The sequence below is a fragment of the Dromiciops gliroides genome, chromosome 6 (genome assembly GCF_019393635.1).
Source record: "Dromiciops gliroides isolate mDroGli1 chromosome 6, mDroGli1.pri, whole genome shotgun sequence".
NCBI lineage: Eukaryota > Metazoa > Chordata > Mammalia > Microbiotheria > Microbiotheriidae > Dromiciops > Dromiciops gliroides.
This window is the reverse complement of record NC_057866.1, coordinates 88,028,474-88,605,189: the sequence shown is the minus strand read 5'-3', so window position 1 is coordinate 88,605,189 and position 576,716 is coordinate 88,028,474. Positions and strand designations below refer to the sequence as shown.

Genomic DNA, 576,716 nt, shown 5'->3' with positions numbered 1-576,716 from the left:
TAAGGAAAGCCTGTGTTAGGATAGTTGCAATAGAGAGAAAGGAATACATTTCTAAGATATTTCAGAGATTGAATTGATAGCAGCTGGTGAATGATCGTATATGGGAGGTGAAGGAGTAGGAATTGACAAAGATAAACCCAAAGTAGTTTATATGGTGGTTTAAGTGAATGATGGCACCTTAAAGAGAAATAGTGAAGCTAGAAGGAGGTATAGGTTTTAGGAAATAGAAAGACCTCAGTTTTGTGCAGGAAGTGCCAGTGATTTATCAAAGTAAAGTTTTGTAGATAGTTGTAGTTTTGGGTCTGGAGCACAGAAGAAAGATCATGACTGGAGATATAAATTTGGGAATCACCCGCCATGGAAGTAAGAACTGAAGCCATGAGAATGGATGAAATTGGCAATGAGAAGAGGGCAGAAAGAGAAGAGAAAACGGTCAAGAGCAGACACTTGAGGCAAGGTAGAGAGAAGAGAGACATCTAAGTGATTCAGTGGATAGAGCACTGGGCTGGAGTCAGGAAGACCTGAGTCCAAATCTGGACTCAGACACTTTCTATGTCTTACTAGGCAAGTCAAATAACATCTGTTTGCCTTAACCCATTGGCAAAGGAAATGGGAAACCATCCCAGCATCTTTGCCAAGAAAATCCCATGGACAATATAATTCAGGGCATCACAAAGAGTTGGACATGATTGAATGACTAAACAACAACAAAAGTAGAAGATGAAGAACTGATGAAACAGAGGAGTGATCAAAGGGCTAGGAGAACCAATAGGGTATGTGTAGTATCTGCATTGAAGAAAAGAAAGGGAATGAAAGAGATGGGAGAGAATAGTTGACAGTGGCATAGTTACAAGAGGGTCCAAGAAGATGAGGATGAGAATTGAACAAATCACTGGATTTGGTGATTTTAAATGGAGGAGTTTCTATGAAGTGGTAGGGACAGAGTACTTATTGCCAGTGAAAGGGGATGAATTGGAAGTATTTGTGTAGACAATTTTTTCAAGTTTAATGGTGGAGAACAGAAAAGAAATGGAGTAGGATGGCATAAAATGTCAAAGGAAGGCTTTAAAATTTTTTTAGAGACCTCTTCATGTTTATAGGCAGATGTGAATGCACCAATGGTAAGGGATTAAGGATTATAGTCAGTGTTTCCTAAAGTATTCCATGATATCCAGTTGACTTCTCCTAAGTATGGTTCTCAATCTGAGGACCTGCTTGTCTTTTATTTGAAAACTATAACATACCCAATAGTTCCTAGATTTAATGGGAAGCTGTCCAAAGTAAAACTTCCTGAAAAAGTCTGTAAACTTGTACAGTATTTTGCAGACTTTGTTTAGCTGGCTTCCTGCCAAACTGGTTGATTGCAAAGAGAAACTAGGACTGACTTGAATTTCCTGCCCTATGAAGGGTGTATCTCTTACCCAGGTTTTGCAATTGGTTTCTCATTCTTAAGTGCTAAATCCCATGGGCTTTTCTCAATGAGCTATCCTTCCAGAAACCTCTCTGTAGCATTTGGCACTGTAGACCACTCCCTCATTATGAATATCTTCTACTTCCTATGCTTTCATAGAAATCTTCTATTATTTCCCCTTCTACTTGTCTAACCATCGCTACTTTTCATAGTCTCTTTTGTTCAATCATCCTCACTTCTACCTCTTAGAATCTCTAGCTTCCTTTGATACAGCTTGTGTGCCCCTATCTTTTTCAGAAGCCTTTCCTAATTTCTTCAGTTGATGGTAACCTTACCTCTCCTCAAATTGGCATATGTGTATTTATCTGTTTACATACATATACCCTACTCATCTTCCCAGTAGAATGTAAGTTCCTTGAGGGCAAGGTCTTTTGGCATCCTCAGCACCAAATAAACTTCCTTGATCATTGTAGTTACTTAATGAAGTTTTCTTGGATTGGATTATCTCCTTTCCCCGCACCCCCATATAGACCATCTCTTAACTTGAATCCTGACAAAATCTCATAGATTTCTAGAGCTGGAAGAGATCTTAAAACAGAGAGTATTAGAGCTAGAAGGAACTTAAGAGTTCAAAATCCTATTCAAAGTAAAAATTTCTTCTATCACATCAATCCAATCCCATCAGTTCAGTTCAATTCAACATTTATTTTGTACCCACTCCATGCAGGACTCTGTCCAAAGTAGTATGCAAAGACAAAAAAGAAAACTCCAAGATGTTTATATTCTACTAGGGGCTATAATATATACATGGATAATTAAATAAAAGCTAATTCGACGAGGGAAAGAGCACTAAAAACCCAGGGGTTCGGGAAAGACTTCCTTTAGGAGGTAACACATGATCTGAGTCTTGAAGGAAGCTAAGCAACGTAAGAGGCAGAAATGAGGAGGAAGTATATTCCCAGGTAAAGAGTCAGGGGATGGAATGCTAAGTTCAGTATAGCCCCTGTTTTGGCTGGCTCAGATTCCCAGAATGCATGGCACCAGATTTCGGGAAGAAAATTCTGGAGGCTGTGTTTGTGTTTAAACGTGACTGTGATTAGCCACAGAGATTTCTGAGGAGAAAAAAGGAAGGTGGAGAGGAGAGAAGCATAGAGTTGCAATGTCAGGTAGACTTTCATCCCATAGCTGCACCTGGAGGAAGTGTGAGAACTGTTGCCTGAAGAGATGCTGCTGGTGGTGCAGATACTTAATCTCCAAATATATCCACTTGAGGGAGATAGCCCTTTACAGACCTTCTCCCTCCCCTAGCCTTAGCTGCAACTGGGAGGAAAGGGTACTGATTATTCACCCACCTGCCCTCCCCCTCCCCACTTCTGGCTCCAGGGTTGGAGCTTGAGCCCCTCCTGGTCTTTGCAGCCAGAAAGCTTCTGCCTCCCGTATTGAGATCTATGCTGATCAACTCTTTCCCTGAGCAATTATTCTTCTTTGTTCTTTCTCTCTCTTTATGCACATATCAAACTGCTTTGGCACACTAACAGTCTACTAAGGTGTTTGTTTTGCAAAATAAACAATAATAAAGAACTGCAGTTCTGGGAAGAATCCACTCCTAGCTCTATGGGGGAGATACTTCCTGGGGCTAAACCATCAGGGGGAGGACTGAGTAATGCAGGAGAACCAGTCCCAAGTGGGCTAACAGGGCTCACTTTTTCAAAGTTTGTCCAGGGCACTTACTAGCTGTGTGACCCTGGGCAAGTCACTTAACCCCCATTGCCCTGCAAAAAACAAAACAAAACAAAAAACAAAGTTTGTCCAGCGTAGAAGCAAGAGAAAAATAAAGACAATAGAGAGTGACTTGGTATACAGCCCAATCATAAATCCCATGAGCCCAATAGTATAAGCTCAGGAGGATCACAAAGAGAGGAATCATAGGGCCCTGCCATGCCATGCCATGCCATGCCATGCCATGCCACCCGGGTTCCTTGTTCCCCTCCTCACCATGCATAAGTAACCACTCCAGACTGTGCTCCTGATCTAAAGTCCACAGGGCAGATTCCCTGGTGTTCTACTTATGTCTCTGCTCCTTGTGGGGGTTAAGGTAAGGCTGAGCAGTCTAATGTCCCCCTTTACACAATGAGACGCCCAAAGCAATGTAAGCTATGGGAACTAAACCCAGTCCTCCCTATCCTTCATTACTAAGAAGCCTCATTGCATTAGGGAACAGCAGGTCAGGCACATATCATGTATAAAAGCGAATACTATGGGGGCAGCTAGGTGGCTCAGTGGATAGGATAGGATAGGCCACCGGTCCTGGAGTCAGGAGGACCTGAGTTCAAATCCGGCCTCATGCACTTACTAGCTGTGCGACCCTAGATAAGTCACTTAACCCTGATTGCCTCCAGAGAGAGAGAGAGAGAGAGAGAGAGAGAGAGAGAGAGAGAGAGAGAGAGAGAGAGAGAGAGAGAGAGAGAGGAGAGGAGAGGAGAGGAGAGGGAGAGGGAGAGGGAGAGGGAGAGGGAGAGGGAGAGGGAGAGGGAGAGGGAGGGAGGGAGAGAGAATACTATAGAAGAAGTTCAGAAAGGAAGGTTGGAGCCAAAATCATGATTTTGTCTAGTTGAGTTTCTGTATTTTTTCCTAGAACCAATAGGGAGCTATTAAATATTTTTGAGCAAGGGAATGACATGGTCAGACCTGTTCTTCAGGAAAATTATTTTGGTGTCTGAGTGGAGGATTGATCAGAGTTGGGGAAAGATAGAAATAAAGAGATCAATAAGGCAGGCATTGCAGTAGTCTAGACAAGAGGTGATGAAGACCTGAACTAGGGTGGTGGCCTTGGGAGGGCAGTGAAAGGGAGAGTTTTGAGAGCTACTCTGGAAGTAGAATTGACAAGACTGAGCAAATGATTGTGTGTGTGTGTGTTTGTGTGTGTGTGTGTGTGTGTGTGTGTGTGTGTGAGATACCAGTGAAGGAGAGAGAAAAGTTGATAATTCCAAAGTTAAGAACTTGAATAACTAGAAAAATAGTGGTACCTTTAGCAGAAATAGGAAAGTTTGGAGGAGGGTTAGATCTGGGGCAGGGGGAGCAGGGAAGATCATAAAGATAATAATAATAAACTCCATTTTTTCTATATGGAGGTTGAGGTACCTATGGAATATCTGAATGAAGCTAACCAGCCCTCAATTATATCAAGCATTCATATAGTGTTTTAAAGTTTGCACAACAGTACAAATATCTCATTTGATCCTCACAACTCCAGAAGGTAGGTACTATTATTATCCCAATTTTACAGATGAGGAAACTGAGGCAAACAGGGCTAAGTGATTTGCCCAGGGTCATGCAGCTAGTAAGTGCTCTAGGCTAAATTTGAATGGAGGTCTTTCTAACTCCAGGTCTAACACTTTATCCCCTGTGCCACCTAGCAGTCCCTAGAGATGAGGCATTTAGACTTCAGGAAAGAGATAAAGTTTTGTAACTATCCCCTACAAGTGATCATTGAACTTACTGGAACTGATTGAGATATTCAAGAGAAATAATGTAGACAAGAGAAGAGAAAAGGAACCAGCGTAGAACTTTGTGGGACATTTGTTTCTAGTGAGTGAGGAGGATGATCTAATGTGTAAATACACTGGAGCAACTAGGTGGTGCATTGGATAGAATCAGGAAGACTCATCTTCCTGAGTTCAAGTCTGGCCTCTGACATTTACTAACTGTGTAATCCTGGGCAAATCACTTAGCCCTGTTTGCCTCAGTTTCCTCATCTATCAAATGAGCTGGAGAAAGAAATGGCAAACCACTCAAGTATCTTTTCTTTCCAAATGGGGTCACAAAGAGTCATATACAACTAAAACAACAGAATAATAGTAACAACAACACCAATAACAAAGGAGTAGTAATTCCTGTAGGAAACAAACCAAAGAAGACTTGTGTCATTAAAACTGAGGAAGGAGACAGTATGCAGAAGGCGATCCTCAAAATCTCCTCAAAAGTTGCAAAGAAGGATGAGTATTGAGTCAAATGCCATTGGGTTTAGCAATGAAGAGATTGCTGAAGAGAGCCATTTCAGTAGAGTGTTGGGGTTGGAAGCCAGATTGTAAGGAATTTAGAAGTGAGTGGGAGGTGAGGAAGTGGAGGCAACAAATATAGATGGCTTTTTCTAGGAGTTTGGCTGTGAAAAGGAGGAGAGCAATAGGATGATCACATGATGGGATGGCAGATTCAAGTGAAGGCTTTTTAGGTATGGGACCATGACAGTGATCAATTGACCTCTCTTAAATACTACTAATGAGAGGGCAGCTAGGTGGCACAGTGGATAAAGCACCAGCCCTGGATTCAGGAGGGCCTGAATTCAAAATCCGGCCTCAGACACTTGACACACTTACTAGCTGTGTGACCCTGGGCAAGTCACTTAACCCTCATTGTCCTGCAAAAAAAAAACCAAAACAAACCAAAACAAAAAATACTACTAACGTTGAGAAATTCACTACTCATGGGGCTACCTCATTCAAATTTTGGACAGTTCTAATTATTAATGAGTTCCTTCCTCTACTGGGCTGAAATTGACTTCTTTGCAACTTACACAAATTGGTCATAATTCTGTCTTCTTGGGCCAAGCAGAGTACATTTAATCTCCACCTTCCAGGTGAAGGAAAAACATCAGGAATGATGACTAGTCTCCATTATAGTAGGTAGAGGGCAGCTAGGTGATGCAACGGATAAAGCACCAGCCCTGGATTCAGGAGGACCTGAGTTCAAATCTGGCCTCAGACACAACACTAGCTGTGTGACCCCGGGCGAGTCACTTAACCCTCATTGCCCTGCAAAAAACAACAACACATTAAAAGACATTAAAGTAGCTGACCTGAAACAAATAGCATGTATGATTTATCCAATGTCAAGAGGATCTCTAATACCACTTAGATGAAACACAGGAAAATTAGGAATTTATGTTCTGAAATTCCCAGTGCTAGGGTTTGAATTGTTCGGACTGTTGTACACGATAATATTTTGCTAGTGACAGTTCTTTTATCTGACATTCTCTCAATGAGTATTCTCAGTTAACCAGTGCTTATGCACATCTATAGGATGATGAGAATCATTACTCATTATAAGGGGAAACAGCCTGGCAGAACAGCATTGAAAAAAAATTAAAATAAAATAAAATAAAATAAAAAAGAACAGCATTGAACTTGGAGTCTAAGGCCTGGATTTGAGTTCTGATTTTGCCACTTCCTAGCTGTGTGGCCTTGGATAAGTTACTTATCCACTCCTTGTGACTCAGTTTTTCAATCTGTGAAATGAGGGAGTTAGATTAGATGATTTCTATTTTTGAAGTACCAAGGTCCTTTCCAGCTATAATGTCTAATGTTCCTTCTGGTTTCAACATTCTTCAATCGATATTAGAAGGTTCCTTCTCACTCAAGTATTCTGGATTCTGTGTCCTAAAGTTCCTTCCTACACTGATAGTCTATCATTCTATGATGCTGAAGCCCTGAAAGAACCTGTAATGCCTTCTGGACCATCAGAGAAAATTAAATTATGTTTAGTGGCATCTTAGTTTGATTGCATTTTTATTCTATTCTTTGAAATTTGATAATCTCAATAAGGTATCATTCATTACCATCTTCCTCAATCTTTTACTGATGGCATGGAGGTGACCTTTGAATTTCAAAGTCAATCTTTCAGTCAATAAATTTTATTAAGCATCTATGTGCCAAGCACTGTACAATGCACTGAAGATACAAAAAGAGGCAAAAGTTTCTGCCCTCAAGGAGTTTCCAATCTAAAGGGGGAGAACAAATATGCAAACAGATATATGCAAACTAGTAATATACAGGATAAGTAAGAAGTACTTAACCAAGGGAAGGTGCTAGAAGTTAGAGAGATTGAGGAAGGCTCCCCATAAAAGATATGACTGATTTGGGACTTAAAGCAAGCTAGGGAGGTTGGTAGGTGGAGCGGAGGAGGGAGAGTATGCCAGGCCTGAGGGACAGCCAGGGAAAATGCCATTGACAGTGAAGTGCAAGTTCTGGCAGGTTTTGTTAAGCTGGAAAACTGTATTTGTTGCCTCTACTTCCCTCTCTCCCACTCACTTCTTTTTAAAAGTTACTTTTTAAGTTATTAAACATTTATTTTCTCTCCTTCCTATTCTTCCTCCCCCTCCAACCAAAAAACTGGAAAAGAAAAAAATCATTGTAATAAATATGCAAAGTCAAACAAAATGAATTCCCATATTAGCCATGTCCAAAACTATGTGTCTCCTGTGAAGGTATTCCATTTTTTCTCTGTGAAGAGGAAGATACAATGCTCCATCTTCCATCTTTTGAAATCATGGTGGAAGGGGCAGCTAGGTGGTGCAGTGGATAAAGCACCAGCCCTGGATTCAGGAGGACCTGAGTTCAAATCTGGTCTTGAACACTTGACACTTACTAGCTGTATGACCCTCATTGCCCTGTCCCCCACCCCCCCCCCAAAAAAAGAAAGAAAGAAAAGAAATGAAATGAAATTATGGATCACTACATTGATGAAAGTTCTTGTCTTTCAAAATTCATTTCAAGATGTCATTGTTATGTTATAAATTGTTCTCCTAGTCCTCACTTTGTATCAGTTCATGCAAATTTTCCCAGGTTTCTCTGAGACCGTTCCTTTCCTTGTTTCTAATAAGATAACAATATTTTATTATATTCATATATCATAACTTGTTTAGCCATTTCCCAAGCAATGGGAATCTCTTTAGCTTCTAAAACTTTAATACTACAAAAAGATATGCTATTTATACTTTTGTATATATAGGGCCTTTTCTTCCTTCTTTGGTCTCTTTAGAATATAGGCTGAGTAACTCCTACTCACTTTTATACTCCTTGTCATCTGGCTTCCAACCTTACCACTCTCACTGAAACTTTTTCCTCCAAGGTTACTAACCATCACTTAACTGCTAAATCCCACAGCTTTTTCTCATTCTCCATCCTTCTTGACACCACTCACTATCCCTTTCTCTTGGACACTCCCTCTGACCTTGGTTTCTGTGACCCTGATCTTGTCTTGTTCTCCTTGTTCTCCTGGCTTAGGTAAATTCCTTTTACTATATGGTGATTCAGATTGACAATTTCTGAATAATCTTTGATGCTTCAACCAACATGACACATCCATGACTTATAGACCAACTTAGTTTGTGAATTCCAAATGTTCTATTAACTGAATTAAATTGACTGCCTCTAGTGATATCTATTTTCTAATGACCATTTTACTGGTGATGAATCTTTTCATACTTAGCTAGGTAGGTCCTCCTTGAATAGCATGCAATCTGTCATCAACACCATATAGTCTATCATTATTTATAATAAAGACACTTTCCCTATACCTAAAAGAACTATGATTTAATTAATGTAGCTACACTTTCTACCAACATTGATCTCATCCCCCTAGTCTCTTCATGAACTGTTAAGTATTCTTCATGAACTGTTAAGGCTAAAATATTCACCACCTGGTGGCCAACTCTCAGTATGAAAAGTCTCTTTGCACTTAGGGCAGTCTTCATAAAATAGAAAATAATCTATTAATGGGTTCCATACATGGAACTTTTCCTACTACTGCTATGAATGCTACTATGGTTGTTGTTTTTGCTGCTGTGGTTACTACCAACCACCACCACCACCATTAAGTACTACTACTTAAACAGAGTTGGAAGCCACATGGGAGGCTGCCGGGAAGCTGGTGTTGAAGCCTAACTTCTGGTAAATTGAGGGAAGTTGTTTGCTACAAAGAATAGTCATTACTATTTTCACTAAACTGCAAGTCCAGAATAATAATAGTGAAAATCTTTCTTGGAGAGTTTAATCTTGCCCCAAATCAGTGTATTCTTCGGAGAATAGCTCTGCTGGCCTGAAACTTGACCAGCCTAAACAAGGACCCTAATCGGATCAGAACATCTGTGACATAAAAAAGCCACCATATCTCACTTAGAGCTAATCCCCTTTCTCTCCTTTGTGACCTTTTCCCACTTTGAGCTCCGTGGGAAACGGAGCAAAGCTGGTAGGTGTGTAGTCAGAGCAGGTGAGAACCTTCAGACAAATGAGAATTTACAAACAAAATCTCATGTTTATGAAACTCTTTAAGTAAAAATATAGAGTGCTAAAAATAGAGTCAAGGATTTGTGAGTTCAAATCTTGCCTCAGAAAAGCTAAATGACCCTGGACATGGTCACTTAACCTCTCTCAGCCTCAGTTTCCCCTTTTATAAAAGAGGGGCAGCAATAGCAACTACCTTTCAGGATTTTTGTGAGAATCAAGGAAGATAATATGGGTAAACATTTCATTAAGTGACATGGGGTTTAGGATAACTCAGAAGTTTCTCCTATGAGAAGCAGAACCAAAGATGACCAGATAACAGGATGGACCCATGAAGGAATCAAGGGACTATAGAAGTTTAGATTGACCGACTATATATCAGGACAGACATACCAAATAAGTAAGGTGAGATAAAATTCTATATCAGGAAAGTCATTTAGGCGTGGCTACTACTTGACCTGAGCTAGGAGACAGAGAAAACCCCAAAGGTCAGGACTATCATTTTTTAAAAATCCCCCTTGGCTTTCAGGAATATGACAAGCACCCAAGCTTTCCCCACTCGACCCCAAAAGGGAACTTTCCAGTTTTCAAGCAAACACCCCATCTTTCCTCTATAAAATCTTTTGCCTTCCCTCTGTGAGGGGAAGAGAACATTTCTAAGCCCTCCTCCCCAGAGGTGAAGTCTTTGACTTCCCACTAGGTCACTTTCCTAGCACCAAATAAAAGATTATTTTAATTCTAACTGGACTGTGTGCCAGAGTGTATTCTTTATTGAAGAATACCTAAGAATTACAACACCCCACCCCATGACATTAACCTTAAATCCCTGTATGAGCACAAACTATTTTTTTTATTATTATTATTTAAAGTTTACAAATATCTTTTCTCAGAATAAATCTGTGAGGTAGATGGTATGCATAGTATTTCTTGATAGTGGGTGGACTGAAGTCCTAAATTAGCATGTATTACAGAGGCTGCATTCCTGACTTCTATACCTTTGCTACCGTGCCCCGGAAACTTCTTCACCCTGGAAGCTCACTCCACCCCAGACATTGGAAGTACCTTCGTGCATACAATATTTCCCTCCAATTGGCTGGTTCTTTCCAGAACCTTCATTTTAAGGAAGATGTCTGGGTCAGCTATGTCTCATTCTCCTCCTGGCCATAGTGCTGACTCTGGATTGTTTTTCCTAAAGCATAGAGAGGTCCAACTATATCACCTCCATATCAACAAACTCCAGTGGCTCCCAATAGCCTCTAGGACCAAATACAAAATCCTCTGGCATTCAGAGCCTTTCATAATCTAGCCTCCTCTATCTTTCCAGCCTTATTCCTCCTCACACATTCTATATTATATTGCATCTATATACACACATATGCCATACATATATATACACACATACATACATATATACATACATACACACACATACATACATACATACATACATACACATAGTATATACCTAGCGATATATATGATGGGGAGGTGGGAATCACTGGACTCAGTACTTAAGAGATCTGGGTTTTAGTCCTGCCTCTGCCACTGTGTGTCCTTAGGCAAATTACTTCATGTCTCTGGGTCTCAGTCTGCTCTTCTGTAAAATGAGATGGTTGGTCCATATAACTTCCCAGGTCTCTTTGAGTTGAGTCTACCATCCTCTATTCCAAGTTTTAAGATTCTTGTAAGCTCAATTATTCTGTGTTTGCTTCAGTACTTCAAAAGACCAATGATTTCTTCAGTTTGGGCAGTTCCTTTAATGAAGCAGGTCACAAAGCCTTCCTTCCTTATCAGGACATCTCAACTCATGAATTGCAAAAGGCCTATGAATTGAATTAAATTGAGTGCTTCTAGTGATATCCATTCTCTAGTGACACAAAGCATAGGATCTATGAGAATGAAACAATAGGAGATACATTATGTACCTATAGTTACAAATCCTAACCCTCCCAAGCCTTGGCCCTTTGTCTCCCAGAATATTTCCCAATATGGCAGGCTTTGGAGTATTTGTCATAGCACACGCTGTACAATTTCTTTTAGAAAAGCATTTCTTTAAAAAAAAGAGAAGCATTTCTTGATAGTGGGTGGACTGAAGTCATCAGTGGAGGTCTTCTTTGTCCTAGGATTTTTTAGGGTGGAGCATCATTTCCTATATTTGGTGCATAAAATCACCACCCCTGTTCTCTCCAATCGGGGTGTCTGGGGAGAATGGTAGACATAGTGAAGGGAGACTTTGCCCCTGTGGTCTTTGAAGAGGACATTCTCAAAGGTTCATAGAATCCCAGAGCTCAGAGGTTGTCTAAGTCCAACTTGATGGAGCAATTCACTTTTTAACAGCCCTGACAAGGAGTCAGTCTTTAGGTAAAGACATTCAGTTTCTTGTGAGAAGGAACCCGTTACCTTTCCAATGGGAATGGCTGGCCATTCCATTTTCAAACAATTCATTGTAGTCCCTTGCATCTTTTCACCTTTTCCATATACGTACTTACTCTAATCAGGATCCTCTGCATCTGAGAGCCCTCTATAAAGGCACACAATACCTATTCAATAAATAATTTGAACTAAGTAAATGTGTTTTCTCATTTATGTAAATGAAGGCTATTCCTTATGTATGATCTATCTCCTAGAAGACTGAAAGCCAAATGTCCTCTAAGGTTCCTTCCAGCTCTGAGATCCCATATTTCTGTGGCTTTGACATGGATGGGACTGACTAGGAAGAGAGATGGGGGAGGCTATCTCAGAAAAGGATCCTTGAAGAATGGGTAGGGTTTGAATAAGTAGAGAGGAGGACATTCCTGGTGGGAAGGAGACCCTCCTATCTCCTCTACATTGGAATGTTTTGTTTCAGAGGAGCTGAGAACTTCCTGGTACTAATTGTGGCCCTGCCCAGGGATGGGGCCGAGGATGGGCCTGACCTGGACCAAGTCTAAGTGTCTCCTATGAGTTTGGTAGCCAGGAAAACTACAGCCCAAAGGCTCCTGCTTACAACAGACCCCTCCTCATCTTTATTTCATAGAACTGATGCTGTATTTTTGTAGAACTCAAGCCCACTGTCCTGGGACACATTTGTTATTCACTGAAAGGATCTATTCATGAAAATGCTAGGAATGTGTGCCAGCCAGTGCCTGACTCCTTCTTTACTCTAATTATTTACATGAGCCACTTCAGAAATAGGCCCTTTGCCAAATGATCTCTAGATGCATTTATAGACTTTATGGAAACAAATCCACCATCCAAATCAACTGGACTGGCTAAAAATCAGGCAAAACAGGCAAACTCACTTCCCAGCTGAGAAGTTCAATCCAAAGGAATGAGTTTTGCATGACATTCCTAAAAGTCACTAAAAAGACCAGGGGAAGAAGGATGTAGAAGGGCCTCTAGTGGGATCAGCCTAAGTCTCAACTTCCTAAAAATTCAGCTCTCACAATCAAATTATCTCTAGCATTCTTTCTAGCTTGAGATTCTTGGATCCACTTTCAGGAAAATATTTAGGATTTGATTTTGCATGCCCCAAGATTTCAGAGAGAGCTACATTAGGTGTGTGACCAGGGGCAAGTTCCTTCACCTCTCTGATACTCTGTTTCCTCATTTGTAAAATGGGGTTACCAAAACTTGAACTATCTATCTCACAGGATAGTTGAGAGGAAAGACCCTTGTAAACCTGAATGTACTATAAAAAGTGAATGATTGCTATTATTGTTGTTGTTATTATTATATTTCTGTAATAAAGAACCAGGGTAGTATAAGTATTTATTAAGATTCTATAGGATGTTCCCATATGAAAAAATGCTCTAAATCTCTAATGATTAGAGAGATGCAAATAAAAACAACTCTGAGGTACCACCTGACACCTATCAGATTGGCTAAAATGACAAAAAAGGAAAATAATAAATGTTGGAGAAGCTGTGGGAAAATTGGTACACTAATCCATTGTTGGTGGAGCTGTGAACTGATCCAACCATTCTGGAGAGCAATTTGGAATTATGCCCAAAGGGCGATAAAGCTGTGCTTACCCTTTGACCCAGCAATACCACTTTTGGGTCTTTTTCCCAAGGAGATCATGGAAGGGGAAAGGGGACCCACATGTACAAAAATATTTATAGCTGCTCTTTACGTGGTGGCAAAGAATTGGAAGTTGAGGGGGTGCCCATCAATTGGGGAATGGCTGGACAAGTTGTGGTACATGAATACAATGGAATACTATTGTGCTATAAGAAACGATGAGCAGGAGGAGTTCAGAGAAACCTGGAGGGTCTTGCGTGGGCTGATGATGAGTGAGATGAGCAGAACCAGAAGAACATTGTACACAGTAACATCAACATTGAGTGTTGATCTACTGTGATGGACTATATTCTTCTCACCAATGTAATGGCACAGAAGAGTTCCAGGGAACTTGTAATGGAAGAGGATCTCCAAATCCAGGAAAAAAAAAAAGAACTGCAGAGTATAGATTCTAAATGAACCATACTATTTCTTTTGTTTTTGATGCTGTTGTTTTTTTCTATTTTGAGGTTTTCCATCATTGCTCTGATTTTTTTTCTCTTATAACATGACTAATGCAGAAATAGGATTAATGTTATTATGTGTGTGTGTGTGTGTGTGTATATATATATATATATATATATATGTATATATATATATATATATATATATATCAGATTACCTGCTGTCTAGGGGAGGGGGGAGGGAGGGGAGGGAGGGGAGGGAGGGAGAAAAATCTGAAATTGTAAAGCTTGTATAAACAAAGGTTGAGAACTATCTTTACATGTAACGGGAAAAAAATAAAATACTTTATTAATTAAAAAAAAAGATTCTATAGGATGGGGGCAGCTAGATGGCACAGTGGATAGAGTACCAGCCCTGGATTCAGGAGGACCTGAGTTCAAATCCAGCCTCAGACACTTAATACTTACTAGCTGTGTGACCCTGGGCAAGTCACTTAACCCCAATTGCCTAAAAAAAAAAATATTCTATAGGATTGGGGCCAGCTAGGTGGTACAGTAGATAAAGCACTGGCCCTGGATTCAGGAGTTCAATCCTGAGTTCAAATCCAGCCTCTGACACTTGACACTTACTGTGTGACCCTGGGCAAATCACTTAACCCTCAGTCTATAGTATTAATTTTATTACACTAAGCTCTTAGAAGACTTTACCCTCAAGGAACTAAGATTTTATTAGGCAAGGCATGTAATAAATATTATTTGTTGTTGTGTCATTTTTCCAATCATATCCAACTCTTTGTGACCCCATTTGGGGCTTTCTTGGCAAAGATTCTGGTTTGCCATTTCCTTCTCCAGCTCATTTTACAAATGAGGAAACTGAGACAAACAAGGTTAAGTGACTTGCCTAGGATCACACAGCTAGTGTTTGAAGCTGAATTTGAACTCATAAAGATGAGTCTTTCTGATCCCAAGGCCAGTGCTCTATCCAGTGTGCCACCTAGCTGCCCCAATATAAATGTTAATAACTCCATAAATGTTTACATTTTTTCAGAGTTCTTTTATTACCATTATCTCATTTGACTGATATATTAAGTGGGTCTCATTCCAAGGATACTTGATTGGCTAAGGCTGAGTCTGGATTATCATGGGTGTCTTGGGGGTTAGTCAGGGAAAACTTCCTGAGGGGGGGGTTTTACTGAAGGTAAACAGTAGGAAAGGGGTTGTCTTATAACATGGGTTAGCTTGTAAACTTGGGTAGAGCATGAATCTTTGAGCTTTTTCTTTAATATGTTGGCAACTGTATTTCAATATAATTGGTTTCCTTTGTAATTCTATGCATTTTATTTTATGCATTTAACCAAAGTATTAAGAGAAAGGGTGCATCAGCTTCATTAGCCTACCAAAAAAGGTGTGCGACATAAATGAGGTTAAGAACCTCTGTCCTAGAGTCTGGAGGGGAACAGCTGAGGGCAAGAATCTCATGAGAAAATCAACTCCCCTCCAGGAGAAGAGATCAGGTCAGATACTATGGGTGATTAAAAACAAGAAGAGATTGCAGGTAAAATGAGATTAGTAGGTGGACAGCTTTGAAATAAATAGAAGCAGAAGGACATAATCAGGGAGGGGGAACCTAGGAACATATTTCAGGAACATCAGAGGATCATATTATATTATTTTGATACTTTGAGGTGTTGTTATTTCATCTGCACTGACACATATCTTGTCCCTTCTTCTCTATGAGTGAATTGCTGTGTCCCCCAAAAATTAATGAATGCTCCAGTGGCCAAAGAGATGATAAGCCTCTCCACACAGCTTCAGAAGATCATCAATTTAAAAGAGACCCCAGGAGCCACCTAATCCAAGCCCCTTGTTTTAACACATGGGGAAACTGAAGCCTGGGGAGGTTATGACTTGTCTATAGAAACCCAAGCAATAAGTATCATGCCTCCCCCAAATAAGGGCTTAGCCCGAAATCTCACCATCATAGAGATTGATCCAGCTTGGATACCCAACACCTTCTCAGCACCCTCCGTCACCTCCCCTCTCTGATTGGAGACCTGGAGGTAGAGGACTTAAGTCTTCCCAAAGCCTTCCTTTAAAGAGGGCTCAGAATTTTCTAGCTAAACTTTTCATTTTCTATTAGTTGCTCTGCTTGGTTTTGACTCCATAAACACCATGATCCATTCCGTATGTCCTCTGATCCTCCTTTCCTTTCAGCTTTTTTTTTTTAGGCAATTGGGGTTAAGTGACTTGCCCAGGGTCACACAGCTAGTAAGTGTCAAGGGTCTGAGGCTGGATTTGAACTCAGGTCCTCCTGACTCCAGGACTGTTGCTCTATCCATTGCGCCACCTAGTTGTCCCCCGCCTTTCAGCTTCCTTTTGTGTATTATCTTCCCCTAATTAGATTGTAAGCTCATTGAAGATAGACTGTCTTATTTGTACCTCCAGTGCTTGGTACATAATTTTAAAAAATAATATTTCATTTTCCCCCAATTACAATTGGGGGAATGTTAAATGTTAAAACAATTTTTATCATTTGGTTTTTTTTTTAAAGTTTTGAGTTCCAAATTCTATCCCTCTTTCCCTTCTTTCCCTCTGACTTAAGAGCACACAAATTTTTAATACATTTATTGATGCACCTAATTGAACATGTGCCCTCCTCCATAGCAAACTCCCCTTCTCTCCTCCACTCTTTAACCCTCTGGGCAAAAGTTGGCAATAGGAGTGAAGAAATTCTGGTTCAATGAAACATTTCTTTCTTTCTTTTCTTTCTTTTTTTTTCCTTTTCTTTTCTTTTCTTTTTCTTTTTTTTTTTTTTTTGCAGGGCAATGAGGATTAAGTGACTTGCCCAGGGTCACACAGCTAGTAAATATCAAGTGTCTGAGGTCAAATTTGAACTCAGGTCCTCCTGAATTCAGGGCTGGTGCTCTATCCACTGTGCCACCTAGCTGCCCCCAATGAAACATTTCTTTATAAGGCACAAAGACATTTTTTTTGGAAACTGTGAGCTCTAGGCTAGGAAATCAAAGGCTCGCTCTCTCTCTGTCTCTCTCTGTCTCTAACTGGTCCTGCAGCTTGTTTCTTTTGGGGGGGGGCAATGAGGGTTAAGTGACTTGCCCAGGGTCACACAGCTAGTAAGTGATAAGTGTCTGAGGCCGGATTTGAACTTAGGTATTCCTGAATCCAGGGCCAGTACTTTATCCACTGTGACACCTAGGTGCCCCCAACTTGACTATTCTTAACAATACAATGATCCAAAACAATCCCAAAGGATTATTGATAAAAACATACTATCCACCTCCAAAGAAAGAACTGATATTGATTGAACACAGACTAAAGCGTGCTATTTTTAACTTTCTTCCATTTTTTTCCTTTTAATCAGGTTTTCTTGTACAAAATGACAAATATGGTAATATTTTACATAATCATAAAAAAATTACCTTGTCAATTGAATAGAAGATAGATTGGAGTGGGGAGAGACTTGTGGGAGGCAGACCCACCAGCAGGCTACTGCAATTGTGCAGGTATGAGGGGAAGAAGTAATGAACCAGAGTAGTGACAGTGTCAGAGGAGAGAAGAGGGTGTATTCTAGAGATGTTGCAAAGATGAAATCGAAAGACCTCAGCCATAGTTTGGATATGGTGGGAAGGAGGAAGGAAAGAGATAGGGAAGGGTTGAGGATGACACTTAGGTTGTAAACCTGAGGGATTGGAAGAATGGCAGTGACCACAAGAGTGAAAGGGAATATGAAAAGGGTGAGGGGTTTAAGGAGAAAGATACTAAGTTCAATTTTGACCATACTGAGTTTGAGTTGTCCACCAGACATCCAGTTCAAGTTCTGATAGGCAGTTGGAGATGTAAAACTAGAGGTCAGCAGAGAGCTGTAGCGACTGAAGAGGTAAATTTAAGAATCATCAGCATAAAGGCAGCTAGGTGGCATAGTGGATAAAGCACTGGCTCTGGATTCAGGAAGACCTGAGTTCAAATCTGACCTCAGACACTTGACACTAGCTGTGTGACCCTGGGCAAGTCATTTAACCCTCACTGCCCCGCCAAAAAACAAAAAAATCATCAGCATAGAGATGATATTTAAATGCATGGGAGTTGATGAAATCACCAAGTGAAGTAGAACAGAGGGAGAAGAGTGTCCAGGACAGAGCTTGGGGACACCCATAGTTAGTGGCTGTCACAAACCTGCTCTAGGTCTCAAAGCTGCCCAGTGACTGGCTGGTATATGAGCCTCTCAGGCTGCAGAACCTATGCCTTATATGCTCCATCATGCTGCCTTCTCTTAGGAAGGATGAAAATGTGATAAGCATGTGATCTATGTCTTTATTTCCCATTCATGCCATGACTCAAGTCACTGATAAAATGTTAAAGAGCACAGGGCCAAGCACAATTCCCTGGGGCTCATCACAAGAGATATCCTCTGGTTGGTTCTCTTTCATTATACTCCAAGCCCCCAGCCAGTCTGACTCCTCTCCACGGTGTTCTAATCATAATCTCATAAATCAGAGTCAGCAACATGCCTGGAATTCATTTCCTCCTCATCTCCACCTATTCAAACTCTTCTCTTCTTTGATGGCTGGTCTTGGGCTCCATAAAGCCTTTCCGAGGCAGCTAGGTGGCACAGTGGATAAAGCACCGGCCCTGGATTCAGGAGGACCTGAGTTCAAATCCAGCCTCAGACACTTCACACTAGCTGTGTGACCCTGGGCAAGTCACTTAACCCTCATTGCCCCCCCCCCACACACACACACAAAAACACACACAAAAAAACAGCCTTTCCTCCAGTCTCCAGTGTCTTGCCCCTGCTCTGGCTTCAGTCTTAACCATATTATCAATGACTTCAATTGCATACTCTCTTCTACCCCTGAATATCTTAATCCTTTGGGTTACCACATCACTCCCTGACAATCACCCCTAGATCACGGCCATGATCCACCTTCTCCATGTCATCTCTGATACCACTATATGCCTCGGAGGTAGGGAGTCATGCAAGTGTGCCAACTGAGTCTCCTACAAATTCATACCCTCACTGTTGTACTTTCTCACTTCTCCTTGATGGACTCTATTTCACTGCCCTTAGCAACTATTCCAAACCTTTCCTTTTGTCAGGCCGTCTCCTTATTTATCTTGGGCATCTACTCCCTGCTAGTCGTTTTTGCTGTTTCCAGTGTAAGGGCAAAAATGAAATCAGAATCGGGTGGTTAGTTCTGCCTTTTCTTTATAGTTGGTTATCATTGTCCTGTCCACCCCAAGCCAAGATCCTATCCCTTCTTTGATCCTTTTCCCCCCAGTAGAGCACACAAAAAAATCCCCCCTGTTGCTGTCCTTAGGTTCCTTTGATAGCTTCAATTCATTCTGAACTTTAGCATTCCTCATACTATTTTTATAGGGTCATGCCATACTCTCAGGTTCCTCTGCTGTTCCTTTGCCTGGCTTCCCATCTTTTCTATTTTTCTTTTCCAAATCTAAGTAAGTCAGTGAGTTCCCTGTTCAGATACATTAGTCTTTTCAGACAAATACCTTGTAATTCCCTTGCTTTTGCACCAGACTGCCAATCAGGGAGGCCTTTGTCCCACCCCACCCCCTTTTAAAAGACAGCACCTGTTATTTTAAGAAACACCAGTGAGGAAACTCCCTCTATCAATGCATGTTGGCACCCACCATGCAGCTTATAGTCTTAGAAAGTTACATGGGCTCTGAAAGGTTATCTGATTTGCCCAGGGTCTCACAACCTGTACACGTCAAAGGCGGAAATTGATCCAAGGGCTTTCTGACTCTGAAAGCAGCTTTCTATAGACTTTTCCACCCTTCCATTCATTCTTTGACTTCAAATGAGAAAATGCCTTTAATTTGCTGTTCACTCCCATGATACCGGTTTCGGTCCTTGAAAATCTCACCACCTGGGGTGGGGGGTGGGGCGCAGCTGGGTGGCTCAGTGGATAAAGCACTGACTCTGGATTCAGGAGGACCTGAGTTCAAATCCAGCCTCAGACACTTGACACTTACTAGCTGTGTGACCCTGGGCAAATCACTTAACCCTCGTTGCCCTGCGAAAGAAAAGAAAAGAAAAGAAAATCTCATCACCTTCCTTGTCAGAAGCAAGACTAAGAGGGACTGAGTGGTACTGGTAAATTTTGTGGTAATTCCTTACCTAGAATAAATTTACTTCCCTGACTGCATTCACGGAGGCTTAATGTTTATACCTGCTCTAGGAAGATTTTTTTTTGGCCAGACAATGAGGGTTAAGTGACTCACCCAGCGCCACACAGCTAAGTAAGTGTCAAGTGTCTGAGGCTCGATCTGAACTCAGGTCCTCCTGAATCCAGGGCTGTCGCCCTATCCACTGTACCACCTAGCTGCCCAAGAATTTTATTTTAACCATACTTCATAGCAATGATAGCTAGCTGGCTTTGTATTTATTTGTTTACACATTGTCTCCCACATTAGAATGCAAGCTCCTTGACAGCTGGGACTGCCTTTGCTTCTTCTTGTGACCCCACATGCCTGGCATATAGTAGGCATTTAATAAATGTTTTTTCAATTGATTACTATGTGCCAGGTACTTTATAAATATTATCTTATCTGATTCTTACAACAACTCTTGAAGATGGGTGCTATCAGATCCCCATTTTATAGATGGCAAAACAGATAAAAAGTTTAAGTGACTTACCTGGGTTCATACAGCTAGTAAGTTTCTGAGGTTGAATTTGAACATAGGTCTTCCTGATCCCAGGCCTTCCATGCGTGAGGCTTCACAGCTGTATACCTTACTCACCATAAAAAGCACTTTCACATATGAGTCTCTTAATCTTCATAATAGCACGACAAGGCAGGTGGTATTAATATAATTATCCCTATTTTATAGATGAAGAAACTGAGACCCAGATAAATCAAGTGATTTGCCCAAGTTCACTTGGCTAGGAAAGGTTAGAGATTGGATTTGATGGAAGTCTCCTCCTTGTTCCAAGTACTTTCTACCACACCTCTCCAAATAAAGATAAATTGTTCTTCCCTGTGTAGCCTGGGCTGTGAGGGTCTCATTCAAAGTTTTATCTAGGGGAAAACTACTCCATATTTAAATGTCTGGAAGTGATGACAAAGTCAAGAAAGGGAAAACTGTATGTCAGCAAGTTTTTAAAAAAGAAAAGGAAAGGACTTCCTTTCAGTTTTTGAAAGGATTATGTACTTGGGCCATGAATCTGTGACAGACCTCACTTTTGGCTATGTGCCTCAAGAACACTGTGTCTTGACAAGCCGGTTGAGTGAGACCCTGACAGGTGACTGTAGAATGTGAAATGTCTGGTAATACTTGGCCAGAAGAGCTAGATCCGGAAGCCATGAGGGTTTGTTTTCAGGTGTTGACACAAAAATTTATCCTGGACCTGGACTCCATTGTGTCTGAGTGGTTGCATTCACTTCTGACGACCCCAGGGAATGGAGGAGGGCAGCAAAGCAAGGAAGAATGAGGAGGACTAAAGCTAACGCCACCAGAAGTTCCAAGAAACCTCATTATCCCCTGCCTGGATGGGCCACATTTGGAGTATTGGACTCACTTCTGAGGGCTTCCTTTAAGGATCAATAGTGACAATTTAGAGTAAGAGAACCTTGAACCTAGTCAGAGGACCTAGATTTGAATCTCAGTTTTGCTCCTTGAAACAGTGGGACATTTAGCAAGTCACTGGACTTCTTCAGGGCTTGACTTTTCTGTTAAATAAAAGGTTCTTAACCTAGGGTCTGTGAACTTTTTTTCTTAAAAATTTTTTGAGGGCAGCTAGGTGGCACAGTGGATAGAGCACTGGCCCTGGAGTCAGGAGTACTTGAGTTCAAATCCGGCCTCAGACATTTAACACTTACTAGCTGTGTGACCCTGGGCAAGTCACTTAACTCCAATTGCCTCACTTAAAAAAATTTTGATAACTTTATTTCAATAGAATTGGTTTTCTTTGTAATTCTGTGCATTTTATGCATTTATGATGATCTCTAAAATCTCTTCTAAATGATTTTATGAGTCTATGAGTCCAGAGGAAGATGATCAGGATGGTATACCACGCACAAATATGGATCCACTTTAATTCATTTCATTTTAGTTCAATTCCATTCAATTCAAATCACCATTTATTGAGTGCTAGATAGAGTGCTGAGCTTGGAATCAGGAAGATGCTTCTTTCTGAGTTCAAATCTGACCTCAGATACTTACTAGCTGTATGATCCTGAGCAAGCTACTTAACCCTGTCTGCCTCAGTTTTCTCATCTGTAAAATGACCTGGCAAACCACTCTAGGATCTCTGCCAAGAAAACTCCAAATGCAGTCAGGAACAGTCTGACACCACTAAAATGACTGAACAACAGCAACAACAAACAATACAATCTTCTGAGCCCTATGCCAGATCTTGGAAGAGATATGGAGTTTAGCTAGGACAAAGGGTCCTGCCTTTCTGGAGGGAAGTCTATCCTGAGAGAATCTGAGACATTTAACCTGGAGAAAAGAAGACTCGGGGATGCCATAATCATTGTCTTTAGACATGCGAAGAGACAGCTCATGGAAAGGGAATTAGACTTGTTCTCTTTGTCTGAGGGGAGGTGGGGTGGCGCATAGAGTAGCAGGCTAAGGTTAAAGGGAGGCAGATTTTGTCTCTGGGAAAGTAGAATATTCCTGATGATGTGGGATGTCCAAAAATAGAAGAGGCAGGCATGGTAGGTAGTGAATACCCTGATTGGAAGTACTGAAGCAGAGGGGGGACAACCAACTCTCAGGGAGAGTTACTTAGGAAGGAGGTTGGAATAGTTGGTCTCCATGGTTCTTTCCACCTCAGAGATGCCCCGATTCTGTTAAACACAGAGACTCCATGACTCTTGAGGTCTTTACATCAGCTGTCCAATAATAACTTAGTTATTATTGGCAGCCTATCTATGAGATTGAAGAAGGATTTGTAAAAAAGACAGACCCAATTAAGCTAGAGGAGGAAATGGATATGGAAGAAAGAGGTGATGTACCTAGGATCACAAAGAGGGATGGGTTTGTAACCTATGGCTCTTAGTCACAATATCACATAGTCTTGGGGCAGCTAGGTGGTGCAGTGGATAAAGCACAAGCCCTAGATTCAGAAGAACCTGAGTTCAAATCCGGCCTCAGACACTTGACACTTACTAGCTGTGTGACCCTGGGCAAGTCACTTAACCCTCATTGCCCTGTCCCCCCAAATATCTATATATCTATACATATCACATAGTCTTAACATAACTTGTGAGTCTACAGGCCTGCAAAGAACAGACTAATTCTAGTATTAATTTAATCCTGTTTAAGTATAAATTAAATATATAGAAAAAGCATGTAATTATTTAATGTTAGAGTTGGAAGAGACTTTAGAGATCACCTAAGCAAACAGTTCACTTTACACATGGGGAAACTGAAGCCCAGAAAATTGAAGCTAGGAGCTAGTAGGTTTGGGAGGAGGGCCCAGGTCTCCTGATACCCATCCAGAACAGTATCATTTCAATTTAACCACACATCCTCTCTGTATATACAATAGCAAGTTTTTTTAAGCTGTTAAAATTAATATGGTATGGTAATTATATATATATATATATATATATAATTTTAAAAATAAATTACTACAACACACATATTCCTCATGTCCAAGATGGCCATGAAGTGAAGGGCCCATATGAATTTTGGAGAGTATTATCTTTTTTTCTTTTTTTTTTTTTGCGCAGGGCAATGAGGGTTAAGTGACTTGCCCAGAGTCACCCAGCTAGTAAGTGTCAAGTGTCTGAGCCCAGATACAAACTCAGGTCCTCCTGAATCCAGGGCCGGTGCTTTATTCACGGGAGAGTATCATAACTCTTTGCTTGAGCTGCCCCATTCCATCCTCACCTAAAACTTCTTAATTTGACTTCCATGTCCATGCAGTAAATGTGCCTGAATTGCATGGCTCTGACTACTTCAGGTTGTTGCTAAATATTGTCTACTCATAGAATCATTGGATTTGAGAGCTGGAAGAGACCTCAGAGGTCATTCAGTCCAACCCCTACATTAGCAGAAATCTTTTCTATAATTTATGTGACAATTGACCAACCAGATTCTGCCTGAAGCCCTCCAGTGAGGCAACCCATTAATCATTAGGGAAGTAAGTGTTCCTTAATTCAAGCTGAAATTTGTCCTTTTGGTAACTTCCTCTTCTTACTCCCAGCTCTTCCCTCTGGGTTTAACAAAATAAATCTCATTTTTCTTCTTCCCCATCACAGCCCTTCAGATACTTGAAGATAACTATCATATTCCTTCTCAATCTTCTTATCTCTTCTCTTTCTGAATATACACAATTGCTTTAATCAATCTTCACAAGGCATGGTTTTGATTCCTCTCAACCTTCTCGTTTCCCCTGTCTCCTAAAATTAAACGCAATACTCCAGAGGTGGTTGGGCCAGAGCAGAGTAAAGCAGGATGTTCACCTGCTCAATATTTCAGTGTTTCATGATATCTATTGTCTCATCAATGTGCTCCCTCCAAAATGCAGATTGCAACCCAGCCATGCACGCCTATCTTGAGTAACTTTTGTCCATTTCCTCCTGTAAATCTATCCCATGGGGGCCACCCAACATGGCTTTCACTTTCTTTACATGGATTGTGCTGGTGCCAATGGTGATTCCAGTGGCTATCCTTCAGTAAGACATCAATTTCACAACTTGCTCAGCCTGTCTTGTTTTCTGCTCATCCATCTCTCTAATGCTCTCTTTTATTTTGCTTCTTCCATGTAATTTATTTGTAATACACTTTAGCCTGCTTTATAATATATGTAAATACATATAACGTATGTATATTTTTATATATATATATATATACAGAATAAAGTAACATTTGATCCCCCCTCCCCCTCTGTTATATTACACCGTTGATTCATACTCTGTTTTCAGTTCACCAAATCCTCGGGTCTTTTTATACAAGCATTGTTATCTAGCAAAGTAACTCCAATTTTATCCTAGTGTAGTTAATTTTGTGAAGCTAAATGTTTAAAACTTTACAAAATTGCATCTGAGTATTTTCAGTTCTTTATTCAATCATTTCAATGTATTTTTCAATTCCTGCCTTTTAGGTATACTACCCAGTTTTGTATTATTTACACATGTGGTAAACATGCCAAATCAAGACACTAGCTATGTGACTAAGTCATTGAACCTTTGTCCGTCTTAATTTCCTCAACTGCAAAATGGAAATAATAATAGAACCTACCTCACAGGGTTATTGTGAGGATCAAATGAGATGATAGTAAAGGACTTAGCATTGTGCTTGACTCATAGTAGGCACTTTAAAAATGCTTATTCTTTTCACCCTTTCTTTCTGGACCCCCTCCCCCCAATCTAAGTTACAGATAATAATTTTGAAAGAACAAAAGCTAAAGATTGAATCCTGGGGAACTCTATTAGAAAGATAACTCATCTCAGTGTTTATTACTACTTTGGGGGCCCAATCATTTAACCATTCCTAGTTACTATTTACTATTTAACCACTCCTATTTACTATTATCCAACTCACATTTCTTCATCTTATATAACAAAGATGTCGAGTAATTTTGTCAAATACTTTGCTGAAATCCAAGTATACAAATGCCTACTGAATTTACCAGTTTAATGATCCTGTTAATAAAAAGGAATTGAGGTTAGTTTAGAGCAACTTTTTCTTAATGTTGTTGAGTCATTTCAGTTATTTCTATTCTTCCTGACCCCAATTTGGGTTTTCCTTGGCAAAAATATTGGAGTGGTTTACCATTTCCTTCTCTTGCTCCTTTTATTGAGGAACTGAGTCATGGTCACACAGCTACTAAGTCTATAAGGTCAGATTTGAACTCATGAAGATGAGTCTTCCTGACTTCAGGCCTGGCATGCTATTCACTGTGGCATCTAGCTTCCTTTTTCTTAATGAATCCATACTAATTTTTAGTGATGACCTTTTTTCTAAGTATTCATAAACATCACTTTAATAATATGTTCTAGATTTTTATCAGAAAACAAAACCAAACTCAGCAGTATGTAGTTGTTTTTTGGGGTTTGGGGGGGGGCAATGGAGGTTAAATGACTTGCCCTGGGTCACACAGCTAGTGTCAAGCTTCTGAGGCCAGATTTGAACTTAGGTACTCCTGAATCCAGGGCCAGTGCTTTATCCATTGCGCCACCTAGCTGCCCCAGCAGCATATAGTCTTGATGTGGGATGGAACTGGGGTCAAATTGCTCCTTAGTCGTCCCAAAAGAATTACAAGACTGTGAGTGAACACAGGGAGAGAACCAGAAAAGTGGAAAGGTATCTCTCGAATAGGGAAAGGAAAGATAGTTATATTTATAGTATGGATAAATTGATTATTAGTCTCATTATAATGATCTCTATAAAGTAGAGAAGGTACAGGGGAGGTCTTAACCTAATTTGGAGTTCCTGGGGTCCTAAGCCAATCCTCGAGTCAGGTACCTTTTTCTGTGGAGGTGTGTTTTGGGGGGTTTTCAAGTCATAAGGTGAATATGGGGACAAATTTGGCCTTTTCTGTGCATGTCACTTTTTGATTCCAATGTCCAGTTTCAAAATAACTTCATTTATCTGTAGAATTACAATACCCTGTCAGTGTATCATTGTGGATCATCGTTATGTTTAAGGTCTATGTGATCTGCCTCTTTATGTTCTTGTTATGGGTACTGATTAATGGGGTTACACAAAAACCTAGGCCTTGACTTATATTCATGAAGACTCAAGTCTTAAGTTATCCATTAACTGGGGTCTGAATCCCTTTTAGAGCTCATCTGAATTAGAGCTTGGGTCTTAGGGTTTTCTGTTAACCCCTTTTTTGCCTCCTACATCAGTCCGGAGAATCTACTTTCTTCTTTTTGAACATCAGGACCAGGAGTTCATGCTTCCAACAATGGAACGCCTTTCCTGTTCTCCATAGTTCTCCAAATAACAGGAATAGGAAAAAAAAATCTTTGTCACAAACATTCCTGCTACAAGTCTACAATCCACCATTTACAGGGAATCAGCACAGATTTCGAGAGTAAGATCCAATCCCTTGTAGACAAGGGATGAATATATATGTATGTATGTGTGGTGAACCCAGAGGGCTCTCCATCGCCCCTCTGACTGAGTTCCCCCTCCCCATACTTGGGCCATGGTCACTGAAGCAGCAAGAGTTTCCAGAGACAATGCTTGGCTGGTCTCCCAGGGTCCAAGGACTCAGCTGTGCTAACCTTGCCCTGTTAAGGCTTGGAACAAGTTATGTCATGTCAAGGCTGAAAGGGTGAAAAATTACTCTTATTCTCTTAGAATTATTCTTGCAGAGACTTTATTTGATTTCTTTGTGGTTTTTTGCTTTAAATACTGAGCCATCCTGAATAAGGTGGTGCTGGTGTGTCAATTATTAATCATCTCCAATCCTCAGCCTCCATCATGGGCTTGAACCCGTGACCCCAACATGTATGTATGTATGCATATTAGCAGTTCTTTTTTTTTTTTTTTTAGTGAGGCAATTGGGGTTAAGTGACTTGCCCAGGGTCACACAGCTAGTAAGTGTTAAGTGTCTGAGGCCGGATTTGAACTCAGGTACTCCTGACTCCAGGGCCAGTGCTCTATCCACTGCGCCATCTAGCTGCCCCCATATTAGCAGTTCTTAAAAGTAGAAACATAAATTATCAATAATGTCCTGAGTATTCACATTCTCTAAAAATCAGATGAATGCAAATTTAAACAACTGAGATACTACATTCTACCCATTAAATTACCAAAAATCATTAAAAAAACATAAAATTAAATGCTGATGAATATGTGGATTAATAGGCACTTTTATATAACTGGTGGAGTTGTATATTATAGCAATCTTTTTAGTGAACTATATAAAAATATATGCAAATAAAAGCTATGAAACTGTGACTGTGATCTTATAGCACTATGCTGCAAAGACAGTATTTTAAAGGGGGAAAAGTTCTATCTGTATGAAAATATTCTTAGAAGCATTACTTGTAACAATAGAATACTAGAGGGGGCAGCTAGGTGGCACAGTAGATAAAATCACCGGCCCTGGATTCAAGAGGACCTGAGTTCAAACCTGGATTCAGACACTTGACACTTACTAGCTGTGTGACCCTGGGCAAGTCACACAACCCTCATTGCCCCAAAAAGAAAAAAAAAAAGGGGAATAATAGTAGAATACTAGAAATAGGGCGTATCTATTGTATGGGAAATGGCTGAATAATTTGAAGTATATCAATATAGGAATACTATTGCATTGTAAAAAAATGACATATATGAAGAACACAAAGGGATATGGGAAGACTTTCAAGTGATGCCAAGTATAGAAACCAAAATTAAAACAACAATATACACACTAACTTCAACAAAGCAAGTAACCTTAATAAAACCCAGAAAAGGGGCATCTAGGTGGCCCAGTGGATAGAGCACCAGCCCTGGATTCAGGAGGACCTGAGTCATATACTTAACACTTGCTAGCTGTGTGACCCTGGGCAAGTCACTTAAACCCAATTGCTTCACACACAAAAAAAATACAATAAAACCCAGAAAAATACATATAACCAAATATGCACTTAAGGGTTAACAGTGTGACAGAAACTATGCAAGTGCTGGAGATATAAAGAAAGAGCATCTACTGTCTCTTCCCTCAAGGGCCTTACATTTTAATGGAGGAGACAATTGAATCATTACATATTGGCATAGTTCAACTCCCCAATATGGATTATGCTAGCTTTTTTTTTTTCTCTAAAGGGCAAGGAGGAGACTCCAGTACTTGGTTAGCTGCCCTCCTATCTCTCTGGTTTCTTGGGGGTCTCAGGCCCTGTTGGTGTGTCTTTCCATTCACCTAAAGGCAAGAAAGAAGACTCCCCATACAGGGTCAAGGTTCTTCAGACTTGGTAGATGTTCCAAGGCCAGGAGTCACTACATCCTGTCCTGTTGACCAGATGTGTTTCAGCATGGCAATGAGGGAATGGCATTCATTTACTTGAGATAAGTGCTACATCTTTGTTGAATATCCTTTCTACTGCTATGACTCAGTAAACTCCTTTTGTTAACTGTTGAATAACCTTGAGTGGTACATTTAATTCTATATCAGACCTGGGCTACCAGTTGAGTCTGGTCAGTCCCAGATGAAAATAGTCACTTTAGGGAGAGGGTATTAGCAGCTGAGTGGACTGGGAAAGGCCTCCTGTGGCACTTGATCTGAGTCTCAAAGGAAGCCAGGGATTAATTCTATGAAGTAGAAGGGAGTAGGGAGAGCATTCCAAACATGGAAAGCAAGCAGTGAAAGGGCAATCAGACAGGAGCTGGGGTATGTTATATGAGGAACAGCCAGGAAGTTAGTGTGGCTGGGCTACAGAGGGCTTAGAGGAGAATAATGTGTAAGAAGACTGGAAAGAGAGGAAAGAGCCATATTGTGAAAAATACAAAATGTTGAACAGAGTTTGTGTTTGATTACAGAGCTAACAGGGAATGGACACAGCTAGGTCCAGGCTTTAGGGAAATCCCTTTGGCTGCTATGTGGATTAGAGAGAATGAAGGCAGGAGGTCAGTTAGGAAGCTATTGAAATAATCTCTGATAAGAGCCTCAGGTAGCAGAGAGGCTGCTGGAGGCAGATACAACAGGTAGAACAAATACTACAGGAAAGAAATGACAAGATGTGGTACCTGAGGTTGTGGATCTGGGTGAGTGCACTCTGTAATAATTGGGAATTTTGGAACAGGGGTAGATTTCAGGGAAAAGATACATGCTGAGTTTGAAATAGTGAATAGGCAGTTTATAATGTCGGACTGAAAGAAGACCAAAAAATATTTCAGAAGGGGACACAGAAACAGGATAACATTTTAATTTATTTTAATTATTACTAATTATATCTTTATTATATATACATATATAATACATCATGCATACATGCATACATACATACATACATACATACATACACACATATGTATAGTTTTGTTCCCGACTTGATATTTGCATGACCCCAGGGGAATGATGGAACTTAAGAATTTAATGTTTCCTTTTTTATTACTCCCCCTTATGTACTCTATACTTCAGCTAATGTGGCTGAAGAGCTGTTCTCAGAACTATATATTTTATCACTTTGGGTCTTCATGCCTTTTCATCATTGCCTATTCCTCATTCCTGGAAAGCACTCTTGCCTTATCTATATTTCTTAGAATTCCTACTTTTTTCAAGACTCAATTCATATCTTGCCTCCTACTAGAAGCCTTTCCTGATTCCCCCAGAATTGTGGTCTCTTCCTCCTTGAATTGTCACTTATTTACTCATCTGTGTACAGGTTGTATTCAACCAGTAGATATAAACTCCCTTAGAAAAGGCACTTTTGGGGTGAGCTAGGTGGTACAGTGGATAGAGCACTGGCCCTGGAATCAGAAGGACCTGAGTTCAAATCTGGCCTCAGACATTTGACACTTACTAGCTATGTGACCCTGGGCAAGTCACTTAACCCCAATAGCCTCACCAAAAAGAAAGAAAGAAAGAAAGAAAGAAAGAAAGAAAGAAAGAAAGAAAGAAAGAAAGAAAGGAAGGAAGGAAGGAAGGAAGGAAGGAAGGAAGGAAGGAAGGAAGGAAGGAAGGAAGGAAGAAAGAAAGAAAGAAAGAAAGAAAGAAAGAAAGAAAGAAAGAAAGAAAGAAAGAAAGAAAGAAAGGAAGGAAGGAAGGAAGAAAGAGAAGGCACTTTAGCTTTTGTCTTTGATTCTCCCTCTTCTTCCCATCCCCTCCACCTAGTGCCTTACACATAATAGACAATTAAAAGCTATTTGTTAAATTTAATTGAATTCTTATTTGTGTATTTGAATGTATTTACTGATGGTTATTAATATTCTAATTGTAATTGAGCATAATGATTTGGGGTGTCACAGGAAAAAAGGGTAATGGTCACTATATTCACAAGCTCCACCTACTGCTTTTCAGTCTTGCTCCATTCTTGATATTTACATGGCACAAGAGGAATGATTGATTGAATTTGAAAGAACCTTCTTAATCCAGCTCCACCAAGATCTTTGGGAGTATAGCTAAATGTCATCTTTCAGCCCTGAATCCTCCCCCTCCCATTTTGAAGGGTACCTAGACTTAGCTTGAAATGGACTCAGGACTGAGTCATTATGAGTTTTAAAATATTCAGATTTCACATAGAGTTAACATGGTGAGATTTTGAGTGGCAGTAGGGGAAAGAGCAATTTACAAAGATAGACTGAAAATGAATGTGTTTCTGGTAGGAGAATTCAATACAAAAGAACCAACTCTATGTAATAAGGAACTGGAGGATTCTTCCTTGTAGGGGGAAAAAGCCAGAGAACCAGACCTGGAGTCAGGAAGACTTGAGTTAAAATCAAGCCTCAGACACTTAGTAGCTGTGTGTCCATGGATAAGTCACTTAACTTGCCTCAGTAACCTCAACTATAATATCGGGATAATAATAGCCCCTCTCCCAAAGTTGTTATAAGGATCAAATGAAATAATATTTGTAAAGCACTTAACACAGTACTTGCCAGCCATACAGTAAGCACTAAATAAATCCTAGCTGTTATTAGCTATTATAATTAGTATTTTAACTGCATCACTTGCTTATTAACTGAGCATGGCAGCAGGTAGTAATAGCAGCTTGGGTGAGATACTTGGCATACAACAAAGTTGCCTGGCAGAAAGAAGCAGAGAGTGGTATAACATCAGTAGGTGACATCTGCTAGCTCTGTAATACTAGAGGCATGAATTGTCCATTATGTGTTCCCTGGCTGTGCATGTTCCCTACATGTGTGCTCCTTCTCACATGTTCCTTGGTCATGTGTTCCTTGCATATATGCACCTCCATGAGAGTTCTTTAGTAGACCCTAGTTCCTGTAAGTGATAACTGGTAGGAAAGCGTACCCTTGTTTGTAAGTGGGATCTTTCTTGTCACATTTGCAATGCTTAGCACAATACCCATACATAGTAGACACTTGTTAAATGCCTGTTGACTTATTTTGCTATGCTGATAGATTTCATGGGTTTTTTTGTTTGTTTGTTTTTTGCTTTTAATTAATGGGTTCTCTGGTTAGTCTCGTACAAGAAACACATTAGTAGGGGCTCGTGAGATGTGGTTTTTGAGTGGATACTGATCCATAAAGTGCTTCACATCTGAGGTAAACTGAGGGCTCATTTATGAGGGGGTCCCCCAAGTGCTAAAAAATAAATGAATGAGTGGGTGAATGAATTAATGAACAAATAATAGCAATTAATTATCACATTCACCAGAATTTTTAGTATTCTGGTACACACTTTATCTGGGTCTGTTGACTTTAACTCAATGAGAACAAAAGTTACTTTCTTACAATCTCCACATTTATCTTATTTCCCTCGATAAACATATTTCCTGTGTACTTCCAACTGTGAGACTTTCTCCTTGTTAGGAAACACAATAGCAAACTTGGAGTTAAGTAGGCCTGCATATTCTACATCTATTATCTCTTTCCTTCAACATAATTTTTAAAGCCCCTGGGCTGTCCTTAGCATTCATTAGAATTTGCAGCCCTCTGTGCTTTTAGTGCTCCAAAAATTATTTTCACAGAACCATGACCCTCTATTGTATCTGTCCTAAATTATCCACCCTTGTTTCCATCTCTTGTACTTGTCTTTAAAAAATACAAATTGATTAATTCAGTCCCTGTACATTCAATTCAGCAAGTATTTCTTCAATGCCTAGTTATGTTCCTTGTCCTGAGCTTGGTACTTGGGATACAAAGACAGGGAAAAAAAATCCTTGCTCTTAAGGACCTTATATTCTATTAGAGGAAAACAGCAGTTTTAATAAAATTTAAGTAGAAAATACACAGAGCTTCATTTGTGGTGGGAAGGGCACTATGAATTGAAGGGATCAAGATAAACTTCCTAGAGGAGGTAGTCATTGAACCGAGGTTTGAATGAAGGTAGGGTTTTAACGAGACAGGAACAGCCTGCAAAGGCACAGGAATGGGGGTGGGGGTGAGGGGGGTGGGGAGAAGAGTGTTGATGGTAAAAAGCCATTAGGTTGAAAAGAAGGTATGTTGTAATATATAGCAAGCCTAGAGATATAGGCTGGAAACTGGATTGTGAAGGATTTTAAAAGCGAAACAGACAGGGTCACCTTGGTCTCTTTAGATAGATCTCCCTTTTACTTCTTCCTAGGAGTGGCTCTTGTTAGATTCTTAAGGATGTCCTATTTCTCTCTGGCCAACTTCTGCTGTAAGCTTTAGGCCATGGGGCTCTATTGAATTTTTTTCTCTGAACCCTTAAAAACTTATTTATCCCAGATTTAAGATGTATATCAGTCTATACCCATATTTCACCTATGGAAGAGTTGTTGTTGTTTTGTAATCAAGAGCTCTAAAATTTCATGATCATTTTCTCCCAAGTTTTCCTGTTCCAGGATCAGGCCCAGAATGCTAACCTAGATTTTCAACCTCTTCCACTTGTTAAAAAATAAAATGACCATTAAACCAAGTCCAGAATTGATCAGCTGCTGGTTTGTTAGCAAAGTAAAAGAGATGTCCCAGCCCATGGCCAGATCACTGAAGTCACCCATCACTGCTATACAATGCCTCCACATAAGGTTTATGAAGGGTTTCCCAAACTTGTTGTCCATTTTCCCACACCCATAGAACTACTTTATATTTTTTTGTAGATACTCATCTTCCTGAGTTGAAGATGAACAAAGACTGATGAATTTGTTAACAGATGCAGAGTAATATATAGGGATATGCTGGTAAATATTTAACACCTGGCTCTCCAAAAAAAGGGGGTATCCATGGCACACGTTTTAATTTAATCTGCATTATTAGCATTTTATCCATCACTTTCTTAAGTCTAAACGATCAACAAAACAATAAATCAATCCCTGATTCATAGTGTTTGTTGATTTCTGAGGTGTAAATGCTCACACTGAAAATTTAACAACTAGCCACCCAGACATATGAGTTGGCTTCAGGACATCCCTGGGGTGCAAATTGTACTAGCCTGGGAGTCAGGAGACCTAGTTTCCTTAAACCATGAGATCACACTTCTTGTTTTGGCTCTATAACATAAGAGGGTTAAGGTGAGTTATCTCCAAGATTCTTTCCAGCTTGAAGTCCCCAGAGAACAAAGGACAAAGAACAAGAACAACACCCCAGACAATAATAAAGAGAGAGTGAGTTGAGTTAGTTGGGGAAGTAAGAGAAAGTCAGGGGAAGAGAAAGTGTCTTCTTCGCTGAAAGACTTGTCTGTGTTTCCAAGGTCGAGCCACAGGATACAAAGTTATACTCAGATAAGAGATTACAGGCGGCCCAGAGCAGTTGTTTACTCACTGTTGGAGAGCAAACCATTTCATCCCACAGCCATATCACCCCCTGGTGGAAGAAGATCATATCACCATATGTACTACATTATCTAATTTTATTACAGAATTTTAGTGTTGGAGAGCACCTAGTCTAGGAGTGTGCTGAAGGCAGTTTGAGCTGGTCCTAGAGAGCTAGTCATTAAACTTTCAGTGTGAGCATTTACACCTCTGAAATTATCAAGCTACAAATCAGAGCTTGATATATTTTGTTAATTGTCTACATTTAAGAAAGTGATAGAGAAAATGTTAATAATTCAGATCGAAATTAAAAGTATCTCATGGTACATCTTTTTCTTGGAGAGCTGGTTATTAAACATTTACCTAGACCAAGGGTTTTTAACTTTGTGTCATAGACCCCTTTGGATATCTGGTGAAGCCTATGGGTCCCTTCTCAGAATAATGTCCTTAAATGCATAAAACAAAACATACAGTATAACAAAGAAAACCAATTATAGTAAAATACTGTTACCACAATAATTTTAAAAAACAAGGAAATGGACCCCAGCTTAAGAATCCTCAGTCTACAAATTGCTTACCATCTTAGGGCGGGGTGGTGAGAAAATTTGGAACTCAAAAATTTTTTTAAATGAATGTTTAAAATTATCTTTACATGTGATTGAAAAATAAAATACAGCTCTAACTGTGCACAGTAACAGCAATGTTGTAATGATGATCAACTGTGAAAGACTTGGCTACTCTGATCAATATGATGATCCAAAACAATTCCAAAGGATTCATGATGAAAAAATTCTATCTGTCTCCAGAGAGGGAATTGATGAAATCTGAATACAAATGGAAATATAATTTTCTTTTTTTTAAAAAAAATATGACTAATATGGAAATATATTTTGCATGATTTCACATGTGTAATTAGTATCATATTGTTTGCCTTCTCAGTGGGTGACAGGGGGTGGGTTGGATGGAGGGAGAGAACTCAAAATTTAAAAAGAAAAAAAATGTTAAGAATAATAACTAAGGGGGGGGGGTGGCTAGGTGGCGCAGTGGATAAAGTACCGGCCCTGGATTCAGGAGTTCCTGAGTTCAAATCCGGCCTCAGACACTTGACACTTACTGGCTGTGTGACCCTGGGCAAGTCACTTAACCCCATTGCCCCATAAAAAAAATAATAATAACTAAGGGGGGGAGCAGCTAGGTGGCACAGTGGATAGAGCACTGGCCCTGGATTCAGGAGGACCTGAGTTCAAATCCGACCTCAGACACTTGACACTTACTAGCTGTGTAACCCCCACTGACCCCCCCAATAAACTAAGGAAGGAAGGAGGGATATCATTTGGAACTCAAAACTTTAAATAAAAATGTCTATTATTTTAAAAATAATAACTAAAAAGAAACTTTTTGAACCTGAAAAAAGAAAAGAATCCCAGATCTAGTTCAATCTTTTGTTTTGTTTTGTTTTTTTCTAGAGGAGGAAACTGAAGTTCAGTGACTTGTCACACAGCAAGTTAATGTGTCATCTTAACAGGAACATTTCATACCAGGATGATAGAAATGAAAAAAAAAAATTCTACTTTCTACATTCTTTAGATTATCCTTACTAGTATTATTAATGGTTTTTGTAATTTTATTTTTAAAAATTATCCAATAGCTTGTTAGTTTTTGTTCACATTCTAAAGTCCCTTCCCAAGAAAGAAATTGCATGAAGTGATACTTTGTAAAAACCCTGAATTTGAGGCTGAATTTATATGAACATGCTTATTTGAGACCAAAAGCATTGAACTGTTATTCAGCAGAATAGAAACCACAGAAAACAAGGTGGGGGTTGTTATCAAACAAAGCCTTTTAATTTTAAAGGGCACATTATTCCACTCAGCAAGATTCTGTCATCTGTGGTTGGCTCCTTTAGCATCACTTGGATCCTTGCTGGTGACAGTATTTATGACAGGCAGAAGTCAGGGCAGCCACAAAGACGATGAACTCATTGAAGTCCACTTCAGAATCCCCATTGTCATCCAGATTCTTGAATAGTTTCTCAACTACCTCATTATTCTTCCCATTCTGAACAAGAGAAAGGAGAGGTGGATGAAAGGATGACAGGGGCAGACATGTCCTCTCCAGCCATTCCCATAATAACATTCCTTAAACTCCTCATGTGCAAAATGAGAGAAAACTGGGACTGTGGTGTGGGAAGAAGTGTGTCAGTCTGGAAAAACTATACATGTTTGAGTGATTAGCATTATTATTTCCAAAGTTCTTTTCTATTTACAAAGTAGCTCCCTCTCAAGAGTCCTGTGAGGCAGGTCATGTAGATATTGTTTTCATTTTACCAATGAGGAAACTGTGAATGGAAATGATTTGCTTATTGTCAAACAGACAGAATTCCTGAGCCCTAGTTTTTTTGCTGTTAGAAAAGAATTAACAAGATTAAGGGATGGTAGAGTTAGAAAGGACGCTAAAAATTGTAGTTTATTTAGGGTGCTAGGGAAAGGAAACCAAGAGAGAAATCCTTGGACTTCTCATGTGGACAAGGCATGGCACAGAGGCCTGGCTCTGAGATACCTATCTCCTCGAGCAGGAGAGACAGGCAGATACTTGTATAGAGGTCAGATGGTGGTCCAATGAGGAGATCGTCTGACTGTGGAAAGTTCTCCTATTGGGGGAGGACCATCCCCCACTGGTGGTGGCTGGGGAAAGTTGGGTGAGGAGCCACTCTGGATCTCTCAAGCCATCTCTCTGCTCCTCACAACACAAAGGCAGTAGCCACACCCAATCTCATCTCCCTGAGGGGTGGGGGAGACTGGTTAGGTGTGTCTGTCCTTTGGTTTAGTTTCTTAGGAAGAAGATTCTTTTGATGTACCCCAGAGAACTTCTGGGGTATGCTAGCCCTATAACATATATGTATCCACAGAGCCTAGCACAGCCTGGTATACAGTGGGGGCTTAATAAATGCTTGATTCAGGGCAGCTACATAGCACAGTGGATAAAGCACCAGCCCTGGATTCAGGAGGATCTGAGTTCAAATCCGGCCTCAGACACTTGACATTTACTAGCTGTGTGACCCTAGGCAAGTCACTTAACCCTCATTGTCCCACAATAAATAGATAGATAAATGCTTGATTCATTGATGAATAAGACCCCTACCAGCTTGAAGAGTCTTTGTTCTAAGGTCCCTTCCAGTTCTAATACTCTATGTTCTAAGTCCCCCTTTCAGCTCTGATATCTTATGTCCTAAGGTCCCTTTCAACACTAGCATTCTAAAATTCAGTCTGTGAGAATACTGCAATACGGCAATGAACATGTGATCTCCGCCCATGTACAGAAAATTCAGAGGCTGTTTTGCAAATCACCAGCAGATGGCACAAATGACATATAACAAATGTACTGATTGCATCAGAGGTCTGGGAGCTGGGGGTGGTGGTGGAGGAAATGGATGGAAATATTTGCTAATTTTTATGAAGTAAATTAAAAGACACATTTTTCCCTCTAAGGGTAAAAGCTGATAAAATCTTGCTTGGTTTGCTCTCTATATATTTTTAAATTATCATCTAAGCTGCATTTTAGAGGAAAGAGAGAGAATACTCTGAAATGAGATGCCTGAGCTCTATTGAGGCAGGACCTGGATTCGTCCTGACTTTAAAATTCCAAAGATCTGTAAATTTTATCCATGTGGAGTCTACCTCCACCAGCATGAGCCACAATCTGTTTCAGGCTTAGCAGATGTTCCTTGAGGATTAAAGGTAAAAAACAAACAAAAATTCTTTCTCCTGTAGCCAATCTGGTGATGAGTCTGCATTTGCTTAAGTCTGCTCCTCAAAGAGAGAGAGCAAGTCTCTCAATAGGCTCTCTACCAAAGCCTTTCCAACTGGGTAGGACCTCCCAATACTTATTCTTCTCCATCATAGGTACCCGGAACACAGGGTCTCCTCCACCCCAAATTGAGACATGAAAAGTTAAGTCAAGTTAACTAGCATTTATTTAGCATTTACTATATGCCTGTCACAGTCTTAATTGCTTGAAATACAACTACAAGCAGAGGAGACTCTCTAACTCCAAGGAGCTCACCTTCTAAAGGGGAAAGACAACATCTGAAAGGAAGTTAGAAAGAGGAGTGACTGAGGGTTCCCAATGAGGGGGCATTGTAAATAAAGTTCAGGAAGAGTCAGGAATGCAGCCTGGAGAGTAAAGAAGACATAGGTGGCATTGGTCATCAAAAAGATTTTGATGGAATGTTCCAATGAAATTAAGGCTTGGGGCAGGTAAGCAGAGTTAGATACAGACCAGGAAGACAAAAGGCAAGAGAAAAAACCGAAGGATGTCTTTCATCATCTTTGACACCATGCTTCTTTCAACTGTAATCCTTTAACACTCTGTTTCATAGGCTCCTTGGAGTGGGGGGTGGGGTCCTGGAAAGATGCTTAGAGGCAGGACATCTAGTCCTCCCTGCTCTGCTTGGAGCTAGAACTAGCTCTACCAAAAACTACACAAAAAATCCCAGCAACTCTTAGGACAAGAGCTTTATTAGGAAATATAACTCATGGTCAACTGAGTGGAGGTGTATTAAATGTGCCTGCCTTAGGCCTTGGCTCTGTCATTTATTAACTGGGCCAAGTCACTGGCTTTTTGCATCTCACCCTCCTTATCTGTAAAATATGGTATGTACCTGTAGGACTTGCCTCACAAAGTTGTTGTGAAGTTCTGTCTGTCTGTCTAACTAACTAGCTAGCTAACTAACTAACTAACTGTATCTCTTGGCAAACCCTAAAGCCTGGCATCGAAAGCTCCAGCCTGGCACTCAAAATTCTCCAATCTGTCTGTCTAGTCTTCTTTTACATTTCTTCCCTTCACACTCTCAACATCATAGTCCAATCGATCTTCTAGCTGCTTTCTGGAAATGGTATCCCATCTCCTGTTTCCCCACCTTTGACCTGGTGGTTCCCCATATCTGGATGCACTTCCTTCTCCTCACCTCTTGGAGTCCCTAAATCCCTTCAAAGCACAGCTCAGACCCTATCTCCTGAATGAAGCTTTTCTGAATTCCACGCACTCTTAGTGCTCTTTCTTCCCTCCCTGACCACTGAGCCCCCAATCACTATGTCTAAACTTCGCTGTTTGTGCATGTGTTGTTTCTTGGTGGTAAAATGACCTCTGCGAGGTCAGGGACTTTCATTTTTCTCTGTCTCCTCATTGCATATCATAGTGACTATCACATGGTAGGTTCTTAATAAAGATTTGTTAAATTGAAAATATTCTTGTAAATGTCAAGAGACAGCATGGTGGGACTCCAAGAGGCCTTGGACTCAGGAAGATGTGGCTTCAAATTTTGCCTTTGACTCATGCCAGCTTAGCACAGTGCCTGATGCATAGCAGGTGCTTAATAAATAGTTATTGGATTTCATTTATTGGGTTGTCTGTGCACAAGGCAGCCTCTCACTGTTCTAGGCAATCAATTCTCTAAGACAAGTTGCAGGCAAGGTGCTGGTCTACCTATATTAGAAGAGGAACTTCCCTATATCAATGAAATTACAGGTCAGTCTCTATTCCTGTAAGAAAAAATCAGTTATTATTTATTGGGAGACCTGAGTTTTAGTTCTGGCAGTCAATAACTGTGTAACCTCAGGTAAGCTGGTTCAGTTTTCTGATTCTCTGTCTTCTCATCTTTAACCTGAAAGGGTGGGACAAGATGATCTTGAAACATATATTCATTCCAGCACTAAATCCTATAATTGTATGTGTTCTAAACTTCCTTCTGGCTTTAAAATTCTATAGGACTTTATCGGTACAATCTTCTTAATATGGCACTGTGGGGAAAGCACTGGACTTGGAGTAGGGAGATAGGTTCAAATGGTAGTGCTATCCTTCCTAACTATGACAAATTAATTCACCAGTCTGAACCTCAGTTTCCCAAGCCATAGAATGGAGACAATAACACATGTACTGCCTATATCACTGGTTGTGCTATCTCCAGGTCTCAGTTTCCTTATCTGTAAATTAAGATTGTACTGTGATGTCCAAATTTATGATCAGATGACCTTGGTCATCATGGGAATATGGTAAGTGATGTGCACAAAATAGAATCAAAATGCCAAACTAGGGGACAATCCTCCCAAAACCAGGAGCCTGGAAACAATAGAGCAAGTGGGAATGGATACAAGTGCAGTGCAGCAATGTTTAATAAGGGTACTTAGCGTGATGCAGATGTAAATACATATGTGTCTCCCAGGGTATGGAGATAATATTATTTTATGTTGTTACCTCCAGCTACAATCCCCAGGGACACATGAAAACGAAAGAGAGTTGGAGCCCTGGCAGTAATCAAATTGAATTGGTCAGCCAGAGTGACTGATAGCTCCCAGGGCTAAAGCAGGCAGAGCTAAAGATAGGAAAGAAAGAATGTTGTCAGGATGCTTGAATATGTTACCAGAGACAAAGGGCCTGTTCCCAAGGGCTTAGAGATCAGAGCAACCCTTCCTATGGGGAGGTGAGGGAGGGCAGATTGGGGCAAACTATGCTGTGGTTTTTAAAGTGGACAAAAAAGGTTGGGTTTTTTTTTTTAATGGAATACTGTAGAAGTTTCAATGATATCAGAAGACCAGACTTCCAAGGCCCAGCTCTGCCAACCAGGCTGCTTAGGCAAAAGTCACTTCCCATTTGGGGGCCTCAGTTTCCTCATCTGTAAATTAAGGAACTCCATCTAGATGATGTCTAAGGTTCCTTGGAGCTCCAACAATCTATGTTGTAGGATTCCTTAGTTCTGACATTATGTAAGATTTCCTGAATTATGGAATAAAATTCTATTCTAGGAACTGAATGGGGCCATTTCTACTGTCACCATTTTAACAAATCTCTTTGGTTCTGACATTCAACGTTCTAAGGTCCTTTCTGCCCTGACTTTGTAGGCTCCAAGATTCCCTTAAGATCTAACAATATCATCCAAAATAAGAGTTTACAATTTAGATATCTATTTTTATATATTTATATATGTCACACTTGACATTTTCTTTAGACAAAATATATAGTGTAAAGTATAGTGTAAAGCTATACTCAGAATCAGGAGACCTGGGTTATCTACCCATCTCAAACAATTTCTGTATAACTTTGAAAAAAATGACCTTATCATTCTGGGTTTCAATTTTCTGATCTCAGGGGCCTGGGCTAGAGAATCTCTAATTATGGTTATTTAGTCCCAGCTGTATTTCTTTCTTTCTTTTTTTGGAATAATATTTTATTTTTTATTCTCGGTTATATGTTGTTATTGGTGGTGGTGGTGGTGGTGGTTTTTTGGTGTTTTGTTTTGTTTTGTTTTGTTTTGTTTTGTTTTGTTTTGTGGGGCAATAAGGGTTAAGTGACTTGACCAGGGTCACACAGCTAGTGTGTCAAGTGTCAAGTGTCTGAGGCCGGATTTGAACTCAGGTTCTCCTGAATCCAGGGCCAGTGCTTTATCCACTGTGCCACTTAGGTGGCCCCTAAATTGTATAAAATTGACAATTCCTGACAAGGGAAAGATGTCCTTCTAGAATTTGAATTTTATTAGTTACATCCCTCATGTTAAAACATGTTTAGTGCTTTGGGCCAGTGTTTTATTTACTGTGCCACCTAGCTGCCCCTAGCAGTGGGATCTTAGAAAAGTTTCTTTCAACTTTATTGATTTAATTTTCTCACCTGTAAAATGGGTGTAATAATATGAATAATTGTAGTAAATGTGCTGCTGAAGCAAGCACTGATATGAATAATTCTACCGGTGACACTAGGAAGCATACATTTATAAAGCACTTCTGAACTTACCCAAAGTGAATCTATTATCTTATTGTTATGGGGAAGAAGCTTTGTAAGTCACTAAACATTTTTTAACATGAGAGATGTAATTAGTAAAATTCAAATTCTAGAAGGACACCCTTCCCTTGTCAGGAATTGTCAATTTTATATAATTTAGGGGCCAGCTAGGTAGCACAGTGGATAAAGCACTGGCCCTGGATTCAGGAGAACCTGAGTTCAAATCCGGCCTCAGACACTTGACACTTACTAGCTGTGTGACCCTGGGCAAGTCACTTAACCCTCATTGCCCTCCCCCCCCAAAAAAAGCCCTATCCAATTTTATACAATTTGGTAGAATCATAGACATAGAAGGGAGTTAGAAACTCATTTCTCACTATCCAGCACTCCTTCCCTCACCACTACCCCCCATCCTATTTTACTGATCAAGAAACTAAGACCTAGAGAAAGACTGATAATATTATACAAATAACTAATAGCAAGCCTGGGATTAGAAAGTAGCCCTCCTGACTCCAAGTCCACTTACTCCACAGGAGCTCTTACCTTAACAAAGTTTGGGAACTCTTTCTCCATGAGTGTCTTTAATTCCCCTTTCGTCAGAGTCTCCTTATTGCCTTCAGTTCCTGAGTACCGATCAAAGACATCAATGAGCATTCCCATGGCTGTTTCCAGCTCTGACATCTTCTCTATGCTCTTGAGCTCCTTTCTTTCCAGAAACAAGCTTGGTTGATGATGTGTCCGAGCTGGGTGACTAATGTTGTCTTTTATAGGGCAAGAACCAATATTGACAAAGTGGGTGGCTATCAGTTGGCTTAGTAATTTCTTTTTTTTTTTAATTTTAGTTCCAAATTATCTTCCTCCTTTCACCTACTCTCATACCCATTGAAAAGACAAGAATTATAACACCCATTATGCATATGAAGTCATGCAAAACGTATTTCCAATTTAGTTTAGTAATTTCAAGAGACCTATTTCTTTTCCCCCTTATAGATCAAACCTAGATTACAGAATGCAATTCTATAACAGGTACTAAATTGGTCCATTTCTACTGTAGCCACTGTCACAAATTTTATCCAGCCCATGCTTCCTACATATCTCAGTACCACTTTTGGGAACACACAAAGGAAGCCTTCCACCCCAGAGAATCAGCAAAAACACAAATTCAGATGATTAATAATTTCAGCATATTAGAAGGTTAGAAAATAAACTAACAAATATCATTCATATTTCATTTGCTACTAACAAAGATCAGGAAGAAATGATAGAAAAATACATTTAAAAAACCTACAAAATAAATATAATATTTAGAAATTAGTCTATCAAGACACACCTGGGACTTCTGTAAATAAAACTTCAAAGCAATCTTTATACAAGTAAAGGAAGACTTAACAGAGACTTTCACTGCTCATGGGAGAAAAAGAAAGAAAGCAGGACTTTTGTGGTAGCAAAGAATTGGAGACAAAGTAGGTGCTCACTGATTGTGCAATAGCTAAATATACTGTAAAACTGGGGCAGCTAGGTGGCACAGTGGATAAAGCACCCACCCTGGATTCAGGAGTACCTGAGTTCAAATCCAGCCTCAGACACTTACTAGTTGTGTGACCCTGGGCAAGTCACTTAACCCCCATGGCCCCACAAAAAAAAATACTGTAAAACTGTAGTGTATTAATGAAATGAAATATATATGTATATATTTTAAAATAATATTTTATTTTTTACCAATTACATATAAAAACAATTTAACATTCTTTTTTTTTTTAGTTTTGAGGTCCAAATTATATCCCTCCCTTCCCTCACCACCTCCCTAAGACAATAAGCAATCTGTATACATGTGCAATCATGTAAAACATTTGAAATGGAATAAAGTTTTATTTTTTAGCCTGGGCCTTGATTTCTTCAGGGTAGGGAAGTCCTGGTGAGGAAATTCCCTCTACCAATGCAAATAGATAATGAATGGTTCTGCATCTTATGGTCTTAGAGTTACCTGGAATACTGAAAAATTAAGTTACTTGAGGAGAGTTGTACAATGTGTCTGTCAGTCAGGACTCAGCTTTTCCTGACTCTAAAGTCAACTTTCTCTCAACGAGGTCATGCTGCCTCTTCATTGAAATATTATTACGCAGTAAGAAATGATCACTATGAGGAACTCAGGGAAAAATGAGAAGACTGATGGAGAGTGAAGCAAGTAAAACCAGAAGGACACCATCGAATTCTAAAGGGAGTTAACTCTGAGTAATTATATTGACCAAACGTCCAAGCAAACAGATAAAGAAAAAGAAGCCCCTCCTCTCCAAAGAGAGGTGGGGTAGAGGGAGGGGACTACAGATACAGAGTGTTGTACATACTGTTAGAAAAGGGTATTATTGTAGAGGTTGGGTTTTACTTCAGTGCTTTTCCTTTGTTAAAGAGAAGTCTTAATACTGTGTGCATGTATGTGTTAGCTTTCATACCTTTAAATGAGAACTACAAAAATTGAAGAGCATGAATAAAACATCAATTAAAAGAAAAAAGCCTTGAATCAGAGAGGCCGATTCAATCAACAAGCATTTATAAAGCACCAGCTGTGTCCCTTCAGTGTACAAATAATGCCACCCTAGGCCTCTTATAATCACCTTTAAAGAACCTAATCTAATGTTCACTTCCACTGACCTCAGAAATATAGGAGAAATGTTTGGGAAGCAAAAGTTTTCCTGACTTGGGCTTTTCTTCACAAGTTCATTTTGTTTGGTCGGATAGTTAATTACTAGGATATAGTGGAAAGATCACTTTTTTTTTTTAATTTTTTTTGGTGAGGCAATTGGGTTTTAAGTGACTTGCCCAAGGTCACACAGCTAGTAAGTGTTAAGTGTCTGAGGCCAGATTTGAACTCAGGTACTCCTGACTCCAGGGCCAGTGCTCTATCCACTGCGCCACCTAGCTGCCCCTGAAAGATCACTTTTAATTGGAGTCAGAAGACCTGTCTTTGAATCTGGATTCTGTTTTTGACTGTCTATCTGTATGACCTTAGGAAAGTCACTTCCCTTTTCTGGGTTAGATTCAATGTTTATCTGTAAAGTGAGGAGGTGGGAACAAGTGATCTCTAAGGATACTTCCAGTTCTAATATTCTATAAGCTTAGTTTGTAAGCTGCAGGGGAAAGAAATAATGGAGAATGAAACTTCAGGTCTAGTCCCTACTATGCCATTAACTTTCTGGATGACCTTGGAGAAATCACTTCAGTTTTATGACCTTCATCGTTCCTTGGAGCTTCAACATTTTCAAGCTGTGTGGGCTAATGAACCTTTTGGCTGTAAATCCTGTGATTCTTTTCCATTTAGAGACAGTATTTTGCAGGAGTGAGGGAAGAGACCCAGGAAGAAAGTAGAAATTAGTAGAACTGGAAAAGGCTGAAGAAGCCCTCTTCTAACCCCTTTCATTTCATTTTTTTGGGGAAGCAATAAGGATCAAGTGACTTGCCCAGGGTCACACAGCTAGTCATTCCAGTGCATTCCACAGCAGTCATCACTGCATTCACTGATTGGAGACTTTGCTCAACAATTTCTAAATTTTTGAATTTCAAGAAATTGCAGGAGTCTGTTACCAAGTCGTGTTTCTACTTTTCCAACATCTCTGAAAAAAAGGGCTCCATATAGGATAAAATGTTTAAAGCAAAAAAGTGCTCAGAGTAGTACTTTTTGTGTTCCCAAAGAACTGGAAACAAAGTAGGTGCCCATCAATTGGAGAATGGCTGAACATATGACAGCACAGGAATGTAATGGAATATGACTGTGTTGTAAGAAATGGTGTGTGGGATGAATACAGAGAAGTATGGAAAGTTCTTTATGAACTGATGCAGAGTAAAGTCAACAGAATCAAGAAGACTATATATATATATATAAACATTGATGTAATGTATATATATATACACTACAACAATGTAAATGGAAAGAACAAAAATTAATAAAAAATGAATGTTGCAAAATCACACAGAAATCACACAAAATCACACATCACTCCAAGAAAGAAATGTGAAAAGACAACACCCCCCCTCCCCCCACCCCCACAACACACACACTCCTTGGAAGAAGTAGGAAGTCCCCAATGGGATACATTGGGCATATTTTCATATGTTTTTCAACATATTGATCAGTTTGCTGATTTCTTTTTTTCTTCTCTCTAAAAATATTGTTATTTGGCATAGTTCTCTTGGAGGGTGTATGGAAAGATACTAGGAGAAATTTGGTAATGTAAAAAAATCAACATAATTTATTTAAAAAATGAATGTGAGGGGCAGGTAGGTGACACAGTGGATAGAACACCAGCCCTGGATTCAGGAGGACCTGAGTTCAAATCCAGCCTCAGACACTTAACACTTACTGGCTGTGTGACCCTGGGTGAGTCACTTAACCCTCATTGCCTCACAAAAAACCAAAACAAAACAAAAATGAGTGCTGCAAAATTACAAAAAATAATTGTGGATCTAAAGAATAGATATGAGAGGATTCCATCCCACATTCTTTTGCTAAAGGGGGGGGGGTCCAAGGGTATGGAATATTGCATATAATGTTAATTTTTTTCATTACTGTATTTTAGTTTTAATTGATCAGTCTTACTGTGTTCTTGTTTTCTCCTTTTTCTTTGTTTAATATTTTTTTTTAATTGTTGTTATAAGGGGTTGCTCTCTAGGGTGGGAGAGGACTAAAGGAAGGGGATTTAGATTATGTAAAAACAAAAGCTGTCAATAAAAATCTACTTAGTTTTTTCGTTTAAGTGTTAGATCACAGGACCCCAGTACAAATCCTGGTTCTATTCCTTATTACCTATTTAACCTTGGGAAAATCAATGAACTTCTTTGGGCCTCATCTCCCCCACTCCATCTAAGGAGGGAGGCAGTTGAGATGACCTTTGCAGCCTCTTCCGGCTCTGAATTTACGATCAACCTCTTGTTTACTGAAAGAACAGAGGTTAGCTTCATGGCTGAGAATGTTACAGGCGCCTTTATTGAATCCCTGAGTGACAGGAGAGGAAGGACCCACTCCCCGGTTTTATAGGCTAAGAATCTGGCATCCAGGGAGAGTCACACTTGGCCCAAGACAGTGAAGCTAGTTAACTGTTGAGCCAGGCCTTGAACCTAGATCTCCTCTCTGACTACTGCTCTTTCCACACAGTAAGTGGCATGGAGCCATTTTCTTTAGGAACCTTTGCTGGGATTTATCGGTCTCCGGAGTGTGTGCTGACCCGTCAGACCATGACTAATCACTTAGCGATGTTACCTGCCTGACTGCCCTCTCTGCAGGCTTCCTACCCCCCACTGTAGTATGTGGGAACTTCATTTCTACAAAGCCAGGTGGAAGGGCAGTTACATACTTACTCACCATCTACACGGGCATTGCTAGATTACTATCATGAAACAACTCCTCCTTGCACGGTCTAGGAAGAGGTGGGCTCAAGGAAACTACTGAAACATCTGGAACAAAGATGGGACCAGAGCTAATAATTTTTTTTTTTGGTGAGGCAATTGGGGTTAAGCCCAGGGTCACACAGCTAGTAAGTGTGTAAAGTGTCTGAGGCCGGATTTGAACTCAGGTCCTCCTGAATCCAGGGCCAGTGCTCTATCCACTGCACCACCTAGCTGCCCCCAGAGCTAATAATTTTTGCACCTGGGACAGTGGTGGGGTGAAGTTGGGGAGGCTCACCCAGGGTACAGCATGTGGGTGTGGAGGAATGCCCCAAAACTAAAAGGGAGAAGGGAACAGAAAAAGGCACATCTGCTCCCTAGCTAATTTTTACATTATTGTCCTATGCACCACAGGCCTTCTGGCTCCCCTTTATGTATTACCTTCTCCCATTAGAATGTAAGCTCCTTGACGGAACAGATGGTCTTGTTTATTTGTATTTGTAACCCCAATGCTTAGTACAGTGTCTGGAACATAGTAAGAGCTTAATAAATGTTCTCTCTGTATCTATCTCTCATTCTCTTCCCCGCCCCCCACCCCCACCATCTCTGTCTCTGTCTCTATCAGTCTCTGTCTCTCTCTCTCTCTCTCCTGTCTACTGAGAGTCATTAAAATAATTGGGAGGAAACCTAACCAGCTTCCTGTGGCATTATTTTTTGAATTTCAGAAATCCACTAGATTTCTAGGGTGCTGAAGGGAGGAAGCACCTCCAGGACTGGGCTGCAGTCTCTGTTTCTGTTGGGGTAGGGTAGGCAAGGAAGGAAGCCCCCCCCTCCCCCACCAAGCATTCACTAATAGCTTTTGGTTCCCCTAAACTTTCTGTCCTAGGACAAAGGTCCAGTTTGTTCCACCCTAATTTCAGCTCTGACTAAAGATACCATCAATACAGTTGTCCCTAGTAGGGTATAGGTGCCAGGGCTAGCTCTCTAGGGTTAGAATCTAAGAATCCTAGAATTTTAGAGCTGGAAAGGACCTTCGAGATCATCTATGTGTGTCTAGTCTAACACCCTCATTCTACAGAGGAGGAAACTGAGTCCTGGAGAGGGGAAGTGACTTGGCCAGAGACACACGGTTGGCTAATGGTAGAACCAGGAATAGAATAGAAAATGGTACAGATAGACAAGACCCAAGAGGCTCTTTATTAACTTGTCATCTTTATAACTTTTGCTAATGATAGCTACATTTATATAATGTGCCAAGCATTTATAAATATGATCTCATTTGATCCTTATTACAACCCTAGGAACTATTATTATACCAAATATTTTATATACACATACATATAATAGGTGATATTATCCCCAATAAATTGCATATCACATATAATAGGGGCTACTATTATCTTTATGTATTAAATATTTCAATCTATAATATATTGTATTATAAAGGTGTTATTATTATCCCCATCTTACAGATAAGAAAACTCAAGCAAATAGAAGTTAAGTGACTTGCCCAGGGTCATACAGCTACTAAATATCTGAAGCTAGATTTGAATTTAAGTCTTCTTGACTCCATGACCAGTGGTTATATGCTCCAAAAAGAGATATGCCATTTGATAACTATTTCCTTATTTCTCACTTAATTCCTTGATTTTAGCTCATTCTAAGCATCCCCTAAAGACTTCCCTCAATAGTTTTTAAATTTCTGAATTTTAAGAAATGGCAGGGATCTGTTGCCAAGTCTTGTCATTTTTCTACAATATTTCTGATATATATATTATATATATACATATATATGAAATATCGCCCCTTCTCCCCTCTGACACTGCCCCCACCCTGGTGCATGCCCTCAGGTCACCTCTTACCTGGGCTATTACAATATCCTGCTTGTGGGTCAGCCTGCTTCAGGTCTCTCCTCACTCCAGTACATCCTCTATTGGGCCACCAAAATGATCTTCCTAAAGTTCAGATCTGACCTTGACATTCTCTTATCCTCTCTCATTGAGCTTCCCAATTCCCTATTAGGGTAATGGCTGAAACTTGTGGTAAAGGATTGTGATAGGATACTATTGTGCTATAAGAAATTACAAATGGGGATGGTTTCAGAAAAACCTAGGAACACATATGAACTGATTCAAAGTGAAGTGAGCAGAACCAGGAGATCATTGTACACAAGAATAGCAACATTGCAATTGTAAGGGCTAAAATTCTAGCTGTACTGCCTAAAATATCTAATGAGCAGTCGCCAATAAATGATAAGCTTTAATATATAAATAATATTATATATAAATATAAATAAGCTCTTTATTAATTTCATTAAATATCACCAAATTACATGTAAACAATTTTTAACATTCTTTTTTTTAAACTTTGATTTCCAAATTCTCTCCTTTCCTCCCATCTTTCTTACCCACCTCTTAAGAAAATCAATTATACATACAAAGTCATGCAAAACATATTTTTCCATATTAGCCATTTTGCAAAAGAAAACATACATATAAAGAAAAATAAAGTTGAAAAAGTATGCTTCAATCTGCACTCAGAGTTCATCTGTTCTCTCTCTGCAGGTGGATAGCATGTTTCTTCATGGGTCATTTGGAATTGTCTTACTTCATTGGTCTTGATCAGAATAGCTAAATATTTCACAGTTGATCATCATTGTGTAAGGGCTAAAATTCTAGCTATACTGTCTAAAATATCTAATGAGTGGTTGCCAATAAACGATAAGCTTTAGCAAGAGTTAGACTTTTAAGCATTAATTAAGGAGGATAAGAATTTGGTGAAGAGAAAGCAAAAGGCCTAGATTCCTCTATCTATTAAAGGGAGGGCGCATTCCTAGCTCCCTTCCTTTATATGTACGTTTTCTTTTGCAAAATGGCTAATATGGAAAAATATGTTTTGCATGACTTTGTATGTATAATTGATTTTCTTAAGAGGTGGGTAAGAAAGATGGGAGGAAAGGAGAGAATTTGGACATCAAAGTTTAAAAAAAATGTTAAAATTGTTTACATGTAATTTGGTGATATTTAATTAAATTAATAATAATATGCTTAAACAAAAAGAAATGAAGAGAAGGCAAATATTTCATTATCAAAGCGATGAGGCAGTAACCAATTAGCCTACATGCATCTATTGAATTCCTACCATGTGATGGACAGTGTGCTAGAAGCTGAGGAAATAGCACACAAGTGACATAGTCCTCATCCTTAAAGAGTTTACAATCTAGGTAGGGGAGATGATGCACATGTAGTATATGAGTAAATACAATTGAAGGGCAATTTAGGAGGAAGGGCAGGAGTAACTAAGGGGGTCAGGAAAGGCTTCATCTAGAAATATGGATAGAGAATCCATGGCAGACTAGCTATGCTATCAAGAGATTTCCTGATTGGCTAAGAACTTGGGAGTGAAAGAATGAATCAATCACAGATCTGGCTGCTGAGGAATTCCAAAATTGGTTATCAAAGTAAAGACATTATTTTCCTCTGGGACCATAAGGCAAGCTGGACAGTATGGCCCCAACCTTTCAGTTTGGGGAGGATCAGAGGATTCAGAGCTGGGAGGTACCTTAGGGATCATCAAGTCCAATCAACCAATTTTACAGAAAAGAAAACTGAGGCTCAGATCCAACAGACACACTTGCCTTCACAGGTCATTCTAAGCTTGGGGAGCTATAACTAATGATGAGAACAGGAACCTAAGTGCTTCTTGATCTGAAGCTAGGCACCTACCATTTCTGTAGCCTTCTTTTTTTATAGTTTTTTTTTCTATTTATTTGAAGCACAGTAAAAAAAAAAATTGGTACACTTAGGGAATTCAGTGGCACGAGGTACACTGCCATAACTTTAGGGATGTTGTACATCAAAAAAAAGCTAAATTTTTTTTCTCCCTTCTTGAAACACTGCATTACATAATTTTACTCGCTCAAACAGGCCATTTACAAATGTTAGGTCAATCAGATTCTAACATCCATAAAAATGTAGCTTTCTTACTAAAATGCAAGAATTAAAAAGATCAGTGTCTAAACAAGAAAAGACAAAAACCAAACTGGAATGAAAACCTAGTGATATGTAGCCTTTTTAAAAAATCAAATTAAATTAAATCTTTGTTACATTTTAAGCTACAAATTGTGTTCCTCCTTCCCCCCCCCACCCCTGTACTAGAGAAGGCAACCATTTGACACAGATATATGTGTAGCTATGTGTGTGTACACATGTCTGTGGATTTGCATATGTGTATATATACATATACATGTGTGTATATGTATACCTCGATATATGTATGTAGGTGTATATGTAGATAAAATCATACAATGCATACTTCTATTTATCAGTTCTTTCTCTGAATGTAGTTTATATACCTTTCTAATTAATCTCTGGAATGTCATCTCTGGGTTTATATGTTCTCCTCCTTGTAAATAAGCTGCAGAAAATGTACTTTTGGGGACAGCTAGGTGGCACAGTGGATAGAGCACCGGCCTTGGATTCAGGAGGACCTGAGTTCAAATATGGTCTCAGACACTTGAAACTTACTAGCTGTGTGACCCTGGGCAAGTCACTTAACCCTCATTGCTCTGCCCCCCAAAAAATAAGAAATAAAAAAATGAATGTTAAAAATTGTTTCTACATATAATTAGGGGAAAATAAAATATTAAATTAAAACAATAAATAAGACATGGTTCCTGACCTCATAAACCTTACAGTCTGGCAAAAGGATCAAACACACCAACCAATCAACCTCTATTAATTATCTCCAATTTTTCCTTATATATCTTGTTTGCACATAATTGTTTGCATGTTCATTTCCTTTGGGGTGTGTGTGTGTGTGTGTGTGTGTGTGTGTGTGTGTGAGGCAATTGGGGTTAAGTGACTTGCCCAGGGTCACACAGCTAGTAAGTGTCAAGTGTCTGAGGCTAGATTTGAACTCAGGTCCTCCTGACTCCAGGGGCTGTGCTCTATCCACTGTGCCACCTAGCTGCCCCATAATTGTCTGCATATTGTCCCCCCACTAAGACCATAAGCTCCTTGAAGGCAGTGACTGGTTTTCCCTTTTCTTTGTTGTATTCTTTGAACTTCTTGGTGTATAGTGCCTAGTGTGTATAGTACACATTTTTAAAAATAATAATAGACATTTTAATTTAAAGTTTAGAGTTCTAAATTCTATCCCTCCTTCCCTCCCCTCTCAGGTGGTAAGCAATCAGATATAGGTTATCATAGTACACATTTAATAAATAATTGTTGAATGATTGATCAATGATAATAATTTATTAAGTGTGTACCAGGTCCTGAGCATAACATAAGTCCCTGTCCTTGAGGAATTTACAGTGTGGGGATTGGTGTGTGGGGGTGTGTGTGGCAGGAGACAACAGGAACATATGTAATTATATAAAAAGTAGAGAGAAGATACAGTGGAGGGGAGATCCCTAGGGCTGGGGGGAATCAGGAAAGGCTACATAAAGGAGGTGAAACTTGGGCACAGTGGAGGAAAGAAGTGCAAATGAAGAGCTAGGTGAGGCTCAAAAGAACCTAGGCTATTCCCAGGGTCTGGGGGCCAGGATGGTGGAGGCCTTAGCTAATAGCAGAAAGACTCACCACCCAAAGGTTGGCCACTGGCTGATGAGGATTTCTGGCCAAACCAGTTTATTAAGATCTTTTTCTCTAGGGTAGAAAGGGGCTATGATTTATAGAGTGAGTACTTACACCAATGAAACAATGGACCTTTTGAAATACAGACGCAGTTTAAATATGTCACTATGGATCTTTTTTCTCTTCCACTTCCTTCAGGAGGCAGTGGACTCCTTGTCCCTGGAAGTCCTCCAGCAAAATCTTGATGGCAATTAATCAAAGATGTCTTAGAAGGATTGCCTATTCTCGCCGACCACTAAGGATTCCTTTGGTTCTGAAATTCTATTAGTCCGGTCTCAGTTCTATGAATCCTGGTGACTTCTGGAACGATTGGAATGACGCCACCTGCAGGAGACTTACTGTAGAAGAGTTCCACCCATGAAGTGAAGGTCTTTGAGGGCAAGACCAGGAGTCTTTTCTTTGGAAAAGGAAGTGACGCAGGCTAGTGGGAGGAAGAAGGAAAAGACTAGCACTCTGTCTGGTTCTTTCCTTTGGACTCCTACTACATTCAAAAATCCTACAGGTCTACACCCAGCATCTGGTTTGCTTATTAATACTGATTTAGAAGCTCCTGTGTCTAGTAAACAGTCATAATACGTGTCCCCTACTTTGAGGGTCACATGAGGTTCATTACTCTGGGGAGGTGAATGGACCGGCACAAGTGCATTCAAAAAATCCAGATCTGGGAATATGTTGCTTTCATTATCTTTGTTCCATTCCTCCCCTTCCTCTTGTCAATCCTGTGCCCCCCTTTGAGGGAGTCCATGGTTACCCTGATTCTGGTTCTGTCCTTCTGTTCCTCCCTGATAGGGTCTACGGTTATTCTGATACTGTCTCTTTGTATCCCCCTGAAAAGATTTATATCCATTTTGATTCTGAGGACTCCTTGTCCCTGGAAGTCCTCCAGCAAAATCTTGATGACAATTAATCAAAGATGTCTTAGAAGGATTGCCTATTCTCGCCGACTACTAAGGATTCCTTTGGTTCTGAAATTGTATTAGTCTGGTCTCAGTTCTATGAATCCTGGTGACTTCCCACACTGTATTAACTGTACTAATTAAATGCATTAACTGGAGGTGAGATGTAGCAGCAAACCAAAGGAGATGAATGAGTGTATCTGACCACTTGCTAATCAGCAGTCATCAAGTGAACAATAGAGGATGGAAGACAGACCTCGGGTGGATACCAAAAGTGGGTACCTGCCCAGGAGGGAGAGAATGAGGAGTCCACACAGCAAAATCATAAAACTGGCCAAGGTCCAAAGGTAGACATGTCAGACCAAGTAAGCTAACAGCCCATGGGTCAAGTAGGAATTCATCAGTAGGGTTCAAAGAGAGAACAAAACTAAAGCATGATCAAGAATCCACCAAGGAGGCAGGTGTTCAGGCAGCATCATTTAATGGGGAGTAGCCATAACAGAGCAGATAGACAAGCAGGAAGATCTGAGTTCAAATCCTGCCTCTCACACTTACTGGGAAAGTCTCAGTGTTGTAGGAAACTCACTGAGATGAGGTTCAGAGAAGATGCACACCTGCATTAGTAGAGGGAGTTTCTTCACCTGTGGTTCCCCTGCAGAGGGAAATCACAGGTTCAGTGCCTATATATGCCTTTATCTTCATCCCCAGCTCAGCTGAAGGTGAAGTAGCTGTGGGCTATAACCATTCTTGAGGGGGTGTCTTCAGTTTGAAGGATTTCCCCACATGCTCTAGCATCTATCCAAGTCAGAACCCACAGCTTTTGAACAAAGATTTGGGTCTTGATCTTGAATCCATGGGACCTGAAGGAAGTCATTTTTTCTCTCTGGGCCTGTTTTCTTATTTGTAAAATGGAGGTACTGGACTAATCAGATGATGTCCCAGGTCTTTCAAACTCTTCATTTCCTTTGACACCAGTTTGCTCACACCTCGTTTGGGTGGTGGATTGGGTCAAGCTGGTACCTGCTGAAGAGAAATTACTCCATCTATATCCAATATCTAGGCTTTTCCCCTTCTCGAGCACCTCACTGGGAGCCTCTGGAGCATCAGTACTGGTCGTGGGTGCCATGGCTGATGGGCCTGGGCTCAGTGCTGGTAAGGAGTCCCAGCAGAGAAAAGTGTAGATGTCATTCTCCCTCTGTTCAACTGGCTTCTGAGCAAAAGAGGTCATGGGTTCATAAAGGACAGAAACAGTCTGGAAAACACAATTGAATCCTGTTAAATTTGCTTACACACTTCGAGGCAGACGGCTATGACACAGCTGCAGAACATGGAATTTGGGGTTCAAACCCTAATTCTGCTACTTACCCTTAAGCAAGTCACCTCCTCTCCTCTGGCTTCAATTTGCCACTTTATAAACTGAGAGGACTGAACTAAGGTTTCTTTCAGATCCAAGTCTATGATCCAATTGAAATTTCTTTTTTCTTTTCTTTTTCTTTTTTTTTCGGGGCTCTGGGGGTTAAGTGACTTGCCCAGGGTCACACAGCTAGTGTCAAGTGTCTGAGACTGGTTTGAACTCAGGTACTCCTGAATCCAGGGCCTGTGCTTTATCCACTGTGCCACCTAGCTGCCCCCAATCCAATTGCAATTTAATTCAATTTTCAGAGGGTTTCTAGAGGTAATTATATTTTCCTCCCCCCATAAAAGAGTTTCAATCACCCTTCCTTCCTTCCTTCCTTCCTTCCTTCCTTCCTTCCTTCCTTCCTTCCTTCCTTCCTCTCCTCTCCTCTCTCTCTCTCTCTCTCTCTCTCTCTCTCTCTCTCTCTCTCTCTCTCTCTCTCTCTCTTTCTTTCTTGGCAATGAGGGTTAAATGACTTGCCCAGGGTCACACAGCTAGTAAATGTCAAGTGTCTGAGGCTGGATTTGAACTCAGGTCCTCCTGAATGCAGGGCTGGTGCTTTATCCACTATGCCACCCAACTGCCCCCTCAATCACTATTTCTTGAAAATAGCGCGGGATAGGGGGGCAGCTAGGTGGTGCAGTGGATAGAGCACCAGCCCTGGAGTCAGGAGGACCTGAGTTCAAATCTGGCCTCATGACACTTACTAGCTGTGTGACCTTGGGCAAGTTACTTAACCCCAATTGCCTCACCAAAAAATAAAATAAAATAAAATAAAATGAGGCTGGGGAAGGAAATGACAAACCACTCCAGTACCTTTAAAAAAAAAAAAAGAAAATAGCGTGGGATAGGTGCTGGAGTTGGCATCATATCTGAGTAATAGGCAGCTCCAGTACTCACTGTAGGGACCTTGAGCAAGTTACTTACCTTCGATGAGCCTCAATTTCCTCTTCTGAGAAATGGAGAATAATAATATTTACCCAGTCTTCCCTACAGATTTATTTGCGAGGATGGGGCAGTTAGGTGGCACAGTGGATAAAGAACTGGCCCTGGAGTCATGAGGACCTGAGTTCAAATCTCACCTCAGACACTAGCTATGTGACCCTGGGAAAGCCACTTCACCCCAACTGCCTTTAATATCCAGGGCCATTCCTAGTTGTCCTGATGTATATTTTACCATTGGACCCAGATGGCTCTGGAGGACAGAGTGAGGTTGGTGACCTTGCACAGCCCTCCCTCACTTATCCAATTCAGTGCAAGTCATGACATCACCCCAGTGTCATGGTCCTCTTCGATAATGAAGGACAAACAACAATAATAATTTGTGAGGATTAAATGAGATAATAGAAAGTGTTTTGTAGCCATGAAGCCCTATGTCAGTGTGAGTTAACCTTCAAAAATCTGTGATTTCATAGGTGTGGGTACTTCCTATACAGATGCAGACCATACACTTGGGAGTTGGTCTTTGAGATTATCACCCTGCAGCTTGCCTGGTTACACATTGTATGAATTTGTGAAGATGGCCAAGACTGGATCTCAGATGACAAACACAGGAGACATGTGGACATGTGGACATGGAGCCTTCCCAGATTGTTTTACTAGATAACCTGTGCAGACTCATTGCCATAAAGGGGTCCTAAAGGGAGACATTAGCAGATGACTATCATATTTTTATAAGCAATTGTAATTAATGTGCTAAGGAGCATGGTGTGAATAGTAGCTAGGAAAAAAACCTGCCCAAACCACTGTCACAGCTGGTTTGTCTTAACAATTAGCCAGAAGCTGCATAAGCTCCAAGAAAAAAAAATGTATATTTTTTTACCTGACTTGGATCATTGGATTTATTATTTGACCATACTATATGACCATATGTCATATTTGACCATATTATATGATCATACTCCAGGAAGTATTTCATAAGTGTCTGGAATGAAATTCTATGGAAACACATGGTTCAAGTAGCCATGAAAAGCCACTGGGAAAAAAAGAAGATGGGGGCTGAGAAAAGAAATAAAGTTGATTGTCCTCAATTGGTATTTCCCTATCCCTATCCAAAATTCCATCAGTCCTTCGAAGGCCACTTCAATAATCTTGACCATTCAATGGGACAAGCTATCTCATAATGGTAATGAGTACTCTTTTACTTAGAGCATTATCCAACCTTTGCTTGAACACACCAGGGATGCTGTAGAAGAATTTCTGCCCTAGGTGAGAGATGAGACCAAACGACTTCCAAGATTCCTCCCAAATTTAAGAATCCATGGTTTCTATGATTCAAATCTTATGTCCTTCAAGGAGTTCTGTGTGATCACCCTTAACAACAAGATATTTTTATCTCCTGAGCCACAGAAGCACTTAATGTCAAAATGGAGGCACTAGATTATCCAGGATTCTACTGTACATGTCTATTTACTCCTTAGAATCACAGAATCTTACAACCTGAAAGGATGTCAGAGGTCATCCAAGTCCATCATCAGCCTGATAGAAGTATAGAAAGTATCACTGGTTTTAAAGGCAACTGCAATTCTTCTCCTGCTGTTGTTTGTCCTTCATTTTCCAAGAGGATCATTGACACCTGCTTGTAAATTGGACTTGAGTGAGGCAGAGATGCAAGTCATCAGCTTCACTCTCTCTTCCAGAGTCATCAAAGTCTAGTGGCAAGACAAAAGTCAAGATGACCTTGGCATCTTTGATGTCTGACTAAGCTCTAAGTGCCCCACAGACACTGCTTCAGCCACCTTAATAGCCCCCAAATTTGTTCGTTCCACCAGGGCAAATCCACATATACTTGGGGTAGGACTCCCACCCCCCAAGTCACTGACAGGTTTGAAGCCTATCAGTTACCCTCAACCTAGTTTAATCTGTCTGCTGAGATGGTTTGTTAGGGTGTGGCTATTGCATATGCTACAACTTCTTGGAGCCACAGGTCAGAGTTGGATGAAGGTGGACACCAAAGGTGGATCAGTAGCCCTGAAAAGGCCTTGGCAGGTCTTCACATCAGAGGTGCTGGTCCTCTTTGTACACCCCATACACCCCTTATTCTTGCTACTTACTACTTATATGTCTTAGGGTGGCTTATTTAACCTCTCTATGCTTCCATTTCTTCATTTTTAAAATAAAGCGATTAGATTAGATCATAGAATTAAGAACTGGAATGAATTTAGAGGTCATCTATTCTACTCATTATACAGATGAGAAAACAGACCTAGAGAGGCTAAAGGAACATTGCCCCAGGACTCAGCAAGTCAATGACAAAGTTGAGATCTGAGTCTTCTGACTTCAAACTCTTTTATTATTTGTTTCTAAGCCTCCTACCAGTTTTAGATTTTGAATCCCTCTAAAATTTTCTTATAGTCCAAGGATTCTTAACCTGGGGTCTGTATACTTGTGTGTTTTTTTTTAAATAACATTTTAGCAAATGCATTTCATCACAATTGGTTTCCTTTGTAACCCTAATATATTTTATTTTATGCATTTAAAATTATTGTTCAGAGGTGTCCATAGGCATTACTGCACTGCTAAGGGGGTCTACAATATGAAAAGGTTAAGGACTCCTGTTATAATCAGACCATCTAGTAATTATTCCCTGTCTGATAAAATTTCTACTGTTTTCAATCAAAAAGTATTTAGTTTGCTAAGCACCTACTATGTACGAAGCACAGGGATACAAAAATGAAACAGTCCCTGCCTTCAGGGAGCTTACATGCTATTAGGAAGAGATACAGTGTTTACTTATAGGTAGATACAAAGCAACAATGCATACTGGTAATCCCACAGAGTGCCTAGCCAGGTGCTGAGCACAGAACAAATGCTCACAACGACTGGTACAAATGAATGGAATCTCTCAGCTATCTTTTAAAGCTCATATGCTGTTTTTTTCTGAGCCAAATCTAAGGGTGTTTTTTTTCCCCTAGAATTTTGACTTATAAAAATGATTTTTAAAAACGCTTCCCCAAGAGATGAAATGAAGGATAATTTACAGTTTTGGAAAGCTGAGCCTTGTCATCTGATTTCTGAGAGGCAAAAGAAACCTGAGCCCTCTTCTTCCAGCTGCTTTCCTCTCCTGCTAAATGACAGCTCCTGTTGGGCAAGGCAATGTGACTTCAATCAATCAAAAAACCAAAAAACAAAAACCCCAAGCCCCATATGTATGAGGAAAACATGATTTGAAAGGTTTGCAGTATTCTCCTAGGCACCAAGCTCTCCGGAGATACCAAGCACAGAAAGAGAAGGGAGTTTTCCTTCAAGGAATGGTGTCCTTTCTTCTCTTAATTGTGTCTTTTGTTATCCTAAATTAAATACTCATCATTGGAATTTCAGTGATGGCTAAGAAGGAATGACATGGAAGAATTTGATCACTGAGAGTTTGCACATTCTCCAGATCAAGTTCATTAGGATACTCCAGGCCCATCATGTTCTAATGAAGAATGTTCTAGGGTAGTCCTTGGCAACCTTTTAAAAGTAGTATGTATGCTGAGGGTCTAACTAATGGGTGTATGTGTGTGTGGCGGGGGGGGGGGGGGGGCAGGGGTACCTGTTGTTGCAGTTCTGTCTATGAAGGGAGGAAGAAAGGAAATGAGCATTTATCAAATGCTTACTTTGTGCCAGGCACTGTGCTAAGAGCTTTACAACCATTATCCCATTTGACCCTACCAACAACCTTCAGAGGTAGGTATTATTATCCTCATTTTAAAGATGAGAAGACTAAGGCAAACAGAAGTTAAGTGACTTGTTCATGCTCACACAGCTAGGAAGTATCTGAGGTCAAATTTGAACTCAGGTCTTCCTGACTTCAGGCCAGAACTTTATCTTTTGTACCACCTAGCTCTCCTCCCTAAGGACTAGGATCCTGTGTTTTCTAAGCTTTGTGCTTCTTTCTTTCCTTTTTTTCTTTTTTCTTTCTTTTTTTTTTTTTTGCGGGGCAATGGGGGTTAAGTGACTTGCCCAGGGTCACACAGCTAGTGTCAAGTATCTGAGGCTGGATTTGAACTCAAGTACTCCTGAGTCCAGGGCCAGTGCTTTATCCGCTGTACCACCTAGCTGCCCCGCTTTGTGCTTCTTTCCAAGATCTAGAACACTGCACATAGTAGGCCAAATTGTACCTGGATGAAAACCCCCTCTAATAATAATTAGCACTTTCATAGTACTTGAGAGTTAGCAAAGCACTTAATATTCAATAACTTGTCTGAGTCTCACAACAACCCTGTGAGGTGGGCACTATAAGCTTCATTATTCCCACTTCACAAATGAGGAAATTGAGGCTCAGAAGATCACATGACCTTTCCCATGGTCACTTAGATGTTAGACGTTAGAGGGAGGATTTGAACCCAGGCTATTCTGACTCCAAGCTCAACACTCTATCCATTATACCACGCTGTCAAGTACTGACCCCTCCCTTGTCTGGAATGGACTTATTAAAATATATATATATTTATTTAAAGTTTTGAGTTCCAAATTCTATCTCTCCCTCCCTTCCTAACCCTCTCTGAAGCAGTAAGCAATTAAATATAGATTATGCATGTACAATTATGTAAAATATTCCCATATTAGTCATTTAGTATAAGAAGACTCAAAAGGGAAAAAATGAATGAAATAAAGAAAGAGAAAAATAGCATGCTTCAGTCTGTGTTCAAGCAGTATAAGTTTTTTCTTTGGAGGTGAATAGTATCCTTTATCATGAGTCCTTTAGGATTGTCTTGGATCATTGTATTGCTAAGAATAGTTAAGTCATTCAATATTGATGTCACTGTGTACAACATTCTCCTTGTTCTGCTAGCTTCACTATACATCAGTTCATACAAGTCTTTCCAGGCTTTTCTGAAATTATCCTGTTTGTCATTTCTTATAGCACAATAATATTCCATCAAAATCATATGTCATAGCTTGTTTATCCCTTCCCCAATTGATGGGCATCCTTTTGACTTCCAATCCTTAGACACCACAAAAGAACTGTTATAAATATTTTGTACAAATAGGTCTTTTTCTCATGTTGGAGATGTCTTTGGGATATAAACCTAGCAGTGGTAGTACTGTTGGATCAAAGAATATGCAAAGTTTTATAACCCTCTGGCATAGTCTGGAATGGACTTTTAAGAAGTTCTTTCTTTTAAGGTCTAACTCAATCTCGATACCAAATATGAACTTTGTGTACATCAGTAAGTTGTCACTCAGCCTTTGCTTGAAGATGGGGTAATTATTTCCCCACGAACACCCCCAATGAAGTCTATTCCATTTTCAGCCTTAATGGTCCAGAATTTTTTCCATATGTTGAGCCAAAGTCTGACTCCTTGTAACTTGCCATTCTTTGGTTATGATTTCTGAGGCTAAACTGAAAAAATTCAGATCCTTCCTCATATAAGATGACTAACCACAATGGGTTCATATCAAATCCCCAAAGTGCAAATAGGGACTACTTTTAACCTGGAGCAAAATGATAGGTCAAGGGGCAGTGGTGGGATGGGGGATGGTGGATGCAAAATGCAGACTGGCCAAGGGTGCAGTCATGTTGGAAGAGCAGGTGGTCTAACAGCTATTGAAACACAATTGGAACTATGCTCCAAAAGTTACTAAACTGTGTATACCCTTTGACCCAGCAATAGCACTATTAGACCTATAAACACTAGAGATTAAAGAAAGAAGAAAATGATCCATATGAGCAAAAAGATTTATAGTCACTCTTTTTTGTTGTGACAAAGAATTGGAAACTAAGGAGGTGCCTATCAAATGAGGAATGTCTGAACAAATTGCAGTTTGTGAATTTAATGGAATGCTATCATACTGTAAAAAATGATGAAGGGAAAGTTTTCAGAGAAACCTGGGAAAACTTATGTGAACCAGGAGAACAATTTATACTATAACAACATGATAAAAATGAACATTTTTGAAAGACTTAAGAACTCTGATGATGAAGAATGCTACCCACTTCCTGGCACAGAAGTGATGGATGCAGAATGAGGCACACATGTTTGGATATGGCCAATGTGGGAATTTGTTTTGCCTGACTATGCATATTTGTAAAATGGATTTTCTTTTTCTTTTTTCCCCAGTGGGTGGAGGAAGTAGTAGGGAGAGAAAACCAATGCTTGTTAAGTGAAAAAAAAAATTAATTAAAAAAGGAGTGGGGGCGGTAGGTGGATAAGCACTGGCCCTGGATTCAAGAGGACCTGAGTTTAAATCCAGCCTCAAACACTTGACACTTATTAGCTGTGTGACCCTGGGCAAGTCACTTAACCCCAATTGCCTCACAAAAAAAAAAAAGAAGAAGAAGAAGAAGACGACCCAGTTCAGAGCTCTGCATCCACCTATCTCTTACAACACTAAGATTCTATAATTTCCCTTAAACTTTATTGTGACAGTTTCTTAGAATTAGAAAGAGTGGGGACATTTTTATAATGGAGCAAGGACCCAGCAGAATTCCTCTGGGCATAATTAGGAAGGAAATGCAAAATTGAGGAGTGAGGGAATTATTCAGTGGCTCTCCTAATCTGAAAAGCCTACCTGCCCACAGGGCTTCATGAATAATTCATAGAGTCAGTTCCCTAAATTCAGTCTTGACTCTCTCAAATCCCTAGGACAGTTGCCAAAAAAGAGCAGACTGGAAAGGGAGGATGTCACCTTCTTGATTCTAGGTCACTGTGGTTAACAGCTTTCTAATTAAAACAATACCACAGAGGTTAGATTCCCTCCATTCAGCCTTCGGTAATTACTGGGTCAGATGTACAATCTGAAGGGACCCAAGAGATCATTTAGTCCAATACTCTCATTTTTTTTGGGGGGGGGGGGTTGGGTTTTGTTTGTTTTGTTTTGTGGGGCAATGAGGTTTAAATGACTTGCCCAGGGTCACACAGTTACTAAGTGTCAAGTGTCTGAGGTCACATTTGAACTCAGGTCCTCCTGAATTCAGGGCTGGTGCTTTATCCACTTCGCCACCTAGCTGCCCCCATCCCCTCATTTTAAAGAAGAGGAAACCAAGATCCAGAAAGAAGCGACTTCCCCAAGGCAATATGGTTAGTAGGTTGCAGAGTTGAGTTCAAATGCTGATCTATCTCTTTCACTTTGCACGGCTGCCTAGTCTTTTAAACCAAGTCCCAAACTATTCCCCTAGAATGAATGCCTAGTACTGAACTCATTTATTCAGATCAGGATTCTTCCTTCCTATCTTCCTTCCTTCCTTCCTTCCTTCCTTCCTTCATTCACTTCCCTTCCTTCCTTCCTTCCTTCCCTTCCTTGCCTTCCTTCCTTCTTCTTCCTTCCTTCCTTCCTTCCTTCCTCCCTCCCTCCTCCCTCCCTCCCCTACCTCCCTCCCTCCTCTCTCTCTCTACTACTGCTCTCTCTCTCTCTCTCTCTCTCTCCTCTCTCTCTCTCTACTCTCTCTCTCTTCTCTCTCTCTCCCTCCCTCTGTCTCAGCAATAAGGGTTAAATGCCTTGCCCAGGGTCATATAGCTAGTAGGTGTCTAGTGTCTGAGGCCAAATTTGACCTCAGGTCCTTCTGAATCCAGGGCTGGGCTTTCTCCACTGTGCCACCTAGCTGCCACCCGCCCCCCCCCCCAAGCCTTATCTATTTCTTCTCGTTTTCAAGACAATTTCTTGTGTCCTTGTCAAAGATCAATATACACTTGAGCTATTAAGTCTTTTAAAAACTAATCTGATAAGTGGAATTTTATTATCTCAGCCCACTCCAACCAAACCTCCCCCAAAGCTTTTCGTTTCAGAAAAGAGACCTTTAAATCTATCCGAGATTGTTCCCTCTAAGGCCAAGAATATTTCCATTGCTATCAGATCTCTGGTTAGTCAGAACATGTAATAATAACTGCAATTATAATAAAACAGCTCACATTTCTTTAGTGTGGGAATGCATGAATGAATGAAAAAGCACTTTTTAAGCCTTCAGTCTGTGCGAGGCACAGTACCCAGTGCTGAGGGTACAAAAATGAGACATTTCATGCCCTCAAAGTATGTAGGACAAGTGTCACTTCTCTTTGGGCTTCATTTTTCTCACTAACAAATGGAGGGGCTGGGGTGGACTGGATGAGCTTCAGACTCACCTTTTTAAACATAAGGAAAGTGAGTCTCAGAGAAGTTAAGTGACTTGGCCAGGGTCACACAGATAGAAAAACCTTCCTTCCATCTTACCTTTATCCAATCTCATTAGAACTCACCCTCAAAGCCCTGTTGGCTGTGCTTTCTCACCAGAGCTAGAAGGAGAATGGGACTGAATGAGTCTGAGGTAAATCAGACACCAAATCCTGTGGCTCACAGAGGGCTCATGTTCTTGGCTTCTCCCAGGACCTCCTGGAATAGCTCAGGTGTAGGTAATCCAACACCTGAGACAATCTGAGATCCATTTAGATGCTTCCTGAGTAGAATAGCTTCTAGTACAATGTCAATGGGAAGAACAATTACAACAAAATAATAGCAACTGAATGGCATAAAATTATAAAGACCAAGCTTGGAGATTTTTTCCCCCTAAGCTGCTGTTAGGGACATGATGAGGCCCAGGATATGAAGGGGCATGGAATCTGGGGGATGCCATATTGAATCAGCTTGGGGAGAAGGTGATGGCATCATAACTGGTATTTTTAAAAGACATATAATAAACCCGGAAATATCTCAGCATCAGGCAAGGCATATCTTTTGAGAGTTTCCTTAACTTCTTCCTTATCTCTGGGACTTGTCCAGTAGAAAGAATGTTGTTAACTAGGGCAAGGGTGGTGATTTGGTCCTCTGTATATGAAGACCATATCCCACCTTTCTCCTCTGCCTTCCCCACCACTTACGTGCTTGGAAGTATGGCACATTATCTGCTCCTCTCTCCTGTACCTCCCATGTAATATTGTGCATTATAGATATCTGAACATGTTCTATATACCTCTACTAGATTCCAAATTCCATGAGGACAAAGTTTGGATCCAATCCAAAGTTGTAGGTCTGCTGAACTCATTCTAATGTTAGAGCAGAGCTTCTGCATCTTTGAATACTCTGGTAGGTCTAACCATTCTCTTCCTGATGAAAGGTCATCTACCCATGAAAACCAATGCAATCTAAAGGGGCATTCTAAGGATTTACATGACAGATAAAACATGTGTTGATATCCTATGGGATTTCCTTTCAACATGTTACCTGCTTCATTCATCTGACATGGCCCTATTCACTAGGACCTGGTCTTTTGATTAGAATTGTTCTTGTGCTTTGGCAGGTTGGTGGCACGGTAGATAGGATTGGAGTCAGAAAGACCTGAGTTCAAATCCAGCCTTAATCACTTACTAGCTGAGTGACCCTAGGCAAGTTACTAACCTCTGCCTATTTCAGTTTCTTCAAGTATAAAAAGAAGATAACAATAGCACATACCTTTCAAGTGTGTTGTGAGCCCTTAGTATAAAAATGGAACATAGCAGATGCTATATAAATGTTAGTAATAATAATGATGCTGATGATAATCTAATAGAACACAGAAGCTGACTATGATGTAATAATAATTATAATGAGACTTATTATTAACCACATTGTACTTTGCCCCCTCCCACCCCACAAGAGCACTTTTTATGCTTCTTCTTTACATCTGGTTTAGATAAGGCCCCTGTACCCAAAACAGATGGTATTTATATGGCTTGTGATGAACAAATTCTATAATCTAACTGATTAATAATAATGCACTTGGATTATTATACTTTATACTCTGATTGGATTTTAAAAAAAACAAACAAACTGCAAAGAGCCTGCTCTTAATTAAGAAACCCCACTGGAATAATATGTTGTCTATGATTGTATTACTCTGTCAAGTTACACATGGCCTAGTCAAAGGCAATGACTTTTGTTAATGTGTTTTTGGAATTACATAACAACCTGTGTGTTTTCTCACCTCCTCATATTACTGTGGGCTCAAGAGAAAGCTGGGTCTTAAGCTCTGCCAGATGCCTTGTCCCTGGCCAGGTTCTCATTGACATTGATATTTCTTTCAGTGGTATAATTTGCAACCCTTCCATTCTTCTGCATCCTGTGCAATTCTCTATGTTCTCCAATAAGTCCTTATGTTGGGGTCTTGCTCTAGATCTCTAGACTTTGCATGAGTCTCAGTTTGCATACACTATACACTTTGCATGTGTATAGCTAACAGTTAATCTGCACTCTAGATATGTGACTGAACCACCTACTTTTCCAGGCTCATACAGGATCATAAGAGCATAGATTTTGAGCTGAAAAGGATCTTGAAGGTAATAAAAAATAATATTGGCTCTGATACTATTGGTTATGCTTTCTCTCCCGAACAACTTTGTTTGGTTAATACGCTATATCCTACTGGCCTCTATGTGATGAATTCTTTGGTTATGACAACTCATATGAATCAGAGGAAAATACAGAATGATCCACGATTCTGTGAGGACCTTCTTTCACTTCTGTAGTGACAGTGGTAAAAAAAATAGTCAGAGAATTTAAAAAACCTCATAGATTAAAAATAACTTCATGTATATTTATGTGTGTGTATATATACATATACATACGTATGTATATATATATATATATATATATTAGTTTAACTGTTGACTGTAACCCTGAAGTTAACTTACTGTAGCTTTGGCAGTTGATCATTCTATGATCCTAAAGGGGGCCAATCCCAATTTTAACATGTTGTTCATCCTTTGTTGGGTCTTCTAATAGAGTGTCCCTTAATCTCCATATAACTACAGTGACACTGAAACAGTGGTGAGGGAAAAGAAATCGTTTATGACTCCTACTATTTATCATACTGAATCAGAAGACTGACCATTCCTGCCTTTATCAAGTCAATATTTGCTCTGGATATCAAAATCTTCATATCAGATTTTGTTGACTTTGGCTCCAGTTCATCTGCATGAGGACTCAGGTAAACGAGTATGAACAATGCAGAAGAATGAAGCTACTGTTAATCAGTTTTTAAAATTCTGGAGAGCCATGAATAGAATCAAGAGGACTGTAAGGTAAGTAGCCAAATCTCCACTCTCCATGATTTGTCACAAAAGAGTTGCTTCATAAGATAGGGAGTTCCCCATCATGGAAGTGTTCAAGCAAGGCTCAGATGGCCACCATCTGTTAGAGAGATTAAAAGTGAGGCTGAATTGTCTGGTAGGGTTGGACCTCTAAAGTCAGCTCTGTGATTCTCTAATGCTTGTCATGAAAACATGGATTGGCTTCGGTAACTAAAATCTAGGGAGAAGTTAATCGATATTTTTTGTAATCAAGATTATGATCATTTCAATTACTAACAAAACAATCAGTTGCATCATCTTTCTTAACAAACCTTGTATTAGTGAGGCTAACAAATAGCTAGAATCGATAGCACTGGGTTACTTCATCTCTTTTTGGGGCTCTAGAGGGTTCAACAGCAACTGGTACCATGGAGAGCTCTCTCCCTAGGCTTTCTCATCCTGCCTGCTGCCCAATCCTACTGAGCACTGGAAGGCCTCATGAGCACTTATGGGGAACACTTTCCCCCAACTTTCCTGCCAATTGCCCCTTCCCTTTTCTCTTTCTGGATGGACGCTGATGCTCTCATTTGCCCACTCCTGGAACTAACATAGAGCTCTTGCTTCATTCTGATCCGTGTCCTATGAGTCACTTCCCAACAGTCCTGGTTGGATCTGACTAGCCACCTACTTCTGGGGTGGACCTGGCCACTCAAATGCTTGAAACAGCCAGGGAGTCACCATCTACAATCCTTTTTGGTAAGATGAAGTATAGTATTTTACCATCTTCTCTACCACTATGCCATCCAAACTCCCAGGAATTGCCATCTCATCTGAAGATGCAACTTAAAGACCATTAGCCCTTGTCATCTGCCCTAAATCTGAACACTCCTATATGTGTTTGTCTCTCCTTGAGGTGGGGACTAGCTTACTTCTCTACTTATGTTCCAGCATTTAACATACTGCTTGACACATAGTAAGAACTTAATAAATGCCCTCCTTCCCTCCCTCCCTCCCTCCTTCCTTCCTTCCTTCCTTCCCCCCACACCAAGGTCTCTTCCAGCTTAGACATTCTATATTCTAAGGTCTTTTATAGTCCACTAATGGTTTATTTGCTAGGCCCCCCCTTCAGTTCTGATATTCTGTGTTTTTAAGATCTCTGTGTAGTTCTAACATTTTAGGTTTTATGTTCTAAGGTCTCTTTCAGCTCTGACATTTCAAGACTACATAATACCAGAGGTAGTCAGCTCTCATGTTGGAGCTTTTTTTGTGTGCTCTGGGAATTTTTTATTAGTGTTCCTTCATCTCCATTTAACTGCAACAACTCTGAAATGGCAGTGGACCAAATAATTTTGTAATGTTGAGTCAGAAGACCAACCCTACAGTTTATCAAACCAATATTTGCTCTAGGTCTCAGGCCCTGAAAACTCATAGGTTGCCTGGTATGAGAAAGTTGTAAAGAGCCCTGGAGATGTGGTAGAGTCACACAGTTCTTAGAACTAGGTTGGGCACACAGGATGCACTAAATAAATACTTGTTGACCGATTGACTAATGTATTTGCTGGGGGTCAGCTTTAATCTCTGCCACTAATGAGTTGTATGATCTTAGGAAAATCAGGGCCCCCTCTCAGCCTCAGTTTCCCCATTTACAAAATAGGGGGATTGAACTAGATCATCTCACAGTTCCCTTTGTAATGTAGATATTATATTTGAAGGAAGTACCCAAGGCCAGGAGTAAGAGAAGACATTCACTTATTTGTCTTGGAAAGGTGATATGAAAAACTGGTTATTAATTTTCACTGTTTATATTTGCTAATAAAGATCATCTTCAAAAATCATTACAACCAATCACTAATGTTGTCCCTGAAAGGATGGCTGAATTCAAAGCTAGGAGACTGGATTCAGGTACCACCTCTGAAACAGTGTATGACCCTGGGCAAATCATTTAGCTTCTCAATGCGCTAGGTAGCTCTCAGGGGCTATAAATTTCAGAGAAGATGCCAGCCTCCACTAGCACAGGGGGTTTACTTGGTTAGAGAGTTCCCTATATCAGTTAATCATAGGTCCAGTCCCAATCTCCTATCAAAGACTTGGATAATAGAATAGAGAGAATACTTATCAAATTTATATAAAGCACAAAGATGGGAGGAATAATTACCATAGATGGAAGGATAAAAAGACCTCAACATGCTAGAGCAAGCATTGGGCTATACCATGCCCTGCTTAGACTATCCTGGAGTATTGCAATCAGGTCTAGGTGACACAGTTTAGACAAACTTTAATAAACGGGATGCTATCCATAGAAAGGCAACTAGTTAGTGAAGGACCTTGACATGAAGCCATATGAGGGACCAAAATGGGGAACATGATATCTTTCTTCAATTATTTAAAGAGATGTTATATAGACTAGGGCTCAGAAGAGTTCTGGGAGTCCTTGAGGGCAGAATTAGGAAAAATGGTTAGAAATTGTAGAGAGGCAAATTTAAGCTTGATATAAAGAAAAACTTCTAGTTAGAGCTATCCAAAAGTGTAATGGGTTGGCTTGCAAATTAATAGGCTCAGGGGCAGCTAGGTGGCACAGTGGATAAAGCACTGGCCCTGGATTCAGCAGGACCTGAATTCAAATTTGGCTTTAGACACGTGACACTTACTAGTTGTGTGACCCTGGGTAAGTCACTTAACCCCCACTGCCCCACCAAAAAAAAAAAAAAGAAGAAGAAGAAGAAGCAAATTAGTAGGCTCCTGCGTAACTTGATGGATGATGGTGGTGTGGGTAACTTGCCTTCAGGCAGAAACTCAATGATGATTATCAAGACAAGTTGTAGTGGGAAATTGTAGTGTTCAACTATGGGTTAGACTAGATGGCCTTGGAGAACCCTGTTAATTCTGAGAGCCTAAGAAAAACCTAGATTTTCAAGCAAAATTTGGGGAGAAGTGTGGTGGAGATTTTTGTCTTGCTTTTGTATAAATGCAGTCATTTATTCAGTTCAACAAATGTGATCCCAGGCTGCATTAAGAGCAGCAAAGTATCTGAAAAGGGAAGTTATAGTGCTTTTCTTCCCCTGCTCTGCTCAGACCTCATCTGGAGCCTCATGTTCAAGTTCTAAGCACCACATTTTAGGAAGAACAGACAGTGAAAGCTGGAATATGGCCAGAGGTTGGTAAGTCAGCTGGAGACCATACCCTAAGAACATCAGTTGAAGGAACTGGTAAAGGTGAGCCTGAAGAGAGGGGCTTAAGGGTATGGGGGAAGGACTTCATCATTATATCCAAATATTCAAATGTCTGAGAACATGTGGAAAAATCAGAGCATTTGCTCTGCTTTGTTTTCAGAGGACAAATTAGGAGTAGATGGGTGGTAGGTACAGAGAAGCAGATTTGAACTTAATGTGAGTAAAAATTTCTTTTGTTTGGGGATGAAGGTAGGATGTTTCCCATCTTTCAAGGTCTTCAAATGGAATTCTAGATGAACAGATGTTGAAAATGGAGAAGAGAGTCCTGTTCTAGTATGAGTTGGATTCTTAGACCTTCAGGATCCCTTCCAGGAAGCCCAAGTTCCCTTTTCTTTCTTTGCAGGGCAATGAGGGTTAAATGACTTGCCCCAGGGTCACACAGCTAGTAAGTGTGAAGTTTCTGAGCTGCATTTGAACTCAGGTCCTCCCAAATCCAGGGCCGGTGCTCTATCCACTGTGCCACCTAGCTGCCCTGCAAATTTCCCTTGGATACATTTTTTCTATTCAGTTCTCACGAACTGAATATCCATTCAAATTGAAATCTTTAGCAAACCAATAATGAATCGGTGCACCACCTAAACATCCTAGAACTTGTCAGTGATTGAACTTACCCATTCTGTTGTATTGGATGGGGTTCCTTCATCTTCCTTATTTCTTTTCCGCATTTCAATATACTCAGCCTCTTCTCCTTCCTCCTGGTCAGTTCTATTCAGCTCTAGGAATTGAACGAGGCATAATTAATTCTCACACTTGCACATCTGGGTTTCCCACAGTGGAGCCAATACCATGCTGCTACAACTCATATTCTCTCTGGACCTTAAGGGTAACCTTGTTGTGGGGTGATAGACATTCCTGCTACTCATTGATGTAGCTCAGTGGTATATTTGTCAGTTACATGAAATTGGTCAATATGATACAATTGGCTTAAACATAAAACATCTATCAAATAATAATGAAAAAACAATATTGGTTTTAACAATCAAGATTACTCAATGGAAGACATATATAGGAATAATAAAAATATCACAGTCTACCCATACACCTGGATCATGCCTCCCATTGGTGCATCATTGTCCATGGGGGAGAGTAGTCACACACTTATAAAAACCTAGGAGGGAGGTACACAAAGGAGGAAACCCACATACTTGGGATAAATTAGAACTTTGGACTACAAGCCACGATGTCCTTGGTCACTTCAAGAACAGTTGCACCACGTGAAGCTGTTCCTCTGTTACATCCTCACCTGCTAGTCCTCACCACTCTCCTGGGGACAAATCTACTCTTCCCTGCTTTAGAGCTGAGGAATCCATGACAAGCTCTTAATTAGTTCACACCTACACTTAAAGGGTGCTGAGAAAATGTTACACTGTAATGACAAGCAGTTCCCTTAAGGCAGGGAACTGAAAGACTCCTCAGGCTGACTTTCTGGACAGTGCACACAAGCCCAGTCATCTCTTTACTCAACAGGATCTGAATCTTTCTATAGGCCTGGTCTCTTCTCACAGCAAAACAGATGTAAAACCTCTCTTTCTACTCTTTTGCTCCCTCTCAAACCACAGAGGGGCAGTAGAGGCACCAAGTATCTCTGGGAGACTTCCCTCTCTTAAACTGCGCATATAGTGCTGGAGGGCACTAAATTTAAAGTGCAGCAGAATTCAGCTCTCTTTCAATGAGCCCTCCCCCCACCCCATGCTGAAGCCTTTTCTCTCCAGTCATTCAGCCAAGAAATGCCTTGATTTAAATCAATAGGCTTCCAGCAAAGCAACAGAAACATTCTAGTCAGTTTACTATCCTGCTATGAGCTTGGCTCAGAGCAAGTCCTTGAGGCTTCATATGTTCTTCAACATCCTGTTAAGTGGTTGTGAGTTTAAAAAAAAGTGTCACCCAACTCTGTCACTTATCAGCTCTAGAGCAAGGGAGGGATTTGCCCGCAAGACAGTGGTCAGGACTTGTAGGTGACCAATTATCAGATGAAAAGCATCGTGTGGGGCAGATTATTTCTGAAGGGACCAAGGACAAGAAGCACTTATGGTTAATTGGTTGATCTATTAATCTTGATTGATAAATTGTGGTGAAGGTATTCTGAGTCCCAACGTGCCAGAAGTTAGCTTCTTGACTAAAATCATGGAATCTCAGAGGTGGAAAGAACTTCAGAGACAAACTTATCCAACCCATACCTGAAGCCCAAATCTTTTCCACAACAACCTGAAAAATTGTTAATCAGTTTCAATGTGAAGATGTCCAGGGTCAGAGGAAGGTATCCCCATTCCAAGTTTAGACATCTCCAATGGTTATACAAGTTCAAAACTGATAGCTGCTTTCCCTCTAAGTTCTCCTTGTTTTTCTAGTTCTGACTTCTAGGGTCTAATAGAAAAAAAAAATGCCTTGTCTAAACAACACCCTACAGATAGTTGAACACAGTGTTCATATCCATTTTTTTTGAGGGGCAATGGGGGTTAAGTGACTTGCCCAGAGTCACACAGCTAGTGTCAAGTGTCTAAAGCCAAATTTGAACTCAGGTCCTGCTGAATCCAGGGCCACTTGCTTTATGCCACTGTGCCACCTAGCTGCCCCCTTAAATCCCCTTCTTAGGCACTTAAATTCTCACAAACTCCTAGAATGTTCAAGCAGGATGGGCCCTCAAAGATAATTTAGTCCAGCTCTTCTCAAAATATTGACTCTTTCTCCCTTGTGGTCCCCCAAGTCTCTTTTAGGAGGCTCTGTGGACATCAAAACTATTTCCAAAATAATACTAAAACATTTGACTACTAAAATACTCTTTCCTCTTCCAACTACATATAGTGTAAGGTCAGATTTTTTTCATTGCTTCAACCAAAACAACATATTGAAACACTTTGAATGTAGAAACAGAATGATAATCCAACCTGTCTTCTATTAACCTAGACAGGTAAAAAGATTTGCAAAAATAGTAAAACAATGCCATTCTTCTCACTAATTTTTTTTTTTGTTTGGGAAACTATAGCTTTTATAAAAATATGTGATGTTAACCTGCAATGGATTTATTATTATATTAAAAGGAATTAATCAATATTTAAAATTAATCAATTTTAATTGCAAATAACATATATACTATAATATAACCATGGGTGTACTAATAAATGTTTGACAACTGGTTCTCTGCATAGGCAACGACATATCTTTTAGTTGTAATCTGAATTTTAACATTTTTCTCCATCTCTTTCTTAAGTTTAAGCAATCAACAAGTACATTTTTAGCATGAGCTAATTTTTGACATTTAAATGCATCACTCTGAAAATTTAACAATTGGCTCTTCCAAGATAGTACAAGTTAGTTCCAGCATACCCTTGGATAGAACCTACATAAATGAAAGCTCCTTAGGCTTATCAAAATAGTTAAGAAATGAGGCAGCTTAGGTGGTGCAGTGGATAAGGCACCTCAGACATTTGACTACCTACTAGCTGTGGGACCCTAGGCAAGTCACTTAACCTCATTGCCCTGCCCCCCTCCCAATAATAATAATAGTTAAGACTGTAAAGGGGTCTTGAGACCAAAACACTTAAGAACTGCTGACTAATCCAACCCCTTATTTTATAGACATGATACCACCCTCATCAACCTTTCCACAGAGCATACATATTGTTATTATATCTTTTAGCAGGCAATTGGTCTTGCTTTCTCAATGGGTAGGAAAGGTGGAAGAAAAGGAGAGAATTCAGAACTTGAAATTTTAAAAAGGAATTCTGTTAATATAAATAACTAATTTGAAAGAAAGGAAAAAAGATGCAATGGGATGGGAATTTTCAGGATAACTTAGTCTTTGAGGAGTCTAGGAGAGAGAGAGTGTTAATTGTCTTTTTGGAGGAACTACTTACTATGATGGGTGGATAAGACAGGGAAAAAGGATTATGAGACCTGATTTCCTCCAAGAACTAAGTTGAACACTTGTTTTATAGGGAAACATAAACAGAACCTTGAAAAGAGACTTTAGTGGTATACTGAGAAAAGTGAATGGTGAGACTTTCTAGAATGGAGAAGTAGTTGTAGTGATATGTCTTTTGCTGTGATCTTATATTGGGGGAGGAGGAGAAAGGTCCATTACACTGTAAATAAATACTATAGCCAGGATTCTTGATGTTTACTTAAGGCAAGAAGATTTAGGGGCTACGTGTAAGATAGAGCAGGGCTTCTTAAACTTCTTCCACTCATAATCCCTTTTCAACCAAGAAATTTTTACATGACTCTAGGTATATAGGTATATAAAATAGGTATAAATAACCTTTAACTGTTGCCAAAATTTTTGAGACCCCTTTGTTCAGTTATATGGGTGTCGAGATCCACAGTTTAATTAGTTTTCAGATAGATAACTTTAAACTCTTCAAACCCGATAAACAATGAAGCTGAGGACCAGAAAGTTTAAGTGATTTATCCAAGGTGATACAGATAGTAAATTGCCAAGCATAGCCTTAAATCCAAAGTCTTCTGCCTCATTAAATATGAGTTTTATTTTGTCATTTGTTACTTTTTAAGGTTGTACAAATCTAGTTGCTGGGCTAGAGGTAGGGTCAGGTCAAAGCCTCAGGGTCTCAAAACCTTCTATATAGGCCTACCCTAAAAATCAAGGAAAGAGCAAGGTTCCATCAGGAATTCATTGTCATAATGACCCAAACCCCTCGATATTCTCTGTGCCCAAGTCCTGGCCCAGAACATCTAACATATGACAACAGAAATATGACACATAAAGAAGTCCACCTAGGAAATCAGACCCTTTCCACAGCCCCATTCCACCATGAAGAAATTTTCATGTGGTTCCCCTGTCCTTTTCCACAGTGGAATCGGTCTGCTCTAAACACCAGCTAAAAAACTTTCTTGTGGGGGCACCTAGGTGATGCAGTGGATAAAACACTGGCCTTGGATTCAGGAGGACCTGAGTTCAAATTCGGCCTCAGACACTTGACACTTACTAGCTGTGTGACCCTGGGCAAGTCACTTAACCCTTATCCCCGCCCCCCCCCACGCACACCCAAAGTGAATAAGTAATTAGTATTCCACAACTATTGTCTACATCTGCTACCTTCTTTGTGGCCTTGTCTTCCTGATGACAGAGACACAGAGACAGAGGACTAAAAGTAAACTTTTGTTTTGAAGACTCTGGTCCCACTTAATTGAGATTTTACACATTTAGCATAAAGAAGAATTGTCTGGAGGATGAGCTGACAATAATCTTCAAAAACCTGAATACTGGTCAATCAGAGTGAAAACTATTCTACATTATTACTAGACTGGAAGTTCTCTGTAGGCAGACCTTTTTTTTTTTTTTTACTCATCAGCTAGCATCATCAAGAGCACACAGTAGGATCTTAATAAACATTTGTTGAGCTAATAATGATGATAGAAGAGGCAGCATGGTGTACTCCCTATTGCCCTGATCTTAGAGGCAAGAATCCTGACAAATCTAGCCTCTGACATGTATGAGCTGTTCAACCCTGGATAAGCCACTTAAGAGACTGGTGCTCCTGGCAGCTCTTCAAGACCAGAGATAATCCTGACTTACATGGGTAAGGGTTTCCTCACCTAGGTGTTATCTATGTCAATGAAATCAGAGTTCTAGTCCCTATCTATAATGATGATATAAAAACAGGAAAATGACATATATAATATAATATTAATAATAGATTATATTAATTAATAATAATTAATATTTATGTTGGTGTTATCAATGTCAATAGATGCTATATTTTAGCAATATCACTAGTTATAAGCAATAATAATATCAACAATAATTGTTATATTTATAAAGTGGCATAGTAGATAGAGTATTAGTCATGGAGTCAGGAAGACGAGTTCAAATCCAGTTTCAGACACTTTGTAGCTGTATGACTCTGGGCAAGTTACTTCGCCGCTGCCTGCCTCAGTTTCCTCAGTTGTAAAATGGATATAATAATAGCACCTACTTCCCAGGACTATTGTAAGGGTCTTGGCTTACCTGGTACAAAGTAGGTACTTAATAAATGAATGTTCCTCCTTTTCCCCATAAACTATTACATTTTTAGAACACTTGAAACAACTCTTACCATTTCTTTTTGAGTTCCTTTGCTTCATGTAATAATAACTCAAACAGGTACTTAATGTTAGAAGAAGGATGGCCAAAGCCCACCAGGGCCCTTGTATTTTTGATTTTTCATTCTCTTCTGCAAAGAATATAGGAAAACATCATCTATTTTTGTCACTTTAAAGCACTAAAAACATCAAAATTAATTCCCCAAACGGTTTAGTTATATCACTATAAAATTTTAACTCTCCTGTTTTCTGGGGGCATTTTAGGGTCATGTCCACAAAAATCTATAGAAAATGTTTATAATAATAATCGTTGACATTATATAGTATTTTACAAACATCTTCACCCACAAAATCCTAAGACGCAGGCCGGGCAAGGATTATTATAAGTATTTTGAATGAGAAAACTAAACTTCAGTAAGTAATTTGAGTTGTTACATAGCTAATAAATGGTAAATATCTCTATATGTATATATGTGTATATATTTCCATGTATACACACATATGCATATGTGTGTATACATTTGGCTGTTTATTACTAGGAAAGTGATTTCAGAGCTGGAAAGAACCTTAGAGATCATTAAATTCAACCACCTCATTTTCCTTAGACAAAGCAGAGGTACACAAAAGTGACATTGGAAGGGATCTCCAATAAAGAAGGCACCCACTACGTCCCAAAGCAGTTCATTCCACTTTGGGATAATTCTAATGGTTAGGAAGGTTACCTTAAATCAAGTTTAAATATTCCTCTTTGCAACTCCCGCCACTGTTCCTGGCTCTTCCTTCTGGGGTCAAGCAGAATAAGTCAAATCCTCTTTACCCATGACAATCTTTCAAATACTTGAAGACAGCCATCATCTCCACTGCACAGCCTCACCTGCCAATTCTCTTTTCATATAGCATGAACTATAGATCCTTGACTATCCTGGTAGCCCTTGTCTGGGCACTATAAAGCTTATCAATTTACTTCCTAAAATGTGATGCCTAGAACTGAACCCAGTATTCCAAATGTAGTCTAACCAGAGCAGAACATAGTGAGCACATCCCCTCCTAATTTCAGACCCTATGTGTCTCTGTCTCTCTCTCTGTCTCTCTTTTTTGGTGAGGCAGTTGGGGTTAAGTGACTTGCCCAAAGTCACACAGCTAGTAAATGTCAAGTGTCTGAGGCCAGATTTGAACTCAGGTCCTCCTGACTCCAGGGCTGGTGCTCTATCCACTGCACTCCCTTAGCTGCCTCCCCCCAGTCCCCCATGTCTCTCTTAATGCAGACCAAAATGGCATTCACTTTCTTTGGCTGCCATGTCACATTGCATAAATGGTTATGGAATTAAGTCTAATGTGAAGTCCAAGTGGATGTTTGGTCAGTATTGGTGATGATGAATCTATCATGGAAAGATGCTGCTGTTGGGTCTGTACACTTCATTTGGCCCTTGGTTTTCCCCCATCTTATAGAAAGAACTCTGTAGTAGAAAGAACCCTGGCCCATGAAGCAAACACCTTGTGTTTAAGGCTTGGGTCTGCCACTTACTGATGACACATGTGAACCTGAGCAAGCCACATCTTCTCAGAGCCTCAATGTACAAGAACATTGGACAGATCCACTAGTGTTTTTATTAAATATTTTTTCTGTTTTTTTTTTTTTTGCAGGGCAATGAGGGTTAAGTGACTTGCCCAGGGTCAAATAGCTAGTAAGTGCCAAGTGCCTGAGGCCGGATTTGAACTCAGGTCCTCTTGAATCCAGGGCCGGCGTTTTATCCACTGAGCCACCTAGCTGCCCCCTTTATTAAATATTTTTAAAGTTATTAGTTTCTTATTTATTAGCCATTTAAAATAATTAATATTTATTATTGATACTATATATTTAGCTGTTAGCTATTTCTATTAGTTTTATATTTAATAATGTGAGTGAGATTTTCCCCACCCCTTAGATATAAGTGATTTAACTATGGTAATAATCCGCTTATAGACAACAAATTGTGATTTAACGTGTTTAGGTATCCTTTAGTAGCTTAAGCAAATTATAATAGAGTAAGTAAAACAGATATTGGTAGAACTAATATAAATACTACATTGTAAACTGGTCTAGAAACCACATAACTCATATCCATCAACTCAATTCTGATTGTGCTTAGATGTCTACCAATCAGCTTAAAGGTCGAATACCAAAACTTGTAACTTCTGAGCTGAAAGGGACCAATCAGAGTCAGAGAAAGGTTGGGACATTAGTATGGCGGATAGCCAGAAACACAGACAATGGCAGTCAACTTGGTGGAGAGCCATCAGATCTTCATCCTGTACGGAGGAAAAACCAAATCCACTGGCCCAGACTACTGGATGATGACAGACCAATGGTTTCTTTCTCTCTACTTCATACTTACTATACATTTACCACTTGGATTGTGTTAATATTGTGAGAGGAGCTTATGTGGATAAATACCCTTAGATCCTGAGGCAAGGGGTCTTGGGGCCGAGACCTGAGACCGGCTATTGTGAGACAGGATCCCCCTCTTGATAAACTTATTTGTCTTTGCTTAGAGACTTTGTTTTTCTTCATCTATCCCTGCGACAGAAATTTCACAAGGACAGTTAATATTTATATATTATACTGTTTATTTAGCTGTTACCTATTTTTATAGTTGGGTTTTTTTAACTCTGTTGTTAGTTGTTAGTTTAGTTTTAGTATATTTTTCACCAATTCTCCTGGCAAGACTATAAGCTCCTGGGGGCAGGGAACCTAGCTTGTCATTTCCCCTAGCCCTGAGCACAGTGCACTAGACATAGCAGACACTTAATACATAGTTGTTGAATAAATAAAACTTTTGATCAAATGAACCCTGGTGAAATGCCCACAATCTGAGTAGGATAAATGGCAGCTCTAAAGCTAGGCAATGGATGTGAATAAAAAGTCAATTTCCTCTGTCTCCAGGTGTGGATCACCTCTGAGTTTCTATCAGAGATGCTTTCATTCCATAAACAGGGAAGCAAAATAGAAATGGGCAGAGGTTGTCAAAGATGGTACTGAGTTGACCTACAGCTAATAACTCATTTGGAATTATTAATGAGCAATGATTGTTCATTCTTTCATTTAATAAGATGGTATCAAGTATCTACTCAAGCTATGCCAGTTATTATGTTGGTGTGGTGGTGTGTGTTCATGGAGGGGGTTCAAACAAAGAAAAATTTAAGACATGGCCTCTACCAAGAAATATCACTATATATAGGTAGAATGCTAGCCTTCAAGTCAAGAATGCCCTGTGTTCAAATCCTTCCTCTGACACAGCTGTGTGACCCATGGACAAGTCACACAGGGACAACCTCCCCCTAGCCTCAATTTCCTCCTCTGTAAAAAGGCTATAAAAATATCATTGACCCTCACAAGATTATTGTGAGGATCAAATGAGAGAAATTATAGGTGATACATATACATGCATATACATATGTGTATACACACACATATACACATATTAAACATATGGATAGACAGAAAGAAAGGGAAGAAAGAGAAGGTAAGAAAGAAGGAAGAAGAAACATAAGTAAAGACCATTAGGAGTATGCTGGTGCCAGAACAAATTGGTTTTGGAGAGCTGACTGTTAAATTTTCAGTGTGTTTACATCTCAGAAATCAGCAAAGCTACAATCAGGGCGTCATTTACTATTTTGTTGATTCTAGACTTTAAGAAAGTGATGGAGAAAAATTGATAACATAGATGAAGTTTAAAAATGTATCATGGCGGGGCAGCTAGATGGCACAGTGGTTAAAGCACTGGCCCTGGATTCAGGAGTACCTGAGTTCAAAATCCAGCTTCAGACACTTGACACTTACTAGCTGTGTGACCCTGGCAAGTCACTTAACCCCATTGGCCTGCCAAAAAAAAATGTATCATGGGGGTAGCTAGGTGGCACGATGGATAGAGCACTGGCCCTGGATTCAGGAGGACCTGAGTTCAAATCCGACCTCAGACACTTAACACTTACTAGCTGTGTGACCCTGGGCAAGTCACTTAACCCCAATTGCCTCACCAAAATTTAAAAAAACAAAAAAAAAAATGTATCATGAGTAATTTTTTCCCCACCATAGGGCCTGGTGTTATTAAATGATCTACCAGGACATTCCTGAATAAATCTTCATATAAATAAATAATATTAAAATAATAAATACAATAATGTAAAATCACATGAGGACTGAGTTATGAGTTGACATTGGAGAATATCCATTTTAACGTCTTTATTTAAAAAGGAAGAAATTTACGCAAAGTTCTAAGTAGTGTATTTAATAGGAAATATGGAGATTGAAATCCAAGGTCCTGAGTTTGAATCCAGCTCTGTCTGATATTTAGTTCTGTGGACATTGGGCAAATTACTGACTCTCTCTGGACCTCTCTTTTCTCAGTCCGTAAACTAAGGAGTTGGACTAAAGGACCTTTAACGTTCTTTCTGTCTGATGTCATAGTGTACAGGCATCTGGTCGGTGTGACCGGAAGTATTCACCTTTTCTGAGTCCAAATCCAGCCTCAGACACTTACTAGCTTTGTGATCCTGGGCAAGTCACTTAACCATTTTGCTTCCATTTCCTTATCTGTAAACTGAGCTGGAGAGCTGGACATGACTGAACTGAACAACGACAACAACAAAAAATCCCAAAATAAATCATTAAACCTCTCTGTTGATTCCACTAACAATAATATGCAATCATCTAGTGAAAGAAGTTCTCAGACCAATAAAAATCATAGGTCTTTTAGTATATTGAGGTAATTCAATACAATAAATCAATTTATATGCTAAAAATAGTTCTTTTCATCCCAAATCCTATGATCACTGGTGTTTCTACTCTGAAAAAAATTGGCAAATTCATATCCTTCCCCATCATCTAGTGTGATGTCTACAGTGAAATAGAAACAGCGGAAACAGCGGGCCCAGTGAGGTACAGTGGAGAAAGAACCAGTTCTACAAGCAGAGCACCTGAGTTAAATCTTATCCCTGATGCTTTACTGTATGAACTTGGGGGAATAACTTGATCTTCTTAGCCCCACTGTCCTTCCATAAATGACAGGGTGGATGTGGTTTGTAAGGTCCTTCTAGTAGTCCTATAATCTCGGGAAATGGTTAAAACATGATAGGTAAGTGTCTCTGGGGCCTTACCTTTTCACAGTAACACGCGTTCCCTGTCCACGTCCTTTCTTATATATAGGTATTTCAATTGTTATGTAACAAAAATAAAAGCCAGAGTCATTTCTTTTGAGGTTTTGAAGTTTCAGGTCCTCCTTCTGGTCTCTGAAGTGTGAGTGGTCTTGTTATACAAATCCTTCCTAATGAGGGCTGTTTCCTTATGGGTAATATGTTGTGGAGATGGTTGCATTTTTTCTCCATTCTACTCCGAAACCGCTGCACCTCAGAACAGACATCCAGAACAGATTATTTCCATAGACTGTCCCACCAGGTAGCTGCTGTTTCAGAAGGGCTCTGAGTGACTGTTAAGGTTACCTATTGATGTTAGCACTTTTAGTGAAAAAAGAAAAAAAAAGAATTATCACCAAATTAAATACTAAAGAGAAAAACCAGAAGATCCCCAGAATATCCCCAGAATGAACACCCACTCGCTATTTATGGTCCTCACAAAACTCTATGGGCCTACTTTTCTCCATCAGGATAAATAAAGAAGATTGAGTAGATTATCCATAATTTTCAATTTAGAGCTAGAAAGGGTCTTAGAAGCTAGCTGGGTAAGACTGATTCTTGGATGACCTGGGCCAGTGGCAGTATGTACAGTGGAAACAGTTGGGCTCGAGGTTAAGTCAACAAGCATTTATTAAACACCTACTTATGTTTCAAATACTGTGCTAGTTGTGAGGATAGAAAGGAAAGAGAAATAAAGCCCTACTTTTGAGGAGCTCATAGTCTAATGGGGAGATGACATGCAAACAACTATGTAAAAATAAGATTTTATACATATATATATGTATGTATTTTTATGGATATGCATATAAGATAGTCAATAGAAGTAAGGCACTAGCCATGAAAGTTTTTTGCAGAATGTAGAATTTAGTGAGACTTTTAAAAAGCCAGGGAAAACAGGATGGTGAGACAGTCGAGAGAGAGAAAATTCCAGGCATGAGGAACAGCCAGTAAAAATGCCCCCGAGTTGAGAGATGGCATGTCTTCGTCAGAACAATAAGAGTACGTGGAAGAGAGTACTATGGAAGAAGACTAAAAAGATAGGAAGGTTTAGTTTATGAAGGGCTTTGAGAGCCAAACAGAGGATTCTTAATTGATCCTGGAGCTAACACGGAGCACTGGGGAGAGACTTGAGGTAGGGAGACCAACCAAAGGGCTACTGTGATAGTCCAAGTGTGAGGTTGATGAGGGCTGGCCCTGGGTAGTGGCAGTGTCAGAGTGAGGAGAGCCTGACTGGCAAAATTTACTAACAACAGATTGGATGTGGGTGATGAGAGAGTGAGCAGTGGAGGATGACACCTAGGTTTTGAGCCTGGGTGCCTGGGATGATTACTCCAATAGTAATAAGGAAAGGGAAGAAGGAAAGGATCTGGTTCAAATCCCAACCCTGCTACTTGTCTGTCATCTGTGTGAACCTAGGGTGAATTATTTAACTTTTCTGAAGTTTGGTTTACTCATATGTAAAATGAGGGGTTGTGTTCTATAATATGCAGGTTATACCAGCCTGAATCTAGAAGCCTCTAAATCTATGATCTATTTCATCTTGGGAGGGCCTTAAAAAATCCAGGGTCACCTCCACCTGAGATCTCATGTAGTCCAATCCCCTTATTTTATAGATGAGGCATTGGTGGTGGTGGGGGTTAGTGAAGGAAAACCTATTTCACTGAAAAAAGTCCATTTAAGTTGAATATGTTCAATGGGAATGTCACAGGCCTAAGACGTTAAGGCTGGTCCAAGAAGGGATACTATTTATGTACTGTGGACAAGCTACTTGATTTTGTAAGCCTTAGTTCCTCATCTGTAAAATGTAAGGTTGAAATTTTGTGGATGCAAGGCTCCCTATAAGTTCTTATTATATTTTTATGGGTAATCCACCCCTGACCTGACACCTTCTTGCTAGTAGAGAGATAAGAAGAAACCCAGTTAGAAATTTTCTAGCTAGTCACCCATTCACTGACAGCATTTTCAGTTTTAGTATGAATTGTCCTAACATAGATAAGAGGATGAAATGGGCTGGGTCGCATTGGGAAATGTTGCTTTTTAATGATCCCAAGCTGCTCCTTAAATTAAAAAATCCATTTACAAAATGTTAATAAAAAAAGAAATAGTCTTAGAATCTTAGACTTGGTGAAGTTACCTAACCTCTGTGAGCCTCAGTTTCCTCATCTGTAAAAGGAAGGGGTTCTGTGATACCTTCCAGCTCTACAGCTGTGTTCCTATGGGCTGAACCAGAGGAGGAAAGTGAGATCCAGAGAAGATTTATCCATGGTCCCACAGCAGGTTAGGGGTAGAGCAATTAACCATGAGGTCTAATCAAATATGGCTGCCTGTGGATACACAAGCCTCCTCATTGCTTGGGCCACATCATGAAGTGACAAAGAAGTACAAAATGGCTCCAGCCACTGGGGCCAAAGGGGAAGAGAAAATAATTTTTATCTTTGTTCAAGAATGAGCACACAAAATCTAAAGTAGAACAGGTTCAGACTGGGAGACTGGAGACTAGAAACATCACTGTTGAGGTATGCGGTTTTGTTAGTTTTCTTTTTGTTAGCTTGTTTGTTTTTCAGGAAACCAGGCAAAAGCATAATGGGACTGAGTAGACTCAGAGGGCCAGGCTGACTTAATGTAGCCTATGTGGGTAACCTGCTGGAACTAACTTACAAGATGAACTTGAAAGCTTTTCATTCATTTGTTCACTAAACATTGAGTACTTCTTCTTTGAAGAACATTAAGCCAGGTTATTAGAGGATTTTTTTTTTGTGTTCCGACCATTTCTGTCATCCCACATAGGGAACGTCCTAGCATGCAAAACTCCCCTCCACTGATGTAGATTACAGCTTCCTTAAATTGTGGGGTCCCCAACCCATATGGGGTTCTGTAATCTGAATGTGGGGGTCATGAAAAATTTGTGCAACAGTAAAAGGGTATGTATACCTATTTATTAAGTATATACCCTGGGGTCACGTCAAAATTTCTAGGTGCAAAGGGGTTGTGAGTGGAAAAGTTTAAGAAGCCCTGATGTTCGCAGCAATTCATCTCTACCCTTAAAGGTCTTAGGGCGTTGCCAGAGGCCAAGAGAGGTCAGTTACTTGCCCAAGGTCACACAGGACAGGATGTGTCATGGACAACACTTGAACCTAGGGTCTTTCTCATTCATCTGCCCACTACACTGTGCTGCCTCCATCTATGATTCAGAGGTATACAACATAGCCCGAAGGAAGAATGAATGAATGAATGAATGAAAAAGAAATGAAAAGCAAATGGTATAAAAAAACTGGAAGGCTTGCATGAACTGATGCAAAATGAACTGAGCAGAACCCCAGGAGAACATTGTACAACAGTAGCATCGATATTGTACAGGGATCAATTGTGAATGACTTAGCCATTCCCAGCAGTACAAAAATCCAAGACAATTCCGAAGGATCTATGATGAAAAATTCTATCCACCTCCAGAGAAAGAAATGATGGAATCTGAATGCAAATTAAAGCATACTAGGGTTAATAAAACAAAACAAAACAAAAGTGTTATTTGGGTAGAGGGGGTTGTCTGTGTTTTCTTTCACAACACGACTAATAGAAATATATTTTGCATTACTACACACGTATAACATTTACCAAATTGCTTGCCTTCTTATTGATGGGGGAGGAGAGAGGGTAGATGAGGATTAGGAGCTCAAAATTGTAAGAAATAAAGATTAAAATTTATTTTACATGTAATTGGAAAAATAAAATATAATTAAAAATAAAGAGGTACTGAAGAGATCTGGACTTGGAGTCAGAAGACCTGAGTTCAAATCCACACGGTTGTGAATCTGGGAAAGGTTATTTAATCTCTGCCGCCTCAGCTTCTCAACTGTAAAATGAGGATAATAATAGCACCTACCTCTCACAGATGTTGTGAAGATCAAATAATCTGATATTTGTAAAGAGCCTGTCAAATAGTAGGTACTTAATAAATGCTTGCTTTCTTCTTTTCTTACCTGTCCAACAGAAACTTGAAAACTAGTAAGGAACTTATGGGATTGGTGATTGCCTAACTTATTAGTAGTTTGTTCCCTATCTCTATATTCATAAAGATGTTTTTCTAAAAACATTGAATCCTAAAAACCATTTCTTAAAATGAAGTGAAATTCAAGGGTTTCATTTAGTAGAATTTGATGACCATTTTAGGAACTAATTTATGTTCAACCCTTTTAGCAGTCAATAAAGTGTAATTTTAACAGTCATTTCCCAGGGAAAAACTATGAGCCTGAAAAAGTTCCACGAGCTCACCTTCCAATTGTTTTTATTATCTTCATTTGACATTCAACATTCAAGCTTACTAGGTCCTATTATGAAGTATTAGTGGCAAGAGTCTGGGATAGGGAGTCAGTGTACACATGCCCACATCCTAGGGTGCTCACTGACTGACTGTGTGACCTTTGGCAAATCACTTCACCTTTTTGGGTCTCGATTTCCTCATCTCTAAAATAAAGGGGTTAGACTTGATGGCCTCTAAGTCTATTATACTGTAATCCACTGGGATAGACTTTTTTTAAATGTTATTTTTAATTTATGGAATAAAACAAGCATTTCCATAGCACAGTATAATAAAAAAGACGATTGCACATGAAAGTGCAAATCTATTATGTGCAGCTTGTGCTATTTCCCTTTTAAATATATAATAAAGTTATCATCGTGAATTTTTTTTTTCTCCTTTTTTCCCTCTCTCCCCATGGTAGATGGCTACCATCAGAACTTAGACTTTTCGTTTGGTGAGGCAATTGGGGTTTAAGTGACTTGCCCAGGGTCACACAGCTAGTAAGTATAGAGTTCTGAGGCCAGATTTGAACTCAGGTTCCCTTTCTGGACTCCCAGGGCCAGGCTCTATCTACTGCACTACCTAACTGCCCCCAGACATAGACTTTTTAAAAGTTTTTTAAAAATAATTAGTAAACATTTTATTGAAAGTTTTGATTTCCAAATTCTATCCCTCCTTCCCTCCCTCCTCTCCCCTTTTCTCCTGAGGCAGCAAGCAATCAGGATATAGGTATACAATGTGCAATTATGTAAAACATACATATAGTCTTTTTGTACAAGAAAACTGAATAAAAGGAAAAATAAAAAGAAAGTGAAAAATAGCACTCTTCAGTCTGTGTTCAATCAAATCAGTTCTTTCTTTGGGAGGTGGATAGTAATGCTTCTTCATTAGTCCTTTGGATTGTCCAATTAAGTCATTCACAGTTCTTCATCAAACAATATTGCTGTCACTGTGCACAACATTCTCTGGTTCTGCTCACTTTACTATGCATCAGTTCATACAAGTCTTTCCAGGCCTTTCTGAAATCATCCTGTTTGTCCTTTCTTATTAGAACAATAATATCCATCTGAAACATATACCACAGCTTGTTTAGCCCATTCCCCAATTGATGGGCATTACCTTTGACTTCAATCTTAGCCACCACAAAAAGAGCTGCTGTAAATGGTAAAAAAAATTTTGTACAAAGTATCTATAGAAGGGAGGGAAGAAAATAGGTAGAGATAGGGAAAAGGAGGAGAGGGAGATAGAGGGACAAAGGAAAGGGAGGATGGAGAGCAGGAAATATGGAGGAGGAAAGAGAGAGGGAGGGAGACAGAGAGAAAGGGACAGAGAGACACACACACAGACAGAGAGAGGAGAGACAGAGAGAGACAGAGACAGAGGGAGAGGGAGAGGGAGAGAGAGGAGACAGAGATAGAGAGGAGAGAGAGAGAGAGAGAAGGAGGAGGGGGAGGAGGAAGAGGAGGAGGAGGAGGAGAAAAAAGGAGGAAGAGAAGCTCTCACCTACGTAACTACAGGGAGCCATCAGAAGAATCAATTCCAGCACGCCAGGCCATGTCGGGCAGGCCCCACCATCAGCTCCAGCTTCAGCCACCTCCTCGATGGGCTGCTACATTTTTCTCGGCACAGCAGAGAATCTGACAGCAGTTCTGTTTATTTCAGAGGATCCTCTTGTGAAGTCCCTGTCTATGCTGCTGGGAGGAGAAGACCTTTGAGACCAATCACAGAGACAGGAACTCAAAACCCCAGAGACCATAAAGGACTACTGACAGCAGCACATTGAAGCTGAGGCACCAGGAGCCCAGCTCCCTCTCTAGGGCCCACCAGCTTTGAGGGCAGGGCAGCCCAAGTTCAGGGAACTAACTGCACCTTTCACTGTGCAAAATAACAACTTATGTTTCTACAGCGCCTTAAGGTTTACAAAGTTCTTTTGTCCTAAGTAGTTTTGAGTGTGTAAATCACACAATCTTTTTTTTTTTTTCAGATGAGGTAACTGAGTACCATTAAGGAAAACTGACTTATTTGAGATCACGCAGCAAGTTCATGGCAAAGCAAGGATTTATACCCAGGCCATCTACCCTCCATATATCCTTTCTACCATCTGTCCCAACTTCACTCTATTGCTGGCATCTTTCAGTCCAAATGCAAATGCTTTCCAAGTCTATTGGGGCCCAAAGTAGACCTCAAGGAAATTCTAGGTAGAGTTGGCTTAATCCTCGAAGCATCCTTATCACTCCAGCATTTGGTGTCCCAAGCTCCCTTCTATCTATCATTCTGCAGCCGGGGTCACTATTACTAAGAAGATTGCTATGGACTTCACATCAAGGCTTGCTCCGGAGCCAGAAATATAAATATGAAGAATACACAACCAAGTGTCTCTATTACCATGTGTGGAGGTTTCTACTCCTACTGACATTTGTCACAAGACAACATTTAATAGGGATTAAAGTAGCTAGAGTCTGACATGGGTTCAGAAACCAACTTTGAAAATACAAGATCGGAGAGGACACAGGGAAACAACCAGTATTTCTGAGGTAGATCGGGGTGGGGGGGGAAGGGACGGTGTTTAGTGGACGGAAGGTCCATGCCAGTCAAAAGTAGATGAGGCAGGGGCGGCTAGGTGGCCCCGTGATAAAGGCACTGGCCGTGGATTCAGGAGTACCTGAGTTTCAAATCCGGCTTCAGACACTTGACACTTTACTAGCTGACCCTGGGCAAGCCACTTACCCTGATTTTCCCCCCACAAAAAACCAAATCAGATGAGGCTGGCACAAAACAGCTGCTCAAATCTTGGGCTGCACCAAGAAAGGTACAGCTCCCAGGGATATGGGGATAGCATCACTGCCCTCAATTTCTTCCATCTGAAAAATTAGCAGTTGGACTAAATGGCTTCTGAGATTCCTATTCATGTTCATGTTGTTTGTTCTTCATTCCTGAAGAAGACCATGACACAGGGGTGATGTCATGACTCACAGTGAATGGATTTAAGTAAGGGAGGGCTCTGTAAGGTCTCTGTCACCTAGAGCTGTCCGGGTCCAGTGGCAAGATATACAAAAGGACAGCTGGAGATGGCCAGGATGTTTAAGGCAATTGGAGTTAAGTGACTTGCCTAGGATCCCACAGCTAGTAAGTGTCTGAGGTGAAATTTGAACTCAGGTCCTCTTGACTCCAGGGCCAATGCTTTATACCACTGTGCCACCTAGCTGCCCTGATATTCTGTGTAGCTCTAAATTGATGATACATCATCTTTGCCTCATATGAGAGCTGCCCAGAGTTGTCATAATACCTGTGATATCATGGTCTGGGTCAGAAGAAAAAAAAAGTACTTATTAAAAACCATATTTATTAACCCAGGTACTGTACTAAGCACTTACAAATATGACCTCATTAGATCCTTACATTAATCCTAGAAGGTAAGGGGTATTATTACCCCCATTTTACAGCTGAGGAAACTAAAGCAGAGGTCAAGTGATTTGCCCAGGGACATATAGCTAGTAAGCATTTGAGGCTGGATTTGAACTCGTTTCCTGTCTGCAGATCCAGAACTATATCCACTGTGTACCCTACCTACCTGTTTGTACCTACTTTGTGGTGATAAAATGACATAAAATTTGTAAAGTGCTTGGCAAAACATAGTGTTACATAAACCCTAGTTGTCGTCGCCACCATCGTCATCACCACCACCACCATCATCACATTTCAAAGCACTAACTAGCCTCACACAATCTTGTTTCACCCTCACAATAACTTTGCTGGGTATGTAATGCAATGTAGGCACTCGATTCACAGATGAGGAAACTGAGGCCTGAAGCCAGATCCTTCCATGCCAAATCTGGGGCCCTCACATTATACCACCCTTGCTTTGTGCTGGCTCTTCTTCCCACTGCTGAAATCACTAGGCTTATTTTAGTGGGATTTTAGCGATAGTGAAATCTGTATTTTCAATGCACGTGAGTTAGGGGTACGGACGTGGACAGCAGAAATCAGTTGCTCCTGTTGAATAATTTGTCAGGAACTTCTTTAAAAAGCAGAGGGCATCCCGAAATATGTGCAGGCTTATGTGGTTTACTTTTCTGTAACAATCTACTTGTATCAGTTAAAAAAGAAAAGTTCAGCCTACACAAAGTTGACCTTTCAGTCACAGAACATTAGAGTGATTCAGGTTTCCATAAAAGGAAGGGAGCAGGGCTGACGTTACAAAGTAGGATGTTCTAACCTCAAGTTTTGATGAAACACTATACTTGTAACCTCTAAAATAGACATTCTTGGATCATAAACTTTCAAAAAACCGACAAATTTATCGATGTCTTTTGTTTTAATATCACCTATATTTCCCCCTCTATGTCCCTCCCACAACCCTCCCAGAAAGCCGTCTCTTAGAATGGAGAATTTTTTAAGAGAAAAGAATAAGTAAAAAATAAGCAAACCAAATCAATACATTGAAATAAATCTGGCCATGTTCCAGACCCGAATATGCCTCCTTTCTTTGGAGGGAGGGGCCATGCTCATAAGTAGTAACTCTGTGACATTTGCTTTCAATTGTTTTGTGGTGGCTGTTGTGTCGGCTACAATGTAGCAGCCATATATATTATATCATTGCTCTGCTTCCTTCACTTTGCATCAGTTTGTGGAGGTCTTTTTTATGCTCCTCTGTATATATCTTGTTATTACAGAGTAATATTTATTATGTTGATATAGCAAAATTTTTTTTAGCCACTTCCCAACTGAGCACCATCTACTTTGTTTCCGGTTCTTTGCCCTCACAAAAAGTGATGCTGGAAATATTTTGGTGTTATAGGAGCCTTTCTTTTTATCAAAGACCTTCCCGGGGTATGGGCCTAGTAATGGGATTTCTGGGTCGAAGAAGTTGGATATTTCCTGGCTCAGAAACATTCTGTAGCTCAGGGGGGAAGTTCTAGAAATGATGAAAGCTTCACGCTGTCATAGACTTAGAGCTAGAAAGGACCTCAGACATAATGGAGTCCAATCTCCTCATTTTATAGAGGAAGACGTAAAGTCCCAGAAAGGTTAATAATAACAATAACAATAATAATAAATACTAGCTCACATTTATATACTGCCTGCCATGTGCTGAGCACTGCACTAAGTGCTTTACAATTATTTTCTCATTTGATCCTCACAAAAATCTTATGAGATAGGTGCTATTATTATTCCCATTTTACAAATAAGGAAACTGGGGCAGACAAAGCAGAGTCACACAGCTAATAAGTGTCTGAGGCTGGATTTGAACTCAGGCCTTTCTGACTCGAGGCCTGGTGCTCTATCCACTATACTACCAACCTGCCTCTCATTTACAGAATGTCACATGGGTAGCAGAGCTAGGATCTGAACCCGGGTCTTTTGATTCCAAAGGCAGTGTTCTTTCCTCGATACCATACTACAATTCTACTCTATTCAGCTGAATTAAATAAACTATGAGGGCCTACTATGTGCAAAGCACTGAGGATAAGAGGATTAGAAATGAACATAGTTCCTGCCTTCAAAAAGCTTACATTCTACAGGGAGGTGGGCATGTGGCATTTAGGTTGTTAAGGCTGTAAGTGATGGGGAAGGGGAGGAGAGAAGAGATCCAGACAGAGTGATGTAGAAAACTTGGAAGAAGGAAGAAATGCCTTTTGATGGGGGGATAAGGGAACTTTTCATGGAGAAAGCAGTATCTAGGCTGGTCCTCTACCAAGAAGGATTCTGAGATGAGAAAATGAGGAGGCAAGATGGATGCCTGGAGGAGGTGGCATTGAGGTGGCAGCTGAGCTTGGAAGAACCTAGTTTGGCCAGGACAAAGAGTGTGTGAAGGGAAAGAATGTGAAAGAGGTCACCAGAAATGGCAAGCTGGGGTGGACAACTTTCTAGGTCAGGGCAAAGAGCTTGGGTTTTATCGTATAAGTAATAGGAAGCTTCATGGTTTTTAAGCAGGAACTGATAAGACCAGATATGATTTAGCAAGATTAGTCTGGTGGCTCTGAGAAGAACGGATTGGAGAGGGGAGAGAAAGAAGAAAGGGAAGATGGAGGCTCTCTGAGAGTAAGAATATTTCCATTTATTGTCTTTTATCCCCAGTGCCTAGCATCTTGCTGGGCACATTCTATGCACTTAATAAATGCCAATCCATTGATTGATACTCAAGGTGAGAGGTGATAAGGTTCTGAACTAGGGTGGGGAAGGGGTAGGGGAAGAGGAAGGGAATAAGAATGAATAATCTTCTACTATCTGCCCAGCCCTGTGCTTAAGCCCTTCACAATTATTATCTCATTTGATCTTCATAACAATTCTGGGTGGTAGATATGATTATTAGCCCCACGTTGAAGAAACTAAAGCAGAAGTTAAGTGACTTGTGCAGGTCACACAGTATATACAAGGTGATGGCTGTGAGGAAGAAAGGTACAGAGGCAAAAGAGGTTGGTGAAATAGGACTGACAGAACTTGGCAAATGGATGAGTATAGGGTAAAGGAAAGAGTCCAAAGATGACTACAAAGCATTGATTTAGAATTAGCTAGGTGCACAATGGATAGAGTGAGGGATGTGAAGTCAGAAAGACCCAAATTCAAATCCAGCCACCTACTAGATGTGGGAGTTTGGGCAAATTTAACCTCTTGTGCCTCAGTTTCCTCTAAAATGGGATTAATGGTATCTATCTCCTGGAGTTGTTGTGAGGGTCATTTGAGTTAACATCGGTAAAGCACTATAAACCTTAAGGTGCTTTATAAATGTTACATATTGTTATTAGAAAAATGCGGTGTCATTACCAAAAGTAGAGAAGCAGAAGGGGTGGGTGGGGGATTGAAAGGAAGAGGATAAGGTCTGTTTTGGACATGGTGATTTTGAGATTTGAGGGGATGTTCAAATGAAGACCTCCAACACATACCTGCAGGTCTGGAGTTCAAGAGGGAGATAAGGTATATACATTTGGGAGTGATCTGCACAGAGCCAACTCATGGGGATGGATGAAATCACCAAAGGAGAGTATAAAGAGAGAAGGGGACCCAGGACACAGTTCTGGCTAGATGATGACTCAGGAAATGAAACCTAGAAAGAACAGTCAGGTGAGTAAAAGGAAAACCTGGAGAAAAGTGTCCCAGAAGCCAAGGGAGAGGGTTATCTAGGATGGGGTTCTTAACCTTTTCTGTGTCATGGGCCCATTTGGTGGTCTAGTTCAGGAGTTCTTAAACATTTTGCACTCATGACCCCTTTTTGCCTGAGAAATTTTTATGTGACCCCGGCTATATAGGTATATAAAATAGGTATACAAGTCAAACATTTACTGCCAAATTTTCCACAACCTCCACATTGTTTACATTACCTCATATGGGGTCACAACCCACAGGTTTAAGAATTTTTGGTCTATTGCAACCTATGCACACCATTTTTAAATGCAAAAAATACATAGGATTGCAAAGGGCAACAATTATTTTTAGTTTTATTTTTTATTTTATTTATTTTTTTTTTTAGTGAGGCAATTGGGGTTAAGTGACTTGCCCAGGGTCACACAGCCAGTTAAGTGTTAAGTGTGTGAGGCCAGATTTGAACTCGGGTACTCCTGACTCCAGGGCCTGGTGCTCTATCCACTGCGCCACCTCTGCCCCAACAATATTTTTAAATGGTTATCAAAGTATTAATAAAAAAGACCCCATAGATCCAGGTTAAGAATCCCAGAAGGAGGAATTGCCAACAATATTGAAGTTTGTAAAAAATCAGGAAGGATGAGACTGAGGAAAAGCCATCAGATTCAACGTTTCATAGACTTGGAGTTGGGACTGACAGAGGCCCCTTAGTCCAATCTCTTCATTTTACAGACGAGGAAGCTAAGATTCAGGGAGGTTATTACTTGCCCAAGATCACACACCTAGTAAGCATCAGTCACTGGTGTCCTCTAAGAAAGCAGGTTCCAGGGCCTGGTATGGTCTGAAGCCAGATAGCAAGGGATTTAAAAGTGAGTATATGGATAGAGCACCGGCCCTGGAGTCAGGAGTACCTGAGTTCAAATCCGGCCTCAGACACTTAACACTTACTAGCTGTGTGACCCTGGGCAAGTCACTTAACCCCAATTGCCTCACTAAAAAACCAAAAAAAACAAAAACAAAAAAAAAAGTGAGTATATGACAGGGAAAGAGGCAACTAGTTTAGAACACTTTCTTAGAATTTAGCAGTGAGAGGAAGGAGAGATACAGGCAAAACACTTGAGGAAAATGAAAGGGTCGAAAGGATAGTGGAGAGCAGAGTGAGTTTGTAGGCAAGAGGGAAAGAGCCTTAAAAAAAGGGAGAGACTGAAGAGGAAGAAAGTAGGAATGATCTATAGCCCCGGCTTTGAAGGATGAGGAGGCTCTGGGACCAAGGGACACAATGGAAAGTATTGGCCTTGGAAGAAGAAGGGCTACATCATCCCTTGTTGGGGACTGAAACAAATAAGGAGGGGGTGGGTGAAGACATAGAGAGGTCCTGAGGTACAATGAAGGGAATGAGGGAACTGATGAGGAATGTCTTCAATTTACAGAATCACCTTCCCTGCCCTTGCCTCTCGGAGAGAATCATGCCTTCTACTTTCCGAAGAAACCAAGGCCCATTGACGTGTAGGAGAGGTGAAAATCGGGGACTCAGAGAAATGAAGTTAACTTTTCCCAAGGCACTGAAACAGGTCATAATTCACATTTACACAGACTTTAAGGCTGACAATCACTTTTCTCATAGCAGCCCAGGAGGCCGGTATTGCCCATATTATTATCCTTACTTTAGGATGAGAAACCGAAGTTTGAGGAAAGGTTGTTTATCGGTAACAACTCAACAACTGTTATTGTGGTTAAGTGCTGGAGTTGGACTTGAATTCGAACCTGATTCCAAGTCCAGTGCTCTCTGTTACACAGAACTAGGCATGGTTGGCCCAGAATCACATCTGTTTTATTCCAGCCAGGGCTCTAGTCTTCATATTATACTTTCTCCTTTTCTCAGAACTAGAATCCTAACATGTGATAATCAATTTATAGGCTATTGTGTCTAAAGAGGGTCATAGAGCTCACCTACTCTGATCATTTAATATGAAGAAACGATGGTTGAGTTATCCATGCTTATGAGACTATAAACCCACAGAGTTGGGCCCAGTCTCCGGACTCTGCCTCCCACTTGGAATTCAAACCCACGTGCAGGAAAAAATGTGCGATTATGCAAGAGACTAAAAACAGGCATCTGCTTTAAGGTTCCTGAATGCTGGGTGGTGGCCACGATTTCTATTCATCAAACTCAAAGGTGAGGATGGGGTCTAATTCTTTGTCACTTAGGGTTGACATGTGGCATTCTCTAAAAGGGCAGGCCTATATGGGAGGCAGGGGCTGGGTAGACTACAGCAAGAAACAAACAAAACCCTAGGCTACTGAATTGAACTCAATTGTTAAAAGCAGAAACTCTGACAAGTGGAAAGCTTTCACATCTTAGGAGGGGGAGATGAACACCACCAAATGATACAGGTCATCTTCAGTGTTTCCTCTGCGGTGCCTCATCAGATACAAACTGTCACTGTCAAAATGAACACGGCAAAGACCTCACCCACTTTTGCCAAGTCCCCCACCCACTTCGCCCCTTCCTGACACTATGATCTCTACTATTTGGTCGCAGAATGTGAATGGTGGGAGGGACCTCAGAATATAGAATGTCAGAGCCAGAAGGAATGTTAGAACACAGAAGGGCAAAGCTAGAAGGGACCTATGTAGACTGTCAGAGATGGAAGGAACCTTTGATGTGGAGCAGAGGGTGTCAAACCTGCGGGCCCTTGGCTCACAATCCTCCCAAGTGTGGCTCGAACCAGATTAAAATGTAACTGGGGGAAGTGCAGCTAAGTGGGGCAGTGGATAAAGCACTGGCCCTGGATCAGGAGGACCTGAGTTCAAATCTGACCTCAGGCCACTTGACACTTACTAGCTGTTTGACCCTGGGCAAGTCACTTAACCCTCATTGCCCTGCAAAAAAAAAAAAAAAAAAACACCAACAACAAAAAACAAAAAAACCTGGGAATATTTAACAGAATAAATAAAAATAGGATGAAAACATAAATAATCTATTGTTTTCTAAGTCAATATGTGGTCCAAAAGGATCGTTCTGTATGGTTTCGGTGGCCCCTGTTTCTTCTATTTGAGTTTCACACCACCAGTGTAGAATGTCAGAACTAGAAATGGTCCTTAGCATGTCAAATGTTTAGAGTCGAGGGACCTCAGAATGCAGAATAGTAGAGATAAAGGGGCCTTGGTCACAGAATGTTAAGACTAGCAGGATCCTTAGTTAGTCAGTTTGGTCTAGTCCCTAATTGTTTTTTTTAAACGGATGAGGAAAATTGAGACCACAGAGAGAGTGATTTGCTCAAGGTCACACAGCAAGTCCTGAGCACCACTTAGGCACATTTCTGGGGTAACATTTCACACTGACAAAAAGGACACTCTGGCAACGGGATCACCTGTATGTACCCATGTAGGTCACACACTAAGCAACAGGCAGGCTAATGTTCTCCATGTAGCCTCCACTCCCTCAAAAGCCCAGGAATCAGGCACCGTTTCTTTTTCTCCAGAGCTAAAAACTAGGGCAGATCAAACCTTAAAATATATTATTATACATAAATATCATTATGTATTATATTTTAAAAAATATGTGTAGATACATATCTCTCTATAAATATTACTGATATGAATTTTGACAGCATATTTAGACAAACTGCTATCTTTAATGCCAGAAAAAGCCTCCTCTCCTAGTCCACAAGGATACATTGGGCACAATTCTATGCGTGTATCATGGCCGTTTGCGGGGAGGGGGGGGGCACAAATGCCTCATCCCAGCTCTACCACTCCTCTCCCTACTTTCAGCAGCCTGGACTTAATCTGTACATAGTCCAACATTTTGCACATGGCAGGAGCTTTGTAAATGTGTGCTGGATTGCTCATAACTATACAAGTACTCTCACAAGCACCATTTCAATTCCATTCGACCCTTATAAAGGGCCTACTATGTGCAAGGTCCTCTTCTAGAGGCATTGTGGACACCAAGTTACATACAACACAGGCCTGACCCTTCAGGAGATAACATTCTAATTTGGGGCCTGAAATGGAAGAGGAAAGGACGAATACACAAAAATATGCAAAGAAACGATACAAGGAAAAATGAAGTCAGTTCAGGGATATCTAGGCAAAGTACCACAAGAAATTGGAGGAAGGGGCAGCTAGGTGGCGCAGTGGATAGAGCACTGGCCCTGGATTCAGGAGGACCTGAGTTCAAATATGGCCTCAGACACTTGACACTTACTAGCTGTGTGACCCTGGCAAGTCACTTAAACCCCAATTGCCTCACTAAAAAAAAAAAAGAAAAAGAAAAGAAATTGGAGGAAGGAAAGACACTTCCCCCACCCCTGGAAGTCAGAAGCTCCGATAAGGTTAGCATCTGGAAATGGGCCTTGAGGGAAAGGGGGACCTTTAATGACTAAAGATGAGGAATTCATTTTCCCACTCCCTATAGAGTTCTATCTCCTCAACTTTGTCAAACTACTCCTCTCAGTGGTTCTCCAAAATTAACTAAGCCTCCGCTCCAGGCCGTGACCCTATGCTGACTACTTTGGTCTCCCTGTTCTCTTCTTTCTCCAAAGTATTGTGGCAAGCCAGTTGGGGAGAGATGAGATGTAGACAAAATGATACATGCAGACGGAGTCCGTGTTGAAACCATGGGGTCCAGGGGAGAGAGGAGACGCTTTAGCTGGCCTTTTGTTTAAGCACAGGGGAACACTGTGAGCAAGGAGATAAGGAAGAATATGGACTACCATTAGAAACACTGGAGTCTCCTTGACTCTCTTGGATTAAATCCCACAACAGCTATCTACTACCACGTGACTTGAGGCAGGCCACGCCATGTGTCCAGGTCTGTTTTCTCTTTATACGGAGAGAGGGTTGCACTAGATGACCTCTGAAGCTCCTTCTAGCTCTAGATCCCTGATCCTAGGAAGCCTCCCCATCCTGGAAGTCCAGCAGAATTTGCATCTCACTAGCAGACCTCTGAAAACCAGGGTTAGTTACCTGAGACTGAACAGAAACTGGTTTGAGTTAATATTCAATGAATGTTTGTTGAGTTTTAACTTTCTGCAGCTTTTCTCCCCTTCTTTGTTTCAAAGGGCCACAGCACCTACTGCCTACCTACCCTTCCTCAGAGATGAGAGCTGCCATTTTCCCTCATTGATCCCATTTCTGGGTTCAACTTCCACTGAACTCTTTAGTTTGTGTGTAGCTCCAGACACGTTAACCTCACCACTAAGCTGCTGGTAAAAACTCCTCATGCCCCCAACCAGATTAAAATGTAATTGGGAAATGTTTAACAAAATAAATAGAAATACAGTACACCATGGGAATAATATGAATTTGTGGTTTTCTGAGTCAATATGCAGCCACAGGGATCCATTTCTCTGTGTTTGACTCCACTGGTTGCTGACCAAGGACTACATTTGGAGTTAGAAGACTTGTGTTGGAATGTGGAAGAATTAAGTCTTTGAGGGTGGGGAATGTTTCATTTTTTTCTCTGTAGAGGCAGTTTGGTGGCTTGGAGATAGAACAACGATCTGTAATCAGGAAGGCTTGAATTGAAACCAAGACTTGGACAGTTATTGACTGTGACCCTGAGCAAGTCACTTTGCCTGTCTCAGTTTCCTCATCTGTAAAATAGGGATAATAATAGCCAACCTGCCTCTCAGGGTTGGTGTGAGGATAAAATGAGAGAGCATTCTGCAAACTCTAAAGTGCAAAGTAAATGCTAGGGGTTGTTGTTGTTATTACCAGGGTTTAGCTCGGTACCTTTCTTTCACATAGTAGGCACTTAATGTTGCCTTGTCCTGACACTTAATATCTTGGTGACCTTGAATAAATCACTTTTCTCTGAGTCTCATCGATATAATGGAGAAAAACAGGACCTCTACGACTTACCTCACAACGTCATGAGTAGGAAAGCACTTTGCAAGCCTCAAAGAGCCCCAGAAGTAGGAGTTCTCTCTCATTTCCCTTTGTTTTTCCCCAATTCTTCCTATGTCCTATGTCTGTCATATACATGAAGGAAGGACAGAGGAGGCTGGGATTAGGAAGAGGGTTCAGACCAAACAGGGGCTGCATCTTTTATGTCCATGAGAAGAAAAAGCCACTGATAGTTCTCATTTGTCATCATAATTTACGGTTTATTACAAACATATACATCTTTCTTCCTCCATAAATTCACACTGGCCTTAAATATCCCTTTGGCAGAGCATGTGCAAGGCTTCAAAGACATTAAGGAGAGCTCTGCAGGGAGAGCTCCTAAGCATTTCATTGCTCTTGAAAATAGATAAAGAAGGGTCTTTATTTCCTTTGGGTGCAGAATGAAGGTGGGTGTTTCCCAGAGATGGTCCTGAAGGCCTGTGGAAGTCTGGAAAGGATAGACGTGTTAGTCCTGAGTTCAGCTCTAATGTTCTAGTCATTAACTCTTAATGTGTCAGGTTTGGCTTACTCCCTATCCCTCCTAATTGCCCAGTTCCCCACTCCCTTCCAATCCAGCTCATCAGCCGGGACAAGAGAATGTGAGAGCTGATGGGCAACTTAAAACACGACTAAGAGCTGGAGGGAAACTGAGGATAGTGAATGTCAAGATCTGGAAGAGATGTTAAGGAACAACTCTGGTTGTTCTTCCTCAGTCCATACATGAAGACACTAAGCTAAGACAGGGGTGCTACTGGCCCAGGCCCCACCAGGGTTGGTAGCAGGATGCCAGGTGTGGCCTTCTCTCTCTCTACCCGTATCAGATGCCGCTGGGCACTCTGGATTGATGCCATTGGGTGGCCATCTTCCAGCTGCCACCTGCTGGAAGCAGTCCACACTGTCCCTGTCATCTGTCACTAATGTGGCTGGGAACTGGTTCAGAGGAAGACAGAGTGACCAGGGGAGATACGATCAGTACAGCTGGAACCTAGAAAACCCAGGTGGGCCTTTAAGGATGTCCAACTTGCTCCTCGGCCCATTCTCTTAGATAGAAGCCCCAGATACAGAGCTGAGTGGGAGGAAGCCAGCAGGAGGGTAAGGGAATTAACCCTCACCCAAATAAACACCAGTTGTCAGGCTTGGTAACAGTCATGTGATGGGCTCTAAAGAGCCTCATTGTTGTGGGTCTCAGTAAAAAAAGAGGAGACCACCTCCACTCCATTCGTAGTCATGTGAACTTGGGCAAGTCACTTAACCTTCCTGGGAGTCAGTTTCTTCACCTTGACACTGAGGGGTTTGGACTTGGCCTTCTCTAAGGTCCCTTCCAGTTGAAAGGCCATCAATCAACAAGCATTTGCCAAGCTCCTCCTATGTGCCAGGCCCTGGGGGCACAAAGAACGAAGAGATCCCTTCCTTTAAGGAGTTCCCATTCTATATTATCTGGTCCCTTCCAGCCCTAAGGTTTCCTGGTTCCTGTTTCCAGTGGGAGGCCCTGGCAGGCTGCTTCTGGTACCCTGGATGCTGGACTCCAAGATTCTGGCCCTGAGCTCGCAAGGAAGTGCTGTTTGGCTACACAAATTTGAACTGATGGGTTGCTTTCTGAAGGGCACCAAGCCTGGCCACAAGAAGATTTCAGGAGAAGGATTCAGTACGCCCCAGAGCTCTCCCACCACCACAGACCATTGCCTGATATTTCATCCCTGGAAGCCAGAGCTTTCCTCCTTGAAAGGTTTGTTTCTTGCTAAAATGCAAAAAGTTCTGGGACCTATGGAGAACAGGATGCTGGCAAGAAGGGAGAATGAAAAGAAACAGAAGGAAGAGGCTGAGAGGCCAAGGAAATGGGGCCCGCTTCAAACTGTGCTGAGGGCCAGGCCAAGAACAGAGAGTCCAGGTAGTCAGAGCTCCCAAGGAGGTCACAGGCTGGGTGATGTGAGACCTAGTGAATAGTAACTGGGCCAGCTGGAAGCCAAGTTGGTGCCCAAAGTCCTGGAATGTCTGAGGGGGACAGATAGGAAGGGGAGGAACCTACGAACCTTGGCCTTCGTGTTGAGCCGTTTTCCACCTCCAGCGATTCAGGTCCTTCACATCCCAAGTCCCTGTGAGGGAGCGCTCCTCCACAAAAGCCACGGTCCCCATCGTCTGAAGCAGAGACTGTTAAGAAACAAAGACAGCAGGTGTTATTTACAAGACCTGCATGAAACCACTTCTTTGAAAAGTCTGTTTAAAATAAAACGGGCTCCACCAAGAAAACCATAAAGGCTACGACCCTGTAAATGGAAAGAACCACCACCACCAAACATCTGAAAATGAATGGTGTGAAATCACAAAGACCAAGCACGACTCCAAGAAGTATATTGCTTGTGGAGGAGGAGGTCCACAGGTGTGGAGCACTGCAGATACTTTCACAATTAAAAAATAGATCAGTTGTTTTGCTGATTGTGTTTTCTTCTTCCTTTTCTTTTCTTTTCCGTTCCTTTCTTTTTTGGCATATAAGATGGCTCAGTGGGAAGGGAGAAAATACAGGAGAAATTAAGGCAACAGAAAATCAAAAGACATCAATGAAATTCATAGTGGGGCAAATAGATGTAGGTGATAAACTTGAAACACATAATTTGAGGTCTGAGAATCCTGTTCTAGCTTAGTCATGGTTTGGGATGATCAGAATTATGCTCCCAAATTGGAGTCCAGACAATCTGACCCACTAGACATTTCTGACGTCTCATACGCCATCGCTTCTCCCCAACAAACATGGATAACTGAGAGTTAACTATGGTCCCATGAAGAACATCACACGGAAGGGGGAGATAGAAATAGTTCTAGTTCTTTCTTATCGGGGACAATAATAAAGATAGTAATCAATCAATGATGGAAAAATTATACCTAGAATCAAGCCAGGGGTACAGGATGCCACATTGGGTTGAGATGCAACCCCTGCGTCATACTCTGGATGGGAAGGTAAGACAAGGAAACATGGAGGAAAAAACAATAGGGTCACTGGCTTCAAGGAGGATCATGGATTTAGAGGTAGAAGGGACCTTTAGAATGCTGGATATTAACTTAGATGCTTACAGTCATCAAATTCAACCTCCGTGTTGTTTACGTCTGAGGAAACTGATACCTATGGACGATCATAGAGCCACAGATTTAGGGTCAGAAGGACCTCGGAGGTCTCCAATGCCCTCAGTGTCACAGATGAGGAAACGGGAACAAAATGTGAAATGACTTGTTCAAGGTCATAGAGCTACTAAGTATCTTGGGGCTGGACTTGAACTCGACCATCCTGACCCCAGGGTCCAGGACTGTATCTCGCTGCTACTTATTTAGAGTGCCAATAAAAAACTGAAGTCAATCTATAGTTCAGTGATGGGAATGGCTGAATAAATTTGTCTCATTAACTTGAATATCCATAAATGCAAGAGCAATGGACTGGAGTCAAGGTACCCTGGCTGAAAATCCTGGCTCTGCCACATATTTCCTGTGTAAGCCACTTAACCTCTAGCTCTCACATCCTTTCTGAAAAATAGGAGCTGGACCAGATGATCTTAAGATCCCTCCAATCTTATAGTTCCAAGAGACTCAAAAAAACCAAAGAATATGCAAAAACTTAGTGAAGTGGTAACAAAACGAGACTAGAAGAACTAAAAGAGCAACACACGCATTGGCCAAACACTCTGAAGGCAAAAGATGAACAAGAGGCAAGAAACATAGCAAATGAATTGTCTTTTTTAAATATCCCATTATTCCTATCTTTCTCTCGTAACACAATGTCAATCATTCTGATTTACAGGATTATTTGGGTTCACTTTCTTATTCTGTTTTGTTTTGTTTTGTGGGCAATGAGAGTTAAGTGACTTGCCCAGAGTCACACAGCTAGTAAGTGTTCAAGTGTCTGAGGCTGGATTTGAACCCAGGTCCTCCTGAATCCAGGGCCAGTGCTTTATCCACTGTGCCACCTAGTTGCCCCCTACTTTGTAGTCACTTTACTTGAATTCTTTGAAAGTGTTTAAGTTTAGAATGAAAGGTTATTTAAATAAAGGAATAATGGCAAACCCCTCTTGTCCTGCTGAAATATTCTCGGTCCTTGGCCTACCCTACAGCTCCAGGCATCTGCCTGGGTAACGTTGAAACACCAGTCTTGACACTTACTACATATGATATGGGCAAATCACTTACCTGTCTAGGACTTGTGAGAATTGGAATTGCACCCCCTACTGGAGAGATACCGTAGGAAGCTCCGCCATGAGAAAGCCAGTAGGACAAACAGGTGACGTTAGCATCCCTTTTCTGGATTTTGAAGTCATCTTGGTGTCCGGAAGTTACTGCTGTAGAGCCGCCTGTTAGACTTGCGATCAGAGCTACCAGCCAATTAGCTTGGAGTGTGTTGTGTGGTGGTGCACTTGCGGCCCTGTTTCCTGTTTCACAGTAGGCTTTCTGGGAGGAGGAAGGATCAAGTGAGCGCTCTTTCGCCTGGGACCTCGGTTGAGTGGAGCTGAGATGCTGGCTCCCTGAGATAAATAGATGAAGAAATCTTGGCCTCTTTCTCACTGACCCTATGCACCTTCATAAATGCTTAAAAGTCTAAACTCTTGCTAAAGCTTTTAATTTATGGTGACCACTCAATAGATTTTTTAGACAGTCTAGCTAGAATTTTAGCCCTGTACAGATAATATTTCAGCCTCAGCTTCCTAATCTCTAAGATGCCGGATGAGGATGTGTCAGAGAAAACCAATCCCATTACCCTCAAGTGGCTGCAGAAACATGAATTGCTCCATGTTACGGATGAGGAAAGGCCCTACAGTCGGTGAGTGAGCAGAAGCAGCACCTTCTTTCCTTCTTTTCTCCACGACGCCCTCTCCCTGCTGACAGCACACTCAGCTGCACCCCTAACACTCCATGCAGACAGAGGCCGAGAAGGAGAGCTGGGAGGGCAGAGACAGCACCAAACTATGAGGCAGGGCAAGCAGCTTCTGAGCACTTACGGTCTGATCTCAGAAGAAGCCACTTTCTTGTCTGAGCCTCCGTTTCCTTACCTAGAAAGATCCTTCTAAACCTCAGTACGCAATTCTAGAGCTTCCTCGCTAAGGGAGAGCCGACCTTCAGAAAAAGCACTTCCGAGTGGTCCTCCAATTTACAGGTGGGAGCAAATACTTCCTGGGTACTAGGTTGCAGTAAACATTTCCTGTTTGGTGGTTTCTTTTACTACCACTTACCCTTTTCTTATAGATACCAGATAACTGAATAAACCATTTCTATGTGGATTCCATCAACCCACAACCCATACAATCACCTTCACAAATCTTTGTAGAGCATGCCTCCCTCTCTTCCCTTGCTAAATGCCTACTCATCCTTTAAAACCTAACTCAAACTTTCTCCATGAAGCACTCCCCAGTCCCGTGGTCTATAACAACCTCATGCAGCTTAACTGAGACTTCAAGTAGCTAAGCAGGTTACCAATCTGCACTAATAGAAAAAGTTCCATACTAGATATTCCCTATACTATGGGAACTGATAGTCTGATTTAAAAAAAAAAAAAGGTCAAGGGGGTGGCTAGGTGGCGTAATGGATAAAGCACCGGCCCTGGATTCAGGAGTACCTGAGTTCAAATCTGGCCTCAGACACTTACTAGCTGTGTGACCCTGGGCAAGTCACTTAACCCCCATTGCCCCGCAAAAAAACAAAAAAACAAAAAACAAAAAGGTCATATTCCCATTCTGGATGGTTAAAATCCATGAAGGATTGGATATGTGGGGTGATAGGTCAAGGATGACACAGAGGTTGGGAGCCTGGGTGTCTGGGAAGATAGGGGGTTGCCCTCAACAGGTAGAATTCATAACCCCAGGTCTTTCTGACTTTGAGTGCCAAACTCTATTCACTATACCTCTCTACCTCTCAGGTAAAAGTGGAAGATTCAAACCCAGATCTTGTGACTTAACGACCAGTCCTCTCATATTGGTTAGCACAGAATCAGAGCTGGGACTGGAACCAAGCATAAGCAACCCAGTGCAGTGATACTTTCCCACTCTGGCAGGAGGCAGGGGCAAGGAGTCCTAGATTTGAAGCCAGAAGCCCTGGCTCTGGTGGCATTTACCACCTGCTGAGACTGTGGACAAGTCACTCCCTCTCAGTTTTCCACATTAACAGATGATTTTAAGGCTCCTTCCTGCTCTAGGACCTACTGAATCCATCAGCTGTTTCCAACCTCACCCTGAAAAGAGATTCGCAAGTGAAAAATCCCCCTGGGTGACAGCATATTGGTGCTTCTCTCTGGGCTTGGCTGCAGGGATTGGAGTATAGCTAAGGTCCTAAAGCTAAGAGGAGGACACCTTAAAGCAACCCTCTATTAGCAGCAAAGGAGTGTGTGGTCTGGTCTCAGACATGTGAGAAGAAAGTAAACAGATGGAAGAAACCAAAGTCCTGCCAGGCCCGGCTCTCATGACCCAAGCAAAGGAAGTGGTATGTCACTCAACCAAGAGGATTCTGCCGCCAGGACACACCGCCACCCATGGTGGAGGGCGGCCGAATGAGGACTGTGTGCCCTCTCGGTGAGCCTTGTAAGCACGGGAAGCAGAGGGAAACTGAGAAGCTGGGAGGAGGCAGTTCAGAGTCAGGAAAGCAGCACCCAGAAAACAAGGGAAGCAAGGCTGAGGACATCGTACCTCAGCCCTATGAGACGATCCGTCTGGACCCCACAGCCCTGAAGGAACAGAGGAGGAGGAGAAAAGACAAACAGCAGAGAGGCCTGGGCTGCCAGGGCACGAGGCACGGGGACAGACACAGTGAAGAGGTGAAGTTTGTTTTTCTTGGCTGTGTATTGGGGGAGGGGGTGGGAAGACAATGGAAAGTAATGGTGCTGGATCAGTGAGAGTGTAAGTCCTTGAGTGCCGGGACTGTCTTTCTCCTGGTATGTGCTTCCCAGGGTTTGGTACAGCGCCCAGCACACGCCAAGTGCTTACTAACTACTTCCTGGATATCGGACTCGCCGTACGGTTTTTCTGGGTGTTTGCCCTGGAAAGTCACATTACTATAAAAGCACGATGACGACGACAATCGGTGTTACCAAAAATGCTTTGTAACTTTGAAAAGGCACTTTGGTAGCTATTATTTCTTTGGCTGGAAGGTTTGGGCATGATGACTGTATCGCTGCGATGTGGTGGAAGAAAACCATGTCTCTGGACGGGTATGCCTTATCAAAGGAAATAGGTTAGATCCAAAGGAGCTGGGTGGCCGTTGTATCTCAGGAAGGTCCACTTGTATGAGACGATGGTAGGGACTAGAGAAACAATAATGAGTATTTGGGTGAAAAGGATGGAGGGAGAAGTGATTGTCAGTGGAGTATACTAGAGACCACTTGGCCAGAAAGAGGAAATAAATGAGGCAACCCTAACATAGTCATGTACTGAGGTAGACTGGGGATGACTCCAAATCTCTGGAGCGTTTTGGTCTAGTCCTGTGTTTTTCTCAGAGTCGGGTAACTCCTTAGTGTGGCAAGACCTCCCTCCAAGCTTCTCTCTATGTGAGATGCTGATCAATTAAGTGAGCAGTTTCAGAGGCAGTACTGCCTCGCTTCCTCTAATTCATCAGTTTGGGGAGGTGGGGTCTTTGTGGGAAGTCCCTCTCACCCCCTGCTTGTGGTGGGACTGAAACAAAGTGAATGGAGAAGGGGGTGGATGTTACTTCAGGTTCACAGTTACTGGCTGGGAAAGGTCTGGTCTTCTCCCACCTCATATAAATGGCAGATCCTGAGTAAGACCCGGCTGAGGTCAGGCCCACCTCCTTTCTGTGACCTTGAGAAAGAGAACAAGGCAGGGAGCAGATGATCAATCACTGTATCAATTATTCAATCAAACAAGGGTTTATTACGCATTTCCTATGTGCCAGGTATTAGGCTGATGGGAAGGATACAAAGAAGGTATGAAACATGACCCTGCCCCCAAAGAGCTTATATTCAGATGAACCATCACATTCAGAGTTGGAAGGGCCCACAGAATCACCTAATCCAACCCTTCATTTTACAGATGAAGCAACTGAGGCCCAGAGGCTAAGTGACTTACCAAGAAGTAAGTAGCAGAGCTAGAATTTGAACCCAGGTCCTTGGATTTCAAATCTAGCAAGTATTCTTTGTGCTACTACATCTTGCTTCTTGCTCAGAGGAAGAATCCAGGGGAACTTTGCAGAAAGAATGTGGAAACATGAAAGGGGATATACAGCTACAGGGCCCAGCTCCTCCCCCTAAGGCACAATTCATGTGCTGCCTCTACCAGGAAGCCTCACTGAATACACTGGCCCACAATGACCCCTCCCTTCCCTCAGCTCTTGTTGCACTTAACAGTCCTTGACACATAATTTAGTGCTTGATTGTTCCACTGTTAGCTTTTATTGCCTCAAGTGGACTGTGGGTATCCTGCCTGAGGAAGAGGGACTGTGCATGATGGAAGAAACCCTGTCCTGAGCAGCAGAGGGCTGGCAGATATCAGTGACGGCTGTTACACGTGTGACCCTGGGCAAATCACTTCTTTCGGGACCTCACTTTCCTCATCTTTTAAATGGTGCTAATAAAACCTATACCATCCAATTCAGACCTCTGAGAACCTTAAAGCAGTACAGAAAGGGGGCCGTTATTAGAACGAATGCAATCACACATCTTTTATGTTTTATTAGCCAACACTGTGCTGGGCACACAGCACTTAGATTATCAGGCACTGAGGTTACACATTTATCTTGTTCTGTTTTTTAGGGGAAAAAATATCCAATGAGCTAACATTTATTTAGCACTTAGACGGTCCCATTGAGCCTCATAAAATCCTAGGAGGCTCAGTATTGGCTCTTTAAATATTTGAAAGCATTATTTATCATTATAACAACAAACAAGCAAGTCACACTTCTCTTTATAAATATCAGCTATTATCATCTTGCAGAAGGAAGTCTATATAAATAAATGAGTCCACATACAAAGATTTCTTGAGGATTTCAGAGAATATGGAGGTCACTTCGAGCTGGAATAGGGGTAATGGGGAGCCTTTTTGGGAAGAGGAGTTCTTACACTAGGTTCTGAAGTATTACAGGAATATAGACTGGAAACCAGGGTGACCAGGGTGATGGGCTGAAGTCAAAGCCCTTGTGGGGCTGGGAAAGTCACTGAGTCATCTTAGTCATGAGTAATCTCTTGGAGAACTGAGGGAGGACATTAGACTAAGAAGAACCATGCCTCCCATTCTCCCAGGAAAGCCTGCCTCACCTTTCTGGAGCCACTGCAGATGCTCTGTGTGGTTAGAGCTGAACTGCCACCAGGGGATGCTGAGCACCTGGAGGTGAAGATTGGAGGGAGGGCTGGAGCATCGTTCTGGAGGTATCCTGGTGGCTTCAGGCCATTCACTGCAAGATGAACCAGAATGAGTTTGTGAAGAACCCTGAAGGAAAGCCAAGACTAGTCATAGAATCAGCCCTCAGCAAAACTGTCAACCAAACACTTTTTTTGCCTTCCCTCTTATCTTTTTCAGTGCCTTTCTCACCCCACCTCCTTACCTCGAATGTGGGCCCCTACTGCCTGGATGTCTAGGGCCTGCTCAAAACTAAGCAGACCAGCAATTTCCATAGTGGCTGCTGTGTGTAACTGTACCATAGAGTATTTTGTTTTTTCGGGGCAATGAGGGTTAAGTGACTTGCCCAGGGTCACACAGCTAGTGTCAAGTGTCTGAGGTTGGATTTGAACTCAGGTCCTCCCGAATCCAGGGCCAGTGCTTTATTCAACTGCGCCACCTAGCTGCCCTGTACCACAGATTCTTTAGAACAAAGATCAAAATCAATATCAAACAAGGAAAAAAGAATTAAAATGAGAAGGCATGCTATGAAATCAAAGTAACTCCTGTCTGTCCAATTTTGAGCAAACTGTTAATGCCAAAGAACAAACAAACACACAAAACCAACTAAAACTAAAATAGATGAGAGAACAGATATCATTACAGATTATTAGTATTTCCTAAAGAAGCTGGGCTGATGCAGCTAGATGGTGCAGTGGTAAAGCACCGGCCCTGGATTCAGGAGTACCTGAATTCAAATCCGGCTTCAGACACTTGACACTTACTAGCTGTGTGACCCTGGGCAAGTCACTTAACCCTCATTGCCCTGCAAAAAAAAAAAAAGAAAGAAATAGAAAAGAAAATCAGAAGATACTGGAAAATGCCCTAACCAACAACTCTGGACATCACTACCAAGTGGTAGAGATATGACAGCCAAGAGCAACAGTAGTCTCCAAGATAATACAGGTTGAAAGATATGAAGGAAAAAGATGGTGGAAGCAAGAGTACTGACTGACAAAATAGTGAGATGCAGTTCAGGAAAAAAATAAGTTTTCAGAGAGCTTGGTCTGAGACCCAATGAAGCAAAATCATCCCGAAGGCACGTTAGGACAAAATTAAGAGGGCAGCAAGAGATGAAAAATGGAAAAGATCTGCAAAGATTTTTATACTAACTCTTCTCTACATAAATTTTAGCTATGACAGCAAGTTATAATTCAAATATATGTAGGAGATTAGGGCAAAAAGATAGATTGTTTCATGGATCATTGATAAAGGCACCAAATTGTAACTACCTATTTATTTTTTTACAAATTGCTTTGTATTAACACATTTAAATACAGTATTTGTTTCTTGGATGAACTAAACCTAGGAAACACTGAAGATTTATATTTTAATAGTAATAGTAATTAGAATGAGAATAGCTAGCACTTATATAGTGCTTTAAGGTTTGCAAAGCATTTTAACGTCATTTCATACGAAAAAATTATAGCAGATAATGTTTATATAGGCTTACTATGTGCCAGGCACTGAGCTAAGTGATTTACAATTATTATTTGATTTTCACAGCAACCTTGTGAGGTAGGAGCTATTATCATCCCCATTTAATGGATGAGCAAGCAGAAGTGCCTTAGTCACACAACTAGTAGGTATCTGAGCTGGATCTGAATTCAGGTCTTCCTGAATCCAGGTTTGGGGTTCTGTCCACTGTTCCACCTTGTTGCCTATGTGAAAAAATTCATGGTTACTAGTTTGGGGAGCTTAACTGGAGAATCCCATTTGAATTTCAGGCAAAATTTTTCCACTTGTACTTCAGACTCTGAGAAAAGACCCACCACTAATTGCCTGGTGAAGCAGCTATTGTACTTGCACCCAAGGTTTTTAACCCACCTACATGCTGGCTGGAACATCTGATGTTGACCTTGGATAAAGTAATTAATCTTGCTGAGCTTCAGTCTTCTCGTTGTAAAATAACCATAATAATAAATGGAACACTTGCTTATCCACCTTGTTTTGAAGGAGTGCTATTTAAATGTATTAGCCTAATCAGCTAACAGGAGAATCCAGTTTGGGCATCTCCTGAACGGAGGATTTATTGCTACCAAAGAATTCTGAAATAATTTAGTTCAGATCCCTCATTTTAAAGGGGGTAAACTGAGGTCCAGAGGTATTAACATATTTGCTCAGTCAAACAGGGGGTAAGTTATAGCAGCCAGGTATTTGAACACAAATCTTATGTCTTTTAAATCTCACACTCTTTCCCCTCTATCACATCAGGAAATACTTGCCAGTGACTATATGATCTGTTTCCCAAATACAGGCTACCAAGTGTTTTAAAAATGGCCACTACTTACTAGGTAATTCTCCCACTATAACAACTGGTCTGTGCTCCAAAGCAATCCTACTCATCTGGTACAGTAGCAGTAGTGACAGGCCTTGGGTCCTAGGAGGAGCCAGAAAGTTGGCCGACCACTGAGGTATCGTTCAAAGTGAGGTTGTAATTGAGGTCCCACTCAAAGTTGTTCCACAGTCTTCTATGTAGCATCAACCTGTTAAAAAATGTCATCTGGGTGGTCACTTCTTCCATCATCCCTCTCAATGAGCACCCAAGGGAAAAAGACCTTTCTTCCTTTTACCTCTATCTGCCCATTTCCTTGACTAGGAGACACCATGTGATCTTTCAGACAGCAGGACAAGCCTGGTTCTGTTATCCTCAATGAAAGCGGTCTGCACCATGGGATAGTAATTCTGTAGACATAAAAGACCAAGAAATGAAGTGATGACTTTGTGCAGAATGTAGCAATACCTCAAACCCATATGGAAGTCAGATAGATGTCTGACAACCTCATTTCTCCCAAGTGTGGCACAAACTGTTTAAAAAAGACCCAAGAGCTTTTTTTTTTTTTAGTGAGGCAATTGGGTTAAGTGACTTGCCCAGGGTCACACAGCTAGTAATGTTAAGTGTCTGAGGCCGACATTTGAACTCAGGTCTTCCTGAATCCAGGGCCGGTACTCTATTCACTGCGCCACCTAGCTGCACCCCAAGAGCTTCTTAATGAGCTTTTATTTTAATCTATGGAAGTTGTCCTTAGACCTTCATCTGGAGTCTATTTACTCTTATATAAAACTTTAACAAGTCTGGGAATGTGGTTAGAATCAGAACATTATAAAGACGGCCAGGGAACTCTGCAAGATACAAGAACACTGGCAGCAGTATTCAATGAGAGCTGACAATGACAGTGAAAGAGAAACACTAAGAATCAGACAAGCCTGGCATTTTGGACCATTTAAGTATCATGGTTTACAGCCCTTATGCACATATTTGGTCATGTCATTCTTCTGTTCAAAAAATCTTCAATGGCTCCCTATTACCTTCAGGATAAATAACTCTTTAGCTTGATTTCCAAGGCCCTCCATAATCTGGCACCAGGCCACCTTTCCAGTCTTATCTTATATTATAATATCCCCCTCCACAGACTCTACACTCTGCCAGCTGAACACAAATCTTAGCTCACATGAGTCCCTATCCCAGGAGTGTCCTTTTTTGCCTATTGCCTTCAAAGCCCAATTCCAATGCAACCTCCTCCATGAAATGGTTCCAGCTGTCATGGGTCACCACCAGCAGACCTCACATATAAGTGTGTTTTGCCATTTCCTAATGCACTTAATGTATTCTTGAGGAGTACAGGTCTTTTGATATGTGTCATATCCACTTATTAGACTGTAGTCCCTGTGGAATGGGACTCTAGAGCTTATTTAAACCTTTTATCTGATTCTAGACTCTGAAAATGTCCTCTGCATACAGCAGGTGGTTGGTTAATGTTTGCTAAATGAATGAAAAGTCCAAAACAAATCAACAGACCTTAAGGCTGCTGCTGCCTTACAGCTAACATAATAACGGAAGCTCTAATTGTAATGCCAAGTTGTTAAGGAAATAACAAATTCTGTTTAGATCACCTTAAGAAGGCAAGCTGATTGCAGAGTTATAAAATGATCTATTTTTTTTTTCTGGGAAACAATTTGGTATTATGTGAGAAAAGTCACAAAACTGTTCACATCCTGACTTAAGGATCCAAATAATATGCATATACCTCAAGGAAGAAGGGGTGTGTGTGTGTGTGTGTGTGTGTGTGTGTGTGTGTGTGTGTGTGTGTGTACAGAGATAAATGTGCATAAGCACATATATATTTAGATGTTTACATTTAATGATTATTTTTATATATGTACATACTCATAGAAGCACTTTTTGTGATAGAAAAAATTGGGAAATTGCTGAACAAATTGTGATTTGCAAATATAATGGAATATGATTCAGCTAGGAAAAACAATGATTATAAGGGATTCAGAGAAGTATGGGAAGATTTGGATTAACCGATGCAGAAGTATGCAGAATAAGGAGAGCAAGACTATATACTACTATATTTCCCAATTTGTCAGCTCTCTGTGGGGAGATGGGAAATGCTGAGTAGGGGAGGTATTCTTAGAGATGGCTACTGTGTCTACTGATTTTACTGATTCTCCCCATTACAAGGGAGAATTCAGTTGTGGGGCTGAGATCTAGAAATGTCTGTGGTGTAAAATCAAAATACATTAATAAAATTTTACTTTTTTAAAAAAAGAAGGTGGGTATATGTACAATATAATCTGGAAAACTTTCCATGCAAAAGGGATATATTAACTGTGGTTGATGTAGTGTCCTACAGTGATTTCAGAGGACTAAGAGACTTCAAATTTCATCTAAAATCCCACCTTCTGCAAGAAGCCTTACATCCCCCTTAAGGCTAATGTCTTCCTTCCAAGATAAGCCCCAGTGCATCCTGTCTCTGTTTTGCTTGTACACAGCTGTCTGTGTGCTGTCTCCTCCATTAGACTGTGAGCTCCTTGAGGGTAGGTATTGGGGTTTTTTTTTTGTTTGTTTGTTTGGGGTTTTTTTGCGGGCAATGGGGGTTAAGTGGCTTGCCCAGGGTCACACAGCTAGCAAGTGTCAAGTGTCTGAGGTCGGATTTGAACTCAGGTACTCCTGAATCCCAGGGCCGTGCTTTATCCACTGCTCCACCCAGCCGCCCCAGGTATTGTGTGTTTGACTTTCTTTTATTCCCAGAGCTTGGCACACTGCCTGGGACTCAGCAATACCTAATGACTGACCCCCCCCCCCCAGGAGGGTGGAGGAATACCAGGATGGAAGGAGGCCCACAAGGACACAGAAGGTCATGGTGTTGATTGTTTTGCTCAGTAATACTTCTTGGGGGGTGGGAGAGAAGAGAGGAAAGGAGAGGAAAGTCTCTGGGAAGTGACAGAAATATATTAAAAATTAAAAGTAAAAAAATTAAATGTTCACACTAAGGCAAGGAAGGTCTAGTGCTAACAGCTATGAGTTTAGTTCTATAACCTCACCTATGTGAGATCAATTCATTCTCACTAGTGCCATTTGAATGAGGAGCCTCTACAGAGCCTCTACTCTTGGGGTCCCTGTCTTTCAGAACCTCGATGATACTTACCCGAGCCACGGTGTTATTCACGTATGCTTTGTAAGTCCTTCTCTGCATCTGATAGCCATTATTGTCTGTATAAAGGACTTGTTGACTGTTTAAATCTGTGCTTGTCCTCAGGATTGCCTCATGGTTCAGCTCCAAAGGACCCACCCTGTACTCTTGTTCTATCCTGTGACAGAGCAGTTTCCCATCATAACCCTCGGGGATATTGTAGATCCGAGAATAGGCGGCATAGGTATAATCCTTTACAGTGAAATTTCTATTAAAAAAAAAAAAAGGAGCAGGATGAATGAGAAACAGGTAAAAAAGTGAGGTTGGCTATTGTGGGGAACCACCAAGATTTCTCGTGTGGAAGTAAGATTTTTGGTTCTTTTTGTGGGATAATATAGGAGTAAATTAGACTCCCTACTCTCTCCTGAACAGCCCGGTGACTTTCTGCTTACACTGGGTCCCCACTACATCCCTCCCCTGGCCTGATGTTTCTCAAAATTCACATCTATTTTCAATTCCAGGGGTGTTTCTATTTCTTCTACTGTATAGCATGCTGCTACTCCAAAGAACCTTATAGCACATGATAATTTTCCTTGTTCATCTTAGTCCTAGTTAGCTACTATTTTAAATGGGCTTGGATGATCTAAATATTTATGATTCTTAACAATGGCTGACTTCAGCAGGGTAGCTCAGCAGTCTTACCATTCCTCCTCACACTCTTTGTTAGAGTCCAAATGCCAGGCTGCTGAGATCAGAGGATCTGACCCACCAAGGTGGTAGTTGTAATGGTCCCCAATCATAGACCATTCAGACAGTACATGGTGAATAAATGCTTGCTGAATGACTTTGCATCTAATTTTTCTGTTGGTCATTATGATAACCCTAAGAGTTTTGTGGCACATCCATCTTTGTATCTCTCCCAGTGCCTAGCAGAATGCTGTGCCCTGATTACTAAACATTTGTTGAACTCAGTTGAATTATGATTCCCATTTACAGAAGAAGGAAAACCAAGTTCAGAAAGATGAGATGATTTGTCCAAAGGTCATATGGCCAGAAAGTAGTAGACCCAGCACCTGACCCCTCTCCTGATTCCAAATCTACTGTTCTCTCCGCTGAAAAGTCTCATGGTGTCATAGACAGAAGCCTAACTTGAAAAATTAGGAAAACCTGAATTCAATCTCACTTTAAACATTTATTAGCTGTGTGACTCTGGACAAGTCGCCTCATCAGCCAATCACTAAGCATTTAAGTATCTATTCTGTGTGAGTCTCTGTTTTTAACCTCTTTGAGCCTCAGTTTCCTTATCTATCAAATGGCAATAGTAAGAGCACCTACCTCACAGGGTTGTTGTGAGGCTTGGATGAAATAATGTATGTAAAACACTTTCCGAACTTTAAAGTGATACATAAATGCAAGTTATAACTATTAATACTGCCTTGAGATGAACATTTTATATCAATCAATGCAATTATATTCTGGAAAAGTGACTTTAAGCTTTTGTATTTTTTTTTTCTTTTAGAAAATATAAGTATTTTAATATAGGTTGAGAGGCGATTTCATGTGTAATGGGTGAGGAGGGTTGGCCTGTGGAGGCCTGTCCCCCAAGTACATGTAGCATGCCCTGCTCACCACCACATCCCATGGAAAGGCGTGAGGAGATAGGCGGCTCCTCCCTGATTCAGAAGGTATGCTGACTGTTTCTGGTCCTCTTACCTGGTAACGAAGATGGGCCTTCTGAGTTGGCTACTGAGCCAGAACTGGGAGACAGACAATACTCTAACAGAGATGACTTACCCTTCTTTCCTGCCTGCATGGCTTGAGTGAGGAAGACACTCTTCATGCCTCTAGGCGGGGAAAGGCCTCAGGCCCTCTCCACCTAGGTCAACATATGGCCTGTATAGGCCTCTGTGGATTGGCCCTTTCCGGTTCTTAGGTGAAGGAATATGGGACTAAGCTACAACCTAATGAATTTCAAAAGGTTGGGAGAGTGTACTGCCGGAGGTTGGGGAGTTGGTGTCCATGCCAGATTTTGAGGACAGCAGAGCCTGATGAGAAACAAAGTCCCCAGCCAGCCAACCTGTTTGACCTAGCAGGAGTGGACTGAAGGCAGCTGGGAGAGATACTGAAACTCAGCCACTGGCTTGGCCACCTTCTGAAGTGGACTGCTCTGTAGCAACTGCTTTAAAAGTTGAGCCAATATTTCCCAGGGACCACAGTGGTGTTGGGGGGAAAATGTGTGCCTCCTAGTGTTAAAGGGAAGAGGAGTTTGTACCTCTCTTATTGTTCTATTTTCTCAGTAAATACACTTTTATAAAAGCTAATAGATGTTAACTGGCTAAAGGAAGCTAGGGCGCTAACCACCAGAGGTATCAACTGGGAGATATTACCTGGAGACGGATATTAGGGAAAATACACTGGAATGAAGGCTTGAGCCGATGGCATTAGAGAATCGCCCAGCCCCCTTAGCGGTACCCTTAGGATTTTGGAAGTGGTGTAGCCTTTCTTACTGACTCCTCCATGGGAGTAGAAATTGAGAATAAGGATCCCTGGAACTTACATAGATGATAAAGGGAAAGTTTCTGAATACTGATCTGGACCCATCAGAGAATAGAGTACCCGAGAAGAGAGGATGATGTACAAAAGTGAAAAACAGCACAACAAAACAACCTTGTCCAGAGAAACTGAGAAACATTCATCTGAAAAGGGATCCACAGGCTTCACCAGCCTGCCCATGGGCCTAGATGATTTGTAGAGATGTTTTTTGGTCTACACTATGAGCCCCCTTCTAGCTCTAATGTTCTGAGTTCTTCCTCTACAAAAGAAGCCAACCCCCAGAAAACAAGAAAGCCACATGATATCCTGCAAAGTGGCTGGGAGAAGCTTTCCTCCACATTATCTACCCCTCAATCATTTCCACAGTTTCACAGTTTCCCTTCTGTAACTTAATTCATGCATTAAATGAAAAACCACAGACAATTTCATCTGATGATCTAGCTACATGTTTAGAATCTGTTAGTGGAAAGAGCAACATATAAGCTCCTTGAATGCAGGAACTATTGCTTAATTATAACTGGTGCCCGGCACAATTTCTTGTATGAGGCAGGTACTTAATAGATGTTTACTCAATTGAGAGGACTTTTAACTAGGAGATGTGAGGTTTGAGCTCTTCGTGTGACAGAGGGTTACTTAGTTAATCTGAGTCTCAGTTTCCTTCACTGTAAAATGCATATGATCATGTTTGTACTACCTTCCCCTAGCACTTTATAAATGATAAAGGCATATCATAGGATTTTAAAGCTGGAATAAACCTTAGATATTCTCTAGTTTAATCTACTCATTTTACAGAAGAGGAAACTGAAGCCTCGCAGGGGAAATGACTGGTCCCAGATCAAACACTGAGTTGCTGGTATCTGAGTTGTTGGTGTAACTTTTATTGCCCACCTCAGTGAGTTTTGGGGAGGATCAAATGAGTTGGGCTCTAATAAGTCCTTTGGAATTGCAAAGAACTCTAGTAACCTGAGGGGATGTCATTAGTGTCATGAAAATACCAAACAAATAATAACTCACATTCCTAGAGTAGCTGAAGGTTTTCAAAACTTTGCAATTTATAGATGAAGAAACTGAGGCTCCATGAGGTTAAGTGATTTGTCCAGGGTCACTGAGCTCCTGAGACAGGATTTGAACCTAGAGATGCTGATCTGAGGTTCTATACTTGAACTACAAGGTCCTGTGCACTCTTGGCAAATCCTTATCTCTGATTTCAATTTCATAAATATTAACTCATTAAAGAGAAAAGCCTATTTGAATACTCAGACAAAAAGGCTACACTGTCTCCTCAGCCTAAGCAGTCTTTTAGACTGAGAAGACTGCTCATGAGCAGGAAGGTAAAATGGTCCCATCTGCAGCCTAATGCCTTACCTGTAGAAATATTGCCGGATCTCCGTCACTAGTTTTCCAGCCACAATTTCCAACCCCACCACATCTGATGCTTGAACGGCAGATCCATCTGGGGTAAACAAATAGTTGTCTGAAATTGGTCCATGCTCTAAATCAGCATTAACTTTATACTCTAGGAACTGCTGGGTGACTTGTACAGTCTGTTTACTCTCCCTGTAGATACAAGAAAGGAAACATTTCTTGTTCATTCATTTATTTTCACAGAAATATAGAAAGCAACCTGAGCAGAGTCACCTGGTGACATGATGACTTTGTGCCAGGTGTGGAGCTAGATGCTAGATAACGAAGATGAAAATGAAATGATCTCTGCCCTCACGCAGTTTACATTCTATTGGAGGAAACAAAAAAAGTAAGTTTAAATCTATGTAAACCATAAACAAAATAATGCAAAGTGGTTTTTGTAGGGAGAGGCATGGGGGTGAGGGAGGTGGGCAGGAAATCACGTTCAAGAATACTGCAGGAAGGGGCAGCTAGGTGGCACAGTGGATAGAGTACTGGCCTTGGATTCAGGAGTACCTGAGTTCAAATCCAGCCTCAGACACTTGACACTTACTAGCTGTGTGACCGTGGGCAAGTCACTCAACCCCCATTGCCCGCAAAAAAAAAATAATACTGCATGAATTGGCACCAAGGGAAGGATTCTCAGAGGAAGTTCAGGTCTGTGTGTGCCCTGAAAATGCATGGAAAATCACATGTGAGGAAGAGCAAGAAAGTCACTAAATAAGTTAGTAAACAAAGGAAGACAGCACAGCATAGTGCAGGGAGTCCTGGAATTCTAGTCTGAAGGTGTGGGAGGGGGGGAATGGGGGGGGTGTTCCCCTGCCTTCCCTTGCTTTGGGATGTTAAGCAAGTCAAACAAATGGGAGCCAGCTTCCTCATTTTTAAAACGGGGATAACACCTGGCCTACCAGCATCACAGGGCTGTGGCCGGCAAGAGGCCAGTCTTCGGCAGTCAAGTTTTAATCATAAATTCACTCTGCATGTACCTAGAAGATGCCAGGCGGTCAGAAAAGACTTGGGAATGCGAGAGCTGGAGAAGAATCCTGGAACATTAGAAGCTGACAGAGTGCTCAAAGGTTTACAGAGCCTTTAATGCTCATTTGAACCCCACAACCACCCAGGGAGGTACCAGGATGGAGGTTCATGTTTTATAAAGGAAGAAACTGAGTGTTCCAGAGTAAGCGATTTTCCCACAGTCATACAGCTAATGAGCTAGCATTAGGATTTGAACCCAGCTCTTCTCGATTCCGAGTCTGACACTCTATTCTTTGCACCGTGGTGCCTCTAAGAGGACATAGAACTTAGAATGTTAGTGCTTACAGATTATTTCATCCAATAGGCTCATGACTTGTCCCAGATCACACACCTACTGGGACAAGGACCTGATTGTCCTGACTCCCAATCTGGCATTCTTTCTACAATGCAATATACATTTATTAAGTGCTTACTGTGAGCAAGGCCCTGGGGATACACTACACTATTCTGTGAGGACACAGGACACCATATTGTCGCTCAGCCACAGTAGGTACTTAACTAATCACAGCATCTTCTTCCTGTTCATGGTCTACCCCGGTGACTCACACAGGCTCTTCAGGTGTGAAATGTGCAACACAGTATGGCATATGAACATAATGGGATACTACTGTGGTGTAAAAAATCATAAACAGATAGATTTCAGAAAAACCTGGAAAGACTTACATGAATTGATGCTGAGTGAAATGAGTAGAACCAAGAGAACACTGTATATGGTATCAACAACATTGTGTGATGAGCAAATGTGATGGACTTAACTCTTCTCAACAATACAATGATCCAAGACAATGATAAAAGACTCATGGTGGAAAATGTTTTCCACAACCAGAAAAAGAACTGTGGAATCTGAATACAGATTGAAGTATACTATTTTCACTTTTGTTGTTGCTTTTTTGTTATTGTTCTTGCTTATTCTTTCTGGCATTTCTTTTTTTTCTTTTTGTTCTGCCCTTCTCTTACAGCATGACTAATGTGGAAATATGTTTAACATGATTGTAATGTATAACCTATATCAGATTGCTTGCTGGCCTTGGGAGGTGGGAGGAAAGGGGGGGTGGGAGAAAAATTTGGAACTCAAAAAAATATCTTTACATGTAATTGGAAAACAATTTGAAAAATTTGAAAAAAAAAGAAAAAGAAAAAGAAATGTGCAACTCAGAAGTTGGATGGCTTTTCAACCTCAGCAGAACCAAATATATGTGTCCACGTGAACTGATGCTGAGCCTGATGGTGTCTTAAGCTCATACCAGTGAATCAGATTGTTCCTGTTATTGTCCGAACAGGCAGATGCTGCAAGATTTCTCAGAAAGCTGTTCCGCGCCCCCCCCCAGTTCCAAACAGGAACCATTGGCAAATTTAACTGAGGATGCTATTTGCAGAAAGGCCTGGTCCCTGCCTTGGGCTCAGCTAGGTGCTTCTTCCTTCATCCTTGAAGGTCAAAGCAGACCAGTGTTCATACCCTAGTGATAACAGCCCAAGCATTTGAAACTTTATAAAAAGAGCTCTAAAAAAGCCTGGGTCTCCCTTATCTTGCCCAGGCTAGAAGTGTGGGGACTGCTCATGATCTGGTCCCACTCTGATCAGTGCCAAAGCTTGGTTCTGCTCTCTGGACTCTTGGCCATTCATCAACTCCTTCCTTCCTGGGGGCTCATCACATCATTGCTGAACTTAGTGAGAACACCTGCCCACCTTAGCTTGCTGTAGCTCAGAACTCCTGACCTTAAGATATCTACCAGCTTCAGCCTCCCCTGTGTCTGAGAGTATGGATATGTGCCACCCTGCCCAGATATAAAGGGCTTTTCCATACCCCAAACCCATAAGATGGGGAATATGAGTATTATTGTCCCTTCTACTTCTTAAGTATGTATCTTGGTACTTCAAACAAAGCAGGTGCTTAATAAATGTATGCTGAATGACTGACTGGGTCTCTGAGGTCCTGTCTATTGTTTCAGGACACTGAGGTTCAGAGAGATCAAGTCAATTACCCACAATTAGTCGGCTAAGAAGTGTTGTACCTAAAGCATCGACCCAGATCTCCTAATTATCAAACTAGTGGGTTTTAAATAGCATTATCCTGTTTTTTAATCAATTCTTCTTTGTTTTGAGTTTATGATCTGAGGATCTCTAATAAGTAAATTTGCTTTTATTGCATTTTATGGTCTAGAGCAGAGGTGTCACAGATCTCAAATGCAATTCGGGAAATGTTTAACCACATAAATGAAAATACAGTATGACATGGGCGATGTTAATCTGTAGTTTTTCAAGTCATTATGCAGCCTGCAAGGACGTTTCTATGTTGAGTGTGGCACCTCTAGGCTCGAGTGCATCACTGTGTTTCAGCCCACTGGCCTCAAGTGCTGGCCTGGCCCCAGACACCTACTATCCCCTTTTTCTCACTCCCCTCCCTGTTCCTTCCTACTCTGCCAACACCCACTAGCCCATTCAGAGGTCCTTCACGCTGAGGACTCCATGAATGCCTGCTGGTCTGACTCTGTAATAGAGTGGAAAAGTACTGAACTCCGCCAGGAGCCCCTGCACTGAAACCCCAGATCTCCTCCTGGACAATTCCCACTACTTCTTAGCCTGTTTCCTCATCTGCAAAATAGAGATGACCCTATTGGCATGACAGGTCATGGCATTTGTTGCGAGCACAGGGCTTTGTAAACCTTAAAGAATGACAGAAACACCACGTGCTTGTTCCGATTATCACCTCACCTGTCCTGCAGGCAGGGCAGCCTCTTCCCACTGCTGAGCACACTCATGAAGGGGTGGGAGGTTAAGGTCTGGGGACTTCTTGAGTTATCATTCTTGCCAGCACTTGTAATCACTTTGTGCCACATTTGGGGGCTGAATATGTAGCAGAAAGAATTCTGGGATGGAACTAGATGCCTGGCCTCAGCTGCTGTTGGGCTAAGATGAATAATCCTGGGCAGGTTCTGCTCCCTTGGGAGCCTTAGAATCTTTACCTTCCAAATAGAAGGGTTGGTCTAGAACAGTGGAATCAAACTCAAATAGAAATGTTGTTTTTTAGTCATTTTTCAGTCATGTCTGACTCTTTGTGACCCCTTTTGGGGTTTTTCTTGGAAAAGAGACTGATTCCTTCTCTAGCTCATTTCCAGATGAGGAAACTGAGGCAAACAAGGTTAAATGACTCGCCCAGGGTCACAAAACTAGTAAGTGTCTGAAGACATATTTGAACTCAGGAAGACGAGTCTTCTTGACTCCAGGCCCTAGCACTCTATCCACAGTGCCACCTAGCTGCCCCTCAAATAGAAATAGGGGCCACTAATTTGTACGTAAGGTTCCCTGTAGACTGTATACTGATTTAGAAAACCACATATTAATATTATCTGTGCTTTATTATATTTTAACTTATTTTGTTAAAGACTTCCCAAATTACATTTAATCTAGTTCAGGGCTGCAATGAGAAGTATCCTGCTGCTCACATGTTTTGACATTCCTCGTCTAGGGACAATCTCTTGTGGTCCATTCTACATTAGAATTATTGAACAGTATTGTATACATGTTTCATTTCTTTTGCTAGACTGAGAGCTCTTGACAGAAGTGGTTTTATTTACCCTTCTACTTCTCAAGTGCTTATCTTGGTACTCCAAACAAAGTAGGTGCTTAATAAATGCACGCTGAATGACTGACTGGATCTTTGAGGTCCTGTCTAGGTCTCTCTGTTTCTATCTTTCCAAATGTTCCTAATTAAGAACTAAGTGGCTAATACTAGCAATTATCTTTTAAAGACCTCTGTAACCCAAAATATTTCTCCCTGCTAGCTTCTCAATGATACCTGAAATTCTACCTTTGCATTAAGGAATGCTAACATATGATCACACCTAAAAGGTTTAATGCATTAATTCTGAACAAGCATTTATACCTTAATGAGGAAGAGTTCAATCAGATACTTTCCTTCGGGACAGGGAATAGATAAAACCCGCAAGAGTTAAGTTATTTTTAGGGGAAGGAAATATTAAAAATCTAGGCAATATCTAGATTAGGCAAGCCCAAGTACAGCACCATGGTCAGGGCTGGGGACAGATTATTCCAGTTATAAAGACTGGGTTTTAAAGATCCAAAGATCTGGATTTGAATCTCTTTTGGCACCCACTAGTTATGAGACCTTGGATAGTTCCTTTCCTTCTTGAACCTTCTTGCACAATGTTATGTTTCTTTACCAGATAAAAAGGCCTTAAGATCCATGAGGGATAAGGCAGCACTGAATGCAAATATTTATCTTCCCCAATGCCTCCCTGAGTTGTCTGCCCAATGCAGCGACAAAATGTTTGTTGGCTGAGACACTTTCTGGACCCTTCCAGCTTCCTACATATGATGATGATTTTATAGGTTAAAAGTCTCTTTAATAAAAAGGTCAGAACTTGGTAAGAAACTGGATACAGGGCACTGAAAAGCAGGAATGATGCCAAGATTTTCTCCTTGGTGTTGGAAACACTGATAGGCAACAAAATAAACCCTTCATGAGCTGCCGGGGCAGCTAGGTGGAGTAGTGGATAAAGCACCGGCCCTGGATTCAGGAGGACCTGAGTTCAAATCTGGCCTCAGACACTTGACACTTACTAGCTGTGTGACCCTGGGCAAGTCAATTAACCCTCACTACCCCACGAAAAAAAGATAAAAAGAGAGAGAGAGAGAAATAAATGTCTGGTGAGTTGACTAGTCTGGAAGTGAAGTCTGTTTTTTGTTTGTTTGACCATTTGTTGTACTTAATGTACTTATGACTTGTCTAAGGGTTACATAGTCAGTGTGTGTCACAGGTAGGAATGGAACCCAGGTCTTCTTGACTATAAGACCAGTTCTCTATCCACTGCACTACCCTTCCACACACTTAACCTCTCACTGAATCCTGGTAATTCTCTAAGAGGGAGGTGTAAAGCAGGTGTCATTCTGCATTGGTAGAGAGAGTTTCTTCATACCACTGAAATCACAAGTCCATTAAAAACAAGTACACTTATGGTGGTACTGTGAGCAGAATGACTATTCATGGTACTTATTGTAAACAGACCTGGGGTTTAAGTTGCAGTTCTGACAACTACAGACCACAGGTAAGTTACCCAACCACTTCTCAGACCCTCAGTTTCCTCACTAGTAAAACAAACTAACACTTTTACCACTTCTTTCACAGAACTGTTACAAATAAACGTTGTAAAACTTAAAAGGTACCATAGAATTGTGAGCTGTGATTATAATAAAGGCCTGCGTTTCTTCTTAATTTAACAAGCTTGTGGCATATACTGCATATTTCTCCAAGAAACAAAACTCAAATGAGGTTTCTTTTTGCCTGAGGACCAGTGGTCTCTAAGAGGAAAACCACTTCCTTACCTTTCTAAGGCCAAGAGATGCCAGCAACAAGCCCAGACAAGTCAGGTAGTTTACCTCTCTGTGATGCTGTGCATTAAATTGGTGTTTTCGTCCATAAGTATAGAATAACACTTGTTTGTCACGGGAAACAGACGCTTGCCGGAGTAGCGTGAAGACTTTCCCGATTTCCTATCAAAGCGGAAGATTCTTGCGATGGAGGTTGACTCTTGGTGAACCTCTTCAAATTTGCCAGTTGGCTTAATGTAGTAACGCCGGTAACTGAGACCCTTTATGGTGGCTAGAATGTACAAGTCATAGGTGGACGAAGAGTCAGTGGAGTTCTGGATCTGCAAATAAAGAGTTAGAGAGTAAATCTTTCAGTCCCAGTCTGTCCAATGTTGCTGACTCTTTCAGTGAGATTTGATAACTCCTGTAGAATGGGATAGGTACTACAAGTCAAACCAACAAGCATTTATTATTAAGGGCCTACTATGTGTCTGGTACAGAAAGAGACAGCTAGGTGGCACAGTAGATAAAGCACCAGCACTGGATTCAGGAGTACCTGAGTTCAAATATGACCTCAGACACTTGACACTTACTAGCTGTGTGACCCTGGGCAAGTCACTTAACCCTCACTGCCCCACAAAAGGAAAAAAAAGAAGGAAAAAAATCAAATTAATACTATGTGTCTGGTACAGTGCTAAGCACTAGGGAAACAAAGGCAAAAACAGTTCCCACTTTAAAAAAGCACATGGTCTAATGGGGGAGATAACGTATCAATAGCTATGTAGAGACCAGGTAAATACAGAATAACTTTTTGCCAGGAATCAATCAGTTAAGCTCACTGGCCCATGGTTTGGAGATTCCATCTATCGTCTTCATTCTTGGAAAGATCAAGGCCACATTTGTCCAGCTCTAATATGCCTTCTCTCTGTTCATTATCTCCAAGTTATTCTCTACCTCTCCTGTTTGACACAGTTTGCGTGTTCCTTCCCCATTAGATTGTGAGCAGGGACTGTCTTTTGCCTCTCTTTGCATCCCCAGCACTTAGCACAATGACTGCTGGTATCTAGTAAGGCACAATAAATGCCTGCTGACTTGACTTGAGAAGGCATTCCCTGAGCTGGGCAATGTGACTGTGACCTTCCGAATTAAAAATAAAAAGAAGAATGGGTTTTCAGATTACACACAAGTGGGCTCAACTGACTGCTATGTCCTAGAATATATTATTAAAAGAATGTTTTGTGAACATTTAGAGAGTGCAGCTGTAATTTCTGGGAGTCAGAAGGGGTCTGTTAAGAACAGGTTGCACCAATGGGAAGACTTGGATGAATTGATACAAAGTTAGGTAGTTAGGTGAGCAGAACCAGGAGAACATTGTACACAGTAACAGCAATATTGTAAGGATGATCAAATGTGAAAGACAGCTACACTGATCCATAGAATGATCCAAAATAATTTCAAAAGACCCATGATGAAAAATGCTACCCACTTCCAGAGAGAAAACTGATGAGCTCTGAATGCAGACTGAGGCATACCTTCTTTATTTTTCTTGGGGCTTTTTGTTTTTTCTTTTGCAATATGGCGAATATGGAAATGTTTTGCATAACGTCACATGTATCATATTGTTTGCCTTCTCAATGGCTGGGGAGAGGGAAGGGAGAAAAAAAATTTGGAACTCAAAATTTTCAAAAATGAATGGCATTTTGGGGGAAATATGTAGCAAAATAAATAAAAAGGGGGCGGGGGGAAGAACAGGTTGCACCAGACTAACTTCATTTTCTTTTTTTGAATGGGGCACTATATTTGTAGATTGGGATAATAACAGACATGGGTTATCTAGATTTCAGTGAGACATTTAATAAAGTCTCTCATGAGCTCCTTGTGGGCCAAGATGGAGAGATATGAAGTAGATGACAGTATAACTAGCTGATTTGGGAACTCGTTGAAGAGCAGCCCCAAAGAGCAGAGATTCACACAGTAACTCAAAATAGCTTTCAGCCTGGAGCTAAAACTTACATAGTCCTTTATAATTTACAAAGAGCTTTCTACCATCATCTCTTTTGGGCCTCGATCCAGCTCTGTGAGGTGGGGGCTATTCTTATCCTTTTTACAGATGAGGATACTTTGGTACTTAGAGGTGAAGTGACTTGTCCAGGGTCTTATGTTAGAGGCAGGATTTGAACCCAAATCCTCCTGTCTCTAAGTCCAGCACTCTATCTACAATACCATGCCAGGCCTCTAGTGCAGCTATATCTGGGAGTTCCAGACACAATGGCATGGCTCCTCTGCGAATCCAGGGGTCCTACCTTCCCTCCTAGGCCTTAAAGACCATATACATTGCAGTCTAGGTTAGGGCTTGATGTCTGGTGGCGCAGCAGATAGAGTGCTGGGCCTTGGGTCAGGAAGACTTGAGTTAAAATCCACCTCAGACATTTACTGCTATGCGACCCCGGAAAGTCACTTAATCTCTTTTTGCCTCAGTTTCCTCATTTGTAAGATGGGGATAATAATAGCACTCACCTACCAGAGTTGTTGTGAGGATCAAATGATATTTTTTTTTTTTTTACAATTTTGGTCAAATTGTAAAGTGCTTAGCACAATGCAGGTGTTGTATAACTGGTTATTCAATCTCCTCTCCCTCCCTGCTGCCCCAACAGGACTAGTCTAGGGCCTGATGTAGTCAGATTTTGCCTGGTATCCCTAGCTGCGTCTTTGTGTTTTTATGCATCACTTTCCAAATGCTGTCTAAGGTTTTAGTAGAGAAGGACTGGGGCAGCTAGGTGGTGCAGTGGATAAAGCACTGGATTCAGGAGGACCTGAGTTCAAATCTGACCTCAGACACTTGACACTTACTAGCTGTGTGACCTTGGGCAAGTCACTTAACCCTCAGTGCCCTGCAAAAAACAACAAACAAACAAACAAACAAAAACACAAAAAAAGAAGAGAAGGACCATGTCTTTTCCCTTGAATCCTTCAAAGTAAGGATCCAATGAACGTTTGTCTAATCAATTCAGGGGAGTTGAATCCAATGCCAATCGTTTCACCGTGAGTGTTTAAGTTTTTGAAGCTTGAAAGCTTTCTGTCTTCACAAGGTTCCTACTGACATGCAATAACTATAATGAATTTCTGAGTTAGAAATGAAAATAGGACACAGAATAGTGAGCCAAGGAAAAGAAGAAGAAAGGTCAAGGAATAAGGAAGGAAGGTGGGAGGCTAAGACTATCATCGGGGGCAGCTAGGTGGCACAGTGGATAAAGCACTAGCCCTGGATTCAGGAGTACCTGAGTTCAAATCTGGCCTCAGACACTTGACACTTACTAGCTGTGTGACCCTGGGCAAGTCATTTAACTCTCATTGCCCTGCCCCCCCCCAAAGACTATTATCTACACTGTCACCTGAGGTCAGCTGTCCTCTGGACTGAGTCACTGAACTTGCTGAGTGGGTCGAAGAAAGCCATCTCCCTGCGCTAAACTTCATTCCCATCCTTAAAACAAGCAGGATGAACCAGCCAATCACAAAGGGCCTTCGCCAGCTCTGATACTGTGTTTTATAATGGTAGTCTCATTTATATGGCAAGTTAAAGGCTTTATTTTTCATTACAGAGTCGCAGGGACATCAATTTAGAGACCTAAAAGGTTGTTAGCACATGAGGAACCTGAGGCCCAGAAAGATTATGTCAGTCAGTCAGTCAATGAACATTAAATGCCAACTATGGGCCAGGCACTGTGCTAAGTAATGGGATAAGTGATTTGCCCAGGGTCTCGCAGCTATCAAGTGGCAGAGGCAGGATTGCACCCTAGGTTTCCTCACACTGATCCCAGTGCTCTACCCACCATGCCGTACTGCCTCTCAGTCTATGGTCTACCTCACAATCACAGGGCACTTGAGGTTTTTAGGAACACAGGATCATATTTGATATGGAAGAGACTTCATAGGTGAGTCAGTACAACACCCCTTTTACAGGTGAAGCAGCTGAGGCACAGAGGGGAATGACCTGTCCGATGGAACAAAGGCAGTAAATGTCAGAGGTTCAGTAGGAACCCAGGTCTTAAACTCCAATTCAGCGTCTTCTACTTCTTCATGTGGCCTAGAAGTACCCTTCCTCCCCAGAGCCCCACAAAGTACCCAACGATGCGGGTGAGCAGACTTGGCTCCTGGTTTACCCAGCAGGCCTGGGGATGTCCAGTTAGTGAGAGTCAGAATAAAGACTGCACCTTGACCCCCGGGCACCAGGCCCAGGGTTCAACCGCTTGTGGACATTCTCAGGGATCTTTCAAATCTAACATTCTATGGGCCAGCAGACAGAGCGGCCAGAGCCCTTAGCACAAAGAAAAGCTGCCTCAGAGCTGGCTGACTTAGGTCAGTCTGAAGAGGGATTTTGCTACTACCTGTGACCTTTGGCCAATCACTTTATTTCTTTGGGCTTTGACTTTGTCATTTGTAAAATGGGAATAATCCTACTCGTGCCATGTACCTTACAGGGCGGCTGGGGGGTCTTTTGTAAAGTGTGGGCAGTGTGGGGTAGTTCCCTGAGCTCCGAATCCTATGATCCATGACCTAGTCGCTGAACTGAGGACATCAAGCGTAAGGCAAAGCACAGCACGGAGGAGAGAGCATGAATACAATACCTGAGCAGGCACAGGATGTCTGGATTCATCGAGGACCACGACTCCTGGAGAACTGACAGTAATAGTAACAAAAGTGGTGATGGGCCAGGCCAGGGGGTTATAGACAACAGCGCATGGTTCCACCTCATTAGCACCTTTCCAGAAAAGACAAGATGGAACATACCACTTACTGATAGCCAGAACAACCGCGAAGCACCCAGAGGAGGAGGGGAATCTGAAGCTCCCATAGGCCCGATGTCTGTGTAGCTGAAGGGAATCAAGGCAAAATGCTCACAGACATACAAATGTGCTTGTACACAGGTGTAATATGTATGATTATTGTACAGTGCCTATAGGTAACACACACATACCCACTGAAGTCCCCCGACAGCAATCCTCCCTCGGCCCCCTACTCGCCGAGTGACTTTAACACGCAGTTCAAACTCTCTCAGGCTCAGTTTCCTCCACTGTAAAGCGGTACCTGCCTCTCTTTTTCTGCCTGCTCATCTTGTCCACATATTTCTTAGCTTTTAACTCCTTCTTAAAATGGGGCACTGCTTCCAGGACATACTATCCTAAGTTTCAGCGGGTCCCAGGTGGTACAATTTAAGGAGAGGATCCTTCTCAGCCTGCCTGGCCTGTAAGTAACCACGGACCTGCTTGCTCTTTAACCCAGAAGCAGAAATCTGATTGATATCCGATTCTCTATGGTCGCAAGCTTGGCATGAAAGTGGCCTTCTTCTAATTCCCCATTATCATCACTGTGCCTTTGCAGGGTGTACTCCAGATTTCTGGAACGCCGTCCCCCTTATCTCCACCTCGGAGATTTTCTCATCTCCTTCAAGACTCGGCTCAAGTGCCACCTTTTATGGAGGATCTTTCTTGACCCCCCCAGCTACTAGTGACCTCCTGCTCCTTCTTCCTCCAATGACCCTGCATGTCTTTGGTATCTACCCATATAGTTACTTACTGTCTTTCCTGATAGACTCTAAGCATCAGAAGGCAAGAGCTTTTTCATTTCTCTTTGTATCCCCAGGACCTAGCTCCTCGGGCCATGACTTGGGAGATGCCTAGTAAATACCTGTTGACTGAGATGAGGAAATAGTGGCCCAGGGAGGGAAAGCTACTTGCTCAAGGTCCCAGAAGTGATAAACGGGATTTGAACCTGAGTCTTGTGACTCCAAATCCAGAGTTCTTTCCACTACAGCACGTAAGCAGGACAGATATTATTTATCCCCATTCTAAAAGCAAGGAAAACGAAGCTCAGAAAAGTGAAATAACTACCCAGGGTCTCCTCTTAAGAAGCAGAGATGGGGACAGCTAGGTTACACAGTGGATAGAGCACTGGCCCTAGATTCAGGAGGACCTGAGTTCAAATCCAGCCTCAGACACTTGACACTAGCTGTGTGACCCTGGGCAAGTCACTTAAATTTGACAGCCCCCCCCCCTCCACACACACAAGTAGAGATGGAACTCAGACCCCAGTCTTATAGTTTTATCCCCCCTTACCCCCCTCCTCAATGTGGTTCCCCCTCTACCCCCATAAGCCTGTGCTCTCTTGAGTGGGACAGCTCTCGGTCACAGACACCTTGTTTGCCTGAATCGCTATCAGCGACGCCAGCTTGTAGCTCTTCTTTCTTCTCTGCCCGGAACATGTCAAGGATGATGAAGGCCATTAGCTTCTCTACAGTAAGCATTCCTTCCATTAGGTTGTTCATGTACATGTCTCTCACCTTGGGGGACTCTGTCCCTGTTATGCCATCGTGATGTTGGACCTTTAAAAAAACATACACGCAGTCATAAAAGATGAATTAAAGTAAACAAGGCAGCCAATTTTCCCTGAACTATCAAATAGTAAATACCGCTATGCTTGCTTCACGCATCACAGTTGGCCACACCTTTGTTTTCATGCTTTAGACAGCTGGGGTGTGGTGGCAAGCCCCCGAGGAGGGGCCCCGGGCCTGACTTGGCTGAACTCACTTTGTGACTTGGAGAGAGTCACTTGATTTCCTCAAATATAAGAAGGGAACGGACTTGAGAATATCCCAGGTCACATGGAGCTCCAGCATTCCATAGTCTAGTACTCTTCCAGCCCTCAAATTCTAAGATACCCCATATGAAGCAGAACAGAATTTACATTCAGCTAGGGGAGCTCACTATCTGAAACAAAACAGATTAAACCTTTTCCTAAAGTAAAATTTATCCTTAATTTGTTTTTAAACATTTTGATTTAAAGAAAGATACTTTAAACATAGTGTTCCCTAGTCCCAACCCTCTTGCCCCTCAAGGGAAAAAAGGCCCTACTTTAAAGTCAGGAATCAACAATGTTGGGACTTGAAAGGATCTTCGAGACCATTAACTTCAACCTCTTCACTTTCCAGAGAAGGAAACTGAGGCCAGAAGGTGGAAGTGCTTAGGTCTCCTATCAGGGGATGAAGCCTGTACCATCTCCCCGGCAGTAGTAATCTCATCCACAGAATTCGGTGGTTACATAATGCTCTATGTCGATTAAAGCATCTGAGGCTTACAATAGCCCATGTAAGAAGGGCAGTGCAAATACTATTTTCCTCATTACACAGATGGGGAAATGGAAGGAAGGGTTGAGAAGTGAAGCAACTTGCCTAAGACTAGAACTTGGTTCTTACTCGATGTTTCCCCCTGTGACTGTGAGAGTACCTGGGGGAGGCTCAAAGGCACTGTCCTAAGCTTCTCTTTGTAGTGGCAGGAAGCCTGATACAAAGTGGGTGCTTAGACAACATTCAATGATTGACTCACAGCAGAAGCGCTGACATTTGGTTTGTAGTCACTACCAGAAGTGGCCGTGAAGCATGGCTGAGCTGGCCTAGCTGGTCACCAAGGTCCCTCCAGAACAAGCATTCAAAGAATCTTTATAGATTCTGGAGTACATTACAGAGAGATTATGTGGTATAAAGACCCTGCCAATTTCAGGCTAACTATGAACTTTAACTCTAATCCCAGGTGACTCTAGACCAGTGTTTCCTGAATGTGAAGAACACTGTGGACCCTTCTTTACTGCTAACTGTTCTGCCCTTGGAGGTTAGAGGCCAAGAGTAAGGGAGAAGGATGTAGGAACCTGTGGCTGGGAGGATGATGTAGAGATGGAGCCAGTTTTTAAGGTTTATGGGATTGTTTTTGAATCCAGAGCCTACAATTTCATTGCTGTAGAGGACTCCCTGATAAGGAAAATCCCTTTACTAAGGCAGACAGGCAGCTGCTCTGCAATGTGAGGGTAGCTGGGGACACTGGGAGGTTTGGCGGTTGCCCAGGGTCGCTCAGCCAGCGTGTGTGAGAGGCAGGACTTACATCCACGCTGTCATGACTCTCTATGCCATGACACCATGTCGCTTCTTGGGTTTATAGGTTTGAAGAAGTAAGAAGTATTGGAAGTATTGGGGGTGGGAGTGGTGGCTGGGGAATACTTATATCTACACCGTCCCAAAGACAGGGCAATTCCTCCAGATGGTAACCACAAGTGAAGTGTCCTCGGACATTCTCTCTGTTTTATCTAAGCAATATCATACTGCTGCATCTTAGGGAGAAGGCATGGTGGATCATGCTTGTCACCCCTACTACAGGGGAAGCTGAGGCTGGTGGACTGCTTGAGCTGGGAGTTCTAAGCTGAAAGCTGACTGGGTGTCCCCACGAAGTCCAGCACCCATATGGCAATCCCTATTAACTTAGTTTTTTAATAGTTTTGTTCACTGTATTTCAATGTAATTGGTTGCCTTTGTAATTTTATGCATTTTGAAATATACTTCAGTGAAGAAGCCCATAGTTCATCAGATTTCTAGAAATACCCATGACATTAAAAGACGGGTTAAGAATACTGATTTAGAACCCTAATTATGCAAACATACAACAAAGGGATTGTAAAACATCCACTCAGCACCTGTGGGGCTTGAACTAGGAATCTACTCTATGGAACCATGGGCATATTGGGAGGTGTGGTTTGGGAAGCTACTCTGCCTCAAAATACCTGGAAGTGGAACAATTAGGACACTGTTGGCCATTAACCTATTACTCAGCTGTAATTAAGCATCTTGGAGGTGGAAGGGATCTTGAGAGATCATTCTGTCCTTCCTCACACCCTCCCTTTAGGCAGGCAAAAAGGTATAATTTCCACTGCTCAGATAATATTTCTCCAAGCTGGCTACTAGACGAGACATTGTTTTGGCTACAGCAACTCATTAAACCTCCAATTACTAAGGTAGCAGAGTGCGCAGGGAGATGGCTTGATGCTACAGTGTGGCAGGTTTGGGATTGGCAAAATATGGGTTCAAACTCTCTCTCTGACATAGGCTAACTGTGTGACTGTGGGCAAGTCATTTACCCTCCCTCAGTTTCGCCATCCATAAAATGTAGATAATGATTCTATTTGCCTCCTGCCTCAGAGGGCTGCTGGGACTCTCAGATGAGAGATGGCATGGAAAAGGTTTTACAAGCCTTGAAGTGCTATAAATATGTCTGCTACTATTATAATTACAGGGGGAAGAAAGAGCCATACCTATGACATCACAGATCCCTCAAAGGTGATGTCGAGGAAAGAGGGTAGGATCTGGCATCAGAGAACTCGAATTCGAATCCAGGCTCTGCCATTTATTGTCAATGGGATCTTGGGGAAAACGCCTCACTTCCCTGGTCCCTGGTTTCCTCATCTCTAAAATCAGGGGTTTGGACTAGTGAGCCCCAGGATCTGTGCCAGCTCTATACTTGTGGTCCTCTGAGCAGGTCTTCATTGCTTACAAAAGGTTATGACTGGGGGCAGCTAGGTGGCGCAGTGGATAAAGCACCGGCCCTGGAATCAGGAGGACCTGAGTTCAAATCCGGCCTCAGACACTTAACACTTACTAGCTGTGTGACCCTGGGCAAGTCACTTAACCCCAATTGCCTCACCAAAAAAAACCCCCCAAAACCAAAAGGTTATGACCCCTGGGCACCCCGACTACACTTTGTAGACAAAACATTCATCCCCAAGAGCCAGCTCAGACATGAGCCTCTGCACGTCTGATACCGGTGGGCTGCTGATCCCCGGGCTTGTGCTCCAAGCTTCCCTGGTGTGGGGGGGCCTGCCCGGGTGCCTTCTGCTGGCACCCCCTCTGAGAAACCAGGGTCACCTCGACACCAAGATAAAACACAAGTGACAAGAGGAGTGGGGCAAAGACTGTTGTTATGGAGATGCTGTGGATGATGCTATCAGGAATCGTACCCTAAGCTGAGGAAGGGAGAAAAGGTCACTGTACCTCTGAAACAGCCCACCGAAGCTGCTGCAGCTGCTCCAAGTACTTGGGTTTAGACAGATGGCCTTGGGGGTTCTTCTGAACGTACTGGGTGAACATGGACTCTCCGGCGTAAAGAAGGGAGCTCGCTCTCCGGGCGGTCCCTTTCAGGTGGCTACGGGAAGTATAAAATCCAGTCCAGCTTTGAAATGGCTCTGAGGAAGAATGGTAGAGAAACAGTCTAGTACTAAGAGCAAGGATGCCCCTCTAAGCTGGCCACTGAGGCTTGGCCCAGGGACCCCAAGTGCCTGAGGCTATTGACTCAAACCAAGAAGTACATGAACTGCTTATTGTGTTGGTAGCTAGTGATGGAGAGAGCTGGGCCCCAAGGCTGCATATGACATCACCTATGTTCACTTCCTCCTTTCAAAATTTGTTTTGTTTTATCTTATTTTAATTTATGGGATAAAATAAGCATTTCCATAACATAGTTTAATTTTTCATTTTTTTTTTTTTCCAAGGCCCAGGGTCACACAGCTAGTAAGTGTCAAGTATCTGAGGCCAGATTTGAATTCAGGTTCTCCTGAATCCAGGGTCAGTGCTCTATCTACTGCGCCACCTAGCTGCCCCCACATAGTATAATTTTTAAAAAATGACTGCACATGAAACTGAAAATCTATTATGCACGCATCCTTCTTCTGGCCAGGTGGTGCCCCAACCACTTGAAACTTCATGCTGTAGTAAGCAGGCATTTGCCAGGGGTAGTCATCATCATTGTCATCGCATATGACCCCTCTAGGAACTACCATAGTTTAAGAAGAACACAGATATGCTGAAGCATCCAGAGCAGAAGAACCAGGATGGAAGAGGGCTGGGAGTCCGGGTCTCTGAGGACTATTGAAAGAACTAGGCGTGATTAGCCTAGAGAAGACCATCTTCAAGCACCCAAAGAGAAAAAGGACCAGATTTAGTACATGTGGCCTCAGAGGACAGAGCCAGGAGTAATGAGTGGAAGTCGTGAAGAAGCAGAGTTAGGGTCAAGATCAGGAACCCCCACCCCCCAACAGTGGGGTTGTCCAAAGGGAACAGCTTCTTGGCGAAGTGCTGGGCTGCATTCCCCGGAGGTCGCCCAGCAGAGGCCACATGACCACCCATCAGGTGTGTCAATGGGGGGATCCCTTCTGTGGGTGGGCTGGACTTATGGCCAGTAAGGTCCCTTCTAACTCTCAAATTCTGCGATTCTTCCATGACCACTTGGAGAAGTGGCATGGAGTCGTGGACAGAACACAGAACTTGGCGTCTAGACAGCGGGCAGTCAGATCTCACTTCTCCTCTCTGGCTGTGTAACTCTGGGAAAGTCACTTCTCCTCTTTGGTCTCTAGACTCCTCATCTGTAAAATGAATGGGCTGAAAAAAAAAGATGAATGGGCTGGACTTCTTTGGTTCCTTCCTGCTCCAAGTCTAGGATTCTGGGTCTACAGCAGCACACAGAAGCAGCTCACCTTTTAAAAACACCTTAATGTTTACCAAGGCAGCCAGGTGGCGCCACAGTGCACTGAGGGCCGGCCTGGAGTCCAGGAAGGCTTTTTGAGTTCAAATTGGCCCCCGAGGATCAAGAAACTGTAAGAAGGCGAATTTAGGCTGGAGCTAAGGGACAACTTTTTAACACAGAAAGACGCCCAAGAATGGAACGGGCTGCCTGGGCAGGCAGCAGTTCCTCCCTCACTGGAGACCTTGAGCAAAGGCTACATATGATGCAGACCATACTCTGGGGCAGGCATGGGTGGTCCCTTCCAGCCCGTACAGCTCAGATTATGGGATCCTGACTGCGTGATCTCCAAGGTCCTTCTCTGCTCTGGTGATTTATAGTCTGTTCCAAGGTCTCTTTTGGAACATTCTGAATGTTCTCTGAGAGAAAAAAACATCAGAATTTAATCACAGATTTTAGGTTAAAAAAAAAAATTTTATCATAAGCGTCACAGGGAAAGTACCTCGAGGTTGGGACGTTGTTGTTTCTCACCTCGCACCCCCAGGGCCCTGCGCCCAGTAGGCAGTTAGCGAAGGCTTCCGAAACTGCACTTTTTTGCAACCTGAAAACAGTGAAGCCTCTGATGAAGTCTGAGTACCCTGAAAGCAAGTCACTAGTAAGACAGACACACATAGCCCAGGTATTTCTAAGGATAACCCAAAGTGAGGGGGAAAGCAGGTGATTAAGTACCTGTTGAATAGGGAAGAAAGTCCTGTTGGTTCCGTATGTTCCAGGTGACATCTCGATCATGAATGGCACGGAAGTAATCGCCCACAGTGGCATATTCCACAGTGACCCCAAACTCCTCGGAGTGGTTATTAATATAGGCTAGCAACGGATCCATGTTGGCAAACTGGACGGATGAGTTAAAGAACTGCTTGTCACAACCCTGCAATTCACAAACAGAGAGGAAAGTATGGCACTGGAAACGAGGAGACCCGGGCTCTGGCCAGAGCTAGCCCGTGCTGGGGGGTAACTCACTCAGCCTCTCTATCTTATCTGTACAACAGCTCCTCTCCCTAAGGGCCGTGAAGATCTATGCAAGGTCTATTTGTGGTCACATCATTATCTCTACAGTCAATGGTGAGCCCCCAAAATCTACCACAATGCGGTCATGATCTGGCCTAAGATACAACACGTGCACAGACAGGTAAGTGAATCTAAGAAGATTTGGGTAAGGGGGAAGCCCTAACAACTTGGTGGGGGGAGAGAGAAGAGTCAAGAAAGACCTTCTCTTGTAAAAGGCACCATGTGAGCTGAGCCCTTGAAGAAGAAGGCTAAGAGGCAGCGAGGACAGAGCATGTTCTGGACATGGTAGGACATGAGATGATGGAACGGCAGGTTCTCTGAATATCCGGAAGGTCATATGGAGTGATCTGCCTGTCTTGTGTGGATCCCAGTGTCCAGAGGGGACCCTGAGACACCATGTTTAGGCTTGGATGACTGCACAGCCTTGCCACATCATGGTAGTTACGCCAAGGGCACCCAGTCACAGAAGGTCATCATCTCCCACAACCTCATGATGCAGAATGAACTGACACTGCTGATGACCTTAAGGAAGCAATGCGCTAGAGAGCGAAGATCTCTGGACTGAGAAATCCGACAACCTGGATTCTAGTCCTGGCTCTGCCCCTAATTGCGCCCCCTGGGCAGATGCTTCCCCTTCTCTGGACCTCAATGTCCTTACTGGCAAAATGGGGATACTAATGCCTGCCCAACCCCCTTTACAAGGCGTGAGCCCTGAATGAGATCACAGGAGAAAGCGCTTTGTACCCTGCCAATTGAGAAGTGTTCTTATTGCTGCCATTGTAAACAATAACAAAGTGACAGAGGAGGCGAGTTGCTTAAGGTCACTGAAAATGAATGGCTGGAGTGGACCTGTTAGTGAAGAGATCAGAATGTCTGCTAATAAAGCATCCTACTAATGTAGCCCTTACGGGGCTTTTCTTCCCTCTTCCCTTTTTTTGAATAACAGATTGTTAGCAACTTTAAAACACAAAGGGTAGAATTTTAGAGCTGAAGGGCCTGGGAACATTAGGGAATGGAATGGAACACAGATTGTTTTAATGGAGGGGGCCTTAGAACACAGAATGTTAGAGTTGGAGGAGAGCTTTGAACATGACATCAGAGATGGAAGAGGCCTCCATACGGAATGTTAGAGATGGAAGAGACCATAAGGATCTTTATCCTAGTCCAATGCCCCATGGAAATGCAACATCTCGGGGTCGAAGGCCACCATCGACTGTCGTACTAGCTTCAGGAAACATAATGAGGCCAGAGTCTGGCCTAGAGGAGCTGGGTTTCAAGCCAAGCTCTGTCACTCAGCAGCTGAGCCACTTGTTTCTCCTGCTTCTTCTCATCTGTGAAATGCAGACAATACCACCTGCGCTCCCCCTCCCTACCCAAGGCTGTTATGAGCGAAGCTCTGAATAAAACTGCATTTAAAACAACAAAAAGCTCCTGGCACCTTGCAGGTATCATTTTTCCAAATGGATGGGCAACCACCAAACCATAACCCCCCACTTCTAAGGAGGCAATTCCAATGTTCCTTCATGAGGAATAAGGAAGTTTCCAGTGGTTGGTCAGAGCACTCAGAATACAGCCCTTTATGAGCCTCCTGGTTAATGAATTCCCAGGGTCCCTGAAGACAAGTGCCTGCCCAGCTCCCTGTGCCACCAGTGACTGTAATGTTTCCCCTTCTTGAAGCCAAAGTGCATCCTCCTCAGGGGCTTTCTAGTCAATGCCTAGGCTATCACTGTTCCAGCATGGAAAGAGTAGCAAGAGATCTGGATTCAAATTCCAGCTCAGTGACCTTAGTCACTTTATCTTTTGGGGCCCAAGATCCCTCATCGATGGAGTGGGAAATAATAATCCTTGCAATCCTAAACTCGGAGAAAAGAGAGGAGGGAAGGAAAGAAGGAGGGAAAGGAGATGGGAAGGAAGGAGGAAAGAGGAAGAAAAGGAAGTGGAAGGGAAGGGGATACGGGGAAGGGAAGGGTAAAGACAAGGGAAAGGGAAAGGAAGGGAAGGAGGGAGGGAGGAACGAAGGTCAGGAAATACGGAAAACTTGATGATCTCACTTGATCCTTCCAACCATCCCACAAAGTAGGTACAACAAATATTGTTATCTCCATTTGACAGATGAGGAAATGCAGAGATCAAATAATTCACCCAAAATCGAACAGCCAATAAAAGCCTAAACAGAGGTAGAGCTTTCTATTCTAAGCCCAGAGTTGTTTTCCTCTCCATCGTGTTGTCTCTGTAGCTCCCCAGATTCAGACTCCAGCCCCCTTACCCAAGGCCACAGCACATCCTGGGTCCTGAACCAGGCTGCCCTCTTCTTGATGTTGTCCACCATGGTTTGTGCATAGAGGTGGAGACTGGCATCTGTCACTGGCACACTCATGTTGGGGTAAACACCATCTTGTGGAGGGTTGGGGAAAACCGCAACTCCATTCCAATAAAAGCCCGACCTGAGGAGCAAACAGACAGTTGTGGTTTGTTAACCCTCAGAAAACCAACCCATGTCTCTATCACAACCGCTGTTCCCTCCCAGGAAACCCTGGAGGGACAGAGGGAAGATATGATTTTTCCCATTTAACAGATCAGCTAAGCTGTGCCCCAGGATCAGAGCTACGACTTAAGCCTGGGTCTTCTGCCTCTTACGTCCTGCTTCCTTTCCACTTACCCGCGCTGCCTCTCATGGCCAACAATAACACCTCATGTTTATCCCAGTGTCTGACACATAATAATAATGATGATGATAATAACAGCTCACAGTTACATAGTGCATGCTCTATGCCAGGCACTGTGCCAAGCGCTTTACAAATACTGCCTCATTAGGTCCTCACAACAACCCTGGGAGGTAGGTGGTATTATTATCATCCCCATTTTATTGCTGAGGAAACTAAGGTGAATGGAGGTTAAGTGACTTGCCCAGGGTCACCCAGCTAGTAAGTATCTCAAGCCAGATTTGAACTCAGGTCTTCCTGACTCCAGGCCCAGTGCTCTATCCACTGAGCCACAGCTGCACATAGCAGGTACTAGGTGCTGTGCACATAGTGGGCAGTCAATAAATGTTTACTGACTGATCACTGAGTGATTTATGAAGTTCACCAAGCTCTTTACATGCACACTCTCAGTTGGTCCCTACAAAAACCAGGGGAGGTAGGTATTCTTTATGCCCTTTTGACAAATTAGGTAGCAGAGGTACAGGGAGGTTAGATGACTTGCCCAGGGTCACCCAGCTCTTTTTATCCCATTGGCCTCCCATTAGGTCCCTGGCACCTAAGTGACCCCTAACGAATGCTGTTTGTATGAAGTGATCCAGGTGGAATTTGAAGCCCAGAATCCCAGCCTGGTACTCCAAGCACTGGGCTCCACAGCCTCTCTGCCTATCCTGACACAAGGAGTGGGAGCAGTCGCTGGGGGTCAGCTACTCTGGCTGCTGGAAAAGCCTCTGACCAAAGAGTGAACACTGACTGAGGACCTACAGTATGAGAGGGATGTGAGGAAGCTGAAGGCGTCGCTGCTTCCACCCGGAGGCTTGGGACAGCTCGGGAAAAGTGCTGGATTTCTAGTCAGAAAACCTGCGTTTAAATGCCAGATCTGCCCTTCACTAGCTCTGCGACCTCAGGCAAGTCATCTAAGTGCTCTGGGACTCAGATTATTTGTCTATAAATGGGAGCAAGACACTTGTTCCAGCTACTCCGAGAGGGGATCGTAATGGAAACACTTCACAAATCAGACAAATGTGAGCTATTATGTTAATTACTATTACTACCACCAAGGGGAATAAAAAGAGATAAGTAACAATGCAAAGTAATCTAGGCCAAGTAAAGAAGCAAATTAGTGCAGTGAAAGAGTGTAGGCTATGGAGCCAAGGACCTGGGTTAGAATCCTGGCTGTGCTGCTGGCTACAATGATCATCATGAAGACTCAGGGCATCATCTTGGGTTTGGGCGGTACCATCAAAGGGATGGCATTCGAGCTGGACCCTGAAGGAGGAGTAAGCTTGGAGGGCATCTGTGAACCATGAAACATCTTGAACAAAGGCAACGAGGAGTATGTCTGTGTGTGTGTGTGTATGAGAGAGAGAGAGAGAGACAGACAGACAGACAGAAATAGAGACATAGGGACTGAGAGGAGAAGACAGACAGAGAGACTGTACAAAGTCTGTTGGTGGGGGGGCAGGCCCAGGAGGAGGGTCTGAGCAGAGTAGCAGAAGGATGTGTCAATCCATAATGATGATGATAATGACTGATTAGTCTATGCACTTTAAGGTTTGCTAAGTGTTTTTACATATGTCATATAAATAAGATGCCAGGGATGAAAGGGAGGCTGGGGCCAGGCTGTAGAAAGTTGTGGATGCCAGGCTGAGTCTGAACCTTACCCTGTTGCTAACAGGGAGACACTGAATGTCCCTGGCCTCAGGAGCCTTTTTATATTTTAAAGTTTATATTGATATTTTCTGATTCTTACATCACCACACCTTTCCCATGTGCCCCTCTCACTCCCTCTGCCAGAGAGAACCATCTCATATGATGAAAAGTATTTTTTAGGAAGGAAAAGAAAAGTCAGCACAACTGATCATTAGTTGAAAAGGTCCCAAAATACGTGTAATAAATATGTAACAGCTGTGGACCTCCCACCTCCAGGAAGGGGTTGGTCAGGGTCCCTTCTCATATCTCTTCATTCATGGCCTGCTCAATCTTTATAATTAAGTTTCATTTACTTTGGACTTTTTTGGTATGTTATTGCTCTTTCCACTTATGCTGCTGGAGGGAGAGAAGGAGGGAGGAGGAGGGAGACACACAGACAGACACAGAGAGAGAGACAGAGACAGAGATAGAGACAGAGGGAGAGACAGAGAGAGACACAAAGAGAGAAAGACAGAGAGACAGAGAGAGAGAGAAAGAGTGAGTGTGGGTATGTGGTGTAGGCTCTTACTCCTCCCAGCAGAAGTCCCAGCTCTGACACTGACTGAATGACCTTGGGTTTCTGCCATTACTTCTCTGACCTTCAATGTCCCAATCTGTCAAGTGGAGAGAATACAAACTGAACTAGGGCCGTACCCCTGCAGCCTGTGTTGCTCCTGGCCCTGCCCCAGTATAAAGGCAGCTCGGGTCACTGTGAGGCTCGAATGAGACATAATGGATAGGAAAATGTTTTGAGAAGCATTAAGCACTTTATAAACACAGGCTGTTATTATTTTAAAAATCAGGGTATGGAGGCCTCATGATCTCTCTCATACCTTAAGCACAGCAGCAGCACAGGAATGCCTGGGGGATTTTCCCACGATGCTCCTACAGGACATTAAGCTGGTCCATTAGCTTTTAATCAAGGGGAACACCAGTAGATATTGAGACTGATATTTCTCTTCAAATGATCAAGTTTCATTTACTAGAGAGCAAGTTATCCCTTGCTTTCTGCTATCCTTTTAGACACACAAGGGATTAAGAGTGGGCCAGAGGACAAGGCCATGGACTGGGAGTCAGGAAGAGCAGGTTCTCGTCCTAAATCGAAATTTCTGAGACTTTGAAGGTCCCTTTCAATTCTAAGACTCATGACCAACTATCTGTGCGCCTTCGGGCCAGTTCCTTTCCCTCTCTGAGCCTTAGGTGTTTTTGCGACTATAAAATGAGAGGGGTGGATTATCTATCTATAGCTGGACTCATAAATCTATGAGCCAGCCCTAACAATCACTCTTCTATGCTCCAAGGCTTCTTCCAGCTCAAACAGACTATATTTTAAGGTCCCCACTAGTTCCAAGAATCTGTGTACTATGTTCTAGTCCATAAACTTGGCTTTTGAAATACTTTAATATATCAAAATTTCAATGTAATTGGTTTCCTTTGCAATACTATGTATTTTGTATTACACATTGAAAAACACTATTCTGAGAAGGGGAAGGGATAATAATTTATATACCACCTAATATGTGCCAGGCATTGGGTTTTACAAACATTAATGCACTTACTTAATCAGGACGTTGATTAAAAACTTGTGTTATTCGTGAGGCAGTTAGGTGGCAAAGTGGATAAAGCACCATTCCTGGATTCGGCCTCAGACACTTGACCCTTACTAGCTGTGTGACCCTGGACAAGTCACTTAACCCTTATTGCCCCACCAAAAAAATTTTAAAAAAAAGAACCTATGTTCTAGAAAGAAGATGCGTCTGGAGTCAGAAGAACTGAGTTTAGGTCCTGCCTCTGACACTAGCAGCATGCCCATGGACAAGCCATTTCCCCAACTGCTCCAACCAAAAATAAGGGGGTTAGAGAAGAGGTCACCTCCAATTCTGTGATTCTATTCTCTGGTACTAATTCTTAAAGAAAACAGCTTTGGGTACTGGAGCCAGAGTACTTGAGATGGAATTCTGATTCTAACACTTCTAAAGTGTGACTTTAGGTAGGTTATTCTACCTCTAAAGGCCTTAATATTTTTATCAAGGTGGTACAGTACATAGACCATGGACATGGAGTCAGGAAGACCTGAGTTCAAATTCTGCTTCAGATACTTGCTAGCTATACAACTTTGAGCAAGTCACAATCACTGTCTGCCTCAGTTTCTTCATTTGTATAATGGGGATAATAATAGTCCCAGGGTTGTTGTGAGGATCAAATGAAATACTTATAAAGTGATTTGTAAGCCTTAAAGCACTACATACATACATATATACATACATACTACTACCACCACCACCACTACTGTTACCAACACTACTACCACTACTACTTATTATTATTTTTATTTAATTTTTTTTTTTTTTTGGTGAGGCAATTGGGGTTAAGTGACTTGCCCAGGGTCACACAGCTAGTAAGTGTCAAGTGTCTGAGGTCGGATTTGAACTCAGGTCCTCCTGAATACAGGGCCGGTGCTTTATCCACTGCGCCACCTAGCTGCCCCCTACTTATTATTAATTACTATTACTAGAAAATTTCTGAGATCCCTTTCAGCAATAAATCCTAAGTCTGATGCCACTTTTTGCTGGATCTCAGAATCCTCCACTGTAAAATTAGCAAGTTGCACTAGCTGGTGTCTAAGCTCTAAATTCAAGGTTTCCAAGGTCTCCTACAGTAACAGGTCCTGGATAGATTCTCTTCAAAGCCAAATAAAACCACTAGTAAAACAGAAAGCAAAGACGCTGCTCATATTCCATCAATGAAAGCAAACTATCATTTGGGACCAGAAGTCAGCTGACAGCAGAGCTGTCTTTCTGGCCACATTTAATCCGTTTTACCTAACAAAGCCTCCAAACTCACTTCCCAAGGTGCTGAACAGACAGAACAGAAAACCTCCATTTATGAGAGAGCTGCTTTGCCTCCTGCCCTGAAGGCCCTGCAGAATTACAGCAGAGAAAAGAAAAAAAAAGAATTATAGAAGAGAGCAGTCCACAGCAGGAGTGGAATTTAACAAACAAACAAAAAAAAGCAAACTGCAGGTTGCCAAATGGGGAAAAGTTGGGAGAAATTTCCCTTTCATGGAAAATAGCAGCATCTCCTCTCAGCTCAGTGGGGATAAAGTGGCCTTTAGCTACTGAGCTTTCTTCTATAGGAGAAACATAGGAAATGCATGCCTATAGGTGAGCGTGTGCATGTGTGTATGTGTACACACACACACATGCATATATACACACACATACATACATACATACACACAAATATTCAGAATTGGCATTTGAGGGGTTGGAGCCTAGCCTTCTCACTCCAGAGAGGACCACTTGTGGCACTGGGCAATATGAATATCTCAGGAGAGAACACCTGAGCCTCTAGTGCTGACAAAAGCCACGCGCTCCCATTTCTTTAGTTCTGTAACACAAATATGGCTGGTTTGCTGGGGAAAGAATAAGGATGGAGTAAGCCGGGTCTGGAGTAGAAGATGTGGGCCTGCCACTCACTAACTACATGCCCACTGACAAGCCACTTACCATTTGACCTTAGTTTCCTCTGTAAAACAGGCCTAGTAACATTTTTTTTTTTTTTAGTGAGGCAATTGGGGTTAAGTGACTTGCCTAGGGTCACACAGCTAGTAAGTGTTAAGTGTCTGAGGCCGGATTTCAACTCAGGTACTCCTGACTCCAGGGCCGGTGCTCTATCCACTGTGCCATCCAGCTGCCCCGCCTAGTAACATTTTAATCTGCCGACCTCACTGGCTTGTTAGGAGGGCACTGTGTCTGCTATGTCAATGTTAGAAGTTATTATTAAGAAAGTACCATAAGACTGTGAGAAAGGAAACATGGTAAGTGGATGGAGGCAGCCTTGGACGCAGAAAAGCTGGGTTCCGGTCCTGCCTCTGACACATTCTGACTGTGCCACCTCGGGCAAGTCACTTAGGACCTCTTGAAACTCTGAGTGCCCTCAGCTACTCTCCAGTACCAGAAGGTGCTGCCCTGCACCGGTAGAGAGTGCCTCCTCACTGGGGAGTTTACCAATGAAATTCCAGACCCAGGCCCCATCTCTGTGAAATACTGCATCTCCTGCCCTACTTCCACCCTGCCATTGGAGCACCACGGACATAGCAGGGGCAGCTCTGGTGCAGTCTGACACAGGGATTTCCTTTCAACAGTCCTTGGAGATGGGAAATGCAGGGCTGACTCTGCTTATATGTCTTGTCTCCTCTGACAGAACGGGCACTCCCGAGGCTCAGGGACACTGTGACTCTGTGCTTTACACCCAATTAAGTGCAGGATCAGAACTTAGTCCTCCAGAGTCTTACCCTACCTGCCCCCTAAGGCGGCTGTGATGAAAGCACTTTACAAACTTTCCAACACAATGGAAATGTGAGTTATTCTAATGACAGCCACATTGCTTTGGTATTGTTGAAGGTTTAAAGAATTTTCCCTTTGTATTCTACAATCTCTGTAAAACTCCTCAGAGGTCACATGCACTCCAAAGTCCTATGTGAAGGCAAGATGTTCTTGGAATGGTGCCAAGAACATGCAGGCCCTCCATAAATATTAAATCCAATTCAATAAAGCTCAGAGTCTTTTTTAGAAGGACATCGTTTAGTCTTGACCACAAGCAGCGATGGAAAACAGCACTTTCCAGTCCAGGGCTGCCTCCTCCTCATAGCTGGGAACCCAAGTGCCTGGGAATAACTCTCAGCAGCTCCAATACCACCCACATGCCATGAAGCCAAGCCAAGCAGCCCCGCGATGGGCTTGGACAGACTCAAGTCCGGGTTTCTAGGAGATGGCTTAATGGAGAAGAAACACTTTGCTTAAAACCATCTTGGTCTCTAGGAAACAATTTTCAGGCAGCTCTACAGGCTGGAGTCCAATGGGAGAGGTGGAGGCTGGCAATAGTCAGTTGCTAAGGCATAATCCAATTAAAAGGGGTCACCCGATGGGTGGAGGACTATTAAAACAGCAGATGTCTTCCTCCTTGGCATGTCAAGAGCAACATTCTAGAAAATCACTAGGAAAGCTCTTCACATTCTTTCGTAGGCGGATATCTTTGTCATCATCATCATGCCATATTACATTAGGAGAGAACAATACACATTAGAAGGTGTTTTCATATACTCTATTTCATCTGAGCCTCACGATAATCCTAGAAGTGGTCAAAGCAGAGGTTATTATCCCCATTTTTCAGATAAGGAAACTGATAAAAGGTTAAGTGACTTGCCCATGGTTCTGCAACCATTAACAGTGGGTAACCCATTTTTTCTCTCCCTCTCTCAGGATTCATCATACTGCTCTGCAAAGAAGGGGCACTTAATGTTTGTGGCAGAAAGGGAGTGAAGAAGGGAAAGAAGTGAAGAGGAAAGGAAGAAGGGAAGGAGAGGAGAGAGGGGGATAGCTAAACATTAGCCAAAATGGCTGCTTCTTCTCTACTTCTCCATCAGAAGTCAGGCCCTTATCACATTCTGCTTGAACTATGGGACAACTTTCTAATCAGAACCTATGCCTTAGGTCTCTCACCTCCAACAACAGCTGCCAAAATGATACTATTTAATGGTGGGTCTGACCACATCACTTTCTAGCTCAATAAATTCCAATGACTCCATATTACTTCTAGGTTCAATATATGTGTTTCTGTGTATGTATATATACATGCATTACACACAATACACGTGTATGTTTTCACATATACAATAATGGTGTATGTATATATACACATACATAATGCAAACACATGTATGTGTAAGTATGCATGTATAGTGTCTCCCCCTCTTGAGGGGAGGAAGGGACAGTTTCATTTTTGTATCCCTAATAATTACCGTGGTATTCCTTACTGGCACACAGTAAGCACTTCATAATTTCTTGCTGCTTGATCACATTATACCAGCATGGAACATTCCAGCTATAACTATGGTTTCACATTCATTAGGTCATCTGAGCTACACAACAACTGTGACAGGTCATCAGGACTGGGATTATTATACATCAGTTTGTTCATATGAAAAATGGGGTTAACACCCTTCTGACTATCCATCTCCCAGAGTTGCTGCAGAGAAAGTGCTTGGTTAATCTTACTTGAAATTTATTTATTTAGCTTTTTTTTTTTTGAGGGGCAATGAAGGTTAAGTGACCTACCCAGGGCCACACAGCTACTAAGTGTTAAGTGTCTGAGGCCTGATTTGAACTCAGGTCCTCCTGACTCCAGGGCCGGTGTTTTATCCACTGGGCCACCTGGCTGCCCCCAATCTTACTTGAAGTTTAAGGCTCTCCACCACCTGGCCCTTCTCCTACCTTCCTAGTTTTCTTTTAATTTTTTTTTTTTTAGTGAGGCAATTGGGGTTAAGTGACTTGCCCAGGGTCACACAGCTAGTAAGTGTTAAATGTCTGAAGCCGGATTTGAACTCAGGTACTCCTGACTCCAGGGCCGGTGCTCTATCCACTGCGCCACCTAGCTGCCCCCCTTCCTAGTTTTCTTGCAGTCTTCCTTCCTTCCCCCTGCTCTGCGATCCAGGCAGAATGGCCTATATTCCTTACGCATAATGGTGCTCAGTCTCTGTGCCAATGCCAGAGCTCTCCCCCAGGCTTAGAATAATCTCCCTGCTCAGCCACACACCGAGAAACACTGGCTTCCTTCAAGACTCAGCTCAAATACCCCATTCTGCGTCTGGAGGCGTCTCCCAGGAGCCCTGGCGGCTAGGATCTTCCTAGTGCTACCTTCGATCTACTCTGTGTGTACTTTACATGGAGTAGTAGTAATAGTAAGAACCAACAACTACTAGCCTCCAATCCCAGCCAAAGATGGGGTCACAGAAACCCCAAATCACAATCAATTCTGTACAATTTAGATAGTGCTTTAAGGTTTACAAAGAGCTTTACAAATATTATCTCATTTATCCTCAAATGATAAATTTCTCCCCCTTTGAAATGTGTCCTCCTTCAGGGTGTCTGTCTTTCCTTGTATCCTCAGCACTCGGCATAATGCCTGGCATAGAGTGAACACTTGATAAATGCTCATTGACTGACCGATTGATTGATCAATGTATGAACAATGGAACATCTGTTATTATGCAACCCATTGTTTTTAACTATGTGAAAGTGTTGTACTCATAAAGTACTGCATAAATGGACACTGATTTTTCAGCTGAGAAACAGAGAGGGGGCATGACAGAGGCAGCATGGATGAGTCGGGCAGAGCTCAAACCCAGGGTTGCCCACTCGCCCCCCAATCTCCCACAGTGGAGAACACAGAGGGGGAAAAATCCCAAGGAAACGAGTCAAAAACACCGAAGAGAAACACCCCACTCATCTCTTGTCAGAGGGAAAAGGCAGAAAGACCATGCAGCTATGTAGTGAAGGCCTTCTGGGGGATTTTTTCCCCACTCCATTAGAAGAAGGTAGTGGGGACATTAATTTTTTTAAAGGAAAAGCAAAGGATATTTATGTTAAGATACACCATTATTTCTATATAATGTCCTGCTGTGGTGCATGGGGTTCCTCTGAAGTAAAACTCAGGCACTGAACCATACTGCCAATGAATCTGAGGGAAATACACTGTCATCTTGCACTGCCTTGATTGGCTAGGACTACTCCTGATGTTGCTGCTATCGGTATGGAGGGAGAGTATTTATTGAAAAGCAAATGTGTAAAGTGCACAGGATGCCATTTACATTTTAAAATTAATGTCATGCTAAGACACACATGCTGTGGAATGAAATTTGTCTTTTTTTTAAAAAAAAAAAGGGCACCAGATTTGGAGACAGGATCCGGATTTAAGATTCCCACTGCTCCTTCCAGCCTGTGGGACTCTGGGCAGGTTCTGTGAACTCTCTGGGCTTCCATTTGCTGGTCTGTAGAATAAGGGAGGTGGAACCCATTTTCTCTAACATTCCTTTGAGCCTCTTACAAGAAACAGGTTGTTTTTTTCTTGGCACCAATTTTTATTTTTTAATTTAAAACCTCTTCAGCATCATGCTAATAGGTCAGTCAGTCCGTCGATAACCATTTATCAAGCGCCTACTATATATTAGGCTCGGAGCTTCATAAGTACTGAGGACACAAAGGAATCGCATTATCTCCGAGTCTGAAGGGGCCTCAGAGGCTGTTTCCTCTCATCTGTGCTTCAAAAACAACAACAATCCCCTCTCTTGCACACCTGAATTAAGTGCAGAGCTAACAACGAACCCTTATTAACTGATAGTCTGAGACAGCTTTGGTAAAGCGAGGCCCAGGAAGGCGAGGAGGAGGCACAGTTTCAAACACTGCTCTGTTATCTGACATAGCTCCACAAGTCAAGGACCGGTGATTTCAGCATAGCAGTTCCCTCCCTCCCTGTCCATCCTGAGATAATCATCTGTTTATCATTTAGAGCTTCAGAGAATTGCCTGAAGACACATGTGACTTGGGCATGACTGAACCGGTAGGGCTGGAGGTGGGATGTGTATCAAAGGCTCCCTTGCTTCAGGTCCAGGCCTCTGCTTTCTAAACCACCCTGAGCCTCTTTATCTGAGAGACACAGGACTATCCCCAGTGGCTAGGACAGTGTCCTGTGAAGTGATATTGCTTAACAACAGGTCTGACTATGTGACTCCCTTGATCAATAAACTCCAGTGTGTATTCCTGGCATTTATTTAGCAAAGTGTCTGGTAAGTGCTTGCAGACTGACTGACTGAAAAACATGGGGGAGTGTCTTAGTGGACTATAAGCTCACCAAAAGTCAACAATATGACATGAAAGCTAAAAGCGAAGACCTTAGGATACATTAAGAGAGGCATAGCTTCCAGCAAGCAGGAGGTGAATCCTGCTGTGCTCGGCCCTGGTCAGACTCTTTATGAGTACTGTGTTCAGTACTGGAAGGCAGTTTAGGGAGGTCACTGATGAGCTGGAGAGCACCCAGAAGAGGACCATCTGGAGGACAAAGTTCAAGTTCAGGCCATAAGAGGAAGTTAGAAGAAGCAGATGGTCCCCAGTGGAGAAGAGATTTAAGGGGCTAGCACCTAGAAGACTATTCTTGGGCCCCAACTAGGAGAAACAGGTGGAAGCAGAAATGAGACAGATGTGGGTTTGATGTCAGGAAGAACTTCCTAAGGATCAGAGATATCCCAATGTAAGATGAGCTGCCTTGGAAGCCAGTGGATTCTACCCCCGTGGAGGACTTTGAGCAAAGCTGGATGACCACTGGTTGGGCATGCTATGGCAGGAGCACTGCCTTTCAGCTCTGAGGGAGGATCCAGGCTGGCATTCTGTGATTCGCCATCACATCACATGCCAAAAGAGATGGATGCCAGGTGGAAGAAACATACCTACCTGTTGGAAAAGGGGATGGCTGACGGGGTGCAGTAGCTGTACTGGTCCATGACATGAGTGAAGATTTCCTGACTCTCAGCCAGAGAGGGGGACCCTTGCCACACAAACTGGAGCTTCTGCAGCACAGAATGAGATCACTGGTCAGGGAGAGGTCAGAGGCCAGATAAGATTTTATAGTCAGCTCCCACACTCTAGTGTCTTTGTGGGAAGAGCCCCACAAACACACCATGAGGCCAAGGTGTGGGAGGAAGGGATCGAGGGCTGGATCTTGATGCTCTTGGGAGTTCCCAGTCTTTAGGAAGAATCCAGAAGGTGGAAGCTCCAAGCCTACCCAATCACAAAGTAGTATATGAAGATTAGATGCTCTTTTGAAAAAGCTGGTATTGGGGCGGCTAGGTGGCTCAGTGGATAAAGCACCAGCCCTGGAGTCAGGAGGACCTGAGTTCAAATCTGGCCTCAGACACTTAACACTTACTAGCTGTGTGACCCTGGGCAAGTCACTTAACCCCAATTGCCTCACTAAAAAAAAAAAAAGAAAGAAAAAGCTGGTATTTCTGTAGGCTTTGAGATATACATACACTATCTTATTTGGGACTCATGATAACCCCATGAGGTAGGCAATAATATTCCCATTTTGCAGATTAGGGAGATGATGTACAGGGAAATGAAGTGACTGCCCGAAGTTACACAACTAATAAGTCATGGAGTTGTTGCCCATGATTCCCCCAGAAGCACCTGGATCTCCATTTGGCCACTGACTGTGAGATCCTGGGTGATAAAGGGCACCTCTGTCCTAATCCCTCAGTATCATTCCGCACACTGCCCCACATCTACAGGCAGCGAATGGGGGACTTCAAGATAAATATTGTAAGAAGAATGCCACCAGGGCTCAACCACAAATGGGTCTGGTGCCCTCCAAATACCACGAGGAGAATTCTCAAGACACAAACTCATTGTCAGCCTGAGTTCTGGCATCTAATTCTATGCTATACAAAAAAAGCTGTTTTTCCAAGCAACATAACCACCAATACTGACAATGCTGGTACTATATGATATTTCTATGTCAAATTGTATTTGACCCTAGAGGTAATAGGTAAAAATGTTTTACTTGTAGCACCCTGTGAGGTAGATAAGTGTTGCCCACATCATCATCCCATTTCATAGATGAGGAAAAACTGAAGCCCAGAGCAACAGTGACTTGCCCAGGGTCACACAGCAGCTTCATGGGGGATGGGGGTGGGGGTTTGGAGCCAGGACTCAATGTCCATTCCTACAACACCAAATTCAGGACTCTTCCCACCAGTTTTCAGTCCCCTAGGTTTCTACTCCAGGAAAACAGGTAGACAGAAGAGGCAGAATGAACATCTGGTGTTACCTTGGCTTTCTGCATGTCCTCTTTCAGATCATAGTCGATCCGGGAAATAAGGTGGGCATTGAAGCCGGCCAGGGCGAACAAAGTTGGTGTGGCAGCAGATGCTCCAAAGGGATCGACATGCCAGGAAAACTCAGGTCTTATCCCGAAGGTTTCATATAAAAAGCCGTGTCCTTCTGCAATGGCAAGGCAGAGTTTAAAACCTAAGCATGCCAGTCCACTTTAATCCAACTACTCGGTGTGAGAGGTCGGCCCAGAGAAGCAGGTCAGAGATGGATTCTGGTACCTCTGTCAAATGGCCACACATCCAATGAGAGAACGCAGATCACCAAGAGCACTTAATGAGGGCTCATCGTGCACAAAGCAGCTATGGGGCTAAGCGCTGAGGCCAATAAGATAAAACCCTTTCTGTTTTTGAGCATGAACAAGGGTGGCTGAAACATTTTTCCTTGATTATTTCTGGATAATTTACTCAAACAATCTCCAGCTTAGTGGTCTAAAGCAAAAGTGGGATCTTCGGGTTTTTAACCCAAAATCCCACAAGCTCAAAGGCTTGAATGAAATCACAGAGGGCATTCTCATTTTCAGATTTTCAGATGAGAGGAGGCTGGATAAGAGAGACAACGTATTAGATGAAAGAATCACAGTCTGAAATAAAGAACCGCTTCCACTTAACCAGGCTGAAAGATCAGCAGAAGGTAATTGAATGAGATCTGACTTAGCCTTTCGGTCCTCTAGACAACTCTCCATGGCTTCAAGTTTTAGAGAAGATGCCGACTTTCACCGTATAGAAGGTTTCTTAACAGGTTCTCCCTACACTAAGAAATCTCCTGTCCTTTCCCTCTCTCTATCCTGAGAACACCTTCCTTACAGGCATTTGCCTACCAGACTACAGGGTCTTTGGGGGCATTGTATGGACCAGGTTTCATGGTCTGCCCAGAATCTCAGAGTTGGGATGGACTTCAGAAGGCATGCCATCCAATCCATACCTAGAAGAATTCTCTCCCCAAACGTGGCAAGTGAACCGGGCTTTGTTTGGAGACCCAGTTCCATTCATCTCTAACTGCCCCACAGGGCACTGCCCATGGGAGACATGTTCAGTGATCATTTATTACATAAATTTGTGATTTTTTTAAAAGGTTTAGCAGGGATGGTTTCACTTTTGTCTTTGTATTCCCAGCATCTTGCCTAGTGGTCCCCACATAGTTGGCATTGAGTACATGCTTGCTGATGGATGGATGGATTCAGATAGAAGCTGGCAGCCTGAACTTTTTACAGCTCTCTCCCTGTAATCTTTCCTAGGATCTTGATGCTCCCATTAAGGTTGTTTCACATGTATTTTGGGCAAGACTCTGGGGCTAGGTTCTTCAAAGAGATTTTCCCAGAGAGAGACGGCCTGTCATAGCTTGTGTACTGCTGGGGGAACCTTTAAGAACCCAGTCACCCGGCCTCTATCCCAGATCTCTCTTCTCTTTCTATACTAGGGGGTCTTAATATGGGGTCTGTAAACTGGACATTTAAAACATTTTGATAACTGTACTTCAATATAGTGGTTTCCTTTGTGATTCTGTGGTTTCTATTTTATGCATTTAAAAACACTGTTCTGAGAAAAGGGGTTCACTGGCTTCACTAGACTGCCCCTTGGGCATGTCACAAAAAGTGTCATGAAGCCCTGCACTACAGTATAGTGGAAAAATCACTACATGGGGAGTCATGAGGCCCAGGTCCTAGACTTGGCTTTGTCACTAACTCATTGGATGACTTTGGGCAAGTTACTACCTCTCTGCAGGACTCAGTTTATTCATTAATAAAATGGGGGCTAGAGGATCTTTCAGACCCTTGCCAAGTCTTGTTTCAATGACTTTAACACTAGACTATAAGATAAATAACTCCAGTTCTTTGGGATGTGATAAGTTGCACCAACTAACTAACCCTGGCTTTCAGCTTAAATGAGGGACTTCTGAAGTTATCAAAAGTCCCAAGATTCAATTAGGCACCACACCAGCTGAAGAGCTGATGACTGAAATCCATAATGATCAAGATACCCTGGGTTTTCTAGAGACTGATGCCCACTGGGAGGAAATGATGGCCCAAGACACAAAGTTAGCCAGCATTCAGCCCCTGGAAGCACCCGGCATGGGAACGGGATCACCATGCCACCATATGTTACCAGAGGGGTCAGTATACTTCCAGCCCTGATGAGATAGCCAATGCCAGTCTCAGGAAAAAAGGATCTATTTTCGAGCTAGCATTCGCGCTCTCTCTCTCCCTCTCTCCCTCTCCCTCTCTCTCTCTCTCTCTCTCTCTCTCTCCCTCTTTCTCTCTCTCTCTCTCTCCCTCTCTCCCTCTCCCTCTCTCTCTCTCTCTCTCTCTCTCCCTCTTTCTCTCTCTCTCTCTCTCTCTCTCTCTCTCTCTCTCTCTCTCTCTCTCTCTCTCTCTCTCTCGTGCAGAAGCAGCAGCACTACCACCATTATCATCACCTAACAGCTAGTTGGTTTACAAAGCTCTTTACATACAGTAAAACATTTGATCAGCAATAACATTCCAGGGTGCAATTCCAGCCTCTGCCTCTTATTTCACCATCTGTGGCACAATTTCCCAATCTATAAAACAGGGATAAAAAATACAAACCCACGTTATCTCTTAAGATTGTTGCTATTCATGATGCTGAGTGAGATGAGCAGAACCAGAAGAACATTGTACACAGTATCATCAACATTGTGTGTTGATCAACTGTGATGGACTAGATTCTTCTCACCAATGCAAGGGTACAGGAGAGTTCCAGGGGACTCATCATGGAAGGAGATCTCCAAATCCAAGAAAAAAAAAGAACTGTAGAGTATAGATGCTGAATGAACCATACTATTTCTTTTGGTTTTGGTGCTGTTGTTTTTCTGTTTTGAGGTTTTTCCTAATTGCTCTGATTCTTCTCCTATAACATGACTAATGCATAAATATGTTTAATGTTATTATATATATATATATAAACCTATTTCAGATTACCTGCTGTCTAGAGGAGGGGGGGAGGGAAGGAAGGGAGGGAGGGAGAAAACTCTGAAATTAGAAAGCTTGTATAAACAAATGCTGAGAACTATCTTTACATGTAACTGGAAAAAACAATAAAATACTTTTTATCAGAAAAAAAAAAGATTGTTGTTGTTCAGTCACATCTGGCTCATGGACCATGGCACATCACTGCTGTTCAGGGGGTTTTCTTGGCAGTTACTGGAGTGATTTGCCATTTCCTTTTCCAGTGGTTAAGTGACTTGTCCAGGGTCACACAGCTAGTAGGTATCTGATGCTGGATTTTAACTCGTCTGCCTCACTCCAGGTCCAGCACTGAGCCATCTAGCTGCCTCTATCTCTTTAAGACACTGTCCTTAAATTCCTACAGATTTTGATTCTAAAGAGGAGGAATCTTGAGTGCAAGTCCTCAATTTGCCCTTCAATAGCCTTGTGACCATGGACACAAATGACTTCATCTCTCTGAATCTCAGTTTCCTCATCTGTAAAATCGGAATGATAATGCTTATTGTTCTCACCTCATAAGGTCACTGGGATGGAAAGCGCTCAGTCATCTTCCAAATACTCCAGAAATGTGAGTTATTATTATGATTTGGTCTAATAGCGCAATCTCACAGTCCCTTTTTTTTAAAATAAGATATTCAGTGAGTAGCTCTTAGACATGACTCATCGTGCTAATCAAAACCCCTTCGGTTTGGACTTGCTGGATTGCATCCCTTGTGCTCCCTGGGGAAGGCGCTCAAACTTCCCATGGCTCAGCATTTTTCTCTGCAATGAATCATAGAATTCCAGAGCAAGAAAGAAAATTAGGCACATCCTGTCCCTCCAACCCATTTTGTAGATGGAGAAATTGAGGTCCAGAAAAGTGAGAAGACTGGCCCGTCGTCCCAGAGCTGGCTAACACGTAGATGTATTTCACCTCACATGCTTTCTCAGCCTGTATGTCTGAGCCAAACGGAGCTACGTTCTGTTACCCCGTTCTCATCTTGCCCTCTTCCATCTCTGTGCAACTCACTGCTCCTCCCTACCATGGACTCCCACACTCGTATAGGACAACTGAAGGAGAGTAAGCTCTCCAGTGAGAGAACAGCCTCTGTCACTGTGTCACCTGTGGAATCTGGGGTGAGTCAGTGAATGTCCCTGGGCCTCGGTTTCCTCCTCGGCAAACTGAGGGAGCCCAAGGCCTTGGGGGTTCCTTCCAGCTCTAAATCTGTGACCCCCTTTCCTTGAAAGTGAGAGCTCTCCCTACTCCCCCAGGCTCCAATGGTTTAGGCGCACCTGGGCGGTTCGACAGTATGGCTTGATATGTCTGGCTACGAGCACAGATCCCGGCATGGTGGGAAGAGCCAGGGTCCAAGTCTACGGACTTCAGCCACAGCAGCCACAGCTTCCTCTTCCATAAAGACACAGGCCTGGCTCATCTCACAGGGCTATGTGGAGGATGGAATGAGACAGTGAGAACGTTTTATAAGCCACAATATCCTGAAATGTCAGCTCTTGTTAGTATGGAAACAGGCTGTCCACAGCACAGCAATACAAACCTATTACGGTTTGGGGCCTTGGTGGCACACAGTGGAACCAGTGCCGTTAGGAACAAAACGGAACCACAGGAAGGTGAGCTTCCTTGTGACCTCGGCAGTTGTGAGAGGCTCTGCTGCTTTTGGCCTGCCTCCAACTAATGCTGCTAGGAGAATAAAAACACCTCAAGGACTTTATGGAGAGCCCAGATATCAAATAATCAGCACTCATCTATGAAATGCCTACTGTGTGCCAGGCACTGTACACATGATGGGGATACCAGTACAAAGAATGAGATAATCCTTATTCAAAAGGAGTTTTTACACTAGTAGGTAAAATAAGTACAAATATAAATATATGCAGAATGGAAGAAGAGAGGGGAGGGGAAGGGAAGGGAGGTGAGGAAAGGGGAGAAGAGGGAGAGGAGGGGAGGGGAGACGAGACAAAAAGAAAGAAGAAGGGAGGAAAGAGACGTACAGAATAGAAAAATAGTACAGAGCTTAGGGAAGAATAAACAAATAAACACAAAGTTAAGCACAAGTAGATTGGGATGGAGACCAGTAGAATTTGGGGGGATGAGGAAAGGCTTCATTCACATAGAGGCTTTGACTTGAAGAGAGGGATTCTGTGAGGCAGAGGTGAGGAGGAAGGACATTACAAACATGAAGGATAGCCAATAAAAAGGCTGAGATGAAGGGGCAGCTAGGTGGCACAGTGGATAGAGCACTGGCCCTGGAGTCAGGAGTACCTGAGTTCAAATCCGGCCTCAGACACTTAACACACACTTACAAGCTGTGTGACCCTGGGCAAGTCACTTAACCCCAATTGCCTCACTAAAAAAAAAAAAAAAAGGCTGAGATGAGAAAGGGAGAGTCTTGTGTGAGGAGCCTAGGAAAGAAGGGCCAGTTTGGCTGGATTACCAAGAGAGACAGTCAGTCAATAAGCATTTATTAAGTATTTATTATGTGCCAGGCACTATGCTAAGCCCTGTAGATTCAAAGAAAAGGAAAAAGAAAGTTCCTGAGAGGGAAGAGTGTACATGGAGTCAGGAAAGATAGGTTGGGCTGCTGGGTAGCACTTTACAAGCCAAACAGAGAGGCTTCTGCGGTATACTTGAGCCTCTTCATCCACAGACTAATACTCTCACATTTAAAAAGGGCTTCAAGGTCATAGGACTCAGGAACAGAGAAGAGTCCACGGGATTTCAAGCAAGAAGGAACCTTAGTGACGACCTAATTCACCAACCTCATTTTAAGGATGAAGAAGCCGAAGTGAAATCAGCTAAAACATCTCACCCAGGGTCACAGTCAATCAGCAAGTGAGTCTGGATTCAAACCCAGGTCCTCTTGACTTCAAATCCAGTGGTGACATTGGAAGGAGGTTGACAACTGGCCTGGGAATTGGGGAGCACAAGTGCCCGTTATTCTTATTTTATAGATGATAAAGCTGAGCCCCAGAGAGGCAATGGGATCTGAGGCAGCAAAGGGGCAGAGTGGATAAGAGTGTTAGAGGTAGACCTGGGAAGACCTGAGCTCGAATCCTGCCTCAGATACTTGCCAGCTGTGTGAACCTGGGCAAGTCACTTAACCGCTACTTGTCTCAGTTTCCTCACCTGTAAAATGGGGATCCTAATATCTACCTGCTAGGGTCATTGTGAGGATCAAATGAGATAATCTACATACAGCACTTTGGAAACCTTAAGATGTTTATGAAGGAGAGTTATTATCATCTTTGTTCTTGCTGTTATTCTGCATCCTGGGTCACACAACTAGTAGTTGACACAGCTGGGTATGAACGTCTGTCTCCTAATGTCAAGTGCCAAATCACAGATCGTCAGAACTGGGCAGGGGGCTGGGGGTGAGGAACCCAATTTTACAGATGATTTAGCAAAGGGGAAAATGAGAGCCAGAGAGAGGAAGAGACTTGCTTAAGACCACAGAGCAAACTTTAGGCAGAGGCCAGACCAAAATTAGGCCTCCTGAGCCCTCCTTTGGAGTGCCTGCCAATATACTAGGTTACTTCACATTGGTTATTTTTTTTTAAGTTTTTAAATTGATTTTTTTGTCTTTATGTCACATCCACTGCTGAATATACTCTATTCTCTCCCATCCCTGACAAGGAAGATTTCAAAGGAAAAAAATAGCAGTTTGGCCAAACTAATCAACATATCCATTGTGGCTGAAAGTATATGCAACATCTCACACCCATAGTCCCCCAATTCTGGAAAGATAAAAAGTACCTTTTCTTAATTCTTCTCTGGGACAAAACTGGGACATTATTAATAATTATAAGTTCATTTAAAAATTTGGGGTTCTGTTCATTTATTTCTTATAGCCAGTGTCTAAATTGTTTACCTAATTCTTCTTACTTTCCTCTCCATCAATTCACATAAATCTTCCCAGGTTTCTATGAATTCTTCATAGTCACTCTTCTTTACAGTGTGATGATAATCACCATCCATGTACCACAATTTGTTTAGCCATTTCCCATTTAATAGGTATCTACTTTGTTTCCAATTTCTTGCTATCACAAAAAGTGGTGTTATAAATCTTCTGGGGCATAAGGAGACTTTCTTATCAATAGCTTCCTGGTAGGTGTTATTATTATCCTTATATTACAATTGAGGAGACTGAGGCAACGAGAGGTTAAATGACTTGCCCAGCAGCCAACATCTATCTAGTCAGTATCTGAGGCGAGATTTGAATTTGGGTCCTTCTGATCCCCACGTCTGCTGCTCCATCCAGGGCACCCCCTAGGCCCTATCATCTTGAGCAATCTTTCATCTAGTTGTTGAGTTTGTACTTACTATTTGCTCTTCTCCTTTTACCACTTGTCCTCACCTTCCATTCATGCTTACGATTTCCAGACAGTTTTTAATTCCTCATCATCTAAGGTCAGTTGGAATGACACTGAGTGCGCCCAAGTATATAAGGTCTCAACCCCACTGAGACCAACACAAGTATTTGCTAAAGGTTCGCCACTGGCCTGATACCTTATCAAATTCTATGCTCTCTGGAACTGCAATGTTGTTCTCATTGCAATGTTGGCTGAAATGCCTCAGACACTGTAAATTCCTTGGGACTGCTCAACACTACAGTTTTTCCTTCCCTGCTTCTGTTTTTAATAACTACAGCAGGCAACAAAGAGAGTTAACAATTAACCGGAGTTTAGCCTGATGCCTCTGAGAAACTTCTGGAGGTAGCAGGAGGAAAAAAAAGTTCTTTAAGAAAGGAAAAGAACTGTCTTGGACACCACCCACCAGGCCAAGCCATCAACATTTATTAACCTGAAAAAATTCAGCTACAGAAGTGAAAATGGCACGAGGCCTTTTAGAATCAGGAGGTTAACAATGAGATCATCTTTAATTTACAGCTGAAGAAACTGAGACCCAAAGAGGAAGTCCTCCCAGCCCCATGTACTTCACCCGTGCTGTGCTGCCTCTTTTCTTTCCATGGTATCTGAGAGGCCATTCGCAAAATCACAGAATTTAGGGAGGGAGACATCATAGCATGTAAACTGTCAGAGCTGGGAAAGATGTTAGAATACCAAGATATTAGCACTGGGATAGGTCTTGGGACATAAAACAAAGCCTATTAAAGCGGGAGAGGGCCTCAGAACAGTGTCAGAGTGGGAAGGGACCAAACCCCTGGTATCACAGATCAGGCACCTGAGGCCCTGAGATGCCTTGTCTGGAGTCACACAGCTAGTCTGTCACAGAGCCCAGTGTTAAGCCAAGATCTCCAGACTTCCAGTCCAATGCTCTTTCCACTGCCGGCACCATCTCCCCGAGGGAGAGATAGGACAGCAAGTGCTGGACAAATCAGATCATCTCCACCACCTCGGCCACTGTGTCCTCTCAGATCCTAATGAAGATGGCTGAGGATCTTGGGTCCATGAGGCCTGGGCCTAGCAATGTCCTCCCAACCAACCGCTTCCAGCTCAGCTCCCACAGCCCCTCAAAACCAGCAACAACAGCCATCAACAGGCAGAGGCCGGAGCCCCGGGACCCCAGGAGTGACAGCATCCTCCAGACCACTAGTCCTGCTTCCAGACCAGTCTTCACAGCCATCACTTAGGAAAAAAAACAAAACCTGTGAAAAAAGGGTCAGCCACCCCACCTTCACCAACTGCCAAGCACAGGGCAGACAAGCCAGCCCAGGTGAAGCAGCAAGGGACATGTGCCAGGGAAGTCTGACAAGCACCCGGTGATGACCTCTCCCCTCAGGCCCTGCTAGAGACAGGCTGGGGCCCTGAACCCAAGAGGCCAGGGAGCAGCAATGCATCCAGCCCAGTGCCCACATCAGCGCCCTCTATGGAGATACAGCCTGACCGCTGCTCCTGCTGGTGCTCCAGCCACGGATGACTCAGAAATGAATGTTCTCGCCCCCACCGTCCTTAGCACCGTCCAGTGGTGCAATGTCAAGAACTGATAGGACTTTATTAGTGGAAATGACACTTAAAAAGAAACATTAGCATCTGCCCCCAGCTATACCCTAAGGATGGGGGGTCTTTCCATCTGACTTATAGCTGACACTTTCCATAGGTATTGTCTCCCCTACTAGAATGGGAGCTCCTGGAGGGCAGCAGCTGCCTTACTTTTCTCTTTGTATCCTCAGTGCCCAGTGCCTGGCATACAGTAAGCACTTTATAAATGCTTCATTCATTCATTCATTCAATGAGCCAGGCAGCATTACTGAATGGGTAAAGCAAACAAACCTGTCAGCTGTAAAATCTGATCATCAATGTGGGTCACAGCTTCATCGTGCATCACCTGGCCTCCAATGATAAATTCCAGTCGTCCTTCTTTCACTAACTGATGGACCTTGGATAATGGGAAAAAGATAATTACATTAACAATCCAGTGGATGATCAAACTAGATCACATTTACTCAGCAAGTATTTGCTTGGAGGGTTTTGTTTGACTCTCTGAAACCCTACAAACAAGGAGAATGGGGTGTAGCAGCCTGGACGTGAGCTAGAAGACCCAAGGCTCAAGTCCTGCTTCCCTAGCTCAGGATCAGTGCCACTTTGGGTACCTCACTGTCCTCTTAGGCCAAATGGGGCAGAGAACACCTCCCTACTTCATCGTGGTTGTGGGGATCCACTGAAATCCTGCGCTGCACTGAGAGAGGACTCACTCCTCCTTTGGGAGGGGTCTGTCTTCTCTTCTATATAACGGAGGTTGGACTAGGGGGTCTCAAAGGTCTCTCCCAGTTGTCACCAGGTGTACATAGCTTATGCTTCTGAACCTCAGTTTCCTAATCAAGGAAGGAAAGAAACAGGCATTTATTAAGTAACTATGTGCCAGGCACTATGCAAAGCACTTTGAAAATATCATATCATTCGATCCCACAAAAGCCCTGTGAGGTAGGTGCTATTTTTACAGTTAGGGAAACAAGACAGACAGTGGTGAAGTGACTTGCCCAAGTTCAAAGAGCTCCCAAGTATTGGAGGCAATTCCTGCCCTCCATTAGTTTGTGAGCTCCCTGAGGGCAGGGACTGCCCTTTGTCTTTCACTGTCTCTCCAGTGCTTAGCATAGTTCCTGACACATAGTAGGTGCTTTAAAAATGCTTATTGACTATCTAACCTCTGTATGGGGCTTTTCTTTTTTTTTTCAAGTTATTTTTGTTACATTTTTTCCAATTAATAAGCATTTATTTTCTCTTCTTCCCTTTTCTTCCCATTGAACCAAGAGCAAGAGCGAAATCTGAGCATTGTTCACATCCAATAATAAACATCTAGTTCCTCATCGAGTCCTACTCCATTATTTTACAGATGAGGAACTGAGGTACAGAGAGGTTAATTGACTTGCATGAGGTCACACAGCTAATAACTCTCTGGGGTGGGATATGACTTCGCCAATACTGTTGTCCTCATGCTTCTCTCTGGGCAAGTCACTCGGCTGGGCCTCAGTATCCTTCTCTGCAATTAGGGTAATGGGATGAAATAATGAGATTTAGCAGATACTCAAAGACCCACCTGGAGATTAATCTAGACTGATTGAATCAAGTGAGAGTGATTAACTGCTGATTAGCCTACTTCAAGTTAACTGGATTGTAATCACACCTTGAGAACACCTTCTGAACCAATGGATTTGGATGATGCCAACCAATCAGCTTGAAGCAGTGTGTAAGGACCGCCTCTGTTCCACACCTATAAAAAGCTTCCACAATCAGTTTGCTGGAGAGAGTTCGTGATTGCAGCAGGCTTGTGGCAGAGGACTTGAGGAAGAACCAGACCAGACCAGGCTGGAACTCTAGGCTAAATAGGCTTTTTTCTTAACTTTCTGAACTCCATGGGAATATCTGTATGCTTTAATAAATGTTTAATGCCCAGGACTGGTGCTAAAGCTTATAATTTAAGGTGACCACAATTTAGATTTTAAACATCACAGTAAGAAGCCTTATACTGCCTACCTCAGGTGGTTTTTATGGGGCAAGCATTTTGCAATCCATAGAGCAATACAGAAATGTGAGCTATCATTATTTTTTCTAATAGATTTTTCAGTTGTAAGACATTAGAGACTATGTCTTATTGATCCTTTAATTTCCCCCCAGCACCTAACCCAATGCTCTGCACAGATTAGCACTTAAGAAAAGTTCTGGGATAGAAACGGTAGTAGTGAAACACCTTGGCCTTCTCAGCCATTTAATGAGCCTTCTGCTTAACCAGGTCCCAGAAGACAAATGCGGAGGCTGGACGGGTCTTTGGGATCATCTCATCGACCCCCTCATTGGGCAGATTTGAAACCTGATGCTCCAGGAAGGTAAAGGACTGGACCAAGGTCACACACGAAGCAATCACCCCACATTTCTTAGCCTTCTTTCCTCATCCCTTAAATTAGTGAGCTGAATATGATGACATCTAAGGTCTCTTCTGACTCTGAATGCTATGATAAGGAAAAGGGCTAGGGCATCGAGGACTCCCAGTTGGAGAGACTCCATCTACCGATGCAGGTGAGCACCTTCTCTGTAACTTATAGTGTTAGAGAGATTCAGTATGTGTCAGAGACTGGACTTGAACCCAGGTCTTCCTGGCTTTATCCTCACCTGCTAACTCCCTGCTGCCCCTCAGGTTCTTTAGGATATACTGGTCTGATCTCTAAGGTTCTTTAGGTTCAGCCCCCAATAAGGAACTGAAGGCACAATTGTTCCACGTTGTCTGTGCAAATATCATCGCACGATTTCCTGATGGGGCTTTGGCCAGAATTTGAATTCCAAACACTTTAGAGAAAAGGCAAACTCCGTTTACCAAAAGAAGAAACAACTTGAACAACAGATCAGTGGGGCTCTTTGGAGTTTTTTTTACAATGTTGTTTGATTGAATGTGGTTTCCTTTTCCTCTGAACGCTGCAGCATCCATTAAGGAAGCTTTTTTAGCTCCCACCACAGTAATTAATAAATCAAACACAATTACCTGTTGTTTCTGGGTGACTGTAGCCACTCTGTTCCACCAGAGCCGGAAGAATTCTTGTTCAACAGCAATAAATTTGCGATGCTTGCCTCTGTTCAGCTCCTCTGTCATGGAAGTGTAGACATTGGCTGCATAGGCATGCATGCTCTCCTGCAGGACAGGAAGAGTGTGGGGAGAGAGAGGGAGAGGAGAGGGGAGAGGGCATGACAGCTTGTGAATTACACAAACACATTTTAAAAGGGGGCATGTCTGCTTGATGCCAATGCAAGGAGATGACGCCACACCCCACGATACTAGTGCTAGAAGCCCACAAGCTCTAGTACAGGCATACCCAAGAGACTAGGCAAAAACGAAGATGGTGCTTGCTATTAAGGACGTAAATGTCACTGGCCTGGTAACAGAGCAGCATCATTACCCAGACCTGTGGTCTTCTCTCTGTCCAAGGCAAACAATTTGCACACAAGGCCTCCTCAGATAAACACAAAAATTGACAGCTACGTAGGGAATGGGCTCCAGAGAACCTTCCTGTTCTGTGCCACTCAGTCTCAAGGGGCTCTCGTTTTCCCTACCTCTGATACAATCAGCTTTACAGTGACCACTGAACAACAGCAGCTCAAAGGCCACACTATCCCAGGCAACACCAGCCCAGTGGCCAAGACTATCCCTGCTTTTACAGCGGGCGCACTTAGGGCTATAGAGAGGCTGGTACCCTCATTGGGAGCGTTTTCAGTAGTGACTCTCTTTCTGTGTTCAGGGCAGTTCCACTGTGAAGATAATACCCTGCATTTATATAAGCACTTGTGCCCGGCATACAGTAAGTGCTTAATAAATGTCTGTTGATTGTCTGAGACAGTGTAGTATAATAACAATGGACATGGAGACAATTTGGAGACCTAGGCTCTCATCTTAGTTCTTCTATCAATTCACTGTTATCTTGAGGAAGTGCCTTTTTCCTGCTGGATCTCAGTTACCACTGCTATAAAATGGGGGAGTAGCTGTGAAGATTTCTGGCATCCCTTCCTACTGCAGTATTCCATGATTCTAAAGTTTCACAGACATTTCCTTAATGGTGTCAGTAAGGGCAAGCTGTACGTTTTATCTCATTTTACAAATGAGGAACCATTAATCAAGGTTAGATATGCCATGGGACAAGTCCAAAGTCACACGACTATTTAGTGAGAGAGCTGGGACAAGAAGGATGCCTCCTGACTCAACTTCCCCGTCTGTTCTACTGCTTTATGTTCACTGGCAGAATCTTGATCTCAAAAGGAATTTAAATGTTCAAGTAAACTTAACAGAAGGATTTGTAAATTACTCTATGAACTTAATAAGGAACTGAAAAAATAATTTCTCTACGGTCCCACAATTTCAGGAAAGGTTAACAGTATATTATTACCCACTCTTACAAAGTCAGTTTTCTATTATAATCCCCTCCTTCGAGAGGTAAAGAAACCGATGCCCAGACAGGGACTGAACTTTCACTCAGTGAATTAATGTCAGGATCCAGGTCTGTCATCTCCAAATTTAGTGTTCTTTCCAATGTACCAGACTGCCCGTCCTTTTATTAGGTATGAAAACATTGCAAAGCTCATTCATTAATGTCTACAAGGAGAAAGGGCAAGAATAAGAATTAAGGGATTAGAGACACCTACTTGAGAGCTAGATTCCAGCATCAAACTGTGAGTAAAGCTACTCAAGTAGGGAGTTCCCCACTAGCAAACATCTTAAACAGAAGTCGTATGTGCATCTGATGGAGCATTTTATACACACACACACACACACACACACACACACACACAAATAATATAATGTAAACAACAGTTTGGCATGTGTGTGTGTGAAGAGAAGCTACATATGTGTCTATATATACATAAGAGGATGTATGTGTATCTAAATAAAGATAAAGGGTATCTATGGAGAAACATACATATAAGTCCATAGAGTGTGTGTGTGTGTGTGTGTGTGTGTGTGTGTGTGTGTGTATGCATTCATACATACACACTGTTAAGGGCTAAAATTCTAGCTAGTCTGTCTAAAATATCTAATGAGTGGTCGCCAATAAATTATAAGCTTTAGCAAGAGTTAGGTTTTTAAGCATTTATTAAGGAGAATAAGAATTTGGTAAAGAGAGAGAGAAAGGCCTAGATTCCTATCTATTAAAAGGAGAGCACATTTCTAGCTCCGCTCTCCACCGGAGTCCAGAGGAAAGAGCCCCAGAGTCAGCGCCAGTCTCTTCCTTCCTCCTCCCACTAGTCCGCGTCACTTCCTCCCGCCAAAGAAGAGACTCCTGGTCTTGCCCTCAAAGACCTTCACTTCATGGGCAGAACTCTTCTACAGTAAGTATCCAGCAGGTGGCGTCATTCCAATCGTTACAACACAAATATAAAAGAGATTCATGATCCAGTTGGGAGTTAGACTAGATGATGCCTCCTCAGGTCTCTTTAATATTCTATGATTATGAGAAAGTTCGATGAGCATTGGGTCAAAAACACGTGTTCCAGGGAAGATTCTACCACTCACTCACTAGCTGTGTGACCAGGCAAATCACAAGCTCTCTGAACCACAACTTACTCATCTATAAAACAAGGATAATAATCCTCGTACTATATGCATAACTCCCGGGCATGTTGTGAAGCAAAAATGAGATATAATGGATGCAAAGTGCTCCCTTATTAATGATCATAAAGCACTTTACAACCATAAGTTCTTCTTACTGCTATGAATGAGAGTATTTCAGAATTCAGATGCTGTCCAAGGGCAAAAAATGTATTGGAATTATTTTTATTTTTAATCTCGCAGTCTTTCCTAGAAGTGAAAAGGGCCAAGTTTATATACCAGAAACTATCATAAGTGCTATACTTTAGAATAATAATAAAAAATTAAAAAACCATGGCTCATTAAGATAAAACCTTAATGAGCCCCTGATGATTCACAATTTGTGAAAATTAAGGGTAGGATTTAGATTGACATTTATTTTTGTTGTCCAAGGGAATTAGCAAACCTTGGTTTTAATTATTCTTAGCTCTTCCAATGACTGGATGTGGGGACTTTGTACATGATCTTAGGGGCTGATTCTAATATATTTCAAGTGCTTAATCCCTTTCTGGGAGCCCTACACAGTATTTGAGCTTAACTAAACTTGTTTCCTCATGATTTCCCCAACTCACCCCCCCCCAACCCTGTACAAAGGAATAACATCTCTGCACTTTGTCCTACTGAGTATCCACTGAGACCCCAGTTCCTCAGATTCTTGCCTAGAGGTTCTATTTGGACATAAGTAGGTTTTTCTAGCCAACTGGGGAAATCCTACTTATTTCATGATCCCTTATTTCTTTAAACAAACAGTTCTCAATCAGTGAAAACTGATTAGTTCTTTTTGACAAGCTTACCACTAAATACCAGGGTAACCCCCCCCCCCCAGCCTTCCCTTCTTCCCACCCTCCCCATTCTCTCCTTCTCTCCCTCCCTTCATCTCTTCCCAGTCAGGGAGGGGGGGAAAGGTGGGAGGGAGAAAAACAATAAATGCTTGATGAATGAAAAAAAACATTTAAATAAAGAAAATGAAAACAGGCTCAGTCCTAGCTTTATAGGATACTTGCCATCTTTTGAAAATAGTTTAAAAAAATTAAGTCACTTTTTACTCCACTGCAAAAGCACTGTGACTAGAAAAAGCCAGAGACAAGAACATGGAAGGAGCTTCTAGAGAGGGTGAGGAAGGAAGGATAACCACAATAATAACAGTGCCCATTTCTGTAGCTTTTAAAGAGTTTCCCTTATGCTAATTCTGAGAAATAAGCAGTGTAAGTCTGATTATCCCATTTTACAGATGGGGAAACTGAAAGTAAGAGGTTAAGTGACTTACAGGTAATCAAATTCGAGTGCCCTACCTCCAAATCCAATGCACTTTCTCCTACATACATTCGTTTATACACAGCGCTCAAGGTACTGTAGTCAGAGCTGGAGATTCAGTGATATGACCTAGCAGCTGCTCGAAAGGAGCTTACAATCTAATTGGGGCAGGGAGGGGAGGTGGGAAAAGTGAGGAAAGGGGAAAGCATCCTGGAAGATGTCCCTTTAAGTTGGGCCTTGAAGGGAGGGAATTCAAGAGATGCAGGTGTGTTGGGGTGAGGGTATCCATTAGAACGCAGGTTGAAGGCATGCGTCTAGGAGAGGTTGGGGTGAGAACACAGCATAAAGAGGAGGCCAGTTTACCAGGAAAACAGAACGCAACATGGGAAGTAAGTAGTACCAAATAAAGATGGGGCAGTAAATTGAAATCATATTGTAGAGGACCTCTATTGCCCGGATTAGGAATTAATACTTTAGAGTAACAACTTTTATATAGCACTTACTATGTTCCAGGCACTGTATTCAGTACTTTATAATTATTGCCTCACTTGAGCCTCCTAACAGCCCTGGGAGACACATGCTATTATCATCTCCATTTTACAGATGAGGAAACTGAGGCAAATGGTTGTTAAATGACTTGCCCAGGTCCAACCAGTTAGTAAGTGTAGGAGGCCCTCTGTTCTATCCACTGTGCCAACAAGCTGCCCCTATTTGGCAGATAATGTGGAGCCCCTGAATGTTTATGAATGGAATGACAACATGAAGAGAACCATCCTTAGGAAATTAATGTCAGGGGCAATGCTGTGGTAAGGGCACCAGTCTTGGTCATAAACAGAATCTGAGTCCCTGTTCCAATACCTACTAGCTTTTTTCCCCCTAAGAAGTTAACTTCAAATCCAAGCCACCTTGCTTTCTTCATCTGCAAAATGGTGCAGTGTGGTGGAAAGACTGTTAGACTTGGACTTGGCAGGACGTGAATTCAAAATCTGACTCAGCAACTGTGTAACCTTGGGCAAGTCACTGAAATTCTCAGGCACAGCTTCCCCATCTGGAAAATGGGGATGATAATCCTAGAGCCTACCTCACAGGGTTGTTGTGAGGATCAAATAAGAAAACACAGGCAAACCTTAGAGTGCTATGTAAACATTAGCTGTTATTATTATTAGGAGAATAATACTTGCCCCACCTACCTCAACAGGGAAAGTGATTCTAAGGGCTAAACTGCGGCCTCCCCAACTTTAAAGGATTCCTCTCTGCTTTGAACTCCACAGGGTTCTCGCTGAGGGAGACAGGGCAGGCAGAGTTCAGAGAGCTGCTGCTATTGTTCAAATGGGATCATGTTTCTGGAAGGGTGTCCTCCGGGGCCCAGATGGACTTGTTTGAAAGGCCTTATCTTCCCAGGGGGGAACCGGAAGTTGCACAACACAGTAAAGGAAAAATGAAATGAAACCCTATTGGGATCTCTTTAGTCTTGCTTGGTTTTCCCCTTCAATCTTATCAGAGTTGGAATGGGACCTAATAGGCTGGATACTACCGTGAAAAACATGCTCGATTGGGAACCAGCAGACCTGGGCTCTAGCCCTAGGATGATGGGATTTAGGGGCAAATGAAACCACAGATCATTTAGTTTAATTCCTTCATCCTTTTACAAATTAAGAAACTGAAACCCAGGGAAGGCAAGGGAGTTGTCTAAGGACATTCCAGGAGTAAGAAGCAGAGGCAGAATTTGAACCCGGGTTTTCTGACTCTGAATCTGGTGCTCTTTTCCCTCTACCCTAAGGACAACCAACCAACCAACATTTTATGAAACCTTGAGAAAGTCACTCTTACTGTACCTCAATATTCCCCATCTATAACATTGAGATAACAAGGTCTGTATCACTCACCTCACAGGAGCACAGGGAGGAGCAAATAAGATACTGAAAGTGCTTTATAAGCATCTGACTCTCTATAAATACAATGTGTTATTAATTTCCAAAGAGGAGGTCTGAAATCCTCCAAAGCTACAGCAATCTCTTTGGAACACGTGAGATTATGGTTTCCCAAAATGATTTTAGAGAGGACAACTTTTTGGTAAGTATAAGTTCTGCTCTTTGAATCAAAACAAGAAACATTTATCAAACACCTACTGTATACAAAGCATGGTGCTAGGCATTGAGAGAGAGAGTCTGCATGGGTCAGGGTACCTGTTCTCACAGAACTAAGGGTCTTGGGTGGGGATCTGATAGCCTCACAAAACACAATACTCCAGTACTTGGAGCAGAGACACCATGAAGTAATGGATAAAACACTGGGTTCAAATCCTGCCTCTGGTACTGATTAGCTGGGAGTCACTTGGGTAAATCACTGTACCTCAGTTTTGTCACTGATAAAGTGAGGGGGCTGGTTGGACTCAATGGCCTCTCGGGTCCTTTTCCAGCTCTCACTATCCTTCTGTTGTCCTAACTTGCATTTCCCAGGAAAAGGGAGGTAAAAGAGAGATGTCATCAGAGAGAGGCAACTGAAAAGAAGCTGGGTGGAATCCAGAGAAGAAGGGGAGACCAATGGATAGTTTGTATGCTCTGTAGAACACCATGAAATGCATGCAGGAGATGGAGAAGGCAGCTCCCAACAAGCAGTGTGGATTCTTATGGCAGATCTACTGGAGACCAAAAAGGATGGTCATAGAAGATAAGACAGTGTAGGTAGGTTGCAATCCGCACTGTTCTCACATCAACAAGAAGAGGATTCAACAAAGCATGGGAGTAAGTGCATTTGGGAGGTACAAAGTAAAGTACTATGCGAGGTATGAGGGCAAAGGTTATCGATTAGAGAAAGATTTCTGAAGCACATGGTCTTTAAGGGGAGTTTAAGTGATGGCTAAGAGTTCAGCAGGTAAAGATAAGGAAGAAAGGCATTCCAGGCAGAGGGAAGCTCAGCAAAGGTGCCAAGCTATGGAAGCACAGCATATCCAAGAGATATCTAGTCTATCAATTCCCGGATATCCAAAACCGAGAGGAAGGTCCTTGGGCTCTTGAGTTTGGCTGAAGGAAAGTAATAGGAGATAAGGCCGGAAAAGTCGGTTGGCATCAGAACAGAGAAGGCCTTGAAAGCCAGGCCAAGGAGGCTGAACTCAACTTGGGAAGGAGCAGGGAGCCAGGGGCCCACAGGACCAAAGCTCTATGCCTGAGGGGGATGATTCCAGCAGTGTGTTAAGGAGTGCTATCAGCACGGAGAGTGACTTGTACAGAAGACTTCTAGGGAGGCTACTGCAATAGCTGAAGTGGGGCAGTAACAGATTAGAGGGGAGGGATCGGATACAGGAGATGTTTTTAGACAATCGACAGCACCTGGTAATCTACTACATGTGAGGGGTGAGGAAATGAGGAAGAGACAAACATAACACTGGCATTATGAACATGGAAGACTGGGTGAATGTGGTGCCAGAGAGGAACAGTGAAAGGCTACTGTGAGGATCAAATGAGCTAACATGTGTAACATGCTTTGTAATCATTAAATCAATATATAAACATTATTAAGCTAGAAGTGGAACTAAGTTGAGGAAGAAAGATAATGAGTTCGTTTTTTGGATATCTGGCAATTGATAGGCTAGAGGCAACTGGAGATCACAGGATCATAAATTTTGAGTTGGGAGGGATCTCGCAGGATATTTGGTCCAATCTGATTCTCCCACAAATGAGGAAAATGAGGACTGGCTAGGGAAGACTTGCCCAAGGTCGCACAGGTCCAAGAGGAGCAGAGCTGGGATTTGAAAGCAAGATCTCTGACATCAAGTCCTGAATTGTTTTGACTGCACCACACGGGCTCCAAATGTTAGTTGGGAGTCAGAAGAGAGGGCAGGGCTAAAGATATGGATTTGGGAGTAGATGGTGGCTAAAACCAAGCAGAACAGAATGACCAAGGAAGGGAGTGTGGATAGACAAGAAAAGGATTATGGGAAAGCTACTAGAAGTACAACTGAATTAAGAAGCTGAGAAAAGGAAGAGCAACCAGTGGCAGTTTCTTAGAGATTGCTAAGGAGTGATAAGGGAGGAGAGCAAGGAAGTTGTAGTATCTCTGAAGTTGAGGGGGGAAGAGAGAATCCACTAAGAAGATGAGGACTGGAAAAGGCCATTGGTTGGGTTGATTAGGAGTTTCTGAAAAAAACAGTTTCAACAGAAACCTAACTGCAAAAGGACACAACTCAACACAATAATAATAATAATAATAATAATAATAATAATAATAATAATTGGCTTTTACAAAGCACTTTAGGGTCTGCAACACACTTTACATGTTATCTCGTTTGAGGTGTTATTATCCCCACTTTAAAGATGAGGAAACTAACAGAGTTTAAGTGACTTGCCCAGGGTCGCACAGCTATGAAGTGTTTGAGGGAAGGTTCTTCCTGACTCTGAGACCAGCTGCCCAGTGGCTATTCTGGTACCATCAAGATACTAAAAGTAACTACAAGGTAGCCTTTGGATACATCTGTTATATGATGGGGAGGAGGATGGTTATGGAAAGCCATACAAGAACTGCACCAGACTAATAGGCTGGAGGGGTTGTGATAGGCACTGGTGGAAGGAGTATTCACCCCAAGAAAGACAGGGATTCTCTTCTCATGCCTCAGCGTAGCACAGACATGGCCTTGAGTTCTCAAAGGCTTCCAGAAGAGCACAAACCATGGAAAGTTCTGCCAAAATGAAGACTCCAAGGGAAGACCTGGCAAGAGTCAGCATCTTTGGCCCCAAGGGCCAGCCTAGCGAAAAGTAGCCAGGCTCATCACCAAAGGTCTGGCCATCAAGTGATGACTTTTTTGGCCATGGGAACACATTGTGTTCATCAATCAATTAATCAACTAGCATTTCTTAAACATCTACCAAATGCCAGGCATGGTGAGGCTGTAATCTGCCTTTGTGAAGAAAGATGAACAAAATGGAATCCCAGATCCTTGGAGGATTAATTATAATGGCGATGGTACCTAACATTTTTATAATAGCTCTTGACTCTTTACAAAGCATTTCCTGCCATGGCTACCCTATGAGGTAGAGGGTCTTCTTTAGGACCCATTTAGCTGATGAGGAAACTGAGGTCCGGTGAGATGAAGCAATTTGCCCAGGATCATACAGATAGTAAGTGGCAAAGTTGGACCCACAGAGTTTAGAGCTGAAAGACATCTTAACACAGGATGTTGGAGCTGGAAGGGGCCTTGGTTCACAGAATGTTAGACCTCAAACGGTCTCGAGAGATCAAGTTGATGCCAGTACAAAGAAGTCATTTGCCCAAGGTCACAAAGGCAATAAGGGGCAAAGGTGAGACTCCAACTTGAAATCCATATCTAGTGCTTGTTCCAGGTGGTTTTTCACCAAACAGGGCATATCCAGTGCAAGTGAACTCCTGGTTGGAGAAAGTAAATCCATACACATAAAACAAGGAGAGGAAAAATCAAAGTGGGTAATAGAATCCAGTGTTAGATTGTACAGAGGAGCACAAAGGGGGGAAATGTTAGTGTGGTATGTTGACAAGAATACTGGGAGGCAGAGGAACCAGGTTTGAATCCTGAGTCGATTAACCTCAATGGGCTTATTTTTCATCTGTAAAATGGGAGAGCTGGACTGGATGACTGCCAACAAGCCTTCCAGCTGTAAATTTATGAGCTGTGAGGTAAGGCTTCTTGGAAGAGGTAGGCTCAAATGAGAGCCTAATGTGGTGAAAAGAACCTCACCTGGGAGTCATAACTCACTGTGTGACCTTGGACAACTGGCTTCATATCGTTGAGCCTAAACTTTTCTCATCTGTCCATCAAAGGTCTTGGACTAGATGACCTCTAAGGTCCCTTCCAATTCTAGGATTGATTCCATGGGACTCCTCAGTCCTCTCTCACAAATCTGAAAGCACCAGAGATCTTTAAGGTGGTTCTTGGGCAAAGGTGCTCAGCACCCCAGGACTGTCTTAAAACCAACAGGGTCACCTGTAGCCAAGTTTGGGCCAACCCTTTAACTCTCACTTAAGCCACTTCTGAATGTGTGTTGGACTGTGGAACATTCACTCTATTTAAAAGCCCTTCAGAGCCCTTCTAACTTCCTGACCTTTTGGCTTAGGACAGGGTAGCCTCAGGGAAGCGACATCTTGAGTTTCCACAACACCCTAACCAAACTGGCAGCCCGATTGTTTTAGGCGTAGGAGATTCTGCAACCGTCTCCTTTCAGGGCTGGAAAGAGTCTCAGAGATCATCTAGTTCTAATCCCTTTATTTTACACATACGGAAAATGAGACTCATAGAGGAGAAGGGAGTTGTCCAGGGTCACACGGCCAGGAGGTAGTAGAACTGTGAGTCAAAGTCCAGGGCTCTGTCCATTCCACCCCAATGCCGGACCATATTCTGGCAAGTTCTAGATTTCTCATTTTGACTATCTTGGGGGGCTGGGGGAAGATTGCTGGTCCCCTGGTACTACAGGTGAAGTCCCCGGACCAGAATAAAAGACCCAAATGGGGTTTCAACTTTTAATGGTTCTGGGGAGTGGGGTGAGCTCCCAAATTCCTCATGCGGGCGAAGGGAGGGGAAAGTGGAGAGTGCAATTTTGCCATCCTTGTTCTTCAGTTCTGAGGCTCAAGAGAGCACCATACTCCACTTTCCTGGGACTGTGAGGACAGCTGGAAGGTAGATCTGCACCCCTTGAAACATCCAGGTACCCCCCCCCCTCCTTGGAACACTGAACTGCCTTGGGAACGATGGGCTGTCCCCCTTTGCAACATCTGAGCTGCGCCCGCCCCCACCCTTGCAACCTCTCTTTGATCCCTGGGAATGCTGAGGAGCCCCCTTTGCAACACCTGGCTATCCTCTTGAACACTGACCTGCCCCGCCCCCTGCAACATCTGGCTGTCCCCTCCTGACGCTGCGCTGTCCCCCTTACAACATCTGACTGTCCCCCGAACCCCGAGCTGCCTTCGGAAGGTTCGGCTGCCCCCGTGGAACGTGGTGCCCCGGCCGCTGTGGCCAAGCCCCGCAGGGACGCGCTTCCTTCTGCCTACCTGCACGGTGTAGACCCAGCCCACGTCCATGTGGCTGTGGGGCACCACGAAGGCCCTCAGACCGCCGGGCGCCGGGCCTCGGAGACCGCTCGCTCGCGGCGGCGGCGGCAGCAGCCACAGGGGCAGGAGCCACAGGGGAGGCAGCCAAGCTGGGAGCCTCATCCTGCGGGAGAAGTCGCGTGTAACTCCCGGCAGGCCCAGGAGGATCCCGCGCTCCTGGACTTCCGTACCCACCCCCTCCCTCACCCCGGCCCCTCCCCGGGAGACTGAGTGGCTACGGCAAGCCGGAGGGGATCCGTCGCTCCGCGGAGGCCGCATGCGCGCCCTTCCCCGGGGGGCCGAGTGCAGAGGGTGGGAAGACGAGTCCATTAGTTGTGTAATTAATAGTGTATGTAGCGTATAATTTGCTCACGCAGATAATGACAATTAATAGTCTTCCGGGGACCGCGTAGTGGGGGAGGAGGGAGATGACTTTCTTTGAAACCCCGAGCGGGCGGGAGCCTGGCGCGCGCTACCTTGGAGAGTTCATCTAGCTGCGGAGCCCCGGGGGCCCGCAGGGCGCTTCGGGCGGGGGAGGCTCTCCGGCCTCGGCCGAGCCCCGCAGCCCTCCAGAGCCCCGAGTGAGAGCGAGCATTGCTTTTCACGGGAGGGGAAACTGAGGCTGCCCGGCGACGCGCGTACTGCCGGGCACGGAGTAAGCGCTGAATCTCTCTAGCCCTTTATCTAGTCCGGGGGTTTTCAGGTAGTCCTGAGGCCTGGTCCAGCTCTAGCCACTGGCCCATCTGGCTGCCTTAACTTTGTCAGGCTGGCGAAGCCTGTGGATCCCTTCTGAGAATCATGGCTTTTTTCAATGCATGAAATAAAATACAGAGCATTATAAAGGAAACCAAAGGTTAGTGAAAATAAAGTTGTATTTTTCCCCCATCCAAGTTCTGGGACCCTCTGTAATCTATCTGTGAACCCCACCCAGGTTAAGAATCTCCCATCTAGTCCACTTCTCCCATTTTACCGCTAAGGAAACTGAGTCAGGGGGAGCCAAAGTGGCATGCCCTAGGTCATATAGCTAGTAAGAGGAAGGTAGGTGGCACAGTGGGTGGAGTGTAGGACTTGAATCAGGAAGACTTGAGTTCAAACTTTACCTCAGACACTTACTAGGTGTGCGATCCTGGGCAAGTCACAACTTCAGTGTGCCTCAGTTTCCTCATCTGTAAAGTGGGGAAAATTATAGCACCTGTCTTCTAGAGTTGTTTTGAGAATAAAATAAGATGATGTTTATAAAGTCATTTGCAAATCTTTTAAAAAATATTTTTTATTTCTTTAAAAATTTCCCAATTACATGTAAAAAATTTTTAACATTCATTTTAAAAAATTTCCTGTTCCAAGTTCTCACCTGCCCCTCCCCTGACCCTTGAGAAGGCAAGCAATATGATATTGATTATATAATACATGTGAAGCCTCGCAAAACATATTTCCATGTTAGCCATTTTGCACATGAAAACACAAACAAGAAAAATAAAGAAACTTAAAAAAAACTACTTGGATTTGCATTCAGAGTTCATCAGTTCTGTCTCAGGAGGTGGATGTCATTTTTCATCATGGGTCCTTTGGGATTGTCTTAATCAGAGTAGCTAAGTCTTTCACAGTCGATCATCCTTACAATATTGCTGTTTCTGTGTAGAATGATATGGTACTGCTTATATCACTTTGTATCAGGTCACACAAGTCTTCCCAGGATTTTCTGGAACCATCCTGCTTGTCATTTTTTATAGAAGTGCTTTGCAAATCTTAAAGTGCTATATAGGTGCTAGTTATTATCACATAACAGTGCTTTATTCACAGTAAGAACTTAGCAAATGCTTGTTGAATTGAAATTGTTAAGTGAGGATTTGAACCTAGGTCTCCTGACCTTTCCACATCTCCCCTCTTGCTTTCAGTTTTCTCACTTGTAAAATAAAGGGGTTGTACTAGATAATCTCTAAAGTTCCATCAAGCACTTGTCAACTGGATGGAAATCAGCCTCTAACCAGTGGATGACTGGAGCTGAACAGAGCAGGCTAGAGACTGGAGAGCCAGGAATGAAACAGAAGTTTAATTTCAAAGTGAGGGAAGTACCTTGTAAACCAGGAGGGATCTAGACACATGTGCCGGCCCCCTACTATGGGTGGGGGACTCCAGGCAGTGTGGGGAGATCTTAATAGTTAGGTATATGCAGTTAGCTGTACCCCTGGCAATAAAGGGTAAAAGGAATAATGTGATGAATTTGATTCATAACAGGAATTCATGACTAGAACATGGATACTTCTCCAAGCTTGTCTGGTGCTTGTCTGAACTCAGAGAATATATTTTTCGGGTCAAAGCAATACATTAATTATGTGACTTTGCTGGAGGCTGAGATCAACCAGAGGGAGTGAGCCAAGCTCAAGGTACAGCTTGCTTGTGGGCCTTAGCTCTGGAAAACAAGGTGTCACCTAATATCATTTTTTTCTTTTTTCTTTTTGTGGGGCAATGAGGGTCAAGTGACTTGCCCAGAGTCACACAGCTAGTAAGTGTCAAGTGTCTGAGGCCAAATTTGAACTCAGGTCTTCCTGAATCCAGGGCCGGTGCTTTATCCACTATGCCTCCTAGTTGCCCCCTGCTAATATCTTGACACACTAAATCTTATGAAGAAAAAGTTGACTGTATAGGCCATCCAGATCCTAGATCTTTTCAGGATATACCCCCCTCTTGAAGGCTGTAGGGCTTCTGAAGTTTCTGGATTTGTGTTTGAGAAGGTAACATCCTGTCCCAAAATTGTCATTCTTATCCTATGGGTCAGGCTGTGATTTCTTATTCCAAAATTCATTTATGACTATGTTAAAAGATTATTTCTAAATTTGGTATTCATCGAGCATAGATTCCCAGAAGAGGCTCTGTGGGGAACCTGACAGTCTGAAATCGAGCCCTGAACTGCAGGTTAGAAAACCTATTCAGTCCCACTTCTGCTTCTTATTAGTTATGTGAACTTGGGCACTAAATCACTTTAACTTTGTGGGGCTCAACTTCCTCCTCTGTCTGATGGGGATAATCATGTAGGATAGCCAAAGTGAACAATGTATACACGGTGACTTGTGCTTTGATACTTTTTGTAAAGGACTTTGGGGTTTTTTTGTTTGTTTGTTTTGGGGTTTTGTTGTTGTTGTTGTTGTTGGTTTTTTTTTTAGTAAGGCAATTGGGGTTAAGTGACTTGCCCAGGGTCACACATGTAAAGGACTTTGATAACAATAGATAGCATTTATACAGTGCTCAAAGGTTTGCAATGCACAAAAGCTCTTATTTGATCATCACAACAACTCTGTGAGGTAGATATTATCATTATCCCCATTTTATATAGATGGGGAAATTGAGGCCTAATGGGGTCTTTTGACTTACCCAGGGTCACCCACCTGGTCTTCTTGGCTCCAGCTCCAACACTCTGTCCTCCATGCCACCTTGCTGCCTAATGCTTTTCTATACATTAATTCATTTTATTCTCAAAACGGTCATGTGAGGCAAGAAGTCTAGGTATGAAAGAATGTAAAACCAGTAGTACAGGTGTTTTATAGACTAGATTACTAAGGCTAAGAGGTTAAATAACTTGCTCGTATTCACACAGGTAGTGTCAGAGGTAGGAACCAAATCCAGATCTTTCCTGAAACCATTTTCATAGCTCTTCTATATCACACAGCTTTTCAGATACTAGGTATATTGGGATGACCAGAGAAACAATGCAAATATTTTTCAGGAGTACAACAGTTACACAAAGTGAGATAAAACTGTATTAACTAGATGATGATGATGCTTTAAAATATATATAATAAATATATTATGTGCACATTCATGTATTACATATAAATACAAGTATAAAAATAAGTACACATTTATACATTATGTGTAAATATAAAAACACATTTATATAGCGATTTAAAGTTTAGAGAACACTTTCCTCTATAAATATGTAGTTTTCAGATGAAGAAATAATAGCTATCTATAGACATATGAAAAACTCTAAGTCACTTTTTTTGGGGGGGGGCAGGGCAATGAGGGTTAAGTGACTTTCCTGGGGTCACACAGATAGTAAGTATCAAGTGTCTGAGGCCGGATTTGAACTCAGGTCCTCCTGAATCCAGGGCCTGTGCTTTATCCACTATGCCACCTAGCTGTCCCCTCTAAATCACTTTTGATTAGAGAAATGCAAACTAAAACAATTCTGAGGTGCCAGTTCACACATATGAGATTGGCTAATATGACAGAAAGGAAAATGATAAATGTTGGAGAGGATGTGGGAAAATTGGAACACTAAGGCACTATGGGTGGAGTTGTGAACTGATCCAACCATTCTGGAGAACAATTTGGAACTACCAAAGGGCTATAAAACTGTACATACCATTTGATCCAGCAATACCACTACTAGGTCTGTATCCCAAAGAGATCATAAAAAAGGGAAAATTACCTACATGTACAAAAATATTTATAGCTGTTTTTTCTGTGGTGGCAAAAAATTATAAATTGAGGAGATGCCCATCAGTTGGGGAATGGCTAAACAAGCTGTGGTATATGAATGTAATGGAATACTATTGTGCTATAAGAAATGATTAGCAGGCAAATTTCAGAAAAACCTGGAAAGACTTGTATGAAATGATGCAAAATGAAATGAGCAGAACCAGGAGAACATTGTACAGCAACATTGTGTGATGATCAACTATGAATGACTTAGCTCTTCTCAGCAATACAATGATCTGAGACAATTACAAAGGACTCAGGATGAAAAATGATATCCACATCCAGAGAAAGATTTAATGGATTCTCAATGCAGATCAAAACTTAGTATTTTCACTTTATTTTTTCCCATGTTTCTTTTTCCTTGTGGTCTGTCTCTTCTTTTACAACTGTGACTAAAATGGAAATATATTTTACATGATTGCACATATATAACCTATACCAAATTGCTTACCATTTCAGGAAGAAGGGAGGGGAGGCAGAGAGAAAAATTTGGAACTCAAAATTTTGTAAAAATGAATGCTAAAAATTGCCTTTACATATAATTGGAAAAAAATAAAATACTGTTTTAGAAAAGAAAGAAAGCACTTTCCTCACAATAATCCTGACAAGTAGGCATTGCAAGTATTGCCTCTATTCTATGGAAGAGAAGACTAAAGTTCAGGCATATGAAGTGAGTTGCCCAAGATCACAATGATATTAACTATCTGAGGTGAAATACGAACCCAGGTTGCCTAATTCTTGAGTCTAGCACTCTTTCTCTTACACCTCCTTTCTCTGAATTGCAAAAGTACCATTCCTGATTAAATGCCTTAAAACACATACCATATTGGCTTTTCATATATATCTATCATGAGCTCCACCTGCATTTGACTATAATGTTTCAGCTTGATGTCACTTCTTATGCTGTGAAAGATGCCAGAGCTTCCCCTTAAAACACTGTCATCTCTTGTATCTACTGTCTTTTACCAAGGCAGCTACACAGATGGCCCTTTCTGATGACATGTGACCTTGACTCCTTGCCACAAATTCTTGGAAGGACACCTAATCACCAACGCTGAGCCTTCATTCCCTGCATTCAGTATCAAAGGCAGCAGAGTTCTCTTTGGCTCTGTCAGCATTCTCTGTCAATTTGCATTCTTTCTCCCCCTTCATTCATTTCTCTAGCCCTAATGAGTTGTTTTTCTTGGATTTAAGAACTTGTTCAGTCAGGTGGTTTTCAAAATATCTTTTAGGGAATAACAATTTTATTTTCATCTGTTTTTTTAAGACTGGCAATGAAGACTGTGGCACATTACTGAGGATGATTTGTGTGTGAGAAAGGACATCAATGATATAAAATCTAGACCTGGAAAGGACCTTAGAAAATAAAATGCTAGAAATTCAATGAAATCTAGAAGGCATTTATTTCAATTCCTTCATTTTTATAAATGAGGAAAATGAGACCCATGAACATTAAATGACTTGCCCCAAATCATAAAACTAGTAAATGAGAGCCAAAATTCAAACCTATACACTGTACATTAAGTTGCAATAGTGTTCTTTCTAGCTCATTATGACACCGAAGACATATATATGTATGTGTATAGATATACATATATGTGCATATACAAATATATATGTATATATGTGACGAGTTCAAATCCTGCTTCAGATACTTACTAGCTGGTTGACCCTGGGCAAGTCATTAACTTCTGTTTACCTCAGTTACCTAATCTATAAAATGAAGATAATAATATCACCATTGATGACATTAACAATTAATTAACTATAATAGCAACCTCCTATGGCTATTGTGAACATCAAATGAGATATTAATTGTAAAGCACTTAGCACATCGCCTTGTGCATAATAAAGCTATTTGACATTAGCTGTTATAATAATATATATATGTATACACATATATGTGCTTATATGATACATATGTGTGTATGTATATATACACATATACACATATACACATATACACATATACACATATACATATATACACATATACATATATATATATATACACACACACATATACTATGAGGTGACCTAGTCATGGAGTAAGATTGACATGGAATGTTAACCGCCAGAATACCTGATACACTAGTAATATTAGCTGGCATTTACATAACACTTAAGGTTTGCAAAATACATTGTAAGCAGGGTGTCCAAAAGTCTTAGTCCAGTTTTAAACTGTTGAAGCTTTCAACTGCACTAAGACTTTTGGGACACTCTGCATGTTAATTAATTTGATTCTTTCAGCAAACATGGAAGGTATGTACAATAGTTATCCTGGCTTTACACATGCACAAACTGAGTCTGAGACCAAATGACTTTCCCAGGGTTACCCAGCTAGTAAGTGTCTGAGGCAGGATTTGAATTTAGGTCTTCCTGTTGCCAAGTCCAGCACTCTATTCCCTGTGCCATCACTAGTATTTGTAAAATAATAAAGGAACCAAGGGCCTTCATTTCCTTTGGTAGATACTCTGTGGAGTATTTACAGGGATGGACAAGAATTATACTGTCTGAGAAGGTGCGGAAGGGTTGTCATCAACAATTGTTTAGGGAGGACCCACGCCCAAGAATGTAAGAATGATCTATGAAATAGCCTTGCAGGAATGGTGCAAGCCAAAGATGACAGGTAAGGGGACCAGCCGCATGGGGTGAGGAAGTGGACTGCCACTCATTCCTCATTTCCAGATGCTGTCAATGGGACTGACCTTAGTTAGCAAGCCAGTGATGTAGTAATCAGGGATTACACCAACCCTTCAACCCTCTACTTCTTCACTCTTCCTTAGGGTGACAGGGTTGAAGCTGATGAGCAGCCCTCAGCAGCTGGAATAATAATAATAACTCTTAGTTCTATGGCACTGACAAAGTATTTTCATCATAACCACCTTGTGAGGTAGATAATATAATTAGTATCATTCTCACTTTACAGATGAGGAAAATGAAGCTCAGAGATGAAGTCAGAGCCATTACTAGCAATTCCGGCACTTGGGGTAAGCATCATGGAAACCACCCTCAAATCAATAAGAAAAGGGGAAAAGGGAGAGCCCTGAGACCTCAAAGTCTGTGATGGGAAGGTGGGGAGAAGGGAATCCAGGAAACTGCTCCCAGTGGAAGAAGCCCCCAGTGGATAGAAACTCCAGTGGCTTAGGCCAGGCGAAGCTTGCTAACAAAGAGAGAGGGAGCAGAGGAGGGCCAGGCCATCTGGGGAGAAAGCAGACCATCTGCTAGCTTTCCACGTTCACTTGCTAACTAGGTGCTAAGCTTAGTTTTCCTAGCTGCTAAAAATAATACAATTGTTGTTCCTGACCTCTAAGTTCTGTTATCTTTGGGGAAACATAGAGTTGTCCTGATTTTGTTCTGGGTGAATTTAACCAAGGTCATATAGCTAATAAGTGTTTGGGCTGGGATTTGAACCCAGGTGTCCTGTCTCCAAGCCCAGGGCTCTTTCTACTACATCACACTATGTCATACTTACCTACCTAGTGCCCTCTCTGTATCTATCCCTCTCTGCACTCTAGGTGCCCACTATAGGCATGCTATCCCAGGCCCTCCTCACTGGGTTCCTCTCAGGTCTTAACAGGAATCTACCTGAAGCTTTAAGTTTCTCACCACAGGAGTTGGAAACTACTACTGAAAGTGAATTTTATCTTATTATTGGAATAGATCATTTCAAGGATTTCCCTCTTTAGAGGTTTTTAACCTGGGGTGCATGAACTTGTTTTGATTTTTGGTTTTGTTTTACAAGATTTTGATAACAATGTAAAGTAGTTTCATTTGGAATCTCGTGTATTTTATTTTAATAATTTAAAAACATGATTCTGAGGAGTCCATAGGCTTCACCAGCCTGCCACAGGGATCCATGTCACAAAAAAGGTTGAGAACGCCTGCTGTAGGTACACCTCCGTCATAATAGCAAAATGTTGCCTGGCCTACTCCTCAGAGGGAGTCCAAGGCTAATTACAGTCTGTGACTGATTACAGTGTCCCCATGTAGCAATTGTCTTTGGAAACATTAATTTACAACTCAAGAGATTAGTTTTCTTGGCAAACAATCAAAATAGCTTGGAGTCCTAGAACAGCAAAGTTAGAAGAGGCCTCGATTAGAACATAGAATGTGAGAGCCAGAAGGACATTTAGAAAACAGAACATAGAATACAGAATGTGGGGCTTATAAGAAAGCTTAGAACATAGAATATTGGAGCTGGGAGGGGCTTGTTAGAGTGTGGAATCTCAAAGCTAGAAGAGACCCAAGAATAGGGATTCTTACTCTCTTTTTTTGTATCCTGAACCCCTTTGGCAAGTCTGGTGAAGCCTATAGACCCCTTGACAGGATGTTTTTAAATGCATAAAATAAAATGCACAGGTTTACAATGGAAATCAATTCTATTGCAATACAGTTTTCATAATCTTTTTTTTTTTTTTTTGGTTTTTGGTTTTGTTTTGTGGGGCAGTGAGGGTTAAGTGACTTGCCCAGGGTCACACAGCTAGTAAGTGTCAAATGTCTGAGGTCAGATTTGAACTCAGGTCGTCCTGAATCCAGGGCCAGTGCTTTATGCACTGTGCCACCTAGCTGCCCCCTTAGTTTTCATAATCTTAAGAAAACAAGTTCCTAGCCCCCAGCTTAAGAACTTGTGCTTCAGATTCAAAACATAAAATATCAGAGATGAAGTGCACCTACAAATTACCAAATTCAATCCCCTCATTTTATAGAGATTCTTCTGTAAACTGAGCCCAGAGAAGGAAAGTGTCTTACTCAAGGTCATACAGATAATTAGTGCCAGAATAAAAGCAATGGGTTCTGATTATTATTGTTATCATTATTATTACTACCAATAATCATAATAATAAATACTGACTTTATATAGTACTTTAATATTTGCAAAGATACTTACATATATTATCTCATTTGTTCCTTTGAGGTATTACGGAGATTATTATAACCATTTTACAGATGAAAACCTGAGGCGAAGGCATGAAGTGATTTGCCAATGGATACACACCTAGTAAGTGGTGGAGTCCGTTTTTAAACTCGTCTTCCTAAATCCAAGTCCAGGGCTAGCCCAGATAGCCCAGTGCTTTTTTCCATAACAAGGATTCCTTTTTCCTGTTCCCATTATAGTAAGGATCCCTTCTCTTGTTCTTGAGGACAGATGTCACAGACACAGGCTAAGTGCAGAACCTCAGCCCTGGGACCTCACCACTGCAGATCGAGCCCCACCTGCTAAGCTGGGAAATAGCCCATTGGAAATGATACAAATCGAGCACTTTCTGCCATATACAGTACATGAGGTACACTATCCAGACTCATCCCAAGTCTGGGGCAGCAAACCAAATCTATGGATTCTGTGAAATGAGGACACCTCTTTGCATCTCTGAGCACCAGCCCTTTTCATTTCTTGTATTTTTATTCAAATTGAGAGCATTAGTGTTGCATTTAATTTGGAAGAAAAGCCAATTTGGCAACGAGTCTTCCTCTGACAGTAACTCAGTACTAGTAACCTAAGTAACACTACTAAAAAAACCTAATATAGCATCCTAGTAGAGAGACTGCCAAAACATAGTCCTGGCAAGAAATTTAGCTCTCTTTATTGTAGTTCCCCCCTACCTCCCACCAACCTCACTCAGTTGTCTTTTCCCTCAAAAAGGCTTGGCCCCATGAAAAAGCTTTAACCCAGAAGTCCTGGTTCTTTCCTTACCTTTATTGCTCCTCTCCTTCCCATTAGGGTAGAACACATTTTTGGCACTTTCTTTCCTGCCTAGCTCAAACAGTTCAGGGATCCTACTCATTTTACACCTCTTAACTCCTTCTTTCCCCAGCTTGCTGTGCCAACTTTCTACTGCACTGAAAGTTATACCAATTTAAGGACACTTTTTTGGGGGAAGTAGAATTATTAGTAATAATAAATCCCATTATTAGATCACCTTAAAGTTGACAAAATGCTCCCCTCACAACAATTCTTTATGGTAGGGAGTACACATATTGTTATCCCTACTTGACAGGTGAGGAAACTGAGGCCCAAAGAGGTGATATCATTTGACTAAGGTCAAACAGTGTCAGTAAGAGTTAGGACATGAACTCCACACCACTGTTTCTATACCCAGCAATCTTTCCATTACACTGGACTGCTTACAGATTCATTCACTTAACCAAACCTTGATGAGCAATGGACCAGGTATCATGCTATCTGGGAAATGCAAAGATAAATAAGATACACTTGCTGAATACACAATCTAGTTTTTGTTGTTGTTGTTGTTGTTTGCTGCTGTCTTGAAATCTATGATTTCATCTATTAGAGGCAGCTAGGTGGGGCAGCTAGGTGGCGCAGTGGATAGAGCAATGGCCCTGGAGTCAGGAGTACCTGAGTTCAAATCCGGCCTCAGACACTTAACACTTACTAGCTGTGTGACCCTGGGCAAGTCACTTAACCCCAATTGTCTCACTAAAAAAAGAAAAAAGAAAGAAAGAAAGAGGCAGCTAGGTGATACAGTAGACAGAACAGAGGGCCTGGAGGTAGAAGACTTGAACTCAAATCTGGTTTCTGACTCTTGTGTGACTTTAGGCAAGTCATCCAACCTCTTTCTGCTTTGTTTTCCTCATCTGTAAAATGGGGATAATAATAGTCCCTACCTACCAGGGTAGTTTGAGGATCAAATGGAGGTATCTGTAAGGTGCTTAGCACAGTGCCTGGCACATAGTAGGCACTATATACATGTTAGCTGATATTATTTTTTATTAATTATTATTATCTGAGTAGTGAACTCCCTCTATCTAAGATCAGCAATAGTTCTGTAATTTATGATCTTAGAAATTTGCTTTGGGACTGAGATGTGAAGAGGCCTTCCCAAAGTCATATGGTATCTGTATATAAAAGGGGGTGAACTTATATCAGGTTTTCCTAAGTCCCAAAGCTAGCTAGCCACTATGCCAAAATCGCCTTTACAATCCAGTAAACAAAATAATAACATTTACACTGATATAGCATCAGGTTTACAAAGGCATGAGGGAAGGAAAAAAAAATAGCAAGTTTTGGGAGAACAATGTATGTTCCTGTTTGACTAGAGCATACATCAAAGAAAAAAGAAGCTTGAGATTGGAACAGTGGGAAAGGCTTTAAATACGAGGCCAAAGTCTCTGAAATGTACTTGGTAAACCATTTTACCAAATGGGAAATGGGAAGTCATTTTGAGTCAGAGCATGAGAAGACCAAAAAGGTGCATGTTAAGATCATTATTTTGGCAACAGGGTATAGGATAGATTGGAGGGGAAGAGGAAGAGAAAGTTGACAGCATCATTTAGAATTTGCCTTTAAGTGGGGCATCTCGGTGTCGCAGTGGATAAAACACCGGCCCTGGATTCAGGAGGACCTGAGTTCAAATCCAACCTCAGACACTTAACACTTACTAGCTGTGTGACCCTGGGCAAGTCACTTAACCCCCATTGCCTCTCAAAAAAAAAAAAAGAAGAAGAAGAATTTGCCTTTAAGGAGTGAGAAAGGAGACCAACGGCCAAAGAGGTTGAGGGAGCCAGGAAAGCAAAAGCAGACAGAGAGAAAGGGGGAGTAGAACAATGGCAAATCAATGGATGGATCAACAAACTAGCACTTCTTATTTGTTTACTAGGTGCACATAATAAACACCTGCTAAATGCTGGTAATACAAAGAAAAAGCAAAATTAGTCCCTCCCCTCAAGAAGCTTATAGTCTAATGGAGACAAATAAATACAGAGTAGATGGAAGATGGCTTTAGAGGGGAAGGCACTAGTAGGAGGTGGGGGTGGTAGATACAGAAAGTGGTAAAGGAGTATGAGGCCTGGTATCCAAAAGAACCTTGGAGTTGGTAGTTAGAAGTTAATTTTGAGAGCCATCTCAATAGAGTGGCCTGGCAGAAACCAGATTGTTACTATCACCCAAATCTTTGGTGACCAAATAGCCAATTTGCTTATGCTCAGAGGTCATCCTCTTCCTATTTTCAGAATAAGTTGCTGACTGAAGAAAAACAAGATACTGTAAATCTTATAGTGGAAATATTTCCCTCTGTCTTTACTCCATTACTGCTTTGAGAAGGTAGTGCCAAGCTCCTTTGTCCTTTTGAAGAAAAGACTCCATCAAAGTCTGCCCTAGGAGAACAAAAATTAATATATAAAATAATAATGGCTGGCTTTAATGCATCATCTCATTAGATCCTCAGTGGTTGGTTTCCTTGCCCTCTTCTCTCAGGTGACCTTTTACTCTCAGCTCTCTTTACCTTTCCCTTGTCAAAACCTACTCCTAGCCTGAGTGAGGCATACTTTGGAGGCAATGGAACATAATGGGGAAATCTTACTTTTAGAGTCCAAAGGAAGCCTGAGCTTGAGGCTGCTATGACTTCCCCTGAGATACTATACAAGCCACTCAACTTTTGGCCTCCGTTTTGTCACCTGCAAAATTAGGACAATAATTAATCTACCTACCTACCTACCCACCTTGCTACTTCCCAGCGCTGTGCTGAAGGTGTTTTGTAATTGTTCAAGGACTGCAGAGATGAGCTATCCTTGGAAAGACTCTGAGAAGCCAATTTTCACTGAGGTGTAAATGACATAACTGGCTTACTTCTCAAATTCATTTACATTTTAAAAGAGGACAAATGCTATGCTTCATTAAAGAAAAAAATTCTGATGGGATAATCATTCTGGTGGAATTTCAGTCATCTAGGGAGAAAGTGTTGAGGATAGTATTTCCGGGGGCAGTGGGCCCTTCTTCAGTACTCAGGTTTCTCGGTCATACATTTCCCGGCTTGGTCACTTCAGGTTCTGTTCTTGGTTCAGGTGTTTACCACATGTTGGACTATGGACACCTCTCAGACTCAGTGTCCTTATCTTAAAATGTGTTTGGACTTGGTGATCCCTTCCAGCTCAAAATTCTGTGGGTACTAATAAAGGCACCTAGCCACAAAGCCGTCATGGATCCTCTTCCTCTTGGCTCTTGGTCTCTCTTTCCTCCCAATGCCTCACCCTCTTCCAGGCAGGGAATAACGCAGTGTGTACCATACCTGCTTTCCTCAGCAAGCAGTCAAACGTGGTTATGAGACAAATTCTCCAATCCCTACATCATTCCTGGTGTTCCTCTTGGGCTTGCTTCCATTCCTAACCCCTGTCCGTCTCCTCTCCCTCCCCCCACCCCCGAACTCCGTGAGCCAGCCCTACAAGCTGAGCCAGGGAGAGAGGGGGAAGGGGGCCCTTTATGGGACAGCCTTAGGTAGCAGGTGAAAGGTAATATTCTCCCATCTCATGAACCTTGAGACCAGAAGAAAGATCCCTCGGTTTCTCTCTTTCCCAAGGAACTTGGGCCAGAGAAGTCAGACTTATCAAAATAAACACGCGGGCCAGAGGCGCGTACGGTACCCTTTTCTGTAGAAGTTGCCAGCCAGAGGGGCAGCTGGGTGGTGCAGTGGATGGAGCACTGGCCCTGGAGTCGCGGGGACCTGAGTTCAGGTCCGGGCTCAGACACTTAACACTTGCTGGCTGTGTGACCCTGGGCAAGTCACTTAACCCCAACTGCCTCACCCCCCCCCCAAAAAAAGAAGTTGCCGGCCAGGTGGAGGAGATTTTTAGCATTAAGCATTCTCTCAGGAACTTCTCCCGTCCAAACCCACAAGGAAGGAAGAAAAGGGTTCTCACGGGACTTGAGAGCTGGAAAGATTATTAACAACTTGACTCTCCCAGACGGGGATTCGAACCCAGGGCCTCCTGCTTTAAAGACAGAGTTTAGTTCTCCTGCCTCCCGAGGCTTCCTGACCCCAAGATGCCCTGCTAGCCTTCCGCTACTTGGCACTCCTGCCCCACACTCCCAGTTGGCAGGCGAGGGGGGCGGGGTGATGATCTACCGGGCCCTTGCTTTTATTTTTTCATCCCCGGGAGAGAGGTCCCAGGAGGGCCCCCCACCCCACTCCACCCCTACTCTCCCGAGCTCCCGAGCATCTGCGCAGCCCTCAGTCCACCTGTTGGGGCTTGGCCGGAGCTGAGAGAGAGCGCGAGCGGAGCCTCGGAGACCCCAGGCAGGCGCCCAGGCTCCCTCCCCGCCCTCCGGGCGGGCGGAGCCCGAGCAGGAGTGGAGCCGCCTTCCCTGCCTCCAGCCTTCCCCGCCCTCCTCCGCTTCCTCCCCCGGGCAGCTGCTTAGGTCTGCGCTGCCCGCCTGTACCACCCAGCTCTGCCGGGAGGAGAGGAGGGAAGGAGGACGTGGAGGAGAGGGGGAGAGCTAGGAGGAGGAAGGAAAGGGCCAGAGCCGGGAGGTGGTGGTGGTGGAGGAGGAGGAAGAGGAGGAGGAGGAGGAGGAGGGAGAGGGCTGGCAGCAGGAGGGGGAGCCGGAGCAGTGCCTGGCGCCCTGCGCGCCCACCCTAGGGGAGCCCTTGGCTCTGACACCGAAACAGCCTCGGAGCGCACTCCTTCTTGGCCAACCTCCTGCCAGGAGTCTCCGTCAGACTCATGTCACAGAAGCCGGGTTAGCTGCTTCTTCTTTTCTTCCGTTTTGCCTTGTCTTCCCCGCCCCTACCCCACCCCCTCTCCAGCTGATGCTCCCCAGCCCACCCTTCCCTAGAGCCCTCCCAGCCTCGCCTGCCAGCCTCCCCCGGCAGCTGGGGGCCAGAGGCGCGGGCTTCCAGCCGGGGTCTAAAGTTACTGACTGCGCTTTCCCTTGGCTGTTTGTTAGTTGGCGGCCCCCCAGGCGAAGAGGAAGTTGACTGGTGCTTGTATCAGCTCAATGGGACAGCCGAATTTGAAGTCTCCGAAGGTAAGGGCCGGCAAACTCAGCTCAGTGGTAGTGAAGGCGATTCCCACTAGCTGGGGCTGGGCTGTTGTCACCGAGAATTCTCTCTGGGTTGGGGAGTGGGGGCGGGTCGGGAAGGCGGGGAGGCCGCGCCTACATGGACCATGTCAATCCTGTTGGAACTCCTTGTAACTCTGAGAGGTTTCTGGTAGCGTTCTCATCTGGTCAAAGTGGCTCAGACGGAGGTGTGCGTAAGGGGAGGGGGGAAGGGGAAGGAGAAGCGGGATGGAAGAACAGGGAGTGGTTGGGAGAGGTGTTAATTTGGGGTTGGTGCCTGAAGAGAAGTGCTTTGCTCTAGGAGAGACTGGCAACAAGATTTCAGCTGCATTTGCTCTTCCGTCCGAGTTGGAACCAGAGTGGGCTGGGTGAATGATTTTTTTTTTAGTCACTCCAGGCCGTACTTCCGAAGTGCTTTGGGGGATCTAGATATCGAGAGAACTTGCCAAGCAGGACTAAAATTGTGGGCTATTTATATTTGGGGGAGCTGTTTTCTTGTGAATTATACATGTCACTTTCCTTCTCCGAGCCTCAGTTTCCCTTCTCTGTAAAATGAGGGGGTTGAACAAGGCAATCTCCTAGGTCCCTTTTAACTCTAAATCCTATGAACGCCAAGTAATTAGGTTTGGAACTTTAGGATTATAGAGATTAAACGTATTTGAGATCTTCTTGTCTACCTCTTCTCCCTCCCCCCCCAACTTTGCAGAGGAGGAAAACTGAGGTTCAAAGAGGGGTGCCTTGGCCAAAGTCAAAGAGGCAGTAGCAGAAGGAGGGGCAGTTGAGGGAAATGTGTGGCAAAAATAACCTGACCTCCCCCCTCCAGGAAAAAAAAAAAACACACTCAACCCAAAACCCAACAATCTGTTTTCTGCTGAGATTTGGAAGAGAATGCAGGATCAGTAGGCAGAGATGCTAAAAGGGTTTTCCAGATGGCAGGGACTGCTGAGAAATTTCTTACACCAATAGGGGCAAGATTGTGTGGTCAGACAGAACAGAACAGTCCTTAGAAATGGAAGGATGATTCCAGGCATTTGAATGCTGAAAAGTCTTAAAAGGAAACTCCATCTGTATGCAACAGTGTGTTTCCAGGCACTGAGAAACATTTTTTCTTTTTTGCATCGTCAGCGAAAACAAGGAGCAGGAGAGATTGTTGCAGGAAATTAAAACCATTTCTTGACATGTACGTAAACAGCCAACCTGATTTCATGTAGTAAGAAAGGTGTGGAGTCCTTTCCCCTCCCCCTAGAAGTGAATTTTTATTTGCAAAGCTAGGTGATCCATTTAAAATTTTATTTCTAGAAATAGTTTACTTCTATGGGTTTCACTCACATTTAAGTTTCTGCTCTTCTATTTGTGAGACTGCATAGGAAATGCCTCCTCCCCCAATTCTTACATAGCACGATGACATAATATCAGGATTCATGATAGAAGGCTTCAGTGTTAGGTTTTACAAGTTGACATTACCTTAGACATAGCTCAGGAGAAACTTTCATGTGAAGGAACAAGGTGACCATCCATAACAAGCTTCAAGTAGGGTTTTCTCTCAGGTAGTCACAGACTCAGAATTTCTGAATTGGAAAGGACTGAAAAGGCTAATCCAAACTCTTATCCAAAGCACGGATCCTGTCTGTAGCACCGCTGACAAGTGACCAGTTAACTTGAAGAACTCCTGGGACAGGAAGCTTTCCAACTTGCCTTATGTCATCCTTTTCACTTTCCCCTCCTACCCCTTTCTGCTTTTGTGAAGATCTAATTATTAGAAAAGAGCATAAAACACTGGCCCTGGTTTCAGGAGATCCTGAATTCAAATCTGCCCTCAGACACTTGACACTTACTAGTTGTGTGACCCTGGGCAAGTCACTTAACCCTCATTACCCTGCAAACAAAAAGAGGTTTAGCTGGTATAGGAAAAAGTTAACTGGACTTGGAACTAGGAGAATCCTGAGTTCAAATCCTGATTCTAAAATTGACTATCTATTGGATTCTGGGCAACTCAGCCTCTGAGCTGTATAGTTTCTTTACCTATAAAAAAAAGATTGAACTAAGTGATCTCCAAGGTTCTTTCCAGTTCTAAACTTTGAACCTTATATTGAGCTGGTTTCCCTCCTTGAAATTTCAACCTGTTGGTACTAGTCCTGTCCTTCAGTACCCAGCACAAATTTAATCCCTTTTCCATATATAGCCATTAAGAGACCTCTCATGGTCCCTTCCCCAAGCCTCCCCCCCCCTTTTTTTCTAGGCTGAGTATCCTCTGTGTTCCTTTCATTTTCCCCATGAAAACAGCAGTGTGTGTGTGTGTGTGTGTGTGTGTGTGTGTTTAATAGTGGAAAGAACGCTGTACATTAACCCCAATTTAACCCACACCTGGTTCAGTGGAATGAATTGGGACTCTGGATCCTAAACAAGAAGAGACCAACTGGGAATAACCTAGCTCTCCGCAAGGAGCTGAAGCGCTGTCATCTGAAAGAGAGGTATTTGACCTATTCTGTTGATCTAGGAACACTGGATGGAATTAGCAGAGAACCAGGTTTCATCTTGATTTAAGGAGAAAAAAAATAATTAGAGCTATCCACATTTGAAGGGACTGCCTTGGGTCACAGTGGATTCTTTCCTCATCTAAGGCCGCCATATGAAGGCTACAGGACCACTTCCTGGGGACGCTGTAGAAGGATTCTGGGTTGGCAAGATGGTGTATGAAGTGAGGTGACCTGTGAGAGCCTGCATTGGTCAAGGGCAACATTTTGCAGGATATGCCTACAAAATAGGATTATAGGATTTAGAGTTGGAAGGAAATTTAGAGATGATTAAATCCTCTAATTTTACAGATTCGGAAACTGAGGGCCAATGCAGTAGAATGACTTGTCCAGCAACACAGAGGCACCAAAGTAACAAAACCAGCACAGATTTTTTTGACTCTGAATATGCTGTTCCTTAATTAGAGTTTCCTTTCATACCTGATGTTAACCACTTACTTCCCCTTATCACTTTAGGTTGTCTGAATTCTCTTTCCCAAACTAAGGGGGATTGGAGTTACCCACTAGGTACTAAAGCCTCTCTCTATTAGAGCTGTCCCCAAATTGAATGGTCTGGCATATGAGATAGTGGGTTCCTTTCCTGAAGGTCTTCAAGGGGATACAGAACGATCACTCTGTGGGGAGGTTATAGAGGTCAGGTGAGCATTGGACTAGCTAACTGCAGAGGTCCAGTCCAACTTGGAGATGTTGAGATTCTGTAACCTTGCATCTGTGCAAAGAAAGTGTTTGCTTATGAAAAGCTTTGCTCATGAAGATAATAGATTTCTTTGTGGACCTCCCTCTAGAGGTTTTGCTTAGCCTCAGTTCTGAGTATCATTCTTCCTGGGGTCACTGTCAACTTCATAGTTAGACTATATGCTCCTTAAATGCCCCTAGGGATAGAACTTCTCTCCTAATTTCATTGTGACTTCCCAAGTGCTTACACAGGCTTCTTTTTTACAATGGGCCTTAGTAAATATTGGTGACTCACAAGCGTTCAGTTGGTAGTTATCCAAGAACTATGGGATGCTGTATTTTAATGAACTTGATAGTGTTTTTTTTGTTTGGGTGCATATATGTATTTTCTCTTTCAAACAATGACTTGGACCCCAGAGAAGGTAGCTATGATTGCCTGGTAGTGAAATCTTTTTGAGCTCATTTTATTTATTTATTTATTTTTAAAGCACAATTTTTCTGAAATTCTAATGGTTTTAGCCACTCAGAACTCTGGCAGTGAGGTCCAAGACTCTATGGTAATATAAGTAGCGGACGGCTAATAACTGGCAGACTGTGTGTCATGAATATTGTATTTTGAAAATTTATAGTCTCTGACAAATTTTCTGCCTATTTTGTTCTCTGTTTGGGTGTTGGGAGGGATCTTTTGCCTTTGGGCTAAAAAACTCTAATGCAGATTCACTTTCCATAAATAGTTTCCTGAATACATTGGAATGTTTGTCACTTACAAGGTTTCTAAATTTAGGTTTGACTCTGTGATTCCTTCCCAAGAGACATGTTGACAGCAATTGTTAAGGCAACAAATGCTAATGAGTGGAAATCTAGATACACAACACTCAGCCAGGCCTTGGGACATCACCATTTCCTTCTGGGAGCCATAGTACTGCTTAATTTCCTAAGGGATACACCTGTTTATACACCTGAACCTTTCCTTTCTCTCTTCTATATCAGCAACTCAAATTTATCTGGCATTTTGGTCATCTCTTATCTCCCATGACCCTTACGATGCTCCAGAGAGGTAGGGAGTACAAATATTGATAATAATAATAATAATACATAACCTTTACATAGCTCTTTAAGGTTTGCAGAACACTTTACAGAAGTTATCTCAGTCCATCCTCCAACAGTCCTGGGAGACAGGTATTATTATTATCCCCATTTCATAAATGAGTAAATTGAGGCTGAGAGAGGTTAAATAACTTTTCCCAGAGTCACACAGTTAGCAAATGTCTGAGGCAGGATTTGAATCTTCCTAACTCCAAATCCAGTATTCTACCCATTGTGCCACCTAGCTTACAGATGAGGAAACAGTTTCTTCAAAGAACATTGACTTTGGACATAGGAGACCTGAATTTGAAGAACCTTATTAGTGAATAGTCCTAGTAGTAGTACCACTACTACATGGGCAAGTCATCTGACCTCAATGGGTCTTAGTTTCCTCATTCGCAAATTGAAGGAATTTGGACTTGATCTGTAAGGCAGCTTCTCACTTTAAATCCTATGATCCTATAGTAGTTCTTGTGATTGTGGTATAGTGGATAAAGCACCGGGCCTGGATTCAGGAGGACCTGAGTTCAAATTTAGCCTCAGACACTTGACACTTACTAGCTGTGTGACCCTGGTCAAGTCACTTAACCCTCATTGCCCTGCCCCTCCCCCAAAATAAAAAAGTCTGAGTGATGTTTATGGTTACCCAGCTTTTTTCTACTGTGTGGCCCTTTACCTCTCAGATTTGTTTTTTACTTCCGTCCAGAGTAAAGTAGACCTTTCAGCAATGATAGAATTAATAAATTCAATGCAGATATTTCACGTAGCATAGTTGAAAAAGCTCTGGATTTGGCTGGAGAAAGAAAGCTGGATTCATTCCAATCCTGGCTCTTATACCACTTGTGTGATTGTGGACAAGTTACTGACTCTGTCTCCTGTAAAAAAAAAGTTTCTGGGGGCAGCTAGGAGGCACAGTAAGTACCAGCCCTGGATTCAGGAGGACCTGAGTTCAAATTTGGCCTCAGACACTTGACACTTATTAGTTGTGTGACCCTGGGCAAGTCACTTAACCCTCAATGCCCCACAAAAAAAATGTCTAATTATCCTCATCTTGTGAAAAGAGTGAATGTATCCTTAAAAGCACAGTAGAAATGTGAATTGAAGGTTCTCGTCATTTGGGTGCCCCACCAAAATCTGCTAATGATTGCACTGAGCAGAACCTGTTCATATCTAAATCATGACTTTTCTCCTGCTTTCTTAGACATGGTCAATATATGTAGTAGAACTTTTAAACTCTCAAATAAGGTCAGATAACAGACTGAAGTTGCCTCTATAGAGACTGAAAACCACAGGCTTTTGAGATAAAAAGGAATTCAGAAATCAACTGGCTCAACCCTTTCATTTTACAACAGAGAAAATGGAGACACTGATTGGTTAAGCCCAAGGCCAAAGAGGTTATAGATAGAAGACATAGGATTCAAACCAAGATCCTCCAAGTCCATTACTCTTTTTTAATCATAAAAGTATTTTATTATTTTCCAGTTACATGTAAAGATAGTTTTCAGCATTTGTTTTCATAAGATTTTTAGTTCCAAATTTTTCTCCCTCCCTCCCTTCCCTCACCCCTCCCCAAGAGAGAAAGCAATCTGATATAGGTTATATATGTAGAATCACTTCTGCATTAGTCATATTGTGAAAGAAGATTTGGAACACAAGGGAAGAACCTCAAAAAAGAAAAAAACAGCCAAAAAATAGAAACAGTATAGTTCAATCTGCATTCAGAACCCACAGTTCTTTTCTCTGGATTTGGAGATTATTTTCTATCATGAGTTCTTTGGAATTGTATTAGATCATTGCACTGCAGAGAAGAGCCAAGTCTATCACAGTTGATCACCACACAATGTTGCTGTTACATTGTACAATGTTCTACTCACTTCACTCAGCATCAGTCCACTTAAGTCTTTCCAGGTTTTTCTGAAATCTGCCTGCTCATCATTTCTCACAGCACTATAGTATTCCATTACATTCATATACCACAACTTGTTCAGCCATTCCCCAGTTGATGGGCATTCTCTTGATTTCCAATTCTTTGCCACCACAAAGAGAGCTGCTATAAATCTTTTTGTACAAGTGGATCCTTTCCCTTTTCTATTATGTCTTTGCAAACCCATTACTCATGCCCAGGGTCAGTCGGTAGTAAATAGCAGAGCTAGGTTTCAAAGCTAGGCCCTCTCACTAGAAATTCAGCACTTTTTCTTCTATGCTGTAATACTTTTTCGTGTCCTATATGGATTAATTACATAGAAATACAGCAGTGGCTCTCTTGTCATATTTTTTTTTTTTTGGTGGAAGCTCCTCCTGGGAGGGGAGGGGAGGGGAAAGGAGGGGAGGTCAGGAGTGGGAGATGAAAAAAGCACAGTCTCTGATCCCTGAGATTTCCAAGTTGAGTGGGGGGGATTGGACACTCTGAAAAACTTCTGGCTCACAATATTACATGATGAGTGCATCACAAGTTTAGAACTAAGTTTAGAACTAGAAGGGATGTCAGAGACCATCTAATCTAACCTTTCATTTTATGGTCGAGGAAACTGAGGCTGGAGAGGTTTAGTGACTTGCCTAAGCTTACAGAGGTAGCAAATGTCAAATTCTGCCTCTGACAGGATTCGTACCCAGGTCCTCTGACTCCAAGCATTCCTTCTTCTTCTTTTTTTTTTTTATGGTGCAATGAGGGTTAAGTGACTTGCCCAGGGTCACACAGCTAGTGTCAAGTGTCTGAGGTTGTATTTTGAACTCAGGTCTTCCTGAATCCAAGGCCAGTGCTTTATCCACTGCACCACCTAATTGCCCTCCAAGCGTTCCTTCTATTAGAGAGGGGTAAAAGAAGTTCTCTGAGATAGGATGAGGTTTCGCATATGGCAAGCTTCATTAGTAGTCAGAAAACTGTTTTCATGCCCTGATTCTGCTGCTTATTGGCTGTGTGGCTTTCGATGCTTTTTCTTTCTGAGCCTTGATGTCCTCACCTATAAAATGAAGGGATTAGATTCATTGATCTCTGGCATCTTTTCCAGGTGCTAAATTCTAGGATTTCAAGATTCTCAGTGACAATATGGTATAGCAGAGAGAGCTTTGGATTTGGCATCTGGCCAGAATTGGGCTAGAACTTCAGGTTAACTTGCTAACTGTTTGAAATTGGCAAATGACCACATCTCTTAGCCTTAGTTTTCTTACTTGTTTGATGGGGATGACAATATTTACACCATCTATTTCATCGGATTGTTGTGTGGAAAACGCTTCAGAAACTTTACAATAATCTCTGTATTGTCATTGTGAATACTATTTTATCCATTAAGGCTCACCTCAAGTCCTCTCTTCTGCAGGACATCATTTCTGGTTCCCTCCTGCCACCCTCCCACAGCTGCTGGTGCCTTCCTCTCTTAGATTAGATTTCCTTCCCTCTATTCTGTATAGATCTTGTATGTACCTAGTTATTTCCATATTCCCATTAGAATGGAAACTTCTTGAGGTTGAAGATTGGTTTTGCCTTTCTTGGTACTTTGCACAGTTCCAAGCACATAGTAAAGCATGTGACAGCTAGATGATCTTATGAAAGAGTACTGGGCTTGGAATCAGGAAGACCTGAGTTCACATCCTCCTTTGGATACTTGCCATTCATGGCTCTAGCCACAGTTTCCTCATCTGTAAAATGGGGATAATAATAGCACTTATCTTACAGGGTTGTTGTAATGGTATAACATATGTAAAGAGCTTCACAAACCTTGAAGCACTACATAATAAAATCACTTGTTAGCTATTTAACTGATTGCATACTATATGAGTTCTATAATTCAGAGGTCTTATAATTAAGTTCAGGGACAGCTAGCTGTCATAATGGATAGAGCATCAGGCCTGGAGTCAGGAAGATTCATCTTCCTGAGTTTAACCCTGGGCAAGTCACTTAACTCTGTTTGCCTCAATTTCCTCATTTGTAAAATGAGCTGGAAAAGGAAATGGCAAACCATTCCAGTATCTTTGCCAAGAAAACCCCAAATGGAGTCATGACGAGTTGGGCATGACTGAAATGACTGAACAACAAATTAAGTTCACGTAAAAAGTGTGTGTGTGTGTATAAATTGTACATTTGTTCCAGGATAGTTAAAACTTAACTAAAGGTATCAACTGACAACTTCTACATAGTGTTACATTCTCATGATGCCCATGCCAGAATTCTTCATGCCCAGGCAATGGTATCATCCAGGAAAAGGCAGCAAAAGTTTAGATGCTCTTTCCACAGTACTGTCTATGGAAGGCTTTGTGGTACCTCCTTTATAATGGAAAAATTCTGTAATCCAACAAATGATGATGGCAAAGGAATCAGCTTCCAGCTGGGTGGGAAGATTGGAGTGCTGAGCATGAGATGTGAGCCTCGCTACTCTGTTTTCTTCTCTTCCTTCCTTCCCTTCCCTTTCCTTCCTTCCTTCCTTCCTTCCTTCCTTCCTTCCTTCCTTCCTTCCTTCCTTCCTTCCTTCCTTTCTTTTTTCTTCCCTCCTTTCTTTCTTTCTTCATTTCTTTCTTCATTCATTTATTTATTTTAAAAATTCATTAAAAATTTTTGATTTCCAAATTCTCTCTCCTTCCCACCTCCCCCTTACATTGAGAAAGCAAGCAATATAATATCAATTATACATGTAAAGTAATGCAAAACATATTTGCATCTTAGCCATGCTGCAAAAATAATAAAAAACAAGAAATATAAAGAAGGTAAAAAAAGTAGGCTTCAATCTATATATACTTAGAGTTCATCAGTTCTCTCTTTAGAGGTGGATAGAATTTTTTTGTTGAGGGTTCTTTGGATTCTTAGATCATTGTATTGATCAGAATAGCTAAGTCATTTACAATTGATCATTGTACAATATTGCTGCTACTGTGTACAATGTTCTCTTAATTCTGCTCACTTCACTTTGCATCAGTTCATATAGGTCTTACTAGGATTTTCTGAAACCATCCTGCTCATCATTTCTTATAACACAATAGTATTCCATCACACTCATATACTACAACTTGTTCAGTCATTCCCCAAGTGATGGGCATCCCCTCAATTTCCAATTCTTTTCAAATACACTGTTGATCCTCTTTACCCCTCTTTAATTCAAACTTTTTCGAGTAGGTAAATGATGACATTCATAGTAGTGCCATATATTTTGGTAAGAAAGCAGCTTTGGACTTGGTCCTCTTTGGGGTTTCGCTCAATGTCACCTAATTGGTTAGTGGCAGAAGAGGAACAACCATCATTCATGTTTTGATAGCATTTTGCAATATATTCCCCTTGAAACAACTATTTGAGATAGGGCAAGGATGATGCCGGCCATTGAGGCACAGCAAGATGAAGTGACTTGCCCATCTGCTCAGTGTCTTGAATCAAACCCAATTTTCTTGATTTCAGGTAGAGTTCCTTTTCTATTTGACTTTACTAAATTAATTTACCAGGTCTCTTAGGATTCAAGTCTTAGTTTCACTACTTAATGTACTTTGTTATACAGTAGTTGTTTCCTTGGGAACATCAATTTGTTCTTCAGTACAAAAGTCTCTTTATCTGTAAAATGGGGGTAATTTTGCACTACCTATCTCACAGGGTAAACATTAAACAGCTAGTATAAGGAAATCACTTTGTCTTAGTAATATAGAATAGATATACAATGTAAATTATTATTCTGTGGTGTCTGACTCTTTGTGATCCCATTTGGGATTTTCTTGGCAAAGATACTGGAGTGGTTTGCCATTTCCTTCTCCAGCTCATTTTAGAGATGAGGAAATGGAGGCAAAAGGGGTTAAATTACTTGCCCAGGATCACACAGCTAGTGCCTGAAGTTGGATTTGAATTCAGGTCTTCCTAATTCTAAGCCCCATGCTCTATCCATTGCACCACCTAGCTGCAGTGTCCTTACAATGTAATTAGTTGTTTTTATTCTTAGATCTGCACAGTCCTAAATAGTTATCCTAAAAGTTTAGTACAGGTTTTAGCTTTAATAGCTTAGAGGTCTACTAGGACTTTTTTTTTTTAAATAAAAGACCACTTTAATTCTTTTGTTTTCCTTTTTTTTTTTTTTTCAGGGCAATGAGGGTTAAATGACTTGCCCAGGGTCACACAGCTAGTAAGTGTCAAGTCTCTGAGGCTGGGTTTGAACTCAGGTCCTCCTGGATCCAGGGCCGGTGCTTTATCCACTGCGCCACCTAGCTGCCCCCTCTACTAGGACTTTTTGAGAGAACTTGTTTAACTTTGCAAAGTACTTTCTCATTTGGCTTTATCCTCCCCCTGGGATATATGAGATGCAGTTATCCCTTCCACATGGTGGCGCCTCTGGGATCTGAAAAATCCAAGAAAAACTTTTTGACCCTCTCTTCATACCAGAGAAGAACTCTGAATTTTTTCTTTTTCATTTATGGGGTATTTACAGTACCTTATTGTAAAAGTTTAGGTTGATATTATACCATACTATACATATAATTTATGCATTTCCAAGTTTCTAAACTTTTTCTTTGACATCTACTGGCCTTTGCATGTTGTCTGCAGCTTCCACAAAACTCCCCCCCAAATTTCCATTTAATTTCTTATGCCGATATATGGAAACCACAGTGGAGAAAGTCCCAATTTGGAAGGGATAACTGTATAAAGTTATCCTTGTCCAGAATCCTTTATAACTTGTACCGAGAACTATAGCTACTTGGTGGCAGAGCTTGGCCTACAAAGCAGATCTCTTTCCCTTCACATCTTTGAGTTGACTCCAAAGGACTAAGGTAAGCTAGAATGGTCTCCCCCCCAGCACTCTCCCACTTCTGTGTTTTTGTTTGGGTCATTTTCCATCCCCTTTCTCATCTACCTGAATCCTACCTTTTTTTGCTCAGGTCCCAGTGACTCCTGGAAGATTATTCCAAGCGTCATATCTCTTTCTGTGTTTATTACTCCTATTTAGCACGAATCACATATTGAATAATTGAATGTCAGAACTAGACCTTAGTGATGTCTACTGGTCCAAACCCCTCACTTGACAAATTCCCTTTGATTCAGCCAACTTGCATTATCTGTGATGGGTATTAGACATTGTGTTAATTGCTGGAAACACAAAAATGAAGAATGATGGTCCCTGCCCACAGAGAGGTAAAATAAGGCATAATTAATGTAAACAAATAACTGTAGTACAAGTTAGCTTCCTATTATGTGCTGTCTTCCCCAGTTGGAAAGTCATTTCCTTGAGGATTTTCTGCTGCTATTTGTATTCCCAGTGCTAAGCACAATGCCTGGCACTGGATTATGCATTAAAATTTTTTTTTAGTTTGTTGACTGTCCTTTGTTGACTGAGATAATAAGTGCATTGGGGAGGTCAAGAGAGATTTGAGTTAGGAGGGATCACTTCTAGTTGAGGAGATCAGGGAATGATTTCTGCAGAACCATAGTATGCTAGACTTCAACTCAGGAAGACCTGGAAGACCTAGGTTTGAAATAATCCAGTTTACCTAAAGTCACTTGACTAGTGAGCAGAAGAGCCAGGACCAGAATCCAGGTCACCATATTATTTTATGACCTCCTACAGCAGAGGTGTCAAATTTAAATAGAAATTATTAGGAAACCACAAATTAAAATAATCTATGTTGTTATATTTTAATTTATTTTGTTAAATATTTCTTTTCTTTTTTTTTTGGTGGGGCAGTGAGTGTTAAGTGACTTGCCCAGGGTCACACAGCTAGTGTCAAGTGTCTGGGGCCAGATTTGAACTCAGGTCCTCCTGAATCCAGGGCCAGTGCTTTATCCACTGTACCACCTAGCTGCCCCCTCTCAATCATATTTTAATCTGATCTAGGTCCCCTGGGAAGTTGGGCCATGAATTTGATATCTCTATCATAGTATTGTCATGTATTGTTATTTAACTCTTGTATTATCTTTAAGTCTGTGGTATGTGATTGTGTGTGTGTGTGTGTGTGCGCACGCGCGCATGCACTTACTGCCCCCCTGTCCTCCTATTAAACTGTAAGCTTTTGTAGGGAAGGGAGTTTGTTTTATCATATTCTGTGTCCCTCTCAGCACCTAGCATTTGACTATGCTGCCATTTACCTTCGGAATAGTTAGCTGATTCTTCTGATAGGGATTTGGAAGGGAATTAATCTATATGAAACAGTGCAAAAGCAGATCACAACATGAATAATCCCAGGAGAGCTGGAGGTACTGTCCTTGAATCTGATTCCAAGTTCAGATTCTGACTCAATTTGGGTGACTGCTGGTCAAGTCACTTCTCTCTGGAGGAATTGGACTTGATCATTGAGGTTCTTCTTATCTCTAACATTCTGCAGAATTTCTAAGTGTATGAAGAGGGAAGAGGAGTTGTATGTAGTAAATCTAGAATGATTGGGTGGGTGCTTAGATTGTGGAGGGCTTTAAATGCCAGGCAGAGGGGAGGTCACCAAAACTTGGCTTCTGGGATTAAGGAAGTTTGAGGTGATGGAGGCATCTCCTTCCCTTGGTGTACCTTTGGTGTCCATCCCATGCGCCCCAAACGACAGTCAGCTGTGTCTCAATTGAATTGCACAAGGTAGAGATGTGAAAAATATATGAAAATGCTTCATTCGGTCACAGCCCAATTAGCAGGAACAGTCATAGTCATCAGCTCTGTTTTGACACTCCTTAAAAATACCTGAGAACATCTCTCTGCAAGCTTGTACTTAATATTCACCAGCACTTGTGTTTTCCATTATATTAATTTGTTAATATTCCAGGTATGGGTCAGTTAATCCCACAGCAGCCTGAAGGGCTGTTGATATGCAGTGTTCTGTGAAAGCCAAGAAATACACAGCAGGAAGAAATGGGTCATCAATTGCAAGACTGTAGCTTGACTTAACTGTTACTGTAACATTTTCACATTACTAATAGTTGTCAATCTGCTTATCCAGCATTTATTAAGGCTAACTCTATGGTAAGCACTGGAGACTAGGCAAAACCAAAAATAAGACTGTCCCTGTCCTCTTGGAGGGTACGTTTTATTTGGGAGGAACACATGTATAAGTGTATATAAGAGAAATACAAGGTAGCTTTTGGGGGTGGGGGCGGGGGGGTGGGGCAATGATGGTTAAGTGACTTGCCCAGGGTCACATAGCTAGTAAGTGTCAAGTGTCTGAGGCTGAATTTGAACTCAGGTCCTCCTGAATCCAAGGCCAGTGCTCTATCCACTGCACCACCTAGTGGCCCCCTAAGGTATTTTTTTTTGCAGGGGGTTATGAGAAAAATGGAGAGGGGGGAAATAAAGTAGATGGGGGAAGGAAATAAAGAAAGGCCTCATGGAGAAGGTAAATTTGAGCTGAATTTTGAAGGAAACTAGGGACTCTAGAGGCAGTGATGGGGGCGGGGAGAGCATTCCAGGCATGGGGGACAGCCTTTACAAAGTCATGGAGACAGGAGGAGGGCCTTATGTGAGCAACAGCAAGAAGACCAGTCTAGAACATGTGAAGAAACTAATACATAATGAGGCTGGAAAGGTATGTTGGGGCCAAGTTGAAAAGGATTAAATGGATGTGATAATTTACACCTGCCATTGGCTGGCTATGAGACTTTGGCCTTATTTTGTTCCAATGTTAAATGAAGAGCTAGATTCATCTATGAGGTCGATTTCAGCTCTAAGGGTCAGATATTCTATTTTCCATTGGGTGGATGAACTCTTAGGCAGTTGGACATTGGCATCTTGTTCAACAGGTGCTGTAATATATTATGGACTTTACTGTGTGCAAAATTGTGATGACCAACCTGAGCTGTTTGGCAAATTTTGCATTGAGGCCCCCCTTCCCCTCTGAAATACTTAAGGGGTACAGAAAAATCTCTGTACCTTCTCCCTTAAATAAGACAACAAACTCTTCCCTCTCCCTAATTCTGCTGCATTATTGACTGAGCTGTCAATTGGCATTAGGACACTTAGTAATGGTTTTAAATTAATATTCAATAGTTTTCATCAAGACAGTAGTGGGACCTCCATGTTTGGACCCTCACATTTCTATAGCTGATGCACTTCCAGGAAATGGCAAAAGTAAATAAGGAGCTAAACACAAGGATAAATTGGAAGATTGGCTGGACCTGAGCAATCAAATATAGAAGAAATCCTCTCTTACCACACCACCCCCCCCCCCCCCCTCCAACATAATCAGGTCTCAGGCTACAATGCAAAGTGTGCTGCTGATTTAGGAACACAGGCCACAGTGGATATGATGACATCCTCAGACCACTGTTTACTGTGTCCCACATTGTTTTATAAGCAAATGGATTGGGAAAGAATACAAAATTTCCACCTGGGGCCTGGGCAGTTCCAGTTGAGGTAGCTTCCTTCCCCTATAACCTCAGACAAAATGCCTATCAGTCATGAGCTTAAATTCATTACATCACACCTCAAAACTTCTCCCCTAGGTGCTCTTGGTCTTATCCCCTCCTCTTGCCCCAGGGGAATTTATTAATCTCTTACTCCTCCCTCTCCCTCTTTTCCCCTCCCTCTGTCTCTCTCTCACCTCCCACTGTCTGTCCCCTTCTCCCTCTCCCTTTGTCCTTCCCTCTGTCTCTCTCTCCCCTCCCTCTGTTTCTCTCTCCCCTCCCTCTGCCTCTATCTCTCCTCCCTCTGCCTCTCTCTCCCTCCTGACTCTCACTCTATGCTTCCCTTTCCCTCTGTTTCTGTCTCCTTGTCCCTGCCCTCTCCTACAAACCGCCTACAAACATGCTTAAGTTAAAGAATCATAGGTCCAGATCTACAAGGGAGCTTAGGATTTAACTTCTTGTGAGTAGGTATTGTTTCATACTTTGGATTTGTATCCTTAACACCTGACGTTTCATTTGGATTGAATTAAAAAACCTTTCTTAAAGGCATACCACCTCTAAGGCATTAGATGCTGAGTAAGCAACAATAAAAAGTCTTTGCCTTCAAGAAGCTGACAATCTACTGGAGACCTGAACACATATAATGAGCAAAATGGGAAAGGAGAAATCAGGTTGAATGCCCTAGAAATGTTTGAAGAAGGAAAAGCAGTAACTGGCGGGGGGGGGGGGGGGGGGGGGGGGGTGAGGAAAGGCTTCAGGGAGCATTTGATATCTTAGCTGAGCCTTGAAGGACAAAAGGAACATTGTTGTATGTGTATTCTCAGTGCCTAGGACCGCACATGACACATAGTAGATGCTTAATAAATGTTTGTTGATTGACTAGAGGTCATTTAGTTCAACCTTCTCCCCCTTATTCCCACACACTGATTTTAGAAATGAGATAATGGTAGACTAAGACAGGTTAAGTGACTTGTCCAGGGTCACCCAGAAATTGAAGTGGCGGGCAGGATTCATCCTTAGGACCTGGGCTTCCAAGTCTTCCACTCTTTCTGATGTAGGGACGGATTTTCTCCTCTCTTAAATGTCTATTTCACAGCTGCCAGGATAATCTTCAGAAAAGTATGGATCTGACCATTTTACTCTTCTTTTCTAACACCTTCAATGGCTCCCTATTTTTGTTTAAAATATAAATTCTTCAGACTATTGCTTGAAGCACTACACAGTCTCATTTTCACATATGTTCCCACCTTTATGGGAATTACTCCCCTGTAAGCACTCCTAAATTTTGACCAAATTGGATTGCAAGCAGTTCAGTGGACTTGACTTTCTGTTGCCAACCTCTGCATTTGCATGCAACTTTATCCAAATCTGGAATGTGCACCTGTCTCATCCCTACTCTTAGAGTCAATCAATCAACCAGCATTTATTAAGTACCTACTATGTATCAGGTACTGAGGATACACAGACAACAGTGTTCCTATCTTCCTTTAAAAATCTCAGCTAGGGGGCAGCTAGGTGGCACAGTGGATAGAGCACCAGCCCTGGATTCAGGAGGACCTGAGTTCAAATCCGGCCTCAGACACTTACTAGCTGTGTGATCCTGGAAAAGTCACTTAACCCTCATTGCCTGGCCAAAAAAAAAAAAAAAAAAGCTCAGCTAAGATGTCATCTGTTTCCTGAAGCCTTTCCCCTAATTACTGCTTTTCTATCTTCAAATATTTCTAGGGCACCCAGCCTCATCTCTCCTTGCCCCTTTTATTCCTTAACTGGATGCAGGTCCCTAGTAGATCATTAGCTTCTTGAAGGCAAGGACCATTTTGTTTGTATCATTGCATCTCCAGCATCTTTCAGAATTTCTTGCAGACAATATGCCTATAATAATGTTTTTAATTGAATTGAAATGAAACGCCCTCTGTGGTCACAGTCCAGGTAACTTACTTGTAAGCAGCCCTGTTGTTTCCTAAGGGTCAGCCTCTCTTTTCTGGTGTTTGCTATGCTTGTATATGTTCATATCTGTTGAACACTCGCTAAGTGTCAGGTTGCTTGATTCATAGTGCTTCAGCAAGAAAGGAAATCATGATTTAGCTCCCAAATTAGGGGAAACTATGGTAACACACTCGAGATTCCTTTCTTGCAAAAGCATTCTGGCATCCACAGCTAATGATTTCTATAAATCAGTAATGTTCCATACTGACAGATGCTGAATTTTGCTGAGTCTCAGTTCCTGAATTATGTAGTTGTGAAAGTTTGCAAGACGTGTATAATCAACTGTGCCAGCCATTGCTTCTGGTCCTTCCATTGCATGGGAAAAGGAGGTTCTCATTTCTTTTTTTTTTTTTTTTCCTTTTGTGGGGCAATGAGGATTAAGTGACTTGCCCAGGGTCACACAGCTAGTAAGTGTTGAGTGTCTGAGGCCGGATTTGAACTCGGGTTCTCCTGAATCCAGGGCTGGTGCTTTATCCACGGTGCCACCTAGCTGCCCTGAGGTTTTCATTTCTTAAATGCAATATGATTATTAGATCATTTCCCTTCTCTGGGCTTCTGTTTCTTCCTAGATAACATGAAGGTTTGTGACTGGATGGTTTCTTAGATTCCTCAGTGAAGATTCCTTTTTAAATGAAGGACTTGAAATTGGTGATGTCTAAGGACCCTCAGTTTTCTCCTATGTAAAATGGGGTTTTGGAACTAGAACATTTGCCAGTTGTCTTCCATCTTTAAAGTTCTATGATTCTGGGTGGGCGATGGGGGGGGGTGGAGCTCCCCACAGAGTCTACCTCAGACAGAGCTGTGAAATACATCAAGTATAATGAGCCAAGTATGATACAATGGAAAAAATGTTGGATTTGGACAGAATCCAGCCAGACAACCTGGATTCACACCCCAGCCTTGCCAATTACTACCGGTGTGACCTTCAGCAAGTCCCTTAACCTGTATGAGACTTTGTTTCCTATTCTGTAAAATGAGAAGTTGGACCAGAAGCTAGACTAGTTGGATCTGATTGACTCTGCTATTATCCCAGCCCATTCTGATGAGGTTTAGGGATAGTACGACTTGGTCATAGAAGGAAGGATAAGAGCTAGGTTCGATGCCGACTGTGTCATTAACCACCAGTAGGACTGTTGGTCAGTCATTCAAGCAGCATTTATCAAACACCTGTCATGAGCCTGGTACTGTGCTAAGCACTGTAAATACAAAGAAAAGGATATAAGACAGTCTACGCTTTCAAAGAGCTCACAGCCTAAGGGCATGCAAATGACTATGTACAGACAAGCTATATACAGGATTATTGGGAGATAATCAACAAAGGGGAGACACCAACATTAAGGGGGAGGGGAAAAGGTGTCTTGAAGAAGGTGAAACTTTAGCTGGGACTCAAAGAAAGCCAGGGAAGCCGGGAGATGGCAATGAGGAGGGAGCGCCCTCCAGGACTGGGGGGACAGCCAGGGCCAATGGCCCAGTTGGGAGAAAGAGTATTTAGTGCTGGAGTGGCAAGGAGGTCAAGTGTCTCTGCATCAGAGTGCAGGGTATAAGAAAATAGGAAGGGGCCGTGTTGTGGAGCATAGCTTCGTTGACCTTTCTCGAGTCTCAGTTTCCCCGTTTCTAGACATCTGCAAAATGTCCATACCCTTCCAAAGTCATCTGGGGAAAGCACTTGAAAAAGCACAGTGTAAATAGGAGCTGTTATTGTTCATCATGGCCATCATCTCAATAAGGTCCTTCAAGTTTTATTTATTTATTTATTTTGAGTAGGGGAGGACAGGATATATCATTGCATTGGTATAGGGACCTCCCAGTGAGAAAACTTGCTTCTACTAATGCAGAACAATCACTGTTCTACTATAGCCAGTTGGGGCAGTTGGAAGGCTCAATGACTTGCCTGCAGTTACCCAGACAGCGTCTCAGAAACTAGACTGACTCTGGGGTAGGCTTTCCAACCCACTGAAAGGTCGATAGAAATTAGAATTCTTAGACTTAATCTACGAGCCTTTTTTGGAGATTTTGTACTGAAATGTGGGAATTTCTCTACAGGAGATTTCCACGATTTAAAGGAATGATGGGATATCGAAGACTGCATCTGGTTGATAGTGGGGGGCGGGAGGACTTTTGGATTCCAACCCCGGAGCTGGATCCATCAGTAGAATTCTTAACTGAAGCCTCAGGCAGAGGCCCCTATCTATGTTGGGTGGAAGGATCGCCCCTGGGGATCAGAAGTGGGGCTGGTGGAATTGCTTTTATAGCTTTAAAGTGCCTTTTTTTTTTTGGCCGAGTTCCCAATAGGTTAGTGGCTCTTCGTCTTCCTTCTATTGCCCCCTGGCGGTGCTCAGGAGTAAATGCTAGTCAATTGATTTAAAGTGGAACTGCTAGCCTGATGTAGCATATTCATTCACCACTCACTCACTCCTTCAGCAAATATTTATGAAACACCTCCGGTGTTCAAGACCATTCAGAAGAATCAGAAAGACCAAGACAGGGTCCAACTCACTCCCACCCACCTCCCATCCCTATCTCCCTCACACCTAGAAGATGCATGCGCAAGTGAATGTGATATGAAATGGAATGTGGTAAGTGCATAAGAGAGGAAGTGCCATTAGGGGGAGGAGGAGGAGGAGGAGGAGAGGGAGGAGGGGGAAGAGGAGGAGGAGGAGAGGGAGGAGGGGGAAGAGGAGGAGGAGGAATAATTCATTGTAATGCATAAAGGGTCAGTCTCAGAGTCAGAATGACCTGAGATCGAGTTCTGCCTCTGAGATATATGGGTAGAGGGACTTGGGCATGTCACTTTCCTTTCAGTGATTCAGCAAATTCTCTAAAACTGTAAGTTGAAGGATGGTTACCAATGAATTTTGGTAGCATTGCCTTACTAGTTTGCTCCCCACACCGGTAAAATCCCTGAAATTGTATTCATGAGTCACAGTCCATCAACAAAATAATTTGTTTCATTAGGTCTTCTAATTTGAAACTCTCCCAATACTTTAGTCAACTTCTGAGACAAATGATATTGATAATAAGTCACAATCAGAGTGCATTTTATGGTTACAGAATGCTTCCACATTCATTATCTTATTGGATCCCTAGAACCACCCTGGGAGAGAAGCAAGGATAATTTTATTATGCCCATTTTATAACTGAAGAAACTAAGGATAAAAGGATTAAGTGACTTGCTTGAGGTCATGTGACTGGTCATTGGTAGGGAAATTGTGAGGGGCAGAGTCATACAATACAGAGAGTCTAGGATTTGGAGAGAAGGACTTGAGTGCATATCTTATTTCTGTCACTACATGTGATTCCCCACATGTCACTTAACCTTTCTGTTCCTCAGTTTCCTCATCTGTAAAAAGAGGGAGTCATCCTAGATGATCTCAGAATCTTCCAGCTCTGTCTCTGTGATCTGCTGACTCCCAATCCAGTGGTCTTTCCATTTGAATGGTGGGTGTAAATTCCCTTTATAGCACTTAGGTCAGATTGAGTTAGAGCGGTGACTGCCTCGAAATGACAAGGGGTGTGCTGTATTCCAAAAGACAATCAGGAATCTAGTGTTGCTTGTTTTCCTGGAGCTCCTCAAAGCCAACGAGGGTCACTTCTTGTTTAGTGAATCAAGGATCATGCTTTCATCCTGGAATAGGCTCGTTTACTTTTTGGTCTTACCTTCTATTACTCCCTATCCAGTGCAGTTTGCCTAGATTCCATCTTTTCTCCCCTTGCACCTCAGGGCATTAAACTTGAGGAATCAAGAGAAGAATGAAAGAAAAATCATCTATTCAGACCAATGCTTCTAAATTAAGCTCTGGAAAAGAATTTTAATCAGCTGGATTATTCGATTCCAATGTCTTTAAGGCCCCCCCCCCCCCATTTCTGTTTAAGGAGTTAGTCTGGGAATACTTCCTTCATTCTGTTAGCAGGATGATATAAGGGGGGAGAGAGTAGAAGGTGGGCTATTAGCTGGGACTTGAGGGATGAGAAGGGAGAGGATTCCTTGCATTGGAGAGAGGTAGTGAAACTTCCCAGGGTTGGGAGATGATGGAGGGTCTAGTATTAGGAACAGCAAGTAGTCACTGTTACTGGAGCACAGGGTATGTGGGAAGAAGTAAGGTGAAAGAAGTTTAGAAAGGTAGGAAGGAGTCCGGTTATGAAGGGCTTTCAACACCACACAGAGGATTTTTTTATTTGATCCAAAAGGTAATAGGGAGCTCCTGGAGTTTGTTGAATAGAAGAATGACTTGGTCACACTAGAGCTTTAGGAAAATCACTTTGGGGCAGCTAGGTGGCGCAGTGGATAAAGCACCGGCTCTGGATTCAGGAGGACCTGAGTTCAAATTTGACCTCAGACACTTGACACTCACTAGCTGTGTGACCCTGGGCAAGTCACTTAACCCCCATTGCCCTGCAAAAAAAAAAAAATCACTTTGACAGCTAAATGGAGGATGGGCTAGAATGGGGAGAGACTTGAGAAGGACCTACCAAAAGGCTACTGAAATGATCCAGGTGTGAGGGCATAAGAGCCCGTACCAGGGTGGCAGTGTCAGAGGAGAGAAGAGGATATACAAGAGATGTTACAAAGGTAAAATCAACAGGACTGGGAAACAGCTTGGCTAGAGGATGGGGTTGGGGGAGAGTGAGGGGTGGGCCCTCAGTTTCTATCTACAGGCTCCTTTAACGTTCTTTGTCCGAAGACCCTTTAGAGTTTTGACTGTCTTTGTTCTGTTGTCCCTTTCAGCTCTGACACCCCTTTTTCAATGTTTTATGTCCCTTCCAACAAAACCCCTCTTTTAGTCTCTTTTCTTCATGTTCTCTACAAGAGATAGTTGGAAAAGGTGGCAGCTAGATGGCGCAGCAGATAAAGCACCGGCCCTGGATTCAGGAGGACCTGAGTTCAAATCTGGCCTCAGACACTTGGCACTTACTAGCTGTGTGACCCTGGGTAAGTCACTTAACTCTCATTGCTGAGAGAGAGAGAGAGAGAGAGAGAGAGAGAGAGAGAGAGAGAGAGAGAGAGAGAGAGAGAGAGAGAGAGAATGGTATGTATCTCTCGTAAGGCAGCCATAGGGACATACCCTACCATGCCACCTTCCTTACCCACTCCTCAAAGGATACAGAAATTAGAGCTTATTCCCCACTTCATGGAACCCTGAACCCTTTCCCTTTGATGAAGTAACTTGTACGAAGTGAGCCAGTGGTATAGCAAGAATAGCTCCAAGTGACTTCTGATCACCTGGTTTTTGACCTCGAGGTAGTGTGCTATTTGTCTATCCATCTGTCTATCTGTCATAGGGACTACATCAGGACAAGGTTCCTTTCTATGGTATTAAAAGGCCAAGGGTGTTGAAAATGAATTGCATGTGTTTTTTTAAAGGGGCACAGACAAAACTTATAACATGTATTTTCTTCCCTGTCCCATGCCAGCATTATTCCAGCTTAGTTCTATCCCACAGGCAAAAGTGGCATCAGATAAGCACCACTTGGCTGGCAATGTATGTTTACTCCTGTGTCTGTTTCATATATGAGTGTCTGTGATTAGTTGTTAGCTCATCTGAACAGGTGGTAGAAAAGCTTACTTGGCACTCTTGCCCATCCAAGTATTTTGGATGGCTTATCTGGAGTTTGCTGTAGAGCACATCTTCTCTATATACATTCTATTAGATGAAATGAGTGAGTACTCCAGAGGAATGTTAGCACTGTATCCTGGAGCAGGGATGTTCCAGGTGAGAGGTAGGAAGGGAATTTTCTTGTTTTGCCCCTGTACTTAGAAATGCAGTTTGCAGGTGTGCCTGGATTTATGGAATGGGGACCTGGTCTTTCTTGCCTATCCACGAGGATATTCTCCTGTGAAGTCTTTTATCAGTCACTACCTGTATTTGTCACCTTCTCTCAGACACGCCTTTAAGGACAGAGTTGAGCCAGGACCCTCGGGTTGGCAGCTCTTGGCTGGAAGTGAAATGGGGCTTCACCAAGACTTGCTCGTCTCATTCTTGTTCACCATCTGTATGGAATGGAGTAGCATGCGTCTTAGCCTCTTGGAGAATGAAGGACAAGGAACAATAACAACAATTCTTCCTCCCTTAACATTCCAGGCAGCAAAAAAAGCAGCATTCCGGAGAGACCCATCAGGTAGATTACAATAGTTAAAAAGGCCACCAGAGGGCGCTATGATACAAGATTAGATCGTTCCTTTTGGCCACAGGTGATTTATGCATTTAGTATCTCTCAGAATCTGGGACCTCTGTACCACCAGCTTTTCCAACCTTCTTTTTCCCCCCTTCTATTTCATTGACATAGGGAACTCTCAGCCATGAAAATCCCTCACTAATGCTGCTCAGCATCTTCTCTACAGACAACTTAGAATCTCTAAAGAGTTTCCAGTGGGGCACTGACAGATTTTAAGTGTCTTTCCTAGAGACACACACCTAATAGCTTGGGAAGCCAACTAACTTATCTCAGCCTCAGTTTTCTCCTCTGTAAAATGGGGTAATAATAGCAAGGATCTCGCAGGGTTATTGTGAAACTCAGATGAAATAATTAATGTCTGTGAAGTATTTTGTGTATCTTAAAGCACCGTAAAAGTGATAGCTATGCTGCTGCTGGCTGGCTGGCTGCTACTGCTGCTAAGAATGATGTACCAGAGGAGGGGCTTGAATTGATACCAGATTTCTCCCCATTAGACTACATAGTCTCTTATACTGCAGTCAAACATTCTCACTTAGATGTAATTTTTCTTCCCCAGGTAAGTTTTGAGCTACTCAGTGAACTTTTAGTGACTGTGGTTAGGACCCATTGTGGGAGGAATGTAGAAAGGAGCTTGGTTATGAGTAGATCAGAGTAGGTTTGGATCCCTTAGGACCCAAAACTCTGCAGGGGATCAGAGCTAGATGGAGGCCAGTGCTATAACTACACTGGGGAACTTGGGAATACAGGGTCATTTGGGATATAGGGTATAGAATTCAGAGCAGGAAGAGACTCTAAGAGATCATTTAACCCACTCCCTCTCTTTACCAATGAAGAATCTGAAGTACAGAGGGATGAGGGAGGTGATATTGTGTAGCAGAAAGGGTACCAGCTCTCTAGTCAGAGGATCTGGGTTCAAATGCCACTTCTTTCTTTCTTTTCTTTTCTTTCTTTTTTTTTTTGTGGGTCAATGAGGATTAAGTGACTTACCCAGGGTCACACAGCTAGTAAGTGTCAAGTGTCTGAGGCTGAATTTGAACTCAGGTCCTCCTGAATCTAGGGCTGGTGCTTTATCTACTTTGCCACCTAGCTACCCCCTCCCCCCCATACCATTTCTGATGTTTAGGAAATAGGTGACCTTTGATAAGTCACTTAAACTCTTTGGGCTTTAGTTTCCTCATCTGTGAAGTTGAGGAGATTGGACTAGCTGGATTCTGAGAATCATCCTAAGAATACAGTTGAAAAATCTAACCCAGGTCCTAGAATTTGTAAATCCTGAGTTCTTTCCCTTCTACTCTAAACTAGTATCATTTGCCCCATAGGTGCCACCCTAGTCTTCTGCATTCTGTAATTCTGATGACTTAACTGGGCAGTTAACCCAGACTCTGGACAAATTGCTTTTCTTCTCTGGGCCTCAGTTTCCCACTTACAAAATAAAGAAGTTGGATTAGATGATCTTCAAGGTCCATGTCAGCTCTGATAACCACTGGACCACAGATTTAGAAGTGGAAGGGACCTGAGAGGTCATGTCCAATTCCCAATCATTTTACATATAAGGAAACTGAGTCTCAGAAAGGTGAAGTTACTTGCCCAAGGTGGCAAAAGTAGTAAGTCACAGGACTGGGGTTCAATTTAAGTTCTACGGCTCCCAAATCCAGTGTTCTTTTTAATGAATTACAAGGTGGTACAATGGATAGACCATTAGACCTGGGGTCTGGAAAACTTGAGTTCATATCTGATCTCTGTGACCAAGAGAAAGTCATTAATCCCTGTTTGTCTCAGTTTCCTTATTTGTAAAGTAGGGATAATAATAGCACCTCCCTCACAGGGCTATTGTTGGGGGAAAATGAGATAATGTTTGGAAAGCCCTTTGCAAGCCTTAATGTGCTATATAAATGTTAGTTGCTGCTCCAACTCCTAATGTACTGATCCGGATTAGTTAAATCCCCTTTCTGGTCCTCAGTTTCCTCATCTATAAAATGAGTGAACTTGATGACCTGGAAGGACCCTTATAGCTCTGTTCTATTCCATTTCATGACCAATGCCTTTGGGACACTTTCTTTTCTCTTCCTTTCCTTTCCTTCTACTACCTCTCTTTCCTGCCTATATCCTCTTTAGTCTGTCACAGGCAGTTATGGGAATTAATGAATGAATGAGTTCTCTGAAGCCATAGGAGAATTTAATCTTATTTATGTTCCTTGGGTTAATTGGGGGGGAAATAGCTTCTGAGAGGAACAATGTATACGTTTATTTGGCTGAAAGTCCAGCTTCGAAGTACTTTCACATCTCTCAGAGCCTTGGATTGGTCCCATCCAGAGCTAATTTTCTGCCATTTGAATGTATTTGCGTTTGGTAGACTATAGCGTCTTGTTTTTAAAAGTGGGGGAAAGAGGAAGAAACATTATTGCATGGACAAAGGAGATGTAAAAGAAAACGGAAAGCCAAAGATATTCCACATTTCAGAAAGGATACCCTTTAGGGAAGTGGCCAGGCCAGCACAATGAGAGGACTAGAGACCAAGTCTTACAAGAATCAGTTGAAGGGAAAGGGAAGATTTAGCTTAAAAAAGAGAAGACTTAGAGGAGACATGACTACTAAAGCTAGATAGAATGGATAGATTGTTAAACCCAAAGTCAGGAAGGATCTGGGTTAAAATGTGACATCAGACACTTACCAGTTATGTAACCTTGAGCAAGTCACGTGACTCCTGTCTGCCTCAGTTTCCTCATCTGTAAAATGGGGACAATACCAGCACCTACCTCACTGTGTTGTTGTGAGGATCAGATAAGACACCGTACGTACAGCACTCTGTAAGTTTAAGAAGCTTCGGGAAAGGCTTCTTGTAGGAGGAGGGATTTCAGTTGGCACTCGAGGTAACAGGAGGTGTAGATGAGTAGAGGGAGAATTCCAGATATGAAGGACAGCCAGAGAAACTCTTGGAACTGGGAGGTGGAATGTCTAGTACTAGGAGCAGCTCCAAACTCCTCCTAATGACTTCCTTTATAGAGGGAAGGAACTAGACTCTCAGCTCCTCATTGTACTTTGCATCTATGGAATCTAGGAATGAGATACTCCTTGTTATCCCCCTCTCCTTTTCTAATTCCTTTTGTGTGTTGTCTCCCCCTTTAGATAGTAAACTCCTTGAGGTCAGGGATTATCTTTTTATTAATTGTCTCCTCAGCACATGTGCCTGGCACATGGTAGCCATTTAGTAAATATTTATTGAATTGGATTGAAGGAAATCAATGTCACTAGATTGTGTGTATGTGTGTATGCATGCATGTATGTATGTATGTGTTGGGGGCATAAGGTATAAAAAGACTGGAGAGGTAGGAAGAACAGCTAATGAGGGGCTTTGAACACCAGAGGACTTTAAATTTGATACTGTAGATGATAGGGAACCACTGGAACATATTGAGGAGATGACATGGTCAGAACAGTGATTTAGGAAGGTCCCTTTGGCAATGAGTGAAGGAAGGACTAGAGTGGAGAGTGTCTAGAATGTTAGAGGGGACATGCAGTGGGTGGAGGTTGGACAAGATGCTCTCCAGGGCTTTGAGAGACCCTGTTGGGGTAATAGAAAAAACACCACATGGGTTGTCAGAGGATTTATGTTCAAATACTTATGATTTCTCACATAGTACAGTGTCTTGTACATAGTAAGTCCTTAATAAATGTTTGTTGGTTGATTGATATAAACTTTGGTAAGTCACTTCATTTCTCTGGGGCTTAGTTGCCTCTTCTGTTAAGAAAACATGTCTGGGGGGGTGGAGGGGATGGAGTTGGACCACATGATCTCTGAGGTCCCTTGTAGCACTCAAATACTGTGATCATTATTCCAATTTTAGATATTTAGTCTCATCATAGGTTCAGTTCTCCCAAGGATTAATATGGCAGGCATTTGATTGAAAACTTAACTCGTTCACTGCTGCTTGTTAGTGTTGGTAAATTAACTTATCGATTTTAAGCTAGACTGTCACAGTGATGAATTATAAGAAAATATCAGTCATTTCTTCTTCAGGTATATAGCTGGTTTCTTGTATCAATGTGTACATGTGACTAAATGAGATGGATTCCTCAATATCAATCGATCAATCAATAGCCATTTATTAGGTACCTAGTATATTCCAGATACTGTGAGTGAATTCCTTAAGAAGATACCATTTTGGTTTGTATGTAGGCTACTTTCTTTCCAAATCTGGGTTAGGTAACACATGAGTGTGGCATGTCAGCATACTTTTAGTGATAATAACTGCTAAGATTTGTAAAGGGCTCAAAAGTTTATAGAATTCCTTCCTCTGAAGCAGATAATATGTTAATATTTCCATTTTACAGAGGAAGAAACTGAGTCTCAATGATGTTAAGTGATTTGTCCAAGGTCACAAAACTGTTAAGCGGTAGAATCATGATTTGACCTAAGTTTCCTGAATCTAAGCTCAACTCTCCTACCATGTGGCTTGGTACCATAGATGGAGATTTTGGGACCTAAGATGAGATCTTGTGAACCACGCAACTTCAATAATGATCTTAACTGTGTGGGAAAGAACATTTCCTGAGTTTATCATTCATGCCTTCAAAACCTACTTCCTTTCCAAAGCAGTACATGGTATTGAAGATGACTTGTGGTCTGGAGATAGAACAAAAGAGAGGCAAAGAGAACAGTATTGATACAAATAAATGCAACATTTTTATTTGAGCAGAAATGAAAATAAAAACAATTCTCACTACATACATGTATACATATATTTATGTCTTTGAATCTTTTTCTTTTTTTATTGCCTTCATTTTCCAGTATATATCCCTTTCCTCTCTCAGAGGGCCATCCCTATAATAAAGAATAAAAAAGAATTTCAAGAAAGTTTAACCGATACATCACCCAAACTTTATATTATATAAAGTGTTCTAAACCCATAGATTTCCTACCTCTATGAAGGAGGGAGGGAGATGTAGTCTAATATCTTTTTTGGTGAGCCAAGCTCAGTCATCATCATTTCACAGAATTAAGTTTAGATTTTTGGGGCAGCTGGGTGGCACAGTGGATAAAGCACCAACCCTGGATTCAGGAGGACCTGAGTTCAAATCTGGCCTCAGACACTTAACACTTACTAGCTGTGTGACCCTAGGCAAGTCATTTAACCCTCATTGCCCCACCCAAACAAAATAAACGAATGAATGAAGTTTAGATTTTTGTTATTATGTTTCCATTTGCATTGTTATAGTCATTGTGTATATTGTCTTTTGTGTGTATCTATTTCTGTTATTTTACTTTACATCAGTTTATAGGAGTCTTCCTGTGATTATCTGTTTTCTTTTCTTTTTTTTCTTTTTGTTTTTTTTTTGCAGGGCAATGAGGGTTAAGTGACTTGCCCAGGGTCACGTAGCTAGTAAGTGTCAAGTGTCTGAGGCCGAATTTGAACTCAGGTCCTCCTGAATACAGGGCCAGTGCTTTATCCACTGCACCACCTAGCTGCCCCCAATTCTCTATTTTCATTATATTTCTTGGAGTACAGTAACACTCCATTACACTCACGCGCCACAGTTTGTTTTGTCGTTCCCCACTTGATGGACATCTACATTATTTCCTGTCTTTGCTATTACAGAAAAGTACTACAATAAATGTTTTGGTGTGTGTGCAGTCTCTTTGGGGTGCTTCCTTAGCAGTGAGATCTCTGGGTCAAAGGATATGGACACATCAACCACTCTTGGTACAATTTCAAACTGCTTTGATGAATGGAAAGGCCAATTCACAACCTCACCAATGGTGTACTTGTCACCTACAATCCCTCTGACCTGGATTGTTCCCCTCTTTTACACTTTGCTAGGTTCAAGGTGAAATATTTGAGTTGTTTTCATTTGTATTTCTCTTATTAGTGACTTTGAGCAAGTTTGTATTTCTTCTTGTATGTACATAGTTTGTCTTTTGAACGCACTGAGGGCAAGGCATGATTTTGCCTTTCTTTGTCTCTCCAGTACTTAGCCCAGTGCCTGGCACATAGTAAGTGCTTCATAAGTTCTTGTTTCCTGGCTGACCAATTTCTTTTAAGGACTCTTTGTGTCCTTCAGCCATGTATCGATTGAGGAATAGCTTTTGGTTTTCTATATTCTTAATTCTCTACACATCATAGATACCAGATATATCTTTTTTTTTTTTTTTTTTTTTTTTTTTTTAGTGAGGCAATTGGGGTTAAGTGACTTGCCTAGGGTCACACAGCTAGTAAGTGTTAAGTGTCTGAGGCCGGATTTGAACTCAGGTACTCCTGACTCCAGGGCCGGTGCTCTATCCACTGTGCCATCTAGCTGCCCCGATACCAGATATATCTTGTCAGAGACATTTGATGCAAAGATTTTTTTTTCCCAAATCAACTACTTCCTTTCTTCTTGTATCTGGGTTGATTATGTTAGGGCAAAAGCCTTTTAATTTCATGTAATCACAATGATCTATTTTATTTTTAAAATTTTCTCCAGCCTTGGTTAAGATTCTTCCTTCTAGCCACAGCTATGAGTGGTATCTGATATGGTTCTCTTCTAATTTTTTTAATGGCTTGATTTTAAACACTTAGGTAATTATAAATATTCTTACCACAGTAATTTTGGGTAATTACTTTCAAGGTATACCTAAGTATAGTTTTTCCTTTCAAAGATACCTAGTTTCAAAGATGCAATCCTTTGTGGTGCAGCCTATATGCAGATTGATATGTTGTGCATGTTTTTCTAAGTGAAACAATAGGAGCTAATGAGACTGATTTTTAAACAAACAGACTAGAACTCAGCATTTTATGAGAGATCAAAGATGTGACCTTAAGAAGCTGGGCTTCTTCTGTGCTGTCCCCTGGACATGGTGGCCCTGACTGTACTCACTGCTGCCGGAAAGGCTGAAACTGGTAAATCATTTGAGAGTTCAGAGCTAAAGCTGGGTGGGTGTTCAAATGAAGCTCAACACCAATATGGTGAGCCCCCAGATGCATGGGTCCAACAGAAGGGTTAACTAGCCCAGATCAGAAAAATGGAGCAGTTTAAAGCTTCCACGCTCATCAATATTGGAATCAGACCTGTGAGTGGCCACTATATTTTTCCAGTTTGGTGAGATCGGGAGACCAAGTCTCAAAACAAAACAAGAAGCCATTGGTGCTGCCATTGCTTACAGCATATTGGGAACCATTCTTTTGTGATGTTCTTCAGAGCCTCAGGCATATTCTTTCTTGGATCTCCTTTGTTGTGGCAAATTATGTCCTTTGAGGGAGGATTTGATTTGGAGACATAAATACCTTTTTTTAAAACCTATTGTGAGAATCAAATGTACTATATATCAAGTACTCTGTAAACTTTAAATGGGAAGCTGTTGCTATTATTAAATTAAGAGTCGGGAGGTCACAGGTTTAGAGCTTGAAGAGATCTTAGGGACCATTTATTTAAACTCTCATCATTTTACAGATATGGAAATTGAGGTCCAGAGAGGATAATTTATCTAAAGTCCCACAGGTAGAAAGTCAGACTGGATGATATAGTTAGGAATCAGAAAATAGTTAAATCAGTAATTACAGAGGGTCATGACACCATCTTAATCCCTTGGTGTTGGTCTCTGCAACACATTGTGGGGACAATGATATAATGCTGTGTTTATCTAGGAGTTAAAACATTATGGAGAAAGCAGCAATTTGAGAGGTGAGGCATTAAGGTGGTAGTTTTGGCTTTGCTGTTAATGCAGTGGCATGTCAACTCAGTGGCTGTTAATTCTCAGGCATCTGTAATAAGTTTATCTCGATCATCTTTAAAATCACCCAGTTCTGACACTGTAACAGTTCACTTTTTTTCTCTGTGTCCTAAGGCCCATTACAGTTTTGACTCCTCTTTTCTGTATTTGGAAATCATAAACCACTATAATATTTGACGTTTGATATTCTAAGACTGCTTTCAGCTATAACACTGTACATTTTGTGTTCTAAAGTTTCTTTCAGATCCAACATTCTCTGTCAATACATATGAAACGTTCCAATGCTGATGATGTAAACTTTATTGTAATTGGAACCATTTTTGGCTTCATGCTTAAAGATAATATATGGAGACTATTACACCCATCTGTTACAAGGAAACCAATTACTGCAATGTTATTTCTGTAGTAGTAGAAAGATCGATGGCTTATGAGTCAGAAAAACCTGGGTTCAAATCCCACTTCTGACGTTTTACTAGCCATGTGTTCTTAACCCCTCTGGGCCTCAGATTCCTTTTCTGTAAAATGAGAAGCTTGGGCTGGATGACCTTTGAGTCCTTTCTGGTTTTAACTCTATGTTCCCATGAGCTGTTGAGCATGACTCTATTTTTAACCTGCTTTTAAACCTCTGCTGGAAGGAGGCATGGGCTTAGAACAGACTGACAGGAACCTTATAGCCTGGAGTGTGCTGTTAAATGTTTAACAAACAGCTTTCTGGGGAGAAAAATACTCATGACAACACTTACATTTTTCTTTTTCTCTTTTTTTCAAATGCAACTGGTATTTTATTTTATGCACTGAAAAACATGATCAGATTCCCAAAGGGATCTATGATATACACAAAAAATGGTTAAGTATTTTTACGTTTAGTCCATATTATTAGCATTTTTTCCATCACTATCTTTAGTTTAGACAATCAGCAAAACAATAAATCGAGCCCTAATTTGTAGTTGTGGTAGCCAGTTTCTGAGGAGTCAGTGCTCACACTGAAAATGAAGCTCACTGTGGAGATGGCTCCGGTATACTCCTGTTTATAGCTAAATAAACTTTTGTTTTTGTTGGTTTGCATTCTCCCACTTATGAGATTCTCTTAGCTTCCAGAATCAAAATCAATGAGAATTTTAATGTATTCAGCTCTTCCCTTTTTTTCAGGAAAGAGAAAAAAAACTTTGATTCCATCTTCTTCCTATTAGTAAAATGGAAGAATTATGAGTATAGGACACAGAATTTGGCAGTTGAAAGGTCCCTTGAAAAATAATCTAATCTACTACCAAAACTGGATTAGTCAGGTAGGACTGTTGTCATAATCCTCATTTTACAGATGGAGAAATTGAGGCTCAGAGAAATGAAGAGGCCTGAGCTATTAAGCTATACTATTTATATAGGTTTATAAGCTACATTGTACATATTAACTTATACTATACTATTATTAGGCTATGCTAAGCTATTAAGAAATCACCCAGTAGAAAACTGGGACTAGAATCCTGTCTGATGGCTAGTTCTAGGCTCTGTCTGGCCACTGCTTGTCAAACACACTTGCTTTAAGAACCTCTTAGATGCTTTTCAGTACAATTGCTAAGAGCGAGAGACATTTAAGGAGGCCAATTTCTCTCCTTACCCCCTTTTCTTATACAAGACTCCTTAGCCACTCTAATGGGATTCTTAGAGAGTTAACAGATTTTGAAAACCTTGGATTTGAGGCTCAGTGTTTTATGTAAATAGAACATGTTGTTTTCTGCATGGGCCCCAAGGTTGGACTTGAAGAAGAAATATTAGGCAGAAGTAATAATCTGCATACACTGTGGATGACCTGAGGTTTTAATTTAAAATTTCATTTTCCATGTTATTGCTGTTTGAAAAATGACACAACCTGGTCTCATTATTCTTTATACAATGGAAATAGATTTGCTTCCCCCTCTCTGTATCACCCCTCTCCCTTCAGGTCTCCACATGCACACTGTAAATTCCTTGAATTGGATGTGCTATGCTAGCTAATGCATGGGTATTAAAAATATTATAGGATTTTTTATATTTGTTTAAAGGAATCTTAGGTTGAAATTTTGATTTGACGATGTGACCCCTTAAAACCCTGGTCAGTTCACCAGGGATTGTTAATATGATCATGCAGACTTGGGTGGTTCATGCCTACAATCCCTGCTACAATGAGAGGTTGAGGCTCTCCATTGCTTGGGTTTGGGAGTTCTGAGCTGCAGCAAGGCTAAAGTGGATAGGACGTTCACACTGTTTGCCACCATGTGGTGAGCCCCTAGGAATGGGTTGCCTAAGGAGTTGTGAGTCAGTCTGGATCTAAAATGGGGCAGGTCGGGGCAGCTAGGTGGCGCAGTGGATAGAGCACCGGCCCTGGAGTTGGGAGTACCTGAGTTCAAATCTGGCCTCAGACACATAACACTTACTAGCTGTGTGACCCTGGGCAAATCACTTAACCCCAATTGCCTCACTAAAAATAAATAAATAAATAAAAAATAAATAAAATAGGGCGGGTCAAAGATTGTGTGCTGATTAGTGTTGGGTTTGGTCTTGTGAGTAGCCACTGTACTTCCAGCCTGGGTGAGATAGGGATACCCAGTCTCTGAAGAGAAAAGATGATCATGCAAATTGGTGGGACTGTGTGGCATATTAAATGTTACTGGCTATAAGAACATATGGGCAGCTAAGTAGAGCAGTGGATAGAGCACCTGGGAGTCAGGAGTCAGGAAAACCTAAAATCAAATCTAGCTTCAGATACTTACGAGCTACATGACCTTGGGAAAGTCACTTAACCTTGTTTGGTTCTGTTTCCTGAGGAAATAGCCAACTGTTCCAGTATCTTTGCCAAGAAAACCCCCCAAAAGGGGTCACAAAGAGTCAGACACTACTGAAAAAAGACTAAACAACAATAAGAACATAGGTCCCATAATCCATCCAGCCGAGTTTTGTCTCAGGGGCAAAGGAACATAGGATATAGAATTCTAGAGTTAGAAGAGAGTTTGGTTAGATTAGAGAACATAGAACATTAAAGTCTGGAAGAGCCTTAGAACACAAGGAGGAGCCTAGGGGATCGATCATCTAGTCCAACTCATTTTACAGAAAGGAAACTGAAATCCCAAATGGAGTGTGATCACCTTCACCACAAAGATTCAGGCCCGTGTCACAAATATTCTCCTTTCCCTTATTAAGCCCATACTGGGTCTGTGGATTTATTTTAACCATTTTTGAAGCTGTGAAGCAATGCCACTGAACACTGGGAACTACCTTCATGGCTGGAGCTCTCTCAGGTCTCTTCCCTAGAAAGTTTGTTTCTTTCCTCTTTCCAGTGGACACTAGTCCTCAGTGAGACTGGAGAATGTCTTTATGTTTCTGCAACTGTTCTATATATACATATATACACATAAATGTATTTATATACATATAGGCATATACAGTAATACACATATGTATATATACATATACACACATACAAGCATACACACATTTATTTATTTCAGAGAGGCAGGCAAGTGGAGTAATAGGTGTTGGATATGGGAGTCAGAAATATCTTACTGTAAATCTTGCCTCAGATACTTACTATGTGACGATGGGAATATCACTTACTCTCTCTCAGCCTCAGTATCCTCTTATGTTAAAGAAGGATAATAATAACGCCTACTTATAAGGGTGAAGTTCAAATAAGATTATGTGTAAAGAGCTTTGTAAACATTAAATTGCTTTGTAATTGTGAGCTATTAATTTTATCATGATTAATAATAATAAAATGTTTTAACTCTCACTTTTGTAGGCATGATTCCCATCTGCTTGGGTTTACATCTGTCAGTGTTCATCACCATGGTAGATTGGATAGAGTGTTGGACTTGGAATCAGGAAGGCCAGAGTTTGAGTCCTGCCTCAAATACTTGCTAACTGTGTGACCCTGGCCAAGTCACAACTTCTTTGAGCCTCAGTTTCCTTATCTGTAAAGTGGGGATAAGGATAGTACCTCTCTGTCAGAGTTAAGAGGATTAAGTGAAAAAGTGTACATAAAGTGCTTTGCAAATCTTAAAACACTATATGAATGTTGTTTATTGTTATGATAATGCTTGTTATTATCCAGGAAACACTAGAAGCTCTACCCAAAATGGTTAGAACATTGCTTTGTCTGGTCAAGTTTTTATCTTTGAGTTCCTGTGGTATCCATGAATGGAGAAGTGGCTTGTCTGTGCTTTTGCCACCTTGCTGTGGGATCCTCTCATGTCTCAGTGGGTTAAGGGATAGGGAGGTGGCTTGTCTGTTTTTTTCCCCCTTGCCCTAAGATCCTTTCTATATCTCAGTGGGATAGGTAGCCCTCAAAGCATCTGTGGCTTGTGACCTTCTTTGGGATTCTTCATTTGTCACTGAGTCTCAAAGAGAGAGATGCTGAATATTTTCCTCTTCGTGGCATATTGACTAATCATGAGCTTTTTTTTTTTTTTTTTGCAGGGCAATGAGGATTAAGTGACTTGCCCAGGGTCACACAGTTAGTAAGTGTCAAGTGTCTGAGGCTGGATCCAGGCCCTGAATCCAGGGCCAGTGCTTTATCCAGTATCCCACCTAGCTGCCCCCCCTGACCATGAACTTTTGATCTCTGCCTTTTGTCAATGATGCTGATGCTTGGAGATCTCCACAGGCTGCTCTGTGCTATTCTAAATTCTTGCCCTAATCTTCATTTCCACCTTCTCCTTGATGCATGGCCCTGAAAGCAAGTATGGATCACTTCGCCTAACTCAAAAGAGGCCTTCCTTCTTCCCCCCATATGATTAATGACCTCTCTTTGCTTTGCACCTCTTTCAGGCATCTATCATGTTTTATGTATTACATTTATCCCTTTTGGTGTCTTGTGTTCCAACTCAAGAGCATACTTCGTAAAAGCAGGGATTGTGTCTTAGCCAAGCTTCTCATCTCCCCCTTGCCTAGCACAGTGTTTGGCACATAGTAGGAGATGAATGAAGGTCTGTGGTATTTGAATTTCTATTCCAATGTCAATCCATGCTGCTAGCTGTCCAGAGTTGGAAGCCATTTCGTACATCATCGACCACCTTCTCTTTCTCGGGCTTCATCAAAGTTAAATTAGGAGAAGAAGAAGGGGAAGGAGCATCTATGTTTGGCCCAGAGGGTGTTCTCACGGGTCAGGTTTAGGTTGATGACAAGACAAATCAAAGAAAGAAACCTCTAAGGGACAGGTCTTGAGGGACAGCCAAAAGTCCTGGCTTTTTTATCTTCAGAATATATTACCATTTGGGATCCCAAGTTCCATAAGATCCCTCTATGTACTGAATACTGTTTTGATTTATCTCTATATTGAATTCTTTCAATCTTAAAAACAGAAACCCGGGGCAGCTAGGTGGCGCAGTGGATAAAGCACTGGCCCTGGATTCAGGAGTACCTGAGTTCAAATCTGGCCTCAGACACTTGACACTTACTAGCTGTGTGACCCTGGGCAAGTCACTTAACCCCCATTGCCCCACAAACAAACAAACAAACAAAAACAGAAATCCTCTTGTGTCTTATATTTTTGGAGCTGACCAGGCTGCTTTGGCTATAGTGGTCACTCATTGGATGTTCTAGAATTGAACAGGAGGAGGTCAGGCTGCTTTCACAGTCAGAAATGATATCATAGACTGTCTAGCCTCAGTCACAGAGGAAGATGAATCCCTCTACAGCAGAGGTGTCAAATCTTAACTTAAGTTACCCACAAAACTCCTGAGTGAAACCAGATTAATTGGTAAACATTTCACAAAATAAAAATGCAAAATAATGTAAATAATGTTAATTTGCGTGGCAGCTAGGTGGTGCAGTTTATAGTGCCAAATCCGAAGACAGGAAGACTTCCAGAATTCAAGTCTGGCCTCAGACACTTATTAGCTGTGTGACCCTGGGCAAGTCACTTCACCCTGTTTGCCTCAGTTTCCTCATTTGTAAAATGAGCTGGAGAAGAAAATGGCAAACTATTCCAGTATCTTTGCCAAGAAAACCCCCAAATGGGGTCATGAAGAGTTGGATATGACTGAAACGATTGAATAACAACAATATTAATTTATGCTCATCTAAGTCAATATCCTGCCTGCTGGGATCAATATGGGAGAGGGATTTGATTGATTCAAATTTGACTTGACCCTGGAGGGCAGGACTAAAAGCAATGGATGGTTGGATTTTGATTCCATCTAAAGAAATACAATATTTTATGAGCTATATATTTTTATCATAAAAATATTTTATTATTTTCTAGTTACATATAGAGATAGTTTTCAACATTTGTTTTTATAATATTTCTAGTTTCAAATTTTTCTCCCCCCCCTCCCCAAGACAATAAGCAATCTGATATAGGTTATATATGTACAATCACATTAAATATATTTCTGGGTTAGTCATGCTGTGAAAGAAGAATTAGAGGAAAAGGGAAAAAGCTCAAAAAAGAAAACAAAATAGAAATAGTTTGGGTCAGTCTGCATCTAGATGCCACAGTTCTTTTTTTCTGGATTTGGAGAGCATTTTCCATCATGAGTCCTTTGGAACTATGGAAGAGTCATGTCTATCACAGTTGATCAACACACAATGTTGTTGATACTGTGTACAATGTTTTTCTGGTTCTGCTTATCTCACACAGCATCAGTTCATGTAAGTCCTTCCAGGTTTCTCTGAAATCTGCCTGCTCATCGTTTCTTATGGGACAATAGTATTCCATTACATTCATATACTACAACTTGTTCAGCCATTCCCCAATTTATGGGCATCCCCTCAATTTCCAATTCCTTGCCACCATGAAAAGAGCAGCTGTAAATATTTTTGTACATGTGAGTCCTTTTCCCTTTTTTATGATCTCTTTGGGAAAAAGACCTAATAGTAGTATTGCTGGGTCAAAGGGTTTGCACAGATTTATAGCCCTTTGGGCATAGCTCCAAATTGCTCTTCATAATGGTTGGATCAGTTCACAGCTGCACCAACAATGCACTAGTGTTCCAGGTTTTCCACAGCTTCTTCATCATTTATTATTTTCCTTTTTTGTCATATTAACCAATCTGATAGGTGTGAGGTAAGAAATACAATTCTCAATAGAGTTCTTCAAATGTAGAATTGGCTACCTTGGGATCCCAGGGATTTCCTGTCCCTAAGTCATTAAACAAAAGGTGGATGACCACTTGTTGGGGATATGGAGGAGATTCTCACTCAGGTACTGGTTGCTGCAAGATGCTCTTCAAGGCTTATTCTAGCATTGAGATTCTGGGATTAGTTAAACTCTCTAGTACCAATCAGATCTAACTTTTTATGTTCTAAGGTCCATTCCAGTTCTAATGTTGTATTTTCCATGTTCTAAAGTCCTATGCAAGAAAATAAGTAAGCAAGTAAATAAATCGATAGATAGATAAATAAATGAATAACCAAATAAATGGATGGATGAATAAATAAAAAACAAATAAATGACTGAACAAATAAATAGATGGAGATAGATAGATAGATAGATAGATAGATGGTAAATGACTTGTCCAAAGTCACTTAACAAGTTAGTAGTAGAGAAGACTAGGTGACTTGGCTCTTTTGTTTCAGAAGACATCTGAGAATGAATGGCTGTAGGGGAAGGAGCATTGATTTTGAAGATCTGCTTCCAAGTCCCAAACCAGTCACTTACTAGTTGTATGACCCAAGTCAAGTTAATTAACATCTCTGTGCCTCAATAACCTCATTTGTAAAATGGGCATAATAAAATTTTAATGACCTACTTCATAGGGTTTTTTTTTGTGTATAGAAAATGCATTAATAAACATCACCACTCTAGATAACTATGACTTGTTATTGTATTTTTATTTTGCATAAAGATGAATGCCTCTTTTGCTTAACTGGACTTCCTTAGTAAAGGATCCTTCTGAGAAGTGATCACTTTGTAACTACTTTTATATGTTCACATGCACTGGATTTATTTCTGTTAAGGATAAATACCTGTTAAGCATTTAGTTAAATATATATTTCAACACTCCAAGAATGGGTGATTTTCTCCACTCTGGGTCCTGCCTTTATTTACAGATCACAGACCTTCCATAAAAATTCAGTCTCCATTGGCCATTCATCTGTAGATGAAGTTCTCTTCATTCAGCGGGGCGGTTCTCAGATAAGAGACATGACTTATTATTGGGCCCATCCTTGAAACCTTTCTACCTTGTTAGTGGTTGCCAAGATTCCTTCTCTATTAACATGTTATAATGGTAGCCTTTTTAGTCTTCTCTTTGCTTGATGACCCATTTCACAGATGAAGATACCATAACTTGTGAAGACCTGAACAAGGACCCTGAATGAGTGTTAAGCTTTGATATGACTGCTATAACATGCCTCAAAGTGTCAAGACTGACTTAGGGGAGAGTTAAGCCATGTATTCAGGCCATATTTCCATGCTCTAAGCTTTATGGTTTTAAGCAGTTATACCTTTAACTGCATGTGCGCATATATATATATAAAATGTATATGTATATATATGTGTGTGTGTGTGTGTATATATATATATATATACACACACACACAAATGTGTAATATATGTATATAATATATAGGTATAACACATATATGTGTATATATATATATATATTTGTCTTGGTATCTCTAGTGTCTGACTGCTTAATAAATACATGAGCATGCACTCGAGATTGCGCACACACACACACATACCCATTATGAGTTGGAAATATCCATTATCAAAGAGAATCATCAAGTGGTCTGAAGTTTATAGTTTTAGAGGTACCAGAGATCACTTGTCCATGGCCACACAGCGAGTAGGTGTCTAGGGCAGAAATTAAACCCAGTCCTTTTTTTCTTTTCTTTTCTTTTTTTTTTTAGTGAGGCAATTGAGATTAAGTGACTTGCCCAGGGTCACACAGCTAGTAAGTGTTAAGTGTCTGAGGCCGGATTTGAACCCAGGTACTCCTGACTCCAGGGCCAGTGCTCTATCCACTGCGCCACCCAGCTGCCCCAAGGCCTTTCTTTCTTACTCTAAGACCAGTCTCTATCTATTGTGCCCCTCATACACATATAATAACTTAGAAACATAAAATCACATCTGATATTTATGACTGTGTTAATGTATCTCATTGACTTCGATATCTAAAATAGAACTCAAGAAAACAGATCTATCTGAAAAAGAACAAAAACCCTTCAAAAAAACCAAGACCTGACATTTTAATAAAGGCATAAACCACAAAGTTATAGTTGTCCCAGAAAACTGTAATTGTGTTTGAAGAAAATACATTATCATCTAAAAGGTAGTAATATTTTTTTGATATTCACAGTGCTGCCTATGGACCTAAGGCCAGTTTACAGTTAAGATGGGGATTGTAACTGTGAATTGTTGGACACGCTGGACATGCTGTACATCTCTGATACATGTGGCTCATTTTGTCTTCAGTTGTAATGTGGTCCAGGGCAAGAATTATGCCCGACAGGGCTGTGCCCACGTTAGAACATGATATTCTCCTTTTTTATTACTTTTCTTTTCTATTGAATTCTAGAATTTACTTAGAGGGACTATATTCTTAGATCTGGATTTATTGCTTGAAACCACAAACTGGGAGGATGTAAATATGGCCACCACCACACAAAATACAAAAAGACTTTGTACTTTGGACCCTCAAGTCCAGTCCATGGTGATGTCACCATTCCGTTATGAAAGATCTGTGGTTTCAGAGATGTATGTGGCCACTCCCTCCACTGAAGTAGATTATAGAACTTCCATTGTATTAGCCAATTTGGTGAGTTGCTTTAGCCAAGAGAATTCATGACCTGCTGGGCCTCTCCCTAAATTTAGCCAGATTAGGCCTTGGACCCCAGGCACACACTTGATCACTGACTTTGACTTTAATATATTCTAGTGTGATAAAACTTTCTGGAGTTTGCATTTTACTAGCATAATCTTTTAAAAAGTTAAACACATTTATTTATTTTTTCTCTTTCTTTCTTTCTTTCTTTCTTTCTTTCTTTCTTTCTTTCTTTCTTTCTTTCTTTCTTTCTTTCTTTCTTTCTTTCTTTCTTTCTTTTTCTGGGCAATGGGGGTTAAGTGACTTGCCCAGGGTCACACAGCTAGTGTCAAGTGTCTGAGGCCGGATTTGAACTCAGGTACTCCTGAATCCAGGGTCAGTGCTTTATCCATTGCACCGCCTAGCTGCCCCAAAACATATTTATTTTTTCAGTTAACAAACATTTATTTCCTCTCCCTCCATGCAACCTCCCCTATTGAGAAAAAAGTAAACCCAAGCTCCTGTTTTGTTAAAACAAATATGCATAGTCAAGTGAAACAAATTCTCACATTGACCACGTTCAAAAGTGTATGTCTTTTCCTGCATCTTGAGTCCATCACCTCTTTATTTTTTATTTTATTTTTTTACTTAATAGTATTTTTTCCAGTTACATGTGAAGATAGTTTTCAGCATTAATTTTTATAAGATTTTGAGTTCCAAATTTTTCTCCCTCCCCTCCTCAAGACAAGCAAGTAATATGATACAGGTTATACACATACAATCATGTTAAACAAATTTCCACATTAGTCATGCTGTGAAAGAAGAGTCAGAACAAAAGGGGAAAATCATGAGAAAGAAACAAGCAAAAAACCAAGAAAAAGTGGAAATAGTATGCTTCATCCATCACCTCTTTGTATGTGGCAACATACTTTATCATTGGTTTCCTGAAACCATAGCTGTTGACATCAATCAAGTTCTTAAGTCTTTCAAAGTTCTTTGTTTTTACAATGTTATTCTTGTAAAATTGTGTTACTCTACATTCCTCTTCCTATTCCGCAGATGAAGAAACTGAGGTCCTGGGAAGTTGAGTTAATTGTCTCAAGTCACACAGGTCTCAATTGTAGAAAGTGAGATTTGAACTCAGGTCCTCTGACTTTGTGCCTTTTGTATAATAAACTGCCTGATGTACCAGAAACAGCTCTGGACATAGCAGGCACTTACTAAATGTTTCTTGATTGACTGGACAGATGAATAGTCAAGAGACCTGAAAGAGTTTCTGATTTACCACTAACTCAACTTTGTGACCTTTGAGACTTACAAGCATTTTGCCACTCTGGGCTTCAATTTCCCATGTGTAAAATGAGGAGTTTGGACTAGAAGGTTTCAACATCTTCTCCTCACTTCCCTCTGCATCTGTTCACATAAGTCTTCCCAGGCCTCTCTGAAATGTCCCTTTCATTATTTCACATAGCACAGTAATATTCTAGTACATCCACATACCATCTTCTGTTTGGCCAATCCTCAATTGATCGACGCCCCCTTAGACTCCAATTTTTTGTTACTGGTGTAATCTACTTTACAGTTCCTTGGAGGTTTTATTGAGGCCAAGAGGTTCATGCAGTCTCTCTCGGTGAAGTGCCATATCTGAAAGGTAGGTCCTACCCCAGCTGGGCTTTGTTTCACTCATGTAACCACTCTCTAGTTCAAGACTTATTGTCTGCACTGCAGTCACCTCTTAACTCACCTCCCAGCCTCATGTTTTCCTCCTTTCCAGTTCTTCATCCATCAAGCTGCCACAGTCATTTCCCTCAAGAGTAAATCCGATCACATCACTCCCTTGCTCAGTAAGTAGCGATGGTTCCCCGCCCCATCATCACTAGGATCAAATACAAACTAAGTTTGGCACAACTGGGCTCTAAGTTACCTTTCTGGGCTTATTCTGTGTTACTTCTCTTCATGCATCCTAAAGTCCAGGGAAATTGGCCTTCTGGAAGTTCTTCCCACATGAGACTGTACACAGGTTGTCCTCTGTGCCTATTGTATATAGCCTGCTCAGCCTTTGCTCATAGAATTTCTAGTGTCCTTCAAATATCAGCTCAAATGCCACCTCCTGACCCCATAAGCTGTTAGTAATCCCTCCACCCCCTGGAAATTACCTTCTATTTATTTGGCAACCATTTAATCGTGTGCATGTTTTCTCCCTGATGGCGTGTTAGCTCTTTGGGGACAAGAAAGGTCACCATTGTCTTTGAATCCCCATTGCCTGCCATGGTACCTGGTGGCTTTAATGAATACTTGTTGATTGACTAATAATCTCTATTTATGTATTTCTCTTTCTCTTCCACTTTCTCTCTAATGCTCATATTTATATACTGATTTGTGCTTAGAAATTACTTTTACATTTCTTATCTCATTTGATCCTTGCAACAACCCTGTGAGGTACTGGTCCAGTCATCATTATTCCTGGTTTATAGATGAGGAGATGAAGGCCAAGGGATGGCTTTGATATGGTCAAGTTCACACAGTTACAGAGTGACAGACCTGGAACTTGAAGCCTGGTGTCTTGACTCTAAGTCCTCTTAATTCTCTTTCTGCTATATCATATACATTTCCCTCTTTTGGACAAAGGGATACACATTATAAATTTGGTTTTGACATGAAGATGGAAGAGAAGAGAGAGGAAGCCTATTTTAAAAGTATACAGCTTTTGAATTCTGTATTCTTAACCAAATACATCTTTTACAAAGGCAAAATACTTGATTCTGGGCTCATACAAAGACAATGAGTGCAAACTTATTTCTGTACTCCTTTGCTCATTGTAGTTGGGAGCCTTGCTTATGATGCCTCTTTACTTTTTGGGACTAAAGCACCTGATTCACTTCACAGAATTTTATTCAGGGTGTTTGGTATGTGTCAAGAGATTTTCCTTTCTTCCTTCCTTCCTTCCTTCCTTCCTTCCTTCCTTCCTTCCTTCCTTCCTTCCTTCCTTCCTTCCTTCCTTCCTTCCTTCCTTCCTTCCTTCCTTCCTTCCTTCCTTCCTTCCTTTCTTTCTTCCTTCCTTCCTTTTGCAGGGCAATGAAGGTTAAGTGACTTGCCCAGGGACACACAGCTAATAAGTGTCAAGTGTCTGAGTCTGGATTCGAACTCAGGTCCTCCTGAATCCAGGGCCAGTGCTTTATCCACTGCGCCACCTAGCTGCCCCTGGGATTTTCCTTTCTTCCCAGTAATTTCTATGTCCTCTAATTGCTCTCATTCTCTTTATAAAATGATCAGTAAGCATTTATTGAGTATCTACTCTTTTCCAGGCATTGGTCATGTTATCTGGTCATTTCACTGGTTTGCAGGTGGCTTATAGTTAGGGCCCTTTTTCCTTCTTCATTGTATCTCCCATAGCACTGAGCACAGAGACTTATTCATAGTATATTTGTTAATATACTTGTTAAGTTCACAGATCTTGAGTTAGAAGTCATGTAGTCTACATTCCCCTTCCTATTATGCAGGTGAAAAAACTGAGGTCCTGGGAAGTTGAGTTAATTTCCCAAGGTCACACAGATATCAGTAGTCAGAAGAGAGGTTTGAACTTAGGTCCTGATTTGAGAGCCAACGTGCTTTCTGTTGTATCTCATGAATAACAAAAAACCCGATGTCCTGGAAATGATGTAGTAGGTATGTGCTAAATGTTTTTTGATTGATTCACATGGACTGTTTGTGCCTGACCTGTGGTGGAGCTTTCTGAACTCATACTGGCCTGATCAGCCATAGTCAGACACTCTGTAACTTGACTCTAATATAGTGATGTCATTTTGGTCCTCTTTGAGAATGAAGGACAGCAGCCATTGATTGATTGAACAGATGGACAGTCCAGAGACCTGGCTTAGAATTTCTGATTTACCACTAACTCAACTTTATGACCTTTGAACCTTATGAACATTTTGCTACTCTGAACCTCCATTTCCCATGCATAAGATGAAGAATTTGGACTGGAAGATCTCAAAAATACCTTCAACTCTAACATTCTATGTTCCCCACAGTCTTGCATTCTCCATTCTTTGTTCTACGCTCCTTTCAGTCCTGACATTCTATGGTCACTTTCAGTTCCAACATTCCAGGATTTCTTGCTTTTTATTTATTTATCAAAAATAATAAACATTTTTATTTAAAGTTTTGAATTCCAAATTTTATCCCTCCTTCCCTCCCTTCCCTCCCCCCTCCATGGGGTGGTAAGCAGATATAGGTTATACATGTGCAATTATGTAAAACATTACCATATTAGTCATTTTGTATAAGAAAACTTGAATAAAAGAAGCAAATGAAAGAAAGTGAAAAATAGCATGCTTCAGTCTGTGTTTCCATTGGGTTGGAGACAGTCAAGAAGTTCGGATACGGCTAAGAGACTACAGGAAGTGTTGTAGGGGCCTAGTTCCCAGCAGAAGGGCAAAACTTCATTTCTTAGCACATAGGGGAGGGGAGGGGAGGTGTGGTGGAACAGAAACAGAGTCCTAGTTTCTGGTGGGTTGGAGATGGTCAGACAGTAGGAGCATGACTGTGAGACCATGCCAGTGTTGCAGTAACTAGGTTCCCCTTAGGAGAAGGTCAAAGCCAAAGCTGGGGCGGGGTGAATGTGTAGGTGGACAGAACCAGAAGTGGAGTCCTAGTTTCCACTAGCATGAAGATGGTCAGACCATGAGGCCATGATGGGGAGATGGAAGGAAGTTCAGTGACCATCACTACTAATAATAGATGAGCATCTCATCTAGCTGTACATAGAACTTTAAGGTTTACAAAACACTTTATACATTCTCTCATTTGTACCTCCCATGAGCATAGTACAGTGCTAGCTGTTGGGGAAAGATTCAGAGATAGAGAGCATGGAACAGAAGTGAGAAGTAGGTAGGACTGATAGGATTTGGTAAGTGATTAGATATGAGAGATCAGAAAGAAAGAAGGCCATCCACCTTAATGTGGCCTTTGGGGTGAATGGTGGTAGCACTCAGAGCCATAGCAAGGAGTTCTTGCATCTGGGGCAAATACTACAAGATTAAAAAAAAATTATTATTATTATTGTTATTTTTTTTGGTGAGGCAATTGGGGGTTAAGCGACTTGCCTAAGGTCACACAGCTAGTAAGTGTTAAGTGTCTGAGGCCGGATTTGAACTCAGGTATGCCTGACTCCAGGGCCGGTGCTCTATCCACTGCGCCACCTAGCTGCCCCCATGACTTCTTAAAGATTGTTTTAATATATTGAATTACAAGTATTATACTCAAGTTTAGTTAAATTTTAGATTTTTATCTTTTTGACAAATTAAAAATAAATGCCTTTTACGATTGAATGTTTGACAAATGTTCACTTAAAAAACTCTCTGGGTGCATACCAAAATAAAATGTGACGCCTATGCTTGAGATAAGGACTCAGCTGGAAATTCCTGGGAAGCCAGATTTTTAGTCAATATAAGGAATCATTCCTTAGTATCAGAAGCTGTCCAATAATGAAATGGAGTACTTTACAAGGTACTGAGTTCCTCATCACTGAAGGGTCAAACAGAGAGATGGCCACTTTCCTGGATTGCGGGGTTTGAGGTCAGATCACCCCTAAAGTTCCTTCCCAATATAAAATTCCTTTACTCTCAAATAAGTCAGATTGAACCAATTGAGGATGGATGCTGGGTGTAGATATTTGTCGACATTTAGTAATGAAAGAAAGGACAGATATTGGATCCTAACTAAAAGAGATAATAAAAAGAGAGTAAATGAAAGGTCCTTTTAAAATGGGGAGGGGACTGGTATTTGAAAATATATTTGTTATTCTATTTATGAGAGGCAGGGTGCTTTAGTGTGGATAGAGAGCCAGGAAGACCAGAGTTCAACTCTCCTTTCTGACAACATACTAGCTGTGTGACCCTGGAGATGTCACTTTCTCTCTTAGTGATCTAGGCAACTCTATGAGACTCTAAGTTGCAAGGACGTTGATCTGCATTGGTTGAGGGAGTTTCCTCACCTGGGAATGTCCTATGCTAATTACAGGTTCAGTTCTTCTCCCTGTTCTATCTACACAAACATTAGTCTCTTGCACTTTTGCATTAGTGACAGGTTCTAGAACTAAAAGGGACCCTTAGTTTGGACCCTGTCCAAACTCCTCCTGGTACAGGTGAGGAAATTGAGCTCCAGAGATAAAGAAGCTTGTGCAAGGTCATAGAAGTAGCAAGTAGAACAATCAGGATTCAAACTCAGATGCTCTGCCTCCAAAAAATCCAGTCCTTTTCTACCTATACTGCTCTGTCCTCACAGGAGTAGGTCCACATTCACATACATTTCCCCCCATGAGTAGATTCACACAGCTCTGAATCATGTCCCGCTGAGCATATTGGGAATTTTGTGCCTGGTTCTCAGTCATCCTCATTGGTACTGTATCCAGTGCTAGAACCTGCCTTGCCCAAGCAGACCCTCACCACTTAAGAGGATAAGGAAACTCGGGTTAAATACTGGGATCTGAGAGTCAGCGTGCAAAGTGGAAAGAACCCTTTGTCAGCAGACTTGTCTTGACTTTGTCTTACTATGTATGTGACACTAGATAAGTCTTTTACTCTCTCTGACTTTTGGTTTGTTCAATTGCAAAAAAGGGGCTCATGACACTTATCCTGCTGCCTCATAGGGATGATGGGAAAAAGCTCATTCCATCCCTGGATGGTTGCTTCCATTGAAAGTGCCCTCACCTTCTGGCTGGCTGGAGCCTCCCAGAACTTTCATTTTGAAATAGGTGCCTCAGCCAAATGTGTCTTTATTCCTTTCCGTGCTTCACTTCTGACTCTCTGGATTTTCTCTACCATGCTCGATGCTGGGTACCTTCGCCTGCCATTTCTTAGCCTGACATTTTCAGCTTCCTTTTATGTGTATCTTTCCCCACTATGGTGGCTAAGAATTGGAAATCAAAGGAATGCCCATCAATTGGGGAGTGGCTAAACAAACTGTGTTATATGATGGTGATGGAATATTATTGTGCAATAATAAATGACAAGCAGGATGACTTTAGAAAAGCTTGAAAATACATGTATGAAATGATGTGTTGGGAAGTGAACAGAACCAAGAGAACACTATACAGAGAGACAGCAATATTGTTCGATGAAGAACTGTGAATGACTTGACTATTCTCAACAATACAACAATCCAAGACAATCCCAAAGGACTATTGATGAAACATACTATCCACCTCCAAAGAAAGAACTGATATTGATGGAACAGACTGAAGTGTGCTATTTTTCACTTTATTTCTTTGTGTGTGTGTGTGTGTGTGTGTGTGTGTGTGATTTAGTTTGCTTGTACAGAGTAACAAGTATGGTGATGTTTTACATGATCATACATGTATAGCCCATATCAGATTGTTTGCTGCCTCAGGGAGGAAGGAGGGGAGGGATTATTCTCTAATTCTGTTCTACTGTATTATGAAAATGTTTCCTTTACATTCAGAATAAAATAAACACTTTAAAAAAACAACAATGTAATCTCTTTGAGATCAGGGCCTGTCTTTCTACTTCTGTTTGTGTTCGGGGTGCTTAGTACTATGCCTATCTAGTATATAATAAGTACTTAATAAATAACTTGTTGACCAGAATTAGACTGTAAACTCCACAATGTAGAAGTGATCATGGTATTCTTTTTTTACTAGTGTAACGATTGGAATGACGCCACCTGCTGGAGACTTACTGTAGAAGAGCTCCACCCATGAGGTGAAGGTCTTTGAGGGCAAGACCATGCGTCCTTTCTTTGGCATCAGGAAGTGACGTTTGCTTGTGGGAGGAAGAAGGGGGAGCCTGGCACTCTGATTTGGGCTTTTTTTCCTGAGGACTCTGGTGGAGAAGGTAGCTAGAAATGTGCTCTCCCTTTAATAGATAGATAAATGTAGGCCTTTCTCTCTCTCTTTACCAAATTCTTATTCTCCTTAATAAATGCTTAAAAGCCTAACTCTTGCTAAAGCTTATAATTTATTGGCGACCACTCATTAGATATTTTAGACAGTATAGCTAGAATTTTAGCCTTTAACACTAGATAGTTGTAGATTGCCGTTAAAAACCTTTGGTAGCACAGGGCACTAGTGTCTTCTATAGCAAAGATAGGATTGATGTTGATGGCTTACATTTCTTTTTTTTTAAAGTCAAATACAAGGTGTAGTGGAAAGAGAACTGGAATTGGAGTCATAAGAACTGGCTTCTAGTCTCAGCCTTGCTAGTTACTGCCTGGGTGACCTTGGATAAGTCACTTGCCCATTCTGGACTTTCCTATAAAATGATGGAGTTGAGCTTGATCATAAGATTATGGATTATAGATTCTGGAGCCATCTAGGCCAATCCTCTCCTTTGACAGATGAGGAAACATGCTCAAAGAGGACTTGCCTAAGGCGACATGGGTAGTAGATGGCAGAGTTGGAATTTGAACCTCACCTGACCCCAAATTCAGCCTTCTTTTCTCTGTTGCCTCTCTAATAACCACTATGGTCCCTCCAGATGCACTAAACATCAGCTTTTACAGTAAGTGTGGGTGCGGCAGTTTTAGAATTTACCCACATCTACCAGTTCTAAGGTTAAGGAGACCATAGAACAGAAATGAGACACCTTGGATGAGATTCACAGCCTGTGATTTATTAATGTGATTTTCTGAAGCCCTGAGTTCATCCGTGGCTTTGTCCAAAACAAGAATGGGGGATTTCAAGCCTCAATGAAAAACAATTGTTTGACCTTGAAATTAAGTCAGAGATTTCTACAAATCTGGTGTCTGCTTATTTCACATCAGCTCAAGATGACAAGACAATAGTTTCCACAGGGAATGATCGTGAATTACTGGCAGGGGCGAGTGGTCACAAGGCAGCCCCTAGATCTTTCCCTGTTGCCTTTTTCTTCCATATTTCTATCTTCAGCTCTGGGAATGTTGAAATGCCTGTTAAATCACTCTCTGCAGGGCACCCAGAGGAAAAAGGCTTAAAGGCTTTTTTTTTTTTTTAATACTTGTGATAGCTGACACGCAATAAAATCAAGAATGGTTATTTCTTTTTGTTTCTTGTTTTTTGTTTTTTTGTTTTTATAGCCAAATCTGTCACCACACATCACGGCCCTGCCTGTGGAGTCACTGAGGTCAGTGTTTCAATACTGTTACCTGAACTCTCTGGTTCTGAAATTGAGCAGGTTCTCAGTTGCATTGATTACCTACAGCTTGGGGGGCTTTGACAGCATTGGAAAAGACTAAAGTATCCGCCTAGTCCAGCCTGTTGTTTTGTTTTGCTTTTTTTACAGTGGAGGGAACTGACCTGCCTTAATACTATGAACTAAAGGCAAGACTGGTGCTAGAACTTGGAGCACCCAACTTGTTTGTTCTTTTTATAATTTTTATAATTTTATTTTAATATAACTGGGTTCCTTTGTAATCCTCTGGATTTTATTTTATGCATTTAAAAATATTATTCTAAGGAGTACATAGGCTTCACCAGATGGTCAGAGGGGTCCATGGCATTAAAAACATTAAAACCCCCCCTGGGCTATATGAATTCTAAGCTCTTTTTTATATATTTCTGTAATATAATTATATTTATGTATATGTATTTGTGTGTGTATACACATACACACACACGCACACACACATATATATATATATATATATATATATATATATATATATAATTTGTATAATTCCATGGGCTAGGAACCCCTCAGTAGCTATAACAGAACCTTCTTGTGGAGGGAAAACATGATAAAGGCTGAATTTCCTTATGAATGCAGTTAAATATTTGAATTTTTATACTTTAAATTCTAGGGTTGGGGCAGCTAGGTGGCACAGTGGATAGAGCACCGGCCCTGGATTCAGGAGGACCTGAGTTCAAATCCGGCCTCAGACACTTAACACTTACTAGCTGTGTGACCCTGGGCAAGTCACTTAACCCCAATTGCCTCACCAAAAAAAAAAAAAAATTCTAGGGTTAGATTTTATGCCTGGTCAACTTGTACCATCCTAGAGAGAGTAAGTACATTTTGTGTAATTCTTCCCCTTTCTAGAGGCCATGAGGAAAAACCTCCTGACAATCAGGGCTCTGTACAACCTAAATGGACAAAAAATGTGACTTTGTGTTGTGTTTCATCTTGATTTGCAAAGCTGACAACAGGCCTGGGAGGCAGGTGGTACAAGGATTTATTGTTACCCACATTTAAAACGACACAGTTGAGTCTCAGAGAAGACTAATTTTAATGATGAGCATTTATATAGAGCACCTAGAGTCTCATTTGAGTCTCATGCCTATCCTGTGAGATAGGTACCAGAGGTGTTATTATCCATATTTTACAGGTGAGGAAACCAAGGTTCACAAAGTTTAAGTGCTTATTTTGGGATCACATGAATAGCAAGTGTCAGAGGCAGAACTTGAACTCATAAAGGCTTATCTCAGAGATATTGTGGGTTCAGTTCCAGACCACCACAGTAAAATGAATATTGCGATAAACTGAGCGACACATTTTCTTTTTTTGGTTTCCCAATGCATACAAAAGTTATATTTATATTATGCTGTAGTCTATCAAGTGTGCAATAGTATTATGTCTAAAAAACAATATGTATGTCCTTAATTAAAATATACTTTATTACCAAAAAATGTTGACCATAATCTGAGCCTTTAGCGACTTGGCATCCTTTTGCTGGTGGAGGGTCTTGGCGCGATGTCAGTGTCCATGGCTGCTGACTGATCAGTGTGGTGGTTGCTGAAGGCTGGGATGGCTGTGGTAATTTCTTTAAAAAAGACAATAATGAAGTTTGCCATATGCATCAACTCTTCCTTTCACCTCAATGCTTAGAGGCCATTGTAGGGTTATTAAGTGGCCTAATTTCTATATTGTTGTGTCTCAGGGGAAGGAGAGAGAGGGAGAGGTAGAGGGAGAGGAAGGAGAGTTGGGGGAACTACTAGTTGGTGGAGCACTCAGAACACTCGCAACATCTGTCTTATAAAGGTGAAGTTCTTCGCTCCTAAAACAGTTACAGATCATAACAGGAATAATAATAATGAAAAAAGTTTGGAATATTTCAAGAATTCCCAAAATATGACACAGAAACGATGTGAGCTCATGCTGTTGGAAAAAATGGCACCAATAGACTTGCTCAACGCAGGGTTGCCACGAACAATTAATTTGTAAAAAAACCAAACCAAACCAAAACAAAAAAAACAACAAACCATTATCTGTGAAGTAAGTGCAGTGAAGTAAAGCACAATAAAATAAGGTATTCCTGTATTATCCTCGTCTGAGTTACCTATTCTGCCCAGTTGGCTTCAGTGCTCTCAGAATGAAATTGACTTGCCCAGTGCCATACAACTACTAAGTATTAGGGCTGAAACTTGAACGTAGAGCTTCTGATTCAACTAGACCATACTGCTTATAATTTTTCTATCACTTGTAGTGAGTTCCTTGATTACTGAAGTTGTCTAGACAGAGGCTGTCTGTACACAGAGGGTGGATGACGCATGTTGGTTATAGGGGATTGTAGAGGGGACTCAATGATTCAGGGAGATGTTGAACTACATGGTCTCTGAAATGCCTTTCAAGTTTGAGATTCTAGGATTCTCTCTTGGACTGTAATCTTCAGTATACCATATTGGTCCAAAAAATAGGGCATATTTCTTTTCTCCTCCCATACTCTACTCCCCAAATCTAGCTTATAATAAAAACAAAGTACAGCCTTTAATTGTGTTCTTTGTACTAAAGAAAGTGCTTTGGTTGTTCTAGATCTTGTAGACATGATGTGTATTTGTATACTAAATGTGCTGGGAAAGAATCTCTTCAGAATTTTAGGATGATAGGATCATAGATTTACAGGCAGAAGGGACCTTCAAGATTATCTAATCCAATCCCTTTATTTTACAAGTGAGATTGAGGCCTAGAGCAGATGTTTTTTATTTTATTGGTTTGTTTGTTTTTGCTGGGCAATGAGGGTTAAGTGACTTGTCCAGGGTCATACAGCTAGTGTCAAGTATCAGAGGTAGGATTGGAACTCAGGTCCTCCTGAATCCAGGGCTGGTGCTTCATCCACACTTTTTTCACTCATGTCTCCTTTTTGACAGAAATTTTTACTTGACCCTGGGTTTATAGGTATATAAAATAGATAACCTTTGACTGTTGTCAGATTTTTCACAACCCCCACATTCAATTATGGGAGTCTCAACCCACAGTTTAAGAAGCTAGGGCCTAGGAAAGTTGCCCCAAATCTCACAGATAGTAAATAAGCAACAGGGTTAGGTTTCGAACCCAGGTTCTCTCATTTCTAAGGCAATAGGTACCCTTTCTATTATGACAGGTTGGTTTTCCTCCAGCTATACTTTAGAATGGAGGGGAGAGCTCTATACACATTAGGTATTTAATAAATGTTTGTTGTCTTATAAAAACTGTTCTTTTGGGGCAGCTAAGTGGCGCAGTGGATAGAGCATTGGCCCTGGATTCAGGAGTACCTGAGTTCAAATCCGGCCTCAGACACTTAACATGTACTAGCTGTGTGACCCTGGGCAAGTCACTTAACCCCAATTGCCTCACTAAAAAAACCCACCCCCCCCCAAAAAAAAAAAACCTGTTCTCTTCCTAATGTAATGGGAGGTAATAAAGATGACTTGCTAGGAGACAGGAAAGAGAGAAAGATAGGTGGTACAGTGGACCTGGAGTCAGGCCTTGGATGCTTCCTAGCTATGTGACACTGGGCAAGTTACTTAACCTTGTTAACCTCAGTTTCTTCATTTGTCAAATGAACTGGAGAAGGAAATGACAAACCACGCTACTATCTCTGCCAACAAAACCCCAAATGGAGTCACAGAGAGTGAGACATGACAGAAATGGCTGAATAACAGCAACAACTGAGTGACAAACATGAGAGGAGTGATATTAAAAAATTAATAAAAAATCTTTTTTTTTTTTTGGAATGGAAAGAAGTGTAAAAATATGGGAAATATGTTTTTAATGCGCCAATTTTCCATAAATATTTTTAATATGCCTAAAATGTTTTTCCTCTCAAAAGCAGCTCATTTTAGGGGAGGGGTGGCCTATATTTAGGGGTGACCTATATTCTTACCAGTGTGGTATTTAACACTTCATGCTTCATTCTTCTATGCATATTGTTCATCCTGTCACTGAGTATTTGCTTGCCTCTTTCCCTCTTAGACTGTGTAGATGAGAACAACACAGGCCATTACATGGTAAAAGAAGCATTGTCTTCTCATTGCCTGCCTCTGATCTGGGTTGCCTTGGGGTGTAGCTGGTTTTAGCTCTCAAGCTTCCTTAGGTTTTAATCCACTCCCCACAGTGCAGCCCTGATCTCGTTATGTTTCCTTCTGTAGAAAACAATTCCTCTTCTGCTGCCCTTTCTAGTAGTAATCCCAGGGCACGCACATGCCATGCGCGCGCACACACACGCACACACACACAGAGTCTGCCCATCTCTGGACTCTGTGTTGCAAACCATATGTATCAAACAATGCTACAATTTAGGATCAAAGGATTTAGAGCTGGAAGGCTCTTTCAAAATCATGAGGTTCATTCAACCCATTTGATTTACAGATAAATAACAAAAGCAAGGTCTAATGAGGCTCATGGGTACGAAGCAGGAATCCCCAAATTTGAACACAGGTAACCCAATTTTGCACCTACTACTGATTATAAGAGTGCTTGAAAGAAAGGGTAATTTCTTCATGTGCTGTGTTTTTTCCCTTTATGTTTTAAGATTATATGAAGGTGAGGCCACATTTTAAATAATAAGTAGCAGAGGCGTTTGCAGGCTCTAATAGGCCTTTCCACATCAACTGCTTTTTATACAATCCCGCACATTCAAAAAAATGCAGCTTTTGTCCTCCCAAACTATAGGTGGGGTAAACCAAGTTAATCAATTCATAGTTCAGATAAACTCACAGAACCTCAATTATCTAAGGCACTTTAGGGGGCAAACCAGTACAATCCTTAATAAAGCAACCTAATGGCAAGACGTGCAGAATATGATGGCTTCTGGGAGATTATGGTGAGCTAGAAGGCACCTAAGATGATAGATTATTAGAGCTGGAAGGCATCTTAGACCATAAAATGTTGGAGGTAGAAAAGATCTAAGAGGTCAACTCTCCATTCCAACCACCATTTTTTTTTTAATTTATTTTTTTTAGTGACGCCGTTGGGGTTAAGTGACTTGCCCAGGGTCACACAGCTAGTAAGTGTTAAGTGTCTGAGGCTGAATTTGAACTCAGGTACTCCTGAATCCAGGGCCAGTGCTCTATCCACTGCACCACCTAGCTGCCCCTATCACACGTGTTTCTGAAAGGACATTAATAAGTTGAAGAGGATCAAGAGAACAGTGACTGGGATGATAAAGAGACTTGAGATTGTGCTAAATGAAGATTGGTTTGAAGGAATCAGGTATGTTGAGCCTGGAGATAGGAAGACTTAGTGGAGACATATATCTGTCTTTGAATATTTGAAGGGTTGCTCTGGTGAAGAATAATGATGGTGGCTCCAGGGGGAAAAACTAGGAACAATGAGTAGAACTTTCAAAGATATAGATTTAACCTTGATGTCAAGAAAAACAATAGGAGTGATCCCAAATTGGAATGAAGGTCTCATGAGGTAGTGGGTTGCAAGCAAAGCCTGCAGAATCACTTGTTGGGTGGGTTGTAGAGCAGATTCCCTTTCAGGTACAAGGTGGATGGACTCTGGGATCCCTTCTAACTCCGAGAACCAGAGATTCAGATTCCGTAAACAATCTAGTGAGGGCAAGAGGTTTTGATTTAGGGGAAATGCTCTTTCTCCAGTCAACCTTGGCTTCTTCCTAGGATTTTGCCTTAGACTTGATGCCAAACTTACATATGAAAATCCAGTTTAATTATAATTATAATGAACACTGCCAAGGAGCTATCTGAACACTGCCTTCTCCAAATGAGTTCATTCAAATAATATAGAGGGGTTTTTTTGTGTTTTTTTTTTTTTTGGTGAGGCAACTGGGGTTAAGTGACTTGCCCAAGGTCACACAGCTAGTAAATATCAAGTATCTGAGGCCGGATTTGAACTCAGGTCCTCCTGAATCCAGGGCCAGTGCTCTATCCACTGCGCCACATAGCTGCCCCCAAAATCATATAGTTTTTATACTTATTCCAAAGCAAGAAAAGATTTAGTGGCTTCTAAGCAATTTTGGATAAGCAATTTCTGCCTTTCCCCCTACTTTTCTGTTATCTGAAACATGACCACCATTCTCTGGGCTGAGAGTGAACATCTTTAGTGATCTCTCCTACATGTTCATAATTGGATTCAGGTAGGCTGGTAGGCTGGTAGTCTGGGACAGAGAATCAAGAAACTGGGGTCCAAACTGGACTTTTGCAATTCACTCACTGTATCACCATGCCTGTCTGAGCCTCAGTTTTCTCATCAGTCAAATGAAAGGGGTTGGTTTATATGTTTCTGCTCCCTTCTTGATGCCAAATTTTATTTCCTTCTGGCTTGAACATTATATGAATTCCGAGTATCAGGAAAAGTTGATGGAAATGGAGGTTTAGAGAGTGAAGTGACTTGTTCCCTAGTTAATCAAATATATGCAATATCAAAAGTAACTTTTCCTCAGGAAGTATTGATCTATTTTTTAGTGTTCACATGTTGTGCACTTGTTTGGCTCAGGAATCAATAAGTATAGAGGATAGTTTTGTCAGTGAAGTTTTTCTGAATAAAATGATATCAATTTCCAATCACAAAGAAAATTAATCTGTAGGAAAAAAATTATGGGAGACCAGCGGGATGCATCAAGGATTTATTAATAGCTTGGCATTCCTGGATATTTTAAATAATGGGCCAGGCATTGAACAACAATTTTCTGCATCTCCTTTCTTCCCTTACTGCTGTTAGGAAGAATGGGTGAAGAAAGAGGTCAACAGTGTTTCCATTGACCTCAGAGGCAGGAGGGACTTGCTGATGAGTGGTACCCAGCAGGGGCAAAATGCATAAAAGATCAGCTAAAGTGTGTTTAACCTCCTTAGGAGGCAGGGATTGACTGGAATGGATTTTAAGGCAAAGCAGAGGTGGCAGAAGCAAGCTCCTGATAGAGGCCCAATAGAGACTCTGAGATGAAATAACAATAAAAATATGGAAGGGCTTCAGCTTGAATGATATAAACAGTCATACAGAGCTATACAAGCATTACAATAAGGATCTCTTCTGTAAAAGGGGAAAGTTAAAAGAACATTATATTTCTCTCTTCATATTTCAGTTTCCAGAGTAAACATTAGTTTAACTCCTCCATTTTGTCATCATCCTGAGTGTTTTCATATGAAAGAATTAACATCGCTGGTGTGAGATGAAAGCATTTGCTTGATGAATTCCTTAATTCTCAGAATGCTTTTCCTCTCCTCTCCTCTCCTCTTCCTGCCACATTGGAAGCCTACCCATCCTTTAAAATACAGCTCAGGGGGCATCTAGGTGGCACAGTGGATAAAGCACTGGCCCTGGATTCAGGAGATCCTGAGTTCAACTCCGGCCTCAGACACTTGGCACTTACTAGCTGTGTGACCCTGGGCAAGTCACTTAACCCTCATTGCCCTGGAAAAAAAAAAGACGAAAGAAAGATAAAATCCTGCTCAAATATCACCTTCTAGGAAATCCTCCCTAATGTGTCCTTCCCTGACCATTAAGAATCCCCCTTTCCACCAAGGCATAATAGTAATAAAAGTAAAAAGTACTAATACTTAGCAATTATAGCTCTGGACTAGGGTTCAGGAGACCTCAGTTCTTGTTCTGGTTTACTACTGACCGGTTATATGATTTCAGGAAAATCTTCTTTCTCCTCTCCATAATTTAAATTCCTCATTGGAAAATTTGGAAATTGAACCAGATGACCTCCAAGGTTAACTAGCTGGGTGAAGAAGCTGGGCAGGTGAGAACCTTTCTAAGGTTGTTTCCTCATCTCATGAGAGGGTTGAACTAAATTCTCTCTAAGATTTTTTCCAGCTCAGAATTTTGATAATTCTATGATTCCAAGATTGGTGCTATGTTCAGAATAAATAACTATTTAATAGTGTCATCTAAAGGATGACAAAAAGGAAACTAATTCTCCCCCCAAAAATAAACCAACCTGGATTGGACTTTTTACCTGTTCGAGTATATTTATTGTTTCAGGAAGTTTCTTCAAAATTTAGTTTACCCTTCTGTAAAATGAGGACAATGATACCTGCCCTACTTACCTCATTGGGTCACTGTGAAGAAAACAGCTTGACAAGAAAGTACTACATAAAGATGAGCTCTTAGTAGCACGTGTAAGTGCTTTGTAAGTGAGTCTGGGGCCAGAACAGGAAGTGGGCTTGGAGCCATTCACCCTGAAAAGTTCCAGTGGGGGTCAATGTCAGCAAATGTTTGTGTCTCTGTTGAGATATCAATCATCTCACCTGGACAACACTGGCGGCAGTGGTGGCATTGACACATGGGCTGAGAGAGGAATAAGAGCTGAGAAGGCAGCATTGGGCTGCTGTCCTATGACAGCAGGATGATTTCATTGGCTGAAAACAGACAGAAATTAAATCGGCCCTGTTTGGAGCAATGTCAGAAACGCGGTGTCTAGGAAAAATGCATATTGAGCAGGGCTGGAATTATACAATTACAAGGAGTATGGCAGCTCCCAAGGGCTGGGAGAATGACCATGGTGACAATAATGTTCCCCGTCTGTGGCTTCAGATGCTGCACATTGCTGTCAATCACCACTGTTTGGAGTGCCTGCTGGAGCATTGCTTCTTTGCTCGAAGCCATCACTGTCTAGGCATTATTAAATGTAGGCACATGGTTGTGACCAGACTGCTCTCTTTGTAATCATAACTTTTTCCCCCCAACTGTGTCCTTGAAGAAAAAAAGAAAATGTAAAAATGAGTACAGGGATTTGAGTATGGGCTTGGTGTAGATTTGCTACTAATCAAATCAAACTATCATTCAGGGTTTCCATTTATTCCTGTTTTCCCCCATACTCTGGCTTCTCTTTCCCCTTCTCTCCATTTCTTTTTCATCCATTGCTTCTAACTTCTTTTAGTATAGGAAGGAAATGGGATTTGTAGTCTCATATATGTATGTATGTGTATATGTGTATGTTTATATATACATATATGTAGTCATACATATATATGGAAGAAAATGATAAATGCAAAAGTATAACATAATAAGTGCCAAGAGAGATTCAAAGTGATATTAGTTCAGATGATGGAGATATCTCTGTCATCTGGGAGCTTCAGGAAGGCTTCATGGAAGAGCATTTGAAAGACAGTAGACTAGCCGTGTGACCCTGGGCAAGTCACTTAACCCCAATTGCCTCACCAAAAAAAAAAAAAAATTTTAAAGGCCCTGGATTCAGGAGGATCTGAGTTCAAATGTGACCTCAGACACTTAACACTTACTAACTGTGTGACCCTGGGCAATTCATTTAACCCTCATTGCCCCACCAAAAAAAAAAAAAGAAAGAAAAGAAAAGAAAGACAGTAGTATTTAACAGGTAGGGATGAGGGTGGGATCTGAGAAGGGCATTCCTCACACAGGGAGATATGTGAACAAATACAACTGCTGAATGTGAATGATGAATGGCAATATAATTAGAACTGAAATGGATCTTCAAGACAGTCTAGGTCAGTTACCTTATTTTACACATAAAGAAACTAAAGCCCAGAGAAAGGAAATGATTTGCCCAAGGTTACACACATTGTGATAAAATCACAGCAGATTTAGGATTTGAATCCAGGCTTTCTGACTCCAAATCCATTACCCTATCTCTGCTTCATTTATTATTATTATCTTTAAATTCAAGAATTTTTAATGAATTTCCAGAATTAGGAAATTCTTTAAAAGATTGGGTTTACTGAGAAAACCACAGGCCTCTTTCCAAACCACTTTCCATTATAAAACAAGGTAAGGAGACACAGGAGGAATAGTGAGAGGTGGGTGGTGCTGGATCCAGTATGGACCAAAGAGATAGATTTCCATCCATGAGTCACACAGAGAAACAGTCTCATCATTTCTGAGTGAAACCTTGGATTTTCAAAGCTTTGATAAAAATATTCACTGCCAATAATGGTTCTTAGTCAGTTGGATAAATAAGGGGATATTTTGTTCTCAGAAATGGAGAGACGCTATCAGGGAACTTACCTTCTAATAGGGGAGACTGCACAGAGATAAAAATAACTATGATACCAGATAATAGAACAGATGTGAATAGGAGAATTACAAAGTGCTATGTTGGGGGCCAAGGAAGGAAAGCTAAGAATAATCATGGAAGGTTTCATGGTAAAGGTGCCATTTTAACTTGGTCTTCAATGGCTGGTAGATGGGGACATAGTACAGACACTGGGAATTAAAAAGAACTGGGTTTGAATCCTGGTTCTGCCTGGGGTGCCTCTGTTTTTAGATATGAATTTTGGGGGATTGAGCTGGTATTTCCAACCTTTTCAAATAAAACAACTTTTATGTTAATCACCCCTACCAAAAACTAGAACATTTAAAATATGGTTATATGTATCTGTGCTAGATGTATGTCTCCTGATGTATGGATTCTGTGTCATTTGAAAATTTATGGGATGCCCTATCTCTGTCCCAAGTTTTAGGGCGTTTAGCTGGGGTTTCTAATATATTGTTACTTAGAAATTAGAGGCTATAGCACCAATTTGGGGCATTAAGCATTTATTAAAGCATATTAAATATTAGTAAAGAGAGAGCTGTGCCCTGAAATTTTAGGGGGCAAGGGTGGGGAGGGAGGGAGGGAGGGAGAGAGAGAGAGAGAGAGAGAGAGAGAGAGAGAGAGAGAGAGAGAGAGAGAGAGAAAGAAAGAGAAAGAAAGAGAAAAAAGTGCTTCTGCTACCTTCAACGTTCCCAGGCCAAGAGAGCGCAAGCTCCCTGTGGTCTGGAGGAGAGGCGGCCCTTCCACACTGCTCCAAGCTAATTGGCTAGCATCATTCAAATCCATTGGTTTACTGGACTTGAGGGTGCTCCATGAGCAGTACGTGCTGAGGTCAGAGGCCAGAGGACAGACCCTCTGATGGGAAGGCTTTTAGGTGGGTGTGATTTTAATCTCTAACTGTCTCTATTCACAGTCCAAGGTCCAACTACATTTCCTTTGAAATTCTCCTGACTCTGGGCTGGCCTTTAGAAAGGTCAGGCAAGGCTCTCAGGGTCCCCTAGAACCCCATTATTTTCTCACAATTCAGGGATTATTTGCATTTACTTCAAACCCCACTCTCTTACTCCCTAGGAGTTTACAATGCGTAGGTTGAAAACTAATGGACTAGATGATTTTTAAGGATGCTTCTGGCTCTGAGTTCTCTGCATGCTATTAGGACAGACAGGGAGAAGATACAAGGGAAAGGGTACCTGGGCTTATGAAGTGGCAGGGAGGACAGGGCAGGATTGGGGATATCAAGGAGTGGAGGATACTCGAACACTGAACTGTACTGTTGGAGTGTGTGCAGATTCCAAAGGAATTATGTTCCAGAATCAATGCTCATTGAATGGTCACGAATGGTTTTATATGCACACACAACTTTTTATGAAAGTGAGATGGTACTTTCTTGGCTCATTGGGTGAGTTTTAGGTACATTCAGGAACATTGTCATCTCAATATGAATTAATAAGTGAAGGACTTGTGTTTTATTGGTGTGATCATTCCTTCTATCCACTACAGATACCACAAAGAGTAACTAATTTATAATGTAAAGGTTTAAGAGAGTTGCTTGAGGCAATGTCAGAAGCAGGATTTGAACCCAGGTCTTTTGGACTCCCAACCCAAAGCTCTATTCACTTTGCCAGGCTGCCTTTAGATTATCTCAGCACAAAACAAGCAGTTGTATTAAACACCTGATATGTGCAAAATAAGGTTGGAACACAGGGATGAAAAACAGCATTGTATGTGTCTCAAAGGTCCTTAGATGCTAAAGCAGAGGTCTTACTTTAACCTGGGGACCCTGAATTGTTTTTGTACTATTTGATAAGGACATTTCAATATAATTGGTTTCCTTTGTAACCCCATGTATTTTATTTGATGCATTTAAAAATGTTATTCTGAGAAGGTGCCCATAGGTTTCACCAGACTGTCTAAGGGGTCTATGATGCAAAAGGGTTAAGAATGGCTAATCTAAAGGGTGGTTTTGACATTTACGTTAGCAATAATGATAGCAGAAAGACCTGGGATTAGAGCAGAGGAAAGAGCTCAGTGAAGTTCTATGTGAAAATGTGAAGAGAAAGTGCTCATTTTCCAGGGCATAGCAGGGAAGGTTTCATGGCAGAAGTGCCACTTGAGCTGGGAACTTGAAGGAAGAGAAGAATTTCAACAAAAAGAGATATAGAGGGGGCAGCTAGGTGGCGCAGTGGATAGAGCAGCAGCCCTGAAGTCAGGAGTACCTGAGTTCAAATCTGGCCTCAGACACTTAACACTTACTAGCTGTGTGACCCTGGGCAAGTCACTTAACCCCAATTGCCTCATTAAAAAAAAAAAAAAAGATATAGAGGGTGTGGGTTCAAGGCATGAGGAGTGGCCCAAGTGCATGTAGGGAGGTGGAGGAGCAAAAAGGATCAGGGAATGGCTGCTGTTAGCCTTCTTTGGTTGGATTGTAGATAGGGTGAAGCAGAGAGGAGAGAACACATGTGAAAAGGATCTATCTTGTGGGGGGAATTTACAGACGTAGCAACTGCAGCTTGTATTTTGACTCGTAATGTTCTCTCTGGAATGAATTTCCCCCGTAATCTTTAAATAGAGCTTTGGTGGAGACACTATTGTCAGTGGGAAGTCCCTATTTTTGGAGTTGGGTTCATTTGGGATGAGGCCTAATTATGTCTTGTTCTGAGATTTCTCAGACTTCTACTTAGATCTAAGATGAATCGGTAGAGGGGGGTAGGTGGGATGGGGGAGGTCCCGAAGAGGGGGTGGAATGTGGAGAAAACTTATTTAGTCATGTCTTGGATAGGGCATTTAGATAAACACAGGGGCAATCCTGGGGTGGAGTAGGAGAGGGGAGACACTTTTATGAGTTCTATTTTTACAGAGACAGAATTGAAGGGCATTGCAGAAGTCAAGACTAAAACTTTGCTTGTGTGTGTGTATGTGGGGGGGGTGCTGAGATTCAGATGCATTTTAGGTAACTGAACGGGATATATACTTAATTTTTTTTTATCTCACTGCCCAAAAAGGTGAGGAAGGTTTTTGGAAAGCACATTGGACTTCGTACAGTTACTAGCTATGTGACCTCATCTCCCTCAGCCTCACTTTCCTTCTCTGAGATGGGAATAAAATTGCTTGTACTACCTATCTCACAGGGTTGTTTTGAAAATGGTCTGTATACCTGAAAGTGTTATAGAAGTGGGAATTAAGACATGGCAGTCACAGTTTGGCTTCAGCCTACTTCCCCAGACTTATATTCTCCTGTTTCATGTATATCTTATTTTTCTACTGAACAGGCTGATTTAACTTTCTCTAGAACCCTTTATACATACATGCACATACATACATACATATACGTACCCATACTCATACCCATACCCATACCCATACCCATACCCATACCCATACACGTACAAAGCAACCTTGTCCTTTCCTGCTTCCATGAATTTCATTTGTTTAATAAACATCCAGCAAGTGCTTACTATTTGGATGCTAAGATACAGAGGCAAGGATGGAATGTGTTCCAGGTATGGGGGAGAACTTGTGCCAGTTCATGGAAGTGGGAGGTAGTATGAAGAACAGGAAGTAGCTCAATTTTCCTTGAATGTAGAGTAGCTGGGGTGGGCGGGGGGGGGGGGGGAGAGAATGTCGAATCATTCTGGAAAGATAACATACCATCTGCTGATTCTTTTTTCTTTTACCTGGTTGTTTCCCATGCCTGGAATTATCTACCCTCTCACTCCCACCTCTTGGCTTCCTTGGTCTCCTACAAGACTCAGTCCAAATCCCACCTTCTTCTAAAGATCATTTACACTGCTAGCACTTTCCCCCTAAAATTAACTTCCATTTACGCTGTATATATCTTGTATGTATATGGTTATTTACATGTCTCTCTTATTCGAATGTGAGCAAGAACTATCTGACTTTTATGCCCCCAGTACTTTGTGCAAAGCCTGGCACATAATAAGTACTTAATAACATCTTATTAACAGACTGTCTGGAGCCCATATGTGAAGAACTTTAAATGTTAGAGAAGCTCATATTTTATCTTAAAGGCATAAGTTTCTGGAGCAAGCAAGTGGCCAGAATGATGCTTTAGGAATATCAGTTTGTTAATTGTGTAGAACAGGTGTTCAACTCAAACAGAAAGGATCTCTGCAGGACAGAAATTGATCTAGAAAACCAGAGAGTAATGTTAGCTGCATTGTATTGTATTTTTATTTATTTTGTTAAGCATTTCCTAGTTACATTGTAATCTGGTTGGGGCAGCTTTGCTGGTTACTGTGGCCTGCAGAACTTGAGTTTGTCCCTCTGGTCTAGAGCAGGGCTTCTTAAACTTTTTCCACTCACGATCCCTTTTCATCAGGGAAATTTTTATATGACCACGGGTATATGGGTATATAAAACGGGTATACATAACCTTTTACTGTTGCCAAATTTTTCATGACCCCCAAATTCAGTTACATGACCCCGACCTGAAGTTTAAGAAACTTTGGTATAGAGCATGATTGGAGGGAGAGATTGGAGGCAGGAAGAATAATTAAGAGACAATTGAGTATTTTTTTTTTGTGGGGCAATGGGGGTTAAGTGACTTGCCCACGGTCACACAGCTAGTGTCAAGTGTCTGAGGCTGGATTTGAACTCAGGTTCCTGAATCCAGGGCCAGTGGTTTATCCACTGTGCTACCTAGCTGCCCCAGAGGCAATTGAGTATTACAGGCAAGAAGTGATGAGGAGTGAATTAGTATTGTAGCCATGTGAGTAGAGAGGAAATGAAGTCAAGGGATGCTAGACAGAGAATTCAACAATTTTGGGAAATGATTGGATTTTGATGAGGAAGAGGGAGGAGTTGAGGATGACACCAAGTTTAAGATCTTGTATAACTAGAAGGATAGGGATGCCCTTAACAGAAACAAGAAAGTTAGGAAGATACATAGTTTTTTTGAGGAAAGATAATGACCTCCGTTTTGGATATGATGACTTTGATGTACCTACAAGACATCTAGTTGGAGATGCCTAGTAGGAACTTAGTAACAGTAGTGGAGCTCTGGAGAGAGACTAGGATCGGATGGGTAGATCTGGAAGTCTTTTGCTTAGAGATGATAATTGAACTCAAAGGACCTGATGAGATCACAAAAAGAGAGGATATAAAGCAAGAAAAGAAAATGCTGAGGACACTTCCCTATGTCCAGTTTGCCCATTGAAAATCCAAGCTACTGGGGCAGCTAGGTGGCACAATGGATAAAGCACCAGCCCTGGATTCAGGAGGACCTGAGTTCGAATTTGACCTCAGAAACTTGACACCTACTAGCTGTGTGACCCTGGGCAAGTCACTTAACCCTCATTGTCCTGCTAAAAAGAAAGGAAGAAAGAAAGAAGGAAGGAAGGAAGGAAGGAAGGAAGGAAGGAAGGAAGGAAGGAAGGAAGGAAAGAAGGAAAGAAGGAAAGAAAGAAAGAAAGAAAGAAAGAAAGAAAGAAAGAAAGAAAGGAAGGAAGGAAGGAAGGAAGGAAGGAAGGAAGGAAGGAAGGAAGGAAGAAAATCCAAGCTACCCTTCAAAATCCAGATCAGGTCCCATCTCCTCCTTGAAATTTTCTATTCCCCCTCCTTGAAGACTTCCTAGGCTTATCCTTCCCACCCTTCCTTCTCCGGCCAGCTTCTAAAAACTCCTCTTTCTCCATTGGTACCTATAACATATCACTCGTGCCTTCTTATTGCATGTAATACTTGTCATGTTCTACCATTGATCTTCCATAAAAGGTTCACCCAACATACTAGATACCTTTTTTTGGATCTTTTGATGTTTCATGTACAATATTTGATCTGTCAGTCTTTTATTTCTCATTCTTGCTACAGGATTGACTAGCATCCTTTTCTAATTATTTATTTCCTCTGTAATAGACTTATATAACTCATTGCACATGAGTCATCATTGCATGTACACTACAGTCTATTCGTATCTACCATTCATTTATCCATTGTTTTGTGGGTCATCCACAACTTAGATTCTTTGAGGAATATGGTATTCCAAAACATTCAGCCATATTGCTTCACTAGAAAAACATTTATTTTTAAAAAGATGACTTTTTAAACTGTTGGGTAGCTTGGAATCATTAAAACCACCACATAATTACCTAGAAAAAATCCAGCTCACTTTATCCTGTTTCATTCTGGGCCCAATTCATCATCAAAATGCAGTGCTGGTCTCAGATGTATGCACCATTATGCTAACTTAGCTGTCCAACTGCAGGTAAGAATCTGGTAATAGAAAAAAAAATCTGGCAATAGGCCTTTTAAACATCCATAATTTTTTTCCTATTTTCATATTATTTCTGCTTTGTCTACATTGTTATATTACTATCTTTTGATTAAGCATGGATCTCATTGAGGAGGGCCTGTAACATTCTGGGGCCTGGCATTTATAATCAGTATAATATTAGGAACTAAGGGATTTCCATCTATAGAGAAGCATTCTTCCTTTTGGACTCCATTCAGGAAAAGAAATGTGACAGTGGAGAAGACCTATGATGATTATGTAATTTCTTGTTTTATGCATTGCCTTTATTTATGACTGTGTCTTTATAAAAAATCCGAGGGTTATTGAACAACTGTTGTCTCTGGTTGCATTTATCGAGGAATCTTGTCTGATCTTACTATATGCAAGCAAGGTTCTTTATTGAAGGAAAACCTCTTAGGGTTCTCTTCCCATTATTTTTCAAAATCCCTTTTAAAAAACCAACAAACAAAAAGCACAGCAGGATCTATTTTCAGTACTTTTTAGTCATTTATGTGATTGTAAAGCTGTGGTCTGCTACAGAGAATAATTTGTGAAAAACTGCCAGTTCCTTTCATGTGATTTCATTAAGGTTTCCTTCATACATGTGTAGATTTTTCTCATAAGGATTTTATAAAAAGGAGTAAGTAGGAATACCAGTTGGCAGTTTCTGATGTTCTGTCATGAACATTCTTTTGGGTAACAATGTCATGCATGAATTTTTTTCATTTTAATGTCTTCCTATACTTAAGATACCTTATGAAATGATTCCTTTCTGCCTTCAAAGTTTTTTCCACCTCCTACAAGGATTTTTTGGTCTGGTGCAGCCCTTCTTCCTGACTGGATCTTCTTTTTTTTTTTTTTTTTTTTAGTGAGGCAATTGGGGTTAAGTGACTTGCCCAGGGTCACACAGCTAGTAAGTGTTAAATGTCTGAGGCCGGATTTGAACTCAGGTACTCCTGACTCCAGGGCCGGTGCTCTATCCACTGCGCCACCTAGCTGCCCCCTGGATCTTCTTAAATACCATTTATACTCCCTCATACAGCAGCTAGGGGTCATAGTGGATAGAATGCTGGGCCTGGAGTCAGGAAGACTCATCTTCCTGAGTTCAAATCTGGCCTCAGAAACTTACTAGCTGTATGACCCTGGATATGTCATTTAACCATTTGCCTCAGTTTTCTTATCTGCAAGATGAGCTGGAGAAGAAAATAGCCAACCACTCCATCATCTTTGCCAAGAAAACCCTAAATGGAATCATGAAGACATGACTGAAACAACTGAACAACCACAAGTTCTTCATATAGCACATTGGTAACTGAAGTACTTGGGTCTCAATGTAGTATCTTCTATATTACTAATGATGAAAATAGATCGTTGTGGATGCATTACCAAATTTATTCCCTCTTACCTGGATTCCTTGTCTTCCTGCCAGTTTCACCTTTGGATACAGTTAGGATAGCTTGGCTCAGTGGACATTCCTAGCAATCTTTTTATAGGCTTCTTTTTGCTTTTCTTAATATTTTTGTTTTATGAATCCCAATGTTGCTTAGACCCCTTCCCCCACCTCCCTCGACAGTATTTTATTTGTGAACTTGAAGTCTATGCTAGTGTTACCCTTGCTGACCATCCAGTCTGGGTGACTGAACCCTTTGCCTAATGGGGCTGAAATTTAGAAGGCACTGATAACACTATCTTGAGGCCTCTGTGTCCTCACCTCTTCCCCAGCAGACCCAGCCCTGAGCCCTTCCTTTCTTCCCAACCCTAACCACCAAATTTCTCAGTTATCTCTTTGGCTGACATATTGTTGGCTGACCAAGGCAGTTTTTGAGACTTCTTTGGGTCTCCCTGTTGTCATGACTGCTCATTGCTTTGGCGGGAAATGATAATATGGTAAATGGCTTTGCCTCATTTTCCTTCTCCCCCCACCCCCACCCCAATTGATGTCTGGTTTGAATGGGTCTCTTTGAAGCTGTCACACTTCTTCATAGTATCTTCTCATGTTTAATCTTTCTGCTTGTTTCCAAAACAAATATATTTTATTAGGAACTTGCACTGCCATCAAACAGACATGATCATTCCCATGTACAAAGGAGAAAGAAAAATAGAATTGCATCTCAAACTGTGAACCTCAATTATAAATGTTTTAAAGTATATAATACATGGAATGCTATAGTTCTAATATCATCCTACTTGTCTGCGTTTCTTTCTGAATCTCCTTTGCTCCTGTTGGTGTATTTCATTAATCTTTCATTAATTCTCTTTTCTTTTTTTTTGGCATCACTATTACTGTCCAACTTTTCCCTCCCAACAAAACAAAACTAAACATTCTCCCTTGTAACAAATAAGTATAATCAAGCAGAGAAGAAGATCCAGACCTTGGCTGGAGTGGAAAATATGGTCCCATTCTGTGCCTCTAGCTCATCACTACCCTGCCAATAGGTGGAAAGTAGAATTCATCAATTCATCAATATTTATTTGTTAAGCACCTATTAAGTGCAACACACTGTGCTACATGCTAGAGATACAAGTACAAAGAATGAAATACTCCCTCCTTGTAAAGAGGTTACATTTCAATGGGTGATACAGCAAGCACATATATCAGTCAGTCAATAAGCATTTATTGAGCACCAGACAGTGGTATATAGTATAAGTATATAGTATAAATACACTCTCTCCCTCTCTTTTCTCCTCCCCTCTCTCCCTCTTTCTTCTTCGTGCTCTTTTTCTCCTTCTTCCTCCTCTTCTCTCTCTCTATACATACACACCACACACACATACACACATACATACATACACATTCATACACACACATATATAGCTTAAATATAAAGAGAATAAATTAAACAATATACAAATAGTTAAATACAAGATAGTTCCAGAGGAAGGACACTAGCAGTGGGTGGCTGGGGGTGTCACAGGGATTGGGAAAGACTTAATGAAGAAGATAATGTCAGAGTTGTGTCTTAAGGGAAAAGAGAGACTTTATGAGGTACAGGTGCAAAGATAGATTGGATTTGTAAAAAGGCTTTAAAAACCAAACAGGGGAGTTTATACTTCCTCCTAAAGGCAATTAGAAGACACCGGAGTTGGTTGAGTAGGGGTTTACATGATTAGATCTGTACTTAAGAAAATTACTTTGGCTGTAGAATGTACTTGAATAGTGAGAGACTTGAGGTAGGGAGACCAATTAAGAGGCTGTTGCAATCATCTTGGCAAGATTTGATGAGGACCTGAATGAACTAAGGGAGTAGGTGTGTGAATGAAGAGAAAGGATTGAATATTAGAGGTATTGTGAAGGTAGTGATTGGATGTGAAGGATGAGGCAGAGTGAGGGGTTGAGGATAATACCAAGATTTATTACCTGGGAGATTGGAGCAATGGAAGTGCTGTCAGAATTAGGGAAGTTTGAAAGAGGTTTGGAGGGTTTTTTGGGGAAAAGATAATAAGTTTTGCATATGCTGAGCTTTAGATCTCACTGGAACATCCAGTTTGAAATGTCCAATGGGCAATTGTCATGTGACACTGAAGCAGCTTAGGTAAGTGACTGAGGCTGGATATGTGTATTGTGATGAAATAATGAGATTTAGCAGATACTCAAAGACCCACCTGGAGATTAATCTAGACTGATTGAATCAAGTGAGAGTGATTAACTGCTGATTAGCCTACTTCAAGTTAACTGGATTGTAATCACACCTTGAGAACACCTTCAGAACCAATGGATTTGGATGATGCCAACCAATCAGCTTGAAGCAGTGTGTAAGGACCGCCTCTGTTCCACACCTATAAAAAGCTTCCAGAATCAGCTTGCTGGAGAGTTTGTGATTGAAGCAGGCTTGTGGCAGAGGACTTGAGGAAGAACCAGACCAGGCTGGAACTCTAGGCTAAATAGGCTTTTTTCTTAACTTTCTGAACTCCATGGGAATATCTGTATGCTTTAATAAATGTTTAATGCCCAAGGACTAGTGCTAAAGCTTTTAATTTAAGGTGACCACAATTTAGATTTTAAACATCACAGTATATCTATATTTGTATCTCTGTGTCATATATCGATATACTCATATGTATATATGAATACATACATAACATATATGTGTATATCTATGTATCTGCATATCTGTATGGAGATGGTAATTAAACTTATGGTAGCTAATGAAGTTTTGAGAGAGAGAGACACACACACACAGACACAGAGACAGAGACACACAGAGAGAGAGAGACAGACAGAGACAGAGACAGAGAGTAGAAGGAGAAGAGAGCCTAAAATAGAATCTTGATGATGTACACCCACAGTTGGGAGCTGTGATATGGATGGTGAGCCAGCAAAAAGGGTATTCTCTGGAATTGTGGTTATTGACTTCATTGATTGAAGTTCTTAGGTGTTTTAAAGTTGCTTTTCTTTATAATGTTGTAATTGTATAAATTATTCTCTTGGTTCTACTCTCTTGATTCTGTTTGCATCAGTTTATACAAGTCTTCTTTGGATTTTCTGGGTGTTTTTGTTTTTTGTTTTGTTTTGTTTTTGCATGGCAATAAGGGTTAAGTGACTTGTCCAGGGTCACACAGCTATTAAGTGTCAAGTGTCTGAGACTGGATTTGAACTCAGGTCCTCCTGAATCCAGGGCTGGTGCTTTATCTACTCTGCCACCTAGCTGCCCCTGCTTTGGATTTTCTGAATCCATACTTGACATGGTAGAAAGAGCCCTGAACTTAAAAGTAAGGAAGACTTGAGTTCAAAACCAACCTTAGACACTTAGTAGCTGTGTGAACCTGGACAAGTTACTTAACCTCTGTTTGCCTCAGTTTCTTCATCTTTAAAATGGAGAGGATAATATCTACCTCCTAGGGTTGTTGTGAGGATAAAATGAGATGGATTTTTTTTTTTTTGGTGAGGCAATTGGGGTTAAGTGATTTGCCCAGGGTCACACAGCTAGTAAGGGTTAAGTGTCTGAGGCCTGATTTGAACCCAGGTCCTTCTGAATCCAGGGCTGGTGCTCTATCCACTGCACCACCTAGCTGCCCGAGATGGAATTTTTAAGGCAATTCTCAAACCTTAAGGCACAATATAAATGCAAGCTATTATTATTATTATTCCATTACATCCACTAACCATAATTTGTCTAGTCATTTGTTAGTCATTGGGGATCTTCTTTGTTTCCATTTGATGTGCTACTATAAAATGTTTTTAGATATATGGGTCCTATTCATCCTTCTTTGATCTCTTTGGGGGTATTTATTTTTCAGTCTTGTTTTACTATCCATGAGCCCATTTGGAGGTTTTCTTGGCAAAGATACTGGAGTGGTTTGTCATTTCGGTTTCCAGCTCATTTTAAAGATGAGGAAACTGAGGCAAACAGGGTTAAGTGACCTGCTCAGGGTCACACAGTTAATAAGTGTCTGATGCCAGATTTGAATTTAGGTATTCCTGATTCCAGGCCTAGCGTTCTATCCACTGGGCCCCCTAACTGGCCCCTTTGGAGTTATAAATCTAATAATATTATGGCTGGGTCAAAGAGTAGTGACAGTTTCAAGGCTTTTGGAGTGTAGTTCCAAATGGCTTTCCAGAATTGACTGGACCTTTTTCCAGCTGCACCAACATTGTATTAGCATTCTGACTTCTGCAAGCCTCACCAGCTCACAGGCTATTCATTCTAATCTAACTCCCACATCTATTATTTCCTATCTCTTATGATCTATTCAATTTTGTTTGCATGCGTGTCTGACTCTTCCCCCATACTTGCCATGCCCAACACTTTCCAATTGTTTTCTGAAAGGATTCTATGACACATAAACGTGAGATTTCTGATCACTGCTTCTTTGGAAGCTTCATTTCCTTATCTCTAAAATGGAAAACAATCAGAAAAAGTACAAGACCTAGGTTTGGAACCTGGCTCTGCTACTTACGACTTCTGTGACCTTGGGCACATTATTAAGCCTCCTTGGGCATCAGTTTCTGTACATGTAAAATGCAGCTATACTAGATGATCTCTAAAGTTTATTTCAGCTCTAAACCTATGAACCTGTCAGTACCTGTGCAATCTTTGCATGGAAAATGCAAGGTATTCCCAAAGTATTAGTGCAGCTTAAAACTATTAAAGCTTAAGCCTGCACTAACACTTTTGGGACACCTTGCACATTGTCAATTTCCCAAAGCTGCATGTGTACCAATTGTTAGCTCTATGAGGAAGTGGTGTTGTGTAAAGAGCACTGGATTTGGAATCTGAAAGGTTGGATCCAAATCCCAGCTCTGATGCTTATTACTCTTGTAATCTTGGATACCTCACTTCCTCTCTGGCCTTAAATGTCTTTTTCTATAAAATGGTGGTGGAATGAGGTTAGACCAGATGATGTCAGAGGTCCCTGCTACCTTAAAAATTATATGATAATAAGACTGCTCAGACCATGTTTTAATTTGCATCTTTACCTTCATCCCCATTGCATTTATCATGGTGTAGAGCAAAGAGTGGAGAAATATTGAATGATTAAATAATTTTCTTCCCTCTCCTACCACTGTGAAAGAAGGAGTTGGGAGAGGTCATATGAAACACCCTTCTATTTAAGATTTCATTTTTTGACACATTTCTTCTTGTGGCATGTGGAAATTTCTTAAGCTCCATTTATAATCACCAAGTATCTAATTCTGAATTCATCACAATGAATGTGTGTTTTAAAAGGCTCTTTGAAACAACTGCACGGCAGCATTTAGCAGTATTGGTTTCCGGAAATTCATTTGCTTATTATAGCATTTCTAGTCTGCCTCCCCCTTGCTGTTGTCTCATTGTGTCTTTTCAAGTCTCTCACCTTATTTTATATACTGTAGCCCATCCCACCTACCACTTGCCTTCAATAACTCTTTTTAATAAAAACAGGTCTAGCCTTCCATCTGATTATTCTGAATGCTACAGAAATTGATGTGCTTTGAATCTCTCCTCTCCTCTCCTCTCCTCTCCTCTCCTCTCCTCTCCTCTCCTCTCCTCTCCTCTCCTCTCCTCTCCTCTCCTCTCCTCTCCTCTCCTCTCCTCTCCTCTCCTCTCCTCTCCTCTCCTCTCCTCTCCTCTCCTCTCCTCTCCTCTCCTCTCCTCTCCTCTCCTCTCCTCTCCTCATCCGGCCTCAGATACTTGATACTTACCAGTTGTGTGACCTTGGGCAAGTCACTTAACCCTCATTGCCCCACAAACAAAACAAAACAAAACAACACAGAATTATGAATGTCTATGCTAGAAAGGACCTCAGAACATAAAACTCAATGTTAGAGCTAGAAGGGCCCTTAGAACCAAAAATTTTCAAACTAAAAGGGGTTTTAAAATATTGATGTCAAAATATGTTTTTACATGTAATTTGGAAAATGAAATTCTAAACAGAAAAAAACCCCAAAACTAAAAGGGACCTTGGAGCACAGAATGAAAGTAAAGCTGGACACAGTCTTGGATACCATCTAGCACTGCTATCCCATTTTTACAAAAGAGGAAACTGAGGCCACAGGAAGGTGAAGCAATGGGTTCAGAGATGTAATGGGTGAGTGGCAGAAACAGGACTAAAAGCTAAGTGTCCTGACTCACAAGCGTCTGGTGCTCTTTCCACTGTGTCCAGATGTTGGTGTTTATAGCTCACACTATAATAGAGGATGATTAAGAAATATAACACTAAGGGACAGCCTGATGTGGGAAGGAGTCTGAACACATTTCATTAGCTTCTGTCAGCTGAGGGAAGATACTGCATTTGGCACATTTGTATTCCTGGGACACTTCCGATAAATCAGATTGGGTTGAATGCCTTGTCACTTCATCAGTGCCGAGTCATAATTAGAATTGTGGTACCAAGGATCATGGGTGGAGATGTACTTTCCTGAAAGAAATTTGGAGACTGCAACAATATCATGGCAACAAAGGAAAAGATCACAAGAAAACCTAGTTATAATGCTAGAGATGAGGAGAGACAAATGCTGGGGATACTCGGTGCTTCAACTCAGGGGTTTTAAACCTGGGATCCACGAACCCCCAAGAGCTCTGTGGATAGATTGCAGGGGGACTAGGAACTTGGGAAGGAAAATGACATCTTCATTTTCACTAATATTTAAATGAAATTTAATATTTCATTAGATTATGAATTTTAAAGAAAACACATGATTCTGAGAAGGGGTCCATAGGCTGTACCAGATTGCCAAGGGGGTCCATGATAGAAACAAGGTGAAGAACCCTTGCTTGAACCAAACGGAGTAATTTAGGTAAGAACCCCTTGGAACCTGCAATGGCCTTTTGTATATATTATTTTCACATGGATTATTGATATATTTTGTAATTATAAGGTATTATTTGTATTGTTAGTCTATTATTAACAATGAAGCAGACATACCACAGCAGTAAGAAAAGACCCACTATCCATTACCACATACATTAGGGACAGAACTTAAACCTTAATGCAAGCAATTCTATTAGCAATACAGTTTACTTTCCTAAAATGGAGAGGCCTATCTCCAGAAGATTTCTTGCCATATGATGATTCTTCCTCCCTTCCTCCCTCCCTCCCTCCCTCCCTCCCTCCCTCCCTCCCTTCCTTCCTTCCTCCCTCCCTCCCTTCCTTCCTTCCTTCCTTCCTTCCTTCCTTCCTTCCTTCCTTCCTTCCTTCCTTCCTTCCTTCCTTCCTTCCTTCCTTCCTTCCTTCCTTCCCTCCCTCCCTCTCTTTCTTTTCTTTCTTTCTTTCTTTCTTTCTTTCTTTCTTTCTTTCTTTCTTTCTTTCTTTTTCTTTCTTTCTTTCTGCCTGCTTGCCTGCCTGCCTTTCTTTTTTGCCATTTCATTTTATGAAGACAGTAGAAAAAAATGTGGGGAGACTATGATTTGGATAAATGGAAGGCAGCACCCATAGAGATGATATCCCCCCAATGAAGTAGGTAGTCTGAGGTTCTTCACAAAAGAGCTTATACTGGATTTAATAAGTATAGGGAACAAACCGATTTATTAACCAATATTGTTTGGAAGATGGATATCCATATTCAGTGCAAAATTCCTGTATGGTCTTGAGTTATTGAATAACATTTATGCTACATGTCAGTGACAATAATGATACCATAACCTTAAAACGACAAGGACTAGAAAGCTCTAAAAATATAGTGACCTAGCTGAAGAAATCAAAGCCAAATGAAAACAGGATGAAGTGTCATCCCCGTCATCTTGTCTGGGACTGGAGTTGTTCTGAAAATCTTTTCAGAGAGCCTGTTGAAGATGAGCTTACATTCCTATATTTTTATCCAATTACATGAAGCAGTCTTTTCTACCTGTTCAACAGTCCGTTAAACATTAAACACAAAAGAATAATAGGATCGCAAACTGTCCCAGGACCATTTCTGTCACAACTCCATTGATATCCTCCATCTGCTATTCATAAGATGAGAAGAAAGAGAATAATAAAAATATGACAATACCTTAAGGAACTTTCATTTCAACACGTGGACATCACTGAAATAGATTTATGTTCCTTCCATTTTCCTTCCTTTTTTTAAAACTTGGGACCTGTGATTTCATCAGATTTCATTGTAGAGAACTCCTCCTATAGAAACTCCCTTCACTAACACAGGTCTGCTTTAGTAAAGAGAGAGTTGCCCGCAGTACTACAAGGTCAAATGACCTGCTCCAGCTCACAAAGCTGCTATGTGTCCCTAGCAGAACTTAAAATGTGATCTCTGTAACTCCCTGTGCTGTCCGCTATGCCATACTTTCTCTTGAACCTCTCCCATGCCTCATGCAATTCAACAAGCATTTTGGCTTTATTTAAGGAAAAATTTCCTAACCATTAGTACTACCTAAAGGTGAAATGGGCAACCTCAGGAGGAAGAAGTTTCCCTCTCTCCAAAGGACTTAAAGCAAAGCTTGGACAACTACTTGTCTGATATGAGGTGGAAAGGATTCTTTTTTGGGGGGGTTATGGGTTAAATGAGATGGCCTCAGAGTCCCCTTCCAACTCTGACAATCTGTGAAAATGGTCCCTGACCTCAAGGAGCTTATGTTTCATGGGTACAGAGAATATTACATGTGTTTTCATTCAGTTGTTTCAGTCTGTCTGACTTTTTTTGGGGGTGAAGCAATTGGGGTTAAGTGACTTGCCCAGGGTCACACAGCTAGTGAGGGTTAAGTGTCTGAGGTCGGATTTGAACTCAGGTCCTGCTGAATCCAGGGCCGGTGCTCTATCCACTGTGCCAGCTAGCTGCACCTGTCTGACTATGACCTCATTTTGGGTTTTCTTGGCAAAGATACTGGAGAGGTTTGCCATTTCCTTCTCCAGCTAGCTCATTTAGAGATGAGGAAACCAAGACAAACAGGATTAAGTGACTTGCCCAGGGTTAAACAGTTAATAAGTGTCTGAGGTCAGATTTGAACTCAGGAAGATGATTCTTTCTCACTCCAGGCCTGGCACTCTAATCCACTGTGCCTCTTAGCAGCCCATACTACTTGTACATAGATGCATGTGATAAGGTAGTATGTTGTTGGGACAAAAGAGAGAGAAATTAATCTAGGAAAATTTGAGGAAGAGAATATTTTGGAGAGTGGAATGTTGTGTGTTAGAAGTATGAATCTGAGAGAATCTTTGAAGAAAGTGAAGGATGTCAGTAGACAGATAAGGAGAGAGTTCTCCATATAGAGAGACTGGCCTGAAAAGATGCTTAGAGATAAGAAAATAGAAGTGAAGATGAAATTAAGACTCTACTAATAGTCCAGTTGGGTTGGAACAGGGATGTGAAGGAGAGTCATAAGTTTGAAAAGGTAGGTTGGAGCCAGATTGTGGAAGACATAAAGAAAAGGCTAAAAGTCTATAGTTTACCACCAAAGTAACAGGGAGAAATATATATATGGGTTTTTTTTTTTTTTGGTGAGGCATTTGGGGTTAAGTGACTTGCCCAGGGTCACACAACTAGTAAGTGTTATGTGTCTGAGGCCAGATTTGAACTCAGGTCCTCCTGAATCCAGGGCTGGTGCTCTATCCACTGCGCCACCTAGCTGCCCCGAGAAATATATTTTTGAATGGGGGGGATGACATGGTCATATCTATGCTTTATGAAGCTCACTTGGGCAATTGTGTGGCAGTTGGATCAAGGAAGGAAGTAACTGGAGTCATGTAGACACACGTAGACTTTCAAGAAATGGAAGACAGTGGAAAGAGTTCGAGATTTACTGTAAGAAGACCTGGGGTCAAGACCCAGCTCTACCACTATGTAGTCTTGGGCAAATCACTTAACCTCATCGGGCCTCAGTTTTCTCATCTACAAAATGAGTGTGTTGAACTAGATGATTTATTTTTGTTCTAAATCTATGATCGATGGGCTATACTGAGGGTATAGACTAATGTTATTGAAAGAGAGGCAGATTCAAGAAAGGGGTAAAGTCAGTATAACTTGACTACTGATTGGATGTGATGGGTATGAGTCAATAATGACCCATGTTTTACAAACCAGAGTAACTGGGAGAATTATGGTGCCATCAACAGAGAAATTAGAGGATAGGTGAGATTTTGGGGAAAGAGGTTAAGTTCAGTTTTGGAAATATTCAGTTGGAGGTGCTGGCAGATCAACCAAATGGAGGTATGCTGCAGACAGTTGGAAATGTTGGGCCGGGACTTGGTGGAAAGATTGTGATTGGAAATCTGGATAGCAAAGATAACTGGAGTGATATCAGGGACAGTCAAATTCTGTCCCCATCACCACTCTGTTCAGGGCCAGGTACTAGTGGTTTGAGAGGGCATCGATGCTTATAGGAAGGGGCATGTAAAAACAATTGAGTTTACCCCAAGTCTCAGAGATGGGCAGCAGGAGTTGTTGTTGAGGGAAGAGGTCTGAATGTAAAAAGCCCAGAGATAATTAAAAGGTCTTGCCTTGACCTAGGTAGGTGTGAGGACTGGGCACTTCGAGTTGAGGGGGGCAAAAAAGAACCTTCCCTGCTATCTTTTGATAATATCCAGGGTGTGTAATGATAGTTTGGTGGCATGCAGTCCAATGTTATTGACCCTAAGACAATACAAACAGACCACTCTATCCCCAAAAAACCACTTTACTGGAGCAGGAGCAGCTCTTAACAAGGGACTGATAGCCTGGAAGTCTGAGTCAGAGGGGCAGGTAGGGAGCTTCTGGGTAAAGACGTTTATTTTGGCAAATTTATGAGAGTGTTAGTTGAATGGGTGGGGCTTGGAAGAGTGACAGTTAAGATGGTGGGCCTTATCTGTCTGACAGTTATGGAGGCATAACTTAAGCTGGTGATGGTGGAAGAGGCAAGAAACTGCCTCTATGAAAGGCAGCATCTCTGCAAGGCAGCCCTGTCTTGTTTTGACCCTTTAGCTCTTGTCTTCTATCCGCCTTCCTCCCCTGCAAGGCCTATCTCTGCTGCTTCTACTTCCTCACTGCCCACTCATTCCTCAACACCCTGAAATCTGGTTTTTAGACTATCTGTGGATTTTCTTTATCCACATTTTTTTCTGTTCTCCAGCATCACAACATAACTTGAAAGGACTTGAGAGTTTAATTAAATTCAATAAAGACTAATGAAGCTTCTATGGTATACCAGATACTAGATTGAACACTGGTGATTCAAAATAAAAAATTGAATGGCCCTTTTCCTCAAGGATCTTACATTTAAATCTGACTCTCTCATTTTACAGATAAAGAAACTGAAGCCCATAGAGGTTAAATGACTTGATCAAGGTAACAGAAGTAGTAAGTAGGCAAGCCAATTTTTCTGACTCCAAATTTAGTGTCACCACTTGCTGTCATTTTTCTCTTCAAAATCACCGGTAATCTCTCTCTCTCTCTCTCTCTTTTTTTTTTTTTTTGGTGAGGCAATTGGGGTTAAGTGACTTGCCCAGGGTCACACAGCAAGTAAGTGTTAAGTGTCTGAGGACCGGAATTTGAACTCAGGTCCTCCTGACTCCAGGGCTGGCACTCTATCCACTGTGCCACCTAGCTGCCTAGCTGCCCCATCAGTAATATCTTAAAATAACTTCTTTTATTTTTTTTAGTGAGGCAATTGGGGTTAAGTGACTTGCCCAGGGTCACACAGCAAGTAAGTGTTAAGTGTCTGAGTCCAGATTTGAACTCAGGTCCTCCTGACTCCAGGGCTGGTGCTCTATCCACTGCGCCACCTAGCTGCCCCTAATTTGTGTATTTATAATAATAAAAATGACTTAGTCGCTCCAAGTTGTTCTTCAAAACAACATTGCTGTTGCTGTATACAATGTTTTCTTGGTTCTGTTCACTTCACTTTTCATCATTTTGTGCAAGTTTTTCCAAGCCTTTCTAAGATCATTGAGCTCATCATTTCTTATAGCACAGTAATATTCCATCACAAAACACCACAATTTCCTCAGCCATTCCCCAATTGATGGGGAGCCCCTGCAATTTCAAGTTACTCCTTCAAAACCTACATCAAGATTAGTTTTGCATTTACTCCCATTCATTTTTCCTTATATGTGGTTGTAGCATATACACTTCTTTTCTGGTTCTGCATTCTTTGTGTTACTTCATGAAGGTCTTTCCATTGTTCTTTATGGTCTTCATATTTATCAGTTGTAATTGTGTTGTAATATTCTACTTCATGAATGTAGCACAATTTATTTAACCATCCCCTAATATTGGACATTTAAGATGTTTCCAGTTTTGTTTTTGTTTCTTTGCAAATAATGTTACTATAAAAGTCTTTGAACCAATATATATATATATATATATATATATTAAAACCCAATACTTTTGGAGTATGTTACCAATAATGGAGTTATTGGGACAAAGAGTATGATCATTTTTGTAACTTTTATTCTTTACCGCTAGACTGTACTCTGAGAAGATTTCTACAAGTTTACAATTCCCCCCAGAAGTGAATGAGTGTGTACCTGTTTTCCTACAGTTCTGCCAGAACTACCCTCTCATGTGTTCATTCAACAATGATTTATTAAGCATCTGCTACACGCCAGGTAATGTAATGTGTGAGGTCCTAACAGCTGGAGTATGCAGGGATGCAATCCAAAGAACTAAGCGTATGTCTATATCTTTCTCTCACTCCGAATACCTGGAAAGTTGTGAGGAAGCCAGCCTAGAAGTTATGTTTTTAATTGAAAAGACCAAGCTAATCCCCCAAAGGGAAGACAAAGATCCTTAGTCTCAGCTGACTTTGGTTTTATTGCACTTGTGTCATCTGATATTCTGTCAGAAACATGACAATTTTTTAAAAATCGGTACATTTTGTTCTCTTTGGACTCAGTCTTTTCTTCTATTGATTTCTTCTGTCTCCTCACCAGCAAAAGCCACTTTTCCTTATAATTCCACAGTCTTTTTCATCTGAAAAATCAGGGGATTGGACAAAATGACCTTTAAAACCCCTCCTGGATCTAGCACTGTTTTAAGTTCTTTTCTGGCTCTCGAATGTCTTCGTTCTATGATCTGCTACCTCTCCTAGCTCTCACTCTCTAAATTCTAAAATCCCTTCGATTTCTGATGTGCTGCAATCCATGTAGTCATGTCCCTCCAAGCTTCCATATTCTATTCTATTCTAAAGTGCCTTCCAGAACTGACAATCTCTTCTAAAGTTCTAAAGCTGAGATTCTTTGCTGTAATTCTTGGCCCTTAGATTCACCCTTAGCTCACTTCTCACTTGATTACGTGTCTCTCAGGAAGGGATCAGAAGCAATGGAAAGAACATGATGGATGCTATTATGTCAGGCAGTCAACAAACATTAATTAAGTGCTTCTGATATGCCAGGCACCGTACTAAGTGCCAGAGATACAAAGAAAGGCAAAAAAAACCCCCCAAACCTCAAAGCCCCACACCGTAGTTCCTGTCCCCAAGGAGCTCCTGTTATAATGGGAAAGACAATATGTAAATAACTATGTATGTTTATGAACTTTTCATCATACCCTATACCTATTCCCCTTTCCCTTTCTGAATGGCAAGGATAGAGGGTGAAAGTCAGAGAGGATCCTCCTAGATTCTTCACTGAAGAAAGGTGTCCTGGGCAGCTATCTCATCATTCCCACCAGGCTCCTTCCTCTTTCCTTTACCCTCCCTCCTTCTCTCCCCCATCTTGCATTACTGACTTTTCAGCTTCTTTATGTTTGTTCTTATGTGTTGTCTTTCCCCTTTAGATCTTGAACTACTTGAGGCTGGGGCCTATCTTTTGCCTTTTATCATATCCCCAGCACTTAGCACAGTGATTGGTACATTTTTGTTGTTGAGTCAATTCAGTCATGTCTGACTCTTTGGGATCCCTGTTGGGATTTTCTTGGCAGAGATACTGGTGTAGTTTGCCATTTCCTTCTCCAGCTCATTTTACAGATGAGAAAACTGAGGCAGGCATAGTAAAAGAACATTGAGTCTAGATTGATCACTTAGATTTTAGGACCTGCTCTTCTGGGTAATGTTGAATAAGTCCCTTCTCCTCTTTAAGCCTTAGTTTATTCATTGATAAAGTAAGGACTTTGGACTGGATGGTTTTGAACAGCCCTTCCTGCTGTGAGACCCTATGGTTTAGGAGAGCAACATTCTCCAGTGTATTATTCTCTTCCTCTTTGCTCATTCCCTCACACAAAGAATCATATAATTTAAGTTAAGGAAAGGAACTCAGTCAGCATCCAGGCCAAAACATACCTGAAAAAAAGAACTTTCTCCATCATTTAGCAAACATTTATTAGGCCCTACTATGTGCTAGGCACTGTGCTGTAACATCTGACAAGTGATCATCCAGCCCCATCTTGAAGACCTCCAACTAGGGAGAACTCCCTCCCTCCTGAGACAGCTTATTCCACTTTTTTCCTTCTGTCACCTCTACCTGTACCTCCCTGCATCTTCCTGACTGTGAGACTGCCACCATCTCCTTTGCAACAGTGCCTATCTCCAACAAGTACACACTTAATTGCCGCCCCCTTTCCAAATTCTCTTCTCTCCCAAGCCCACCCCCTTTCTAACTTTATCTCTGCCAAGGAGATCACTGTCCTTCTGACCACCCAAGTCTGTAGCCTCAGAGTCACTGTTGGCTCCCCAACTTGCCCTTTCCCTACCCCCATCCGTTCAGTAGCCAAGTCATCGATTTGTAAGTTCTACATGTACAACATTTCTCATATCCCCCTCTCACCCACCCCTTCTCCACTCACAGAACTGCCAGTCTAGGTTAACCCCTCATCACCTCTCCTGTCGTATGGTATTAAAGTTAGCTTCCTCACTGGTTTCTTTGCCATCCTTCTCACCCCTCTCCATTTCATCCTCTATATAGCTGGCAAACCAATATTCCTAAAGTTAAGGTCTCTCCTCTTCTCAAGAAGCTTCAGGGGCTGCTTACTGATTCCAAGCTAAAATACAAACACTTCTGCCTAGTATTAAAAAGGGATGCTTATAGATTGTTGAATTTGGAAAGACTGTGATCATCCAGCCCCCTCATTGTACAGGCAGGAAAACTGAAACATGGGGAGAGGAGGTGAAGTGTCCAGAGTCGCACAATGAAGCAATTTATAAGCAAAGCCTAGAAATCAGATCTCCCAGGTCAATGCTTTATCTGCTCCTGAAGCTTAATACATATGGCCCATGGTGCGTACTTCTTCATTTTAGCTACATGTTTCCCTCCTTTGCCATCCCTCAGTGTTAATTGCCCAGCGATTTATTTCTCTCCTTAGAGATATCACAGCCCTGATTCTAAATCTAATATATTCCTAACACTCATGTTCACCTGTCCTGCAATTCTCCCTCATGATTTGGCTTTGGGCCCAGCTTCTCTAAATAAAGTTCAGCATGTTTAATCTTGTACCATCTGCAAGACATCCCCTTGTCAAGTTATTCTCTCATCTTATTCTGCCTGAGAATGGCTTATGGTCTTACTGGAATCTCTACCTCTCTTTGAAATCCTTTCCCCCAAGGGTGTGTGTGTGTGTGTGTGTGTGTGTGTGTGTGTGTGTGTGTGTGTGTGTGTGTGTGTGTGTGTGTGTGTAATGGTAGTCAGTGAATGTAACATGGAGAAATGAGGTTGATGTAGATGGATGAGAGGAGGGTTTGAAATCGAATCATCTTAGTTTGAATCCTGACTCTACTTTTTGCTGATTACGGGACTCGGAGGGGTGGGGCAGATCACTTCATCCCTCTGAGCCTCAGTTTATTCACTTGTAAAATACAGGTTTAGACCAGAAGATTCCTTCAAGATTTTCTGACTATACCATAAAACCTCCCCTGGGTGGAGACCTCAATTAGCCAGAGCTATTTTTTCTGTTTTACTTTTAGGAGACTGTGACTGCTTCTAAGAAAATATGTTTGTATCAGTTGACAGCCATTTGACTAAGTATTTACAAGTTATCGAGATAATCTAATTAAACAATGGAATCATTGATTTAGAGCTGGAAGGGGTCTCAAAGGCGTTCCAGTCCAACCTTCTCATTTTATGGATAAGGAAATTGAAATTCAAGGAGGTTGGTGACTTTCCTAAGGTCACACAGGTGGTATATGTTGGATTTGAACCCAGGTCCTTCGACTACAGAGTGAGTGTTTTTTTTTTCTGATGCCCGATACTGCTCCCTTGCTTCTCAAGGGCAGAAACTGTTTCTTGTATACATTTGTATCCCATAGCAGACACTTTATAAATATCTATCTAACAATTAACTATTTGAAAATGAAATGAATTGCTTGTGAAATAGAGAGCTCCCTGTTATTGGAAATACTCAAGCAAAGGCTAGATGACCCTTGATCACTGATGTCCTAGAAGACACGATTTACTAGGCAAGAGATTGGGCTAGATCATCTGTAAGGTGCTTTCTTACCTGAAATGATGGTGAAAAAAGCCAGATTATAGTTAAGACCAAGATTTGTGGCAGAAACCCTTCTATATTCTAGAAGGGAACACAGTCAAAGAAGCTTCCAGTGGGAGGTTCTGTACCAATATATTTTTAAAATTAATTTCCATACTTTTTATTTATTTTATTTTTAATTTATGGAATAAAACAAGCATTTCCATAACAGTACAATAAAAAAATGATTGCACATGAAACTGCAAATCTGTTATGTACAACTTGCTATTCCTTTCAAATATATAATAAGGTTGTCATGTAAATTTCTTTTTTTTCTTTTTCCTTTTTTTCTTCTCTTTCCCTCCCTTCTCCCACCCTAGAGATGGCTACCTTTAGACACAAATAGGCAGGGCCAATTTAATAAAAATGACAATTTTACCTAAACTAATTTATATATTCAATGCCTACAATTAAATTAACAAAAAATTGTTTTACTGAATTAGAAAAGAATAATAAAAGTCATTTGGAAGAACAAAAAGTCAAGGATGTTAAAGGAACTAATGAAAAAATGTAATGGAAAGAGGTTTCTTAAACTATATTTTAAGGCAGTAATTATCAAAACTATCTGGTACTGACTAAGAAATAGAAAGATAGATCAATGGAACAGAGTAGACATACAATTTACAGCAGCAAATAAATAAAGTAACCTTGTATTTGACAAGTGTACAAACCAGTATCTTTAGCCCCAATTTCCTTTTTTTAACAACAGAATTACTGGGATTACAGAGACACTGTATAGCTGGATTTCAGCAAAATCATGTATGTAACGAGCCGTCCCACAAGAGTTTATTGCTGGGCAAGAAAGAGAGGTGTGAGCTAGATTGTGGTCATGCTTTCTCGATAGCTAGAGTACAGATAGTGCAGGGACTGGTTAAATACAACTCCAAAGAGTAATCATTAATGAGCTGTTGCCAGCTTGGAAGGATGTCTCTCTACTGGAGTATACTAGAGATTTTGCCTTGGCTCTGCCCTGTTCAACACTTTTATTAATAACTTAGATAAAGACATAAATGACTACCTTATCAAACATTTGGAGGACACAGAACTGGGTGGAATGGCTAACATATCAGATTATAGGTCAGTAATCAGGTTGAACAGACTGATTGGCCAAATCTAATAAGATGGAAATTTAATAGTTGTAAATTTAAAGCCATTTACATGAGTTAAAGAAATGAACCGAGCAATAATTGGGGAGAAACATCTAAGACAAAAGTTTATATGAAAGAGACCAAGAGGTTTTGGAGCTAAAAAAGGGGGAATACAGTACTAGACTTGCTTAATACGTGCACAATCCAGAAAGGAGTGACATGCTCTGTCAGCCCATTTTTGAAGCACTGGCGTGTAGTGGAAAGGATCCCATATCTATATTGTGAGTCAGAAGGCCTAGGTCTCAGTACTAGTTCTGCCACTGATGACCTGCATGATATTTAATGAACCATTTTCCTTCTCTGGGCCTCTCAGAATCACAGAATCCAAGACCTGAAAGGGTCCAAAGTGAGTGATCAAACATGCGGTCTACAACACTCCCTTTTGTGGCTGGTACTAGATAAAAATGCAATTACTTACTGATTTTAATATGTGGATGTATTAAAAAATGAAGAAATATGTGAATGTGTGGTTTTCTAATTCAAATTGTGACCCATAGGGATCTTTATTATGGTGTAGTGGCCCCTGTTTCTATCTGAGATTGATGCCACTGATCTAGTACAACCTGTGTTCCAACAGGAATTCCTTCCATAATGTTCTCTTCCCCCCCCCCACCCCGCCCCTCCCTGCTGGAAGTCTTCATTTAAAATTTTTCATTTATTTAATTTTTCATTTATGGAATAAAACTGGTATTTCCCTAACACAGTATAATAAAAAAGAAGATTACATTTGAAACTGCAAATCTATTATGTACAATTTGAGATTAAAGAAAAAAGCAAAAGGACCCATACGTACAAAAATATTTATAGCAATCCTTTTTTGTTGAAGAAAAAAAGGAAACTAAGGGAGTACCCTTCGGTTGGGGAATGGCTGAACAAATTATGGGATATTAATGTAATGGAATATTATTAGCCATAAGATATGACACAAGAAAATTTCAGAGAATTATGGGAAGACTTGCACAAATAGATGCAGAACAAAGTGAGTAGCCCAAGGAGAACAATGGTTTTGTGAAGAAAAGTGACTTTCAACTCTAAATCAAAGCAGTGACCAAATCATGACTCCAGAGAAGTCATCCTGAGGTATGTTACCTACCTCCTGACAGAGAGGGGATGATTTCAGGGTGAAGAGAGCAAGATACATTCTGGGATATGGCCATAGTCAATACACATTTGGTGATGCTTATTTGTTACCAGGGTTTAATTTTTTTGGGGGTGGGGATGTTAATTAGGGGCTAGGAATAGTGATTCTTTAGGTGATACAACAGAGTGCTGGACCTGGAGTCAGGAAGGCTCATCTTCCTGAGTTTGAATCCACTGTGCTACCTAGCTTCCCCCACCTACTGACACGTACCAACTCTTCATGACTCCATTTGGGGTTTTCTTGGCAAAGATACTGGAGTTGTTTGCCATTTCCTTTTCCAGCTCATTATACATATGAGGAAACTGAGGCAAGCAGGGTTAAGTCACTTGCCTTGTGTCACACTGCTAGTACTATCTGAGGCCAGATTGGAACTTCCTGATTCCAAGTCCAGTGCTCAATCCACTTCACCCCCTAGCTGTCCCTACTATTTAAATTAGCACATAGGAATAATGACCAAAAAGTAAATAAAAAAGGGTTTCCTGGATGAGCCTTAGCTAATCCAATAAATCAGTGAATGATAATTGGAGAACAGTGTTGCTTAGTGAATATCTGGCCAGGAAGATTTAGTTTGTAGCTTGCCTCAGACAATTAATTACCGGCTATGTTACCCTGGGCAAACTATTTAACCTCTCAGTGGCAGTTTCCTCATCTGTAAAATGGGGTTAATAATAGAAATTACTTCATGATTATTGTGAGGATCAACTGAGCTCATACATCCATAAGAACATTTTGTAATAAGTAGCTCATTTGAATCCTGAGGACAATATATTGTGCCCTAAGTTCTATGTAGCTTCAGGGAGTTTGTTTTAGATGACAAGTTAGGAATGTGATCATAATTGCTTAGAACCCCCAGTAAGGAAAACTCCTTTAGCATTTAGGCAGAGGTTAGACTCTATGCTTTCCTTTGCCTGTATAGCTACGTTAGCCTCTTTGATTCTGGTTCCAGAAAGCATTTGGGTAAAAACAACAGCAGCAACAACAAAAACCCAGCCCACAGAAATTCACTGAAGTGTTCTGTGACTGGGCCTTCCTCACTGGGCTTGAGTTCTGCCGCCTCCTGTGGCGGAGCACCTGCTTCCCCTGTGGTTCAGGGAGGCCTTCACCACCTGTTCCCTCCCTTTCTGTTATGGTGGCCAGCTCCCTGCAGGCCCTGTCATGCCGTCTGCTTGTGCACATCTTGATGCGCCTGGCTCACCCCTGGGATGCAAGTCTGGCCCTGTATGTCCATAAAGCACAACACTTAGGAAACATAAGGGATAAGAAGTAGTCTGGAGTCGGTTTCCCTTTTATAACTTTTCTGTATCTTTCGAGAGTTGGTGTTATCTTTAGGCGCAGAATTATAGAAATGTGAATTTTAAGCTGGGACAGATATTGTGGCAAGGAAGAAAGTGTTGGAAGGGGCCTTGTTAGAGTATAGAATATTAGAGAAGGGTGTGAGCTTACATCAGAGAGTGTTAGATCCGAAAGGGAACTTAGAGTATTGAACACTAATGATCAGAGGGGCCTTGGAACATGGAAGGTTGGGGTTGGAAGAGACCTTAGGAGACAGAATGTCAAAGTTAGGAGAGACTTTACAGCACAGTGTGTTAGAAATGAGAGGGGGTTTAGGATATAGGATGTTAAACCCGGAGGGAATCTTTGGACAAAGAATGCCAAAGCCAAGTGTTAAAGATCCAATGAGATGAGATTTGTGAGGCACCTAGCAAATTGCCTGGCATAGAGTATACACTTAATAAATGCTTGTTCCAAAGGAAGAAGGGACCTTAAAACAAAGACTGCTAACTTGGGAATGGGCAATGGAACACAGGATGTTTTGCAAAGGATCATAGATATCATCTCAGAGAGCTCTTTCATCTTACAGATGGTTAAAATGAGGCTCATAAAGAGAACATGCCTTGCCCAACATCTCAAAGAGAGACAGGGCTGGAATTTGGGATTGATCTTGGGTTTCCCTATCCTTAATCCAGTATTCTCTCCATGACACCACAGTGCCTCAGCAGCAGCAAGGATGCCAAGCATGCCACGTGAGGTTATTTCTGGGAGCACTGGGTGTAGGTGAGAATCCATCTGCAGCAGATCTTTTTAACTTTATTTTTTTACACACACCAAACTTGCCTGTAACTATAAATATGCCCACTTGTGTGCTTTTAGTATCTTTGAGTCACTGCCAGTATGTTAACAAAAATGATCTCTAAGGTCCTTTCCAACTGTAAAATCCTATGCTTCTTGGATCCCTTCAACTTAAGGGGGACAAAAATAAATTAGAAATAAATACCAGTTATCTCAAGAACTCCGGGATTGTGATCTTTTTTTTCCTGTCTGCAATACATTTCCTCTGATTGCCCTGTGGCCTCCAACTTGGAGATCTCATTTCATCCATCTCATTGTTTTATACACAAGAACCTAGATCCCCAAATGGAAGGGACTTTAGAGGTCACTTAGTCCCCTCCTCCTATTTTGCAGATGAACAATTTGAATTCCAGGGCAGTGGAGAGATTTGCCCATGGTCACATAGGTAGTGAGCGAACTGGGGAGAGTCAGGACTGGAGCTCAAGCCCTCTACTTCTAACCTCACTGTCTTTCCTCTTGTGCCAGCCTGCTTTATAGTTATGCCATGTGTTACATAGGTCTATTGGGAACTCTAATTTTAAAATTAAAATCTCACTCGAATTACTGGAGCCATTTATATCAGTCTACCAGACAGATAATATTTGTCTTTTTTTTGCAGGGCAATGAGGGTTAAGTGACTTGCCCAAAGTCACACAGCTAGTAAGTGTCAAGTGTCTAAGGTCATATTTGAACTCAGGTCCTCCTGAATCCAGGGCCAGTGCTTTATCCACTGTACCACCTAGCTACCTCCCAGATAGATAATATTTGAATCACTGTACCACCTAGCTGCCCCCCCCAGATAGATAATATTTGAATAATAATTAGCAACTCAATAATAACACAACCAGGTGCCACAGTGAATCAAGTACTAGACCTGGAATCAGGAAGATCTGAGTTCAAATCCTGTCTCAGACACTTGTTAGCTCTGTAACCCTTAATATCTAGCAGCCTCAGTTTCCTCATCTGTGAAATGGGGAATAATAATAGTACCTACCTCCCAAGGTTGTTGGGAAGAGAAGATGAGAAGATAACACTTCACAAACCCTAATGTGTTATAGAAATACTAGCTATTATTATCATCATTATTCTTATTAATTATTATTCAAAAGACAGTCAACAACCCTTCATTAAGCACTTACAGTGTACCAGGTACTTTGTTAAGCAATGGAGATATAAAGAAAGACAAAACCATGGTCCCGGACCTAAAAGAGCTCAGGAACTAATGGAAGAGACCACATGCAAATAACTAGGAACTAGGGACATAATTTATATATACATGCAATCCATATATTACACATATTATGTAAAATGCTATTTATATACAACATATAATAGATATATACAATGTATATTTTGTATAAGTATATTTGTATTACATATTGTGTATACATTGTATATGTGTTTATGTTCATATAGTACATATACATGTGCATGTATATACATGTATAAACACACAAATATATCTACTATGTGCATACATAGGTACACATATACCTACACAGTAGATATATGTGTGTATGTATACATGCATATATGCACACACACATACACATACTATCTACATGTGTGTGAATATAGGAACTTACTGATGAGAGAAGGGGGCTGGCACGGGCCGTTTCTTCCATGGAGGTTTCTTTGGGCCTCTAACTGGAAATGACCCTTCCTCATTAGTCTGATATACCTTTGTACTCCTCTCATGCACCTATTTATATTGTGAAATCATGAAATAGGGACCAGAGGGAACTCAGGGGTCATCTAATACATACATCTCATCTTCCCAAGGAGGAAACTGAGGCCAATAGAAGTAGAGAAGTGACTTTCTCAGAGTCACAGAGGTAGCGAATAGAACCTAGATCACAGGGTCAATGATCTAGGGAGGGCTGGAATAAATCATTCAAGCAACAAGTACATGTTAAGTGTTTCCTATGTGTGGGTCACTGTTCTGTACAAAGAATGAAATAATTCCTCTTTTTCCACATGAGGAAATTGTAGCCTAAAGAGGTCAAATGGCTTTACTTACACAGGTAGTAAGTGACAAAGCCAGTATTCAAACCTGGGTTCATTAACTACAAAGTTGTTCCTTTTTCTAAAGCACCACTGTACCTCCCTCTCTTCATAGAACTCCAGAAGTCTTTCAGAGTCATCCCATTGTCATACATATCATTGTTGTTCAGTAATTTTAGTCGTGTCTGATTCTTTGTAAGCCCATTTGGGGTTTTCTTGGCAAAGATACTGAAGTGGTTTGCCATTTCCTTCTCTAGCTCATTTTACAGATGAGGAAACAGGGGCAAATAGGATTAAATGACTTGCCCAGGGTCACACAGCTAGTAAGTGTCAAGTGTCTGAAGCCACATTTGAACTCAGGTCCTCCTGAATCCAGGGCCGGTGCTCTATCCACTTCGACACCTACTGCCCCCTACATTACCTCATTTAAACCATACAATTACCCTGGAGGTAGGTTCTGTTAGTAGTTCCAATTTATAAATGAGGAAATTGAGTCCCAGAGAGGTTGTGACTTGCCCAAGGTCACACAACTAACAGTAACTGAGGTAAGATTCAAACTGAAGGCAGAGAGTGTCCCAAACATCTTTGTGTCTGTCAGCAACTAGCACAAGGCAATTTACATAATAAATGTCTGTGGAGTGAATACATACATACATACATACATATAAATTCACACATACATACATTATCATTTCATTCCCAACTTTTTAAGAAAAGTAGGGCACATATTATTATCCCCATATTACAGATGAGCACACTGATGTTTGGTGAGGGAAAGTGACTCTACTAAGTAGGAGGTTCAGAACTTGAGATCACAGTTTCTGACTATTTTTATTACTCTTTTCCTTTTTTTTTTTTAACCTATCAGAGTAAATATCATCAAAGGGGTCAGCAGGCCATGATATCTATAACTGTAGTCAAACATTTGGAATCAGAGGACCTGAATTCAAATCTTGGCTGTCTTACTACTTGAGTGATGCTGGACAAGGCAATTAACTCCTCTGACTGTCAATCAATCAGTCAGTAAATAAGCACTTATTAAGTGTCTACTCTGCACCAGGCACTAGGCTAAGTGCTATATATCAATTTGAAAATAAAAGACTGGGGATAGAGAAGCTGTAAAGTTCATCTCAACTCCGAAGTCCTCTGTACTTGCATTTTAACTGCTTTGCCAAATATAACTTTGGCTCTGAGAGGCTTCGCTGTGTTTAACAGAGACTTGGCCTATGGCTGGGAACAAATGTCAAACATGAAGCCCTGTAAGTTGACAGGACAGGCTGTGTTTTGAGGCTGCACATTGGCCTTGCACACAAGAGAAAGTTTGAAGTAGGTCAGAACTAAGTTCTTTGCATAATTACCCAGATCATAACATGTAGAGAGCACTAGGTTGGGGCATTAGACTTGAGATCTATGTGACATATTTGGGGGAAAAGGAGAAATTATAGAGTGATATTATGCAGAACTGGAAGGATTTTAGAGGTCATTTAGTCCAACCGCTTTATTTTCCAGATGAGGAAGGTGAAGTACAGAGAGGCCCAAGGTCACCAGGTAATAAGTGGGCAGAGCCAGGATGACAGCCAAGAGTCTGGACACCAAATCCAGGCTCTCTTCGCGGCATGAGGCTGTCTCCTGCAACTTAGAAATCAATAAGGTGGAAGAAAGGAATCAATTTTTAAAAGTGGAAAAAATGAGTGCATGGTGAAGTAAGCATCTAGAATTGGGGAAATGGTGTCTTCAGTAGATCTGCCCAGAAATCCAAATGATCTCATTGCCATTTCTTCAGGCTTGTTAAACCAACTATGACTTCTTTTTAATAAAAGACTGCATCATTTCCAGCAGACTTCATACTGGCCTTTTTAATTAACCATCTGCAAAGAAGAAATTTCAGCAAGATCCCAGTGACCTACCACCCCAGCTCAGCCCTAGCTCAGCGCTTCAGAAGTTGCTTCCCTGAGCCTGTTTCCTTCTCTGGGTCTGAGGCAGGATTAGAACCCAGATCTTCCTGGGCCTAAGGCCTGCTCTCTACCCACTATGCCATGCTGCTTTTCATTGTAGGAAAAGCTTGGTAGAAAGGGAAACCAGCAAGTTCAAGAACAAGAATTAATCATTTTAAACTGTTAAAACAGGAAACATATTTTTATCACTCTTTTTTGCTGCTGCTATCACTTCCCAGTGACTTTTTTCCCTCCCTTATTAGAGCCTTACTCTACTACCACCAATCAGGACAGTCAAGCCAAACCAATCAGCCTCTTGGCTTCATCTGACAACATATGCCTCACCACACCTGTAGTCTAGGAGGCAAGAGCCATGTGTCACCATGAGTATAGTGGCATAACTGCATCCATCCAAGTACTCTTCAGTGTTGTTTTCTTTGAAATCATTGGCATCACTGGATGTTATTGTGTCATTTGTTCTACTCACTTTCCTTAATATCAGTTCATATGGGCACATAGTAGGCATTTAATAAATGTTTATCGACTAGTTCCATCCAAGTTTCTATGAATGTATCATATGTTAGGTGATTCAGTGGATGAAGAATTGGTCTGGGAGTCAAGACCTAAATTCAAATCCAGTCTCAGATGCTTACTAGCTATGCGATGCTGGTCAAGTCACTTAACCTTTGCCTACCTCAGTTTCCTCATCTGTAAAATGGGGATAATAATAGCACAAATGTGATATTTGTAAAGCACTTAGTCCAGTGCCTGGCACGCAGTAGGTGCTATATAAATAAGAAAATAAAATAAAAAAAAACCATTAAACCAAATACTAATTCTGATGCAAGCTAAAAGTGTTCATCTACAGATGGGAACAGATGAATACAGGCCACCTATATTTAGGAAGCTTAAGAATAAAAAAAGGGGAAACATTCTAACGGGGCCCAAATTAATCATATGTAAGGAACAAAGGAATTTACATCCATTTGACGTTTCATGTTAGAATGTGCTGACTGCTATAATTGAGTTACTCCCTTCCTCTGTAGCTAAACAACGGGAAAATTATTGGTCAATTAATCTTTTCAAGCTTGTGATCTTACGCTACTAAAAGAATCCTTATCTTGCTAATTCTCTGAACTATACAATTTAGTATTTGGTTGTAAACTGGCTTGTTCTTTAGTTGTTTTTCTTGGATGCATGTTTGGTTGTTTCAGTCATGTCTGACTCCATGACCCCATTTGGGGTTTTCTTGGCAAAGACACTGGAGGGGTTTGCCATTTCCTTCTCCAGCTCATTTTACGGATGAGGAAACTGAGGCAGACAGGGTTAAGTGACTTGCCCAGAGTCACATAGCTGGTAAGTGTCTGAGGCCAGATTTGAACTCAGGGAAATGAGTGTTCCAGACTCCAGATATAATTCTCTCTCTACTCTGCCACCTAGCTGCCTGTTTTGCTTACATGGAGCCAAAAATCTGTTTATCTATAATACCTACGTGTTCTTCTTAGTTCTGTCCTCTGGGTGCAAGCAGAACTGTCCAATACATCTTTTTTTTTTTTTTCAGGGCAATGGGGATTAAGTGACTTGCCCAGGGTCACACAGCTAGTAAGTATCAAGTGTCTGAAGTCAGATTTGAACTCAGGTCTTTCTGAATCCAAGGCCGGTGCTTTATCCACTGTGCCACCTGGCTGCCCCCTGTCCAATACATCTTGCATGTGACACCATGTCAAGTATTTAAAGACAGCAATCATGTGCCTCTTAATTATTTTCTTTTACAGGTTAAATTTTGTCAATTCCTTCAAGTGATAATCCTATGTCATTCCCCCCCCCCCATTCCTCTCACTGTCCCAATGACTCTCCTCTGGACACTACAATTTATCAGGATTTTCCCCAAAATGTAGCAGCCAGAATTGAAAGTGGAACTCCAGATGTGCTTTTAATAGGGTAGAGTACAAATGGAATATCACCACTTTTATTTTGATAATTGACTTCCATTAATGTAGCCCACAATCACATTGGCTTTTGGACTGTCTTGCCATCTACCCTGAAGTCAAACTCCCAAACCCAGAGAACTTTTCTTTACACAGATTCTTGTCTAACTGTTTATCACCCGCTATCTTGTATTCTGGTAGTTGAGAGTTTGAAGCCAAATGTAAGTCTCTACTTTTATCCCCATTACATTTTTCCTTACTAGATTCAGCACATCTTGTTAGTTCCTTAGAGTATATTACTTGAGAGTAGGGGTGCTCTCATTCTTTGTATTTGGATACCTCTTTCCTAGTGCAGGGTATGTCTGATGCATTATAGGTATTTAATAAATGTTTATTGATTGATTAATGAGCTTTTTTTGGATTACAATGCTTTTATCCAGCATATTTGTAAACCTCACTTCAGGGGTGTACTGGAGCCAGCTATAATGGCTGTTCAATTTTTAGGGTGAACATTTATACCTTTTATTATTTATATCAGATATATTTAAATCAGAACCCAACAATTGCTACAAATCAGGACTTGATTGTCTACTGTAGACTTTAAAAAATATTAACGATGCAGATTAAATTTAAAAGTATGTGAACATGTACCTCCTTCCAACCCCCAAGAGACTAGTTGTTAAACACTTACCAGGACATTCCTGACCCCTTCCTTACTGAGTTTTGAGTTATCTTCATATTGGATAGATATATCCTTTTTTCCTTTCTTATTATTCATGCCTCTGTTCATTCATTCAAAAAATTTTAGTAAGCACCTACTGCAAAACACTTTGAAAGTAGTTGGGGAGAGGGGAAGCTATGTGGCACAGTGGATAAAGCATTGCCCTGGATTCAGGAAGACCTGAGTTCAAATCCAGCCTCAGACACTTGACACTAGCTGTGTGACCCTGGGCAAGTCACTTAACCCTCATTGCCCCGAATAAAAGAAAAAAAAAGTAATGGAGGAGATTACAAAGTTTAGATAAGATATGGCCTATACTGTTAAGCAGTATATGGGAAACTGTCTTTGAATTGAGCTTAAAAGTATGCATAGGAATTCACCAAGTAAAAAGGGTGATCAAACAGTATGAACAAAGACATAGGAGTGCGAAAACACACGATGGGAGCAGAAAATATGCAAGATTGGTTGAAGCATTAAGATTGTCAAAGGGAGTGATATGAAATAAGGGATTGGGAGGTGATATTATGTGAGAACTACCATCATATAAACCCTCCCATAGTTTTGTGCTCAACACCTCAGGCAGCTCAAAGCACAGCATGGCTCACAAGATCACTGCTAGGACACTAAACCACAGGAATCACACAGCTCTGCCGTGCTGGATAGGTATCTCCTTCATGAATACATCTCATCTGGCTCTTCTCCTCCCAAAGAATCACTTCTCTAAGAGCAAAGCTATTGGGCCATCTTGGGACACCAGCCCGGGCATTCTAGCTCTCCCATTTTTTATCTGCTGTTTCAAGTCAGCCTCCAGAGTAGTCAAGAAGCTTCAGGCCATTTCCTGTAGGTGCTGCTTGCCGGCCCCTGCAGGCCAGCTGCCCAGGCTTCCTTCTCTGTTAGTAGATTGACTGCTGAGCTGTTTGTTGTTGGTACCCAGAATTTGGTTAATTTCATGAACAGAGCCACCGCTTTTCCAACTCTCTGTTTCTCAACTATTAGAGGCAGTTGGAGGGTTTAAACAGAGGGCCTGGGTTAATGGTTATCAATATTTTACAATGTAATCCCTCTCTCTATTTGGATATTGTAAGAATTGATAGCTAGCTATCTTTATTTTAGAGAGCTGAGTTGCATGAAAAGAATCCTTGGGATGTGCAGCTCAGGTGTCTAGGATGCCTTCGTCATTTTTCTTATTCATTGTTGATGTAGGATAAGCAGTCTGAAGACCATATCAAATTGGGGAACTTAATTCAAGGAGCCATACTCGTATCAGTGTTGGGATCTATATAGTTTTCACCTCAGTTTCAGGCTATTCACTTGTTCTTTAAATTTCATGTCACAATAAGTTCTCATCCCTTCATCCATTGTTACAAGCCAATGCTTGTAGAAAGCCAGAGCTGGAAGGGACCCTTAGAAACCATCTGGTTCAAATTCTTTATTTTCCAGAATGAAAAACAGGAATTTTGGGGATCTTTAAGATGAAAGGGTTGGACAAGATAATTTCTGAAGTTTCAGTTATGCCCAACTCTTTGTGATCCCATATGGGATTTTCTTGTCAGAGATTTTGGAATGGTTTACCATTTCCTTCTCCAGCTCATTTTACAGATGAGGAAATGGAGGCAGACAGGATTAAGTGACTTGGATAAGGTCACATAGCTGGTAAGTGTCTGAGGCCAGATTTGAACTCAGGTCTTCCTGGCTCCATGCCAGCACTCTATCTACTGTATCACCTAGCTGCCTCTAAATATTAAATGGGATAATGTGAAAACACTTTATAACGCCAAAGAGCCTAAGACAAGGGGCCTATCAGTATCAGGCACAGAATAAAAGTAGGACCAAGGTCTCTTTACCTTGATCTTGACATTCACAGGCAGCTGCCCTGCATGATGCCAGAATCACAAACACTTAGGGGGAACTGAAGTTTTAGGACTGAAAAAGGGCAGAATAAATAAGAGATTGCCCCTCAAAAATTACTTCACGTTGCTAAGATTATATGAGCCTAGAGAATACGATCACATTATTCAATGACTCATATTTAGGAAAACAGAATGGGTTGCTCTATGTACTTGGGCAAATCCTTGAAATTCTCTGGGCCTCACTTGTCTCTCTCATAAATTAGAGGGTTGAATTAGTTAGCCAATAAGCATTTATTAAGTGTTTACTATGTGTCTGGCACTGGGCTAAATGCCGGGAAAACAAAGAAAGACAAAAGATCATTCCTGTTCTCAAGGAGCTTACAGTTTAATTATTAGATGTCTTTCTTACCAACACCTGATGTTCAAATGTTCCTTGACATTTTGGCTCTATGTAATCCAAGATCCTTTCTAGCTCTAAAATGTAAAGTTTCAAGGTCACTTCTAGTGCCAGCATTTATTTTCCTATAGTCCAAAGTCCCTTCCAGCTCTGACTTGTTCCATGTTGGGTTTTTGTCTGTTGTTGTTGTTCTCAATAAGCACCCCTTTTTTTAGGTTAATAGGATCTCTGGAACTGTCATATAATTGAAGCTGGTATTTTATTGTTTTAATGACGAATGTTCCAAACAGTCTGCATTCAGTTCAGTATTGTAAAATTAGGCTTCTTTATTTTGATACAAAATTAGTAATTAGGACTTTGTCTCTTCTCTTGGGTAGACAATTTCTATTTATGATACCAGCTGACTTGGATGTAAGGTAACCACAGATGAAGGTATCTTGGGCATAAAATCAGAAAAGTATAGGTTACAGGATTTCAACTGGTCAGAAAATAGAACCCAAGCCACTCAATAATTTATAGATTATTATTCTAGTAACAACCTCCCCTCCCATCCCCCTCTTACATATGGCTGTTTTTCCTCTCAGTCAGACACCACAAGGTACGGTTTAGCAACAGTAAGGAGGTAGCATTTAATGCTGAAAGTGAAACATTTTGGTGTTTCTCCATATAGTTTTTTTTCTAATAATTCAGCATCCCCTTGCTATTGTCTGATTTTGTTAGAGGAGGTAGTGGATAGTGTCTTGAGTTTTATCATTTTTACCGCGTCAGCTTTTATTATCATTAACAACTGGGCTTCTGGCTCACTCGTGTCCCAGCAGGATTTCAGATTATTCTTCAAATTACAGCAATTTGTCATGGTGTCAGTGTTTTTTAACCTATAACCTTGGCTTACCTAGAGAGTTTACACAGTCTAGGGTTCACATTCCTCACTTTCCATTTCTACCAGGATAAACAATTAGTTTACATCCCAGACAAAAGTCAAGTGAAGCAAAATTAAGATTAAATAGTCTTCTTTTGGCATCAGTGATGTCCCACAGCCCGAATCACCTGAAGGATTCTTTAGGTATCATCAACATCAGGATCTACAGCATAACTGGAACTGGGCCAGTTTTAGTGATCTATTGCCTGAACATAACTCAGGGGCCATCGAAAATTATGTTTGAACACATCCAGGCCTCGTAGAAACAAGAATGACAGTTTTGCAATTAGGAAACCTGGGTTAGATTCTCGACCCTCACTTCCTTCATGACCTTGGCTAAGCTACTTTATTTCTGTGCCTCAGTTTTTCCATGCTTTAAATTGGAGACAATTGCATTTCATTCTATATAAGGGGTTTGGTTTGTTTGTTTTGGTTAGGAAAGTACTTTGCAAACTTGTAAGCACTTTGCAAATATACGTTATTTAATTATTATTATTTGATTTTATTTTTTTGTGGGGCAATGGGGGTTAAGTGATTTGCCCAGGGTCACACAACTAGTAAATGTCAAGTGTCTGAAGCCGGATTTGAACTCAGGTACTCCTGAATCCAGGGCCGGTGCTTTACCCACTGCGCCACCTAGCTGCCCCTTGATTATTTTTATAATGAACTTATATCAACAGATAAACATTTCAATATACAAAGAATGGGAAAAATTATATAGGAATCTGGACTTCTATAACCTATAGGTTTTTTTTTAGCAGTTAGAATAGTTTATTTCGGGGCTGAGGAAGGGAAGGGGAAGGGAAAGGAAACCATGAAAGAAGTCCCTGGACTTCTCATGGGGAGAAAGACATGGCACAGAGAGAGGGGCTCTGAGATACCAATCTCTTTGAGCAGGAGACAGGCAGGTACTTTTATAGAGGACAACCTATAGGTTTTTTTTTTCCTTTTTTTCTTTTGTGGTGAGGCAATTGGGGTTAAGTGACTTGCCCAGGGTCACACAGCTAGTAAGTGTCAAGTGTCTGGGGTTGAATTTGAACTCAGGTCCTGCTGAATCCAGGGCCGGTGCTGTATCCACTGTGGCACCTAGCTGCCCCTAACCTATAGGGGTTTTTTTTTGTGAAGCAATTGGGGTTAAGTGACTTGCCCAGGGTCACATAGCTAGTAAGTATTAAGTGTCTGAGGCTGGATTTGAACTCAGGTACTCCAGACTCCAGGGCCGGCGCTCTATCCACTGCGCCACCTAGCTGCCCCAACCTATAGGTTTTTAAAATAATAATAATAAACATTTTTATTTAGAGTTTTGAGTTCCAAATTCTATCCTTCCTTCTCTTTTTTCCCCCTTCCCTGAGGTGGTAAACAACAAGATATAGGTGCAATTATGTAAAATATCACCATATTAGTCATTTTGTATAAGACAACTTGAATAAAAGAAAAAAATGAAAGAAAGTGAAAAATAGCCTGCTTCAGTCTGTGTTCAATCAATATCAGTTCTTTTTTTGGAGGTGGATAGTATGCTTCATTATTAGTCCTTTGGGATAATCCTGAATCATTGTATTGTTGAAAATAGTTAAGTTGCTCACAGTTCATCGTCGAACAATATTGCTATCACTGTGCACAACATTCACCTGGTTCTGCTCACTTCACTATACATCAATTCATAAAAGTCTTTCTAGGCCTTTCTGGAATTGTCCTACTTGTCATAACTTATAGCGCAATGATATTCCGTCACCATCACATACCAAAGCTTGTTTAGCCATTCCCCAATTGATGGTCATTCCTTTGATTTCCAATTCTTAGCCACCCCCAAAAAGAGGTGCTTTAAATATTTTTTGTACAAATAGGTCTTTTTCTGGGTTTTTTGGGGATGTCTTGGGGATATGAAGCTAGCAGTTAACCTATATTTTTTTTTTTTGGATGAGACAATTGGGGTTAAATAATTTGCCTAGAGTCACACAGCTAGTAAGTGTCAAGTGTCTGAGGCCGGATTTGAACTCAGGTCCTCCTGAATCCAGGGCCAGTGCTCTATCCACTGTGCCACCTAGCTGCCCTAACCTATTTTTTTTTTAAAAAAGATTAAATATATGCATATGTCCCTTCAGCATGTTCTTTTCAAAACTGAAAAATATTGTATATGTCCTTTTTCCTATTTGTCAATTTACAGTTATACAAGGTCTTACGAAATATAAAAACATTGTGCAATTACAAGTTATTATTGTAACTCACATTCATGCAGTGCTTACAGTTTTTTGATATCCTCTACTAGGTATTGGAAGAATTACAAAATGCAAGTAAGACACAGGCCCTGCCTTCTTGGAGCTTAGAGTCTGATAGGGGGATAAGACACAAACACTACAATTTGAATCCTATAAGATAGGTGAATTAAAGAGGCATAAGTAGGGTGCTTGGAGAGGTCTGAGGGAAAAAATGTCATCGATAACTGGAGGGATCAGGGGAGGCTTCACAGAGAGAAGACTTTTGAACTCCTTCCGTGATTCAGTCTCAAAGGGTGAGGTGGCCTTTCTCCTCTTCAAAGCTAATCCCAGATTTGTGCTATTGATTCCCTCACTCTCCCACTGATCATTCCCTCTTTTTTCTATCTCCCTTTCTAAAGGCTCCTTTCCTACCGCCTACAAACACATGCAAATATTTTCCATCTTTACAAACCTCCACTTGGACTTACCATTCCCTAAAATGATTGTCCTATTTCTCCCCTTCCTTTCACTTTTTAATTCCTAGAAAAATTGTATATTCTCCTCCACCTCTTGCAATTGACAAAACTGCTCTCTCGAAGATTATTAGTAATTTCATAATTACTAAATCAAATGCCCTTTATTTCCGCATCCTCCTTGACCATCCTGTAACTTTAAAAAATGATGACTTCTGGGGCAGCTAGGTGGCGCAGTGGATAGAGCACCAGCCCTGGATTCAGGAGGAGCTGAGTTCAAATAGGCCTCACACACTTGACACTTACTAGCTGTGTGACCTTGGGCAAGTCACTTAACCCCAACTGCCTCACCAAAAAAAAAAAAAAGAACGAAAGAAAAAGTAGATTAAAAAAATGATGACCTTATCCTCCAACAGAATATGCTCTTTCTCTTTCGTTTTGGAGAATCTTCTGATTCTCTTCTTACCAGTCTGACAACTCTTTCTGCCTCTGTCATTACCCAGCTCCCACTCTCTAAATGTGGGGGTTTCCCAAAGCTCTGTCATAAACTCTCTTTTCTCTTTCCCATAAAAATCTTATCTGTTCCTTTTAGTTCAGTTTTCATCCCTTGGGTTCAGTTACCATCTCTGCCCAGATGTCCCCCAAATCTATATATTAAACCCTAATCTCTCTCTAGAACTCCAATTGAACATAGCCAACCCACTGCTGGACATCTCCATCTTGCTGCCCCATCCAAATGTCAAACTCATCATTTCTCCCCCAAAATCTTCCCTACTGACAAATTTCCCCGTTTATTGAGGGCATTAACATCCCCCAACTCACAGAATCTCCCAACTGGAAAGGACTTCACAGGTTACCTTATCTTGGCCAACCTTTATCTGAACAAGGGTCCACTGTATTATATACATATAAGTGGTCACCTATCCTAGGCCAGAAGACCTCCAATGAAAAGGAACTCATTACTTTCCATTTCACTTTTGAATATTTCTAATTGTTAGGCAGTTGTTCGTTTTATATTATCAAGTGATATCTATATATCTATAGCTATACATATATACATACCACTTTGAAAACTTTCAAGTGCACTATAAATGAGTTATTATTATTATCATAACATTCTTCTAGCTGAATGTCTTACATATGGTGAGCATTTAATAAATGTTTGTTAAAAAAATTAATGAGCTGAACCCTAAAGTAAAGTTAGGGATTCTAGATGAAGTGGTTATGAGGCAAAGAAAGCTTGTTTTAAATCTTAAAGGAGGGTCAGCTAGGTGGCACAGTGGATAAAGCACCAGCCCTGGATTCAGGAGAACCTGAGTTCAAATCTGGCCTCAGACACTTGACACTTACTAGCTGTGTGACCCTGGGCAAGTCACTTAACCCTCATTGCCCCTCCCCCCCAAAAAAAACCTTAAAGGAATGCAGAAATGTCAATTGTTATGTTGTTAGGAATCTTTTATAAGAGAGGGAAAGGATATACGTTTTAATGACACATGCTACCCTCTTATAATCTGTAGCCTCACTACTTTCTTTCATTTGCCAGACTAGTCATCCATAATCTGATTTTTGTGACATCCCTCAAACAGATCCTCTATTTATCTGATTCAATGCTTTTGCTTACAATATCCCCCTAGGGTGAGAGTGTTCTTCTTTCTCTGCTTCCCTAACTCTCAATCTTAAGCCATTGAAATGCATTCTGTTTTTCAAGAATCAGCTCAAAGACTACCTTCTTCATGAAGCCATCCCTCATGAATCAATTAACTAGTAAGCAAATATTTATTAAGCACCTATTATATACCAGGCACTCTGCCAAATGCTCAGGATACAAAACACAAATAAAATTTAACTGCCCCTAAAGAGTTTCCATTTTGACTGGGAAATAGATAAATATGTGTATATATGTACGTATGTATGTGTATGTAAGCATGCGCACACATATATGGTATAATATATATAAATACATATAAACACATTGTACTATATATGTATACACACATAAATACTCTATGTGTGTGTTTACTGTATGTGTATACATACATGCACATGTGTGTATGTAGTATATGTGTATATATACATTTATACTATGCATGCACATATATGTGCATGTGTGTATGTATATGGGCAGCTAGGTGATGCAGTGGATAGAGCAGTGGGCCTCAGGTGAGCAAGATTCATCTTACTGAGTTCAAATCCAGCCTCAGACACTTATTAGTTGTGTGACCCTGGGCAAGTCACTTAATCCTGTTTGACTCAGTTTCCTCATCTGTAAAATGAGCTGGGAAGGAAAATGGCAAACCACCTCAATATCTGTGCCAAGAAAATCCAAAATGGGCTCATGAAGAGTTGAACATGACTGAACAACAACAAAAAATGTAAGTATATACACATGGAAGAAAGACAAAAATACTTAGGGTATTTTGGGGTTGGAGACCATTAGCATTGTATGGAATTAGGAAAGACTTCATGTAATAGGTGATGCTTGAGCTGAGTTTTGATGAAGCATGGAATTCTAAGAGGTGAAGATGAAGAGGGAATCAATTTTGTCCCCAGAGAAGGGCGGGGCAAAACCAACCATGGGAGATTAAGTGTTGAAGGTGAGGAATAGCATGGCCAGTCTGACTGGGCTGTAAAGCATGTTTACAATTCATTTGTTGAATTCTCCAGGTTAGTTTGAGGGTCCATTTTTGTAGTATTAACAGATTTGGTATCTGTTAATGTATGAAGGATACTGAGCTTCTGATGTCTAATGCTGGCTACCCAATTGTGTCTTTCTTGAAATTCATTTGATACTAGATTTTAGCAACCTTCATTAACATGTTACACAGTTTCTAATATTTCCTTGAAAAATCTGAATTGATCAGTTAGTCCAGGCTTCTTTAAGATATACTTTTGGAAATTTTTGATAGTGATAACCTGATCCCAAATTTCTCTTATCATAAACCCCTTGTTTCTATAAACAAATCCACATGGCCTCCATTTGTTCTATTCTTCTTTGTCCACATATTGTTAGATAAGTTCATGTGAATCTTACTCATGGAGGGTCTTTAAATTTCACTTGTGGATCTTAACTATATCATAAGTTTCATTCAAAGATATTATACTTTTGGTTATATTTGGGCAAATCCAGTGGCATTTAAATGCTGTCAGCTTTTACTATTGCTTAGAGAAGTAGTTTATTCCAAAAGCCCTTCCATAAGTCCTTTTCCTGTTTATCTTATGCTCTGAGAACATCTAACAGCACTCTTCTTCCTTTTTTTGAGGAGATAGTCAATCCTTCTATAGCAACAGAGCGGGTATTTCCTTGCTATTGTTGGATGAAACTAGATCTGTGATTTCATCAGCACAAGGAAATCCCAGTGGGTAAACTTTCTTTTCCCAAGGCACTGTACTTGAAACTTAGAGAGTTTCTTGGACCACTGAAAGTTTAAGTGATTGGCCAGAGGCATATTGAAAATGTCAGAGTACTGGCCCTGGATTCAGGAGGACCTGAGTTCAAATCCGGCCTCAGACACTTGACACTTACTAGCTGTGTGACCCTGGGCAAGTTACTTAACCCCAGTTGCTTCACCAAAAAAAAAGAAAGAAAGAAAGAAAGAAAATATGTCAGAGGTGGGACTTGAACTCTGAGGTTGTCATCAGTGTTACTAGTGTCATGATTTTTGAGGGCAAGTGTGGGATAGTACAGAGAACACTGCCTTAGGAGTCAGAAGACCTGGATTCAAGGCTTTGCCCTCCTGTGGTTTAACAAGTCACTTCATGTCTTGGCCCAGGTTTGACATTGGACATTTGACAAATGGGATAATAACAGCTGCCCTGCCTCCTCACACAGATATTATGAGAATCGAGTAGGATAATGACATAGAGGACTTCCATCAGTGTGAACTATTATCCCTATTATTTCAGACAAATATTTGTAGTTGCAAAGGGATTGTACACAAAGAAAAGAAACCAGTAATGAATAAAGGTCTCATCCTAAGACAAACCCAGATAGAGACAGAGACAGAGACAGAGATAGGAAAGAGATAGAGGAAAGAGAGGAAAAAGAGAGAGAATAAAGAGAGTAAAGAGGGAAGAGAGAGACAGAGAAAAGAGAGGAGAGGAGAGACAAGAGAGAAGAGAGAGGGGGAGGGAGGGAGGGATGGAGAGAGAGAGAGAGAGAGAGAGAGAGAGAGAGAGAGAGAGAGAGAGAGAGAGAGAGAGAGTGCCATTTCAGAATGCATCTGTAATGTCATTTTTAGCAACGAGATAATAGTAAAAGAAGCCTAGACAAGTGATGAAGCTCAAATAAATGTGTTTGGATAAAAAGGCAGAAATGGGCCTTCAGAGCTGGGAGTGTTAGCTTTAAAATTCCAGCATATTCTGTTGATTTATAACTGTTGCTAAGTAACAGGTTTCGCTGTAGCCAAGTGCCTCTCCCTAAGAGAATCTCCAGATTAAAAAGATTTTTTAAAAAATCAGTACATCCATCTAATTTTAAAACAAAAATAATGGGAAGCGGTTGAGTTGAACTGTAGTTCAGTGCACAAGAGGTTGTTTTCCTGTGAGTGATTAGAGGAGAAAAGGGACAAGTGTATGTGACCTGGGGAGAGTCACTTTCCCTCCTTTGGCTTCAGGTTCCTCCCATGGAAAACAAAGGGGCTAAACAAGATGACATTTCCCACTGATTCCAACTCTAGATCATGTGACTGAAACATATCCTATATATTTGCCTTCTGTTTACCAGGTGTCTCCTCCACAAAGAAGTGTGGGAAGGGAGCTTGAGCCTGTTCCACAACAGGGTTCAGTTTAGCAACTCCGAGATAAAAATGGACCCACCGGGCAGAGTTATCGGCTTTTGTTGTTGCTATAATACGTACCGTACACTATAGACTATGTAATGTTAGGGATAACAATAGCTCCCTAACTTAAGTCTTTCCCCACTCCAATCCATCCTTTTCTCGGCTATTGAATTGCTTTTCTTAAAATGGGGATCTGACCACATCACCCACCTTCCAAATAAATTGCAGTAGCTCCCTGTAATTTCCAGCATCAAATATAAAATCCTCTATTCACCTTCTAAAGCCTTTTCTAACCTTGTCCCTTCCCACCTTTCCAATTTTCTTATATTCAACTCCTCCCCTCATTCTCTTCAGACCTTTGATACTGGCCTTGCTTTTCCCGGCACATGCCATTCCACCTCTGACTCGGAGCATTTTCATTGTCTGTCTTCCGTGCCTGAAGATGCCCTCCCTGACTTGTTTCAATTTTCAGTTAAAAAGTCACCTACAAGAAGCCTTCCCAATCCTCCTTAATCTTAGTGCCTTCCCTCTGAGACTGCCCCCAAGTCCTGGGTATAGCCTGCGTATATCTTGTTTGTCCATAGTTATTGACATGTTATTCTCCCCTCCATACTCCATAGAGCTTTTAGTTCCTTGATGACAGAGATGCATTTCTTTTTGTCCTTTTTCTATATCCCCAGGGCTTAAAGGCACAGAACCTGGCACATAGTAGGTGCTTAATAAATGCTGGTTGACTTGAAAAAGCATTTTCCTTATAGCACTTCTGTGAATTATCCATATTTTACAGATAAAGAAACTGAGGCTCAGATGAAGTGACTCAACAGAGGTCATATATTCAACTAGTGTTATAGCTGAGACTCGAATCCAGGTCTTTGTAGTCAGTAGCTCAGAACCTGGTCTAAAGGATGATCCATGTCTCTGTTTCAGTAGTTCATGACCAGGCTGGTATTCAGGTCAGTGGGGATACCCTAGCTCCTTTCTCAATAATTCTGTGAGGTGGGTAACACAGTTGTCTAAAGAGTCACCACATGCTGTAGTTGAGAAGAATCCTAGATATCGCATTTAACTTGTGAGGAACCAAGAATGTGTGTAGATGATCCTCAATAAGTTGATATCCGCTGGTTGATAACTTTCGCTGAGGGGCCCATTCTTCCCGAGATAGGTCCTTCTATTTTTGGACAGATTTAAGAACTTGAAGAGCTAGAATCTTAGACAAAATCCAAGGATCTGAAGTTTCAGCTCAGTTTTCATCCTTTACCACACCAAGCAGACCCTCTAATAACAAAACAATAACAACTTTAGAAGATATTCTTTATACAAGATGGGGGATGAGGATTAATTAGAGCATGACCTTGCTACTCAGAGAAGTCTGTGATTTCGTATTAAGGCTAAATCCTTGAAGAGCTGTTGTGTTGTTGTTCCCATTTTGCAGATGGAGAAACTGAAGCTTGAGGTGAAATGTTTTCTCATGTCAAACAGCTGATGTCTGAATCATGTTCATAACACAGGGGTCCTAACTCCAAGTTCAGTGTTCTTTTTATGATCTCACACTGCCCACTTTATCCTGGCTCACCAGGTATACTGGTGGAATGGGATGTTCTTTTCCAAAGCTGACTTTTATTGTATAAGGGTGATAGTATGGGATAGTCTTGAGAGAGGATGAAAAGAACACTAGACCTGGGGTTAGGAGACACTGGAGTTTAAAATCTGCTGAATGTAATGTTTTAACTTCTTCAAGACACAGTTTCCTCGTTCCCATCTATGATGAGGGTACTGATACCTGTAATCCCTACTTCATAGGGTTGCTGTGATAATCACATGAGATAGTATTTTTAGGTGACACAGTTGATAGAGCACTGGGCCCAGAGTCAGGAAAACCTGAGTTGAAATCCAGCTTCAGACACTTAAAGGCTGGGCAAGTCACTTAACCCTGTCTGCCTCAGTTTCCTCATCTGTAAAATGAGCTGGACAGGGGAATGGCAAACCACTACAGTATCTTTGCTAAGAAAACTCTAAATGGGGTTTTCAAGAGTTGGACGTGACTAAACAACAACATTGTAATATTAAGTTAGGGCTAAGGACTGGACTTGTGATTTCACTGATATAGGAAATTCCCAGGGGAGGACACTCTGCCAACGCAGCTTGGCACCTTCTTGATCAGTTATAGGCTTTGAGAGTTGCCTAGAACACTGAGAGGTTAAGTGGTTTGTCTATGGTCACAGAGCCAGTATGTTCCAGGGCTGGAACTAAATCTCAGGTCTTCTTGATTAGGAAGCCAGCAAGGGTGTTTGAAAAATCAGCCAGAATTATTGGAGCCAAGGGCTTATGAAGTGGTAAACCCGGCTACTCAAGAAAATAAGGGTGTAACTTGAGAAGGTGAGGTAGGTGGCTACAGTTCTTTGTGTATCACTGGATGCCTTCTCACCCCACCCGAGTGCCCCCCCCCCACCTCTCCATCAGTCATTTTCCTCCTAAAGTATCGCTTTGTTGCAAACTCTGGCTTTCTACTCTGATGAGTCCTGGTTTGTATCCTCCCAGATGGAGATGCTGATTTTATGTGGCTTGCAAATCTTGTAAAGACTTGTATTCTCCCTTACTTAACCTTTATCTGCATCTTTCTCATAAAATGGGTGGGAAGATGACTTAGCTATTCTTAGCCATGAAATGAATAGCTGACCAAAGAGAAGGGAGGGGTGGCTCTCCAGTTCAAGAGTACTTCTAAAGCTTTTTGTTTTGGTGCTATTCACCCCTTTGGCTGCCTGGTAAATCCTCTGGACCCCTTATCAAGATGTTTTTAAATACATAGGTTTACTAAGAAAATGAATTATAATGAAATAATTATAAAAAATATTAAAAAAAAAGTTTGGGGGCAGTTAGGTGGCACAGTGGATAAAGCACTGGCCTTGAATTCAGGAGGACCTGAGTTCAAATCCAGCCTCAAACACTTGACACTTAACTAGCTGTGTGACCCTGGGCAAGTCACTTAACTCTCATTGCCCTGCAAAAAAAATAAATAAATAAGTTCACAGACCCCAGGTTTAGGACTCCTGCTTGAAGTGATTTCTGAAATTTTCTGAAGGAAAAAGCAGAAGAGGGCCTTTCAGATGTCTCATGGATTGCTAGCTTCCCTGTAGGGAAATGAATAGGGAGTAGACCTGGGAGTAAATCTAGGGAATTCCTCAATGAGGAAACTCCCTCTGCCAATGAAGATGGGCATAATCTTAGAGCTGCCTAGAGCAACAAGAGGCTAAGTGACTGGTGGTAGTGTGTGTGTGTGTGTGTAGTTGGCGTGTCTTTCAGGCCAGCTCTCTATTCACTACACCACACTGCCCCTTTCTATTGTCAAGGAAAATGCTAACATCAATTTGAAAATTCCACCCCCCTCCAACTTCTCTACAGCAATTTAAAGGTTCTCATGCCTCATCTTAGTGTAGGGGGCAGTGCACCTGCTCCCTCAAAGATTCTTCTGGGGGACTACAAGTTCTCAAAAGTCCTGCCAAGTTGGAAAGGCTTCAGTTATAGACTCATTAATGAACTATGTGTCTGTTGTTTAAGGACCAATGCAACTAAATTGGGAGATGCTTATCATCATAGGATCATGGATTTAGAGCGGAAAGAGAACTCAGAGGTCATCTACTCTTCTTCCTTTCATAGATTAGAAAACTGAGGCCTAAGGAGATAATTGCCTTACTTGCCCAAGGTAAGTGTCAAAGGCAGGATGGGAACCCTCTGACAAGGGGCTCAATGCTCTTTCCTCTTTACTTCCCTCAGTTTAGTTTCAAGGAAGGCCTGGGGCCAACCTCTATCCAGAGCTAGTTTACTGATTGGGGGATAAGCACCAGGAAGTTCAACTTTGGAATTAATGAATTGAAAATCATACAAGGAAATGGGATAGGGAATGAAGTTGTGATGGCATTGACACTGGGCTCTCCCCAATGAAGAAATTCCCTTTGCCAATTTTAGTTGGTACCTTCTAGTCTGACAGAGTCAGTCTGTACCTTCTAGTCTGACAGAGTTGCCTAGAATACTAAGAAGTTAGTTCCCTTCCCACAGTCACACAGCCAGGAAGTAAAAATAATGAGAAGAAATTAAGACAAATTCAGTTTGGTAGATGGAGTTTTCAGAGTTGGAAGAAACCTCTGAGGTAATCAGCCCAATGTAACTCATGACATCGAGGAATCCCATTTTTTTCTATTTTACCACAATGACTTCATCTTGAGGTTTCTTCTCCCAAAGGGGGCAGAGGGGATTCATGGATAGGAGAGGGAAAGAGAAGCCAGATTGGAGTAACAGGGTGAATTGGAAGTTTCATTATGGGATGGTGGGAAAGGCATCCTCTGTCATCTAGCTTCTAACCTCTTCTTCCCCCTCTTCCAACAATCTTTGAACTCAGACCCCCGCCTTGCTCTCTCTATTCTGTTGAAGGAACACATATGTTACATTTTTGGACCCTTTACATTTCTGTCCCTGTGTCAAAGTTTTATGGACCTAGGCTTAGCTGTGGCCCTGCCTTAGCATAATCAATTTTTCAGTCACAATAACTCATGAAGCTTACTTGGTGTCCTGACTTTCAGGGTTTTCCTACTACAGCATGCTGTCATAGGAGCTCAGATTAATTACAGATATGAGTAGTTTAAGACACAAGTGCCTGCCCTCATGGAGCTTGCAGTCTAGTTGAAAAGATGAGTCAACGGGGCAACATGAATATAAACCACATAAAATTGTAGAGCTGGAAAGGGACCTTAGAATGTAGAACATAACATGTGTAATGGGAAGGCACTTAAGGAACAAACTAAGTTAGCTGGAAGGGACTTTAGGACACAGACTGTCAGAAGTAAGCACCTTCAAGATCATCTCATCAAACCTTTTATCCAATTAATAAAATCTACTCTATGACATCATTAACAAGTAGTCCTCTAGCCTCTGCCTGAGCAGTTTTTTTGTGATCATTTATTCCATCCTGGTCCCCTTTCTAGATCAGCTCAAGATTATCCAACTGTTAAATCCAAGTTGGAATGAGGAACATAGTCTTTTAATTCCAAATCCTCTGTTTCTATCTGCTCTCCCAATTTTAATGGCTCTGTTTTTTTCAATCTCATCCTTGGATTTTCCTGCAACTGACCCAGTATAGGTCTTGTTTTAGGATTGGGCTGCTCCAGGTGACCATTAACCTTGTATCACATGGCATGGATATAACACATCTAATGTTTTCACATCTTCATAGCAGCCCAGTATGGCTTTTGGGAGTCCAAGTATCTGGATGGCTTTCTTTGTGAGCCTATCTATCTCTGTGTTCTCTTGACTTGTTCATGTCCTTGGTTATGGTCTTTCCAGCTGTTTCAGGTCTTAAACTGAAGATCTGGGTGATAATAACTCATCAAAAGCTGCATCTTTGACAGCACCTTCCAAATACTTCCTTTTCTCTCAGGTAAGTCTGTGTTAGAGTTCTTGAGACTCTGGCAGTCAGTGATTGAGTGACTGCCATAACAAGTGGTCCAAGGACCATGATAGAGGACTGGCTCTGGGGGTGGGTGAAGGCATGGAAAGAGCTTTCATTTCTATGTTTATTTGGTGTGGTTTTTTTCCTGGCATAGACTATGGAGGATGGAGAAAAATAAAAACATAGGCACTATTTCTTTGCACTCCGTCATCAATACAGTGAACCAGTCTCTTCCACTCTATTTTAATTGTTTGTAAATAATAGCACATAGTTATATAGTGTGTTCCTTTTTATCATCAGTAATGAGTTCATATGTAGAGAGGGCTTTACATTTTCTTATCAATAACAAAACACTATTTATATGCTATTGTGTTTTAATATCAGTAATAATGGCTTGTATTTATTCACATTTGTATCATTTACAAAAGATTTTACATGTATCTCATTTGATTTGAGTGCACTTTCCTTACAACAATCTTGTGGTGCAACTACTATCATCTCTACTTTACTAATGAGGAAACTAGAACTCAGAGAGGTTTATAATGTATTTTTCTTACATGTGATTACATTTTTATAGATACTATTTTCTTATTTTATAGGTGAGAAAACTGATGGAGGTTAAGTGATTTACCCAAGGTCAACCGTCAAGAGACTTTCAGGGTCCAGACTTAAACCTAGGTTTTCTGACTCCAGTGCTTTGTCTTCCATACTGGAGTTGTCCATGTTAAACGGTGGTGGTGGTGGTGAGAGGTCCTATCGTTTACATGGCTTTGAGGTTTTGTAGCACTGCCCATTGATCTCCTCAGCTTATACAGGTACTACATCCCATTTCTATCACTAGCTGTTTTCCCTGCTTTGCTTGTGAATAATGGGTTGCCAGACAGGCGGCTTTGTAAAGAGTAATGACATTGTTGGGACCATAGTAGCTCCCCAGAACAGTAATAAACACATGAATCCCAAACAAAGAAGCTGCTTCTCCCCCACCTTGGCCACCCCCACCTTCTGTGCCTTCTGCTTGGAGCTTCCTGATCTGGAGCAGTTGATCACCCCCTCCTTTCTTTTATCTCCCACAGGCCACTTCTACATTTTCCCCACCCCCTTTGGCAGGCATCTCCCATGTTTCACTGACTCTATTAAAGGAAGCATAGAAATGATTGTATTAGGTTCTGCTTTTCTGGTAGGTTGTCATTGCTTTGTGCAATGAATGTACCCAATACTAAAGACATCGGTTCCAAAGAACAAATTAAAATACAGCCAGATTATTTTCACTGAATCTCAGACTTGGAAGGGACTTCAGAGGCTATCTACTTGATCATCCCTTTTTTTTTTTAAATGTATGAGGTATTTTATTTTTTCCATTACATGTAAAGATAGTTCTCAACTTTTGTTTATACATGCTTTACAATTTCAGATTTTTCTCCCTCCCACACCTCCCTCCCCCCTCCCCTAGACAGCAGGTAATCTGATATAGGTTATATCTATATATCTCTATACATATACATATATATATATATACATATATATATATACACACACACATATATATACACATAATAACATTAATCCTATTTCTGCATTAATCCTGTTTACAAGAGAAAGAATCAGAGCAGTGATGCAAAACCTCAAAATAGAAAGAAAAAAAAAACCAACAGCACCCAAAACAAAAGAAATAATATGGTTCAATCAGCATCTATACTCCACAGTTCTTTCTTTCTTTTTTTTTTTTCTTGGATTGGAGATCCTCTTCTATCATGAGTTCCCTGGAACTCTTCTGTACCATTGCATTGGTGAGAAGAATATAGTCCATCACAGTAGGTCAACACTCAATGTTGATGATACTGTGTACAATGTTCTTTCTGGTTCTGCTCATCTCACTCATCATCAGCTCACATAAGACCCCCAGGTTTCTCTGAACTCTTCCTGCTCATCATTTCTTACAGCACAATAGTATTCCATTGTATTCATATACCACAACTTGTCCAGCCATTCCCCAATTGATGGGCACCCCCTCAACTTCCAATTCCTTGCTACCCACGTAAAGAGCAGCTATAAATATTTTTGTACATGTGGGTCCCTTTCCCTCCTTCCATGATTTCTTTGGGCAAAAGACCTAAAAGTGGGATTGCTGGGTCAAAGGGTATGCACAGCTTTATCGCCCTTTGGGCATAATTCCAAATTGCTCTCCAGAATGGTTGGATCAGCTCACAGCTCCACCAACAATGCATTAGTGTTCCAATTTTCCCACAGCCTCTCCAACATTTATTATCTTCCTTTTTTGTCATTTTAGCCAATCTGATAGGTGTCAGGTGGTACCTCAGAGTTGTTTTAATTTGCATCTCTCTAATCATTAGAGATTTAGAGCATTTTTTCATATGGGAATAGATAGCCTTTGGTTTCTTCATCAGAAAACTGCCTGTTCATATCCTTTGACCATTTCTCAATTGGGGAATGACTTGGATTCTTATAAATTTTATTTAATTCCCTATATATTTTAGAGATGAGGCCTTTATCAGAAGCCACTGGCCTCAAAAATTGTTTCCCAGCTTTCTGCCTCCCTTCCAATTTTGGATGCATTGCTTCTGTTTGTACAAAATTTTTTAATTTAATATAATCAAAATCATCCATTTTGCATTTTATAATATACTCTATCTCTTGTTTGGTCAAAAAACTGTTTTCCTTTCCAAAGATCTGATAGGTACACTATTCCTTTCTCTCCTAATTTACCTATGGTATCACCTCTTATGTCTAAATCATGTATCCATTTTGACCTTATTTTAGTATAAGGTGTAAGATGTTGGTCTATGCCTAATTTCTGCCATACTATCTTCCAGTTTTCCCAGCAGTTTTTGTCAAATACTGAGTTCCTATTCCAGAAGCTGGAGTCTTTGGGTTTATCAAACACTACATTACTAGTGTCATTTACTACTGCATTTCCTGAGCCTAGCCTATTCCATTGATCTACCACTCTATTTTTTAGCCAGTACCAGTTTAGTTTTGATGACTGCCGCTTTATAGTAAAGCTCCAGGTTTGGTACCGCTAACCCACCTTCCTGTGAATTTTTTTTCATTATTTCCCTGGATATTCTTGATTTTTTGTTTTTCCAGATGAATTTTGTTATTATTTTTTCTAGCTGTATAAAATAATTTTTAGGTAGTCTGATTGGTATGGCACTGAATAAGTAAATTAATTTAGGCAGTATTGTCATTTTTACTATATTAGCTCTGCCTATCCATGAGCAATTGATATCTTTCCAATTATTTAGATCTGATTTGATTTGTGTGAAGAGTGTTTGGTAGTTGTGTTCATAGAGTTCCTGGGTTTGTCTTGGCAAGTAGACTCCCAAGTATTTTATATTACCTACCGTTACTTTAAATGGAATTTCTCTTTCTATCTCTTGCTGCTGGACTTTGTTTGTCATGTATAGAAATACTGATGATTTATGTGGATTTATTTTATATCCTGCTACTTTGCTAAAGTTGTTTAATTGTTTCAAGTAATTTTTGACTTGATTCTCGAGGATTCCTTAAGTATACCATCATATCATCTGCAAAGAGTGATAGTTTTGTTTCCTCCTTGCTATTCTAATTCCTTTAATTCCTTTCTCTTCTCTGATTGCTAAAGCTAACATTTCTAGGACAATATTAAATAATAGGGGTGATAATGGACATCCCTGTTTCACCCCTGATCTTATTGGGAAGGCCTCTAATTTTCTCCATTGCATATAATACTTGCTGATGGCTTTAGGTAGATACTGTTTATTATTCTAAGGAAAGCTCCCCCTATTCCTAAACTCTCTAGTGTTTTTATTAGGAATGGGTGCTGTACTTTGTCAAAAGCTTTTCTCTGCACTCTATTGAGATAATCATATGATTTTGGTTGGTTTTTCTTATTGATGTGGTTGATTATGTTAATAGTTTTCCTAATGTTGAACCAGCCCCTGCATTCCTGGTATAAATCCCACCTGGTCATAGTGTATTATCCTGGTGATCACCTTGCCTGTAATCTCCTTGCTAATATCTTATTTAAGATTTTAGCATCAATATTCATTAGGGAGATAGGTCTTAATTTTCTTTCTCTGTTTTTTGCTTTGCCTGGATTTGGTATCACCACCATATTTGTGTCATAAACGAATTTGGTAGAACTCCTTCTTCACCTATTTTCCAAACTAATTTGGTATAATATTGGGACATTAATTGTTCTTTAAATGTTTGGTAAAATCTCCACCCGTAAACCCATCTGGCCCTGGGGATTTTTTCTTAGGGAGTTCATTAATAGCTTGTTCAATTTCTTTTTCTAATATGGGTTTATTTAAGGATTTTATTTCCTCTTCAGTTAACCTTGGCAGTTTGTATTTTTGTAAATATTCATCCATTTCATTTAGATTGTCCAAATTTATTGGCATACAGTTGGGCAAAAATATTTCCTAATTATTGCTTTAATTTCACTTCATTGGTGGTAACATCACCCTTTTCATTTTTGATACTGGTAATTTGGTTTTCTTCTTTCTTTTTTTTTAATCAAATTAACCAATATTTTATCTATTTTATTGGTTTTTTCATAAAACCAGCTCTTAGTTTTATTGATTAATTCTATAGTTTTTTTGCTTTCAATCTTATTAATTTCTCCTTTAATTTTCAGGATCTCTAATTTAGTGTCTAATGTGGGATTTCTAATTTGTTCTTTTTCTAACTTTTTAAGTTGCATGCCCAATTCATTAATCTCCTCTTTCTCTTTTTTATTCATGTAAGCATTAGAGCTATAAATTTTCCCCTAAGCACTGCTTTGGCTGCTCCCATAGATTTTGGTATGTTGTCTCATTATTGTCATTCTCTTGGATAAAGTTATTGATTGTTTCTATGATTTCTTGTTTGGCCCATTCATTCTTTAGAATGAAATTATTTAGTTTCCAATTGATTTTCATTCTACTTTTCCCTGGCTCTTCTTACATGTAATTTTTATTGCATCATGATCTGAGAAGGATGCATTTACTATTTCTGCCTTTCTACATTTGACTATGATGTTTTTGTGCCCTAATACATGGTCATTTTTGAAAATGTGCCATGTACTGCTGAGAAAAAAGGTATATTCCCTTTCTATCCCCATTCAATTTTCTCCAGGACATTTATTCATGTCTAACTTTCTAGTAATCTTATTCACCTCTTCACTTCTTTCTTATTTATTTTTTGGCTAGATTTATCTAATTCTGAGAGGGGGGAGATTCAGATCCCCCACTAGTATAGTATTACTATCTAATTCCTCTTGTAACTCATTTAACTTCTCCTCTAAGAACTTGGATGCTATACCACTTGGGTGCATACATATTTAATATTGATATTACTTCATTATCTATAGTACCTTTAAGTAAGATGTAATTTCCTTCCTTATCTCTTTTAATGAGATCTATTTTTGCCTGCACTTTGTCTGAGATAAGGATTGCTACCCCTGCCTTTTTTACTTTAGCTGAGGCATAATATATTCTGCTCCAGCCTTTTACCTTTACTCTGTGTGTATCTCTCTGCTTCAAATGTGTTTCTTGTAAACAGCATATTGTAGGGTTCTGGTTTTTAATCCACTCTGCAATTCGCTTCCTTTTTATAGCAGAGTTCATCCCATTCACATTCACAGTTATTATTACTGACTGTCTATTCCCCTCCATTCTATTTACCCCCTTTGTACTTTTCCCCCCTTCTTTCACCCTATTCCTCCTCACCGACGATTTACTTCTTACCCCTGCCTCCCCCGATCTGCCCTCCCTTTTTATCACCCCCCCTCTCTTTTCTTACCCTTTTCTCCCTTGCTTTTGTCCTCCCTTCTATCAGTCCCCCCCCTTTCCCTTCCCCTTTTGTTTCCCCAAAGAATGAGTTAAGTTTCTTTATCCCAATGAACGTATATGTTATTCCCTCTTTGAGTCAAATCTAATGAGAATAGGGTTGAAAACCATGTTCCCCCCTCCTTTCTTCCCTCTATTATAATAGGTTTTTTTCCACCTCTTCATATGATATAATTCATTCCCATTCCACCTCCCCTTTCCTCTCCTCCCCATAGACTCCCTTTTTATCCCCTTAATTCTTTTGTATCATCACATCAAAGACAATTTATATTTATACCCTCTATATAAAGTCCTTCTCTCTGCCCAAATACATTTACAGTTCTTAAGAGTTCTGAGTATTATCTTCCTGTGTAGAGGTATAAACAGTTTAACCTAATAGGGTAACTTTTTTTTCCCCTCTGTTTACCTTTTTAAACTTCTCTTGAGTCTTGTATGTTGAGATCAAATTTTCTATTCAGTTCTGGTCTTTTCACCAGGAAAGATTGAAAGTCCCCAATGTCATTAATGTCCATCTTTTTCCCCTGAAAGAAAATGCACATTTTTGCTGGGTAATAGATTCTCGGCTGCAATCCAAGCTCCTTTGCTTTCCGGAATATCATATTCCAAGCCTTGCGGTCCTTTAATGTTGAAGCTGCCAGGTCCTGAGCAATCCTGACTGTGGCTCCATGATATTTAAATTGCTTCTTTCTGGCTGCTTGGAGTATTTTCTCCTTCACCTGATAATTCTGGGAATTTGGCTACAATATTCCTTGGAGTTTTCCTTTTGGGGTCTCTTTCAGGAGGTGATCGATCGGTGGATTCTTTCAATGATGATTTTATCCTCTGATTCTATATCAGGGCAGTTCTCCTTAATAATTTCCTGGAATATGGTGTCTAGATTCTTTTTCTGGTCATGGCTTTCAGGCAGTTCAATGATTCTCAAATTGTCTCTCCTCGATCTGTTTTCCGATCAAGTTGTCTTTCCAATGAGGTATTTCACATTTTCTTCTATTTTTTCATTTTTTTTATTCTGCTTGACTGATTCTTGGTGTCTCATGGATTCCTTATCTTCCAACTGTCCCACTTTAATTTTTAAGGCATTGTTTTCTTCAGTGAGATTATGCACCTTTTTTTCCATTTGGCTAAGTGAATTTTTTAAGGTATTGTTTTCTTCAGTGAGATTATGCACCTTTTTTTCCATTTGGCCAAGTGAATTTTTTAAGGTATTGTTTTCTTCAGTGAGATTATGCAGCTTTTTTTCCATTTGGCCAAATGAATTTTTTAAGGCTTTGTTTTCTTCAGCTTCCTTTTCCAAGCTGCTGATTCTTTTTTCATAGTTTTTTTTGTTTTGCTTTCATTTCTCTCCCCATTTTTTCTTCTACCTCTTGCAATTGATTTTTAAAATCATTTTTGAGCTCTTCCAGGAAGGCCTTTTGTTCTTGGGACCAATTCACCTTCCCTTGTGAGGCTTCAGATGTAGCCAATTTGAGGCTATTGTCCTCATCTGAGTTTGTGTTGGCTTCTTCCCTATTGATACAGAAGCTCTCAATGGAGAGGGCTCTTTTTTGCTTCTTACTCATTATTGCAGCTATGTTATTTATTCTTTAAATTGAGGCTAGCCCTCTGGGGGCACCAGGGTCCCTTGTTTTTGGGCTTCTTGTGCAGGTGTATAGGTGCTGTGTGACCGGGCTTTTACTCTGAGGCCTTTATGGGTGTGTGGAGATCCCCCGCCCTGCACTTCCTGTCTGATTGTGCTCGGCCAGCCAGGGTGCCAGACCCCCAGCGTCTGATCCCGCCGTTCGTGGCCCTCTCGGCCGGTGCAGGTAGGTTTTTCCACTGTCCCTTCTTGGCCACCAGATTTTTGAACCAGGTTCTGGGAGCCTCAGTTGTTCGGCTGTGGCCCGCAGCTCCTGCTGACTTGCCCCGACCCCCTCGGCGCTGGGTTGCTGCCCTGCGCTGGGCCTCCCTTTTGCCCGAGTCAGACCGACCTTTTCCTGAAGTCTTCTAAATTATCTCTGGTGGAGGACTGTGTCTCTCTGTCTCTTTGCAGGTTCTGTAGTTTCAGAATCCGTCCAGAGGCTTGATTTAATGTTCGTTTTGAGGGAACAGAAGGAGAGCTCAGGCAGCTTGCTGCTTCCTCTCCGCCATCTTGGCTCCGCCCCCCCCATCATCCCTTTTTTTTAAAATGTGTATTTTTGCTTTGTCTGAGAGCATGATGGCAACTCCTGCTCTTTTTGGATTCTCTTGATGCATAGAAAAAAATTTCATCTCTTCAGTTTTACTTTGTGTATGTCTTCACCTTGCGTAGAAGGAGGCTTTTCCCATTCCAGCCATTGCTGGTAGCTTTACACTCTTGTGATTACTCTTGTATGTGCATAGTTATTTGCATGTTGTCTCACCAAATAGAATGTGAGATGCTTGAGGACAGAGACTGTGTTTTTGCCTTTCTTTGTATCGTGTGGTCCTGGCACATAGCCAATGCTTGTTGACTGACCACCTAAATGGCTGTTTGAATGAGTCTTTATAGGGCTGGGCGATTAGGATCCCTGACACTGTCAGGGTAAGGAGTGGGCAGGAGATTTAAAAGAGAGAAACTGAGCAAACAGAATTAAAACAGTCAACTGGCATTAAGTGATTTCCTCCCCCTCCTCCAACCTATTCAATTTTCAGAACCTGGGGATGAGATAAATAAGATTTTTATTGGCTTCTCCCTCCCAGGCTGCTTTGTTTGCTTTCAGATTGCCTTTGAAACAGCTTTCCCTGTGGTTGGAGGCTCCTTGCCTGCTGGGTCTTGGGAGCAGAGACCATCTGAGTGAAATGTCACTGGGATTTAGAGGGAAAAGCTTTGTTTAACCTCTGGCTATATCTGACTTCCAGGACTAACTATTTCTTGAATGTAACTGTTCCAGATATGGGCTAGAGTGGGGGACTTATCCCTGCTTCCCTGGAGGGCAAGGTTTTTTCATCTGTAGGGACACAGACCATGTGGAGCTTATATAACCTTCCAAGTTAGACATACACCCACCTTCTAGGCAGCCTGAAGGGTTCAGTTGAGTTCGATTTAACACATGTTGATTAAGTGCCCACTGTAATGGGAATGCTACCACGGAAGCCCTCCTCTGATGCCACATCAGGGTGTGGAGATCACCTGACTGAGGTCTCTGAAGGCCAGTCTGGTAGAATACAAGATCTGACAAGTCTTATCAAGCTGAAGAGACTTCGATTGGCTCTATAACATTTTGCATATTAAGTATCTGCTTAAGTCTTAGATCTTGAACTGGAGAAGACCAGTAAGCATCTGAAGTAGGATTTGAACCCAAGTCTGCCTGATTATAAGTCCAGTGCCAACATGGCACAATGGAAAAACACTGGCTCTAGATTCAGAGGCTGTGGATTAAAATCCCAATTCTTTGTGCTTGCTACCTTTGTGACCTTGGGCCAATCAAACCTCCTTGGGCCTCTGTTTCCTCAATTGTAAAATGAAGGGTTTGGATTAGATGGCTTTCAAAGTACCTTTACATCCCTAGCTCTATGATCTTATGACCCATAAAATAAATGGATTGGATTATGGCCCCAGAAGTCTCTTGTACCAGAAAGTTGATCAGTAGGGGATAAATAAGAGTTTTAGGCCCTAACAACTCGTGATGAAGGTCTACTAAGGCCCTGTGTGGGGGCTGCAATCTGTGTTGGGGAAGGGGACACTCCCATCAATGAAATCCCATCTCCATGAAGGACAAAAGGACAAGGATGCTAGTGGCTTACATGAATATCCTGCTTCAGAGTGGACAAAGCTCTTTCCTCCCAACGGTTTTGTGAGGTGGGGAGCATGAGCTGTTGTCCTATGTCTCTTCTCCCTTTCTTGGTCAAATTCCTTTGTTTTGCACTTACTTGTGTTAGTCATAGTCCCCTACTAGACTGCAGGCATCCTTGAAGGCCATGACCATCTTCTTTTTTATTTTTGTGTCCCCAGCACTGAACATGTGTAGTAGGTGCTTGATTAAACATTCAATTATTTGGATTTAACTGTGTGTGGGAGTAGAACAGTCTTCCCTATTCCCAGGTTCCTACATGCCCATTTTTACACCTGTGCCTCTGGCATGCCTTTCCTGCTGTCTGTGACATCCCCTCTTTTCCTCTCCACCTAAACTAAATTCTTTTTCAAGGCTCAGGATCTCATCTCCCCTCTTCCCTGCCTACAGGGCACTTTCTGAACAGACACCATCCTGGGACTACTCCTTTGGCTCTTGCATACACTAGAGTATTCTTTATCTTTCCCTCTGTACATGTTTGTCTATCTATCTGTCTATGTGTATCTGTATGTATATGTGTGTATGTATGTATATGCATATTGTATATGTGTGTGTACACACATATATACACACCCCTATATACATAAATGTATGTTTTTGTCTTCAACTAGATATTAAATAGTGCAAATATTATTATGATTATTTTCAGCTGAGGAGACAGGATCTTAGAGGTTAAATAACTTGATCAAGGTCATACCAGTAGTAACTCTAGCCCCTTCAAATGACGGGGCAAAATCTCAGGCAGCTATACTAATGCCAGTCAAGTTATTGCCGAAGGCCCGTCAGCTCAGTGTTTTCTTTATCTGCAATCTGACTCCTTGGTCAATGGAAGATCTCAGGCACTACCCCCCTACAGACACCCCAGACACAAAATGCCTGGGAAAGGGACACTCAGAGACTAAACCCTCAGCTTCCTCCTAGACAGTAGCACAGAAGAGAGCAAGAAGAAAACTTCTTAGAAACTGCGGATGATGTGACCATTTCCTTCCTGAGCCTTAGAGGTTTGCTTAAGTCTGCTTCTCCATCTTCCTGTCTGCCTCCTGGCTTCCTTCAAGTCCCTGCTAAAGAAGACTCTCCCAATCTCTCTTAATTCTCGTGCCTTCCTTCTATGAATTATTTTCAGTTTAGCCTATACATAGCTTCTGTTAATTATTTTCAGTATATCCTATATCCAACTTCTAGTAATTATTTTCAATTTATCCTACATATAACTTCTATTACTCATTTCCAATTTATCCTGTATGTATTTATCCTACACACACACACTCACACACACCGTATATATTGTATACAGTTGTTGGCATGTTTTCCTTTACCCCTCTCTGCTGCTCTGCACCACCCCCTGCCCTCCTATTAGACAGTGAGCTTCTTGAGGGTAGGGATTCTTTTGCCTTTCTCTGTATCTCCAGTGTATAGTACAGAGCCTAGCATATGGAAGGTACTTAATAAATGTTTTTTGACTGACACATGGACAAACCACCCAGAGGCATCAAGTTCTGTCAGTATAATCAATTAACAAGCGTTATGAAGCAGTTACTCTGTTTCAGGTGCTGAGAGTACAAAGATAAGGAATGAAACAATCCCTAACTGAAGAAGCTCAGAGGAGACACATACATATGTACACACATACATTTATGTATGTATGTATGTGTGTGTGTGTTTGTGTATGTCTTTTTATATATATATATATGTTCACACACATATATTTTAAAATATATATGGAATAAATGCAAAAATTGGGGAAGTTGGTTAAACCCGTGATAGTTTGGGAGAGGGGACACTAGTGGTTGGGGGAATCAGAAAAGGCTTCTGGTAGAAGGTGATACTTGACCTGTGTTTTGGAGGTAGAGAAGGATTCAGTGAAACTAATATGATCAGGGAGTGCATTCCAGACATTGGGGACATCCAGTGCAAAGGCATGAAGGTGTCAAAATATGTGGAATGGAGAAAAGGGGGGGTTGGCTGGACAGTTACAGTCTATTACTATTCTTTTTGTTGTTCCATTGTTTCAGTCATGTCTGACTCTTTGTGGTCCCATTTGGGGTGGTTTGCTATTTCCTTCTCCAGCTCATTTTACCAGTGAGGAAATTGAGGCTAACAGGGTTAAGTGACTTGCCCAGGGTCACACAGCTAGGAAGTATCTGAGGCCAGATTTGAACTCAGGAAGATGAGTTTTCCTGACTTCAGGTCTGGCACTCTACCCGCTGTGCCACCTGGCTATCTCCATTGCTGTTATTCCCCTTCCTTAAATGTCTCAGTGTTAATGGCATCCTACATGCTCCCTGGTCTTTAGCAACTTGCTTATATGCATTTGATCCGTCCTTACCTCTCCCTCACTCCCACTAGGCTTCATATTATTAACACGAAGGGTCAGGACCAGAACTTGTATCCAGGTCACAGAGACCTAGAAGGGACTTGGAATTATCTAATCCAACCTGCTTACTTAATAGATGAGGCTACTGATACAGGGTGAAGTGAAGTGATTTTGCCAAGGCCATACAGCCTAGTAAGTATCAAAATTGGAGCTTGCTACCTGCTTCTCTACCAATTTAGCACTCTTTTCAAAGCACCTCACCACCTTTTGCTATTTCTAATATTGCTATAGCTCTTCTACTTTGTTTAACTTTTGATTTCTTGTGAAAGAAGCAGGGACTTATTTCCTTAGGTCGATGAGAAGCTAATTGGATTTAGGGACCATGGTTTAGGTTATGTGATCTCACCTTTGGTGCTATGTCCAAGATTTCATGCATCAAAAGCCACTGAGTTCAATCCATATTTGAACAAAAGACAACCCTATAAATGGGATAAGTGTAATGAAGAATTTAAATGTCAAATACATTTTTGTGATTGGTGCTGAAAAGCATTTGACCAGAAAGCTTATCATGCTAGTCACTAGAGGAACCACACAGGCAAGAAACTTTGTCGATGTAGTTAATGTGCCAAAGACTTCATTCAGAGAACAGCCCTTAGAGTCCATTCAGGAGATGATCCAGCATATCTAGTGAGTGTGGGTTTCAAAGGTTCAGAGACAAGATATATATATTCCCTTGGTCTCAGACTTTCAAAGTTGTGTCAATTTAAAGACAAAGAAATTTTGGTAGTTCAGTTACTATTTATTCTTATAAGGAGGGCAAAGCTAAAGAACTTGATGTTGCCACATGGGATGCTCTCTAATGGATTCTACCAACATAGGTCTAACATCCAATTCAATTCTTTTTCTGCAGTGTCACACTATCCATGCAGCAATAGCTTTTTCTCTTCTCCCCTAGTTCCTGGTAGCTCAAAGTGCTTCAGAAACATTACCAGATTAACAACAATAATAATGATGGCTCACATTTGGAAAAAAAGCAACAAAGATTTTATGATATGCAATGTACTTTTTCTCACAAGAGTCCTGTGAGTTAAGTAGTGCAAGTGATATCTACGTTTTATCCATGAGGATATGGAAGCTCAGAGAGTGGAAATCTGTCTCTTCACATGGTTAATGTGTGGCAGAGCCATATAATCCATTAGACTGAATTTATCTCCTTGATTTATTATTATTATTTTAAGAATAATAAACATTTTTGTTTGAAGTTTTGAGTTCCAAATTTTATCCATTTTTCTCTTCCTCCCTTTCCCTTCCCTGAAGTGGTAAGCAATCAGATGTAGGTTATACATGCACAATTACGTAAAACATTAGCATATTAGTAATTTTTTATGAGAAAACTTGAATTTGATTTGTTATTTAAAAAAAATTTCTTCTGAGTTTATATTCAATGTTTTACCATGAAATTAAACCCAGATACTAAATTTCCCCAGGCATGGAAGAAAGCTCAAGGACAGTTCACTGAGGAATACAGATAGAAAAGATCTCACTCAGGGAATGTCTTCTGTTTCACTGTGGGAGGATTGATTCTATTGCAGGAGTGAGGGGAGGAGAATCTAGATCATGGGTTCTTAATTTGAGGCATGTGAACTTTTCAGAAAAAATTTTTGATAATTTATTCCATTATAATCAATATTCTTTGTAATGTTATATATTCTATGCATTTAAAAGGATTATTCTGAGAAGAGGCTGTATGGCCATCCATTAGGCATATTGTAAATTCAAGAGTCTTGCACAGAGGAGGAAGTTAGGCCAGAGCAGGGATTCTTCACCTTTTTGTGTGTTATAGATGCCTCTGGCAGAGTTTAATGGAGTCTACAGACCCCTTTTCAGGATTGTGTTCTTAAATAATTGAATACTAAATTTCAGTTAGAGGTTAGTGAAATAGAGATATGTAGTTTTTTCTCTCTCCAAGTTCATAGGCCCCCTGACATCTATCTCCTGGATTAACACCCCAGGTTGGGCAGCCCTGAACTAGAGGATATCTAGGGTCCCAGACAGTTATTAGATTCCACAGCCCAGGGCACACAGCTCTTTCAAGCTGGTGTCATGAGTATCTAGGTTGGTGAAGATTATCTGGGGTGTGTCCTGGGAACCATTTCCACTAGGGTACAGGGTGGGTCACCAGGTGTTTGGAATGGACATGCAGAAACATGACTGGAGGATAGGTCTAGTACACAGGTGTTAAAGTTGTAGAAGGCTGTCTCTCAAGAGAAGGGATGTACAAAATCTGTGCATGTGGAAGATCTTTTAGAATGTATTCTTTTCATTCCTTGAGGTTTTGGAGTTGCCAATAGTACACTATGGCATGAATGTTAAACTTCTTATTCTCCTGTACTAGTATGAAAGGAAAGTTTTATAGGTATTGGTATATGTCTAGTGTTGGGGGAGCTGGTGTTTGAGAGAGAGAATTGTGAAATATGGAGTGGATCTTGAGAGTGTGAGAGATCTGCAGTGTTTAGACCATTGGGTTGATAATCTCTGTAATGGCCAGGAATTGACTGTCTAATTTTGGGGATGACAGTTGGAACAGAACAACAGCTAAGTTTATTTTATTTATATTTTCTATGATAAATATTATATTTTTATTTGACTTGCAAGAGTTCCTGTCTGGGACTGTCACTTGTCAGCCTGAGTTATATAGGCTACCCCAGTCTGGAAGCTGCTCATTGTGCTAATGTGGCTATCACCTTATCCTGCCAGAGGCAATACAGGACTATTTGAACATGCATGGTATGCAGGGCTGGGTCTTAGGAGTAAATCAAAATATCACTGAGACATCTGATTGTTCACTGGTCCAACAAGTCTTGAGAAGAATCTTTCATGAGCTACTGAAGTTGAATTCAACAAACATCAAGCTCCTTCTCTGTGGAAAGTACTACATGGAAAACTATGAGTGCATTGCTTAGTCAAATGGCATCAAGATATATTTTTATAATGCTCGTACCATGTTTAGAACATAAAATCCCCAACAATTAGAACTCTAAAGATGGAATGGAATGGCTTGGAGAATTATAAATTTCCTATTACTAGGGAACCACTGGTTGGGGGGTTATAGGGTGAATGACTGCTCAGGTTGTAGTTGGACTTTATCACTGGTATCAAACTCAAATTGAAATGTGGTATATTGACTTAAAACCCCACAGATTAACATTATCCACATAGTATTGTGCTTTTATTATTTTTTTTTGTTAAACATTTCCCAATTACATTTTTGTAGTTGAGGAGGTACTTGAGAGTTTGGTGGGAGAGGTGGGAGATTGACACCTCTGGACTAAATGATACCTGAGGATCCTTTTAATGCTGAGGTTTTATAATTCTCAAAGTAAAAAGAGCACTGGATTTGGTGTGAGAGGTCCTTACTGCACTACTTACTACCTGTGTTAAGTAAGCCAAATCATTTAAACTCTCTGAGCCTTAGTTTCCTCATCCTTAAAATGAATGAGTAGGGATAGAAGATTTCCAAGGTCCTTTTCAGCTTTGTCTTAAATTATTGTTGTGTTGTTGTTTGTCCTTCATTCTTTTTTATTTTTTTTGCAAGGCAATGAGGGTTAAGTGATTTGCCCAGGGTTACACAGCTAGTAAGTGTCAAGTGTCTAAGGCTGAACCTGAACTCTGGTCCTCCTGAATCCAGAGCTGGTGCTTTATCCTCTGCGCCACCTAGCTGGCCCCTGTCCTTCATTCTTGAAGAGGACTGTGACGATTAAAAACATGAGAGTCACAGCTCTGGGTAATTTAATCATTTTATTAATAGGCTAGCAGGTTATTAATAAAAGGTCTATTGGCCCTCTCTCAGACCAAAGACTTCTAATGACAGTGGGGTCACAGGTCATATACCCTTCCAATTGTAGGAGGTCCATCCCATAGCAGTCGAATCTAATTGGTTAACAACAATCAAATCTAATTGGTTGACATGATTGGAGATGGGTTATATTAATTAAAGTCCTGGGATACATGAAAATCAGGGCAAAATAGTTTCCATCTAGGTGTGGTTTAATCTCATCAGTAAAGTCCTTCATCTGTTTAGATAAAAAGATCTGTCTCCACCCAAGACTCCTTTGTAAGCTTGGGTCTGGTTTGACCCAGAAGAATATTACTTTCAAAGAGAACTTAGACCTTTGAGTGGGGGAGAAGGAGAAAAGACTAAGGAAAGGCAAGATCACTGGGTTCCCCAAGATATCAGTTATTAATTATTTCTCACAGGACCAATGACATCACAAGGGTGATGTCTTTCTTGACTTGTTGAGTAAATTGGATTTTAGTGAGGAAGAGCTGTGAAAAGTCATCAGTTTCACTCTCCCCTCCAGAGTCATTGGAGTCCAGTGGCAAGGCATTAAGTTAAGAGGTCTGTCTATGGCCTATACTGTTTTCTCTTAACCACATTAACTAGATGCAAGCCCCTTGGTGGGCCACTTGGGTATTAGTGAGAAAAAGCCAGTTTAGTTACTTTCAGACCAAAGTTAAGGGTTATTAGTCCCAGATGTGCCCATGGAGGATAAACTCTGACAAGGTCCTCTTGGTCAGGAAAGGCTGACTAAGATCCAGTTATTCCTGCCACTGAAGATCAGCTTAGCTAAGTGTCAGAAGGCTTCTCACCAGAGGGTTGGCCACCAGCTATTGAATGTTTTTAGCCATAACAATTGATGAAACTGTCTGCTAAGGACTAGAAGAACTGTTATCAAGGTCAATGGAGGAAGTGCTCACAGCAAGTACTATATATCATGACTCTTTAGAAGAACTAGTTATAGTTTATTAGCAGTGTTTTTGCAAAACTACAGAGTGGATCAGTGGAAAGAGCATTGTGTTTAGGGGCAGAGAACTGAGTTCAAATCCCAGCTCCATTACTGAGTGAAGCAGATTGCAATCCATCCATACCTGCCCATTGTGTGAAACTCCTATCAGTATGATCTCCCATAAATACTCCATGGTGGGGTTCACTCAATGGGAAGAGGATATTTTGCCATCATGTTGACACCGATGGGGCATATAGGTTGTTCACTGCTTATTCCTTGATCTTGCTACTTGAAAATGGATGATGATGACGGTGGTGGTGATGATATAACATCTCTCAGACAACATCCTTTGTGTCCCTTCTTCTTGAATAATTCTTTGCAATGAACAGGAACTGGAAATTGTGCTATTTCCATGACAAGCTCTGGCTGGCTCAGTTCCAACAAAGTAGCATTGGCAGCTGTCCCAGAGGGTTTGTAAGAAATGGTAGTGACAACTAGCTCCTGGGTGGGCCATGCAAAGGTTAGGTTGTGTTATTTGGGCCATCTAGCTACTGATTCCAAACAGTCTCCAAGAACTCAATGCAATTCAACAAGCATTTATTAAGTACTTACTATAAGCCACTTACTTTGTGCCTAGAGCTGCACTAAGCATTGGGCAATATAAACACAAGAAATGAAAGCAATCCCTCACATCAAAAAGCTTACCTTCTACCAGAAGAGAGGGAACAGAATGATCTCTGTAGGGATCACAAAAACCTCCTGTACTCTACAAGGGGAATGGAGAGAGGAGCACAGCCTGGACCCCCCAGAGGGGAACTTCAGGGGCTTCACCTACACATAGGTTAGAGAAACAGCAGGTATTGAAGCTACCTTGCATTATTTTTAAAGCTGGTGAATCATCGTCTGACCAGCCCAATTTTCCAAGATTCACAGTGCAAAATTTGAAAGAATGGGGAGTGAATGACCAAAGTAAAGCTCCTAGAATCCTGTAGAAGCTTAGTTGTGGTAGTCTGGGTTTTCTCTCCTACCTCTCTCATTGGTGGCATCTGTAATCCTACCTATTGTGTCTGCAGAGAAGGGAGTCAGGAGCCTGTGTAGTGTGTCTCTTCCCTCCAGGTCTCTTTTGTGGTTCACAATGTGGACAGGAAAGAGTATATCTAAAAGGTCATCTGTGTGTGAGGAGGGATGACATATTTTGGAGATTTGACTTTAGAGTCCCACATGAGATCTTCTACAACTGAGAACAATACTAGTCACTGGAATCCATTGCCACTTCATTAAGAAAATGTGTTGGCTATGCTTTCATATACAGGTCATTTTAGATCAGGACACTAGCCAGTGCCTCTGAAGTCCCATCCCATTTATGTGGGGAATTGACTAGACACTTAGAAACACAAGAATAGCACAGGGGATTCTAGTGGGCAAGATGACTCTTTGGAACTTTGCCCATAGATTCTGATTCTCTTTGACCGGCTGCTGTAGAGCAATATTCTCCAACCAAAGCAACAAAATGGTGGCCGTGGGGTCATCCATTATCATGAGAGTAGGCTGTTAACTGTCTGGGGGTGGGGGTGGGGAGAGAGGTGAGAGGAATCCTTTCCAGAAGAAAGGATAAAATTTCCCCCCTAGAATCCTTTCTAGAGGAGTGGCAAAGTGGGGACAACAGGAATGGAAAAGTGAGAGTTCCTGTGTACTGGTATCAATGTTGGCTACTTGGATTGTGGTTAGACAAGTTCTTGGGCAGGCGACCTGAATTCATTCATTCAACAACCACTTATTAAGTGCCTACTATATTTAAGTATCATACTGGGTAATAGAGAGATACATAGGACAGCCCCTGTCCTCATGTAGGTTACAATCTAGTAAGGGTGATAAGACTTGTATATAAAGTGATGGTTCAAGTCACTGAGATTACATCCCCTCCATGCTTTAGTTGTTGATTTTGTTAAGCTTATATGGTTACATGTGTTACCTAGTAGTTTACCTTTTGTCAATGAGTTTCTTTACTCTTTCTGAGGTTAGTCCTCTGACACACTGTGTCACCAGGTTCATGCTCGAATTCTTTATAGCTCAGCAGAACTTGACATATTGGTATAGCTTGTAAGAGCCCAGGATAGTGGGTAGAGCACCCAGTGTCTCTTTCAAAGCAAAATGGAAAAAAGGAGAATATTAGTAGAAATTATATAACTATATTTTAATTATAATGTATACAAGAATATGTGCAAGCTTAAGATAGGTACAACATACCTGAGGAAGGAAAGATGGGCATCAAGAATGACTCCATGGAGGAGCTGACACTTGAATTCAACCCTGAAGGATGTCTCTGATGTCAGCATGAAAAGATGGAGAGGATACCCTTTCATGCATAGGGAATGACATGTATGAATAAAGGTCCTGATCTGGCAAAGCTGAGGATGGGGAAAGGGCAGGTCTACCTGGGGCTAGGACTCTTCATCACAGTAAGCAAAATGGAGTGTGTTAGGTAGGTATTATGGGTGAGAACTTATGTACTAGACAGAGATAAGAACCTGGTAAATAATGGAAAAGTCAAGAAGGTGATGAGATAGAGGCTAGACAATGATGTGTATATCCCAGAAGGAAAAGTTGTACTTACAGAAAGCTTTCTATTGTGGCCAACTATGCTGCCATGGAGGAAGAGAGAGCAAGAGGGGTGGTCTAGCTTGGTTGACTGGGGAGGAGATTGGTTCTGCAAGGCTTCAGACCAGGAATTCAGTTCAGCAAACTTTGTTGCATACCTCTTGTGTGCAGTACACTCTCCTAGCCACTGGGAAGAATACAAAATTTCGATAAGATATGATCCCTTCCCTCTTGGAGCTGCTATTTAGTACAAGTTGTAGGGAGATCAGGAAAAGTTTCATGTAGAAGTTTGCACTTGAGATGAAATCTGAAGGAAACTAGGGGTTCTGAGAGGTAGCAGTTGTGTGGGAGAGCAGTCTAGGCAGGGAGGACAGCAAGTGCAAAGATTCGGAGGTGGGAGATTGAGCATCATGCTAGGATCAGTAAGTAGGCCAGGGTGGCTGGGCTATAGAAAAAGTAGAGGGGGTGAATAAGCATAAGAAAACTGGAGAAATAGAAAGGGCCCAGTTTGGGAAAAATTTGAAATGTCAGAGTATATATTGACCCTAGAGGTAATTAGTGTATATTGATTAGGGACAGTGATAATAGACCTGTGCTTTAAGAAATTTACTTCGGCACTGTGTGATAGTGACAAAGGAAGGGTCCAAACAAAATGCTCTAGGAAAATGGCAGAAGGAGGGAATGTTTGCCTTGCAGTGAACTTATTTCAGATGCTGTCTCCAACAATACAGGGCATCTAAGAGGAGAAGTTGCCTGAAGGGACTAAATAATAATAGCTTATATGTATGTAGTGAATTGTGATAAATTGAATGAATTGATGTTGCCAAAACAAATTATTACCTGGTAGCCAATCCTCCAGTAGTGAGTTGCATTGACCAGGCCTGGTTCTTACATGACAGATGTATAGTCTCTTGCTAGACTTGGATCAGGGAGATTTTTTATTGTTGTTCTTAATAATAATAATAATTGCTAGCATTTATATAGTTCTTTAAGGTTGCAAAGTGCCTTACAAATACTGTGTCATTTTTCTCAATGCCTCAGGAAATAAGTGTCCTTACTGTCCTCATTTTACAGATGAGGAAACTGAGGCAGATGGATAACAAGTGATTTGCTCAGGGATACACAGCTAGCAAATCTCTGAGTCTGGATTTGAACTCAGATCCTCCTGAGTACAATGGTCTATCCATTGTGTTGGTTTGGTAGTACTAACCACAGCTTGGCCTCCACTGGCAGAGCCCTCCAGAATTTAGGGTCACCTCCATGCCCTGATGCAATGTTAGAGGAGGGTTTAGTGCAAATAATATTGTCTGTATTTTACAGATGAAGAAAGTGACCCTCACAAAGTTCATAGGATTTAGAACTGGGCTTAGACATCATCTAATTGTTTGTTTATTTTACAGAGGGAATCATGCCTCCCCCCTCCCCCAAAGTAGGATAACTTACCAAATATCACATATCAGGAAGCTGTTTCAGTTAAGATTTGAACCCATGTTCTTTAGCTATTAACCCATTTCTCTTTTCACTATACCATGGTTGTTGTCGTTGTTTGTTCTTCATTCTGGAAGAGGACCATGACACGAGGAGGTGATGTCACGACTTGTAGTGAATTGGATTTAAGTGAGGGAGGGCTGTGAAAAGTGGGGCTAGCGCCTCACTTTCTTCTCCAGAGCCATATGTGTCCAATGGCAAGATATATATCAGGATGGCTGGAGATGGCTACAGATATTTGAGGTAATTGGGGTTAAATGACCTGCCCAGGGTCACACAACTTGTAAGTGTCTGAGGCCAGATTTGAACTTAGTTCCTAGTGTCAGATACCTTTTTAAGTAACTTTCATTTCTGCCCTCTATTCTTTCATTTGGCCCTCTGACATCATGACTAGAGTAGCTATTTAGAAAGCCAAGGACTACACTCGATGCCCCAAGGTAGGAGTTAGAGGACAAAGGTTCTGTGGGACTCAGAAAGTACTTCGTAGTTTTTTTTTTTAATTTTAAATTTAATTATTTATTTATTTTTTTGCGTGGGGCAATGAGGGCTAAATGACTTGCTCAGGGTCACACAGCTAGTGTCAAGTGTCTGGGGCTGAATTTGAACTCAGGTCCCCCTGAATTTCTGATCGGTGCTTTATCCACTGTGCCACCTAGCTGCCCCCATAGTGTTTCATTTATCAGGTAGCAAATGCCAACAATAATTTTAAGAATGAGAAGACTGAGAAATAATAACTCATAGTTCCATGGTGTCTTAAGGTTTACAAAGTCCTTTCCTCACTGTACCCTCTCTGAAATAGGCTTATACTTATTTTACAGATGAGGAAACTGAGGGTCCTAGAATTGAATTGACTTTCCCAAAGTGATACAGCTAGTAAGTGTTGGGAGTCAAGGTTCAAACCAAAATTTCCTGACTCCAAGTCCAGTATTCTTTCCACTGTGTTTTCTCAAGAAATTGCATGGCATCTTTGGTCATCATAACACTTGTTCATGGAATTGTTTTGGTGCTTGGTGGTGGGGTCGCCCTCCCCAAGAGCTTCCCCCTTTTTTTTAAACAACCTCTAGGTTCTATCTTAGACATTGCTTTTGAAGTTGGTGATTTTATGAAATATTCAGGGTTTCAAGATATTCAGAATGGTTTCTTAAATTACATGTGAAAAATAGGAAATTAGGGTAATGATAACATGTAGAGACAGGTTATTATTATAAGTAATTCTAAAGGCTACAAATATTAGCAACCAATATTTCATAAATCTAATATCTTCTTCAAGTGAACCTTGAAAGCAAGGGTGCCTAACCTTTTTTTATATCATGAGCCCCTTGGCAATCTGGCAAAACCTATATCCTCTCTTTCTCAGGATAGTATTTTAAAATGTATAACATATAATGCACAGGATCACAAAGGATACTAATTATATTGTAGGTCAATTATCAAGATATTTTAAAAATAACCTCACTTTCCCATGGTATATAATAGAAAGCATTTTTTCTACCAAGGGTAGGGTTTCCAAACAGCTAGTATTTGAGCAGCCTGTCCAGTAATTTATCAAGGAGGTTAACTGCTTCTGACTTAAGTATTCTGACTATTTTATTTTTATTTTGATAGTCCTAAATGAGTGTCATTGATCAATAGGAAAAGAAAAATCAATGGCTATTCCAGTGTCTAGCACATAGTAGGCATAAAAACATTTATTTAATAGAAAAATGAATGAATGATTAAGTAAAAAGGGATTGAAATTCAATTTAGTATTTGCAACCAAAATATTAAAAGGCATCATTATTATCGATACAGCTTATTTAAGATTTACAATGCATGTTCCTCACAACAAACCTATGAGGTAGGTAGTTTGACTAGTAGCAGTCCTATTTTGCAGGAGAGGAAGTTGTGGCTCAGAAGAGTGAATTTATATAGGCAGTAAGTGTCAGAGCCAGGACTAATGGGATGACATAATTTAGGACCCTTAGAGATTATCCTAGTTTAACTCTTAGTATTTTATGAATGAGGAAAATGGAGCCTAAAGAAATAACTTGCCCAAAGTCATATGGGTTGTAAATAATAGAGATGGAATTCAAACACAGACTTTCTGATTTAAAACCAGTGTTCTTCTGACTGTACCTGGCTATTTCATTGCTGATGTGCATTGGTGTGCTTGTGTGTGTGTGTGTGTGTGTGTGTGTGTGTGTGTGTGTGTGTGTGTGTAGGAGGGGAAGAAAGTATATATTAGAGATACAGAGAAAAAACTCAGGAAGTCACACACACAAAAATAGATTTGTACTCACATAAACTCAAAGGGGTGGAGGATGGGGGGGATAGAGGGATGACAGAGAGAAAAATTTCATTAAAAAATCCATATTTCTTCACAGAATCATAGATCTCAGAAGGGAAGGGTACCCAGAGGTCACCTTGTCCAGCCAATTGTAAACAGGCATCCTCTCTTGTCGACCAAATCCTCAGTAAATGGTGATTTGACCTCTATGGAAGGAAGACCTCTAATGATCAAGAACCAACTAGATGCAGAGTCTGCCCATCCCACTAGGTGATGTGGTGTATAGAGCACTGGATAGCAGAATCAGGGATGCCTAAGTTCAAATTCCAGCTCAGACACTTGTGTGACTCTGGGCAAGTTACTTGAACTCTATCTGCCCCAGTTTCCTCAGCTGTAAAATGGGGATAATATTAACACCTTCCTCACAGAATTGTTGTGAGATTCAGAGATAATATTTGTAAAGTGCTTTGCAAGCCTTAAAGTGCTGTTTAAATGCTAGTTATTGTTTTAGGTTCCTTACATCCAGCTTAAATATGCTTCTCTATAACCTCTACCTATTGTTCTTCCCTCTGCCCTTGAGGCCAAGTAGAACAGGCCAAGGTCTTTTTTTTCACATGGCAGCCTTTATCTTAATTGAAGTCAGAAGTCAGGTCCTCCCTAAATCTCCCATCCTCTGACCTAGCCGGGTGCCCTTCTCTGGGCATGCTTACCTGTCAGTTTCCTTCCTAAAATATAGCACCCAGAAGTTAGTGCAGTACTGAACCTGTGAGCTAACCAGTGTAGAGTACAATGGGTCTTTCAGCTTCCTCATTATGGACAGTTTCTCTTTTTTAAAACTAGATTTTTATCGATATCTTTTGTTTTTACATTTTCCCCATCTCCCTCTCCCTGCTCTCTCCCAGATAGTTATCCCTAATAACAAAGAGTTTGTGATTCTCTTAATTCAGGATTAGGTTTTCTTTCCATGTGATGTTGTTGATGGGTTTAGAATCTACTACCCCCATGCCCAATTCCCAGCCCAGATTGTTTTCCCGGCAACCCTTATCTAGCCCTACCTCCTTGACCCTATATTTGTGCAATTGACTCCCTGAACCCAGAAGAAGAACTTTTTCATTTAATTTATCTCTGTTAAATGTCAGATCATTACATTCATCCCATCATTCTAACCAGATGAGATATTTTTTTTGGGGGGGGGGTTTCTAAAAGTCATCTGGAAAATTATCTCTTCTTTTCTTTGTGTTGTCTGCAAATGACAAGTATGTGAGCCCCATCTTCATCCAGAGCACTGATATTTTTATCTGTGATGAAACTGATGTGTTGAACTACCCAAGGTCAAAGGCAGATCCCTTGGCCATTTACTAAAGACTCTCTCTCTCTGTCTCTCTGTCTCTCTGTCTCTCTCTGTCTCTCTCAGAGGAAAATCCCTCATCAGAGACTTTCACTAATGCCTTATTAAAATCTCACCTACCAGTCAAGGATTCCTATCAAAAAAGGAAATGAGGTTAGTTGGACAACCTGGGCCAACTTCCTCATCTTTAAAATGACAATATTAAACTAGATGTTTATGAAGTTCTCTCTTAGAATATATATGGTTTTTTTTCCATGTCACATTGTTGATCCACAATGAGCTAGGAATGTAGGAACTCTTGTCATTTTGTTGTCATCCATTTTTCTTATCGATTTGGAAAACAAGGCCTTCCAGGGCCCTCTTCCCTGGTATGGTGCTATGAAAAGAATACTAGACTTAGAGTCAGGAGACCTTAAGATGAGTCTCAGTCACTAGTTCTATGTAAGTCATTTTATTTCTCTTGGCTTCCATTATCTCATCTATAGAATGGGTATAATATAACTTATTGGGTCCATAGGCTATTGTGAAGAATGTACACTGCAAGCTGGGAAGTGGTATTGAAATATGAACTTAAAGCATTTAAAAGCCGGAAGGATACACGGATCCCAATGTCAGAGTTGGAAGACCTGGAAAACACCTTAGAACACACCATCGGAGGGGACGGACACCTTAGAATACAGAATGGCAGAACTGGAAGGAATCTGAGCCCCCGGAATATTGAATGTTGGAACTAGAAGGGGCTTTAGAATGTGCAGTTTTAGAGTGGGAAGGAACCTCCCAGGAACATAGAACGTCAGAAGGGGATTGTAAGGGGACTTGAGGACATAGAACACAGAATGTCACATCTGGAAGGACCCTGGAAGACAGAAGACCAGAACCCGGAAGGACCTTTGGAGATTCATCATCCAATCCATCCCAGCTCCTCCCTCCTTTTACTGAGGAAGAAACTGAGGCACAAATATTAAATGTCAACTACCATCATCATCCTCAGTTGTGCAAGCTCACGATACCCATCTAAGCATCCTCTGCCAGTGCCCTCCTCCTTTAAATTTTTTACGGCCTCCTTCCTGCTGGTCCCCCACCCCCTAGCAGTGGCGAGTTCCAATAATTACCTGCAGTCTCATTTTTCACTTTAGCCCATGCAGCCCCTACGCGGTTGGGTAGGTGGCGGGAGGCAGGCTGGGAGGGGCCCGAGCGGATGCAGTACGGGCGTGTGACTGCACTGGTGGCGGCAGGAGCAGCAGCATCGGTGGTGGTGGCGACAGCAGCAGCAGAGGCAGCAGCAGCAACAGCAGCAGCAGCAGCAGCAGCAAGCAGAGCAGAAGAGCTGAGCTGAACAGTCCAGCCTCACCAAACGTCTTTTGCTGCAGTAGCCAGAGGAGTGCTTTGCTCGCAGCTTCTCTTCCCAGAGCAGAGGCAGAGGCGGCCGTGTGAGCTCGCTCACTGGGCATGGGAGTACCCGACTGAGGACCGGCTCCTTTCCCTCCTGACTGCCAGCCGGAGAAAGTGCTGGGCGTGTGTGTGTGTGTGTGTGTGCGTGTGTGCATATGGTGGTTTGCTTTTTTTTCCCTCTTCAGACACGCAGACCACCTACTGCCTTCCCCCACCCTGGGTGTGTGGCATTTAAAAGATTTTTTTTCCCCAGAAGCTCCTGTCTTTCCCTCTCCGTGGCGGTGTTTTCCCCCTACCCTGTTCTCCGGGTTTTTTTAAACGTCCCTCCCCCGCATCTGCACCCCCCACCCCAGCCTTTGCTGCACCATCAGCCCTCAGGATGCTGCTGTGCTCCGGAGCCCGGGCAGCCCCCCGCCTCTGCTAGGCAGCATGGATGGTGCTCTTGCGACGACCTCTACTGATTCTCTCCGTCCACTGCGGCTGGGCATGCTGAGGAGCCCTGCTGTCAATGGGCGAGGACGCTGACACGCGGAAAATTAACCACAGCTTTCTCCGAGACCACAGCTATGTGACCGAAGGTAACACCCCCGTTGTCCTTCCCCATCCTCCTGCCCGGGGAGTGTCGGCATGCCCAGATGCCCTCGGAAGGTCTGTCTGAATCAAATGTGTGTGTGTGTGTGTGTGTGTCTTTCCCCACCCTACCCCCCTTCCCGGTATGATGGATGCGATGGAATCAGTTGAGATTTGCAGAGAGCACGGGTTTTCTGTCATAATACGCTAAACTCTGTAGGCTGGGGTGGGGGGGGGGGCAGAGGAGAGCTCGGGGACAGGGGAGGGACGGAGGGATCAGAGCAGCCTGGATTGCGCTAGGGTGGGTCGCTCTTACAGTTTCCCTGTGAGGAAAGCAGGGACAAGGGTTTGCAGCTTTAATTTGTCCTAAATGCGAAAAACGGAGGCTTAACTTGGTCGGGGGTGGGGCGGGGGGAGTGGGGATCATGTATTTTAAAGTTATTGGCTTGAAGGTTTGGATGTGAAGGTTTTACATCTCACGCTGGGAGCTAGCTAGCTCAGAGCCGGCAGTAGAGAATTTTCTGGGTTGCTCCTTCCCCAGAGAGGAACGTGGACCTAGAAGAAACCCGAGTGCACAGTCTGTCCATTAGGGATCTCTGTGCCTCCATTCTTTATACGTGTATGTGCGTGTATGTGTCTAGATATCTCCCTATATTTTTTATTCCAAAGAAAATCAGATTTTTGATGGAAGGGGAAAGACTGTCTTTGCTGCCCAGTAATATGTATTGAGACAAGAGGAACTGGGCAGTTGACACTGGGGCAGGCCTTTAGGATTTTGCTGAGCCAAGTTGCTTGAAAAATCAGTAATGTGTCCCTGCTCATGCTCAAACAGAGCTCCATGTTGGAAAGCCGAAAAGTTGGTGGCTAGATCTGGGCCTTCCTGAGGTTGGCTCAATCAGACACACCAAGGGTAGCCAGCCTCTCTCTATGTAGGTCAGCAACTTCGAAGAATTTGTTTGCTTTGACCTTGCTCAGTGTAGTGACACCTGTGATTTATGGGTGGCTCTTTTACAGTTTATAACCCAAAGTTCAATGTGGGGATTGGAGAGTGAATCTCCAGGCCTGGTAGCCATTTGATGGAGGTTTAATCCTGAGAGCAGTATCCTGCTGCAACCCAGAATTGTATCAGTTTGCCTGCCTCTTGCTTATTGATGATTGTAGGTTTCCAGATTCATGAGGGATTATTTTGCAATATGGAAAATAAATCGCAAAGTGGTTTTTCTTTGTTGTTGTTTTAAAGCAATATTACCCATGTCTCCAATGTGCTCTAAATCACTGAGAGAGCCATTGCTTAGTATAGAGGAATTTCCTAATAATGAAGTACTCTGTGGCTTTGCAGCTAGATATAGTCTGATAAATACTTAGTAGATACACACACACACACACATACACATATGCGTGCACAAATATGTACAATGAAAAGCATACATGTATACAATGAATATAAACATGTCCTCACATATAAACATAATTAATATATATGCACACTCAAATAGACATATAAATATACTTGTTTATAAATATACACATATAAATTGATGTATGTATGGCATAGTAGGTCAGAATGAGAGGTTGTATGGTCACTTGTTAGGTGTGTTATGGTGGACATTCTTTTTTGGGCATGGGTTGGACCAGATCACCTCATGGGTCACTAAAATTCTGTGATTCTCTACCTTGGGTTAAAATTCCAACTGGGCCACTTATGATCTGTATGACCTTAGGGGGACCATTTCATATGTCTGGGTCTCGGTTTCTTCATCTGTAAAAATGAGGGAGTTGGACCTCCCTGATTTTGCTGAACTCCAGCTAAATTGGTAGCTGACCTCCAAGGTCACTTGCAGTGCTAAATCCCGTGATCCTCCCTAAAGACATTCAAAAAACTCTTAAATGGAGACACATACACACACTTAGAATCTATACAAGTTCTCAAACAGCATTGACTCTAATAGGCTGTGTCAACATCCCGGTTCCTTTAGCCTCCACAGGAAATAAAAACAAAACACTGCTGAGGCTTTCGTCAAGATGCTGATTGTGACAATAGCAGTCCAGTAAATGCTGGCAATTAAAATACATGTTCCATTTGCAGCTTTTTCTGCAATTGTGACTCAAGCAGAGCAGAGTCTAATCGTTAACATGACCGCTGGGCAAAATTCTAGTGCTGTAATGATTTGGCTGAACTGTCACCATAGTGTCTTAAGCTTGGAAACGTCCTCTTACGCACCACTTGACACTGCTGACTCATACCCAGCCCTGGCGTCTTCTGTTTTAGCTTCTGCTCTAAGCAGGGAGAGAGGAAAAGGAAGGAGAAACTGCCTACCTGGGGCAGGTCAATGCACCCCTTTGGAGCTGGGACACTACTTTCGCAAGTGGCTTTCTTTGGTTCTAGTAGCCCACAACAGGCCTTTGTTGCATGGTTTAGATGGGATGCTGGTTCTTTGAGACGTGATTTCATCTGTGTACTGTAGAACATGCCAACAGGAGACTAAGTGCTTCTTGCATGTATTGGCGAGGAGGCAGTGCAGATAGAGCTAGACTCTGAGTCAGGAAGCCCCAAGTTCAAGTCCATTCTCTGACACATACTGCTTATGGACCTCTGGGCAAGTCCTTTACCCCTGTGTCCCAAGCACATACATGTGTCTGTGCCATTACAGGCGATGGCACACATGTATGCTATTCTCCCTAGCTGCCTCTGTGAAGAAGAATGTATAAATTTAGGCATGGGTCATGAACCCGTTTGCAGTCTTGGGAAGCCTATGGACCCTTTCCCAGAACCATATTTTTAAAAAATCATAATTAAAAGAAATGCTAGATTTTAGAGGTTATTGAAGATAAAGATGTAACTTGTTTCTCATCCAAATTCACAGAACCCCCTAAATGTGTGTAAGAACCCTAGAGTTCTCTGGACTTCAGGGTAAATGCCAAATTAAGGGAAATTGGCCTCTCTGCATTTCTCTCATTGAAATTCATCAGGAGGTAACTTCTGACAACAGTCTTCAGGGTGAATTTTGGAATGGCAAGAATACTGTTCTAGAAGCCAGCCGGGGTTCTAGTGCCAACTCTACCTTTTATTAGTTGTATGACTATGGGAAAATCCCCGAGTTTTTCTGGACTCTGATTTTCCCATCTGAAAAATGGGACTAATACTGTCAACCCTATCTACCTCACAGGATTGCTCATTCATTCAACAATTATTTATTAAGTGTTTCCTGTGTGTAGAGCACAATGCCAGTCACTGAGGGAGGAGTTGAGGGGGGAACAGAGTTTAAAGAAAAATGGGTTCTTGCTTTCCTGAGGGTAAAATATATGCTCTGACTACCACAGGTTTTAATGAGGGATAAAAGAAATAAAGGTCAAATGAGGAAATTTCCCTTTGGATGATCCCAACTTGTACTAAATATATTTAATATGATTAAAAAAAAAACATGGAAAGAGTTCCTTGGTTTTAGACTATCATACAATCTGTTAAAAAAAAGAAGGGATTTTTTTCCCCAGAAAGTTGTACTTTTGTTTTGATTAAAAGAAATAACAGGAGCAGCTAGGAGGCACAGTGGATAAAGCACTGGCTCTGGATTCGGGAGAACCTGAGTTCAAATCTGACCTCAGACACTTTATACTTACTAGCTGTGTAACCCTGGGCAAGTCACGTAACCCTCACTGCTCCACAAAAAACAAACAAAACAAAACAAAAAAGAAATAACAAATTGAGATGTAGACTTGACCTGGGAGTCTAGAATACCTGGGTTCCAATCCCACCCTTAACTCATACTATGTGACCATGAGCAAATGATTAACTTCTTGGTGCCCCAGGCAACTCTCCAAGACTGAAAGTGACAGGTAGAGTGAATTTCTTGGGCTAAAATCACAGATTCAGATTAGTTCTTTTCACCCAACTTAATGTCAATGTAATTATTGTTATTGTTAATAATGATGATATTTTGATTTTATAGACTTTTAAAAACACTTTACTTGTTCTCCCCAGTCTATGGGATTAGGTAAAGTAAATATTATCATCCTCATTTGAAAGATTTGAAGGAACAAAAATTTGCAGACGTTGTCTTGACCAAAATCACACAGTTTATGATGGATTTTTATATAACCTCTCCTTCCCTTCCACTTATGTTTAATTTCTCCTAAAGAAATTCCTTCATTTTCTGCCATGTTTTTTTTTTTTTTAGTAGGGGAGGTCTCTTTTTTAAGTTAAGCTATCTTTTTTGAAGGAGACCAATTTAAACTTTTCTGATCTTTCTCCTGAAGAACATTTATACCTTTTGCCTTGTTCTCTTTATGTAAAATATTAGAGTCCTGTTATTCCCAGAAGATATCTAGGTGAAGCAAGCATGGGCTTCCCTTAGAGTTCTAACTTGCAGCCAGTGGAATCTTGTGTTTCATAAATTCATAGACTGAGAAAGCACCTTAGAATTAGATTGTTAAAACTTGAAGGGACCTTACAACATAGAATATTATACCTGGAAGAGAACTTGAAAATTCAGAACACAGAATGTCAGAACAAGATGGGACCTTAGGAATCATTTGGTTTAAACTCTCATTTTTTAGACTGGAAAACTGAGGTGCATTAAGGTGGTGGTTGTTTGTTCTTCATTCTCAAAGAAGACTTGCAGTGAATTGGATTTCAATAAGGGAGGGTTGTGCAAAGCCACCAACTTCACTCTTTCCTCCAGAGCCATCTTGGTCCAGTGGCAAGATATATATCAGGATGACTGGAGATGGCCCTGGATGCTTTTTAAGGCAATTGGATCAAGTGACTTGCCCAGGGTCATACAGTTAGTAAGTGTCTGAGGTCACATTTGAACTCAAGTTCTCCCAATTTCAGGGCCAGTGCTCTATCCATTGCTCCACCTAATTGCCCTTTGTTAAGGTACAGTAAATGTCATGGGAAGGGAGTGGGATGGAGGGAAATAGTTATGGTGATTGATTATAATGACAAAACGTATGGTACCTACTTTGCTGGGCTTTTATGAAGAAAATTCTCTGTCAAGCTTCAGGTACTATATACAGGTTATAATGAACAGGATACTATCAGAAAAACCTGGAAAGACCTACATGAACTGAAGCAGAGTGAAATGTACTGTATACAAAATAACAGCAATAGGGTGGGATGATCTGCTGGGAAGCATGTGGTTATTTTCAGCAAAGCAAGGTAAAGTGACTCTGATGGTCAAATCTGGGGCTTGTTCTGTAGTATTGTAGAATCACAACCCTAGTTTATAGGTTTAGAGGTAAACTCTTTGAGCACAATAGAATTCTCTGATCTTCTAGAACATGGGTTCTTAACCTCTTTTTTTTGTGTAATGGACTATTTTGGCAGTCTGTTGAAACTTATGGACCCCTCTTGGAATGATGATTTTTTAAAAAAAAGTCTTAATTGAAGGACATGCTAATTTCCAGTGAGAGGATAATTAAAATAAAGATATGATATTTTTTCTTATGCAAGTTTATAAACCCTGCACCACTCTAATAATCTGTCCTCATCTTGAGAACTCCTGTTGTAGAAACAGAAAAGAAAATATTAGAGCTGGAAGGGATCTTAGAAATCATCTTACCTAAATCTCATGTTTTTCTTAGACAAAGTAAATGCAATCTTTGTAGATGAAGTAACTTGTCCAAGATCACCCAGTGAGTTAGTGGTAAAGACTGGACTTCTGTTATGACTTCCAGCCTTGCTTTTTTCTACCAGACCATACTGATAATGTTATGACTTTCCTTTACTTTGGGGCCAGAGGTATTTGTATCCCTGTAATGTGCCCTTTTCCTAAATTCTCAGATTACTTTTGTAAGCCCAGCTTCAATAGGCCTTCCCCCAGTAATTTTGGATTTTGTTTCTGTGTTTTTCTTAGGGAACATTGGAATAATACTGGAAGGGAGGCAATTGAACTGTCCATTTTAAGACTGTTAATTGTCATGATAAGAGAGAAACTTTGTGAGATAACAAGAAAAAAGACTTGAGTACTTCTTTCCTGAGAGACTGAGGGAGTTGTCATCTCTTGGATTCACTAATGAAATGTTTCTGAGATACCTAGGTTTAACTCTTATTCTGTGGAGGCCATAGGATATTATTAACTAGTAGATTTTTGATAGACTTTGTCATCCTGAGAAAGTTGAATGGTGGGACTGTATTTCCAGAACTGAAGAGAAATTAGCATGTATATTCAATGATCAGAGGTATCTATGTCTGTGATCCTTTTTCACTGTGGTACATTGGTGCATGTATTTTTACATTACTAATGAATAATCATTAACCTTGATGTTTGATTAAGCTTATTAAACTAGTATACTTGATAAATCAATAAATCCATCAACAAACATTTATTAAGTGCCTATTATTTGCTAGGCACAGGGTTAGGCATTGATAATATAAACACAACAAATGAAACAATCCCTGCTAATGAAGAGCTGTATATCTACATATGTGTATGTGTATATTAAAACATATACAGAATAAACTTGAGGAGTAAATACAAATAAATATAAAATAGCTTAAGAGAAGAAAGTTTAGGAATGAGGCCACTACCAATTGATGGCATAAGAAAAGAAATCATGGGGCAGCTAGGTGGCCCAGTGGATAGAGCACCAGCCCTGGAGTCAGGAGTACCTGAGTTCAAATCTGGCCTCAGACATTTAACACTTACTAGCTGTGTGACCCTGGGCAAGTCACTTAACCCCAATTGCCTCACTAAAAAAAAAAAAAAAAGAAATCATGTGTAAGATGGTTCTTGAACTTCTTACTGAAGCTTATTCCTCTCTAGGATCCATTTTCATTCTCTCCATCATGCCACAGCAGCCTTCTTACCCTAGAAGTTCATTGTTCCTTTGGGTCCCTTCCTTTGCTTGGTTGGTTACTCCCAGAACCTCTATTTTAAGGAAATTTCCCAGACTGGGCATGTCCTCATTTCTCTCCCAGACTTTATTCTAGATTCTATGAACTTTCTCCACCTCACCTTAAAATGAGTACCTTTGTCATCTCTCCATCCCCTCTCCCCTCCCAAGCTTTCTTCTATGTGTTGCCCTTTACCATTAGAATGTAAGTCTCTCAAGGGCAGGGACTATCTTATATTTGTATCCTCAGTGTTTATTATAGTGCTTGTCTCATATCAAGTGCTTGTTAAAGAAAGAGGGGGATTCTGTGAAGTAAAGTTGAGTATGGAGCCCATCGAAGGCAGGGGAAGAAGGCTAGTATGTGTAGGGGCCAAATTTAATATGTGGAGAGTTAATTGGGTGGCTTGCCAAATATTGGGGTTCAGAAAATAATGAGGGACCTAGTCTAGGCCCAAAGTTTCCTCCCCTCCAAACTGCATTTTTAGTTACTTCTCCCAGGCCAATAAGAAAGGAGATTAACAGCCTCTTTTCCACAAACAAATCAGGTTTTATTATTGGGAATAAAATACACAGCAAAGGTTAAATTAATAAGGCCAAGGACAAGGGAATAGGGAAAGAGGAAAATAGATAATCTCCCTGGCTCTAGCAAAGGCTGTCTCAATCCCAAACCCATTTTCTGCCAAATTCCATTATTTTACCACATTCCCCCCCTTTTTTTTTCTTTGAGGAACACAGTGTTTCCTTGATGAAACAGTAAAAAATAACAGAATACAATACCCTATGCTAACAAACAATATGTTAATAACAAAATAGGGAAGGGAGAAAGGGGAAATTTTGTCCAGAGGAGCAGTCCCTCATGAACCCGTGCTTTGACAATGTCTACAGAGGGAGAGCCTCTGCAGAAGTCCACTCTGAAGGCTTCTCCAGGGAAAAAGAGAGAGAGAGAGTCTAGCAAAGCCAAATTCCGTTATTTTACCACATGTGCCTTGAGCATATCTGGAGGCAGTAGGGAAGGAAACGATAGAAAGGGAGAAGTTGAAGAATAGAGAGAATGGAGGGATTCAATGGAAATGGCTTTAGCCTTGGCAAAGAGAAAGGACCCTTTTTGTCAGAGACTAGGGGAAAAGAGCAGAGAGTGGAGGATGATGTCAAGGGGTTTTGCAGTGAAGAGAGGGGGAGAAGGAGTTCACAGGGAATGACATCCATTTTCTAAATCAGGTATGAGGCAAGATCTTTAGCTGAGATTAGGGAAAGGGAAGATAGGGGAGGGTTGAGGATAGAAGAGAAGGTTTGTAGTAGTCTCTGTGGAGAATGAGTTTAAAAAATCAATTAAGGAGAAATAGGACTGTCTTGCGATGGTGAAGGTCAAGTTGAAGTTAGATAATATGAATTTTTTGTGTACTGCTAGCACAGTTGTAAGAATTTCTGCAGCACCATTTAACAGCTCATGAAAAGGAACAGTGGCAGTGGATAGTGGCGGGGTAGTCCAGAAATGAGGTTTGTTAAGGGATGAACAACATTGGAAAGGGGTTGAGGGAATCAAGAGTAGGTAACAGTGTAGAGTTGAATTGGTTATCTGAGAAGGGAGAAAAGTGAAGATGGAGCAGGGAGAATGGCTTGAGAAAGAACTGAATGATGGAGGATTAGAGATATTGATGAGGACAAAGACTAGATTTAGGAAAGGTAAAGCATAGGGAGAGAGAATGATAAGAGGCTATGGTTAGCCAGATGAATGCAGATGTCTTGATTAAAGAAGTATGCCCCTTGTGAGTAATGTTATGGTATAGGATGTGATCATCTTCCTGTGTGGCTGAGGTAGTATGAAGGAGGAGTAGTAGTAGTAGTAGTAGTAGTAGCAGTAATAGCAGCAGCAGCAGCAGCAGCAGCAGCAGTAGTAGTAACACTAATAATAATAATGTTTATATATTACTTTCTGGTTGACAAAGCACTTTACATATATTATTTCACTGGATCCTCACAACAACTCTATGAAGTTTTGCTATTCAGTTTTACAGATGCAGAAACAGAGGTTAAGAGATTAAGTGACTTGTCAGGATTACAAAGCCAGTAAGTGTCTGAGGCAGAATAAAAATTGAGGTCTCCCTGTCTCTGAGCTCTGGCACCTCATCTGCCACACAACCTAAGTCATAGGGTTTAAGGAAACTGAGGAATTGGGAGGTCAGGAAGTTTGAGGAACTGTCAACATGAACATTGAAGTCTTCTAGTACAAAGGCAGGAGTGAGGAAGGAGAGAAAGACTGTGAACCAGGTAATGAACTCCTTAAGAAAGGAGAGTGATTTGGGGTTTGTAACACAGGAACTACCACAATTTTAAAAGAGTGAAAAATTCTAATAATGTGAACTTCAGAGGAGGAGAGGTTGTGAATTGATGGTAGTAAAGGAGAGTCATAAAGTAGCAGTGGGAAACAAGAAGTATTTCAACTCTCCCTGCAGGGCCAGCATGTTGGGGAGAGGGTCTATAAGTGAAGTTCTGTTCAGTGATGGAGACAATGAGAAGATCCAAGATTATCTGAAGGAAGCCCAGTCTCAGGAAATGAGAGAAAAGAGCAAGTTTATAAAAAAGAAATTTTATCTAGTTATTGTTGTGAGTTGAGACTGAATTTAGAATTAACTGAATATAATTATCTCTTCCACATTGCTGGGTTAGGGGCAGTGTCCCTCTGATCTGGAAAATCCATGTAAAATTATTTGGCTTTCCATACTGAAGAAGAGGTCTAAATTATTATGGTATTGAAAGATCAAATATGTTGATATTATACAATATTATACATACATTTTATTCATTTCTGAGTTTCTAAGCTTTTTTGTTGTTGTTATTGTTGTCTGCTGGCCTTTACATGTCGTCTGTGGCTTCTGCGAAACTGCCCCCAAATTCCTATTTAATTTTTATACTTACCTGTGATATATCAAAACCACAATGGGGAAAGTCATGCTGTGGAAGGGATAACTATAATGATAGAGATGAGGAAATCTCAGAATATACCTCTTGATTGCCTTAGAACCCATCGCAAAAATTTAAAAGGTAACAGGTCAAGTAGCAGGTTGAAGAGTGAAAATTAGTATGGTTGTTAACTAGTGTATGGTAACTAGTGTATGGTACCATATGGTAAATCTAACCTCACATAAGATGCTCAATTATGGAAATGCTTTCCCATCCTTCAGCTCTCTCAAGACAGCAGTCAATGTCTCTCAAAAATTCTCTTTAGGAAACTTTCTCTATAGCATAAGTGTTAAACTTCTTGGAGGAAATGTCTCTTTAGTCTTTCTCAAAAATGAGAAGAGTGGAAACTGTCATTTTTTTCAGTCTCTCTGGAAACAAATTCTGAGTCCCTTCCATACTTCACAGTCTCTTTCTAGCCATAACATTTATCAAATTCATTTCTGTAACTTATCTCTGAGTATTTTAAATGTATGTATTGTCTTCTTTCATAGCTCCTCCATGTCAGGGGCTGGAGAGGGAAGAAAAGAGTTATTGAATTAGATGAATCTTGCATTTCAGTTCCTTTAGAAATTGAAGTTACCAAATTTCTTTCTTCTTCCTTTTTTACTTTATTTTATTTTTTGTGGGGCAATGAGGGTTAAATGACTTGTCCAGGGTCACACAGCTAGTAAGTGTCAAGTGTCTGAGGCTGGATTTGAACTCAGGTCCTCTGGAATCTAGGGTTGGTGTTTTATCCATTACACCACCTAGCTCCCCTTTCTTTATTCTTCCAAAAGTGTAATGGGCTGCTTTTAGAATCAGTGAGTTCACCTTCAATTGGAGCTCTTTAAGCTGAATCTGGCTGACCCTTTGTTGTGTACATTATAGGGAGGTGTCTTTTTTGGGTAGAGTTTGGACTACATGGCCATTGAAGTCCCTTCCCACTCTGGAATTCTGTGACTCTATGATGCCTAATTTCTCTTTCTTTTTATATCTTCTCAATGGCATCATGGTATATGTTAGTCTCATTTCCATCCTTCAAAGTGGGAAGCAAGTTCTATGGAAACTGGTCAAGGTTGGATTATCTTGTCAGTTTTCTTATGACCATGACACACTTCTAAAGTCTTAAGATTATCAAGTCCAATATCCTCATTTTATATGTCAAGAAACCCCCATAAATTCTCATAGTCAGATGAACTGAAAACATGTTGGTGTAAGCCAATGGAAAACTCAAAATAACATTGTATCAAGTACAGTGGTGTTTGAAATCGACATGGTAGAGTGGAAAAGGTCTGGGCCTGAGAATCAAGAGACCTGGGCTGAAATTTTGGCTTGGCCACTAACCATGCCATCTTGGGCAAGACACTTCTCTGTGGGTCTCATTTTCCTCATCTGCACAATGTAGAGATTGAAAGAAATCACATCCAAGGGCCTTTGTGGTTCTAATGATTTTTCTCAGACTAATATGATTTTCTTGCCTTTAGAAGAGCCTAGAGGATTTTCTCCCTTTGAATTATAGCTGCTCCTGGTTTCTTCTCATGCTTCCCAGAGGGGTGCAAGCACCATTTGGCAATGTCTCTGAAGGTCTCTGTGAGTCCTCAGTGGGATGGGCTTTTATAAGAGCAGAATTTTGCAGCTGCAGGGAAAATGTTGCTGCCATCACAACTCCACACAACGTCTGTAAAAATAAAACTGATAGTCTAAAGGCGGATGTCTCTGCCAGTTAGTCTCAGTTCCAATGACATAATATTCCCTCTCTTTTGTGTTTAGAAGAAAAGAAAAACAACCAAAGCCCATTTGTATTCATATTTAGGATGAAAATGTAGAGAGAAAGGCTTTGTGATCCAGTCCTCTCCATGTTTTGTACATTAGTCAAACAATTTGACTAAAAAATAATGTGATGAACTCAGAAAGCAAGGGGATAGGATTGGGTGATTAAGGGCATCAGACCAGAACCAATGCCTAAGGGCAGATGGGACATTTTGCAAGCACTGTTAGTCAAGAAGGGATTGGATTAGATGATCTTGAATATATCTTCCAATTCAAACATGTTGTGGTATATTCTAAGGACCCTTCTAGCTCTGATATTCTATGTTCTGTTTTGTAAGGTGCTTTCCATGTATGATATCCTCTGTCCTAAGGGCCTTTTAGGCTGTCTCTGGTAGTTGTCTACATGATGTAAGATGTGCTAGATAGTCAACCCATTCTAGTGGATAGAGAGTTCATGGCTAGAGAGTCTTCTTGGGAGATAAAGAGACATGAGTACAAGTCCTTTCTCTATCATATGTTGGCTGTGTTACCTTGGGAGAGTCACCTTAGCGTTAGAGTGCCTCAAATAAGTCTCTGTGACTATAAATAACTGACCAGGTGTTCATCTGTATTGGTATAGGCAGTTCCTATTGAGAGCATAAGACTGGTTCCTCCAAACCTCAAAAGTTATATTATGTTATTTAGCCTCAGTTGGTGATTTGTTAATATTTGGAAAATATTACCTGTTCCCTGTCCCCCCCACCTCACTTACCCTTGGGGAGTTGAATTAGTTTTAATGAGTTAATCTCTAGAATAGAAGTTTGTATCCAGATTCTAGGGTTTCTGTGATTTTAAATGGACCAAATATTACATTTGTATTTTCACTGAACTCTTAACTGAAACATAGCATCTCCTTCTGTTATTTTTGCGTGTGTGTGTGAGGTAATTGGGGTTAAGTGACTTGCTCAGGGTCACACAGCTAATAAGTGTTAAGTGTCTGAGGCCGAATTTGAACTCAGGTCCTCCTGAATCCAGGGCCAGTACTCTATCCACTGAGCCACCTAGCTGCCCCTTCTTCCTTTATTTAAAAACATTCTGAGAAGGGGTCCACAGCCTTCACCAGACTGCCAAAGGGGTCCATAACCAAAAAAAGAGAATGCTTTCACAAGTATGATACTTAACACAGAAAGTTACTTAAGGTAGCTGGAGGTTAAAGGACTTGCCCAATGTCACTAGACTGAATTGAAACCCATCTGTTCCTGACTTCAAGCCCAGCACTCTATCTTTTACACAGGCAATTTCTATCTCTAACGCACTTTAAAAATGTGAGTTGTACTGGAAGTGTGAACCAGTGGAACTTATAGCTTCTGTATGACAAATACAATCTTCAGGTCTCTGAAGAATTCAGAGTTCCGAGAATAATTTCTGCAAACTTCTATACTCTCACCTTTTTGGAAATCCAGATAAATCTTAGTGTGTGCAGAAGAAAGGAATACAGGACAGGGACAACAGGCTTTAAGATAATGAGAACAAATCATATTTATATAATAGTAAACATTTACTAAGCCCTACTATATGTTGCACACTGTGCTAAGTTATACAAGTAAGCTAAGTTTTAAATATTGATAAAAATACTTTACTCACAACAATCTCATGCAATTGGCAGCACAAGTATTTTGAGTTTCATTTTATAGATGTGAGTGTGATACAGAGAGATTAAGAGGCTTGTTCTGGGTCACATAGCTAGTAAGTAAACAGATCTAGAATTCAAACAGATCTCATACTGCAAGTCCAGAGTTCTTCCCATGACACCAAGCTGCCAATGGATCTGGATCAAGTGGGTGAGACTCTGGTCTTTCTCCTAGGATCATGAAATCCTGGAGTTGGTAGGAACCTTAATGATTTTCTAAGCCACCTCTTATCCCATAAAATTGTCAAGCACTACAGATATAAAGAAAGGCAAAAGACAGTCCCTGCCCTCAAGGAACTCATAGCCTATACCTCTGACATAGTCTCTACAAGGACATCTTGAGTAGTTCAGTAGGCTTACTCTTTCACTAACAGGGGTACCTCAGGAAATTCTTTCTTATGTTAACCTGAAATCTACCTCCTTATAATTTTTCTTCCTTCCTTCCTCCCTTCCTTCCTCCCTTCCTTCCTCCCTTCCTTCCTTCCTTCCTTCCTTCCTTCCTTCCTTCCTTCCTTCCTTCCTTCCTTTCCCCTTCTTCCTTTCTTTCTTATTTTTTACTTTTATTTAAAAATAGTTTTTCCTCTTTATAATTTTTACTCATACCTTTTAGTTCTCCCTGCTGGGGGCCATGCAGAACCAGCTAAATTTCACTTCCACATGAGTATTTTTCTGATATTTAAAGGCGATAGTCTTATCCTGTAAGACTTCTTTTCTCTGGTGTTAATATTCTTAGTTCCTCATTCTCAGCTTGACTCTTTGGCCCACTCCCTCTTTCTTCTTGTGCTGTGCTGGGGTAGGAGTTGTCAGAAGTTCAGTGGGGGAAAGCCCTGTGAAGCAAGATCTTTGTTAAATAAACTGGACACCTGAGACCCTAGGCCCTGCTCCCCATAGCACTGGGTGTGACAGCTCTTTCCCCCATTCTTCTGTAGATTGTTGGGTTTTATTGTCATCTAGGATACTGAGATGAATGCTACCATTGAGCCAAAACAAAGAGCTTTCAGATCTCCTGGGTATTGGATATTGGGGAATCTGGACTTGGTCAGTTTGGAGCCTGTGGATTGCAGAGACTTCTTACCAAAGCCATCACATTGTCTTAGGTCTTAGTTTCTTTGGCCAGGTCATAGGACTTTGGGGTGAGTTTTTTCATGATACCAATTAACATTTAAATAGCACAGAATGCTTTCCTCAAACAGTTTTATTGTGTAGGTAGGTAGTGCAAATGTTAACTTCCTTATTTTCCAGATGAGCAAGGGCAAGTGATGTACTCAGGGTTACATAGCTTAGTAAATGGCAACAAATGGGAATAGAACCTAGATATTCTGATTCAAAGTCCCGGGCTTTTTCCACTATTAAAAATGAAATCAAACAAACAAACAAAAACCCCTAAACAATGAGAAGATATGGTCTCTACTTCTGCTTATACTAAGCCATGTAAATCACCTTGGAAAAATCACTTTATGTCTCTGGGAATGAAGATTTTCCTCATTTATAAAATCAGGCATTTGAACTAGAGGGCCTCTGAGGTCCTTCCAGCTTTATATTGATGATCCTATAGTATGTAGGGAATCCTGCAGATCATTTAAAGGATTGTCACAGTGTTGTCATCCTCTGGTTCCCTCCTTCTTTCTTTCCCTTCCTCCCCATGCCTTTTCTCTTTCTAGCTCCTGCTCTGCCTCTGTCTCTGTCCCTCTGTCTCCCATTCTTTCTTTTTTTTTTTTTTTTTAGTGAGGCAATTGGGGTTAAGTGACTTGCCCAGGGTCACACAGCTAGTAAGTGTTAAGTGTCTGAGGCCGGATTTGAACTCAGGTACTCCTGACTCCAGGGCCGGTGCTCTATCCACTGCGCCACCTAGCTGCCCCTAAAATTTGTTTTTTTATTTATTTTTTGCAGGGCAGTGAGAGTTAAGTGACTTGCCCAGGGTCACAGAGCTAGTAAGTGTCAAGTGTTTAAGGCCAGATTTGAACTCAGGTCCTCCTGAATCTAGGGCCGGTGCTTTATCCACTGTGCCACCTAGCTGCCTCCTCTGTCTCCCATTCTTAATCAATAGTCATCTAATAAATAAACATTTATTAAGCTGGAAGACAGTGTGCCAAGTGCTGGAAATACAAAAAGAGGCCAAAGTCAGCCCCTACCTTCAAGGATCCCACAATCCAATGGAGGAGACAATGAGCAAACAAATATGTACAAACAAGCTATACACAGGATAGATAGGAAAGAATTGAGAGGGGAGGCACTAGAATTGAGAGGGTTTGAGAACACCTTCCTGTAGAAGATGCAGTTTTAGTTAGGAATTAAAGGAAGCCAGGGAAGTCAGTAAGAAGAGACAAGGAGACAGAATATTCTCTCTCTATCTCTGTCTCTTTTTCTGTCACCGTCTCTTTCTGTGTCTCTGCCTCTTTGTCTCTCTCTGTCTCTGTCTCTTGTCATTTCAACTCTCTGATCTTCAGTTTCCTCAGCTATAAAAGGGAAATAATAATCCCTGCTCTGACTAAGTTAGAGAGAGACCACATCAGGTAATAGATGTGTGACACTTTACAGTTAAATACATGTAAACTATTGTTATTATCTCCCATTTATAGGGTTAATTGAAGCTTGTTTTTTTCCTATTGGTATAACTCCTTTTATGCTCGAAGTAGGCCCTGGCCACAGGTTGATCTCAGGGATTTCATTTTCCATTTGGCCACCTTTCTCTCTTCCTGGCTAATACCTGAAATTCCCCCAGTAGAGTTTTCTTCCTCTAGGTTTTGGGTTTTTTTTGTTTGTTTGTTTATTTTTTTAAGCAAATCTCTGGGGAGTTAATAACACTTTAAGATATTTTCAGTGACTAACACTAAGTTAGGAATGAGCTTATTAGACCCTTCCTGATTTGCAGCTTTTAACAGAGGAGAGAGAATGGAGAAAATCAGGGTGGTGCTTTTGCATCTAAGAAAGATGAGGAAAGAAGGGACCCAAAGGGAGAGTCTAAAAGACTCTCAAAGACATACTTTGCTGACTTGACTCTATTGCTGACAAGAAGTTCTTCCTACTGGGAACATATGTTAACATACATGATATAAAGGTCGTCCCAAAAGACTTGGTGCAGCTTTACACTTTTAAAAGCTAACACATATAATAAGCAGTGTCCCAAAAGTGTCAGTGCAGTTAAAAGTGCTAAAGCTTAAATTTTAAGCTGTTAAAGCTTAAAAATATATTAAGACTTAATATATATATTAAGACTTTTGGTACACCCAGTTTATTTAAATGTATCAAAGTATGAGGTGATCTATAAAAAGAAAAGAGACTAAAGGAAGAATAATTCAGGATGATGTTGTGGAAAGAACACTGGACCAGGAGTCAGGAGACCTGGGTTCTAGCTCTTCCTGTGACTATCTCTCCCCATGTCCTAGCCTGTTTCCTCATCAGTAAACAAGGAGGTTGGGCCCTAGGTGATGAATTTCTCAGCCTTGGCCACTTATCTATGAAATGGGGATAATAACAGGGTTGTTGTAAAGATCCAGTGGCATAATTAGTGTATGTAAAGCATTTTATAACCTTAAAGTGCTGGGTAATAGGAACTATTATTTTTGTTGTCATTAATAATAATAATCAGAGGAAGTCTCTGAAATTATCATATTCATAGAATCTTAAAATGTTAGAACTAGACTGGTGCATTAGAAATCATCTTGGCTAACCCCCTCATTTTCCAGGGGAGGAAACTGAGGCTTAAAGGGGGACAATCCCTTCATTCAACAAACAGCTATTAATGCCTAGTGCGAGGAAGGCATAGTGCCTGGCTCGGGGGATACAGAGATGGATATGATATTAGTTTTTCTCTCAAGCATCATATAATCTAATGATAACAACCCCAATTACACAAATAATTATATATACAATATAATCTATAATAAATATTATATATATAATTATATATTATGTGTACTGGTTATATAGTATATTACATTTATAATATGTAATCAAAGGTGGGGCAAGATAAAGGCATAGGAGAAATTCAGGCAAACTATGAAAGAAATGTGAGGAGAAAGAGACCTCTTTGACTTGGAGAGATTAGGGGACACTTCATGAGAGAGGTGGCCTCTGATCAAAGCTTGAAGAAATAGCACTAGATGGTAGGGAACCCATTGTAGACAAGGGATGATATGCGCTAAGGTACATAGCATATACAAGGGACGAAAGGTGATCCAGTCTAGTTTGACTGGAATGTAGCCTATGTTAAGGCGATTAGAATAAGCTCAGCTCAGAGAGGTAAGTTCAAGCCAAACTCCAAAACCAGGGTCAGGAGTTTGAACTTCATTTGATACACACTGGAGAATCCCTAAATGTTTTTGATTAGTAGAGAGACATGATCCAAGTGGTTCATTTGGAAAGTTCACTGAGTCAGTGTGAGGAGTGGATTGGACAAGGGGTAGATTGGAAGAAGGAAGACCAGTTAGGAGGGCATTATGATAATCTAGACAAGAAGCGATGTGAACTTGAACTCCAGTGCAGAAGAAGGGATGGATATGAAAGGTAATATGAAGCTAGAATCAACAGAATTTGGCCCCCGATTATATGTATGGGGTGAGGGAGGGGGAAGAGTCAAATAGGTCTCCATGGCTGTCTGAGTGCCTGGGAGGATGGTAGTATAGTCAACAGAAATAGAGAAGTTGAAGGAGAGACAGGATTGGGGAAAAGATTGTGGGTTCAATTTTAAATAGGTTGAGTTGGAAATGTTGGCAGGACATCAAGGTGGAGCTGTCTACCAGGCAGTTGCAAGCAAGGGAGTTCTGGGGAGAGGCTAGGCATGGAGTAACAGTTTGGAAGTTATGATGTAATAGATTAAGAGCTGAAAGGATTATTATAATTCTTATAGTCTAGCCCAATCCCTTTATGAATGAGAAACTAAGTTCCAGAGAGTTTAGGACTTACCAAAAGTCACACAAGCCAGGACTTGAACACAAGTCTCTTGACTCCAAATGCAGCACTCTACCTATGATACCTTGTTTCCATCACAGAAGTAATCCCTGAAACCTTCGAGAATGGATGAGCTTGTGAAGGGGAAAAGTGTAGAGAAAAGGATTAGGATAGAAGCTTCAGCCTCGCCTTTATTGCAAGGGTCATAGAAAGTTGAGGATCTAACAGGACAGATAGAAAAGAAATGGTTAAAGATGTAAGAGAGGAATTAAGTGTCTGAAACATGGGAAAAGACATCAAGGAAGTGGCTCACGTTCTGGAGATAGCAGTGAGAATGAGAATGGGAAAAAGGCATTTGGATTTCTCAGTAAAGAGGCTGTTAGTAGTCTTGGAGAGTTCTTCCAATGATAGAGATGGAGGGCACATTGAGATAAATTGTGAAGGGAATAGGTGATGAGGAAATGGAGGCAGCCAATGTAGAATGTACTTTCTAGGAGATTTTTAGTTGAATGAAAGGGAGAGAGAGAGGTAGAGTTATAGTTTGAAGGAGCAGGTGGGACTAGAAAAGGTTTCTTATTCTTTTTCTTTTGGGATAAGGTTCTTTACCTATTTGTAGGCAAAACAGAGGAATCTATTAGAGAGGGGAAGAGATTGAAAGGAGAGACAGGGGATAATGGAGAAAGGTTATGGAAAGGAGAGGAGAGGATGGGATCAAGGCTTGACCATTGACCTTAGCAACAAGGAAGACAAGATATTCCTCTGAGACTGGAGGTGGGGAAGGTTGAGAGGACAAAGAAGGATATTGAGAGCATTGAATTGAAGGAATTTTGTTTCTTAGCACTCTCTCAGAGTCTCTTTTTCCTTATGTGTAAATTATGGACATTAGACTAGCTGACCTCTATGGTTCCTTCTACCTCTTAGCCCCACAAAAGGATAAAAAGAAAGGAGAATTGGGGGCAGTTCACTTAAGGTTTATTCACCCCAGCATGCTAGATGACAAATCATCAAAGAAATTTACCAGGTGCCTCTGTCAAGGACAAGAGCAGCACCCTTTACTTTGGCCAGTGGTAATGATTAATTATTTAAAGCACTTGATCAAGCTGACACAGGCTATCTGACCAATGAGACAAAAGCCATGTTTTAAACATTGACCAGGGGAACTCGGTTGATTCCTTTCTAATTGAAACTGACAGTTCAGGAACATTAAATATTGTAAAATTGGAGAACACAGTGAGAGCCAAATAGTTGTCATCCTTCACTGTGGGAACAGTTCAGGCAGCACATGCATCATCATGAAAGGGAAACACGCCTTCTACTCCATTGTGTCTCCCAAGCAAACCCCTAGATCTTCATTGTTTCCAGCAATTCATCACTGATTGCAGTGACTATAGCATTTAGGGGGTGAAGAATGTGGTACTGACATCAGTACTTGGTGGGAAACATGATAAAATAACATTGAATATTTTATAGCAGAAAGAGAGGAAAATATCTCTATTATAGCCATGAAGAGATTATCCATCATTGTGTTGCTTTGTCATTCCTTTAGCCTTAAGGCTAGATGTGTTATACTGTGCTTTTAGTGACTTGCTTAGGCTCACGTAGCCAAGATATGTCAGAGGAAGGATTTGAACCCAGAGTCTTCCTGACTCTGAGGCAGGATCTTGAGCCAGTGTAGCACATCTTAGTGCCCCAGGTTCCTCTCTCATGCTGTAAATTGCAGAACCAGTGCCCATCTTCAACAGTAGAGAAAATTTTCTCATTTGAGAGCTTCCTATGCCAATGAACTCTAGGTCTGGCTCTCAAAATGTGTAATAAAGATAACAATACTAAGTTGCATTTTATGCTAACTACTTCACTTTATGTTCACAAAGGGATTTCCCATATATTATCTCATTATTTTATCACAGCCCTTTGAGGTAGGTTGGGCAGGTATTATTATTCCTATTTATGGGTGTGGAAAGGAAAGTTTTGAGAGAAGAAAAGACTTCCTTGAGATTCACAGCAGGACTGGAATTACAGAAATTTGAAACTCGGGTATGAGAGGAACATGATAGACATGGTTTTGGTGTTTGGCCACTGCCTATTTTGTGTTCCAATAACCTGATTTCACTGTGGTCTTGGCCTGCTAGGTCCACGCTGATTTCTGTCAAGGAGGTATTAGCTGCAGGTTCATCCTCACAATACTCTTTGTGAAATAAGTTCATGAGGTGCTTTCCTGAGCTTGGGGGAGAGCTCTTTATCAATAGTAGTAATAACAAAAGCAATGTATGTGTTTATACAACTTCAGAGTTTACAAAGTAATATTTTTTGCAACAGCCCTTTAAGGTTAGTGCTATAAGTATCATTATCCATATTTTACAGATGAATAAACTGAGACTCAGAGAATTGAAGCAGTTTGTCCATTTATAGCCAGCTTTTGGCCATCGGACAAAGCCAAAGAATTAAATGGAATGGAATGTTCACCATTTGATAAGTATTTATTGAGCGTTGATTATACTCAGCTCTGTCCTAGGTGATAAGTTTAATAAATAATAGTAATAGTGATAACTAACATAATTGTTCTGACTGTCCTAGCCTTTGAGAAGCCATGGTCACCTCAATATCTCATGGATAAGACACCGTTTATTCAATCAGCAAACATTTACTCAGTGCCTACTATGTATAGGACAAGTACTCATCTATGTTAAGAGGTAAAGCTCTAGAAATTAAAAAAAACAACAACCCAACAACAAACAAGCTATATTTATGTTGTATTTTTATGGTTACTGAGACAACACAGATATTGAGTTTTCTAGAGAACCAGAGAGACTTGGGTTCAAATTTCTCTTCTGACAGGATGGATGACCTAGGCAAATCCTTTTACCTCTCAGGGCTCTAGGAAACTCTCAGACCATTAGTTGCAAAGAATTTGCCAGCTTGCATTGGTCGATATGTTTTTTTCTATTGAGAAATCTCTTTATTGATGAAAATACAGTTATCTCTATGCCTTTATGGTCACAACACCATTGCATGCCATTGTCTTAGTTAATCTTTCCAGCAGACCTATGAGATAGGCAGGTATTATTGCCCCTATTTTATAGAGGAAGAGAAATCAAGGCTCAGAGAAGGGGTTTGCTGAAGTATCCCTGCCAAGGCTTGAACCTAAGCCTTCTTGATGTGAAATCCAGTGCCTTTTACTGTTAACTTGAAACAGTGATTTACTGAGTATAATAATTTCATTCGGTGTTGCTCAGAAAAATAATTCTCCTGTACAGCATGCCTCTAGAGTAATCTGACAATTATGGCTGAGTTTGTCACAGTTTTCCCCCACACCCCTCTTTCTCCTTTCAGCTGAGGAAAGATTTCAGCTGAGACTCATGACTTCTACCAGCATTTTTAGTGACTCCCATGTTCCTCTGTCCTGTCTTATCTGGGGATTTGGTTGTTCTTAGGGGACACTGTGTTGTGTATTTCATCATCTCGGCATAGATCATTTGTCTTCATGGAAAAATGGTCTAAATTTGAGCAAAATTCAGTAATTCAATTCAGTTTGGGTTTCTTACAATCACTGGGATCTGCAATTTCATCAGTGTGTTTCCTCCCCTAATGCTAGTCACAATCTCTCCATGGCAAGGTGTCATGGATGAGAAATTTCATTACTTGGTGGCCAGCCTTCTGGTGATATTGCTCTTCAAGGTAATCTTGGGGTGGGGGGAGGAGGGTCCTTTGATCAAATGCACATTGTCCAGCACTATTCGTCCTCCAAGGTTTTTCAGCCTGGTGGCACCTGCCTTCTGCAGACCTGGCCTCTACTAACCTAGGATCACCTCTGTGCTGTGGTGAAGCAGCAGAGGAGGTGATGGGTGTTCCCAACCCTCTGATTTCCATCAGAATCAGTTTTGTCTAATCCCTGCTCAGGCAGTGGTAGGAAGGAGGTCCTGAGATGTGGTCACAGGTGATTTCTCTAGGTCATTGGACTGATGATGGTGTTGTCACAGTTTCATATAGAAGAATAAGGGATACATACTTAAAGTGACTATAAACTTAGGAGGTTGGTTCTCCCTCCTCAGAATATTCTTCCCTTCCCTGAAAGCATACCAGAAATTATTCTTGCACATGAGTGATATCCTCTTCAAAGTAGGAGGTAATACATACCCTTGGGAAGGTGGCACTGCCCAAAATGACAAAATGTCAGGACTCCTCTTTGGCATGACCTACAGAGCCAGGTTACTCACCACCCAAGAAAATCAATCTCATTGCTTTGTATTCATATCTTATTCTGACCAGTAATTGCTATTCCTCAGATGAATTATCTATTTTATTCACTAGACTTTGCTTTAAAAAACTTTTCTAATTTAAGGTATTATTATTGAAGGCATTTACAAATATTTATTTATTTAAAGTTTTGAGTTTCAAATTCTATCCTTCTCTCATTCCCTCCTTCCCTATTCTCCCCCCCCCCTCCCTGAGGTGGTGTAATGATTGGAATGACGCCACCTACTGGAGACTTGCTGTGGAGAGCTCCACCATGAGGAAAATGCCTCAGAGGCATTGTGGCTTTTCCTTGGCGTCAGGAAATGACGTTTGCTCATGGGTGCTGTCTATCAAGTCTACCAGCCAATCAACTGGAGGAGCCTCCTATGGTCTGGGAGGAGACAGGAAGGAGGAAAGGGAGCCTGCGCAGAGAACGCTGGCCTTTTGGCTTCCTGACTTGATGGTGGTGGCAGCAGAGGACTTCACAGGAAATTTGAGGAAAGATAGGAATGCCAGGCTGTTAGAATTCTGTTCTCAATCTTTTTCTTTCTATTTTCCAATAAACCCTTAAAAACCTAAACTCGTTTTATCAGTGATTTTTAGTCAGTTTCCCCCAAACTGGGGGAACACATTAGAATCCACATTTAGAATCTTAAATTACACAGTGGTAAGCAATCATATACAGGTTATATATGTGAAGTTATGTAAAATATTACCATGATGACATTTTAAAAATACATCACAGTCATTTCCAAATATATCCCATTCCAATGGTCTTCCCTTATAACAATTAAAAAAATAAGCAAAATCAAATGAGTCTGATAGTATACACAATATTTTATATGCCTGATCTTTCACTTCTCCACTAAAAGGAATGGGGAGCACTTCCTTATTGCTTCGCAGGGGTCTGGCTTGGGCTTTATGATCATTCAAAGTTCAGGGTTAGGGTTTTTTTGTTTGTTCTTTTTCTTATTGTGTATATTGTATTTATTTTTGGTTCTGTTTACTCTGTAGCAGTTCATACAGGTTTTCCCATGGTTCTCTGAATTCCTCATATTGGTCATTTTTTTAATAGCACAAGAATATTCCATTATATTTAGTACCAGACTTAGTTCGGACATTTTCCAGGCAGTGGTTACTCGCTTTGTGTCCAGGTCTTTGTAAGCACAATAACGGCTTCTCTGAATTGTTTTTCCTGTGAATATTTTGTGGATAACCAGGACTTTTTTTTTTTGTACTTGATTTTGTATTCACACGCATATACACACATACACATATATACACACATACATACATATATACACACATACACATATACACACACATACACACACATATATACACACATACATACACACACATACACGCACACATACATATACACACACATATATACACACATACATATATACACGCATACATATATATATACACATACACATATATACACGCATACACACATATACACACATACACATATATACACACATACACACATATACACACATACATACACACATATACACACATACACACATATACACACATACATATATATACACACATACATATATATACACACATACATATATATATATATATTTAGAACACGGATAGTTGGGTCAAAGGATATAGATATTTTGATCACTTGTCTGTATAATTCTAAATTGTTTTCCAAAAAAATTAAATAATTTCACAGCTCTGCCAACAATGTATTAGTGTGCCTATCTTGCCTCTACCTAACATTGGCTTTTTCAGACATTTTTCTATCTTTGCCAATTTGTTGGATATAAGGTGAAACTTTAGAATTGCTTTAATTTGCATTTCTCTTATTATTATTATTGATTTGGAACAACCTTTCATATGGTTATTTATAGTTTGCAGTTTTTCTTTTGAGAATTATTTATATCCTCTTACCACTTATCAGAATGACTTTTGGCTGTTTCCCAAAAATCAAATCTGCCCTCAAACAACAAAGATTTGCCATCACTGAGGAGATTAAAAGGAATGTGCCAAAAGTTCTGCAGGCTATTTCCCAAAAGGAGACTGGACCTGTCCTGAGCAATAAGAATATGCAAAGAATAGCTTCCATTCTTCTACCGTATTAGAATTTACAAATCACTTTCCTTAGAACAGCCCAATGACATAGGTAGCCAATCTTATGAAGTCAATAATCTTTGCTACGGACCGCATAAGATTGGCTATCTATGTCATAGCAAAGGGATCTTTGTTCCTGACCTCATGTGTGATTAGTGTGATTAAATTAGATCAGTATGATTAGATTAAGTGCACAGCCTCCCTAGGGGATAACTTTGAAAGGGAGAGGACTCTTGGATGAGAACATACTAGTCTATGTTTTTGTTTAAAGTTTTATTGTATTTGGAATTTTAAAATGTCAGAGCCAGAGGAGACCTTCCCAAATAGAATTTTGTGACTGGAAAGTTCCTGAGAACATAGCTCCTAGAATGTCAAAGCTAGGAGGGGCCACCCACAGACCAGAGAATGCCAGAGTTGGAAGGAACCTCAGAGATCATCTTACTCCAAACATTTCATCATGCTTGTGTGTGTACATATACACAAGAATCCCAAACATCACAGAGCACTAAAGCCATTTCTTTGTATTTGGCTTCCAGGTGATTTTTCACGCTCATGTTTAAACAAGGGTACGTGACATTTCTGCTCCCCAGACCCTCGTCTTTCTTCCCACTCCTTCACCCCAATTTTATAAGTATGGATGCCTACGGATAGAATGGATTCTGTTAAACTGTATTTCCAAGGATTATGGTGTAATTTTAAAGTGCTATGGGAGGCAGCTAGGTGGAGCAGTGGATAAAGCACTGGCCCTGGATTCAGGAGGACCTGAGTTCTAATTCTGCCCTCAGACACTTGACACTTACTAGCTGTGTGACCCTGGGCAAGTCACTTAACCCTCATTGCCCTGCCCCCCCAAAAAAATTAATTAAAATTTTTTAAAAAAATAAAATGCTTAAAAGTTGGTAGATCAATGCTCTGGTAAATATCACTTTGTGGCTATCAGTATATTTTGCATCTTTTTTTTTTTTTCCTTCCGCAGTTATTTTCTATCACTGTCTCTCCAGGTCTCTAATTTTACATAGTTGGGGGAGTGCAGAATGATGTAGGGAAGCTAGAGATATGGACAGTTGAACAGTCGAAATCCCTGTTGGGAGTAAATCACCTGGGCTGGGAGTGACTGGATCATAGAAAGGCAGATTTAGAAATGGAAGGGAACTACTTTGAATCAACAGTGGTTCTCCTAAAACGGTTCTCTCCTCTAGAGCTAGTGATAACTGCCAGAACTAATGACCCTTTCTCTGACTTCACTCTTGAAGACTTTCCTTGAGGATTTTACTTCATTTACCCTCCTCCCCTTCTTCTTGATTTTATCTCTTCCCTATGATTCAGCTTTTTCCTGGATCTCCTCCTATCTGCTTGACTACATTTGGGGGGGGGGCGGAGATTAGGCAATCAGAGTTAAGTGACTTGCCCAGGGTCACCCAATTAGTAAGTGTCAAGTGTCTGAGGTCAAATTTGAACTCAGGTCCTCCTGACTCCAGAGCTGGTACTTTATCCACTGTGACACCTAGCTACCCCTGATTGACCACTTCTTAAAGGTACAGCATGTTGTGGTGAATAGGTCACTAAACTTGGTGGTTAGATAAAAACTGGTTTCAAATCCTTCCCTCAGATCTTGACTGACTGTGTGATCTTGGACAAGTCACTTAACCTCTTAATCTCAGGTCGTTCATCTATAAAAATGAGAGATTTTGATTTGATGTATGTATCTCTGAGCTTTCAATTTGCTCTTATGATTCTAGGCCTTCTTTTAAAATTTCTATTTCGATTCCAATATCCTATTTATGACCGGTCCCCAAAGCTCTGAATCAGGCCCTCTTCTCTTCTTTCTCTACATTTGTTCTTATGACAGCCTCATCCTCTCAGATATCTGCCCAACACTGATGTTTCCACCTGAGCTCTAGTGTGCCACATCTTCATCCATGTGGATTGCCCATTGGTGCCTCAAACTCTGCATGCACAAAATAGAACCTGTTATCTCCCCTTGACCCCCAAACCTGACTCTCATCCCATGTTCCTGATTCCTGTTGATGGCATCAATAGTGACCCTGAGCCCTGTTCTTCTGAGTTGTCTTCAACCCTTCCTTCTCCCTTGTGCCTCACACTCAGTCATTGTCAGACTCTGTTTGCCACCACATCTCTTGCTTCTATCCCCTCTTTTCTCTTCATATTATCACTTCTTTAATTCAGACTGTAATCACTTCTTGTTTTGTTTTTGTTTTTATTTTTTAGTGAGGCAATTGGGGTTAAGTGACCTGCCCAGGGTCACACAGCTAGTAAGTGTAAAGTGTCTGAAGCTGGATTTGAACTCAGGTACTCCTGAATCCAGGGCCCATGCTTTATCCACTGCACCACCTAGCTGCCCCCAGACCATAATCACTTCTTACCTGGACAACTCAAATGACCCTTTAATTGGTCTTCCCCTCCGTAACATCTTCCCTCTATTCTGTGCAGAAAGGTAGCTAAGTGGATACAGTGCTGAACCTGGATTCAGGAAGACCTGAATTTAAATCCTACCTCAGATACTTAGTAGTCACACAACCTGGTGCAAGTCTCCTTATCTGTCTGTCTCAGTTTCCTCAACTGTAAAATGGGAATAATAGTAGCACCCACCTCCTAGGGTTGTTGTGAGGATAAAATGAGACAGTATTTGCACAGCACTTTGCAAACATTACAGCACTTTATAAATACTAGCAATTATCCATAAACCTTTTCACACAAATGCCAGATTAAGCTCCCCCATGCACAGATCTGATCATGTCCATGTCTCCTTGATGCCTACAGAATGAAACACAAACTTCTTAGGCTGTTATTGATAATCTGGTGCCACTTCATGTGTCTATTCTTTTTAAAGAATTTCTTCCCTTCTAGGAACATTTACTGTGTGCAAGCCACAAGGATGAGTAATGTGGGGGATAGAGGGAACTATAAGATATGTTTCCCATTTTGGGGGGACTCACAATATTGTTCAAGAGACATGCACAGGAAAAGATAAAGAGGCAAGGCTCTTACTTTTTTCCTGATCTTTGCCTGTGTGTGATGTAGTTCCCAAGACCCATAGGATTCTAGAGGGATAGATCACTTTAAACTGGGACATCCGAGGAAGGCTTCCTAGAGTAGGTGGTATATGACCTGAAGCAATCTTCACCACTCAAATTTATCACAGCACTGTATGAACTCTCAAATTTATATTATTTTTGCCTAATTGAATTTAAGGCTTCGTGAGGACAGGGATGTTATTGCTGTTCAGTCATGTCTGATTCTTCATGACCTGTGGGCCAAACTGTCCCTGGGGTACTGCACATTATCTGCTTTGAAGAACTAAATGCATAGAATACCCATTCCATGTTGGGAGGCCAATGTGGCCCAGTGGAAAGAACTTTGGAGAGAAATGACTTGGGTTTGAATTTCGTCTATTGACCAGCCACATTTCTGTCATGCTTCCTGGTTTACTAAGTGCTCTCCCACAAAGAACCTCTACAGGAGGTGTTGCAAATGGTATTATCCTGATCATATAGATAATGAAACCTAGGCTCAGAGACTGGACAGCTTGCTCAGTCCCACCCAACTACCAAGTGCTGGAGGCAGAACTCAATGGAAATTCTGAGATTGCAACTCCAGTGTGAATTACAATCAATCAGCTAAGCTCTTTCTCTGCCACACAGGAGCTGACCCCTCTGAATCTCAAATGTTCTTATTTGTAAAACTGGGATAATGATCCCTGCTCTGATAATCAATCATATAGGGCTTTGGGGATAATAACGCCTAGCATTTATTTACACAGTGCTTTGAGTTTTCGAAGCAGCATGTTAACAACTGTTAGCAAAGTGGGCATATATTAACTGATCTGATCTTTAGAAGTCGGATAAGGCTTGTTGAGGAACGTGAGGCAGAGTGAGGTTAAGTGACTTTTGCAGAGTCACACAGCTAGTAAATGTTTGAGGCTGGATTTGAACTCAGTTCTAACTGACCTCAAGTCCAGCAGTCTATCCATCGTGCCAACTCTTCACCTCTCTCTGAAAAATCACCTTGTAAAAAGTACAGCACAGTTTATAAATATGAACTATTATCATAATTATTCTAGGACAGGGCTCAGTTTTCTTCTAACAACTTAGGTTTTCAAGGCTTTTGGAGGGCAATGAATCGAAAGATGGCACCAAAGAGTGTAGGGTCTTAGGATTCAGACCTAGAAGGGACCTTGGTCATAATCTACTCCAATACTATCATTTTACAGAAAGTAAAACCGAGGCCCACAAGAGAGAAGCAACTTGAGGCAGCAAATTGCCCGAGTCAGCTAGTTGTGAAAGGAGCTGGGATTTGAAGCTGTGTCGCCTGACTCCAAATTTCTACTTGATCTACTATGAGGTACTGCCAGACTAGAGTCTGAAAAGAGAAAAACAAAGGGAGAGTGCAGGAAAGGGAAATTATTTACTGCCCCATTCTTCCCAGCCTCCTAGAAAGTTGCTTGTAATGATGATTCTGGGGAGAATGAGACTGGAGAAGGTATTGGTGTAGATGGCTTGAAATTAATTGCATTTTGTCTTTGTAAACAGGAGCGCTATAAAAACCTATCAGCACTGTAACACCTTTTCTATATAAAAAAAAGGCAATTGCATTTATAACCAAGAGAATCTATTCTCCAAGGCAACTAAACTAGAACCAAACAAAGCCAGTCCCTGTTGCAGTACCTTTTTCCCCTTCATTTTTCACTGATGGCTTTAAGAGGCATATTAGAGTTTAATGTATTTTTTAAAATGTATTAAGTAGTTGATTTCGCAGTGGCAGAGGGGATTGTGAATAAAAACCACAACCATGAAATAGCATCATAACCTGGCTTGCCCTATCTCTTCCTCTCTGTGATGAAGAGAGCCCAGCCCAGGGAATCAGGAGACTGACTCTGGTCATGGCTTTGTCAATGTTTAACTGTATAATTCCAAGTAAATCCTTTCCTCTCTTTGGGTCTCCGTTTCCTCACATGCCAAATGGACTAGAGACTCTCTTATGTTTCTTCCTAAAACTCCTTCCGGCTCAAATAATCTGTGTTCCAAGATCCTTTCCAATTTTGAATGTCTGTGTTCTAAGGCTTGCTTCAAATACTGATGCTTTTCTTTTCTTTTTCCGGGGCAATGAGGGTTAAGTGACTTGCCCAAGGTCACACAGCTAGTAAGTGTCAAATGTCTGAGGTCGGATTTGAACTCAGCTCCTCCTGAATCCAGGGCTGGTGCTTTATCCACTGCACCATCTAGCTGCCCCTGATGCTTTTCTTGATCTCACAAGTTGTTAGTTCTCCCTTTCCTCCCACAAAATAAATTTGTAATTTTTTTGGGTAGATGTTTTGCATTCCTGATTGGTATATATATCATTCCCCTTCTTCCCAGTCAATTCCTCACAAGCTCCTCAAGGGTAGAAAGCTTCATTTTTGTCTTTGTATGTCCACCACCTAGCCCATTGCCTGTCATATTTGTTAAATCAAGTTGAATTGATTTGGCTACTGCAAATTCCATGTAGCTCTAACATTTTATTTTCTAAGGACCCTTTCAGCTTCCTCAAACCAGAGAGAGTAAGGCAGGGAGAAGCACAGAAACTTGGCCGTATTCAGACGTGAAAGTTGTGGAATTGACCCCTTTACTCATTTCCCTGGACTGCAGCACTGACCATCTGGAAATACTCTGAACTCCTGGCAGGAATGGCATTGTATCCATACATGTACCTGGTGAATATTTTATAACTTTGAATAATTTTACAGTGTAACTTTTCTCCTTCCAAATAGGTATAGGTTTTAATAGAGTAACTGGAATGTGGATTGGGAACCGCCCAAAGGCATTACTCACTTCGCTTGTTCCCTAAGGCAATTTGGCAGCACCTTCAAAGAATGGATTTGTAATCTCTGACCCTGAGGAAGATCTGGACAAACCATCAGCTTCATTTGTTTAATTCTCTTCTTCTTAAAGTACTCAGTGCTCCTTGTGCCCCTTTTAAGCCCTGTGGCTTGGGCTGCTTATTCAGTTCAGACCCTAAATTTCTAAGAGAGATAGAAATCGTGTTCTGAAAATCAGTTTCTGGAAATCGGTTGTTGAATTCTGTTCATCTTACCAAAGGGTGTAGTTCAGTCTAAGGGAAGCCATGTTTTGCTCATCTGAATCTGAATCTGAAGTTAGAATCCAGTTCATCAGTAGTATAATGAATTTATCACTAACTTCATGCTTTTATTTAATTTTTTTTGAAGGGCAATGAGAGTTAAGTGACTTGCCTAGGGTCACACAGCTAATGTCAAGTGTCTGAGGCTGGATTTGAACTCAGGTCCTTCTGAATCCACCTAGCTGCCCCCAAATGCTTAGCTTTTAACGTCCTTCAAAGCCTGGTCAGAGCCAGCCTTAGCCTCATTATTTATTACTATCTTTGTTGGACTCTGGGACACAGCCAAACTGAACTGACTCCATTTCCCCATCTCTGCTTTTGCACTGGCTGCCTCCTTTGCTTTGACTACACTCCCTCATTAACTCCCTTTCCTCCTTTTTTGCTTCACAGAATCTCTCTTTTCCTTTGTTGTCCCAGCATCACCTTCTAAATGAAACCTTTCTGGATTCCCTCAACTGCCAGTTGGTATTCCTAGAAAATAAACAGTTGCCACCAAATTTCAGAGGCTTAGGGCATCCTGTCAATTTTGGGACCCCTGATGAATTTACTTCTAGAGTTTCTCAAGCATACTCCCCCTTTTAATTATTTCCCATTTATCCTGTATATAGCCCACTTTGTATATATTAAATTGCATGTTGTCTCCCCCATTAGACTGTAAGCTTCTTGAGGACAGGGACCGTCTTTTGAGTCCTTTTGTATCTTCAGTGCTTAGTGCCTGTCTAACACATATTAAGTTCTTAATAAATATTTATTGGATTGAATTGAATAGATGAGGCACTGAATTTGGAGTCAAGGGGTTTGGGATTGAATTTTGACTCTGCTGCTTTCCTCTAAGTGGCTTAGAGCCAATCCCTTATTCTCTCTGGGCCTCAGTTTCTTCCTCTGTAAAATGACTGGGATGGACAAGCTCTCCAAATCCTCTTGTAGCTCTAAATTCTATGATACCATGAAGTCCAATCATCCCCTGTGTTTCACATCTGCTTAATCACATATGGTGCTATTACTAGATGGAAGATCAAGCCTCAAATCTGTTCTCAGGGCTAGATAATGGATTAAGAAATACTGGACCAAGACTCAGGTCCTTCCTAGAGTACTTTCTACCTGAATGATCATCAGTTTCCTCGTCTATTAAGGAGAGTTAATATTTGTCCTACCTCAAGAAATCAATCTGCTGACATTCAAGCATTTATTAAGCACTTGCTGTGTGCCCGGGTACCATTGTAAGACGCTAGATGGTAAGAGCTGTAAGGTTTACTTTCTGGTCCTCGGAAGTTGTTGCTCTCTCTGCACGTTAGCATGAGCCACATTGTTTGTTGGGGGGAGGGGAGGAGGGGAGCCCTCGAGAAGCACGGGTGATAGCAGGGTGTCTTTCACGTGAGTCAGCCATGTGTGCCACTGACAGGATGAATTAGAGTGAACAGGGAGACAGGAACTACTTTGACAGCTCGGCATCCATCTGGGGGAGATGAATCGGGGGCCCTGAGCTGGAGCTGTCGCTTTCAGCCAAGGAGCAGCTTGGAGCACTGTGGGAGCAGTTGCCCAGGCTGAGGATGGAAGGTCTCCTGGAGGATGGAGTGAAGAAGCACATCACCCTCCAAACCCCTTTTCCTTCGCCTCGCAGTTCCTGGGTGGTGCTCCTCTAGCGGTTAAGGTTAGAATGAGGGAAATTTGGGTTGGATTCTGGCTCAGAATTTCCTCCTCTAAAAAATGGGGATAATGATGCCTTGCATGCCCAGCCCTATAGGGTTGTTGTGAAAGGACTCCTTGGGGCATTGGACTTGGAGTCCTGAGTTTGAACCCCAGCACAGACTCTTACTAGCTTCGTGACCTTAAGGGAGTCCCTTAACCTGTCTCAGTTCCTCAGTTTCCTCATCTGTAAAATGGGGGTAATCCTTAAATGAAGAATGGCTGTGGCTGCCCTGCTAACCTTCAAAGGGTTGTCATCAAAGTGGCATGCAGTCTTTCCAGTGAGGCTAATGGCCGCTGTGCTTCCAAACCATTAAGCACTATAAAAATGTTAGCTATTAGTGTTATTAATAACAACAACAACAGCAACAATACATCTCCCTTGAATAGCAGACTTAATCAATTTCAGGGATCAGCATTAATTTTCACATGACTAGATCATTAGAGAGAGTTGTTCCAGGTTGTGAGCTGTGAGCTGTGTAGTGCTGTGGAAACTGGAGTGGTGATTGATCTCACCCTGGTCCTGGCTTCCCAAGCAGATGGCAACGAGGCAGCACAAGGGCAGGGTGACTTTTGTAAACTGTCTTCTCCAGGCCACCAGGTGGAAGACATGATCCCCGTCACTGAGAGGGCAGACTGGTTTGGAAGGGAGGCTCAGGAAAGAGAAAGGGGCCTCTGGGTTCCTCTGAAGATATAGCCACTTATCCTCAATGAGGATATAACCTTTTCTCTTCAGTGAGCATCATGCTTCCCCAAAGAACTAACTTCACAGGGTTGTTGTGAGGATCAAATGAGATAATTTACATAAAGGACCTTGCCAACCATCAAATGCTACATGAATGTCAGCTACCACTATCGTTTTGAACTGATGGTTGTTTTTGCTCTTTTGAATGATCCCCCTTAGCTCCAGTGCCTTCCCTCTATTAATTACCTCCAGTTTATCCTGAAAACCCAATGTTTGTCCATCATTGTTTTCATGTTGTCTCCCCCATTAGACTGTGAGCTCCTTGATAACGGGGACTGCCTTTTGGGGTTTTTTTGGTTTTGTTTCCCTGGAGCTTAGCACAGTGCCTGGCATATAGTAGGCACTTTATAAATGCTTATTGACTGAGTCACTGGAACTTGAAGGAAGTTAGCTCATCAGCTCCTTTAGATTTTATTACTGTTTCTATGACAATTTTCAAATTTACCTATCCTTCCCCAATCTGTCTACTGCATTTCAGACATATCATACTGGATGTCTAGTAGACATCTTAAACTCAACTTGTCCAAAACCAAAATAGTTATTTTTCCCCTTAAACATTCCCCCCACACCACCTTGCCTCTCTGTTAATGTCAAGGGCAACACCATCTTCCCAGTCTCTCAGGCTCACCACCTAGGAGTCATCCTCAACCCCTCGCTGTCTCTCACCCTCCATACACAATCTGTTTGTCAAGACTGGTCGATTTCGCCTTGTAACATGTTTCAAATAGGCCTACTTCTTTCCTTGGACACTGCCACAATTCTGGTTCAGGCCCCTCATTACCTTAAGCCTGGACTATTGCAGCAGCCTACTGCTGTGTCCGCCTGCCTCAAGTCTCCGTTCCAGTCCATCCTTTATTGAGTCAACAAAGTGATTTTCCTAAAGCAAACTGACCAGGTCATCCCCTCTACTCTATAAACTTCAAGAGTCTCCTTATCACCTCCAGGCTCAAATATAAAACCTTCTGTTTGGCATTTAAAGCCCTTCAAAACCTAGCCCCCAGTGGATAAAGCACCAGCCCTGGATTCAGGAGTACCTGAGTTCAAATCTAGCCTCAGACACTTGACACTTACTAGCTGTGTGACCCTGGGCAAGTCATTTAACCCCCATTGCCCATTAAAAAAACAACAAAAAACCAAAAAAAAAACCTAGCCCCCTTCTACCTTTCCAGTCTCCTTATACCTTACTCCCCAACACATACCCTTTGATCTAGTGACACCAGCCTCCTGGCCGATCCACGAACAAAACACTCCATCTTTTGGCTCTGAGCATTCTCTCCCATGTCCCCCATGCCCGGAATGTTCTTCCTCCTCATCTCTTCCTGCTGGTTTCCCAACTAAAATCTCATTTTCTACAGGAAGTTTTTTCCAATCCCCCTTAATTCTAGTGCCTTCCCTCTCTATGATTTCCTACTTATCCTCCATATATGTTGAACATGCTTGAACACAGCTGGTTACATGTTGTCTCTCCCATTAGATCGTGAGCTCCTTGAGGGCAGGGACTGTCTTTTGCCTCTTTTTGTGTCGCTGGCACTTAGCACAGTATGTCACACATAGTAAATGTTAATAATGTTTATTGATAATAAATAATTATTGAGTGAGGAGGCACTTTGAAGGACAGCCCCTAAAAGTTCTTGGTCAATGCTCCTTTTTTCCAGCAGTTATTCTAAGTAGACTGATAGTTTTTAAAGCAATGTTTGAAAAAAACACAGCCAAGGTTTCAGCTAGCTGCCCATTTTAGATGTCTTCTTTTTGAGTGTGTCATTTCTGCACCTATGCAGCAAAACTCCAGTCAGCTGGAACTCACAGAGCCAAAGACTCTTAGATCTGGAAGGGGGGGGGGTGGTGTCTTAGAGGTTATCTAATCCAGTGCCTTAATTTTACACATTAGGAAACTGAAGTTCAAGGGAGGGAAGTGACGTACAATGTCAAAAGGCAGTAGATGGCAGAACTGAGATTCAAACCCAGTTCTTTTGACGCCAAATTCAGTTCTCTTTTTACTATGATAGGCCACCCAAATTAAATGCCATTTACCTCCCATACCAACCTCATTTTTATTTTCTGATAATAAACATTTTTATTTAAAGTTTTAAGTTCCAAATTTTATTCTTCCTTCCCTCCCTCCCCTCTTCCATCCCTGAGGTGGTAAACAATCAGATAGAGGTTATATGTGTGCAATTATGTAAAACATCACCATATTAGTCATTTTGTATAAGAAAACTTGAATAAAAGAAAAAAATGAAAGAAAGTGAAAAATAGCATGCTTCAGCCTGTATTCAGTACCAGTTCTTTCTCTGGAGGTGGATAGTCTGTTTCATCATTAGTCCTTTGGGATTGTCTTGGATAATTTTATTGCTGAAAGCAGTTAAATCATTCACAATTTTTCATTGAACAGTATTGCTGTCATTGCACAACGTTCTCAATGAGCCATTTTTAGGAGAAAGGAAAACTCTGCCTCTACCCAAAACTCCATATAAACAAATCACCTCTTATTTATGATTGTATTTTTCCACTGAGATTTTTGATTAAAATTCTTAGCCTTTTAAAGTTTCATAGGTTGTTTTCCCAAGCACTTGAAATGTGGGTGGTAATACTGGAATGGTCCCAAAGCTGCCCAGTCCAAACTATGTCCCATGGAACCCTTGACAGAAAGGGTTGAGAATGACAATGAGAAAAAGGGGTCTGTGAGAAATTTCAGAGACAGAAGTTGTACCTGTGCTTCATTGCAATAGAGTACTCCCATGTGGGGCAAATTCCGTCAAGTAATGCAGTTCAGCACCTTCTCTGTAATTTACAGAGTGAGAGTCTTCTAGAGTATTGAGGGGTTAAATGACTTATTCAGGGTCATACAGTCAGTTTGTGTCAGAGGTGGGACTTGAACCCGGATCGTTCTGGCCCCAAGACACACTCTCTATCCCCTTTCCAAGTCATATTGTCTAGTAATATTTTTCCCACAAGAAAAAAAAATGAATTATTAGGTAGGAAATTGTGTGCTTAAGTACTTCTGAAGGGAAAGTATGAGAAATGTCAGCAGGTATCTAAAGGGCTGTCACATGGAAGAGGGATCAGACGCGGCTTGCTTGGTTGGAGGGGACAACATCAGGCAGGTGCAATCAGTTTAAATTGTAGAGATTCAGGTTTCTGCTTGATGTCAAGAAAAACACCCTAGCAATTACAGCTGTCTGAAAGTGAAGTGGGACGCTCCATGAGATGGGGAAATTCATTCCCAATCACTGGAATGCCACTTCTCTGGACTATAGAAGGGGTTCTTTTTTAGCCAAAGGTAGAAGAGATGGCCTTTGATGGCCCTGCCAGTTCCCAGAAGTGCGATGAGAAACTTCAGTCCCTAAGAGGTTAAGAAAGTAGCCCAAAGTCTTCTTTTTCCCCTCCAAGTTTCCAAAACATCTCTTTTCCTTAGTCTATTCCAAATTCCCACATTTCTGGGTCTGGCATTCATGAGTTCTGTTTATTTCAAGCCCCAAAGAGTTCCATGGCAAATTAGTCTGGGAGATACTTTCTTAATTGGAAAAGTAAGATCCAGGCTTGAGGCTATATATAAGGACCGTTGCTGTTGTTTTGGGAGCCACTTAACTTCTCTGGTCCTTAGGAAAATGACTGGATGACTAGATGACTCTGGAGGCTCCCTTTAGCTCTATACCCATGATTCTATGCTATTTATATCTGGAGCAGCCATATTGTGGATGAGAGCTGCCTGTCCCCTGATGTCTGTTGCTAGTGTAGATTTGGTGGGGTGGGGAAAGAGGCTGTCAGGTGGAGTGTGGGAGATCAGTGGGAGCAAGGATTGTTGAAAGCCATATCCTGCTTCTTTTCTTCTTCCAGTTTTGTTAGAGGAGCTTAACACTGTAAAATGTGTCTTGAGAATATGTTCACGCTTTTTTTTTCTGGGGTGGTTACTCTGGAAACCTTTGAAAGGTGCTTCACCGAATAATCCCTGGAGCCTCCCCACCTCCTTTTCTTAAATGTTTTTAGTTGAAAAGAAAATAAGACCAGCAATTATAAGTAATGTGGTCAGATTTCAGTTGGACAAATATTTACTGAGCACTTAGGTGTCAGGCACCAGGGGAGCCAAAAAGACAAAGAGGACAGGATTCTTGCCTCCAAGGATCTTATAACCTAGTAGGCGCATAAGCCGTGTGTGCAAATATATACTAGACACAAGACACTGGCCCTAATATCTGCGACTTGTTTTGCAGTGGTATGATCCCTGTCTATTTTCTGGTGGAATTCTTGGACATAACAGTGCCTTAATGAATGTTTGTTGATATAGTGATATAGGAATAGGTTATGGTGGGAAGGTTTTGGGGAAAGGCGGGTATATCCAGAGAGGAGATGAGTATAGTTAGACTAAACAAAACTAATCAGGAGAAATGAGCAAGGCCAGCCAGGAAAACTACAGGTCAAAGAGAATAAACCAGAACCCTTAGCCAGTAAATCAAATTCTCTGAGCAGCAAGTGAGAAGAGATAAAAATAGAGAAAAGGAGGGGGAGAAAGTGCGAGAGAGAGGAAGATATAGAGACTGACTTAACCTTAAAAATGTATCAAGAATAAATATTAACTCAGAGGAGAGTTATTTTATTGCTTTGAAAGATTGGGGGGGGTCTCCTCAGTATAAGGATTCCTGTCATAATTCATAGTGTACCTACTCTATACCTTCTGCACCTGTAAAGATTTTATCCATATTTTCCCACAAATCCTCTATAGGGAATCTACCTGATTTGCTGATGGGGGGGACTGACTTATTACTTAGTCTGTCCATCTGTTTTCTTATTCTTGTCATGTCTGGCCAACCTCCTTTTCCTGATCATACAAGGTATTATTTTACCCCAGTTTTCATGTGCTTGCCATCAAAGGAGGAATGCCATGGTCTGCTTATATTCCCCATTGCTTTTTGGGTGGTTTCTAGATTTGGTCTTCCATGACTGTGCTATTCTAGGAATCACAATATCTCCAAGAAAATACCAATGTTAAAGAGATGGGCTTTTGCAGCTAGTGAGCCCTTTGGGAGCCTTGCAAGTGCATCATAGTTTCCCAGATGAGCTTCAGCCCTGTCTCCTTCCCTTTCTCAGTTCTAGGCCTGGCAAACATAGGCTTGAGCTTAAATCATGAAGAATACCTGGTTCCCTTGATAATTAAGCCACTGAGAGTTAATTGTGATTTCTCTTCCCAAATTCTGCCACTCTTAGTACACAGCTCCAGGAAATTCTGTAATTCTATGCTCAACAGCTCGGTATCTGGGAATGCCACTATAAGTCTGTGAACCTCAGTTTCCTGTCTGTGAAATGGGCATTATTATCCTTACCATCCTATATGGTGGCTGTAAAGATTTATAATCTTTCAGGTTCTGTAGAAATGGGAGTTGTTATAAGTCCTTAATGTTCATCTTTTCATGATACACATAACCTAGCATAGTGTCTTAAATAGAAGAAGCACTTAATAAATGTTCATTGACTATTATCCAGAGAAAGAAAATAGTTTACCTGTTTCAGTGGCCACAGAAGCTTCTTTATTGGGGTTGCCTTTTAATGTAGAACTTCCATTTACATAATTCTTTAAGATTTACAAAATGTATTACTCACAACTACCTTGTGAAGTAGATCATGCAAGCATTACGATTCGTATTTTATTGACAAAGAAACTAAAGCTCAGAGATATTAAATGATTTAAATGTCCATGACCATGGTTTGGGGCCAGAATCCATTCCCTGGTCTCCTGACACCAAATATTTTACCTCATAATTCTTCTCTTGCATAGTGGCTCAAATTTGGCGTATCATACTGCTTTTTCAAGGAAGAATCCTTAAACCAGAATTAGGAGAATGAAAAGAAGAAAAGACCACTAGATTGGACTCAGATTTAGAAGTCCTGGGTTCAAATCCCATCTCATATATTAAATAACTAAGTGACTCTAGATAAATCACTGCATCTCCTTATAGGCTTCAGTTTGCTCATCTGTAACATGATTGGATTAAAAGGGTTGGATTAGAGCAGTGGTGTCAAACTCAATTAGAAATAGGGCCGCTAAACCGCACACAAGGATCCCTGCATCCCTGTATTGACTTAGAAAAATCAGGTTTTCTATGTTCTATTCCATTTTTATTTATTTATTTTAAAATATATCTCCCAACTACATTTTGATCTGGTTCAGGCCCCACTTGGGAGTGTTGTGAGCATAGCAGCCTGGGCATTTGCCACCTCTGAAGAGGCTTGTAGCTGCCATGCTGAGAAATCTGAATTTTGTCCTATAGGAATTGAACAGGGGAGTGGCATGGGAAGATGCATGCATTAGAGAAGTCATTTTGGCAGCCGTCAGAGAGAGAGAGATTGTGGAGAACATAACCTGGAAACAGGAGACCTGTCAAAGGCTTTTTATAATAGTCCAGGCTAATGAGTTTGCATTTCAGTCGGCAGAAGGGACCTTCTGAATGGTTTTTGAGCTGTGAACTTCCTTTGAGCAGACCCTGTGCGTTAGGATGATGATTATGTTAGTGCTATGAGAGCTCACTCAGCCAAGAGGTTGGAAGCTGGTTGAATGTTGTATGTCATTTTTTTCTTAACATTTGGAAATTAAGATTCCACATACATGTGCATCTACAAATGCAACTGCATCCTTGGAAAAGGAGGGTTTCATCAAAGGCTTGATTGATGCTCTAAAGAGTTGTCTTGTCAATTTTCTCTTTAGTCCTTTATTCTTTTTTTATTGAATTTCTGAGTAAATTGTCTAAGAAGCGCGCCCTAAATGAGTAGAGTAAAGGTTAAGCCTGCCCTGAAGCATTCTTAATTTATTCACCAGTCTGTGGGGTGGCATTTGGGAGTATTTTTCTAAATTTTCCATTGTGTAACATGTATTCTGAGGGTTTACCCTTTGTTCTATTATCTTCATCCCAAGTCCTTTCCATGCATCAAAGGGCAGGCAAAAAAAGTCCATTAAGTAGTTATTTCAAGTGGATTCCCATGGAAACCTGTACAAAGGGCAGTTCTTTTTCAGGTCTTTAAAAAAAGTGGGCTCTTAAGGGGAGGGGAAAAATTGGCCAGTGTACTTGGTAAATGGAAAAAGGTGTGGGGGGCTGGCTTTGTATTATATGCAGATACTCCAGCACTGCAGAGAACATTTGCAGAGCTGGAAAAAGCCATTTGCTAAAAGAAGGTAGAGGAGCTAGCCAGGAAGAGATTTTGTTGTTGTTTTTGATGTCAGAAGGTAGTGAGTTCCTTGATACTGAAGTTATTCAAGGAGAGTCTGGATGACCACTTGTCAGAAATGTTATAGAGAGGATTCCTGTTTGGGGTAGTGCTTGAGCAAGTTGGACCTGATCCTGTTTGGGGTTGCCATTATGATAAGGGAACTGAACATGAAATAAAAAGATCTGTTAAAAGAAACTTTGATGCATGTTTGGTGGTGGCGGTAATGGTGGTGGTGATAGCTGAAGGTCAGCCTAGTGTCTTGCTTAACCTCAGAGGGCAGAGCTAGGAGCCAGCAGCTGGTAAAAGAGGCTGAGAGGTAGATTTGACTTGATTTGAGTCATTAGATTTGACTTGATTTTTGCTTCCTAACAGATCTGTTTAGAAGTAAAATGGGCTGTCTAAGGATGGCAGTGAGTTTCCCATTACTGGAATGATATTGACAGAGGTTGCATAACTATTGGTTGGAAATATTGTAGAGAAAATTCCTCCTTAGTCATGAGTTGGACCAGATACCCTCAGGTTTTTTCCACCTTTGTTGTTCTGGGAGTCTGGGGTTTGATAACCTTTGAAGTCCTTTCTTACTCCAAAATTATATGATTCTATTCTAAGTATGTAGTTGGGGGGGTACAGTAGAGTTAAAAAATATTCTAAATTTGTGGACACTGAGGTCTTGGAGCAGTATAGTAGATGCTGTCTAGAGGAGAGATACCATGATTTGGATTAGAAGACGTAGGATTGAGATCACTTATCAGTCTTATGATATTGGGTATGTAACTCCCTGAAGTCCTCATGATTATTGTCTATTTAACTGACTCATTTGCTCAACATTCTTGACTGAATGACCTGCTAAGAGTCCATCATTGCACATGAATATTTTCTTGCTTTTTCATAACCTGTCCACATTGTTTCATACTGTTTAACTCGTAGTCTTTCTATAAACCTTCCACAGTGAATCCACTAATGACATTGGATCCTTTCCTCAAGTCTTCCTAATATTTTGGGGATATCAAGGATACTCTTGGATTATCCATCTATTAGCCATTATCGTCACTTCACTATCAATTCTTTTCCTACCATATTTGTCCTTCTTATCTTTTAGGCCAATTTTCACATGCAAATCATCAGTGGTGTGCCACCAACATCCATCATGAGCTTTTCCATTGTCCTTTGGGTCAGTTGCAGTTTTGATTCTTCCTGAGATTATGTTTTTTTCTGTGATTCATAGCTATGTAGCTTGCTGGAGGAATGATGATATTAAAAGTATGTGCTCTGGAGGCACAGAACAAACAGCTTGGGATCATAGAAAAGTGTTGCATAATTTCTTAAATGCAATCCAGCCCACTTTCTCCCTCTTATTCCAGTTGGGGCCCAGCTTGCTGACCAAGATATATCTCTACTGATAGACTAACCTAATGCTACATCTGGATCCAAGAAACAGATGGAAGTGCTGGCTGAATTCTGCAAAAATATACTTAATGTTGTTGCTCCTATTAGCAGATCTGATTTAGGGATATTCCCCTGGAGGGAGGCTATGCCAAGGAGATGGAGCAGAGTTGTTTACCATATTCATTCACCTTAGAAATCATTTTAATGGAGGGGATTCCCCAGGGAGCCACTTGACATATACATATACATATACATACATACATATATATATATATATATATATTCATATACAACTCAGCTGTGTGTTATTCACCAGGCAGGACAGTGAGACACAGAAGCTGTGGAAAATAATTTTATGAAGCTAATTGTGATGATGTGATGAGATGCTGAATGAGATGTAATTGGGGGATATTTTAAAATAATTATCCCTTTTTCAAACTAAGAGGTGTGATCTTTTCCCAATATCTTTTCTCGCTGCAGTTTTTTTTAACAGTTGTTTGCTCTCAAGGTATAAGTGTAACAACTGTTCACATTCTGAGGTAGTAGGGTGCAGCAGAAGAGTTCTACATTTGGAGTCGCAGGACCTGAGTTCAAATCCTAGCTCTGCCACTTACTACTTGTGGGTTTGGGGGCAGGTCACCCACCCTCTTTGGGCCTCAAGTTCCACATTTTTAAGAGGAAAAGTTCAATCAACAAACAAGCATTTATTAAGTGTTTACTAATGTGCCAGGTACTGCTAAATTCTAGGGATACAAAGAAGAGCAAAAAAGCCCCTGTCCTCTAGGAATCTTAGATTCTTTATCATAAAATGGTGATAGCAATATCTATATTTAACTGACAGGGTGGTTTTTTTTTTGTGAAGGTCAAAAGCGATAGTATATGTAAAATAATTTGCAAAGCCTCCATTGTTCTATAAATGTTAACCAGTAAATGAATGTTGGCACCTTCTCTGCAACTTACATCCTTAGAGAATTGCCTGGAGCACTTAATGGTTAAATGTCTTGCCCTTTGGTGGTCACTGAGGCAGTTACTTGTCAGAGGTGTGTCTTGAACCCAGGTCTTCTTAGCTCCAAGGCCCACTCTCTATCTTCTCTGTCACATTTCCTTATAAAGATTTAAGATAGCTTAACAGAAATGTGAGTTGTTGTCAACTAGATCACAAGATTGCATTTTTCCATGAGCTCCTCACTCACTTGGTGGGGGAGTTGTTATTTTGCTGTTTTCAGTCGTGTCATGTTAAAGGGATGTAGACATTTTTGTTGTTCAGTTGTTTCTGACTCATCGTGACTCCATCTGGGGTTTTCTTGGCAAAGATACTAGAGCGGTTTGCTATTTCCTTTTCCAGCTCATTTTGCAGATAAGGAAACTGAGGCCAAAGAGTTAAGTGACTTTCCTAGGGTCACACAACTAGTAAGTGTCTGAGGCCAGATGAGTTTTCCTGACTCCAGACCCAATACTCCTATCTACTGTGCCACCTAGCTGCCCCAAGTGATTCACTTTAAAATGTTCCACTTGATATGCCTGACTGGGTTACCTCCTGAGATTTCTTTTGTATTGAACTGATAAAGTGTTTAATAACTAACATATCTGCATAGATTGTTTCTGTTGTTTCAGGTCTGTGGGAATTCTAGGCTATGTATCCAAGAGAATAATATTTTTTCAGTGTGACTAGGAAGCTTACCATTTACTTTTGGGTGAGCCAGACAGTGTTTTGGGCAAGTTGGGAGGGGGTAAGATGGGGAGGGTTAAGGTGTTGCAGATCAGTGGGTTTTACCCCTGTAGTCATAGATATTATTCATGTCTTGAGTAGATCTCCCTTGATTTCTTTCTTTCTTTTTTTTTTTTTAGTGAGGCAATTGGGGTTAAGTGACTTGCCCAGGGTCACACAGCTAGTAAGTGTTGTGTCTGAGGCCAGATTTGAACTCAGGTCCTCCTGACTCCAGGGCCAGTGCTCTATCCGCTGCGCCACCTAGCTCCTCCTCCCTTGATTTCTAATGCATTTTTCTCCAGCACATCCAAGTAACCTGCAAATATGTCAAATTGAAAACCACCCAGTGAAAAACATTCTCCCAGTTGGAAATTGCTGGGAAAATATGGAAGTGTTTGTCTTTTCCAAACAGCCATCCTTTGGTTCAACTAGCTAATGTCAAAGGAAATTCATTCTAGAATTGCCTAAGAAAGGTGGAAAGGCACACTTTAAAATTGTCATGCAAGGAAGATAAGGAAGAAATAGTTTTGTAATTTTGGGAGAAAGCACCGCCCAAGTCTTGGGGTGTAGAGTCATGACTTCTGACATAGGCCTGCCAAGAGAAGAGACCAAAGAGTGGCAAATATGTAGTCTAAGGTAGTTATTGCTGATCCTTCTGATACAGTCGTGATTGCCTGACCTTTTGGTGTTTTCGGGTGCAGGCAATTCACAATATGAGCCATGTGCAAGATTTTTTTAAGGACACCCACATCAGGTGAATAGATAAAAACAAAGCAAGCCTGTTCATCCCAGTAGCCAGAATAATCAACCCCGAGGGCTACAACATTCTGCAACAAAAGAGGTTTTGCTTCTTGGTTTTTGCTCCACTTCTTTGCAAGGCAATCTAGTCCACAATCACAATCTATGGGCAAGATTAAGGAACATCAGCCCAGATATTCTGCCCCTTCCCTCCTTAACTCCCTCCCCCCTCCATTTTATCTGCTGCTTTCAGGGAATCTCAGAGTAGGAGAAGCTGAAGTCCTTGTTAGGACTATTAGCTACATGTGCTGCCTTCCTCACCACACAGTACAGGTACACTGACACCCCAACTGTGTGAGCCAAATCCCACATCAATCTAGGAAACCTTCTGTGATTTCCTTAGTCCTCTGACTTCCTATAGCATTGGCTAGTTCTTGCTTATCAACCATCTTCATTATTATGTAAACTATAAATTTCTCAAGGGTTCAAACTTATTTAAAAAAAAAATTTCCTCCCCCAGTGCCTAGTACAGTGTCATTTGTCTAGTAGGTGCAAAGAAAGATTTGTCAGTTGAATGGAATGAGTTTTCCCAAGAACTCCGGTATACATTCCTTTTCTTTAAGGAGCCTTTTCACACAATTATTACATTTTTCCTTGAAAAAAAAAAATGAACCTTTTGAGATTAATGACAGGGTTAGGATGACTTACCATAAAAGACATACTAAAGCTCTTTGGGTAAAACAAATAAAGCAATAGTCCTGTAGTCCTCTATCCCAAGCAGATACCTAAAGTAAATTATAGACACACCACATTTTAGGAAGGATAATAAGAGAATTAGAGATTATGCCTTATGAGGATTGGTTGGAGAACTTGGAGATGTTTAGCTTGGGGGGAAAAAAGAAGATGTAAGAGGAACTTGGTAGTTTCCTTTAGGTACTTAAAAAACTGTCTAGCAGGAGAATTAGACTTCCTCTCTTGGCTCCAGAAGGCAGAATCAAAGGGTGGAAATTGTGAGAATTGTGGAGAAGGAAGAACTTTTTTGTAGTTGTTGTTTTTTTTCTTCAGGGGCATGAGGGTTAAGTGACTTTCCCAGGGTCAAAGTGTCTGAGGTCAAGTTTGAACTCGGTCCTCCTGAATCCAGGGCTGGTGCTTTATCCACTGCGCCACCTAGCTGCTCCAAGGTAGAACTTTTTAACAACGAGAATGTCCAATAGCAGAATGGATTGCCACTGGGGGCATTTTCTTTCTCATCTTTGGAGCACTTCAGGAAAAGCTGCATCAGCCCTTATTAGGGGTTATAGAAATTCAGGTTCTAGTTGGACTAAATGGTTCCTGGCACCCCTTGCATCTCCAAGAATTTGTATTTCTTTTAAGATGGCCTATCTGAAGATTTATTGACTTTTCTCTTCCTTGTCCTTAGATGTGAGAAGTCACATAAAGTGAAAGCCTTGTGTTATCTCCTCTTGTCTATGCTGATGTTGAATAGCTTCTTTATTTCTAGGTTAACCAACTGGGAAAGTTTTACTTACTTATTTATTTTTTTGGATCTGAAGTCACACTTACTGTGTGACCCTGGGCAAATCACTTAACTTCTGTTTGCTTCAGTTTCCTTATCTGCAGGATGGGGATGATAATAGGATCTATCTTCCAGGGTTATTGTGAGGATCAAATGAGGCAATATTTGTAAAGTACTTTGCAAACCTAAAGCATTATTTTGAATGCTAGCTATTGTCATTATATTTTAGAATGACTATATGAATTAGAAAGTGTCTTTGCAATGTTAAAAGCTGTCCAGTAAATAGGTTGAAAACTGAGGAGGCAAATTTTCAGAGATGGCTCTAATCCTGTTAGAGATGATGGGACTGGATACTTTAGTTATAGTATGTCAGGAATTAATCTCAACAGTCAATGTTTGGGATTGTAAGCTGAAATTTTAATGGAAATGAGCTGTATATTGAAATCTGCTTTGTAACTCCTAAGGCCTAAGGAGTGAGCATGTCATAAAATCCAATTACATGTATGGATCAATTATGTAAAAGTTTATTTCAAAATAACAAACTAAAATTATAAATCGCAACAGTATTCAAACAGAACCCTACAACTAATTGTTGTGATTTGAGATACTTCCTATGGATCTTTGGATTTCTTGGTGTAGGCACTGTTGTAAGGAAGACTACATTACTTGTCCAAAGATTGGCTGACTCATCATGGTTGATGCCAATCATGTTGAATTTTTAAGAGAAAGTCTTGTGCAGATCCCAGTCCATTTATGTTTTCATATCTTGTGCTATTCTTGTCTATATCTTTCCATAAATCTTTCACAGAGTTGAAGGCTTTCCTTCCTCCAGTTCTTTTAATATTTCATGGGGGCTAATTACAACACTAAGGCTGTCCATCTCATATCCCGCCCCCCCCCCCCCAGCTCAGACATCTGCTTTTCCAGTCAGATATGTCTTTAATGATATGTTTTAAGCCCCTTCTTACACACATGCCATCATGGATAGTTGTTGCATCCATTTACACACCTACCTTGTATCTTTACATTTCCCTTTGGGTCACTCGCTGTTTGAGCTGGCCAAATGGGATGAAGTGCATTAACAATTCATGGATAAGCATTTTATGTTCCCAGTATTGTTGCTTCTCTCCTTCCGTGATCTCTGGTTGTTCATGAGCCTTAGCAACTAAAAAACTGGAGATTTCTGCATCTCCAGAAGCCAGGTTACTTTTATGAACCCGGCCAAGTCTAAGTAGGCAAGATCTGTCTGTCCTGCTCTTCTCTCTGAGGTAGGAGCCAATTAGCATGTCTCGTTTGGTTATACTTGGGGTACGTAGGGGAGGGGAGGAAGGATACCTGGGGATAAACCAGGGCAGTTGGGTGGCATAGTGGATAGAGTGCTGGGCCCAAGTCAGGAAGACTCATCTTTCTGAGTTCAAAAACAGCCTCAGACACTTACTAGCTGTGTGACCCTGGGCAAATCACTTAACCCCATTTGCCTGAGTTTCCTTATCTGTAAAATGAGCTGGAAAAGAAAGGGCAAACTATTCATAACCAAACCATTCATGCCAAAAAAAAAAAACCAACCTAAATGGGGGTCACAAAGACCTGGACATGCCTGAAACAATTGAACAACAACAAAGGAAAAAATAGTCAATTCATGAGAGGTTACACAACACTGCATCCTCTATGAGATGCAGTCAATAACAGGCAAAATGAAAAAAAAGTGTTAGTGAAATTATTCTTAAAAGTTAAGGCATTTTCCATTCTGTGACTGACCTCCGGGGGCTATGCTTAACACTAAGGCAATATAACAGAAGAACAATTGCGGTTTGTTATGAACACAGGACTCCTTTACCCAAGAATTTGTACTTTACATTCCAGACTAGCCTTTGGTATCTTAAAGAACAACTCCAGAGCAGTTATATAGTTGAGAAATCAATTTTTAAAAATAGATCAGGTAGAAACTGACTGGTCCTTGTTGTATAGGGTCACTTGTGGAAAGGGGAGGGTCCTTATAAGTATAATGAGTGGCACTGTAAGATCTTGTTACTTAGGGGATTGTAGGGCTTTTAGGGGTAAAGAGAATGTGAGCAGAGTGTTGGAAACCTTGGAGACTTGTTAGAAGTGTAACCTGATCATATAATGAAAAGTATTCTGGACCTGGAGTCAGGAGACTTGTGAATTTCTTTCGGAGGCCTGAGTTATTTCCCTTAGCAGGGTTTGGGAGAGGTGGGAGGGCCCAATCCTCCAGCAGTATTATAAGGTCAGGGGAGTACATTGGTCTTGGGAAAAGTAAGGGCCCACAGGGAAGGGAAAAAGAATTGTCTTTAAGCTTTATAGGCTCAGATATGACTCCTTTGTGTATTTTGTCAAGTAAACTAAAGTCTGTCCTATAACATATCATGGTAGGCCAAGGGCTTGAGTGGGAGCCAAAGGTCCTTTCCCCTTCCATATAATATTTTGACAAGAACCAAATTCTGTTGTTCATGGTATCAGGGGGATAGGGCTAGGGGAAGGGAAGCCTTGGATAGTGGCAAGAGCCAAAGACAGATTTGTGGAGATCCTCTAGAAATACCGAATGTGGTTTGTATAAATCCAAATAGCAAGGGATCATTATAGATAGTTTCTCTCTCTCTCTCTCTCTCTCTCTCTCTCTCTCTCTCTCTCTCTCTTTCTCTCTCTCTCTCTCTCTTTCTCTCTCTCTCTCTCACTCTCTCTCTTTCTCTCTCTCTCTCTGTATATGTATATATCTGTTTGTCTATGTGTGTATGAAAGATCCTTCCAGTGCTGCTGTATTTTTTTCATAAACAAGTCGGAGAGAGCTTTGATTGCTTCAGTATGCCTTGTAAAGGCAGCTAGGCGGTGCAGTAGATAGAGTGCCAGACCCAGAGTAAGGAAGACTCACCTTCCTGAGTTCAAATCCAGCTTCAGACACTTATTAGCTATGGGACGCTAGGCAAGTCAATTTCCTCATCTGTAAAATGAGCTGAAAAAAGGAAATGGCAAACCACTCCAGGATCTTTGCCAAGAAAACCCCAAATAGGGTCACAAAGAGTTGTACATGCTTGAAACGACTGAACAACAACATGCCTTGTAAAGCATTACCATCTTATCACTTAACCAGTTCAGCAGACCTGTAACTGGGGTGGGACAATTGGAGCTTTGTCCTATGGTGCCAACTTTACAGTATACTGCTAGCACTTATATTCAGTCCTTCAGTGGGAAAGAAACAACAAAGCTTAGTACCAGGGGTGACAGAGAGCCCTCTGGGTTTGCCACATCATGTTCGGGCATCAGTTGTCAGGGTTGAGGGCTTAATTCCCTTGATGGAAGTTGAGGAACAGAGACGATTAATCATTGACACATCAGCACCACATTATGTGTGATAAACTATGTGTTCTTTATTATCCAGGATAGCTCAGTATTTATAGCAGAAAGCCATAAAGAAATCAAATAGAGTCTCTGCTAGAATAATTCTAAGAGAATAGGAATAATTTTTCAACCCTTCAGCCTTGACCTGGCAGAACTTGTTCCAGGCTAAGGCAGAGCAATGTTTGTACAGCTGAGGCTTCGGACCCCTGGGAGGCCAGCCAAGTATTGTCTCAGGAATTCAGGCCTTGACCTCAAAGTTTCTTAGGAGACTTGCTACCTCAATGACCACGGCCCAAGCCTGGGGAGGAGGAACTCAATCAGAGGGGCGACGGAGAGCCCTCTGGGTTCGCCACAAGTACCCAGTTAGCAAGAGTGATTAGTCTGAAAAAAGGAAGCTATCACATTGCCAGCTGGAGTGAGTTTTTCTGCCCTTTATTGGCTTTAGGCTAGCAATTTTGGAGTGCCATCCTCACCAACTGTGGGCATACTTTGTTTCACTTGCTCTAGGAGGCATGGTTTGTGGTATTTGTCCCAGACTGAAACATTGCTAGTTACAGCTCTGCAGCTCATTGGGGAATGCCTTTTAGCACCTAACTTTTTGATAACCTTGTCTCATCTAGACTGTGCAATCATACAGTCATAGCTGATGATAGCTAATATTTCAGTACCACTTTAAGGTTAAGGCAGTGTTTTAGCCCTACAACCCTATGAGGTAGGTGCAGCTATTATCCTCATTTGACATATAAGAAAACTGAGGCTGAGTGATTTGCCCAGGATCCTTGGGGCTAGTAGGTGTCTGGGGCAGGACTTAAACTCTGGTCTTCCTGATTCTGAGTCTGATGTTCTCACTACTGATTCTTGGTTAACTAAATTCACATTAGTTTCACATGGACAAAATGATATAGCTTTGGTCTTATTTTCAAAACACTTGTGTTCTAGTTCGAGAATGTGATAGTAACCTCTCTTTGAGGTAGCCTGAGTCTTATTGTACTCATTTGTAAAAATGGGGATAATAAGACTTCACAAGGTAGTTGTGAGACTAACATAATGTTGTGTGAAGCTCTTTGGAGACTCTAGAGTACCATAAAAATCCAGTTGTTATTGATATCTGTAAAATAGGAAGACTAATATTTTCATTACCTCCCTCAAACTGTAGTCCTTACCTTTTTGCATTGTAAACTGTAATGGGCTATAGGAATGTGAGATGTTATTATTCTCCCAGACCCGCTGTAGACAAATGACTACCTTGGCCCTTGCTGGTTTCAAGGCCTGCATCCTAAATAGAACTCCACTTCAGCTGATTTATCAGTGTTACAGAAATATTGACCCAGTTTGATCTCAGGAGTGTAAACACCAAATAGAGAGAAGGGCTTTTTAGCTTGGTAAACGACGGTTATAGCTAGGGGGGAAATAGATGCAATAAAGGTCAAGAATATTTACCAAGCCTCAACTTGGGAAAGAATACTTTCAATTGGCGTTGTTGCATTTGTACTGATCCCCTGTGGGTTGTGTTTGGAAGAACAGCGTGCTGCATTCCAGGCTCTAGAATACCTAGCAAAGGTGCCTTGGACCTTTCACATCACTGAGCTATCTCCATTTCAGAGGAATTTCCATCAATTGGGGAAAATCTAGTTCCCTCTCTTGTTATGATTGCATTATATGATTAACATATACATACACACATACTCATATATATATATACATAGATTTACACATACATAAGTAATACATATTATGTGTATATAATAATATATTACTAACACTTATTTAGTGCTTAGTCTCTGTTACAATTATTATTTCATATACTCCTCACAACAATCCTGGGAGGTAAGTGCTATTATTATCCTCATTTTACAGGTGAGGAAACTGAGGCAAACTGGAGTTAAGTGACTTGTCCAGGGTTATGCCATGTCTGAGGCTGGATTTGAACTTAGATCTTCCTGACTGCAGGCCTAGCATTCTACCCATTGCACCATCATAGCTGCTTTATCTAAAACCAGGCTCTCTCCCTAGCCTCTTAACATGCCCCTTCTCAAAAGCAAGTCTAAGTCAGTTCAGTTCTAGATATACCACCCTTCTTCCCTTTATCTGACTCTCCTAAATACCCTGGTGGAAGTGCAAATGTAATCAGCCACCACTATCTTCATCTGTTTCTGATAGCCCTGGAGCATCTCAGGGGAATTCCTTTTACATTACAAATGATGCCACCTGTGTCCTCATCTGCCTTCATGTCCTCAAGTACCCCGTTTTTCTCTGCTCTAAATCTCTGCTCTTGTGATGCTACTATATATGATAGCATACATCACTGTACACACATACACACATATGTATATACATATATATATACACATACATACACACACCATATATCATTACCATACCATTGTACAATTTACATAATGCAATCAGTAAGTATTTCCAAAAAATCTGAAATGAGCCCAGCCCTTTGCTAGGCCCTAAGACAGACAAAGGAAGCCTAGGAAGACACAGGACACATATAGAAAAAAGAGAATTCAAGGTATTAAATGTTTAAGTGTAGAATTCTGATTCAGATGCTGTAGGAATCCAGAGGAGCTTAGCATGGGTTGGAGGAGAAGGGCAGAGATATAGAGCCTCAGTAGGCCCTTGGCTTGATTTCATCCACACCTAGTACTGATGGAATGATGTTGTCTTGGTGTTTAGTGCTATCATTAGGGCAATAATTTACCATTCATAGCACAGCCTCTAAAGATATAAGTGTAAATGAAGAGTTGTAAACAGGAGATAACACATTCATTCTCAAAGGAATTTTGGACCATTTGTGTTATGGATCTTGCTATGTGTTATCCCTCACATAGCTCAGTTTATCTAAATGTTTTAGTTGTTGGGAAAATGTTTCTTAAAAGAAAAATAAATGGTAACTTCCATATGAAATTTATCATTGGAATAAAGTAGCCCTGGTCTTTAGGAAGAACACAGTTAAAGAATTCTGATAAAGTTACAAATATCAAAGAGACTTATGATAATAATCTCAGACCTAGGGTTAGATCCCAAGATTCTTACCAATTACACAAATGCTTTTTTTTTTTCCCAAGTGGTCCATTACTAGGCCTTTACTCAAAGCTTTTCTACCTTGGTATAGGACCTCCTGATATGGGAATTAACTTGGCATTGTCTTTAAGAACCCAGGGTTGCCTCTGTTTTCATGGGGGCATTGTGCTATTCTCTTGCTCAAGACTCTGTAATGGCTTCCAACCTCTGCCTGGTCATGGTGACACACTCCTGAAATCTCTGCTACCAGGGAGGGTTGAGATGAGTGAATCACTTGAGCTGGGGAGTTCTGAGCTTCAGTAGGGCTAAGGTTGATTGTATGTCCACACTAAGTCTGGCACCAATATGGTCAATATTGGGCCATTGGCTATCAAGGGGCTTACAGAAAGGGTAAACCAGTCCAGGATAGAAATGGAGCAGGTCAAAGCTTTCACGAAGATCAGCAGGGAGATATAGCTAGGAGTAGTTGCTGCATTTTCAGCCTGGGAGAGATAGACCTAGTTCCTTTCTCATCATCTTCTACTAAAAAATCTAACCCCCTCAGTTTCTAAGCTTGCCTCCCTCATTACCTATACTGTCCCTCTATTGAGCTGGGACTGGAAACTTAGTCTCCTGGCACCTAGACCAATACTCTCTGAAAAAAGCAGACTTACATTCAGATCCTTTGTGGGTTTCGAGGTCAAAGGACCAGGTTCCAACTTCCGTCCAAATTCAATGACTTCTGACTAACTCTTACTTCTCTGTCCTGAGCCTTTTGAGCAAACAGAATAATTAGCTCCTTGTTTCTAATCTCTCCAGAACTAAATGGATGCTGTTGCTAGTGTCTGTTCCCCTGTCTGCCCTCTGAGGCAGGACGGGAACCCAACTGACTTTTAAAGCAAAAGTTGGCATGAGGGATCTCAGAAGAAAAAAAAAACCCGAATCCTTCTTTCCTGTGAAAAAGGCAATTCTTCAGGAAGTCAAATGGTTTTTGTTTTTGCATTCCAGAGCTGCCTGCCATCACTTGTTACAGAATCACAGAAACCTGGAGTTGGAAGAACTTTAGAAGGCAACTAGTCCAACCTGTATCTGCCAACGATCTCCCCTGCAACATATCTGTTAGATTGCCATCCAGCTTCTGCTAATGATACTGTCCTCCTCGTCCCCCTGTCCCCAAGGATCCATGGATTATTTGACACTTCAATATTATTGTTCACTTCTCCTTGATATTCTCTTCTCTCTAGGGTTTTGAGACACAGCTCTCTCATGGTTTTCCTCTTATCTATCTGACTACTCCATCTTTCCTTTGCTGGATCTTCCTCCAAATCATGCCTTCTAGCCATAGGAGTCCCTCAAGCTTTTCTCGTGGGTTCTTCTTTTTCTTCTTCTATACTACTTTGCTTGGTGATCTCACCAGTTCCCATGGATTTACTTTCCAGTTTTATACTGATAATTCTCAAACCCACCTTTCCTGCCCCAGTCTCTCTGTTGACCTTTTTAATTTTTTTTTATTTTAGTGAGGCAATTGGGGTTAAGTGACTTGCCCAGGGTCACACAGCTAGTAAGTGTTAAGTGTCTGAGGCCGGATTTGAACTCAGGTCCTCCTGACTCCAGGGCCAGTGCTCTATCCACTGAGCCACCTAGCTGCCCCTCTCTGTTGACCTTTAATCTCAAATCTCTAACTGCCTTGAAAACATTCCAAACTGAATGTCCAATAAGTTTTTGTTTTTGTTTTGTTTTGTTTTTGTTTTTTGTTTGTTTGTTTGAGGCAATGAGGGTTAAGTGACTTGCCCAGGGTCACATAGCTAGTGTCAAGTTTCTGAGGTCGAATTCGAACTCAGATCTTCCTGAATCCAGAGCCACCTAGCTGCCCACAGTCCAATAAGTATTTTAAACTGAATAGGGGTAGCTAGGTGGTACAGTGGATAGAGCACTGGCTCTGAAGTTTGGAGGACTTTAATTTCACCTCAGACGTTTACTAACTGTGTGACCCTGGGCATGTCAATTAGCCCTTATTGCCTTAAACATCCAGGGCCATCTTTGATCATCCTGATATATGTTTTGCCACTGGATCCAGATGCCTCTGGAGGAGAGAGGGAGGTTGGTGACCTTGCACAGCCCTCACTCACTTAAATCGAATTCAGTTGCAAGTCATGACATCATGTCCATGCCATGGGTCCTCTTCAGAAGAAAGGACAAACAACAACATTAACTTTCTCATTATCTTTCCCCCTAATCCTTTCCTCCCTCCTACTTTTCCTATTACTGTAGAGGGCAACACCATCCCCCCAGTCCCTCAGACTCTCAAACAAGGAATCATCCTGGACTCCTATCTCTCACACCCCATATCCAAGCTGTTGTCAAGACCAGCTCATTTCACCTTTGCAACATCTCTCAAATACACTCCTCATTTCCTCTAATGCTGCCACCTCTCTATTGTGGACGCTTATCACTTCAAGCCTGTATTGCTGTAATATCCTGCTGGTGGGTGTGTCTGCTTCAAGTCTCTCCTCCTTCCAATCCATTTTCTATTCAGTCACTGAAGTGATTTTCCTAAAATGCAAGTCTGATCTTGTCAAACCTACCCCATTCAAACTCCCTGGCTCTCTGTTGCCTCTGGGAGCAAATACAAAATGCTCTGTTTGGCATTCCAAGCCCTCATAACCTACCCTCCCCCCATCCCCTACCTTTCCATCTGCTTAAACCTTATTCCCCAACATGCACTCTTTGATCCAGTGACACTGGCCACCTGGCTGGTCCATGGACATGGCACTCCATCTCTTGGCCCTGAATATTCTCTCTACTGTCCCCCTATGCCTGGAATGCTTAGTGGTCTCCCTTGGGGGCACCTAGGTGGTGCAGTGGATTGAGCACTAGCACTAGAGTCAAGACAACCTGAGTTCTCACCTCAGGCACTTACTAACTGTGTGACCCTGGGCAAGTCATTATCCAATATCATGGCAACTCACAGCACAGTTCATCACATATACTTTGCACAGGAAGATAAACATACACACACACACAATGTAGGGGAATATAAACTGATGTAGAAGGAATTCTTAAGTAAACAGTCATCCATCTATACCATGAGGAAGTCCTTCCCAACATCCATCCTCTCCTTCCTATGCAGACAATTAGCTGTGCAGTCATGTGCCAGGGACAAGGTTAGAAACTCCAGCTCAGAAGCATTGATTCTCCCTGCATTTATCTGGTACCTTATAGACTGCACGAGTGGATTAAAGTGTCCTTTAGCTGCCTCTATCAGCTCCAACCCCTCTTGCTCTTACAGCTCAGTTGCTTTGCTTTCCTGACAAGAGTAATAAAGGAAAGAATCACTGAGTGTCAAACTTACCATGCTTTCATGACTAGCCAGATGGCTACTTTGGCTCACCTACAAAAGGGAAGGGTTCCAAAAAATGGCCACCCTCTCCTAATGCTACTCCAAGGCAAGCCCCTGGGAAAGTCATTCCTGGATTTCTTAGTAAGCGCTTCTGGGCAGCTTTGTTGGACACCAGCCTGGGTCACTTCTTGGTTATTAGAGCATTACAAGGCTTTGGAAATAGTACATAGCATCTAGGGTTGAAATGGACCTTAGAGATCACTTATTTCCCTCATTTTGTGGATGAAATATGAGGTCCACAGGAGTTAAATGACATGAGTTCATAATGGTTGTGAAAAGTTGAATTACTGCCTTAAATGGTGGGCATTTGAAGGTGGTGCTTTTTATATGAAGGTGGCCTGATTGTCAATCAGGTCCAGACTCCATTACTTACTAGCAGTGTGACTAAGACAAAATCACTTGATCTCTCTTGGACTCAGTTTCTTCATTTGTAACCTGGAAATAACAACATTCACATTTTCTGCTTATAAGGTTTTTGTGAGATTAATACTTGGTAAACAACGTGGCACAATATGAATATATTTTTCTGTAATTATAGTCACTTAAAGTCTGATTGTTAATTTACTTTTAAATCCATTTCTTGTTCAGTATATTAAAATTTTCAAATGAAAAATGCCTTATAAACATGGTACCATAAATCACTGGGTGTCACAAACTGCAGAGCCAGTCATTTCTATAAGAGTGCACATTCATTCCTGCATTTATAATAAATCTTAATTTTTTATCTTTTTAAGCTTTGGATGAGAGTAATTAGTCATTTCTGCTGATCTGGGCACACCGAACCATTGTGCAACTCTAGTTTAAAGCCAATCTATCCAACACGATTTCACACTTTGTTTAAGATCTGCTTTCTGCATCACTCTAGGTCTGTTCCATCTGTTTCTAGGAGAAAAAGAAAAAAAATGCTATTTCCTTTTTTTGGCCTCTGTGAGAGGAAGGTGAAAGGTACTCTGGGATGCAAGGGTCAATTGAGAAATGTTTTTATGTTCAGATGGTTCTTATTCTGTGACTCCCTGTGCCTCTAGGTTTAATACAAATGCTTTAGCCTGACCTTTATAGCCCTCTTTTAGCTAGTGAGAGGAAGCCTGGTATAATGCATAAAGCCCTGGGGCCAAGAAGATCGTGGTTCAAGTCCTGTCCCTGGCACATTACAACTGTGTTCCTGGGCAAGTCACTTAATCAGTGCTCTAGGCAACTCTTTCAGACTTAAGTTTCAGAGGAGATATTGACTTCATTGTAGAGGGATTTTTCTCATCTGAGAGTTGCTTATACTAAAGAAATCACCTCTCTCTCCTGTCACCTGACTCCAAACTACCTTTCTAGTGTTCTAGCTAAACAGTTTCTAATTTTCTTGGATCATTTCCTCCTTTCTCTGCATTTAGGTAAGCTGGTCCTTTTCATTTTCACCTGTTAAAAGTCTCTTCCTTGGCTCAACTCAGGTACCACCTCTGCCGGGAAGTCTTTTCTTATCTAGTTCCCTAACTGGAACTAAACGCTCCTGATTCATACTCTCCATACAGTGCATTGTCTCAATTTCTCCTCTGGTGTATCACTTTCTACCTGGTATCATGCTTATCTATGTCCATGTCATAGCACCCTCTTCAACTGTAATCTCCTTGAGGCCAGTAACTTAAAAAAATAATCTTTGTAACCCCAGCAGCCCATCACTGTGTCTCAAGCTTAGTAAGCAACGAATGTTTGTTGAATTGAATGTTACCTGATATATTCATCCTTCTCCATAGTGACTAAGTGGGGTTGGTCCTACCCAATTCTGGACATTCCATGATGTTGATAAAATGTTTTGTAAAGTGTAAGCAGTTATAATGACACTGGTATAGGGAGGAATACACTTTACATGCCTCTGAAGGAATCCCCTCTGCAATGTGCCTAAGAAATGGTCATCATGAACCTCTAGTGACAGGTAACTCAGTATTTACCAAAACATCCCATTTTACTTATGAACCGTTTCAAGCATGAGGGAGTTTTTCATTATACTGAACTGAAATCTGCCTTCCTATACTTCCTATAATAAACTCAGCTCTCCATCTCCTGTAATACCAGCTGCTTCTGGGAAGAGATGGTGAGGTTGGGAATGGCACCAAATTTAGTCATTGGACCTAAGTAGAAATTGTGGCCTTGCTACTTACTTCCCTGTGACCTCAGGCACAAATTTACTCTGAGGCCACACAGTAGCTTCTATTAGATCTTTCTCCTCAACGGATGGAAGGTAACTAGGGGAGAGATGGGAAGATACATCTCTCTGGTCTGTTGTGCAGTTTTAAATAGGATAGTTTGAGGTTTTTGTTTTTGTTTTTTTTTGGTCTCCTTTCTTCTTTCCATTTCCCTAGAACTACATGATATTTTGAGGAAGGGGTTTAAAAAAGGATTTGAAGTCATTCACTGCTTCTCTTCAGGAAGGGGAAAAAGGGAAGGCTTGGGCTGATTTCCAATAAATCCATTCACTGCACAAGTATTGTAGGCCAACTCTGGGAGGAGGAGGCTGAACTGACTGGGCAGAGAGCAGTCAGAAACAAGGTTCACTGAAGAAAAAGGGACCTGATTATGGAGGCCAGTCACATTATGGAGCTGGTTGTATTATTTCTATAGTTTAGATGGAGACATCAAGGATCAGTTACTTAAATTCACCTAGAGAATACCACACAGTAAAGTAGAGGACTCTAAATTGCACAGTCAATCATTCTAGTTATTAGGTCAAGCCCAATTCTTGTCTAAAAGCCCATATTCTCCCCCCTCCCAGGTAATTTGGATAAAGTATTCTCATCTGAATTATTTGAGTAGATAAGGCTGAACAGGTCAGTGCATGATATATTGGAAATAGCTGTGGGATAGTGGTCAAAGCATTGAACTTGGAATTAGGAGACCAAGGTTCTTGTCTTGGGCCTGTCACTTACTGGCAAAGTAACAACCTGAATTTCATCTGTGAATTGGGGTAACCATGATACTTGTCATTGCCCATCTCCCAGGGTTGCTGATTTTTAAAACTTAATCTTACCATTTTTTTCAATTAACAAGCATTATTCTATCTCTGTCACACTTCTCTACCCAGATGAATAACAGCAAAGAAGAAAACCCTCATAACAAATATGCATAGTCAGTTGAAACACATTTCCTCATTGACAATGTCCAAAAATAAATGTCTTATCTTGCATACGAGGCCATCATCTCTAGCTCTCTGGAATTGTAGTTTGTTATTACATTGACTGGAGTTATCAAGTATTTCCAAGTTATTTGTTCTATAATGTTGTTGTCATTGTAGAAATTGTTCTTACACAGTTCTTTGCACATAGTAGGTGCTTAATGTTCTTTGACTCCTCAGAGGCTTATTGTGAAGATCAGGTTAGATAATGTGCAAAAAAGAAGAGAGTTAAGTACTTTGAAACCTATAAATGATTATGTAAATTGTAATGGGTCATGTAAATATCATAACAGTAATTATTTTATAGTCTTGGTGGGATAGTTGAGGTGGAACTAGCCTCAAAGTTGGGGAGACATGGGTTCAAATCCTGTCTCTGAAACAAACTGTAGGTAAGTCATTTAATATCTCCATACCCACAGGAAAATCTCCAAGAATATCTATCAATCAGTCGTCTGTCTGTCTATCCATATCATCATCACCATATCTATCTATCATCTATCTATCTCTTCATCTAGTCTTGGAGATTGTGTGTGTGTGTGTATTTATAATACACATATATGTGCATACACACACATATATATGTGTGTGCTTGTGTATAAAACACAATTTTCACTTTTATTCCTGGTTGGTTTCCTATGCCCAGGTCCTACCTCTGTGTACACACACACACACTCCTCATTAGAAGTTTGGCCAAGGGGGAAGCCAGATGGTGCAGTGGATAAAGCACCAGCCCTGGATTCAGGAGGACCTAAGTTCAAATTCAGCCTCAGATACTTGACACTTACTAGCTGTGTGACCCAGGGAACTTAACCCTCATTGCCCTGCAAAAAAAAAAAAAGAAGAAGGTTGGCCAAGAGATTAATATTTTCTGACAATAAGACATGAAACTATATACCGAGGCATGGAGAGTCTGCCATCTCAATATGTGGAGGGAATTCCAACACCAGTACAATCTTGGTTCCTTAAATTAGAGTATTGTTGTTGTTGTTATTATTAATATTATTATTACATTGTTATTGTTACAGTGATTTCTTTGAATAAAGTTATTCATTAATTAATATTGATGCTTTTTCTTTTCTTTATATTTTTTGCTTATGGTTTCAAATAATTAAAAACACTTTCTTGGATCTGTACTTTGTGCATTAAATAGGCCTAAGGGCGTATTGTAGTCTAACCAAGAAACAACTTTTCCCAGCATACTATGCTTCTCAAATTGATAATTTTCCTGCAGTACATTGAATGTATTTGTTTTTAGTCTAATCTATTTGCAAATCAGTGGATTATGAGTTTTGTAAGGGCAAAGATCAAGCTTCTTCTATAGTATTACCTCCTGAATTCTCTATCAGATTCGAATGTAGTATAATTTAATGAATAAATATTAATTGAATTAAATCAAGGTAGCATTTACTGTGACATATGCCATATGATACAATGTATAACATAAAATTATACATTATTAAAATATCAAGTAGAAATTCAGTGCTCTATACAAAATGTGGGGAAGGATCATCAATTCGGTTTAGAGCTGTGAGGGAAGACTTTATGGAAAAGTTGGCATTTTCATTGAGTACTCAAGAATGGACATGAATTCTACTAGTTAAAATGGGACTGGAGGGTGCATTTTAGGGATGGTGTACATATTTAAAGACCTAAATACAAGAACAACATGTAACCACATATTCAACTTTGTGCCACCATCATTCCCCACCTTTCTGACAAGAGGAGGGAAGGCTCTTTAATCCTGTGTTCTCTGGGATCATTGTAATGAATTTGAGTTTGGGTACCTTTTTTGTTTGTTTGTTTGTTTGTTTTATTTTTTTTGTGAGGCAATTGGGGTTAAGTGACTTGCCCAGGGTCACACAGCTAGTAAGTGTTAAGTGTCTGAGGCCGGATTTGAACCCAGGTACTCCTGACTCCAGGGCCAGTGCTCTATCCACTGCACCACCTAGCTGCCCCGAGTTTGGGTACCTTTTAATGACCTTTTTGTTGTTATTGCTATTGTAATCATGGTGTATATGTTATATCTGAATCTGCTTACCTCACAACGCGTCAGTTTATGCAAGTCTTTTAATGTTTCTCTGAATCAATCCTATTCATTGTTTCTATGGTACAATTGCTACATAAGATGCAGTTTATTGGGCCATTCCTGTAATCAGTGGGCTTCCATAAAATATGCTACTGTGAATATATATGTATACACGTGTGCACACATATGTGTATGCATGTATATACACGAAGACACATATACATGTGTGTATCCTTTTTTATGTCTTTGACCTCCTAAAAGCAGTACTGTGCCTAATAATGGAATACATGTGTATGGACAGTTTAATGACTGGGTTTTTTTGCATCATTCCATTCTTACAGAGTGATTGGACCAGTTCATAGCTCTGCACTAACAGGCTGTTTTTGTTGTTGTTGAATGTCTGTCTTTCCCCAGCTGCTGCAACATTAAAAATCTTTGCCAGTCTGATATGTACTATGTGAAATCTTAGGACTGTCTTGATTTCTGCTCCTTTTATTATCATTTATTTAGAACATTTTTCTATTGCTGTTTATAGTTTATACTTATTCTTTTGAAAATTGTTCATATCCTTTGATTGCTAAAAGATTATTAGGGCACATTGATGCAATAATCTCCAGGACTAAGTGGGGTAGTTCTTGTGGTCCCTATTTGAAAGTTGAGAAAATAACAGGATCAGAGAGAGGAAGGGACATGTTCAAGGTCAGATAGCTAGTAAGAAATCAGAGCTGGAATTTGAACTTTGATCTTTTGATTCCAATGCATGTGGTTTTCCTACTTTACCACACTGTCACTGTCACTGTCACTCTCTCAGGATTGTGGTGAGAACCAAATAAAAAAAATATATACTTAAACATGCTTTGGGGGGGGTGCTATAGAATGTAACATTTCTATCACAAAGTTGCAAAAAATTCTAGAGAAAATCCATATAAGTAAAGGAAATGGACAATAATAGCAATAACTAACAAAAACAATAATAACTAGTATTTATAAGTACTTTAAGGTTTGCAAAGCACTTCATGGGCATTACCTCATTTTATCTTCGGATACAGAAAGTAGTTATTATTATACCATTTTACAGATGAAGAAACTGAGGAAGACGGAGTTTAAGAGACTTGCCTAGGATCAACTAATAATAGTCTGAGGCCAAATTTGGGCTTAGGTCTGATTCCAGAGCCATGGCTATTCTTTGCTTAAGAATTCACGATTGCTTAGTCTCTTCTCTCAAAAATTTGGTGAGGACAGGGAAACACAAAACTACACAATACAAACACACACACACATATACACATACACACATGTAAAACCATACCGTAAATACCTCTGTTTATTAGTTCTTTCTCTGGAGGTGGATAGCTTCTATCTTCATAGGCACTTTGTAGTTGATTTGAGTATTTATAACACTCAGAATAACTTAGTTGCTTAGAGTTATTCTTTGAACAATAATACTGTTCCTATATACAACGTTCTCTTGGTTCTTTTCATTTCACTCTTCATTATTTCATTCAAGTCATTCCATGTTTCTCTAAAATCAACCTGCTCATCATTTCTTACAGCACAGTAATATTCCATCACAATCATTTACCACTACTTTTTCAGCTGTTCCCCAATTATTGGGCATTCCCTCAATTTCCAGTTCTTTGCTACCACAAAGATCAGTTCAGAGTTTCACCAACAGTATATAAGTGTTCAAATTTCCCCCAAAACTGTATTATTTATTGGGTCCTATCCAGCCAGAACATTCTAGATGTTTGATTCTAGAGGATAGAGGAGGAGAGGAAAGGAAAGAAACAAATATTTGTTGTGTTTACTATGTTTCAGGTACTGTATTCTACAAATATTATCTCTTTTGATCAATTGATTAAAGATCTTCAGGGTTTGCCCTCCCAGTCATATATGACTCTTTTTTTTTTTTTTTTTGGTGGGGCAATGGCAGTTAAGTGACTTGCCCAGGGTCACACAGCTAGTAAGTGTCAAGTGTCTGAGGCCGGATTTGAACTCAGGTAGTCCTGAATCCAGGGCCGGTACTTTATCCACTGTGCCACCTAGCTGCCCTCCCAGTCATATCTGAACTCACATACCTACAAATACACATTGAGCTGTGTTGTTTATCTTCCTGACACTTCAGTTGTTTTTGTAGTTAAGAGATTTAGATGCCTGTTTATTACCTGATTCCAAGGTATAGCAGACTCATTCTTAGTAAAGAATTGATTTCCATGCCTTCAGATACAACTACATTTCATTGAGTTGGTTATAACGGATAAAGCTGCCTATAAATAAGGCTTTTCATACCTATCAGAGCTTTATTATTGCAGAAAATGAGAAACAATATCTGGAGTATATGTTGAACAGTGATTTTAATTTAGAACACTAGTTAAAGCTGTCTAAGAATATCAAGTTATTTGTAATGATGTTCAGTGGATGGGAATCCTGAATCTTCTAGGCTAAAATTCATTTTATTTTATGTAGCTGCTTACTTATTTCTGAATTTATTTCCTAGAGTTGGCCATTACACAAAGAAATTGGATTTTCTTCAGTAGGGTCCTAAACCATTTCTCCAGAAGGTATCTTGCTCTCCATTATCACCTTTCAGCCATGGGCCAAATTGCCCAGACAGATTGTCGTTTTTTAATTTTGTCAATAATTTTTTTCTTCCAATCATTGTGAAAAGCTTAGAAATGGAAAATTGAATTATTTAATTCGGAATGAAAGAATGTTTTAAAAGAAAATAAAAATTGTATCTGTTATGGCCATGCTGACTTTGGCTTTAGGGCATAAAAGCCCTGTATAATTCAACTGACATAGAATATCAGAACTCCTTAGACCTAGAATGGTAGCATTAAAGGGACCTTAGACATTCCCCCTTCCCTTTCTTAAGTCCAGAAAGTCATCATCCCATGTATTTTCATCAGGTGCAGAAACCATGCTACTACTTTTTGATCAAACTGACCCAGAGGATTGGCCCCATGCATACACCATCCCTTTCCTTTCCTTTCCTTGCCATTTCTCTCATTGATGAGATGAAAGATAATGGAACAACATGAGACAAGGCATGCAAACTATTTTTTTTTTAATAGTAAGGAGGTCAGTACTACCAGGGAGCAGGAGATTGTAGAGATAGGATCAATAGGATGTTCCACCTCTGGACTAATTTGTAGATTCATAGAATTTAGAGTTGAAAGAGATCTTAAAAATCATCTACACCAGCTCTGTCACTTGATTGTTAGATGACAAAGAAGGAAAGGAAGAGAATGAACTTCCTCAAGGTAGGAGAACTAGTTAATAGCAGAGCCTGAACCAGAATCTAGCTCTCTGATTGGCTTTCTTCCCAGTCAAGTGTAAGAACCTGAAACTGAAAGTGTGGGATTTGTTTGTTTGTTTGTTTGAAGAGGGTGGTTGCTCAAACCAGGCAGTCCAGATAAGATGATGATGGCACATAGGAAAAGAAGGAGGGTAGTTAGTGCTTGAAGGACAGAAGCAGAAATGGCAAATGTGGGATATAGAAAGAGATGAGAAGACAGTGAAGATGCATTTTGCCTATTTCATAATTCTACCTGGGGCAAGATAGCCTCCGTGTTGGATGCATGTATCATATAGCATTCATGAAAGTATTGGGCTCCCATGTGGCAAAAGTTGCTTTGACTTCGTCCTTTAGCAGGGAAATGGTCATGGGAATAATGATTCCATAATAATGACACATTTAGATAGCACTTTAAGATTTACCAAGTGCTTCTCTCAAATCATTTTTGAGAATATTCTAGTTCTACCTCTAAGACTGTCTGCACGATCTTGGACAAGTCATCTAACTATACTCTCCTACTATAGTCAGCCATTGAATTGCCAAGCAGTAATAAAGAGTTAGGAGATAAGTGTTCTAATCCCCTTTATGCTACTAATTAGCTGACCTTGGATGACTGTTTTCCTTCTCTGGGCCTGTTTCTTGCTTTTTAGAGTGAGGGAATGGGACTAGCTCATGTCTAAGATTCTTTACAGGTCTTGGAAGGGTCTCTATCTTTATTTAGCAACATGAGATGATTCAGCTATTCAAGGATACAGAGTAATGCCCCAGAAAGGTTAATTTACCTCACATGAATGATCAGTGACTTCCCAGAATAGCACCGTGTGATTGATCAGCCAGTCAAATATTTATTGAGCTTCTAAGAAGAGGCATGATATGATGTGAAAGCACAACTGTGTGGCCTTTGTCAAACCTCATGTGACTTCCTTACTTCTGTCAAGGTCATCAGCATGAGGGTTTGAAAACTCAGTTAACCTTCACTTCTCCCTCTCCCTCGCCCCACGTCCAGTCAATTGCCAAATCTTGCCCTTTTTTCCTCCATAACATTTCTTGCATTTGTCCCTCTCTCTCTACCCCCAGGACCATGACCTTAATTCAGACACTTGTTACTTTTCATCTGAAGTAGTGCAATAGCCTACTAATTGGTCTCTTCAATGCTCGTCTTTCCCACTCCATCCTTTTCCTAAGTACCAAAGTGATTTTCCTAAAGTACAAGCATGACCACATCACTCCTTTAGTCAATAAATTCCAGTGCCTTTAGAATCAAATATAAATTCCTCACTTTGGCTTTTAAAGCTCTTTACAGTCTGGCCCTGACCCATCTTCCTAGCCTGGTTGTACATTACTCCTCTTCCCCACACTCTATCTATCTAGCCAATCTAGCCAAACGGGTCTTTTTTGCCATTCCTCATACACATTTGGTCACCTGTGTCCTTGCCTTTTTCCATTCCCAGAATGCACTCCTTCTTCACCTCTTCCTCTTAGCATATCTAGTTTTCTTCAATATTCAGCTCACATGCTAGTCTTGATATGATGAAGCCTTTCCCAATCTCTTCCAGCAGTAGGGTGGTCCCCACCAAAATAACTTTGAATTCATTTTGCATAAACTTGTAGAGGTATATGTTGTATTGCCCCAGATTCTTTGAGGGTGAGGACTGTTGCATTTTTTGTATGTTTAGTGCCTAGCAAACTGCCCAGTACTTAGTTTCATAAATGCCCACTGATTGAGTGGGTAGGTCACCCTCCCTGCCTGGGTCTCAGTTTCCTCCACAGTAAAATGAGGGAGCTAGGCTAGAGAATCTTTGAGATATCCTTCAGCTTCAACATTCTCAGGTTCTCTAATATGATGTGCTCTGGGCTAAGTGCTCTGGGGCATGTAAAGGAATCCAAGCTCTCCATAAACCTGTGAAAATATAAATAACAATACAAGGGATAATAACTAGAGACAACAGCTGATGAGCCATCACCGGCAGCAGCACACGAATAATTGCCCCTGGAGTGGAGACAGTAAGTGCTATAGATCAGGTCAGGTTTGATTTGTTTTGGCCAAAGGCCAGCAAAAGACTTATGGGACAAAGAGCAGGTTTGGTCTGAGGTTGGGAGTCAATTACAGAGGGAGTCTTTGAGCATGAAGAACTTTGGCATTTCAGAGGCAGTTTTAGAGAAGGAATTCTTAAACCATGACAAAATTGCTGTGTATAAAGTCATTTTCTTTTGTGGTTTTGATGTGGGCTAGTACTCTTGTTCAATTTCATTTTATTTAGTGCCCCCTTTATGACCGGAACTATGCCAGGGCCCTATTTTTTTTTTGTATGCCCACTGGGGATACAAAAGCAAAAACCAAAAGCTATTTTCAAAAGTAAGAACTATTTTCTAATAGATAACTGGTCCTTGCCCTCAGGGAGCTTACTTTCTATTTCAGGCTGCTATATGGATACAAAGAAGAAAACAAAGCAGTTACAAGAGGGAGAGACTGCTAATAACTGGGAGGGTACCAGCAATGAGTTTATGTAGAAGGTACCTCTGGAGCTGTGCTTTGAAAGAAGTAAGGGATTCTACAGGGCAGAGCTGAAGAGAAAGAATATATTAGGCACACAGGCAGAAGATGGGATGTTTTATACTGAGAATAGCTGGTAAACTAGTTTGGGTGGAATGAAGAGTGTGTAAACAAGCCAATCAACAAGTATCAATGGCATTCAAAGAACTGGAAACAAGGTGGGTATAGTGTCCATCAATAGGGTAATGACTAAACAAATTGTGCCATATAAATGTATAGGAATAATATTATTATACCATAAATAATAACAAAAGTGACAATTTTGGAGAAAACTTGGGAGGGCTTGTATGAACTGATGCAGAGTAAAGTGACCACAACCAGGAGAGCCTTTTATAAAATATCAATAACATTGTAAAGACAAACAACTTTGAATGACTTAAGAAGGATGATCAGTCCATTATGCTTCCCACTTCCTGTAGAGGTGATGGAAATGGACATATTTTCAGACACAGACAATGTATGGATTTGTGTTACATAACTATGCTTATTTGTTATAAGGGAATTTCCCCCCCATTTTTTGGAAGGGAGAGTTACAGGTTGAGTGATAAGAAAAAGAAAATACAAATGAATTATTAAGAAATAAACAGGAGAGAAGAAGGAGATTCAGAAAGTAACACAGACAAGCAAAAAACAAAACCAAACTATAGATAATGAAGGAAAAAGACAAATTATACATAACAGAAACTCCCAGTTTCATTTGAAGTTTTTTGTGTTTGTTTTTATGTGCCTATTGAAATGTTTGTATTTGTTGATGCTTATTAAGTTCATAATATCCGTATAAGTTTGTTTTTTGCAGGGCAATGAGGGTTAAGTGACTTGCCCAGGGTCACACAGCTGGTAAGTGTCAAGTGTCTGAGACTGGATTTGCACCCAGGTCCCCCTGAATCTAGGGCCTCTGCTTTATCCACTGTGCCATCTAGCTGCCCCACCCTGTTGTTATTGTTTTTAAAATACCCTTAGGAGGTATCTTGGTATAATATAAAGAGTGCTCACTTAAGTCAGAGGATCTGGGTTCCAATTCTATCTCTAGCATTTACTGCTTGTGTCACCTTGGGTAAGTCACTTCCCTTCACTAGTCCTCAGTTTCCTCAGCTGTAAATAAAGAGGTTATCCACTGTCTCAGAGGGAGTTAGAAACCTTTGAGGTTTCTTCCAGCTCCAGAACTTTGATCCTATGATCCTATGAGCTTTCAGAAGTGTTGTATACATTTCCTTGCCAAAGAGTCAGCACAAACACACACACACAAACATACACAGAAATGTGTATATGCGTATGTATATGTACATATGCATATACACACACATACATAAATATACATGCATATGCATACACATATGCTCTTTGCTCTTAAAATTCTGAAGTGTATATGGACAGAAGAGACATTTTCTTTTGAGTCCAAGAGAGTCCAGACATTGTGTTTCTCAGATCAGGGCACATAGATGAATTTCCTTTTCCCCTCCTTTAATATTTTTCCAATCATATGTAATGATTGGAATGATGCCACTCGCTGGAGACTTACTGTAGAAAAGCTCCGCCATGAAGTGAAGGTCTTTAAGGGCAAGACCAGGAGTCTTTTCTTTGGCGTCAGGAAGTGACGTTTGCTTGTGGGAGGAAGAAGGGGGGAGCCTGGCGCTCTGACTGGGACTCTTTCCTGGGGACTCGGGTGGAGAGTGGAGCTGGGAATGCTCTCTCCTTTAATAGAGAGATGAATGTAGGCCTTTCTCTCTCTCTTTACCAAATTCTTATTCTCCTTAATAAATGCTTAAAAGTCTAACTCTTGCTAAAGCTTATAATTTATTGGCGACCACTCATTAGATATTTTAGACAGTTTAGCTAGAATTTTAGCCTTTAACATATACTTATGCTTAGAAAGAGGAGAAAACAAACTTTTATGTTATGGTGTACTGGGCTGTTCCTAAAAGAGGACCAAAGGTTGTCCATTCCCTTTATAGTAGAAAATAACTTGGATTTAGAGCCAGATGCTTTTAAGTCCCAGTCTTATAAGTATTGTGACCTTTGATTTACTGTTCTGAGCCTCAATTTCTTCATCCATGAAGTGTATTATATCTCTTATTTTACAAGATTATTGGTAGGATCAAAGGAGATAATTTTGTAACTAAAACATGAACCACTAAGCATGGTGCAGTGGAAAAAGTGTTACATTTAAACTCAGAGAAGTTAAATTCAGATCCCACCTTTGCTACTTACTCTCTGTGTAACCTTAGGCTAGTCTCTTCACTTCTGTGGATCTCTTTTTTCTTATATGTAAAATGAAAGGTTTGACTAGATGACTTCTGAAATTCTATTCAGATCTAACTACATACTTCTTTGATTAGATGGCCTCTAACATTCCTTTTGACTCTAAATCTCTGATTTTATCAAATTTGAGTTTATAAACATTCCCAGGATCCCTTGGGGAAAAAGGAGAGCCAAATAGATGTCCCTTTGAGGGAATCCCTGGGTTTTGTTGCCTCCGTGACTCTCTTCTCTAATTCTTCCCCTGCCATTCTTCAGAAACATCCTCTTTTTTGGTTGTCCATCCATGTGCCCAGGGAACTATGGTTCTCCTTTCTTCCCTCCCCTCTTCTATAAAGGAAGAATTGGAACAATGAGCTATGGAGTGGAGAGTGGGGTAAGAAGGAAGGGCATTGTCAGTTACTTGTCTTTAAGCCTATGCCGAATCATGAGCTTTGGTCGTTTATATTATAGTGACTATTCCTTTGGGGTGTGGGCTGGACAAGATGGACACTGAGGTCCTTCATTGTAACATTAAGAATCAAATGACTGGGGGGGGAGGGGTGTCTTATGGTGCGTCACCTTCATTACATGTATTGTGGGCTAGTGGAAAGAGCCTCAGACTTGGAACTAAAAGATCTATCTTTGAACCAGCACAGGTACTAGATGTGTGACCCTGGATACTTTAAAGTTTCTGAAACACAGTTTCATCATCTGTCAAATGGATGTAATTATGTTTGTACTACCTGGAGGAAAGCACAAAGTGGTAGTTGTTGTCATTATTAATTATATGGCATGGTCTTTTGTTCTCGGGGTAGCAGTAGCTCTGTTAGGCTATTGTACTCAGCCTAAGCAGAAAATGTTTCCCAGCAGGAGATTGTCCATACAATACTGCTCACTGTGAATTGCCCTGACCTTGCACAGTGTGGGGTCAGCCATCTTTCTGACACTAAAGGTTTAGCATTTAAGTTATTCCCTTAAGTTGCTTCATTCCACAGAGGGCTCATCAAAAATGAGCAAACATTCTCAAATTCAAGAAAACAACTAGAAATTATTAGTAAGAAAGAGTCTGCAAAGATGCTATTGGGGGGAAAGTCCTGGATTTGGGAATTACAGCATGTGGCTTGCCATCCTGGCTTTTGTATTTTCAGTGCCAGCCTTGGGCAAGTGACTTTCCCTGTCTGGGTTACATTTCCCTTATCTGTTAAATGAGCAGTAGCCTGGACTGGATGACTCTGAGGTCCCTTCTGGCTCTAACTCTAGGATCTTGTGATTCCCCGGCAACATCTCTGACATGTGCTAAGGTAAAGAATTTCCCAGGGGGCAGCTAGGTGGCGCAGTGGATAAAGCACTGGCCTTGGATGCAAGAGTACCTGAGTTGAAATCCAGCCTCAGACACTTGACACTTACTAGCTGTGTGACCCTGGGCAAGTCACTTAACCCCCATTGCCCTGCAAAAAAAAAAAATTCCAAGTCTAGCAGTGTTTTAAATGCTATGTGCCCAAATATTGTGACCTTTTAGACAAGAGTTTTCTGAGATCTAAGGGCTCAGCTGTTAGATCCAAACTGGGATTCGGCTGACACCCAAGAGTTGCCTTCTTCTTTTCCTGGGCTGTACGTGGAATCTTTATACAAATGCTCACATCAATGGTTTTCTAGATTACAAATGGCAAAATATTCTGGAAACAACACATTCGACTTGACTAATATGTGTGGAAAGATTATTGCAATGGAAGTCAGGAGAGGAAGATCCAGGTTTCATCTCTACCATTGCCGATCTGTGTGACTTCAGACAAGTCAATTCCCCGTTCTAAGAAATGAGCAGGGTTGGATTAGGTTCTCTTAAAGGTGGTTTTCAAATCTCAGTCTCATAATCTTATGACATTTGAGGTCCTTTCAGCAGTTCCAATCATATTTATCATAATAAGCATCGTGATCATCCAAATCGTCATTGGGACAACTGGGCGGTACAGTGGATAAAGCACTGGGCCTGGAGTCAGGAAGACCTGAGTCTTCCAAATCCAGCTCCAGACATTTACTGAGTAACCCTGAGCAAGTCACTTAAACTTCTATCTGCCTCAGTTTCTTCATCTGTAAAATGGAGTAATAGATGTACCTATCGCCCATGGTTGTGAGGATCAAATGAAATATTTGGAAATCACTTAGCACACTACCAGGAACCTATGTAAATGTGAGCTGTCATTGTTGTTCTTATTATCCCTTTATCTCTGATTTTTGAAGCAGCCAGTGTAAAAAAACAACATGACTCTAGAAACTCTCAGTAAATGCATCTGCCAGATAGTATAAATAGCAGACATTTTCTGGAATCAATCTTGGGCCAATGTTACAAATACTCTGAAAAAAGTTTTGCAAGTTTTAATACTTTGAAACAAAGAGGCAGTGGTAGAAATATGCACGAAAATCTTCTGTGGAAAATATTATGTGACCCTAGTGTTTATGTATGTGAACATTCATTAGTGTTTTCTCTTTAAACTGACTTTTAAAATTAGGGTTGACTCTTCAGGAAAAAACATAATATCATGCATGTTATGTGAGGACCTGGAGAAGAGAGAAGGGAACAGCATCTAATCATTGTCTTTGGCTGCCTTGAAAACTTGTTAGGAAGAGGGAGAAGGATTAGACATATTCTGCCTGGGATTGGAGTTGAGAACTCAAATGCGTAGAAATGACAGAGAAAAGATTTTAGTTTAATATAAGAAGGAACTTTCTGACAATTTTAGCTGCCTAATAGTAGAGCTGATGGCCTTGGGGAGAAATGAGCTCCCTGAAACAGGAGATCCTCAAGACTCTAAACTGTAGAAGAATTACATATCTTATTTCATATAGCACTAAGAAGTACTAGAAAAAAAAGATGAGGCTAAAAAATTAAATTTTTTTTTCCTCAGACTCTCTGGTTAAAACATTTGCTAAGTTCATTCAGATGCTATTATGCTCAGATCCTGGGAATCTTATTTTTATGGTGTCTTTTTATATCAATGTAAGGATAGTCAGAATAGCATTATAAGGCAAAGAACTAGTCTTGGGAAGAAGCTACCTAATGCAAGACTTATTTCCCATTCTTAAAATCCAGCATAATATTACAACATTGACTCATCAGCAAATCGGCCACTGGGTGACACATTTTTGAACCTCAGCAGTTGATCGAAAACCATCTCCTAAGGCTTGAAAGGCTTTATTTCTGTGATGGAGGAAGCATTCACACAGGCTAAACCATGGAAGTTTTCAAGCATTGAAACAGACAGAATCTGAAGACTCGGAAAACTCTGGTATCCTGAAAGTGCCCTTTGGATGACATCAGTTCAACAGACTTTTCCCAAGTTCCTACTCTCTACAAGGATCAGTGCTATCAAGGGTCACATGCCTGCATTGTACAGGGGATGCTTGACAGCTCTCCCCAGAAACTGTGCTTGGGATCTTGCAGTGTCATATCTACCTTTCCATAACAACATCCATTCTTGGTGTGCTCCTTTGTTGAAAGCAGCAAGCCATTTGGAGGAAAGTGGACAAAAACTGGAACCAGATGGAATGCTTAAAGCCAGTGAAAATGTGGAAATCACCTGATTTATTTTTACCCAGGGTGGCTTAGGATTTAAAAAAAAATACAGAGTAATTGGAGTGTTATATCCTTTATCCAGTTATGAAAAGAGAGGCAACTGGGGGGAAAGTGACCCAAGTGAGGGGTCACATAAGCTCCTCTTGGCAAATTGGGCCATAACTTCAGCCCTTGCCCATGAACAGCAATGGAATGTTGAGATTTAACTCAAGTTCAGGTTGACACAAAAAGAAGAATTTCCCTTCTATTACAATTGCCCTGAGAGGGAGAACAATACTGCCACTCACAATGCCCTTATTTAACATTCTGCAAAAGGAAATAGGACATTGGTCACCTTATGACACATCAATATATGGGCTGTTGTGAAGGCAATCAAGAAAGGCAGACTTGGTATGTAGAAAGGGCACTGGTTTTGGAGTCATAGCATGTGAGTTTAGAATTCTGACTCTATCTTTTGTATGACCTTGGGCAAGTCACATAATCTTCTGGGCCTTAGTTCCTAACTGTAAAATAAGAGATTGGACTAGCTGACCTCCAGGGTGTCCCTCTGATCCTGTGAGCCTATAACGTTCATTTGATGGGGTCTCTTTCTCTCTCTGTCTCTGTCTTTTGTCTCTGTCTCTGTCTATCTACCCCCTCTCCACCCCCCTCCCATCTCTTTCCCCCAGACTTTCCCTCCCTTTCTCCCTTTTTCTCTCTCTCCTCCCCAGTTTGTTTCTGGGGTCGAGGCTCACATTCTGTCCCTCTTTTCTCAATTCAAACCAAATATGCCCAGATGATCAAGGAGAATTAAATAGGGAATGAATTGAAACCATTTCCCCTCTCACTATTATTTATCTTTTCCCATACAGCTGGGAATAATGTCAGAAGCCATATTTGACTTGCTCCCATGGAGTGATTTTTTTTCCTGGACCTCCCTCTCATTTTTTTCTTTTTTGAGTAAAACAGAATTGTCTTCTCAGTGAGAAGTCATGTGGTATAGTAGGAACACTGGGTTTGTAGTCAGAGGTCCCAGATTTGAATCCAGGTTCTACTTACTACCTAGTGACCTTGGATAAGTCATTTTACCCCTTTTGGTCACAGTATTTTCCTCTCTGAAATGAGTAAATTGGGCCCTATCTCTAAGGTCTAGTGTAGGTCTAAAGCCTTGTTTTTTGCATTCATCACAGTTTACTTTTTTTTTTGGTCTAGGAAAAAAAAAACTTAAAAAATCCCACTGACCCTTTGAGACAAATGCACATCTTCATGAAAGCATCCTTGAAGATCTTCAAATCACCTAAGCTCCCTTTTATCCAGCCACCTTCATTTACTGCAGGATTTCTTCCCCCTTCTGAGGGAGGAAACTTCTCATTCAAATACAGGGCCTCCTGAAAACTGCCTGCATGCCAAGAGAATGACCCCCACCATAAGCAAAGCCAAAAATCCTGGATGAGGAGGTTTCAAACATGGATTGCCCTTTATGATCCATCCCAGCACACTCATAGGAACATGTCCCACTCAATTCAGGAGAGTTACTGGAGAGGGACACTGGATTTACTCTCTCAGGTTCCCCCTGCTTTTATCTTTCCATCTGTCTATCTATGTGTTCTAGAGACATTGTGAGCTTTGATTGTCTATTACAATTCATTCCGGAATCTTCGCCAATGGGTGATGGAATGTGCCCATAAACCACAGTGGAATTCTTTCTCCGTTGCCAATATCCACCCATGTCCTGAAACCATCAAAGGATGCTCAAGTCAAAGATATTGGTCATCAAGTAGAGAACTGATTAATGCCACAATTCCCTGACCATTTTTTCTTCTTTTTGGTGGGGGTGGTGGGAATTTTTCCCATGTTTGGCCGAAATTATCCAATGGCTTTGTTTTCACATTTTGTTTGAAAGATACTACTTGCTGGATGCAGAGTGGGTGGATTCAACTTTCTTCTGGAGCCTGAACAGGTCATCACCGGGAAATTTCACACCTTACCTGGCTCTCGTGGAGAATATGGAAGGTGAAAGCATCTATGAAGTTGACTCTGAAGATGGGGTTGGAGGTAAGGGTGCCTGACTATCACTTGTCTTTCACCCCTTGGCTGAGTGGTTTCAGGGAGTCTTCGTGGAGACTGAACCTCTGGAGCTTTAAAAGGAGGAAATGGTGCACACAAGGTGGCCAGAGCCCTGCTTGTATCTTGTTAACTTAGAATACAAGTCATTGAATAAACTGTTTATGAACAGACCCACATGCTGATAACCACATGATCCGTGCGTTTTAGTATGACTTTCTTCTTGTTTCTTATCATGCTTGTGAGTGATTAAAGCCATGGGTTATTTTGTGGGACTGTCCCGAATCATGTATTTAAAATAAAGATGGATTTTGAATTAGCCTTCTATCTTTCCCCCTTCACTTCCCATCCTCATACCTCCATTCGAAGACTTTCTGTAGCTTTCCCTTTGTTGATAATTTCCTCAGTGATGTTTCTGGGTTCATGTCAAGGTAGATATCCTGGTAGCTGGACCTACAGTTTCTCTACACTGGTGCCTGCTTTACTTCCCATCAGTCTCTTAGCATGTCATCAGAATATGGGTGCTTTCTGGTGCTAGTTCTGTGTTGGCTGAAGGATGTTTAGGAGATTACTTGAGGTGGTTTTTTGAAGTCCTTTTTACTTATTCATGGTCATTGTTTTCTTGATCTGATGCTGCTTATGGGGGTCTTTATGTCCTGTTCAAGGACAGAACATTATTACAGGACTTTGTCTAGCATTAAGGGGATGTGGAAGCCTAGGCGGTCACACATTTAACAATCTATCCATTATACCACAGCTGCCTTTCTGGTTACTGAAGTCATCAAGAGAAAAACAAAGTATCTCGGCCCCTCCAGGAATTGATATGCTTTTGATGGGAATGTCCTGTCTCAGGTGTTAGCAAGGAGAGTAAAGATTCCTGGGGAGGAATTCTACTTATTTTCTGTCCATGTGTGAATGCTTGAGACATTTATTAAAATAAGCATTTGAAATATGTTAGTCCCTTAGAAAGAGAAGGGACTTGGCAGGATCTGAGCTTGAGCAGGAAGCAGGTATTCCACTGTCAGTCACAAGAGGTGCTGTATAAATCAGAATTTCAGACTTCTGTTTTTGTGAAGGGGTGGGCTGGGGGGCTGGCCTGGACATTGGGACTTTTTGGCAACAGCCAGAATGAAGAATGTGTTTAGGTCCCTTCTATTGGAGCCCAGGCAACTGGCCCAAGAGGAAAGCAAGTGAAGTTGAAGAACTTCTCCTTGGACTCAAAAGTCCAAGATCTGCCTATGTTGAACTTTGTTTTTGGTGCCAGCGAATTGTGTGTTTGGACTTCACTGTTAGTATTCAAGGGAGGGAGGGAGGGAGGGAGGGAGAGAGAGAGTGAGAGAGCAAGAGAGAGAGAGAGAGAGAGAGAGAGAGAGAGAGAGAGAGAGAGAGAGAGAGAGAGAGAGAGAGAGAGAGAGAAAGAGAGCGCATGTGAGCTCAACAGTAAGATATTCAGAGATGGAGAGGGAGAGCAGAGAAAGTACCTTATACTTAGTAGGTACCTAATATGTATTTGTTCAGTTGAACTGAACCAAACTGAATTGTGGGTAAGAGGAATGAGCTGGTTATATGCTTTGGGTCTTGGAGCTCCCTATAGCAAGATCTGGTCCCAGGCTCCATTGCTGGAGAGTGTCTTTTGGAGTCCTTTCCTCCCCTTGTGACTTAGAGGGCAGTCCTAGGGAGGAGGGGCAGAGCCTGGCACAGTAGCCTGCTGACTCTAGCCCCACAGCATAGAGGCACTTTGAGGCTTCAGAAAGCAGCTGAAGAAGACTCTAAACCATCTCCTGCAATTCACAGCTCCAACCTTCTCTTCTACCCCCCCACCCCCACCCCAAAGTCTCTCCTGAGCATGGAACCAGACAAAGTAGGGATGAGAATGAGGAGAAATCAAATTTTGGCTTTTGACTTCATTTCTTTATCTTTCTTCCCAGTCCTAGCACTCCTGTCCTCTTAAGCACTTATCCCTTCCCTCTTCCCTTCTCACAGAGACTTGTTCACAGCTGATTTTTAACTAATCCTTGATGAAATTATTTACTAATATGTACTTATGGTGTTACCAAGGGGTACTGTAATTTAACAAGGGCCCCTTGAAGACTGGAAACTCTGAGTCCCAAGGGCATGATTCTTTAGTGGTAGACTCTTTAGACAGCACAGGCTGGAGAGCTTTCAGGCAAGAGCCCCTGCTTGGCTCTTCTCAATTCATACAGTGTAAGTTGGCCACATGTCTCTAATTTAATTCAATAAATATTTATTAGCTGCTATGTACAGAATACTGTGGTAGGTGCTAGCAGAGGTACAAAGAGATAGAAGCAGCAGCATGCTGGGAACAACTGGTTCTCTGGGAAAAAAATTAAAAAACAAAAATATGCATGCAGAACACACTTCTAAGTTTAATCCATCACTTTCTTAAGTGTTGACAATCAACAAAACAAATCAAGCCCTGATTTCAAGGCAGTTTCCAAGGTGTAATTACTCACACTGAAAATTTAGCAGTTGGCTCTCAGAAGTCGGTTTGAGGTGGCTCCACAACTTCCTGAAATGTAAGGCATAGTACTTACCCTCATGGAGCTCATCATCTATCAGGTATACACACATATACACAGTATAAACTGGGATGTGATAAGTGCATAGTAAAGATGAAAACCAAATGTTATGTGAAGTCTTACCGAGGAAAGGTTATTTCTCATCGTGGTGGGTAAGGAAAGATTTCTGGAAGAAGTGGCATTTGATTTGGGCCTCGAAGAATATTTATAATTTCAACAGGTGGGATTGGAGTGGGGAAATTGATTTGAGGCATAAGGGAAACCGTGAGAAATGCCTCAGAGATAGGAAGATATGAGCCATATTCAGAAGCAAAAAGTTCAGTTTGACAGGAGTGTAGAATACTTGGAGAGGAGAGAAGTCAAGGAGAATAATGAGGCATCAGGATATAGAGGGGCCCTGAATGACCCACTGAGAAATGTGGTCTTTATTGAATAAGTAGAAGATGAGAAATGATGAAAGGATTTTGAGCAGGGGAATAATGTGACCAGATCTGTGTCATAACAAGATTATGGGGGAGTGAATGAGGGATGAAGTGGAGAGGGAGGTAACTAGGTGTGCCCATACCAGCAGGCCAGAGGAGGAGTCATGAAGATCTGTACTGGAGTGATGGCAGTGGTGGGGGGAGGGATGGAGATGAGAAATATTGTGAAAACCTAATTGACTGCACTCAGTAACTGCGTGAATATGAGAGATGAAGAAAAAAACAGAGTGAAATAAGGGGGGCCCTCTGAGGTTTGGAAAATTGGGGTATAATTGATAGGAATAAGGAAACCAGAAGAAGAATTCAGCTGAGTAAGTGATGGTTTTTGTCTGATTGGCAGCTCAAGTTTCTAGTTTGCTGTCTTCAGTTAGATAATTCTGTGATCAGAAATAGTCAGTTTGGTGTGAACAGCCACTAGCTTCTCTTGTGTAGGTGTGGCCTGCATGAGGGAGCCTGGGACAGTGGAAACTGGGGAGCCAGCACTGAATACAATCCAGATATGGTATGACTAGTGCAGAATACAGAGAGATTATCAGTCAGTCAACAAGCATTTATTAAGCACATAGTATACACTATGTATCATGATAAATGCCGAAGGATACAAAAAAGGGCAAAACACAATCCCTGCCCTCAAGGAGATCACCATCTAATGGAAGAGACAACATGCCAACAACTATGTACAAACAATGAAAATAATCAACGGAGTCGAGACACTAGTTTTCGTTTCATGAGTTGCTGTGGTCAAATGATTCAGCATAAAATAGCCCATCTACTGGTGAAGAACCTCTCTATATTTAGCTGGTCTGGTCTTTAGAAAACAAAGCCTGTTCTTGGGACCATGCTGTGATCAGCAAATAAAGAGGAAAAAAGACAGAACCTCTATGATTAGGACAGTTCTACGCAATAGACTCTGGTTTTAGTTTGCTGCTATCATCATGATGTGTGTGTGTGTGTGTGTGTGTGTGTGTGTGTGTAGAGAGAGAGAGACAGAGACAGAGAGAGAGAACTTGGGTTCTGCCAAGTGCCTTCTTTTTCATGCACACATTCTTTTCTCTTGAAGTAAAAGTATTATGAATTTTGGAAATAACCTCCTAATCGTTTAGAACTTAGAAGAAGCTGTGGTTAGTATGAGCATCAGTCCCGGAGTCATGAAACTGGATTTGAAATACTGCCATTGCTGTTGTTTACGTTGCCTCATCTATGAAGTGGTGGTACTAACAACCCAGGTGCTACCTCACAAGTTGTTGAATGGCTCTAGAAAAGGGCAGCTGCCCGGGGCTTTTCTGCCTGTTCCCTCTCTGACTTCTGACGAGGCCCTTCCCAGCTCAGAGGTCCAGTTTCCTCCACTGTAAAGTAGAGAGGTTGGGATAGATAACGTTTGAGGCCCTTCTAGTTCTCTTATTCTCTGAATGCCTAGGATTCTTCTTGCCCTGTTAAGAATGGCTTCTGACACTTACTAGCTGTGTGACCCTGGGCAAGTCACTTAACCCCAATTGCCTCACTAAAAAAAAAAAAAAAAAAGAATGGCTTCTGAATTCATGGGAGGGGGCCAACCTAGGCCAAAAGTTGGTTCATACTGCCATGTTGAGAGAATGTCATTGTTTCATGCATTGGAACCATGCAGACCAAGCGTTTTCTGCGAACAGAAAACTTGAAAGAAATGAATGTATTCCTCAGGTCCATAATGAGGCTAGTCTTTATCAGGATTCTGGGTTTGGCCTTCCCTTTGCCCTCTCTCTCTCTCTCTCTACCCCACCCCAACAACAACAACAAAACACCCTACCGTCCTTATTTTGATGAATTGGGACTTTCCCTAGCTCTCTAGGGTAGTTAATATGTATTCAGAAGAGGACCAGAGGCATTCTCATCAAAAGTGGCTGCTTTGCTAACAGCTGTGGTGCTGACTGGGAGGCTCAGTTGGTACTTTGTGCTGAGTCATCGATGAAGGAAGCTGATTGGCTCCAAGTACTTGCGGCACCATAGCAACTGACTTGTGACCCATCTCCTGGGCAGCTGCTGTGTTCGTGCTCAAATCAGAGACAAGGAAAGAAAAATCTCTTTAAGATGCATTTCTAGCATCATAATGGGCTTGCGAGCTAGGAAGGACCTAGGAGGTTATCAGCTCTCTTATTTTACAAATGAGGGAACTGAGGTGCAGAACTGATAAGTTGCAGAGCCAGAGTTCTAATACTGGACCTCCCTCTGAATCCGAATTGAGAGGTCTTTCCTCTACTTCACTGCCTGCTCTAGACAGTGTTTCTACCTTATCTTGATGTGTTAGGAAAAGCCTTCAGCTTTGAATTCACTTAAGAGATTCCAAGGGCAAACTTGCATCCCTCTATTGAAGCATAGATTCTGTGATTTCATTTTAGGGGCATGGTCAGTATGGAGTAGTGGAACAAGCACTGAATTAGGAGTCAGAAGACTTGTGCCCAAGACTCAGCTATGATATTACTTCTGAAAATCATCTCCTCATCTTCAGTTTCCTCATTTGTAAAATGAAGGGGATTGAACTAGATGATGACTAAGGTTCCTTGTAGCTCTAAATCCCTTTTACACAAACTCATGGCTCACATGTGTTTTAAAGCTATTTCTTAAAAGGGGACAGTTGGGTGGTACAGTGGTTAGAGCACCAGACCTGAAAGATTCATCTTCCTAAGTTTAAATCAGGTCTCAGACAATTATTTAGCTGTGTGACCCTGGGCAAGTCACTTAACACTGTTTGCCTCACTTTCCTCATCTGTAAAATGAGCCAAATGGGGTCACAAAGAGTCAGACATGACTGAAAAATGACTTAACAAAATTTGTTAAAAGGCATGTAAAAAACAGGAAAGGGACTCATGAATTAGTCCATTTAGCAACAAATAGTTATGTAAGCTCACATTTCAGCAAATGCCATTTACTGCCTCCCTCACTCCGTGGAGATTAAAGTCCAAGTCCTTGCAAAAGTCTCTGGGTGCCGATTTTTCCCTCTTTCAGTTTCACAGAGCACTTTTTTTGGGGGTGAGGCAGTTGGGGTTAAGTGACTTGCCCAGGGTCACACAGCTAGTAAGTGTCAAGTGTATGAGGTCCGATTTGAAATCAGGTCCTCCTGAATCTAGGGCCACCTAGCTGCCCCATTCACAGAGTACTTTGCCAGCTGTACATATCTTTCTTTCCCTTTTATCATAGTTATTTATATACTTTTCCTTCCAGTAGATTATAAACTCCTTGACACTAGGGCCTGTGTCATAATTAGCTTTGTATCTGTAGTCATGGGCATGGTGCTTTGCACAGTTGTAGGCACTTCACTGAACTTTATTCAACTGAATTAATGGGCTTTTGCAAATTGTCAGTGCCTGGCACACAGTCACTGCTTACTGAATGCTTATTCTTTTTTTGTTTTGTTTTGTTTTTGTTTTTTGGTGAGGCAGTTGAGGTTAAGTCACTTGCCCAGGGTCACACAGCTAGTAAGTGTCAAGTGTCTGAGGTCAGATTTGAACTCAGGTCTTCCTGAATCTAGGGCTGGTGCTCTATCTACTGTGCCACTTAGCTGCCCCACTAAATGCTTATTCTAAGCATTAGTAGTACTAAGTGCTTACTAAATGCTTGTTGATAGATTGTGATAAGTGCAAGGGAGGAAATGGGGTCATTTCTACTGATTTATGCACCGGGAAAGAACCTCAGATAAAGCATGGGTTTTAGTCGGAAGACCTAGTTTGACATTTTGTCACTTTATAACCATTTGGACCAGACACCTTTCCCTTCTGAACCTCTATTTCTTTATCTATTAAAAAAGAACAATAATAGTTCTACTTGTATTATAAGGATGTTGTGAGAAAGGCACTTCATAGGCTGCAAAATCCCATTGAGAGATGAGCTGTTCAAATGATGGTGCATCATGAGGGGAGGTGTGGGGGTGTCTTGACAAGTGACTTCATTGACGTAGGCAACTCAGGAAACTGCCCCCACTCATGGAGCTCAGCAGCTCATTTGAAGTCACAGCCTTAGACAGTTGCCAAGGTTTCCTGAAGTTTGAATTTGGTTTTGGTTGTTAAAAAATTATAAGATTGTATCCAGAAAACAGAGCCATATGTTTATGCATCTGGCCAGGGGTTTGTATGTTTGATAAGTATTGGAGACCTCATTCTTCTGTAACTTAACTGTGGTAAGCAACATAATGCCGTGTGCAGGATTTAGGTCATTTCTCCTTACTTAGAGGGATAGGGGTGGACTGTAAGTTCCCTGTGGGCTCTAACATTCTGTAATATAGTTGACTTCTACTTGCTGCTGCTATTCTAGGAATTCCCAAGTGGTTCCTCAGTTCTAACTTTCCACAGTGTGTGAGCATTGTCTTTTGACTTTTTCCATGACATCACACTGTTAACTGACCCTATCACTCCCCTATTCAGTGAACCTGTGATAGCTCCCCATTTCTTCTGGGTTCAGGGATAACATTCTCTGTTTGATGTTTAAAGCTTTTTATAACCTGCTTTACTCCTATCCCCCTCCACATACTCTGAAAAGCAATGACCTTGACTTCCACATGAAACTCCATCTTCAGATATCAAGTGTTTTCATTGGTTGTCCCCCATACTTGCAACTGTCTCCCCAACCCTTCCAGTCTTATTATAAATCTCTTACCTCTATGTACTATTGAATATAGCCAAAGTGGCCTGCTAACTCTTCTTTACCCATATCATTCCTTAACTTTTGTCTTTCTCCTGGTTTTCCCCCAATCATGCCTCAGCTCAAGCATCCCTTAGGACAAGATGCCTTTCCTGGTCCCTCCAACTTGCTGGTACATTATTCCCAGAATTACCTTGAATTGCGCTTTTTATTTACATGAAATCTCCCTCAGCAATATGTAAGATCCTCAAGGGAAAGAACCATTTTCTTTCTTTCTTTCTTTCTTTCTTTCTTTCTTTCTTTCTTTCTTTCTTTCTTTCTTTCTTTCTTTCTTTCTTTCTTTCTTCCTTCCTTCCTTCCTTCCTTCCTTCCTTCCTTCCTTCCTTCCTTCCTTCCTTCCTTCCTTCCTTCCTTCCTTCCTTCCTTCCTTCCTTCCTTCCTTCCTTCCTTTCCTTCCTTCCTTCCTTCCTTCCTTCCTTCCTTCCTTCCTTCCTTCCTTCCTTCCTTCCTTCCTTCCTTCCTTCCTTCCTTCCTTCTTTCTTTCTTTCCTTCTTTCCTTCTTTCCTTCTTTCTTTCTTTCCTTCTTTCCTTCTTTCTTTCTTTCTTTCTTTTTTTGATGGGGCAATGAGGGTTAAGTGACTTTCCCAGAGTCACACAGCTAGTAAGTGTCAAATGTTTGAGGCAGGATTTGAACTCAGGTCCTCCTGAATCCAAGGCCAGTGCTCTATCCACTGTACCACCTAGCTGCCCCTGAACCATTTCATTTTTATCTTGGTTTTCCCAATATCTGGCCCACAGTGGTTGCTTCATAAATGCTTATTATGTGATACAAAATAGTATGTGATAGTATATCAGAGAGATGGAAAGCCAAATAAATAGCATGAGATTTACTTTCATGTTTTTAGTGACTGAATGATTTGAGGAGACTTTTTTGAAAAAGTTGTATTTGATTTAAGCTTTAAAATATGGCCTAGAAACCACAAAATACAGGGTAGAGATGGAGGCATCCTGCTTTGGCAGGAAAATAAAGTATTTGGTGTTTTTCCTCTGTTGATCATCTCCCATTTATCCTGTGTATATCTTGTTTATAATTGTTTGAATGGTGTCTCCCCATTAGCCTACAAGCTTTTTGAGAGCAGGGACTGTCTTTTGCCTTTCATTGTATCCCTAGTGCTTAGCACAGTGAATGCCATAGTTAGGTGCTTAATAATTGCTTGCTGACTGGCTGGCCCTGGAAAGGTTAATGTGATGCTAAATTGTGGAAGGTTTTGGATGTCATTCTTGATTTCATGGCAACAGTGAATAGACACTTTTTTTTGCGGGACAATGGGGGTTAAGTGACTTGCCCAGGGTCACACAGCTAGTAAGTGTCAAGTGTCTGAGGCCAGATTTGAACTCAGGTCCTCCTGAATCCAGGGCAAGTGCTTTATCCACTATGCCACCTAGCTGCCCCCAATAGACACTTTTTGTATGACTTAAAACAACATACACAGTAATTTTACCTTATGTTTGTATGCATCTTGTAACTTTTCAACATACTTTTACTCTTTTACCCATTTGTCCTTCATAACTACCCTATGAGACAGGCAGTGTTACTATTATTCTCAGCTTACAGATGAGATAATTGAAGCCCAATGACCTACCCAAGTTCACAACTACTTTCTAATGACTGGCATCTGGTAGTTTTTTGTCATCCCTGTAACTTCTCAATAGTAATTTCTTATATTTCATTTCATTCTTTCAACAACTTTCTGAATGGTGCTTGGGAGAAGTAGTATTAAACTTACTTTATAGGTGAGTAAAGTGAGGTCCAGAGAGATTAAGTAACTCACCTGAAAGGTCACACAGCTAGTTTAGATGGTAAATTCACATGGTAAGTTGTTTTTGGTTTGTTTTTTTTTTGGTGAGGCAATTGGGGTTAAGTGACTTGCCCAGGGTCACATAGCTAGTACATTTCAAGTGTCTGAGGCCAGATTTGAACTCAGGTCCTCCTGAATCCAGGGCTGGTACTTTATCCACTGCACCACCTAGCTGCCCCCACATGGTAAGTTTATATGGTAAGTTCATATGAATCCCTCTGTCTACTGGGAATTTAAAATCTACTAGGAGGTAAGATAGTTAGCTCATCATCATTGTTCATTTCAACATGCATTTATTAAGTACTTAACTACATGCCAGCCACTGTGATGAACACCAACGCACCTCAGTAGAAATTGTGTGGGGAGCATTGTGTTTGTGAAATGAAGAGTTTACAGAAGATACAGTATTTGTCTTCAACATAAACAATTGAGAGCAGAGAAAAAAAATTAAAACATGTTGATGCATTAAAACCTTCAAGTTTTCACAAAATTTTAGGCAGACTTAATGGTGTACCATTAATGTTAGTGTGGCCTTCTCTTGCTCAGTGCACACTGACATTAAGATAGGAAGGCCCTCAGGGAATTTTCTGCAGCAAGCTTTTATTGTGCTTGCCAGGGATGATCAATATTTCATTTTGATCACGTTTGGCATTGATCCAGAGAAAAAGGGCAGGATCTTTTTTTTTTTTTCTTTTCTGAGTCATGCTTCAAATACTAGAACAATGGACTTTAAGAATAAAACGTGGTTGGGGATGCTTTCCCAGAAGCAAAGGAATGAAAAAGATGGCTTTTCCAGTTTTCTTCTGGTCCCATCTTCTCTGTGGGTGTCTGAGAACTTATAGTACCTCGGTACAGTCTCCAGGATGTGTAAAGCAAAACTAGATTTGCATTGCTTGGCTTCATAGGGAAGAGCTGGGCTATATGAAGTGACATTTCAGGGAGACAGGTATCACACAGACATAAAGAAGAGCTTCCTAGCAATTAGAGCTATTTAAAAATGGAAAGATTTGCTTTCCAAATTAGAAACTTCCCATTACTGGTAGGTGTAAAGGATTGTTTATCAGGAATTTCATAGTGGAAGATTGTTTCACCAAGTCAGGGGCTGAAAGAAATTATCCTTTCCAACTATAAAATTCTCTGATTGTATAATACTTATATGTAATATCATGAAATGACAGAAGTAATGTGTTTACATGGCTACTAGACTAAACATTCACCAGCAAAATCTTAGGGGCTGGAAAGGATCATGAAAAAAAATCATTGAGGGCATTCCCTCCCATCAGCTGAACACACATCCTAGACACGCTGAGCATACAATGGCTTTTATTTCCAGAATTCAGAGAAGAATCAGTTTAGATGAGGATGATGGTGGTGATGAATGGTGATGATAATTACTAATATTACGGATAGCTGGGTGTTGCAGTGGATAAGGCTCTGGCCCTGGCTTCAGGAGGACCTGGATTCAAATCTGGCCAGAAACACTTGACACTTACTAGCTGTGTGACCCTGGGAAAGTCACTTAACCCTTATTGCCCTGCCTAAAAAAATACTAATATTTATATAGTGCTTTCAAGTTTGCAAAAGGTTTTACCTGTTTAACTCACACACCCAAAGGCCATCCAGTACCATCTAACTTTAATATGTCACAGTTGGACTGAAAAAAAGCAACCTGATATGGCACTGAATGGGAAAGTACTGTGCTTTAATGGATGCATTTGTTCAATAAAACATGTGCTAATGGATGGTATAATGCCCTTTTAGATGGCCTTGTACCAATATGTCATTGCTTTATGACTAATGATCAGTTTATCACTAAGATATTTTTAGTTTTTTTCAAGCAAGTCCCATAAATTTACGACACAAATTTATATTTCCTGTGCACCTCCAGAAAACTGTTTGTAAATTAAGATGAAATTTATTTATCATTAAATTTATTTATCATTTATTTTAAAATCTTATTTACAATTATTGCTGTTAATAATAAGTAGCATTTATATGACACTAAGGTTTTCAAAATCCTTCACACCTATTTCAATTTGTCTTCACAACAATCCTCGGAGGCAGATGTTGCTTTTTATTCTCATTTTTTAGATGAGGAAGGTTAAGGGATATGCCCAGGGTAGCAGCCAGTCAGATTCTGAGGCTGAATTTGATTCTATTTCCAGAGCTCTTTCACTGCGTTGCCTAGCGGCCTAATTTATTACGGATGACAGCAAAGTCCTAAATTTTATAACATTAACTGCACAGGGGGCAGCTAGGTGGTGCAGTGGATAAAGCACCAGCCCTGGATTCAGGAGGACCTGAGTTCAAATCCAGCCTCAGACACTTGACATTTACTAGCTGTTTGACCCTGGGCAAGTCCCTTAACCCTCATTGCCCCACAAAAAACCAAAAAAACCAAACCAAAACAAAATTAATTGCACAGGAAAATATGCAGAAGGAAAGGGAGAAAGTACTGTGAACATGAAAAATATCTGGAAGTTTTAGTGGACTACAATTTCAACATGAGTCAGACATAAAATAACAGCCCCCAAATCTAATGTCATCCTAGCTTGCATTAAGAGATGGAGGTGTTGCATCTAGAACCAAGGAGGCGATACTGCTACCCTGGTTGAACTGGTGTATTTTATGCCTGGTCTGGTTTGTTTCCTTCAGTTATCGATGCAGTATTTTAGGAGGCATATTGGCAAACTGGAGCAAATCCAGAGGAGGGCGACAAGGATGCTAGAAGGATGAGACATCTTGCCATACACAGATCCACTATAGAAATGGGGAGCAGTTAGTCTGAAGAAGAGAAGACAAGGGGACATTTTCAATCAACCAACAATCATTTATTAAGTGTTTATGATGGGGCAGCTGGGTAGCACAGTGGGTAGGGTGCCAGGACTGAAGCACTCTTCTTCTTGAGTTCAAATCTGGCCCCAGACACTTACTAACTGTGTGACCCTGGGCAAGTCACTTAATCCTGTTTGCCTCACTTTCCTTATCTGTAAAATGAGAAGGAAATGGCAAACCACTCCAATATCTTTGTCAAGGAAACCCCCAAATGAAGTCACAAAGACAGAAATGATAAATTACTAAACAATGCCAGGCACTGTACTAGGTGCTGGGAATATAAAAAAAAATAGTGAGTCTCTGCACTCAAGTAGCTTACATTCCACAAAAGAATACAGTAATGCACCTCCAAGTATATACAAAATAAATGCAAAATAATTTGAGGAGGGGAGGCCTTTAGACTCTGGTAAGGGAATGGTGGTGGTGGTGGTCAGGAAACAGTTATCTGCTTGAAGTGAGTTTAGAAGGAACCTATCATCAAATACATAAAGATCTGTGATATGGACAAAGGATTAGATTTGTTTAACCTGGCCAACCTCTGAGTACAGAACTGGTACCAATGGGCGAAATTTCCCGGGAGGCATATTTTGACTTGACATAATGAACATCTTCCTAAGAATTAGAAGAGTTCTTCAGGTCTTGGTAAGATCTCCACCAATAGGGACTAGCTTTAGTAAAGGCTAAATGGTCACTCGTTAGGTAGAGGATGGCACTATATGATCTCTAACTTCCCTTCTAGTTTTAATTCTGTGATAATAAATTATGCCTTTGGTCAAACAACAAGCATTAATTAGGAGCCTGTGTGCTATGATAATGCCCTGAAGATTGACTAAGAAGTTGGATGGTATTGGTGACTTAACTCAGTTATATCATGGCTTGGTGGGCATAGCTAGGCATTGAGAGAGACTAAGAAGACCATTCACATGGCTAACCCAGCCCAACATGTTGCATATTTGTTTGAGTGCCTCTAATTCCCTTAGGCACTCAGTAGCTAGTGATGCCCACTGACATATCCTCCCTTAAAACACTGACGGGAGATGAGACATAGCCAGCCCTCTTCCCTGGATTTGACCCTGGGGGGCCAATACCTGGTTGAATAGCCTGATGGATTGCAGCACTGACATACTTTCTAAGGAAGTCAGATTATATTGCCTAATGACAAATGCCTTTCTGAACAGAGGCCAGAGAAATGTGCCACTTCATCTTACTAAGTTTCAAAGCGTCAAGGCCCAAATCTGCAGAGATCGTTTAATAATATTAGAGGATTTCTGTAGATCGAATAGTCCTTTTGGCGGGGGGGGGGGGGCAATGAGTGTTAAGTAATTTGCCCAGGGTCACACAGCTAGTAAGTGTCACGTGTCTGAGGTCGGATTTGAACTCTGGTCCTCCTGAATTCAGGGCTGGTCCCTCAAATAGTCCTTATTTACATGATCTCATTTGATCCTATAATAACCCTTTGAGAAAGATAGGATCGATATTATTATCCCTGTTTAGTAAATGATGAAAATGTGGCCCCGGAAGATGAAATGTCTTGTCAAAAGTCATAGTTATTAAATAACAGGATGCTACAGGGAGACAGATTTTGAACTTGTACCTAATGCACTTCCATTTCAGCATGCATTTTACTAGAAATGACCCTGATAGGTCCTAGGATTATAGGTTTCAGAGCAGAGCGAAACCTTAGGGACAGTCTAGGCTGGGGGGGGGGGCTTCCTAAATGTTTTCCACTCAGGAGCCCTTTTCACCTGAGACATTTTGCTTTTTTGTTTGTTTGTTTTGGTGAGGCAATTGGGGTTAAGTGACTTGCCCAGGGTCACACAGCTAGTAAGTGTCAAGTGTCTGAGGCTGGATTTGAACTCAGGTCCTCTTGACTCCAGGGCCGGTGTTCTATCCACTGTGCCACCTAGCTGCCCCCACCTGAGACATTTTTACACAACCCTGGGCATATTGGTATATAAAATAGGTATACATAACCTTTTACTGTTGCCAAATTTTCTCCACTCACACATTCACTTATATGACACTATATTGAATCTTGACTCACAGCTTAAGAAGCTTTGATGTAGTCCAGCTTCTGTATTTATCCCAAGTCATACATAATGATGAGTAAATCAGAGGTTTTGAGCTAGAAGGGACCGTAGAGACCTTCTGTTCAAACATTCTTATCTTACAGATTGAGGAATTAAGATCTAAAGAGAGTGTGACTTCCCTGAGGTCACACAGATGCATAATTTGAACCCAGGTCCTCCGATTCCAAGTCAGGCACTCTTTCTGCTATCCCACACTGTCTTCCCTAGAGCTGGGATTCAAACCCATATCCCTTCATTTAAAAAAAATTAATTTATTTTATTGTGTTAAATATTTCCCAATTACAGTTAAAAATTTGTAAAGTTCTTTTTTAAAAATTGAGTTTCAAATCCTCTCCCTCCTTCCCCACCAATAAAAAGGCAGGCAATATGATATCAGTTATACAACCACGTACCTTGATTCTAAATCTAGTGCACCCCCCACCACCCCCCACAGCACATATGCGTTGGAAGGCACCAATATTCTTTTCCCTTATATAGTCAGTACATTTACTTTTTTACTTTTTTTTTTTGGTGGGGCAATGAGGGTTAAGTGACTTGACCAGGGTCACACAGCTACTAAGTATCAAGTGTTTTGAGGTCATATTTGAACTCAGGTCCTCCTGAATCCAGGGCTGGTGCTCTATCCACTGCGCCACCTAGCTGCCCCTTAGTACATTTACTTTTAAGTGTAATTTAATTACCAGCAATAATTCTAATGCAGGAGAATGCTGCAGGATGCAGCAATGTTATTCTGTTGTTGTCCAATGATGATGAGCACAAATTATCTACATAAGCCCTGGCCAATCTATTTCCCTGAACCTTGGTTTCTTCATCTCTATGATGTGATAATAATACTTGATTTCCCCACTGTTGCTGAGTTACTTAGAGGATAAAACGAGATATACCTCATTCTATTTATAACCATAAAGTACTACCTGTGTTGTCACAATACCAAGAAGTTGCTGCTGTAGCAGATGAAGGCTCGCCATGAAAGCAGGATATTACCTCTGTGTGGCTCTGGGCAAATCACTTAACTTCTCAGTGTTCCAGGTAACTCCCTCAGACCCTGAGCTACAAAGCTCTTATAGATCTGATTTGGAAGAGGGTTTTCTTGCCAGGACTTCCCTATACTAATGAAATCACAGGTCTGGGCGGGGGGAGGGAGGGGAATAACCACAATAGCACTCTACTTTAATACATAATACAAAAATGTAAGCATTTTCCTGCATGTGTTAGATACACAGCGTGTGATAGCAAGAATGAATACACAGGTGAATTACAATGATTTTAGTTTAAAAAAAAAAAAAGTATGGACAGCTCCGATACCTTTATGGACATGGGACAAATATCAAACATTTTTTTGACCTCGGGTAAATGCATCTTATATTTTCCTTGGCACTATGGGAATTACCCCTGGCTAGAATGCACCAAGGTGGGAAGGTTCTTTGCAGTCTCTTTGAAGGATTATCTGCTGGGAGGAGGGAGAACTGAGGGGGAGTGGCTCCTGTTCAGCCTCAGTGGGAGAAATGTGTTTACTGTGGAACAGATTTTGCTCTCCTGAGACCTTGGGGAGTCCAGAGGGAGCCAGTCAGACATGGGTTCTGTAAATCAACCTTGGCCCAAGGAACATAAACAAGAGAGCCCCCTGAGGAACTGGTGTGTATTCTGTCCCGCCAACTCCTTTCTGAGCCTTGGTTCTCCAGAGAGTAGGATAGGAGTCACTGGCAAGTGTTCAAAAGGGTAGTTGAATGGACAACCTACTGATCCCTCCTTCCTTCTTGCCCTTTCTCCCTCCCTTCCTCCTTCCCTCCTTCCCTTCCCCTGCCTTCCCTCTCTCCTTCCTTCCTTCCTTCCTTCCTTCCTTCCTTCCTTCCTTCCTTCCTTCCTTCCTTCCTTCCTTCCTTCCTTCCTTCCTTCCTTCCTTCCTCCCTCCCTCCCTCCCTCCCTCCCTCCCTCCCTCCCTCCCTCCCTCCCTTCCTTCCTTCCTTCCTTCCTTCCTTCCTTCCTTCCTTCCTTCCTTCCTTCCTTCCTTCCTTCCTTCCTTCCTTCCTCCTTCCTTCCCTCCTTCTCTTTCCTCCATTCTCCTTTTTCCTCCCTCCTATCCTTCCCTTCCCCCTTCCTCCTTCCTTCACTCTGAATTGTCTCCCCTTCTCTTTCTCTTCTTCCCTTCTTACTGCCCTTCTCATTCTCTCTTGTTCTTCCCCTCTCTCCAGATAGAAAATGAGTTGGTTTCAGGTCTATAGGAAAATATGGCATAATAGAAAGACTTGGAGTTAGGACGACCTGTCCTCAAAATCTCTTCCTTGTATTAACCACCCCCTCTCTCCCCAGGGGAAAGTCACTTCAGTTATATGAGCTCCAGACTACTCTCTAAGATTTACTTATTCATAAATGGGTTTCTATGTGTGTCAGTGGAGAAAGTTTTCACTTTGGGGGATCCTTATCCTTCATGGATTTGGTGGCTCTTTAGATAACTTACTTCATGGGGTTTATATGGAGAAAATGTTTGGCAAACCCCATGAAAATGGAAGTTATTTTGTTGTAGACTACTCAGCAAATTATCCTAACCACCAAGTTCAGTTTTGAGTCCACTAAAGCCCAGATCTTTTTCTCCCTGCCCCTCCCCCATCCCCAGTAGACTCTAAAACTCATCTATTTAAAAAAATTTTTTTTGATGTTAAAATTTGTTTTTACTTATATTTTGGAAAATAAAATTCTATTCAATAAAACAACAAAACAAAAACCTCATCTATTATTCCCCTTTGCAAAGTGCATCCCTCTCCCCTGACTATCCTATTCCAGGGGCTAGGAATGGATGAGATAGGCTTGGTCAAAAAAGTCATTTAGGCCCAAGGATACATAAAGCCCATTAACAGAGCTAGTGGCTTGAGGGAGGCTTTATGGACTTTTCCTGTTCCCTCACCAGCCATTCATTCTTTGATAGTGAATGTGGCAACATTCTAGAAATTGAGTTGTGGGATGATGGTGGACTGTCCTGGTCAAAGGAAGGAATACTGCTAGACAAGCAAAGAAAAAAGAACCTTGGGAAGGATAATAACAAAGAAGACATAACTACTGCAAACAGATGAAAGAAAATTGGGTTCAAGAGAGAGGATGCTTACAAGGGTTTTGTTTTTCTTTTCTTTTTTTTTTCCAGTGGGCATGATAGAAAATAGAAAACAGATTTTTATTCATTTAAAAATAAAATTAAATATTACAAAAAGATGCAAAATAATCTTAACACTAATTGCATATTTGTGGTCTTCTATGCATTGTGGTAGGGGGTCTGGGAGCATAGGGTTTTCCAAGGGGAATGGAAGGATGACTTTGTGACGGCCTGAATGAGGTGATGCCTGTGTTGGAACATAGAGAAGAAGGAGGGTTTAGAGAGGAGGTAGAGACTTGGTCATTCCATTTGTAAGGGCCTTCTGCCTCAGTTTCTGCTACTTTGTGTCTCTGACCAGCATGAAGATGACCGATGAAGCCCTGAACTCAGTACATAAGACTAGCTGTTTGATTCTGCTTTGTGAGCTGCACTGGCCTCTGGTCCACTGCTGCTCACTTGCAGTTAGAGGACTGTAACCTACCCAGCCCATCCATTCAATAGTTTATTATTTTTTTATTTTTGTTTTTGTTTTTGTTTTTGTGGGGCAATGAGGGCTAAGTGACTTGCCCAGGGTCACACAGCTAGTAAATGTCAAGTGTCTGAGGCCGGATTTGAACTCAGGTACTCCTGAATCCAGGGCCAGCGCTTTATCCACTGTGTCACCCAGCTGCCCCCCATTCAATAGTTTATTAAGGGCCTACTATGGCCAAAGCACTGTCCCAGGCAAGTGGGAATACAAAGACAAAAATGAAGCAACCCCTGACCTCAGGTAGTTTATATTCTAGTACTTCACTGTTACATTTTTGCAGGTGAGTGCAGGATGATTTGAGGAGGGAGAGAGCCCGATTATGATCATTTCTTCCCCTGCCCTGCCTTTGTTCAGTACTAAAGTATCCAAGGACCCAATTTCCTTTCTTGGCCCAATTTTCTCTGCTCTGTCACTTGGTTCCCCTTTCTTTTCTGGAGCTCCCACTTCACTCATGATGCACTGGAGGAAAGGTGTCTATAGGAGAGTCTATGTGGCATCATGGAGAACTCTGAATCAGGAGTCTGTCCTTGCTGTGGGACTTAACCAAAATCAAGTCACTTTCCTGGGTCTTAGTATCCTCATTGGACTGCATGGCCTCTAGGGTACTTTTATTTCCACTATTCAATGGTCTACATCCTAGGGGCCCTTCCTGCTGTGATACTCAGTGTTTTAAGGTCCCTTGTCTGATCTCTCATTCTGTTTTTTGGTCCAACTGAAATGGTCTACGGTCTAAGGCCCTTTCTAGGTCTAATGTTCTATGCTCAACCCTCCAACATTCCTTAGTCTATTATTAACCTTTTCTAGTTCACTCTAAGATATTGGTGACTTAATATTTTCTACTTCCCAGGAGTATTTGCATTTTAAAGAATGACAAGGGAGAAGGTAATCTTTAATACAAAAAAAAATGACTCTCTAATGGTGGAATTTCAGCCACTGTGATACCTGGGATATTTATGGTCAAGGGGACTTGCCTGTGAATTCATACTCTATAAGTAGCCACCTACTCTGCTTAGGGATAAGTCTAGCCCAGCTGAGGTCATTGCATCAAACTGAAGAGGTAAGTGTTGACGTGGGCAGCTATGTGGTGCAAAGGATAGAGCGCCAGGCCTGGAGTCAGGAAGACTTCTCTTTCTGAGTTCAAATCTGGTCTCAGACACTTACTAGCTTTGTGACCCTGGGCAAGTCTCTTAACCCTGTTTATCTCAGTTCCTCTGAGATAACCACTCCAGTATCTTTGCCAAGAAAACCCCAAATGGAGTCATGAAGAATCAGACACGACTGAAAAACGACTGAACAATAAATGTGAACTGGTTAAAAACATGCTGAATTCAGAGTCAGGGTACCTGGATTTGGCTTTGAGCTCTTCCACTTTCAAACTGTGAGAGCTTGGACAAATCAGTTCTGATTATACCCATTTATTTGGTTATCAATACCTTCAACATGACAGGTGCTAGAGAGATAAAACCCAAACCAAAACATTCCAACCTCCATTTACAAATCTATAAAATAAAGATGTTGAACTTAAGAATCTTTAGCTAAGGGCCTTTCCAGATCTAACATGCCATGCCCTATGTCAATGGTTCATTTAAGCGCTGACTTTCTAGGTTTTATCATTGGAAAGTCCTTCCCAGCCTTGATATTCTAGGCTCTAGTTTCTGAAATCCTTTACAGCTCTAACATTCAAGGCTCCATGTCCTAAGGTACTTTCCTGCTCTAACATCTTCCCTTTTAACACTGACATACTGTGATTCTGAGAAATTGTACAAGACTACCAAAGACACAGCAATCCCTTGCTTAATAAAGCATTTTGGAAACAAAGCTTCTTTTTACATTGCCAGGTTGGGCGCCAAGGGTGTTGGAGAAAGTTCCAGTCTCTTCAGAGCTGGGTCAGTGGCAGCAGCAGCTGAGGATTAGTATAAAGAAACAATGATACTTTTTCAGGTCCAGTGAGTGAGCTGGGGCTCAGGCCCCAGGAAGGGAACAGCTGTCTTCCTGAGCCTTTCATTGCCTGGTGCCCTTGGAAATGTTCCATCCAGACCTCAACTGTGTTGTTGCCCCTAGGTCTCAAGGTCAAGAAGGAATCTTGAGAGAGGTAGCAGCAAGGAACAGGGAGCCCCTCCCTGCCCCATTTTCCATTCTCCAGTGTGATTAATTCACTTGCCATCAGGCTCAATTTGGCATTTAATATTTTGAGTAGTAGGCCCGAGGGCTGTGGCAGGGTGTTGTACCCATAAATCTGTTTAATGTTTTGTTACTGGAGTTAAGGTCTCTTCATATCAAATGAGATAATATTTATAAAGTGCTTTGGAAAACCATAAAGCCACATATAAATGTGAGTTATTATTCTTTTAGGTGTAAAAATCAAGTTTCCTCTGATTTTCTAGGAGAGGAAAAGAAGGCTAGTGTTTCTCATTAGACTCAGACACTTGGGTTTGTGCTGGCTGTGGTCACTCCATCGCTGTGTGACTTCAGAACAGCTTCTTTTCTTCTTGGGTTTTAGTTTTGTGCTTTGTAAAATAAGTGAGATGCAGTAGGTGATAATGATAATGGTGCTGATTCATATTTGATAGTGCTTTCAGGCTTACAGAGTGCTTCCTACATATATACCCCACGAGAGAAGTTTATAGACATTGACATTTTACAGAGCGGGAGATTGATAGCCAGAAAAGTTAATGGACTTTCTCAAGGTCATAAAGTTAGCAGGTATTGAAGCTGCTAAACTTGATGCCCTGATTTCATACTGCCTTCACTCCCTGTGGATCCTGAGCAAACCACAAATGCCTCTCCCACTGGTTAAGGCCATGTCCAGTGAGCGTTCAATCGCCCTTGATGAATGGCAGTCTCCTAACCCTGACCTTAGATAATATGCCCCATGCCTTGTTAGGGGATGATCTCAATGGCCCATTTCCTGTCGGCAGGTGAAAGTGACAGATGGTGGAGTTGTATAATGGTTATATTAAAGTAGAAACTGTTTTGGCTTCTTGTTGAGGCCACATTATACTTTAATTCTTTTTTTTTTTTTTTTTTTTTTTTTTTTTTTTTTTTGTGAGGCAATTGAGGTTAAGTGACTTGCCCAGGGTCACACAGCTAGTAAGTGTTAAGTGTATGAGGCCAGATTTGAACTCAGGTACTCCTGAATCCAGGGCCAGTGCTCTATCCACTGTGCCACCTAGCTGACCCTATACTTTAATTCTTTGATGATTATTACTACTAGTAATAGCTAATGCTCAATGACACTTTAAGACCCTGTGCTTTGGAAAACATGATCTTCTTTAGTCCTCACCCTGTGAATCAAATTCTATTATTATCCCAATTATACAGATGAGGAAACTGAGGCTCAGCTCACAAAGGTTAAGTGACTTGCCAAGGTCACACAGCTAGTGTCAGAGCCAGGATTCGAACTTCCCATCTCTCATTTTGTTCTTGGACTCTGTGATGAATATAGCTATTAATTGGCTGAATTATCAGCACTTCTCAGATACCATTTCTGTAAAACTTGTTAAACTTGATATCTCTTCCTTTTTGCTATTCTGGAATGGAATCTCCATGAGCATAGTACCATGCATTTGTCATAATACCCAGCACAAGGTGTTTCACATAGTAAGCGCTTGGCAAATGAGTTATTGAGGGGAAATGATCTTGTATCCTAAATCCAGAGCTATAGTTCTCATTTCACAGTAGTGTTAGAAAATACTTTCTCTATTTGCTTGTCAGATTTCCACCAATATTAACACTTTCAAATGAACGAACTCTGAAGTGGGGGGTGGGGTGGGGAATACTCAAGACTCCGATTAACAAATAGCTATTCACATCTGCAAAATGAGGAGGCTGGGTTAGCTAGTCCGTTGCTAAGATCTAAAGTCCCTTCAACTCTAAAAAAGATTTTATGACTCTTCCCATCCCATCCCATTCCCATTCAATATCTGTTGAAATTTCTCCTTTCTTTTTAGGACTAACTCAGGTGCTCCATCTTCCAAGAAGCTTTCCCTGACCTCCCATGTGACAATGATCCCTCCCTCCTTAATTTCACAATAACACTTATCTGTACTTCTCTTTCACACTTAACCTCACCCTCCCATCATATACATTAAAAAATAAAATTATTATAAATTCAATAAACAAAAACAAATGATCAAATGTGCACAATACAGAGTAAAATGAGTAAAATCTCAGCATTTAACAAGGTAAGCATGAACTAATTACAAACAATGGAGAAGTAAAGAATGCTCTTGTTGTGTGTTCCTTCTTTTTCTCTGAGAAATCCCTGATACTGTCTTGCCTCTCTTCTTTTCCCTTTTTCTTTTTCCCATTTCTTTCCCCTCCCATCAATCAAATAGTTATTAAGTGCTTACTACATGCCACGTACTGCGCTATACTATAATTTGCTCTGCCATTCTTCAATTGTTTGAATTTTGTTTTACTATTTTTTCTATTACAGATATTTCAAATATTTCATCTAGAAATACTTTTGCATATATAGGCCCCTTTCCCCTTTTAAACATCGTTTTAGGATAAAATCTTGGCAGTGGATTTATTGGGTTTGAAAGCCATGATCAGCAATATGATACTCACTGCATATTTCTGGACAAAATGTCTATACCAACCTTCAGTCTCACCAACAATGTACCTGTTTCCTTATATCCCACCAACATTGGATTTTTATCAGTTTTTCTTTTTCTTTTCTTTTTTGTTTTTGGACATTCTAATAGGTCTAAAATATCTTAAGATTGTCTGTCTTGATTTTCATTTCTCTGATTATAAGGGAATTTGTATTGTTATACAGGAAGTCATTGACTTCCTGTAGTACTTAACTGATAAGGTGGTGATCTCAGAAAAGGGGTTAATAAAATAATGTATGTAGAGCACTTAGAAACCTTGAAGTATTTTATAAATGTTGCCTGTTAATATTTTCTGTTTTAAAAAATTGTGTATTGAGTACTTTGACAAATCTGTGCTTTCATCTGTGTAAGTACTATCTCCACTGGTCAGAATGGTAACCTTGCCATACTCTCAATCTAAGCAACTCTTGTCCAACCCCTCCACTGAATCTTCCATAGTCCATCCAAAGTACTAGGGACTTACTTTTCTATGTCTGATCATTGCATGCATACTAGGGGAGCACATGGGCTGGAATGTCAACCAGCTATCAGTGTTCAGTAGCATCATCATTTTTGAGGTGTTCCTGTTTCCCCACCATTAGATTGTAATCTTGAAAATAATGGCTGTTTCTCATTTGGATGACAGGTGGCACAGTGGATAGAGTGCCAGGCCTGGAGTCAGAAAGATTTATCTTTCTGAATTCAGATCTGACCTCAGATACTTACTAGCTGTGTGACCCCGGGCAAGTTCACTTCACCCTATTTGCCTCAGTTTCCTCCTTTGTAAAATGAGTTGGAGAAGAAAATGGCAAACCACTCCAGTATCTTTGCCAAGAAAACCCCAAAATGGGTCAAGAGGAATCAGATACAACTGAGGCAGCTAGGTGGTGCAGTGGATAGAGCACCAGCCCTGGAGTCAGGGGGACCTGAGTTCAAATTTGGCCTCAGACACTTAACACTTACTAGCTGTGTGACTCTAGGCAAGTCACTTAACCCCAATTGCCTCACCAAAAAAAAAAAAAAAAGAATCAGACACAACTAAAAATGAACATGTCTTATCTATGTTTACATTCCTGCTACAAGAATCAGACGTAGTACAAAAGAACCTACTGTGTGCCAAGTGCCAATGTTAAGATAGAGATACAAAGTTCATGTAAGACCAAGGTCCTACCCTCAGAGTTTATAGTCAAGGTTGAAGGATAATTCAACAACATCTAAAACCTTAATATATAATACTATTTAATAGGTGCATTGGAAAGGTACAAAGCAAGATGGCATGTGAGATCTGGGAGTTATCCCTAACAAAGGCCACAAGAATAAAGGAGGACTGAAGATTCCTTTATGGAAAAAGTAACCTTTGAGTTGTGTCTAGTTTGGAGCCTTCCATATTAGTACATACTCAATAAATGTTTGTTAACAGAATAATGGCTGATATTTGTATAGCACTTTACAATGTAAAATATGTGTGACCTTCATCACATAACAGCCCTGTGAGGTCAGCAGGTAGGCATTACCATCCTATTTTATAGATGAGGAAACTAAGGCACAAAGTGGGTAAGTAGCTTGCTTAAATACCTAATGCCAGAGCTGGAAATCAAACCCAGACCTTTTGACTCTAGCTCCAAAGTATTTTGCACAGCCCCATAAATGCTTTCCCAATAAAAGCAGCTCAATTTGGTAAACTTAAAATATTTGCGGAATTTGAAGGGCTGTCATGGAAGAGACTGGACCTTTTCTGCTTGGCCCAGAGGACAGAAGTAGGAACAAGTAGAGGAAACTTCAGAGACAGATTTCAGCTGGATTTGAAGGATACAATTCTTAAATGTCAGAGCTGTCCAGAAGTGGAATGGGCAGCCTCAGCAGCAGAGGATTTCTGGTCACTGGAGACCTTTAGTCAGAGGCTAAATGATGACTTGTCAAGGATATGGTCGAGGGCATTCTTTCTTACTTTAAAGCTAGGGTCTCCACAAGGTAACCTCTGAAGTCCTTCTAATTCCAATCTTAGGTGAGTCTTTGATTCTGCAGCTCCAGGCTGTCACATTAGTCCCGTGTCCTGTTACATTCACCAATCAACAGGGGCCAAAATGGGCACATTTTATTCATTAAAAAAATAATAGAAACAATGAAAGACAGACTGAACAAAACCTCATTTGCATTTGAAACAGGAAATGGTACCTTGCCAAATGTAAATGGTTTCAATTGCCAAAAGGTTTGACCTTGAGTTGAGATGCCAGTGGTTTTGTATGGGCTCTAAATATTGGCTTAAGAACGGGGAACATCCCTTCTATTCTGAGTTTTAACTTCCTGTATTTAATAACAAACAACAGCAGACTTGAATAAAATTTCCTCCTGAAAGGTGACCTAGACTTAAATGTCCTTGTGAGAACATTGTGCATGCAACTTTTCATGCTTGCCTTAGAAAAAAAAAGGTATTTCTGTTTTCCATACTCACATGAGAGGAATAGGGCTGTTGTGATTTACAGGCTCATCAGAGAGGAGTACCCTAAGACTACTACATGGCTGTGACTTACATCTTCACAAAAGAAGAAACAAGACTGTGACTTACAGAATCACCCACCATGACTGTGGATGTGGCTTACATACTGGTTTTAGGAAGCATGACTTTTCCCAATAGCCTTTGCTTTCCAAAATGGCCTTGAGTCTCTGGTCTATCAATTAATTAATAAACATTTATTAATTACCTACTTTGTGCCAGGCGCTGGAGATAAAAACACCAAGAATCAAACAGTCTCTAATATCAAGGAATTTGTTCAGAGGGACTGAGGATAAGAAAGGAAGAGAGGGGACGGGGAGTGGGGTAGAGAAGGATAGATGCCTTCAAGTATTTGAAGGGTTATTTTGTGGGAGAAAGATTAACCTTGTTCTTTTTGGCTCCAGAGGGTAGAACCAAAAAGGAACTGATGGAAGTCACAAAGAGGCCATTTAAACTTGATGTAAAGAAAGACTCCCTAACAATTGGAGCTGTGCTTCCTGATGGGGTGCTTGCTCCCCCTCCTTGGAGATCTTCCAGACAGAGGCTGGGCGTCCTCTTGTTAGACTGTCGCAGTGAGGATTCCCTTTTGGGGATGATTTAGTCGAGTTGGCTGCTTGAGTACTCTTCCAACCCGATGGTTCTGTGAAAGTCTTTCTGCCCAGAGACACCCGGAGTGATGATTGTTATCCATAACAACCTAATAAGACTCCGATAGATTGCTGTTGTTTGTCCTTCGTGACATAAGATTGATGTCATGACTTGCACTGAATTGGATTCAAGTGAGGGAGGGCTGTATAAAATCACCAGCATCACTCACTTCTCTGGAGCCACCTGGAACCAAGTGGCAAGATATAGATCAGGACGACTGGAGATGGCTTTGGATGCAGTGGAAAATCTTGGAACAGCCTGATAGAGCATTCTGCTGAAAGTCCAGACTGGATCCATTGTTTTCTGCTTGGCTAGGTTCTTAGCAGTGAATTAAGAGAAATGCAAATCTGAACATTCTTTTGTTAAGTTTCCACCTGAATTCAGACAACATATGTTAATAGAGTAATTGCAGACTGAACTTCAGGTCACCTGATTACTACTGAGGGTTTTTTTTCTCCTCTACTTAAGCCAACAAGAGGGGGAAAAAGCCCTCAGAGTGCTCCTCAATAAGTATTTTAAATACAGGTCTTTTCCTCCCCCATGGAAGTCTTTTTTTTTTTTTAAGTGACGCAATTGGGGTTAAGTGACTTGCCCAGGGTCACACAGCTAGTAAGTGTTAAGTGTCTGAGGCCGGATTTGAACTCAGGTACTCCTGACTCCAGGGCCGGTGCTCTATCCACTGCGCCACCTAGCTGCCCCTCCATTGAATGGTCTTAAACCACTTTTAAAACCAGGTAGGATCTGGAGAGATAATTGGCAAGCATCATTATTTTTATCCCTGCAAATATTTATTATTAAAAACCTTTTTAATTACATTCTGGGGCAATGTTTTTCTTTCACAGTCTATTTTTGTACATCTAGCTCAAATGGTTCACTTAAATTACCAAACTGGAGATGTTGGATGACAAAATTGCAGGACCAGCTTAATGAGGGTTCTTCCTCGTACATAATTAATATAATGAATCAACATAAAGAGCCAGAACAATAAGAATAAAATATGACCATGATAATGACATGGAGGAAGAACAAGAATCAGAAGGAACAAGCTTCTGTATACTCCAGTTGTACTCAACAGCATTATTTGGCTTCCTAATCTAGGTCTGAACGCTATCATGTATGTTATTGGGTCAAAGAAGTGAAAAATCCCTTCAGGGATGTTTCAGCAAATCAGCATTCTCTCCAGCAAATTTAATTAGGGCTTTTGAATCAGTTTTTCTAGGTTTCACCCATTATACTTTATGAGTGATAAAATTGCAACTAAGCTTTCCCATCTCTAAAGGAGCTGCTTTCGATACCCAGCGGCTTAATAAATAGGCAATTATGCTTAAGCCATTAGTCCATGTATGTGTTTGCTCTCTCTTGTTTATTCTGGGAAAATTCTAAGAAACACTTAAGTAAATGATCACATACCAGGGTAGAGAGTGTTGCTATGGCAAATGTATGTTTTCTGTATTTTATTAACCTTTCTGTACTAATAAAGCTAAATGAGGATGCTGTCCTGTTATTTGATAAAATATTAGATCCCAAGGGACACCAAAATATCAGTTGGAGAAATTAACACTATTTATATGCTTCTAAAGAGGGAGCAGGCACACTTGAGCTTAAAAGTTACTGGCAGAATTTGTCTTTTAATTATAAAGACATCAAACTAAAGTTTATGGGAATCAACAATTTTGAGTCACGATTCTAGAACTCGCAGAGTTTATGGTGTTTTCTTCATAAGGAGCATCCCACAGAATGAGATAATCTAAGAGTTGGTAGGGATGTCCAAGATGCAACCCAGTAACACCCACAGCAAGTGGTTAGAAGTCTTCCAATGACAGGGAACTCACTACCTCTCCATTTCATTTTTGGACAGCTCACTTTGTTATTAAAATTTCCCTTGAGTAGGGGCAGCCAGGTGGCACAGTGAATAGAGCACTGGCCCTGGATTCAGGAGGATCTGAGTTCAAATCTGGCCTCAGACACTTAACACTTACTAGCTGTGTGACCCTGGCAAGTCACTTAACCCCAATTGCCTCACACAAAAAAATTCCGTTGAGTTAAGCCAAAAATCTGAAGAGACCAACCTTTCATCACCTCACTGAAGGCTGAGAATCCCTTTTTTCTCTTCATGAGTAGTTACATGAAGACTTTTATGAACAGACATAATGTTAGAACGGATGTCACACAATTAGTCAGCTGCAACATGTTGTCTTGATCCCAGGCCTTCTGATTCCAAATTCAGCATTCTTTCCCCTCAACCCAATGAAAGCTTACTTCTACCTCAGGACTTTGAGGGAGACTTGAACCAATGAGTAGCTTTGAACAGTAGTGTATCCTCACATTATGGGAATAAATGTGGGCCACCTTTGGCTCCTGGAGCAGTAGAGGAAGACAATGGGAGAGAAATTCTCTAATTTGCCATCAAAGCTTCCAGGTTCCTTAAAAATCTTTTTCCTGGTCTTATCTCATTATAGTAGCTTGGCCTACAAACCTGATTTTCTCAAAATGATACCTCATTTACAGCCTTTTATAGTATTACAAATATATAAATAGTTATGCAAGCATTTATAATCTCAACTTTTGCATGGCCGGTCCCTTGTTATTGTGCTTGGAAAACACCTCTTGGTTTAATTATAGTTGCAGTGATTATAAAGAAATGTCTACCCCTCGTTTTCTGTGTACTTTTTGTTTTTTACGTTCTAAGATTCCTTTTATCTCTGGCATTTATTTTTGTGTTCGCAAGTACCTCCTGGTGTAGCACATCTTCCACTTCAATGGACATAATGCGTTCCTCAGTAAAAATAAATGGTCCTTTAGAAACCATTTAGTCCAATCCTATTTTTTCAAAGATAAAGAAACTTAGTTCACGAGAGTAGAAATCAATTGACCAAGGTCACATGACTAGTTGTTTGTAGAAGGGATAATTTGAACCCAGGGGTTCGGATTCTAAATACAGCGTTGTTTCTACTGGGTCAAGGGAAAGGCTTTTTTTTTTTTTTAAAGCGGGGTGGTGGGGGGGAAGGCATCTGGTCCTGTGATTTTATCAATGTTGGAACTCCCTCCATGTAAGCAGGTCAGCAAATCTTATATGATGTCTCTAATGTATAGCCCACGAGGTGTCTGGGGTCACTGAGACGAAGAACTGAGACTTTCCAATGGTTACATTGCCAGTAGGTGTCAAGAGATAAGTCTGGAACCTAGGTCTTCCTGACACCAACGCCTGCTCTTTTTCTACCACTACTCGATGTTGCTTTTTACAGCATGACAATAGTTATTATATAACATTTTATACATTCAACCATTATACATACATAGGAATAAAAACAAATCCTCATCTTTCAAATGTTCTCCATTTAGGTCTCACTGAAACATGCACAATCCAGCTGTTTATTGACTGACCTAGTCCTACTCAATGAATACTGGGTTATTCCCCCTGTCATTGCAACATCCCTAAAGTGCTGTACTTGGGGACTTTCCCTCTTGTTATGATTGGTGGTTTGGGCATCTATAGGTATGAGGGTTAATTAAATCAAGTGATGAAGTTTGTAGAACAGGGAATGGTTCATTAGGCCCTGCGTGAATTAACGCGTACAATCTGTTCACAATACCCCAAGTGCCATTCATGGAGACAATGTAATTACAGCTTACACAGAGTTTCATTAGTTGGGCTTTGCTTCTGCTAGGGTTGACATGGATGTGTCCCTACTAAAATGCAGAAATGATGTTGGAATTGCTTGATTGCAGTCATCTGAGCATACAGACGCCTCCTACAAGTCATGTTTGTCCAGGGAATTTTTTCGATGGAGCAAATTCTATTTAATGAAGCTTATAATAAATATAAGATATAGGTTCCTATTGCATTTATACTGCAACAGGCCTGAGAAAGACTTAAAATGTATGTCAATATAGTTCCTGAATACTCATAGGTTGGTCAATTAGTTTAAAAACTGTTTCTCCAATGTCAGCTTGGCATAGTGAAATAAATGTTGGAGTCGGAAAGATGTGAGGCAAAATGGTAGGGCCCTGTTTAAGCCACTACTTCACTGAGCCATATATGAAAAATGGGGATAATAATATTTTTCCTGTCTCCCCCATGGTATTTTTGGGAGGATTAAAATAATATGTATGAAAACACTTCGTAAACTGTAAGAGACTATGTAAGTTAAAAGCATGAAAATTATTTATTTCAAGTCGTCATCAATAAAATTTGCCTAAAATTTTATTTTGTGATACCATGCTAGGTATAAAAAGAATGATTGATTATTGTAGAAAGATTTTTGAATTAGGAATCAAGAGACTCATGTCCTAGACCCAATAATACTGCTAACTTCCCGTCACTTAAATTTTTGGAGCCTCAGTTTCCTCATCTGTAAAATGAGGTAGTTGGTTTAGATCAGTGGCGTCAAACTTAAACAGAAACAGGAGCCACTAAACTGTAAGTACGTAAAGATCACTGTGGGCTGCATATTGACTTAGAAAACCACATATTAACATTATCTAAGTTATATTGTACTTTAATTCTTTTCATTAAATATTTCTGAATTACAGTTTACTTCAGTGGGGGTGGTCCCCATTTTGACATCTATGGTTTAGATAATCTACAAGGCTATTTCCCTTCCCTTCCCTTCCCTTCCCTTCCCTTCCCTTCCCTTCCCTTCCCTTCCCTTCCCTTCCCTTCCCTTCCCTTCCCTTCCCTTCCCTTCCCTTCCCTTCCCTTCCCTTCCCTTCCCTTCCCTTCCCTTCCCTTCCCTTCCCTTCCCTTCCCTTCCCTTCCCTTCCCTTCCCTTCCCTTTCCTTCCCTTCCCCTCCCTCTTTCTTTCTCTCTCTCTCTCTCTCTCTCTCTCTCTCTCTCTCTCTCTCTCTCTCTCTCTCTCTCTCCTTTTTGTGGGGCATTGGTGGTTAAGTGACTTGCCCAAGGTCACCCAGCTAGTATGTGTCAAGTGTCTGAAACCAGATTTGAACTCAGGTCCTCCTGAATCCAGGGCCAGTGGTTTATCCACTGCATCACCTAGCTGCCCCTGCAAGGTTATTTTTCTGCCCTGACATTTTATGCATTTGTATAGTTTTATTCTCTGGTCCCCTCCATCTCTTGTCTTCTGGCTTTCTAAAGTTCCTTCCAGCTGTGACATTTTTTTGTTTTATGTTCTAAGGGTCCTTCAAGCTTGATGTTTTATTTTATGTCCTAACATTCTTTTTTTCTATGTGTCTTATGTTCAAAAGTCCCTTTTCAAATTTAACATTCTATAATTCTGCAGCAAGAATTGTAGAATCTGATATCTGTCTTACATGATTTTTTATTAATTGACAAAATTGAAGGTAATAGACATTATTATATTACTTACCTTTAGGTTTTCTTCATTTTTCAGCTCAACAGTTTATTCAGTGCTAATGCAAGATTAATTCATGTAGGGTAAAAAGGTCCTTTTAAAAAATTAGATTGCTATTATGTTTGTCATTACCTATCCAGTGACTCTTACCATCCAAATTCCTAGTGGTCTGAATCAAAAGTATGGTCCACAGACCCCTGGGGGTCCCTGAGAACCTTTCCAAGGGTCTGCAAAGTGAAAACTCTTTAAATAGTAATACCAGGATGTTATTTGCCTACTAAAGTACTCCTCCCCTGTGTAAGGATAGATTTTCTCATATACTTCAACCAAAACAATATATCTTAGCATACTGAATGCAGAAGCAGAAATGAAAACCCAACTGTCTTCTATTAAGACACATGAAATAGAATTGTGAAAATATGTAAAACAATGCCATTCCACTAACTTTTTTTTAGTTTTAGAAAATACAGTAATTTTAAAAAAAGTTTTTTATTTTAACTTGTAATGGGTTTATTATTTTTAAATGAATTAACACCCATTTCAGTTATGTATCAGATTTAATTTCTAATATGACAAATAGTGGTAGCTATAACCTACATTTAAAAAAAAGTTTTTTAGGGTCCTCGGTGATCTTTAAGAGTGATAAGGGATTGAGACAAAGAAGTTTGAGAATTGTTGGCTCAAGCCTGAAATGTTTGACAAGAAGTTATGTTCACTGGTAAGTGAGGATCACTTTGAATAGCAATCTATCATATCTGCATTTTTCTTTTAGGGAAAATATTTTACCATATTTTGAGAAAACTGAATAACAGCTTTGATTCTGCTACAGAGTTTTTAGGTTTAGCTAAAAACTGAGGGAATATTTAACAATCCTAGGTCAAGACTAGAACTGACACCTGATTGGACAAAGATGGTTGTATTGGGAATATTGGGAGTATTGGGATTCAGCTTGTAGTAGTGGGAACAGCGTTGTATTTGGAGTTAGAAAATGTATTTTAGTCCTCTCTCTGTCATGAACTATGTGACCTTCCCTCTCAGACCCTCAGTTATCCTCTTCAGATAGAATATAAATTCCTTGAATGAACAGACTGTTTCCTTTTTCATTTTTGTGTCTCTGGCGCTTAACATAGTGGTTCTTAACTTAGGGTCCATGGACTTAGCATTTCTAAAAAATATTTTGTTTCAATATGATTGGGTTTTTTGTAATGCTATGTATTTTATTGTATGCATCTAAAATATTATTCTGAGAATCTTCTAAAAGGTCTCGCTCGCTCTCTCCTCCTCCTTCCTCTTTCCCTCCCCTTTCCTTCCCCTCCCTCCTTTCCCCTTCTCTCTCCCTCTTCCTTCCTTCCTCCTCCTCTTCTTCCATCTTCTTATTATTTACATGGCTTATCTGCTCTTCCTCAATGTATTAGATTTTGAGCTGTTTGAGAGCTGGGACTATGGTTTATCCATATTTCTGTCACCCCAGTACTGAACAGAGTGCTCAGAGGTGGTTAATAAATATTTGTTGAATAGGGGAGAACAAATGAAATGACTGAAATCTCACTGTGACTGGTGTACGTCTGCAAATGTGCCTGATAATGTAGAAAAATCTATGAGGATGAACAAGATCCCATATGTCATGAATATGGAACAGAGTCTATTAACATGTAGCCAAATAGGTTGAAATGTCAAAACCGCTTATTTATTTGCTGCATAAGATTTTACATGATCCCATTAGTTTTGGTCAGGCTTGTTCACAACTCTCTTTATATGCCCATATTTCTTTTATATGATCATCATGATGGTGCTAATTTGGGTTTTCAAATTAGGTTTTCATGATGTTGTCATGTCAGCATCTGGATTCAAGATGTGCTGTTTCATAGGCATCCAGGCTGGCTGTTTTTGCACAGAACCCTCCTCTCCCCCATCTAATTATTCATGGGGAACCTTGGGTATTGTGCTAATGGGGATCGAAAGACATAAACAGTAATGAAAGTGGTTGTGTTACTACTCAGCAATTAAGTACACATGGAATACCATTCCCATAATTAAATTCAGAATCCCTGTCACTGGTTTGGACCCTGGGTGGGGAGTGTTTATCTTCCTGTTGCAAAGGTTACTAATGGAGTTAGGGATTTGGTAATAGGAATTACAAGGTGCCCAGGCAGAAATGAGCATTTGTTTGTGCTTTGTTTTGTTTTGAAATGTGGAGCTGAATCTGCCTCCCTCCCTCCCTTCTCTCCTTTCCCTGTAAGTCTCCCTTCCTCCACCTCCTCCTCTAGCCTTATATTCTGAAAGAGGCTCCTTCCTAAGCAAAAAGGTCCAAAAGAAGCAAAGCAATAAATGTGATTGAAGATTGTTTACACAAATGTGATTTGTGTAAAGGAGTTTGATTCTGATTCGTATTCAGGTATTGTTTTGTTGACTAGTGCTGTGACTTTTGAGCCTGTTGACATCTTTTGGAACCTCACTCTTCCACACTGTTGTCATTCACGCATGGGAGCAATTCTTTGGAGTGGGAGGCAGCGGTGAGCAGGGGGCTCAAGCCTGGGAGGGGGATAAGGGAGGGAAGAGGACGGGATCAGAGACACAAATAGTATGCATGTTTCCTGGGTTAGCAATAAGACATGTGATTGTCTCACATTTCACACTAAGAAATGGGGGAGGGTGGGGTTGGTGGGTGAAGGTGAGCAATGTTCAAGCTAAATTTCAGATTCATTGGAAGGCAGAAAATCTGGTTTTATTGGCTGAAATTACTCGCCCATTCTGAGGACATAATAGCCGCAGGATCGGACAAAAGACTTGTTAGACATGTCCTATAGCAACCAAGGTACCCTTTTAAAGCGACCATGACCCTCATTTCCCCTTCTAAATCATCCTAAGTGTCACAGTAAGAAGAGATAGTTAAAAGTAATTGTTTTTCTGGGCCAGTGGAATGAAGCACCTTCTCCAAGCAGGAATGGACCTGCCCTGAGGTGGAATAGTATGGCTTGAGAGAGGTCCCTCAAACATCTCCCTCCCTAAAGGCCTGTCACAGTGTGATTTATCATTTTATACGACAGTATTGCCTTTCAAGTATCTTGTGGTAAAAATCACAGAATGTTAGAGATGTAGAGAACCTTATCATCCTAGAGGTGTTAAGAATCCAAGACTTGGGGCGGCTAGGTGGCACAGTGGATAAAGCACTGACCCTGGGTTCAGGAGGACCTGAGTTCAAATCTGGCCTCAGACACTTGACACTTACTAGCTGTGTGACCCTGGACAAGTCACTTAACCCTCATTGCCCTGACCAAAAAAAAGAATCCAAGACTCTTCTCTTTTTATTTTTTTTTCTGATTACTCAAAAATGTTTCATGGAGAACAAAATGTTGCCCTAAAAGTCCTCTGCAAACAAGGTGTTTCATATATATATATATATATATATATATGTGTGTGTATAATATGCATGTATATACACATTATATTCATATACAAAGATGTGTGTATATATGTTAAAATCATACAATATTTCTTGATAGATGTGTCCATAGAGATGTATCCAGTGAGCCTCTAATTATCAAACAAAGGATAAAATTGGGAGACAGGCTTGCTAAAGATATTCTACCATTGTCAAGGAGTATGTCCTTTGGAAAGACATCATAGAAAATAGTTTCTTTTTAGATGATGAAATTTACCAAATATCCTTGTTTATGGAGTACTTAATAATCAAACCTCAGAATACTTCAGAACTTCCTCAGTAAGACTTATGATCACAAGAAAGAGTTTCATTTAATAATCCATACAGGAAAAACCAAATGGATAATATATAGCATGTCTCAAAAATTTAAGACTTTTGGGACTCCCTGTACATTTCGCAGATTATGATACATAATTAAGAGGACAGCTCACTGAGTTAGTCTGTCTGTACATATTTCTTGGAAAGACACTGCACCAGGTATTAGTTGTCTCCAGATGATATTATATAACTTCAAATAATGGAAACCCATGATCCCAAAAGAATCAAAATTGCAGGTGAACAAAGGACAAGGAGGGAAGGCAATAAAGAACCCATAGCAAATTTCTGTTGATACCTTATTTTTGAAACATTGGACATGTATGAGCAGAAGAGGTAGAACAGAACTGGAAATAAGGTGAGTACTCCTGAACTGAAGCCTGGCTAAACAAATTATGGTATATGAATTTCTTTTTACATACATAATCATGTTAAACATATTTCCACATTAGTCATGTTGTAAAAGAAGAATGTGAACAAAAGGGAAAGCCATGAGAAAGAAAAGAATAAAAAACAAAAAAAGTGAAAATAGTATGGCACATGAATTAGTATTACACCATAAAAATTGAGGAAAAGCATGGATTCAGAGAAACCTAGGAAAACTTGTATGAACTGATAACAAATGAAATGAAAACTAGAACAATCGAGATGGACACATCAGTTTTTGGACATTGCCAGTGTGTGGATTTGTTTTGCTTGACTCTTCTCATTTGTTATAAGGATGAACTTTTATTTTTCTACTCTTGTTAGAAGTAAGGAGGCATCTAAAAAAAGAATGTTGGAGTTGGAAGGGACATTAGAACATAGATTATTAGAGCTGGAAGGGACCTTAGAACATCATCATCACAACTTATGTTTATATAGTGCTTATCATGTGCCTGACGCTGTGCTAAGCATTTTACAATTATCTCATTTGATCCTCATCTCAACCCTGGCTTGGGAGATATGTGCTATTATTATCCCCATTTTACAGATGAGGAAACTGAGGCAGTACAGAGTTTAAATGACTTATCTGGGGTCACACAGATAGTGACTGAGGTCAGATTTAAACTCAGGTCTTTTGATTCCAGGGTCAGTGCTCTATCCACTGGGCCACCAGCTGCCTTATAACAGAGAATGTTAGAACCAGAGTTTTGTTGTTATTATTCAGTCCTGTCCCTATTTGGGGTTTTCTTAGCAAACATACAGGAGTGGTTTGCGATTTCCTTTTCTAGTGGATTAAGGCAAACAGAGGTTAAGTGACTTGTACAGGGTCACACAGCTAGTGAATGTGTAAGGCCCAACCCTTTATCTACTGTGCCACTTATCTTCCTCAGAAAGAGTTTTATAGATTATCTAATCCAAATCCCTTTGTATTCTAGAGGAATTAGCACACACTTCTAAAGTAAACCATGTTTAAAATATTATTTAAGATTTTTTTTAATTAGTCAATGAAACATTTTAGGAAAGGGAAGATTTTTTTCCTGCTTATTTTTCATGGCTAAATCAGTTCCCAGTGTGCGCTCTCACTCTTTTTAAGACAGTTTCCACTACTGACATTCAAATCCCTCAGATGAACAATATGCTCATTAACAGAGATTATAATTGATTTTTGGCCCCGTTTTTTAATACTTTGCACTGTAAATGACATCCCAGTAGAATATAATCATCATACAGATGTTGAAAACCTCCTTCCTGCCGAGTATGATAATTGAAGTCTATAAAGTGTCATCAAACTGCACATTGTTTCTAATTAGTCCAGAGCTGTTGTTCTAAACCTCCATAGACAGTCCCTGCCCCTCTTTCTTCATTACTGTACCCACTGGCTTCTGCCACATGGCAGTTATTCAAGACTGATGGAGGGAGAGCAGATATTTCTCTGGCTCAACAATAGCCTGTTGTTCTTTTTCAGACTTGATCACCTTTCCAGATTAATATTCTGGCTGATTCCAGTGTCCCAACTGGCTTTTAAAAATCATTCAAAAACCACTTTTTTTTCACTGTGGGGTTAACATAAGAGAATCTTGATAATGACAATATGAATTTACCCCTTCAAGTGTCATCTTATCCATGAAACCCTTCCTGATCAGAACAGTTATTTATTTGGAAATAAATTAACAATATAAAGAAACATCTATTAGCTTGGGGGGTAGTGATGGGTTATACATTTCCTTTTTTTCCTCCCCAATTAGAGAATGGGTAGGTTGAGATTATGGAGGAACACTGACTTGCCTTTGGGTCCTCTAGCTGTTATTTCTAGCTGTATCACCTTCATAATTATGAGCCTCAGTTTCCCTAGCTGTACAATAGGCATAATTAAATTTATACTTCTGGCCTAAAAAGGGCTTTTGTTAGGATTAGAACACTAAATTCTACATAAATAAGGGAAGGCTGTGGAAGGCCACCAACCTCACTCTCTTCTCCAGAGACATCTGGGTCCAGTGGCAATCTATCTAGATATATGTTTATATATCTAGATAGATAGATAGATACAGTGTGTGTGTGTGTATGTGTATGTATCAGGACCACTGGAGATGGCCCTAGATGTTTAAGGCAATTGGGGTTAAGTGACTTGCCCATGGTCATACAACTAGTAAGTGTCTGAGGTGAGATTTGAACTCAGATCCTTCTGACTCCAGGGCTAGTGTTTTATCCACTTTATGTGTGCTTTATCTTCTTTTGGGTTTGTTCTCTCAATCTTGAGCCATACAGTTTTTGGCTTGGAATAAAATTGTTTTAAATGACCACATTCTTTAATAACTATTCCATGGTAGGAACGTAAATAAGCAATAAATACAAAAGCAGGCTGGGACTGGACAAACAGTGGAGGGAAGTTGGATCTATTTCTTCTCCCCTACCTCTCCTACCCAACTGTAAGAGGGAGAAGAAGGAATTAAGGATTGGATGAATAAAAAAGAGAGGGTTTTCCTGGAATGGAGGAAAGTAGAAGCAGAAGAGCTATGGACTAGACATTAAGTGGTCGACCAAACATATAGCTTCTGATTCCTGGTAAACTCTCCACTTTAGTTCATTTTTTAAAAATAATACACCTTTTTATTTAAAGTTTGAGTTCCAAATTTCACCCCTCTTTCCCTTCCTCCTTCACTCCTCCCTGAGGTGGTAAACAATCAGATATATGTTATACATGTGCAATTATGTAAAATATCACCATATTAGGCATTTTGTACAAGAAAACTTGAATAAAAGAAAAAATGAAAGAAAGTGAAGAATAGCCTGCTTCAGTCTGTGTTCCATCAATATCAGTTCTTTCTTTGGAGGTGGATAGTATGCTTCATCATTACCCCTTTGGGATTGTCTTAGATCCATTGCTGAGAAGAGTTAAGTCTTTCACAGTTCATCAAACAGTACTGCTGTCACCATGCACAACATACTCCTGCTTCTTCTCACCTTACTATCCATCAATCAGTTCATAAAGTCTTTCTAGGCCTTTCTGAAATCATCCTGTTTGTCATTGCTTATAGCACAATAATATTCCATCACCATCATGCACCACAGCTTGTTTAGCCATTCCCCAGTTGATGGGCATTCCTTTGATTTCCATTCCATGGCCACCACAAAAAGATCTGCTAGAAATATTTTTTGTACAAATTGGTCTCTTTCTCTTTCTGGGGATGTCTTTGGGATATAAATATAGCAATGGTATTGCTGGACCAAAGGATATTCACAGTTTTATAGCCCTTTGGGCATAGTTCCAAATTATTCTCCAGAATGGTTGGATCTGTTCACAACTTTAGTTCATTTTTTTTTTTTGTGGGGCAATGGGGGTTAAGTGACTTGCCCAGGGTCACACAGCTAGTAAGTGTCAAGTGTCTGAGGCCGGATTTGAACTCAGGTACTCCTGAATCCAGGGCCGGTGCTTTATCCACTGCGCCACCTAGCCGCCCCACTTTAGTTCATTTTTGCTGGACTCTTCCCCACTTTCATCTGTGTTCCGCCATCTCATTCATTCTATGAATATTTCTTGCATCCTCTTGCCGGGGGTAGTCCCAGGCTTTTTTGTTCTCTGACAGAGACGCATTGGGGACCAGTGGGGCTTGTAGTCCTATGTATCTCTCCTAGATAGAAGTTTCAAACACCCATGGAAAGTTGGTAAACTCTGGTTAACAAAGCTAGAAGGCAGGGACTGTCCCAAGCCCACCAAGTCTACATGGAGATATCTCTTAGGGAAAAGAATTACTCTAGGATGTGTGAATCAAATAAGGGATGCATATCGATGGCCTTGTGGAGTCCATTTTGGTTAGTATACAAAGGGAAAGAGTTTGAGATAAGACAAGATAGTGTCTTTTGGGTGAGTTTGAACCTTTTTCATTGGGCATAATGGAGCCATTAAAGGGTTTTGGACAGAGAAAGGAAATGGCTAAATGTTAGTAACTCACATTTCAAAATCACTTTACATTTTTGTTGTTTAGTAATTTTTCAGTTGTGTCTGACTCTTTGCAATCCTGTTATGGGGTTTTCGTGGCAAAGATACTGGAGTGGTTTGCCATTTCCTTCTCCAGCTCATTTTACAGATGAGGAAACTGAGTCAAAGAGGATTAAGTGACTTGCCCAGGGTCACACAGCTAGTAAGTAACAGAGGTCAGATTTGATTTCAAATCTTCCAGGCTAAAGACCTGGAACTTTATCCACTGCACCACCTAGCTGCTCACTTTACATTTTACACTCAAAACATCCCCATGAGGTAGCTATCACCCACGTTATTTTCCATATTTGCTGAATAATTGCTAAAGATTATTAGTATTTCAGAGCTTACAAAGTGTTTTACATACATTTTACCACTTGAGCCTCATACCAATCCTGGAAAGTAGATGCTATCATTATCCTCATTTTACAGATAAAGAAACTGAGCCTGAGAAAGATTAAAGGGACTGGCCCAGGGTTACACAGTTATTAAGTGTCTGCAGCAGGATTCAAACTTAGGTCTTCCTGACTCCAATCCCAGCCTTCTCTATACCACACCACTTAACTGCTTTCCTAATGAGGATATTGACACCCGGAGTAGCTAAGTCATTGGTCCAAGGTCTCACACCAAGTTTCAGAGCCTAACTTGACAAAGTTAGGCCTTTTTATTCTAAATACAAATCCAGCATTCTTTTCTTCACTATTCTAACAATACAAAAGAAAGATTATTCTGGTAGGCAGGAGACTATTTGGGAGGATATTCTACTACTAGTCCTGACAGTGGCTAAAGGTAGACCAGGGTCTTATGCTTCATTGTATTGTCCTTACCTTGAATATAACATAATAGACAAAAAGTCATCAGCCAGTTGTTTGGGATCTACCAGTAGTTATTTTCCACCATGTCCCTCCCAGTAACTATATTATCTCAAATGAAATGCTATTTGTAAAGTGTTTGGCACAGTGCCTGGCAAATAGTAGACACTTAATAAATGCTTGTTCCCTTTCCCATTCCCTTCTCAGGTCTCTGCCCTGGCCTTGGGTTTGCTAAATTTCCCCTTCTCTTTCCCCTTCCTCCCACTCCAGTGCCTTCTCTCTGAGATAGCCTGGCATCTGTTCTGTATGTATCTTGTATGTACAATTATTTCTGTGTTTTCTCCATAAGAATGTGAGCTCCATGAATACAGACCCCCTCCCCTCCCCCGCCCCATACACTTTTCTGTATTCCCTTGGGCTCAGCACAGTTTCTGGCATGACATGTAGGGAGCCATTAATAAATGATCATTGACTGATTGACTTAGAACATAGTCTGTTCAAAGACTGGTGACTATCTAATTTAGAGCTTCCTATTCCCTGTTGATATTCCAACTCTGACCCCTACCATTCATTTGCTGCTGCTATTGATGCTTAGACTGTCCTGAATTCTAAGCTCTGTGCTCTTTGAGAAAAGAACATTAAATCTTAATTTTAGAGTTGAGAGCGACCTTAGATGTCACGTGGTCCAACCGACCATTCAGATTAGCAGGTTTTAAAGATCTTTAGCTCCTAGTGGGTCAATTCTAAGAACTGAAAGCCAGAGAATTTTGGAGAGACAATAGACAGGCCCCAAGTGTATTATGACTGCTGGCACAAATATTCACCAATTAGCCTCTTCTGGGGCATCTCTAGAACCTATCCCCTGACAGTGGAAAGGGCATCCTGTATTATGTAAAACCTTCTGCCTGTTAGTTGGCCTTTTATAAAGGTTTAGAACCTTAGAGGTGGGTGAGAACAGAAAGGTGGTGTAGGCATTTCCTACAACTCTGTGAGGCAGGCATCATAAATGCTCTTTTCCCTGGTTTGCTGATTATAATCTTTAGCAATTATTATTTATTGCTTTAAGGTTTGCAGAGTGCTTTACCTGTATTGTGCCATGGATCCCTGCAACAATCGGGTAAAGTAGTTGCTATTATCCCCACTTTACAGATGAGGAAACAGGCTGAGAGAGATTAAAGGGACTTTCCCATTTGACCTTTGAGAACCCGAGGCCCAGAGAAGGAAAGCAATTTTCCTAAGGACACACAGTAAATTGTATCGGCCAGTATGCGAGTGTCCAGGATGGAGTGAAGCCCCAGGTCTTTGGATTCCCAGTCCTGTTCCCAGTCCTTCCTGCTCTACTTTGCTTTGTGTCCTCTCTACCACACATGGCCCTGTGCTAGACCCACAGCTGGTGTTCAGTAAATACTTGGTTGGCTACTCGATGAAGCATCTGGGAGGAGAATCTAGGATCCCGTCTTAATATAAAGAGGTGCCTGAGTGAAAAGCTTGTGTGATCTGAAGGAGGGAGGGGGTAGTGGGCCAGGAGACCTGAGAGCAGAAGGTTTCTGTAACAACAGAAGGAAATTACTAGGACATGAGCTAATGTCTTGGCCGGGAAGGCCACACGAAAAGGGGGTTGGGGATTTGGGAGATGACATAAAAGCTGTTGATCCAGCTGGCTCTACCATGATATGAATGAGCAGTTCTTCTCTTGTCCTATGGATCTGATTTCTTAAAAATCCCAAGAGGAAATAAAAGCCCCGGAGCACTTTGTTGCAGTTAGATGAAGATGACGATGGGAGATGTAGTACACAGAATGTTGGATTTGGAGTCAGGAAACCTCACTTTGTGTCTCTGAGCAGGTTTCTGCATTTGTAAATTGGGAATATATTTAATCTATTTGCTCCTTAACTCGCAGAGTTGTTGTGAAGAAAGTACTTGTAAACCTTTAAACTCCATCGAAATAGGAGCTTGGATGATGAGAGTAATGATGGTGGTGGTGACATAAATCAGTGGGATTTGCATGATATTGGAGGAAAATCGCTGTGTTAGGAAGCAGGAGACTCCAAGGTTTTGCAGCTTCACTACCTTGTGACCTTGAGTAGGTCCCTTCAAATATCTAAGCCACTCTCCTCATTTGTAAAATTGAGATAACTCCTTGTTCTGCATTCCTGACAGGGCGATTGTGTGTAATCCTTTATATTCACAGTCTTGGGGATATCTTTGACCCTTCCCTCTTTCTGGCCTTTCATGTTAAATCATTTATTATGTTTGACCGATTTTACTTTCTCCATCCATCTTCTATCCACCTCCTCCTCTCTAGTCCCTCTGCTCCTGGTACAGGCCCTCATTACCACTCTCCTGGACTGATGCTGTAGATATCTAACAAGTATTCCTGCCCCTGCCCTTCCACACAGATCTGATTTTCATACCACTCATTGGACTAATCATCTTCTTGCATAGATCTCCTCATGAATACTTCTGCCCTCCAAACCCTCCACATTGCCTACCAAATAAAGCCTGAGTGCTTTAGTTTAGCATCCAAGACTCTCCACAGTCTTTCTTTCCACTCTAATCTTGTATTTCTCTCCCTCACACATTATATCTTCCAACAAAACAAGCTTACTCTGTCTCCCTCATTTATGTATGCCCCACCGTTTCCCACCTCCATGCTTTTTCCTCATAGTGTTCCCTGGGGATGGTGGGGTGGTGAATGGCCTCACCCAAACTTCTCCTTGCCTTGTGAATTCTTAGCTATCAAAGGTCAGTTTTTCCTTGATCTCCCAGTCCCTAATAACTTCCTGTGCTCTGGCAGCTCCTATATCATTTTGTACCTGCTAGCCGCCTTCTTGCCCTTAAAATGTATTATCATTATTTGTGTATGTTATATTCCATGAGGGCAGGTACTGTCTTTTTTTTTTTTTTGGTGAGGCAATTGGGGTTGTGTGACTTGCCCAGGGTCACACAGCAGGTATTGTCTTTTAAAAAATATTTATTGTTATAAACTTGACAAACATCAACAAATATGAACATTTGCCTATATAAAGACCAACCAAAAAAGAGACTTCATATAAATCTGCATGAAACTCTACTAGACATAGCTTCTATAGGTATTTCAAATTTGACACTGATTCCAACACTGCCCTACTGGTACTTCCTCCTCCTGAACTTCTACGCTTTTCTCTTTATTTTTTTTAATGATTCATTGATGTGCTCTACTTTCCTTTTTCTGTCCTTTCATCTTTTCTATATTCCTTCTTTTATTTTTTCCTATGCTACCTTTTATTTATTTTTTGGGGGGGGCAGGGCAATGAGAGTTAAGTGACTTGCCCAGGGTCATACAGCTAGTAAGTGTCAAGTGTCTGAGGTCAGATTTGAACTTGGGTCCTCCTGAATCCAAGGCTGGTGCTTTATCCACTGCACCACCTAGCTGCCCACTATTCTACCTTTTTAAAAAGTATCACTATCACTCTCCCCCAAAGTAAATTGATTCATTGAAGCCTTCCTGGTTAACAAATGAGTACAGGTGACCAAAACAGATGTATACCTCAGCTGGGTCAGAAAATGCATGTCTCATCCTGCACTTCAACTCCATCGGCTCTCAAGAGATGGGAAGCATGATTCATTGTTCTGGTCTTCTGGAATCCTGACTGGTCATTGTGTTGATCTGTGTTCTTAAAGGGCTCTAGTGTATCTAATATTTAGATCAAGCATTATGCACTGTGTTTTGTAGTCACTTAGTAAATATTGGTTGAATTGAATTGAAATGACATGATGCTTATTCACAAATTTTGCTGGGTCAGTAAAATGTATTAAAATGTAAGGAGTTTTCAGTGGTATTGATGGTATTATTCAGTCTCTATATCCCTGTTAATGAGGAACCATTTACCTGTTTCAATACTCCTTTTTATGTACCACTTTACTGAGAAGTAAACAGGTGTTTATTTCAGCATCTATTATTTACCACTGTGGGAAGGGAGGGGAATAAGCATTGATATAGCACCTACTATGTGGCAAGCATGGCACTGCACTAAAATGCTTCACAAATATTATCTCATTTGATTCTCACAACTCTTGGAGGTAGGTGCTATTGTTATCCCTATGTTACAGTTGAGGAAACTGAGGCAAGTAGAAGTTAAGTGACATACAGCTAAGGAAATATCTGAGGCTGGATTTGAACCCAGGCTCAGTGCTCTATCTATTGTGATAATATACTTATACTGAGTGATAATATACTTTTCCATATGTATCATTCCCTTACTATAGTGCCCCATACAGGGGTCAACTCTATCAAGTTTTTTTGTTTTTGTTTTGTTTTTGCGGTGTAATGAGGGTTAAGTGATTTGCCCGGGGTCACACAACTATTAGGTGTCAAATGTCTGAGGTCAGATTTGAACTCAGGTCCTCCTGAATCCAGGGCCGGTGCTTTATCCACTATGCCACCTAGCTGCTCCCAAGTTTTCTTTAACATTCTCCTTCCACACTTGATAAAAGCTAACTCTCTTTGCTTAAAACCTTTGCTCTTTTCTTATTCACTCTTGTACTGGAGTCATCTGTGTCTTTTCATCATTAGATTGTAAACTCTTTGAGAGTCAGGGAATTTGTCACATCTGTCCTCATATGGAGGGTGACAAATAAACATGGTATCTTGCACAAAGTTGGAACTTAATAATGTTTGCTGAATGGCATTACCAGGGGACTCGTAGATTTTCCTCTGGAAGTCCATTTGAAGGCCATCTATTTTCTCCACTAGATTGTAAGCTCCTTAAGGGCAGGACTTGTGGCTTATTTATCTTTGTAACTCCCCCCAGCACCTCGAAAAAGACTGTTCATAGGAGGTGATTAATAAATGTTAACTGGATTGGCTTGAATTGAGCTCTGCCCAGTGATCATTATGACATAGCATCCCAACATGCATTCATTTGAATGACCTAAAAAAAGGAGTGAACTTAGCTCTGTGTTGGCGTTCATAGCCTAATACCCCAAATTGCACAAAATAGTAGCTGTGAAATTGAATCAACAGAAGCCATCCTTACCCTTATCAGAATTTGTCCAGAATGGATAGCCATCATCTCAGAAAGCCTGTCTCCATTCCTTCAGCAAAGGCAAGTTCTTTCAGGGGACAATAAGACATCTCCTCTGTTCTATATTTTGCTGCGTGAGTTAATTACTGGAGATATTTTTAGCTATTGCGTTGTGACTTCTTTTACTGTCTAGGCACTCCTGGAAGGATGCCATCCTCACTTTTTGTTAGCGGCTCATGTGCAGATACACATATAAGCATGTACAGAGAGCAGAGTATATTCATCATTCCACACCGCATAATGCATTCTACAGATATCAATAATCCAAAGATTGATGGATGGATCGTAGAACTCTTATCTTATTTGAAAACAAGATAGAAGATGAAGACAGTATCAAAATAGAATTTAATTTTTAAAATAATTTTGGTTCTGTGCTTCCTTCTGAGTACTTTAATGCATAACTTTTAAGTAGAATTTTGTTCCTTTTAGGGACATCCCAATAACTGAAAATATATTTTCTGGATCCAAAGTCTTATATAGCCCCATAAATCATTGCTGAAAATTGGTTGTCTGGTTGGCACGCAGCTATGGTAGAGATTGTTACTTATGAGAATACTCTCCTGAAGAAACCTTAATTAAAAAATAACAAATCTTCAGTTACTGTGATGGTAACTGAATTACTATCACGGTAATATCCTCATTGTCGCCAAAATAATTTTCAGGTTCCTTTGATTGATATTTAAGTTGCTCTCAGATCTAGTGCTAACCATCATGATCAGCCTCGTTTCATATTAATCCCTTTTGTGTACTCTGTGGTCAGGACAAACACAAACTACTTCCTTTTCCATCAAATATACATGTTATACTTTCTTAACTGATTTCCTTTGCTTGTCCTGTTTTTTATGCCTATAAGGTCTTTTCTTGGGATCTCCATTTAAAAAATTGCTGTGGGCTTTTTGAAGTAAATTCAGATTTTGCTTCCTTCATTTAAACTTTCCCTTAACCTGGTTTATGAGGAGGATAGTGGTACAGGGGGAAAAATTAATTCTGGAGTCTGAAAACCTGGGTTCACTTTCCCGCTCTGTTACTGCTTGTAAAAGGGAGCAGTTAGGTGACGGAGTGGATAGAGTGCTAGGCCTGGAGTCAGGACGATGTGAGTTCAAATTTGGCCTCTGACCCTTAATAGCTGTGTGACCCTGGCAAGTCACTTAACCTCTGTTTTGCCTCAGTTTGCTCAACTGTAAAATGAGGATACCATTTATCTCTCAGGGCTTTTGTGAGGAGTTAATATTTGTAAAGCACTTAGCGCAGTGCCTGGCACATAATAGACATGATTTAAATGATCATTTCCTTCTCATCCCCCTCTAATGTTGGCTAAAAAAAGTTCTGAGATCTTAGGCTGCATTGATGGAAGTAGAGTGTCCAAAATAAGGGAGAAGAGGGTCTGTTCTTGCCGTGTTTTGCCCCTGTCAGAATGCATCTGGAGAACTGTGTCTGTTCAATTCTGGTCATTTCATTGAATTCTTAGATTTCTTCTAGAATTTTGTCTGGACCTTTCATCACTTTGATCTTTTCTTGCTCTCTATCAGCGTTATCTGCATGTCATTTCCTCATTAGATTGTAAGCTCCCTGAGAGTCAGGGCCTTTGTCACCTCTGTCCTCATGTCCACGGTGACAGATAAACAACACTTGGACAGAGCTGGAACTTAATAAATGTTTGTTGAATGGCCTTATCATGGGATCCATAGATTTTCCTCTGGAAGGCTGTGTGGAGGCCATATATTATCTTTTTTTTTTTTTTTTTTGGTAAGTCAATTGGGGTTAAGTGACTTGCCCAGGGTCACACAGCTAGTAAGTGTTAAGTGTCTGAGGCCGGATTTAAACTCAGGTCCTCCTGAATCCAGGGCTAGTGCTTTATCCACTGCGCCACCTAGCTGCCCCATATATTATCTCTTGCACCAGGGCCTCACATCAGGGGACGAACAGCATCTAGTCAGAAGAGGATGTTGAGGATAATGAGACCCCTGTATCTTTTTCCATTCAAGAAAATAGTCATTTGAAGGATCTGAGGATGTTCAGCTCAGGGAGAGCGTCAGCCCTAGAGGGCAGAATGACATGTAGTAGGCGAAATTATGGGGAGACAGATTTCATCTCAGTATAAGGAGGCATCTCCAAACCAATAGAGGTACCTGGCAATAGTAGATGCAATTTATATAGAGCTTTAAGGTTTGCAGTGTACTTTGCATGTAGAATCTCATTTGATTATATACACAACAACCTCGTGAGATCAGGGTAATTAATTTCCCCAATCTATAGATGAGGAAATTGAGGCTGAGAGAGGTTAAATGAGTTTGCCCAGGATCACATAAGTAGTGGGTAGCTGAATCTGAACTCAGTCTTCCAGGCTTCAAGTCTCAAAGATGTTCAAGCAAAGTTTGGTTGGTCACTTGCTGGGAGTTAGGAGGCATGAATCCCTTTGCCATTGGATTAGGCCATTTTTTTTTGGTGGGGCAATGAGAATTAAGTGACTTGCCCAGGGTCACACAGCTAGTAAGTGTCAAGTGTCTGAGGCCGGATTTTGCTGTTGGATTAGATGTTGTACTATGCTACCTCCTCTTTTTGGTAAATGTAATTTTGATGTTGATTCTCACCTTTCTTCTTAATCCATTAAAAAACAAAAAGACTTTGGTAGCAAGGTCTGTCCCGAACAGGTAGGAATGGGGGGGGGGGGTTCTTGTGTAACAAAATGGGAGGCAGAAAAGTCATCTTTAGCCTCTTCGCCTCCATCCTTTCTCCAAGAGAGATCTTACTTCCTGCCAGGAGGGGATGCAGGAAGTTGGAGCTGGAGGCCACTCTGCTCTCCTCAGAGAGAGAGGGTACTGGATTAGAATTATATCTATCTGCTCTCTTAAATATTATTTGTCGGGGCAGCTAGGTGGCGCAGTGGATAGAGCACGGTCCCTGGAGTCAGGAGGACCTGAGTTCAAATCCGACCTCAGACACTTAACACTTACTAGCTGTGTGAGCCTGGGCAAGTCACTTAACCCCAATTGCCTCACTAAAAATATATATATATATAATTTGTCTGGGGAGTGTGGTTTTCATGTTCAGCTAAACTTCTAATGACTGGGTTTTGTTTTGTTTTTTTTTTGAAAGCTCAAAGCAATTTATTCAAGTACATGTTCACTAGCTGATGACTGTTTTTTAATGGGGGAGGAGGACCCCAAGTTTTATATCCAAGGCTTGACTCCCTTCCTGCCAAATACCAGTGCTACAATGAGCACTCTTAGGAAGTGGCAAATTTATCCAAGTGATAACAAAACAGAAATCAGAGAAAGTATCCACAGTAGAATATATACTAGACAATACAGAGTGAAGGAACTTGCCCAGTGGGACCAAGGTAACTCAGCTCAACCCGAGTCCTAGATCTTACCCAAGGGGAAGTTCTTCAAAGCATCTCAGGTGGCAAGCTAGGGAGAGGGATGTAAGGGAGCTGGAAGCTCCTCCCATGTATTCCCAGTGTCTTATTTTCCCTTCAACAACCTGAAGTAGGATTGGTCTCCATCTTCTTGTGTGAAGCCATAAACACCCAAAGCCAGAAGAGACAGAGGAGCCTCCAAGAACCAAAGAGACTCAAAGAGACCAGTCAAGAGACCAAAGCTGTCCTCTGTCCTGCTCTCACCATCTACTCTGCCCCACATGCACATGCAGGGCACTGAGCTCTACTTGTGAGGAAAGAGTCTCACACCAATGGGCCTTGGGATTATACTTTCTATCTGGGCCTAAGGGCAGGATGGATGATAAAATCCCATGGTAGATAAGAACTAGTAAGAGGAGACCCGCTCTTAGAGACACGAGTCTTCTTGGGGAATGGGGCTATAAAGGTGGCCAAATCTGACAAGCCACTCTGAATTTAGAGGATGTAGGAAGTCAGGGCTGGCCTTGCACATACAGAAAAAAGAATGTGTGTGTCTACCAGCAACTGAGTATTATGTGAACTCTGCCTGTAAATGCTCCAATCACAGAATTGAACCTTTCAGTCTGACCAACAGACTTCATCTCTTAGCTCCATCATCAGCTTTGTTAAGATACTGGTACCATCTCTTCCTTCTGATCCAGCTACCATCACCTTCTGCTGTCAGCTGATTTGCTGACTCCCTGACTCTCTGGCAACCAATTCCTCCTCTTCAGGACCAGTTAAAACCTATTTAGCCCTTCCATGAGCTGAAGCCTTTGTGTTGTGGACTTTCCTTGCTCCCTGGCTTAGAAGTGTCAGCTAGTGTCATAAAAGTCCCTCAGACTCAGTCTGTGACATGTCCTTTTCTGCATCTGGTTGAGCATCAGGATGGACAGGCACATTATCAGTGCCAACATCTCCATTTTACAGACGATGAATTTGAGATCCTGGTCTCACTAGTTTTTGCCCCAAATCACACAACTACTGTGTCCTAGTCAGAACTCAAATTCAGGTCTCCCACCCCCAAATTTCATACCCTGTTGATTCTGCTAGGATGCCTGTCATGACATAATGCCCCCCCACCCAACTCCCCTAAAGCACAATGGTTTTAATATCAACACTTGGTTTCAATTCCCTTGGTCACTATTAAATGTCTTACATTTTCTTGAATACTAAAAACAACTTCCTGGGCTTTCACCAGTGCATAACTTCGGAGCTTGGCTAAAGGGGAACAGAAGGGCCCCATTACCCTATGGCTCATCACTTAAGGAAAGCAGCCCAGGGGTCAAGGTCACTGGTAGAGGTGCCAGACCAGGTGGCCCTCCCAAAGGTGGCAGATTGGTCTGGGGTGGAGGCTGAAATTAGACTCTGTTCTTCTCAAGCTACCAATGGCTGCTGCCACTGTTCTGTCCTCCCCTCTGCAGAGGGCCCAGTTTCCTCTGGCTGCAATATTTAGCATGGCAGTGGGAATGGGGTGGTTGCAGGGACCTGATTCCCCTATTTGGCTACAGCTGAGTAGCTCCAAAGACAATGGCAATTGGAGCTAGCCTCAGAGAGAGGATCTTCCTGGATTATTTCAGGAGGAAAAGCTTTGCTTTGTCCATTAGGAACTTGGCCATCAGATTTATCTTGGTATTCTCATTGTGTTTGACAAATGTTTTTTGAGTTGAATTGAATATGTTCTCAACAAGCTGCTGGTCTGGTCAACTGTAGATTAGGGTTTTTTTGTTTGTTTGTTTGTTTTTTGTTTTTTAAGTGAGGCAATTGGGGTTAAGTGACTTGCCCAGAGTCACACAGCTAGTAAGTGTTAAGTGTCTGAGGCTGAATTTGAACTCAGGTACTCCTGACTCCAGGGCTGGTGCTTTATCCACTGCGCCACCTAGCTGCCCTTGTAGATTAGTTTTTGTACACTCATTTGTTCAACTAATAATGATGGTGGTGGTGGTAACAAGAAACATTTATATAGGACATTAAACTTATCATTTGCTTTCCTTACAACAGTAGTCCTGTATGATTGGAAGTGCAAGTTATTGTTTCTTCCCATTTTACAAATGAAGAGGCTGAGGATCAGAGATTCAGGGAAGCTGAGTGATTTGCCTACACTCACTCAGCTAGTAGGTGTCAGAGGTCACATTCAAATGAAGGTCTCTTCTCTCTTCAAATATCTTAACTCTTTCCACCAAAACAGTCTAGAATTTGAAAGGATTTTAGAGATTATCTAGTTTGTTATATCTCATTTTATCTAAATCAGAGCCAGGATTAGAACCAGGGAAGAGGGCAGCTGGGTACCAGAAGCATCTGTTACCTACTACTCAAGTTTTGCCTGGATTTACTTTTGATTTGGGAGATATATGTTATTTTTTCAATGTCCCAAGTTATTCATTCTTATTTCATCTTTCATCCTGATGTTCAACTGTAAGGATACTCATACCTCCTCTCCTTTAGAAATTGTCTATATTGGGGAGGGAACTGTAAGCACAGTGTTAAAAATTCTTCAGGAGGGACAGCTAGGTGGCACGGTGGATAAAATACCACCCCTGGATTCAGGAGGACCTTAGTTCAAATCCGACCACAGACACTTGACACACTTACTAGCTATGTGACCCTGGACAAGTCACTTAACTCTCATTGCCCCACCCCCACCAAAAAAAATTCTTCAGGAAAAAGGGGACCTCTGGGACATGCCAGTAAGTGACTCTAGTCAGCTTACATTTCTCAAGCCTCTGCTTTGGTAGACGGCCCCCTGCTGGGCATTGGGGAGCCAAAGATGAAACAGTGGGTGGTGTGGTATCTGCACATATATGACGGAAGGTCAGATGTGGTAGGGGTAAAGGAGAGGGACAGATAAAGGTCATCAGGAAAATTTCATGAGGGAGAGAATCAGGGATGTGTGCTGCTTAATTTTTAAGTTTCATCTACATTATTAATATGTTTCTTCACCACTTTCTTAAGTATAGACAACCAACAACAAAATCAAGCCCCGATTTTTAGTGTTTATTGATTGCTGAGATGTAAATGCTCACTCTGAAAATTTAATAGTAAGCTTTCAGGAGCCAGTCCAAGCTACCTCCAGCACTGTCCTAGACTGGATGTTGGGGGGAGAGAGGGAGAGGGATGAGAGAGACCAGGAAAAGATCTCATGGAGGAGGTGGTACCTGGACTGAGTATAGGAGGATCTCAAGAGAAACAGAAATAATGAACGAATGCATTCTATGTATGGAGAATGCATTTTATTTATACATATACACAGAGGAAGGAGAGAATGGAATTGAGGGATAGTAGCAATCCAATTTGGCTAGCGAGTAGAGTCCATTAAGAGAAGTAATGAGTTAAGATAAAGAAAGGAATTGACACCAGGTTGTTCAAGGGTCTTAAATGCCAAGTTCTGGAGTTTTTGTTTTGCTTCAGAGGTAACAGGGAACCACTCTCCTCTTTGAGCAATAGTGAGACTTGTGCATTAGTAAGATTATATTGGCTGCTCTGTTCATGATGGACTAGGGGAAACCCCATTCACCTTTTCTGTGGCAGGTTGTTGTCATACTGTTAAAATACTTTTATCAGAGGCTAAGCTTTTCTTTTTTCTTTCATCAGCTGCACATATAGCAAATACACTTTGAATATGGGAAGACTCTCAGCTGTATAGGGCCTTACCAGTGAGAAATGATTTTCCTTGACCATTTCTGTGAAATGTTTGCTATCAGACACTATTTCTTCTTGTCTTTGTTTTGTTTTGTTTTGGCCAGGTTGCTTTTAAGACAGACCACCTCTCCAGCTTTTGCCTGACTGATTCCTGCCAACAGCATCCTCTGCTCTTGCTCACCCTACCCTTCTTTCCCATGTATGGAGCTTCTGCTTAAATAACCCAGAAGCAAACCCAGTTCTAGCAATGAAACTCTAGTCTGGCATCATGGTTAGTAGGTTGGGGAGCACCAGATGTGTAGCAAGTCAGGGGTTAGGGACTTTTGTGTTTAGTAGAGGTCCAGATTGATCCAGAAATTAAAGATTGCCCTTATCATGGGTTTATTATAGAATCTAGAGCTCCGACTTTCCATGATCCTGTTATCCCTCAAAATCTTTTCTGTAGAAGTCCAGGCTCATTGTAGTTGTCATTGTATTCTGGAGCATAAACACAAAAGACATTTCTGAGAGAGAGGTAGAGGGGGGAGAGAAAGAAGGGGTGTAGAGGAAACAGACAACAGATGAATATACACAGAGAGATGGAGAGGGGGAAGGGAGAGGAGAGAGGGGGGAGGGAGGGAGGTTGTCGACTTTGTCTCAGAGACTATCTACAATCACGTTCCTCTGCTAGCTGCCACCAGTTCAGAGGTCACACTCAGGCCATTAGAATCACACCTCTAGATTCAACTAAAAAAAGACATTTGAGATCATCTAGTCTAGCCAACCCATTTTGCTGATGAAGAAACTGAGGCCCACAGAGTTTGCGACTTGTCCAAGTTCACGCAGGTATTAATCCATGGAGTTTGGGTTTGAATCTATGTTTTCTTCCTCTGAATTCAGCCCTCTTTCTAGTACAGCCAGCTGCTATCCTGGATTTTTTTCCTTGGCATCAGCTGTGATCTAGCAGGGAACTATACCATAAGGGCTTGGGTCAGTCAAGGAAAGACAGGATGGAGAATAGTGGTACAATCTGAGTGCTTAGAAGACCCCTTGGGAAAGTCGTTGGCTCGATCAAGAAGAGGTCAGTTACTAAAGTGTCAAAGATTGGGACAAAGGCCGTCCAAGGGCAAAATTTGCATATGTATGTTTTGAGGTACAAGACTGCAAAGTAGTGAGCAGGATCCAAGGAAGTAGGCAAAAATACAGTTTGAGGTGGTAGGGCTCAGCAAAAAAGCCAGACAAGGAAGCTGTCAATCTAATAGGCTATTGTTCAAGCACAGGGATTTCCATGTTTTCTCATACTCAGAAAGCTGTGCTGGGGATTTTAAGCCAGGGTGTGCTGGGCTAGGTCTACCTCCCATGTAGTTCCAGATGAACCAAGGCTATAAGTGGTTTCTGTTCACTATCACTGCCTCCTTAATGCATGGTGATTCAGATAAGAAAATGGGCAGACAGGCAAGGGATGAAGAAACAGTCGAGTGGGAGAAGTCAGGGAGTCAGGAATCTGGCTAGTTGGGGTAAGCTGGGTCAAGGGCTATTAGGTAGAATACGGGTCTGAAAGCTGTTGAATCATGCGATTCAAACCAAGATGAAGAACTGGGATGGCCTAGGTCTGCAGGTGTGAACCGAGGACTGGAGCAGCTGGAAGAGGAATGTGTTTACAGGCTCTTTGGAGATGACAGATACATCTCTCTCAACACTGCCTGTTGTGATTTTGCCTCAGAAATACACTGACAGATACAATGAAGCAAGAATTCTAGAGAATACATGGAGTAATCATAGAATCATGGGATGTCAGAGTTGTTGGGGACCTTGGAACCAATAGTGTTCAAGCCAGACGAGACTCTTGACTGAGCACAGAAGAGCCCATAGGACATAGACTAGAATGCAGAGCTGAAAAGAATATTAGAGAACATATGTCCCAGTGCCTTCATTTTTTTCCATTAAGGAACTAAGGCTCAGAATGACTTGCCCAGGGTCCTACAAATAGTCTGAGAGAGAGTTGTTACTGATCTGTTTTTTCCAACTACAGCATGCTATTCTTTTGGTTTAAATTTGTTGTTTTTACATCTGTTTTGGTAAAAAACGATTCCTCCTTTATCTGCTCTAGGGAATCTCCCTGCTCACGACTCTTTCCTCCATTTCCAAGGGCTGCGGTGGCTGCATGAGAAGTAGCCGTAGCATCATGTAGGGATGAATTCAACATGATGATTTCACATAACTGCAGACTCCCAAGAGTACAAAGGACCTCACAGGTCATTTGGTCCAACTGGTTCTAAACAGAAATCTCCACAGCATCCCTGACAAAAGATTATCCAGCCAGTCAGTCAACAGGCATTTATTAAGTGCCTATTATATATCAGGCACTGCATGCTAAGCGCTGGGGATACAAAGAAAGGCAAATAACAGTCCTTGCTCTCAAGGTACGCACAGTCTAATGAGGGAGGTAACAGTCAGACAAATATGTACAAATCTAGCCTTTGCTTCAGGAAGCCTGGTAAAAGAGATTATGCCAGGTCATCCCACCTCTGCTCATAAGATGGTTCTGAGTATCCTCTTAACCCCCCACAGAAACAGAGATAAAGGGATTCCCCCAAATTAAATTCACTTTCCCCAAAGGCTCATGGGACAGTTGCACCCCCTAAAAAAAGATCGGAACATACACAGAGGCTCTAATCAGACCAGGTACCTGCAGAAGAAATCCAGGGGTTCCTAGAGGTAATATTCAGTGGAGCTCTGGGTCACCATGGCAACGCTCAGACTCACTGTTCTGAGGCAACCTTCCCAGCAGGCTGGGAGAAGGGCTTGTGTGAAATAAGCGGAAAGATTTTGGGTTTCTCCATGTTTCTCATAGGCAAGCAAGCTACCCATGAGATTGTTATAAAACAGGATTGATGGGGGAGGGGGGAAGGAAGGAGGAGTGTGTACCTAATTCAACCCTACTGGTATCCTAAGGTCTGTGATTGTTTCACTCCATAATGGATGCAAACTTTCAGCACCTGGATGGCAATTCTAGGCTTAGCCAGGATCCACTTTCTGTCAGTGATGAGACCCAATAAATGTGGGGCCTGAATATAATAATGGCCAACCTCTAGCTGCTTAGCACCTTGTCTGTTTTTTATTTGAAACTGTTGACCTGATTTATCTTCTGTCTGGGCAGCCTGGTTGGATCATAGGATGCTAGATAAAATTAAAATAGTAATAAACCAATAGACATTTATTAAGGTCCAGGCTATTGCTGCTGCTACTACTACTACACTAGCCAATATTTATACAATGCTTTAAGGTTTGCAAAGCATATATGATCTTATTTGATAATAAAAATACAAGATGGCAAAATTCCTACCTTTCAGGAACTTAATGATTATAATAGCTAACATTTCCATAGCATTTGGGGATTTTGCAAAGCAATTTACATGCATTATCTTATTTGGTCCTCCCAACTACCCTGTAAGGTGAAACACAAACATTAACCACATTTTACAGGTGAAAAAACTGAGGCCAGGAAAATTTATCACTTACAACACTCTCATTTTATACATAAGGAAACTGAAGCCCAAAAAGGGGGTGGTGATTTTACCAACATTATGTGGGTAATAAGTAGCAAAGCTGGGATTCAAATGCGGGTTTCCTAACTTGAAATCTAATTCTGTTTCCTCCCCACCAGACTGCATCTCAAGTAGCTAGTATTATGCTACTAAGCCTTCTCTACTGGCTCAGAACATTTAAGGGACTTGAATGTCATATGGGGAATTAAGGGTATCAAATCCCTGTCTGCTAGCACCAACCTGAGTAAGTTAGGGCAGTCATCAGGGACTGAACCCTTCTGGGGACACAGGACATGGTCCAAGCTGTGATCAGAGAGCATAAACTGGAAACCATGGTGGATGAAGTCAGAACCATCATGTAGAGGAAATTGAAGTCAAGGGAATTTCCCTACATGTAGCAAGTCTCTTAATTTCTCTAGGTCTCACTTCTCATATTGGAAGTACCCTTCTCCCTTGAAGTGTCTCCTTCTGGTTGATTGGTTCCTTCCCAAACCTCCATTTGAAGGAGAACCCTTGGAGCCAACCATATCCAATCTTACCTTGTCCTCACCTCTCCTCTATTAGAATGTAAGCTCTTTGAGGGAAGGAACTATTTTTCTACTTATTCCACTTATATTCCTAGTGCTTAGCACAATACCTGGCACATGGTAAACCTTTAGTAAATGGCTTACTGAACTGACTGGACTAAAATGAAAGGGGTTAAATTAGATGACCACTGAGATCTCTTCTATCTCTAAATTCTATGATTCACAGTCAAATCCAAAGACCAAGGTAGGAGGCAGGAAACAGCTTGGAAGCAGTGGTTCTAAAGGGCAGGGAAAAAAAAAGTCTGTCACTGTTGTAAGCTTTGGTGAGATGATGACTTGTCCCTGCCCTAGACTGTTTTATTTATCAATTTTTATTGATATCTTTTGGTTTTGTCATCACTTTTATTTCTAGATTTATCCATTCTCTTTCCCCTACCAGGGAGCCATCTCTTATTACAAAGATTAAAAAGGGGAAAAGAAAAATCAAACATAGCAAAACTAACCAATACATCAACCAAATCTGACAGTATATGAAATGTCCCATACCCAGAGTCTTCCACCTGTCTAAAAGCAGATGGGAGGAGCATTTTTCTCATCTCTAATTTGGGGCCGCACTCAGTCACCAAAGTCACTGTGGTTGTTGAGAGGGTATCAAGGAAGGACTCGACAAATATTAATTTGGGGGAGTATCATGTCCATGTTCCAAGAAGTCCCAAGCAACATTGGGAAGTAGTTTTGAGCAGATAACATACCTACTTGCCTCCACATGATAGACAAAGACTTTCACCATGGAGTGCTGAGGTACGGAATCTAATGGGCACATTGATGTAAGATGATCCAAAGCCCAAGGTTGGTGGCTGCTATTTTAAATCTGGCATCTGCCCTTGTTTGTGTTGTAAGGAAGCTGGCTTTCAGTCACAGCAGATGACTGCTGTATCCTTAGGACTGGTGCCAAGGTGAGGTCCATGTCTTATCAAGGATGAGGCTAACTCAGCAATTACACTGAAAATAGACACTGAGTCTGAGACAGCCACAGCATCCTTTGTTAGATGCATTGCCCCACAGCTGCCCTGACTCTGAGTGATATTTATTATTTATGTGAGAGTTTGACCTTCAATCAGGTGTCCTTAACTATTTTTGTGTCATGGACCCACTTGTCAGTTGTGTGAAACCCCTTCTCAGGATCCTCTTTTTCAATGTGTGTAGGATTACAAAGGAAACCAATTTTATTGAAATACAGTGAACAAAATATAGTTTTTTTCAGTTCACTAACCTCAGGTTCTTTAACATTGTCTTAGAAGAAATGACATTATAGGCTGCTGATCATTGTGTTTGCAATTAGTTGGGCTGGGCTCAGATTATGTCTCTAGCACTTTACATGCATAATCTCAGATAAGTGACTCACTATGCCATAATCTTCCCATCTGTAAATTGTAAAGAAAGTCAGGTTTTAGAAGGAAAAGGAAGATGATAGTGATGATGACAATACTAACAGCCACCATCATACAATGACCATGATCATAATATGGTCATGAGAGCTGGGATTTGTATTCCATTTTCAGGTTTGCCCAGTGTTTTATATATAGGATCTCATTTGATCCTTACAACAAACTTAGGAAGGATATGCTATTATCACCCCCATTTTATAGATGCAGAAAGCTAGCCTGAGAAAGGCTAAGTGACTTGTTTGGGGTCATGCAGCCAATCTGAGGTAGGAATCAAAGCCAGGCTTTCTTTCACTGTAGGCTCAGTGCTGTTTCCACTGTGCCACAAGCAACCAACTTTCTGGGATAAAGCATTGCCCCAAATGGTCGAGCAATGGCTGGTTGGCAAAACCGCGTGCGTGCGCGCGTGCGTCTGTGTGTGTGTGTGTGTGTGAGAGAGAGAGAGAGAGAGAGAGAGATATTGTTATGTCAGTATCCTTCTTCCAGGCTCCTTGACTCTCACAGCCTTTATCATTCAGACATACTGTGCAAATCAGAAGAGCATCCAGGTGTATTCATGTACATTTGTGAATCAGGAAAATCAAACCAGGTGGCCTTCTGGCCTTGCTGAAATCCAAGTCTAATCCCCTCTCCACTCTACCACTCTGGCTCTCAGCTCTGGAGAACGTTCTTTCTAATTTAATGACTGTTTAAAATATCAAGGTCAAGGGTAGAGTCTGGCAGAACAGAGCCTTGCTTTGAATCTCCCCCAGGGCAATAAGATGCCTAACTCATAGTTTATGATTTCTGAGAATCTTAGTAAGGGATGATTGTAATAGAAATGGAATACTTGAATACTCTAGCTTCTGAAGGGCTCATGCCCTACTTGTCTTTTCCCTCACTCTTTCATCCCCACTTCTCCCCCAAGTGAGCACACAGCATATCTTTTTACCTCTACAGATTATTCAGACCAGCATTTTACAATATTATCTTAGAAAGATGACTTGAACTTTTTTGTTGTTTTTTTTGGTTTTTTGTGGGGCAATGAGGGTTAAGTGACTTGCCCAGGGTCACACAGGTAGTAGGTATCAAGTGTCTGAAGGTGGATTTGAACTCAGGACCTCCTGAATCTGGTCTCCTTCATCCTTAAGCATCTCCCGAACATATCTAGTAAGTTATAGCTAGGTTGCTTTGGTGGAGAGAGTTCCTACAAGGACAAAATCACATATCCTTGCTGTAGTGATACTTCCATAAAACTGAAGGTGCGAGCTGCCCCTTAGCTCTCTGTCTTCATGCAGTTGTTTACTAATTGTATTAGCCCTGGGACTTGACCTCAGTTTCCTTCGTCCCATCACTTGTTAATGAAAGAGTCATAGATCATATCATTTTCTTTCCTATTCCTTCCTGCTGTGTCATCTCCAGATAGATATTTATTCCTTACAAAGTCCTTCTTAATAAATTTTACTAGATGGAAGTAGTTGGAGGTAAAAATAAATGGGTTGCACCAGAATAATCAAATCAAGAATCATTCATTAAGCACCTGTACTGTGCCAGGGAATTGACTTTGACAATAGAGATACAAAGGCAAAAGATGAAACAGAACCTGTTCTCAGAAAACTCAAATTGTATCAAGGTTGTATGTATATTTATGTGTGTGTATATTTATAGAATAAATATAGGCCCTACTTGTTATAAAAAAATAAGTGAATAAGAGATGTACAAAATTATAGAATAATACATTCAGAGCTAGAATGGATCTTCTGTTGTTCAGGTTTTTTGGTCATGTCTGACTCTTCATGACTCCATTTGGAATTTTCTTGATAAAGATACAGGAGTGGTTTGCCATTTCCTTCTCTGGCTCATTTTATAGATGAATAAGTGACTTGCTCAGGGTCACACAGCCAGTACGTGGCTGAGGTCTGGTGTGAATTCATGAAGGGTCTTTCTGATTTTTAAACCCAGTGGTCCATCCACTGTACCAACTAGCTGTCCCCTAGTCATTTTTTCAGTCATATCTGACTCTTTGTTACCCCATTTGGAATTTTCTTGGCAAAAATATTGAAGTGTTTTGCCATTTCCTTCTCCAGCTCATTTTACAGATGAGAAAACTGAGGAAAACAGGGTTACGTGACTTGCCCAGGGTCATACAGCTAAGTAAGTTTGAGGCAGATTTGAACTCAGAAAGAATGGACCTTAGGAACCGTCTAACTCCTTCATTTTGTCATTGAGGAGACCACAGTACAGAGAAGCTGGGTGATTTGCCTATGGTCTCCTAGTTAGTCAGTGGAAGAGGTGAGATTTGAACTTGGTTCCTCTAACTCCAAATGCAGTACTTTTCCCACCATGCCTCATGTGCCTCCTGCAAAGGTTTCTGGGGTGGAGTGGGGGGGAACTTTCTCCCATTTGTGATTTCTTCTCAGAAACCTCAGTTTTAGGGAAGGGCTGCAGACTAGCTCTCCTTCATTTTCAGGCTTAGGTTCCATGTCTCCAATGAGCTCCATCCCTTTTCCTCCTATCTTGCTTTTCAGCTTCCCTTTTATATGTTGTCTTCCCCCATTATTAATGCAAGGTCCTTGAGAGCAGTGGCCATTTCTCTTGGTATGCTTGGCACAATGCCAGGCACATAGTAGCCACTTAATAACTGCTTGTTGCACATTGTATCTATTCTAAGAATTTGGAGGAGGAAGAAATTACTTTTGGCTAAGGCCAAGGGAACTTCTGGAGGTGGTGTTTGTAATAGTATTTGATTGATTGGGTAAGATTTCTACAGCTACAAATGATAGGGGCCTAGTGTATTCCGCACAGTAGAAATGGCATGAGCAGAAGTGATTTGAGAAAGCATGGGACATGTCATTTAAAAACTTTTACTTTTCAATTAGCACACATTTAACATTTTTTCCTCTCCCATCCCCTTCCACTGGGAAAAAAAGAAAAACAAAACACTTGTAACAAATGTGCATAGTCAAACAAAACAAATTTATGCATCGTTTGTGTTTAAAAACGTACATACATTGCGTATCTTTAATCCGTCATCTCTGTCAAGAGGCTGGTAGCTTAGGTCATCATCACTGGTCTTCTGGAATCATAGTTGGTCACAACATTGATCACAGTACTTAAGTCTTTCCAAATTTTTGCCTGTCTAATGTTATTGTTACTGTGTAAATTGTTCTCCTGGTCCTGCTGGCTTCTCTCCAAATCAGTTTATATAAGTCTTTCCAGGATTCTCTGAAGCCATCCTTTAGTTACTTCTTATTGCACAGTAGCTTTGTGATCCTGGGCAAGTCACTTAATTCTGTTTGCCTCAGTTCTTCATCTGTAAAATGAACTGGAAAAGGAAATGGCAAACTACTCCAGTATTTTTGACAAGAAAGCCCCAAATGGGGTCACAGAGAGTCAGATGTGCCTGAAATGACTCAACAACAGCAATTCCATTATATTGATAATTTGTTCAGCCACTCCCTAATCTGCGAACACCCCCTTTAATTTAATGTAATTTAATTATAGAAAAGAGCTGATATAAATAATTTTGTACATACGGGTCCTTTTCTTCCCTTGATCTTATTAGGCCTAGTAATAAAAGTATAGAAAATGTCCAGGTTACCAGCAACAAACTAACAAGTCTATACCTGTGAGAGTTGTTGCTTTCTCTAGGAAGTCTCTCTTCTTTGCCCCTAACCATGCTTCCAAGTCATGCATTTCATTCACTCCATGTGGGCAATTAGAAAAGGCCACGAGTGTTATGACTTTATGACAAAAGCAGGGGAAGGTTTCATTGGGAAGTGCCATGTAATCATTTCTGTGCCACTTACCAGAGGGAAATTGGGCCCTGCCTCAATGGCCAGCAGCCTTATAATTTCATGGCAGACCCACAGGCAAATCCATTACTGCTAGCTCCCTCCACCTTGGGAGTCCGCCAAGCAGGCAGATGTTAACATTAGGCTAGGAGCTTGCTCAGCTTGGGATCATGCTTCTTTCAGAGCCAGAAAATCCCATATGTGATCTTACATGCTGGCCTTGCTCTGCTGGAAACATTCAAGAAAGAAAAAAGGAAAAATCATTTTTAATAATTACAGTTCATATTTCTGTAAGGCTTCAAACCACTTTACATACATGCCCTTATAGTAGCCCTGTGAAATAGACAAGGATTATTTTCATTTGACAGATGAGGAAACAGGGGCTTAGATAGGGGTAGATGACTTATTCAAGGTCACACAGTGGCAGTTAGGATTAACTACCTAGATTTACAGATTTTAGATCCAGGGATCTTTCAACTTTCTCTTTCCCTTTCCTCCTTTTTTTCTCCTTTTCTCTCCTTCTCTGTCTCTTTATCTCTCTATCGCTTTGTCTCTCTGTCCCTGTCTCTGTCTCTTTCTCTCTGGTTTGAAAATCTAAACAGAAGTGGATTTGAAGGCAGGTCATACTCAGTGCTTTCGGGGAAACTCTGGTAATAAACATACCATTGGCCCTGCAGCAGGCGGAACACACGCCTCTGTGGATGGGCCAGATAATGAGTGATGACAAGCACACTCTGCCTGCCGGGAATCTTGCAAGCCATCCATTCTTACTGGCACTGCGGCCAATCCACTTAGATGTGAAAAGATTAAAAAGCATAGTTAAAAGGAGAACACAGATTCTATTAGTTTTTTCTAACATTCCTTCTGTTGGGGAAGGAAAGTAAGAAAGGCACTGGCTGACCCCCATTTCAGGGAGCAATGTAGAGCCATGCATTGTTAAGGGTGGAAGAGATCTTAAAACATAGGACACAGAATCTCAGAGCAGGAAGGCACCCCCCAAATTCAGTCAAGTCAGCAGTCACTTACCAAGTGCCTACTATCTTCTAGGCACTGTGCTAGGGAAACCCATTAGACCTGAACTTGAGACTCTTGAATCCAAATACACCATTTTCCCCCTTAGGTAACTGAGTTACAGAGTTGGAAAGTGACTCAGGAAGTCATACAGAAAGTTTGTGTGTGACTAATATGGGACTAGAACCCAGTTCTCCTTACTTTTAATCTGGACTGGCACTCAATCCATTAACAAACATTTATTAAGCACTTACTATGTACCAGACATTGTGCTAAAGGGTGGGGATGGGGGGGGGGAGGGGGGAAAGAGGCAAAAACAGTCCCTGACCTTAAAAGCTCACATTTTCACAAGGGAGACAATATGTCAATAATTAGGTACATGAAGAGGCATTCGGAATCTGTGGAAGGTAATCTCTGAAGGAAGGTAGGCAGCTACCACATTGTTGGTTTTAAGAATCAACAGGGGTCAGCTAGGTGGCGCAGTGGATAAAGCACAAGCCCTGCATTCAGGAGGACCCAAGTTCAAATGCAACCACAGACACTTGACACTAGCTGTGTGATCCTGGGCAAGTCACTTTACACTTAACCCTCATTGCACCTCCCCAAAAAAAGAATCAATGGATAGAACATATGAAAAATGCTTTTCAATCCTTAAAGTACTACATATGTTAGTTATTGCTATTGATACCGATATCCAGCCCATACTTAAAAATATCCAGTGATGAGAAACTCACTACTTCGTGAAGCAATCTATTCTACTTTTTGACATATTATTTGGTTGTTGATGTTTTCTCTTTGTTTTGAGCCTCAAGCTTTTTCTGCCCATTGTAGCTATGTCTGTACTAGTGGAACAGATATGATTTCCTCTTTTAAATCATAGCCTTTCAGATATTTGACACTGAAAGCAAGGTAAAAGAGGCAGGGCATGTATGGGGCAGAAAACTGGATATTTTACCTTGGTATTTGCCACTTTTAAATGCACTGGCAACTTCTCAGGTATGGCGAACAATCATTTTCTGACCAGCATGAATGTTAAAAGGTCCCTCTCACTACCAATTAAAGAGTGGAAGGAGCTGCCTACAGAGAGACAGAAAAGACAGTCATCATCTTGTTTGCACAATTTTATGGTGTTCCAGTGGGCTCTGATTATAGTGCATTAATGACCTGGCTTCATGGCATCGGCCAAGGATAGAGTTGTTCAAGTTTCTATTCCAGTCTCTCTTCTATTTCTCTCAAGTTCATGTATGAGTAGAGGATCTACTTTTGGGCCACGTGAATTGTTAGGGTAGCAAAGATAACTACCTTATAGTTCCTAAATTTCATGGATCGTCTCCAGCATTTCAGTTGAACTCTCATCCCCACCCCCTTGCCCACCATGGCAAACTTATGGGAGGATATGGACAAGAATTACACCAGATGGGCAAGCAAAAAAGAATTGTCATCTGTATTAATGGAAGAAACATTGAAATTGATGTGACCACAGATCCATTGGAGTATTATTCTTAGGGAATGCATTTTTGTTGGCTGCTATTTATAAAGGCTATAGTTGTGCTTTTCATCATGATTGAGAGGTGAATTAGGATCCTTGAAGCCTACACCAACGGAGTGTGGGTTCTAGATGATCCAAACAAGCTTGAAAGACTTTGAATATGGATTCAGCAATAGGTCTGTCTTCCCAGGACCAGCATAGCTGGGATAGAGAGACTTATTACTAAAAGGTTGACCACCAGGGTCTCAATTCCTCTTCACCCATGAAAACATCTTCTAAGATGTGGAGAGAGTCCCCACGCTCATGACAGCATGACTATTTTGAAGTATTAAGGAAGCCAATTTTGCTACTGATTACACTGTCATGATCTATGATTGTTTTTAGCATACAGGAAATGGATTGCTTTGGCCATATGGCCAAAGGCCCCAATATTCAATTTCACATAGTGGCTATTATTAGGGCAGCTTGGATAATTGAATTATTTTTCCTTCAGCATTTAAAAATAATCAATAGTAGGCCCATTTGAAATGTTTACATAATTTATTCTTAGTGTTGACTCCTGCACTAAATTGTTTTCATTACATTAAAAAGTAATATTTAAAAGTCATCTCAGCATTCTTCCCAGGTATACATAGGGGGGAACCTGTTTGCAAAGTTTCAGGAACTAAAATGTCTTTATTATTTTTTAATAGACAGGGTAACTTTTGACTATTTATATAGTTTATTCTAAAACGGTTTCCATTAGGGTCCTAACAAATTCATCTCTGCTTTTTTGTAGGAGTCATTTTCATAAAACTGACGGTTCAATGTTGGTACACACCATTGCAAGCTGGAATCTCTCCATTGCCTCTATCACATTCTATCTTGTATCATGCTTTTTGTGTGTGTAGGGGTACATGTTGTATCTTCCCATTAGATTATAATGCTTCAGAACAGAACTGTATTGTTTTTCATATTTATATCCTTGGTACCCTAGTGGTATCCCTGGGGATTCTTCTCTCCACTCACCCCACATAGATAATTTGCTGCCAGACAATAGCATTCACAGCTCTTGTGTAAGTCCCCCTCTCTTCCCTTATGCTTCCACAACCATAATTCAGGTCCTCATCACCTCTCTCCTAGACTATTGCAATAACCTTCTAACTATTCTCATTACCTCAAATCTCTCCTGATTCCAGTCTTCTCTCTACACTTGAATCTGTCCTTCACTCAGCTTCCATGGGGACTTTTTTAAAGCATAGATAATCACCATGTTACCCTTCCTGCTTAGAGTGCTTCAGAGGTTCCGTATTACTTATAGGATTAAATATAAAGTCTTGTGTTTGCTATTTAAAGCTCTTTGCAACCTGGCTACTTCCTAACTTTCAAGTTTTCTTATACTCTACCTTTCCACAATTTAGCTACACTGACCTACTTGAAATTGCTTAAGTTTAACACTCCATCTTCTATCTCCATGCCTTTGCATCGACAATCCTCCACGTTCGGGATGCTCTGCCCCCTCACATCTGTCTCTTCATTTCTCTGGCTTCCTTTAAGACCTAGCTAAAATGTCACTTTCTGCAGGAGGCTTTCCTCTGATCCCTCTAACTACTAGAAAGTATATTTCTTTTCAGATTACTTTCCATCTAGATGCTTTATATATTTCATGTGTACCTAGTTATTTCTTTGTTGTTTTCCCCTGTTAGAATGTATACGTCTTGAAGGCTAGGCTTAATAAGTGCTTGTTGATGTACTGACTGACCTAATCCATGCCCTCCTTGCATAGGATGAAAGCCTAATCAGAATTTATTTAATCAAACTATACTCCATTGGAATGAGAAGGAAAGATTCAGCTCAATTACTACCTTCATATCAGCTCTTTGGACTCCCCCAGTTACTAATACTCTCCCTTGTACCCTGATAATTCTTTAATATATCTTACATTTAGATATCTGTGTATATACTGAAAGCCATAGTATAAGGATTGTGTTGCCAGTCTCTTTCATAGATTAGGTTCTTAATAAATGCTTATTGAATTGAAAGGAAAAGGAATAAAAGAAGAAAAAGAGAAGACCACACAATCTGGGGTGCTCAGATCAGTCTAGCAAGAGTTGTTACATACATACATGCACAAAGAATATGTGTATATATACACACATAGATGTACATATAGAAAAAGAAATGTCCTTATATATTTATATTAATACATACATATGTATATGTACATGTTTATATACCTGTATACATATACACGCACGTGCATAGAAAACCATATTTACACACTTGTGTTTATGTATATATGTGTATACACATACTTATATACATGGAGATATATACATGCAGATGCATGTACATGTAAATATGTGTGTATGTGTCTATATAGCTCAGGTACCAAGTTCCTTTGATCTCCCTCTTTAGTTTAAGTAATACCATCCAGCCTGGATGGTTCCAACCTCTTAAAGTCCTCCCATCTGCACTCTGTCTTTATTCTGAGATGCGCCTCATTCTGCTACCAGAATAATTGTCTTCATGATGTTTATCTGTGATCTTGCTCTATCACTCTTCTGCTCAGCAATCTTCATTGGATCCCTATGGTTTACAGAATAAAGTTCATGTTCCTTGGCATGGTATTCAAAGCCCTCCACATTTTGTCCTGCCTTGCCTACTATGACTTCTCTCTGTGCTCTCGAGGATCTAGTCTATGATTTCCTAAACTTTTGCAAATCAATGATATTGAATAGTTAACCAAAGATATGAAGAAAAAGTTCACAGGCTCCAAGTTAAGGACCCCTGATTAGGCAAAGGGCTCTTCACTGCCTCTGGAATAAGCTTCTACTTTACTGCCTCTGTGGCCTTGTCATGCTATTCCCAAGGCTTGGGAGGAACTCCATCCTCCCTGCTCTCTGTTGAATTTTCTTCCTATCCTTTAAAACTTACCTCCATGAAGCCTCTGTTTCCCATTTTTTTTTAAACCTCCCTCTAAATTAACATAACAATTTGAACCTCATTTAGATACTTAGAGTCATTGGATCAATAGCTGGGAGATACCTGAGATGAAGACCCTTAGCAATTATGCAGTCCATGTCTTTATTTTGCAGATAAACTGACACCCAGAGAAGTGAATTGGGTAGCCCAACCTTAAACAAATTCTGAGGAGTAGGATTGGGTTCAAACTCACATCCTTTAACACCAAAGCCAGAACTTTTCCCACTATACCACAGACTTTGTGTCTCACCCTGTGGTGTACACAAGATTCAGTTGTTGTTCTTGTTGAGTTATTTTTCAGTCATGTCTGACTCTTTATGACCCCATTTGGGGTTTTCTTGGCAGAGATACTCGGAGTGGTTTGCCATTTCCTTCTCCAGCTCATTTTACAGATGAGGAAACTGAGGCAAACAAGACCAAATGACTTTCCCAGGGTCACACAGCTAGTAAGTGTCTGGGGCCAGATTTGAACTCATGAAGAGGAGTTTTTCTGACTCCAGGCCTGGCGCTCTATCCACTGCACCACCAAGTTGACCTAACAGAAAACTTAACTCTGCCACAAGGACTCCTTAATAAATGTTTGTTGGGTTAGATCAAACTCATTTCAACACTGAGCCTATATAGATCATCTTTTCAATTTTATCTTTGGTACTCCTGTGCTTCTTTAATGCCCACCTGGATTTCTGGACATCAGATATGATGATTGCCTGGAGCCCACCCTACTCATTACCTACCTGGTGAGAACCTTGTTGCACGGTGCTTGGTACGCTTAATATTTCTTGTATTGCAATCTCTTATGAAGGTGGATCTGCTTGTTTCTGGCTCCTTGATCCTGGAACCATTATTACAACAGACTGAGCTTCAATGACCTGAAAAATTGACTCAACCTAGAAAACTAGCCATTGGCATGACCTGTTGTGGGTCCTATTACCCAGTAGATTGGTTCATGGAGCATTAGTACAATAGATTTTGCTTCTGATGCATTGATGAATGGATGAACAAATGTTCCAGAAGAGCTTATTTAGCAGCAAAGGAATTGGGAAAGGTTCCCATGATAGAGCTCAGATAAAAGAAAACATGACTAATGTTTGCCTGACGGCCAGTTACATCTGGTGGTTTTCATTGGCAAGTAATTTCAACATTTATTCAGTGGATCAATAAAAGTGATTTCTCTCCCCCCAGCCCAATGCTGGCCCCAATACAAAGTCAGTTTTTAAGAAATAAAGGAAAAGCTAGCAGGTGACCTTTTGCAATAGAAAACACATATGATAAAGGTGGTATATAAGTGTCTCAAGTGCAAAGGCAGTCTCTTCTGTTTCTATTATTCTTTGAGCCTTATGAGAATTCTAGTCACAGATATGATACTTACAAATTGTGTGACCTTGGGTGAGTTATTAGATTTCTCTCAGCCTCAGGTTTCCTTATCTGTAAAATAGAGGTAACCAGATCTTGTCTCAGAGTTATTTGGAAGATAACATTTTCCAATGTATGCAAAAATGCTTTGAATGTTAATGAAACACTATATCAATGTATGCTGTCGTGGAGAGATGTAGTGAGAAAACGACATTTTACTGGTAAATAAATAAGATGGAGACAAAACATTTGAATACATCAGCTTAGGAAGCTCCGAGTGGGAGGATTCATTTCTATGCACTAAAACAGATTGACTCACTCCTCATTGACTGAAGTTAAGACCCAATTCCTGACTCCAGGCCCAACACTCTGACCTTTCTCTTCATACTAAATAACTATAATTATTAAATATTGTCCATAGATAGTTATAGTAGCTAGTATTTCTTTCTTTTTTTTGCAGGGCAATGAGGATTAAGTGACTCATCCAGGGTCACACAGCTAGTGTTAACTGTCTGAGGTCGGATTTGAACTCAGGTCTTCCTGAATCCAGGGCCGGTGCTTTATCCACTGTGCCACCTAGCTGCCTCCATAGCTAGTATTTCTAAAGAACTTCACAATTTGCAAAAGACTTTCCTCATAACAACCCTGTAAAGTAGGTCATTCCAATATTCCCATTTTGTCAATGGTTAAAGTAAGGCTCAGGGAGTGAAGTAATTTTACATTCACATAGCTAGGATTCAAACACAGGTCTTCTGGGTTTGAAGCTCCACGTTCAATGGTCTTTGAATGTCAACATGAAGCCTCATGAGCAGTGAAGGATATTGTGAAATATGGACTCCTCCCTCTACATGCTTTTGTGTTGAAGATTTACTAGGGCAGACTTTTAAAAAATCATAGAAATCATTAGGCGCCAACTTTTAGCAGAACATAAAGCCCAAATAGTGTGTGTATTTCATGGTCAACAATAGATTAATTTAAATTTCCATTGGTTCAGGAGAAATCCAGAAAAGGGGAAATGCTCCTTGCCCTTCTTTCCACTACCCAGGCCCCAAGGGGGCAATTAATGATTTAATTGCCTGAGCTGGCCAGGAGAAGGAGCCACATAATGGACGTCTTCACACCTCCTGGTGTTTGGATTCTGCTGAAGGCTTTCCGCTGATCCTGGGAGCCGATGCTGTACCTCTAACAGTAACCGTGACCCAAGACACACACAGGGTTTGGAAGCAGACACAGCAATGACATTTGTTCTGATTTTCGTTGAGCCTGAGTCATAGCCTGTATTGTCAGTATATGCACTTTATATTCTCTCCCCCTAGTAGACTGGCTGAAGGAGGAGAAAGAGAGTCTGAATTGGCCAATTTCTTGCTGAGTGACCTTGGTCAAACTCCATAACCATTTTTGCTTTCAGTTTTCCCATATGTAAAATGAAGATTATTATATGGACAGTACCTACTTCTGAGGGTTGTTGTAAGGATCGAATGAGATGATGTCTGTTAAGCAGTCGGTCAATAAACATTTATTAAATATTTCCTATGTGCCACACACTTTGCAAACTCTGACGATATCTAAATTCAAGTTACTGTTATTTCCATTCTGCCATTCCTTCATTCACTCATTCAGAGTCAACAACAAAGGGCTTCCTATGTGCCAGGGACTGTGCTAAAGGAATACTCACAAACTAATTCAGGTATTACTTATCAAATGCCTAAAATAGTAATTCCTTCTGGCTTGGAAGTTGGAGAATCATAAAATAATAGACAATAGGATGATAAATCAAGAACTAGAAGAGATTCCAGATGCCACTCGCTTCAATTCTCCCATTTAAAAGCCAGGGCAGCTAGGTGGCACAGTGGATAGAGCACTGGCCATGGATTCAGGAGGACCTGAGTTCAAATTCGGCCTCAGACACTTGACACAGACTACCTATGTGACCCTGGACAAGTCACTTAACCTTCATTGCCCCCTCCATCCCCCCCAAAAATGAAGAAACCAAGGCCCAAGAAAGCTACGTGGGTTATCGAAGGTCATACATGTAGATCTCACACACATCATGGAAGATTCATGGAAGTATCTGAGCTGGGCCTTGAAGGATGGGTAGGATTTCAAAAGGAGTAGCTAGGTGGTACAGTAGATAGAGCACTGGCTCTGTAGTCAAGAGGACCTGAGTTTAAATCTTACCTCAGACACTTAGTAGCTGTGTGACCCTGTGTAAGTCAATTTTTAAAAAAACATTTTATTTTTTAATTTTTGGGGGGCAGGGTCAATGAGGGTTAGTAAATTACCCCTGACTGGGGATCTTGATGCAAAGGGCTGAACGACCACTTGCTGGATATGATACAGTTATATTTCTTATTCAAATATGGGTTGGACTCAATGTTCTTTGATGTCCTTTCTAATTCTGAGGTTCTGTGATTATATTTCTTATCATTATTATTTTTTCTTTTTTTATGGGGCAATGAGGGTTAAGTGACTTACCCAGGGTCACAAAGCTAGTAAGTCTTAAGTGTCTGAGGCCAGATTTGAACTCAGGTCCTCCTGAATCCAGGGCCAGTGCTTTATCCACTGTGCCACCTAGCCCCCCTCCCCCCTCCTATTTCTTATCATTGTTATTAATATCCTAAAAAGGGGAGCAGTTTTCTCAGGTGCCCAACTCCTTTCCATGACAGAGTTCACACATGGTAAGATTCAAATTCTCTGGCCCCATTAGGTCCCCACTGAAGGGGGCCTAATTATTCTTTCTCTTGGCTACCACACTGCTTGCATTTCTAGGGCAGAAGTCTCCACCTTCAATGTGGAGGGGCCCTTAGGAGCTCCCTAGAGAGGTCCCTGTGATTTATGTTTACCTAGCATGGCTCTGTCTTAGTGCAGTCGTTTTTCTCTAGGAGTCGTGTACCTTTGAATTCTTGTCCTTCTTAACCCTTCTCCCAACTTTTTTGTGGTTGTTTGAAAAAAATTTTATCTTCATTTTGATCCTTGAATCCCACTCTTTTTTGGGGGGGGCAGGGCAATGAGGGTTAAGTGACTTGCCCAGGGTCACACAGCTAGTAAGTGTCAAGTGTCTGAGGCCAGATTTGAACTAAGGTCCTCCTGACTCCAGGGCCAGTGCTTTATCCACTGTGCCACCTAGCTGCCCCTTATAGCTAGTATATTTCATGGTCAAATCTTCCTGAGTCCATGTCCAGGATCCACCATGCTGTGACTATATGGATGTATATGGAGATGTGTGTGTGTGTGTGTGTGTGTGTGTGTGTGTGTGTGTGTGTGTTTCTTATGAGAATATATTACCTTCCAGCTAAAAATTGCTCTTTCTATCTTCAAGTTTCCCTGGAGCATTTTTTTTTCAATTCTTTGTCTTTCTCACTTTCTCTGACATGCTATTTGTATCCTTATCTATTGTATTGAAAGTTCCCTGAGAACAGGGACTGTCATTTTTCATCTTTGCATTCCTGGGACTTGGCATAGGAACTTGCAAGTGGTAGATGCTTAATATGTAACTTTTTGATAAATTGGACTGAATTAAATAGGCAGCTAGGGAATAGTGGATAGAGCACTGGACCTGGAGCCTGGAAGACCTGAGTTCAAATTTGGCCTTGGTTATTAGCTTTGTGATGGTGGGCAAGCCGCTTAACTGCCTTTTGCCTCAGTTTCCTCTTTTGTAAAATGAGGATAATAGCCCCTAACTCCCCAAATCATTGGGAAGATCAAATGAGATATTTGTGAAACACTTCACAAACTTCAAAGCACTAGATAAATCCCAGTTATTATTATTATCATCCTTGTTGTTGTTGTTATGTGTATATGGGTAGAATCATAGAATGTTAGAGCTAGACAGGATCTAAGAGATGATTTGTTCTAACCTCCTCAGTATATAAATGAGGAAGCTGAAGACCCGGGGAGGGAAGAGAGCCCAGTTAAATAGTAAATCAGTGGCAGATTGTGGGATTGTATAGCAATTAAAAAAAGAAAATACTTTTCTATAAAACGAACATCTTTGATTAGTGCTGTGGTTTTCTACGGTGGAAGGATATTGGATTTGGACCAGAGGGCCTGCATTTCAAACCTGTCTTTGCCACTCATTACCGTGTAACCTCGGAGGTCACCGAAGCTCTCTGGGCCTTAGTTTCTTCATCTGTACAGCGAGGAGGTTGGCCTAGATGACTCCGAAAGATTTCTTCTAACTCCCTGTGAAGTATGAGTGTTGTTACCATTTGCGTTGAAAGGTATTACTGTCCATGGTGTTTGTGATCTGTGTGTGTCTATGTCGGAAAAAGACAGATGGATGACTAATGGCCTTTCCACACCAAATTACCTAGAGACCATGAGGAAAACTGATGGGCATGGACAGGGAACCTAGAGACTAGAAATATAATTTTCATCAGTTCTGAGTTAAAGGGTGATTGACTAGGACTGACTGCCCCTCTTCCTCATGGGTTTGGTTCCATGATAATGGCTTAAGGCACCATGTCAGATTTATGCCCATGATGTGCCTCTCGTATCTGGCATTTTTCATGTTCCTTTTGGTTGCTATTTATAATTGAATACCTTATAATAAAACAATTAAGGACATTTAGAACTGGCCTGAGAGATCAGAGCATCTTAGAGCTGGAATGGATCACAGAGTCCATAGAGTCTAAGTTTTCCATGACAGGTAATCCCTCTGCATTCCTCCTGACCAATGGTCACTCTAGTGAGAAGAAAGAGCCCACTGCCTCCCAGTGTTGTCCACTACACTTTGGACAATTCTAATTTGCAGGATACTGTAGGATATTAAACAGTAATTTTCCATGACTGGAGCCTAATCTGTCACGGCCTCTCTGATGATTTTACCCATTGTCCCCAGTTCTGCCTTCTTGGAACCAAGCCAACTTATAATTATCTAGTCCAATCTCTCATTTTAAAGAAGAACAAACTAAGGCGTAGAGGAGGGAAATGATTTACTAAAATTTCAAAGCTTTTAGATGATGGAGCCAGGAATGAAACCCAGGCCTCCAAACCACCTCCTGTGCTCATTCTTTTTTGTTGTTATTATTCAGTTGTGTCAGTCAAGACCCTATTTAGGGTTTTCTTGGCAATGAGTGGTTTACCATTTCCTTCTCCAGCTCATTTTATAGTTGAGGAAACTGAGGCAAACAGGGTTAAGTGACTTTCCCACAGTCACACGGCTAGTAAGCGTCTGAGGCCAGATTTGAATTTGGAAAGATGAGTCTTTCTGACTCCAGGTCCATTACTCTATCCACTATGCCATCTCATTGCCTTGTGCTTATTCTACCACGTCTTAGAATCCTACACTAGGAAGAGACCTCAGAAGTCATCTAGTATAGGGTTTCTTAAACGTTTTTCACTTGGTTTTCACCTGAAAAATTTTTATGCAACCCTGGCTATATAAGTATATAAAATAGGTATACATATCCTTTTACTGTTACCAAATTTTTCATGACCCCCATATTCAGTTACAAGGCCCCATATGAGGTTGCAACCCACAGTTTTAGAAGCTTTGATCTAGTACAACCCATACCTGTTGCATGAATCGCAAGGTGGTGCAATGGACCTGGAATCAGTGAGACTTAAGTTCAAATGCTGCCTCACACTTATTAGCTGTATGACCTTGGATAAGTCACATAAACCTCTGTTTACCTCAGTTTCCTTAACTGTAAAATAGTGGGTAATAGTAATACACCCACCTCCTGGGGTTCTTGTGGGTATATCTGTAAAGCACTTTGTAAACTTTAATACCAACTAGCTAAAAAAAAATTCCCAACAAGTAGCACCTGATTGAAATGCTTCTAGAATGGGATTTTCACTGTTTTCCAAAAGAAACCTGCTTCATTTTTAGATGGGTTTGATTGTGGGAAATTCTGTATATTAAGGGAAATATAATTCCTTGATACTGTGCACTCTCTCTCCTCCTCCCCAGTGGCTCCTAGCTCTGTGCCTTGGGGGGCAGGCAAAAGGCCGAAACCCTATTCTGCCTGATTGCCATTCCGGTACAGTTATCAAGCCCAGCCAAAACTCTTCAGGACTGGTGATTCAGCCACTTCTGAAGCCTTCTAAATGTCCTAAGTGTCCGACATCTCCCCACCTCACCCTCCGGATCTGCACAGGGAATCACAATGTCTTACTGCCATCTTGGCAAACTCGATACCACATTCCCCTGGTCTTAGGACAAAAGGATCATTTTGCCTCTCTGACCTTCAGGTTCCTCACGAGTAGGGGGGAAAGGAGGGAAGGTCACTCTATTCGTGACTGGCCCACCTCACAGCTGCAGTGAGGAAAGCTCATGAAAGCACCAGAGACGTGGGCACTTTATCACCAAGGCCAAACTGTGGCCCAGTTCAGGGCTAAGCATGTGCAGGCCCGGAGACTCACACAACCCTCACCTGTGTGAAAAGGGCTTGGGAAGGAGAAAGAAAACCAGGTAGGGACCTTGAAGGTACCACGTCACCATTTTTAATCAAGGGATTTCTTGTTTGTTTTCCTATCCACAGCTGATATTATTTCTACAGTCGAGTTCAACCACACGGGAGAACTGCTGGCTACCGGGGACAAGGGGGGCCGGGTTGTCATATTCCAAAGGGAACCAGAGGTATGGAGCTCGGGACCTGGGCACGTATTGGGGATTTAAATTGGGGTGGGAGGGGGAGTGCATGTAGGAAATACCCCATCTGATTCTGTTTGTCACACAAAGTGGCCTGTGGGCTTCTGGACAACATTCCTTTCCTAAAGCCCTGGTTCCACTGCACTTGTGACTTAGTCAAGCTCCTTTCACTTTCTCTGCCACAATTTTTCTGACTCTAAATCAGGGATACTAATACCTCCCATTCCCTACTTTTGGGGTGAGGCAAGATTGGGGTAGTGAAATCAGAAGTCCTGGGGTCAAATTATGGCTCTGCCGAAATTGGCCTCAGTTGTTTTATAATAAATAAATATATAAATAATTATGTGAATAATATATAATTAGATAAATACATAAATACAATAAAAAATTAAATAAATAAGAACAAACTAAAAACAAAGTGAAAAATGGTAAACTTGGTAAACAAAAGGATTGAGAAAAGAATTAAAGAAAAAAAAGGATTGAGAACGGAGCTTGGCATATGTTTTTTTCCTGTCTGTTGTGGGGTGATATATCTGGTCCCCCAAACATATCCTTAGGGTGAAGAGACAGCAACTAAGTGCCATTGCTGTTAGCCTGAATCAAACCAGTTATTTCTGAATGTCCATAACAGATTTAGCCTTTACCACAACACTGACCCCTTGGGAATGGCTTGAAGTACTACCAGAAGACAACAGACACCCAGGGAAGGGAGATAACACAATGTGCATTCTTCCCTAGTGCTTTCCCTCTGGTCTGCTATACCAGGGAAGGAGTTAGGAACAGGGCCTGTGATTTCACAGTAAATTCCCTCTCTAATTGCAGACCAGTACCTTCTCTGAAACTTAATGTCTCAAGAGTTTCCTGAGATGGGGCAGGGATTGGAAAGTTGACTGTCTTCCCCAGGTTCACACAGCCTGTGTATATCAGAGATGTGACCAGAATCAAGGTCTTCTTGGCTCCAAAGCTAACTCCATCCACTGTGTCCCCTATTAGGGATGGGACACTCACATAGACCCATTCAGAGGTATTTCTCCTTGGAAAACTCAGCCAATGTATCAGTACTTTTCCCATGCTCTGGAGTCTCGCCAGGGTCTGTCTTTGCCTCCATGGCCAAACATAACTGCTTAATGATACTCAAATGGGCCAGTTTAGTTAAATCCACTGGCCCTGGTACCAGGCCCTTCCTCATGCTTATATATCCCAGATTGCACCTTCCCACACTGCTCACCACAACAGCAGTGTACTATAACCTAACTAAAATAGCCCCTCTGATCTCCACCACTCCAGTGCTGAATCAGCCACTTGGCACAAATGATAGTCTCAGCTTTTCTACACCCACACATAGTGCAGCTGACTGCTTTCCCTGATGTGGAAGCCGTAATTTTCTTCTCTGCCTGTTGAAATCCTTCCTTCCTTTAAGACCCATCTCAGATACCACCTGTCCCAGGAAGCTTTCTATGACACCCTCTTTCAAAAGTGATCTTTTCCTCTCTGTATTTCTTACAGTGCTTTGACTAGACCAGGGCTTCTTAAACTTTTTCTACTTGTAACCCCTTTTCACCTGAGAAATTTTTATGTGACTCTGGGTATTTAGGTATATAAAATAGGTATACTTTGGGGGGAGGGCAGGGCAGTGAGGGTTAAGTGACTTGCCCAGGGTCACACAGCTAGTAAGTGTCAAGTGTCTGTGGCTGGATTTGAACTCAAGTCCTCCTGAATCCAGGGCTGGTACTTTATCCACTGCACCACCTAGCTGCACCAAATAAGTATGCTTTTACTGTTGCCAAATTTTTCCCTACCCTCACATTCAGTTATGCAACCCACAGTTTAAGTAGCTTTGGTCAAGATCTCGCCTTTGTTTTTATAACGTTCTATGTTGGATCACGCTTACGTGTAAATATGGCCTATTTCTTGTCCTCAATTGTATCATAACTCCCGTAATGACAAGGGCTGTGTAATTTGTTTATCTTTTTTATACCAGTGCCCAGAACAATGTCTGGTACTTGAGAAATATTCTTGAATAAATAGCCCAATTAATATTCAACCTATGAATCTGGTGTCAACCTACTTCTTATTCTTGACCTCAACCCTAACAAAATAGCAAACTAGGAGACTACTGCTGCCCACATGTTTGGTATTTCATTCAACTCCTGTTTAGGACAAGACTGTGAATATATCAGATGGTTGATTTGTATTCTCCAATAAATGGTAAATATTTAACCCTCCCCCCAGCAAAGTCTGTGCAATATTATTTCTCCTTTGTATAAAAGGAAATCATGAGGCAACTTCCACTATCTACCTTAATCTCTATAATAGGAAGTAGGGTACTTAGGGAAGGCCTTATTAATATGTTAATATTAATATGTTAAAGCCTCCTAGTAGGGGACCTATGGCATGATAGAATAAGTGTCTGTCACAGGACCTGGGTTCTAATCCTACCTGCACGATTTACTATATGATTTTGGGCAAGTCACTTTCCCTCATTTGGCCTCAATTTTTTTTCATCTGTAAAACAAGGGAGTCAATCTTGATGATTTTTAAGATCCCTGGTAGCTCAGAAGCCTGTCATTTCCACTGAAATGGGACAATTTTAATATGGGTTTACTTACTTGCAGATTGTTTCATGAGACTCGGTCAAGAGGAGGGAAAACAAACTTGATTTAGGGCTTAAATACAGTTTTCTTAATTTGGGGGTTTCTTAAACCTCAAATTCTTCCTCTCACATTTCTTAGTTATGTGACCCTAGTGCCATAGGTCAGACATGACTGAAAAAACTGAACAACAAAAGTTTTAAAACAATTAACTTTTTTATCCTTAATTTCTTCTTTCTTTCTTTTTTTAGTGAGGCAATTGGGGTTAAGTGACTTGCCCAGGGTCACACAGCTAGTAAGTGTTAAGTGTCTGAGACCGGATTTGAACTCAGGTCCTCCTGGCTCCAGGGCCGGTGCTCTATCCACTGCGCCATCTAGCTGCCCTTTGATTTATTTTTAACACACTCATTGAAATGAATGCATTTAATTAAATAAACCTCATTGACCTGATAACTACTTGGGTATGCATGTCATTTCCCTTCCCCTGGGCTTTGGTTTCATCTGCTATATGATAGAGAGGTTGTACTAAATGACCTTGAATCCAGTTCTGACCTTCTATATTCTAAGGTTCCTCCCACCTCTAATATTCATTGGATCCATTCTCTTTGCATTCTAATTTTAACTTTTCTAGGGCAGCTTTTCTGTCAATTTACAGACAGGATGGTTTCTGCATCTACCTTAGAACACACATGGATTGCATTTTCTAAAGGGGAGTTATTTGCCAGTGAGGATAATGATAATTTTGCTCTTTTCCAGTCATCATGATTGCTTGTCAGCCAAGTAAGACAGGCTAGGACATGGATGATATTTGATATGACACTGAAACATCTCTGTAACAGTATTTACCATAGAGCCAATTATGCATGCTGCATTCAGGGAGAAATCAGAATGAGACAGGACTACTTTAGACCTCATCCTGGGAATTTCGATCCTCAAGTCAAAAAGGACCTCATTCTCCATTTGTGCTTTCACTGTCATAATGAAGTTTCAAGTATAGTGTGAAATAGATGGGGAAAAATAGTTGGCAGGGCTTTCCCACTGTATCTTTGTAAATCTTCTAGAAAATGGAATCTAGAAGACATCTTAAACATCACTGAGTGCAATCCCCTTGTTTTTCAGAGGAAACTCATAGAGGTTAAATGACTAACCAAAAGTCGTACACATCTCCAGAGTGAGAACTAGAAATCAATTCTCCTGCCTTTTACCTCAGCGCACATTCTGTTGTGCCACAGGAAGGAATAGTACTTCAAACCCACTCCTTCTGATCCATGTGCACTCTCTTGAGGCTATTCAATTAATTCAGTGATCTTTTGGAAGCCACTATTTTTCAACTCATGGGAAAAAACAAGTATATTGCTTTTTCAACTCAGAATTTAGTTTATCTGTACATTTGGGGTGATTCCCATGGACTAATTTACAGTTTCTGCATATACTTTCAAACTTCCATGAAAGAACTTCCTATCATAGGTGTTGGATCCTTTGGGGTTCTATCAAATTTAAAATCTGGCATGAAAGTTCATTCAATAAATTTTGCTTTGTTTTTAAACTCCTATAACCAGGCATGACAAATATAGTTTAAAATGTTGGTGTAATGGAAAGGTATACTAGATTTAGTGAGAAGACCTGGGTTCAAATTTTGGCTGTCATTTAAGTATCAGTGTGATTTTAAATGGTCAGTCAGTCAACAGGTATTTATTAAACACTTACTAAGTGTCATGCAACGAGCTAAGCTTTGGGGATGCAATCAGTCAGTCAACCAGCATTAAGTGCTTACTATATGCCAGATATGGGCTAATGCTTTGTGATGATAACTTCTCATGGACCCAAGTCCCAGAATGCCTACTTGTCATGATGCCCTCAGAGATGCTTTATTTTTCTGGTGTTTCCTTCTCCTCAGAGTAAGAATGAGCCTCACAGCCAGGGCGAATACAATGTTTACAGCACTTTCCAGAGCCATGAGCCGGAGTTTGATTATTTGAAGAGCTTGGAGATAGAAGAGAAAATTAACAAGATTAAATGGCTCCCCCAGCAGAATGCAGCTCATTCTCTCTTGTCCACAAATGGTAAGACCCAGGGAGCAGGCGTGCAAACTGTCAGCCTGTTCCCTTATTTCCCCCCTCTCTTCATAGCCTGCAATGTTCCATTGAATCTGATTCTGTGATTAGTGTGCAGTCCGTCCACCCCCCAATATCCACCAGTAATTAGTAAATGAATTATTTCCTATGTTGATGCTTCTGCATTTGTCAGAGATAATGTGATATAGTAGAGATAGACATATTCAGAGTTACCCAAACACTATACAGGGGGCTGGGATAGAAAGACAAAAAATGTAATAATCCTTGACCTTCAGAACTTGACATCACATTGGGAGAGGGGCTGGAAGGCCAAGGCGGTATTAGCAGAAGGATTATCCTTATCGCCTCTTGGCTGGTCATCATACCCTACCAATGCAATATTTCCCTATGCTCTACACGGAGAGTTCCCTCATCCAGACCTGATTGCCACACCTACAAAAAAGCCCTTGTAGGTATCACTAGGAATAGCTTGTATAGAAGTTAATCGTAACATACAAAATTTGAAAAGATTGAATTAACAGAGAAGACATTATGTAAAGTGAATAAAGCCAGTTGGTTTTGGTAACTACCATGAAATTTGTCCTATGGGAAGTAGGGCTCCAGATTCACAAAAGCTATGCTAGCACAGTGGAAGTTCTACAGACCCTCTAAGACGGAAAAACTTTGAATACGGCTCAGGAACAGTCTATTTTGAATGTGGAAGAGCTCATCACCAAAGAGCTTGGCCGTCAGGAGAGGAATGGTCTGGTCCTCAGAAATTTATGAAATCATCTACCAATGTAGTTATGATCTTCATTGGTGAGGGGAGCCCTTAGGCCAATAAAATCATAAGACTTTATGTATTGAAAATAAGATATTATTTAATAGATGAAATAAATAATATGATTGACTTCAGGATACCCCTTTCATGGAGACATCATGAAACCAACTGAGAAATAGTGACATCCATAATTGTACTGGGGAAAGGATGCCAGAGTTGGTGTCAGAGTACCTAGGTTTAAATCTTAGTGTACAACCTATACAACTTGGGGCATGTCATTTACCTGGAGTAGCCTTTGTTTCCTTGTCTTTAAAATAAGAGGGTTAGATTCAATGATCTCTCTAGCCCCTTCTAGCTCTAAATACATTATCCTAAAATGTTAAAAGATAATTAATAAAAGTGAAAGATTCAAGTGCTGATGTTAATGATTTTTTTTTCAGATAAAACTATCAAATTATGGAAGGTTACCGAACGTGATAAGAGGCCTGAAGGGTATAACTTAAAAGATGAAGAAGGAAAACTCAAAGACCTATCTACAGTGACATCACTACAGGTAAAGTACAGGGCCCCAAGTACTCCAGGAGAAAGGAGAGACATTCACATCCTTCTCTCTTAGAAAGCTAGAACTGAAAGGGACCTTGTAATTTAGACTTTACCTTTAAGCACTAGAAGCACCTGCTACAGTTAACCCTTCATTACATAGACCAAGCAACTGAAGCCAAGAGCAGGGAAGTAACTTATCCAAAGTCACAATGAGTTAAAGCCAAAATCAAGACTTAGAATTTATCAAACAAGGATGCAGGTAGATCCAACAGGAGCCTTGATAACTGGTAAACTTGCATTCTTTTTGTTGTTGCTTAGTTAAAATGTAGTTTCCCAGGGAGCAGCTAGGTGGTGCAGTGGATAAAGCACCAGCCCTGGATTCAGGAAGACCTGAGTTCAAATCCGGCCTCAGATACTTGACACTTACTAGCTGTGTGACCCTGGGCAAGTCACTTAACCCCCGCTGCCCCCCCCCAACGTAGTTTCTCAGCTTCTCCATGAACGTCTATCCTAATAGAGCTGAGTTAGATGCAAGACTCCATCTTGTAATGACAACTTGTATAATAACAACAATGATCTTTCCTGTTTCAAAGCATTTTAAGGTTTCCAAAGAATTTTCCTCATGATAACCCTGTGAGGTTGGTAGAGCAAGTATTATTTTTTTCTGATTTATAGGCCAAAAAAAACCCCAAATAACTTGCCAGCATGGCTAATATGGAACTATGTTTTGCGTGACTGTGTATGTATAATCTATATCAAATTGTTTGCTTTCTCAAGAAGAGAGGAAGGCGGGGCAGCTAGGTGGCGCAGTGGATAAAAGCACTGGCCCTGGATTCAGGAGTACCTGAGTTCAAATCCGGCCTCAGACACTTCACACTTACTAGCTGTGTGACCCTGGGCAAGTCACTTAACCCCCATTGCCCCGCAAAAAAAAAAAAAAAAAAAAAGAGAGAGAGAGAGGAAGGGAAAGAAGGAGGGAAAGAATTTGGAATTTTTAAAAATTTTAAATGTTAAAAAATAAACTGAATTAAATGAGTAAATAGGCAATTAAAGGAACAGACAAGTCTCAATAAAACAACAACAGAACCAAAGAACAAAAACCTAACTTGCTTGTGGTCACATCATTAGCCAGTACTATAGCTAAGCTACAAACCCAGGCTCCTGACTCTAAGCTTAGCCCTTTTCCTCTATACCAAGTCAGCCTTATTTTAGGCTGAGCTGCAAAAGGGGAAAGCCTGCCTGTCTTCAGGAACTCTTAATTCCCTCCCATCTACAAGATACTTAATGATTTTAGTTTGCTTGAAATCCCTCACCTAGCTAGCCCTGTGTTATTCTGGATCTTCCCTGTCCATTATTATACCCATTAACATTTTCTTTCTACATATATTCCATTCAGAGCCCATCAGACATAGAACTGGAAGGAAACTTAGAAAAACCATCCAATCCCTTTATATTACAAATGAGGAAACTGAGATCTAGAGAAAAGAAATGATGACTAAAGTATACAATTAGTGAAGCCTACACCAGGTTCCAGCACATTGCCTTTTTTTTTTTTTTTTTTTTTTGCGGGGCAATGGGGGTTAAGTGACTTGCCCAGAGTCACACAGATAATAAGTGTCAAGTGTCTGGGGTTGGATTTGAACTAAGGTACTCCTGAATCCAGGGCTGGTGCTTTATCCACTGCGCCACCTAGCCGCCCCTGCACACTGCCCTTTTGATCACAAAACATAGTCTTCATAACTTTCAGAGTCTTTCAGGCTAACTGTTCTAATAACTACTTCTTACTGAGGTGATAAGCATTACATGGGTCCCTTTACATGAAAATGGCCGGTTGTTGTCTTTACCCGAAGGAAGGAGCAGTGGTAGAATTTTAGGTGTGTTAGAGGAGAGATTTATGGTCAGAAAGGTTTGCTGGGACACTTCAAATAACACCATTTTCGCTGTTCTGCTGATATATAAGTCTAGAAGAGTTAAAGATTTGACAAGGCAATCCTTTTCACTGTAGAGAGGCAGTTATAGGGGAAAGGATTAAATCTCTGTTTATTGACAGGTTCTTTTGTGGGGAAGCACTGGCTAACTTTGGCAGGCCTTTGAAGTGCACTTATATCCTCCGTAGAGAAACCGTAATCTAATTATGAACCCATTTTTGTCTTGGGTTTTAAGACTATGCACATTCCTAGGCTAAGATGGGATAAGTATGAGTGATCAGAAATATAAAATTGTATTCCTTGGAAAAGTGAGATCCATGTTTAAGCTCGTTGGCTGAAAAAATTAACAACAAAATTTGTGTGAAAGCTAGTACACAAACACAAATGATCTTGAGGGCAGCATGGCCTAGTGGCTAGAGAGCAGGCCATGGAGTTAGAAAATCCAGGTTCAAGTACAGCGTTTGACAAGCTGAGTAACCACAGACAAGTCATGTAACCTCTTACTTCCCCAGGCAACTTTCCAAAAGGTATAAATTTGAGCTGAGTCGATGAACTACTTGGGTAGAGAGAGCTTTTATGCTAGGAATTTCCCAAACTGATAAAATGAACAAGCCTGGACAAAACAATAGCAAACAAGCAAGCAAAGAAACAACCAAAGAATTGATTTATCGGGGGCAAAAGTAGCCCTAGGGGGGCAGGTAGATGGTGCAGTGGATAGAGTACCGGCCATGGATTCAGGAAAACCTGAGTTCAAAGCCGGCCTCAGACCCTTGACACTTACTAGCTGTGTGACCCTGGACAAGTCACTTAACCCCAATTGCCTCACCAAAAAAAAAAAAATGTAGCCCAAGGCATTCAGGTAATGTAGTGGTTAGGCACAAGACTTGAAGTCAGGAAGAAATGAGTTCAAATTCTGCCTCAGACATTTGGTAGTTACATGATCCTAGGCAAGTCATTGGATCTCTCCCAGCCTCAGTTTCCTCATTTGCAAAACTTTCATAATAATAGTATCTACCTCATATGGTGGTTGTGAGGATCAAGTGAAATAATATATGTAAAATGCTTTGTAAACATTAAAGTTCTGCATCAATGCTGGCTATTACATCTGTGTAAATCTATATGTATCTATATACATAGGTATATATTTACAAATATATGTGCACATATGTATAACACACATAACATGTATGTACATATACACAGAAATACATTACACATGCACATATACAATACATGTGTGTAGATAGATAGATAGATAGATAGATAGATTTATAGATAAAATTACCACAAGGAAAATTGAAAAGTTATATATTCAGTTATATATTCATAAAAGGGTATCCTGGATGATGAGGGTATTGGAAGCCATGAGGAACAGTTACAGTAATTCAATATATCTATGAGTTACTTACTATGTTCAGAGCACATAGGCCATAGGGAAAGAGAAAATTAGATAAGCCATGATCCCTTGTAGAAATTACATACTTAGAAGTGGAAAGAATCAGAGGAATGGCTTGTCTAACCTTATTTTGACTGATAAAGAAACTGAGGCCCAAATAATTTAAGTGACTTGCCAAAGAAAATGCACAGGTAGTAAACAAACAATGCCAGGATTTGAACCTAGCCTATTATCTCTGCAGAGATAATATTGACCAATCCTTGCATTTTACAGTTGAGCAAACTGAGACCCAGAGAGGGCAAGTGACTTCTCTCCAGGTCACATGGGGAATTACTGTGTTTTGTTTTGTGGGTTTTTTTGGTGAGACAATTGGGGTTAAGTGACTTGTCCAGGGTCACACAGCTAGTAAGTGTCAAGGGTCTGAGGCCAGATTTGAACTCAGGTACTCCCGACTCCAGGGCTGGTGCCCTATCCACTGTGCCACCTAGCTGCCCCTCACATGGGGAATTACTAATGAAGACAGAATTAGAACACATTTCTCTTGATTTTACATTTTGTTCATTGATTACTTCAGCAGAACTCTACTAAGTGGCAGGCCCTGCTTCAGGCATTACAAGGGCTGCAAAGAATAAGACCTGGCCTCTACCGGTAAAGTAGTTGGTGAAATCACCTGCTAATATTGATCAAGGGAAGGGTAGAATCAAGGCTTTAGAAGAATGAAAAAAGACTTAGCATAGCCCCTGGGGTGAATATGATAGTGAGGCAACCAGAGATGGGTAAAAGATATAAGCAGCTCTCCTGAGGGCCCGCTGGGGATAAATGATATGGATGTGTCACGAAGCTAATTGACACAGTCGCATAACTTTCTTTAAGTTTGGACTAGGCAGGTTCGGTAGAAGGACAAGGTCATGGGGAAATCAAAGATGTCCAGCCTGGGTAGGTAGGAGGCTAGTAAATGGACCCCAACAGAAGGGAGAGGTTGGAGGGCTGGAGGTCATAGTCATGGAGAGAGTGACTTTGGTAGGAGTGAAGAAATGGGAGAAAAGGGAAGACAGGTGTTTGTAGGGTCAGGTCACCATCTTGAAAAGTCTGAAGGCAGCATGGATACCATGAACCCCAACAGTTGAAAGGTTTGTTATCATTTGGCACCTACCACCCCAGCCCAGTGCCACAATGATGATTGTGTTCCCCTTTATAGGGGAACACAATCTCCAGAGCTCCCTGCTTCTTCACATCATTCCTCCTACATAACCACAGCTATGGTTATATTTCCCTTAATTAGACCCTTCTTTGACCTTTCATTTGTTAATATGTTCACAGTCTAAGCATCAAGGAAACAGGAAGGGAACAAGCATTTATTAAACACTTTCTATGTGCCAGGCACTATGCTAAGTGCTTTTACAGATATTATCTTGTATGTAATGATTAGGGAGGGAAAGGGAGTTGGCATCAGCCATTTCTTGTGAGAGCAGGTACCTGAAAGTTTAACCAACCTTTACAGGGAGGGATACATATCCCCTCTTTCCCTTTCTGAAGTAGGAATCTTCTACCCATATCCATTTCCTTCTAGTAAAGCAGGAATGGAAAAATGTGGGTGTTTAAGGTCCCTGTAGTCTGTATAACTAATAATCAAGGACAAAGGAGGACTAGCTACTAGCTACTAGCTACTACTACATTAGGCATTACCCTTAGAAGAAGAGATAGCCTAGAATTGTGGATAAAGAGTTGTCCTCTAAATTATGAAGACTTGGGGTTCAAGCCTCACCTCTGACTCATACTGACTATATGACCTAGGGTAAGTCACTTAACCTCACAATGCCGCAAATAAGTCTCCAATACCAAAAATTACAGAGGAGGTGATGACAACCTGCATAGGTAGAGTTTCCTTACCTGGGAGCTCCCCACATGAATGAAATCACAGGTTAGCTCTCTATCCCTATCGCTAATAAGAGGAATTGCAGAGCTCAGTGTAGATGAGTTGGATCAGGTTCTAGATAAGGTACAGTTCACCAGTACACAGATGGGGAAGGTGTTTGGCAAGGTATAATAAATGAGACTTCTAAATAGGGCTATTTATAAATAAAAAATAAATACTTTTCATGACAAAGGGAAAAAAAGCCTTTCCATGGAAAAATAGTATTTTAGTTGTCTTCCATTAGTATCCTTCTGTTCTATCTTTCAACATCTCATTGTAATATGGAGGTGATCCTGGATTCTCACAGGCCAAACAACCCATCAATAAGTAAATTAAGCATTTACTGTGTGCCAGGCACTATGCCTACTGAGTGTAAGCTAGAAAAGTTGTGGTTTATAGGCATGGTAAAACACCATCTAATATTGTCTCCTACGTGGCCCATCACCAGGAAGCGGGCCACCAGGAAATAAATATTTTGGCCACAGAAGCCCTTGAAGATCATCATGGAGCAGATGGTTTCCAAGTTGGTAGAAAATAGTACCTTCAGTGATAAAATCAGGGAACACTGAAGTCAGCCTCATAGCTTCTGTGGACATTGACATAAAGAGCAGAGGAAGGCACAATTTTCAAACCTTGGCTAATATGCACAAAGGTCTTGTCCAGGCTCTGTATGGGGATTCTTCTGCTCTATCCACAGTGCCATCACACTTTCTCCCTTTTCCATGCCCATGAGGCATTTCATCAGTCACGCATGTGGCTGAAAACCATCTTGCTGCTTGTAGAGTATATTTAAGTATGTATTTCCTTCATGTAATTCCGAGGCTGAAAGTTGAAAACATTGTCCCAGTATGGCTATTAGCTGCTACAACTATTAACATTTTCATACTATAATAAGATAATATTCCTACCCTCTAGGAGCACATTTTAAAGGGGGAGATCTCAGTATCTTCCTGGGTGCCCACCAGGTGCTGCAGCCAAAGACATTCACCACTTGGTGGCCAACCTTCTAGTGAAGCCCAGCTTAGTTAGGCTGTACCTGTCCTCAAAGTCTTTCCACTTTGATAGGACCTACTGAAGTTTGCATTCCCCTTGCAAAGCTTCCATGATACCATGAGACATTGGAATGATACTTTAGCAAAGAAGACATACTCCTGGGGTAGAGAGACAAATAAAAGGAATGATTAAATGAATAAAATGTAAATGGTACCTTCCCATTTTGATTTTCCAAACTTCTTTTTGTAAGGAGGAAGGAAATACAAATATGCAAATAATTATCACAGAAAGGAAAATTTGGTTAAGTGCATAATAAAGTCTGAGATGAGAGGACTAATTCCTAGCCAGGAGATCAGGGAAGGCTAATGTTTTAGTCTAGGGCTGGCACTGCTCACAGTGCTTGATGCCTCATTGGGACTCAGTAAAGCAATATAAGGTCTAAGACCTGTAGGAATAATCTACCCCCTCCCTAATTCCTCTGGAAACTGAGTCTCTGAGGTCAGAGCCGGGATTCAAACCCAATCCATTTCCTCCAAGCCCAAAGTTCCTTCTACTGCATCCTCCTCTCTGACACGTCTCTATGCTTATTCCTTGGGACAGGTGCCTGTGCTGAAGCCCATGGATCTGATGGTGGAGGTCAGCCCCCGGAGAATCTTTGCTAATGGCCATACCTATCACATCAACTCCATTTCTGTCAATAGCGACTGTGAGACTTACATGTCTGCGGATGACCTCCGAATTAACCTCTGGCACTTAGCAATCACGGATAGGAGCTTCAGTATCCTTTGTGATGATCGCCTATACAAACCTGAGTTAAGTGATTCAGGGTCAGAAGCTGTTGGCACCGGCCCTGATGCTAAAAACATTTTATTTTACAGAGGGAGGTTTTGCTTTTAATGCCCTTGAAGTCTATCTGATTTTGATGGTTAGTGTGTGAATATTCTCCTTCCAATTCTTTAAGCTATACCTCATCTCTGAAAGCTCTTGCATGAGTCAGTTCTGAGCAGAGCATTTATCAATCAGTCAATTAATCATTAAGTATTTATTGGTGCCTTCTCTTTGCCATCCCCTATGCTCAGCCCTGGGGATATAATGACAGACGTGAAAGTCTCTGCCTCCAAGAAGCTTACATTCTAAAGGGGGAGACAATATGCACACATATAAGTATATAGAATTTGTACAGAATTTTATGAGGGGCATTGTTAACCTGGAGCATGTTCAGAGGAAGGCATGATGAGGGGATCTAGAGACCATACCATAATAAGGATTGGTTGGAATAACATAGTAGCACATTAATGAGGCACTTAGTATAAGTATGCAGAGCCTGATGATGGCACTAAGGAGATACAAAGTCTAAATAAGACATGCTACCTGCCCTGTGTAGCTTATGGCTCAGTAAAAGGGAGAAGGCACAAACTCAACTATAAAATGTAATGTTACATGGTAAGTGCCTTAGGGAGGTGCTGTGTGCAGGTAGTTAGGAAGAGCTTCCTGGAGGTGGTGCCATGTCAGTTGGGTCAGAAAACATGGGTTGGAATTCAGTCATCGTTCAGCTGTGTCCAACTCTTTGTGACCCCATTTGAGGTTTTCTGGGCAGAGATACTGGAGCAGTTTGGCATTTCCTTCTCCAGCTCATTTTCATTAGGAAAAGAAGGGGATCAAGTGCATTTTGGGTATAGGGAATACCTTATGGAACAGAACACGGTAGAATTAAATGGCATAGAATTTTAGGGTGTGACGGGACATTAATGATCACTTGTATTTCACCTTCTCATTTTATAGATGAGAAGACCCACAAAAATTTTGTAACATGCCCAAGGCCAGTAAGCTACATAATTATTAAGAGAGTTGGCCCTCGAACCCAGTTCTCTGTGACTTTAATTCAGTACTTCTCTCTACTTGAACCTCCCTTCTCAATTACTACAATGCCACTAAGAAGGGTGTGTCAAGCTTATTCTGCTAGATTCACGAGGGCAGGACTTTGATGAGTTAGTAGGAGTTAGAAGAAGGTAGATTTCTGTTCAGCATAAGGTTAATTTTGTAATTATTAGAAGTATCCCAAAGTAAAATGGTTTCCCTCAAGAGGCAGTGAGCTTACCCTGCGAGTCCACAAGGAGATGCTAGATGAACTCTTGCTAATGACATTTCTTTATTGAATTATTACTTAAGTATGGGTTGATCTAGAGCAGGACTTCTTAAACTTTTTTTGTGATGCCTCTTAGGCAGTCTGGCAAAGTATTTGGATCCCTTGTGAGAATCATGTTTTTGAATGCATTAAAAAAATTCATAGGGTTGCAAAGGAAATCAATTATATGGAAGTACTGTTACCAATATATACTATTTAGTATATTAATATATTTATTATAAATTTAATATGATATATAACATCACATTATATAACATATAATACAATACACAATAAATACCATAATATATTATGTGCAATATATTACATATTTAAATATATATATTTAAATGAACAATTTCATGGACCACAGATTAAGAAACCCTGGACTTAATGACCCAAGAGGTCCCTTCTAGCCCTAAAATTATGACCCATTGTATTTTCCATTTTTCCACATAAAAGTCTCCAAATATTAGAAATCAGTTATTATGCTCCAGTAAAGTAAGTCTTCTTTTCTTTAGGCTAAACAGCCCTACTCTTATAACTATACCTTTTGCGACATGCTTTTGAGGCTTCTCATCATTCTGGTTTTTCTCCTCTGAATACACTCCAGTTTTCCAAGCATTTATCACCAAACTCAAATTTGCCTTAGAATGCAAAGCAGATTTATTTCTCCAAATGCTATGCATGTTTTTTTAAGTAATGAAAACCACCACTTCCACAGAGTTGGAGGGTTTTTTAAATTCTGTGCAATTTAGTAAAGGAGATGGGTTACTCATGGCTTCAGGAATACTCTTGAGAATTTAGGTGACTTCACCTGTATTTCTCTTGACATTAAAAGGTAAAAGGTAGGTCAAATTATGTATAATTCTCCCAAGGAGCAGTCTCTGGGGTGGTAAGGCTCTGAGGGGAAAACGGGTTTAAGTACCTTTATAGGCTTCATTAAGAAAACAGTTTGCTATCTGGAAAAGCAGAATATAGTCCTATTGCCCTTTGCTGACAAGATCCTGTCATTGTGAATAGGGAAATGCTGATTGCTCTGCTTGGTTACTAGGTTGTTAATGCTACACAAATAGAGGGTGTTTTGTTTTTGGTTTGGGGTTTTGTTGCGTGTTTTTGTTTTTGTTTTTACTTTTGAGATCAAAATTCTTCTCCTCACTAACCCCTCCAAATACCAAGAGGCAAGTTCTCCTCAATGCTCGCTTTATTTCTTGGAAGGAAACCCATAGAGTATAGAATGTCCTAGCTGGAAGGCATCTGGAGACATAGAATGTGATAGACAAAGAATAATTCCCATTTGTGTAGCTCTCAAAAGTTTACAAAACATTCCAAATGGTAGTACTGGAAAGGACCTTAGAATATAGAATGTTAGAACCAAAAGGGACGTGAGAACATAGCTTGTTGGAGTCAAAAGGGACTTTCAAAGCTAGAACATAACATATAGAATAGCCAGTTCTGGGCACAGGTTTTAGTAGGGTCAACTAGAATCTATCTAAATAAGGAGAACTTATATCAGGGAGCTATATCATCTGAAGGTCATTTGAAGGAATTGGAGATACTCTGCCTAGAGGAGAGAAGACTTAATAGGGGACATAATAACACCGTGTTCTTGTGTTTTAAGTACTGTCATATAAGAAAAGGATTAGACCCAGAAGCAAGAACCAAGAGCAATAGGTGGTACAAACAGAGGAGAGATTTAGGCTCAATATGAGAAAAAAAAAAAACTAACCGACAATAAAAGCTGTCCACAATTTCTAGGGCAGCTTAGAATATTGAATTTTTAATTTTGTTTCTGTTTTCACCAGAAGTCTTTAATTGGAGGTTGGATGACCACTTGGGAATGTTGTCAAGAAGAATCTTTTTCAGGGTTAAGTTGAACTGGAGGATATCTGAGATTCCAAAGGAACTGAGAACATGAAATATTAGGATTAGAAGGGAATTTGGAAATCATTGACTCCAACCTCCCCTGACCCTGATTTTACAGGTAGGGAGACTGAGGTTCAGAGAGGTAAAGATACTTGCCCAAGTAATAACTGTATAAAGTAGTGAAGCCTAGATTCAATCCAGGTCATATCATTCCAAATCGAATGTTTTAATATATATTGGCTTCTTTCTTGAGAAGAGGGACTTCCCTCCTCATATATTTCTTTGTATTCCACAAACCAAATACAGACCTCAAAATACCCCCCAGAGAGTTCAACCAAGAAGCTATACTGGAATCAGAGAATTATGACCAGCCTCACTATTTCCCACAATTACCCAGACAGAACAATTGTACAGAAAAAAAAAATTTAAGAACAGCATTTTTTAAGTAGAGGTGGTCATACCAAATACCCCTAATCTCCAAACTATATGGAATGAAAAGCTTTCAAAATGAAGCAACCAAACAGAAGAGATTAAAATCTTAAGGGAACAGGATGCAGTATGTGCCATTCCCATTGTCCTGTATGCCACTGGAAGTGTACCAAAGATACTTTCTTTGAGCTGACACAGGACAGGCTTACTGCCTAATTCTTTTATTCAGCTATAGCTAGTTGCTGCTGTACTGTTACTGTATAACCTCCATTTAAAAAGCTAATAAAATGAGGTAATAATAATAATAATAACCAGAATTTTATAGCACTTTAAGGTTTTTCAAAAAGAGCTTTATATACATTATCTGATTTGGTTCTCACAGCAGCTCTGTGGGGTAGGTGCTAATATTATCCCCATTTTGCCAAAGAGGAAACTGAGGTTAAATGACTTGCCTAAGGTATATGACCTAGTAAGTGTCAGAGGCTGGTTTCAAACCCAAGGTCAACTGCTTCTCTACATCTCTTAGACACTTTTGTTATTTTTCACCTTTCAATTCAATTTAATTGTATGACTACAAAAAAAGTAGAAAATCATTAGGAAAAGTCTGCTGGTTTCCTCTTCATTTTTATCAAGGGTATTCTCACTACAGGTTCATAAAGATTTTATATAGGTGAAAAATAGACATATGGGTCAGGAGTTCTCTTAATTGTGTTTTGGTACTAATAATGTTGTCCATGACTTTAAACAAAATTTTTTAGGGGTGGGGAAGTTACAAAATGTTTCATCCAGGCTCTTAACATTCTGTCATCTCCAGCACCGATTTCTTCATTGTGTAATTGGACATGTCCAGCTGCTGCTCTGCCCAGATCTGTTACCTTTCTACTTGCTTAGATGTAGCACAACAGGGACTAAAGTATTAGGATCCAAATGTCATAGATCGACAGGCATTGATGAAAGTAAATCATTATAGAAATGTTGAAAGTTCTGTTCTATTTTATATCCCTTTTCTTTCCTGAAAATTTCAACAGTAAAGTCTTGTATGGCCGTGGACCATTTTGATCTCGTATCAACCTTTCGATAGTCTCATATTCATTTTGATGACTCATGTTTTGAAAGGCAGTATACACTGTGTGAATCTTTCTCTATGGTGTTTTCCAAATGTATTTGCATTGTAAACTTGCGCGGCCCTTAGCTACTGTGTCTTTCCTCTTCCCAAGGAGATTGTTTTCTGGACCTTTTTGCTTTCTTCCTTATGGGCACTACTTTACATTAGCTAAATGTCTAGTAGCTTGAGTGAGAAGGTGTATTTGTAGGACTTATGAGTATGATAAAAGTCTTTGAGTACTTTCACTTATTAGACCTTTGCTACATTTTTCAACATATTTTTCACTATCATATCCTGTGCAACCTTTACTTTGATGTCATTGAGTGTCAAAACATATAGTCACTGGGTCTTTTCAAGTTCTTCACAGCATTTCTCTACCTCTTCATCTTCTGTAATAGATATTGATGCATAAACTGCAATTATCTTCATGGACATCTACTTTCTTATGTTCCTCATGAGTGCTATGAATGAAAATGATCCTGTGTCCCATAAAAATAATGTTTCTTACCACCTTTGGCACATGATTAATTGAATACCACTAACTCCTTTATTAGGGCAGCTAGGTGACAGAGTGGATAAACTATGGGCCCTGTAATCAAAAAGACCTCTTCCTGAGTTCAAATCTGGCTTCAGACACATGATAGACCCTGGGTAAGTCACTTAAGCCTTTTTTCTTCAGTTTCCTCCTCTGTTAAATGAGCTGGAGAAGGAAATGACAAACCATTTCATTATCTTTGCCAAGAAAACCTTAAATGGGGTAATGAAGAGTCAGACACAACTGAACAACAAAAAACTCCTTTATTTATCTGTCTTGGAACTCATGAGCCATTTTAGCTCCAACTTCCTTTGGTCTTATGGCTTTATCGTGAGAATGTCACTATCAGTGCAATTCAGTTCTTCCAGTAGAGCATAGATTCACTGGTCCTTGAACAAAGATCACATATTTAAAATAGCAACAGTTAATTTTATAAATGGTTCCCCAACAGTTTTTTTTTCTACCATTCCACCATAGTCAATCAAGAAGCAGAAGGGAGCTGAACATAACTGATCTCTGTACTTTGAGCTAGGTTGATACTTTGCATCAGACTCAGCCTTTTTCCTGATCATTTTGAAGCTTTTTTGGCATTGGAGGGTATAGGATCAGAGGACCATAGATTTAGAGCTCGAGGTACCATGTCGGCCATAGAGTTCAACCCTTTATTTTGTAGATGAAGAAACTGAGGCATAGAGGTCAAGTGACTTACCCAGGGTCATATAGCCAGTAAGTATCTGAAGTGGGATTTGAGCCTAGGTCTTCCTGACTCTAATCATAACCATAACTCCATACTCCCTTATAGATGAGTTACAACTGGTACAGTCTTTAAGAACTCAGAATCAACACCATCGTGATATATCAGAAGACTTGGAGAAATAGCATGGAATAGTGAAAAGTGTGCTGGCTTTGAACCAGAGAGCTGGAATTCATATCCTAGTTCTACCCATTAATAGCTAAGGAACTTTAGCCAAGTCACTTAACCTTTCTGGGCCTCAGTTTCCTCATATGTAAAATGAGAAATGTGGGCATAGATGGCTTTGAAGCTTCCTTCTAGCTCTAAATCTACGATCCTATGACTTTGGGGAGGATTATTATCTTCCCCTTTTGTGACCGTCACCCTTGAATTCTGCTTTCCAGTTCTCAAAGCATAACCATTTATCTGGGGATGGTGACGAGAATTGCAGGAAAAGCTCCTGGGAGATTATAATCAGCTGCTCGGTCATAGAGCTGACTCAGCAAAGCTGTGGAGTGATGGGAAATGTCAGAACTTGTTAGGATGTTGGCATCCAGGATTACAGTGTAAGCACTTTTTTATTAGAAATTTTAGGAAGAAAGTGCTTGGTTAAAAAAAAAAAATCTGGCTAACTAATAATAAATCCTATCCCCAGAACACTTTAAGACTTTCACAAGACTTTCCTCCCAACAATCCTAAAGAAGTGCAAGAATCCAATTTTGCAAATGAGGCAGCAGAAGCTGAGAAAGATAAAATTACTTGCCCAACATCACTCAAATAAGAGGTGTCATAGTCAAGACTTGAACTCAAATCTCCTGTATCCAATAGCAAAGCTCCTTTTAATATACCATATTTTTTCTATGCCTTAATAAATAAACTATTAGTTAATAGCAAGTTAACTAATAGTTTATTCATTGTGCTGGCCTTCTAGATTCCCTTGTTCTTTTTCCTTAGATCTATTTTTAGTGGATATTTACTTAGATAGTAGAAGCATCCGGTTATGATGGGAAGAGCACCAAGCCAAGAGCCCTAGATCTCAAGAGACCAGAATCTGAGTTCTGGAATTGCCAATGATCATCTCTCTTTTTTTTTTTTTTTTGGTGAGGCAATTGGGGTTAAGTGACTTGCCCAGGGTCACACAGCTAGTGTCAAGTGTCTGAGGCTTGATTTGAACTCAGGTCCTCCTGAATCCAGGGCTGGTGCTTTATCCACTGCGCCACCTAGCTGCCTGATCACCTCTTAATAATAATAGCACCTACTATGCATCAGGCACTGTGTTAAGCACTTTGCAATTATTGTCTTAGTTGAGCTGAACAACAGCCCTGGAAGGTAGCTACTATTATTATCTCTGTTTTACAGTGGAGTAAACTGAGGCAAACACAGGTCAAGTGACTTGCTTAGGGTCAAACAGCTAACAAGTATCTAAGGCTGGATTTGAAGTCCAGGCCTGGCACTTTATCCACAGTACCACTCAACTGCCTATGTAAATGGTTTTAAAGAATCTATAAAATTAGCGTGTTGAATTAGGAATGATCCGCCTTGGATTTAATAATCAATGAACCCATGAAACTGCCATTATTTCAAAACTCTTGTGAGTCAAAGGTCTGAATTCCTCCCCTTCTTTCTCCAAGAAAGCCATAACAGTAGATAGACTCCTCTTTTTGGATTAGATTAGGATCTGCATTAGGAGGATTTAGTAGACTGATGCTTTGTACTGGACAGAAATCAAAAAGCCAACTTCTAGAGCTTTCTAGGTCAGTGAGAGGCAGAATAACACGGCATCAGTCAGATGATTTACCAGTGTGTCTAGATAAATAATGGGCACGAGATCATTCTGGTGCTACAGGATATAGTAATCATCAGCTTTAAGCAGAAGAGATACTTGTACCCAATGGCAAAATATTTTACAATTCTTAGTCACAGAGCTAGATGAAGCCCTTCCCAGTATCACAAAATTTCCTACCCTCATCCTCTCCCCAAAAAGCCCCTCTACAATATAGTGGCCATCCCGTTTTTGCTAGCTCTCCATGAGATGGAACTTACCATCTTCTAAGGTAGCTCATTCTACCCTTGGACAGCTCTCATCATCAAGCCAAAATCGATCTATCCTAGTTCAGCCCTGTGGGGCCAAGCAGAACAAATCTAATCCCTGTTTCAGGAGATAGCTTTTTAATACCGGACCTAAGTTCCATGACCCTCCTAAGCTTTTTCTCTGCCTCAGTTGCCTCAACCAATTTTCATGTGGCATGAGCTCAAGGATGAGCTCCACCTTCATTGCTCCCTTCTGTACTCTTCCCAGAAACTTATTCCCAGGACTGCTAGCAGCAGCCACCTTCTCAATTATAGATATTAAAAGGGTTGCTAGGGGCAGCTAGGTGGGGCAGTGGATAGAGCATTGGCCCTGGAGTCAGGAAAACCTGAGTTCAAATCCAGACTGAGACACTTGACAAGTGACCCTGGGAAAGTCACTTAACCCTCATTGCCCCGCCCTCCCAAAAAAGGTTGCTTCCCAGATTCTCCCAACAGGAGTCCTGTTTGACAAGAATTTTTGCCAATTGATAATATCATGTCTTGATAAATTGAACCCAATATATCACGCATATTTCTCTTTTGACAGGAGAGTATTTATTTATGATATACACACACAGTCCATTGATAGGATGAGGATAATAACATTTACACTATCAGTCTTACAGGATTGTTGTGAAGAAAATGTTTTGTTAACCTTTAAGTACTGTAAAATTACTACTGTCATTACCACTTTAGAGACATTTTAGCTCAAAAACAAATTCAGTGATCTACTGAGGATCTGTGGGTAAACATTCAGAAAAGAAGATGAAGTTTACCAGTATTTAGTTATTTGGCCTACTATAAATGCAAAAATTATATGGTTTAATGGTCTTTGTTTTTGTTTCTTACTCTTCACAAAGATGTTTTGGCATTATCTAAATATAGTCAACTAGTATTTATTAAGCACCTACTATGTGCCAGGCCATTAGGGTTCCCTTCTTCAAGATCACAGGCATTAAATTAAAATTAAAGGCAGCAAAACTTAGAAGGAGAACTTATGCTAGAATGATGGGTGATATAGAAATGATCAAGCCATGTGGTTCCTATCCTCAGAGGGCATACTCTCTACAGAGAATGATTAAAATGTAAACTCCAGGGCAGGGACTTTTATTTTTGTTTTTTCTATCTCCAGCATTTAGCACAAAACCTAGTTTATAGTAGGTAACATACAAATGATTGTTGTATTGGATTAATGTGACAGATGTTTGCCTAATAATAAGAATTGGCTAGCTTGCTTGTCATTTTCTAAGCTTAGAGACAGTCTCTATCATATAAAAACGATTTATTCTTTGAAAATTTGGTCAAATTTAATTACATATTGTTTAGTCCTTGTACTTCATTTGATTTAACTATGCTAAATCAAATTCATTGGCTTGAGAAAGATATTTGAATGAACATCTAGGGGGCTCCATCTGGAAATAATGGAGTCCAACAAATAAAACAGGAAAGGTAAAGGACTGAAAGAAGAAGCTGTAACTACTTCTTAAATGAGATAACGTAGGTAAAGTGCTTTGCAAACGATCAAGCACTATATACATGCTAGTTATCACTGTCATTCTTGTTACATATTTAGAAGGTTATGATTAACCAAGAGATCCCTTTAAATCCACCCTATTACTTGTTACTGTATCTCTGTTTCTTTCCCTATGATGCTTTGTAGTGACTCTTTTGTATCCTTAGCTCTTAGCACAGCCACAGTAGGTGCCTAATAAATGCTTACTGATTTGTCTTGTTGACTCCACACTTGAAAATACTTTAGATGAGTGTCTTAAGGTATCCTAGGGAAGGAAAAAGCCTGGAATCTTCCCACAGGTGAGATTACATTTCTAGAATAGAGAGGAACATGGTGGCAGATAAGATCCAGAAGAGGGCACCAGTGAGCCAAATGAAATTGGCTTTCTGGTTCAAGGGAAAATCATTGGCTTTGCATGGAAGGAGGTAACAGATTAGCAACAGGATTCTGGTAGGATCCCCAAATCTCTTGTGTATGTATAGCACAATAGTTACAAATGAATTCCTATGTTACCAAAACAAACAAACAAACAAACCCAAAACTCACCTCTTCTCTACCTACTGCTACTAGGGATTCTTCTGTTAAAAATATGGCATGGTACAGTGTAGAAATGATGGATTTGGAGTTGGGGGATTTACATTAGTATCTTTCCTCTGTCTTTTCCTGTATGTGTGAATTCAGACAACGGAGGATTCTCTGAGTCCAGGTTTCTTCATCTGTAAAATGAAGGAGTTGGAGTAAATGACACCTAAGACCAAAGTTTATAACCCTACTTTTAATAAAAATTCAATTATCATTTATTAAGCACATAATATGTGTAAGCACTGAGTGAGATATGAAGCTGAGCTAAGGCCCCTTTCCTGCCCTCAAGGGGCTTACATTATAATTATAGGAATATGATTTTTAAAAACAGCTAACTTTGAAGACACTGAATAATAATTTCATTAGAGTTTCCCAAAAAAGTGCAATGAGAGGGAAGAAATTTGGAAACCAAAATTTAAGAAGAAAAAAAAAATAAATAATAAATTGGTTTTTTTAAAGTGCTATGTGAAGAAGGTGATAAAAGGTATTTTAGGCCAATGAAACTGTGAGAAATACTAAGAGACATGAATATGTGTGTGGGGGGGGGGTATCATTTTGTAGAGCTTCAAAATCATACTAAGGAATCTGGACTTTGGGGAGCCATTGATTTTCAGAATTGTGCCTTGGAAAGATAACTCCAGCAGCAATGTGCAAGACTATATTGGGAAAGGAAGAGACATGAAGCAAGGAGAAGAGTTAGGGTGCAGTTGTGCTAGTGTAAGCATTGTTAAAGGCCTGCACTAGGATGGTGGGTGAGAATGGAAGCAGGAGAGATAGATTGGAGAGTCACTGATTGATTCCTTAGGGAAGGGATGAGAGGAAGGTAGACATCTAAAATTACTCAGAGCTTTCCACTGTCAGCAACTCAGGGGTACAGTGGCTTTTTACAAGAAATAAAATCAGAATCATAAGATCATAGTACAGTAAGGGACCTTTAAGGTCTAGAGCAGATGTTCTTAACCTGGGGCCCACAGACTCATATAAAACCCATAGGTAGATTTCAGGGGATTCACAAAGTTAGATGGAAAAAAATTCCACCTTTATTTTTACTAACCTCTAGATGAAACTTAATGTTTCATTCAATTTTTAATTAAAATATAATTCTGAGAAAGGGTTCATAGATTTCACCAGATTGCCAAAGAGATCCAGGACACAAAAAAGGTTAAAGGACCACTGGTGTAGACCAGCCCCTTCCTGAGGCCTAAACCTCTTCACACATTATCCTTGAAAGACTGTCAGTCAATATCTTCTGACACTTCCTATAATGAAAACTTTATTACTTACTTAACAAGGGAGCCTGTCCCATTTCCAAATAAATATAAATCCATGGTAGCTCTTAATTTTATTTTTTAAAAATCTGATTTCCTTTTGTGTCTCTTCATTGCTTTTAATTTTATCCCCTGGGGCCAAGCATAACAATTTTAATCCCTCTTCCATGTGACATTCCTTTTAAGGGCAGGCAGCAGGTACCCCTGCTATTCCCTCCCCCAACCTCCCACTACCCCAGTACTCCACCACCAATTTTTTTCTTCTGTTTAAAGATTTTGGACTTTTCAATCTATCTTCAAAGAACACAGTTTCGATCTCTTTAATCATTTGGTTTCTCTTATTCTTTGCACCATCATATCTTTTTTAAAAATTTCACATTTTTAAGCACCAACATCTTGAGACTATTTTATTGCTGAACCTTACAAGTCAAAGGCATCTTAAAGATCATAATTTCAAAGAAGTCCATGCTGTACTGACCTTTAGTTTATCTTTAGTACCCATGGAATTTAAAGATTATTCAATATGTGGGGTTTTTTTTTCCTCCTCTAAAACCCTTTCAGTTCAACAAACATTTATTGAGTCTCCATTAGAGTAATATTCCAAGCACTCACCATGGCCTGGGGCTGATCTTGGGTTCTGGAAGTCTGTACCAGCAGGATTTAAACTGTAGCAAGTCTTATTAAGCTATATTAAGCTTTTAGTCTAGTGACAGACTGTGTACCTCTCATCCAAGGATCAGTTTATCACCAAAAGATGGCCACCAAACGATTATGGTTCTTTTTGGCCACAGTGACACACAAGTAGTGGGGGTGGGGGTGTTGGTAAGGGTGGTAGTAGTAGTAGTAGTAGTAGTAGTAGTAGTAGTAGTAGTAGTAGTAGTAGTAGTGGTAGTAGTAGTTGTAGTTGCAGTAGTTGTAGCAGTAGTAGCAGCTAACATTTGTATATAGCACTTTCTATGTGCCAGGTACAGTGCTAAGTGCCTTACAATTAAAAGCTCATTTGATCCTCATAACAACTTTGGGTGGTAGATACTATTATTATCTCCATTTTACAGATGAAAAAACTGAGGCAAACAGAGTTAAGTGACTTGTTGGGAGTTCTACAGGTAGTAAATGTTTGAGGCTGGTCATGTCTTCCTGCCTCCAGGCTTGGTGCTATCTATTGTACCACCTGGGTGCGCTCATGACTCCCATCTACTTGAACTTGGGTCTTCATGCTTTTTCAATCATGTACTCCTGTTTGTAAATTTTTCAAAATATGATTGGAGGAAAGGGGAGGATGTGGATTTTACCAGTGACTCTTGCTTAGCTTTTGTGGGGGCCTGGGTCAGGGTTAGGTTAACTGCCTTCAGAGGCTAACTTGACCCAGAAGAGAGAAGGTTGGGAACCGGAACAGCAACAAAGGGAGGGAAAGGAGTTGGTGGAATTGTAAGAGGTGGTAATTAGGTGCGACTAAATTAGAACCAACTATTGGCAAAGGTGGAACATGACACATCTTCCCACCCTCCAACTGGTTAATCACACACACCTTGGGAATGGGACACATCTTCCTTGTAGTTCCATCAATGTCCTGCAGGAGGCCCAGCACTCACTCTATTATAAAACTAGAGCCTGAAGGAGTTATAACTTGTGGCAGTAGAGGGTGCCTTGATGAAATAGTATAGCCTTAAAATACCGAGTCAAAAATTTTGAAAGCCGAAGTATAGACTGAAAGCATAAAGCTGAAATATAGTTGAAGCTGAAGTATAGACGAAGTTCTTTCTGCTTTGCAAAGTTTGATGGGCAAAGAGAGGAGGCAGCACAATGTGATGGGAATTCAGCAGGCATTCATTGAGTACCACATATAGAACTCTATGCTCAGTGCAAGGGGAAATTAAAAAAAAAAAAAGTAGTTCTTGCCTTCCAGAAGCTTACAATCTTTGGTGAGAATTGGTCAGGGCATGAGTGATGAAAGATATAAATAGAAACATCTCATTCAAATATGGGAAATAGTAAGTAGAGAAGAAAGGCATTATCAAAGTTCTGTAAGCCTTCTGAGAAGAAATCACTTTAAGTTGGGAGAATCAGGGAAACACATGCAGGGAATGATTAGTAGGATTTAACAGGAGTTGGGGTCAGGTGAGGGCATTTGAGGTTTAAGAAATGGTGTGATTAGGGGGCAGCTAGGTGGCACAGTGGATAAAGCACCGGCCCTGGATTCAGGAGTACTTGAGTTCAAATCCAGCCTCAGACACTTGACACTTACTAGCTGTGTGACTCTGGGCAAGTCACTTAACCCTCATTGCCCTGGAAAAAAAAATGGTGTGATTAAAGGACAGCTAGGTGGTGCAGTGGATAGAGCACTGGCTCTGGAGTCAGAAGGGCCTGAGTTCAAACTTGGCCACAGACACTTACTAGTTATATGACCCTGGACGAGTCACTTAGCCCTGATTGCTTGAAAAAAAGAAAAGATTATTATAGTTGTGTATTATAATATAATATTATATTATATATTATAGTTATATATAATATATATTAGTCATATAAAAGGAAAATGTAAAGTTTATTTGGACAATTTTACAGTTTGAGCAGAGCATAGAGTAAGTGGTGGAAAAGTGAGAGAAAAGCCTAGAAAATTAAGTTGCAGTCAATTATAGAGGGTTTTAGAATGGCAGGTTGAGGAGGGTTATAACATCTTTGATTTAGAGCAGAAAGGGACCTTAGAGCCCATCAAGTTCAACTTGCTCATTTTATCAACGAGGAAACTGAAGCCCAGAGAGTTTAACAGGATTTGAATTCAAATCTTCCTGCCTCCAAGTCCAGTATTCTATCCACTATGCCACCTAGAAGTTTTGATCTTATTTTTCATAAGTTCTGTTGAGTGAATGGAGATTTCTCAATACAGTAGTGAAATAATCCAAGCTGAACTTTAGGTAGATGAATTTGGCAGGGTGCTGTTAAAAGGACTGCTCGAGGTGAAGACAAAGCCCATCTCTTAATGAGAATGTATCTCAGCTTCCCCTAAGATCCAGTCCCCTAAAACCCTGGGAATCTAGTCTTTGGACACAGGATGTTTGAATGCTTCTTTGTCCCCAGTAAATCTTATGCACATACATATTTCTCAAAAAAACAAGGGGATTATACATGCTCAGCACACACCCTCTCAATAGCTAGAATGCAAAGAGGGTATTTATTACTCATGAAAATTCATTGTTTAAATAGATAGACTTCCAACAGTGTGAAGGATGGATTAAAGAAGGGGAGAAAATGAAGCCATGAAGACAACTTCAGAGGCTATTCGAGCTGTACAGGGGAGCAAATAAAGGCAGTCCGAGTCAGGGAATGGAGTAGGGATGCACGAGATTGTAGGTTATAAAGGTATAATTGACGAGACCTAGCAATTCATTGGACATGAGGCTAAGGGAAAGGGAAGACTACCCAAGTTTTGCTTTGGGGACTGGGAGGTAACTGGCAGTCATGAAGTCGGGAAAAGTAAGCTTACAAAGGAAGATGAGTTCAATTTAGGAATGTTGGATTTAAACATAAGCTAGGAAATGGAACCAGGATTCTGACTTTGGATTTCTGATTTCACAAAAAAAAAAAATGCTGTGAGTTCTGTCATGTTCTCTATCATGACTCTTAAAGCTAGCGAAAGGACCTTAATCCAGCTCCTCTATTTACAAAGAAAGAAACTGAGGCCTAGAGAGAGACAGTTACCCCGGGCTGGTTACTTAACCTCTCAGGTAACTCTCTAAAACCGCAAATTGTAGAAAGGTAGCATTCTGCTCTAATAGGGTGTGTTTTCTCATTCACAGTCTCCAATGACAATGAGATTTAAAGTGCAGTTCTTAATAAGTAACCAATTTTCTTCTAGCAAGTGAACCAGGCATTGGTTACAACGTCCTCTTTTTACCCCCAATCCACAGAGGGAGAAGAAAATGGAAGATAAGAATCAGTGTATCCGTTTGATGTCTTTCTAGGCCTCTTAGCAATCCCATAAACTAGCTTGTTCCATTGATGTTCTATTGATCACTAGCTTTGTTCATCACCTAGGGGGTCAAAGAAAACTGGTCTATGCCCCCTAGTCAGTCTCTGCAGAGAACTTCTCCTTCAGTACTTAAAGGCTTACTGATTTGGACTGGTTATAGAGGGACAATGCCTCTTTGGTTACAGGTGATCTTTTATTCATTCATTTACTCATTCATTCACTCAACAAGCTTTTCTTAAATATCTACTATGTTTCAGGCATTGTTCTAGACCCTAGAGATATAGGCTTATCTCAGAAATATTTTAGGTTCAGTTCCAGGCTACTGCAATAAAGGAAATATATCAATGAAACTCACTGAAACTCACATGAGTTTTTTGATTTCCCAGTACATATAAAAATTATGTGTATACTACATTGTAGTCTATTAAGTGTGCAATAGTATTATGTCTAAAAATGTACATACTTTACTTGAAAATACTTTATTGTTAAAAATAATGCTAACAATCATCTGAGCCTTCAGCAAGTCATAATCTTTTTTTTTTTTTAAGTGAGGCAACTGGGGTTAAGTGACTTGCCCAGGGTCACACAGCTAGTAAGTGTTAAGTGTCTGAGGCTGGATTTGAACTCGGGTACTCCTGAATACAGGGCCAGTGCTTTATCCATTGTGCCACCTAGCCACCCCAAGTCATAATCTTTTAGCTGGTAGAGGATCTTGCCTTAATGTCAGGGGTTGCTGACTGATCAGGATGGTGGTTACAAAGGTTGGGGTGACTATGGCAATTTCTGAAAATAAGACAACATTGAACTTTGTACCATGGATTGTCTCTTCCTTTCACTCGAACACTTAGAGGCCATTGTAGGGTTATTAGTTGGCCTAATTTCAATATTGTTGTGTGTCAGGGAATAGGGAGACCCAAGGAGAGGGAGAAAATTGTAAGAATGGTCAATTGGTGGAGCAGTCAGAACAAATATAACATGTATTACGTTTGCTGTCTTATATGGGTGAAGTTCATGGAACTCCAAACAATGACAATAGCAACATCAAAGATTACTGATCACAGATCACCATAACAGATATAATAATAATGAAAAAGTTTGAAATATGGTGAGAATTGCCAAAATGTGACATAGAGACATGATGGTAGTACATGCTGTTGGGAAAATAGTGCAAATAGACTTTCTCGATGCAGGTTTGCCACAAAACTTCAATTTGTTTTAAAAACAACAACAACAAACCCACGATATCTGTGAAGCATAATAAAATGAGGCATGCCCACACAAAGATTAAATTTGAAACAACTTCCCTCAAAGAACGTACGTTCTATTTGGGGGGTGGTAGGGAACACAAATACTTAGAGGCAAATTGTGTGTGTGTGTGTGTGTGTGTGTGTGTATTTGACTTGACATAGTGATGTCATTTTGATCCTCTCTGAAAATGAAAGACAACCAATCAACCAACCAATATGTATATACACAGTCATTTCCAATTAGGCTTCTTCTAGAAGGTGATCCTTGCAAGATGAACTTTGAAGAAGCTAGATACTCGAGGAGGTGGGGAGAGAGTGCATTCCAGGCATGGAAGATGGCCTTGGCAAAAGTACAGGGAAATGGAGATGGAATGTTGTGTGTGGGAACCAGCAAGTAACCTGGTTTGGCTTCCCCATGGAGTGTAAGGAGGAGAAAGCAGGCTAAAATAAACCTGTTAATGTGGGCTGGAGCTAGAGTATGAGGGGCTTTACATGCCACATAGGGTTGCTGTTCTAAAGACAGATGATAGAGAGGGCTAGCTAGTAACTAGTTTTCTTTTAACTACAGGGACCATTAGAGTCACTCTCACTGGGGATATCCTGATAGGGCAGCTGCCTTCACACTGACAGTAATCCATAGCACTTCACAGAATCAAAGAAGGCTACCATTGGGATGGAGCTTAGAGATTAGCTCATTAAAACATCTCATTTTAGAGAGGGTGAAATGGAGACAGGCGGTGAAATGGCTTTCCTAATATCACAGTAAATAACAGAGCTGGGGCTCGAGTTTCATTTTTCTGACTCCAGGACGACTGTTTTTGCCACTGTATTATGCTTCTGCCCCTAAGTAGACTAAGAACTTGGGATTGAAGTTCTTAATTTTTTTTTTAATTTTTGGTATCACGAATTCCTTCAGCACCCTGGCAATGTCTGTGGAATGGGGTCTGTTGTCTACATTCGTAATTGAAGAAAATACCAAATAGGGTTTCATAAAAATAAAGGTGTGGGTTTTTTCCCCCAACCAAGTTCATAGTCCCCTAAACTCTATCCCCAGAGCCTAAGTTAAGAACTCTTGATTCAAAGGAAAGCATCTTAGAGATCATTCTTTGTGACCCTGGACAAACTGAGGCTTCTCAGCCTCAGTTTTCTTTTCTGTGAAATAAAGATAATAATAGCACTTCAAAGATTTTTGAAGATTGGATGAGATAATATAACCAAGCACTTTGTAAACCTTACTGATCTATATAAATATCATCTTTTGCTATTATAATCATCACTGAGACTAGCCCTTTCATTTTACAGAGAAGGAAAAGGAGACCCAGGGAGTGGAAGTGACTTGTCCAAAGTCACACAGATAATAAGTAGCAGAGCTGGGATTTCAACCTGGGTTCTCTGACGTGAAATCCAGTGCTCTTTCTGTCTCACTTCTGTGTAACAAGTCCTAAATCTTCTTTATGAGACTTTATCAGATCTGCCCACAGCTTGCTGCAACACTGAGTATTCCCTTGGTAGCACACTCCAGAGCCAGCTGTGGTAACTATGGTAACAGTATCTTCCTTTCTGGATTGTGCCTGTTTCTCTATACATCTTGACTACAGCGCTTCCTGCTCAGCTGGCCTCAGCTCTCTTGTCCTGCCTTGATAAACATCCCTCTTTTAAAAACCCCTATTGGGTTAAGCTAATTAGCCTACCCCTCCAGGTGCCCATAAAAATCTGATGCATCCCAGCACCTGGAGCCCAGGGGTGAGTGGCCATATCATTAGGTCTATGTGTCCAGTGGGAATTAATTTTCTCTAGAAAGAAAGAAATCCAACTCACACTGCATGCCATAGCCCAGAGGACTCTGAGATTATTGTTAGTTTTTTTGTGTGTTTACACACCACAGGGTTCTCAATGATGAGCAAGAATCCCTACCCTGAAATGGATTTTCCTTGTAAGTTATTCAGGGATATTAAACCATATAGCAAAAACAAAGGGCTCTTGTACCTTCTGCTGATTTTACATCTTTGGCAGAAAGTACTGCTGTTTCCATTAGCTTCCATACTGTGCATGAAGGTGAGAGGATCATAGCATTTAGAGCTGGGAAAGAGACCTTAGGGACCATCCAACCCAAGCCCCTCTTTTTGTAGAGAAAGAGACAGAGACCCAGAGAAGGGAAAAAAGTAGCCTGAAGTCACAGTGGCACTGAGGAAAAGAGTCAGGATTGAAATCGTTGTCTTCTAGCTCCAAACCCAACATGGTTTCCACTAGATCACATTAACTTGATGTCACTCAAATTTTATTGATTTATTCTCTGGGCAAAAGATGGTAGCAATTAGGGCCTACATTTCTTCATCACTTCTTACTCTACGAAGTACTTACCTGAAAACAAGCCCTGAGATGGGTAGATACTTAGTATCATCATCTGTACTTTATAGAGGACTTGTGAAAAAGACATGCTAGATCTTTAACCACCTTATTAGTGGCCCAAGTAGAGAAGCTGTGATTTCATATAAGACCTTGGCATCTGGGCAGATCTAAAGTATTCGTACATGAGAGCTGGGAACTGTTCAGTGAGATGGAAAGATAACTGGATTTAAGCAAAGGAACTCAGTTTGAACCCCAGTTTTGCTATTCACTGCTTGGGTGAGCTTGGGCAAATTCCTTACTGCCTCTGGGTCTCAGTTTCCTCATTTGTAAAATAAGGATGTTGAAGCAAATGTTTTCTAAGTTCCTTTTAAATTCTAAGAGTCTGTGAGCCAATGCCTTGTAGAGGTTTCATGCCTAATACCACTCCTTGATCACACACATTCAGTCAATCAATAAATGTTTATTAAGCATGCAAGGTACTCTGCTAGCACCTGGGCAGCAAAGAATAAAAACAATTCCTTTATGCAGTGAGGTTCTGTTTTAAAAGAGGAGATGACAAGTACATTTACAAATATATTCAGGCTATATGTAGTAATCCTGCTTTAATAGGGGAGGCTGTGGCTGGTGGATCACCTGAATTTGAGAAGTCTGAACTACAGCAAGGCTAAAGCCAATTGGGCATCTGTATTGTCTGGCACCAATGAGCCCCTGTGAGTAGAGGGCTACCAGGCCACCTAAGAAGGGTTGAATTTGCTTAACCAGTAATAGATTGGGTCATAGCTTCCATGCTGATTATGTCTGAGCTGCATCTTAAGAAGAAAGAGATACCATGAGGCAGAAGTGGGCAGGGAGCACATTCTAGGAATGAGGAATGGCCAGTACAAAGACATAGAGACGGTAGATAGAATGTGATGAGTGATGTTAATTTGACTGGATTGCTGAGTGTGAAAGGGAGGATACTGTCCATCGAGACTGGAATGGTAAATTGTGGCTAGATTGTATGGGGCTTTCAAAACTAAATAGAGGGGCAGCTAGGTGGTGCAGTGGATAGAGCACTGGCCCTGGAGTCAGGAGTACCTGAGTTCAAATCTGGCCTCAGACACTTAAAACTTACTAGCTGTGTGACCCTGGGCAAGTCACTTAACCCCAATTGCCTCACCAAAAAACAACAACAACAACAAACAAACAAACAAAACTAAATGGAGAGTACAAATGGAAATGGTGGCCAGAAAGTGGGAAGATGGCGCCCAAGGGGAAGAGCAGCTCTGACAAAGGAGGGAAAGGGGCAGCAGCTTCTGGAAATGAGGGTGCAGATAAGAAGGCTCAGGGTCCTAAAGGTGGTGGAAATGCAGCAAAGGTCCAACATATTCTGTGTGAAAAGCATGGTAGAATCATGGAGGCCATGGAAAAACTCAAGTCTGGAGTGAGATTCAATGAAGTTGCCTCAGTACAGTGAAGATAAAGCCCAGCAGGGGGGAGATTTGGGCTGGATGACAAGAGGCTCCATGGTGGGCCTGTGTACATGGATCCTCCAGTAAAAACCAAATTTGGCTACCATATTATCATGGTTGAAGGGAGAAAATAAAGTGATAAATTAATTAAAAAAAAACTAAATGGAGGTAGGGGCAGCTAAGTGGCACAGTAGATAAAGCAGTGGCCTTGGATTCAGGAGGACCTAAGTTCAAATTAGGCATCAGACACTTGACACTTACTAGCTGTGTGACCCTGGGCAAGTCACGTAACGTCCATTGCCCAGGGGGAAAAAAGACCCTAAATGGAGGAATCTATATTTTATTCTCAACACAATAGGAAGTCACTGGAGTTGACTGAGTAGGGGAATCCTATGGTTTGTGCTTGAGAAAAATCACTTTGGAAGCAGCATGTATAATGGACTGAAGTGGGGGAGAGACTTGAGTCAGGGAAGCCAAGTAGGTCTAAGTGAGAGGTGATAAGATCCTATTCTAAAGCAGTAGTTGTATGAGTGGAGAGAAGATGCAAGAGATGTTATAAATGTAGAAATAGCAACATTTGGCAGCTGATTGGAGCTGTGGGGTGAGGGAGAAGAGGGAAACTAGGATAATGATAAGATTATGAACATGAATCAGTGAAGCATGAAATACACACACACACACACACACACTCTCTCTCTCTCTCTCTCTCTCTCTCTCTCTCTCTCTCTCATACACACACCAATAGTATTTTTAAAAACCTCTCGTTAGTCATTCTCTTGAGTCCTCCTCAGATACTCAAAGTGGTATGTGGGTAGCCCTTGGTTCACAAAGGGTTTGCCAGGTCCTACTAGTCAGTCAATAAACAGTAAGGACCTACTGTGTGTCAGTCACTGCACTAAATGCTGGTGATACAAAGAAAGGCAAAGACAGTCTCTGCTCTTGAGGAACACATAGACCAATGAGGGAGACAAAATGCCAACACCTACGTACTAACAAGCAATAGACAGGATAAATTGGAGATAATCAACAAAGGGGAGGCACTAAAATTAAGGGAGATTAAGAAGAGCTTTCAGTAGGGGGCAGTAAAGAGCTTTGCTAACCTTAAAGCACTATATAATGGTCATTTAATAAATGTTTATTGACTGATTGATAGTATTACAGGAAACTCCCCTCTACCAATGCAGGTTGGCACTTTTTTTGAATTGGTAACTATCCAGGGTTACCTAGAGGAAAGGGGTCAAACTCACTGGGGGCTGCAGGCTCTACTTCCAAAATTAAAATGTCATTGGGAAATGTTTAACAAAATAAATAAAAAATACAGTAAACCATAGGTAATATCAATTTGTTGTTTTCCCAGTCAATATACTGCCACAGGGATCTATTTCTATTTGAGTTTGCCACCACTGGCTCCAAGTACTGAGAGGTTCAGTGATTTGCCATGGGATATATATTAGTATGTGTCAGAGGTTGTACTTGAATTCAGGTTTCCATGGCTTTGAGATCAACTTTTTATCCATTCTGCCAGGCTGCCTTTAACTTAAAAAGGCTAAATATGAGGTCTCATATTCAGAGAATACAGGATAGTTTTCAGGGTATGTTAACATGTATGATTTCATGTATTCCTCACAACTCTGAGAACTGGGCAGGGCTGGTATCGTTATTCCTACCTGACTGATAAAGAAACTGAGGGACTAGAGGCAATGTGACTTGTTGTTGTTGTTGTTGTTTTGTCCTTCATTCCCAAAGAGCATTGTGACATTGGGAGGTGACATCAGGGCTTGCACTGAATTCATTGGATTTAAGTGAGGCAGGGATGTGCAAAGTCACCAACCTCACTCTCTCCTCTAGAGCTATCTGCGTCTAGTGACAAGATATATATCAGGGTGACTGGAGATGGCCCTGGATATTTAAGGCAATTGAGGTTAATTGACTTGCTCAGGGTCACACAGATAGTGTCTGACGTGAGATTTAAACTCAGGGCCAGTGTGCTCTATCCACTGTGCTACCTAGCTGCCCTTATATGACTTGGTAGTTCTTGGCACACTGCACACCAGCACCCATTCTTGCCTCCCTGCCCCCTGACTCAGGCCAGTCGATCCTGCTTGTATATCTAGCTGTCTCAGCAGAATCAGAGTGAAACAGGTTCATAGATCCATAACCCAAGTTTGGGCACATGACCTTCCTAGTTTTAGTCAGACTGACTAGAGCATGGGATTGAAACAGCACAGGTATTTCTGAAAGTGTGATTGAGTAAAACAAGCACCGAGTTGCCCTATTGAACCCTAGGCTGCCTGGTTAAGGGACACCAGGGAGGGATTCTTTTCTTCCGTCCCCTCCTCATGTTCTATCAGTTCACATGCCTGTAATTGAGCTACCCATGAAGGAGCCTGTGATATGGTCTGGAGGGCAGCAGGAGGCCTTAAAATCCTTGTGATGCTCAGAACAATGCAGAAATGATTGCTACTTATGGAAGAACTTTTTTAAATCTAGCAATATATTTATCTTATACATGTTATATCTAACCTCAGCACTCTGAGCATTTCCCCTCCATGGTGGTGTGGAGCAAACTAATGGAGCATGAAGCAGGGGAGATATGAGGGACATAACAATGTTGGTAGAGGGCAGTCCTCTATTATGTCAATGCTTCACAACAGGGCACTTATTGTTTCCTTAGTAATGGCTGGAAATAGTATGACTACAGATGAATCAAGGCAGGACAGCATAGGTAGTGAAAAGCACCCCGGCCTTGGTATCTGAGGACCACAGTTCTCCTTCTAGCATCATCATGGTGATACACACAGAGAAAGCGTTCATTGGTTGTGTGATAGATGGGCGAATTAATGGATGAATGAAGGAGGGAGTGGGACGAGTTGATCTCTTGGGCCTTTTTTTTCCTAAGGAGTCTCACCCTGTAGTTGTTTGATCTTATCCTTCTCTGAGGGCAGGTATCTGTTCTGTGAAATGATGGGGTTGAACTTCATGACCTGGAAGGGCCCTTCTGGCTTTAACATGATAGGATTCCATCCATGTGCCTCCGAGTTCTACAATCCTCACACATTCTTTCTTTGTCATGGCTGCTCAGACACGGGAAATTATTGCAGTACCTCATAAGGTGGTTAAGTGCTGAAATATCCCTAGGCGGTGGTTTAGTCAGTTGTTCTGTAGAAATTGGGGTTTAAGTCAAATTCCATTTCTATTTTGTTTTTTTGGGTTTTTTTGTTTTTTTTAGTGAGGCAATTGGGGTTAAGTGACTTGCCCAGGGTCACACAGCTAGTAAGTGTTAAGTATCTGAGGCTGGATTTGAACTCAGGTACTTCTGACTCCACGGCCAGTGCTCTATCCACTGCGCCATCTAGCTGCCCCTCAAATTCCATTTCTAAAAGAAATACTAATGTGATATTGCTTTTGCTTTATCACAATTTCCTTATTAGCATAGGAGCAGTGGAGCATAAGGCAGAGAGTGCTGGGCCTGGACCAGTAAGAACTGGAGTCAAGTCCTACTTCTGACATAAGTAGCTGTGAGACCTTGGGCAAGTCATTTCCAAGTTCCTTAGGCAGCTCCCTTGTACTTGTCTACTTTGTTGTAGAAGTTGTGTAGACCTCTATTAGTAGAGAGGTTCCTACACTTTGAGGAAATCTTGGATCCTTTCTATCGAAATTTATAGGTTATAAAGTTCCTTATCTCACTTTGAGCTTTCTTCCCCTCCTGTTAGGTTGGTAATGCAAATACTTTTTGCATTTTACAGATTTAAAAACTGATACTTGCGTGATATATTATAGTACAGGATGGGCCAAAAGTCATGAATATTTAATAACTTCTTCATTTTTTGTTTTAAATTTACAATAACATAGCATCATGTACAGTATATATAGGAAATGAATTTTTGTTATGTGTGAAAAGTGAAATCTTATAAATGGTGAAAAATAAAGAAACAATTATCTTAAAAGTTATTAAAACATCAGACCCCTTTGTGATTTTTGGCCCACCTTGTAGAAAGAGACCTTATGAGGTCCTTTAAAAGAGAACTGTTTTTTTTTTCCTTTCTTTGCACCCCCAGTGCTTATCATGTGTATTGTTGTTGAGTCATTTCAGTCCTGCCTGACTCTTCATGACCCCATTTGGGGGGTTTTCTTGGCATAGATAATGCAGTAGTTTACCATTTCCTTGTCCAGCAAATTTTTCAAATGAGGAAACTGAGGCAAACAGGGTTAAGTGACTTACCTGGGGTCACACAGCTAGTAAGTATCTGAGGCTGGATTTGAACTCAGGTCCTCCTGATTCTAGGTCTGGCGCTCAATCTGCTTCACCTACCAGCTGCCCTGCTTAGCACATAGCAGGTGCTTACCAATTTGACTTGAGTTTTCCCTGTTCTGACATGAACCTGCTTGACTTACCCCATCTGGACTTCAGAACTAAGTGGTCTCCAAAGTCCTTTCCAATTCTGAGATTCTGTGATCCTAAAGTCAATCAACATTTAGGGAAGCACTTACTGTGCACCAGACACTGTATTAAGCATTGGGACTACAAAGAAAGGGGTAACAAAAGGAAAGAATCCCTGTTCTCAAGGAGCTCACATCATGGGGAAGACAACATGTAAATATCTAGAGTCCTATCCCTAAAATTCAGATTAGTATTAGATGAGTATTTCTTTTGGAAATGGAATTTGACTTAATAAAGCCATTTCTATGGAGCATCTGTCTCTCTGTGTGTGTATGTATATATGTATATGTATGTGTGTTTAAGAAACATATAGAGTATGTGAAAGTCATCTGAAAGGGGACAGTATTGTAAGATGAATCCATTGGATTGTATTGAATCTAAGGTGACCTCTGGGTCACAGAATGTACTTAGTTTACCTGGGATAATAATCAATTTTCCCCTGAGGTAATCAATACAAAAGTTGTTGATTCTAAAAAATCATATTAACTGGCTACGTAATTGACCCAATTGTCCACTTTGCTGTTCTGGTAAAGACTTAGCTACCGTAATAGTAAAACTACAATATTAAAGAAATGGGGTCTAGGGAAGCTAGGTGGAGCAGAAGATAAAGCACCAGCCCTGGATTCAGGAGGACCTGAGTTCAAATCCGGCCTCAGACACTTGACATACTTACTAGCTGTGTGATCCTGGGCAAGTCACTTAACCTTCATTATCCCAACAAACAAACAAACAAACAGAAATGGGGTCTTTTGAAGGAATTTTGTTCATGCTGTAACTTAGGGTTAACAAGACACTCTTTTTGCTTTTTCTAACTCTCTTTGGTTGGAAATCTTAATAAAATCCATTTAGAACATTTTCTTGCCCAAGAAGGGCAAGGGAACAAGCATTTATTCAATACTTATTATCTAGTAGACACTTCGTTAAGCACTGGAGATACAAAAAAAGACAAAAACCAGCCCTTGCCCCTCAAGGACCACACATTCTAATGGAGGAGACAACCTGTAAATACCCAGATACCTACAAGCCACTTACAGATTAGACAGTATGTAATCTGAGAAGGGAAAGCACCAGTAGTTGACCTATCAGGAAAGGGAGATTTGAACTGAGTCTCGAAGGAGTCTAAGAAGCATTCCAGACATAGGGAGATGGCCTGTATATGGAACATAGAGACAGGAAATGTGTCAGGAGTATGACCAGTGAGCCAGCTAACCTTTATTAAACATGTGTTTGACGAATGGTAAATAGGGCTGTGCAGTTGGATCATACAGTATGGGCAGTAGCCATAAAATATAAAACACTAAAGACAGAAAGGGGCCAGGTTATAAAGAACTTTAAATGCCAAGTATAGGACATAATGGGAAGCTAGCTGGTGCAGTGATTAGAGTGCCAGGCCCAAAGTCAGGAAGACTCATCTTCATGAGCCTCAGCTACTTACTAGGTGGGTGACCCTGGGCAAATCACTTAACTCTGTTTGCCTCAGTTTCCTCATCAGTAAAATGAGCTAGAGAAGGAAACAGTAAACCATTTTAGTATCTTTGCCAAGAAAATCCCAAATGTGGTCATGGAGAGTCAGGCATGACTGAAAAAAATGATTCAGCAACAACATAGGACTTTATATTTTATCCTGGAGGTGTTAGGGAATAATTATAGCTCATTGAACAAGGGGCTGATATAAATCAACATTTTAGAAAAAAATATCACATTGGCAGGTGAACAAAGAATGAATTGGAGCAGGGTGAGGCTTAAGGCAGTTAGAAGGCTATTAACATTATTCTAGGCAAGAGGCAATGAGAGCTAGGGTAGTGGTTGTGTGAATGGAGAAAACTGAGAGATAGATGATAGATAGATAGAGATAAATAGATATAGATATATAGATATTATGAATGTAGAAACAATAAAACCTATCAGTGGATTGGAAATGTGGCATGATGGAAGAGTGAGAATCAAGGGTGAAACTAAAGTTGCAAGCTGAGGGTGACTAGAAAAGCTATTTCAGATTCAGTTGTTTTTCAGTCGTGTCCGACTCTCCATGACCTCATTTGGGGTTTTCTTGTCAAAGATACTGGAATGGTTTTCCATTTCCTTCTCCAGTTCATTTTACAGTTGAGGAAACTGAGGCAAACAGGGTTAAGTGACTTGCTGAGGGTCACACGGGGTGGAAGCGTCTGAGGCCAGATTTTAACTTGGGAAGATGAGTCTTCCTTAATCCAAGTGCAGTGCTCTAACGGTAACAGGGAAATTCTGAAGAGGGAAAGGTTTGGAGGAAAAGATAGTGTGTCTTTTTTTTTTTTTTTTGATATGAGGACTTTGAGAGGATGAGGACATCCTATAGGATGTCCAGTCTGAGATATTCAAAAGACAAATTAGATAATTCCAGGCTGGAGATCAGAAGAGAGTTTAGAGCTAGATATATGTGTCTGGAAGTCCTTTGCATAGAGATGGTAACTAAACCCACGAGGGCTAATGAGATTATCAAATGAGATATTGTAGAAGGAAATGTGGGTCCAGGACAGAAATACACGTACACACGTATTAACGTTGTGTGCTGTGTAGTATGTTAATTTCCTCTTTGCTCACATCATAATCACTGCTGCAGTCACCAACATGGGGAAGAACACCAGGAGGGAGCACTCAGTTGAGAATCAAGAAAATGAAGGTTTGGAGAAGCTAGGTGGCACAGTGGATAGAGAACCGGCCCTGGAGTCAGGAGTACCTGAGTTCAAATCCGGCCTCAGACACTTAACACTTACTAGCTGTGTGACCCTGGGCAAGTCACTTAACCCCAATTGCCTCACTAAAAACTAAAAAAAAAGAAAAAAAAGAAAAAGAAAGAAAATGAAGGTTTGAATCTCAGCTCTACCTCTTGTTAGTCAGGTGGCTTTGGGAGAAGACCCTTCTCCTCCCTGAAACTCTGTTCCTGAATCTGTAAAATGGGGATAATATTATATAAATACATCAGAGAATAAAAGAAAAGAACATACACACGAGAGTACTTTGTAATAGATAAAGTGCCATCTGTATTTTAGCTCAAGTTATAAATAGTGGTAAGAATAATACCACCACCGATCATGGTGAATTGGAATGGTTTTATGGACTTTATTAACAGAGGAGATGGATCCAAGTTGCCATACAGGACAGACTTCAAAAATGATTGAAAGTTAATCAGAAAGAGCCTGTTGGACAGTGCTAGCACACTTATTATATGAACCGATAATACATGAATAATTCAGTCTGCTTTTCCAGGGGGAGGGATTCTCTTAAATGAGTCTAATTATTCTCAGTCCCAAGTGATCACAGTCTGAAAATTAACCTTGTAAAAGTGCAGTTTTATGAGTTAAATGCATCACGACAAACATAAAATGGAGTAAAGGGGGTAGTGGGAAGGATAATTTGAGCCTATAAAGTAAAATGTTACTAACTAGAGTTCAGAGTAGGATCTATGAAACTGTGGTGGGGGAATGGTCACATATTCAGTAACAGTTTTTACAATATTGGGAAATGAGTTGCTGGCAGGCAGATGGCTACAGGGACTTATAAATCAGCTGTGTGTTTTCTCTTCCACAGTTCCATTTGATTAGCAAATTCCAACAGTAAAAAGGAATGTGTTGGGGGCAGTTAGGTGGCTCAGTTGGATAGAGCACCGGCCCTGGAGTCAGGAGGACCTGAATTCAAATCCGGTCTCAGACACTTAACACTTACTATCTGTGTGACCCTGGGCAAGTCACTTAACCCCAATTGCCTCACTAAAAAAAAAAAAAAAAAAGGAATGTGTTGCTTATATTCTTACCAATTCTTCAAAGCCCAGCCTAACTGCCACCTCCTCCATGAAGCATTCCCTGATTTCCCTCCTCCCTCCCCAGAAGTGATTTCCTCCCACTCTGAACTTTCACACATTTTGTATCTCTTACTGCACTTTCATAGACTTTTTGGGGGGGAGCAATGAGGGTTAAGTGACTTGCTCAGGGTCACAACTATTTTTTATATTTCTTTTTCTTCATTACTTTTTTCCATTTCTTTTCTTTTCTTTTTTTAATAGTAAACATTTATTTAAAGTTTTAAGTTCCAAATTCTATCCCTCCCTCCCTGAGGTGGCAAACAATCAGATATAGGTCATACAACTTTCACAGACTATTACGTATAATAATTATGTGTGCAAAACAAATTATTATGTGTGCAGTGTCTTACCTGACTCTAAGATTCTTCAGGGCAGCAACCATCTCATGATCATCTCCTCCCTGGGGTGCTTCACATTGTGCTTTGTACCTAATATATCCTCATTTAATACTTGAATGGAATAAATGCATGTGGGGAACAACATCACCCATTTCTTAAGACATTATACAAATGCCTTCTTTCTATAGTTGTTAATAATTCCCAATGTAACAGAGAAGAGCATCATTTTCTCTAGAGATGAAATCGTCAAATACTTTTTAAAACTAGTTGTTGTTTTAATTCCATGTGCTGTGAGCCAGGGATAGTCACTTCAGCCCTCAAGAGCTGTGTTGTGAATTCAGGGGCCAAATGTAGTGCATGAAATTAGTCTTTGGAAGTAATTAAACTTCCCCCTAAGTAAATTAGAAAAGATAATTAATTGCAACCAACTGGGATACATTTGTAAATGACAGTTAAGTCTTTAAACGAAATGAGTTTGATATTTTAAAAGTCAGCACGTTGAGAACACCTACTTGCCATATTTTCATTCCCTTCTCCTGGCCCTTTAAAGGAATATCCCAGGGCACTTAAAGAAACTGCAGATCTAAGAGTTGAACTGCTGTTCATGATTTTTGAAAAAATTCTTAGGAAGAAGAGGGGGTGCTAGAGACAGATGGTCTCCATCTCCAGAAAAAGGTGGGTTCTTGATTCTAAGTTTGTGATGTTTGGTTCCTGGTCATGTTCTCTTGGATTTATTTGTCTGGTGGATTATTTAAGGAATACTTGGTGAGCACTTCAAGAAGGAAGTGTAGTGTAATGGGAAGAGTCCTGTATTTGTGGTAGATCACCCGGATGTAAATCATGACTGTGCTGCCGATTAACTGTGACTTGGAGCAAATCACTTACTCTCGATGGCTCTCACTTTCCTCATCAGTAAAGAAGAGTCCCTTCTAATCCGACATCTATAGTCCTGTAGTGTCATAAGGCAGCATGAAAGCATTAATAAGAAGATAATCCAGACTGATTTCATTCTAGCAATGACAGGACTGGAGAAAGCAGCATGGCCAGCCTTGAAGCTAGGAAGACTTAGGTTCAAATTGTCCTTCTGACATCTGAGTCATGCAAGCCTAGGCAAATTGTTTAATCTCTCAACATCTCAGGAAAATCTCTTAAATTATAATGCACAGAAAAATTTCTGATCTGTCAGTGGATGGAGTTACTACATTAGGAGTTATTCATATTGACAAACTAATAGGTCTGGATGCCTTATCTTCCTCCTTTCCAACTTCCTCCCACCCCCATGCCCCAGGTAGGTCAGAAGAAGTCTATTCTGTAAATTCAGACAATCTGGATATTATTGAGGTATTTTTCAAAAATTTCCCAGTGTATAGTCAAGATGGAGAGTTATACCTATCCACTTAGCTACAACATCTTTATATCTTTTGGTTTCATTTATAGCAAAACAAACAAACCACATACACATTAGAAATAATTCAGTTTCTCTGTAAAGTGTTGACTTGCTGGACACTGGACTGGAGCACCACCTTTAGAGTACTAATAGTTAAATTGATGTTTATGGGCAGTCTAAATGTTGTGATTCTCAGCTCCCCCTGCCCTTTTCCCCTCTACTCTACCAGCATCCTGAAGGAAGCAGAAAAAGGGACTGAATGATGTGGGACTCTCAAAGGCTGTTTTTCATTTTTTAATTTTTCTTGTCACTGTAGCCAAAGGATTCATCTCGTAGTAGCTAGTTTTCCATTAAATGAGTTTTTTCATCCTGAGCTAGTCTGGTTCTCAGATAGCAGAAAGGGTCTGGATGCTTGTTAATGTGATATAAACTGCCAAAGATTATCACTCATGGGGACAGCTTTCAGGAACCCAGAGTGACCCCCATACCACAGTGAGGCATCAAGATATTACTTTTGTAAAGGTGGGTTTAGCAAACAGAAATAGAAAAGTCTGGAGGAGGGGTAGAGTTGTTGGTGGAAAATGATGAATTCCATTATGGTCATGTTGAATTTCCATGCTGGTAAGAATAATGTCACCCTTTTAAAGGGGAAGGACACTTCTTGAAATGGATGGTTGAGTCAGATTGCTAAAATATCAATCTCATTATGTAATATTTCTATGCTTTATTCCTGAGTTCAAGATAGAAAATGATCACATCTTTCAAACAATTTAAGAGTTTTTAAGAGGTGTCAGTGGTGAATTAAACAGAATCAAGAACACTTGGACTCCAGGATTACCCCTGATCCATGCTAGCTTTGTGACCCTGAGCAAATTAGTTAACCTTTCAGCCTCCCCAAGGGCATCTTTCTAATGCTAGAAGTTGCATATTGGAGAGTAGAGTTTGCACAGTAGAATTTGCCTCTGCCAGTGAAATCATAGGTCATCCAAAAAGATAGGGTTAGTATATAAGAACCAGTTCATGGAGAGGGAGCCCCAGAGTTTTTAGGTAAAGATCCAGTATAAGAATTGCAGCCCCAAAGGTCATTGAGGTCAGCTGACAATGAGGAACACATTGCATTACCAGGCCCACAGACTTGTAATCAGAAGCTCTGGATCAATACAACCTTGCATTAGCAGCAATTAGAGGTAGTCAGGCCTTGAGGAGCATGAGCCTTCTGCTTCCATCTCTGCTGCTGGGCTTTAGATGGGTTCATGGAGTTTGCAGATATAATTGGGGTGCTCTAGGTCTCCAAAAGAATGCATTGCCCCGTGCTTACATCCATCCAAGTGGTTGAAGACAGCTGAACACTCAGCTTCAATTGCCCATAATTGTCATAATGGCAACGAGAGTGGTTAAAACCTACAGGCAGGCCATCATTTTGCCTCTGGAAACACCCTGTAATCAAGCTGAAAGGCCAAGTCCATTAACCTATTGATAACCCATTCTCAAACCAGTGACTTTGAACAGCAGGCTTGAAAGATAAAAGATTCAGAAAATTGCTCCCTTATTGGATTCTTAATATCTGGCTATCTGCCTTCTTACTTTGGAGAGATAGGTTGTTATGGCCTCGACATATCATGCATGGGGTTGAATTCAGAATGGATTGATTCATAGACTTTTAGGAGCCCTATAGATTATCTTGACTAATCTCCTTAGTTTAAAGATGAGGAAACAGAGGCTAGAGAAAGGAAGTGGTTTGCCCATCCAGCATACAAACTCAAATCTTTGGATTCCCACTCTAAGACTATATCCATTATACTACACTGCCTCTCTTTGTTAGAATGTTGTCCTATGAGGGGCTCTCTATGCAATTTGATCTTCTGAACCAATTTTTAACATGGCAAAGTATTAACCACATAGCATATTGATTAACCAAAGCACAACTTATCCATTGTTTTTCTTACACTCCTATATTCAGGAGAACAACAACAACAAAAGGCCAAAATAGAATTAAAAAAGAGTAAAAAGGGGGCGGCTAGGTGGTGCAGTGGATAAAGCACCAGCCCTGGATTCAGGAGTACCTGAGTTCAAATCCGGCCTCAGACACTTAACACTTACTAGCTGTGTGACCCTGGGCAAGTCATTTAACCCCAATTGCCTCACTTAAAAAAAAAAGAGTAAGGCGATATGTGCTAATCGTTATAATGGTAATTGGCATCTATCTTGTGCTTTATGGTTATAAAATGTTTTACATAGCTAAACATGAAGTCAGAAGGACCTGGGCTCAAATTCTACCATGTACTGTATCACTTTGGGAAGTCACTTAACATCTCCAAGTTCATGTTCTTCATCTATAAAATAAAAATACTAGTATCTACCATGATGCTGTTGAGAGAACAAAATGAGATTGTATGTGTAAGTAGCTTGCCATTGGATCCTTGTGACAATCCTGTGGGGTAGGTGCAATTATTACCCCCATTTTACAGATGAGGAAACTGAGGCATACAGATATAAATGACTTGCCCAGTATCTAAGGTTATATTCGAACTCAGGTCTTCCTAATTCTGGGTCCAGAGCTCTACCCACTATACCACCTAGCTGACTGAACTAAGACAAAACAGTAACTTGGGAAGTTTAATAGACAGAAAGTCCTCATGGATGAGGCAGCATCTGAATTTGGACTTGAAGAAAGACATGGTTTCTAAGAGGTAGTGACAAGGCAGGAGGGCACAACAGGAATGAGGACTGGCTCATGCAATTGAATGGAGGTGGTGAGGAGATGAAGTGCCAAATTTGCCCAAAAAGTTACTTAGTCCAGTTTGACTGCAATGTAAAGATTGTCTGTCTCCAGAAATAGGATACTTCATTATCTGCACAAGATTAGGTCTTATTCACTAGAATGCAGTGATAAAAATGATTGTTAAATATCATGTTTATGTAACATTTTAAAGGTTAAAAACTGCTTTCCCCACAATATCCCTGTGAAATAGAGTGTACATTATCCCCATTTCAGAGATGAAGAAACTGAGGCCCATAGAAGCAAAGTAAATTGGCCATAGTCACACATCCAATTTCTATTGGAAGAGCTGGGATTTCACCTAGTTCTGAGTACTAATCTAGAACTCTGTCCACCTGAGTCCAGAGCCTCTTCACTGTAAGCTACCGTTATTGTGACAGCTTCCTCACTGACCTGCCTGCAGGATGCCCCCTTTCTGAATCATCTTTGTTGCCCCAGCCCAACAAACCTTTAGCATCATTTTCATCATGCTACTCCCCTGCTCCAATACTGATGGCAGCTCCCTGTTGCTCGGCCAAACAAGTCAAAATTCTTCAGCCTGGCTTTTAAGGCCTTCCACCATTTAGCCTCAGCTTAATGATCCAACTTTACCTTCTCTTCTTCTTTTTTAAAAATAATGAACATTTGTATTTATAGCTTTGAGTTCCAAATTTTGTCCCTCCTTCCTTCCCTCCTCTCCCCTGTCTCTGAGGTGGTAGGCAATCAGATATAGGTTATACATATGCAATTATGTAAAACATTACCATATTAGTCTTTTAAATAAGAAAACTTGAATAAAAGATAAAATGAAGGAAAGTGAAAAATAACATGCTTCAGTTTGTGTTCAATCAATATCAGTTCTTTTTTATTTATTAAATTTTTTAATATCAGTTCTTTCTTTGGAAGTGAATAGTATGCTTCATCATTAGTCTTTTGGGATTGTCTTAGATCATTGTATTGCTGATAATCGTTAAGTCATTCATAGTTCTTCATTGAACAATATTGTTGTCACTGTTCACAATGTTCTCTTGATTCTGCTCACTTCACCATACATTAGTTCATACAAGTCTTTCCAGGTCTTTCTGAAATCATTCTGCTTGTCATTTCTTATAGCACAATAATGTTCCATCACCATTATATACCACAGCTTGTTTGTTGATATCCCATTCTTAGCCACCACAAAAAGAGCTGATAGAAATATTTTTGTACAAATAGGTCTTTTTCTCTCTTTGGGGATGTCTTTCGGATATAAACCTAGCAGTGGTATTGCTGTATCAAAGGGTATACACAGTTTGATAGCCCTTTGGGCTCTCCAGAATGGTTAGATCTTTTCACAATTCCACCAACAGTGGATTAATGTCCCATTTTTCCCATATCCCCTCCAACATCCAATATTTTTCTTTTTTGTTATATTTGCCACTCTGATAGGTGTGAGGTGATACATCAGAGTTGTTTTAATATGCACTTCTCTGATCAATAGTGATCTAGAGCATTTTTTCATATGAGTATAGATAGCTTTCTTTACCTGAAAACTACCTGTTCCTATCTTTTGACTATCAATTGAGGAATGACTTGTATTTTTATAAATTTGACTCAGTTCTCTATATATTTGAGAAATGAGGCCTTTATCAGAGATACTCATTTCAAAAATTCTTTCCCAGTTTTCTGCTTCCCTTATAATCTGGGTTACATTAGTTTTGTTTGTACAAAAACTTTTTAATTTTATATAATCAAAATTATCTATTTTACATTTTGTTTTGTTCTCTATATCTTCTTTAGTCCTAAATTCTTCCTCTGTCCATAAGTCTGACAGTTAAATGATTCTATGCTCTTTTAGTTTGCTTATGGTATCACCCTTTATGTGTAAATCATGTACCCATTTTGACCTTATTTTAATATATGGTATGAGATGTTGGTGTATACCTAATTTCTGCCATACTGTTTTCCAGTTTTTCCAGTATTTTTTGTCAAATAATGAGTTTTTGTTCCAAAAGCTGGGATCTTTGGGTTTATCATATATTAGATTACTATAGTCATTTACTATATCGTGATTTCTACCTCTTCTATTCCACTGATCCACCTCTCTATTTTTTACCTTCTCTTCTATGCACCCTCTGTTCCAGTGCATCTAGAATTCTTCAGTGACCTCTGCATACTTCTTTCTGTTAAATGTGAAATTATAAATGGACTTATTAACCTTAAAAGGTACTTCATAGGATTTACAGTTGGAAAGGGTCTTAAAACATGAGACTTTAGAGGTGGTAGAAACTTTAGCGATAGATAGTTCAGCCCCCTCATTTTACGTACAAATAACTAGGTGATTACAGGTGAAGTGGGCACATACATTAGAGCTATCAGAGTCAGGATTCTAAGCTTGCTCCTCTGATTTCTAAATCCAATGGGCTGGTTCCCATACACCAGGGTGTCCAACATGGAGCATTCCCAAATTGGCCCAAACCAATGTGAAGTGCAATTGGGAAATATTTAACAAAATAAATGAAAATACAATAAAAACACAGATCACATTACATTTTAAATCTATAACAAAATGCAGGCTGTAGGGAACCTTATGTGTGGATTGGTGGTCCCTACACCAAGCTTTCACTCTTTTCTCCTTCCAGTTGATTCAATTAAGTATTTGTTAATTACTGTATTAATTAATACATTAACTAATTAATGTATTCAGAACATTGTGATCTATGCCAGAGAAAATACAAAATTTATATGAGCCTTTGCTTCTGTGTTTATCAATTATTATAATAAATTTTAATAGATTTTTATCATTTAGATTTTAATAGACTATTTTTATATATTTCTATTTTATAGATTTATTATTATTATTGGAATAATACATACAAAGACAACTATGATGTTCTGAAGATAACTCAGCTAGTCAGAGCCAGTTAGTCATAAGGAAGAACTTAACAATGAAAGCAGGAGTAAATAAAAACAGAAGTAGTCCTGGGCACCTAGTTTCCCTCCTCTGAGTTTCAGGATCCTGTTCTTTTAGGTAAAGGAGGTAATTTAGATAAACTTCAAGGTCCCTTCTAATTCCTCATTTTTCCTGTATATACGGAAAAAATTCCTAATAGCTAAAGCTTCCCCCAAATAGAATCAGTTACTTCTCACTAGAAGCCTGGAAGCAGGGACAGGAGAAGCACCTGTCAAGGATTCTGCAGAACAATCTTCTACTTAGACACAGTTGGATGGGTTAGTTGGATGCCCTTGTGGGGTCCCTTCTAATTCTAATCCTGCTATTCTTTGACCTACATCTTCCCTCAAGGCACAAGTAGTCTAGCTGAGGTCAAAACAGACACCTAAAATGATTAGAAAACTAAGGGTTAAAAAAATCTATGTGACAGCTCAGAGAATGTGTGCAGTAATGAAGGTTTACTGAAGGATGTGACATGAACTGAACTTTGGAAAATGAGTAGGAGTTAGTTGGATAGAGGGTACCGATGAGGTAGACCCTTCCAGAGACAATGAATAATATGAACAAAGTCATGAAGACAGGGAAGTGTGGGATGTGTTCAGAAACTGAACATTGGGTCAAGAAGAACATACATGCACGAGGAAGTAAGACGGATGAGGAAAGCCTTGGATGCCCAGCTAATGAGATAGGACTATCGAGACTCACTGGGAACAGAGGTGCTCAGACCACATCTAGAATATGTTTTTCAGTTCTGGCCTGTGCGTATGAGGAGAGAAACTGATAGACTAGGAAATACAGAGAAGGGTGACCAGAATAGACCCCTTTCACATGTCACCTGTTCCATGAAGTTTTCCATGATTTCTCTGGTTGCTCACCATCTTTCCTCTACTGAATTCTCCTAACATTTACCATTTATGTTCATTATTTGGTCTTTAGAACAGAATGGCTTGTATGGTCATTTGGGTATTTTGTTGGGACTGTTCCTTTACTAATGCCTTACTTCGCTGTCTCATTCTGGCTTGGAGTTGGCCATCCATTTCTGAAAGCAGTGATCTGGCAGGCTCTACCATGATGGGCAGCCCTTGAGTCTAGGCTTCTCAGTGGAGTGTAGCTGTTATTCAAGGATCAGTCTAACTCAGTGGCCAAGAGCTCATCACCAGAAGGTGGTGCTTCTCTTCTTCCTATTCCATCTCCTAATAGTTCATTATTATATGGGACTTTACAGATTACTAAACTCTTTAAACATCTGTCAGTCCTTTGATATATGTAGGATGTGTAATTATCCTCATTTCACAAATTTATTCACAGATTAAAAGTGTATTCTACTTGGGGCAGCTAGGTGGCACAGTGGATAAAGCACCAGCCCTGGATTCAGGAGGACCTGAGTTCAAATCCAGCCTCAGATACTTGACACCTACTAGCTGTGTGACCTTGGGCAAGTCACTTAACCCCAACTGCCTCACCAAAAAAATAAAAAAGTGTATTCTATTTTCCAGTACTCAGTGGAGTCTTTCAGTACTTATAGGATCATAGATTATAGGATTAGAGCTGGGTGAAACTTTAGAGTCCACTGAGGCCTACTCCCTTGTTTTACAGACAAGGAAACTGGGGGCAAGAAGGGGAAGTGACATCCTCAAGGTAGGTCACAGAACTAGTAAGTGGTAGAGCCAGAGATTTTAACCCAGGTCTTTTGACTCCATTTTCAGCCCTGTTTCCACTACATCTCTCCCTACTCCCTCTGTATTTTGTAAAGTGTTAAGCATGAAATGTAATATTTGCCCAATGAATGTAATTAGCTTCCTCTGAATAGAAGTGGCACCTTTGAGATAGCAGTGACCTTTTGTGAACTCAAGAACTGGCCTTCAGTCCTAGGCAGGCTATTGAGTGTATTTCTAAAGGCTAAAATGACAAAGCCACAGAACTATTTCTATTCATAGAACTCCAAACCCATCCTTTGTGACCATGCTGAATGGAACATTAAGCATCTATTCTGATGTTATTGGCATTTTATAAATAATTGCATTTCTTTCTAGACACAATTTCAAGTTCACTTAACAATTCAGAACAATTTCAGACCAACTCCAAGCATGTGTAAAAAATGGTGGGGTATGTTTTAACATGAGAGAATAAATATATATATATATATGAATATGCATCCATCTCTCATCTATCTATCTATCTATCTATCTATCTATCTATCTATCTATCTATCTATCTATCTATCTATCTATCTAATGTGTGTGTAGATAGCTAGCTAGATAGACAGGCACATACTTGTAGGGAGAGGGAGGCAGAATTGGTTGGTTCAGACCTCTGGTACAGCTATCACTGTGAACATATTCAGTCTTGTTCTACTGAACCTGTTGAACCAACTTGGTGCCCTAGGGAGAGCACTAGATTTAGAGTCAGAGGGCCTGGGTTCAAATCTTGGCTCTTTCTTACTTGTCATGTGGCTTTAGGCAGGTCTTTTCAGTTTTGTGGGCTTGTCAGCTCACTTCTAGTTGCACTATATATCTTTTTTGTGTGTGTGAGGCAATTGTGGTTAAGTGACTTGTCCAGGGTCACACAGCTAGTAAGTGTTAAGTGTCTGAGGCCGGATTTGAACTCAGGTACTCCTGACTCCAGGGCCGGTGCTCTATCCACTGCACCATCTAGCTGCCCCTGCACTATATATCTTAATGGGATTTCTGTGATAATCTGCTGAGATGATGTATGTAAAACATTTTGCAACAGTATGCACTATATTCCGTAGGGAACATAATACTTATAGCAGAAGTGCCACCTAGTTCAACCCTGCCACTGCCCTCATGTAACGCAGGAAGAAATTGAAGTCCATACAGGGGAAGTGACTCACAAGCGTCACAAGGGTCACACAAGTGGCAAGTGGTAACGTCACCTTCTTACTCTAAAGTCAATTCCATTCCCAGGGCACTGAACTGGTTTTATGGGTGTCAAGAGAGCAAAACAATTCTTCCAGAATAATACTTGGCCATATGCATATGTAGGCTGCATCTCAGGTAAATGTGAGCTTTTGATTGTGGCAATAATGATAATGAAATTATTAAGACTTGCTGTGGCCTCCTTAGGAAACTATATCCCAATACGGAATTGTTTTCTTAAAGGACCACTCACAGAAAATTATCATTTCTCTTAGGAATGAAGGCCGCATGCCATCCATCCTCCTCATTTAAAGATTTAAGTTTCAGAGGAAAAGATATTATATAGTGTATATCTTCCAAAGTGCCTAGCATAGCACTGTGCAGTATTAAGTGTTGGCTGATATTAAGGTAACATACTTCTGGAAACCTACTGAATTGTAAGCACCCATTAGGCTACTTATCTCCCTGTCTCTCCAAAGAGTTATCTTCAGTTTGATGAAAGATTTGTTGTTAGAGTAATAATTTTTGTTGTTGTTGTTGTTGTTGTTGTTGTTGTTTTTTGGCGGGGCAATGGGGGTTAAGTGACCTACCTGCCCAGGGTCACACAGCTAGTAAGTGTCAAGTGTTTGATGCTGGATTTGAACTCAGGTCCTTCTGAATCCAAGGCTAGTGCTTTATCCACTGCGCCACCTAGCTGCCCCCTACAGTAATTATTTTGACAGTCTTAACTTAGTTTATCTAATTTATTGATGTAACTTGGACTAATATTCATTCTTGGCTGAAATGGAACAAGAGAGCTACTTGAACAATTGCCTTAATAGGCAATTTGATACTGGAAAATGAAATGTTTCACTTTTGCACAGCGCTAATCCTTTTACTAAACAGAAATCTAACTCCCTATAATTTGTACCCATACTTTCTAGTTCTGACCACTCAAGTCATATAGAACATATCTGATCTCTCTTCTGCATGACAAATCTTCAGATGTTTAAGAATATTGATCATGTCTTCTCTTAAGTCTTTTCATCTTCTACATAAACATGGTTTATAAATATCAAACACAGCTTACAAAATTCTCAAGTGGAATCAGGTTAAAATGTAATTAGGAAATGTTTAACAAAATAAATAAAAATACAGTATGACATACATAATGTTAATTTGTGGTTTTCTAAGTCAGTATGGGGCCTGCAGGGAATAGTTTCTATCACTAGTTTAAAAGGTCATGGGCATCTTGCAGCTTGGTTGTAGCTACTACTCCAAAACATGTTCCAATTTGTCAGTGTTCTTCTAAAATCTTAGCACCTAGAACTGAACACATATCAGACCAGGATCTTGTTAGTGAAGACCACAGGTCTTTTCAGTTTTCCAAGCTTCAATCAACTCATCGCTAGTTGTGCTGCATATCTTATGGGATTTCTGTGATAACCCACTGAAATGATATAAATCAAATATAGCCAAACTTAAATAGAGAGTCCCAAATGTTTTGCTGCCATGAGGCTTTTGGAAAATGCTGTACTTCTGTCATCTCATTTATTGTCTACCTTCCTCCATCTCTGTGATTTTGCTCATGCTTTCCTTTTCCCTACCTCCCACCATACATGGAATGGACTCCCCACCTACGACTTCCATCTGTTGAAGTCTCTTCCTTCAAGGCCTAGATCAGATACCACCTCTACCATAAGCCTTCTTTCACTTGCTTAAAGTAAATGTCATTCCTAACTTCTCCAGCTTCTCATGGTGCTTTGCCTGGATATCTCTTTTGCTCTTTTTTCTCTCAGTTTATATCATGGCTATTTGCTTATACATCTTTCCTTTCATTAGGTCATAAACTGTTTTAGGGCAGCAAGACCTATGCTGTAGCTGCCACTGTATCCATGGGACCTAATGCTTTGAACATAGTTGGTGCTCAATCCATATTTGTTGAATATATGTTGAATGAGTGAAAAAAGGAGGGGACTGGTAGATAGAACTATCGAATTCCATAGTGTCCAATATTTGTGCTAAACATAGTTATATCTTTATGACAAATATAACTCCTTCATTTGTGGAGGGAGCCAATTTCTCTTGTGAACCATAAAGTCAAATATCTTTCAATGAAATATAATGGTAATCTGTCATATTTGTGTATTACTTGCCAATTTATAAAGTATATTATATTAATAATCATCTCATTTGATCCTCACAATAACCTTTTAGGGCAGGGCATGTATTATTCGCATTTTATGGATGAAGAAATAAGTTCATAGAGGTTAAGGGACTTACTTGCCTTAGGTCAAATAGCTTGTTAGTGGCAAAGACAGGACTAGAATTTAGGTCCTCTGACTCCAAAGGAGACCAGAGATTATTCTACTACATTATATTTCCTTTCTAATGCAGAAAACTGAACCTGAGTAGATTGTTGGAGGCAGCATGAGAAATACCAAGAACTCTGGATTAGATACAAACATAGGTTTAAATTCCTGTTACTGCCACTTACTGACTGTGTGACCTCAGAAAAGCCACTTGGCTTCCTTGTTTACATAATCTTAGATTTAGAAGGAATATGTGAAGAGTCATTTAGTCAAATCAAAAAATCCCTTGAACAACATTGCCAAAAAGTAGTCATCTAACCTGTATTAAAAACCTCTAGTGAGGAAACATCAGCTTCCAGACCCACAGAACGAGGCAGCAAGAGCCAATGCTATCTAAGGTACCTTTCTAGCTCTAAATGTGGTGGCAAGATCTATGATCTTACACAAGTCTTCTCTCTCAGGCCCTCACTTTCCTTATCTGTCAAATTAATAGCTTGCCTTAAGTTTCCTTCTCATTCTAACTCTAGGATCTGAGAGCACTTCAATATTTTAGAAGTTGATAACCTTTGAAAAAAATGTTTTGAAAAATAACAATCTTTTTTGGACAATATTATGCAAATGCCTAGGGCTGTTTATTTGATGTTTTCTCCATTCCCGAAGGTCATGGGCTTACAGAATAGCCCAAGGTCAGCCTCAGTTCCAGATGGTATCCCTTAACACAGTTGCTCCTCAGACATTGTCGACATCAAGCCAGCCAACATGGAGGACCTGACTGAAGTAATCACGGCCTCAGAGTTCCATCCCCACCACTGTAACCTCTTCGTCTACAGCAGCAGTAAAGGGTCCCTGAGATTGTGCGACATGAGAGCGTCGGCCCTCTGTGACAAGCACTCCAAGCGTAAGTGGCTGCCCCTCGCTCCATGGCTCCAGTAGTCTTTGTCCTCTTGCCTGCAGGGATGGCTCCCAGAGTCTTATAGGTCCTGGGGACGGCGTGATCTTAGTCTGGGAAGACTTCACAGCTACAGCACAGGTGCCACACCATAATTAGACTTTCCTTGTCTGTAGAAGTCTACAGGGAAGTTTTGTGGACACCTTTGTTCCTTGTGTGGCCCCTAAGATTTAGATGCTAATACATGACTGCAGCACAGGTCTCTCTGTACTTCGAGGATGGGTAGCACAGAGGCTTTGCCAGTTACCTTGTATCCATGGGAACAGAGTCAGTGTTGTCTAACATTCTGAAGAACCATAGAATGTTACAGTTGAAACTGACTTGAGAGATCACTGAGCCCAGACCCCTCCCCTGTCCACAGGAGCTCCTCTCTTAACCAGATATCACAGCAATGGGAGTGCAACCCCACAAGGCATGTCAGGCTCTTGAAAACAACAACAATAGTAGCATCACCAATGACTCACATTTATCAGGGGATCAGAGTGATCTAATGGAAAGACGTCTGAAATTCAATTCAGAAAATGTGGTTTTAGGTCTCAGCATAGACTTTTAATTAGGTAATGTCCATAGGGATTACAAGAGAAGGGATTGTTCCCTGGGACTGTGAGATTCAAGTTCTCACCTGTAAAACTGGGAAAAGAGGTCTGCCAGAGTGCACAAAATCTACCATAGGAGACAGAAAATTGCTGAGCTACATCAGGGGAGGGAATTTCCTCTTCAGGCATGCCCCATACAAATGAAAACATGGCTCCAGTTTAAAAATAAAAATGGAGGGGCAGCTAGGTGGTGCAGTGGATAGAGCACCGGCCCTGGATTCAGGAGGACCTGAGTTCAAATCTGGCCTCAGACACAACACTTACTAGCTGTGTGACCCTGGGCAAGTCACTTAACCCCAATTGCCTCACCAAAAAAAACAAAAAATGGAGATAATAATACTTATATAACCCAACAAATAAGGTTTGTATTAGGAAGGATTCATAATACTACTTGAATTAATAAGTAGTATCTTAAAACTGAAATATCAGTCACATAGAGTTAGGTACAGGGCTTGTTATTTCCTTGGTCTACGGAACTCCCAAGTAAAGAAATTCACTTTAACTAATGCAGATCATCACTTTCTCCCTAGCTTTTAGTCTAACGGCATTGGGCAGCTGGGTGGCACAGTAGATAGAGCACTGGCCCTAAAGTCACGAAGACCTAAGTTCAAATGTCATCTCAGACACTTACTAGCTGTGTGACCCTGGACAAGTCACTTAACCCCAATTTCCTTAAAAAAAAAACATCTGGGGCCCTCTCTAATTGTTCTGATGTATATCTTGCTACTGGACCCAGATGGCTCTGGAGGAGAGAGTGAGGTTGGTAACCTTGAACAGCCCTCCTTCACTTAAATCCAGTTCAGTACAAGTCATGGCATCACCCCAGTGTTATGGTCCTCTTCAAGAATGCAGGACAACTCCAAGTGCATTGGCCAAAACATGGGTCCTACATGTAGCAGATTGGAAAAATAGATGACCCCTCCCAAGTTTCAAAGGATTTGCATATGTAGCTGCTCTCTTGTCTATTATTCATCAGTCTACTTCTTAACTGTTTGTCTTGACTCTTGGTCCCAAATGTTCTGAAGTTTTAGGGGTAAGTTGAGATAATTTCTTTTTCATAAATTATCAATGTCTTATGAAAAAAAAAGAATGAAGGACAACCAACAAGTCTACCAGTTTCCTGAGGACACTGAAGAGGTTAGGGGACTTGCCCAGTGTCACCCAATAGTCTTTGTCAGCGGCAGAACTTGAATCTAGATCCTCCTGGCTTTGAAGCTGGCTCCCTATTGACTATACCATGATACTTCCAATTCATCCTAAATATAGTCGTTATATTATAGTTATTTAACAATTTTAAATGATAATATTATGCTTCAATAGTTCTATAACTGATGATAACATCTTAATTATTATAATAGCTCATACAGTATTTTTTTTTTTACAGAAACCCTTTGTGGTAGGTAATATAATTATCATACTGATAACAGCTAGGGCATCTAGGTGGTGAACTGAATGGAGTACTGGGCTTGGAGGCAGAAAGATGTGATGAATTCAGATCTAGTCTCAGACACATATTAGCTGTGTGACTCTGAGCAAGGCACTTAGCTGCTATTTGCCTCAGTTTCCACCCCTGTAAAATGAGGATTATAATAGCATCTACCTTACCAGGTTGTTATGAGGATCAAATGAGAAAACATTTGTAAAGTGCTCTGGAAACCATAAAGCACTATGTAAATGCTGGCTATTATGATATGATGAGGAACATTGCCTGTGTAAACCGACGGAGCTAGGAGATGTAATGTTATGTATGAGGATGTATAAGGTCGGCTTGACTGCAACATGGAGGGTAGAAACAATATATGATAAATTGGGGAAAGACAGTTGGGATGAGATTGTGAAGGGTTTTAAATGTCAAACGAGAAGTTGGTATTTTATCCCTCAGGCAATTGGGAACTACCACAATTTTTTTGTTCTTTTGTTTGTTTGTTTGTTTTTGTAGGGCAATGGGGGTTAAGTGACTTGGCCAGGGTCACACAACTAGTAAGTGTCAACTGTCTGAGGCTGGATTTGAACTCAGATACTCCTGAATCCAGGGCCGGTGCTTTATCCACTGTGCCACCTAGCTGCCTCCCAGTTCTGTTATTTATTAATTGAGTGACCGCAAGGAAGTAACTTCTCTCTAGGCTTCAAATTTCTTCACCTTGTTGGTACAAAACAAGGGATAACCCTAGGTGATCCCTAAGGTCCCTTCTGGTTCATCTTGCCATGGTACTTTGGAGAATAAGACTCTCATGGGAGGAGAAGAGGTAATAGGATTGTAATACATGTCAGTGGAGAGAGAATACACACCAAGAAAATCATGGGTTTTGCAAAGTAGCCAAGTATGGAAAACATATCACTGCTGAAATAGAAATCGGGGCAATAAGTGGCACCCAAGCCAATCCTTGTGCGCCTGGGGCAAATTTCCCAATCCTGTTCTTGGATAATTTAGAGACTGAGCCCCTTACCCGCACCTTCACAAGATGTAGTTCTTCAGCATTTCGCCCAACTAAAGTGTGAGAGTGTGGTCACTGATGAATCACTCGCAGAACTGTAGATCTCGGATTTAGGAAGGACCTAAGCTGTTCACTGGTCCAGCCCTAACCAAACCTTCACAAGTTGTAGTAGCGTAAAGAAATAAAAGGATCGGATCAAATCTCAGACTTCATGATCTTCAGGACATGGGGATGTGTACCTTCTTCTCTGGAAAACCAAGCCAAGTGAGGGAACATTCCGTTGTGGTTAGGGGCGTGTGTGTGTGTGTGTGTGTGTGTGTGTGTGTGTGCGCATGTGTGTATGTATGCTTGTGCATGTGCATGTGTGTGTGCACGCGCATGTGTGTATGTGTGTATGCTTGTGTGTGTGCATGTGTGTGTGTGTGTGTGTGTGTGTGTGCGCGCAGTTAATCCATTCATGTTCAGAGGACTCTCCTTGGGGCTAGGCTTTTTACAAATTCGCCCAATCCCTTCTGTCTAGCCAAGCCTAGATCAGACCATGCATCACATCCCATATAGCCATCCAGTCAAGCCATCTTGGCATTGCATCATAGGCCCTGGGCACTCTCCCAATCTGACCTTTCTTTCCATGTCCTGCCTTAGTCACAGTGATCACATCAATATTACCATTGCTTCTGGAAAGGGGCATGTTGATTGACAGTGGTGTATCCACTCAGAGCCTCTGGGACTTCACAGGCCACAACTTTTTGTTTGTTTGTTTGTTTGTTTGTTTGTTTTTGTTTGTGTGGGGCGATGAGGGTTAAGTGACTTGCCCAGGGTCACACAGCTAGTAAGTGTCAAGTGTCTGAGGCCAGATTTGAACTCAGGTCCTCCTGAATCCAGGGCCAGTGCTTTATCCACTGTACCACCTAGCTGCCCCCCGGCCACAACTTTTTTATATGTTGTCTCCACCTGTTGGAATATAAGCTCCTTGAAGGTGGCATGAACTGTCTCCCTCATGTATTTGTTTCCCCATTCTCTGGCAATACATTAATACATTCTTAATAAATGCTTATCCCATTTTGTTCAATGACAGAAGTTCATAGATCATAGATTTAGAGTTCCCAAGGACCTTAGGGTTGGTCATCTTGTCCAACCCTTTGATTTTACATCTGAGGAAGCTGAAGCTCGGGTTAAGTGACCTGATCATGTTCACACAGATTGTAAGGACCAAAGTATTTGAACACAGGTCCCTTAGGTGACATTGTGGGTAAAACGCTGGGGCTGGAGTCAGAAAAACCTGAGTTCAAATCTGGCCTCAGATATTTACTAGCTGTGTGACCCTGGGCAAGTCACTTAACCCTGTTTGCCTTGGTTTCCTCATCTGTGAAAGTAGCTGGAGAAGGAATCTTTGTTAAAACAAAACAAAACAAATGAAATCAGGAAGAGTTGGACACAACTGAAAGAGCCAAACGACCCCTGACTCTATCTATATCCAGTATTCTTTCCTCTGCACTATCAGGTGTAGACACTAGCTGTGACCATCACAGCTCAGCAGGAGCACCCTATGAAGGTTATCCTGACACGTTTCCTCCCTTCTCCTCCACCCATGCCTTACACTGTCTAATTCTTACAGATGGGTGCTGGGGAGGGGAGGGGCAGTGTTGGACATAGCTGACATTGATTGGCCATCTTGTCCAACCCCCTTATTTTCCAAATGAGGAAAGTGAGGCTCAGAAAGAGGAAGTCATTTACATAGTCACACAGCAAGTCGGTGGCAGAAGAACCAGGACTAAGTAAAGTATTTCTCAGATTCTAGACTATAGTTCTTCACACTATACATCCTTGCCTCTTCTCCAAAGTCAGGCCCTGGGGGGGCAGCTAGGTGGCACAGTGGATAAAGCACTGGCCTTGAATTCAGGAGTACCTGAGTTCAAATGTGACCTCAGACACTTAACACTTACTAGCTGTGTGACCCTGGGCAAGTCACTTAACCCTCATTGCTGTGCAAAAAACAAAAAACAAACAAAAAACCAAACCAAAACAAAGCAAAAAAACAAAGTCAGGCCCTTTATCCTCTGTCACAGAGCCAACAGTCGGGTCACAACGGATGGGGATGGAAGGTAAAATTCTTGGCTCTCTTGCAAGAGAGAGAAAGCATTTGATGCCTGGAGGGAAAGCGGGACCTGATGGATATTGATTAAACCCCATTTTCCAGACCCATGAGTTAGAAAATAGCCATTTAATGTAACAAGGCTCCTTGGACCTGGAGTCAGGCTCTTTGAGCTCGATAAGCACTGGTAAGGTCAGTTTATAGAGCCTGGGTGACATAATGGGGAATGGTTTTCAGCAGTGCTGGCTCAGCTGAACCTACCAAGAGGCAAGTGCTGTGATAAGCAGGGAAGCTTCAGGACCACGAATAAAGCATAGGCTAAAAATAGAAGAGCAAAAGGTCATTCTGGAGTCACAGAATCCCACAGAACTTCAGCTACAAAAGCTGACTGACCATCTGGTCTAAACTATTCCCCCCAAAGTATCATCACTGCAATACACTCCACAATTAGTTGAGCTTTTTATTTTGGCTTGAGCCAGCATCTCCAGACACTATCCTATCCTTCAAGGCCTAGCTCAAATCTTTCTCATTTTATGAACTTATACTCGAGGTAAATGGACTGTTGTGTGACTGCAGGCAAGTCACTTAGCCATTCTAAGCCTCAGTTTCCCATTCTGAAATGGATATGATAAAACCCTCCCTGATTGTCTCATGAGATTGTTGTGCGATTCAATGGAGGCATTTGATGTGAAAGTGTTTTGGCAAAAATATAAAGTACTATATACTCTTACAGTGTTGTTAACACTTGCTTGGTTTCATTGTCTATCAGTTATGATGTAATAAGGACTTCTAATATGCAGAGAATTATGGCAATATAAAGAAGTTTAAAACATTCCCTACGGTGTTCTTAAAACACTATGGTGATGAGGAAAGAGACTTGGATTCTGAAGACTTTGATTTGATTTCTGGGTTCTGACACTTTTAGCTTTATGATCTCTAAAGTGAAGATAATTATACTTGTGTTCCTAACATCACAGGGTCCTGAGCAAAGGATTTTGTAAACTGGAAAATGCTTCTTATAAAAATGTGAATTTCTATTCCTTCCTTTAGTTGGGAGGACGAGGGTCCTGTTGTTCCTATTTGTTCTATCCTTTCTCAGGTTGGGAGGTCCCCTCGGTGAGAGGTTTCCCTGTGATCATTGACTGCCTCTCCTTGAACTGCTTCCCTCATACTTACCCTTGATTGCTTGGGAGGGTCTAGTTCTACACTTGTCTTCTCACTCATTCCCACTGAGCAGCCAGCCATTAATCCTTAAGTCTCCCCCAAAACACACTTCTTTCTTGGTTTTGCTGATCTATGCAGCAAGGTAGCATAATGGGCGGGGCCCTGGACTTGGAGTTAGGAATAACTGAGCATTTCTTAACTGCCTGAGCCAGGGAAAGTTTTTTAACCTCTCTCGGCTTCAGTTTCCTCATTTTAAAAATGAGGATAATACGATTTAAGTTGTAGGTGGTGTTGTAATCAAATGAGATATGTCATGTGCTTCTAAGCACACTGAATCAGCTGGTAGCCCTATTGTTTTTGGAGAGGAAAAATCAAATGATCAGGGGGGAGGCAGAGTATAGTCACTGAAAAGCTAGGAGATAAGGATGAGGGAGAGTCACCTCCAAGGCAGAGACTTCAAATGAATTGAGTGTGACAGTTCCCACAGGATGCCACTGTCCAAGTAAGAAAGTCAAGTGTCAGTTGAGGAGGTAAGAAATAGAGCAGTCTCCTCACTAATCAATGGTTTTTGGTTAATAGGCCAACCTTGTCTTGGATGTGCAGGTTGGCTCAACCTTGTGGTTTTTAAAGGGATACCTAGACAGAGCCTGCACAGTTCCTTAATAGGAAGTGTTTTCAGCATGCTTAGAAGTGCTTTATGGTATTGCTTTGGGTCAACAGTATTGGAAAACCAGAGCCATTTTCCCACTTATTTTTTATAAAATGTAGGGCAGATACACTCTGGTCCTCTCCACGTGAGCCAAACTGCTACATCTTCCCTTCAGGGCCTCTTCTTCGCTGCTACCATCAGCTTAATCCCCCATTAGCTGTGTTTCCCCACTTCTTTTTGTCGGTCCTTCATTCAAGGAGGACAGATGACATCACTAGGGTAATTTCTTCACTTGTGCATGAATCGGACATGAGTGGAGCAGAACCGAACAAAGTCCTCAGCCTCTGTGTCTCCTCCAGAGTCATCAAAGTCCAGTGGAAAGACTTACTAGGGGTCAGTGACTAGTGCCCTAAGTTCCATTTAACCACAACATTGATTTCCTTTTATAAAGGGCTGTTTACTTCAAAGATATTGAAAAAACAAATGTATGAACATTCTCTCAACCCCTCCAGGGCCTACACACATACAGCCTCATTCTTATTCTGTGTAAGGGTGCGTTGGGGGGAAATTAGACTTGTAACTTAGCTCCTGTATAATATTGGGTCTCTGCAAATTTATATCTAGATGGAAAGAAATAGGAAGCCACTCAAGGTTTTGGAATAGACAGATAGCATGATTGTGGTGGTACTTGGGAAAGGTTACTCACATCAGCTTCCTTACTTGCTAGCCCTATACTGGAGTCTGGAGGCCTAGCTTCGCCCCCTTATGGTGTGGGCACTTACTTTACCCCAGAAATGGGCTTTATTCTTCAAACAGAAAATCTTTTCAATCTTTTTATGGTTGTTCTTAATGATCCATCTTAATGCAAGAAAAATTTGCTTTAAATTGAGGAGCTAAGAGAGAAAAAGGAAAGTAGAATTGTGAATTGTGAGGAGAAGGGGATGGAAAAAAGTTGAAGCAGTGGGGATCTGAGAGAATTGTAGTGGGTTGAAGCAGTGGATTGCTTATTGGGGATGTCTTCTTGGGCCAGTGCCACCATTTATCAATGATAAGCGACATTAGACAACTCTCAAATTAGAAGGTTGGTTGTAACAAACTCTGAGATCACCCCCCATCCCCAGATGCAAGCTTTAAAATTCCATGATTCTACTTAAGTTCCTTGATAGAGCAGAGAAGTACTGATACTTTCTATCCAAGACAGTTAATATTATTAAGTGTTGTTGCTGTTGTTGTTTGTCCTTCATTCTCAAAGAGGACCATGACATCAGGGCAATGTCATGACTCGCATTGAATTGGATTTAAGTGAAGGGCTGTGCAAGGTCACCAACCTCACTCTCTTCTCCAAAGCCATTTGGGTCCAGTGGCAAGCTAGACATCAGGATGACTAGAGACAGCCCTGGATGTTTTAAGGAAATTGGGGTTAAGTGACTTTCCCATGGTAACACAACTAGTAAGTGGCTGAGGTGAGATTTGAACTCAGGTCCTCTTGACTCCAGAGCCAGTACTCTAACCACTGAGCTACATAGTTGCCCCTAATTTAGAGTATTTACAAGGATATGCCTCAATCCTAGTAAGGCTAGATAAAGAGTTATTTCTGATGTAAGCCTCTTAGGATCAAAAGTCAATCAACAGATATTCATTAAGTACCTACTATGTATGTATCACTGGGGACACAAGTTCAAAGAATGAAATAGTCCATACTTTCATGGAGCTTGCCTTCTGATGAGAGAAGACAACAAGGATATGTATAAACATACACAGAATTAATTCAGAGAATAAATATGAAGTAGTTTGGAAAGGAGCGTGCTAGCCATTGGTGGGGAGGAGCAGTCAGGAAGATGGTACTTGACCTGAGTCTGGGAGGAAGAGAAGCATTCTATGAGGGATGATGTGCACCATGCAGTTTTCGTACATATTACAGGTACATCTCTATAGGTGAAAGAGGATATTCTAGGAAGCAATGGATAATGGATCAAGCACTGGGCTTGGCATCAGGAAGATCTAGCTTATGTGAGGGCCAAAATTTGATATACAGAGCGTTATTTGGGTGATGCCTTAATAATAGGGTCCCGGAAATATAAGGGACCCTTTTAGGTTTAACCTCCCCTCTGAACTGCCCTTTTTAGATATTTCTCCCAGGCCAATAAGAAAGGAGCCTCTAAGCTTTAGTTCACAAAAGGATCAGATTTTATTACTTGGGAATTAATTAAACAACAAAGGTGAAACTAATAAAAAATCAAAGATAAGGAAATAGGAACATAGAAATACAGATATTCTTAACTCTAAGCTTAATCCAGACTCTTTCCAATTTAGCTAGTTCAAAGGAATTTAGGGTTTTCCGTAAGTAACTCACTGAACCTGAAAGTTTACAGTTGCTGACCAGAGACAGCAGTCACCTGAGACAGAGCACAAACACGCACCACGCACCACACACCACCACCACAAGGGCCCAAGCAGAAAAGCCGAGTTCCGGAAAAAACCCTATCATTTTTGAAGCAGCCTGCCTCCCTTTCCGGAGCGTTCAATCTCCTCTCCTCCAAAAGGGAAGATCCTTCAAAAGCTGCCTTCCTAACCTTGGGGTGGACCAGGTGTGGCCCCCTCCCAAATGAGTTAGCTAAAAACGGGAATATTAATCTTTACCACAAATAATTTTTACCACAATTAAAATCCTGCCTCAGACACTTACTGGCTCTGTGATTCTAGGCAAGTCATTTAACCTATTCCTCAGTCCTTAGTTTCCTCAACTATAAAACAAGAGGGTCGGACTCAGTAGACTCTAAGGTCCCTTTTAGCCGTGATCCTGGTTGTCTGAGGTTGGCCTGCTCAAACTTCAATTACCCAGGAAAATCTTCTGTTCTTTCTCCCTTCCTTCATCTTTTCTTCTTCTGGAGGTCAGAACAGAAGAGAGGAGGCTAGGTCTGTTACCTAGGTCTAGAGCCAGAGTCCCATGAGTGTCTCCATCTTGTCATCTGTAAGATGAATAGCTGATAGCCAAGGTCTTTTCCACTCAAAATCCCATGATCCTACAGTGGCTCCTGGAATGTGGTCTGTTCCCTAGGCAGGAGATATTTACATTCTCTTTGAATTTTAGCCAGGAGCTAAGACCAGCTCTAATTCTGTAACCAGCATAGCACTCTACACTTGGTGGGCACAAAATGAACCTGAACAGACAACCAAGGCGGTTATATTGCTATGTCTATGGAATTGCTTACTTTTCTTTTCCCTTTAATTGTCCCTAAACAGGTGGTACTTGAATAATATCTCATTTCTCCCATATGTGCACAGCAAATGCCTAAAAGCTGTTTTGCCTCAGGGTAGCTATTTTAAAAAATTGTCATCTTGGTTCTTGAAAAATTTGATCTGTATTCTTTTTCTCCATTGGTAACCTTTATTTTTTTTTTTTGAAAAACATGAATAGAAGTTCTTAGAACAGAACTGACAACAACCAAACAACCCTGGGGATTAGTGAGTACTCTTTAAGAACTAGACTCTTCCTCAAAGGAGGCAGTTTAGTATAATGGAAAGAACCCTGGATGTTCAGTGACATGTAGAAGCCTATTTGGGAAGAGTTGTGCCTTTAGGGACAATAGGCCAGAGGAGAAGGTCTTGGTGGTGTTTATTAACTGTGTTGACCTTAGATAAGTCTCTTAAAAAGAACTTCAGGGGGGCAGCTAGGTGGCGCAGTGGATAGAGCACCAGCCCTGGATTCAGGAGGACCTGAGTTCAAATCTGGCCTCAGACACTTGACACTTGCTAGCTGTGTGACCCTGGGCAAGTCACTTAACCCCAAGTGCCTCACCCCCCCCCAAAAAAAAACAAACAAAAAACAAACAAACAAACAAAAAAAGAACTTCAGGGCTCTAATCCATCCATCCATCCATCCACCTGTCCATCCGTCCATCCATCCATCCATCCATCCATCCATCCATCCATCCATCCATCCATCCATCCATCCACCCATCCACCCATCCACCTGTCTATCCATCCAACCATCAAGCTACTCATCCACCCACCCATCTGTCAGTCTGTTGTCTGTCTGTCTGCCTATCAAATTAGGACCCTATTGTCTCTGTGGTCCCTTTCAGCTTCATATCTATGTTCTAATAATCCTCTGAATGTGGAGGCAGAATCCCAAAGGATGGGCATGGCTAAACAGTAGTAGATTCATCAGGACATCATTTCCAGGCCTCCATTGGTCCACAGTGAACTGTCCCTCACCAGCAACTAGGAATCTAGAAAGAAGTACAGAGTGAATCTTGTGCCATACTGAAAACCTGTAGTTTTGTAGCCATCCTGTCTTAATCCAGTCTGTTTCCCATGGGACCCAGGGAGCAAACCAGAGTCCTGTACTCTATGTGACTGATAAAGATTATTCTGCCATTCAAACAAAGAGTTGCCAGACACACAAAAAAGCCTGTGACAGATGGTCCTGGGCTGATTTTGCTAATTAATATTGACCTTTCAATATGAATGACAGCTATTGTAGGGTGGCAGAGAAGGAAAGAAAACTAGTCTTTCCATGTAAGAATCTTGCCTTGAATTCCTGTCTCCATCCTCACACAGGTGTTTTCATTCCATAGTTGGAACAAAAGAGATTAGAATTGAAGGAAAGGCAGTAGGGGAGAAAAGTCACAGTGAGGAAAGGACATTATTGTAATTAAGTAGGGATTTGGAACCAGCTCATTTGATCAAAGACTCACCAGGAACTATCCTAGGCTCTGACAGGGGAGCAGGCTCTGTCTCCCTTCCTGCTCACCATCTCCAAACCATGACACCTACTATACACTGCCCCCTTCCCCATACTAGTTCCTTTTTGTTTGTCGATTACTTTCACTAGAATGTAAGCTCCTTGAGGGCAGTAATTATCTAGCTTTCTTGTATTTGTTCCCCAGCTCACATATAGCAAGAAGCTTGGTATATAGTAAGTGCTTAATAATTGATTTATCCATTTCTTTTTCTTTTTTTCTTTTTTTTGGGGGGGGAGGGCGGGGGAGGGAGGGCAATGAGGATTAAGTGACTTGCCCAGGGTTCACACAGCTAGTAAGTGTCAAGTGTCTGCAGTTAGATTTGAACTCAGGTCCTCCTGACTCCAGGGCTCGTGCTTTATCTACTGTGCCACCTAGCTTGCCCCAAGTCTAGCAGCACTTTCTATCTGAATCTCACCAACTAAGCCTGGTTTCAGTTTTTCTCCCTAGAGAAGAGCAGGGGATTAAGTGGCTAGGGCAGGGCACCAAGAAACACTATGTAATGTCAAAGAATGCAGAGAATTCAGTTCAGCAAACATTTATTAAGTACTTTGCCATACCCACATACAAAGAAACAGATGACACACTCCCTGCCTTCATGAAACATAGTCTCATAGGATAAGACAACAAACACAATGTTATAATATGATAAATATGTTAAGGGAGTGCAAGGCAAGGTTTCCTGTCAGAGGTGGCATTTAAATTGGACTTCAAAAGATAGGGAAGGGATTCAACAGGCAAGGAGGTAAAAGAAGGGCATTCTAGGCATACAGCATAGTTTGAGCAAAGGCCCATTAGTTGGATTTCATTCAAAAATCTTAAGGGTCTCAGTATAACTAGAATAGAGGTTATACTTAGGGGAGTAGTGGGAGATTAGACTGGAAATATAAGTAGGGGCTTGATTGAACAAACCTTCAACTACAGCCATCCAGAAATTCATCCTGACCCCCTGGAGCCTACCTCCTATAATCTTCCTCCCCCCCACCCCCATTCTTTAATCATAGCCATTGCTAAAGATGTATGAAGACCATTTCACACCCACCCAGGGAGTGGAGCAAGACTCTTGCTCTCCAGCCCTCAGTGATGATGGTGCTATAAAATGCCTAATGAGAACAAGGAACTGTTGCCAAGGAAATAGAGAGTGTCATGAACTCCTTAATTATGCAAAAATCATTCAAATTTAATCAGAGGAAGAGTCCTGCTGATTCATATCCCAACAACTTTCAAATAATTAGAGGGAAAAAATCATACAATTGAATCAGTCACAAATGATATACGATTCTGAAAGGTGTTTCTTTAAACTCTTGGCAGCAAATAATTACTGCAAAATCCCCTTCGTTATTTAATCAATTATTGCAGAGACCTTGTTATCTTTTATAAATGCTAGGGCTGGGGGAGTAGGGGGCTGGAGGGCTCAAAAAAGAATTCTCTATTTCATTGTCTTTTGGAAAATGAATTTTTTTGGTACCAAACATTTCACAAAAATGCGTGTGTATTTGTGTGTGTGTACACACAAACATTTCACAGATTAATATTATAAAATATAAATATATGAATGTATATGCATAGACATTTATATATTTATATTTCCCCCTATACATTCTTTTATAACCATTTCAAAAAAGCAACCTGGAAAGAACACCAGACTTGGAAGCAAGAGATCTGGATTCAAATCCTAGCTCTGACACTGAGTTTGCAAATCTCTTGTCTTATATATGAGGAAACTTAAGACCAGAGAGGTTGGACAACTTCTACAAGGTCATGTAGACAGTTAAGTAGAAGAGCCTGATTTCAAACCTAGGCCCTCTGGTCCAGAGAGGTGCCCTTTCCCTAGCACCACGCTGCTTTGTGAGCCATAACAAGTTATTTTAACCTTTCTGGGTCTCAGTTTCATTTGTAAAATGAAGCTACGTGATGGGGCAGTTAGGTGGGGCAGTGGATAAAGCACTGGCTCTGGATACAGGAGGACCTGAGTTCAAATCTGGACTCAGACACTTGACACTTACTAGCTGTGTGACCCGGGGCAAGTCACTTAACCCTCATTGCCCCACAAAAAAAAATGAAGCTATGTGAGATGATTTCTATGTAGCATTGTAATGTTGTTGACTACAATGATAAAGCAGTATGTGAATATCAATAATTATTGTTATCATGTCCTTTAACAGCTTTTTCAATCAATCCAGGGGTTTTTAACCAGAGGACTGTGAACTTGTTTTCTAAATCGTTTGATGTTTTAAATGTACAACAGTATTGTGATAACTGTATGACTGCATTTCAATGTAATTGGCTTCCTCTGTAATCCTGTTTTTTATTTTATGCATTTAAAAACATCATTTGGAAAAGGAGTCAATAGGTTTCACCAGATGACCAAAGGTTGTGGGGGGAGGCTATGACTTCTCCCAAAAAAAAGGTTAAGACCCTGTGGTATAATATTTTTGTGATAAAAATCTTTTAATTTGATTTTTAGTCTTTAAAATTAAGAAGTATTCTGACATGGACAAATATTTCAGTTTTAACACAAGTCAGTCCTGTAACATATTTCTACTAATCCTTAGCTATAGATTTGACTCTTCTCAAGATCTAGGGACTCTTTTTTTTAATTTAATTTAATTTTTTGATTGATAAGCATTTATTTTCTTTTGTTGCCACCCTCTGCCAATATAAAGTATGACATGGGTTTGAATTTTGGGTTTGCTGCTCAGTGACCATGGCCAAGTCACAACCGGTCTGGTGGATCTCAGTAAGTTGAGTGTCTTGGCCTAGCTGAATTCTAGTCCCTTTTAGCTCTAGGTCTTAAGCCTCATTCTCAGCAGAACCTGACTTGGAACAATGGCATCCAAATTGAACAGATACAGATATTTTGCCATATCCAAAGCATGATGCCAGGCCCCACTTAAATAGTTGTGGCATTAATGGTTTAGAAAGAAAAAACAGCTGTGTGACTCACAATCACCTCTGACAACTAGGTGAGGTGCAAATGCTTTCCTAAACCCAAGGCAAGGCCCTTTTTGTTGTTCATTCGTTTCAGTTGTGTCCAACTCTTAGTGACCCCATTTGGGGGTTTCTTAGCAAAGATACTGCAGTGGTTTACCATTTCCTATTCCAGCTCATTTTATAGATGAAGAAACTGAGGCAAACAGGGTTAAGTGACTTGCTCGGGATCTTATAGCTAGTAAGTATCTGAGGCCAGATTTGAGTTCAGGTCCTCCCATCACCAGGGCCAGCACTCTATCCACTGTGCCACCTAGCTTCCCCAAGGCCCCTTGGTGCCATATATACATATATATGTGTATATACATACACACACATATATATACATACATATATGTATATACATATACACCCACATACATATATATGTATGTGTATATATGTACACACACACACACACACATATATATATATATATATTTGCAAATGCCACAGAAATCTGTAGACATGGGTATTTGGATCATTTTGGAACTGTGTATGTGTAAATATGTATGTATATACCTATATGTGTGTAGTCTAATATATATAATCTAATGGGAGGCAGGGGCTGAAGGGAAGAAACAACGAATATACAAGTAAGCTTAATACAAAATGCAGCAGGATAGGACCATCCATCCCCTTGGGTGGCTGACATCGTATGAAGTACTGGCTAGGGGAGTCATACAGGTCGATAAATTGAGAGGCCAGAGAATTATGTAAGAGAGGAGGGATTGTCTTAGAAAGAAAGACTTCTAGCTAGCTGCTGAGCCCCTCGAGAAATGAATGAGAATGCCCCAGAAGCCAGCAGATAACTGCTACCGGACCTGGATAGAGTGAGACAGACAGATGGAGTGAACCTCAGAGGAAGAGTGATTGATTGCTGAGTGGTTGCAGCAGGTGGAGAGTCCAGAAGTGGCAGGAGCAGGGCAAGGGCTATGCCAGTTTCTTTTATATTTTTCTGTTCCAATCTCTATCCTTCCTTCTCCCCCTTCCCTTTCCTCCATCCCTAGTCTCTCCTTTGACATTTACTAGTTGTGTGACCATGGGCAAGTCACTTCATTTATCCAAGCCTCAGGTTCCTCATCTGAAAAATGGGCATAATAGCTATAGTACCTATCAAAAGATGGAAGGAATGAAGAAGGACAGGGTTTAAGATGTTTGCAAGCTTGTTAATTATGGAGCAGTAGAGAAGATGAGCTTGGATTGGGGGTAGGGAGGGAGAAGATTGAACAGGACAGGTATGAAGGAGCAAAAACCTGAGGTCGGGGAGGCAGGGTTTGTTCATCCATAGCTGCAAGTTCAGGATCACAGTGTTAGGGGGAGCGTAAGTGGGAGTGGAAGTATTTTAGCTATGGGGGAACGAGTCCAGGAAGAATAAGAGTGAAGACCAGTGATAAGAAGGTTCAGAGCCCACAATTTGTGTTGGTACAACCCCCAGCTGCCCAATTGGCCATGTTGTTGTGAACTGGAGAAAGGCTGGTAGTGTTGTGGCAAGTAGCCTGTGGTGCCCTTGAGCTGGTCCAGAAGTGTAATGAATCAAGAGGTGGCTTGTCCTGTCAGCTTCCCAGCCATGGGCAGAGCATGGCTCTGTTGTGTTTGTGAACTGAATTAGCCTTTGCCCCCATGTTCGTTAAAGAGAAAAAACAAAACAAAATAAGCAGGTGAGTCACAGAGCCTGAGATCTTTATGTAAAAGGAAATGTCCTGCCAGTTTGTAGCCTCCTCCCCTCTTCCCCCAACTCCCAGACTTCCTCTTGCCTTATTTTGACCAATAGGTGACTCTCACAGTACAGTCTCCCTTCTTTTCTCTCTATGGGGACTTAAGGGATTCTTTAAAGTTCATAAACCCACCCTGTGGAGTCATGCGTCTAGGTGATCTAGAGGTAGCCAGAACTGGGCCTAGAGTTAGGAAGACCTGAGTTCAAATCCAGATTCACACACTTATTAGCTGTGTCATACTGGGAAAGTCACTTAACTGCTATGTGCCTTAGTTTGCCCTTATGCAAAATAGAGATAAAATAATAGCACCCACCTCCCAGTATTGTTCTGAGGATAAAATGATATGTGCATTGCCAACCTGAAAACATTACATAAATTCTAGCTATTATTGTTGTTATTGTTGTTGTCAGTCATGAACTTATCTGACTAGAATTTCAAACAGACCCAGCAGTTGTAGGATTGTGGACAATCTCACCATTTTATAGTCAAAGAATCTATCAGGCAATACCTACTATGTGCCAAGCATTACGCAGGGGGCTGGTGATGCAGAGACAAATGTGAAATGATCCTTGGCCTCAAGGATTCTCTAGATGAGGGAAGAGAAAACACTAAATATATATCTAGAGATGCACAAAACTGATATACGGGAAAAATAATTTTAAAATTAAGCAACAGAACTAGGTTTAAAACAAAATGGTAATAGATAACTACTAGGTCATTTAGTGAGGAGCACCAAGAAGTAGAGAATGTGGAAAAGATTGGAGTTGCTAGTTATCATCACATGTAATAGATCCCATTTATATAATGCTTTAGTATTTATGAATCACTTTCCTGACACCAATCCTGGAGGCAGGGAGTGAATACAAGTAAATATTATTACCCTCATTTTACAGATAAGGAAACTGAGGCCCTGACAGTGAAAGGTGCTTTTATTTTTCCTTCGGGGCGATGAGAGTTAAGTGACTTGCCCAGGGTCATACAGCTAGTAAGTGTCAATTTGTGAGGCCAGATTTGAACTCAGGTCCTCCTGAATCCAGGACTGGTAGAAGGTGCTTTCTTGCTGTCATGTAGCCAGGAAGTGTCTAGGCAATGACCTCAATGCAGAACTTCTTACTTCAAACCCAGTGTACTTTTCATTGTACCAGACAGAGCCTACCTTCAAGTATCTCATTTTTCAAAGATTAAAACAACAGCAGTGACAAATACTGAAGGTCATGGTTGCTCCCAGGGGGAAAGTAACTAGTCCGAGGTTGCCCATGATGCTTATGACAGGATAGGTCAAAGACCAAGGTTCCTCGATGTCAGTCCACAATGTTCTACTGCTTCTATTCACCTTAGCCCCAGCCCAGGTGTTCAAGTTCCAGTTCTCAGTCCCCCCCCTTCCCTGTCCCTCCCACCCCAAGTGCCCATGGCCTGGGACTCAAGGGAAACATGATTTAAGAGCATGTGCCACGGTGAGAGTTTTTTCCCCATAATGGTAGAACTAACATGTTTTCCATCTGCCAACTGTGATGGGTTTAAAAAGCCAACTCCCTGACAGCCTTGAAATTCAGAAGTGAGTCAAAAATTCTTCATAGCCATAAATAAGAAAACCTTATTGGGTCCTTCTCCCCATCCTTTAGCAGGGACTTCAGATCATAATTAGGAGGATGGAATTTCTGCCATTTGTAATACACAGTTTGGACAGATCCAAGAGAAGAGGTGTGAGGGATGATAATTGCGTGGCGCTCATCAGTCTCCTATTGAAAATCTGACAAGATAATTACCCGATATCTGCCCTGCTGAACATCTCAGGGAATTTTAAAAGAGCTATTTAAAAGCATTTGTTTAAACGTCTGGCAAAAGATGAGAAGTTGTTCTCTTTGAAGTAGTTCATTTTCCTTTGCACTGCATTTAGTAGGGTGTGCTCAGCCACACGGGGTCTCCTCTATGCTTATCATCTGAATCAAATGGCCTTGTCATTATCAGTTGATCTTCTCCAAAGTCTTGGGACTTGGATTCATAAGCTCTGGATTCAGATCCTTCCCCCAGCCCCCATTAACTAGGTGAGTCCTTCCTTTACAGGTTCTGTTTCTTCAGTGGCAGAATGAGGATGAGCCCTACACCACCCTCTTTACAAAATTATTTTAAGGATGAAACAAGATATATGCAAACACCCTTTGTCAACTGGCAGTATGTAGTACTTAGAGGTGGCTGGGTGGTAGAGCGGGTAGAGTGCAGGCCCTAGAGGCAGGAAGCCCTGAATTCAAATCCTTCCTAAGACACTGACTAGCAGAGTGACCCTAGATGAATTACTTAACCTCTCCCTGCTTCAGTTTCCTGACCTGTAAAATGGAGATAATAATAACACCTACTTCCCAGGGTTGTCGTAAGGTTAAGAGAGATGTTTGTCAAGTACCGTGAAAACTTTTGAGCTTTATAGAAATACTAGCCATAGGGGGAAGCTAGGTGGCACAATGGATAAAATACCATCCCTGGATTCAGGAGGCTCTGAGTTCAAATCCGGCCTCAGACACTTGACACTTACTAGCTGTGTGACCCTGGGCAAGTCACTTAATCCTCATTGCCTGGAAAGAAAGAAAGAAAGAAAGAAAGAAAGAAAGAAAGAAAGAAAGAAAGAAAGAAAGAAAGAAAGAAAGAAAGAAAGAAAGAAAGGAAGGAAGGAAGGAAGGAAGGAAGGAAGGAAGGAAGGAAGGAAGGAAGGAAGGAAGGAAGGAAGGAAGGAAGGAAGGAAGAAAGAAAGAAAGAGAAAGAGGGAGGGAGGAGGACTAGCCATTATTAGCTTTACTATCATTATTATCCTCATCATTCTATGAGTATGTATTGGGTGGCCATTAGGTGCCTCGCACTGCCAGAAGTCATTCATATCTGGTGTGTCTATTCCATGAGCCCAGAACTCTGTCAGATGCATCTTGGTATCTCCTCAACTCTGTCAGATACATCTTGGTATCTCCTCCAGCCCCTGGTACAGGATCCTACACATAATACTTTCTGGAAGCTATTATTATAGAATCATAAAATACAGTTTTAATAAAGAGCATTCTTGGAATTTATAAATTTAGGTTTCATTCCTGCTAGGAGATTATTTTTTGTTTCCTCTCTTAAAGGAATGACTCAAGCATTTATTAAGTGCTTGCTGTATACAATGCACTGTGCTAAGGATTGGGTATATAAAAAGAAAAGTAAGCCAGTTTCTGCTCTCAGGGAGCTCCCATTCTAACTAGGGAGACCAACACAGATAGGAGCTTTGAGCTAAAAGTCCAGTGAATGGCCCATTGTTCACTAGAATACAGTGCCAAGGCAGAAGTTAGTGCATATTTTTTGGTGTTATCTCCATTCATAAAACCACATCCGTTTCTGACATTGAGCCATTTGATGGTGCCAAGAATGTTGGTGGTGGTAAGAGCTTTCATCTCTGGACTTTCAGTGGCTGTGGCTGCTGAGGAGGTGGGACAGGGGTTAGGGGTGGTGCTCTGCACCTTCAAGGGACAGTTGTCATGTCTTATATCCATAAGGATTGCTTCCCTAGATGAGGGTGAGGAGGAGAGGTACAGTGAGTGAAAATGGATGAAGGGTCAGTAGTCTGTGAGAATTGATACATGCTGATCCTGAGGTTCTTGGATTGTGTTATATGTGTAATGGAAAGAGCTGGTTGGTTGTGGTCCTTTGGTCTCAAAGAAGACCAAAATAGCATCACTCTCAGAGTCAAGTTACAGTGTTTCCAACTGTGGCTGATCAGACCAATTCGAGCTCAGAAGGCTCCCCCACAGGTCAGGCACAAATAATCCTTGTGAACATTGGGTTATGTTATATGTGTAATGGAAAGTGGATTCAACCAGGCTTTAGAAATCCTGAATTTGAGTCCCAGCTCTGCTACTTAGTTGCTGAGTGACCTTGTGCACAAGCCTCCTTGCCTCTCTGGGCCCCACATTTTCTCCATCCACCTGATGAGGAGATTGGCATAGATGACCTCCAATGTCCCTGTTAACCTGCTTTTCCTCCTCATAGAGAGGATATGAAGAGGTAGTTCTTGGGAGAATCATAAACCATATACAGGAAGATAATATCATCTATGGTCATATCCCCTAGTTAAAGACCTTTAAGGATGAGAATCTCATTACTCCTTGATGCAGCTCATTCCATCTTTGGACAACTCTCTTAGGAAACTTTTATAGGCTCACAAGACCCCAAGGGGTCATTGACAAAGACGATAGGGACTAGGCCTTTCAATTCAATATATCTGTGCAGAGTACTGTGCCAGATACTAATGGAGATACAACTTGGAGAGAAAACACAGTTTTTGCTCTCATGGAGGTTAGAGTCTAATAGGGATATAGGACAGATGGATGGATGGATAGATGGATAGATAGATAGATAGACAGACAGACAGACAGACAGATAAATAGATAGATAACTATCATGTACAGTGTAACAGGGGTGATCAGGGAGTGCCTGATTTGCTGGACTGGGTCACCTCCCATAGATATAGATATGCATTTTGGTCCTTTGATGAGGAAAATGTACCTTACCTCAATGACACAGGGAATGCCTGATGGGTCTGCTATGTCATCTCACCAATGTTCATGTTGTTCAGCAAGGAGCCAGAGAACCTGACCCCCTCCATAAGAGGTGCCCCTATCCAGAAAATTAGGGATTCCCCAAATTATCCTTACTATGACAACATTCCATGATATCTGAACAATGAGTGTGAAAGCAGAATACATTGGCAGATCTGAAGAATGAAAGATCCTAACTTTGCTTAGCATTTAATGAGTTCAGTAATACTCTGTAAACACTGAGAATATCATTAACTTCAGGGATCTGTGAAGGCTTCCTGGAGGAGGTGCTATTCGAATAAACTATGTCCACTGCCAACCTCATGGAGCTTCCTTTCTAAGGTCATTGTTCTTCATTTCTTTGCCTCTGCAGTTTTTGAAGAACCCGAAGACCCCAGTAACAGATCCTTCTTCTCTGAAATCATCTCCTCGGTGTCAGATGTCAAATTCAGCCACAGCGGCCGGTTCATGCTCACCAGGGATTACCTCACGGTCAAAGTTTGGGATCTGAATATGGAAACAAAGCCTATAGAAACATACCAGGTAGGACTATTGGCCATTTCTTCCATTCAAGAACCCCGATGCTGCTGAAGGTGCCCCTAGTAACAGATGCTCCATGATGTGTCCCAGGGGTGTCAGAGGTATTGTGGTGTAGGAGAACAAACTCTGAATTTGGCGCCAGAGAACTTGATTCCTTTACTAGTTGAATGTACCTTTGATCAAGTCCCTTTCACTTCACTCAGCCTCAGTTTCTTCATCTATAAAATGAACAAGTTAGACCAGTTGTACACTAATGTCTCTCCTAGCTTTAAATCCTATGATACTATGTCCCTGGGTGATTGGGCAACTCCAATGGACAGAATTAGGGCCACTGAGGGGAAATCACAGGACTTCAGGGGTCAGCTCAGTATGACCAGTAATGGAATGGCCTGTATTGTCAGGAAGTGGTCTCCCCATCACTGGAATCATGTAGGCAGAATCTGTAGAGCCACATGTTGTGGGTATGGTAGAGGGGACTCGTATTTCAAGTAGAAGTTGGACCAGATGATTTCTAAGTTCCCTTCCAAGAGCAGCTAGGTGACACAGTGGATAGAGTGCCAGGCCTGGAGTCAGGAATACTTATCTTCATGAGTTCAAATCTGGCTTCAGACCCTTACTAGCTCTGTGACCCTGAGGAAGTAACTTAACCCTGTTTGTCTCAGTTTCCTCATCTGTCAAATGAACTGGAGAAGGAAATGGCAAACCACTCCACTTTTTTGCTAAGAAAACCCCAAGAGTCAGGTGAAAACAACTGAATAACAACAACAAAAGTCCCTTTTGGCTCTAAATCCTATGATTCCTGGTTCTTGGGAGATGCCTTCATGCTGATGGATAACTGATGCAGGAGGGACTCCTTGAGTAAACCTAGAAATATTACCCCATAGAAAGAGAATCACCTTGTCCATTCAATATAATTCAGATTCAACAATCATTTATTCAGTTTCTACTGTGTGTAGAACACTGAACTTGACACTATTGGGGGAGGGAGGTGAATGCAAAATTAAATAAGATACCTTTCCTGACCTTGAGTTGAGTAGGAAGATGAAACAGGTAACTATAATATGGGCAAAAATATGTTAAGTGCAACCAACCAATCAATCAACAAGCATTTATTTATTAAATACTTACTATGTGCCAAGTACTTAACCAGTAAAACTAAAGTGAAATCCCTTCCTGTTCTGATTGTGATGGGAGAGACATTATAGACATCAAGAGGTATGTGTAAGGCACATGCAGAATAGATGAAGGGGAAAGCAAGACAGGGTAGGGAAGGAGGGGACCAGGAGGTTCTGTGGGGGTTCAAAGGAGAAAGAAAAATCACTTCAGACTAAAGGACTTAGGGGAAGGCTCCATGAGGTCATGGCATTTGACCTGGGCTTTCAAAGGAAGTATTCTAGTCACCCTATGTATTGGGACCCAAAGACCTGTGCTTAAGTCCTTGTGCCCAGGTCATCCATGACTGACCCCTTCCTCTTTGTGTGCCTCAGTTTCCTTGTGTATAAATCGAGGAGGTTAGGCTACATGTTTTCCAAGGTCCCTTCTAGGTCTGAACCAAATGAATTGAATAGGATTTGGATGCGGGCACAGCTGGGGCAGAAAGTTATTCCAGGTATAGAAAGTAGCAAGTGAGGAAGGGAAGTATGAAAAGTGGTGAATATTGCAGTTTGGAAAGAACACGATGCCACAAATCAATTCAACAAACACTAATTGAATGCTCATTGTGGAGAGGGCACGGTGCTAGGAACTGGGAGAAATGCCACTGGAGCTCAGTTTGGTAAGGCTCACCCTGCACAGATGTGATAATGGCCACATATCATAGAACGTGATGAGTATATATATAAGAGATGCAAGGTGCCCTTTGAGGTGTGAAGAGGAAATTATCATTTCTGGCCTGTATGTCAGGGAATCTTAAGGACAGGTGCAGACATTTGACTTGGACCTTGAAGAATGGGTGGGATTTTTAACAGGCAGAGATAGTGGAAGGAGAGGATGGGGTACATTTCAGGCATAAGGAATGAGGGGAAGGGGAAAAGCATTCATATAGCACCTTCTACGTGTGAGAACTGTGCTAACTAACTGCTTTACAAATATCTCATTCGATCCTGACGACAACCCTGTGAGGTATGTGCTGGGGTTTTCTTTTTTGGGGGGGGATTTTTTCTTTATTTTTTCTAATTATATGTAAAGATGATTTTCAATATTCATTTTTGTAAGATTTTGAATTCCAAATTATTCTCCCACCCTCCCTTTCCTCACCTCTCCCAAAGCCAGAAAGCAAACTGGTATGGGTTTTATATTGCAATCATACTAAACATATTTCCACATTAGTCATGTTGTAAGAGAAGAATCAGAACAAATCGAAAAAAAAACACACAAGAAAGAAACAACAACAACAAAGCAAAAACAAAAGGGTTATCACCTCAGGGTTCTCAACAATGGAGAAGCCTTGATCAGAAGTTGAATAGCCCAGCTATTATATGTACTTCATGGCTTTGAAGCTTTCAGAAAATGATAAGAGGTATTCATCATCACAATGATAGTTGGCATTCATATAATGCTTTAAGGTCCTGCCTTGAATATACTATCTTATTTGATCTTCAAAACAACCCTATATAGGATCTATTATCCCCATTTTAAAGATGAGGAAACTGAGGCTGATAGCTGTAAAATGACTAATCTAGGATCACATAGTTCATGAAATTCTGAGGTAGGATCTTAACTTCGGTCTTCTCGACTCTAGCTCCAAAATCTATCTACCATGCTGCCTGGCTGCCTGGACCCATTAGGCAGCAATCTGTTCATTCCTCAGGATCTATAGGGAGCAAGGCTAAGAATACCAGGGAGACCACCTGTACAAAAAAGGCATATACAAGAAACATACAGAGCAAATAGAAGAACAAACTAGCAGCTTGGGGGAGTAGGAGTGCTCTGGAGGTTCAAAGGAAAAAGAAACATCTCTTCAGGGAGAAGGAAATCAGGGAAGGCAGAGTCATTTTCCATCTTTTGAGCCTCAGTTTTCTCTTCTATAAAATGGAATTGAATTTGACCACTTGGTGAGCTTTGAGGTCTAACATTCTGTGACCCTTAATCTTGGGCTCTTTCCACTATCCCACACTGCCTGTGATGTTCTCTGTGCATCCAAAGCACTTGGCTCTCTACCCTATTATCCCAGGAACATATTTTTGGAGAGGACTAAGATAGCGTGACACACTGTGTCTTAGTGTAATGGCCCATCCACACAGAAATAGGACAGCAAGATGTAATTTATTTCCATGGTCATTTTCATTAGATATCTAATTAACTACTAATCTACTTGCTGACTTGTAATTAATCAGTTTACAAATGCCTTTCTATCAGACTAGATTTCTATTTAGGGTCTTGGTGTAAGTGAACATAATGATGCTTTCTCATGTAAATCTTCTGTGAACAGAGCCAGGAGTTCAAGTTCAAGAACTGGATGCTATTATCATAAAATGGTGACATTGCCTTCATGAAATCTTAGGGTCACAGAGGACAGCTAGGTGGGAAAGTGGATAGAGCACTGGCCCTGAAGTCAAGAGGACCTGAATTCAAATGTCACTTCAGACACTTACTAGCTATGTGACCCTGGACAAGTCACTTAACCCCAATTGCCTTAAACATCTGGGGCCATCTTCAGTTGTTCTGATACATATCTTGCCACTGGACCCAAATGGCACTGGAGGAGAGAGTGAGGTTGGTCACTTTACACAGCCGTCCCTCACTTAAATCCAATTCAGTGCAAGTCACAACATTACCCTGATATCATGGTCATCTTCAAGAATGAAGAACAAACAATAACAACAACAGAATCACAGAAAGTTTAAAAATCTCAGAATTATAAAATCATAAGATCTTGGAAATCCAGAATCATAAAATCAGAGTCAAAGACTTATAAAATCATTGAAGATTCTAGAATCTAATGCTCTTTTCCATTATGCCATGTTCTGTTGAACTGAGTTTGAGCCCGAGAGAATTGCTTATTATTAGTAAGCTCTGCCAGAATCATAGAATTATTCAACTATAGCATCCTAGACTCACAGGCTTTTAGAACCATGAACCCTTAAAGATGGAAAGATCTCAGTATGCATGATACATGTATACAAATAATTGTAATACAAGTTAGAATATAATAAATGCAGAAGTGTAACCTTGGCCAAGTCACTGTTTCCATAGACCTCAGTTTCTTTGTGCGATATGAGGGATAGGACAAATAAGCCTCTGAAGTCCCTCCCAACTCTGGTGCTAGATTTAGATCCAGAGTTCCAAACTCACAGTTATGGAAAATTTGAAGAGGGATAAATCCCCTCCAACTGAGGCTCCCTTATTTGACTCACAATTCATCTCCTCTGTAAAATGGGAGAAATCATACCTGAATTACCTATCCAGCAGAGTCATGGTAAAGGAAAGGGATTGGATAAGAAATCACTCTACAAACATTAGTTATGACATTGGAGGGGTGGTGAATTATAACAGATCCACATTCCATTGGAGAATAACCAGGTTCATTTTCTCTTACCAGGTTCACGATTACCTTAGGAGCAAGCTGTGTTCCCTGTATGAAAATGACTGCATTTTTGACAAGTTTGAATGTGCCTGGAATGGATCTGACAGGTAACTCTGACTCCATCCTATGATTCATTTGACCCAGAATGAAAACCTCTGCAGTACCCCCTGCTTGTATTGGCTGAGATCACCTCTCTGGAGTCTTTATTACCAAGGTTTTAGCTACCTCTTAAGAGGTTCTATCCTGGTTGCTGATGACCTTGAGCGAAGGTTTAAGATAGCAAGCTCTTTTCTCAAATGTTTCCACTATCCCCACCACCCTGATCACACCTCCCAAACTCCTGAGTTAGGTTCTGAGTTTCTCCAAATCTTCACTGAGAGCTCAGCAAGAACAATGTGAATGCTGCAACAAGCTATCAGAACAGTGGCCAAATGAGGTCTTTGGTGAGATTCATTATTCTCATTGTGTGTGAAAACAAACAAACCACCAGCACTAACACCGACAAATCAGGTAGACAGGTAGGATGGCAGCAGACCAAACAGGTGCTAATGGACAAATATCTGCTGAGCCCCTGCTATGTCAAAGGCAGTGTTTCAGACCCTAATGTCCACAAGATAAAAGAACATAAATTCACTAAGCTCTATGGTAAATACTGTTCATTTATCAGCTTTGTTCATGACTCTGTCCTCTGATTATAAATGGTACTTGGTGAGATTGACTGAATTCCTATTACTAACTACTGAAGGTGCATGTACATGCATGCGTGTGTGTGTGTGTGTGTGTGTGTGTCAGTGTGGTTTATGAATGCTAGAGAAAATTCAAACATATTCTTCACTGATGAGCAGACTAATAATGCTTACTTAGTTCACTGAACAGTGAAATAACTGTGTGGACAAGGAGGAACCAGTGAATGCCACCCAATCCTCATTGTTCACTCTAGAGCAGTTGTGGTGGTCAATATGCCACTATTCGGGTATGTGATATCCCTTTCATTATGTCACCAGCCTGGTGAGGGACTGGCAAATGCGTAGGATTCAGGTGAGCGTTGGGCAAAACAGGAATGTTCACTCACCATCAGGCCCCTGTTTGACTTGATGCTGATCTGCCTAGTCTCACAGCTCTACCCAGAACTCGATCCCCTGGGACACATGCACACACACACACACACACACACACACACACACACACACACACACACACACAGCCACAGCTGTTAGTGTAAAGAGGAGTAAAAAGAGTCCTTTACCTATGAGCAAGTGCTACAAGTGCCAGCAGGTGGCTCCCACACATTGCTGGTTATCATTTCTCATGGTGCCCAACCACCTTAGCAAGCTGAGCTAGTTTAATGGAGTGAACAGAGCAGTAGATCTGAAAAATACAAGTTTTTGTTTTGTGACTTACCAGGTCTACCAGCCTTGGGAAAGTCCCTGGGATTCTGTTGTTTCCTCATCTATAAAAGAAGAAAAGCACCCTAATATGTGCACCTAATAACTGCACAGGCATGCTATTCAAAAAAGCACTCCTTGAATTGTAAATTTTTTTTAGAAATGCTGGGTTTTTAGGGTTACTTTCCTTAATACTGTTGTTACTCTGAGCTATTTATATGGAGATTTGGGCTGGCAGGACTACATCAACTCAAAGGATACTGTCCACATGCCCATCTGTGATTTGATCTTTTTTTTGTGGAGAAAGTTTTGTGGTCCCTGTCCCTGTCCCTGGGAGCTTTTAAGGGACGAAGTAGTTTAGAATCAAGGAGGTCCCTCTCTCCTAACAAGAAAAAGCTGCCTCCTCAAGCCAGTCATATGATTCAGTGGGACCTAATTTCATAAGACCTATTGTTTGGGATGGAGCCACGTGAAAGAGGGGTGATTTATAATGTTCCACCAATCCAAAAAGTAGTAAAGTAAACTAGATATCCTTTGATAATTACGATATTGCCAAGGATAGCTAGGGGCAACTAGATGGCACAATAGAGTGTTAGGCCTGGAGTCAAAGACTAATTTTGAGTTCAAATCTGGCTTCAGACACTTCCTGGGAAAACCACGTAAGATTGTTTGCCTCAGTTTCTTCATCTGTAAAATGAGCTGGAGAAGGAAATGGCAAACCACTCCAGTGTCTTTGCCAACAAAATTTCAAATGGGATCATGATGTTGTACACGACCGAAAAAACAACTGAACGACTATAACAAGGATAGCTCGAGTATGCTGATGTCTAACAAGTCAAGAGCCCTGTGTTCTAACCCAACTCTGGCATTTTGAGCAAATACCTACAGCTCTGTGTGTCTTAGTTACTCCTCAGGAAGATGAGGGAATTGAATTAGATCATCTTTATAGCCCCCTCAAGCTCTGATATTCTCTGTTAATGTGGTCTCATGAGATGTGTCCTTGTGAGTGCAATAAATTGTAGGCATCGGCTTGTTTCTATGTGCTTTGGAGGGTTGGAGGCCCTCAGAAGAGGGTCTTTATCTTGAAAAAGGAGAGTGAGTAGTCTGATGAATTTGAACTCCCAGATTATTTGATTTAAAAAAGATTTATCAATGTTTTCTGTTTCTTACATCACTGTAGTATCCCATGTCCTCTTCCATTTCCTCGAGGACCACCCCATAATGCAAATAGTATTCTTTTGGAGAAGGAGAAAAAGTCAGCACAACACATCAACAGCATGCAGAAAGTCCCAAAACTCATGCAATGTGTTAATACCTGTGGACTGCCCAACTCTACAAAGGGCTAAATTGAGGATGTCTTCTCCTATCTCTTCATTTAGAACTCCCAGTTTATTTGAGACATAGTGAGTTGAAACTATATCTTCATTCAAGAGATGGAAGATTCCACATGAGGGGCCCCCTGTCTGTGGCCATGGGCATTAGAATTGAGTACAACTGAGTAGAGCACGTTGTGGTTATTTTTCTTGGTCAGAGTGGACCAGCACTCCTTTAAGAATGTGAAGTTTTGTCAGCTACAACTTAGTTCATGCTCTTCTAGAGTTGCTATGGCTCCAAAATTCTTTGCTGTGTAACCAACCTGGTAATGAACCTTCAGGAATTTAACCAATTCTTGGGTGACAACCCTTGTCCTATTCCAGTTTGGCATCAGACCTGGCAGAGTTTGGGCTTCATGGGCATAGTCACTAAGAAATCATAGTACAAGGAGGTTTTGAAGATGGGATATCTTGGAAGTTATTAATAACAGGTTATCAAAAAGTCATGTTTATGTGGCACTTTAATAATAACTAGTGGCTAACATTTATGTAATGCACTTTAAGCTTTACAGAACTCTTGGGGGCAGCTAGGCAGCACAGTGGATAGAGCACCGGCCCTGGATTCAGGAGGATCTGAGTTCAAATCCGGCCTCAGACACTTGACACTTACTAGCTTTGTGACCCTGGGCAAGTTACTTAACCCTCATTGCCCTGCAAAAACTCCAAAACAAAAGAAAAAAAAACAAAAAAGTGGTTTACTGAACTCTTTCCTAAAAAGATAACTATGAGGAAGGTAATGCATGTGTTATTAGCCTCATTTGAAAAAATAGAGGCTTGGGGGCGGCTAGGTGGTGCAGTGGATAAAGCACCGGCCCTGGATTCAGGAGTACCTAAGTTCAAATCCGGCCTCAGACACTTGACACTTACTAGCTGTGTGACCCTGGGCAAGTTACTTAACCCTCATTGCCCTGCAAAAACTCCAAAACAAAAGAAAAAAAAACAAAAAAGTGGTTTACTGAACTCTTTCCTAAAAAGATAACTATGAGGAAGGTAATGCATGTGTTATTAGCCTCATTTGAAAAAATAGAGGCTTGGGGGCGGCTAGGTGGTGCAGTGGATAAAGCACCGGCCCTGGATTCAGGAGTACCTAAGTTCAAATCCGGCCTCAGACATTTGACACTTACTAGCTGTGTGACCCTGGGCAAGTCACTTAACCCCCATTGCCCCGCAAAAAAAAGAAAAACAAAAAATAGAGGCATGGAGAGAGAGGTATTTGCAAAGAGCAGTGTTATAACCCTTAACTAAGTGAATGATCTTGGACAAATCTCTTAATCTCTCCATATCTCTGTTTCTTTATTGTAAAATGAGGAGTGAGTACTAGAAAACTTCCGGAGTGCTTTCCATCACTCCTCCCAAGATCCCATGTCTATTTCAGGGTCATACAGTTAGGGAGCTGGAATTGCTAGAAGTGAGAAAAAATGGCATCTTACTAAGTACTTCCAAGTCAATCTTCAGGGTCATTTGAACGAGGGATTCCATCAGCCTCTTTTACTCTGAGAGACCTCATCATTAAGACAACTCACACAGACAGCCTACCCATAGCAGGAGCTCTGGCAAAGAAACCAATTCTTCCACTTTGGTATCAATTTGTAAACTAGTTAACTCTAGCCCAGCTCAGAACCTTGTGTTAAATGGCAGACCCCAACACCCTCAACCACCCCAAACCACTCCAATCAGCTTGTCTTTTCTGAGAATTTTTCCTCCAGGAAGTAAGTGGGAACGAGTGTGCTCCTCTCCCAGAGCACACAATAGCTTGATACCCAAGCCTTAATAGAAGGATTATTAACTGTGTGGGTTTAAAATGATTTTAATCATCTTGCTCCAATCACCTCTTGACAGATCTGAGGAATTAGCTTTGTGTGAAATCAACTGGTCTCCATTAAGCTCGCAACATTTCCTTTGGGGAAAAAAAGCATCACTCCATTCATCCCACTCCCTGAGTGTAGGAGGAGAGGTTAGGTTGTTTTTGGAATGATGACAAAAACCATCACTTCCCACAGAAACAGAACAGAATGGAAGATGAAATGCCAAGCATAGTACTTGCTACCTTTTGACTATGTCCTCTAAAAGAAAAATGAAATAAGTACTTGGGGTTTAGTCTTACTTAAAAAAAAAAAAACTTCACTCATAGAAATATTAGGATTTAACATTAGAAGGGGCCTTAAGATATACTCATAGAATATAGATGATATCTATATCTATCTATATCTTTACATGATATATAGATCTGTAGAGATGGAAGAGATCTGAGAGTCCATCTAAGCCAGCCCCCTCATTCTCACAAATCAAGAAGATTGAGTGACTTACCCAAGGTTATATGGGCTTTACAGGTGGGATCACCTAGTCCAACTATGTATTTTATAGATGCCTCACAATGCCCCCATTGGACAGGACTCAGCCCCAGTTGTCAGGCTCCATGCCAGTCCTTTAATGTTGTTATTTCTTATGTATCCCAAGTGGACTTAATCTTACACAGGGCACATTGTATTGTGGCCAGACCATACCCTCAGATACTAACAGAGTCAGCATCAAGACTTTGAGGTGATGTGCCCCTTTAAGTGATGCAATGTGAATGAAGGGCTTGGCTATGTTGTCCCTATTCAGAGAACACAGCAATGGCCCACAGCTTCCATAGCCCAACCACCTACTCTGTCATTTTCAGCCCTATTCCCACCCTTGATTCTCTATATCTTCCCAGTTCTATTCTTATCATCTGTTTACTCCAATATGCTAACCTCTGATTGCCCCTCGACCTTGTTGCCCATTGGAGCCTTTGGCCTCTCTCTCTGATTTTCCTAGGCGGGCTGCTGTATTAGTGATTTCTACTTCCTTTTTTAATCTCGGTACTTTGGCCTGATCCTCAGCTCTCTCCCCAAAGAAGGAACACTAGTCCCCTCCTCTCCGCTCATATGAGACCATCACCCTTGTTCAGAATCACTTTGCCCCTTGACCATAATGCTGTAGTTGTAGTCTCCGATGTGATCTTCCTACTTCAAGTTTCTCCTTTCTCCAATCTATCTTTGACAAAGCTACCAGATCATTATTTCCAAAGCACAGGCCTGACCATGTCCCAGCCTTGTTCTAGAACCTTTAGTGGATCCCTATTGCCCCCAGGGTTGGATACAAAATTCTCTGTGTGGCATTTAAAGCCCTTCATCAGTTTTGTTCCAGCTTATCTTTGCAGACTAATTTCATATTTTCCCCTTTGTGCACTCCTACATGCTATTCTCTGTATCTGATATTCTGTTTCCCACCTCCATAACTTGAATATACTTTCTACTCATCCTTGCATCATCAAATCCTTAGCTTCATTCAAGACTCAACCTAAGTGCTACTTCTTAGATGAGGTCTTTCCTTACCCCTTACCAATTGTTGGTTGTTGGTCCTTCCCAAAATCAGCTTTCATTTAATTTGCATAGGTTTTGCATCTATTTATCTGTTTACACATTATTTCCCCATAGAAAATGCAGGCTTCTTAAAGGCAGGAACAATTTACATTTTTCTCTGTGTATTCCCAGAGCTAAGCCAGTGCCTGCAATCTAATAGTTGCTTAATAAATGGTTACTGAGCTAAGGCAAGAGTAGTTCACTGCTTAAGCATGTCTCCCTTTATTCTTTGGCAAATCCTTACCCAATGGCCAGAGATGGAATTGCCCATACTACTACCTCATCTGCTCACTCTGCTCCTATGGGTTGAGCTGTGGGAAACTCCTAGCCAGGATCAGAGCATCCCTGGGTGGGGTGGAGGTAGGGTTGGGGCGTCATGCCACACAGTGATGACTTCTGAAATACCTTCCAACCTACTGCTTTTTCCTTTACACTGTTTGAGGTCAGCCTTAGTCAACTAGACTTATTTAAAGAGAGAGAGCAAAACCTAAGTGAAATTTGTATTCTATTAAAATCTAAACTATAGCACCCACCTAATCATCATACCCTTTTGATTGGATAAAAATAATAGAAATTTTACTTGAAAATAATACTCATTAATCACTATGTGGAAATCATCATGCTCATCACAAGGGAGATAAAAGGATGTATGATCCTGTCTCTGCTACATGCATCTTTTAGTGTTATATATACTGTGGCATAATAAATGCATTCCAGTCTCTATAAAAGTCAAACTCTGATACCATGCATGGATGTAAGTATGTGATCTTAGTATTATTTGTTTTTGTTTGGGGGGGAGGGGAAATGGGGGTTAAGTGACTTGCCCAGGGTCACACAGCTAGTGTCAAGTGTCTGAGGCTGGATTTGAACTCAGGTACTCCTGAATCCAGGGCTGGTGCTTCATCCACTGCGCCACCTAGCTGCCCCATGATCTTAGTATTATTAAAAGCATAATTTCTGGTGTGAGCAGAAAGAGTCTCATTCTTGTCTCTGGTCTTTGCCTGGATCAGGCCACATTTGGAGCATTATATTGATTTAGACCAGTGTTGGTCAGTTCTGAATGAAGGGCATTGACAATTCTAACTCTTATATGTCATGGAAACAACCATGGGTTCTTGAAGTCTATATCAACATCACTCCAGCAGGTTCTGCTGTGTTAGAAAGACATTTGTATAGTTCTGGCTGTCATGGACCACTTATATATCCCTCTTTTCATTATATCCTTCCTTCCAGTAAAACTTTAGCCATCCCTAAAGATCCTACTGAGTCCATCTCTAAGAACATATAATAATATAATACATCCATTAATTTGTATATAGTATTAGAAGCAATCATTTAGGTTTTTGGCCCCATACAGGTGCATAGCTTATAAAATCCAAGTTAGACTTGCATGCAGTGGACCAAATAAGATAAGTCATATGCAGACATAACACATGATATCATAAATCCGAGTTGAATAGAGTAGAACAAATACAGAAGTCATAACATCACTGATTGGAGGATTATGCAAAGTATTTATCGTAATATATATGCCACCATTGGGCATCCAATCATTTGGATACTTGAATATTTTCTTCACATATTATCCCTGGAGCATAATCTTGGTGACTGGCGAGATGGTCTTGCCAATTCTGCATTGACACGTTATCTCTTCTGTACCCTCAGTATATCCTCAGACCCAAGGACCTTCATTCTCAGTCCTGAGCTTTTTGATGGCCCAGACTGACTTAAGGTCTGGGTCAAAATCCCAACTTTAAAACTTACAAGTGTAAATGCTCACACAAGTCATATAATCATAGTGGGTCCCAAGAATTAGGCTGAATTCCCTAGTGCTGCTGACTTAGAGTAAAAGATAATTGGCGGGGTGGCTAGGTGGCACAGTGGATAAAGCACCGGCTCTGGATTCAGGAGGACCTGAGTTCAAATCAGGCCTCAGACACTTGACACTTACTAGTTGTGTGACCCTGGGCAAGTCACTTAACCCCCATTGCCCCGGAAAAAAAAAAGATAATTGGCAGATGTCTAACAAAATAAATTTTAAAATATAATACAACATAGATAATGTTAATTTGTGGTTTTCTAAGTCATTGTGCAGGGATCTGTTTCCATTTAAGTTTTTGATACCACTGATCAAGCCAAACCCTTTCATTTTACAATTGAGGAAGCTAAGGCCCAGAGAGGTATTCTGATTCCAAATCCGTTGTTCTTCCATTGTTCCATGCTGCCTTCCTCCACCTCACCTCTAGGAACTTTAGTTTCTTCATCTAAAAAATGGACATAATGATGCTTGTGCTACCTTGCCTCATACAATTATCATGAACAAACTGCAAGAGAAATGTTAGTTCTTGTTACAAATGAATGAATGAATTAGGCTAATGTGGTCCCTTGCCACCTGAGAGCTCACTCCTAGTAGAGGGTGAAGACCCCCTTTATCCATCCATTCAGTTCCAGACACCATTGTCACACTGTTCAAGACAGCTTTTGGTCTCCAAGAAGGAGTTAATTGAGGCCCATTGCAGAGGCTGCTTAGCAAATCAATATGTGCTTGCTCTGATTAGCCCAAGATTGATGTTTGGGAACTCCAGGGAACAGGAACTAATGCTGTCAGACAGAACTGATCTCATTTGCAGAAGGGCACATTAATCATTGTGTATTTGGACAGTGCAGGATGCATCCAGCAAAGCCTTTCTGCAGGTATAATCAACTCTGTCAACCCAGCACAGAGACTTACCCCAGCCAGACACACATATATAGGGGGAAAGACACTTTGTTTTGGTGCCTTTGTGTTTTTCACAGTATAATCAGAACGAAAAGCCAGGTGATTTCTATCTTGCCAACCCAACTTCCAGAACTGCATAATCTTAGAACTGGAGAGAACTTCAAAAACCTTCAATTCCAATCCATCTTGGAACACTAATCTTCTCTAGTATCTCTTTATCTCAGCCAGGTTAGAAGAGCAGCCATCACTCCTGGGCTTGATCCCACTGCCGATTGGCATGAAGGTTTGATCTGCTGTATTCCCACCCTGGGATGGCTTACCTCTCCCACCCCACACTCCCATGGACTCATCATAGTGGTGCTGGACTTGATGTAGACATCAGTTTGGAGGTGGCAGAGTCCAAGAAGAACATCTGTTAGATCTGGAACCCAATATTTCACAGAATTGCAAACTTTCAGAGATAGAAGGGACTTTTTGAGCCATTTAGTTCAGCCTAAAATGGGGGGCAGGGAGAATCCCTACTGTGATACTCTATTTATTGTATAAGAATAGGGGACTGGATCTCTGATGCTATGGCAATCCCAGGTGAGAAAACTCTAACCCCAAAGGTCATAACCTGAAGTCTGTGAACTTTGTGTTTTAAAATATCTTGACGGCTGTATTTCAGTATATTGCTTTCCTTTGTAAAAATCCTATGTATTTTATTTTATGCATACAAAAACATTACTCTGAGAAGGGGTCCATGACACACAAAAAGATCAAGAGCCTTCTCTGCGATGTCATAATCTTAGGGAGTTGCCTAAGTTACAATTTAGGGAGTTTCCTAGAGTTAATGGAGAGGTTAAATGCTTAGCTCAGGGTCACACAGCCAAGATGTGTCAGAAGAGGGCCCAGAACTCAGGTCTTCTTGGCTTTAAAACCAGTTGTCTAGCTATAGGGCCTTTCTGCCTCCCTATCATTTATACACTTTACACTAATTGCTAGTAAAGTCAATTGAATATCCCCATTATGTTTCTGGAGCAGTTAGGTGGATAGAACACTGGGCTTGGAATCAGGAAGACTCATCTTCTGGAGTTCAGATCTGGTCTCACTTACTGACCTTGGACGAGTCACTTTACCCTGTTTGCCTCATTTTCCTCATCTGTAAAATGAGCTGGAGAAGGGAATGGCAAACCACTCCAGTATCTCTGCCAAGAAAACTCCAAATGGGGTCTTGAAGAATTGGACAAGACTGAAATGACTGAACAACAACAAACACTTTATGTTTCTGGGCAAACTAAAGGGAAGCATGAAGTAAGTAGAGATGGAGAAGGGCCCCTGTCTCACTGGGCTAGGGAAGCATGCTTAGGTTGACAAGACCAAACCTAGGGCCAGCTCCATCACATGTGATCTAGTCTCTGACCAGGCCCCCCAACTAAACTGTCTTCCTTCTTCCACAGTGTCATCATGACCGGTGCCTACAATAACTTCTTCAGAATGTTTGACCGGAACACCAAGCGTGATGTCACCCTGGAGGCCTCCAGGGAGAGCAGCAAGCCCAGGGCCATCCTCAAGCCCCGCCGGGTCTGTGTGGGTGGCAAGCGCCGGAAAGACGATATCAGCGTGGACAGCTTGGACTTTACCAAGAAGATACTTCACACGGCCTGGCATCCCGCCGAGAACATCATTGCCATCGCAGCGACAAACAATCTTTACATATTCCAGGATAAAGTGAACTCAGAGATGCACTAGGTTTATCAATAATCCTCTGTATTTATCAACCAGCCTTTTGCAGATTGTACAAGATGACTGTCAGAGAGAAAAACAGAGCAAAAGAAAAGTGGTGGTGGTGGTGGAATTTATCCTCCTCTGTCCCAGCTGCCCACCGCCACCTCACCCTCCCAACTCCCCAGAATCCCCTGAGATGATGATGATGGCCATTTAATAAAGCAGAAACCCAGAATTCACTGTAACTAAGGGGCAAAGGGCACTTCAACAAGGTGACAGGCTTGTCGGTTTTTTAACAATTAGGGTCCATTATACACTCTCCTCCTAGGTCTTTCATGTTTACCACATTATTAGAGCTTTTTTATATCCACAAGTTAAGTTTCCCCTCCAATCTTCTCTTGGCACTTTGGTTTCTATACAGACTTAGCATGAGTGATGGAGTGACATTGCTCTATCGCCATGGCTCTGGAGACAGCAGGCAGACCTGAGACCAGCTGTTATGGTTGGCCTGGAAAGAAACCAGCTATTCTCTCTCTCTCTCTCTCTCTCTCTCTCTCTCTCTCTCTCTCTCTCTCTCTCTCTCTCTCTCTCTCTCTCTCTCCCTCCCTCCCTCTCTCTCCCTCTGCCCCCCCCGTTTCCCCCCCCCTCTCTTTTTTTTTTTGGAGGGGGCTCAGTTTCTTCCTCTGTAAAACGAGAGGAAGTTCTACTGAATGATTTCTAAGGTCTTTTCCAGGTCTCATTGTTTCCAACTAACATTCATTCTCTCTCTTTCTCTCACCTACCTCCCTCAAGTAAGAAAGCAACTCCACAAACATATTTGCCAAGTTCCGTTTTATTTTTCCCTCCTTAAATAATCCAGGTTAATTTCAATTTCTGGAGGGGAAAAAATGGTGACTCGTGTGACTTCTAGCAGTCCCTGAGACCTGACTTTAAGGTGACTTTTTCATCTCTATAGGGCATTTCTATGCATCTTGGGAGAGACAGAAGCAAATTTAGTTTTGACTTACAGATCTCAGAAGGTAGGAGGTGGCCTGTTAAAAGCATTGTCTTCCATGGCTGGTACAGGGAGTAGTGGAAAGAACCTTGGATTTAGAGGGAGATGACTTGTGTTAGGTACTACCTCTGTTGTGTATCACCTTGGACAAGTCATTCCACCTCCTCGAGCCTCAGTTTCCTCGTTGTGTAAGAATGATGTGATTAGACATGGATCTCTTCCTTCTCTACATGGGATCATAGGATTTTAGTACTGGAAGGGTTCTTAAGGCTCATCTTGTTTCCATTTTTCCTGATGAAGAAAACAAGGCCCAAGGAAGGAAAATAACTTGTTCGATGAGGCCATGGGCAGGTAGTCAGTGGTGGAGCTGGGCTTCTCACTCAGGTCCTCTGTCTCCGAAGCCAGTGCTCATTCCCCCCACACCATGCTGCCTACAATCCCAAGTTTGCTCCACCGTGTTTAAGGGTTATGAGCTTCGCCCTCAGTGTGCATGGGCAGCTCATAACTCAATGGCTCAAAATTAAAAACAAAAAAAAGCCCATTTTAAATCTTTGGGAGGGGAGGGGGAGGGGAATAATTAACACAATTTGGACAAGAAAACAAATGGCAGATTTGTTCTCCTTTAAGGGTTATTTTACTGAACATATGGAGTTGAGTGCTAACTCTCCCAAAGTCAGCAAACACGTGTGCAAACTGTGGTTGAGACAGATCACTGATTTCACGAGCCCATCTGTGTCTAAAAGCAAAACTCATCAGTCCCTTGAGAAGGTCCACATTCACCATTCCCCCATCAGCAAACAGAAAGTGAAACGATCCTGCAGCATTTTCTATTTTGGTTTAGAAAGCAGAGAAAGGTGACCATGGCTTACACAGAATACCAACAGGATCCAACTTTTTTTATAACGATGTCTTGACATGACCCAGGAAATATTGTCCAACTGAAGTTTTCTCAACCAATAACTATTTTTGTGTATTTAAAAGCACAAACGCATGTGCACCCACTTCCAGCCATACTATACAGACACTATGAAATGTGTACGTTACTTTTTTTTTTTTAAAGAATCAAAGGGAATGAGGAATGTTTGTTTATAAATCACTGTATACTCTAAATGACTTGGACAGTATTATATGTACATATTTATTCTAATTAAATTTAACAATCAGAGGGTTGGTTTGGGGTTGGTTTTGGTTTTGGTTTTGTTTTCTTTGTAAAAAGGTTTAAGAATGTGGTAAATTGTATAGAAATCTTGGTAGATCCAAACTAAAGCTTTGAGGGCCTCACACAATTATTTGGACATTTTTCCATTTACCCATTTCCCCTTTTGGCTCAAATGGCTAACAGCTCTTACTTGCATTTACTAAAAATACTGTCAAACCATATATTTAACTTTCAACATCTTTGAAGTATGAGTCTATAGATAAGGTATTATAAAGCAGGTTTTAACACAACAGTTATTATTTGGATTTCTTGTACCTTAATTCTGTTTTTAAAATTTAGGTACAAAAAAGCTCTTCTTTGAAGGAAAATGTGTCTCTGGAACTCTGGGAAATTCCTAATTTCCAGACAGGAGCATGCTCTCATCCTGAGTCAAGTGCAGAAAGTATTGTGGGAGGGGAAAGAACTAGAGAAAAAAATTAAGGACCAGTATGTTATTCATAAACTTTGCATTCTTACTGTGATTCAATTTTCTGGTCTTCTTGAATGTATGAGAGGTAACATTGTCATTGTGAGGGTTTTTTGTTTATTTTCTGGTTGGTTTTTTTTCCATTTTTTTTTTTTAACAACAACTTTCTTTGGGGATTAAGCTTTCAGTGGTGTAGAGTAAGTGATGGTAAAGTTGGTCAAGCTGATTGTTTTGAAAGCTGTAGTTCATGGCTGCATTCTTTCTTTGTGTTTCACAAACTAGCTAACTGTTGTTGGATAAAAATATAAATATGTTAATACCAGCTTTTTCCAATAAAAGGACAACAAAAATGACAGACACAAAGCGCTTGGGTATTCTTTCTGTCTGCAGATTGTCGGGAAGAGCTAAGGATTCAAATCCATTTCATTCATTCAGCATTAAATATCTGCTCCTTGCTAGGCGCTGTGCTAGATATTGAGGATACAAAGACATATATATATTATATATATTATGTATATTTTATATATATATATATATATATATATATATATATATATATATATATATAGAGAGAGAGAGAGAGAGAGAGAGAGAGAGAGAGAGAGAGAGAGCTTGTCCTCAAAGAGCTTACATTCTATTGGGTTCATTTGACTTAGCCTAGTAACCCACATTAGTGAATACTACTTTTTTTGCAGAAGTTTTCTGGAGGGGTTTCCCATGGTGGGGGGCATTACCTAAGGGGTTGGGAAACGAGTCCCCGATATATCGGAAGGAGCCTTATTGCATTGGGAAACCAGTGTTACCGCCATCGGGAAGTCAGTATCTGATCTCTCCAGCAGAAAACTGCCAATATTCCTGACATGGGCAGCAGCCTTTCTTCCATTCTGAGAATGCCCATATGCAACCTAAAAGATGAAAGTTATCCCAGGCTTCTGGGCTAGTTTGATACTATTATTAAGAGTGAGAGCAAAAATGCCCAGTTAAACCTGTGGCAGAGCAGGATGATTCTGGGGAATCTGGTTCCCTGGATGACTTTCCTTATGTATCTGTCTAGGTTTATGGGATGTGTGTGTGTGTGTGTGTGTGTGTGTGTGTGTGTGTGTGCGCGCGCACGCGCGCGCATGTATGTGTGTTTATTCCTGGAAACAGCCTCATGAAATAAGCTACACTTCAAGCCTTTGGAGAGTTGTACATGCAATGGACTATACAGCCATCATAAACCAAAGGGTTTGGCCAGTGGTCACACTGGGCCACAAAGTCACTGATGATGGGATCTTTTATGTAATATCTTCTGAACCCGTCTCTATTCAGAAACACAGAGTGTTCAAGGAGCTGTGATATCAGGATTCCAACATGGCACTGGCTAAGATCTCTCGGGATATAATAGCATGAGGACAGGACTAGGGAAGATGGCAAAGTTCAGACATGTTCTCTCCCTTCATGGAATTCACAGTCTAGTCAGGAAGTGGTGTGGACACAGGAAGATTCGACCCGAATCTTATATAAGTATTATATATACTTATATAAGTATTATATATACTTATATAAGTATTATATATACTTATATAATATGTGATATTATATAAGTAATCACTTTTTCAGAAAGATAAAAGAAAAGTGATATGTAAATAGCCCGTGTTGGGGGGTGTTGGGGGGGGTGGATTCTTACCAAAATGAGAGGATCAAAGAAGGTTTTAGGCTTGGACTGTGAAGAATGGGTAAGAATTTAGTAGCAGATTATGAAGTAAAGGGGGAAGGGAATGGCGTGAACAAAGGAACAGAGGAGAGAGGGGAACAAAAGCAAGGCCAGTTCTGTTGACAGAGAATAGTCTCCATTCAAAGGTTTGCTCTATGGGGGCAGCTAGGTAGCGCCATGGATAAAACACCAACCCTGGATTCAGGAGAACCTGAGTTCAAATTTGACTCAGACACTTGAAACTTACTAGCTGTGTGACCCTGGGCAAGTCACTTAACCCTCATTGCCCCACAAATAAATAAATAAATAAACTAAACAAAGCTTTGCCCTAATTAGTTATTCTCAGTGGGCTGAAAGCACCTGTGAGTATACAATTAGAAGGCACCTAATTTCTCTAATGGTTGCAGTTGTGGAAGAAAATTATCCAGAATGGGAGGCAGCTGTGTTAACAGTGGCCATCCTGGAAGTCTTTTAGTAATCCCTAACCCTGACTCATACTGTCAGTAACCAATCATTTGGAAGGTCATTTTGACCTTGTTGCTCTTAATTGGATTCATGTTGTTCCACCTGTATGCATTTTGCCTCCTATTCTAGATGAATAATGAGGATAATAAAAATTGCTCCCATATGTTTCAGGGACTTATGGTTACTGGATGTTTTCTAGCTTAGTAGACAAAGCACTGGATTTGGAATTGGGGGACTTGTATTGAAATCTCCGCTCTGACATTTATCATCTTGGGTAAGTCCCTCCTCTTCTCCAGAACTCTATTTCTTTAACTGTAAGATGACAGGACCTCTAAGACTTCTAGTTCTAAATCATGATACATAATAGTAAGCACTTAATTAATGCTTATTTCCTTGCCTTGCATATGGTCTAATGATGACAGCAATAGCTGATACATGTAAATAAGTTATGTTAAGCATAGCTTGATTTACAAGTTGTTCTGCAATATCATGAGGCTGTCCCGCCCAAAGCCCAAACATATTGGGATTTTGTACCTATGGTGAGATTGTGCAGATTCTCCTGTTTATAGTTGATTTGGGGGCTGATTCCCTTAAAGCCACAGGGTCCTCAATGCAGCCAAAATGAGAAGAAAAGCAGGAAACTGGGGGAAAACATTTTTAGAGCAAGATTCCTTTAAAAGAAAACCACAGAGTCTTACAACACCTCCTTAATGAGATTTATAAGCACTCAAAAGAGATCCATCTGACAAGCCACAAAAGAGAAACCTAATGGATAAAGAACCGAAGTAATCCAGACTATGACATTTAGGTGGACAGGCAGCTTTTATCATAGAGCAGGGCCATTAGTGTCTATGCTTCAGACAGATGCTGTAGGTGCTCCATGAGCTGGGCCCAGAATTGGATAGAAGGAGAGAAGATTGAAATGTGTTTGGGAAGCTGTGTCCTGCTTTCAGTGTTCTTAAGGTGCGCTATGCCAGGGCTTCTCCAAGTTTTTCCACTTGCCACCCTTTTGCCAAAGAGGTTTTTACATGACCCTGAGTATATAAAATAGCTATACCAAAATAGCTCTATACCAAAGTTTTGCTCTACAACACACACACACACACACACTCATATATATATATATATATCAGTGCTTTCTTAATGATATAACTCATGGACCATATCAAATATCTGAAAAAAAATTGTGTAATTGTGGGTGGCCCAAAGGTGTTTGGAAAGATGCCTGGTGGATACCAGTAGGCTTTAGCATATTATCATCAATGACTTATATGCAAGAAGGGTCATCAAATACATCATTCAGGAAATGTATCAGAAAAGGGAACTGGCCAGTCATATAACAAGAATGAAGGATGTAGCATAAGGAAAACTTAAAAGTAATCCCCAATACTGGGGCAGCTAGGTGGTACAGTGGATAAAGCACCGGCCCTGGATTCAGGAGGACCTGAATTCAAATCTGGCCTCAGATACTTGACACTTACTAGCTGTGTGACTCTGGGCAAGTCACTTAGCCGTCATTGCCCCGAAAAATAAAAACAAAAAACCAATGCAGGTTGTAAAAACAAACAACTTATGAATGCTGAGAGAATGATCAACCATGACTCCAAAGAGGTGATGGGCTCAGGGTGTTTTGTTCATGGCTAGTACAGGAATTTATTGTGCTTGACTATGCATGCCTATTATGGAGACGGTCTTATCTTCCAATGGTAGGGCATTGAAGGAAGAGAAAGCAATTTTTTGTTAATTGGGAAAAAAATAATTTTACAAAAGTAAAGGATTACAGATAGCACAAACCCAGTTACCCAAAACATGTAAAACAAGTTAGAAAAAGCCTTCCTGCATGGTGGGTAGAAATCCTCAGTGAAACATTTATAGGGCAAAAATTACACAGGATGAGAAAGCATGAATGGGGCTCTATTGTATCTTCACCATTGGATGGAATGTTCGTTTCACTAAAATCAAAGATCCATCTGATTCTCATAACAACCCAGTGAAATAAGTCATACAAGTGTTATTAGATACATTCTACTGATAGAGAAAACATCTCAGAGAGGCAAAGGAACTTGCTAATAAGGGGCAGATCTTAGGGGTTAAAAGTCAGTGCTCTCTGTGTTGCACCACAACTATCATTTTCTTCTTTAATCCTCACAACAACCTGGTGGTGGAGGCACTAAACATCGTATCATCCCCTCTCTGCAGATACAGACAGAACTTTAGAATTCAAGGGGCCTTAGAACATGGGATGTTAGGGGTTAGGAATCATCTAATCCAACTTGTCCATTTTATCGTGGAGGGAACTTCTGTTCAGAATGCCTGTGAATTTCCCAAGGTCAGAGGTGACTCAGCTGCCTGTCAGTCTCATGCTATATCCAACATACCACACCATAACATCCAAATCTTAGATAGAAGGGAGCTATCAAAGAAAGATAATGAGAATTTAGAAGGATGTAGTGCTCCCAGATTACAAAGCGCCCTTTCCCAGCACAATCCTGTCAAGCAGACAAATTGCAAGGGTTAGAGTCTCCAGTTTATAGCAAGACTCAGGATCCCAGAGTCTTCAAAGGGCTTACATTCTTTTTTTTTTTTTTTTTGTGGGGCAATGAGGGTTAAGTGACTTGCCCAGGGTCACACAGCTAGTAAGTGTTAAGTGTCTGAGGCCGGATTTGAACTCAGGTCCTCCTGAGTGGGCTGGTGCTCTATCCACTGCGCCACCTAGCTGCCCCCGTAACAGTTTGAGAGGAGAGAATGGGGTGTATTCAAGAGATGTTAGGAATGTATAATTGGCAGGACTTGGCAACATATTGGATGTGGTGGGATGAGAGAGAGTGAGGAGTCAAGGATGACATCTAGCTTATGCATCTGTGTAACTAAGAAGATGACTGTACCTTCAACATATAGGGAAGTTTGGAATAGGGTTTGGGGAAAAGAGTTCAGTTTTGGACATGATGAGTTTAAGGTATCTACAAAAAGGTCAAGGAGGATGAAGAGTAAGAAAAAGCCATTAGAGTTGGCAGCTTATTGGTAAGATGAGAAAGAGCAATTTCAGTTGAACATTAAGGTCAGGACTCAGATGGCAGAGTCAAGAGGTGAGAGAAAGGGAATTAGAGGCACTGATTATAGATGGCTTTCTCAAGGAATTTAGCCATGAAAGGGAGGAAAGATAGGATGGAAGCTAGCAGGGATGGTCAGATCAAGTGAAAGGCTTTTGAAAGATAGTAGAAATATAAGGATGTTTGTGGCAACGAGGAAGCAGGTCAGTAATAGCATGATGAGAAAAGAGGAGGCAATTTGTTGAAGTAGACAGAATAAAATGAAATCATATATGCATTTAGAGGGATTTACCTCTTTTTTTTTTTTTTTTTTTGGTGAGGCAATTGGGGTTAAGTAACTTGCCCAGGGTCACACAGCTAGTAAGTGTGAAGTGTCTGAGGCCAGATTTGAACTCAGGTCCTCATGAATCCAAGGCCAGTGCTCTACCCACTGTACCACCTAGCTGCCCGATTTACCTCTTTTTGTAAGATGGGGTGAAGAAGGAGATAGCTGGGGAAGGCAACTGAGTGGTATATGATGAGGAGGAGGGGATTGGTGAGACCTCTCAGTGAATGGCATCCTTTGATTTTTAGCAAAGCAAGGTTTCCAGCTGGGGGCGGGGGGTGGAAGGAGGGGAGCCATGTGAAGTTAGATAGGGAAAGAAGAAGAGTGTAGGGGTAGTGGTCTAAGAAAGGATTGAGAAGTTGAGAGATTGGAGTTCTCAATGAAGATGAACAGGATTGGGAATTGTAAGGCAGAAGGAAAGATGGGATGATACAAGGTTATAATCAGACAAAGGCATTTCAGAGTTCATGATCAAGGATGTGGACCATATGTGGGTGATGGCCGGATCAAGGGTGTGGACACCACCAAGTAAAGCTGAGGTGAAGTGGAAGAGCAGGTCATGGGAAATGAGTAAAGTGATGAACTGGAGAGGTAGAGTATTTAAGGGAAGATCAATATGTGTGTGTTAGAAGTTCACAAGCATGAAGCAGGATTTGGAAGTGAGTCCTTCGGATCCACAAGGAAAAATTGTGCCAAAGAGAAGGAAACATCAAGAACTATATGAAACTAGCTCTGCCCCTTCCTTTCTCCCAGAATCTCATATAAGTCCTATCTCTTTTTGGGTATAAAGAGCCCATCTCAAATGCCACCTTCATGGAAATTGCCTGGTCCCTTTAGCACATTTGTCATGTGATACTGCATTTTATACTTCATTTAGGCTGGTATGGTGTCTTCCACTCAATTATAAGCTCCTTAAGGGCAAGAACTGTTTGTCTACACGTTGTATATCTTCTGTTGTAGTACATAGCAGATGTTTCATGTTTGCTGAATTGATCACCAAATTCTGAATTCCTTATCAGAAAGATAAAAAGATTTCAGTGTACTCATAGATTTGCCTCCAAAGTTAACCCCACCTGTTATCCTAGATTAAGTGAGAACGGAGGTTTTATTTTTTATACATTTTTTTTTATCTTGATAGTTTTATGTGGGTGAAGCTCATTTTCTGGGAAATGAAGAGATCTCTATGTTCTATGCAGCACTTTTTTTGCTACAGTTTCTGATATTTTAAATTGCACATTAATTACGTGATTGAGAACACACCAGTTTGGCCAGAGTGACCTGGAGAAAAAATGAT

At 41.0% G+C, this 576,716-nt stretch overlaps 3 protein-coding genes and 1 pseudogene across 7 annotated transcripts; 2 read left to right on the top strand and 2 right to left on the bottom strand.

Moving 5' to 3' along the window:
* Positions 1–36,054: 36,054 nt before the first annotated feature.
* LOC122732552 (S100 calcium binding protein P) lies at positions 36,055–42,750 on the bottom strand. The gene is made up of 2 exons (XM_043972775.1): positions 42,552–42,750; positions 36,055–36,296 (listed from the first exon to the last, which is right to left on the bottom strand). The coding sequence occupies exons 1-2, from the start codon at positions 42,687–42,689 to the stop codon at positions 36,147–36,149; spliced, it is 288 nt and encodes a 95-aa protein (XP_043828710.1). The 5' UTR covers positions 42,690–42,750; the 3' UTR covers positions 36,055–36,146.
* Positions 42,751–99,179: 56,429 nt separating this feature from the next.
* MAN2B2 (mannosidase alpha class 2B member 2) lies at positions 99,180–174,552 on the bottom strand. The gene is given in 23 exon segments (XM_043973233.1): positions 99,180–99,418; positions 101,001–101,120; positions 106,643–106,672; positions 106,675–106,737; positions 108,203–108,339; positions 110,611–110,690; positions 110,693–110,727; positions 110,730–110,826; positions 110,897–110,920; positions 110,922–111,008; positions 113,759–114,011; positions 117,662–117,853; positions 124,133–124,404; positions 128,689–128,822; positions 130,256–130,442; positions 133,929–134,119; positions 136,123–136,321; positions 138,728–138,905; positions 150,140–150,255; positions 151,515–151,687; positions 160,770–160,875; positions 163,471–163,617; positions 174,331–174,552. Coding segments are annotated over 23 exon segments (3,162 nt in total). The 5' UTR covers positions 174,493–174,552; the 3' UTR covers positions 99,180–99,239.
* A 14,615-nt stretch (positions 174,553–189,167) lies between these two features.
* On the top strand, positions 189,168–567,883 carry PPP2R2C (protein phosphatase 2 regulatory subunit Bgamma). Of its 5 annotated transcripts, none has more exons than XM_043972712.1 (10): positions 189,168–189,322; positions 189,530–189,610; positions 475,347–475,444; positions 479,945–480,110; positions 481,323–481,435; positions 488,258–488,435; positions 530,492–530,656; positions 552,006–552,175; positions 556,713–556,804; positions 567,000–567,883. In XM_043972712.1, exons 1-10 carry the CDS (start codon positions 189,307–189,309, stop codon positions 567,289–567,291), a joined length of 1,371 nt encoding a protein of 456 aa, XP_043828647.1. In that variant the 5' UTR covers positions 189,168–189,306; the 3' UTR covers positions 567,292–567,883. The 5 variants fall into 5 exon arrangements, with proteins under 5 accessions (XP_043828647.1, XP_043828650.1, XP_043828649.1 ...); XM_043972715.1 differs by lacking the exon at positions 189,168–189,322 and adding an exon at positions 400,459–400,610 and having other exon boundaries at positions 189,593–189,610; positions 567,000–567,882; XM_043972714.1 differs by lacking the exons at positions 189,168–189,322; positions 189,530–189,610 and adding exons at positions 325,688–326,433; positions 400,459–400,610 and having other exon boundaries at positions 567,000–567,882.
* On the top strand, positions 508,654–509,031 carry LOC122732511 (annotated as a pseudogene).
* Positions 567,884–576,716: the final 8,833 nt, after the last annotated feature.

Coding starts and splice junctions, on each gene's coding strand:
- LOC122732552 (XM_043972775.1), bottom strand. CDS start 42,689: ATGTCAGAGCTGGAAACAGCCATGGGAATGCTCATTGATGTCTTTGAT. Junction 36,297..42,551: donor AGTTCCCAAACTTTGTTAAG/GTAAGAGCTCCT, acceptor TCTCTTGTTCAG/AATGGGAAGAATAATGAGGT.
- PPP2R2C (XM_043972712.1), top strand. Junction 189,611..475,346: donor CGAATTTGAAGTCTCCGAAG/GTAAGGGCCGGC, acceptor TCCTATCCACAG/CTGATATTATTTCTACAGTC. Junction 530,657..552,005: donor CTGTGACAAGCACTCCAAGC/GTAAGTGGCTGC, acceptor TTGCCTCTGCAG/TTTTTGAAGAACCCGAAGAC.